A 426,678-nucleotide genomic window follows, 5' to 3' on the forward strand; every position below is an offset into this window, starting at 1 on the left:
GCCAGATCGATTTTCGAAAATTTCGTCGTTTTCGGTCCACGTCACATATATCGATTTTTTACGGTGGGCTCAGTGTACATAAAAAGTTGAGTCAACATGGTAATCTAATCTCCAGGCTTCACAGATTATTTTATAAAAAAGATCAAGTCTAAAAAAATATTTTTTGAGTTCATGACTGATTGTCAAAGTTTTTCGATGGTGATTTTGACACTTTAATCTCGCCACAAAATTTGATGAAAATGTGCAAAAATGTAAATTAAACTTTAAATATACTAAATGGACCGCGTTGAGTCAAATACAACATCTGATTTGATTTGGGACACCTAAATTTGATATTTACCTGACAAAAATTTGTGTTTTTGGTACATGGAATATTGGTGGCGAAAGTCGAATTACCTCAAATCAATAATTTTTTAGCTTATAATGTATTCCCAGGTTCTGACAATGCGAAACCTTCAATTTTAAGCGTTTTCTAAGCTAATTTACGTACTGTTGACAAGTTCTAGAGCAAGTTCTAGAGCAAGTAGCTACGTCTCGTTACATTTTCAAATTTTAATGTATTTAATTCCTCATATGACAATAATCATCTGCCACTTGTGACGCAATTTTTTTTTTTGGATAAAGCAGCGTTTAAAATCATAATCTTTTAAAAAGACTTTTAACATAAGGACTACAATTTGGTGGTATTCGCCGTGGAGATATGATGAACTTGGACAATTTCAATTTCTAAAGAAATCCTTGTTTTTAATTTTATTTTCAATAAACTGTGATAACATAAATCCTCATTATTTTGTGATGTGTATTAAACTTCATTAGTCACTACCGTAACATTTAAATTGTACAATAACTTTAACTTGTGCATTTAGGAATTGACGATTCATTTCGTTTTACCTCATTTACTGTCGAATTTTCGAATTCATCTTGAAACCACCAATTGTATCGAAAGTATCTCCATTCTTCACCATAAAATTGACGAGAAAACTAGCTCCTTTGTATGGCATTAAGGGTGGAAAATTGTTTGGATCGATAAAAACATCTCTGACAAAATACAATTTCTAAAGAAAATTAATTTTTAAAATAACGAATGCGACTGATAAAATAATAATCAACCTTTGTAAGCGGACAACTCTTCGGGAATGAACCATTTTTAGTCAATGCCCTGTAAAAGACCTGTACAATTGATTCATACTTTGGATTTTTTAGGAATTCGCAACCATCGACTGTTTTATTGAACAGTACTAAATCGTGGTTTCCGTTTTTTGGGTTTAATGTGACGGTTCCCTTTGCATAGAAAGTTGGCAGGTGCTTAATCATGTTTATATAAATTGTTACTGAACTGTTGTTCGAAATTGATGAATTTGTCTCCATGAAATCTACGAAACTGTATGTATGAACATCTGATATTTCAATTTTGAATGGTCGCTACAAAAGATTTTTAATGACATGATCAGTTCAATATTTTTGATTTTTTTTAAACATTACCCAGCACTCTGCTCCTAAAATTACAAAACTTAAAATACAAATTTGAAATAAATTTTGTTTTGCAAACATGATAACTGCTATTGTTAGACTGACTAGGCTTGAGAATGCTTTCGATTTATATAGAAACACTACAAAATCATTAACATCCACATTTAGCTGCTAATTGCACACATGATTGTCTGTCGAATTCGATTTTTTTTTTAAATCATTGGATGTTAATCTCTGATTGAAAAAATAATGATATACCTCGTTAGCTCTCCGTAAACAAATTTGAGCATAGCACTGCTTCTAGCATTAATACTCGAATGTCAGACGCCAAGGTACCTCCAAATTTTGATACATGGATGCGTGTGAACTTGTATGTGTTGTAACTCACACCAAGAGAGCTTGACTACTATCTTAATGAAAGAAATAAAAAGTCTATTCTGATACCATCAACTTCCAAATATGTTCTAAGTCAATGCTAGTAGTGTTACGATTTCGCATACAAAAAAAATGTTAGTGTTTCACAGACAGCAAATGTAACATTATGTTTATCAAACACTAAGGTTACTTTGAACATATGAAGTAATAGATTTAATGGAGATGTGCTGGAAATGCTGTTTTGTACATATAAAAAATCATACATATGACGTGTGTTTGTGAATTGTTGTCTATTCTTCCACCATACAATATTCATAATTTCTCGATAATTTGGTTACTCTTACATTTGTAATTACGTCATTAGTGTACAGCAGAGTAAAATAAACCAGGCAGCAGCGGCTCGTTTAAAAAAAGTCAAATAATAATTTGAGACTACTAGAAAATTCAGGTCCCTCTAGTCAAATGAACTCTTGCCTGATTTATTTTAATCTGTTGTGCATTAATCAAAATACTTGCAAAATGTTGTCATGTTAATATTACGCCGATGATGGTTTTTACATAATGCGATGGCAGATGATATGGGAAAAAACAAAGCGCGAAGCATAATTTTAAATGAAAAAAAAAAGATCGCTAATACATATTAATCACTCTAGTGAGCCTAAAAGTCGTGCCAGATTACTGGCGTCATCAGCCAAAGAATCTTCAAAGTGGCTGCAAGGGATCCCATCGAACCAGTTAGTTCTATTATTGGATAACAACAGTGCGAGAATTGCTGTTGGACTGAGATTAGGTTGTCAATTGTGTGAAGAACAAAATTATGTATGTAGTTGTTTGGTTAAGAAGGAGGTTGTTTTCGATAAAGTTTTTTTTTTGGTAACTTAATTGTATCTTCCGTGCTTTAAAATGATTTTTTTTTTCAACATAAAGTAGTAGGAATTGTTTTGCTTCCGAAATTTCAGTTGTTAGATTTATTTTGTATTTGTTCTATATTAAAAAAATAAAAAAACCTGAAAAAAAAATAGCGGAGTAATAATAATGGAAAAAATTCTTGCTCATGCATTCTCATGAGTGGGCTTCCCTAATATCATTCAACCCCCAGGTATTTCTAGAGACACGACGGTAAAAGGCCTGATGTAATGACTTTGATTCCATGTAGTCCATTGGAGGTGACTCTTGTGGTGCCACCATCTTATATTAAGGATTAGGTAAGGATCGCAAGGAAATGCATAAATAGAAAATCACATTTAAGCTCAATTGATATAAAATCTTATACATGATACATTTTACCAAGTAACAACTGAAATTAAAAGCAGTCTCCACATATCTATTACACATTTTAGATTTAATATTAAAGGTTTTTTTTTAATCGTTTTACGGTAGAGAACGCTAATGAACGAGGGGAAGATAGCCCATAAGCAAACTATGCAGGACAGTATATCCAATCCAAAAATTGAAATATGGAACTATGTCCCCTTGCAATCAATATTGTTTCGACCAATCAGAAATGTTTAGGGGCAAAAATGTTTTGAGAGAGTGTTAGTGGAAAGGAAACAATAACAATGACAATACGCATGTACATATAAATACACGGAAAACTCATATATGCACCCCAGACGAAGAAATCGGGAACAGCTTCACGATTATAGAACATTAGTTGTGTGCTGCATATTGATCTGAGGATCATACAATGCCCGCCTAATGAATATTGTTGTTGTGTGCTGGATATTATTTTTCAGCGTGCAGGTCTTAGCTGTATGCCTGTTTTATAATATAAAATGACGCCATTTTTTTCAATTCAATAAACAACCTAATTTATCGTTTAATAGAAGAAATTGATTTAATTAACTTTAACAATTTTATTTCCGTTAGCAAAAAAAAAACAAAAAAACTTTTTCAAAAAATTATTTTTTTTTATTTTCAATTTTATTATTATTATTTGTTATTAGCCGTAGATTTATATTTAAATTCATCATATTAAATTGCTAACAGATTTTTTTTTTGCTTACGTTTTTTCCGGTCACCCACCCAAGTACGGACCGCGACCATCGATGCTTAACCTCAGTTTCTGACTGCCAACGACTTTACCACTGCTGCTATACTGCTTGCATATAGTGGCAGTCTTATTTCGAACCGTTGTTACTTTGCTTTATGCAGCACACAGGCATATTTATACCTGCATGCTGAATATTGACTAAATGAATAAAGTCGTCCGTATTTAGAATGGGTTATGCAACAACATTTAATTGAATTTATTTCTATGAAATGTAGTACTTCTCCCCACTAAGCAATGTCATCGGATATTATTATTTTAATTCTGAGCCTGGTTCTGAATTAGAGGTTTTTTCAATCGTTCTACAAAAAAACTGTTCACATTAATAGTGAGCATCTATTACGCGAATTAAGATTGGTTGTGTATATTACGTAGGTGGAAGCACGGGGTTTCAGGGGGTTTCGAACATTTAGTTTTTTCATGTTGCAGATATTGCAGTGTCAAATTCTGTCCAAGATGTGACATATTTGCAAGGTATTGGCCTTTTTCACAAAGTATAATCAGCGTAACCTTCGTAAAAAGAATCTTGAATCTGACAAGAGCACGTGTGCCAACGTGTAAAAAACAAATGTTCAAAACCCCCTGCTGAACCGTGGCGATCCTCTTGTCAAACGGACAGTACAAAAACAAATTCCATCATTTATTGCTGAATACCACCAACTATTTCTGTTAACATTTCAAAAGCCTTTAACACCGAAAATGGATTTAAAAGTTCGTTCGTCAAAATTTCTATTGAAATACATAAATGTAACATTATCATTGCATATTAATTCGGTAAAAATAGAAATAACTTTAAATGAAGGAATAAAATTAGATTTGATAATCATCTTTATGCGTATGTTCTTGAGATCTTCCTTTTATTTCATTAAAACAATAAATTTATTGTTGCATAGTCCATTCTAAATACAGACGACTTTATTCATTTAGTCAATATTCAGCATGCAGGTATAGTTCGATAGTACCATTTAGTCAATATTCGGCATGCAGGTAAAGTCAAGTAATACATCCCACAACTAATTTGAAGATATAATTCAGCACACAGCAAATATATACCTGGGAACCTCACAATATTCCTACGAGCTGAATAATATTGTTGCCGGAACTATATTTTGAAAATATTCATATTACATGTTTATTGTAATACAACACACGGGAACATTATTCAGTCTGCAGCAAATATATGCAGCACACAACAAATGTCGAATTTGCCGAATTTTCCGTGTAGATGAAGGTATGAGAATGAAAATTCGTAAACCCTTTTTTAAAATGTACCATCCCATTCCCATCTATTTGGTAATTTCAATGGAATTCGAAATGAGTTTATTCAATTAATTAATGAGGTTTCTAAAAAAAATTGTAAATATTATGCTCTCAGTGATTTCATTGTGTTCTTGAACGGTAATTTCATTTAAACTGTAAAATCATAACTGAAAAATGTATAAACAGAAAAAACTGTTATTCACTCTACTATTTTAAAGAAGATTCGTCTGTAATTCGTAAGTGTTAGTAAAATTGTAATTAATTGAATTATTTATTTTATCTTCTGGTTTATTTTAAAAAGTACTCCGTGTGAGAGACAAAATTGAATTTTTTCTTTGTTTATTTAACAGCTTGCTCTCTCACGGCTCTCACACTTAAGTGTCCATTCCACTCAACAAAAAGTACTCCGTGAGAGAGCCGTGAGAGAGCAAGCTGTCAAATAAACAAAGAAAAAATTCAATTTTGTCTCTCACACGGAGTACTTTTTTCGTAAGAGGAAACTAAGCATTAAGCATCGCTGTATTTATAAATCTAAGCTGCGTATTTCTCTCTATGGCGCAAGTAATAATCCACTTAGGTTTTCATGCTGCGCAGGCCTTAAAATTTTTGTAAGGTGAGTCTAGTGTTCAGTCGAAAGAGCTGGTCTTGTGGTATCTGTTTCTAGAGTTGCTGGTCCAATATCGAAATTCATATTTTATAAAGAGTGGAAAGTTTGTGTAAATTTCGGTCGAAGTGGTACAAAAACATTTTATTCCTTTCATTTTTGCACAACAATCTCGACATATTTTAATTAGTCAGAACAAAGGAATTGTAAATATAGTATTGTTTTGCACATTCGTCCGTCCGAGTAATAGATTCGCTTTGTCTGTAAGTTCTTTTAATCAGATATTGTCAAGAAAGACTGGGTCGTGGTTATATTTTTTTAATAAAAACGTACGAGTACTAAGGTTCTAAGGACCACATTTTTGCATGAGTTACCGCGCCCAAAATACATCAGCTTTGAAACTTGCAAAATTTTTGGGAAAAAAAACAGAGCGATTTTCTTTTGTGAATTCTAACGATATTTTCCTAACAAGCTAATTCGACATGAACATGGGTTAGAGGAGAGAAAGATAAAAATAAAAAGAAAAATTTATCACTTACTTAGATTTTTGTTTTGATAAAGTTCTATAAATACCAAGAACTGTGCGTGATAACATTTTAATGATTTCAAAACATCGAAAACGGTTGTGAAACAGTTTTGATGAAATTTTCTTTAAGAAAATGGTGAAAGTATGTGTGTGAGTGCGTTGATGGTGTTCATCGTCTAACTTGGTTTTATAATGTCATGAAAACAATTAACATGAAAATTCATAGGCATGTTGCAGTGCATATCGACCCCAAAAAAATTCGTTGAATTAAACTGGTTGTGGTAAGTTTGTGTCTTTTTACAACAAAATTCTTAAATCGAATCACAGTGAAGTTGGCAGTACTGTTCTGAATGTTTAGATTTTCATTTAATTTATTTATTTTAGACAGAATTTGTGCCTCCTGGTTTTCAAAATCGGCTGAGAATAATGTTAGGCGATTTAATGGTTATTTGTGTACCTGTTTTGGACGATTGGTTTTAGGCAATTTCGCGGATTGTAGGCCGAACGAAGTGAGGCTTACAAGCGAAATTGCCTTAAATCAACCGTCCCAAACAGGTGCACATGTAAGTTTTCATGCAGAGGGCCGGAAACCCGAGAAAATTCAAAAAATTGCCCTCATTTTCGGCCCCGAAGCATGAAAATATATTCTGCTCACAGAATTCTCATTTCGAATATAATGTACTTACAGTCAAGCTTTTCGACAATTGCGACTTGCTTACACTTTCTCTTTGATACGACCATAGCATCTGAACAAGCAGTAGAATAGATTTTACGTATCGATTGAGTAGGCCGAAAGAGTTACGTATTAAGTTTTGTATGCTTGCTAAGAGGACCGAAAGTAAAGCTGTCAATTCGCGGGGCGAAAGCTAAATAACTATTCCAAGAGGGGCCTGCGTATGCAACTCTACTATGTTGTCATTATAAATGATCAGAGTTGCCGGTGTACTATATTTTGGTCACACATGCTCTAGTTGTTGACAGTATTTTGGTTTCGATAAATAAATGTTTCATCTGATTGTTTATTGAAATGTTTAATGAAAATTTTCATTAAATAATAATATTTGACAATTATTATTTGTGAGAATTTCTATAAATCTGTTTGAAATGACATACTTGTCTACGTTTTAAAGTGAACTAAAAATTTTAAATTTGTGCCACTTTGGAGGCTCTGATTAAAATACTTGTGGCGGTTCAAAAAATGTTGTTTATTTTGTGGCAGATCATACTAGAGAGGCTAAAAATTTCCTATCAGTGCTGTGATACGACTCAATCATGTCCTCTAATCGTTAGTAAAGTTTTAACTAAAAAAAAACAGCTTTGATAAATGTTTTATAAAAGAAACAGACCACAAACTATACAGTTACAGTAAAAATAAAACATTAACGTGACGAATGTCTTTTAACGTTTTTTAAAATCAACTGAACGTTGGCACCAGAACAATTTTTTACATAAGGTATAGTATAATGTTGGAATTTGTATGGAGTGGAGGAAATAGCGATTTCGCTTATTACACCCTCAGGGCACCGGTACTTAGCTAAAATTGTAGCATACATTTGCCTGTCTCGTATTTCATTTTTGATAATATCTTTTCGTCAGAATCAAAGCACCTAGCAGGGTAATTGGTGCTTTGTCAGAATCCTTTTCGAAAAATGTAATGACAGAAATAACGACCAAGAATCTGTTAGAGCTTGAAGCTTAAAATAGAAATTAGTTTTGATGTAGTCGTTTGACCGACTTTGAGAAACGTGAGCAGTTTAAAAGGCTGTAGTTTATGAATAGACTGTATTCTTTAATTGTCGATATAAGACTGACTTATTTGATATATTGTCATTCATGCATACTATGCCATAGCATTCATTCGTAACTTAATGAGAGTAATTCTCTCTTTACAATAAGATTTCTTACATAAGGTAAAGGTGTCAGCGCAGTTCACCGTTTTGGGTCTCCGTTTAGATATTGCGCATGCGCACAGAGAGAATTTTCTCTCAGCGCATGCGCATTGTCTAAACGGAGACCCAAAACGGTGAACTGCGATTGCAGCTTAAGTGAGTGCATAAAGGACACTACAAGGCATCGGTGCTTTTCTGAAAAGCATACATTAGGGCGATTTTTAAATAGTGGATTTTAGTTTACTTTCGTTGATATCTTTCCATCAGAATCCTTTTTAAAAAATGTACGACCGCAATTCCGATCACAAAAGTGATAGCTTTCAACAGAAAATACATTTGATTGTAGCAGTTTGACCGGCTCTGAGAAACGTGAGCAGTCTATCATCAAAAGTAAACTAAAATCCGGTACTTAAAAATTGCTTTTCAGAAAAGCATCGGTGCCTCTTAAGTTTAAGTTTAAATTTGTTTCTTGGAAATATAAAAATAAATCTACATAAATCTGAATATAGAATGTTTAACAATGAAAATAAGTCGATAAGTAATTTTTTCATCGGGGATTCATCTACAATTTATTTATTTTTCGTGCTTCTAATGACAATATGGTGGTACTTTCAAACGTAGCCTCAATGCACAGACACCAGAACAGATAAAGTGCCTACTCGACAAACAATTATTTTCTTCGTTTGGCAACATTCGCGGTAGTTTTCATGCATGAAGTGATGAAGTGAGCAGCATTTCTCACTCAATCAGTGCGAGAGTCTCACACGCATAAGTCATAGATCCTGTGGATCCCTGGATCTCAAGTAGGTTTACTATTTTATCGAATTAACATTCTGATCCTCTTCTGGTCATTTCTCTATTTATTTCATCATCTCTCATTATATTTTTAGTTTCTGAACGAACACTGTCCTTAAAATAATATTTGGATTCATGTTCCTTACCTTACAGTGTGCGAATAGAGAGGAAGAGACTATTCGCACATTGGGTGAATAGCCAAAGTATTTTAAATGAATATTCGCGAATAGCATTTTCGTAATAGATCCCGATTTTGCACTTGATTTAGGTGGTTCCAGTAATGGGGTTTCACCTTGTTCAAAAAAATCTTTTGCTTCTTTAGCTTGACTGAACGATGAGTATAAGAAAGCTCTACTCAGATCTGAACTCATTTGTGGCATCTTTGTCGATAGCAGATGAACATGTGAGGAAAGCCTAAAATATGTGACGACAACCATTTTCTCCAACATCAATGATCAAATTACAAAGTATTTACACTCACTCCTCCAAAAAACCGAAAGTGACTTCTCTATATATAGGGACGACAAAATTGATTTCAGTTTCCGAGTCTTGTCTGTATTTTTGAATTTATTGTCTGTCATTTTGGTTTTTTACCTATGCCTTTTCATTTTTTTAACTGCCTTTTTGAAAAGTGCTAGCTGCACTTTTGAATTTTTTGTCTGCCATTTCGGATTTTTTTTAACTCAACCATGTCTTCTGCCTTTTTATTTATTGTTAACTGCCTTTTTGACAAGTGCAAGTGCTATCTTCCCTTTTGAATTTTTAGACCCGTACGAAGTACTGGGGTCTTATAGGTTTACGCATACGTTTGTAACACGTCGAATTGGACTCCCTGAGTAAGGGGAAACCTATTGTGGTTGTCTAGAGATGCCAAATCCGCGAAGAAAAAAAAATGTCCGTCTGTCTGTCTGTCTGTCTGCACGATAACTTGAGTAAAACGCATCCGATTTTGAAAATTCTTTTTTTTTCCGTTTGGTAATGTCAAAAGACAGGCTAAGTTCGAAGATGAGTGATTTTGGGTCGACCCCTCCCGAGCTGTGGCCCAATAAGTGCTTTACGGTTTTTCGAAGATATCTCCGGACATTTAAACGTTAAACTTGTAAGTGATACGTCAAATAAAAGGTATTTACAATACCGATCGACAAAAAAAAAGTTTATGGAAATCGGATGACCGACTCGTGAGTTAGACCCCTTGGTGTGGAACAGGCACAGGGCGGCAAGCAGTTTTTGCTTGTAGGTCGGCCACATTTGAACATATTTCGTCTGTTTTAGCTTTATTAGATAGGTATTGACCGTACCAATCAGGGAAAATTATGAAATTATGTTCTCCGGAGCGTGAGCTAGGTCTCTTGGAGTGAGCTCTTATCTGGCTACTCGGCCGTACAGTGAACGTGGAGTATTTTGTCAATATCTCGAGTAAATTTTGACCGAATTTCATGATTTTTTTTTTGTTTGAAAGGTATTAACGAATGTAAAGCGTCGGTACTATTTCCGGTCTCCTAACAAAATGGCTGCCGGCGGCCATATTGGATTTTAATAAAAGTGATATATATTGGGAAAAATGGTACTTAGAGTGTTTCTGTTAACATGGAAATAATTTGTTTTGTGTGTGGGGTGTTTCAGGCATTTCATATATGGACATCTATATATATCTATATTCATCCATATTGAGCTATATACAGGCATATAGAGCTATATAATAGCATATTCATCTGTGAAATGTTTATTTATTGGAAAATATAGGTAAATATAGCAGTATATAGCTGTTTAAATAGGAATTTATGAAAGTTGACTTCGTACGGGGCTGTCTATATTGCCTCCGGCAATTTATTTGTATATGCTAACAAGGCAAAGAAAGATAATGTAAGTGATTTTAAAGGGCGAATAGCTTTTCAGTAGAGAATGAAGTAAAAGAAATGAAGAGTTTCACAGTAAAGGCTTTTGATACGAATAGGTGTTTCGTACGGGTCGGCGTTAGCTATGTTTTGTATGCAATTTTGGTTTTTTAAACTCAACTAACTCTTCTGCCTTTTTATTTAGTTTCAAATGCCTTTTTTATCTCCAAAATTATTCATTTTAATGAAGAAATTGGATTTTACTAGATTTATCGATCAATGAGGAGTAACAGGCAAGCATAGCTTGAGAGAAATTTTAATGGAATTAATTTTGTCATTGAATGACGCTCAGTATGAACTCAACTCGAACAATTAAGTTCTTGAACATATTATTGAAGCATCAACATTTCGGCATATCGTGCCAATCGTCAATCAAGTCATTCAACTTGATATGTTGATATGGGTAACTGAACCGACTGTTCTAGTTGAGTTCATACTGAGCGTCACTCCAGGACCGTAGCCAGACTTTAAATTCCGAGTGCGCTAGGGGGGGCGCAAGGTCCAAAAAAATTATTTTGTATGGGAAAAATTAAAAAAAATTGAAAAAATGACTTCTCTAGAAGGGCCGCCCCCCCTGCGCCCCATCTAGATACGGCCCTGCGTCACTCAATGACAAAATTAATTCCATTAAAATTTCTCTCAAGCTATGTAGAGAGCTATGTAGCTAATAGACACCCGTTGAACGTTTCTCGGATAAAAACAAGAGACTCCTCGCCATTTTTAGCCCCGTACGAAGTACGAAGGGGCTTATAGGATTACGATGCCGTGTGTAATTGATGGAATTCGAAGCAGACGGTAAGGGCAAAGTGTTTGCCTATGTTCATAGATGACGAATCCGCAATAAAAATTTGGGCCGTCTGTCCGTCTGTCTGTCACGTCGATATCTTGAGTAAATCAAATCCGATTTCAAAATCTTTTTCCCTGAAAGATAGTCAAAATAGTGAGGCTAAGTTCGAAGATGGGCCTTCGTGAGTTAGGGCCACCTAAGTGATTTAAGGTCTTTTGGTGATATTTATGGCAAAATAAACGATGGAAATGTAAATGACACGGCAAATGATAGGTATTGTCAATACCAATCCAGGAAAAAAAAGTTTTTTAAAATCGGGTGAGTGGACCGTGAGTTAGGGCCTTAGAAGTGAAAAGCTACTAGGGCCCTATGTGTATTTTACATTGAACTCGAGTAAATTTCATTCGTTTTTCGTAATTTTTGTGTCATTTGGAAGGTAATCAAAGGCCGAATAGAATGTTGTTGAAAAAAAAATTAAATTTGGGTCCTCGGACTAAGGCCGCTACTAGGGCCCTATGCGTATTTTACATACAACTCGAGTAAATTTCATCCGTTTTTCGTAATTTTTGTTTCATTTGAAAGATAATCGAACACCGAATAGAATGTTGTTGAAAAAAAAAAAATTTGGGTCCTCGGACTAAGGCCGCTACTAGGGCCCTAGTCGTATTTTACATACAACTCGAGTAAATTTCATCCGTTTTTCGTAATTTTTGTTTCATTTGAAAGATAATCGAACACCGAATAGAATGTTGTTGAAAAGAAAATTAAATTTGGGTCCTTGGACTAAGGCCGTTACTAGGGCCCTATGTGTATTTTACATATAACTCGAGCAAATTTCATCCGTTTTTCGTAATTTGTGTTTCATTTGGAAGGTAATCAAAGGCCGAATAGAATGTTGTTGAAAAAAAAATTAAATTTGGGTCCTCGAACTAAGGCCGCTACTAGGGCCCTGTGTGTATTTTGAATATAACTCGAGCAAATTTCATCCGTTTTTCGTATTTTTTGTTTCATTTGGAAGGTAATCAAAGGCCGAATAGAATGTAGTTGAAAAAAAAAAAAAAATTTGGATCCTCGGACTGAGGCCGATACTAGGCCCTATGTGTATTTATACTAAATAAATTAAAATTTTAGGGCTATTTGAAATTTTTGTTTTATTTGAAAGGAACGTCGTACGGGGCTTCGTAATTGCGCTATGCGCAATTTCTAAGATGTACACATTTCATAATAATTTAATACGGGGCTCAGTCGCAGCAGACGCTCCGACTGTTCTGATGGCTCGTTTATATATCATAGATGTTCATATATAGAGCCTTCATTTTTTCTCTACAGACCATTAGATGAGAATCGGTCGGTTGGCTAAATTCCGAGATATATTTTTTTGAAAAAGTTATGATTACTTGCCCCGCCGAATATAACGTTTAAAAATAAGTTGTTCTTCGAAAAGATCACCTTTTCTCACCCAGAATTAATATAAGTTCCACTAGCCGATTAAAAAAATCCAAGGGTAGAAAAATACTCGTTTTGTCATTTGGAAGCATGAAAAACGTTGCGTTCACCTCGGTGAAAATAGAAAATTCTGAATCGCTTCTAGTAACTATTGTTCCCGATTGTCAGATCAAAGAAAATCTGAACGAAACATAAACGTAACCATAATCTATCAAAACTTTCAATTTCCTTTTATAAACGAATTGAAAAATATCAATGACTGTACTTGAAGATGAAACCCTATGAAAAACTTACCACCGTCTTCTAAATGCTCTGCTGTTCGGGCCTTTAAACTTTGTTTACCAAATAGTTATCAACACATACTGGATGTTAACTTAATTTTTGGTAGATTACGGCATTAATAGGAGAAGGCAGGACTGGATGTTGGACGTCTGTTAAACTATAGCAAAATAAAAGGCAATATTAATTTTAGAAGAACAGAAAATTAACAACAATCATTACTTGTTATTGGGCGAACTGCATACCGTAAAATTGTCATTTTAAAAATCGAATTGATTTATTCCTTCATCTTCATCCACGTCCATAACACATCTATTGGAATTTTCTTTCCATAAACTGAAAATATATTTTGTTTATGTTTTAAATACATTGTGTAAATACTCTTGCTTCAAAATGGCCTTAAAACGATGCAGCTAGATTTACTTATGTGCGAAAATAGTAATTGAAATTATACCTCTCTAAGAATTCACCAAACTTATCGTCATCCATTACAATATCCATACTAATAACCTCTTCAATGAATTCGTTAAACTCATCTATAGGCCCCAGATCACTAACGGGATGTCGATTGAAAATAAAAATTCCATTTTTATTTAACATAACATACGCAAGAAATATAAATAAAATAATGATGGATTCTTTCAAGACACTGATAGTGCGTTGATTCTTTTGAAAAACAGCCCACTGAAATCGGACGCATTTTCTTTTGGAATTTTTTATATGTACCTAGACAGGACTTCGACCTTAGAAGCCAAATCCACTTTCAAAAAAATTCTTCGAAGCCAGAAGAATATGGACACTTACACAGTTCAGCTTCTTTTTCATCGTAGATGCATCCAAACCGTATAAGACCCAACAGCACATAAAATTACCTTTCAAATGATACCACAAGACCATGTACGTTTCGTGTACCTCGAGAAATTTCTGTAAGAACAGTGTAAGTCTTCGATTGAAAACGTCAACTGCACATTTTTCAGTGTGAATGAATTTTAAACCCAAACCCTGTACGGCTCGCGTAACTGGAGAAATTTTTGTAAGAAAAGTGCAAGTTTTCAGTTTTTGTTCACCTTCCCCCAGCTACACAAGCTTCGAAGAATTTTTTTGAAAGTGGATTTGGCTTCTAGGGTCGAAGTCCTGTCTAGGTACATATAAAAAAATCCAATAGAAAATGCGTCCGATTTCAGTAGGCTGTTTTTCAAAAGAATCCCTCATAATACCTATGGTTTTGCATCGCTTCCTTGACATCAGCAACGAACACTGTTCCTTCTCTAGTTTGAATATTATCAATAGTAGAAGCTGCCAATGCTTCTGTACGTTTAATATTCGCAGCAGATCTTGGTTTTGACTTGTATTTGGACCAGTAATGACGCTGGATAGTAGCTCTCGGAATGTTACATATTTTTTCCGCCTTTTCGAATGACACTCCATGTTTTCGGACATATTCCACAGCCCTTTGCAATGAAATCCAATTCGGTGAACCTGGGACATACCGTCTTTGCACGCGTTGTTGCCTTAACATTTTTCTTTTGCTTTTTAAAAACTGCTGTAGTAAACAAAACTTTTACTGGAATGTATACTGTACACACTTATGTTAAACAAATGGTCTCATCAACTATACAATTATTTAATACAACAATTAATTTGTTAGTTCTGTCACATAAGCTTTTCACGACGAATTTCCATGTGTCTGGCTGTTAGAGCAAATTTTTCTCTGGGTTGAAATGAAAAATATGTTTGTTTCAGTTGCGCAAGATAATGGGACTGTTCATGCATACGTTATGGAGTACATGCAGACAGAGAAGGCAGTCGCTGACAATGATGTTTTACTCAAAGTACTTATGTATTGGATATTATGGTTAAATCCCACACACACACATGAGAAAATGTAAATGTAGACATCGCTCAGAGCGTTATAAAATATAAATATATACGAATATTGTTATATATATACACGTTATGTATATTCTATTGTATACAAAGGGAAATGCTCTTTGAAAACTAAAGTTCTTCATTTTCGCCTAATTTTATTACGTTTCTAGTACATTTTTTTCAGGTTGAGATAGTGAGCTGGGAATAGTTCTTTGTGTACTTGGTTTGGACGATGTATTTAAGCTATTTTCGCAAGCGTAAAAAACTCAACAAAAAAATTTCATGCAGAGGGAAAAAATCGAGAGAAAATTTCCAAAATTGACCTCGATTTTGTCCCCAAGGTATGAAAAATGTATCTGCAAATACTGCAAATACTTTCCTAAAGTTGCTTAACTTGGTTATCGTAGATCGTAGCTCATAAAAATTTATGGAGTAAATATAATAAATAATTATTGAATTGTAATCCAATTTAAAAAAAAATGTTGGCCTCGATTAGGATTTGAACTTGTATTGTTTATTATGATTGCTATCAATCTATGCAATCGATGATAATATTTCCAAATAATCGATACAATATCAATCGAATTTTTTATCGATAATCGATAAATATCCACAGATTAACAGTCGATATTTACCGATTATCAGTCGATATTTACTGATTTTCAGCCGATATTGACCGATTAACAGTTGATATTTACTTATCAACAGTCGATATTCTACCGATTATCAGTTGATATTTATCGATTATCGATAAAACATTCGATTGATATTGACTTTTTGAAAATATCGATAATCGATTCTAAGGAATTATCGAACATGCATGCCTATCTTTAGAAGATTAGGTTGTTCAGACTGCACTTGTTATTGGACATAAAAGGCTGTTAGTGAGGTCTCTAAACAAAAAAAAGAAAGCATTAGTTGGAAATGCTTGGCTGAATTTGTTTTGAACGACCGTATTGTAGTTGACTAAAACTCCTGGGTTTTCGTTCACGGGTTTTCTTCTTGTTGTTTGCATTAAATTGGTCGTTTGAAGTTTTTTGATGTTCATTTTCTTTAGAATTATTTGATCTGTAACAGAATTTTTTGTTTAATTATTTAATTTGTAAAACTGAAAGGTTGAATCTCGATTAATTATAACAAGTTGCTGCATATTACTATACGTAAGGTAATGCAATGATTTTGATTAATAAGTTACTTTGAACTTTAAAAATGATCCACGGTGTGGTTGAACTGTTGGTTTTACAATTTCATGATGTAGTATTCCGTACTACTGGATCTATTCGGCTGTCTATGAATAAATTCTTTATATTTTCTACATTTTGTGTTGGCTTATTAGCCTCTGGAACCTGGAAAACCAACATGAACAAAGTCTAAAAACGGCGCGCCGACTTTTTTCTTTCTCTATGCCTAAAATGATCAGGAGATCATTACCAAGAGGGATTCTTTTGAAAAGCCGCCTACCAAAATCGGACCTATTTCGCCTGGGATTGATATATACATGGTTTGAAAGGTCTTTGCCAGTAGACCTCAAAACAGGCCTCACGGGGTCCTAGCCACACCTGGTTGCTGGTTGAACATCTCCGAAGTTGGTAAAATGGTGATTTTTATCCGAATTTTTTGGTCGTCATAAACGATCGTCCCGGGCGAGAGTGGGCTCGTTGGAAAGCTGAGTTCAAGTAGTTTCGGGTCATGCCTAGTTTAATTTAATTCATTGATATATGTTTACAGAAATCTGCAAGAAAAATTTTCAAAATCTGTGTGAACTTTAGACAGGTCTGGGCTGGTACTGATGACGCTTAATGGGAACCTAACATGCTAGTCGTAACCAACATTGTCTAAGCTTTCCATTGATACCCCATTTGCAGTGCTGGTGATTGCTGGCGAGTTTTACGAGTAGCAGTTGTGCTGTTATGTCGGCAATCACCAGCACTGCAAAAAATTAAGATTGGCTCACCTAGTTTGTGTATATTACGTAGGTGGAAGCACGGGGTTTCGAACATTTAGTTTTTTCATGTTGCAGATATTGCAGTGTCAAATTCTGTCCAAGATGTGACATATTTGCAAGGTATTGGCCTTTTTTACAAAGTATAATCAGCGTAACCTCCGTAAAAAGAATCTTGAATCTGACAAGAGCACGTGTGCCAACGTGTAAAAAACAAATGTTCAAAAACCCCTGCTGAACCGTGGCGATCCTCTTGTCAAACGGACAGTACATAAACAAATTCCATCATTTAATGGGGTATCAATGGAAAGCTTAGACAATGTATGTTACGACTAGCATGTTAGGTTCCCATTAAGCGTCATCAGTACCAGCCCAGACCTGTCTAAAGTTCACACAGATTTTGAAAATTTTTCTTGCAGATTTCTGCAAACATATATCAATGAATTAAATTAAACTAGGCTTGACCCGAAACTACTTGAACTCAGCTTTCCAACGAGCCCACTCTCGCCCGGGACGATCGTCTATGACGGCCAAAAAATTCGGATAAAAATAACCATTTTACCAACTTCGGAGATGTTCAACCAGCAACCAGGTGTGGCTAGAGACCGTGTGAGGCCTGTTTTGAGGTCTACTGGCAAAGACCTTTCAAACCATGTATATATCAATCCCAGGCGAAATGGGTCCGATTTTGGTAGGCGGCTTTTCAAAAGAATCCCTCCGATAATAATTAGGAAAGAAAACTACTTTGCATTACACTTTTAATTAGACTTTGTTCAACCACACCGTGGATCTTGAAAATGAATTTGAAAACAAATAAACATTCATCGGCATTTCTCACCTCCTAATCCAATACTGTTGATTCATGGTTTACAAGGATTTAATTATACACACAAGAGCTCTTTTCTTAAGTATATACTGCGCATCCGTCGCAGGCGATGTGCAAACCCAACTTTGAACATCATACGATTATTTATAAGAATATTTATTCCATTCATTTATTTATTCATTCACTGAGAAGGAAGTATAGCACATAGACGGAACCAATATCAACGGAATCGCAATGGTAAATCGTGTATTCCACTAAAATAAATTTTTAATAATCATTTTGGTCCGTGTGTAATACACACTGTGTATTGACTGTTTAATTGTGTTGTGGAACAACAATAGTACATTGAATGACAAGGGGCGAAAGTAAAAAAATTCAACCGTGTGCGAGAGTTGATGCCCGCGCCGAAGGCAAGGGCCTCAATCGCACAGGTTTAATTTTTTTACTTTTGCCCCGAGTCGTTCATACTATTTTTTTTGATACCAACATTGAAAATTGATACGTATCGCAAACATCGCAACAAAATGTTGAAATAAAAAGGCATTTAGCCAGAAAATGCGGGGGTCCAGGGGGCGGCAGCCCCCTGGTATATGAAAAATTTAATAATTTAGCCATCACAACAAAAACACACACAAAAATTAAGATATAACTAACAAATCATTCAGTAACAATAGTCATTTGTGTACCTGTTTTGGACGATTGATTTTAGGCAATTTCGCGGATTGTAGGCCGAACGAAGTGAGGCTTACAAGCGAAAGTGCCTTAAATCAACCGTCCCAAACAGGTGCACATGTGAGTTTTCATGCAGAGGGCCGGAAACCCGAGAAAATTCGAAAAATTGCCCTCATTTTCGGCCCCGAAGCATGAAAAAAGTATCAACTTTGTATGCTAATTTCAATAAGAACACTGGCGCACAGTGTTTTACAATTTTGATCAAAGTATTCTGCATAATATGAGCGGATTTTGTTGACAACTCGACTCATTTCTCTCATTTTCTGTGACGTCAGTCACTTTCGCTGTTCGTTCAGTTGCGTTCGCTCTTCGTTAAGTACTTTCTCCCCGTGGGATGCATTTTTTTACTTTCGCCCCTCATATGCGGGGCGAAAGTATCATTTTTCAATGTTGGTATCAAAAAAAAGTAAAATATGGTTTATCGTTTTAGCAAATATTCAGTGATATAGCAATGAAATTATGAATCGAAATGACCGATCGTACTGTATATTGTATCATTGATTGAATTAAATGCGCTACATTGAGCATCTGTTCATTTATTTCATTTATTTTTTCAAGAAAAGGAAGTGTATAACAAATGATCCACGTAGCTCCAGTTTGTACACAATTCTAAGGAGCTACTGCTACATATAATGTTCTGCTCATTTTAATTTTTTGCCAATCCGATTATAAAAAAATATTCATTCTTATTTTGTTACAATCTGAAGAAGAAAAAAATAAAAAAGAAAAAAATCGTTCTTTGCTGAATGAATTGAATGTATATCTAGATACACCGTTTATATAAGTATATGCATACCAATTGATGCATACGAGTATGAATGGCTGAATCGTTTTGGAATAGTGTTAGTGTATAGTGGCCACCCATTTTTAATGCATGTGATAGTGTGAGTGGGATACAAACACCAATACACATTAGTGTGGTGACGCAATTTTTTTTTTGTTCAATTTTTGTCGGTAAAGTTTTTGCGTTAGGGCGCCATTATGCTTTACCTAAAGTGAAATGGTTTACGTGGTATGGGACATATGTGCTTATTGAGATAAATCCAGACGCTAAATAAATAATAAGTCTCCTATTTCGAAACAATGAGGAATTTGTCAGAAAAAATCATGGCAAAATATTCTCAATTCGCCTGATCTAAAGTCCTGATATTATTATAGCGACGATACATAAGAATTATTGCTATTTCATAATTTCCTTTTTTAGACAAATCAATGCAAACACTTCCAACAAACGATTTTACGGCATGTTTACAACTATCCAACCGATGAAGCAGTCCACAAAGCGTTGGTAAGAACATTAGATAATTTCACAGGAAATTTTCCGAAAATAATTCTAATTTTTCGATTTATTTTTCTTTCCACTCTTAGGTAGTAGGGGAACTATATCTTAAATATAAGCGTTGTGATCATAGTTACTGCTTGTCTCGTTTAATGTAAGTTTTGATTTGCGTAGCGATATAGACTGATATTTTTTTATAATTGAATTAACTTGTTTGCTACAGGCGTTCCTTACAAGAGCTCGTCTCATCGGAAGTAACAATAAATCCGAACACCCAAAAATTTGAAAGTGAAATATCAATGATGGCTGAACATCTTTACAATGTGCTGTATTTATTGTGTCCACCGGCTCCACCAGCTATTGATATACCTAACGTGGCTGTTGCTGGATAACAATAGTTTGCAGTAAGAGATCGGTAACAATTCATAGAAATTTTAAACAATTCAAAGAATTCGTTATCACTAACACTTCAATGATTCCTTAAATTCCAAGAACCACGATATCGATTGGAAATAATATTGTGAGCAAAATGTTCTTTTCCAGATAAACTTTTTTTATATATATATATATAATCCTGATATTACGTACAACGACATCTCGATGTTATAGTGTCTTTTATTCCAAATTAAACGATATTTCATTGAATTTAATTTTAATAGAGCGACTAAATAAAATGTTCCATTGTTTGTGGTGCTCAATTATTTAATAATTTTGTAAAAATTTGAATCACACGTATAACTATGTATACACAAACATTTTTGATAACAGTCACATCAGTAATTGAAATCGATTTTTAGTGAAATAACAGTTTCATAACAATAACAAATAACAATGATTAAATTGCCTCGAAACTTACTTTAGTTGTCTTACTGTTACTACAACAATACCTCACAGATTTCTTGGGGGAATTTCTTTAATTTTTTATTACTCCAGCTATTTTTCTTTAACGCAAATTTCAACGTATCGGCAACTAAAGTTTTTCATTTTAGATTTGTGCTGCTGCCACTTGACGCTCTCGAGTCTCAATCTTTCCAATATTTTCTTATAAAATATTTGCCACGTCCATATCTGTACAACAATTTCCACAACGCTTCCACAGTGTCATATTTTCCTACTTTGTCCTACTTTTTAGAAATTCGTCCTACTTGACCTACTGTCCTGCGTCGGACAAGTTTGTTAAGCAAATTCATACTACTTGATGTTCGGAACATTCACATTTCTGAAGTCGAATTGATGTGCAACAGTTTACTTTAGAAAGAGTAAATCTCGCGAGGAGAGGTCATCTCATCTGCATTTCTTTCTGCAAATTTTCTCGAAATCTGGGAAGTTAGGATAAAAGTTAGTATTTCTTGTCCACTTTCCAATTTCTTGAAATTGAATTCTCTCACTTACATTATAAACCACTGATTTTTCATAATACTTCCAAAATTGATTCCAGGACCATGCAAAACTCAAACATTTGAAGTTTTTCATTGAACTTTGTATTCGCATGAAATAAATCTGCGTTTTCGTCTATTTTGCCTGAGTATAAGAATATAATTTTTCAGACATAAATCAGCTTAGAGAAGGTATTCGTTAGAAAAATGGTGTTTGTGGCTCGTTTTGCAGAGCGTTGTCGCTTTTGTATTGCTTTTGCAGTATAGTAATAGTATAAAGTGTAGTTGACTCAAAATATAACCGAAAAGTGAATGAGTTAAAAATTGTCCTACGTGTCCTACCATAAGACACGAAATTTTGAGTGCGACCACCGTTTCCACCAGACTATGTTTACATAACAACTGCCGCAGTGTAAAATAAACCAGGCAGCAGCGGTTCATTTTCGAAGCGTCAAATAAGTGACCTGATACACTGTATGAAAATGAAGTCAAATGAACCCTGACATAGATTGAATTAATTTTATTCGCATAATATAAGCCTACTTGATTATTCAGGTCCCTAAACAAATCAAGCACTACTGCCTGGTTTATTTTACTCTGCCTAATTTTATCACAGCTCAAAGGGTTTATCAGAAATGTAGTGGCCTTTTTAAGGTTTTAAAGCTAAGGCATGACGAAAAATGTGCTGAGTCGTATTTTTTTTATATACTGTCTGTAACATCCAGAAATGGTCACGATCGTAGTTAAATTATTTAACTTACATCCCACATATCATGTGGAATGTGTTGTATCGGCTGCGACGCAGCGGCTCCGATATTGACGTTTGTTTATTTTTTGTTGGCCTTTGGTCTTCTGCAGAGTGATTTTCGATTTTATATTTTAATTTGCTTTGTAGTAATGAAAAATTAAATAGTTTCGACTTTCACTAATTTTTTTTGGAAGTATTTCAAATGCTTGTGATTTCGGTTGTGTTGACGTAAAATAGATAATTTTGATTTGGCCGTAAAATAATAAAATTAGCTTTTTGTTTAAGTGCCAAGTTAAGTGCAAAACATCCTTGAACCTTACATTCCTGAAAGAAAGTGTTTATTTATTTGATTAGCATACACTGTAGTATCTTAATAAAGTGTCGTTCGCTAATTTGTCACTGCTTTTAATTCATAAAAATTTGTCTGAAAATTTGTGAACCTTGATATGAACGTTTGTTTGTCATAATCAAAAGTCATTAAATGTTTCTTTGTTTAATTTGAAAAATAGTTTTATTTGTAAAGTTGTATTTGCCAATCTACGCGACACCCAAACAATGTACAGAAATTCTAATATGTTTCATATTTTTGAAGAAGTCATAAGTTTCCAGATATTTGAAGAAATTTTAATATTTTAACTTTTGAAAATACGAATTTTTGCATGTTTTTCCATAAATACAATGATATCTCAAACAAAACCATATTCTTATTTACTTTAAGCAAACCGAAAAAAGACTGTTCAAACAAAATGTTAGATTTCTTCGGAAGCTTTATTGTCCCGAGTTCTCGATATTGAGATCTTCAGAACGAGCAATCGCATAGAAATTAAATGCACCTGTTGCCAAGATTGGTATTAGATAAAGTATATTTCGTACCACGGATTAAAAGTCTTTTTTTTAGCGTGTGAGAGGTCTGGAATCGAATACACTAAAAAAGACTTTTAGTCCTTGGTACGAAAAAATTGACTTGTCAATCTTTTTTGGATTTTTGTTGGCATCGTATAAAATTTAAGGAAATATTTAAACTCTCTTCACATGTAATTCCGTGTAGCCACTAAGTATAGTGCTGATACAAAAAAAAACTGTAGATAGTCATGCACTTGTAGTATGAGTAAGTAGTCGTGCTTGGCCAGAAGTTACAGAGTGAAAGGTAGGTATATGAATATTCATATGAAGCACACAAGAATCGATTTGAGACAATTTCTGACTGTATAACGAGGCTTACCTTAATGCTAAATAACTGAGCGAATGATAAGAAACTCCTGATAACTTCTGATTTTGATAGGAATGTTCTCATGAAAAGTCGCTTATGAATTATGATTTATTGAATTACATCCCAAATGTTCAAATCATAAAATTTAAATTTTAAGGTAAACTTCCAAACATAGTTAGTACGTCTGAATTGTAGACATCATCGTTGGTTGTACTTATTGAAGCAATTGTCTCTTCCAACAGTTTGGTATCCTGTAGAAATTTTGCTTTTTTGTTGTCTATGGTTACCTTAAAGCTTTCCAGTTGTTTGATTTTTTTTTTAAGAATAGCTGTAGATGCGTTTAAACTCGTTATTTTCAGCTTAAGCTTTTTGTTATCTTCATATAACTTGGTGTTCGCTTTATTCAAAACCTTGGCACTTTTATGCGTACACTCAGTCGGTAGATACACTACGGTTTGCGATCTGGATTCGTGTCGATATCGGACCTTTTAAATACGAGTATTACAACGGAAACGTTGCAACATTCAAGGGCTGCCCCTTGGCATCGGTCAATCGTCAAATTGATAAAATTTGTAACTTATACGTTAACAAGGAAATTGGAGCGATGAAAAGAGCGGCCACTGTAGCTCAGACCAAGCAGCAAAAAGTTGATGAGAAGAACAAGAAGGTGTCAGATAAGATGAAAGAGGCCGAGCAACATTTCCAAATATTGCGTGCAAAACGCCTTGCAGAATTGATGGGCGATAGAAATTCAGGTTCTTCATCGACAATCACAGCTCAATCAATTCGAATTCTTCCAACGGAAAGCGTTTTACCGCATGATCTTCCACAACAAACGACGCCCGGTTCAGATGCACAAGATGATCACGATCACCCGATGAACACGCCGCTTCCTGATGACTCAGATAATTTGAATACTGAGTACTGAGAGTTTAAAAAGTTCATTTTGAATTTAATTTTCAATAAAAATCTAATTGAACTGCTCTAAAAAGTATCTGTGTTTTACTTGAGTCATGTTTTCAGTGTTTCCCCTTTTCTCCTATCTAAACTAAGGCTCGTAATAGGTTGGTTTTTACCAGACCTGAACCTGAAAATCGAACCTGACCTGAACTTAACGTGACCTGACTTACATTTGACCTGACCTGTTTCGAATTCAATTTGACCTCACTCTTACCCATGGTTTGCATATGGTTTACACTTACCTAACGTTTACCATCCAATTTTTCAATTTCTACAGTCTATCACTTATTGATAAAGAAACAACAGGACATTATATGGTTATATATCGTTATATGGCAATAGACTTACTTACCTATTAACCTTCAGTAGTAAATTCTGTTGTAGAACGATTAAAAAGAATTCGACATTTCTAAAGAGAACATACTTTTCTCAATAATTTTATACCTAAGAAAACCAAAATCAGTCATTTCGCGAATGTTAAAAGATATTTCTGAGCATTTTTCAAATGGCTAGCAAAATAATATCGTATTGTACCAAGGCAGCTCCGTATTGTTTAAAAAAATTAGGAGACCTCATATCGGACAGTGTCCGCTTGTAAATATTATTATTAACTTGTGACATAAAGTAATTTTCAAGCGGACACTGTCTAATTTTAGGCCTCCTAATTTTGTGAACAATGAATATGTGGTCGCAAGAGAGCTACCATGATACAACTAATACAATGTTGGAAAATTTTGTTATGGTTCCCTTCATACCCTAATAAAATATTTTCTTTTCTTCATCTTCGTTACAATTGAAGTCATTTCTACCTCTCTCCCTTTCAAGGAAGATAAATTTCGTTTGAGGGCAGAGAGCGCAATTAAGGTTATCGATCAGTAAGATGTTCAAAAATATTCAAAGATTGGTTTATCCTCTTGCATTTGTAATAAGAAAAATAATTCGGTGATGGATTAAATTAAATTAAATTAAAATATAAAATCTGCAGAAGACCAAAAAATAAACAAAAAATAAACACAAAATAAAAAAAACGTCAATGTCGCAGCCGATACAACACATTCCACATGATATGTGGGAAGTGAGTTAAATAATTTAACTACGATCGTGACCATTTCTGGATGTTACAGACAGTACCAAGGACATTCATTTTTTTATTAAATCGGTAAAGGATATTGTATACTTCTTTTAGCGAGTTTTTGATAATAGTCGTTGGATTTTCAGTTTTTTTTTTCTTACCTTGAAAAATAAGTCAATTTCAATATCATAGTCGGTCAACGACATAAAAACCACGAATTTTTATTGATTTTAAATTGAAATCAATTTTCAAATTTGAGCATCAACTGGCCACATTATGATACGGTTACGATTTCTGTTTGTTATTGTTTCTATGGTTTCGTTAATGTAGTTTTAGAACTATTCACTTTTGATTTAAAGTGGAAAGTAGTTATAAGCAATAAGCATAGACTTGAAAACTATAGTGTTGTCATCAGCTATTAATTCCATTTTGTTAATAGAGTGTTATGATGAAAGAGAGGAAGATATTTTGACAAGTACCCCAAGGCAAGTTAAAATAAACTGGTCTTCTGTCCTCTCGCTCTCAACGTACCACGTTGAAAGAGAAGCAAATACTTTGACAAGTACCCCAAAGGCCAGATATAATAACTAGTCTTCTGTTTTCTCGCTCTGATCATAACAGTCCATACAAAAAGACAACTTCCTACATCCCAAGATTACTTAAAATTTAATTAAAACTTTATTTTATTCAAAATTTCTTAAATATAGAAAGCATGTTAAAATATTTTATTTATTTTAATTTAAATATAAAAATAATTTGCTGCAAGCTGTGAACGTAGCATCTTTTATTAATTAAATAAAAGAAGCTATAAAACCAATTTTTTTTTATTTTCTTTTTTATCCAACCATTTCAACACAAAATGTATAAATCGACACCATGAATTATAGGTGGTTCTCAAAAGCAAGACCTACCATAAACTTCCATTGCTATATTTTCTATAGGTATGTATATAGCAGTTAATAATACGGTTTCTCGTTTTTCATGCTTTGTTGTATGCATGGTGTGCGAGCAGTTTGTTTTGGTTCGTTAATATACTGCCATCTGGTTATACGCCTTAAATGGGTGTGATTTCACAATAAGTGTATGGGGCAAATAGATTTTCAGATTAAAAAATCGGAACAAAATCGGACTCAACGGTTTTCGATAGCCCTGGGGACCCCTTGTCGAGCTCGTAGATTGGCAATATTGGAGTAATGAGATGGAAGAAATTCTCAATATATTTTTTCCTTGTTATCGCGATAACTTTCGTAATTCTTATCCGATTTTCAAATTTTTTGTTTTAAACGACGAAGATCGAAATTCTTGAGGTTGAGTACGTAGATGTATGTTAGAACAACAACGAGATAAGAGAAATTTTACACAGACGTTGTTCCTTGTTACCGCGATAGCAAGTAATTTTTACCCGATTTTCAAAGTTGTGTTTTAATTGACAGACAATGAAATTTATTAGGATAAGTAGGTAGATGAATAATATTGTAGTAGTGAGATTGAAGTTATTGTAAACACAATTTTTTTTCTTTGTTACCACGAAATTATTCACGACAGAGTAAAGTTGACCTTTAGAGACGCCGTGAATTTTTGCGTTATGGTAGTAAACACGTTCTTATCCAAGGTTCTGAAAGAACAGGTTAAGACAGCCACGAAGGCGGGTGACACACACATTTTGACAAATAGACACATTTTGTTGAACAGACTCATTACAGATTGTTTGAAATGTAAAACAATTTTTTTTTATCAAGTTCACATTTCAAACAATCTGTAATCTGTTCAATAAAAAGCATCTATTTGTCAAAATTTGTGTGTCACCGCCTTCGTGATCAACTCCAAGGTTTTGAAAGAACCTTGATCAACTCATATGTGTCTTAAACTGTTCCTGTTCTTTCAGAACCCTGAACTTATCCGTCTAGTAATGAAATTCTGGATTTCTGGTGTAGCAATCTAGGAGTATTTCTTAAGATTCTTTGTTCGATTTCAGGATAACATGATAACTCGAGTAATTTTTATAAAATATTTTGTTATAATTTCATCCGTGTTAGTTCAGAAGAGTGAGTTTGGATGCTAAGTTTAAGCATTGCAACGTTAAAAATATCGAATGTCCTCGATGCATAGCATGGCTCATTAATAAATTTGTGATCTATTCAGAAACAGCTCATCTTCAAGAAAGAAACTCTAAATCTTGTCCTCCAAATTTTTTCTCATTTTCATGCTAGGTGCAGTGCTATGACCTCAATCTAAACAATGAAAGTAGATAAGTAGGTGAAAATTTGCACTAGAAATAAGTTCGTTTGAGGTGGCGCCATGCAAATCCGTATGTGCTCCGGCTAGAACAAATTTGAAAGTTTGGCCATACCTATCTATATACTTTCATTGGTAGATTCTACATTGAATAGGCATGGGCGATAATGATTATCGATAATTATCGATTATCGATAATTATCGATTATCGATAATTGATAATTATCGACTTTTTTTATCGAAAATTATAAACAAAATATCGATAATCGATAATTATTGATATTTTGATAATTATCAAGATATCGATAATTCGATAAATCGATATTTCGGTCCGAAAATCGTATATTTATCGATATATCGGTATATTATCATGAATTTTTAGATAAATATCAAAGTATCGAAATTCGATATGATTAATATGATACAATATGATCAATCGATTATCGATAATTTCTTTCGATTGATATTATCGATAATTTTGAACGTCTCCCATCCCTAACATTGAAGAATGAGTGAAGACAATTTGTTCTGACTAGTTAACCCGGAACCTGTTTACTTGGAAGGCGACCTACACTAGAACCTAGAACCCAATTAGGCGAAGGAACACCTCAATTGTAATTTATTCCTATCTATTGACTGTAATGTAAAAAGTGTCTGACTGGATCATATCACTGACATTATCACAGACGGTAAAGCATTTTATTTGCACAACTATCGAATTCAATAAATATTATTGGATCACACTAAGACACTCCTAGTGGTTGTTTTAACGTTGCAACGAGAAAGTGCAACGGACGCTGTCTTCAACATCACACAATGTACAGCTGAAGAGAGGAGAGGCAACCTAAGTAGTGAAATAACGGTCGGGCACCAAAAGACGCTGGAATAAAAATAATAATTAGAAAACGTATATTTTATTGTTGATAGACGTTGATAATCGAGGCTTTTACTTGCCAGTCCGAGAGATGTACAAAATTTGTGTCTATCACAAATTATTGTTATCAACCCATGGACAACAAGAATACTTTAGAAAGAGAAAGAAGCTGAAACGAGAATCATCGCGGTGCTATTGTTGATTGACGATCCAGTGTAGTTCAAATCTTGATTTTATTGGGGTGTTTGATAAAAGTATTGGTGTTCAATTGATTCATTGATGGTTGTAATGTCACAGTAGAATAATAGACAAATTAAATTCTTTTTATTCAACTAAGTCCCACCTTTTGGGTGGGTCAGATCCCTTGACTGACTGAATTTCGCAAAATATTTTTGTTGTATTTCTTGCTTACCTTGGACAGAAATGAAACTCGAGTAATTAACGTCTCTCGCTTCGCCCTGGCCTGGCCGCAAATTTCACATTTTTTCTAGAGCGGCCATTCGAACATTTAAAAATACCTTCAAATTTGTCAAAGCACCTAGCAGGGTAATAGAGGTTTTTACACGTCAAATAAAGTAGTTTTTTGGTACCAATAATACCATTAGCAGCCTTAATGGTAATTTTGCAATGACATTATGAAAAAAAAGGTATGGAAATTTTCGCATACTTCGATTAAAATACTACTTTATTTTTTTCTATTACCCTGCTAGGTGCTTTGAATTTGTCCAATCTTCGAGCTTAACCACATAAATTCAATTACTCGTCGAAACCATCAGAAAACACCGAATATCTGAATCCGCGCTCACCTCCAAATTTTACGTTTGTCAAATCTGTATACTTGCTAAAATCAGTGATTTTATGATTTTTATCAGATAATAAATGCAACGTTTTCTTCGGATCTCAAAAGGTGAGTTATTTTCTTGTGCTAACGAAGCCAAAAGAATTACAACAAGAGATTCCTCATTAAGTCCGAGGTTCCAAATTTTTATTTTAACGAGTGGGTACCCTTCGGGTTGGGCTATATTCCCACTCGTCAAAATAAAAATTTGGAATCTCGGACGTAATGTACGTAAAATTATTTAAATTGCAATTGCCTACATAAGCTCATAATTATGTGAATTACTTTTTATCAATGCAAGTCTAAGAGGAAGCGGAAGGTATAATCTACCCGAAGCAAAAATGGAACAAAGACTGAAATCATCTACTGATAGGTAAATTCAACAATAACAGTAAACAACAGTAAAATGTACATACGTACTTACGTACTGTGTTTATGTCCTATGTTGAGTTTATAATTTGCGGAAACGAAATACACCGACCATTCTCAGAAATGAGATCAGTTATACCATGGCACTGCCGAGTTGGGCAATGTAAATACATGATTGAATTCATATGAGCGAACGCGAAGTGCTATTTATACACGTAAGCTACCTTGATTATATGGATCCGAGTGATGACGATCGATAGATTTTATGCTCTATAAAGGGTAGATAATTCACCGAAATCTTAAATGATTTGAAAAAAAAAGCAAACAAACAGCGACAGACGACGACATACAAATCGTTAATGGCTTATTTATTGGTTGTTCAAATCAAAGAAGCTACAACATGGCAGAATCAGCACAGCGCTTCAGTAAAATATCCCATGAGTAGCTTCAGACTTGATTAATCTTCTAAAAACGGCAAGCGTAATGTGGCATAACAATCTGTTAAATCCTGTTTACGGCTAGGTTCTGAAATGACGAAGGAAGGTGGCACCCAAATATTCTAATGGTCCACGAACTTAGAAGAGAATTTTCGCCCTAGTTTAAAAATCGCTGTCGATGGAAATAAAATTCTTCAAAATCATCTCACACTTAATTTGCCTTTAATTCAGAATTTTTAACAGAATCTCGATTACATGAAAATTTAAATAGAGATCTAGAGACACAATCTATATAATTTATTGACAATAAAGCCATCATCTTCGTTGAAATTGAACACTAAAATAAAGAAAATTAATTTTACAATTCGGCACTGTACAACCAATGCAACTATCTATAACTAAATTGTGTCCGTTATCGACGCTATCTTATTCGATTTTGTACTCTTGTTCTCACTGCTGATGCTGGTGTGTCTGTCGAAAATGCGAATGATGAAATCTGTAACAAAACCAAATTCGTCTGTTAACGACAATGAAAATGAAAGTATGTGACGGACTCTGACTGAAAGATTTTTTACAGAGTGTCAAGTGGTCGCAATAAAATCGGCAATTTTACTCACACTCGGTGGTGTCTGAGGAGTACATTCACCCAATCGGCTTCTACCGTTCTGTGGTCTTTGACCCATTGTCAGTGGAAAACAACAACCGGATGGTTCCATTTGATTAACTGATTCATATTGTCGTAGGCATACAGTCAAACATTTTTCGTAGTGCTCCCAGAGCATTTTATTCGTTTCACTTAATTTACCACTGGGCCACGATGTATGACCATTGCTGTCGATCAGTTTTACGTCGTACGCAGTTTTAATAATTTTTTCCCCAGTCTCGAACGAGACCTTAAAGTCTTTCAGTGTGACCATCAACTCGCACTTAGCTGTGGGTGTATAATACGTTACAATTGGAGTTTTCTCACGTAAATATGTAATGAATTTCGCTGCGATTTTGTATTTATTCCAATGAACTGAAGGTAGTGTGCTGTATGTGAAGACAGAATCTCTGAAACCGCTGCAACGAAAATTGAAAGTATAACTTCGCCTGCTTCTCTCAAACTTCTTCTGAACACTGAACTTACCTCTGAACGTTCGGCTTATGCACCGCAATTTGCAAACCATCATTGGATATTCGATAGACACTGTCGATATTGTTGCTTCTACCTTTACGGCTTTCGATGATGAGTTCACCATTCGATTGAATTTTGAAAGTAAATTTCTGAACGTTATACTCGTATGGTGGAAGATGAGCGGTTGTCAGCGGCGATACACTCAGTTTCTCTTCTGTTGTTGGTTCCTTGTTTGCGTTAGCTGGGCTTGACGTCTTGAAAGGACTTTGTAAACGCGGTTGTTGGAAGTAATTCGGACTCTCTGGACAAGCTCTGCCGATTTTCTGCCCGGTGTCGTACGGATTGTTATAATCATTCACGCACCGATCACGCAGAGCGTGTCGGTAATTTTGAGATGGATCTTTTACGTTCAAGGCACAATCACCAGCTGGAATCACATCCAAACTTCGATATCTTGGGACATTTCTCGCAGGACTCATGTATTCGTTGACGTTTTTGCAGGCATAGTCATCCTCTTCATAGTTGTATAGCGAGGAAGACGTTCGACCAGGTGCTGTATTTTCGTAGTACACTGATAACTGATTGTTGTGTCGATCGACAGATCGAGACCGAAGGAACGGGTTTTGTGATACATTTTGCGATGATGATGTCCGCGACAAACCACTATCGCCGGACAAATGTCCGTTTAAATGTTTCTTTGCATGCTGTGCGATGAATGAGTGATTCATGACCTCCTCTAGTTTGATTCTCTGGTTCTGATTTTTGCACAAGAGCCTGTCGATTAAATCCTTTGCCTCCCAGGACAGATAAGTAGGTAGTTCATGGTCCTTTTTCACAATATTTGTGAATGTTGATTTGATAGCCTCTCTTTCACTTGTATTTGCTTCAAATGGAGCACGACCAACTAACAGGTGATACAAAACAACTCCCAAACCCCACACATCGGTTGGAAGTCCATAATCTCGTGAGACCACCTCTGGTGATATATAGTTCGGTGTTCCACACATTGTCATGTGTTTATCGCCGGTAGAAGTCAATTTTGTTGCTAATCCAAAGTCGGCAATTTTTATGCGATTGTCACTTGTTAGCAGTAGATTGCCCAATGAAATGTCCCGATGTAGAATTTTGTTTGTATGTAGGAAAAGAAGTCCATTCACCACTTGGCTGATAATGTCAGCCGCTTCATCTTCTTTCAAACGAAATCGACGATCAATCAAATGTTTCAAACTTCCGTTTTCAGCCAATTCCAGTACTAAGTACATGTACTTATCGTCTGCAAAATATGTGTATAGCTCCAAAATAGCTGGGTGTTTTAGAACTGCATGTATTGTTACTTCACGTATAACAACATTTTGCATTTTAGCATCTTTGGCATGTAGTTTATCGATCTAAAAAAAGGGCATGTCTCAGTTTGTGGAACTCTTCTACACCAGACAATGAAATAAGACCAAACGGGCTATTTACCATTTTTATTGCCACAATCCTCCCCGTCACCAAACATTTTGCCCGGTGAACAACAGCAAAACCACCTCTTCCGATTTGTTCGAGGATTTGATACTCCTAGAAATTAAAATGAAAATGTTTACCGATCACAACACTTGTTTATGTTTACGTTAAAAACCAACCTCGATTGTTTTTGGAAATGACAAAATATTGTCGTACATGGTAAATTAAATTTCTGTTTAAAAAGAAAATACCGAAAATTAAAGAACGGTCACGAAATACACGATAGAAATAAACAATAACGTTTCGTGCGAAACGGAATTTTAAAGAAATTTTAGTCTGCGCTTCATTTAGAAATCGTTTACTTTTAAAAAAAAATCCACAATGGCGTTTGACATAATGCATGTCAGAATTGAGTACCCAACAGATAAATGTTATATTGACACCGCGGTACTTTTGAAAATTCGATTATCAATTAAGTAATCCAATTGATGTTATTCAAGCCACATCCACATGCGATGTACATTGTACACGTAAAAATACATAATAAGGAGAATTGGATCGTAACAGCGCACTTCAAGCATGAGTGGTACTCTAAATAGAGTCCTGAAACTCGACATATAAACGTAAATCACTGTAAAAACATGTTCATGTAAAATAGAGAAATATTTGCAGCTGACCACTATGATCACTCAGGCTTAAAGCGCGTTGATCGTAACTATAACTTCTTATTTTTCCTCGCTTGTCAATTGACTATTACTACCGTTTTGACTGTATGAAACTGGACACAGGCTCAGAAGGTAAGGGTGTCATTAAAATAGGCCGAAAGAGTTATGTATTAAATTTTTTCATGTGCCGCGGTCCAAAAGTTTTATATATATACGTATCTGTTGTGATCAACCATTCCGATTTTAGGCATTTTCGCTTGTCGCATTTGATCATTTTAATCATTTGAATAATTCGTCTTTTACTTGCTACCCGTGTTATGGTCTAAGAATATATTTTCTTATTCTTTTTGGCCATAAACACATAGGGAACAAGAACACTTAATCGAGAGTTAGAAACTTGATTTCCCCACGCGTGGATTGATTATTTATTATTTATTAGATTGATGTTTAGAGGCATTCAGCTGTGGGTATTTTTAGGAATTCCAAACGTCCTGTAAAAGGAAGCATCGTTTTGAAACTACACAGGATCTTCAATCAACAAAAAAATTGAACAATTTTGTTTCAATGTCTCGTTAGGGTTTTCCAATAAATTGAAGAAAGGAGTATGCATTTTTGGTTCTTCAATAAACGAGTGAAAGGAGTTAGCCTAATAGCCTTGCGCTGTGGGTGAGTTTTTGTGTTGCATTTGGTCCGTTGCCAAATCGCAACGTATAAAAAACTAGGCACGGCCCCCTGTCCAATCCGACTGAAGATGGTTAGACCACGCTAACCTCTGACCGCCACTGTATCCGGAGGTCGAAATAGCATTTTATCTCCACTTTCGCTTCACGCGATCCATGGGAAAGGGAAGATAAATTATGCTCTGTTTGTTTGTTTTGGTGTTGGTTCTGCATATTAGATAACACCACCCCTGGAATTAGTATGTTTTCCACGTAAAATAAAGTTTTGTACCATTGGTCGATTACAATGATGATTGAATGACTATTGTCATGAGTTGTGCTCTGGCACCTTTGCCTTCGCCATCTCGTTAGTTGGTGGCGGGTTTCTAATGTGTTAATCCACATGAGTATTGGGCAACCATTGTGATCCACGTTGCAAAAGCGTTCTGGTTCAGAACGCAACGGCTTGAATCTACCCGGGATTCTTCAATCAATGATTCGAAACTTAGAACGATATACTGTCAACAAAATCCTGTATAAGGACAGAACAAATTCTGTAAACTTTTGGTTAATCTGGAACGGAGCTGAACCACACGTGCGGAAATCAAGTTTCTAACTCTCGAATAAGTGTTCTTGTTCCCTATGTGTTTATGGCCAAAAGAAAATATATTCTTAGACCATAACACGGGTAGCAACAACGCACTTCAAGCAAAAGTGGTACTCTAAATAGGGTACTGAAACTTGACAGTGCTACATACAAAATTTTACACTGTAAAAAGAGTGGGGATAAAATTTCATACAAAATAGTACTCTATTTGGCAGCTGTCATTAATAGCACTTCTGCTTGAAGTGCGTTGGTAGCAAGTAAAAGACGAAATATTCAAATGGTATATGCTGTGTTGAAAACAAGGTTAGTTCAATCTAGTTCGCCGTTAACAGAAAACTGAATTAGAAATATTTTCTAAGACCGGTCTTTCTATTTAGAATCTGGAAACCAGTAAAACCAACACCCTTTGCGCATAAAATTTAAACAAAAGTTCTTTTGGATTTTTGGATAAAACAAAGCACCTAGCAGGGTAATAGAAAATAATAGTACTTTAATCTAATTATGCGAATACCTTTTTTCAACATTTTTAAATAGGTCCACCCTACGAGGACAAGTATTACAAGAAGTATAACCGAATCTTTTCCTTCTCAATAGAATAGAATGTTTTTTGAATATTTTTGCGCACAAATGTAGGCTAGAATTTTGCCAAGCGGTGAGCGCTCTTAAAATGGGACAGCATAAATACGATGCTAAAATGCTCAGTTGCACCACCATTTCTCTGTAAAAAATAAAGGAATTATCAAAAAAATTGTTCGAGTTTGTTGATAATGTCGTTATTTTTTGATCAGAAATTGGGGCAACATCGAGCAACACAAATGCAAAGTTTTTGGGATGTATAGATTTGCAACACAACAGTATAGTGATAATGAGAAATCTTTTACTTCATTATTTTTAATATTATTCTGATTCGCTTATCTCTTACTTTTGCTGCCGCTGACACATCTTAAGCCTTGGACACATTCATTAATCTGTCCCGTAACACGACTCCTAGCATTAACATTGAATTAACAAACGTACAATTTTGAGGTTTTATCTTATCATGTCTGTATTGTATATTTTAACTCATACAACGTAAATATACATAGATCCAATGATGAGTACGAACATTTTCTATGTTAATGCTAGGAGTAGTGCTTTGCCTATTAGCCCAAAGATAAAAACACAAATGAACAAGTCTGCAATCCACTTTTTCTATTTTCTTTTTAGCATTACAAATTCCAGCGGCATTTATGGTTGTAAACATTCAGTACAGTACGTTCAATCCTTAGAAGTTAATTTCTCAGTTTCAGTGCCACATGAATACCTCTTTCTGAAGTCATCGTAATTATGCTCTTCTTCAGCTGAACCGGAATTTGACTATTTTCGTTCGGTTCAAATTTAAAATTAAGTAGCAGGTAGTAAATGACAGCTTTAGCCTCCATCAATGCAAATCGACTGCCCTGAAAATTAGTTAGAACAAATGACGTGCTTTCTTAGCCGAAATGCAGTTCTACCTACAATGCAGTTTCGAGGTCCATATCCAAACGGCGCATATGTTCCAGACACAATTTTGTCTTTATTTTCGTCACTAAATCGGTCGGGATCAAATTTCTTCGGATTGTCCCAATACTTTTCATCATGGTGTAGACTAACAAATGGTATTGACAGCGCTGTCCCCCTTTCCACAGTAAAGCTGAAATTGCCATCGTCATAGCGGTAATCTTTTACACACACTCTGTCTGTGCCAGGTGCGGCAGGCCAATAGCGTAGAGTTTCCGAAATGAACATGTCCATGAATTTCATTTTTTGAACAGCATCATAGCTCAACTTGTTACCACCCAGACTGTTGTGCGTATCCAGGACTTCTTGATAAAGCCGTTCCTGAATGTCGGGGTTGACGCTGCGAATTTCAAAAAAAAATCTTTTCATTTTACATACCTTCTAAGCAGAGCGAATCATACCAAAGTTCATAGGCTACAAAAGAGAGTAGCGTTGATGACGTATCAAATCCGGCGAGGAAGAACAAGAAGCATTGAGCCACTAATTCATCATCACTCCACACTCGTTTCACAACTTTGTTCCCAATGCTGGATTCTTCAACCGTTGCGAAGCCATCGGAAGCTGTTTTCTCCTCAGCTGTGCTGGTTAAAGCCGTTCCGCTTTTGACGTTCATCAATATGTTGATCATGTCTGGTCGGAATATACCTTCCTTTTGTCTGGCTTCCATATTTGTCAAAACCATCGAACGGAAGAAATTCATAGTCTTCGAATCGAATAGTGTCACTTTAAGGAGACTTGCCAACTTTGGCAAGAATAAAATTATCATCATCTTCATGCCCGTCTTAGGAGAAGACAACTCTAAGAACTTTTTGCCAGACAAATAGAATTCGTTATTCGGATCTTCAAAGGAATTGATTTTGTAGCCGAATGCCGCTGAGGAAATAACATCATTTGCATATTTGCTAAACAGTTCCTTCATTTCGAAATCAACTTTGCCGGTAGCTTTAGCTCTGTCCATCAGAGTGTGTGCCATTTGTTCGCCACACTCAGATACTAAGTCGAACATCTGTCTCATTTTACTTCCGGTGAAGGCTGGACTTAGGGTAGCTCTCATATCACGCCATTTGGCTCCTTTGAGTAGAAATAGGCTGTTGCCGAATAAAGTGTCCACCTGAAATTTCGTATGCATCGTATAACAGTCAGTTCATACAAGTCAGTGTTAAGACATTACACACCTTTTCATCAATCAGATTTCGATGATCCTCGAAATAGTCAAAGTCCTTAATGACCATTTGTTTGATAATTTCGGGGTCACGCAAAACTAACATTGGTTTTCCAAATTGAAATGTTCCAACGATTCTGGTGAGGATGAAAAACAATATTTGAAAATTATAAGATTTCACCTAATCCATTCGAAATATTACGTAGAGAAGTGTATGCTACCGTGCCAAGTTAAAGAACGTCTTTACTCTTTCGTTACTCCAATAGAGTCTTTTAACTTAGCGTGGCAGTGTAATAGAAAAATTACTTGTGACCAGGATTCACGGTGTACAGGTAGTTCATGAAATCAACCATCGATTTTTTATTGAAGAACATTTCGTTGAAGACGGAATATATCGGTTTGGGTTTCAAGAAACTTATGCCTCGCTTCTCAAAGTAGTCATTCTTTTTGGTATACCATTTGTAGACGGCATATACAATAAAAGAAATGGCACACCACAACAACAAGTCGAATATCATGCTGGATATTTTATCTGTAAATATTATGGAAAGATTTTTTTTTATTGCAAACATTCCGACAGACGAACATTATATGAATACACATTTCGTTGGAATACACCGAGCACAACAAAAATTACATCATTACTTAAAACAATTAAAACCAAAACAGATCAGCCAAATTTATCTTCACCGCAGTCAGTTATCATTATTGTGAACTTTAAAAAACCTACTCGCACAATGAGCACAGTATTATCAATGGTTTAGTTCGCTTCAAATTCTATTAAACAAAAATAGTTGCGTGTTGCGTCATTGTATACCGATTTATGATATTGATATTGATTCATCAACGAAACAGTAATAAAAATATGACTTTCTTTAATCTCAATGATTTTGTTAAACGTGGTGAGTTAGATTACTTCGAAATTTATAATTCCAGCAGGAACATACCTATGCACAAACTTAAGGTAGACAAATTTTAGCTTCGGTCTGCACGAAACAATCACTCAAACAGTATTAACCGCAACCAAGTCCAAAACAAAAACTTATCAATGAAAATCGAATCTCTCACGCATACAGGTAAACAAATCAAGCTCACATTCAACTTTTTTATATATAAAGATAAAAAAGATTTATTGGAATAGTACGGACAATGGTGCTAACAAACTTTGTGTGTATTCATCTCAAGGTATTTTAATGTACCATGTAATTGTGAGCTTAATGATGATGAGAATGCTGAGTCATAGATTGCTTACACGCGTAACTTGCAAAAATCATTTAGTAGTTCACTTTGAACCTATTTGAACTTTATAAGCTTTATGAGTTAGAAAGGTGATGAAATGGTTATTTAAAATTGTTGGTTCATTTATAGCTCGAACACTTTGTTTCTTATACAGGTAGATTAGGTATATGCTTCTGCATGTTGTCTGATGAAAATTAACCAAAAGTTGGTCAATGCATTTGGTTCGTAAGTTCGTCCGATGTTATTGGCAACAGTGACAAAAGCGTATTGAGGCTACAGGTTAGATTTCTCTTATGGTAAAATGAACGTGACTGAAGTAATAGATTTTAATTTAGAAATTAGAAATGGTTAAGGTGAGACTCATAATAGCATATTTTATAGAAAAACAAACAAGATGTCCATGGTGTTTCCTTTCTTTATTTTATACAGCTGCGATCAGTATTGATCCCTTGGCTGCAAATGTTTAATTGGTTTTTAGATAATGCCTCAAATTCGCGGTGAAAATGAAGATCTTAAAAGTTCGAAAGCTTAGACTCAAGTGTCAAGAGACAATAGATATTCGTGACCATGAGTATACGTTTTTCGAACGTTTCAGACTTTAATTTTCACCAGAGTAAAAAAACATTTTCATGCGAATGAACCAAAATAGATAGGACTTTCGATATTTTTAACGTTGCGAATTGGCAATGTATTATTGGAATATCTACGAGTAAGTGTTATATAGAAAGCGAATGAAGGAAAAATATAATTTTTTGGATTTTCGTCACTTTTCATGAAAGGTTGTATACGGTGTCTGTCTTGATCTTAGGCACTTTCGCTTGTAGTACTCACTGTGTTCGGGTAACAACTCGCGAAATTACCTAAAATCAATCGGCCAAAACAGGTACGTCAATAAATATTGTATATTTTACCTACCAACTACAGTCAGAAGTTTAAATTGGACTTAAGTTCTTTATTACTCTCGACTTGATAAGAACTAATTTCGGTTTTATTGAGTTTTGTTACTCATTTTAACTCGATGCATGTCGAATAATTTCCTGGTTTTAAGTAGTGGCAGAATAAGGAAGAAGGTCAACTATCATAACTAAGGCTAAGAGTAATTGTAATTTTGACTATGTCTTAGGTACTTGCGTGACAAATTGAATGGAAGATAGATGGGTAAAATCACAAATAATCCACGCGTTTAGAGCGACGTCAATTTGTGCGAAATCATACTTAACCTGTTACAGACGACTGTCATCTGTTATCGACAACGACAGCAAGAATAAACGACGAGCTCTGAATGATGAGGTCTTATATAGCAAAAAGCATGTTCAAAACAAATGAAGTAAAAGATTTCTGAAATCATCTCTGTAAATCTTCGATCAAATGAAGTAATAGTTTGTATAGTAAAACCACGACAGAGAAAAAGTAAACCTGGCAGGAGCGGTTCATTATTGAAACGTCAAATGAGGGACCGAAATGAGGTTTCCGGACAGCAAAAGTCTTCTAACTAAAGCACAAAGTTTTGTTCATCTACAGGAGTTTCATGGCTAGGCTAGTAATGTGAATGTTACTATTTGCCATACGCCAGATAATGTAAGATGAGTACAGTTTAGACGATGTATAATGTACGATAAGGTGAAATCTCACCTTAAGTTTGATATCGAAATGGTATGTTGTGTTACAAGTGTAATTGTAATATTGACTCTTTCAAGTTTACAAATTGGGCCGCAAGGGGCAAATATTCATAGAAAATCTTTTGTCAGCCAAAAGAAAATCCACAATTTTACAAAAGAAAGCCAATGAAAGTAGATAAGTAGGTATGGCCAGTCCATACAAGTCGGAGCACATACGGATTTGCATGGCGCCACCTCAAACGAACTCTCTAGTTGAAATTTGCACTAGAAATGAGTTCGTTTGAGGTGGCGCCATGCAAATCCGTATGTGCTCCGGCTAGAACAAATTTGAACGTTTGGCCATACCTATCTATATACTTTCATTGAAGAAAGCTTCATAGGATTATCTTTTTGAATATCCTTGTTCAACGAACGTTTCAAATATCTGCCACTCGTTTGCTGGAAAAAAGATATTTACCATTGCTTAGGACTAATTGTAGTCATGACGTTAATCTATGGTTAATTTCAACTGGCACCCATGTTATATGACACAGCACCAGCTTGTAAGAAATAGACGAGCAAGACCGAGTTACAACAACAATTTTCTATTTAAAGTTTTACTTCTCAACGCCCTTGATATTCATAACTTTCTTCAGCAATTCTTTTTGTTGACCCATTGTGATATTCTTCATTTTTTGATCTAGGAATTGCTTCTGAAAATTGACTATGAACTTATTGCAATGCATTATGGTTGCTCCATTGTAAAGTGTCCGAAATTTAACCAGGTGATCGCCAACCTACGTAGAAATGAATTCCATTTTCATGGATCAAATGAGAGCTTATATTTTTAGTCGTTTTACCACAGCTATCAGCGGAAGTATGCTCGTCACAAATCTGTGCGGTCGATGTTTTATCCGAATTATAGCGATACGTGTCTGTTCATTGCAATATTTACACTTCAGCCCAGAACGAATAGCTGCAACTCCAACATCACCATAATACTTTTGAACATTTTTGATTATGCATTGGGCAATGGACAGATCGGTGAATGCTAGCCCACCCTTCTTGTTATCATCTTCTGGAACTATTTGTACGACCACATATCTGGTTTTTTGAAATGAAATAAATATTAGTTCAGCATCCACATTGTGTAAGTCATGTTATAATTCACCTGAACTTTACTCGTACCATTTTTGTTTAGATTTTTGGTTGAATCTAGTTTTGTTTTGGTATTTACAAATTTCCTTCTTTTGAATTTCGAATCTTGAAATAATTCGAAATCAACAAGAAGTGTTGACATAAATATTGCGCTAAACTGGTTAAACCTGTATTGCAGCGCGCTGAAACGCAAGACTGTAAACTTTACCAAAGTTTACAGCCTTGTTATAATGGTCCAGAGGAAGTCTAATGTCTTGTAATAATCAGTTTATGTACATGATTCTGGGGAGTGACAACAAATTAGATTTTATTTTAAGCCATTTATTCGACAACTCTACTTAACTTCAAATACTAGTTCTGCCAGTCAGATACATTTGCGAAATATTTCATCGCCCAAAACCACTTACAGTGGAGGTGTGACGCAAGTCCTTTAATCCACTTAAAAAAGAACTGATGTCGGTGGAGGTGACGTTTACAGCTTCGACTCGCAAAAAAAAAGCAATTGTATCGAAAAAATTCTAAAAAAAAATTACCAAAAAAATTTTGCGTCACAAGTGGGGAATGATTCGGTTTTTCCTTTGTTTCAGGACGTGTTTTTCCCTATTTTAACAATTTTTTTAACGGTACTTTCCCTAACATTGTTTATGTGTTGATGCAAAGATTAACCCAAACTCGCTCTCCGAGCTGATGCATAATGTTAGACATACCAAACAAAGACACATAAAAATTATTATGCAAAAATGCACGAATCTCACTTCATTTCATTATTGTGGCGTTAACGATTAGTGAAGTGCCGATGGGACAAGTGGGTTGGCCTGTAGATGCGCCACATTTTTTTCATAGTACTTAATTCTCTGCGGCTTATTTTCATGTGAACCACCTTCAATGTCACCATATGAAGTTGGTTCACATGAAAATAAGCGCAGTGACAGCAGTAATTTTATGACAGAATGTACTAAAATATGGGAAAACTGTATTACATTTCTTCTTAGTTTCTAAACATCCTTCTATTAAGCTTAACCAAATTTTTTGAAATGAATTGAGAGTCATCTTTCACACAACAATGAGTCAATGACTGATACTAAATTTCAAAAATTCGAACATCGAATATGTTTTCGAATCAACAACACTGAAACTACTTTTATATCAACTCTGTATCTGTCATTTGACAATTCTCTCTTTTTATTTTGAGTTGCCATCGGTGTGTACCATTCTGAATTTATTTCCTATTAAAATCGAAAAAATTCCACATTAAATTCGACCATCGGCTGTTAAATTTTGTACAATTTTATTAGTAGCAACACGCTGCATAGTTTTACGTAAAGATTTTCTTTGCAAATTGTAAATTTATGTGGAATTTTTCGATTGAAAGTTTCTTTGCTGAATGAAGCGAAATGTTTTCGTTATTGATGTTGACAACACCACTACTTCCCTCTTAACACCATGCTCTTTTTCATTCATTGCAGTAATTTGAAATACTAACCAACAATGGGTAGAGTTATTCGTGCTCAACGTAAAGGTGCTGGGTCCGTATTCGTTGCCCACACAAAAAAGCGAAAGGGAGCCGCTAAATTGCGTCCATTGGATTATGCCGAACGACATGGATACATCAAAGGTGTAGTTAAGGTTAGCATTGAACTTCATTTCGATCGGGTGTGATGCAAAACGCTTAAATTTCACTTTCAAATTAGGAAATCGTGCACGATCCAGGTCGTGGAGCTCCATTGGCTTGCGTTCACTTCCGTGACCCATACAGATACAAGATCCGCAAGGAAATGTTTATTGCCCCCGAGGGTATGTACACCGGTCAATTCGTTTACTGCGGACGTAAAGCCAACTTACAAATCGGCAACGTTATGCCATTGTCAACAATGCCTGAGGGAACGATTGTTTGCAATTTGGAAGAAAAGACAGGTGATCGCGGTCGATTGGCCCGTACATCTGGAAACTATGCAACAGTCATCGCTCACAATCCAGAAACAAGAAAGACCAGAGTTAAATTGCCATCTGGTGCAAAGAAAGTCGTTCCATCGGCCAACCGTGCCATGGTTGGTATTGTTGCTGGCGGCGGTCGTGTGGACAAACCAATTTTGAAAGCTGGCCGTGCTTACCATAAGTACAAGGTGAAACGTAACTGCTGGCCAAAGGTACGAGGTGTTGCCATGAACCCTGTTGAGCATCCTCACGGTGGTGGTAACCATCAACACATTGGTAAAGCTTCGACCGTTAAACGAGGCACATCTGCCGGTCGTAAAGTTGGTCTCATTGCCGCCCGAAGAACTGGACGAATTCGTGGTGGAAAGGTCGAAACAAAGAAGGAAGCCAAGTAAATTTATTGAAACGACTACGGTGGAATATGTGACTATTTTAGTGTTATTTTGTGGATCAACGTTTTACTAAAATAAACACGCTAAAGTTAGTCAAATGATCCGAGTCTCTTTTTCATCGATAAGTTGCCCTGACTTGTAATGAGGCTTCCGCTTCAGGATGACAAGATTTTCATTTCGTTGGATTATGATAAGTATTTGAAGGTGCATGATAAGTATGGGGTAAGTTGTAAGATTCTACACTTCTCTTCTACATCTTCGGAAGACTGTACAGGTTGGATTATTCGACCATTTTCGATCACTTGTTGTAAAACCAAAATTATGGCTCGGAACAGGTCTGGTCAAACCTGGCTGGATTTACCTGAAACCCGACTACACTAATTGATGGATTTCTATTCAAAAATTCGTAAAAACCTTTTCAATCTTGAAAATTCCTTTAAATTTAAGGTCAATCTGAGTTTGGAGAAATTCAGGTGCCGGTCGGGTCAGGTTGCTCCAAAGCAAAATCCTAAAACAGACCTGAAATTTCAGATCACACAATCTTTTGACCACGCGGTCGACCTTTTCCGAGCTTTAAACCGAATTATAGGCTGATTTTAGGAACACTTCGTTAAAAGACGTTGACTCAGCAACATATAATATGAAAGTATTGGGTTTCATTAAATCATCAGTTTTGTTAGAAGAGTTCTAGGCGCATTTGTTAATGAATCAATATGATCAATATCAATTTCTTTGAAGTATTCGAAACTTAACTCTGCGTGGGACGGAGCTGTACTTTTGAAAGGAAATAAATCGACTGTTTTCAATCCCAGATAATCCTGGAGAAGGAGTGCTGGTTAATATTCATTTAACAAAACTAGATTAGACCACATTAGATATATGGAGCATCGTTTCTACACCCTAGTTTACAAATCACTAATACTAATCACTCTGATCCAAGTATTTTTAGCAAATTAATGGAAAATTTCCTATCTCATTAGTTGTATTTCTATCGTTGGGGGAGCTATACGTCACATACCCGTTTGTAATTTGATAACTCCTAATATCAAAAAAAAATCTTGGGTTAGGACAATGGCGGAACTACCGACATTACAATCAGTCTCAGAGAGTCTAGAGTACTTTCTGACAGGATTACCCCAAAATTTGTATTTATAAGACGTCTGGCTAACGTTGTCTTATACTGCAAAATTCATGTAGAAACCAAATGAAGGGAAAGACTTCACTCCACTCTGTTGAAAATACTCATAAGAAGTAATAGAACAAAACGGTAAGTGTCCTATAATAGCGAGGGCAAGGGTCTGTGACTGACGAAACATATTACAAATTATGACATACGTCGTAACAGCTACTTACAGATTTTTTTCAGGAATAATGGCTTACAGCATACAGTTGAAAGGCAATTTTCGACTTTTAAACAGAATTGTAATAAAAAAATTTAATTTGACTTTACAGACAACAAAATCCGTAACAAATAAAAAATAGGACACGAATTATCAACGAATAACAATAAATTTGAAATATAAAATGAAATTTGTTCCATGAATTTTGTGTATACTAAACTAGTAGTAATCGTAGTTCGTGTTAGACATCTAGCAACGATTTCGCACTATCAGCTCGACGACGCTTCTGTTTTAGACAAAATATTCCCATCACAAACTTAATGCAATCCGAGAAGGTCATCTTATTCCGTTTACTGTACACATTAAGATATATTCCAATGACTACAATCAATCCCGACCACAAATACCTGGAAATTAAAAATAAATAAAATAAATTCAGGAGTTAATAGTATATACGCAGGCTCTTACTGAATGCTAAACGGCTTCGTAAAAAGCAAGAATGATATGGCAATTGTAACGGCTTTCCTTGCGGTGGTTACAGCAGCTGATGAAGAGAAACACATTTTTTCCCGACATTTCAAGTATCAAATGAATCTAACATACCCGCTGTTGGTGCCCCACAAGTTTTCACTAGAGTCAGTACAAACTGAATTCCTAAGTAACCCGACAAGCTAAACAGGAAAGCGTAACCATACGTTTGGATGGGATACTGTGAAATAGAAACAATTCAATTTACATTGTACATTCACCAAATTCTGCTTTATATGCATGCCTACCGTAGCACAGAAACGCAGCCCAGTCACGAAACGGCCACTTAGTACCAATATAACGAGAAGATATATAAATCCGATTCCATACGAATAAAGCACAACCTCATTGGTGGTTGCTTTATGTTCCCTGGAAATAAATTGGTCAAACCAATGACTTTTGGGCAGTAATTGGTGTTTGGTGCGTATACTCACCGCATAGCCTTTTCTTGAACGTTCCCAATCACAGCATCAAACAGCAATGCAGTCGAAATCATAATTACTCCCGTAGCGTTAAAATTTGGCGACAGTTCAGAGTCGACTGAATAATGAGAAAATTGTATTAGAATTCTGACCTTCTATAGGCCAAACGGTGTAGTCTATCGGACACTTACCTAACGTAAATAAAGTCAAACCAACACACATACAAATTGCGGCCAGAAAGTCCAAAGCTCCATGCTTTTTCTTCTGGATTAAAATGCTTCCGATTAAAACCGGAACTAGTTTGCAACACTTAAATATAACTTGGGTGGGATAGTTTAAATAGCCCAAACTGGAATTCGATAGTCCCATTGTGCCCAGAGTCAAAAACGCTAACAGAGCATAAGTCTTCATTGGAATCAGTCGTTGTATATTAGCCGCTTCGAGTTTGCGTTCAAAATAACCAAATAGGGTGTAATACGCAAATTGAATGAGCGTTAGGAACCATCCGAACGATTTAAATTCCTCCAACGAAAAGATTAGCTCTTGTAGATATCCATAGATAATGTAGAGCACAAAGACTCCAGCACAGCACAACAGAAACTGGGTGGTACCATTATAATGGGTTAAGTCAAAACATAAAATTTTTATTTCACTTGACTTCTGATCGGGCTTAGTCTTATTGCTGTATACAGGCAGCACACTCTTGCTGGTACTCATTTTCTGTTCGATAAATCTATATCCAGAGATTTATTTTTGTTTACATGTCGACGGATTATAATACTGATGACAGCACGATATAGGCGATTATCTGTCATTATAATGCCACGAGGGAGGGTACATTTTGTGTGTCTTATCGCACAAATTATATGTCATCCATTTATTACTCGTTCTGTTGTCTTTTGACACGAAATTCATTAATGTTTCTTTAAACGTTACTTTGCTAGCCATTCTGGACTTGCACACGTTTGGTTCTATACTGTTTTTGTAATTCGACCATTCGAACATCAAATGAACGATTTTAAATAGGGCGCCAAAACAGACCATTATTCGAAAAATCTAATCGATCGATCTGCCATCTCTGAAGATGACAGAAAAGAAACGTCATTGTTTTGGCGGGTAAAATACTGGTAAGACACAACAAAGCCTTCATCAGTCTTCGTATTCGAAGAATTTCCAGAAATTTGCAGATAAAAAAAATCATTTTAAGAAAAGTGAAGTGTGAATTTGTCTGAATATTGACGAACTAAAATGGCCAGCAGAAATTACGATCAAGACCGAGGTAAGATTTTGTGAAAATAGAGTGTTGGCTGTTCGATCTGAAAAGCTTGAGCTCATTTATAGATGTCGACTTTTATAGCTTCATTCCAGTTCACAGTCAAGATCGGAACTTAAACAGTTCGTCCTGATCCGAGCAGTAGTTTCATTGTAATCATTTTTCCATTTTCTACGCCAAACAGATTCAATCAAAATTTTCCTCAACGAGTTTTGTCATGAGACTGACGAGGGACGGAAAGTGTTCAAGTATGCTGCACAATTGACTAATTTAGCCCATCGCGAGCAGACCGCTTTGACCATCGAATTGGATGACCTGAACGAGTTCAACGACAATCTCGTTGAAGCCGTAGTACAAAATACTCGGCGTTATGCGAAACTATTTTCCGATGTTGTGTCGGAGATTCTGCCAACATACAAGGAGCGTACAATTGTTGCCAAAGACTCATTGGATGTTTACATTGAACATCGACTGTTGATGGAATCTCGTTTGCACAATGATGCCGAAACTAGAAATCCGAACAATCAGTTTCCCAACGAATTGATGAAGAGATTGTAAGTTCACTCGTACACACTCACATGCGTTGGTAATGCTAACAAATTGTGCTGCAATTTTTCAGTGAAATTTACTTCAAAGCCCTGTCGCTGGACAAACCCATCGCTATACGGGAAGTGAAAGCTTCCAATATCGGCAAATTGGTGACGGTTCGTGGCATCGTTACCCGTTCCACGGAAGTGAAACCAATGATTGTGGTAGCCACATACACATGCGATCGTTGCGGCGCCGAGACTTATCAACCAGTAAATTCACTGAGTTTCATGCCAGTTGCTGACTGTCCTTCTGAAGACTGTCGGGTGAATAAGGCCGGCGGTAGATTGCATTTGCAAACGCGAGGCTCGAAATTCGTTAAGTTCCAGGAAGTGAAAATTCAAGAGCACGTAAGCTGCACACATTTCAACGTAACATTTTTTCGTCAATTTCACCTAAAACCGATTATCAATTTTCTAGAGCGATCAAGTGCCAGTTGGTCACATTCCACGTTCATTAAATGTTTTCTGTCGCGGAGAAGTAACACGTCAAGCTCAACCAGGTGATCATGTTCTAATCACCGGTGTATTTCTACCGTTGGCTCGCACTGGCTTCCGTCAAATGGTTTCGGGTCTGCTGAGTGAAACGTTTTTGGAAGCCCACGTAATGCACAACTCGCCTCATTTCAATTTCAATTCGATTCTAGTCTTCAATTTACTTAATTTAGCGAATCACCTGCTTGAACAAGTCTAACGATGAAGAGATACATGGCGAACTAACGCAAAACGAGTTAGCTGAACTGGCAAAAGAAGATTTCTACTCGCGCCTGGCTGGAAGTATTGCTCCCGAAATCTATGGGCATTTGGATATCAAAAAGGCTCTGCTCTTACTCTTGGTGGGTGGTGTCGACAAGCGTCCCGATGGCATGAAAATACGCGGAAACATAAATATTTGCTTGATGGGAGATCCAGGTGTTGCCAAGTCCCAATTGCTTGGCTATATTAGCCGTTTAGCAGCACGCAGTCAATATACGACCGGTCGAGGTTCATCCGGCGTTGGTTTAACTGCTTCGGTTATGAAAGATCCACTAACTGGTGAAATGGCTCTGGAGGGTGGTGCACTGGTTTTAGCTGATCAAGGTGTTTGCTGCATCGATGAATTTGATAAAATGGCTGACACTGATCGAACCGCTATTCACGAAGTCATGGAACAACAAACCATCTCGATTGCAAAGGTAAATATGAAAATTCTTCAAGAAGAAGTTCGTTCCAATCATTTAATCCCTTTTCAAATAGGCTGGTATCATGACTACGCTAAATGCACGCGTTTCAATATTAGCTGCAGCCAATCCAGCATACGGCCGTTACAATCCTCGACGAACTATCGAACAAAATATTCAACTACCAGCCGCGCTACTATCTCGTTTCGATTTGTTGTGGTTGATACAGGACAAACCAGATCGGGACAATGATACTCGTTTGGCCAAGCATATTACGTACGTGCACAGCCATGGCAAACAGCCGCCGACTAAAGTCGAAGCAATGGACATGAATTTGATGCGAAAATATATTGCATTGTGTAAACGCAAAGAGCCAACGATTTCAGCCGATCTCAGCGACTACATTGTTGGTGCATATGTGGAATTGCGACGTGAAGCCAGGAATAACAAGGACATGACATTCACCTCGGCCAGAAATTTACTGGGAATTCTGCGATTGTCGACTGCCTTGGCTCGAATGAGATTATCAGATTTGGTTGACAAGAATGATGTAGCCGAAGCGCTGCGTCTGTTGGAAATGTCGAAAGATTCACTGAATCAGGTTGACAATCAGAAAATTACTCAGTAAGTGTTTCACAACGCAACGATTTGATTTTCGCTGTTTTTGGTAACGAAAATATTTTTTTGACCTTCTTACAGTGTCGCCAATACATCGGATAAGATATTCACCTTGATTCGGGATCTGGCCGGCGATGCAAAAACCGTTAGCTTCACTGATGTTTACAACCGTTGTACGAGTAAAGGATACAAACGTGATCAGATCGATACTTGTGTGGATGAGTATGAAGAGCTCAATGTTTGGCAAGTGAACAACAATCGAACAAAACTTACGTTTGTCTAGTATAGTTCGTACCTAAATAGTGTTCTTGAGTGTTTTTTTTTATTTAACTGTGTAAGCATAAAACTAAATTGTATCGAAGGATTGAAAGACTTTGAGATCAACTTACAATTTTTGACCTTAAATTTTAGAAACATTTTGTCTCCCGAATCGGGTCTATTAAGTTTAGTTTTACGATGTTTGTTGTCATGCCGATTTAATTTCTTTTCAATAAAATAAATGCACGAAAGCCACTCGGTTTTGGAACTTTAGAAACAATTCTGGAATTCCGTCCCTGATAGGGATTCCCTATCCAAGAAACCAGAAGATCAATCACAACCTTTTCTGTCTAAAATTTCAATTTGTTTACTGAAAAATATTTTATTTCCAACAAAACGATTCAATCGAAAGTAAAACCGTTGGGATCATAAGGCCGCTCTTCATATGTGCATACTTCCGGACGAATTGCTCATTACCGACCATAAACACCACTCGCTGCCATCCTTCAAATTCTCGGCTACAATCAGTCTGATCCGGAAGTTGAATCAGAGCACCCATCACCATCGTTAACGCTCTCCTCATACACTTCAGGAGTCGGTGGAGTAGGAGCTGGTCTAATAGCACCACCTCCTTGTCCTTCAGGTGTGTGCCGCTAGGAAATAACTCGAATGTTCGGACATTACTGGTTGGAGCTCAAAAGTTTCAGATTCAGCAATCGACGGGGGCGGACCTCAATCAAAATGTTCTGTATGCGTTCTGTCTTGTGAAGGGACGTGTGGTGCAGCAACTGATAAGTGTAAATCTGAATAGCCGGGACCGCCACTGCACACATGTCCTAAGGTCGAAACATATGTCTTTGTCTCGATAGCTTTCGCTATTAATTTTCACTTAACGTGAATGCTCAGAGGAAAGGGAAGAGCAATCAAGAGGCTCTGTTAAAGGATTTTTCACTTTTTTTAAACAAAAGAATGAATAATTTATTTTCAAACAATAATTTACAGAAAAATACTAATGAAAAAACTTCATTCAATTTTTCCGTTTGTAGCATTGTATTCAAAATACTGATCCTTGCATCGTTTGTCATTTCGTTAAGCATAGAACCAAGTTTTTCAATCAATTCCTTGCCTTCTTTACACCAAGGCCCCATCGTTTCTGTAGCAATGGCCACGAAATGATTATTCAGGATCATTTCTCTGTAGAGATATCTTTTCCGACGAGCAGCTTTTTCCGCTGCAGAACCTGCGACTCGCATTGTGGACTTGATATTTGACGGGAAAAGTGTATCGGTGCAGGTCGCATCTCATAATAGTGATTTGCCTTTGATGAATGGCATGATGGTTAGTCCATCAGCTCTCTTACCATTCGAACGACTAACACCTGGCGGTTCAAGTAATGTGGGGATGTTTAGTGTATTTATAGTTAGATAGATGATGTTATTAAATTCTAGATGCCTTGGATGTACGCCAGCGCCTTTTTTGTAATGTAAAGCATGATAACCATAACTATTTGAATTTATGATTTTCACAGATTTTGATTCCAAGGTGTCCAAGGTGTCCAAAAATGTCCCTTTTTTTGTTTCGGGCTTTCCTAAATGTTTCTCTAGTCCGTTGCTAAACCGTAACCTTAAAAAAACCCGGCTGTGCCATCTGATGAATGTTTGGCAAGTGAACAACAATCGAACAAAACTTACGTTGGTAAAGTATTTTGTACCTAAATGGTGTTCTTGAGTGTTTTTTATTTAACTGTGTAAGTATAAAACTAAATTGTATCGAAGGATTGAAGGACTTTGAGATTGACTTACAATTTTTGACCTTAAATTTGAGAAACATTTTGTCTCCCGAATCGGGTCTATTAAGTCTAGTTTTACGATGTTTCTTGTCATGCCGATTTAATTTCTTTTCAATAAAACTAGGTCCCACCTTTTGGGCGGGTCAGCTCCCTTGACTGACACTTTTCTAAATGTAGTTTTGACGTATTCATAAAAACTTGTCACATTTAAAACATAATATATTTACTATATTAATAGAGGACGCCAGCTTTTTTGGACAAAAACGATAATGCCCCACAATAACAGTAATTCCCAACAATAATGCCCCGTCAAAAATGGCGACCATTGTGAATGCATTCACATGGACAAGTTAATTTTCTATTTATTTTTGATTTTTATTCTAAAAGTTCGTCCGGATCTATATTTTATCACAGCAATCCGTAGATCTAATCTGTAGCGAGCTAGCGACTTTGAGCTGGAAAAAATCTATTCATTTTACAACGCGCTGTTCGACGACAAACATCATCCACTACACAACAAACACGTGCTTAACCTGCAAGCGGAACACATGATGTTTGTTGTCGTACAGCGCGTTGTAAAATGAATAGATTTTTTCCAGCTCAAAGTCGCTAGCTCGCTACAGATTAGATCTACGGATTGCTGTGATAAAATATAGATCCGGACGAACTTTTAGCATAAAAATCAAAAATACATAGAAAATTGACTAGTCCATGTGAATGCATTCACAATGGTCGCCATTTTTGACGGGGCATTATTGTTGGGAATTACTGTTATTGTGGGGCATTATCGTTTTCGTCGAAAAATGCTGGCGTCCTCCAATGACTCCACGCAAATGACAGTAAAATTTGTCAACAAAAATTCTTGGAAATTATCGAGCGTAAGGTGGAATGATTTTTAACCACTTTTTCTTATAAATTTTCAATTTTCAAGATTTTCAATCAACCTCAAATCATAAATAAATATGACTCGTGTAGATTACTCGTGGAAAACTCCCACTCGTATGAGCCTATTATTATTTTGTTTGATTGCCTTTGTTCGTTAAATCAGAGTAGATGCGAAGTATGTTTTGTGAATGTGGAACGAGGACTTTTTCACAAAATAAAAAAGTGCGATAGATGTTCGTCTCTTACACTTTTGCGTAAAAAGAGGAAGTCCCCTGGTACTTAATATACCTTCACATGGTGACATGGTAATAAATGAACTTTATTAGTTTTCGGTTCATCGTTAAAAATACCTCAGTTTACCAACATTTTCGGTAAATTGGTACCAATTTCGACTCTATAATGGTAGAGGGATTTAACATATTTGTAAAAGGAGAAATTTATTGGTAGACAGAGAAAAAATAATTCCTCGATTTCCCATGCACAAAGCCTTCAATCGTGAATAAAATGTCACGACTCGTGTGAATTACGGCCCTCGCTTCGCTCTGGCCGTAAACTTCACACTCGTATTTTTTTTTACAATATTCTCTTTGATTCATTTCATTCCATGTATTTAAAAAAAAAAAAATCAGAAATTAGTTGAGATAATTCTTACATCGCCTGCAAAAATGTAACTTTTTTATTAAAATTTCTTACACATTTTTAATGAAAGTGTGCTAATTTGATAACAGGCATTTTGCTGGCGTAACACATGGTTGTAGGGGTAAAAAACTCTATTACTTGATAAATGACAAACAACTTGATAGTCAACTATCAAATTTGATAGTCAACTATCAAGTTGTTAGTCAACTATAACGATGTTAGTAGTTCACTAGCAAGAGATGTTTATGCGTTAAAAGCTGGACATCGAATGATGAAATTATTCTTTCTACTATTTTTACTCGGATAGCTTCCAGATCCTTAGTCCTACATAGCCCATCTTCGAACTTAGCCTCGGTATTTTAATTCCACGTATTTAAAAAAAAAAGAATCATCCAAATTGGTTAAAAATTGCTCAAGTTATCGTGCCCTCAACGAAAAATTGTTACCCACATTTAACGTTTTTCAATCACAGTGAACCTTTTTGTTATTTCGGTATTTTCTGGTGTAAGACACTGACTTTCAGTCAAGGGAATAAATGCACGAAAGCCAATCGGTTTTGGAACTTTACAAACAATTCTGGAATTCCATCCCGATAGGGATTCCCTATCCAAGAAACCCAAAGATCAATTTTCAAACACAACCTTTTCTGTCTAAAATTTCAATTTATTTACTGAACAATATTTAATTTCCTACAACACGATTCAATCGAAAGTAAAACCGTTTGGATCATAAGGCCGCGTATATGTGAAATACTTGTGCGCACTTTATATTTGCATACTTCCGGACGAAATTACTCATTAACGCTGATAGTAATTGTCTTCCCTTTCGGATCATCAAAGCGATCCATCGTGTTTATGTCCATCATCCACGATATGCCGATGGACAAAATGAACAGAAGCATAATGACGACGAATAATCCGCCTACAATACCGGGACTGACGAAACCTACGCAGTCCCAGGAGTCGCCAAACGAGTCGAAGGCTTGTTCTGCAACAGTGCCGAATTCTGGCTGAATCTGCAGACCCGTCCAACGAATCAAAGTGGCTTTGTTCAGTGTGCCTATATCAATTGATGGTGAACAATGGAATGAAAACGTATCCACTGCAGCTATACGAGTATTTGACAGTATTGCCTGATCGTTCCATGTGAAATCATGAACCCACCAGTAACCACTGTCGCCGCTAATGTTGAATGCAAATGTATTGGTACCAGCAACCATTGAAACTCCAATTCTACCTGCAGTTAACTCGCCTACTGTTATGTTTCCGACGTCTATGTTTGTGGCGGTTCCGTCTTGAGCTACCTGTTGCAAGCCGAGGTAGTACATTAATAGACGCTCGCGTTTCCAAAATATTCCGTCAGCGGCTGTTTGTTTTGGTCGAACCGTTGTAGAGGTTGCAGCTGTTGTTGTAGTTGTTGCAGATGTTGTTGCCGATGTAGTAGACGAGGCTGCTGGTGCTGGACTTACTGCTTGACGAACGACACGTTTCTGATGTTCAGAACGTTTTCCGGTGTAAATTATGACATAATTTATATTCTGTGCTGCTAGATCCGCAGAAAGCTTCGAAATGAGTTGATCGTGTCGCGATAATTTAGAAGCTTTCGTTTCGTCGGTAGCTTCATCTGGGAAGTTGATAAAAACAAACTTTCCACCTTCATCGGTGTTAAGCGGCTCGCTTAATGCACCGTTCGGTAAAAGGTAGGCCTCAATCCTTTCCGATCCAGCAAAACCTTCCATAACTGGAACAGGGTTCTCAACGTTGGGAAGATAAAGTTTACTTTTCTGCTGTTGAATTCCTGGGAAGCAAGTATTGCCAATTGTAGTTCTGCATTGGGAAAGGTCTTCAGTTGATAGCTGAAAGAGATAGACATTTTAGACTCTGTTATCGACACTGCTAATACTGATGAAATGACTAGATGTTTCATCCAATAATTTTGGGATACGCTTGCCGTTACTTCGTACATTGTTAACGTTTCAATGAATTTTTCACCCACATGAATAAATTATAATTTGTCGTGAGGAACTGTTTGATTTTCAAATAAAAAATATTTTCTTCACTGACACCTCGTCACATGACAGCAAGAAAAATTTTACATCAAAGAAAACACGAAATTGAATTACCTGATCTTCGGCAATGACAAGAGTAAATGCGTCAGGCGTTGTGTGCTCACTCAGGACATCGATAAATTCGTCCCCATTATATGATTTCAATGCTAGGGCTGGTGTGTAACTAAATGCATAAAATTATTTTTTAATGACAATACACTAAATTATGTAGAATATTTTGAGAGACTAACTGATCGAATGGGCCCCAAATTAAAGCAGGAACATTATCAGCAATGGTAAGTCCACCGAAAAACAGGACACAGCACACCACACTTAATTTTATCATTTTGATGAAATGATCAGCACAAATGAAAAAATAAGACTGACCAATAAAGAAACGAAAAAAATGTAAAAAATTTCTTTAAGAAGCAGTCACGGGTTTGTCATCTGATTCGATAAAATTAATGTCAATTTGGTTTTGTCGTTGTTAAAATGGCAGAACTGAATGCAGTGTTGTTGGTCTTCGATTTTCGAAAAAGAACGCGCGCGGCTACTTTTTTAATCACAAATTAATACCTTGAGTAACCCAATGCTGTAAAATTTATATAGTCTATAGCCTTGGAGTAGCCTTAGCGGGTAAATTAAACGAATGCTACAACTGCTGCTCATAGCTGGTAAATTAAACGTATGTTAAAACTGCTGCTCACAGATTTGTGGAGTCAATAATTCTAGCTAGTTCGACCACAAGCAAATTCCACAGTAATTCACGGCCGCTAAACTTCTCTTTTACTTGAATTTTCTATTTTCTTCCCTCGGTAAACAAATGACTAATAATTCGTTGGGGCAAAATCCTCATACGTTCACTATGAAAAATACATGTTGGCTAACGTTACATTTAAGAGAACTAATTCCATCACACAATTGTGTAAGAGACAGATACGTCTTAATGGCAATGTGTGAAAGAGTCAGAAAAGACACGCATTGTTTGGAATCGGAATCGAAATCAATTCACGCCGTTAGTGTGCCTAAAATTTGAATTTCAAATGAACGGTTCGATGAAAAAGTGAACCGAAAAGTAAATTTCAACGCTTCCTTGCATGAAAATGACGCTGCGTTAGAAGGTATCACGTACTTTCCATTTTGAATTTCGACCGCACTTACGGCGTCAATAAAGTTAAATGTATTTTACTGGAGGCACGTATTAGTAGATGACGACGTAGCGGAAACCATATCGTCACCAAGATCTGCCAATTATTATAGAAAGTGATTATATCTGACCTCAATTTGAGTTTCAAGCTTTAAAGAACCTTCGCATTTAAATGTCGAATTTTGGCCTAATTGACGCCGTAAGTGCGGTCGAAATTCAAAATGGAAAGTGCGGAGGTCTTTCTAACGTAGCGTCATTTTCATACAATGAAGCGTTGAAATGTATTTTTTGGTTCACTTTTTCATCGAATCGTTCACTAAAAATTTAAAAAAATTTTAGGCACACTTACGGCGTGAATTCTTAAAATCGATGAAGCCATGATGGCACTTTTTTGGACAAATGGAGAAAAATGTAGAAGACAGCATGACCTGCTATTTCCTTCATTTGATCAAAAAGGTGCCATCATGGGTTCACGGTTAAAAATCGATTTTAAGAATGTGTAGGATAAAAATTGACATTTAGGTGGTGAGGTTCTTTGGAAAGAAAATCAATTTTAACGGGCAACTAATCCAGCTTACTATGAAAAAACTGTAAACGGTTAAATCTTTATTAAAAAAATATTTAGAAAACTACAGACGAATTTGACAATTTGCATATTTGTCGCCATTTTTAATCTCACTAGGAAACATTGATCTGATTATAATGAGATTTTCATTTCGGCGCATAGTAAATATGCAAACGCCAAAAATTAGAGCTCAAAGATTAAAAAATTTAATTCCTCCGAGAATTCCTCTCATTTGGGGATAAGTCCAAGTTAACCCTGAGGAAATTAAACTTCAATTCTAAAAAAGATCCGGTCGTCATTTTTATCGGTGCAAAAAGGATACCTCATGTAACGAATTACTTTCGTAGCATTGAATGTAATCTACTATTCTTATTATGATTAGATTAATTGCTTATCATATTTTCTGAGGGAACGCTATCCTTTTTGTTTAAAACAATAGTTATAATTACTTATCAATGGGGCAAATGATGGAAATGGTACTCCTTATGTGAAAATTGCCGATCGAGGCGTAGCCGAGGTCGGTAAACACACAAGAAGTACCATTTCTATCATGTTCCCCATTGCCAATACCTATATTTTATTCAAAAACTTGAGATAAAGTTGTGGATCCGTGTAGTAAAGTTAACTTTACCTCACGTTTTTGAATAAATAAATTGAAACTGATTATTGAGCACTTCCAATCAAAGTTCTGAAAGAACTCTTAACCTGTTCTTTCAGAACCTTGCTTCCAATAGTATTAATGGGAAATCAAAGTCCCAGACGGTTTATCTAAAAAAAATTCAGCCGGAACTTGTGTATATAACAGAAGTTTTCACCCATTTCTTTCTTCGACTCATTGTTGTGGTTTTCTTTTTTTGTAACGAAGTTCACCAAATATTTGTATGCAATAAAACCTCCCAAAATCTTCTAGATATCAAATATTTATTATATTTCAATCACTTTGTTGATAAAGTAATACCCAAGGATATCCTCATAGTTTATTTGCAATTATGACCATAAATACTTTGACATTTAGTTACATTTTGTAACGTGACTCACTATAGAATGAGTCATATCAATACTCTCTCTAGCAAACAAACTCTCAGCTATCTGTGTCAAATTCACAACTTATTTCTTTGTATTCTGTATTCTACCAAGACTATTCCACATTTTGACTGACTACGCTGTAATGTACATGTAAATTTCAAAGGCTACTTGATTCGTTAACCACCTCAATAAAAGTAGTTTGGTTGCTAGAGAGGGTATTGGTCATATACGATAGATTAAATATAGTTTTTAAAATTCAAAATAAAATATTTTCCTTTTTGGAAATTTAAAAAAAAAAATGTTTACAGTAAAAAAAAGAATCTAATTCATTCTCATAGCATTTCATATTATTTTCATTCCAAGATGTAATGCACAAAATCACAGAAAAAGAGGGTCCAATTCCAGCGTAAAGGAAATAGACTTGTAAAATAACAACAACTAAAAATGTTTATGTGATAACTTGTTCTTTCCAAGCACGGTTTTGTCACATCTTCAAATTTACAATTTTAATTTGAATTTATTCACAGTCGCTTCGAAGAAGTAAAACGGAAAGCGGAAGTGAAAGTTTAGTATTTTCAATTGGAAGCTACATTTAAGATAATTAACCCTGTTCATCCGATATCGACAACGACGACACAAATAAGGGATGAACTCTGGTTTGTATCCCCTTATAGCACAACACGTAATTGTTTGAACATTTTTATTTTTATTTGACTAATTGGATCAGAGTCATTGAGTCAAAACAAATATAAGTTCAAACACTGCTATCTTTTCTGGAAAAGATGATACATTCATGTCCCCACAATAATTCCTCTCTGAAACTCTGAGTAACACAATAATAGCTCAGATGTAAAAATGTAGTTTCATGAAATGCTTTATGGAAGTTTAAATTAATGTTAGGGCCTAATAGGCCCGGCCTATTTTAAAATGTACATTTGACGATGTTGTTCACCAATGCATGCGTTTGTGCTATACATCTCCTATAACAAAAAGCTAAAAATAAAAAATAAAAATCCAGAATTTAAACAAATGGACGAGCTATTTGAACAACACAATCAGTTCTAACAAACATGTGAATTGGTAAAATATGGATTAAAAAAACAAAATTTATTAAATAGATAGAATATTAGTTACAATTATAAAATTATTATATCGACATGTTTTAATGTTAAAAATCTAATTTAAAACAAGAGAAAAAAAGTGAGCAAAAGTAAAAACACTATCACTTCAAAAATGTCATTAGAATATTATGATTTGAAAACCTCGACGAAAAAAGAATCTCTCTCTCTCTCTCTCTTTCTATAAACATTAATATATTATTAGTCTTGTCGCTTCTAATAAGTGAGCTGGTATAGAATTGATTCGTATTCTATAACATTTCCGGCTAAATCACCTATAACAGAGAGCTTATACGTAAAACAAGGTGAAGCTTGCGAAGCTCGCGTACGGACACAAGTATAATACGAGTGATTTAACCAGGAATTTTATAGAATATTTTATTGCATTGACGGTCGTTATGGACTCTCTTATTCAGTTAACTTCTTCCATTTTATTCCAATCAGTCGGGACCTAAATCAGAGCCCATTTTGGAGAATTGAAATTTTTGAAACTTCTCAAATGTCAAAATTGTCAAAATGAAGAATCAAGTAAAAGAATTTCAAAACATTTAATCTTCGAAAATAGGCACTGTTATGAGTCCTAGCGTTTAGCTTCCTAGGTAAAACTTTTGCAGCTAGGGAGCTAGTTGTTTTAACTTCAAATATATGTCAGATACAATGTAACGACCGGCAGTGCAGCAAAGTCTTAAACTAAATTTACATACAAATTTATCAATTTTTTAGGATGTGTATAATATAATGATAAAACACACGAAAGTTAGATAACGAAAAAAAGTCATTGATTAACTCATCATCCTTCAGTGCATCAGTTTCGGTTGAAATCCAAATGTTTCTTAGCCTAACACAAACGGCTAGTTACCTGTTATCGACAACGGTGACAAAAATGAGAGATTAACTCAGCACTCAGTGATACTCGGAACAAATAAAGTACTAGATTGAATCGTTATATGGTGATACTCTGGCCGTTTAAATAAGGTTGATAAATAAATGTCTATTGTTACTTGTATGGAAAATGCAAATGAATTGAAAGAAAATATAAAAATTTGTCACATCGACATTGACAGCAAAATTTGAGGTAGGAAATATTTTCGTCGAAGGAATTTTTTTTATTGTTTCGAGGACATTGGTTTCTGGATCCGGGAATCAAGTAGCACATTTTGAAGTTGTCAATTCGTATTTTAGAACATCAGTTCAGCACAAGTGGTAGATACAGAAAAACATAAATGCTGCTGGAGTAGATTAGAAAGGTAAATGTGACAATAAACAATTTATTTTGGTTCGTTACTCAATCACACGTGCTTTTTAAGTACCGCGTTTAATATAACGGAACAACGCAGGATTCCAATTGTAGAGCATTTCTTGTTGTTCAAATATCTTTCGAACAAAATCTTAACACTACGATCATTCCGTTCGTTAAACAATTTGGATCACCGATTGATTTGAACGCAAAACTGTATTATTAGGCCAATCCACTTAAACTATACAATAATCCTTAAAAATGAAACGAGTGATGTAAAAGTTTATATCCACCGAAAAAGCAATACTTGAGCTCTGGATCAAAGCTCCAAACGTTTTTTCAAAAATATTTGTAACTGTTTGATTAAATTGATTTGAAACCCCCTATTGCAGTAAATTCTCACTACTTGCACTTAAATTTGGCAAAGATTTGAAAAAGTTCCTATTATCAGTAGTCAATTGATTGGACACATTATTCAGTGATAATCGTGCCGCATTTGTGGCAGTTAATTGATGCTGTCGTATGTCCAATTCAAGCATTTCTTGAATGTTTAATTCCAATGGATCATAGGTGCTCCCACTATTCTCGAATATTATATCCGTTACATTAATACCGGGTGCCGGTTGTTTAGAATTTTGAATCGATGAATTCGATACAGTAGAGCCCAACACACTTGTCACATTAAAAATTGGAACGATCGCATTGCTGTGCTGTTGCAAAAGTTTAGTGTCCGAATACCTGCGAGTATCCTTGGCTCTTTCTGGTGATGTAAATACGGTTGAATGTCGTTGGTACAGTCGTGGATAGTCGGTGTCATTGAGAATGTCGTTATTCTCCAAAAATATTGCTGAGGAAGGCGGATGCTGGCCGACTGTGCGTGGACTGACTTTGAACAAATTAAGATCACTAGTTTTTGTTGGATTTGGCATCTGATTTGTGTCATGATGATCGCCTGAACAGCTCGCTACTGGACTGTCAAATTCTCCCGAATGTCGAACATTTTCTGACATGTTATGCGCTGAGTCATGGAATTGAAGTGGTGTCATGCTACCGGATCCTTGTGGACAAGGCTTGAACGATGATTGACTGGAGTCGTCCAACGTCCAGTCACGATCATAATGAAGAGAGTTATTTTCGATGTTGGCCACAATTTGGCCGTGTGATGCACGATTATTGTTACTTCCGGCTGTGCCCATGGTTGTCGACGAATTTCCACTTCTCGGTAAATAATTTCTCAAAACTATCACAGGTGATGGTGGAGATATCGGATGCATTTTTTCCGGTGCATTTTGAATCAAAAGAATTCTGGCGAATGAGAATTTTAAAGTTATTTTCACTTCTTCAGAATAGATGGTGCCAGTGAAACAAACCGATTTCGAGCTCTCCACCGATGACATAGTTGTAGATATTGACGGCATTGAATATACATAAACACAACTCCTCCAGTCAAACCCACAGTGACTACGACTAATTTTGTCCAAAACGGCCAACCTTTAAAAATCAAGTTTTTTTTATCAACAAAATGAATCGAAATTAGATAATAATGATCTGATTACCAATTAGGCCCCGCTTTACTTCTTCAGCTGCGCGTTCAATAAGTACACAAAGCGACCAAATCACACATAATGCAGCCTGATAAAATCATTGTAAACAATAAGCCACCAGCCGATTAATTAAAAAAAGAAATTCTTACCGCACAATGGAACAAAACAGCGCAAAACAATCGTCTTCGCTCAACGCCCGACATATCCAAAGAACGCCACTTTAAGATCGAAAAATATTGCGATTTATAGTTGGAACTGGTAGTATTGATTCTTAGTTCTTACCTCATTGAACGGCTTAATTTTTGTGTGCATAACAAATGGAAATTTGCACAATTCGCAAGAGTTCGTTTCGGATGCAGTCAGCCATTGTTGTAGACATGTATGATGGACATATTTTAAACTACCTGAGCAATAGCACGGTGTTAGTAATGGATTGAACGGATCACTTTCACAATGGCATATCCGGCATATGTCACCGCTACTCTGGGAAGCTTGGCTACTACTCGAACCAAATCTGTGGAAAATTAAAACAAATTAAATTACTAGGTTAGTGAGCCTCTAATTTCTCCTACTTTTCAGATAGTTATTAGTGGATATCGTTGAAATGAGTTCTAATTGCAAAACTATCCAATACCAATTTAGTTACCACCCTTCAAAATAGATAGACAGCCCACGAATTAAAAAAAAAACTACTACAACCAGGGATTATTTTTGGAAATTTTTTCCAACATTTCCAAAAAATTTCCAAAAATTTCCAAAAACTGCGAACCGAAAACCCAATTTTCACAAAATTTCGAACGGTTTTGGCAACTCGTGAACTCAGCCTTGCAATTTAGCTGACTCTCAAAATTTTTGTTTGATTCTTGACAATTTCCGCTTTCAAATGAAGTCGATCATGATTAATTTGAAAGATGAGAGCGTCAATAAAATCAAACAAAATGATTGAGAGCCGGCTAAAACACAACATTTTTTTTCTACAACATAAATTTCAATTAGTTTATTTACTCAAGCTATCCTGCCATTTTTTCTACAACATAAATTTCAATTAGCTTATTTTGAGAACAAGAGTTGCCAAAAACGTTCGAAATGATCGAAAAATTCGGTTTTTGGACGTTCCCAATTTTTTGATTTTTTTTGGCAATTTTTTTTTTCAAAAATAGGCTCTGACTACAACCAAGGAATGCTGATATAATGAGAAGACACGCAAAACAATCGAATTAGATCCTCGAATCAGAAAAAAAAAACTTTTTTCACAAATTCGAAACATCACGTTACCACAATCCCAGAATTCTAAAAGAAATGACGATTTTGATTGAAAACGTTGTGCATTCTTGATTTCAAAGAGGAGGTAGGAGAAGGGTTTGAAGGTGAGAGACAGATGAAGCGGGTCTAAAAATCCGTAAAAAGGAAGGACGAGATTTATGAATGATGACTAAGGCAACAGTGCCGAATTATATTAGACAGATTAGTGCGAGGGTGAAACTACTCGGGTAATTAATTGATTACACACACTCGGAGGAAAATTGCCGGAGCATCCGGTAATTAATAGGAATTGAAGGAATTGACTGGAAATACAAGAAATAGAACGTAAATGAAAGGAAATACGGATAAGTATGATTAACGAAAGAACTAAGCGAATGCAAAAAAAAACTTGATCATCTCCCTCGTTGCAGGTTGTTAGTCTTGGCTATTCGGTTTATAAAATACAGTTCATTCGCTGATTGTGTCCTTTCATTTACTTCGTTCGTTTTCTTTAAATTTGAAATGAATCTTAGAAAATTATCGAAATAAAGACAGTTTTTAGAAAATTGTTTGTAAAAAGTAGACAATGAATTGAATGTTAACAGAAAATATAGTGGAATTATTAGAAATTAATAGGAATCAAAGTGCAAATCCGCCAAAACAGAATTAATCTGGTAATTAGGAACTAATTCTGTATTTGAAGGAATTGAAAGGAACTGGAAATTAATTTGTCACCATATTGACCAGTGGGTCCCTCTCGGATTAGTGACAATGATGAAGATGGCGTTCCTTGTGTAATAGGTATGGTCACCATACTATGGTGTGAAAATTTTTAATATTGAAAATTGCTACATCTTACATGAAGATATTACTTAGCATTCTTCATGTCTAATCACAGAATTATGACTATATTTTGTGTAAAGTAAGCAAGAACAAGTGGGCCAGAGCCACAAATTCCTAACTCAGTAGCTTTATGAAATAACACTAACTTAGTGAAGGTCATAATGTCAGATTGGATCAGGACAGGACTGATGCTATTGCGTCAGTGCAGAAATATCTTAAAATTTTGTCTATGTTTAGCTTACATGAGGAATTAAATAATAATAAATGTACTTGACGAAGTGAGTTACTCCTCGTAAAATCCGATTGATCCTTATGGCTTTAAATACGATTCTTTCATCAAAAGTTTTAAGTTCTATATATCGCTATGAAGCTCGAAATGTGAGTAACAGAGAATGAAAAAAAAAAAAACAGAAAGTCGCAAAAAGCTTACTGATATACATTTTGAGTTAATCGAGTCTTGTTGATTTATTTTGCTTGAATTATTTAAAAAACAAAATTAAAACAACTATAATAGGAAGTACAAAATAAAAATGACTCATAAAAGGTTTCTGTAAAACGATAAGGAAAACAAACTTTTAACGCATTCTAATTAAATAACTGACAATAAATTCGACTGAAGGCTTTATGCTCAAAACGTTTTAGTAAACAAAATAATTATTGCACTTTTATCGCCACGCATGTACATCAAATACCATTAAATTTGGAATTTAAAAAAATTTATGGACATGAGCGAGCACCACAAACTAGGTCCAAATGTTACGTCATTTAAGAATAAGAAAATTTCCGGTCAAATTTCTTTTAAATGTCCCCTCTCGTATGTCAGGAAAGTGATAGCATCTTCGAAAATTACGAAGGAAATACCTGACTAGAGGGAGAGGCTAGTTTTTGGATTTTTTTGGTGAAGGCATGGTGACACGGAGAGTGGACCCCTCTACCGAGAGGAACGCTACCTGTCCTGAAAAGGAGACTTCATAAAAAGGACTACCGTCTTTTTAACCCTACCTCAGTCTCCAAATGGATACTAGAGAGATAAAATTTGCACAGATCAACTTGCACCACTGCAAAGCTGCCACAGTGAATGTTTGCCGTGACATAGCAGTGGGGCATACAAATGTAGCAATGATCCAGGAACCCTGGGTAAATAACTCTAAAATAATGGGCTTCGGTCTATATAGGAATAGAGTCTTTAGCGCTGGCAACGGTGGCAGGACCAGAGCGGCTATCTATGTGGCCCCTATCCTCGAAGCGATGCTCATGCGACAATTTTCGGATGAAGATACCACTGTGGTAAGAATCACTCGTGAAATCGCTTACGGTGGAGACTTTCTAGTGGGATCTTGTTACATGCCCGATACGGCCGAAACGCCGTACACTGAGCTTTTGACTAGAGCAATTGAATTCTCAAAAGAGAAAGGGGTCCCTATTGTTCTGGGCTGTGATGCGAATTCACATCATACGGTCTGGGGAAGTACGGACATCAATCGAAGAGGAACTCTCTTGCTCCAGTTCATAGCAGATACGAATCTTAGTATCATGAACAGAGGAAACATTCCGACGTTTGTGACTAGGAATCGAAGAGAAGTACTGGACCTCACTCTTGCATCGGAGGACTTAGCGGATCAAATCCATTCGTGGAAGGTCTCTCTGACGCCCAGCTTTTCAGATCACAGAACTATCAGGTTCAGCTTGAAAGGGTGGGTGACAAAGGTAGTGAGGTTCAGAAACCCCAGAAGGACAAACTGGGAGCAATATAGGATGTTTCTAAAGCAGCATGTGGAAAGAAGGCTTGAGGAGATCATGCCTAAATCCTCGGCTGAACTGAATGAGGCTGTGGAGGAAATCACGTGGCTGCTGACGAAAGCCTATGAATCCGCATGTCCGGAAACGAAGGCTGTTCGGAAAAGTGATGGCAAGCTCTGGAGCGCCGAGGTAGAAAGACTTAGACTCAGAGCTAGAAGAGCGTGGAATAAGGCCATGAGAACGGCCACGGATACGGACTGGGCCACGTATAAAGAGGCCCAGAAGGCTTTCAGAAAGACAGTTTTGCACAGAGCTAAAGAGGCTTGGAGGAGGTTCTGCGCAGAAATGGAATATGTTCCAGATTATGCCAGGATCCACAAAATTCTCGCTAAGGACTCTAAGCTACTGCCAAGCTCGTTACGGAGGCCTGATGGCAGCTTTACTGGTAGTGGTGAAGAAACGGCCAAGCACTTGCTAGAGGCTCACTTTCCTGGCTGTGGAGGCGATAAAGCCGAAGTTGAAACACCAGATATCTTCCCTCCAACGGAGGAGGACTGGGCCTTGACTAGGCGAATTGTCACTATGGAAAGACTAAGATGGGCTATAGGCAAGTTCAAACCGTTCAAGTCGGCGGGTGATGACGGCATCTTTCCGGCTCTTTTAAAAGAAAGTGGAGAGATACTGTTGAAACCGCTATGTGAGGTATTACGAAGCTCCTTAGCCCTTGGTCACATACCGACCAAATGGGAAAAGGTGAAAGTAACTTTCATCCCGAAACCGGGAAAACCATCTCACTGCACGGCTAAGGATTTCAGACCGATCAGCCTTTCGTCGTTTGTTATGAAGACTTTGGAAAGGCTGATAGATTTCTACATCAGGGATGAAATTCTGGCGGAGTTTCCGCTTCATTTCAAGCAACATGCGTACCAAGCAGGCAAGTCCACTGATTCAGCCCTGCATAAGCTGGTAGCGAAGGTGGAGCAATCACTGCTGGTGGGAGAAGTGGCCTTGGGATGTTTTATGGACATCGAAGGGGCCTTTGACAACACCAGTTTTGATGTCATTCGCCAAGCGTTGGTTGAGAGAGGAGCGGGAAGGGTGATAGTGAGATGGGTGAGCGCTATGCTCAGAGACAGAACCGTTGAATCACACGTGTGTGGTCATAAGACCAATCTCTGGGTAGCGAAAGGATGCCCTCAAGGAGGCATACTATCACCAATACTCTGGTGTCTTGTAGTAGACTCCCTCATCAAAAAGTTGAATGATGAGGGAATCTACGCTCAAGGGTACTCGGATGACCTGACGATTTTGATCAGGGGAAAGTTTGAGAGTACATTGGGAGACCGTGTGAGGGCTGCGTTGAAGATTGTGGAAAAGTGGTGCCACGAGAAGGGCCTGAGAGTGAATCCTAGAAAGACCGACCTGGTGCTCTTCAGCAGAAGACGCACTGGATCGGAACTTGTGGGTAGGATCAGGCTATTCGACGTCAACGTGGAACTCTCGCCCCAGGTTAAATACCTGGGAGTGACGCTTGATAGCAAACTTAACTGGATTGCTCACGTCAAGGACAAAACGCAGAAGGCTTTGACGGCTTTTTGGATCTGTAAGAACTCCTTCGGGAGGAATTGGGGTCTGCCGTCGAAGGCTATTCTGTGGCTCTATGAGGCCGTCATCAGACCCATGATATGTCATGGGTCGGTGGTGTGGTGGCCGAGACTAGACATAGAGAGAGCGCGGAAAGAGCTAGGGGAAATTCAAAGGCTAGTGTGCATTTGCATAACTGGAGCTATGAAGACCACAGCTACCGCGGCCATGGAGACACTGCTGAATGTACCACCGCTCGACCTGATAATTCAGGCTAGAGCCTTCGCCACGGCGGATCGGTTGGTGCAAAATGGCTTGTGGACTTCTAACTTCCGGGCAGGGCATGGGAAAATATGTGGCGTGGTAGAAAGCCCAGTTTTCGGCATGCCCAGAGACCGGATGACACCGGTGATTGACTTCACGAAGCGATTCGACGCTACCTTCTTAGGCAGAGCAGACTGGCTTAACGGCTGGCCTACTGGCCTATCAAGGGGAAGTAAAGTCAGATTCACTGACGGTTCGAAAACTCCAAATGGAACAGGAGCTGGAGTGTATGCCCCCGAAACGGGGCTAGGCAATTCCTTCCACCTGGGAGAGATCGCCAGCGTACCTCAGGCGGAGCTTTATGCGGCACTAATGGGAGCACATGAAACTCTGCCTATAGGGACGCAAGGCGAAGAGGTCCTTATATGTCTTGACAATATAGGAATGATCAAGGCACTCGTATCGCCCGTAGTCACCTCCAAGCTGGTGAAGGAATGTAAGGAATACCTGAACCTTCTTGGTCTGAGCAATCGGATCAATTTGGTCTGGGTACCAGGACATTCCGGCGTGGAGGGAAATGAGGAAGCAGATAAGCTGGCCAAAGAAGGCTCGGCGGCTCAGGCAAACGGGCCAGAACCGTACCTTCCGATTCCCCAGTCAGAGTGTAAAAGAGCACTGGAAGACTGGGTTAAGCGTAAACACGCAGAACGCTGGGAAGCGTATAACGGAGGCGTTCACACGAAATGCTTCTTCCCTAAGCCTAACAAAAAATGGGCCAAAGATTTGCTCAAAATGGATCGAAATCGCATTAGAAGAGTAGTAGGAGCGATTACGGGACATTGCGGGCTGAATCGGCACATGAATAAGTTGAGGCTTTCGGACACTCCGAGATGTTCCTGCGACCTAGAAGAAGAAACGGGTGCACACTTGATATGTGACTGCCCCAAATTTCTTCAACTAAGACGCAGGATGCTCGGAGACTACGAGGTGGTTCCTTCGGAAATTGCTGCAATAGGACCTGACATCTTAGACAGGTTCCTATCGGCAACAGGAAGGCTACCATGATTTACATGATGACCGGGAATGGAAACAAAGGATCAACAGATCTGTGTTTCGAGATCTTAAATGATCGTCCCAAACTGATAAATCTAAAAAAAAAAAATTCCGATAGTAGGCAACAAGTTAGGAGGTCAACAAGTGGAAAATGTTTTCTATTTGTGTAGGAATTGCAGTCGAAAACGAAAATGATTAAGTAAATGGTGGAACTTGTGAGTGAAACAAAAGAACTGTCACGTTAACAGAGACAAAGCGTTTCACGTTCGCAGCATCGAAGAACATGTGTAAATGTTCGAGCTGGATCTTACTTAAATATTTTTATAGAGAGCTTTCAAACTCAGTTTGGAGAGTCGTAAAAGAGTTTTTTCACTGGTTCATAGTTTACAGAGTTGGCCAACATATCATAAAGATGTTCGACGGTTAATCAATCATCTGTTATCGACAACGACAACAACAGTAACTAATGAGCTCAGCCTAATGCAGTCTTATAATGGAAAACTTATGTTAGAACGAATGAAGTAAAAGATTTTTCGTCAGTATCTTGAAAGTACTTCGATAAAAAGACGTAATAAATTCCATAATTACATTTCTGATATATGCTTGTCGGCTGCGACAGGCTAATGACTTAGCGAATAGTCTGATAGTACTACCCTCGTCATTTAAAAACGTCAATAAACTAATAAAAGACCAACAATCGTTTGCACTTGCTTTGAAGTGCTGTTTTCATTAATCTCATTTTCTTATCTTTTCTATTTACTGCAGAGCCAGAATGGTCAATTAGAAAATTGCCTAGAAACAAATGTTAGCAGAGAGTAGCAAACTTAACATTCTTGAATATTTAAATAATAATTCCAAAAGCCGCCTTCAAACGAACGCGATTAGTTGTTCATATTTATACCAAACACTGATAACCTAATGATCGGATTCGTGCGTAATGATTAATACGATATTTTATATGAATAACACAACAATTCAACATTAACTTCGTCTCAGATGTTTATCGATTTTGTTATTACAGTGAAGCAAAATAAATATTTATGAACAATCGTACCGTGCTACGTTTGATAAATGGGCTGTCCCGAGACTCCAGTCAACATTTTCAATATCTGACGAATGTTTTCCGCTCAATATATCGTTGTGCATCATTTTACAGCTAAAATGAATGAATTTTCATAACAACAATTTTCCCAGCTTAAACGCGAAAACAGGAATTTTCTTTGTTATATAATTTAAAAACTGTGTTTGTACACACACACAGTTTGTCTGGTCTCTTCATGTGGTTTCGAAATCACAATTAACTTGCACATTAGTATTTTAAAATGAATTTGTTTCACTCAGTTTACTTTCACTACGGGAAAAAGTTAGTTTAGACTCAAGTTAATTTTCTTGTTTTCAAACTGCACAACCGAGTACAACGAAAAGAAATACCAAAGTCTTTGAAGTTCACAAAATATTTGTTTGAACTGCGCAGCTGTACGTTTTATTTTTATTAGTTAGTAGCAATACGTGCAAATTCATTTATAGAAAAATATCACTATGATCACCGCTTGATCTCACTGAAACCGATTAATTTATTCACGTTTTGTTACGACATTATTTTAAAACCATATTATGGCATTAGGTGAAGACGCATACCTCGAACCAGATAGATTCGGTTGCATGTTTCGTTTTAGTCATAATAATCCTTCACAACGAACTGTCAAAAACTTGCCACATTTCGCCGATCGAATATAGGGTGAATGAAACATGAGACTGACACATCTATTTAGCATATGATTAGTATATTGATTTTTTTAGTGAGTAGGTAACTATTTCTGAAATGATACATCTTGTGCACTGAGCGAAATTTCCTACGTGTTATGCGTGTTATGCTATATGTTAAGGTAGTTATACAGTGGGCTCGAATATAATACGTGCGAGACGTATTTTGTTTTGCAAGAGATTTAAAAATATGAATTTTATTGAATTCACTTACACAACATACACCATATTAACAGTTGACAGTAGTTATTATACATTTTAGAAGTTATTGGTAACAAATATTTCAAATTAAAAATTGACTTCTTCTGGAATATTGAACCGGGGACGTCTGGATCATGAGCCAACGATCTTCCTAATGTTGAAGTACAGTAGTGTTGGTTGACATTTCCTATTATTGAAGCGAACTTTGAAAGCCATAAACGTGTGTGGCGTATAAGTTACTCAGGGCACGTTATAACGCAACGCACATAAAAAATGTTACGACATTTTTTTAACATAATTGAATTTAAGTTCATAAAGAATGAGGAATTAGTTACGACTTGATGGCAAGATAGTTGTGGACCTGGATCAATTATAAATAATTTCAACTTAAACAACTTTCTGAGATGATTACGAAATGAAACTAGGTACTTTTGAAAGGATTTTGTCGAGAATTTTTCTACTTTACAAAAATAATTTTTTGTCGTTTATCTTCTTCGTGTTACGAAATATCAATATGATTAGGACAAACATTCACTGTATATGCTGTATATGTTCAACATACGTGATAAGGGTTTAACTTCCGTCCCACTAGTAAGTTATTCACATCCCACGTACATCACCACAATACGTAACACATGAATATTCAAATGTGACAACCGAAATACGTAACTACTACTATTTTTCAAAATGTCTCACGTATAGAAAACATGTATCATATAGGTCAGTGAAGTATATTACACCTCTCCGAGAAATTTTACACATACCCGGAGTATTGTCTGAATTTACTTTTTCTGGGTCCGAGGCGAATACGAAAGCTTCAAAGTTTAATGGAGAATGTCGACGTCGACAAAAACCGAAGGCAAAGGCATCAAAATTTTTTATTCTATATCTGACGATTTCAACTTTACAAATTATTTAAATTGACTTTTCCGAAGTTCAAAACAAGTTGATTATAACTTACCTTGCGGGACTTGTCATTGCATTTTTGCATACTAATGATACTTATAAAATAAATAGTCTCAATTATATTTTCTCTTTTTCATCAAAACAGTCTCTACAGGCTATTTAATCCCATCCGGCTTCTTTGGTATTTAACTTTTTCTTCCAGAAAGTTGGCCGTACAGATGTGCGTGTCACATTTTAAAGTCAAAGACTCTTAAATGACAATTGAGTTACATTCTTTACTCCCGATTCATTTTACTTCAACTCAGTGACGAAGAAAAATTTTTGTTGCCTTTAATAAGAGTACTAGTACTCTTAATGACGCATGCTAAAAGGCTTTTTTAGCGAGTGGTAAGGCTAAAAACTGTTAGGATGTCACGTAGACCGCCATTTTATTAGATACGCGGGGACACACAAAACAGAATTCACCTACTATGTAATTGTCAAAGAGAACCCATCTTCTACGAAAATATATCAAACTCGCGTATCTGTATCTGCGAGACCTCCCCAAAGTTTACAGCCTTGAGGTTCCAGCACGAGCTGGAGTCAGCTTAATTTAGGATCAAGGTTTTGTGCATAGTGTGCTGAAAATGAGCGACAAACAAATCTTCTTTTATGCCTGCCACATGATGTGTTTTATTATAATCGACTTTCGGATTCGAGTGACAATTATTTGGTTGCATTAATAATTATCATCATTGGAATGATATCTCAAATGATAACATTTCGAAATCGAGGCGCCAAAAGTTGATTCTGTACTATTTCCACTAAGTGTCGCTGCCGTCTGAAATTCTCGACAAATTCGCCTCAATTCGCTTATGTCAGTCGAAAGCAAAACACACTGAATCATTCATTAATTTACAATTTTTGATGGTAATCGTACAGAAAAAAACGAATGTTTTGAATGTTATCTTCTAAACCGACAACTGTTATCTATGTCATATTATGATAGCTCCTTGAAGAACGATAAAAGATTTTAATCCACTACAGAATAGTCACAAATAATGGTTGACCTGTGAAGTTGAAACGAATCATTTTCTGTTTTCTGCAAAGCCATCCGGATCAACTTTAAGTCCACTAAATATGGACTTCGAGTATGTATCGTTGTACCAGCGTGACATGCATAACAAATGCTGTAACGGGAGGGCTTGGTGTGTAAAGGTGAGATCTACTGTTTGTGTTACGCTTGTTTTCAATGTTATTGAAAAGTGCTGCTTTCTTAATCCAATTAAGGACATTTGCGGAATTATCTGTGCGGCTATGACATGGTTTCTAATTTTCTTTGCCGGTATTCGAATTTGATAATTTAATTTATGGAATTGTCGATAACAGTTCTTCTTTTGTAGAATTTGTTGTAATGGCAGTAATATTACTACCCAGTCAATATCCAGTGTACAAAACAATCAACTCCGTCATCTTCAACATCTTATCATTTTTGGCTATATCGTCTCATCTGAGGACAATGTTCTCGGATCCAGTAAATTTGACAATACGATCGAACGAAATTCCTTATTATGACAAAATTGCCATGTTTTTTCAGGGAGCTGTGCCAAAGGGGAATGCGACGAAAGAAATGATCCAACAGTTGGGATTCAAAGAAGGACAAGTGTTTTTCAAATGTCCTAAATGTTGTAGCATAAAGCCGGAAAGGGCGCACCACTGCTCGGTGTGTCAGCGATGTATTAGGTAAATAATTATTTCGTCTTTCAGACTCGATTTTAGCTTAAATTGTTGCCTTGAATTAGTATGCAAAAGTGCTTTAGGATCCACTGAGAATTTGTCATTTTTTATTTACAGAAAAATGGATCATCATTGTCCGGTAAAAACCACACATTGAACTATTGAGGTATTACAGTGAAAATTTTAATAACTTCATTTTCAGTGGGTCAACAACTGTGTCGGGGAAAGTAACCAAAAGTATTTCGTATTATTTACAGTAAGGCAACCCATTTTTATTGTAAAGAAAATCTGTTAGTAATGTTCTAACCACAAACAGCTCTACATCGCTCTGATATCAATTCATGCCATGTTTCTCACCGTTAATCAATTCGCCCAGTGCATCAAACACGAATGGAAGGAGTGTTCAACGTTTTCACCACCGGCAACAGTCATTTTATTATTATTTCTGACATTCGAAGCGTTACTGTTTGCCGTTTTTACTTTAATTATGTTGGGCACACAAATGAATGCAATTTGGAACGATGAGACGGTATGTACAGATATTCCATGTGTAGTCAACTTATACCAAAAATATTGACTTTCTTTTGGTTTATGTATTGACAGGGTATAGAACAATTGAAAAAGGAGGAGGCCAGATGGGTTCGTAAATCGAAATGGAAAAGTATTCAGGCGGTCTTTGGACGTTTCTCAATTGGATGGTTTTCGCCATTCACAAAGCCGCTAATCAAATCAAAATTAGATAGAAATTTTTATTCGGTTTAACGAAAGTGCTACGCCTTCGTTGTATACTTAAAATCTAACATAGAGCATTGTCTCTTTTGTAGAATTTTAGTTTGTAAGACAAATCACAGATTTAATTTATTTTTCGTCATAAAATTTTGTTTATAAAACGACTATTGTTAAGTTACTTAATTACGAGTAAATTAGGTGGAACAGAACAAATAAAATCTTTAAATTGATGACGAAGTTTCTTTTAGAATGGACGACGATACAGTTTCGATTTCTGATTCCTTTTACAAACAGTGATGTAATCGTAATCTTGCCATTTTTTATATGATAAATCTATTACTTCATTTGTTTTCTTAACGTACACTCTGTTATAGAAGATCGCATTAACCGACGGCCATCATCGCTTATTTTCGTCATTATTTTTGACATTATAAGTAATTTCGTTTGCATTTTCCGTCCAATAAGTCTGCACTGAATGTCGAGCGGACGAAATGTTTATAAATAATTAAGAGTGACGGTCGGTTCTCATGATCGGATTTGTGAAACTTAAATACTAAAGCTACCATATCAGAACAGGTTCGAACTTTTCTAATTTTGTCCATGGTCCAACATTTTGAGAAAGAAGGATCGTCTGTAAAGGGTGAATTAAACAGTTTTTGCGGTTTGGAGTGAAGATTTTCCTCTCACAACCGACCCATCGAAATCTGTTGAGCAAGCCGAAAGTTATGGCATAACATTTGCCGGATGAATAATGTGTGAATTCGGGAGTTTCATATCTTTTTTATGTCACTTCGTCTTTCCTTTTTTTGTAAATTTTTTTCCATTTTTCTCGATATTTTTAATTGAAATCTAATTTTACAGAAGTTGTAATGTGCCAATAATATAGTTAAGTTATTCCACGAAATCAAAAATTTACTCGTTCCAGCGAGCCTTGTATTCGTCCGACCTCCATCCACCAATATCACAACGAGTATTCACATTAGTAAATCGTACATGGCAACAGCTTTTGTAGGTGCATGAATGGCAATCTTAAAGAAGAAAATGATTTTAGTATTTTCGCACTTAAAAATTTAAAAGTTTTGTATTTTTATTTGCAACACTTACTGCCGCAACGAACGTCTGCGCTTGGTCCACCATCTCCACTGCATCCACCTTGATCATTGCAATAAATATCGGCGCTCACAATGTTAATCAACAAGACGGCGACGAACACCATAAAAAATACTGAGCAACGATTCATTTTAAAATCTCAAATATCTTCTCGGTTTTCGGTTTTTGTATTCAATTTTTTCTGACATACAAGAATCAATTTTCGTGAATAATAAATTTGTTTTATTTGACCAATATGAAACACAACTGCTACACGATACACAAGTTGAAGTCTTTATATAGCAAATATTTTACCACGAGTAGGAGGCTGGATCTTGTTATTTGTTTACGTTTTTGTTTGCTTATTTTTTATATATATGCATTTTGGCACGTATACCATGGTTCTTCGGTGCTAATTTAGAACTAGGAACGATGCAGAGCCTATTTTTAGTGAAATTTAATTTCACGAAATTTAAATGTTATCAGTAGTAATTGATTCTCCTACACTTTAAATATGTTACTCAATATTCAGTGTGAAAGAAGGCGTATCGTCAACCAAATTATGTATTTGATTACTCTTAGATTTTAATTGCTGGTAAAAAAATTCATTTTTTTAAAAATAAATTCAAGTTTTCCATATCACGTTTTAAATTTACAGGAGATGTTGGTAAAATTTCGACATGAATTTGTTTCTGCTGGTCCACTCAAACAAACAAAAGTTCTCACACTTGTTTGTATGACGTATAAAGGCGTATGAAAGTCTAGTCTTTTGAAAGGGACCTGGTTGGTATCACTGAGGTAAATTTAAGTCAGCTGAAAAAAACAGCTAAAACAAATTTATGTCTAAATTTAACCGACGTCCTCTGTAACAGCAGCAGTTATAACGATAATTTAGACAGGCATTTCCTCCTCCTGTGCAAAAATAGGCCCTGAACTCCACCGTTCCATTCCGGGACAATATAACAATATAAAAAAGTGTTTTACATGAACTTAGTTGGTTTTTAATAAAAAACCTGTCTCAACACGCGCTGAATTGTTTAGATGATAAGTGAGAAGACATAACCCACAACACATCATATTATAAAAGAAATCGTTCTTAATGATTTAAACTCGTTCTTCTGGCAAAACCATTTCTCTTCAATAAAATACAGTAGGGGTATTCCTTTCATTTTATTTATACCTATTCTTAACTGAAGATGGAGACGTATACATTATACCCGCACAATCTATTGAAAATATAAAGATTAAAGGCAAGAAGTGTTCTCGCCGTTTTTGGCGTTTGAGGATGTTCTGTCTGTTCTTTTGAAAGAGAATCCTGATTTTTAAAGGAAGAATGAGAGGGCGTTATGGTTTCCTGTTAAGGAACTTCTTGCTTGTGCGTTTAACGGACACACGCCGCGAAGGCTGCGAGTATGTGTTGTCAAAGAACTGTTATGAGCTTTATAGACAATCTCATTGAGATTATGCTGACTTTTGTGAACACAACGTTTTTCATGCAAGCGTTTTGCGAAAATACGTATTTTTGTCCACTTTCAATTAAATAAATAGCGTGTTTTGGTATTCGGCCATTTTAGGTGAGAAAATGATCATTTTCTCACCCAATATGGCTGAACTCACAAAAAATATTATTTTCTCACCTAAAATGGCGCCTCTCAGCATGACACCAAATAGTACATTGAATGACAAGGGGCGAAAGTAAAAAAATTCAACCGTGTGCGAGAGTTGGAGCCCGCGCCGAAGGCAAGGGCTCTAATCGCACAGGTTGAATTTTTTTACTTTTGCCCCGAGTCGTTCATACTATTTTTTTTGATACCAACATTGAAAATTGATACGTATCGCAAACATCGCAACAAAAGATTGAAATAAAAAGGCATTTAGCCAGAAAATGCGGGGGCCCGGGGGGGCCCCCTGGTATATGAAAAATTTAATAATTTAGCCATCACAACAATAACACACACAAAAATTAAGATATAACTAACAAATCATTCAGTAACAAAAAGTATCAACTTTGTATGCTAATTTCAATAAGAACACTGGCGCACAGTGTTTTACAATTTTGATCAAAGTATTCTGCATAATATGAGCGGATTTTGTTGACAACTCGACTCATTTCTCTCATTTTCTGTGACGTCAGTCACTTTCGCTGTTCGTTCAGTTGCGTTCGCTCTTCGTTAAGTACTTTCTCCCCGTGGGATGCATTTTTTTACTTTCGCCCCTCATATGCGGGGCGAAAGTATCATTTTTCAATGTTGGTATCAAAAAAACGCCATTTTCAAAAACGTTTTCATGCTTCGGGGCCGAAAATGAGGGCAATTTTTCGAATTTTCTCGGGTTTCCGGCACTCTGCATGAAAACTCACATGTGCACCTGTTTGGGACGGTTGATTTAAGGCACTTTCGCTTGAAATTGCCTTAAATCAATCGTCCAAAACAGGTACACAAATGACTATTTTTTGATACCAACATTGAAAAATGATACTTTCGCCCCGTATATGAGGGGCGAAAGTAAAAAAATGCATCCCACGGGGAGAAAGTACTTAACGAAGAGCGAACGCAACTGAACGAACAGCGAAAGTGACTGACGTCACAGAAAATGAGAGAAATGAGTCGAGTTGTCAACAAAATCCGCTCATATTATGCAGAATACTTTGATCAAAATTGTAAAACACTGTGCGCCAGTGTTCTTATTGAAATTAGCATACAAAGTTGATACTTTTTGTTACTGAATGATTTGTTAGTTATATCTTAATTTTTGTGTGTGTTATTGTTGTGATGGCTAAATTATTAAATTTTTCATATACCAGGCGGCTGCCGCCCCCTGCACCCCCGCATTTTCTGGCTAAATGCCTTTTTCATTACACTAACTACGAAAATTGTAATTTTCGCTCCCCGAATGAGATGCGAAAGTTAAAAAATTCAACTCTCAGTAAGCCACGACATCACAAGAGGTGCGAAAGTACTTTCGCCCCCCAAACGAGGATGCGAAAGTAAATGACAGCAACAACAGAGGAGCGAAAGTACTTTCGGCTCTCAAACGAAGGTGCGAAAGTAAATGACAGCAACAACATGTGTTCCGTCTGGTGTCGTTGTGATCACTGTGTTTGTTGTGATAGAAAAGAACGTTGCCAATAATTTATTAATTTTTCTTTTACCAGGGGGCTGCCGCCCCCTGGACCCCCGCACATTTCAGCTTATTTCGGTAAATTTCATCAGTTGGAACGTGTTTAGGAAGCTCAAATTACAATTTTCGTAGTTAATGTAATGAAAAGTTGTATGGATCACATGGCACGACGTAAAGAAATTCAACCTGTGCGATTGCCGCCCTGGCCTTCGGCCACGGGCTGCAAACTTCGCACACGGTTGAATTTCTTTACTTTCGTCCCTTGTGATCCAAATAACCATTTATTTCAACATTTTGTTGCGATGTTTGCGATACGTATCAATTTTCAATGTTGGTATCAAAAAAAATAGTATGAACGACTCGGGGCAAAAGTAAAAAAATTCAACCTGTGCGATTAGAGCCCTTGCCTTCGGCGCGGACTCCAACTCTCGCACACGGTTGAATTTTTTTACTTTCGCCCCTTGTCATTCAATGTACTATTCATAGGGCAAAATAAGGATAAGGATCGCATCGCTAGCATGAAAAATTTGTTACCTTCAGTAAATGTAAGTTCGTCATCGAGGAGAAAGTGTTTTTCCGACAGTGAGAAATAAACTAATTTCCTACCCCAAGGACTCGGAAGGACTGGGTACTTATAAAGAAAAACAAAATTACCGTTTTTTCTAATAATGGAAACATAAGTTTACACTTTAGGTTATAGTGGACATCAGTGCATATTATACATGCCATGCCATAGCCATAATAATATGCCTTTTTAGACGAGACATATAGTTATTATTTATATGAAGCACATGGCTTTTGAAAGACACCATAGTTTATATAAAAATAAAAGAAACCGCGCGACAAAATATGATTGATTAAAACCACAATCGTTTTTTCATTGTTATCTTCACGAATAAATTTGTTCAAAAATTCGCATAAAAAAATCACAAATCCGATTTAAAAATAAACACAGAAATTATAGAGAAAAAAAAATGTGACAACAATTTTCATTGAATTCTTCACAGCATGCGTTGACTCAATTTAATTCAACACGTTAAAATACAATGAAAGTTTTCCCAATTTCCTTTTGCACCAAATTCGTTATAGCGTGCACAGTGAAAATAAAATTGTAAACTCTGTTGCTTTCTTTGCCGGTTTTTCCGAATTTTCATTTTATAACTTTCTTCGAAAATGTGCCGTCTACACCAATACACTGAAGAAAACAAAACGAAAAGATCGTTCGTCGCCGAAACACCGAAATATATTCTCAGATCTTCACAATCGGATTCCAGACATCTGGATGTTAAGACGTGAATACTAGTCGCTCAGTGCTACGACGTGATACTATTTATAGAAAATCAGAACTTATTTTCATTGGATTTTTCTTTTCTTAAGAAAAACTTGAACAAATCTATCGAATTGAAGTGAAATTATTTGGAAAAAGGTGAAATTTTTCGGTGGAAAAGGTGTGTTGTCGATCTCGACTGAAGAAAATTGAAAAAGTACTTTCGGTGATATCCGTGATGCAGTGATGATAAATTAGTTTCGACCATTTTGACTAAATAATTTTTGTGCGAACCACATCGCTGAGTAGTCAGCTCTACAAGATTATCCCGAAAAATGAGCACCGGTAAGCCCTTTAATTCGTATTAAGCCAATTGAATATATGAACGCAATTTTCAATTGAAAGTCTTGATGAAAATTGTGAAAAAAATATTTCTGAAGATTACGCAATAGAATGTCCGGGGGTTATAATTTTAGGAAAAAATGATCATTAAATAAATCGAGAGAAATGGTAGACGTAGAAATATTTCATTTTAGCATATTATTTCTATTTCGATCAGAAATGTTCTTTCTTTTTTTATTTATTTTGTTTATCTTCTAAACAATAGGCATGCGTACGCTAATAGTTTACTAAAATATAAAAACGTAATTTCTATTGGAATACAATTTATTTCGTCTTTGAGTTTTTATCCAATGGTTGAAGAGGACTTCTTAATTTCTTGAAGGCCTATGTCGTCTCCTTTATCGACAGGACCGATCTTAATAAACGAAGGGTTCCCAGGACCGACTTTTGATTCTGATAGTCACAGATAAGGTATGAGGATCGATAATCGCAATAGCGACTGGTCTGTGAAAAGTTAAATATTTAGATATAAGGATCGTTCTACTGAAACTTTGATAAAAATGCTGAAGTGAATAGGAAAACTTGAATAAAACGTGAATAAAAATCTGCGAAAAACGAAACTTCAAAGAAATTTTACAACGATAACAAACTGTAATTCGTCTGAGAAATATAATAAACTAAATTTATAACAGCCACTTGAGCACATCATTAATTCCAAAAGAAAAGTTTTTCATAAAGTGAAAATAGCACTTATTACACACTTTTGAAAATTGTGTCTTGAATTCAATAAACCAGAAGTGCAGACGACGGCGACGTTAATTTAGAATATTTTCTGGTCTTATAAAATTATTGTAGAAAGTGTAATTTATTTTTGTCGAAGTTCATCATTTACATTTGAGAGAAAAGGTCAAGTAAATGTTTGTGAACTGTATGGGGAATGTGAGGAAGCCAGAAAATATTAGATAGAAATTCTCGTAATTTTTTGAAAATAATTCTGTTGCATATGTATGTAATTGTAATCGACCAATGGTACAAAACTTTATTTTACCTGGAAAACATACTAATACCAGGGGTGGCGTTATTTAATATGCAAAACAAACACCAAAACAATATCGATGTTGAAGTTACATTAAAATATTGCCTTCAATCACCTTGCAATAAGTTTTTATGGGAAATTGTCCATTTTCCACAATATTCAAATGTACAAAATGCAAGTTTTCTCTCAATTAAATTCAATTTTTTCCTCAAAATTCAAATCGAAATGGCCTTACATTTTCGACAAATCTATTTCCGACCAATTATTTACTTTATTTTTAGACATTGCGACTACATTATTATTGTAAACATTTTAAACATTAAAAAAAAAACGTAACAGCACATGTGATTTTGTGGAAATGTTTCTTCAAAATATTGCCCGTCTGGTCGTTTCGTAATAAAGCTGTGGATAGATGTTATAACAAAAATATTACGAGCATGATGAGGAATTAAGCTTTCTTCGTTTAATTGCGGTTGGTTGAGTGAAACGTTCAGGTCAAGGTGAGATAAGTGTCACGACAAAATGTTTGATGATGAGGTGACGAAGTAATAAAGTGTTTTCATTAAATAAAATTTTTGCAAACATTTATGCACCCACTTGTTGTTTGGTTTTTGGCTCGTGAAAAAAAATTTAATCTTCCACTTTTTTGCGTTGAATTCCAATCGAATATAATTTGCTATTTTAATTTACAAGGATTCGTCTTCAATTTAAATTGATACGTTTGTGTTAAACATGATTTTTGACTGTGGAAATTCTTGACTATCGGAATTTGATGGAAGACTCAATACAATCAGAGGTCGTCTAGTGATTCAATCAGCGAAGGGATACTCCATTCAGTAAATCACAGGGAATCATCTAGTGTCGTTTTAAGTCAGACATTTACCAACAAAAGGTTTAGATGAATTTACTGATATTGCTAAGTGGTCATTCAAATATTTCGCACGCCAAAAAATACCACACACCCTTCCCTTTGCACGCAAAACTTTGTAGGAAAAAAATTGAGAATGTATGAAGCGCTCTTATTGCTCTGACACGCCTTCCCCCAAGACAGCGTGCGCACAATTTGAATGAATCCTGAAGTAAGATCCACTTAGCTAATTTTTTATAGCCAGTAAAAATGTGTATCAAGTAATTACACAGATCGACCATAATACGTGTGTCTACATGACAGCTCAAAAACCAATTTTCTGTTTTTCTTTTAATTTCTAAAAAGTCAGAGGGCTACGATATAAGGGACGATGTACGCCATCCTAACCTTTTTCACAACGCAGACGAAACTATAGTATTTTACATAACTAGTGATAAAAAGATGAAAAGTTTTCGTTTGAATTTTGTTGATCCGAGGCGAATCCAGCCGAGGTCAATAAACACATGAAAACGAGACTTTTCATTTTTATTCAGAGTTATGTAATAGAGTTTAACATGCTGAGGGCGTTGAAAGAATGGCTTGAAACATGAAAAGCACGGTTTTCGGCTCATGTAGCATGCAATAGTTATTTAAATTACAAGAGGCGCAAAACGGTTTTTAAAAATTCGAGGTGTATGAGTGAGCCTCGAGGGTATTGTAACATGAGAATGTGTGTTTGTGAACCGAGGTTTACCGAGGTTCACAATCGCATTCGAATGTTACAATATCCTCGAGGCTCACTCATACACCTCGAATTTTTAAAAACCTTTTTCGACTCGAGTCATTTAATGGCTTTTACATTCGCCTTTCATCGAAAATCACGAAAAACACCAAAAATTATTAATTTAAAAATATTGCAACAACACGAAAACGATTCTTGACAGCTTTCGTTTTTGAAGAGAAAGAAGTCTCTCAGTTTGCTATGTCTACTACAATATGAACAATTTGTATCATATACACGGCGCTTTCCAGTTTGTTAACTCTAGGTGAACAATTTCCAACATTTAAGCCCTAGAGATTACAAATTTGCCTATCTGTCAGCGGGGAACATTTTGACATTTTCTAAATATGAGAATTCGAATAAAAGTCTTATTTTCGATGAAAGACGAGTGTAAAATACTTTTTCTCACCTGAGCTGAAAGTTTGGGAGTCTCTGTTGTGAAAACCGTTGTTTTGACCTCGGAAAAAAGTAATATTTCAATTTTCAACTTTATCTGGTGAATTTAAAAAAAAAATCGCTTGGTGAACAAATAACTATTTCTTTAATGTCGTTATGGACCAAAAACCTTATTTTTAAAATTTAAAAAAAATCTAAGAAATTCCGGAATCAAGTATTTTTTAGAATTTTTTTAAATTAAAATTCCCCAAAAAAGCCCTGGTTGAAATATCCACACTTAAAGCGTCTTTTTGACATGGTATAGAGGGACCTTCTTCTTTTATCAGATACATATATAAAAGCTTTCCCTTTAAAAAGTTGAAAAAATCTTACGAAAGTGGATTTATGTTAATATGTTGTAATCGTTAAATGAATTATGATTCTTATTTAGTAGGTTTTCTGTAGAGACTATAACCCACCCTTCTTTCAGCACACATCTTCCACATGTTACACGAATTTTTGTTAGAATAACAGCGCCCTGTTCGCTCCTAACCACCCAAAAGTTGAGGTACAGTTAAGTTGATTGTAGAATCTTATGTGTCTCCCACATTTTTCAGTATTTGGGGGTATTGGTGTAGGCCCTACACTGTAGGGTAAAGCAATAAAGCGTGGCTGGACACTTTTATATTTTAATTTTTCTAACAGTTTCGCTTATAGAACAAAAACTCAAATGAGTCTAACCACTCTCTTTTTGGTAATTTCAGATTCCAGCAAATTATTCGAGGATGTCTTTCGATTCAATGAAGATTCAAGTTCAGTTGTTCGTCATGCACTCGGTGAATCCGCCGTGATTCTGGTAAAATTCAATTCACCTGAAAAGCTCAAGCCGATTGAATTTACTTGGTAAGTTTGGATTAATGTTTAGATTAAAGCGTGATGGATATAACTTTCGGATAAATTCGTTATGAGTCTATGCCAAATTAGTCTTTGGACCAACTAATAACTGCTCTACAGTCATCTATTATTGACACCGCCACGGCAGAGTAAAGCAAACCAGGCAGGAGCGCTTGTTTTGACTAGGGACTTGTTTTATCTAGTAGCCTCTGTGTTTTGCGAATAAAATTAATTCAATTTATGTCAATGTTCATTTTCATACAGTGTATTAGGTACCATATTTGACGTTTCAAAAATGAATCGCTCCTTCCGGTTTATTTAACTCTGCCATGACACCACCGATAAGTGTAAGCGATGAATTTCGGCTAATGATGTCTCGTATATCAAAATGAATAAGTTCGTTAAATGACGTAAAAGATTGTCTATCAAGATGTTGAAAACACTTAGATCAAAACTGGCAAGCAATCGATTCGATAATCATTATACCCTACCGTTCGTGAATGGTTAATTTATTATTTCCAATGGATTTACTCCACAAATGAAGCACTTAAGAAAAGTTTGATAACATCTGTGTGAATTTCAAACGTAAATTTATTCTAATTATAGATCGAATACTATACATATATGCAAGAAAAATCTAAAATTGGGTTAGTCGTTTGAAACTGTTTATTTTTTGGTATACACAAAATCCAAAAGCCACGAACGATAATTACTTTGTTTACTATAGTAAGGAAGACGTTCGACGTCAAATATTAAGTCTGAACTAGTTCGATTGCTTTGTATAGTTGTTAGCATTTTATAAATGTTACGGCTTATTAATGTTTTCGCCTGTAATGATGCAATCGTTTTTGCATAAGTGGGCCTTTGCGAACTAATACTTTTACGAAAATTGATCTTTTTATTTCTATTTTGGTACGATGAAAATAAATAAGGAGTCAAGTGAAAACTATGCAATTTCCTAAAATTATCGAATCGAATTGGAATTGTCATAGTTTGATGTGGATTTTCACAAACGCAAATAGATTTTCATTTCCACCGAGGGACTCTTTTCAAAAACAGCCTACCCAAATCGAACGCATTTTCCAGTAGAATTTTTTCATAATGTGCCAGTGACGGTATTTCGCATTTGATCGAAAAAGCTAAAGCCACTTAAAAAAAATCATCGAATCGAGAGGTGATCAAAAACCGAAAACATGCACAGGTGCACGAAGCGTACAGGGTCGGGTAGGATGTCATTAGTAAAGCAATAGCATCCACTTTTGGGGAAAATAGGGTCTTATGGGTGCTTGTGTTTCGGATTCATCTACGATGAGGACATACGAGCAGTTGAAGTTTTCAACCGAATAAAACTGAGCAAATGCACTTTTCATATACAATTTTCTCGATGTATACGAAACGTACAGGGCTCGTGTGGGGGATTTTAGAAAGGTAATTTCATGTTCTGTTATGGCAAATAGGGTCTTATGGGGGTTTGGAATAACTACAATGAAACCCCCATAAGACGTTTTTATAAAATTCTCAGTTTTTTCGGTTGAAAACTACAGTTGCTTGCGATCGTAGATGCACAAGAACAGTATTTTATTGCAATTGCCGTGTCCCGTAAGCAATCTGTATAAGTTGCACCACACTTTGATTGAACCAACCGTTTTGTTCAAAACTGGCGAAAACTATATAAAAACCACTTTTTAAGTAGCTATACCTTAATATTATATAAGAGGCGGGATGGTACGAAGTGACAATTTATTCCTACATGTTTGATGTACGTTCCTACATGTTAGCTGCTCTCCTTAAGTGTCGTACGTACAGATCTTACACAGTTATGTACTGTTGTGGGGTAATGCCAATTGTAATGCCAACAAACTCTCATAGTATTATTACGACATGTAATCGTACAACTAGACACACAATGTGTCAATGAAGCTTAATATGTTGATATGCTTCGCTTAAACCAAAACGTTGAGTTGAAGTTAAAACGAGCATTTACCATTGATTTTTCAAACTCATGCTTGTTCTCCTTGCATTAATAATTCCAGAGTATTTACGTATATCCACGCCTAAAAAAATCTTATTTTTCGTTACCCTGATGGTATTTTCCATTTTAACTAATCCGTTTGTATCGTTTATTGCATTTTTGAAATTAAAAAAAAAACCGTCAACGACATCGACAACCATATGGTCATTTTTGAGTAGATATCTGTGACATTATTAAATAAATTAATCAAGAGGGAACACTACCATCAGTCGTGTTTTCCTCCAAGTCACGCACGTTTTATTTTGTTTGCGATTCAAATTCGTACAGGAAAACATGAAATTAAATTTAATTCATGCGTTTGCGTATTCTTCTCTTTGTATGCTGACTCAAGAGCGATAAAAATAAAGTAGTAAAAGCGTATCTGTTGTAGCACAGTTATTTTAAGCTTTTTACGTATTCGAACAGACGTAGAAAATTTTCGGCCACTTTTCTCAGGAAAAGCTAAACAGTTCTCAGTTTGAGTGGAACGGTCGACGCATCGAGATGTTTTTTTAATTTAACGCGCTACTAGAACCAAAAACCTAATCCTCCTATTTGCAGTTCAAATAGAGCATCAAAACGGTTGTTATTCGATTTAAATTATTAGGTTTTTGTGCTGAAATATATTTATAAAATTATTGTGAGGGAATTCCATATGTGCAACAGAATAATTCGCTTTGTGAATGCTGGTGAATGATCATGAATGGTGTTTATTAAAAATAATTATTTGGAAAAGTTTTCATTTTCCATAAAATGAAAATATTGAGAAAGAAATGTGAAATGTGGACGATAAAAGTGTTAACGAAAAAAAAATGATCTGAAAAAACTTATTAGTTACATAATTTAGTGTGTGTGTGACTGTGTGCGAAACGAGAAAAAAGTGAAACATTTTCTCAACTTTTTCTATTTTCATAATAAATATTATTACGTCAAGTTTTCACTAAGTTTCGTTTATACTCAACTTATGTTTATATCGAAGACTATATAAAATTTAAATGCGATTTTAGTACATGTTTCGTGTTAAAACTATAATGCCGTTGAATTTTCACTTTTTCAGTTAGGAACTTTATGTCTTTGACCTCAATTATTTTCGAGCAAGGTTCTAGTTTGATGAACTGTATGCATTGAATGAATCACAATATTTTTTTTAAAACTTATTCGTTAAAAACCAATAAAATCTATACGATTGGGATGTTAATTTAATCATAATTGCTTAACCTATCACAGAAGTTAATCGTGCTCCCAATCGTGTCTGTTGCTATCTTTTTAAGGATTTTTACAGAGCAGATTGATACAACAGCTTTTACTTGATTACCTTTAACATAAATGTTAGACGATTCAAGATCACTAGATATTAATTTTGTCTATTCTTTGAAAAACTGATCTAAATTTTGGACTCCAAAAAGCCTTACTTAAGATTAATATTACATTAGATCTACTGGATTCAAATTGAAAACTTCATTTCTATTTCGGTCTAACGATTTCCTTTATTGTTTTCCAAACATCATAATATAAGAGAAGACAATATTTTGCAGGACGTTTAAAGTTCTATGAATAAAATAATTTCACCATATCGCTGTAATTAATGAGGTTTTAAACGAATGTAACATAATTACACCGATGAAGTACCTAAACATGTTTGTATTTTCACCGTATTGTGTTCTTGCATTAGGATTTCTTGCCAATTAATGCAAATTTTACTCGTACATGTTCCCCAATCAGTCATCAACTATATTTATCTTAAGACCTTAGCGAATAATTTTTCATTTGTCGCTTTTTTGTAGCGTCGAAATTCACATAATCATACTAAAATGAGAATAGAGTTGGCATACAAGTTTCTAAAAAGAGCATTTTATTCTTGATTGACTTCAATATTTCACATTTCGAAAAGAAAAGTTTGTGCCAACACTAAAGTGTGCAAAGTTCATTTATGATGGTCAGAGAGCATTCGTTCATGTATTGGGTGTTCACACGATGAATGCGAATCAAAATAGTTAGCAATAGATCGGATGACTCAGTGAAAACTATGAATGCACTAATTGTGTGGGTAGTTTGGTCGGTGAATGGTTTTCTCTTTGAACGAAATAGATTCTAACAATTCTCAAACTCAGACTTGAATCAGACATCGAAATTTCACTAAAAACTTCATTATATGTGGTGTGATTAACCTTATTTTCTCCACTCAAATGGCCATTCGAAAGTGATGCTTGATGACAGTTCCGTGTAGAAAATGTATATTTACCCCCTCTTGTTTTGACAGTGGAGAAAATATATTTTTTCGTCCCCAAAGTGTCACCTTTGTTTTTGTTTTGAAATATGGTGTAATAGAAAGATAATTTTGTTTCAGGGAGAAAAACGGTTAATCACACGTGAATCACATAATGAAAAAAGTGGTGTTCACCTCTGGAAGAAAGTAGGAAATTCCAACTCGGTTGATTCACGACCCTCGCTCCGATTGCACCGCAAAACTTCGATCTTGTTGGTATTTCATATTTTCTTCCCTCGGTAAACATATAACTATTTCTCGTTGACCATTAACTTCATTTTCCATTCGGTTGTTTATTGCTGATATAAAACATTATTTTTTGGCAATTCAAAACATAATTTTCTTTTAATGAATAATGCCATCGCTGTTCCATTCCTCGTTCATTCAGTTCGGGTGTTAGTTTCTTTACTATTCGATAATTAAGGAATACTGATGTCATATATATAAAAAATAATCTAAATTTAAAACTCACTGCGAACATCATCAATATACAAAAGAAAGCCATTTGAGATTTATAAACTTTTTCTTTTCGCTTTTAAGTTGACTCGGTATAAGTATTTTTAGTAAAAACCAAAGTGATTTATCTAATTGACGACTGTGTTTTGTCATAATACCGCCGGTTCATATTTTTGAATATTCTGTCACACCAAATTATAAAACAATTATAGTGTTGTAGCATCAGTGTATTCAGGCGTGAAAAACACAGAGAAAGAAAACATTTCAATGAAAATTTTCGGTAAAGAAGGCATTTCATTGTCTCAATGATAGAATCACAATGTTTATTCAATTTTTAAAAACATTTCACTTCATTTTGTAGAGAACCTTTCTGTAGGGAACAATAATGTTGATGAACGTGAAACAATCACAATTTCTGTTTAGATTTTTAGCTTAAGAATTTAGTTATAAGTACACACAGCCCTGTAGGTAGACATATAGTTAACTTAGTTATGATCGGCTGTGAGAATATTGAAAATTTAAAATAGCCCAAGAGTCAAATCAATTCTGTCCCAGAAACGCATATTTGTGTCTATCCTTTCAACCGTTAAAAGAAAAACATTTTAAGAAAAACGAAACCTAAATGTGAACATATTAAATGAATCGATAAATTGGAATAAAAATAAGAAAACAATGGGGCAACAGTGCTCTCAGTGCTGCAAATGTACAAATGGATTACCACATACTCATATCTCGTCATCTGGATCAGTCTATAGAAAAAGGTATAAAAATAAATGTAAAAACAATATTTGGAAAACATTAAAAATTTGTGTAATTCAATGCCACCAATTTACTCTACGTAAACATTCTACATTTTCCGGTTCATTTTCCGTTATTTTATTTTTTTTTGTTTTCCATGTTATTTGTTATTCGACCGATTAGCCGATTTCATTGATGTGAAAATTTATTTGAATTAATTTTTATTAATTAGCATATAGACTAAAGTTTGAACTAACAGTAAAGTATTTTTTTAAGCAAGTTTTATTACAAACAAATTAATTTTTGATTTTTAGTTTATGTTATTGACGGTATTTACAAAGAACAAAGGCTCAAAAAAAAAAATTTACTCACGGTATGAGTGGTTTTTTTTTTACAGTAAACGAAACTACACACACGGAATTTTGAAAACCGACACATTTTCTGTTTCTGAGTTTTACTTGAGTTTCTGATTTATCCATATAAAAACGCATGCAAAATTCACAAAAAAAAACAGGTAACCACGAAACAGAAAATGTGACGGTTTTCAAAATTATACGAGTGTTGATTAGAAACTCTTACTTCCCTATCACGTATTGCCAATCCACTATGCATATGTATTTATATATAGAGTTAAAGATTTTAAATATATATGAACTCTGACGACCATCTGTTTATACAAAAACATAACAATGTTGTAACAAAATCGAAAAATTATCTTTTTTATGAAAAGTTCGTGAACATGGGAAATCCTAAAATCCATGGGAAATCGGAAATTCTAAATGAATATGGTGGTACGAAAGATTTGCATTCAAATTCAAGATCATTCGGATGTGGACTGCTTAAAACTCTACTTTTCTGTTGAAAATTTCTGCTATTAACTACCGGTGGCTATTAACTATCATGGTAATCATCTAAGTGGCTTACTCCCGGCAAAGGGCACTTCAGGCACATCAAGATATGGGTTTCTCACTATTTTCATAAAAATATAATAATTATTATGCCACGCCACATACATGAAAAACCGTATATATACTTAATTTCGGCTACGTGAATTAATAAAATTCATGCCACGCTGAACTTTTTCTAATAAGTAATATTATCGAGGTTACGTATTGTCGTTTTTGGTTCATTATGTACCATAAGGAATCACCAAAACTTGAGTTTTTCTAATGTTTGGAAAAATATTACATAAATTGTTGTAGCACTGTTTTCCGTTAATTTTACTCCACAGTTTTAGACCTATGCTAAATGGCATTTTGAAAAAACGGTTCAAAATTAGGTTTGAAAAGGAGATGTCCACGGTAGCTCAATGGTTAGAGCATCAGGCCTGCAAGTTGAAGATTGTGGGTTCGGTCCCCACCTGTGAACCAAATTTTTCTTTTCAAATTTAATTTCATTCCAATACGGTTTACGATTTTGATAATTATTGTACCAGTTCTAGTTACTTAATTCACAAAATTCTAAGAATTCTTTTATTCTTCTTTTGTTATAATGGCAGACGATACCAGCCGTATTTGTAGAGTTAACTAACCATTACTCAAAAATAAATGGCATTGCCTTAAAATCTGTTATTTTTCTGTTTAATTTTTGTTTTTAAGTTGTTTTTGATTTAAAATCTTTTACTTCATTCTATTTAACAATTTTTCTTTTACTGTATAAGACCACATTAACCATATTTTTGTGATTGTTGTCGATAACAGATATTTCTGAAAGTTCTTGTAAGTCCCTCATAGGTTCTTATTTCCTTGTTACAGTCAATGGAGTATGGAGTAGCATCTTTTTTAATTGACATTATAGTTTTCATTATTTTATTAATGGTTTTTAGTCTTCGACTTAAACTAAGGGTATCGTCATCGATAATTTACGACTGTGTTATAGTCAATCGAAATCCGATGATGGAAGAAATCATTTATTACATTGATACATCGTTGTTCATTGGAATTAAATAGTATCATTGCAATTGAAACCCAAAATCAAATTCAATGTCAATGATGTGCTTCACTTCTTTCGTCCTTTAAGTATTTTTGTATCTTAAAAATCTAATCATCAAAATTCCATCTACTTACCATACTCTATTTTCGATATTGAAAATTCTTGAACGCTTACAATCATGTGCGACGGAAAACTGAAAAAAGAAACGCAAATGCGAACTGGTGAAATGAGAATAATAAATAAAACAGAAAATATTTAAATTGTCCTGTTGACATACTGATTTGTTTTCAAAGCTTTACGAGTTTGTTCAGCGATTGGACACGATATGCAAAAAAAAGTATATCTAAATATCAAACACACACTCTACATACAAAAACTATACTGGCACCGGTACAAAAAAAAAGAGAACCAACAATTTTTCACAGCATACACTTCTAGCGACGAAATGTGTACAGTTTTCTGTTTGCGTAGGTTGAAAATGTATGCATTTTCTATACTTATACTAATCGAATATATACGTTATGTCTGTAAGTTTAGTATTGTATACATTCTGTGTTTGTGTGTGTTAGGGAAATCCGTTAAATTTTCTTAACGATATATGTATAACAGTAGCATTAAATCGGAAGCAGTGGGTCAACCATTCAAGCAACATTCTAGAGGTTGTTGTTTCGAAAGAATTTATTGACATTAAAAGTAGTGATGTAAGAGCGCCACACACACTTTTTTAAGAATGTGTTTATTAATGGAATTCTTCCAAATTATACGAAAGAATATAGATTGAATGGGCTAATAGTAAAATTGGAGTTATTTATGGAAAGCATACTGATAATAAATTTCCAAATCGTTTGATTTATTGAAAAATAAAATTAAAAAGCAGTTCATAAATTAAAAGGTCTACGATAAATTTGGAGCCATTAATAAAAAATTTGATGAAATAGTTAATGAGGGACTATCACATTTAAATATATTCCCATGTTAAATTGGTATCGGTATAAAAATTTAGCAAGTAATTGAAGGCAATAAATATCTAATTCACTTTAACGATAGTCTCACTAGTATCATTAGTTCAACGTTTCAGGGATATCCTCAGTATACATTCTAAACAGAAACACTAATAGTTCGTACCGGGATTTACACAAATAAACAAATTTTTTGTTTTAAAATTGTCATAATTATACTTTCATGGCGCACACAAATTTCTTTCGTCCCTGAGCTTGTAACTCACTTTGAAAAGACTATAATTCGAACATAGCATGAAGCATATTTTTATGTGAATTTTTTCTTTCATTTATTTTCTGCGTGCCCGTATAAAAATAGATTTTTTTACGCATAAACGAATTAGTTTTGTTTTCGAAAGTTTAACAAAAACAGAAATACACTTTATGACAAATTCTGATTTTATTATGATCTAGCTCTAGTATTTGTTCTTAGTGTAAATGATAAGAAAACAAATTTTAATAATTCTGGGGCGTAGGGGATATTACACATTTTAATAAAACTATAAAAAAAATCTGTAACCAAAACACTGCCACTCGAACAATGGTAACACTGTACTCCTTACAGGACTTGCAACGATCGACCACTCGACAATCCCAAACATTTCCGCATCACCGAAACTAACAATTCAGTTCAATTGGCCATTGACCATGTTCAACGAGATGATGCAGGTGTTTATACACTATATGCTCGTACTAAAACTGGTGAAACAGCACGTCGTGACATTGAATTGATCGTTGAAGATCGATCAAGTGGTGAAGATCCACCAATATTTTTACGTCGTTTAAGCGATTTGTCAGTAAAGGTAGGCACCAGAACCAGACTCTTGGTGGAAATTCGAAGTTCAACTGATGTGAAGGTAAGAAGAAAAATGTTCTGTTGAAGATAATTGACTATTTTTGAGACAATTACTTAAAAATTAGACAACATGGTATCGTAACGATCGTCGCATATGTGAAAATGATCGAATTCGTAGTGTAAATGAGGGAAACTTCCATTGCATTGAAATAGCTCCCGTTACGTTAGAGGATGGCGGTAGCTGGATGTAAGAAATATTTTTTTTTTGTATGGGTCAGTTTTCTGACGTTATGCGTTGTAGGGTTCAAGCGGAAAATTTGGGTGGGCGTAACTCTTGCTTGGCATTGATCAGTGTGCTTGTACCCAAAGCATATAAAGGACCAGAGTTCATTGAAGCACTTCGGGCTGTTCTAACTGGTAAGTCAATTAAAACATTTAGTTTCTCTCGATACAGTATATTCATCTCCATAAAAACTGACGTCTTACAGAACAAGGGACTGTTTCACTTGAATGCAAAGTCATTGGTAAGATTCTCATTGTTTTTTAGATCAGCAAAAATTATACAATTGATGTGTATTCATTCATAGGTGTACCGACTCCAAGCCTGCGATGGTTCAAGGACTCCAAAGAAATTAAGGTAATGAACTACATGCTAAAGTCTACAAGAATTTCATTATTAACTTGTACTTTACAGGCTGGAGATGTTTTTGCTTTAACTGCCAATCCAGGTGAGTTGCTAACCCTATTCAAAATCTTCTACAATTTACAGAATTTATTTATTATAGATGATCCAACATCACTCGGTACATACACATGTGAGGCCGTTAATTGCATGGGAAAAGTTTACTCCAGTTCGAAAGTCCATGTCGTTGGCAGAGGAAGTCGTGAAGGGTCATTGAAACCAGCTGACAATCTTTTGCACAGTTCACCGCCTCCGATATTTACAAACGAACTGAAAGACATATCGATACGAATTGGCGAAACGATAATGCATGGATGTCAAGGTAAATCATTTATTTTCATGTAAAAAGTGAAAGTGTTTCGTTGGGCTACCAGTTGGCACTGTGCCACATCACAAATAACCGTTAAATCATTCTTGTTTCGCTCAAATCATTAGTTACATATTCTGTGCGAAGACAACGATAGTGAACTTTAGGAAATTTATTTATTTATTTGTATGTAGTGGTTGTCCCGCCATGGCCCAAGTCTGTGAATTGGTACAATAAAGAGGGTCGCATCGATCATAATGAAAAATATCGCTTGGTTGAAGATGGACTTGGTGCGTACATGCTCGAAATAAAACCGTCGGAATTTTGTGACGAGGGTGAATGGAAATGTGTCGTCACGAGCAATGAAGGTAGCGTGGGAATATCAACATGTTTCGTCGCAATGGATATCCCGAAAAACTATCGGAAACCACGATTTATGGAGAGTTTAAAAGCTGTCTTAACGGATGAAGGCCTGGTATCCTTCGAATGTAAAGTAAGTTATCGAAGACTTTCTAAATTTTCATTTTTTTTTTGTTTGAGCTTTCGTTTTAAATTTTAAAATAAACGATAAAAACGATTGGCAACTATTTTAGGTCGTCGGCTTCCCAACACCAGTCTTACGATGGGAAAAAGATGGTGAAGAATTACGTCCAGGTGACATCTATCAGCTCACTGGAACTAATTCCCTGGGCACTTACTGTTGCATTGCTAAGAATTGTATGGGTGAAACCAGCAGCACTGCATTGCTAACATTGGAAGACATACAAAATCAATTGAGTGACGAAGAGAGACTTATGCTGACTAAACTGAATCAGCCACCAAAGTTTATACACGGACTGAAGAGCCAGGAAGCGAAAATCAACGAAGAATTTAAGTTTTCGGTTTTAGGTAATTGTGAACTAACGCGTAAATAACGAAAAATTGCTAACGGTAAATGAAATTTAGTCACTGCCACAACAACTGACCCACCAGTTATATCATGGTATCGGGATGAGTTACCCATCGAATCGTCGGACCGTTATGTAATTGTTCGTGAAAGTGCTGGAAGTTGTCAACTAGAAATTCGTCGTGTAGAGTTTGTTGATCAAGCCGAATGGAAATGTGTGGCTATCAATGATTTCGGTAGCAGTGTTACCTCCTCGTTTCTCAAACTGCAGATTCCGAAGCATTACAAAAAACCTAGATTTTTGGAGTGCCTTAGAGCAGTAATGACTGACGAAGGAATTGTGAATTTGGAATGCAAAGTTATAGGAGTACCTCAGCCAGGTTAGTTTATGATGAATAAACCATTAAGTTCTTTGACTAAGAAAATATAAATCTTTTAGTCTTGAAATGGTTCAAAGACGGTGTTCCACTGCTTCCGGGTGATATTCACCGAATTATATCTGGTCAAGATGGCACTTGCTGCTTAGGAACATACACATGCGAGGCAAGAAATTGTATGGGCGTTGTAGCCAGTTCAGCATCGCTCCTTGGATTCGATAATGCTCCAATAAAAGCTCCGCCACAAGAGCTGGATATACAGCGAAATCTCTCGTTATCAACCATTAACGAAGAGCGAACTTCGCAAATGTATGACACTCCCGCTGGAGATATAACAATTGACGAAAAAGGGGACGTTTCATTTTCATTTGACGGAAAAGAGGTTTCCGTTTCATTGTACGAAACTCCTGATTTGACCGAAGAGGAAGCAATGCAGATTGTAGAAATGTATGCTGACCAAATTTCGGAACATGTTACTGAACACAACATTGTTGAATTACCGCCATTACGTTTTGTAAAAGAAACTCAACAGTCCGGCAATCTATTAATGGAAGCCGTTGTTATTGACGTTGATCCTGATTATTTCACACATGTCGAAGATTTACGAACGGAAGCAGACATGGACGATATTTCAATAATGGAAGTGAGTTTACACGGATTAAGTTCTTTGAGAGAGGATTCTACTGCATTAGGAAAGCAAGCAGAAGAATACGTTCAGCGAACGTTTAGTTCAATGGAAGAGTCCCTGAAAATGAAACGGCGAACTGATTCACTTGATCAAGATGAATATTTCAGCATGTCCCATTCTAAGCATTCACGTGGTGATTCACGTGACGCTGATGACACCGAAAGCGATCTTCAAACATTCGCTAGTGCCAGTGCAAGCGCTCACATCTCGAATAAAATTGAAAATGAAGGTTTTGCCTCTGTGCGATCAAAGGAATTACAAAAGGCTATACAAGACACAGAAAAATTGCTTGCCAAGGAAGCGAATTTCGAATTCGATGATTTGACAGAGAGGCAGCCTAGGAAACGGAACGCGTCCGATACTGAAGGATCAAAGTCCAGAGAGGAAGAAGCCATTCTGCGAGATATATCAGGTGAAGAAGGTGACGGACTTAAGTTGAAACAACTACCTAGCAACGACATCATCACAGATCCGGTTGCCATTCAACAAAATTTGTCAGCTTTGATTCCGTTGGCAATTAGTATGAAGGTTATTCACAAACTTTTCGATGCAGTCGAAGAGGAAGTCGTTATGCAGTCGGCATTGATGATGTCACCGGCATCAGCAGGAGGAAGTTTGAAGATTATCCGAAATCTCTGTGAACCATTAAATAATTTCCAGCGAAAATTAAACGTCTATTCTGGTCTGACGTCTCTGGAAAATCTATTCTCATCTTTACTAGAAAACCTGAAAGACTTTCATCAAGGACTATCTCTTGTTGAGAAATGTGTGTCAATGGACGAACAAGGACACACCATGGTACAGCGTACCAGTGTTTGTGTAATCGATAGTGCCGGTGATCCGATTTTGAAAGCGCTGAATGAAGTCCAACAAATCGTTTCGACTTTCAAAACAGGTCGCCTTCGAAGTGAATTGGAACTTATAGTCGACGATATGAAATCGGCTATTCAAATTACACAAGACACAATTAAATCTCAGTCGCTAATGCAAGAAGCGTCCGAATTGGAAGCAGCTCAGCATTTCACAGACACAATTGAACGTTTACAGGATACTGTTCAAGAGACCATGCCATTTGAACAAGTTAGTAACGCTGCTTTGCCACCGGAAGCAAATCCACTGAAAAATGTATGCCGCCCTGTAGTGAAAATTCAGCAAGCTTTAGAGAGTATTGAACATGACCTATCATTGGAAGAGAACGAAGATCAACTATTCTCCAAAGTTCACGAAACCGTTTTGGAGAAGTTGTCACAACCGATTAAAGAGCTTCAATCAGAGATTTGTAAAATTGAAAAATCAATAGACACCACGGTCAAGGACTCACTGGAAGAGAAAATCAGTATCGCCATTTTAGACACAGTATGTCCACCAATGTATGAACTGCAAAAAGGACTTCATGTTTTATCGCAACAATCGGCATCAAATACTCGGTCAGGAATGATAAGTGTTAGTGTTATCGAATCGATGGTGCCACCATTGCAAGAAATTCAAAATGGTCTAGCTCGTATCGGCCAAGATGTTGAAAATGGATCACTAGGGCGAGATTCACCCACAGAAAATGCTGATGCCAATCGACTGCTGCAGTCATTTGCACAAAGCGTACTCTATTTTCAAAATAATATTGAGGCACTATCAGATAGCTCGCCATTGGAATTGCGATCCAGTATGCTGACGCTCAAGAATTATTTATCTAAATTAATTGAGGCCGTGGTTGAGTCGGGCATGGGACGATATAATATGACCATTGTCGAAAATATACGAAAGCCAATCGATGATATTAATTATTGTCTGAGACAAATCGAAGAAAGATCAGTGAGCGGATCAATGAAAGATTTAATTGAACCATTGACCGCGTTCAGGGAAAAAGCCAAACGGTGCGAAGATATTGTTACGTTAACTGGACGTGGAAAAGATGATCCGTGCTTAAAAGTCTTGAAAAACATTCAGAAGACAATTTGTAACATCGAAAAAGAAATCGATAAAAACGAAGTCGTTATGGAGCAGAAGAGAAAGCCTGTAAACGAAACTTTAGCAATATTAGATGAACTACAGGAATGTATTGCTAGTATTCGGGAACAAGGTCCCATGGACCAAACCGTCACGTTAACAGATCAAGAGGACATCACATTATTGAAATCCTTAGCAAAGCCATTGGAAGATATTCATAAATGTTTGCTCGAAATTAAAGAAGTCACCGCTTTCGACAGCATCAAACAATTATCGGATTCGGGTGATCTAGACGCATTGAAAAAAATAGCTCAACCTCTGCAAGATGTCGTTGATTCACTAAAAGTGGTAACGCAAGAACAGCAGGTTATTGATCCTATTCGATCAATGTCTTCGGTGGAGCCTATGTCCGAATTAAAAAGTATTGCTCAGCCACTTCAGGAGTTGCACAATTGCATTGGATTGATTCAACACGAAACACAGACAGTGGATGCAGTGAATAGTCTCGAATCATTTGCACCATCGTTGAAGGTAGCACGACCATTGGCCGAATTACAAAACTGTATCGGTAAAATTCTACAACATATTTGCGAACCGTTGGAAGATATGTCCACCATGGACGATATATCTGCCTTGAAAACAAGTGCAGATGTAGCACCGGAATTTGCAGACAACGTTGTAGAAATCCATGAACGCCTTGCCGTAGAAAACGTATCTGGTAATGTAGTACCAGATTTCATGATTAATAAAGCTAAAGCGAATACCATGATTGAGGAATTGAAAGAATGTTTGGCTACTGTGCAAGATCAGCTAGTCTACGAAAATGTTGAGAATATTCCATCGAAAAGGGAGGCGATTGCAGCTGTTACAAAACCCATTCAGGAATTGGAAAAATGTTTAGCATCGATTCAGCAACAAGATATAGAAGACGCTGTCGAATCAGTATCAACTCAGACGAACTTGTCGTCGTTAAAGGTTTTGTTGGAACCGCTTCAGGTTCTCGATATGAATATTGCTAAGATTCAAAGAGAACAATGTTTGACTCAGCCTCAGACCCTACAACACCTTGCTGCAAATGTAGCTGATCTACAAGCCTTTATTAGCGAACAGGCTGAAGATATAACAGAGAGTTGTGGTCACGTCACTGAAGCCTTTTCAAATACAGCTGAAGACCTGCAGCGATGTATCGCATCGATAAATCACCCGAATGTCATGGAAGCACTGGAGTCTCTATCTTCGCAAACTGCACTATCTGATTTGAAAACTTTGATCAAACCAATTCAGGAACTTCAACGTTGTTTGGAAATTCATGAAAATATTTGCGTACAAGAAGCTAAAGAATTAAGCTCAGAAGAAAATCTATCTTTGCTTAAAATGATAGCTAATCCTCTACTGGAACTGAAACAATCTATTGCTTCAATTGAAATGCAAACGAAGTTAGATGTTTTTGAATTGCTGTCGGCTCATGAAGGTACTAAGCAGACTGCAAGACCAGTTCTTGAACTGTTGAACTGTATTAATAACATCAATGTAGAAACACTGGAACATTTGAGTGATATGTCGCATGAAGACATATCTGCTCTTAAGACTTGGGCTTCTCTAAAATCGGAGGCAAAATATTCAGTCAATGAATTCAACGTTATTGAACCTGAGCCAACAAAAATTTCGAGAGAAAATCTGGCCGCAAGTCTTGAAAACTTGAATAAGTGCATGGAAACGTTACAACGACAACCATCCATCGAGACAATCGATGAAAATAATTTAGTATTGGAAGCTGTCGCTCAACCTTTGGAACAAGTAAAGCAAGCTTTGTTGACGATTCAAGAAGACGAGAACGTTAATTTGGAACAAGTCTTGGAGAGTGTCACTGGACCGCTTCTCGTTCTCAAGGAAACTATTCAACATCTCCAGAACAAATTAGAAAATCAAGAACTTGCTGAGCCGTTCACCGATTTGCAGGCTAGCCTTGAAACTACTTTGTACGATATCGCAGAAGCCTCACCAGCAAATGTTCTTACTAGCTTGCTGCAGAGGCCAAAAACCGAGATTCAAATTTGTCTGAAAGCTATTGAAGAAACTCCTGTCGTTCATAACATACGCATAGACGTTTTGTCTCAACCATTGTCAGGTCTTCAAGATTCAATTGAGCAGCTGCAGGAGTCAATTGTCTCACAACCTAGAGATGACATTACGAGAAGCAATCCTGATCTTCAACGTTTCATTTCTGCAACTCAACAAGTTGAATCACAACTATATTTCATCCGAACTGATATTGTAAAGCAGGAATCTCCATCTGCTGCAAAAATTGGTGAATGTATTTTGAATCTGAAGACGCAAATCGCTGGAGTTGAAAATATTCTACAAGAAACCGAAACTGTTCAGCAAATCAATGTGGCCAAAGCGATTCAAATGCTAACCGTTCCTATTCAAAATATGAGTGAACTGCTGAATCAAATAACAGTAGAACAGCCAGTGACAGTAATGGAACCAGTAAATCATATTAAGATGAACATTCAAGTTATGAAAGATTTATCTAAAAGTTGTCCACTGAACTTCAACGTACTTAAACCTTTCGAGAAACTAGAGCATGGAGTTCTCCTCATTCAACAGTTGGTAGAAAACCGAAACGTTCAAGAGACACAAGAACTACTTATAAATGACATCAAAGAGTCACTGACTGCTATAATTAAGCAGATAGATAGCGTTGAAAATGCAAGTGAAAATCTGACAATGTCTTTAATTGATGTTAAAGATCAGATCGTACAGATGGAACGTACTTTGAATGCTTCAGATCAGCAAATATCAGCAGAAGACGCAAAAAGTATAGTTACAAACATTGAAAAATTGGCGCCATTGATTGAAAACATCAGCAAAAAACTTCCTGCGGAAGAAATTATTATTTCTTTCAAAGAACCGAGCAAGGCAATCGAGAATTTAATTGGTACAGTTAAATCGAATAATTTGAACGTCATCGAAAAACCATTAGTCGAACTTCAGACTGCAATGGTCCAATTACAATCTTTGGTTCTGCAGGACCCATTACAAGGTCTACCGAAAAGTAAGAAAGAAATTAAAAATCTATCTCTTGCATTAAAGGAAACAGTCAAAGTTCTGACTGCCAACTTGTCATCTGACGAAACTATAAATTTATTGGATACGCTAACGAGAGTTCAAGATATTTGCAAGCAAAACGTGACTGTAGATCCACTACAACTAACTAAATTAATATCTCAAATATCTAAACCGCTGGAAAATATCAATCAGCTTATCAAATCCTCAAATACAATTGATGTTGAGATGAAAGAATGCCAGGATGTTGTAGATATTAGCTCACAAGTGGAACAAAGTTCTGAAAATGTCAAGAATCAAGCAACTACGGAAAATGTCAAGGATCAAAAGACTACAGAAAATGACAAGGATCAAATGACTACTGATAGTGTCAAGGGTCAATTGACTATGGAAAATGTTAAGGAGCAAAAGACTATTACGGATGACAATCAGCAAGTCTCAGTTATTTGTGGTGAAAGTGGCGATCAACAACCTGCAACTGGTGAAAATCAACAAATTACTATACCTTCAGTAGATCCAATATTTTCAGAACATGATGACCCAAAGAACGTTGAACTATTGAAACAAAATTTGGAGATTAAAGCTAAAGAGCTTTTTCGAAAATCGGAAGAACGGGAATTAACACCAGAAGAAAAGGACTCTCTCATGACACTACTTGCAAAAATAAATTCTCTCAGTAATGAGGTTTACGAAACAATTATGGATGCGAAAATAATCAACGAAAGTACAGCCGACATAATTATGCAAGTAAAAGATGATACCGAGACACATGAAGAGTTAAAAAAAAACGTCAATTTCGAAAATGTTTCCGGCGATACGCTCGAAAACATTACTAATCAAGACGATAAAGAAATTGATGAAAATGAGGAAATAATTGGCAATAAGAAAAATGTAAAAATTTCCGGAGAGACTTCAATTGGCAAAGAAGAGGTCAAATTGGTAGCAATATTGGATGCAGAAATTGAAGAAAATGAAAATTTTACAGAGGAAGGAAGAGATGGTCAGATGAGAATGAAAGTAAATATTGAAGAATTGGAGGAAGTAGAAAGTCAAACAGTTGGTTTGACTGAGAAGTCCAAGATTAAGGAAGAAGTCCAGCAGACTACGGATCACGGTTCTGAAGAAAAAGGCGTCACAGACGAAAAAATCGAACCGCAGATCGCATCGACAGAATTCTTAGAAAATATTACGACCAACCTAGGAAACACTAATGGCGTCATTAATATTCTTGTACACAAGATACAGGAGACACCTAGAATAAACCTTGTTGATCTAAGAGTTATAACACAACCTTTAATAGATTTAGAAAAATCTATTAATTCCTTGAGTCAGCAAATAAGGACTGAACAAAGTAGTCAAACTAATAGAAATCATCCTATGATCCAAAAATTAGTAGAATCGTTGCAAGGAATAGAGTCACAACTGTACTTCATTCATAACGATTTAGTGAAAAATAATACGCTGGAAGCAAAGTACCTTGCAATATGCGTGGCTGATATAAAATTACAATTAAGCAATATTCAAACAAATGTACAGGACCACGAGATTTCAGAGGTAGAAAAAGTTGCGGAGTTAATCGCCGCGGTGACAGTACCAACAAACAGAATATTGGAAATTATTACCAACTTCTCCGCTGACTCAGCTTATACAGAATTGAATCCTCAAATTCAACATGTGAAATTGAAGCTTGAGGAAATAAAGAAACTCTCGCTTGATTACTCAGGTGCTGATTCATTGATTGCTCCTGTTGAAGCAATTAAAAATGCAATGCAACTTATTCAAGAACTTGTAATAGCTGAAATTATTCAGCCAGTTGAAGAAAATCTGAATTCAGAGCTAAAAGAAATACTTCACAACACTCAAACACAGTTGAATGATGCGCTTGGAGGTTTCTCCGAAAATGTAGCTATACCAATAAAGCATTTGATTGATGAAATAGCTAAAATAAATGAAGAAATACCTTCAACTTCTCAACTTAAAATCACTGATTTCGTAAAATCAGTTGCCACACAACGCACTGAAATCGAGAACACTCTGAATGAAATATGCAAAAAATTACCCGCAGAGGCTGTTATCACAACCCTCTCAGCGCCTTTAAGAAACATAGATATCTTATTGGAAACAGTAAAAGATCACCACATTGAAAAACTAATTGAGCCCTTTGCTAACTTAAAGAAGACAATAAAGCAATACGAAAACATTGTAGTTTCAGAGCCATCAGATCCGATCTCGAAAAATGCTCCTGAAATTAAAGAACTTACTTCTGCAATGAAGGAAACAATAAAGTCGCTCACATCAGTTTTCACTAAAGGTGAATGCTCAGAACCGACACTAAATTTGCTGGACAAAATCGGTAAAATCCAAACGTTCATACAACAAAATGTTTCAATGAATCCATATGAGCTTTCAAAAGTGATATCTTCAATAGCTACACCTTTACAAGAGATTAACGAATTTGTGGAACAATGTCAATCTACAGAGGTTGTTTCGGAATCAGTTGCAAAAGTAGAGCAAATAAACGTTGTTGAGGAAGTTGATGTTAAAGATTCACCTACTGATCCAAAGCAAGTCGAAGAGACAAAAGAAATTACTGCTACTAAAGTTTCTGCAATCAAGGACGAACTTGTACAAACAGAAACACTTCAAACTGAAAGCGTTAAAGAAGCTTTAGCTCAATCCCAAGATGTAAAAGATTCACTTACTGATACAGTGAAGGTAGAAGAGACGAAAGATATTACTGCGCTTGAATATTCGGCAATCAAGGAAGACCTAGAAAAAACTGAAACACTTCAAACTCAAACCGTTGAAGAAGGTTTAGGTCAAGCCCAAGATCCTAAGGATTCACTTACCGATACAGTGAAAGTAAAAGAATTACAAGAAATTGCTGCTCCTGAAGTTTCTGCAATCACGGAAGACCTAGAGCAAACAGAAATCCTTCAAACTCAAGCCGTTAAAGAATTTATGGCTCAATCCCAAGATGTTAAAGATTTACCTACTGATACAGTGAAAGTAGAAGAGACTAAAGATATGGCTGCTCCTGAAGTTTCTGCAATCAACGAAGAACTAGAACAAACTGAAACACTTCAAACTCAAGCCGTTGTAGAAGATTTGGATCAAGCCCAAGATGTTAAAGATTCACCGACTGCTATAGTAAAAGTAGAAGAGACTAAAGATATGGCTGTTCCTGAAGTGTCTGCAATCCGGGAAGAGTTAGAACAAACCGAAACACTTCAAACACAAACTGTTGAAGAAGGTTTGGCTAAAGCACAAGTTGCTAATGACTCACTTACCGATACAGTGAAAGTAAAAGAGACACAAGAAATTGTTGCTCCTGAAGTTTCTACAATCACGGAAGACCTAGAACAAATAGAAACACTTCAAACTCAAGCCGTTGAAGAAGTTACGGCTCAAACCCAAGATATCAAAGATTTACCTACTGATACAGTGAAAGTAGAAGAGACAAAAGAAATTTCTGCTCCTGAAGTTTCTGCAATCAAGGAAGACCTAGAACAAACAGAAACACTTCAAACTCAGGCCGTTAAAGAATTTATGGCTCAATCCCAAGATGTTAAAGATTTACCTACTGATACAGTGAAAGTAGAAGAGACTAAAGATATGGCTGCTCCTGAAGTTTCTGCAATCAAGGAAGACCTAGAACAAACAGAAACACTTCAAACTCAAGCCGTTGAAGAAGTTATAGCGCAATCCCAAGACATTAAAGATTTACCTACTGATAGAGTGAAAGTAGAAGAGACTATTGATATGACTGTTCCTGAAGTGTCTGCAATCAAGGAAGAGTTAGAACAAACCGAAACACTTCAAACACAAACTGTTGAAGAAGGTTTGGCTAAAGCACAAGTTGCTAATGACTCACTTACCGATACAGTGAAAGTAAAAGAGACACAAGAAATTGTTGCTCCTGAAGTTTCTACAATCACGGAAGACCTAGAACAAACAGAAACACTTCAAACTCAAGCCGTTGAAGAAGTTACGGCTCAAACCCAAGATATCAAAGATTTACCAACTGATACAGTGAAAGTAGAAGAGACAAAAGAAATTTCTGCTCCTGAAGTTTCTGCAATCAAGAAAGACCTAGAACAAATAGAAACACTTCAAACTCAAGCCGTTGAAGAAGTTACGGCTCAAACCCAGGATATGAAAGATTTACCTACTGATACAGTCAAAGTAGAAGAGACAAAAGAAATTTCTGCTCCTGAGGTTTCTGCAATCAATGAAGACCTAGAACAAACAGAAAAACTTCAAACTCAAGCCGTTGAAGAAGTTATAGCGCAATCCCAAGACGTTAAAGATTTACCTACTGATAAAGTGAAAGTAGAAGAGACTAATGATATGACTGTTCCTGAAGTTTCTGCAATCAAGGAAGAATTACAACAAACCGAAACACTTCAAACTCCAACTGTTGAAGAAGGTTTGGCTCACGCACAAGATGTTAAAGACTCACCTACTGATACAGTGAAAGTAGAAGAGACGAAAAATATTGCTGCGCCTGAAGTTTCTGTAATCACAGCAGACCTAGAGCAACCAGAAACACTTCAAGCTCAAGCCGTTGAAGAAGTTACCGCTGCAACTCAAGCCATTAAAGATTCACCTACTGATACAGTGAAAGTAGAAGAGACCAAAGATATAGCGGCTCCTGAAGTTTCTGCAATCAAGGAAGAATTAGAACAAACCGAAACACTTCAACCTCAAATTGTTGAAGAAGGTTTGGCTCAAGCACAAGATGTTAAAGACTCACCTACTGATACAGTAAAGGTAGAAGAGACGAAAGATATTGCTGCTCCTGAAGTTTCTGCAATCAAGGAAGAATTAGAACAAACCGAAACACTTCAAACTCAAACTGTTAAAGAAGGTTTGGCTCAAGCACAAGATGTTAAAGACTCACCTAATGCTAAAGTGAAAGTAGAAGACACTAAAGATATGGCTGCTCCAGAAGTTTCTGCAATCAAGGAAGAATTAGAACAAACCGAAACACTTCAAACTCAAACTGTTGAAGAAGGTTTGGCTCAAGCACTAGATGCTAATAATTCACTTACCGATACAGTGAAAGTAAAAGAGACACAAGAAATTACTGCTCCTGAAGTTTCTTCAATCACGGAAGACCTGGAGCAAACAGACACACTTCAAACTCCAACCGCCGAAGATGCTTTGGCTCAAGCGCACGACGTTAAAGATTTACCAACTGATACAGTGAAAGTAGAAGAGACTAAAGATATGGCTGCTCCTGAAGTTTCTGCAATCAAGGAAGAATTAGAGCAAACCGAAACACTTCAACCTCAAATTGTTGAAGAAGGTTTGGCTCAAGCACCAGATGTTAAAGACTCACCTACTGATACAGTAAAGGTAGAAGAGACGAAAGATATTGCTGCTCCTGAAGTTTCTGCAATCAAGGAAGAATTGGAACAAACCGAAACACTTCAAACTCAAACTGTTGAAGAAGGTTTGGCTCAAGCACAAGATGTTAAAGACTCACCTACTGCTACAGTCAAAGTAGAAGAGACTAAAGATATGGCTGCTCCTGAAGTTTCTGCAATTAAGGAAGAATTAGAACGAAACGAAACACTTCAAACTCATACTGTTGAAGAAGGTTTGGCTCAAGCACTTGATGCTAATAATTCACTTACCGATACAGTGAAAGTAAAAGAGACACAAGAAATTGCTGCACCTGAAGTTTCTTCAATCACGGAAGACCTGGAGCAAACAGACACATTTCAAACTCCAACCGCCGAAGATGCTTTGGCTCAAGCGCACGACGTCAAAGATTTACCAACTGATACAGTGAAAGTAGAAGAGACTAAAGATATGGCTGCTCCTGAAGTTTCTGCAATCAAGGAAGAATTAGAACAAACCGAAACACTTCAAACTCAAACTGTTGAAGAAGGTTTGGCTCAAGCACAAGATGTTAAAGACTCACCTACTGATACAGTAAAGGTCGAAGAGACTAAAGATATGGCTGCTCCTGAAGTTTCTGCAATCAAGGAAGAATTAGAACAAACCGAAACACTTCAAACTCAAACTGTTGAAGAAGGTTTGGCTCAAGCAGAAGATATTAAAGACTCACCTACTGCTTCAGTGAAAGTAGAAGAGTCGAAAGATATTGCTGCGTCTGAAGTTTCTGCAATCACAGAAGACCTAGAGCAAACAGAAACACTTCAAGCTAAAGCAGTTGAAGAAGTTACGGCTCAAACCCAGTTCGCTAAAGATTCACCTACTGATACAGTGAAAGTAGAAGAGACAAAAGAAATTGCTGCTCCTGAAATTTCTGCAGTCATGGAAGACCTAGAGCAAATACAAACACTTCAAACTTCAATCGCCGAAGATGCGTTGACTCTAGTCCAAGATGTTAAAGATTTACTAACTGATACAGTGAAAGTAAAAAAGACGAAAGGTATGGCCGCTCCTGAATTTTCTGCAATCAACGAAGAACATACCGAAACACTTCAAACTCAAGCAGTTGAAGAAGGTTTGGCTCAAGCCCAAGATGTTAAAGATTCACCTACTGACGCAGTGAAGGTAGATGAGACGAAAGATATTGCAGCTCCTGAAATTTCAGCAATCAAAGAAGAACGAGAACAAACAGAAACACTTCAAACTCAAACCGTTGAAGAAGGTTTTGGTCGAGCCCAAGACGCTAAAGATTCACTTACCGATACAGTGGAAGTAAAAGAGACACAAGAAATCGCTGCTCCTGAAGTTTCTGCAATCAAGGAAGACCTAGAACAAACAGAAACACTTCAAACTCAAGCTGTTGAAGAAGTTACGGCTCAAAACCAAGATGTTAATGATTTACCTACTGATACAGTGAAAGTAGAAGAAACTAAAGATATTGGTGCTCCTGAAGTTTCTGCGATCAAGGAAGACGTAGAACAAATCGAAACACTTGAAATTCAAACAGTTGAAGAAGGTTTGGCTCAAGCACAAGATGTTCAAGATTCACCTACTGACAGAGTGAAGGTAGACGAGACGAAAGATATTGCTGCTCCTGAAGTTTCTGTAATCAATGAAGAACTAGGGAAAACAGAAATACTTCAGACTCCGACAGTAGAAGCAACCTTGCCTCAGTCACAAGATGTTACTGATAGTCCAGATAGTTCAATTAAAACAGTCATAGTTCCATCTGTGGCAGAAGTTGTTACTGAAACGCAAAATATTCGAGAATCCACAGATGATAGATCCACTTTAATTCTTTCTGATGAAGAAAGTAACTCAGTTCGACTGTTGGTGCAAAGTTCACTAATTGAACTTAACTCATGTTTACATCTAATTGAAAACGTTGCTGACAAGACAATAATTCCATTCAAGTGTAAGGATATAGAAGCCTTGAAGTCTCTTGCTAAACCTCTAAAAAAGATCACTAGTGCCATTAGCGAGTTGCTTGGGATAACAACAGTTTATTCATATACAAATGTTGAACCATTCTCCTCTGAATTGAGGGGTGCACTGCAAGATATTGATGTTGTTCAAGAACAAGTTTCAAACGAATATCTTTTGGAAAACGTGTCGTTTGAAGTGTATCAAAGTTTACTGCCCTTAGATGAGCTGAAAAGGTTGGTTGAAAATGTTATGAAGTCAGCTGCTAATACCGAAATGAAAACATTGCAACTCGCTAAAAATATTGAAGACTTAACAGAATGCTTACAGCATATACATGTTCTTATTGGAATTATATGTGGCATTACTCCTTCCATAATGCAACCCCAAATTATTGAAGAAGTTGAAAATGTTGAGTCAGAGATTGGGGAAGTACTTGAGAAACCTCAACATGAAGAAGCAACAGCATTAGTAGACGAAAAGGACAATGTTAAAGAAGTCCCGGAAAAGCCGGAGAGAAAGTCGAAGAAGTCTCGAAAGTCAAGCAAAGACGACGGAAGCAAAGACGACGTCGAACTGCCAGCCAAACCGAAACGAAAATCTAAAAAGAGTGTGGACGAGGAACATTCTGAAATTTTAAACGATCAAGACAAGAAAGGAGAAATTGTTAGCAAAGAGCAAATAGTGGATACAATTTCTACTGATTTTGAACGGACTAAGTCATCTATGAAAAATAGTTTGATGGTACCAGGTCAGGATATTGAGAAGTGTTTATCATCTATACAAGAAGCTTCGAGGACAAAATACTCTGAATTGAAAGTTTTAACACAACCATTGACAGATCTTAAGAAGACTATTGACAACTTTTCGAACCAAGTATCTAAAGATTTTACTTTAGAAATTTCGAAAAATAATGCAGATGTACAAAGATTGATTTCGTCACTTCAAGGTGTAGAGTCTCAACTATATTTTGCTCAAAACGATTTATCTCAAGCTAAATCTGTGGCTGCCAAGTATGTAATGACTTGCTTATGTGAATTAAAAGCTCAACTAGTTGGAGTTCAATCTACTATAGAAAATGTTGATGTCATTCAAGCTGCTGATGTTGTTACAGCTATAGAATTGATTTCAAAACCTGTTCTTCAAATCAATGAAATTTTGAAAACAATTACCGATGAATTACCTTTCGGTAAATTGGACAATTCAATTAATCAACTTCAAAACAAACTAGAGTCAATCAAGCGAATGTCTATTGATAATCCGAGTGCCGACCGTTTTGTGAATCCTCTAGGTCAACTTCACAAAGAAATTTCAGAAATACAAGAATTGACTATCGAAGAAATAGTAACTCCAGTTCAATTTAAGAAAATCGAAGATCTAATTAGTGCCGTTGGTGAAACTGCAAATTATTTAGAGTCAACTAAAGAGAGTTTATCGATCAACATAACACCCTCGGTAGATAGTTTGAAAGAAAAAGTACTTAACATTCAAGTTACATTAAACGACAATTTGAAGGGAGAAGAAACATGGAAAACGGTTTGCACAAAGATATCAGATTCTGTAGACGAATGCGTCTCCACATTGGATTCTGTGTGTAAGAAATTACCAGCCGAGATTATTATTGCATCCTTAAAGGAACCTACAGCTGAAATCGAATCGTTAGCAACAATAATCAGTACAATTAACAGTGAACCGTTGGTTACACCTGTGGAAAATCTCCGAAGTTCTGTTAAATCGTTGGAAGCTTTGATAATCAATGATCCCACACATAGCATACCAAAGAATACAAAAGAAATTAAGGCACTAACTGCATCGTTAAAAGAAGTTGTTAAAAACTTAACTCAGTCATATCCGAAAGGAGAAATAACGAAGCCAACTTTAAAGCTGCTTGAAAGAATTGCACAAATTCAAACACATACTCAACAAAACGTATCTGTAGAACCCATATCACTTGCGAAAGTCGTATCGGGCATCGCAGTGCCACTGAAGGAAATCAATAATTGTTTATTGATGCCTATTGTAGTGGACCTTGTAGATGAAATAGTTTGTGATGAATTGGCAACTGAGATTATTGGCGACGAAAGTGAAACTGACAATGAAAACGCAAAAGTCACTCCAGAGGAGATTGTTCCTAAAGAATGTGAATCAGTTGAAAATAAATCGCAAAAAACTGATTTAGATAGTGACCAAGTGGCAAATTCTGAGCCTGAAAAGCCCTCCAGAAAAACGAAAACAGAGACACAGAATGAAGGATCTGTGAAAGAAGCAACTGAAGAAGCTGGCGAGGAACTTGATAGTACTGAAAAACAAATATCTTGTGAAGAACAGATACAACCAGACACAACTACGGAACCTCAAAAACCTTCAAGGAAATCTAAGAAAGATCGTAAAAGCAGTCAGGATGATGGTGAGAATGTCGAAAAGCCAAAGCGTAGATCTAAGAAAGGTAAGGATACCGTTGAAGAAAGAAGGCGCTCTGACGATATAAATCAAGATGAAAACAAAGAAGATTCTGACATGAAGAAGACCGAAAACATTCAGATTAAGAAGGAAGATATGGAAAAACTCACAGTCGACAAAAAAGACGTAGAAAAGAAGGAAGCAGAAAAAATCGAAGCTGTTAAGATTGAAGCAGATAGCAAGAATGCTGAAAAATTGGAGAATGTAAAGAAAGACGCCGAAAAGATCGAAGCACAAAAGAAAGAAGATGAAAGGAAGGAAGTAGAAAAAATGGAGGCTGAAAAGATTGAAACAGATGGGAAGAATGCTGAAAAGTTGGAGGCTGAAAAGAAAGAGGCAGAGAAGGTTGAAGCTAAGAAGAAAGAAGCGGAGAAAAAAGAAAAGAAAGACGCCGAAAAGGACGAAGCACAAAAGAAAGAAACGGAACGAAAAGAAGCTGAAAAAACTGAGGCAGCTAAGGTCGAGGCTGAAAAAATCGAAGCAGAAAGGAAGAATGCTGAAAAATTGGAAAATGAGAGGAAGGAGGCAGAAAAGAACGAAACTGAACGGAAGGAAGCTGAAAAAATTGAGGCAGCTAAGGTCGAGGCTGAAAAGGTTGAAGACGAAAGAAAGAACGCTGAAAAATTGGTGAAGGAACAGATCGAAGCACAAAATAAAGAGACCGAACGAAAGGAAGCAGAAAAGATTGAAGCAGACAAAACGAACATTGAAAAGTTGGAGAAGGAAAATATCGACGCACAAAAGAAAGAAGATGAAAGGACGGAAGCAGAACAATTGGAGGCAGCTAAGATCGAGGCTGAAAAGATTGAAGCAGATAAAAAGAACGCTGAAAAATTAGAGAATGAAAAGAAAGATGCCGAAAAGATCGAAGCACAAAAGAAAGAAGATGAAAGGAAGGAAGTAGAAAAAATGGAGGCTGAAAAGATTGAAGCAGATAGGAAGAATGCTGAAAAGAAAGAGACAGAGAAGGTTGAAGCTAAGAAGAAAAAAACGGAAAAGAAAGAAAAAGAAAAAAAAGAGGCCGAAAAGATCGAAGCACAAAAAAAAGAAGCTGAACGGAAAGAAGCAGAAAAAATTGAGGCAGCTAAGGTCGAGGCTGAAAAGGTTGAAGCAGATAAAAAGAAAGCTGAAAAATTGGAGAATGAGAAGAAAGAGGCTGAAAAGATTGAAGCACAAAAGAAAGAAACTGAACGGAAAGAAGCAGAAAAAATCGAGGCAGCTAAGATTGAGGCAGATAGAAAGAATGCTGAAAAATTGGAGAAGGAACAGATCCAAGCACAAAAGAAAGAGAAAGAACGGATGGAAGCAGAAAAAATTGAGTCTGAAAAGATTGAAGCAGACAGAAAGAACGCCGAAAAATTGGTGGCTGAAAAGAAAGAGGCAGAGAAGGCCGAAGCTAAGAAGAAAAAAGCAGATGAGAAAGAAAAAGAACAGAAAGAGAACGAAAAAATCGAAGCACAAAAGAAGGAAATTGAACGGAAAGAAGCAGAAAAAATTGAGGCAGCTAAGGTCGAGGCTGAAAAGATTGAAGCAGATAAAAAGAACGCTGAAAAATTGGAAAATGAGAAGAAAGAGGCCGAAAAGATCGAAGCACAAAAGCAAGAAGCTGAACGGAAGGAAGCAGAAAAAATTGAGGCTGAAAAGATTGAAGCAGATAGAAATAATGCTGAAAAATTGGAGAAGGAACAGATCCAAGCACAAAAGAAAGAGAAAGAACGGAAGGAAGCAGAAAAAATTGAGGCTGAAAAGATTGAAGCAGACAGAAAGAACGCCGAAAAATTGGTGGCTGAAAAGAAAGAGGCAGAGAAGGCCGAAGCTAAGAAGAAAAAAGCAGATAAGAAAGAAAAAGAACAGAAAGAGAACGAAAAAATCGAAGCACAAAAGAAGGAAATTGAACAGAAAGAAGCAGAAAAAATTGAGGCAGCTAAGGTCGAGGCTGAAAAGATTGAAGCAGATAAAAAGAACGCTGAAAAATTGGAAAATGAGAAGAAAGAGGCCGAAAAGATCGAAGCACAAAAGCAAGAAGCTGAACGGAAGGAAGCAGAAAAAATTGAGGCTGAAAAGATTGAAGCAGATAGAAATAATGCTGAAAAATTGGAGAAGGAACAGATCCAAGCACAAAAGAAAGAGAAAGAACGGAAGGAAGCAGAAAAAATTGAGGCTGAAAAGATTGAAGCAGACAGAAAGAACGCCGAAAAATTGGTGGCTGAAAAGAAAGAGGCAGAGAAGGCCGAAGCTAAGAAGAAAAAAGCAGATAAGAAAGAAAAAGAACAGAAAGAGAACGAAAAAATCGAAGCACAAAAGAAGGACATTGAACAGAAAGAAGCAGAAAAAATTGAGGCAGCTAAGGTCGAGGCTGAAAAGATTGAAGCAGATAAAAAGAACGCTGAAAAATTGGACAATGAGAAGAAAGAGGCCGAAAAGATCGAAGCAGAAAAGCAAGAAGCTGAACGGAAGGAAGCAGAAAAAATTGAGGCTGAAAAGATTGAAGCAGATAGAAATAATGCTGAAAAATTGGAGAAGGAACAGATCCAAGCACAAAAGAAAGAGAAAGAACGGAAGGAAGCAGAAAAAATTGAGGCTGAAAAGATTGAAGCAGAAAGAAAGAACGCCGAAAAATTGGTGGCTAAAAAGAAAGAGGCAGAGAAGGCCGAAGCTAAGAAGAAAAAAACAGATAAGAAAGAAAAGGAACAGAAAGAGAACGAAAAGAAGGAAACTGAACGGAAGGAAGCAGAAAAAATTGAAGCAGCCAAGAATGCTGAAAAATTGGAAGCTGAAAAGAAAGAGACCGAGAAGGCCGAAGCTACGAAGAAAAAAGCAGAACAAAAAGAAAAGGAAGAGGCCGAAAAGATCGAAGCACAAAAGAAGCAAACTGAACGGAAGGAAGCAGAAAAAATTGAGGCTGAAAAGACTGAAGCAGAGAGAAAGAACGCTGAAAAATTGGAGAATGCAAAGAAAGAGGACGAAAAGATCGAAGCACAAAAGAAAGAAACTGAAAAGCTTCTTCTGCAATCCGAAACATGCATGAAAAATACAGTTACCGCTATCGCAAATTGTCTTAAACAAATTCAAACATATTCCAAGAAGAAACAAGTTGATTTAAAAAATGTTTCACCACCAATCAATGACCTTAAGGAATGTGTTGAGGATCTATCATTACAGGTATTGCATCAACTAACTAAAAATAAAAGTAAAGAACTACAAAGGGACAACAGAAACATAAAAAAAGTAATTTCATCGCTACATGAAATTTCATCTCAGCTCCAGACAGTGAATAAAAATTTGTGTACCAAAGCCGATCCGATTTCCAGTTATATTGCTAAGGGCTTATCAAAACTTCGATCAGAATTGTTGGACAATAGATCGCTCTTAGAGAAAAATGATACCATATTGATCAGCGATCTCGTCAATGCTATTGAAAGAATATCACCACTAATGGCTCAAATTTCCGACGTTGTCAATAATTTAGATGAAACATCAACATACTCCAACGTGTCTGCGTCCATGAATACCTTAAATTCGCGAATTGAAAAAATGATCGAAACATCGCTTACGGTCCCGAAGGTGAATCCTCTTATAGCACCTACGACAACGCTATTAGAAACCGTAAAGTTAACTCAAGAAGTAATACTTAAAAATACTGAAAACGCCGTTGGAACTGAAGACATCAGCAACATGTCGAAATTGATCAAATCAGTTGAAGACCAAATGGCAAATGCTAAATCGAACCTTTCTGAAGATGCCTTTGCATCTTATTTTTTGAAATTGAAGAGTGAAATTGTAAAAATGAAAAAGGCTACAGCTGCTACAAAGTCCATAGATCGAAACACAACGAAAGAAGCAGTAACTGCCATTGCTGAAGGACTTCAGAAAATTCAACCGATACTCGAAACTTTCTTCAAGAAGATCTGTTCTGAAGAGTTAACGAAATTGCTTCAAAAACCAAAATGTGAAGTTGATAATTTGTTGGACGTTATTGGAAAAAACAATATTTCACTGCTAATAGAACCTGCAGATAAACTTAAGAAAACACTTCAAGCATTTGAAAAGTTCATTGTGAATGAACCGCTACAAAATATATCCAAGAAAACTAAGGAAGTGAAGGATCTCATTTCGTCATTAAAAGACACCGAACAAAGGCTAAAGGACACTTTCCCAAAAGATCCAATGCTTCAATTTACGCAACAGTTGTCAGAGGTCGTTGCTAAAGTTCAAAGTGTTGTTGAGCGATCTATATCGCCAAACGAATTCGCGAATATCATCGTTACATTAGCAGCTCCCCTAAGTGCCTTGAATCAATGTCTAGAAGAGAACAGTAAAAAAGATCAAACTGAAAAAGAGAAAAGGTCAGCAGAGGAACAGGAAGCAAAGAAAAAAGGTGCGAAAGAGGAGCAGGCAAAAATTAAATTAGCTGAGGAAAATGTAGATGACGAAAAAGTGGCTGAGAAAAAGTTGGCTGAAGTGAAAGTGCCTAATCAAAAGCTGTCTAAAGAAAAGGCGTCTGAAGAAAAGGCGTCTGACAAAAAGGCGTCTGACGAAAAGGCGTCTGACGAAAAAGCGTTTGAAAATACGACATCTGAAGAAAAGGTGACTGATGGAAAACTGCCTGAAGAAAAAGTAACTAAGGAAAATGTATCGGACAAAAATGACAATGTAAAGAGCGAAAAGGAACACAACGATTCTAATGTAACTGTGTCGAAGCCAGATTCAGATAAGCCGAAAGGATCACGAGGAAGAGCTAAATCTAAGAAAAAACCCGTATTTGAAAGCAATTTAACTTCTCGAACATCATGCGAAGGATCCTCCATTAAATTGTCATGTAGCTATAGCGGATCTGATGCGAAAGTGTTGTGGCTTAGAAACGGTGCTCTTCTAGGTAAAGATTCTCGCTATGTTTTGAATGATTCCGATGGTTTCGTAACATTGGAAATTAATTCTCTCACTGTTGATGATTCTGGAAAGTATTTCTGTGTTGTTAACAATGAGAATGGCGAAGCTGAAACCAGCTGCACTGTTACAGTGTTTAAGGAAGTGGAAGACGTAAAAGTCGATGATCCGACTAAGAAACAGACTGCGGAACTGTCGAAACAAGAGATAGGAAATAATGAAAATCTTCATCAACGAACAGATGCACCGCAAAATGGTGTTCAAAAACATAAAGTTACTGATGAAATTCCAAAACCCAAAGCCGCAGATACAGTGAACAATGTTAGCAATGGAAAAGACCATGCTCCCTCAGAGACGAAAAAACTTAGAACTGACCAAAAAACTCGAGAGTCAAAACGAAAACCTACATTCGATTCAAGATTAACCAATCGGACATCTGCTGCTGGATCACCCATCAAACTTACTTGCAGTTTCTCTGGCTCTAATGTTAGAATAACATGGCTGAAAGATGGAAATTTATTAGAAAGTGGTTCGAAGTATGCAATTCATGAAGACGATGGTCTCACGACATTAGATATTCAACATCCGACCGTTCAAATGTCAGGTAGGTCGAGCTTAACAGAGACTTTTAGTGAAATTATAACAAACTCCAGGAAAAATGTCGTCGGAATATCGTTGAAATAGAATCCATTGGAGTCTATCCTCGAATCTTTTACCATTTTTCACAAACAATCAAACTATATCCACTCCGCATGCGTGAATTTTTTCGGCCATCGCTTCTCGTCGCATAATAATGTAATAGAATCTCGATTCAGTTTCAAAATACTGATTTCAAACATGCCCAAAAATCGTGGTTGGGATTGCCGAGTCTCGTGAATTGTATCCGTTCTCTTTTCGATATCGTGTTTTCCGGGCCCATATTATTCGTAACAACGATTGACCAAGCGAAAACGTTGCAACTCAATTTTACCAAGGTGTGCCCATCGTTGTCAACGAAAACATAACCGTCGAGTCGACTTCCAACCCTTCCAAATTCTTGGACCGTTTCCTGCAATTCTACTTGCTCATATTTCCGCATTTTTTTTTCATTATTCCAACAAGTGCTGGCAAACGAATGATAACGGTTGAAATTTTGTTTTTAGGCATTTATGTGTGCATTGCAAGTAATGCCAATGGCGAAGTTGAAACCAGTTCGATAGTGACGATATATGAGAAAGCTGCAGAGGTATTAACATCGCCGCCAATATTTTCGTCTGGAATGCGTGGTGAGTGAGAGAAAAGTTTCCTTCCAAATATATTTGTTTACGGTATACTTAAATCGACTTCACTTGCAAATTAAATCAACCTATTTGTTGCGATGAAGATGAAAAATTGCATGCAATCATCAGCAAGCAACTCAAAGGGTTTTTACTTGCCCAACTTGATATTTGCATTACCTTAAGTCCATAATTCAATGTCTTGCATGCTAATTTTCTGTTTTTGCCTTCCTAACCAATTGCAATTATTTTTCGTGGTTTCGTGCAACCCTATTTTCTCTTTGTTTGAATTTACGTATGATTTTCCTCAAACCAACACGGCCTATTTTACCGAAAGCAGTTCAATCTCATTGTCAACGACCTTCAAAGGTAAGTGTGTTACTGATGAGTATTGTACAAATCTAAAAATATACAAGTCGCACAATCACACGCAAATTCCAATTGATTGATGATCGGAAATAAAACAATCAAATTGATTTTGCGTAAGTGTTTAATTTTGGCAGCCGATTCGCATCATTTCTTTCATCTCGAATTTGTCGGCAATTATTCGCATCACAAACACAACCGTAGTCCTAAAATCATCGAAAATCTTTTGTTAAGCTGGTCAGTCGAAAAATTTTAAAAGATCAGTCTTCGATCAAACTTTAATCCGACCGGACATAAAAAATCGAGCGAATAATGGAGGAACAAGACGTCGCACCAACCGTAGTGGTAGCACCGCCAACTGAAAAGAAAATTCGTATGAAATCTCCGTCTCCGGGATTCCGCGGTCGCAGCCAAACTCCAATCCGTGGCCGAAGTATGACACCTTTAATGAGATTTCGCGAAAAAAGTGCAACACCAATGGATCCGATGACATGGAGAAGTATAACTCCATTTATTCAGCGAGAAGAGGTGGAGAAAACGCCCTTCGAAATTGGATCGAACATCATCTTGCAATTGGCCTCTTATAAGGCTATCATTGATAAAGCCTGTGTGATGGATATTTCCGCTGAAGAGGAGCCGCTCGCAAAGTATATTCTATCGGAGCACTCGGTTATTGATAGAGCTGCTGTTATGGATATCTCAAATGTAAGTTTTCAAAAATAGTGAGTGTTGGCTTTCAAAATTCATCGAAAATTTTAGTTTTGCAAAGTAAACTTGTAATATTTAAAAAACAGAGGTTCCGATCAATGCAAAGCATCTTAAACTAACAAGCCAAGCAATAGAACATAATTATGATGTCACTATGGCCACACTACCGTTATAATTTTATTTTAGTGCTATTTAGTTTGAGATGCTGCGAACAGTGAACGTATTTTTTACAAAATAATTAAAATTTATTCGAGAAAAATTGCATGATTGCTCTACATTGTACAGTAAATAGAATGGGACGTTGATAACTAACTCAATTAATTTTTTTAACACAAAAATCCAGGTGGAAATTATCTACGTTGAAGATGACTTTATTGATGAATGTGAATCGGATGCTTCATCGGTTCGGGAATCTGAGTCTCGTGAATCATCCGTTATGGATGAAAGGCCATCAGAAGAAGGTGAAGAAAAGCCAGAAGAGGAGGAAGTTTCCGAGAAGAAGAAAAAGAAGGAGAAGAAAGTGAAAAAGGCTCCGAAGAAGAAAGAGAAAAAAGAGAAAGAACCATCGCCACCGAAGCTAAAACTTGATTTAGGTGGTCCACCTCCGCCGAAAGTCAATAAAGCAAAACTCTTTGAACAGCAACAAAAAGCAGCTGCAGAAGCCCCAATGAGTAAGCCTCCACCGAAGAAAAGTGGAAAACTTGCAGGAGCTCTTGCTGCCATGCAACAACAAGAAGCTGCTGCAAAGGAGGCTGAGCTTCAGCGACAGCAAATCGAAGAAAAGATGAAACAAATGAAAGAAGAACAAGCTAATAAGCAACAGCAAGAAGAGGAAGAAGGAGAAGGCGATGGAGAAGAAAGAGGAAGTCAAATAGACTCTGAATACAGGTCTAGATCCGGATCAGGCTCCAGATCGGGCTCCGAAGACGCCGGATCGAATGTTGAGGAACAAGAAGATGAAGACAACAACGAGGAGGCAGAAGGCGAAGAAGATGAAGACGAAAGTGGTGCTGAAACAGAATCATCTATAGAAAACTTTACTCGTCCAGATAATGACTACGGTGAGTGGGATAAATACGACGATCAGCAAGGCGTTATCCGTTCCAAATACGAACGAAAGAAACATAAGAAAATGAGCGAACGTGAACGAGATATTGAGTGGCAAAAAGCACGCGAAGCAGCACGTTATCCCCGAATTCATGCTCACTTAAAGGATAGTGCTATTGAAGAGGGACACAGTATTAAATTAACGTGTACAGTGTCCGGACCCGAGTTAAATATAAAATGGTTGAAAGACGGTCATCCATTGGAAAAGTCTCCCAAGTATCGAGTACTTGTCAACGAGGGTATCGTCAGTTTGGAAATTTTACGGACCTTACCCAGCGATTCCGGTGAATACACCTGCGCTCTGTCAAATAACAATGGTGATGCAAGCACCACCGCCATTGTTACCATTTATGATGTGATAAAGGATGATCCTACTCCTCCTACATTTACGTTGGTTAGAGGTATGATATTTTCTGCGGATACGATTGTGTTGGCATTTCCTTCACTAACCTTATTTTACAGACTATTATCACTTAAACGAGGATGTTCTTGGAATCGAAGTACATTGTACAGGTACACCACGTCCAAAGATTACATGGATTCGTGATATGGTGGAAGTAGTACCAAGCTACAAGCACACGTTGCTGGAGGAGGCTCACGGTGTTTATAAATTGGAAATTTACAAACCATCATTCAAAGACAACGGACGTTACATGTGCAGGGCCGGTAAGGTTGGTGGTAAGGCACATCGATGCAGAATCTAACCCAACAACGTATTTCCAGAAAACGTAATGGCTGAAGAGGAAATCACTCACAATGTTTCGTTTATTAAGCCGAAACATTTCCACATCAGAGGCATTCAGCACGCTCACAGCGAACTAATGAAAGAGAAGGAAGAAGCTGCTAAACGAGCCATGGAGGAAGCGCTAAGAGCCAAGGAAGAATACGAAATGAGACGCACCGGTAAACTACCGCCGCGGTCACGACCTGAACCCGAACAACATTGCTCGCAAAAAGATCGACTTAAATTTGCAACTCAACTTCGAGATCGCACTGCAATCGTTGGTAATAAGGTTAAATTCACCGTCTCAGTCGTTGGACCTGACCCCAATATTCGGTGGTTCAAAGATGGTAACATGATTGAGCTATACAGTAACGGGTGATTTGAAGAATTAACAAAAAATCAATTTTAGGCAATCCCATCGTCTATGGACCATCAATTCGCAATTCGACTGCTGATGGCATGAGCATACTTGAAATGACCCACTTAACAGCAGATCAAACGGGCGAATATCGATGCCATGCTAGAAATGACCATTCTGAGGTATCCACTTCGTGCTATTTGAAAATTTACGAAGCAAAATCTGCTGGAGACAAGGAAGCACCACTCTTCGTTTTATCTATGCGAGGTAACTTATTTTTCTATATTTTGACTTACACGTTGCTTAACATTGTCCATTGAATTAATTTACTTTAGATGTTTATCATACGCAAGAAAATGATTTGGTAATCGATTGTAAAGTGCGTGGTAATCCAAGGTAAAATGCGTGGTTGACGGTGCTGTGTTGATATTGAAATTACATCTAAAAATAATTTCAGGCCAATAATATTTTGGCAGAAGGACGAACTACCAATTGAATTCGATGAACGCACTCAACAAATAGAGCACGGTGACGGCTTATGCGAATTGATTATAAATAAACCAACAACGAAGGACAGTGGCAACTATGCATGTACTGCAACGAATGCCATTGGGAGTCAGAAAATTGTTCACAAAGTGGAATTCACACCACAGCCGTCGAGTCGTCGTGATTCGGGAATGCAGTCGGATACTGCTAGCGAATCGGGTAGGGGAAAAGGTGATGCGACAGGTGCAGTAACGGGTGTTGAAAGTGGCGCCGAGAGTAGTGCAACACAAGCAGCTGGTAAAGGAGGTAAGCGTCCACCACGTCCGAAAGCTGAACCAGCACCAGAAGAAACAATGTCTCGCCGATCGGCTGGTCCAACATTTGAAGAGCTACAGAAGGCAGCCAGAAATAAATTATCTTTCGTCACACATCTTACCAACCGTGTGTTTGCTGAGGGATCGAAAGTTAAATTGTCTTGTGTGGTGCAAGGACCCGATCCTAACGTCAGATGGCTTAAAGATGAAAATCCATTGGTTTATTCAGCGAGAGTGAAAAATCTTAGTCGTGACGGCATGTGTGTCCTGGAAATCGACAAATGTACTCCAGACGATTCTGGCGATTATAAATTGATTGTTCGAAATCAAGATAGCGATATTTCGAGTGGTTGCACTTTACAAGTATATGAAGTGTCTCAAAGCAGCGATTTTGCTCCGACATTCACGCGAGCACCTAAACGTAAGCGTTTGTTTGCAACGAAAATAGATGTGTTGTTGGCAAGCAAATAACTCACATTCTCGCTTTATATTTACAGATACGTACCATTTGAATACCAACGAAATATATTTAGAAACTCATGTTCGAGGCCAGCCAATGCCGAAAGTTGAGTGGGTCAAGGATGGTGTTACGATTGCGAAAGAGGATGAAAAATATCATCAAATCGATCATCCCGATGGCACTTGTGAATTGATTGTTAATTTTCCCAAGCCAAACGACAGTGGCAAATACGGTAAATCAATAATGTTTCATTTTTCATTTTTGTCAGTTGTTGATTCAAAAAGTTTTCGGAATCGATTAGCATTAGAGTGTCGTACATTCATAGCATTCGGTATGTTAGACTATACCAAAGATTTTACGAAACAAGCACTGTTGTAATCTACACAGTATGAAATGGCGTGAATAAACTCTTGTCTCATTTGTAGTATCACGTTTCGCCAACTCTGGCATCAGAATCCATTCTACAAATTACGTAAACCGATCGTGAAGAAGAGATTGAATTTACTGATGGATATTTCCACATTTTGATAGAAAGTATGGTTCGGATGAACGAACGAACATAATTTTCCAGTTCATTGGAATCGTTGTGGAAATCTGCCAATGCCGTACAAAAGCGTACGAATCGTGGTTATAGTTTTATCGTGTTATTACAAAAACGCAAACGTGTAATACGTGTTATTTACGAACGATTCATTTAGCTGTGTGAGTGATCTGTATGAAACAAGCGACCAAAGTTAATGAATTAAAGGAATGGAAGGAAAAACCACCGAAAGTTATTTTGAATTCATTATTATCTGTGAAGAATTTCGATTGATTCGGTCGTACTTCTGAATCAAATAGTCCTGTAGTTCATCGACTCTGCTTATGCTTGTTGTGTTAATCATCGAAAAGCCTTTACTTCCTTGACCATAATAGTTACTGATTTTCTCCTTTGGTCGAATTTCGTGTAAAAAATACACATTTTCTCAACTCAATGATGGAAAGTAGAACTTTCGTAGCCTTTATTGACTCGGAACAACTTTTTTATACACGCGATGCGTATTGTCACACTCAATCAAACATCTAGTACCTAAAACATAATTTATCACTTGTTGGCATAAATAACCATTTTGTCCCTAGTGGCGTAATATGCCATTACAACAGAATGAAATACTTCCTAAAAAAGAATTGTTTCATCTTATTACAGTGTGCAAAGCATACAATCGGGCTGGTGAATGTTCTGTTCAACACTCCGTTCTGTTTGAAGGCAAAGCGGCCCATATTATTGATAACAGACATCGTGTATACCATTCGGATCCGGACCATTTAGCGAAAGCCAAAACTGAGTTCCCAGAAAAGGCTCGTGAAAATGGAGTTACTGAACCGAAACCCGAACCGGAAGAGGAAAAGGGTAAAGGAAAAGGACGTGGAAGAGGTTCTAAGGGAACTGGTTCAGCTCAAAACACAAGAACTGAATCGTCTCCTGTCCCCGAACCGACTCCAGTTGTTACAAGACAAAAAGAACCACCGCGTGAATCGAAGAAAACCATCTACTTTGCGTCGAAATTGTCTGATCGTGTCGTCGCTGAAGGCTCAAAGGTTAAACTTACTTGTTACTTGGACGGCAGGTCAGTTCTACAATACTAAAGCAAGCACCGTTTTCAATTGCGTTATTTTTTTCCTCAGTGATCCTTCCATTCGTTGGTTCAAAGATGAGCAGCCTGTTGTGTATACGCCGAAATGTCGTCAATCCAACCTCAATGGTGTTTGCTGTCTTGAGTTTACAGCTGTTGCGGAAGCAGACAGTGGAGTGTATAGATGCTATGCACGAAATACAACTGGCGAAGTTTCAACATCCGCCAAGTTGGAGGTGTTCCCAAGTCCTGGCTCACCCGATTCTGCACCAACGTTTACTAGATCAATAAAGGATACGTATCACACTCAATTAAACGAAGTAAAATTGAGTTGCCATTGCCGGGGTTTTCCAACACCAGGTTCGACACTATCAAATGCACTCCATTTACACATACTTATAGATTTGTGATTTATGTCGTAGCAATAACTTGGGTTAAAGACGGAGTCACCATTGAGCCAAGTGAAAAGTATCTAATTGAAGATAAAGAGGACGGAACCTGTGAGTTGACCATCAATTATCCAAACAAACAGGATAACGGAAAATATGTCTTGCAAGGTAGGTTGATTGAATGCAATTTCGAAATGGAAAGAATTTTAAAAGAAAGAATTCACGTACAGGAGAAAACCGCGCCGGAAAAGCGGAAATTTCTCACCTTGTCCAGCTTCAATTAAAAGATGCACCACCAAGGTTACCACCTCCACATCCAGCTGCTGCAGCAGCAGCTGAGGCTGAGACCAATGGAACAAATGGTGTGGAAGATGATACGAACTCACTACCGAAAGGTAGAAAGAAGGGTAAAGGAGAACGCGAAAGTGTTGCCAGTAGTACAGTTCGTGAAGGAAATTGGGTGTCACGCTATCATGAAATCCCGATTGATCCAAAGACAAAACTTCATTTCGCTGCTTTCTTAACGGATAGAACTATGGCTGAGGGTGGAAAGACCAAGTTGTCAGCTTATGTTGAAGGGTACTTAACATATGCATGAAGTAAGAGAAATTGATTTTAATTTTTTTTTTTCCTTAGTCCTGATCCCAACATCAGATGGTTGAAGGACGACAATCCGGTTGTGTTATCATCAAATTGTCGTTCACAATTGCGTGACGGTTTAGTGACTTTAGATATGGCTCAATTGAAGCCAGAAGATTCGGGTGTTTATAAGCTCATTTGTCGAAATCAGTCCGGCGAGATTAGTTGCTCTTGTAAATTAATGGTTTATGAAGTTGTTAAAGAAGATCTTACTGCGCCATTATTCTCTGTGCCGATCAAAGGTAAGAGCGTGGATTTTGTTTTATTTAGAATTGTGACGTACTTCTCACGATCGTCTTGCCCAACATGAACATTATATCACAAAAAGGTAAATAAAATGTTTTAAGATCATTTCGGTGTTCTGCTTTTGTTGCACGAAAATTCGACGCCTCACCCTCATTAAATTGTACTAACTGCAACAACATCAAACGAAACTATCAATTATTTTCAGACTCCTATCATGCTCATTCGAATCAACTCATACTTGAATGTAAAGTTCATGGAGAACCTAATCCTACCATCGACTGGTACAAAAACGGTGTTAAATTGACGAAGAACGAACACTATTCGTTCAAGGAAAATGTGGATGGAGTACGCCAACTAATAATTTCCGATCCGACTTGGTCAGATAATGGCAGCTACAAATGCGAAGCAACAAATTCTACTAAAAGTACCGAAATCAGTAAAATTGTTGATATAAGCGATCGCATGAAAAATGGCAGCGAAGAGTTGAATGGACTGAAGAAAAAGATCCGTGAATCGAAACAAGAGTCCGAAGAAGCGAAATTGGAATTCAGACAGAAACTGATTTTCGAATCGTTTTTGAAAAATGTGACTGTGAGTGAAGGCAATTCTGCCAAATTCATATGCAGTGTCAGAGGACCGGATGCTGATGTGGTTTGGATGAAAGATCTTGTACCGATTCGACGAAACTCACGGTTCTTGACTTCGGTTAATGACGGTCTGGTCATACTGGAAATACCGGAAGCACGGCCTAGTGATTCCGGAGAATATACGTGTTTGGTGAAGAATTCGAAAAGTGAGATTACAACAACGGCAAAGCTTAACGTTTACGATCGAACCAATGAAAAACTGAATGTTCCTCCGTCATTTTCAAGATCATTAAGAGGTTAGAGAGTTAAGCTAAATTTCAAATTGCACAGTGTGTTGTTGGTTTACATTTTAAATTGTTGAGTCGGTGAATGTAAACCAACAACATTTTTGCAGACGAGAATGCACTCAAAGTTTTGACAATGAAAAACCAACGCTGTCGGATTGAAACTTTGAGTAGTTGCCTTCTCGTATGTACTGTAGAGTAGACCATATTCCTAAATCAAAACATCTTACATCACATTTCCCAAAAATCATTTCCAGAATCATACGATTCAGCAACAAATGAACTTATACTGGATTGCATTGTTAGGGGTCATCCGAAAATTCATTGGTTTAAGGATAACTACAACATTTCCAGCAATCGTTACACAACAAACGAGGAAGTCGGCGGTATTCGCCGGTTGATCATAAAAGATCCAGTCTTAACCGATTTGGGCTGCTTCACATGTCGTGCTGAAGAAAATAATCAGATTGACGAAATTTCGTTACGAGTTTCAAACGTTGACTATGTTACGCCGACCAAGCCGAAAGATCAATCGGTCGGTCGATATTCCGATCGGCAGAGAAGTCGAAGTAGAATTCAAGACCGCAAATCAATGTCGATTTATTCTGACGACACTTTGCACAGAGATGCTAAGAAGAGACCCATATTCAGTACGGAATTAATGGATCGCACGGCTGCAGAAAACTCAACGATAAAGTTGACGTGTAACATTATTGGAATCGACACTACGGCCAGATGGTTTAGAAATTCTTTGCCCATGGAGCCATCGGTAAGATATCAGACCCGATTCGAAGATGGGCTTGCAACTTTGGAAATTTTCTCGGCTCGACCGGATGACTCGGCTGAGTACACATGTGTAGCTAGAAATCAATTCGGTGAATTGTCGTCGTCAGGATATTTAAAGGTATATCAGGGATACGAGCTGAGTTCAAAGGCTCCCATATTCACACGGCCAATGAAAGGTAGGTACTGCGTCAACAGTTCAAACATCTACATTTTTTTCAAGAACTTTTTTTTCTCAAGTCAACGCTCGATGAATGAATGTAGTGTTTTTATTTCAATGTCGTTCTGTTCCGTCTGTTGCTTCAATTAAATTTGTAATAAACATACCACGGGGAAACAAAGCGTGTCCGAACGAGTGAACTTTTGAATGGTGTTCTTGCAAAATGTTAGTCATTGTTGGTGGCGAAGCAATTTGCCAAATCACTAACATTTCTAGCAAAGAAAGACCACCAACCTGTAGATTCAGCGAAAAGTTCACTGTTCTTCTAAATCGCACAACAAGTTTTGAATTTAATTTGAATCGACCATTTCAGATACTTATAATTTAAATTCCGACGAATTGATACTTGAGTGTCGTGTCCGTGGATCCAAGCCAACAATAACCTGGACGAAAAACAATGAATTCATTGAGAGCAATGACAAGTATCAACAATTCGATCAAGCCGACGGTTATTGTAAACTGATCATCAATAATCCGGAAGAAAAGGACAGTGGACAGTATACCTGCAAGGCAGAGAACTCAATGTCCAGTGATAAGGTCACTCATAACGTTGTGTTCAACGGTCGTGATGCTTACATTCTCGAGAAAACTCACGGCTATTTCCACCGTGACATCAACAAGCCACACTTCCAAAATGCGATTGGTGATCATATGATAACGCAAGGCGGCGTTATTGCACTGCAAGCTGATATTCTACATGGGCCAGTTGATGTGCAATGGTATCGTGATCATAGCCAAATCGTGCCAGGTGATAAGGTGCGCGCCTTCCAAGATCATGGTATTCATACGCTGATTATACCTGATGCAAAACACGAAGTCAGTGGAACGTACACTTGGTAAGACTATTGTATAACCGTTGTTGGGTCGACGATGTTGATATATTTGTCTCGTTATAGCGTTGCATCAAATGCATTCGGCAAGGTCGAATCAGTAGGACACGTCCATATTGTTGGACCATCAGTTAAGGGCGGTAAATGTCCGTTGTTCCAATCGCGACCAGAAACAGAAATGTTAATTATGACTGGTGATCCATTCTCTTTTTCGTTCCGCTTAATCGGAGAACCAAAACCGAAATGTAAGACGGCTAATAACGTGCTTTACCATTTGCAATGGATATCTGATGCGCTTTTTCGTTCGCAGTGATTTTCATGAAAGGACTTAAAGACATCACCCAAAGCGATCGAGTGCTGAAGGAAACACAAGACGATTATATTCGATTTACCGTTCAACGATCGAATCCAATGGACTCTGGTACCTACTGGATCATTGCTAGAAACGAACATGGAACTGATCGGGCATTTGTGACGATTACGGTAAAACAAATTAAACGTAAACATAGACCACGCTGACATGCCTTTAATTCATTTATACAATTTTCCGCTTGTCATTTCATCTGTTAATCAATTTTCCTTCTATTCTTTAACCAATTTTTTTATTGAACTGCTTACGCTTATATTTGGTAATTTCTATTTTAATAAAACCAATAAAGGTAAAATCCCCGAAAAAACCTAAAGATCCTAATGAATGAAAATAACAGGTCAAACAACGAGCGCGATCAATAACTCCATCGTACAGCAGTTTGAGTTACCCCATCGATGATTTTGCAGATGTACAATACCTTAAAAGTGAGTATAATAGCCCATCAATCTGTTCATTTTGTTTGTGTTTTCGCTTCATAATTCTATAATTTACGTCTGAACTCCCAATAATCCAAGTATAATCCTTTGTCTATGTTACTCAATTCGACACAAACTTCTTTCTTTCTTATTTTACTTTCGTCCGTTGTAATCCTAACAACTTTGTTTGTGCTGCAAGATAACAACTCATTACGAAACTCAGTACAAAAATTGGTCAAAATTTTGATTCCTGAGAAGCACTACAATCTTTGATTGAGAGTCTTCATCCAAAAATCATGGAAAGAAATTCTTCCAACATTTAATTTTACAAACTAACGAAACGACGTCATATAGGTTCGTTGCTTATCATTCATTGTAATCTACTGTTTCCAATATGTAATTGTCGCACCTGGCGAGGCACCTGGCGTCCTGCCAATTGTAACCGTTGTGCGAAAACTGTCTTGACAAGACACTACAAGCACATTAAATGAAAGGACTAAAAATTAGTCAATCGATTAAAAAATTTGCCTACGAAATAGGCCCAAATTTTATTTTATTGATCTGCTTGTAATCAAAGTTCATGTTCTGTGTTTACTTCCAAAATTATCCTACTTGAACTAAGGACAAATTTTATTTTCTTTCTTATCTAGATGTTCAATTGACTATGAATGGATTGTTTTATTGTCCAGAAATAATAAACCGAATAAAATTAGCTTTGATAACTTAGTTGTTAACTCAACCAGCATTAATTTTATGAAACTGAACGATTTTGCATTACGAACAAATTTTTATTTTACTTTATTTTGACGCCATTTTTATTTGAATATTTTGTATAAGCTAAAAGAATTGATGGGACATTGATTGCTATTTTATAATTTGTAAATTTGACATGTAATTTGATATTTATTAAATAAACACTTCTCCGGGGACTTGTGGGCAGTTTTACCGAAATAACTTCAATGAAATTAGTACTATTCGATCGGTGAAGATTATGTTCCATCTTCCTATGCTTTACCAGCTTTTGACCTCCTACTACTTTATTTGCAGAATTAAGAACAACAAATGCATTTTTTAGACTATTTGAATAACAGCTTTCGCTTAACATGTCCTCCTGTTTTCCGAAGTAACTTTTAAGGTTAGTTAGAAGTCTTGCAAATTGATGTGTTTCAATTTAATCTACGGACGGCTATTCATCATGTTATAATATAAGGACAAGAATAAACAACAATCTCTGGCTCTGATTACGACTTGGCTCTAGTCATGTTAGAAGAAACGAATGAAAAATTTCGTATCAATTTCTTCAAATTCAAACTTGTTTGATCAAAAGAAGTTGTAGAACCGATATAAACACTGCAGATATGTTTGCTGTCCGTGAAAAGTTAGATTGATTGACTCTGTTGCATTAAGGTAAGCGCAAAAGAATAGTATTTACTGATTGAAATATGGAATTCACCGTCTGCTAATTTTCTATTGTAAACTGCCACGCTATTATGTTGTAAATAGCAACATATTTTGTGATTTTCTGGGATTTTTGAGGGATATCAATGTGCATCGATTAAAAATAATTTCCCTAGAGTGGACACGGTGTATTATTCTCACATAAATTTAGAGTAAGTGAAGATTTAGATTCTGTATTTTCTTATTTTGTTGTAAGTCGTATCCGCGTAGAGAGGAAAAAATCTAGATTTTCATTTGTTATTCGATCGTTCTGTAGAAACAATACAACAACTCTCAAATTAGGAAACAAGTCGCATTTCACTTTTCCGCGTGTGCACAGTAGGTTGACACCGAGAGGGGATAAAGATTTTGCACACATGCACAGCTTAATCAGCCTACCATAGTTTTAGTTTTCATGTACCCTGTTGAAGAGCCCGGGCTTTATATTTAAACAAAGCTTATTAAAGCTTGATTTCCACTTACCAAAAAAGTACTCTGTTTTGCCTCCGTTTAGCTAAACCACGTACTTGAACGTTCTTAGATCAAAAGAAGTAATAGAATTCGCTTATCATACAGGCTCTGCAGTTTTCACATACGCCTGTTAGAGTTCCTTTAAAATTCTATTCGAAATGTAACAACTAACTAATTTAATATAAAGTTTAATCTAATTTAAGGCGAATATAATTGTCTCCGAATCCTTATTTTTTAACATAAATGACTGTGAACTACGAACACTGACTAAGCCATGTTTTCAGATCCTCCGGATCCAATATCATCTGAGCCCATTTGTGTTGACAGTGGTCGAAATCACATAAGTCTTTCATGGGGTAAGTCACACAAGATTAATTCTGCACCAGTTCTGGCATACAAAGTAGAAGCCTGGTTGATTGGCATCGATGGCGGTGCTCGTTGGCAGGAGCTAGGAATAACTCCCATTAACAGTTTCGACGCTTTCAATCTTCGTTCCGGTTGTGAATACCATTTCCGAGGTAATTTCAAAATCGACATGAATTCCTTATACTCTGTTATCGTATGGTAAAAATCTATCTAGTCACACCTAAAAATCGATATGGATGGGGAAAATCCACACAAACATCCTCACCAATATTAATGGGTGGCGCTCAATGTTTACCAGAATTTACAAAAATTCTGCCTGGACAACTGAAGGCACTATCAGGCATGGATTTCACATTGGAATGTTCTGTAAAAGGAACACCGAAACCTGAAATCTGTTGGTACCGTGATGGCGTACAAATCCGACAGAACGATCAAGTTTCGATACGATCATTCGGATCAATTTGCCGTCTCACTATCAAAGGAATCACGGATCGATATTCGGGACGCTACACATGCGAGGCAACGAATTGTCAAGGACGAGTCTCCACATTTGCTAGATTACAAGTTGTGACCGATCCACGTATCTATGCAGCCGACAGTAACTTGAAAAGGAACATCGACAGCGATTTGGTATAATAATTGCCGGAATTCATATCTGGGGTATGTTTAACATTTTTGTTGTAATCTACAGGGCTCTTTAGGAGATATGATACCTCAATTTACAATGCGACTACGCGAACGACGTATTCAAGTAACTTACCCTGTCCGGCTAACATGCCAGGCTGTCGGATGGCCATCTCCATTAATAACTTGGCATAAAGACGGTGTGGAAGTCGAACAATCTGATCGAATCAAAACGTTCCACGATGGTCAATTTAATACTTTGGAAATTTCAAAAACTACTCTCAGTGACACTGGCATATACACGGCAAGTGCGAAGAACGAATCTGGCGAAGTATCGTGTCACTGCAACTTATATGTCGACAAAGGCATCCGGGGATACATTGCGCCAGAATTTTATTGCTCATTCGATCCAATATACAGAATTAAATCGGGAAATGAAATTCGAATATCTGGTCAAATCGAGGCCTATCCAACGGTTGGGGTCACATGGCAGAGAAATGGAATTCGTCTTCGGCCTAGCAGAAGACTAACAGTCACACTCGACCAAGAGGGCTTCGTCGAATTGGTCATATCCGATGCAACACAATGGGATGCCGGTATCTATACTTGCATCGCATCGAATGCAGTCGGTCTAGTCGAAAGCAACTGTCGTGTGATAGTCGATGAATTGGATGAAGAAAACAAAATAAAAGTTCCGGATATTCGGATGAATGTTCCGTAAGTGGAGAGGTGGCTCAGTGTAATAAGCGTTTAAATTAACTAAATCTCGACCTTTGTACAGATACTCCAAAGAACCAATGTTCGTTACGAAGCCACGTTCCTCGCAAGCATTTGAAGGTGATACCGTTATCATTTACTGTGAAGTCATCGGCGATCCAAAACCAGATGTTGTTTGGCTTAGAGACTTTTTAAAGGTAAGTTCATAACTTGGTTTATATTTGCTGCAACGATGATCTAATCAAGTTAATTAACATGACTATCATTGATCATGTTCAAATAACAAGGTAATCCATTCTGAAGAGACTAATATTCAACTCTTGCGTATTTTATGGATCTGTAATTCCGTACACGTACTTGCACATTTTTTTAAAAAAATATGTGTATCATCAGTCGATGTCGTTTTCAAGTTACATTTATCTTCGTTACTTCTGTGATCATAAGAGAAATTTATTTCTTTTTAAAAAGAAGAAAGATCAACGTTACATTTGAATTTAATTTATCTTGTAACACGGAAACTCACTATGTGACTAATATATTAAGTAATAAATAAGCTGTCATCATTAAAATCCTTATAAAATACGAACAATTTTATTGAACGAAAATTGCTTTAAAAGACCTACATTTTTTGTAACCTTTAAAAGCAATTTCCAGCCGTGTTTTTTTAAATAATTATATGCATAACAACATCATTATACGAAAATAATAACATCACAAAAACGTTTTCGACTCATCAATTTACATTTACATGCGAATTAAATTGTCTTGACCGTTTTAAATGCTCCCAAAGATGTGTTCTGATTTTATAATCGAATTAAATTTTAGGAAAATTCTTTTTTTGAAAATAAGGACAGGCCTGTCACATGTATAATATAATTAAAATTTTGCAGAGGTTGCGTATGAATTTCAGGAATCATTTCTACAACCTTTAGCTTTCTGCAGTTTACAAAAATCCTAGCATAAAGTACATTGGTTAATGTGTGTCAACATCAACAATCAACATGTTAATACAAAATCTGTTACTTTATTTGTTTTGCCACGCATTTTACTGTATGAAAACCACATCAATCAATCCTTTTCGTTTATTTTTGTCATCTACGTCGATCAGATATGACATTGCTGTTTTATTATATCGATATTTCGTCATAATAATTTCTCAACTCAGTGACGAAAAGTGAGACTTTCGATGTCATTATTGGCAAAAACGGTGAAGACAACTTAGTGACAAAAGTTTTTTTAGGCAAGAAGTGTATTGTCATACTCGGTTGCATAATAGTAATTTTCTCAACTCAGTGACGATAAGTGAAACTTTCGTTGGATTTTTTCAGAAAAACGCTGTATGCAACTCGGTGATAAATGATTTTTATGCAATGCAGTGATGATATTTGTAACTTACGCCGCCTGCGTGCAATGTCGTATGAACGTATTTAAGGATTTTCAAGGGATTTTATCGCACTAGTGCGATAAAAGCCACGTGTTCATGGAATCACACTAAGATTATCTTCGGTATTTATTTCATTTTCTTCATTGCATAAAACGTTGTATGCAACACGAATCGTATGGATGTATATTATCGCACACGATGTCTTGCCAACCTCGGTTTCGCCTCGGTTTGGCAATCTGACATCTGGTGCGATAATGTACCTCCATACGATTCTTGATACATAAATAACTATTTCGACACACGATGTGCATTGTCTAAAAATGTCTAAAAATTTACAAATCTCGGGCCTAAAAAAGCATTTATCACGCGGTGGCATAAATAACTATTATAGAACAAGTTGCGAAAATAAGTTGTTTTTGTCAGTAGATGTAAAGTTATCAAAGTTATCATTGGTATTTTCATGTTATTAATTTTATACCATTCACATGTTGCATGAAAAAGTGAACATTTTGCGATGGAATTGCATAAATATTGATTGTCTCTGTTTAAAAATGTGTAAATTATTAGCTTGTTTTGAAGAGGGATAATCGGTTAAACTTTGAATCGACACTTTTATAATGAAAGTGAAATTATGAAATTAGTTCCGAGAAATATTCTTGGCTCCAGTTTGGGAATGCTAATAAATATATTACTCCTAATAACTTCATATGTTTTCTTCAAATGAAATCTTGACAATAATAAACTCAGGGCCCAATATCTACAACCAAGCAAAGTTTTAGAAACTATATGAAGAAAACCCAAGAGTTCGTAAAGAATGTTGATAAGTGTTGTGATATGGGACATAAGCCAAATTTCACATTGATGAAAATAGTCACAGAATTTTAATTTATCATTAAAATGGTTCCTGCAACGGTTTGTCAACACCATTCATAGAATTTTCTACATAACACTAATACGTAATACCTTCAACCAGCGAGTAAGACTTCAAAACAACAATATATAAACCGCATCTTAAGATCCGATTTCATGACCTTGACATCAACTTAAACAAATAAACATTTTTAAGTAAATATATAGGTAGAAATGAAAAGTATGCGCTCGTTTTTTCGTGGCTTTTCAGAATGTAATGAAAAAAAAAAAAATAAAAAAAATGTTTTCTTTATATTCATTTTTGAATTGTGATATTTCTTGTGATGTGTAGTTTTGTGACTGAAAAAATATGATGATCATAAGCGATGAAATGCAAACTCACCTTGTTGATTTTTATATGAATGTGTTGAATGCTTTAAACAATCCGAATATTGTTTTCTGTATCTGGCGCCGATGATTGTTTTTTGCGAAACTAAATTTTCTTTAATTAAAACGTGAGCAATTCAACGTTTTTTTAATATCTTTTTAAACTTGATTTGCAGATGTTTTAACGGTTTCTTACCTAACTTACGTACGTTAACAATTTCTCATTTTCTGTTTCATTTCACTTCTTTCCGTCGGTATTGTCAACCCTGGTTGTAATGTATTAACCATTCAGAATTTCATCACGTTTTTTATGTGTTGAGTTCAACGAATGAATCATTCTATTTCTTTTCAATACCAAAGAACCTTTCTTTTCTTTCTTCTATTTATTAAACTGGTTGTAGGTCTTAATTTAATATCTAGTCTGGATGTAAATATATGGAAATTAAAAGAATTTTTAGGTAATCTGAGTCGATTTTCGATGTCTTCCGATGATTTCTTTTATTTCGAAAGATGTATCACATTTTGAGTATAATACGTGAGGAAGGGACTTTATAACTTATAACTATACCACTAAGCTGTTTCACTTCGAAATAGATTTTGGTATTGTTTTCTGAAAACATCTAAAAAATGTCCACAGCATGAAGTATCCCAATCCCAACGAAAATCAAGATCTTAACCTGTCGCAGACGGCAAGTATATTAACAGTTTTACTATCTGATCTATTACTTCATTTGATCGAAGATATTCAGTGATTGATTTCAGAAATCTTTTACTTCATTTGTTTTGAACATGCTTTTTGCAATATAGGACCTCACTAATCAGAGCTTGTCATTTATTATTGATGTCGTTGTTTATAACAGATGACAGTCGTAATATGAAACAACATATAGCCCTTGTTGACATGTTTGATTGGTTTTGGTGGACTGACGGTGGCAACAAACGAAGCTCCAAACGAATTTGTTGAAAACCTGAAATTCGTTTGTAGCATGTTAAGTGAGTAGCGATTGAGGGGCATAGAATCGTGTAATTTGAATGCAAAAGGACCTTTTTATATGATGTTCTTTTGATTTTCAAGGGTTTCATTAAAATTTAAAGGATTTATTTTTAGATTTTCAACGAATTTCAGGATTTTCTTAACAAAGGATTTTCTTTTGAGTGCAAAATTTCGTTCTATGTTTATCTGCCCATCGGTAGTGATGTTGTCTCGGTTCAAAAAATTACACCCAAATAAATGAAGTTTATACGAGTCATGGATCAATAATAAGTCCACTCTTAAACAAACTTCACAGAATCGAGAGTTGATCCAGCAACAACAACAAAACATTAAACAACAAAAAATTTACGTAACAAATTCCATTCCAAAATAAATCCGTCTGAATTATAAATTAAATTGAGAAAGAAAAATGCCGACTATCTCAATTAATAGCATTAACAAATAATCTCTCCAAAATCAGAATATCAATCGCAAATAACGTAACGTAAAAAAATACTTTGACACCTGTCCAGTTTTGCACTCATCATAATTTATTAATTATTGGAAGGATTGACCGTGATTCGAATTTTTATTAAATATACGTTGAATAAGTGTAGCTGTAGTACAACCACAGACATAACATTACAAATGAATTATTTTTCGATGTAGAGATTTGACTCCAACAATAAAAGCAAACAAAAAACAAATTTCTAAATCAATTATGTTTGTGCTTGATGTTCATCTGATTAATGAACTAAATATTTAAATGGCTGTATTAAGTAAGTCTTCAAGCTGTTTGTATAAACCAGTGACAATGTTTTGGATTTTTTTCTTATTGAACACCGTGAAACTGAATCATTTTATTTCTATCATTCGAATGAGCGGTGTGGTGGCGTTAACCACCTGAGCATGCAATTCATTTCAAATTCTTTTAATTACTATTGATATAATAATTTTGTTTTCAATTAGTACAGAAGCAGAGTTTCTTTAACCAATAACGAGACGATACGCTTTGAAGGTAAAAATTCGCTGCACGCGAAATTGAACTTGAAAAATGCTTTAGTGCTTGTAAATTTGGGGCCATTGAAACTTGAGTGAACATGAGAAATTGCTCCTTCAATAACCTGACACTGTAAACTTGTTCTGAAACTTATTCTAATCACAAGATTCTATTGCATTTCCTAAACTACGTTCATTATACAATTGCGTTTATGCCTTTCATGAAAACAGGTCCACTCTGATGTCCGCTTTTTGTTTAAATGCATTAAAACAAGTTTTGATCGTTAGGTTTTTCGAGGAATTGACTCATCAAGGCTATAAAAATTGAAGAGATAAAAACTATAAAAACAACTTAACCGGACATCGATTCGTCACTTTGTTTGGATGCTTGTTCAAATTTTTACTGTTCCGGCACTGCATCTATCTTCGAATGCATTTTTGTACCGCGGCGCATCGGTGATAGATACAAATGTTCAGATATTTCGTTGGTAATTTTATTGTTGCTTTTAATAAGATGATAAGGGATGTCAATGCGACGAGGAGTGGATTTCAAATAGAGAGAACACAAACGGTTTAATGTGAATTTGATGACAAATTCTGTTAATGAATATTTGTGTTGAGAAATAGTGAAAAACTCGAATATTTGCTACAAGTTCAGCATTTCGTAATCTTAATACTATCGATGCTTGTTGATGTTCTACCAAATCAGTCAGTAAACTAAATTTCAACGGACTTTGCCCTCGAACATCTTTTCGAAATTCAAAAATTTGGATGGCTTTCGCGTAAAAAAACAATCAGTTACAAGTACTTCTTGATGCTGCCCTTTTAAAAATCGGCAAAATCATCGTTGTCACAGTTCATCGATAACAAACGGAAAACATTTAATTACCGTCAGGAATTTTCGATGGATGAGTGGCCATGAAATCGAAGACCTACCTCGTCACATATTTCGCGACTGCAACTGTCTCATGGATTTGGACCTATCACGCAATAAAATTAAAATTTTATCAACAACAACTGGCTATTAAAATTGATTCTGCTATGTGAAGTTTCCTTCTCACGCAATCCCCTTGAATTCAACGATTTAACTATTTTCGACAGTAACGAGAATCTGGTTATGTTCTTCTTCAATGTTGTTGGTACTAAAGACATTCGACACATTGAAAAGGTCGATCAGATGAGATTCGTTAAAGATATGAACTAAAAAATTACCGAAATTTTCAATAAAAATGTTGAAGAATCTCTACAACTCTTCCAAACTTGTTCTACTTTGTTCCTTTGTTACAACTAGTGTGTGTCATCTGTGACCTACTCTTATACCTATATTTTCCAGAAGATATTGCACTAAAAGGTCCCACAATTGCATTCTGAAAACTGAAATATCACTGAAGTTCACCGAGCAGAGTTAGTTAAACGATAGAACTCTCTCGAGGACTACGTAACTTAAATTGTGAGTCTAAACATTCTAGAATTTATCGAATAAAATGCATGAACTAAATAAATATAAATAAATTGATGTCTACAATGGAAATGCTACGCAATCATTCATTGAATCTACGTCAAAAGAAACACCATTGAATATCAATCAAAAATTTACATTCCTTCCAAATTGGGAAATATTTTTTGTATTTTAATCAATTTAACAAAATTTTTAGGACGTTAAAAGATTTCATAATGTGCAAAATTGATGAGAATTTCGTTCAAAATTCGTCGTGTGTACCAGCTCGAAAGTGTTTCTAATAGAGGTTTTTCAATTTAGTTGTAACACAAAATAATTTGAAACGGTAGCTTTTTTCTTATCGTAATTTAAATAAATGGTTGTATCGCTAATATATACGACTGCTGAAGAAACATTTTCAAATTTAATATTTTGTAATTCGCCATAGCGAATAGGTAAAATAGTAGGTATACGTTGTACGCCTATTCGTTGCCAATTAATTTTGTGGATTGAATCAATAAAATTATTTTTTAATTAATTAATTAAAAACAAATCCGTCTTCATTGTTTGTAAACTTAAAAAAAGGAAAAAAAAGTGAAAATTTTTACAATTTATCGTCATCGTCATCACTGTCCAATTCGTCGCCAACTCCTTGAGCTTGATATCGTGTCGGTATAACATTTAAGTCTTGATATCGTGTCTGTACTCGAGCTACCGGCTGTTCACGATCCAATATTGTCGATTCGGCGCCAACTCCACTTGAACTTGACGATTGAATGGCCGTTTGATGTCTTGTCACACTCGGTCCAACAGTTGAGGTTTGATATTGTGCCACTTCACGGGCACCACGGGCACATTCGAACAAATTGATGTAGCCTATGACCAGAGCATATATAATTTTCATTGCAAAAATGACTAAACAATCGTATAAATACCTTCGATTTGTTTAAATGCTGCAATTAGATGAGCAGGCATCCCAGGTAAATCCACACCATAATTGACGGTCTCATTTGGAGCTTGATATTGTGTTGGTACTCGAGATACCGGCTCTTCATGATCCAATAATGTCAATTCGGCGCCAACTCCACTTGAACTTGATGGCCGTTTGATGTCCTGTCACACTCGGCTGCGCGCTTCGTGTTAAAGCACTTGCCACCTCCGATTGAGAGCCAACTAATTCCCGATTTATTCACAAAAAATATTTTAATCATTTAAAGATAAAGGTAAAATTTAGCTCCATTTCTCAATGAAAATAAATGCATCGTCCACCTCTACCACGGAATCCAACATAAACTATCCGACGAATTCAATAAAGAAACAAAATAGAAATATATATAAAATACCTATGCTCCTTTTCAACAAGTTATCGGCACATAGATTCATCTCCTGAGCTCTAACTTTGATCACTCTTGAACTAAAATATAAAAATATATAATCGTGAAACAGAGTTTCCACAATATTTAGAATACAAACATGCCGCAGTTACATTTTAACCGTCGATTCGCGTAGGCTGAACAAAACATCACTCTTGCTTGTATACGGCTGTGTTATAAGTTGTTGTTGTGGCTTTAACATTACATTAATCTTCGACTCTATAATTCGATCAAATTGTTGATCATAATAATAATAGTTTTTTAGTTCTCTCGAATTTTGTGGGCGAATATTATGTCGGAACTGACAGACTAGTTGGTGCATTTGTTGATTTATGTAAATGGTAGCAGTAATCTGTGGGAATTATGCATAATTTTAAATAATTTGTTGAGAATTTGATGGATTTTATTATCAGATGGTTGATTTATATGAAACACTACATCAATATACATCTTACATTTTGTCTGCATTACGTTAATAAGCTGTAATTTGTGACTGTAATGACCATACATTTTAATGGTTTCGAACGTATTCTTGCTTGATGGCTGGTGGATATTTTTTTCTGTTCAACTTTTGTTTGCCAGCAACATTTTTCATCATTAAGTGGATATAGCCGAAATATCGAATGTAAGTGAATATTGCTCAATATATTTTCATATAGTTTTTTCAGAGTACCACAAGCGACAATTCTTTGGATATTAAATTCCGGTTCAAAATATTTGTTGTTTTCTATTTCACTTTGACCCACAAAAACAATTTATTAATTGCTTTTAACGAAGACATAAAACATAAATTATTTACTTGTTAAATGAAACGATCTCTATCTCCAGTCCAGATCATGTACAACTATTTGTATGTGTCTATTGGCTGTTATTGGTTGCGCAAAGAAATAAATAATAAATTTTTTTCTATTGAGTGATGTTGCTTATTAATCAAATCACTTTTCATTCGTCTTTCATTCATAAAATACTTTTTATGAACGATTGATGATGTTTAATGGTTTAATCGTATACCGACTACCGGATAAGGAGAATTTTTTCGTTATCATACGTTTATGATACTGTTGTAAAGATCGACTCAACAAGTATCTTCTATATTTTTGGTACATAATGCCGATGAGTCACCCACCTACAGTATCCACAGACTGATTCTATCTTAATATAAAAATGGAGATCTCACTTTATCTGATCGTTCGACTCAATTACATTTCATTTGATGATTGGTAGTAGATCAAAAATATTTGAGATGATCATAATCGCATGTTTCTAGTTGTTTTCGTTTTGGTTTCTCTTAAGCGAACCATTACATTTATGGTCAACCTTACCTTTATTTTTGTGGAATATACTGCTACGTAAAACCGTTTAAAAACGTCTTAAGCCAATCCTTGTATTGTGATTTGTGGTTTTTTTTATGACTCTTGACTGTAAATTTAATGAGTAAAAGATTATTTTTTTTATCGAAATTTACTTGAAGGTAAAAATGTGTCGTACTTCACCGGATGTAGCCGATGAAGCGACAAAAACGATTCGTTTCGTAGTTTTGTTTTTAAGAAAACGAATTTATAATAATTTTCAATCTACGCACACAGTCTACCAAACTAAGTGAAGCCTTCAAGGAAGTATTTATGAATTTTCTTTCGGTTGTATGTATTTTCTCCGGACAGTAATCACTTCACATTGACATCCATTAAACTGAATCACAACATCATCTCACAATTATTTATGCCGAATTAGCGAAAAAAAATCAGAAAAACCGAAAACGATTGCCACACAATGCGTGATGACTAATACGAATGTGTCATAAATATTGTCAATCAACCATATTGAAATGTAGGCTCAGCCCGAAAGTGAAATTAATTCGAATATACTTATTATGCAGTACCATTCATTTACCATCATTTTGTGAACCTTCTGTATATAATAATATAAGAATTTTACTCTGAATCAGCATGAAAATACACTGCCAATTAATGTTTATTTTCCATTGCGTGATAAATGCTCGTTAATCGATCACTAAAATGCAAATTGGTTTTAATGTAGAGGTGAGAAAACAAACGACAATAAATTAACTTGTTTTTGCAAATAGACTACGCCAAAATGATTTTTTTTCTCATTTTTTTTACATAAAGCAGCTAAAAATTGAAAATAAAGATACCCGTGTCTCGTCTTTTGACGAAAAAACTTGAAACCGGAAAGATTTTTCACTTTATAAATTCCTGAAATATGTGATTTGCGCCATTTTCCACCCAAATTCCACATAAGGTCTTAAGTTTGCCACTTTGCAATTACAGTAGTATGAGTAGTATTGTTCACTCAGTTCATCCAGTTTTGACTGATTCACTGAATTTTGTTTTGATGAAATGTCAAATCGGGACAGTAAATTTTAAATCTCAAACAAGTTTGTGTCGAAAATTTGTAGTATTTCGCGTAAAACAAAGTGATACAGTTTAAATTTCGCACAGAAAATAGTTCCGAGTGTGCTCATGCTAGTGTCTTAAACAGAATTTAGGACAAATTCTCCGAAATAATTTTAAAGACAAATTAATTTGGTCAAACATTGTGGGTGTTGTGAAAATCTCATTTTTAAAAGTAATTTGGTGTGAATTGTGCCATTCAGTGTTCAATTCCTTAATTTTATGTGCCTAGAAATTGCCTGCAATGCGTTTCGTGCTAATTCAGTCGGTAAAATGTGAAGAAAACATACAAAAATATGTTTCCATTCAGGTAAACAAAATTCTTGACATGTCTGTTGTGAAGATAGTCGTAAGTGACACCACAAAACTGAATTTTTTTTGTCCGTTAATTTAAAAAATGATTTTTTTGGCGGAAATGCTTTTATTTGAACGTGTGCATGATTCCGGTAAAATAAAATAGTGATAAAGTCACCACTATTGATGACCTTTAAAATGGCATCATTGGTTAAATATGATTGGCATAGTCTATTGATAAATAAATAATTCCATTTAGATAAATTGAGACTAAATTGGACTGGTATGTGCATACAAGTAAAAGAATTACGGTTATTTTTGGTACAATGGCTTAAAAATATTGGTTTTAATTACTTAACCTTGCACAGACAGCTTGCATATGACCAATGGAATTTAATTAGTTATCGAATCTTGCTGGAATTTAACATCAGATTTGTTGAGTAACAGTGTGCATCGCTAATTTGTATCGCGACTGTCGTTTACAGACGAAATAACCGTCAGCAAAAGGTTAATGTTTCAAGTTAGCTCGAAAACTCCTCGAGCACCAATAAATGTCCATAAGAAAATTTTAGATATTACATGGTACAACACCAAAAAAGTTAAAATTGCAAAAATGTAACGTTTTCAATCACGTTCAGAAACCTACAAATGTGTTCATTTATGAAATTTCCGAGAGAGAAAATACAGATTTTCACACCTTTATTCGTAACATCATCAATCTGAGCTAAAGTTATTGCTTTATTAAGATTCAAGATTGTGGTTTCAGATAGGACACTGTTTTGAGCAATGTTACATACAGATCACTTTGTAAAACATTTTCTGCATTGTATACGGTTTAAATAACCATTTGTGGAGCTGGTCTTGCGAAACAATAATTTATTCCAACTATACAAACCAGAATTATTTTTTGTTTTGTTTTTGTTAATAATTCTGGCTTATATGGTCATGACACGATAGAGATTACATTGATAGATAAGATTGTATGTTATGGAAATTTCAATTTCTTTTTACTCCGTATGATGTGTACGATGACTTAGTTGACAACTTCAATCACGCAGTTGTCAGATTTTTGTTCGAGTCTAACAAAAAAAAATGTTCATCTTTGATGCAAAGCTTATTGAATGCCATGCAGACGGATCATCTTCTTGTGATGTAAATAAAACCAAATAAAAAAGTCAATTTCATCTTAAAAATAACTCCCAACCCTCATTAGAAAATCGAAGCTAAGGATGGCTGTATAGGGTACTTCATTCCAAACTTTCACATTAATCGACATTGTCGACAAAAGTAATCGATGCGGTGTGGCTCATTTGTTTTTATTTAACGAAATGTATGTTAAAGTTACAATAAAATTATTTGTGTAGAACAGTTGAAAATACTAAAAAATCAAATGAAGTCGCAGACTAGCATAGTTATAAACGGACGACAAACTTGATGGCTGTGAAGGGAAAGAACATGTTCAATCATTCTTTCGACAGAAAAAGTTTATTCCTCAATCTTAAAAACCTCCTTCTTTCATATTTGATTGCAATTTTCCGTCAATTTTTATATCATTAAATTCATTACTGGTAATCGATCACGATTAAACTTTATAATTAAATTTAATTTGCTTTTCTGATCGATATACACTGTCGCAGTTGATATGCTCTTTGAATTTATGAACTTCAGATTATTTGAAATATTTTCAATAAAAGCCGCCGGAGTTTTGTCAGCCGTTAAATTGCTGGAAATTGGTTACAGCCGAAGGCTCAATATTTTTTTTGTGCACATTTCATGTCTAGACTTTTCGAGATGTTTCTTGTAATGATTTTAATGTCTCCCATATAAAGACGAGTCTTACTTGCGAACAATATAAAATGTATACGTTAATTCCAAAGTACACTCAAAGAAAAACTAATAACCCGATCATTTGTATGTTTATGTTCACCAGTGATGAATATGGCATTATCAACATTAAAAGTATCTCTGACATGTTATATATTGCCCATCATTATAAGCACATTAAATTTCTTTTGAATTTATTATTATGATCTTAATGGTTGGCAAAATGTAGCATAAAAGTAGACATAATGATGAATTGAGTTCGTGAGATGATTTTTTTAAATAAACTTGATTGATTTTTCGTGTTCTATCTTTTATACTTTGCTGTGCTCTCATTTATTTTTACTGAAAATGTCCAATTTAAAGACAAAACGAGAAATAATTTTGCACTTAGAACCACTATAATAGGAATTTCGTATCAAAAGTACTCTCAACATGAAGTTTAATGGGTCGTCATCATTCGCAGGCACGTCTAGACGATAAGTACATCATTAGTATAATTATCGAACCTTTTACTTCTTTTGATCTAATCGTTGTCAACAGATACAAAATCTTTTACTTCATTAGTTTTAACATCCATTCGGCTACATAATAGGACATTGGTTAGAATTCACTGCTTATTTTGGACTTCGCTTTCGCTAACAGATGAAACAGTGATCGTCAAAAAGTGAATTTAGATTATAAATGTGCTGTCTACAAATTTCCCGAAATACCAATAATAATTATGCTACAGCCGTTTGGCCTAAATTGGCCAAACAACAAATTACTTCTTCAAATTGGGCGTATTGTGGTGTCAACGGATTTCTATAAAAAGATTTGACATAATGGTATGCTCACCATTGCAAAATGTGAATCACGAATACGAAAAGTTCGATTGAAAAGAAAAACGAGACGAAGAATTCTATTCATGCGTCAATAGACATTTTGTTATGCATTATGCCACTAACCGATATGGGTAAAAAGATAATCGAATAAGTAAATTTATAGTAAAAATGCAAAGATTATTTAATTAACGTAAGCTGACTATGTTATTAAAATATGGTTATTTTCAGACAGATTTAAAAAAAAAATCAGAAAAAACAACAACCAGTTGACATGTTTCATTAATACTCTGACTAAGATTCTGAAAATGTTATATTTAAATGAGCACATATTTCATCATAAAAACAAATTAATTAAATTTCTTTCCATTTTAAGTATATTGGTGCAATTAAATTACTTATCTTTATCATTGCAATACGGTACGGCGTATCGAACCATAATTTGCAGTTCCTTTTAAAATCGCTATAGGAGTAATAAGGAAATTTAATTGAAATGATAATTACATTAGCTGCGTCATAGTTTGTAGAGAAAATACGCTTGATAATTTGAGAGAAAAACCGTGAAAGTCTGATAGACCTTACGGAATGTTTTGAATTATAATTAAAATATTAATTTTTCATCTTAGCGTACCTAAACACTTAAAACTGGGGAAATGGTCAGAACTACGTTATTGTACAGATATGGTCGATCGGCCAATTCATCTTAGACATATTCATAATTCATGTAAAAAAAATATAAAAATGAGTGCGTTTGAGTGTGCAAATCATATTTCTATGTCCTCCAGGCGGAAGATAGACCATACCTGTTTTACAAGTTCATTGATGTACTCGTCTTCTTTCATTGTTCTCAATCCGTTTATTTACTGAAATACTGTGACCTGTAACATTAAAACACAAAGCCTCTCATACATTGATTTGCATATAAAAGTTTCCAGTGGACTTTGGACTCATTGTTTTTTCATCAAATTTTAATTCTCAGAAATTGGTAACTTTTTTGTGAATTTGCGTAAATTTTTCGCTAACCATGATTAGTTAAAATTAGTTAACTATGGGTTTTCTTGAACTAATACAGATAATAGAGATCCTCCATGATATGCTAATAGGAATGAAAATGTCTGAAACATGATTTAATTCTGAGATCTTAAAAATGTAAGAAAAGAGCAGTGAGGACTAACTAAAGCGTTCAGAAAGTTTTAGTACAGAAAATCCAAAATAATCCATAATAATCTTTGTCCTAAGAGACACAACATTACACTATCCTTTCGTAAGCGGCTATGTTTCCTAGGCTAGTATTCTTTTATAAATAGTAAAAGTATGGCAAGTTCAATAAAAGATCACTATATGATGTGTAAAACAATCGAAGTAGCAGATTCGATTGTATAAGGGGTGATACACTTACTTTTTGTGGTTCATGAATTCAAATTTTAGATTAATTATAAAATTGCACACAAGATCTGGTTTAACAGATGTGTAATATTAAGCCATTAAAAATGTGTTATGTGCTGTGCATATTATTTTTAACTTTCCTGGCTTTTTTAAATTCTTAAACCAAGCATTAAGATGACTTTATATGGTCATTTTGGATATTTACAACACTTCACATATAACCAATAGGTTTATATAGTCGTATCGGTTCACTTGAGTGCTCATTTATTATTATTTAATAGACTGCGAAATCTCTTTTGCAAATTTATTATATATCAAGTAATAAGTTTTTGTTTCCATGATCTCATATTACAATATCAATAAATATATGAAAATGTGTCGGTTTAATTTATAATGGGTTTTTATAGATATCGAGCAAGTTGTATATCATTTCATTTAGTAAATTATCATTGAAAAATTAATATATATAGCCGCAGAATTACAACAATTGACTGTAAGTACTACTGCAGTGTATGCAATTGCTCACGCAAATTGTACATTCAGAAAAAAGAATGCGATCGGTTAGCGGCGTAAACAAAATAAATTTTAGTTTGAAAAACAGTGTAATATGAGACTTTTATAAATGAATGTCATATAGATTGATACACATTGTATATATTGATAGGAGAGTAAGCTGTTAAGTTTCGTTAAAATCATTTCATTTTGTGCGTTATATTTTGCAATTCCATGTCACATTATTTCAGATTCGCTTAAACAGTTGAGAACGTTTAAATTCGGGTAATTAACACAACATTTACAAATGATGTCAAAGCAATTATAAAACAGCCAATTCGCATTCTTCGGAATATTTTTTAACTGAATTAAAACAACCGAATCAATCCATTTATTGTTGGTTCAGGTGTGATTAAATTTAAAGAAACTTCGAGCATCAAAAAATTGTTTTTCACTTTGCGGAAGAAACGCACGTAATTTCGTTCACGTGCGATGAATATATTTCCAAACAATTATTACATCCATCACTTTGGTGTCGAAAACGTGAAATTACAAAAAATGTGTTTGATCTGCACCGATGCATTGGACCATTTTTTTTTGTTAAAAAGTTTTATTTCAAATTTACGATACCCCATTATTTGTAACAACGAAGTTTTCGTTTTATCGCATCTTCTTCAATGTAACTCTGAATGAATACGATTGACAAATTAATTGGTTCCATTTTCTTTTAAGTTATTCGATGCGGTACAAAGAATTTTTAACGTTAAACTTTTTATCTATTCTGTTCAATATCTTCACCAATAACGTAAAGCAATGTCTCAGCACATTGAAACTACTAACCAGTCCTCAATCCAGTCAGATTAGCCTTCATAATATTGATAGGTTTACATACAATGTTTTTATGTTCAATTCACATTAAATTTTATCGTTCACATAATGTAATAAACGTAACGTTAAAAAGATCAAACGATCGATTTGAAATTACCTTTGCGCGTGTTTCTCTGCTAATTCGATGCCCACTTCTTTGGAGCGGTCTTATTGATCTTATTATTAAGTGATCACCATCCTACTTATTAAGCTTTTTTACAAGCAATGTTTACAACTTGTTTTATGTGTGTAACTTGATTGTCTTTCCATTTACAGCCCGATTACTACAAAGATGCACCACATTTCCGACGCATTGGTGATGGTCCAGAATATCGTTTAGAAATTCCACACGCTAAGTTAGATTTTACCGGAACTTATTCTGTGATAGCCACGAATTTTTATGGTGAAGCGAAAGCAATAATTTCGTTGCAAATCTACGCAAAAGGTAAGTGTATCTTTCCATAATTACTCCATCTATATATTGAGTCATTCATTTGTTGTTTTAAATTCTAAGTATCTGCAAACTCAATCACTTTATGTTAAAATTTATCTTGCTAGAGATTGTATTAGCTTGTTCGCATGTGTTCTCTAATATCAAATATGCTAATGTTCAATTGAATCAATAAATAATTCCGTTGATCTCTGTGCTGTGATGTGAAATGAATATTTTAAAAGACATTCGACTGTATCTATTGTGTGTATCACAACGATTTGATGTTGAAACAGAAACATAGAATTTTCAAAAACGTAAGCAATATCAATAAATAACCATTACCACATACTGTACAGTGTACACTAAGACATAAACTATTTGCTAAGTTCGTCGTGAGGGGTTAACATATCAGAATGTTTCGGACTGTAATGGAAGCTAATTGGTTCCAATTTACTCAAAACATTCATTCGTTGTCGAAAATGAAGAAGAATAGTTAATAAAGTCAGGCTGATGTACTATTTTATATTGCAAAACTTATGTTTAAATTTATGAAGTACAAGATTTCACATCAAATATTTGGCGATACTTTAAACAACAAAGAAGTGACAGATTGAATGATAACATTATAGCGATTAGCCGTTTGTAAAGTATTATTTGCATTAATTTCACAGTCCAAGCATTGTCTCAATGACCTGTAAAAATAGAAATTCTTCAAGGCAATAAGCGAACAAAAAGCTACGTTCGCTTCTCCTAATTAGACTAAGTTCAGAAACTCAGACATGAACAAATATATTCAGAATAAATATGACATTATTTAAAGATATATATGTCGAATCAACATACCCCTCATTCTTCAATAAATTAATCGATAAAGCGTTTAAGGTAACGAATACAATACAAAGACTTTTTGTTGATTCAGATGTTCATACATATTTATGTAAGAGGCGGTATAGCGACAACCGTACGTAAAATAAGATATTTTCATAAAGTAAATAACTGTGACTCGTGTTAATCATGCATGGCATTCATTGTTGGCTCCGAAATGTTTGGCATCTCTCATCTTCCATACGAATATGTATCAAGAACAACTGAATGAGATAATAACTTTCCCCCCCGTCAAATGGTGCTAATTAATGAATTCCATTTTAACATACCTCATTACCCCAAATTGGGCTTTAACGACCACTTTGGGTTGTTGTGTATACAATTTGGTCTATTGGATTTTTATCGTTGGTATAATGCGGATTTGATCAAAAGTGTACATACGTTCTTTCAGCAAAAACATCTCTCACAGAGTACAACACACATATATATAACAATCATACCAAATATGGGCGATGAAATGGAATTTAACGCAAAAATTTCTTAAGTTTCTCATTTCACAGTTTTTTTTATGTTTCTTTCTCGTTTATAGATTTGAACAAGTCGAACGCCATGAACAGAGGAGGATCAATAAAGCATGGGTAAGTGTGAGAAAAAAAAACATAATTTTTTCCATTTTTATTTAAAAAGCTTCGACTGTGCTGTGATGATGATTCCCACGAATATCGAGATTGATCAATCTTTTGCAGATGGAGCATCGCTCCATGTTGAAGCATTTGCTATCACAAATATTTAATTCCTTTACGCCAATGAACAAAAGTTACTATCGTTCTTTCCACTTTTTCCTTAAAAAAACGACTTAGTGAATTGTTGTTACCACCTCTACCAGGGCTAACTATAATTGACGATCATGTTTGTTTTTTTCATCAAATTAGAAACGTCGAAACTCTACCCATCTTCACCCGACCATTAAAAGATCTTCGGTGTTGTGATGGAGACTCGATAACCTTAGAATGTCACGTCGAAGCCCAGCCAGAACCAACAGTAATTTGGGAAAAGGATGGCAGAGTTTTACCACATTCAAACGATTTTCGAACACATTTCTGCGACGATAGAGCTACATTGTCTATAAGCCGTGTTTTCCCTGAAGATGAAGGCGAATACACATGCGTCGCACTAAATAACATTGGCAAATCGTATACATCGGCTTGCATCATTGTTGACGGTAAATTAAAATTTGACATATTCAACGTTCACGAAGTTCATTAACCCTGTTTTCTCACTATTTTCACACAGTACCTGAAGAGAAAGAAAACCTAATTAGTCGTATACTAGCCCGTCCCAGTGGATTGTTGTCCACCAATTCGACACCGCGATCCACACCACGCACAACACCAGTTCGTAGCATTTCACCGATGCCACTTTCTTATCGTTCCACGCGCATAGATTTAAGTTCGAAGCAGCACAAATGTGCTGCTCCCAAATTTTATGCCATGCCTCACAATAGGCTAGCCGAAGAAGGTGAAACTGTTCGATTCCAATGTGCTATTGCGGGTCATCCAATACCGTGGTCGACATGGGATAAAGATGGCAATATTGTAACGCCAACAACGCGAATAAACATCAAAGAAAGAGATGACCTACGTATATTGGAAATCGAGGAGGTTACCATGGAAGACGCTGGCCTTTACAGAATAACATTAGAAAACGAATATGGACGTATCGAAGCTACGGCGAGATTAGATATCATTGCCAATAAACGAAGTTCAGGCCATGGTATAAGAACGAGTGCATCGCCACGGCGAAGTATAAGCAGTTCGAGACGCATAATGGGAAACTCAACGAGGATCGGTGGTCGATTGGCATTAGCTTGTAACTTCAGAGGAGGGTCCGTACCAAATAAGAAATTTTACCATAACGGAACAGAACTGCCACCAACTGATCGAGTTAGGACCATTGAAAACGATGAAACTTCCTGTCTGGTGATTGACAATGTCCAAGCTGAAGACGAAGGTGTTTACACTTGCATTGGGTGCAATGAGTTAGGAATTGCGGCTACTTCTACAATAGTTACCTTTAATGATACTCAGGAGCATACAGCGCCTGAGTTTATCCGTGGATTAGGAAAAACGATTCGAGCTAAAGAAAGTTATGTACTGGACCTAAGCTGTTCCGTTGTTTGTTCGGATCCATTCGAAATGATATGGCTACGAGATGGCGATGTCATACCCGACTCAGACGATTTTAGGTAAACATTTCAATTCAGTCCAACGGCTCCATTTATAATTTATAACTTTTGCTTCATAGATACATCGACCATGGAGAGGGTCTAATTTCATTACGAATCCTAGATCCATTCGTATACGATTCCGGTCGATATACATGTACTGTATGTTCTGACCACGGCAAATGTGAAACGTCTTGTGACGTTATCATTTACGAAGTATCAGAACAAGACGAATTTGAAACGAAGCCAGTATTTATTAAGTCACCCCAACCTGTTGTCGCTGCGTACGGTGCAGTTGTATCTTTTTGTGCCAGAGTTTCACCTGTCCATGCCAAAGTCAAATGGAGCATATGCGGAAGAGCTTTGACTGAGGATGCGCGAGGAATCTTGGTAAGTTCAACATTAATATTGAAAATGTATTTTATCGCGTAGTTGGGCACATTTCAGTAAAAACCGACTTAAATTTAATATTCTGATGCGAAATGACGGGCAATTTACTAGTTGTCCAATGTAACATAACATAGTTATTGGATATGTATCACATACCGTTTATCATGTTCTTTCCTTTAACGAAATTTACTGTACTGCATTACGCGTAGATATCGCCAAGAAGTTGCACTCGTGTACGTATAATATTTCATAATGACCGTTTCCATAAGACGCATCAACATTTTCACACAATCGTGAACTTGAACAATTATACAAACAGTCCAACAACAATTAAATTGTGGAACATTATGAACGAATAAGAACAACAGTAAACCAAACACCACATTTTTGAAACAAAAAATAACATTTTACAGAATGTGCAGTCATTCGGTTTAGTTGTTATTGAACCTGTCGAATAATCGGAACACTCATTAATCTATCTTCTATCAGCGAAGAAGAAGTGAATTGAATGATACAAATATTTATTGTTACAACAGACATATAAATGGGATGAGAGATCTGTGATGCCAGCTGTTCTTCTGTTAAATAAAGAAAACAAAAATTCTTGTGATAACGTCTTCGGATAAATATTCTATTCAATTTGTGTTCCGTTGTCAGTAGGTTCAGTTTTATCCGACCGACGAAATCAATTAAAATTAAAAAAAAATAAAAATTGTGATCGTTCGAAATAGTATTGTGTCTTGTCACCGTTTTCCGTTTTTCCATATTTCTACCAACTCTTTTGACTACGCGAAATATTCGAGTGCGTTTTGTATTTAAACGATTAATAAAACATTCGTGTTTTACGTTTTATTCTATCGGCGACGGCATTAACAATTCCACAAATTTATTGATTCATTTAGATCGAACATCAACCGGATGGTGTGCATATACTGCATGTGTTAGGACTAGAATACAGGCATAGCGGAGAGATTAAATGTGTTGCTTATATTCCCACACATCCTGATCCAGTTGAAACGACTGTTTACACCGATTTAGTGGTATTACCCACATCGTCATCGACTGTATCGTTAGAAACAAATCCCAGCGAACAACCAGAAATACCTGCATACATTATTCGAGGACCGGAAGACTGCTCGGTGTTGATTGGTGGAACTGTTACGTTAGAAGCAATTTTTGGTGGATATTCACAGCCGAAAGTCAAATGGTATAGAGCGGTAAGTGCACAGTCTACATCAGAGCATTTTTGTGTATAAATTTTAATTAAAATTTTATTTGAATGGAGACATTATGCGCGTATGTGTTTGTTCAAGTTGAAATTACTTACTAGATTATATCGTTTCTAAAGACAATGTTGACACAATAAGATAGAAATAGATCTGCTTGTTCGTTTAGCAAAGTGTGAAATTGTGTTCGCAACATTTTTTTTCTTTGTCGGATTAGTTTTCAAATAATTGTGCTGCAACGGCATTGACAAGTTGAAATCAAACAGTTCTCTGGAATATCGTCCAGTGGTTATTGCCACTTTTTAATTAATTATTTTAACAAACGGAAAACGTTCCGTGGCATATATTTATAAAATCTATTAGTTCTGTTGTTCAAATTGTAGTCAAGTGTTAGATGAAAATCTGTTACTTCATTTGTTTTACTACATATTTAAAGCCCCATTAGCCGTATGTCATCAATTTTTTGTCAATGCTGTAGTCAGTAGATGTTCGTGAAAGGTTGAATAAATTGTTATGAAAGCCGGTTAAATTTAACTGATCTTTGGGTCAAAAATTTATGAAAAGTAAGTAGATTGAGAGCTCAGTTTAAATTTGAATGCGAGTTCTCTCATTTTGATATGTGACTCCGTCTCCGAGATCAGTGGAATTAACTGATCAGAAATCGCTCTACACTCTATTGTCTATTCAAAAAATAGCTCAGTGTTGAATAATAGTACATTTCGTACCTAGGACTAAAAGTCTTTGTTAGCGTGTGAGAAGTTTCCAGACAGAGCCGAAGGCGAGGTCTGGAATCGAATACGCTAAAAAAGACTTTTAGTCCGTGGTACGAATAGTATTTTCCAAATTGGACGGAGAAAAAGTGTGACGAAGTCACAGGTATGAAAAAATCTTTAACTTCCAGTTTACTCATATGCTTAGCTATAATTGAGTGAACACTACACAGTGCACATAGCTCATTGATCCAATGTTGTTGTCGTTGTTGATAACAACGTTGACTCACCGTTTCTTGAGTATGTTTCTTAATTTAATCTAATGAACGAAATTATGGAAAAATACTACACTTTAATGTTAATGGTGTTGAATTACAGCTAGAAACTTTGAAACACATTGTTGCTAAACAAAATTCTATACTACGAAAAGCCTCACAAGGCTTACATTCCCACAAAACCATAAGGTGTAGTTCTAACATTTAGATAACTACACTCGATAGGTTTCGTAGAATATTAATGTAAACTTAATATGTACAACACAATTCGAAGGAATTTTCTTAAAAACATTTCGTTCATTTTCGTTTTCGTAAAACAGCAAAAAGATACGGCACCAAACTACTCACCACATTTAGTTCCAATGTCAATTATGTATAAATTTCTTTTTAATGAAAATTAATTTGAATGCAAACGCCATAGGTAGAAACATACGTGACCCATATATATTGCAAAGTTTGCGGTGTATACTTTCAATTAATCAAACAGCTGGTCTCTCATTTATGAATTTATGTTTATAAGCATCAACATATTGCGATAGATATTTTAGCTGTAGTTTAATAAACAGACAGCCGTGTGTTATCGTCAACGACGACAATTAATTAGGGATTGGATTTGGAATGAACATTATTAGACAATATTCTAAACGAAACAAGCAACAGAGTTAATGAACACGATACGATCGTCGTATGTAAAATGTTGGAGATCAGTGTAGAGTGTAGAGGTCAATGGCCTATATGAATCGCCTATTCCTTCATAAACTTTAGAAAAAGTGTTGCTACAGAGGAGCTTTTAATTAAATTTTCGGCGCTAAAAAGAGCACGTCCACCAAATTGACTGAAAAACTCTTTGACTTTTATGTTTGAATGTCGTCTAAACATAATATAACTATTGTTGTCGGAGGTGTCAGAGTGAATTTCAATAACAAATATTGTAGTTCGTCTGCCTTTTCGTGTATAACTTTAGTGTTTATAAAGTTGTAAATTTTGTAAAGCATTTTTGATTAAATCTGAGTGTTGAAAACAAACTTCTTTACAGGGACGAGAAATAACTGAAAGTACAAATATAAAAATCCAAACATCGCCTGGCTATTCATCATTGCTACTTACTGATATAACGGCTGATCAGAGCGGCAAATACTCAATCGAAATTATGAACGAACACAGTTGTGATATAAGCTCGGCCTCGGTTTCCGTCGAAGGTCCACCAGATCCACCAGGAAATCGTCCAATTATTTCACAAGGATCCGATCGGTTATCGGTGGCATGGTGTGGTCCACCCTTCGATGGAGGCGTCATGATCACGGGTTTCATGTGAGTGAAAATGATAGAGAAATCGAAAAACTGGTCTCAAATAATCAACAATTCTCTTTAGATTGGAGATTCAAGAGGAAAACAACGATTGGATTGAATATTCAACAGTAGTCGATTCATTGGCAACTACAATCAAAGATTTGAAACCAGGTGTAACATACCGATTCCGGGTACGGGCCGAAAATGCACATGGACGCAGTGCACCGAGCGCTGAAAGTGACGAAGTTCGCATCAGTTTGGGTAATGACGTTCAAACTGTGTTCGATGAGGATATCATTGTGAAACCAGGCGGAGATTTCAAGACACGATTTTTATTACAAGAAGAATTGGGAAAGGGGAGGTTTGGTGTTGTCCATAAAGTTGTGGAAATTGAGAGTAATCGTACCTTAGCTGCAAAGATCGTCAAGTGCATAAAGGCTGTTGACAAACAGAAGGTACTAAAGGATTGACTAGCATTGAATCGGAATAGTACCAAAGTTTTACGTTTCTTTCTTTTTAAGATTCAAGAAGAAATATCAATCATGCAATCACTACGTCATCCTAAGTTATTACAGTTGGCTGCAGCATTTGAAAATCCACGAGAAATGATTATGGTCATGGAATTGTAAGTCGTACATCATAACAGATAGGTGAAATTTCTGAGTTGTTCTTGCATTGCAGTATTACAGGAGGCGAACTATTTGAACGAGTTGTTGCAGACGATTTTACATTAACCGAACGCGACTGTATTTTATTTTTACGACAAATTTGCGAAGGTGTCGACTACATGCATAGCAAATCTGTAGTACATCTCGACTTGAAACCAGAAAATATTATGTGTCATAATCGAACTAGTCATCAAGTAAGTTGGAATTTTCATTTGTTTCAATTCTGTAATGACTTCAGCGCTCTTTCCATAAATGAGAATATTCTCGGCACAAGTTTAAAATTACGTTTTTGTAGATAAAAATTATTGATTTTGGACTGGCTCAGCGTATCTCTTCGGATACACCTGTCCGTGTTTTGTTTGGAACGCCAGGTAAGTTCCTCACAATTCTGATTTCAGGCGACTCAGCTGATTCTCGAACTTTGCTTACAGAATTTATCCCGCCCGAAATTATCAATTACGAACCCATTGGCTTCCAATCAGACATGTGGAGTATTGGTGTTATTTGTTATGTTTTGTGAGTGAAAACTTGTCCTTGTTTTATCGCATCGGGTCTCATTTCTCAATAAAATTCATTTGTTCATACTTAGGCTTTCTGGTTTATCCCCATTTATGGGTGAATCCGATGTAGATACATTTTCCAACATCACTTGTGCTGATTTTGATTTTGACGACGATTCATTCGATGCAGTGTCGCAAGATGCTAAGGATTTTATATCCAGTTTACTTGTACACAGAAAGGAGAAACGTCTAACGGCCAAACAATGTCTGGAATCTAAGTGGCTGTCAGACAAGAATGCAAATCTGAGCACTGCGAAAATCTGCACAGACAAATTGAAGAAGTTTGTCATTCGAAGAAAATGGCAGGTACGTAAATGCCTTAAGGCAATTTCAGTTTTTCGTTTTCATTTTTGCTTTTTTAAACTAATTTTGACAACACATGAAGCCTATGATGCATGACCTTTGTTTGTTTTTTTTTTCTTTTGCTATTTTTGGTGTGTTTTTTGTTGAAAAATCCGAAAAATAGAAAACAGGCAACGCCATCAGAGCTCTTGGACGAATGGCTACGTTATCAGCAAATTCGCGACGAAATTCGGCAGCTTCAGCTTCTGTACCTAGCAGTCCACGTCCATCAATAACTGGTACTATTAATTCGTCAGCCATTCAACACATGACATCACTGAATGAGGAAGAAGATAGCCCGGTCGAGATTGAGATCGCTAAAAATCCAACGATACCAGTAACTGCTGACATGAAAAGCAAAAACAAATCGTGTAACGAAAGAAGTGACTCTGGGTTCAGTGAGTGCTCAAACTGTAGCGAAAAAATTCCATGTGTTTGTTCGCATCAAATCATCGACAAGAATCTTATAATTACGGAGGAGCAGCAAGTTGACGACGACGACAATGTAAAGATCGATACACAATTATCGCATGACATTTTACAGTTAAAACTGGAAGAAATCGCTGATATACAGACCGACGATGATCAAGGAACTACTGACAGTCATTCTTCGTCGATTGCTTCCATTCCCACTAGTTCAACCAGTCGAAATGGGAGCGACACCGCGGAAACGAGACAACCATACACAATCGGTCTCAGCGAAATTAAAATTTCTGTGACCAGCGAGACACCAACGAAGCAAAATCTTTCGAGGTCTTCGAGTGTAGACGTTCCTACGTCACCGGTGGACAAAGGGCCGATAATGCGGTCTGATTTCACTAATACAATTAACATGAGAAAGCAATGGCTGGAGCAAAATTCTCAGAAAGAGAAACCAGCCATTGGACCGGTAACTCGAACTCTAATCGAAGGTACAGGTAAGGTATCAATGTTGAAACAACGTTTCAGTCTTGAGAAAATCGAAAGTGGTAACAAGAGAAAGGACAGTAATGATAATACAGTGAGTACAGTTGTGAGATCTAACCAATCAAGCATGACAACGGCTAATAATAAGCGTGCTCTTGACGGTTTAAGCAATTCGTTAACTGATCATTCCAATTCTACAAAATTAAATTTAGACGAACGAAATGCTTATGCAAAACCGATTGAAGCGAGATCGCCATTACGCTTAGACGGACGAGTGAAGGAGGTGTCGACTCGTTTAACTACAACGCCGACATCGAATAATGATACGATAAAACGAAATGGTGGTGGACGATCACCGAATGGTAACAATAACGAAAGCTTTAAAAAAGCAGCAGCATTTTGGAAAGGCTAGTCTAAGGTCGATATTTTTGATGCACAAGATATTTTCTATATATTTTCTATATTTTATGCCTTTTTCATTTTTAATTTTTTGATTTTTTTTTATTTTAATGAGAAACGTTTAAAAAAAAGCGGGAAAACCAAATTTATTTTCGTTCTCATAAAATGTTCTTATAAATGAAAATGTAAAATGACGCCAAGTGTCATAGTAGAATATCGTAAAACGTTTTGCTTGTATTTTATGACATAATTTATTAATCATTTTGAATTTACGTTTTTATTATCCAGCTTTCCGTATTAGAATCCCTTTTTTTTCTTATTGATTGTTTTATCGCAAATTAAGTTTGATGTTAACTATAAAATGTTGGAAATATTAAATGTTTTGCAAACCTTTAAGCCACAATTTCTTTTCATTTTCTGTACACATTTTTCTCATTGCTATAAACCAAAGCCTAGTTTTGGAATCAAATTATTAAAAATTCCGTAAAATTCGTCAAATAAAATTTTGAATTTTTGGAGAAGCTTATGGAATTTTGAAGAATTTAATTCCAAAAATAGGCCCTGCTATTGAAGTATCGGATTTAATGCATAATTTCGAAGTATTTTTAGTGCCATGGAATAAATTAAATTATGAATTTTGCTCAGATCACTATTCATTTATGAGCAAGGATACCACACAGCACAAAACTCAAATATATTTATTAAGAAATTTGCTTCACTTACTTTAGTAGACCTATAATTACTCGTTAATTATTATGATATGCATTTGCTTTCGATGAAAGAATACTAGAAAGATCTTTCAGCTTATAGACTAAAGATACGTCGATGAAAAGTACGACTCAACCATTTTTATGAATATTCTTGAATAAAATTTATGAACAGTTATTTACGTATCTTTTATGGACGGTATATTTTAGGCAATTTTGCCAGTTGTAGGCCCAACGAAGCCAGAGCGACAATCGAAAGTGCCTAAAATAAACCGTCCACAACAGATGCGTATACAACTTTCGGCCCCGACACATGAAAAGTTATATAGGTTCGCATCCTGTCCTCAAAAAAAAAACTCCTATCAGGACCTCATACTTGTATAATTAATGTGGAATATGTTTGACACTTGATCTAGTACGAAAGCAGTCGTGAGGTATTTCCAAAATATCTTGAAACAAAATCCAAATTCAAATTGTAGATTACATTGATTGCTCCGAAAATAATTCATTACATGAGCGATGAACCTCATGGCATGAGGTAACAATTTTGTGGCTCAAAAAACACACGATTTTTCTAGTATCACAAGGTTGATTCCGAATTAATTTTATCACGTAGCAGCTTCCAATGTATTTTGGTTTATTGACTGCGTCATCCGAAAGTTGATTATCACAAAATGGACGTAAAATGAACCGAAAATATGCTAGAGGTAATTCTCGCAGAGGACAAACTGCTGTGTAATGGTCAACTTTTGCTATCTAAGCTATTTATCTGATTTATATTTTCCATCTCACTTAAAAGCTGAAAATGAGAATATCCTTCCGTTCTCTTTTTGAAAGAATACTGCGGACTTTTCGATTTAATCATCATCCTTTTAGAAATGCTTTTTAAATATATTCTACTTTATATGTATATATGTAGATTATGCACCTCTGTCTAAATCATCAAAATAAACATTTATTTAGGACAGAGGTGCATACGTTATTCTATCTGCCGAGAACAGATATATCGAGATAAACAAATTTCCCCCAGAGGGATAACATCGAGATTATCGTTCTAGGCAGATAAAAACTACTTAAAGCTAAAATATTTTTTAATAAATCAACTTATAGATAAAATTATTTAATCGATAATTAGACTGATGATAGATTGCTATCAGTTAAAGGTTATTGTTTCCAAATGCGTTATGCTGACGTAGCAATGATCACAAGTTGTCTTATAGTCCTTATGTTCTGTTTTAAAATTAAGAGCGCGTTTATGAATTAACCAAGTAAATGGAATAATTGGATGTGTGTCGTAAAAATACGAGGGGTAACCGACTGGCCGAAATGGCAAATCAATTACTAATTCCTTTTAATTGCTTTCAATTCCTTTTATTGTTTCGGATTAACACCTATACTTGCCGGATAGCCATTCAATTCCTATAATTCCAATTAATTTCTACAATTCCACGAATTTTCGAAATAATTCCACAATATTTTCCGTTATTATTCAATTAAATTGCGACATATTTTTTTGGAGGAAATAGTTGGTGACTCACTATAAATATAGTTGTCAAATAGAGACTAAAGTCAAAGTTAAAGGAGTGTCTTGTAATGAACAGATTATTTTGAAACGCTTTCGGCGAACTAAAATTTGAAACAGCTATGTTGCAGCTTCCCGGATACTCCGGTAAATAAATGTAATTGATGGAAATACAAGAAATGTATGGAGTTATAAGGAATTGACCGGAATTGACTGGGAATACGTAAAATTGATGGAATTATCGGAATTTATCGGAATCGACTTAAAACACGTGAAATTGATGGAATTATGAGGAATTGACCGGAATTGACTGGAAATACGTGAAATTGATGGAATTATAAGTAATTGACTGGAAATACAGTAATACATTGTAAGGGAATTGAAAGTAAATTAGACTAAAATACAGATAAGTATGATGATCGGAAAAAAGTAACAAGAATTTCCGATCATCATACTTATCCTTATTTACTTTCGATTCCTTGCAATTTAACGTATTTTCAGCCAATTTCGGTCAATTCCTTACAATTCCATCAATTTCTCGTATTTCCATCAATTTCTCATATTTCCATCAATTACAATTATTTACCGGATACTCGGGCAATTTCTTTAAGGATGTGTAGTCAATTAACCCGAGTCGGTTATCCCTCGTACATATATTGAGAAAAAACACAGTGCTATACGCAATTGGTTGTAAATGTTCCATTCGAGAGACCTTAAGTTCTACTTCCACCATCTCTTTCAGATATCAGAATCATTTTTAGTTTTGATTTTTGCTTCGAAACTTATTAATCAGGGTCTGATTCGCAGGGGTACTTCCTCATTTCCTTACGTATTTACGATTTTTTTTTAAAACCATACCGATCGTTGATTTTAATTCGTTATCCCATTGGAAATGGTTGCAATTTTGTTCTGTCTATCCTTAAGTTCAACATCCTTCTTTAACACTTTTCTAAATATTTTTAGGAGATCAGAGAAACCCTTTCTGTAAGACTCGTTGTACATCCAATAGATAATGGGGTTCCAGCAACAACTAAACAAAAGACGTCTGTAAGTAATTGGTAATTTATAAATCTATAAGCAGTTTTATACCTGCTGAATGCCAACCACATAACAATCAGAAATGACACTGATTCGGTGCAGGGTCTTTTGTGTTGAGAGCCTTTGACGAAATAGTAAATATTAACGACGAAGAATGGCAACCAACAAATGATGAAAACTACAACAGCTGCAATGATCATTCTAATAGTTCTCCATTTTTGGAGTAAGATTGCGTCTTTTTGTCCTAGCGTAGTGGTGTCGTCGAGTTTACGTTTCCACACTGTATATATGATGAGATCCATTTAATCGTCGGTATATCTGGTAATCTGCGAAGATTTTCTCACCTTTTACAACAATTGCCCCATATACTACGCTGATTATTAAGAATGGTACCCAAAAATGAGCCAAATTTGCGACAATCAACAACACATTCTGTGACTTTTCATCGCGTAAATGGAAGATATCAAATGCTTTGGCGAGTTCACAATGAATGAGTCTGCCATTCGGGGAAAAATATCTCTGATAAGCAAGACTGGGAGCTGTAAAAACAACCAAAGCTGTAGCAGCAAGCCAAATAGCAATGATAGATTTAGTGACACGACGAATTGGATGGTGTTTAACTTTCTGAACATGAACGAAAGGAAAGAAGACTGCGGTGAAACGATCCAAAGCCACAGCAAACATTGTGACAGACGACACCTGTTAAAAGGACACAATACACTTTATGGCAATTGGTTAAAATCAAGATTAATTCCAATCAGCTCGAACTAAGAGAAGAGTCAATAGTTTACCTGAAACGTAATCAACCACACTGTCTTATTAGCCAGACACCACATATTGCTCCCCGTTCCTGAAATGACAACGTCCGAGCACGCAAGAAGTCCTGTGAAGTAAGTGAACGCACAAAGAAAATCTGCTACAGCCATATTCGCCAGCAAAATGTGTACAAAATTTTGCATTTTCTTGTTGGTTCCAACAACATACACAATCATAAAATTATCGAAAAGGGCTATGGCACCGATGAGGGAATAAAAAATCAGGAATAACTGATTTTGTACATATCCAGACGATGGATCAATGTTTATCAGCTCTCCATCAACTGGTTTAATCGAGGTGAAGCTGTAGTCTTCCGTGACGTTCTGGGTTCTATCCATTTTTAATTTATTGTCCTCAAGTTTGAATTTGAATTGTTCTGTTAATTGCACACTTTAAAAAGTACCAACATCAGATTCACTAAAACGTTTCCAAATAAATTCGTTACTTACAGAGCGAAAGTGAATCGAGACCGAAATCTGTTCACATTTTATAATCTCCTCATTTATCCAGAATACAGAATAGGTTACGCAGGGAATAGTACATTACTGTCTTGCCGGGATATTTGTTGAGACAACACGCTTCCCAGTGAGGCAGTACACAATTTTGTTTTCTTACCTGGAGAAAACATGAAAATCCGGTAAAACCGTATTTTCTGGGCTCAATCAAACAAAATAAAATTTGGAAAATAAAGCTTGGTCCGTACTTATTCTCGATAATTTATTGTAGTCGGTCTTATCACTTAAGTTCTGATGTGTGTATTTCCAAGTTATCTTGTGATTAATGTATGCAACGTCATATCAACAATGTTGATTCAACATGAATTGCAATCAAAAGAACAGTGTGTACTTGGCCCTGAACAGAAAATCTTAACTTTGATGAATCAGGAAAGCAAGATCGCTCGAATCTGCATATGGTTGATAGTGTCTTAGCTAACGATATAATTCTGTTTTGACGATCATGTATAGTTATGTTTCGTATTTATTTCTTGTCTTTTTGTTGAATTCAGCAAATATTGTCGGAACGTGAGTTATAAAAAATAAGATTTATAATCAGTGTGTCTCGTCTTGGTTCAAGTTTTCATATCATTTAATATTGTGAAGGTGTGGCTGGTTATTGAAAAAATAAATAGCAAAAAATTAACATTTCCAATAGTCCTCTTCTCTTCAATTTTTTTTATTTTCTTTGTTCATTTACGTCTTCGGTTATGGTCGCTTATCATTCAGGCAATTTAAGCTCTTTTTTATCGTTTATCCAATCTTATATCACTTTCAAAGACGTCACAGTATTTCTTCTCCTTCCACAGTTTTTCCAAAACTTTATTTAACCGGCGTGCTACAAAAACTTTTAAGTTTCAATCTTCTTTCGTAGACATAATTTCCACTTAAAGAATAGAGAATATCCGTGCAGGGGATCAAATGATAACTTTCATCATTTTATCCTATTTCAGTAGAGTCCACCCAACTCAAGCTGTGTAACAATGTGGGATGTGTTGAATGTAAGATAAAATGACAAAAGTTATAGCTTTGATAAGGATAATTCCCGGTGAATAAGATGAAAGTATGAATGTGAAAAGAATCACGGAATCACTTGTAGTCAAACATGTATGCACCGTAAATGCGGATTCTGCAATAAAATGTATTGAAAGATAAGTCCACGCACTGCGGAAACGCAATAAGGAATCACTGCTATCAAATTCAACTTTATACACATCGGTATTTAGCGAAACGTGTGTTTATTATTGCGATGTTGAAATAAAACTGAGCTCATGTTCAAACTCGTTCGTTTACAGAATGGTTAGGTACTTGCTTGTTTATGCAGATGACCAAATGTTTATAGCTCTGTATGCTAAACAGGCTTTGCTTGATGACGTTGACTAAGACGAACGTGCACAGCATAGTCGAGAAGACGAGAACCGACCCTGTTCAGCTAAGTCTTAGGGTGTCTCGTTCGTGTCGCGTTTTAGAACGTGATTTTTCATTGCATTGGGAAAAATTCCTATGGTCCCGAAAACTACGAAAAATTACTTTACGGAAATGTGAGCTAATTGAACTTATAATTTCTCGTAGACGGTATTTATCTCAACATTATAAAACAAAATCCTTTTGAGTTATTACGTGTTACGGCATGTTTCATTTTCATTTACATTGCCTAATCACGTAAAGCATTGTACTTACGAGGTTCCAAGTTGTCATTTGACAAGTGGCGAATACAGCCCTCCCCTTGGGGTCGGGCTGTAACACCCCACTTATCAAATAAACAACTTGGAACCTCGGAAGCAATATACTATTCCAATTTTCATTATGTTGAAGAACGTAATTTATATAGTAATGGAAACTCTAATTATTGTCTTGTTGTTTCCAAATGTTCAATTTTTAGTACAAACACGAATCATATGCAGTGATAAATTGTAATTTCATATTGTAGTAAAATGTAAGGAAATATTTTTTTTAGCCAAGTACTAACTAAGAACTAACGTAACGATTGAGTAGACACTTGAAAAATACATCGATGGAATAAACTATCTATTTCCACTTTGTTGTCCTTAGAACCGTTGCTCCAGTAATTTCGATTTACTCTAAACCCGCCACCTTGTTTTCTGTCTATTAAACTTGTCTTTCCAAAATTATATTTTGGGTTTCGTATAAAGGCTATACGAGAAATTAAATTAAGAATTGGAAAAATTGGAAATTAAAAAAAAACTTTTATTTATCCCAAACATCATTTTACCATTCCTGTGATTCCGTTGCGTTTTAAATAGGGATGGAAGACGTTCAAAATTATCGATAATATCAATCGAAAGAAATTATCGATAATCGATTAGTCAAAGGCAGTCAATTTTCAGCATAAATTAGCTTCAGCTGTTTTTCAGCTGATCCATACAAACAATCACAACCGTTTATACGTCTTTATACGGTTTTACCACTATCATGCGCGTGCGTGTAGCAGCTTCAACCGTATGAACAAGGAAAACCAGTTTTGATTGTATGTGTGGATCAGCTGAAAAACAGCTGAAGCAAATTTATGCTGAAAATTGACTGCCTTTGACTGTATCGTTATCGATAATTTGATAATTATCGATAATTATCAAAATATCGAAATTCGATAATTATAAAATATCGATATTTTGATATTTATCTGAAAATTCATGATAATATACCGATATATCGGAATATACCGATAAATATCGGAATTTTGGACCGAAATATCGATATATCGAATTATCGATATCTTGATAATTATCAAAATATCAATAATTATCGATTATCGATATTTTTTTGATAACTTTCGATAAAAAAAGTCGATAATTATCGATTATAGATAATCGATAATTATCGATAATCATTATCATTATCGCCCATGCCTATTTTAAAGTGTGCAGGTCTGAACTTGCTAGTTTTTCTGAATAATTTCCTATTCATTTTCAAAATAAACATAGTAATTTGTTGATGGAATTAGGGAAAAAAATTCCTAGTTTGCAGTAGTTGAGATTTTTTAATGGTTCCGAATCCGAATCTATTACTTCTTTTGTTCAAAGATTCGCCTAGTGTTTTACACAGAATCTTTTACATATTAGTGCCAACATACTTTCTACTAAATAATGCATTACCATTAAACTGGAGTCAATGATTATTTTTCTCATTGCTGCCAATAACAGATGATTATCCGTTTCTGAAAGGGAAGCGACAGCCTTCCATCTTGTCTATTTGTTTATTTCGTCGAAGACGACGACTCGTTTTTTTCGTTGGTGTATGGTGATGGTGTATGCACATATAGGAAATGCAAATTTTAATTAAAATGTAAATTTTTCTTGGCACTGCATGTAAAGAAACATAATTTTATTGCAAATGTCGGCAGACAGTGGTTATGAGGAAAAAATGATTTAATTAATTTATCAAGAATGACCTTGATCTTGTGAATGTTTTTAGAAATTTAAATTTAAGTGCAACAAACACACTTAGTTCCATATTAGTAAATCAATCCACGTTTTCAAGCAACGTTCAGCAAAAAAATTGATACTACTCAACCAGCGACTAATATGAGCGGTATTTATCACAGAAGCAATGGTGTGTGTCCCTTAAATTTAGGATACCGTGAAGTGTTCTGAAGAGCTTAATTTGAATTATTAAAAAGATTTAATTTTTCATATTTTATGTGTATTTATCAACACTGACTGTGTACACATTACACTTTGAAGGTTTCACAGTGTGAAGATTATGAAGACAAACAATATTTAAAAAAATCCACTCCTTAATCCCAATGCGACGGACGGAACGTTTGAACAACGGGAACGTGTCTTACATTCGGCAGAATTGTCGGATATTCTGGATATGCTGTGACGGTGAGAATGCCATCGGTAGAGAGGGTCGAATTAACATCTCTTATTTTAAACACTTTAGCCAAATCGAATCGACGTTCGAATTTGCGCGCAACATATCCGTCAATTTGTGGACGTTTATCGTGTCTTCCTTCGATCACAATCGAGTTGTTAACAACTTTCACCGAAATTTCGTACGATTTGAAATGACGCACGTCGAGGGAAACTTGGAAAATGTCTTTGGTGACATGAACTTCACGCTCCATGCCGTCCAAATTAGACCAATTCGAATCCATCCATGGACGGACACTACCAGTTGAACTGCAAATGGAGCGGTAAATGGCCCATGATGCAGGAGTGGGTAGTAAATCGCTAGGTGTGATGTCTGTGTTGAAACGAACACGACGTTTGAAATCCAACCAGTCGTTATCGTAGTCGTACGGAACAAGAGACATTTTGTTTTGCTTCTTTCGTTCACTAGTTTCTTTTTTAGTATAAAATTAATTTGTCTGCCTGTCTTGCCTGACAGTCAAATAAGTAATTTGAAAAATGGTATGTATGAAACTAATTAGTTTGGCAAGTGGGTCATCGTATTTATACCAAACATAATATGCATAGATCACCTTGAATTTATCAACGCTTTATTCCGGGACACTATACATACTACGACAGTTTCGACGAGTTAAATATAGTCGATTCGCAATATTTTGTAATTACATGACGGTCAATTACAGAATCATATCTTATGCAATGTTTTGATTCATTTATTTGACCGGTGATTATACCCACGTACGGGTTACGAATGAGCAAGTGTAGTCAACGTTTTCTTGTACATTTGTTGTTTGTACTTCGATAATAAAAAGACGATTAGTGTGAAAGAAGAGAAGACGAGGAGAGTTGTAATGCCAGCAAAATAAGATGTGAAAATCACATATGCCAAGAAAATATGAGTACAATGTTTGTGGAAAATGTTTGACCAACGGAAAGCACTTTTTCCGTACTTTTTCAGCGAACACAAACATTTTTTGTGCACCGGACAACTGAAATACGACATATTTTGCAGTGATTTTTCGTTGATAAATGTCAGTTTTTCCCGACCTTCTTTTCTTTACGACTTTATGTGCGTGAAAGTGCACGAACTTTTCCATGACTATACGATTGATCAAATTTAATATGGTGAATATGAAGTGTGTATATTTTAAAGTAAATTGATGTGCTTTGTCTATTTCAGTTGTCCGATGTTTTGTGTTATTGTTCGTAGCTCGACAGGAAATGGATTTTTTCAGTAGACGTCCTAATTTTCCTTACTCGCTTCGCTCGTCATTTCCTGATTTGATATATCAAAATACCACTCTAATGTTTTTGATCCATGCGAAATGACTGAACAATGGGAACAGAATTAGTTATTTGGAATATATTTTGGACAACTGATTTTACGCTATTTATCTTGTCGTAGTCCGACCGAAGTTAGTTATTAAAAACACAGAACTGAATCGTGCGAGTCCCCTTTTTATGCATGTTGTATATTGCTAATTACATGTTACCTAAAGATATTTTCCTGCTTTGTTGTTTCCTCACCTGAACTGTTTTTATTGAACAATTGAACTACGAGATGATTCATTGAAAAATGTTTTTTCTATTAGTAACTGCGACGCAACGGATATATAGACAATTTGTCTATGAGAAATCAATCACCACTACAATAACTAATGCAACGAAACTAAATCATGAACTCGCCAATCTATTATTGTGCGATCCGAATTAGATTGAAATTAGTCATTTTTGTTGTGGTGCGCCAAATAGATTTCAAGGTAGCCAATGCAACATGCAGTTTCTCTTTTCTACGTGTTTGAGCTAATGCATGTAGTGAACTTACACACAATATTTAAAATCTGACATTATTACGAACAAAACAGTCAAATAAAAAAATCTTCAAAAAGTTGATGGACCTTTCTGAGCAATCCCGGAGTAGTTAATTAGAGTAGCGATGAAGTGAATTTAAAAAAATAGTGTGCTAGTGGGTGCCGTAGATCAATTTTTTGAGGAGATAAAAAATGAAGAATTGAACATCTCGAATCAGCAACTGTTCATTAAGTGTATCAACAAGTGTATCAGCAATTTATCGTTTAAAATACTGACTGATTTCCAACCAATTTCTAAATAGATTCCTCAACTTAATCTCGACCAAACAATCACTGATTTTGACATGCGAAGCTCGTCGAAGTCGTACGGACGCACACACTTGCATATTTGTACTGGCCAAATTATCATTAAATGAAGACTAGGAGATAAATTGAAGAATTTCAAAATTTTCTGTCTATGACCAAAAATTAAATTTTTTCTTGTAATTGGACTTGCGTCACGCTCTTCTAACGCGAGACCATGATTGTTTTCAAGATTGTTTGCAGAGAAGCACGTATCACACCTGCACATGGACTATCAAATGATCATTCAACATTCTTCCAATTATTTTATCTGTTAGTGCGAAAAGTGTCGACATTACCTATCTGTCTTTAGGGAGGTAAAGTGGGTTCTCGCACACGCAGATAATAGTATGTTGTGTTACAAGTATTGTAATTTTGATTTTTTCAGCACTAGACCCAAGTTTTCCTTACGAGCGGAGCGAAGAAGTCGAGGCTTGCCGAGACTGATAGTGACAAGTGTGTACTCTATTTTATCAAATAAGCGAAAACGAGACAACAACATAGACCTGAAGTGTAATTTTTAAATTATTCTTCTTGTTAAGTAATTTTGACATCCGAACACCGCGCGTATGTGATAAAATATCTGACTGCTTCCAAATTTTTATTTTGGCCAATGAAAAGGTAATGACCCGAGCTGTAAGCAAGTGCTTTAATCCCACGTGCCTAAATGACAAAATTAAATTCTCAGAAAATTTGGACATTTTTAATGTTAAAGACTGTATTTTAGTGTGTTTTTATACAACTTCTGAATACGAAAACAGACACGCACTTATTCTAAAACCTTCAAATGAAACTTAATGCTTTTCCACCTGCTATAAGTCACAGAAGCGTCAAGGATTTATTTTTTTGAAATTGGTTATGGCTTCTAGGGTCGAACGGGAAATGCATCCGATTTCGGTAGGGGGTTTTTTGAAAAGAATCTCTCTGTACTTTGTGCTGTCTATTATTTTCTTCAGTATATTGTTCATGAATCCATTTGGCGCCTAACTGGGGATGTTTATGGTGTAAACAACAGGTCTCAATGGAAGATTACATACTTCTTCTTTTTTCGAACTGAACTCAAATGATAGACTAAAAATGATAGAACACATCTCATTAAATAATTTATTCGGAAAATCAATGTTTCAAACAACATCATCGTCTACTCTCAAATCGAATCCATAGTCCTCCTGTGGCCCTTAAAGTTATTCGAAACACTGGCTGTATTTTAGTCTTTCCGTTCACCGGCAACAGTCTATAATGTCTCAGTATTTGTGATATGATTGTCTTCATTTCGATTAAAGCAAATTTATATCCAATGCAATTCCTGTTAACAGAGGCACGAGTAAATCTTAATTCATAGCTGCCCATATTTCTAGTAACATAAAATTTACCTTATTCCTGCAGAAAACGGGATGTATGCATACGGATGCCTCGATTCGACTCCTCCGGTAGCAAAGCGATCTGGATCAAATTTCTCGGGGTTTGGATATATTTTCTCTATCCGATGGGTAGCATAAGGAAAGATTAATACATTGCTGCCTGCCGGTAGTTTATGTGATCCGACTGTAATAACTTCACCCAGTTTTCTGGCAATCATAGGAACACTCGGATATAACCGCATAGTTTCCTTGATGCATTGTTCTAAATATCTCATTCGCCGGATGTCGGGCATGGTGAATGGTCGTTCGTAGTCACCTTCTAGTATGTCTTCAATTTCAGCATAACATTTCTTTTGACATTCTTCATTTTGTGCTAACAAATGCAAGCAAAACGCAACGGCCGCTCCAACGGAATCTTGTCCAGCTAACATAAATGTGCATGCTTCATCCACGACATCTGCTTCCGTGAAATTAGGATTTTTCTGTGACACTTCTAACATGTAATCTATTAAACATTTACGGTCGTTGTTGTTGTTTCCTTCACGTCGAATTTTGATCATCTGACAACGAAAAATTTAATGAAAATTAGTAAGTTTTTCGTTTGTCTTTTCCGGCTTTTTCGATACTCACCTTTCTTGTGAAAGAATTAAGTCGATTTTTCTGATTCAGTTCAGCTGCCGCAACATCAGTTAAACGATAAATCCAATCCAGTAATAACCATGGCCTTGTCAAACGTAATGGTACCAATACTTTGCCTCTGTAAGAAATTTAGCATCGTTATGTTATTGATGGGCTCCGTAATCTGCAGTTCCTTTTCTGTGTGATAGACACAATAATTATTTTCACTTACTCTCGAAATGGTGAATCATCCATGTTCACCATTTTATCTTTATTTCTTACGGGTACGCCTAACACTGCCTCTGTAGGAATAAACGATTAATAGGAAAATAATTTTTTTTTGTGGTTGACGGATTTACCATTTAAAATATCCATGACACAATTGTTAACAAAATGTGTAATATTGAGCTCTTTCGGGGCTACATTCAGTTTCTCTATCAAGACATCAGAAGCGCTTAAAAACGTTTCCAAGAATTTTTCTAAAATATTGGTATGAAATGATGTCTGTATCATTTTCCGGTGATTCGACCATCTTTCTCCTGCATCAAAAGGCCAAAAGCTACAACATTTGTTTGTTCGGGCATTACTTTAACTATTTTACTCACCAGTGCTCGTTATCAAACCATTTCCCAAGAAGTTATGCAGTAATTTGTAAAAAAAAATCTTTTCCGTATGTTTGCTCGACGACAAAACCGTTTGCAGATCATGTGGATCGATAATTGCAAAAAATGGAAAAAATAGCACCCAAACACGTACCAAAGAACCGTACTTTTTATAGCCTGAACCAACGTGTTGTGTAAGCACTAGATGACAAAAAAATAATTATTGGAATAACATTGTGACTCTTACTAATAATTTGATTGATCATATGGCATTTCAGTTGACTGTAATAATCATTAACCGCCTGGTCATTATCAATAATTTGTTTATATTCTGAGTTAATTTTCAAAATAATATCTCATTAGAAGAAAAGGGTAGAACATTGAGAGTAAGCTAACTTTTTCGGATATTTTTACAGGTGGAGAAACACAAGAAGTCACAATGACAATTGAATTTTCTTTATTCATTCCACGTGCATTACCGATGGTAAGACATTTACATGTGTGTGGATGTGGATCAATTGGATCATAGTAGAAAATGTGACTTCTTTATTTTCTCCAACTGTACTAGTTATAAAATTGAACCTTGGATGATACGACAAAATCTACTCGACGTAGCTTAAAACTATTCTTAGTTTTCGTGAGGTAAACTTACAATTTTTATCTAGAATCATCATAACATTTCCTATGAATGGTAATGCTGTCGGTCCATCCAAACGAAAGGATATTATTACTGATCTCAAGTAATTTCTCAGAAAATACAGCAATAGTCCACCAATTATGACTATGAAATACATCCAAAGTTCGGTGTTCAAAGCTTTATCCAACTGTGAAATTTGATTTAGAATTTATTTCAGTCGAGAGCGTTTTTTAACGAAATTTTTGTTTATTATACCAAAGTCATTTTCCCGCTTGTCTTATAATTTTTTTTTTAAATTTTGATTAGTAAAATTATCTGATCAACTCTACGCAATATTAGACGTAGTTTCAACGATACAACGAGTCTATTGCAATCAATTGATGAAACTTTACTGACGGAAATTCATTGAAATCTTTTATGTTGAAGAGCAATAGAAGTTAGGTATAATTCGTAAACTGCAATTGATCGTTACATTAAGCACGAAAGCGATGACGTCCAATAATTAGCCACCTCAAAATATAACTCGCATTAAATAATCCATCTCGTCATTGTCTCTTCAATCGTTTTGGTTGAATAATTTTCATCAATGCACGCGGCAGATGTAAACAACTTTTCGTAGTAAAAATGATCAGCAAAAATTCAATTAGCGGAAAATTTTCATTTTGCATCTGTTTGTTTTGCTGAACTCCCATATTTGCGAATACTTAAACTTCGTGTTTGCTTTATGCGATAATCTATTCTCTTCTACATTATTTGCTTTTTTTGCTTTCAGTTATTTGAGGTACAAATAATTAAACGTGGTAAGCCTAAGAATAGTAAATTGTAGGACAATAAAAAAATTACGTTAATTTTACATTAGTAAATATCAGGGCCTAATAATTGTCAAAAGTTTCACAAATGTTTCATAAATGCCCTGGTAAATTATAATATGACGCCTAGAAATTACAAAACAAAAATTGACTGGACACTTCTCAATGTTCTCAATTAAATTTTTTATTCCGGTCCGCCTAAAAAACTACGTTATCGCTAGCCTCAACTACCATTTTTAATAGACTGAAATCGAAACTGTAAACCGTACAGAAAGTTCAACAAATCTTTTCAACCTTTATGGAAAATTTTAAAAATGGACAATCTAAGAATCTCGTCTGGAAACAGAAGTTCAAGTCATGTAGCGCTTGAAAGATTGTCTTAGTCATCAACTACTCAGCACAAATATGGAGATTATTTTCTTGTCGAAATATGGTGAAATTGTGATGATTTGATGTTTTTTTTTTTAAAGTTCACGTGGTTTAGTCATAAAAGCGTGCCAATCGAATATGCTAACCAATTTCGGTTTTATTCTACAACATTGAATGGTTCATGTTAATTAGACTATATTAATTTGACGAAATATCATCAACAATATACGGGAGGCTAGAGGTATACATACACCCTCAGAAGTTTTTCTTTGAATATTGCGCTTTTGGGTCCATTTAAAATGTAAAAATCATAAGTCACATAAGGTACTTGATTAAAAGGTAGTTAGATGTTCTCCGGGCTATAAGTCAGCCTTTGTCAATTAATAGAATAGTAAAATAAAGGGGTATCGATTGGACTAAGTGATAAGTGATAAGTCAACATAACAATGTCCAAGCAATCACGTAAATTACTTTCTTGTTAAAAGTAATGAATCAATTCCGTTGGGTGCAGCGAATAAAATGTTTATATTTTTAAGTTACGCTTATCTTTTGCTAATAATAGGTTGAGCCCATGGATTTTTTTTGTCATCTTAATGTATAACAGGTGACTTGAAAATGAAAAAGTCCAAAAAGGGAAACAAATATTTCACTTATCTGATTATCAAGAAATAATGAGCAATGTATCGTGGTCATTTTTGTGAAAAATGAAATGTTATTATAACACACGAAGTGAAAGATTTTACTTCAACGTGTTGAAAATACTTAGATCAATCGAAGTAAGAGATTCTTTAATTATCCTAATTATATGGTTGCCGTCTGTGAAAGATTGAGATTGTATTGAGATATATCCTAAATTTTTTTTATCCTTAAAACTTTCATCAACCCAGACAATGTTGGAAGGAAAAAGTATCACTTTGGTTTTAATAAACGAAAATTGAAATCAATAAATGGTGTGAGAATATTACAAAAAAATTCTCACCACTTGAAGCACTATTATTTTCAAAAGCATTTTTGAAATATAACTCGAATCAATTTAATTATCTGTTACAGTTCATTCACATTAATTCAGAACAGCAACGTTCGCCCAAATTCTAATGTTATCCTATCCTCACTCACTTTCAAAATATTGTTTTTTTATGGACGACATAAAATTTATTACAAGAAAATCTTCACTACTTTCATTGTCAATCAAATTTAAATAAATCCCATTTGGTGCTCTCACTGTACTTATATATCACTTGAAATCAAGTTTAGGTAGGGAAAACGTTTTGTTCTGCTTTGCGTTGTTCATGTGAAGACGTGATTCTTCTAACATATTGTCGCATATTGTAACTAACGCATATTTCTTGTCGAAGCGATCACTGTTAAATAATAATATAAAGACTTGCACTACACGTGTGTGTTATTGAAAATGCAATCAGATAATAATCTTGCATATTTAAAAAAAAAAACACTTTTTAGAGGGAACTGCAATTTTCAGTGATCTATTTGATGCGTGTGGTATTTTTGATATTTAGTTCAGTGTGTCATTTCAAATTAAAGTGATTGATTCAATATCAAGGTCATTTTTAGCATTTAAGGATTGAACTACTCACAATATATATTTTGTATTTAAGTTCAGCGAAATATTTTACTGAGTAATGCGTGTTGGATATTTATTATCGAGGAAAGAATATTGCTCACATTTTTACTCCTGCATCAAAATCATCTCAAATAAATGAAAAGACGAGTCTGTGATCTGGGTATTCGTATTATATTTCTTTTGTAAACGGCAGATAAGACTGAACCATAAGTACTGGCTAAAATGATTTTTTATAACTGAATATTGAAACTAATGAAGTAATAGATTTTGTGCCAGTTTCTTGACGATACCTCTCGATCAAAAGGCGTACGATATTCAATAAACTTTGCGAAAGGTAAAAAGCAAATTAAGTTAATCTGGTTGCGAACATTGTAATAGGAATGAAAGCTTCAACTTCACATGGTACATTTATTATCGCTACACATCCGATGTGCCTTTTGTTTACTTTTTGAAAACTATGAATAGCTTCGTTTTTACATTGGCTTGTATTCATCGCAGTCTTACCTTTCATTTGTGAACCTTCGCTGAATGAAGACCAATATTCTGTAATGAAATTTAAAACCTTCGAAATAGCACAATGGAATAGGTACACTCTTCATTCAACCATTTTTCGGTTGTTTCCATTTTCCTACATAAAAATCTTTAGTTTTTTGTGTCACAGATTCCTATTCGCAATTACATTTTTGTATGCAAACCAAGCGTTTCTGTTGTGTTTGGTGTAGTTATAGACTTACATCGAATGAGTGCTCGTAGCCATCAGCGGAATGGTATTCATTCACCACTTGCTCTCATTACCGGATTATAAGTGTATCAAGGGTCATAAATGTTTAGAGTATTAGAGTCAGGTATGTTTTGTTATTATGCCTGACTTAGACTCTGAGATTATATCTCTATAAACTTAACTTAACTTATGTTCATGTTTTTTGCTGCCATTACTGTACTTATTCTGCCACAATGTGTTTTCCATAACATCATACCAGTTACTGAAGACTTAGTCTCTATCAGCCAAATAAAACGTCAACAAAAAATGTTAAATCAAAGATTTATTTTGAAAAAAATGTTTAAAATATTTAGTGATTTTTCTACTTCTTTTATTTCAAATAAACACAAATTAAAAAGGAAAACAGAATAAAAAAAAGGAAAATGGAAGTTAAAAGTAAAACTATCAGTTAGAAAGTAATTGAAAATCAAAATAAAAAAAATTACTGAAATCAAAATACTTAATTGTTCCTAACCAAGTAAATCAAATTAAATCTAAACCAAATTACCAGGATCGTCGTGATTTATGTATCATACTAAAACTGAAAATTTGGAAACGTTGGAATGTAAAACCAATTTGAAAATGTATTCGCTTACGCCATCATCGTCCAATAAGAAGAAGTAAAATTTGTATTATTTTTTGTTGTTGAATGAAAACATAAATTCAGGCGTTAAATATAAACACAAAATACTGATATTCGTATTCAAGCAATTTTATCACGGAAACTCGTTTCGCTGTTGAGCAACATTTTATTCATCTTCTGATCGTATCTCTATTTATAACGGTGTGCAACGGTTAATTCGCCTTAAGATAGCCAAGATTATCACCGCTACGATTTTCGAAAAATGTTTTCAAATCGAAAATTCTGTATATAGCCCAGAAGAAAAGACCCAGCAACAAAAACTTCATAAATCGGTCCAAGCAGTACAGTCTGATGTGAGGAAATTTTAATAATGATTAATGATAATGATACAATGAAATGAAATGAAATGAATGATAAAATGTAAAGCCGAAAGCACACAAACCATTTTACATTGCTGAGATCGACAATTATGATGCGTTTTCCATTGTTTAACGTCTGATAAAAATCAGGTTACAATGGAAAACGCAGCGTTATTGTTTGATCTCAGCAAATTCAAAATTATTCATGTGTTTTCGGCCTAACGGTCTTTCTATATTTGAAAATAGTGCATTTCATGCGACAACGCATTTTACGAATGACAATTTTCGATTGATCGATTCATGAATGGATGCGATAAAAATTTAGGTTCGTTTTTCAATATTAAACATTTTTGCTTAATTTTGAATCTTCAATTTTTCTGGCATTTCCATGTTTGCCTAGTAAGAAGGCCACAACAATAACCTCTCGAGAATATTCAAAAACTTCATAGGCTGTTAATTAGTACCTCGCTATCCAATTTTTCCTTTGACCTAGCACAACGAAGCAGAAACAAGCGCAATCTGCGTCATAGACGTTTGTTTTGGTACACTGCTTGGTGATATGTACAAAAAACTATTGCGATAAGTATACAAGACTTCAACGCGCCGCCAAGAGTTAAAATCGGTCTACCCGATTGCTAATCAGCAGGGACCACATTTTTACTGATGACATGCTCAGGTGCACTGCCAACATCAACCGCAATCTAATTCCTTTAGAGCCAAGCAGCTTTCCTGATTTCCTTCGCCAAGTTCATTTTCTGCGTCACTGGAGACATTACCATCGGCAGCTTTCTGGCACTAAATGAAATTCACAAACTCAAAGAACAGCGAATGCATCAGAGGTAGGGACCGAACGATTTCTAAATTCTTATGAACCATTTTTTGCTTCCCCTACTTTTGGAAATGCCGGTTTTTTCGATGAAATGTTCGAACTTGGAGAACATTTCTCGTAAAAATTTTCGAATTGCCGGATGATATCAAAAATTGCATCGCATCCAAACATAAATCGAATGTGTCGTCTTGCCATTCAAAAAATTAATTTTCAAAATGACCAAATATGAAATAATGAAAACTTACACTCGAAGTTGCATTCGTGCTTTCGGTAATGAAGTTAATGGTTCTTTCAAACAATACTGTCGACCGCCCAACAGACTACGTTTCATGTATTCGAGCAAGTCAATTTCGTCCATGAGCACGGTGAAGCTGAAACTAAATGCATAAGAACATTAATTCGAGAAATAATACAACGTCACCGTACATCTCTAGATCCCTATCCGATAACTGTTTACCAACAGCATAAAATTGTTCGGTCCTGAAGTCCCATTTGCGAGTGGTAAAGAACTGAAGCAACTCCAAACCTTGACTGATTCGCGTTTGAATTCTGCACATACTGTTAAGGGAGAAGGAAATTGATTTTCTTATAGACTGGCGATTTCAACGGGTGGTAATCAATTACTCACAATCTCTTTTGACCGAAACACAGCATTAAAAAGTCAATCAAATAAGCTGGCAGCCAGTGATAGAAAATTAATTTGTATGTGTGAACAAACTTCGACGTTGTCATGTCGCCTATTTGGAACGGAGATTTTTTAATAAAGAAAACTTGCTTGCTAGTTTTACAGAAGTGACCTACCGTCAGGATACCACAGACCGGCTTCGAATGGGTATTTATAGCACAATTGCTTTCCTTCATCCAAGACGAATCGCCATGTAACTTTCTTACTTTCACAGCAAGTAATATTGAAAACTGGTACGTTTTTAGGTCTAAAGATTTGATCAAATTAAAAGATAAATAATTCGATCACAGATGTGAAACAACCAAACCTAGCAGTCTCAGTCCATGTTCCAATTCTCCAACCAATACAAATTAATGAGTTGATAGCTATATCAACTGGTATTACCTCTAAAATTCAAATTTTCTTGTTTAATTTATGACAATTTTGGGATTTTTTTGTCTCTTCACCTGAAAGATTATCCGGATCACAAAGCATAGAGCGAATTACACCTTTGCCTCCACCTGTACAACGTTATTAGGTTTCATTAACTCGTTATGTATTGTATGTATTGTATATCTCCCATTGATTTACACTTACCAACCATAACTCCAATCGGACCGTTCAAGCTGTCCACCCATCCTTGAACCGGCTCTTCCCATGATGGTGACACTGAAAATGATGCAAGACGCAGTATGAAACAAATATACGTTATTGCAACGAGCGTGTGCAGTGCAAATGAATCTGTTCTTTCCATAAATATTAAATTGATTTTGAGCAGAATTTATGGAGCAAGTGCTTCTGCTTCAGATGCGTGATACAAAAAAGTGATAATTTCAACATTTAAACTCATTTTTATAATAAAGAAAAAATTGCAGTTCTGAGACTTGTTTTGTGTTTTCACATTTATATCCAACAAGTGCCTATTGTTTTGCTTGTTGGTTAGTCAGCATATATACGCTAATTGTGATGTATATATACATATATGTACGTTAAGCTAGACAAAAATATTAGCCGTAGCTCTTGTTTTGTTTATTTGTTCAGTGTTGCAATACTACCAGAGTCGTAAAATTTTGAGAATACCATTTTTTGTTTTTTCGTTCGGGGTCGAATGAGCAAACGGTATTTTAAATGAGTAAAAAGAACCCCTGAAGGTGAAATGTGACGCAAATCCCTATGTTTTCACTTCTAAAGTGTCGAAGATCGGCAAAGGCAATGCATCAGAATGCAATCTTCGAAAAAAATTGCACTTTAAATGCCAGACTAATAGTAAAATAGAGTGGGAGCCATTGTAGCATTCGATAGACTTTCTTAAAAAAAATTTAATCGTAATCAAGAACCATATCATTTCTTTCAAGCTAACAGAACTTACAACCTCAACACTACTGTCCGAATTTTTTTTAATAGAAACTGTGTTGGTGAATCTTAGCCTGAAGCCTTGAATCTGGTCTAGTGATAAAATGCAATTATAAAGGTTAATGGCATTATGAACGGAAGACGTTGCTTCGACTGAAGACATAAATAAAGTTTCATTTATTACGCAATCAATTTAATTCACCGAATAATTTGCATATAAACATGTGAACCATCTGCATTTACCTAAGATGTTGGGAAATTATTCCACAGAGCACAGAATTAGTCGATTCCATATAAAAAAAAGATTTTTAATTATACTAATTTCATTAAATCCATGTGCTTCAAAGTAATAATCGTAAATTCATTCGTTTATTCGGATATTATTCTTATCGATTTTCTAAGCGTTATAAATAGAATGAAAACGATCTAACTTTTGGCCAATATTTACAAACTTAATTCAACATAATTGGTATTTAATAGCAAGCTTGAGCTGTTGAAAAATGCTTGCAAGGCAACAAACAATTAATTAGCATGGTAATAACAACTTAATTATATCAATAAGTGTTAATTACCTTAAATAACAGAAATTGAATTAAAAGATTTAGCGTTCGATATAACAATAAGTCGTAATAATTCTTTGATTTGCCGTGTGTGTCTCGATCAAAATCGGAAGCGTATTTTTGTGGTTTTAATAAAAAAAATAATTTTTCGTTCCGCATAAATGTCGGTGACCCGTAGAATGAAAAAACCGTTTAATTAAAACAATCTCAAAACCACAGAAGAGAGATTTTTTACTGTGGTAATTGGGCTAGAACAGGAATTCATTCATAAACATAAAGTAAGGTTGGGAAACGTTTGACGGACATGTCTTACTTTTTGTATACTGAAGGAAATATTCTACATGGTCAGCGTCTTGAAAACTGTTCAATGAAAGATATCGCCTGGCATTGATTGCAGCGACAAAAACTATATTGACCACTAGCTGAACTCGTCTTCGTTGAATGTAGATCTTATCAGCAATTTGATGGAAAGTTAGTCATATCACATCGCTTATTTGTATCTTCACTACCGCCTGCATCAGTTTTCTAAGGACTACATAATGTGAGTTTACAAAGCAAACCCTTCATTTATAACAAAATCAACTAAATCTGACGATCAAAATGTAAATATCACTTTTGACCAACTGCCTGGATATTGGCACGTTTTATGACCAAGATAAACCACTCTAGTTTATAAATTATCCATTCATGACTACCGGCTGTGTCTATGATTAACATTTTCTACGTGAGATTTATTCTCTCGCACGAATTTATATTTACGTAACGAGAAAAAAAGCTATGACAGTCGTACCTGGCAATTTGAAACGATGGATGTGCGGAAATTTCTAGTACCTGTTTGTGTTGACACTCAGCTTGGCATTAGGATTGAAGTTTCATAAGACAAACTGGCATTCACTGAGAACAGTTCAGTTAAAAAATAATATCAACTAACTCAACCGCACTCAACAGTAAATCCAACGAATGCAAACTTCCACATTGTAATAATAATTAGTGATTTCACAATTAAATCTGCGGATATTTTACTGCTCTCATGTACGCAATTTTGTTTAACGCATTGAGCGAAATTGTTAGACCTCCGTTCAATGCATCACAGTTCAATGATTCATTTTAATTGCTAATTATAAAAGAGACACAACGGCAGTCCTTGATAAAGACTATTCTAGCGGAATGGAAAACACCATCGATTTAACCCAAAATACAAGGTCTGTACGAATGGTACTCCTTTGGCAACAATATCGGATCGAGAGCTTTATTTATGGGAATGAATCGAGTGAATATATTTCATCATATCAAACGCTTTCTAGCCAGTCTGGTTATCTAATTTTATCTGATTGATTTTCAGCAAAATGGAAAACAGGTTTGTAGGCATTTGAGTGCAAAATAGATTACTGGCTAAGTTGTGACATGGTGGTGTTCAATGCACATTTTCTTTAAACGCAACTATGTAATAACCGTCTTGGTGTTCGTTGAACTCTCAATTTGAGCGAAAAAATAGAAAGAAATGTTAGGTAATATGAAAATATAATATGAAAACGTTTATCGTGTATCATAACTATGAAATATAGCCACGGTTTGTTGGTTGATACACGCATTTACAAATTAATTATGTTTGGCTACTCATAATTAAAACACCACAATTTATTGTGATAACAACAACATGGTGTTATGTGTACGCATGTAGTAACACCTCAAATAAATTTTTCTAATTTCAAAACCAATATTTGATGTTCGAGGAAAAGAGTTTCATTTTGTATAATGTAAGTTCGATATTTGAAATGATTACCGTACTAATTTACCGATGATTTACGATCCACCATTATTGAGTTACGTGAAATCTCGCATTTATTTTCACATAAAAAGCCTATAAAATTGGGACCTCAAGTTCATTATTTCTTCTTGACAAACTAAATGGCAAAGTCAATTAATTTAAAACTGGTGATTAGCGTTTCATCCGCTGCAATCAAATGTAATACTATCATGCTGGAACAAATTATACGAAAACTATTAAGTCTTCACAATAAAAATGATTTTTGAATAAAAATAGAAAAAAATGATTTTTTACTCTGTTGTGGTTGAAGACAATGCAATTAACTGACTTCTTGTAGATTTAATGACTTGAATCATTATTCATAAATCATTTGTTATGAACTCAGTTTGAGCACATTAAGCTTGAGTTGACCAATTAGTTTTATTAAAAAATTGTAAATAATTAGAATCGTTTTGCTGTATGCTTATCAAAATCGACAATAAATAATGTAAATGATATTTATTAGTCACGATGTACATGTTGTCACACGTCGAATTTCAAACTTCAAAGCTTTTAATATTTTATTAATTAATATTCAAGATTTTAAGAGTCGTGTCTCAGGAAACAATTCACATAAATCTTCAAAGAAAAAGTTTCAATATTGTTTCGAAGGTCAATCCTCGACAAGAAATAACCCTTCGAACAAAATTATGCAATAGACAAACAACGAAAGCGAAGACTAAGTGTTGAATTCACTCTTGACCTTTATTTTAAATCTTCCTAAAACAGAAAGCAAGTCGCCATAATAACGATTAAATCTGTTTCTTCGTTTGTTTATCGCTACCAATTTGGATAACAAATCTAGTACTTCCTTAGAACATTTCACTGTATAAGAGCTAAGAGAGTCTAAGATTAAAAAAACCGAGTCGAAATTGTATATTCAAAAAGAGCAAAAAGACTAAAAACTGATTTAACCTGAGGCTGAGTCGATAAAATCCAAATACCATCGAAGCCGAAAGAAATTGTCATGGCTTGCATATTCTTCGCCTCTCATTGTTAAATGCCACAGATTTTCTTTTCTTCAGAAAACAAGTGATTTGGGCAGTCATGAGTTCTTTTTTTGCTCACATTTCAACAAGATCTAGCTATGTGTGTGTCACTAAATATAAGTTGCAAACAATTGATGATGAGATCGCTTCAACCGTTAAAATCTGATAAGCAAACTGTTTTTTCCACACCCAAAAATATTCACCATAAAATGTTGTAAAGAAATAAAGAAAATGTTCGTAAAACTCATAAAAAGACATATGAACCCAGCTTGGAATAAAGTTGTTAAATTCACATTAATATTGCAGCCACCTTTGTATTATACGCTTTGTATATACATTTATGCATGTATTACGTATTCACATACACTGAATTAAATTGAAAAATATTAAACAATTTTGTGAATCAAATTGCGAAAAATATTAGAGATTAGACACACAACTTATGACAACTATAGGTCATGTTAATTGAAATTGAACGTATCGTATATACCTTTCGTATGATTATACGGAATAGTTATTTTCTTAACACATTCTAAAAGGTTAGCGAGTACGAGGTTTCCAGCACGATTCCGGATGCGAGTTCTAGAATCGAATTCGCTAAAAATACATTTAGCATAAGTGAGGAACAACGTTTTTCCTAAAGGACGGTGGAAATTTGCGACAAAGTCGAGATATTTCAACACTAGTTAGGAAAAGTTATTTAACCACTCACAGACGGAAAGCATATCTTCAGAATAGAATAGTTTTCAAATCTGTTTCATTTGATCTAATTACTTCCAACTGATTAACATAAAATCTTTTACTTTATTTGTTTAAACATCTATTTCGTTACATAAAAGGTCATGAGGTATAGGTGTATTAATTACAGATAACAAATTATATAGAGTCGTACATTCCATAAGCTGATAGAGCTGAACTCTTTTTGAAGCTCGTCGCTGCTATATTGAATAGTCGAATAGTCATTTTTTCACATGTTTTTACAATCATTTCACCTCAAAAAAATACTATCGTCACTCTTATTCAGCCTAATAGCATTGGGTTATGGAAATTTCAAGTTTCTCAATTATTCTACTTTAATATGAGATCGAAGGTAAAGCTGTAATTGAACACAAGTGAATAGAGTTTATTGACATTAAATTAAATGAAAACATTACAATGATGATTTATTAGTGGTGCACTGGCACAGCACATATTATGTTATTCAAATGAAAGCATTAATTTTAACTACTGCAACTGAATTATTATGCGAATTTTATGAACATTCTATGTCTCTATTGTGATATAGCTGATGTGTTAAAGCGCCATAAAATAGATTTATTTCTCTCGTCATATTTCAAAATGTAATGGGCTTGACCTCCTGCATTTTTATTTCCTTGGGTCGCAGAAATGCTGTAGTTTAAATATGAAGCGCATAATGAATGGAATATTGTTCAATGGTCTGTTCCTTGGTTCTTTTTTTTAAGTTATACACAAAGTAATTTAGATCGTTTCGACCTTCTTTAAATAACCAAAATTTATGGAAAAGACGTCATAGGTTTTATGTAATTTAGCAGGTGAAAGAAAAAACTTACAACACAGACCGGTATATTGTCTGATTTTTATTTTTAAAATTCAAGATTTAAACGTATAATGTAAGTATTAAACAGAACAAACAAAAACTCTGGAATCATATGAGTTGAATCCAAGCTTCAAGCAATATTCGACAACATGTTGACAATGTCGATTAAAAATTGATTTCATTGGTTTATTTTCACTTTCAATGCATTCCCTGAATTACTACGACTTTTAATTACACTTGAAACAGTTGTGATAAGCTCATATTTCTGCAAAGACTTTGCAAAACTCTTAATTGGCATACATGTTCGTCAACATCAGCTTACTTTACCTCCTTCAGCATCGTTAGTCATGTTTTGTATACACACATGTACATTGAACATTAACTAAGTATAGTTGAAATCGTTGCAAAAATAACATAATTCTTATTACACGATCAAAAAGTGAGTGGAACTTGAGATTATTGTAATAAATGCATACAGATCTGTGCATTTCTATGCGAGGAATTAGTCAGTCTGTGTGCAGAGATGCATTCTCGAAGTGTACATTGTGTAGGTAGTCCTCCTATATTAAAGGAAATATGAATGTATGCAGATGGTGAATGTAACGAACAAATTGTGCGAATGTAACACCAATGGTTATGGTATTTTGTATTATTTTGAGTTGTAATGCAATTTTTCATCATATAAAACGGGCGAACATTCAGCATCAGTTAAAACGAGTATAAATTCCATCGATGACGGCATTGAATACACTCAATTTAGGTGATGAGATGGCCGTTATTTAATCACTTAACTTTTCATAGACAGACTGTAAGTCTTTGCATTTTGCTGTACGACGTTAGGCAGAGCTCATTCTTTATTTTTGTCGACAATGTCGATAATAGATGATGTGGCATAGTGGTCTCAATTTCTTTTCTCGCCCGTCTGATAAGCCTCTTAAAATGAAAAATCAACTTACCAATAGATGGTCGTGCAATTGCAACCGGCATATTCGGCCACTCTCTCTGCACCAATATTTCTGCCAGTCTCTTTGAATAGGTGTATGTATTTGGATGTGGGGTCAATAAACCGGGCGTTATGTTGTCCAGTGCCTTGGCATCCATCCACTCGGCCATTCGCATTATATCGTCTGGGTTATGTGGACAGTCGTAAACTTTTTCGCGCATAACCTCTTGGTCACAATTACAAAATGCTGTCGACAAATGTACGAGAGCTTTCAGATTTTCAAATTTTTTACACAAATCGAGGACACGTTTCGTTCCAGTTGTATTCATGTCTATTGCGTCTTTCAAATTTGCTTCTAATTTCAATGTAGCTGCACAATGGAACACAATTGATACATCTCGGCAGACTCGGGTCATTTGTTCGCCACTCAGACCCAAACCTATACAAAAATTATGGTTTTCTTGTTAGCTGCGTACCTAGGCATACCACGATTTCGATGGTGCGATAAATGACAAATAATAATCACTTACAATCGAAAGTAACATCACCCTGCACCGGGACCAGTTTCTTTAACACTTCTGGTTTTTCGTCTTTGATTCGATTAAATATCTGAAAGAAATAATTTTTCAATTTACATATTCAAGTAGAAAGACCGTACAGAGTTATGTCAACTTCTCTACATAGATTTTCATCAAGACATTTTATTCGTCTGAAAAACGAATTGGCCTACATATAAATGCAATATTGCCATAACCAGTGACTAGTAGTAATAAACTACTTAATAAATTGCGTGATTTTCATACACAATTTTCTGTATTTTGAGGAATTTTAACATTTATATTATTCTGTCAGGAAATGTAGTCATATTATCTAACATTAATTCAAATTACAAGCAAAATGTATGAACTCCCCGAAAAAAGGTCAAAATTATTACAAACCGGCAAGCAAACGTTTAGCTCGATGCTGATTTACTTGATGTACCTCACTGGCAAACGGTTATTGTTTGTACTTGTCAAATAATTTGCGTGACTCGCAGTACAAAAAACTTAGAATATGTTTTTAACCTAACAGACAGAAACCTCCTCAGGTGCACAACTGAAAGCCGCAGTGAGAGTTGTTATTTTAGAAAGGATCGTATTGTTTCATTGTTAATATTAACTGCCCACATAAAACACCAGTCATGTGTTCCGATGCAAGACGATCTTGTAACAAAATGCAGCTAGTTTGGAGAAATCTGGTCAGACGGTGAACATTTATTTTACAATTCTGTTTTTTTTTTATAGAGAAAATGATCATCTAAAGTGTTAAAAATTTATAGTGCAATTTTCTAACAATTTGAAATTAATTTTGCGAAGATGATTAGGCTAAAAATTGCATTAAATGCAACATGAATTGAATTTCCATGGCTGTATATTTAATTTATACTCAAAACAAGAATTTGAATTACCGTTTACTGCCTGCCTCATGCGAAACTTGATCATTACAGAGCAATTTACCCCCTGCGAAAATGATTGATTATTATGTGGAACATTTTCTGTTCTTTTTCATGAATTTTTATGTAAAAGTCAACTACCGCAATTAAAACAGAATAGATGCTGTAGTTGCTACGTATATCATTAATTCGAAGGAAATTTTGTTATACTCGTAACACACCTGTGTATTTTTGAAAAACTTGCTTCGTTAACAGTTTTTCGCTTTCGGCTCGGAGGATATTATAGACTATACACTTATCATGTAATCAAACACTTTCGCAGCATTCAATGTAATTTACTGTTGAGGTACTGACGATTTTTCGATTAATCTTTTAGAAACAGCAAGTTAACAAAGTCAATAAATATGTCAACTAATTTTTGTAAAGTTATATCCTCTAGTGTTTGATATAAAATCTTGAACTTCCTAAGTTTTATCATTCATTTATACGAGAGAAACACTAGCCACTGTTCATCGATTATTACAGTCAAGTAAATAAGCTTCTGTGAAAAAACTAAATTATCCGTTTATTCGTTTATAGTCAGCCATTGAATAAAGACTAAGTTTTTATTACTGAGAATTACTGGGAATTTTAAACAGAAAATCGGTTGATTCATCTGTAAAGGTCAGCAAAACGGCGCATGATTAGCTTCACTTTTTGGAGCCGTTAAAATCTAATCTTTTGTATGATTCTATATTTGTATGAGATATTCTAGCTTCATATATATTTTGTGGCTTCATCTTTTCGTTTCCATGAACTTCGTAATACGTTGAGGAATCATCTAAAAATATTTTTATTGGCATCATTCTTATAAACTAACCTGTTTTCAAGCTTCATCAAATTTGGACGATTTTATGGCCATTAATAAAAAATACGAGCTTCTCGAGGCGTCTTTATCGTTTTTCCTATTTTCGATTATACATTCTAATGTCGTTAAATCACACGAATGTGGGTGCTAAATTGGAAATAACCAAAAGTTGCAATGTCTGCGACGATTTGTTTTGATATTTAAATCATCTAAATGTAGATGGTAAAGGTCACGGTGATGTGGAAAGTAAAATCTAATAAAACTGATATTTTCTGTCGCAGCTAAGGTCAATTGAAAGCTTAAGTGGAAGAAATTACCATAAATCTTTAAGTAAATAAATTCGTTGATTCGCACGCTGTTGACATAAACAATTATCAATAGTTACCGTTGTACTCGACATTTTACAACGTTTACTTATTGTATACGACTGTTAACCAAATTATGCAGACACCTTGACCAACCACAACGTCAACCAAATCGAAATACAATAACAAAATTTGTTTTATTTAAGTAAGAAATAAATATTTGCTCTTCCAATTCACTTTCATCGTAATCTGTTTTTGACCACCATTCGAGATCATAAAATATGTGACTAAAATTTATGTCTACAATATGTTGTTAAATAATCGAAATCAAGTTAAAGTAAAAGTGGTGCGCTAAACTGGTTTGATGTCTGTCTGGAAGGATAATGGTATGCGGTGAGTTCACCGGGATAAAAATGGTTATAAGTCGAATGCGAATCGAAAAAAGTGTTTGAATTGAAATACGGTTTACATTTAAAGCTTCTTTTAGGTTTTTTTTTTAAGAAATAAACATTTGGTTTCATTAGGCAGGCTATAGTGTACACGTACAGTTAGAGGCAGTGAAATTTCAGCACGAATTTGCTTCAGCTGTTTTTCAGCTGATCCAAACAATCAATCAAAACTTTTTATTAGTCTTTACCACCATCACATGCTCAAAATTTAACTGCCTCTTACTGTATACAAAACTGAATTAAAAATTTCAATTTCATACTATGGTCCATAATATAATTGATGTGACCAGAACACTGGATATACAAGTAATTCTTAAAAGGAAATACACGGATGGTATAGCAACCATAACCATATAGTTGGTCTGACATTTAAAAGAAATTAAGGTTGGTGTCGGTATCTTTTTTGAATGAAATTTTTCTTTTCATTCCTTTCCTGAATGTTAAGGGCATTTCGCTTCGAGTGCAATTGAACTCAATTTCTTTCTTGAATGTTAAGGGCATTTCACTTTAAATTCAATCAAAGATCCAACTACCTAATTACGTCTTGGATCGTAAAACTTTTTATATTTAACAATAATAAATCTGTCGTTAAAATAAGAAACCATAAATAAATAATGAGCTGCCTTTAATTGGAGCTCGTCAGAGGCGAAATTTATTGTGATGACTGAATATGTCAAAAAGTCAAGGTAGCAAACTTGAATTTAAAAAAAAATTGTTCAACGAAATTACAAAATGAGAAACTTTGAGCTAATGCAAAGCATGGTTAAATTATATCAAAGTGACTGCGACACATTTTACATTATTATAACATCTACGACTACACGATGTCTCATCTTATAAATCAACGAATATCAAAAATTCAAAATATCGTAAATCGCAACAGCTAGACCATACAAACTATCAATCTTATTATTATTGGTATAACGTTAAGCTTAACCACTGTTCGAAGTTATCTATCTCTTTTATGGTAATAGCCGAAAGAAGACGCACTTTCTGTCGTATTTCTTTATATTAAAATGACGTAATTTTCGAGTGTGTATAACATATAGCTGTTTCTAGCAGCATGTTATGTCCGTGCATGTATTTTTTGTATAAATATTTCTAAATTGGCATAATTAATCATATATTATTGGCTCACACGAATTAATTTGTAAAAATTCAACAAAGCGTACACTTTGCTTACGAAAACACTTGAAATGAAATAATACTCACCGGTAGCTTGAACATATCCTCTAATCGGGCTTCGGGAACTTTTCCTCGTTTGGGTCTCATAAGAATTAGTATTTCTTTCAATTCGGAACATGAATATAGCAGCTTTTCAATGAGAACCTGTCGAACAACCGAAATTATTTTATTTTTCGTTTTGCGGAAATAGAATAATTTTTCTGCTATACCTTTCCCATGAATCCTGTTCCGCCGGTTATAAAGATCGTTTGACCTTTATAAAACTCCTGGACAGGAGAGAGATTCATGCCTGTGTCGCTCATAATGAAGTTAGAAATCGTTCTCTGGAAACAGAAAAAATTGCAAGTTATTTGATGTTAAGTGTTAAAGAAATAGAGTAAATAATTGGATTAAACATTCTTGCAAAATGGAAAATATTTTGTTATAGAAATGTGATAGTGATCACGAATAAAAATGTAATCGAAATTATGTTGTTCAGCCTATTGTTATTAATAAATTATAAAATTGTAAAGTTTACAATGTAAACTGCAACTTTATATATGTAAAAGGAATTGAATTAAAAATAATAAAGAAAAAAATCATTATACAAATAGCTGATTCGTTTTTCGATTATTCCATACAATGTATGAAAACATATTGGTAATTGTTTGTAGTTTTTTTTTAGCTTGGATAATAATTGCAATAAAAGTGGTTTTGCTTTTTGAACATGAGCATTTTTCGCGAAAAAATATTTCCTATTTTTTTAGTCTAAGTTGAATTCTTTATGCAAATAATATTTCGAAAACGGTTTGTGTCAGGCCCGCACTGGCCATATATGAGTTGGCAAAGAACAAGTGCACTTTTCTGAATTCATTCAATTTGCTATATTGACGCCTTTCAGACGTGCCTTTTGACGCCTTTTGTTCACATCAACCGCTTTTTGCTATACGTTTCAAACGCGTTTCCCTGCATTTCACAAGATCGCCTTTCGGTAGCCAGTCCAATCCTGGTTTGTGTGTAGCTAAAAAAATTATCATTTTTTTAAATCCAAACTCTAATAGCTATTATTATATCATACAATTTTTTCCGTATATTCTTCTCAAATTTTTAAATAATTGATGTTAAAATGCTCCCATCATTTTTGATAGCAATTATCTGTTGAATTTTTTTTTAAAATATCTCTCTAAAGTGTGATGCTACTTAGTCACTAGTTTAACGTTACAGTCACATTCAGATGAGGTAAAAAATACAGCCAATATCCAAAATAATTTTAAATGTCTTCTTCGTCTTTTTTGTTGTGTACAATTTCATAATAAAATTTTGGGTATCGAGCAAAGACGATGATGTTGGGCTACGCAATGTTGTTTCTTATACTTATGACACGAAATTAATATTGGATAAGATATTAGGTACGATCGAACTCGTATGAACACCTTTTGACTCTGAAGAGTGTTATTTACGTTGCATAAGAGCTAGTGATATGAAGACGAAAGAAACTGCTGATGAATATGAATCTATACTTCAACTTATTGTTTTATCTCGTTAAAATTCTTGCTTTAACTTTGAACTGTAGATAGGTCATCACATCTCTAATTTATTTTGTAATTCATAATTATAATACCTAATTTGAGTAATCGTGTAACCAATAAAATTTAGCTATTATGATTCTTACAGCCACCTAAATTAACTTAGAAACTTTTTTCGGTTCGATGTGATTTGAAGTTTCTTCAACCCACAAATAGCTTCCACTTAATAAGAAATGACCTTGAAGTTTTAGTTTTGGTGAATATGGAATCAAGTTCATTAAAAACCAAAAATGTAGGTGTGGAACTTGTCGAAGCTTTAACAGCTGTTATCAATATAATTTTGTCATTTTGTTATATTTCACTTAGAAATCCTCGGTAGTTTCATATCGATCAGTTTTGATAACCCATTTCCAATAGTTTTACTTTTCCTAAAGTGTACATTATGCAATTTATTAAACCTTTTCGATTGCACAGATTAACAAATGAATGATTTATCACAAAATAAAAAAAGTTGACCAAAAAAAAACTGCTGAACATTTTTCAAAGATTCAGTGTGATAAATTTTGAACAGTCACGAAAAAAAGCCATTGGACAACTTCTTTACTGCAACAAAGTGTTGTAAAATTTTTGTTTATCATTATCATGATTTATGCGGTTCGCTTTCAATATGCATGGTTTTTATGAATAAAGATGCCTTTTACGTTTTCCTTTCTTTTTTACACAAAAAACGAACACAATGAATCTTATAAATGATTTTTATAATTTTTAAGGCAAAAAAAGGATAATCGGATTAAATGCTGACCTATCCAATTGATTTTTTTTTTCTATATTTCGATTATATAACATCAATTGTATCATTCTTTCCATTAACCGAGTATTTCGGAATTTTTCTATTTTAAAGCATACCTAACGAATATCACACCGACTTTCAATAAATATGTTACAATAGTGTACTCAATTTGTATTAATAATTTTGCGAGAAGATGGTCGATAAAATGTGTGAATTAATACTGGCAACATGTTTGATGACAAATTGTAATGCTGTATAGGACCACAGCACAGTGTAAATAGACGGTAGTTCGTGTCTATTGGGAAATACATTTTTTTTCGGTAATTGATGGCTTGTATAAAATCACGCACAGGTGAAAAAAGTACCATAAAATATTGCTTCCTGTCGATTTGAAGACTGATATTAGTATCTACTTGAAGTAAAACTACAACTTTTTGATCCAAAATTAAATTTTTTTTCTAAAAGTTTCTATCCAAATATTCGGAATGTAGACAGCAAAAAAAAGAGGAACGATTAATGATGTCAATTTTTTTATTATTATTAAATTAGGCATTTTCGAAGCTGGTTAAAATTTGATGAACGCGTACGATTATTTCCATATATTATACGGTTACATCAGTTGGATGTATAAAGTTGTGGGCTGACGATAAGGAGTCTTTAACGTCACTTTTTTTTAGTGTTCAATATTTTTCATTTGTACAAAAATTTTGAGTGGTATGAACTTGAAATGTCGCGGAACAAAAGAAAATAATTAATGGAATTTCCATAGAGTACGTCCGCTAGAAGTAAGAATTTCAAAAAAAAAACATTAAACGATTGCATGTTCATTTCAAAGGTTTCGTTCGAAGTCGAATTTTAAGCGTTAACGGACAGGTAGGCATCTATTATTGATATCATGGACTAAAAAAAGCGACAAGCTATGACATGTTGAAAAAAAAAAGTTAAAACGAAACTTATTCGATCAAATAAAGTTATAGACCCGATATTAACACTGATAAGTGGTGACATGCTGGCCGTTTGCAAATAATTATTTTTTTACCGGGGAAAGGAAAAAGGATATTCCAACATGAACGAGCTTTCGGCCGGAGAGAAGTGAGATGGAATGTCCTATTTTCTCCAGAGCAGAATACATAATTTTTATGTGTGTTGGCTGTGAACCCATTTTTATCCACGAAACAAAAACATGGAAAAAGAAAATTGTAGAATCAAATAATTAAGAGAATTAGACCACTAACTCATCAGTAATAGGAAAATGTTCATTTAGGTATCCTGAGTCAGATTTATAATGCATAATGTACTGTTAGTCTGAATATTATGAATGGATTAAAGAAGATATTTTCTGTGAAAACTGAGTTCTAAAACCTCTCCCCATTTACATTTTAAGTCAATTAATTCGTTCTACCAGAACATTTTGAATCCAGTCATCTCTAAAACGAATTTTATTAAATCCAAAATCGTGTTTTAATATCTCCAAAAATGTTGTCCATTCCATTTCAAAAATATTTGAAACCACACGTGTGATTCTTTTTATCTACCGCAGTATCTCCTTCTTGAATTTTTAATCTTAGATTTTGCATTAATTAATATTTTCTTAGTCAATAGACTATTCTTTTGCCGTCGCGTTGCCGTTTATGTTCACATTGATTAAGTTATATTTCCCATACTAGGAAATGCAAATTTGTCAAGGAAATGAACTGTATCCAAGGGAAATATTATAGCATCTTCAAGGTGCATCTCTTAATAAACTTAGTGGAGTTTCCCATCTCAGACCAATATCGACCAAAATACTCTGTATATAGCATAGCACTATACATAATAAAACATGTCCATAATGAAACGCTCCTCATATTTGAATGAGTTTTTTTTTATTTGATCCGTCGAAAGTAAGAAATGATTGGGTGTATGCAAATAAGTAGGTGCATTGGTGAATTGAACCGTATGTTAAGCAATTAATCATCATATTTGTATCAATCCACTTTATTGAAAGAGGTCGAATTAAACTTCATGATTTAATGTAAAATTATTTTATAGTCGGCATAGACCATCTTCCCTAATTGGCAATCTATTTGTTAAACAAGTTTACTCGGACTTTTTTTCGACTTTAAACTCTATTCATTTTCATCCTACTAATATTTCATAATGTTGAGCCTATTTAAGATTTTATAATCTTTTAACATAGAGCAACATTTCCAATCAATACATCTTTAATCAGTCAACATAAAACTTGAAAATGTTACATCCAACACGCAATCCAAAATTTAAAGTTTTATTGGCCATAAAAAATTTATAATTTTTTCTCCTTTGATTAATTCGTTTTTTTGTTAATTTAAGCACACGACAATGGCATATAGCACAGTCCGTTTGATGTAAATGTTGATCAAAAAAATAAATTAAATAAATTTCATTAAAAAAACGAAGAAAAAATCTTACACGAAACAATTACATTCGTAATTGTTTTGTCGAATTTCTTTTTAAGATCAAGTTTATTTTGTTTGTATTTATCGTTACTTACATGGTCTTGAAGAACTTCACAATACTAAGTCGACTATAACGATAATACAAGAAGCACTTTGATCCGAAAGAGTGAAAACAGCAGTTTTATTTTTGTCGTTTTATATATTGTTTATTGTTAAAATTCACATTCACCTGGTTTGAAATAATAAAGTTTTTCTTTTATTATAGTGAAATTTGAAACTCTTTTTTTTGTTAATCGTTTAAATTGCAACAAATGCAAACTGATTTGTCTCAAACTCTTATACTGAACTCATTAATCGATTGAATAACTTTATTCATTTAACTGGATTTCAATTTCCATAAAAATAAATTTTTATAAATTTTAGATAAAAGCAAAAGTGTGGTTTTTAAGAAGCCAAAGATATAATACAAAAATAAACAATCTAGTCTTCGCGTTGTGTAAACCGCAACTGAGGTATAAACAATACTTTCGGATGTATTTGAAAATTCGCTTTTTATTGCCCCACTGCCTTACCTACGGCCGTATTTACCTCCGCTTAAACAGAGAGTCGCCAAACCACAATAATATTGCATGGATATATACACTCTATACTCAACTCTATAAGATATTACCGGATTACCTGCTGCTACTCAATTTCTTGGAGTAAGTTTTTTGTGCAGACCATTTTCCTTGCAAAATGTTTTTTTTCTGATTCTTTTTTCTTTGTGGTACAATATTAATGCCTTAACACGTTGCACCGTGTTTTTGTTATTACCTTTATTTAATTTCTCCCGTGCATTTGCAATACAATTTTTGGTTCAACACCTTTTGCCGAAAATGCAGCGATCCGTTGTTGCTTTTTGTTTTATCCATATGAACAAATCAATCAATAATTTATTCTTGTTTATATAAGCTTCAGACATCAGTCATAACCTTAACTCAAAAATGGTTTACTGGCATTTTATGGATTATACCAACTGGTTGGATGAAAGATTGCGTAAGCAAGACAATTTTTTTTTATGCAGCGTGCAATTAAATTCACAATCAACTGCACAAACTCACACATTTCTTATTTCGTTATAAAGAGTGTAAAAAAAAATCGATTTCATTCAAACTAGTTTCTATTTGAATCTACGCGTACTTTTTGCTTTTGATTCTGCATTTCACAAAAATTGCGATTAAATCAAATCGATAAAATTTAAAAATAATAAACCGATGCAATTCATTCATGCCCTGTAAAATTGCATATCAATAGACTACGCCAAAATGATTTTTTTTCTCAATTTTTTTACATAAAGCTGCTAAAAATTGAAAATAAAGATACCCGTGTCTCGTCTTTTGACGAAAAAACTTGAAACCGGAAAGATTTTTCACTTTATAAATTCCTGAAATATGTGATTTGCGCCATTTTCCACCCAAATTCCACATAAGGTCTTAAGTTTGCCACTTTGCAATTACAGTAGTATGAGTAGTATTGTTCACTCAGTTCATCCAGTTTTGACTGATTCACTGAATTTTGTTTTGATGAAATGTCAAATCGGGACAGTAAATTTTAAATCTCAAACAAGTTTGTGTCGAAATTTTGGAGTATTTCGCGTAAAACAAAGTGATTCAGTTTAAATTTCGCACAGAAAATAGTTCCGAGTGTGCTCATGCTAGTGTCTTAAACAGAATTTAGGACAAATTCTCCGAAATACTTTTAAAGACAAACAATGGTGGGTGTTGTGAAAATCTCATTTTTAAAAGTAATTTGGTGTGAATTGTGCCATTCAGTGTTCAATTCCTTAATTTTATGTGCCTAGAAATTGCCTGCAATACGTTTCGTGCTAATTCAGTCGGTAAAATGTGAAGAAAACATACAAAAATATGTTGCCATTCAGGTAAACAAAATTCTTGACATGTCTGTTGTGAAGATAGTCGTAAGTGACACCACAAAACTGAATTTTTTTTGTCCGTTAATTTAAAAAATGATTTTTTTGGCGGAAATGCTTTTATTTGAATGTGTGCATGATTCCGGTAAAATAAAATAGTGATAAAGTCACCACTATTGATGACCTTTAAAATGGCATCATTGGTTAAATATGATTGGCATAGTCTATTCTTGTATAATCTTGTATATTTACGTATAGAATGCTTCAAGTATTTTTTGGAAGGTATAGTTAGTGCATTTTTTGTATTAATTAATCACACACCAGAAATATTTCAATGGTAAATTAATAAGAACGTCCATACGGTTTCTATTGCATAATATTGGTTGGCTTTTTGATCATTTGTTGGTATGGCGTACGATTTATGGTCTTCTATGAGATCATCTGTTATCGACAGTAACGACCATTCTTTCTTTACATAGCAAAATGTATGGTAAAATTAATGAAGTAAGAGATTTACCAAACACTTGAAAAAATTACTAAGGGAAATTTGAGAATTCTTAGCAATTTTTAAAAGTTTTAAAAGTTAACATGTGGAGAAAAGTGAAATTCGACATATTTTCTGATTCAGGAGTTGTTGTGGTTTGTAATTGATGTCGCATGAATTTCGTCGAACAAATGAAAATCTAGATCTATATATTCTGAAATACTAAAATATAATCTAGATTTTAATTTAAGCGAAACGTGTGGAATCATTTACAAATCACAACACATCTCAAATCAGAGAAAGCAAAGGATTTTAAGTATTCTGATAAATTTTTGAGAATGGTTTAGAATTTAAATTCGAAATAATAAGCCCTGCATTAGATCGAAAAAAGGTTGCTGTAAAAATTAGAACCGCGAACAAGGAGGTGGTTTCACATATATGTATACATCTATTCCTACCAAAAAAAGAGAACACTACACGAAGGATCGCAGACGGGAATATATGACAATAAACCTATGATAGAAGCACGACAGAGTAAAGTTAAAGGTTTATTTTACTCTGCCGTGATAGAAGGATATGATGCCATTTGGTACTTGACGTTTACCGACATCGAAATACGAATTCACCCCATTTTTCAATCACTTTGCTCACATTATTTATATGAAAAATTAGGAGTCTCGGTTAACGGTTGGTTCTAAGTTATTCTAGCGCTTAAGTATAGCAATAGAAAGGGACAACGCTTCACCAATAAATGGATCGATATTATGAAATCACCGGAACACGAAAACGAGTTTGACATGTGTGACATGGTAGATTTTTATCATTAAATAAGTCTTCTTTTTCGTATGTTTATTGTACATTTATAAGCTGAATAAAAGAATCAACTTTATGTTAAGAGAATATTCGCACTAACGCACATTTTTAGTAGGTTTTTTTACGATCGTGGATTCATTCACATTGGTCGAAACTTTATAGTATCCTGATGAATAACCTGAACGATTAATTTTGCTTTTGATTTGCATAGTTGAATCTTCTTTCAACTCTAAATCTTTGATCAAAACTTGTTGTTTTATTCAAGTTTTTGGTAAATACATTGTGCTACGTATTTTAATGGATACTTTTCAATCATTATTTAAGATTATGATGTTATGATGCATTAAAACAAGAAATTTATTGGTGACTTCGGTGTCACAATAAGTTAAAAAAAAAATCAATTTTATGACGCGACATTGCTGTATAATAGTTGTATGAGCGCGTCATCGTTGAAAGGAGAATGCATTCTGAGAAATTATTAGTATACCTCGCAAATCGAATAAAATAATTTTGTGATTGACCATTTTGATCATTCCAATGGGACTTTCTACATGAAGCAGATGCGAATTTTCTAGTCTATAGTCTAGATTTCGTGAAGATGATTTTCCATTATTTTCTAATGTTTTCGAAAGTTGTAAACTTGTAAAGGAATGGCAGGTTCAAACTTGAAATTTTCATAGAATGAAAAATCGCGAGGGCTTAAGACTGTTAAGATAATACTGCGATTATTGGTACCCATTTTCAATACAACTTATGAAAATTTGCAGATTCAAGAGGAAAATTGGGAGTCTGGGTTAATAATTGCTTCAAAAAAGATCATTATAGCAATTCAGGATCGAATAGGATATTTTAAAAATTTCCCGCCACTTCACCACCCTTTTTAAATTATCCAGTGCAAAGGTCATTTTGACGACTTTTTGTGAGTAGACTATCGAAGCTACCATATGTCAAAATACACGTCAAATGAAAGAGGAAAGTCTAATGTTATATTTGAATCCGTTGGGATCAAAAGAAGGTCTATTCCATCTGTCAAAGTGACGTTTTAAACGTCAAACATTAGAAACTATGTAAAACTGTCTGTAATTTCGTTAATTTTTCCTCATTTTCTTAAAAATACAGTTAGTGAAAAACAATTTAAGAAAAATCAACGAAATTACTGATTACTTAAAAGATTTCTTATGTTTGACGTTTAAAACGTCACTTTGACGGATAATATAGACCTACTTTTGATCCCAACGGACTCATTTAACATCTTAGGATTTTCCAAATTTTCCAATTAAATTTTGATTTTCCGACTTTTCTTCAAATGTTATTTTTAAATTTAAGGCAAAAGTTAATAGTATGTTGTGTTACAAGTATTGTAATGTTGATTTTTTCAGCACTAGACCCAAGTTTTCCTTACGAGCGTAGCGAGTAAGGAAAATTGGGTCGTGTGCTGAAAAAATCTCATTACAATACGTGTAACACATCATGCTTTGTGCCAACCGAGAATTGAAATAGACAAATGCACAAAAATTCAGAATTTTCATTGTAAACAATCACTCTTCGAATTTGATCGATCACGTTGCTTTGCATTTTTTTAAAACGAATGCTGTAATAACTCATACGAATTTCATTTCAACACTGGTTTGAGTGTTGTAATAAGCCATGAAAACGGGTGTTGTAATTTTGGACATTTCAATCTAGTTATCGATATTGAAATCCGTCGTATTTCAATTCTCGGTGGCACAAAATATTTTAGTGCCACCGAGAATTGAAATACGACTCTTTTCAGCACTCATTTTAGTGTTGTAAAGTGACTTCTTTCAGCACCCGTTTGATGTGATATTACAACACTCAAAGCAGTGTTGATATGGAATTTGTATGAGTTGTTACAGCATTCGTTTGAGAAAATGCAAAGCAATGTGATCGATCAAATTTGAAGAGTTATTGTTGTTTACAATGAAAATTATGATTTTTTGTGCTCTTGTCTATTTCAATTCTCGGTTGGCACAAAGCATGATGTGTTACACGTATTGTAATGAGATTTTTTCAGCACACGGCCAAGGAAAACTTGGGTCTAGTGCTGAAAAAATCAACATTACAATACTTGTAACACAACATACTATTATACATACGCGCATGTTCGGATGTCAAAATTACTTAACTAGAAGTTTAATTCAAAAATTACACTTCAGGTCTATGTTGTTGCCTCGTTTTCGCTTATGTGATAAAATAGAGTACACACTTGTCACTATCAGTCTCGGCAAGCCTCAACTTCTTCGTGACAAGTGTGTAATATTTAACTTTTCTCCTAAAAATGAAATTTATTTCTGGATTGTTGGTTTACGTAATTTTCCTCGACCTCTGAAGAAACCTTCTTTTGATTTTTCAGTGAAATTAGCATTTTCGTCGTATTCTCTAGAAACTCACTGTTTAGTTTTTCGATAATATCTTCCGAACCATATGACCGATTGACTTTATGCTAGGCGTCATTACTTTTTCCAACCTTTCAGGGAATTTTTTTTACCAAAGTCGGTTCAGTAGTTTTGCCCTTTAGCAACGCATTTCAAGCATGAGTGCGGTACTTTAAATAGGGTACTGAAACTAGACAGTGTGTCATACAACTGTGAAAAACAGTTTCAAAGTGTGTTGCCTTTAGTGATGAAAAATATTAAAAATGAACCATCGCACCTTGGAATAGAATTTTTATTGTAAGGTGGATGACTGACATAACTGATATTAACTGATGAAATAACGTTCTGCCAAATGTTCAATGCTTGTAGAAATTCAAAAGTTGTAACTATTTTTCAGTCGTATAAATTCGGCATGTTTATTCAACTTCAACCCGTATTCAACGAAATCGATTTTTTTATACCATCTGAACGAAACGTTACATCTGGTACGACTACATGGTTAAACGTCAAAACAATTCGTAAAAAACACACGAGTGCAGACCAAAAGAACGTAATTTTTATTGGCAAATTAGTGGCCTACAACTTACTAACATTTGTGTTAGATAACATCCTTCATCGTTTAGTGCATTGAGATGAAATGCCATTATCAAGTTCTAGAAGTCGATGTCGATGCAGATGACTCTCAAATTAAAGCATCCTACAGACGACTGGCCTTACGATGGCATCCGGATAAGAATATCGAAAACGCTGATGAGGCCAAGGAGAAATTCCAGTTAATTCAGCAAGCCTATGAAGTATTGTCAGATAGTCATGAAAGAGCATGGTGAGTGGCTTAATCGATCTGTTTCCTATTATGCGGTTAACTATTTTGCTTGTAGGTACGATCGTCATAAAGACCAGATCTTAAAAGGTTCACAATCGAATTACGAGGACGAATCATTGGATGTCTATCAGTATTTTAGTGCTTCTTGCTATAAAGGATTCGGTGACGATGAAGGTGGATTCTATCATGTCTACTCCGACATATTTCACCAAATTGCTACCGAAGATCTAGAGTTCATGGATGACGAAGACGATTTCGACCGGATACCTAAGTTTGGCAACTCAACCAGCGACTACGAAACAGTGGTCGGTAAATTTTACGGTTATTGGCAAAGTTATAGCACCAAGAAAACCTATTCATGGCTTTGTCCACATAATATCAACGAAATTCGTGATCGTCGGATTTTAAGAGAAATCGAGAAGGAGACAAAGAAATTGGCTCAGAAGGCGCGTAAAGACAGAAACGAAGAGGTGCGTGCCTTGGTTGGTTTTGTGAGGAAACGTGACAAGCGTGTTCAGCAGTACAAACTAGTTTTGGAAGAAAAGGCGGAACAAAATCGACTGAAACAGAACCAGAAACGATTGGAACAGATCAAGAAGAATCGATTGGAAGTGGAAAACATGGCAAAATCATCAGTCTTTCAAGTTGATGGCTACGAGGAAATGCTTCGACAAATGGAAAAAACTTATGCGAGCTCGGATGATGAAGAATACGATGAGAGTGGCGACAGTGATGTAGACGACGTGGTTGATGCTGCAGAAGAGTTGGAATTGAATGGCGAAACTGCGGAGGAGGAATATATCGATCATTTATATTGCGTTGCGTGCAACAAATCTTTCAAAAATGAATCTTCCTTTAAAAATCACGAGACCTCGAAAAAACATCTCAGTAACATCGAACGACTGAAAAGGGAAATGTTAGAAGAAGATGCAAATTACAAATTAAATGAGAGCTTTGAAGAAAACGCTAACACAAATGACTCACACGGTAGCGATGACGTACATACTGTTGAAGCGGTAAGAAGGTCGAAAAAGTCAAAGAAGAAAAATCGTTCCGTAGTGCAAAAGGAAGCGGATTCAGACATTGAGGAAATTGAAAATGTAGCTGAACACATTAATGCGGACAACTCAAACGAGAGCGACGACGTACATAGGGTAGAACCGATAAAGAAGTCCAAGAAATCAAAGAAGAAAAATCGTCCCGTAGTGGCATCGGTACCGGAGCCAGAAGCCGACGAAATCGAAAATGTAGTTGAACCACAAAATGATGACGAGAAGAGTGAAACGATAGAAAAACCTAGAAAGTCGGCAAAAGCAAAACGATTAAAGAGGAGTGAGCAAGCAAACAACGCGGTACAAGTGACTGAGTTCAAGGAAGACATTGATACGGCACACGTCTGTGTCACATGCAAGTCCAATTTCGATTCGAAAAATAAATTATTTGCTCACCTTAAGAAAACCAATCATGGAGTGTACATACCGAAGGAAACCGCAGCACCAGTGACAGTCAGTGCAAAAAAAGGCAAGCGCAAGTGATCTATATATTTATTTGATCTCGTAATGTGGCTAATGTAGAAATTCTTACAAAAAATATCAGTTTTTTCTCGGTAACCACTTTGTGGATACAGGTTTTTTTTCCTAAAAGATCTTTGGACTTTAATTATGTACAACTGCTGCCTATTATAACTGAACGCAGTTTCATCAAATGCTTAAAAGTTACTTTAAAAGAAATTGTTAGTCGTGCGTATAATGTAACTGGATTCGAAGCAAATTAAACTCGGCTGTTGTTTTGGATAATTTGCCTCGTTTTTTAACAACAAACTTTACTCCACTGAAGAAATCATTGTTAATTGTTAGAGAAATGAACATTTGACCTTTCTATTCATTCTATATCTATACTCTGTGGAGCGTTTTTGATTGTCTGGGTAAATATTAGGAATACTTGGACGGTATTACTTGACCGTGTGATGTAAAGGCGGAATGTGAAGTAAGATTATATAAGTACCTTGTTGGATCTACTGATTAGGGCGCAAAAAAATCCATTTTTAAATCGAGTGACTTCGGTGACTTCTTATTAAGAACACATTGGGGACTCAGATGTCTACGTTTACAAATGGTTCTGGCACCATTAACTATTACGTTCATCGCTAGAAGTCTGAAGATATTGCAACCACTAGCCTTATACAAACGGCAAGCACATCATCTGCTAGTTCATTTGTTTAGTTCTCCCGTATTGGAGTCTAGATCTAGAGAATGATATAAAATTAATATTCACAAACATTTTACGTAGTTGTATGCAAAGCAGCTGATTAAGACAAGCCGCTTCTAATTAATGGTTTTAGTCGTTGCCTATAAGTACATATTCTATCCTAAATTAGATCCAAATTTCTAATGCAAATTGTACAAAATTTTTACACACAATTATTGGTTGATTGATATGACACATTTTACCTGAGATTAAATGTCTAGTTATCATTACAATCGCGTCAACCACTTTTCTGCTTATATACAAATAGTAGAACTAAACAGGACAAAACAACACTAAAACTAAGGTACACAGACAAGACGCTCGCCGCTCTCAATGCGACGCTTTACATTACTGTGCATATTGGATGTTTCAGCCTTTAAACTAATTCCTGCACAGATGAAGCATAACACTATTCCGACGACAGCACAGTACAATGACCAACCTAAAATATTGATCAATAATTGTCTGTGTTACAGGCAACGTTGCATTGAAAAGTCTTACCTATTGAACATTCGGACGGATAAAATGCTTCAGAATCTGCGCCACACATTCGAATCACCCTCTTCGCTCCCCATCCTATCGGATGTAGGAATACTGCTATCATCACTGATATTCCTGAAATGCATCGAAATGAATAAGTCATTTGAATTCCATTATTTCGTGTATGGTAAGTACATACCACTAACGACCTGTGCCGATCCGGCCATGTTATGTATACTTTTACCGAATAGTGATTGGCGACAACACGTCAGTAGTGTCAGGAGTACTGTGGCAGTTAAAATGAAAAATCCCAACGATATGAAAAACATCGAAGCTTTCCAAGGTATTGGATAGACTTCGTTGTCGGTGGCAAAACCATCTAAATCAAAAGGCCCACAATGGTATCGTGTCTTTTCCATTATTTTGCATCTAAAAGAATGTATTTTTTAAATTAGGAAAATGTAAAAAATAGAAATTGAAATGAATAATCAAACCGTGTGTATATTCCAACGGATGGATATCGATGAGCGGTGAAATTTGTTTCAATTGTAAATCGTTCGGGACCGATTAACCACTTCGGAGAGACAATGGCTGATAGTATTACCATATCGGCTATTAAACTTAAGATGAACCATGTAAGGCTTCCACTTGTTATAATTATATAACACATGATGGGAATTAAGTTTAACGCTGCGGAGTTAATTGGATAATTGCATTAGAATCTACATATTATTTAATGCATTTAATTTCATTAACTACTGCACCGAAAGTCTCTTATTTAGAAAGAAATAATTTGATGTAGAGGAAGAAGAACAAATTTATAACGAGTCAAATTTCAGATATAATTGGTACATAATAATCACCTTTAGCTACTAGGAAAAATATTTCCTCAAATTATTTTCTCGAATTTTGATTGGGTATTTTACTCAATCCTACACAATTTAAGATATATTTATGGCGTACATGTTTTATCGATCGCTATACACTTTTCATATAATTTCAAGACAAATAGGGTTGGGGCAAAGTGATATGGAATAAGAAAACACAAGCACTACCTCATCCTATATTTACGCCTTCAGCAAATAATCTGCTTTACATAACACGGAATTCAAATGATCAGTCACGTCTTTTGTTTTCTAACTTCGGCATCAACTCAGATCAGAAAAATTCACATGATCTGTACGTTTCAGCTTTCTATATAACAACTCTTGTTACATGATAAAATGAAAATCATTTATCCTGTTACACACAGCAAGCATATGACCAGCATTATTATCGGGTATATTTACTTCAGTCGATCAAAGTATTTTTAATCTATTGATTTCAAATCTTGTACTTCAATTTTTTTAACATGCATTTTATGCACTATATTAAGGACGATATTACTCAGAGCTTGTCAAAAAATTGTTACGCAGCGACCATTCAGAGAGAGAAAAAAAATAGAAAGAGAGACTTCTCTTACGAATCATCTCCGCTATATGCGACACAAATTTTCGGAACAATTTTCGGAGTTAATTTTTTGTACATATTCAGGAATATAATGCGTCCCCTAAGCCGACATTCGTTCTCCAAATTCTTCGATATTAGTGATGGATGTATACACAGAGACTTGAGTTATATTTCCCTTTTTCTGACCAATGATTACGTAACTATAACTACTAGTGATAAAAATGTAAAAAGTGGAGTTTACGTGTGAATTTTGTTGAGCCGAGCCAAAGCCACGGCCAATAATTACACGACCTGGCTATGTATTTTTATCCCATGTTATCAAAGCAGCTCAGCCTTACACACACATGAACTACAAAACAAGAAATACTTTACAGTCCTAGAGTTGTAAAATGTAAAGTATAAATGGAAAATCATGACTCCACTGCAGGAGATGTGTACAATAGCTATATATTTTCTTGAAAGCAAAAATTAATTTCCCTATTTGCATACCGATTTTCGCACCGTAGGGGGCAAGAAAACGAATATTTGCATGTTGTCAACAAACACTATAATGGAGGGGTCCATTTTCAATCATTCGTGCCGTTACTATGAAAAATATTCCGATTTCAACAACATACCGCACAAAGTTAGTCATTCATTAAATGTTTGCTTACTCATTTTCCCAGAGTTCACACATTGCATAAACATCAAAAAAAAAAATCTATTTTCCTATGCTTTGTTACAACTGTAGGCAATTTTTTGTTTGTTTTTATTTCGAAACACTATATTCCCCTCATTTCATTCATTATATTCCCTACACATAAAACATTAACTTGACTCGATGCAAGTTTATATTTATTCGAATCATTGTCAATGATGGGGTGAATAACATCTATTTGTGCTAGATCTCTTTTCGGTGAAAAAAAGCAACAAACTTTATTGATAAACTCATAATTCAAACACATCATTTCGGTTTCCATAATGAAAGTGAACTTGTGTGTCGGTCATTGATTTGATTATGAAATTTTATTATGAGAAAACACTCCTTCGTTAATTGGATTTGTTTAATTAAAAAAGAGCACGATGTTATTATTTATTGCATGTGAGTAATAGTTATGTCTTCAATGAATTGATTACATCTTTTCTTTGATCCATAGTGACAAACATATCTAGAGTTAAAGTACCCATTCAGACCTTATAATCTGATCAACTTACACTCACAGTATTTTTTTTACGATATATCCAAAAATGCTTAACTAGACCAGTGATCCATTCAACAATGCAATTGACACTTTTTATTTCAAATATCAACAGACAATGAACTTTTCTTTGAACTGTTTTCATTCAATGTAGAATCGTTAACATAAAGTAATCAATGAAAATTCCGATCACCGATCCAACAAGCAAAAAAGTTCAATATAAAAAAATTGTTGAACAATTTCAAACTCGACACGATATTATGTATTCTTTGTGCTCGTTCAACCGTTCACGCGTTTAATAAGAAAAATATAAAATAAATTCTATTTTTTGTCTGGCGAACCGTCATCGACACACCCTGCCCTAGCACTGTTTTATGATTCTCCAACTCTGGATTGTTAATGCGGACTATGTGTTTGGTGAGTGTTAAGTGTGTGTCTCACATGCGGAGAATTTTTTTTTCCTTTTCGCTTTTTGGCGATGTGCATACACAAATACAGGCTTAGAATTTTACGTAGAATATTCTTTTTGGTAAAACAGATGTGATCGTTGTACAAGATATGAATTTGATATACATTGGAGAAGGAAGATAAAAATTTGAATTAAAATATTGAAACTTCAGTAATCATAGTTTTTGATCACGATGATGAGTTGTTATTTCCATTAGTTCTATTTTTAATTAAAATAATTTACACACAAGCGGTACTAGTAATAAACGTGACCAATCATGTATAAACGTGCTATCAACAACGACGACAACAGGAATGAGCTACAGGCTCTAGCTAGTGGTCTCTTATATATCGAAATGTAGGATAAAAATAATGAAGTAATAGATTTATATCTTTAAAAGGTTAGGACAAGGTATAAGGACTATATTATAAGCACCTTCGATTGATTTGATACCTCGCTTTCAATCTGCTGATTCAAAGCACCTAGCAGGGTAATAGAGATTTTTTGGTGTCAAATAAAGTAGTTTTTAGTACGAGTTGCCATTTACATTATATTAGACAGGAGTCGCCGTGAGATGCCGTATTGGAGGCAAATTTGAAAACGAAAAAGTGGAAAAAGTGGGCGAAGGGTTTTCATTTAACTTTTATTGAAGAATTTACATTCAGTTACGTAATTTAGTTATTTGTATGCAGACGGCTAACGTGATGTTAGATTATTTGTTAAAATAATGTACATTTCAGTGATCATATTTTCATTGAAAGAACGTTCGTGCCTATTTTTCGAATATATCTTGGCTCTTACCGCATTTTTAAGAGTGTAAAAATCTTATAAAATAAAAATGACATTTGACACTGCCAAAATTACCTACTTTATTTTTTTCTATTACCCTGCTTGGTGCTTTGGCTGATTCGATTTTCTGAATGAAACAAAACTCTTTATTTGTTTTAGCATGTATGTTACATTTTTATGTAAGACAACGTTAGTTAGTACTTCGGACGTCATTGTCGATAACAAATGATAATAGCCGTTCGTAAAATGTTATGTTCTTTAACATATGCACAATCATGTGATGCCATTCACGTCTGACAATCTAAGATATCTATAAAAGTTCTATTTTAATTAATCTTGTTATCCGCCTAACCTGTACAGTTAGAGTTTCTAGATCCGATATCACAGTCTGAGTGAAATGAGATCTTCAATTTTGTCACAATAAGAAATCTATTAAATTCTATTAACTTTTGAGGCGCCAGACTTCACATTCCGACAAATTACGCATCTCATTTTTTACTCGGGAGAGAATAATAAACCTATTTTCACAAATATTTCTGTTCAGTGAAGTGAAAATTGAAGTCATCTGTCTGTTCAATGAAAGTTATCTGTGACCTTTTCAGTTTGTTTTATTGCTTAACATTTTCTACTAACCTTTTATGGACGAATAACCATTGTTATCTGTAGCAACAAAGAAAATAAACGATGCGTTCTAACTAATACATGTTCAAACAAATGAAGCAAAAGATTTCGAATGAAATTTTCGCAAAAGGGCACACCGTTGACACATGCGATAATTTTCACTTTCGCAGGGCTTCGCAAGTAAAATACCTTACATAATTGTTTGGAGATTGTTATTTTGCCACGAGGAATTATAGTCCTCGCCTTCGGCTCTGGCTACAAACCTCCCTATCGGCAAAATAAAAATCTCCAAACAAGGGTGTAATGCACTATTTTTTGCTTAATTTATATAATGAAATTTTTGGTGCAACGCTTGCCGTCTGTGAAAGACTCAAAAGTTAAGGTAAACCTATTCCGTACTACTGTAACATATGCCATTTTTGGATGTAAGAATAACACCATAAAAGTTGGTTCTAACAATCTAACAACCCACTTCGAAGTGCGTCGGTTCTAATTTATGGAACTTTCCGTCAATCGTTAACAATAGAAACGTTTCTTATTTTCAAATTTCAGATTCATTGTTGTTTATCAGAATTTTCTGAAGGCTAATTGCTATCCATTTCTATCTAAAAGAAAATAATTTTACACGGTCTTTCTACTTTAGCATTATCCGTTCCGTATCTAAAGAATTACGAAGTGAATCTTTTGAATTTTATTAACGGTATGATCAGCATATGAATAAATGAAATAAAAATCAAATATTCTCAACACTCCTTGATGTCGCCCAAATGTTACTTACAACAGAGTAAAAAAAATATTGTATCTTACCTCCCATGCGAAATACTCAATACCAAGGCCTGTCTCACAGAAACATGTTACCTTTGTTTCTTGATGTTGTTACTGGATTATATTTCTCATTTATTTCTTCTTTTTTTTCTCTTCCCCTTTTTTATTGTATGTGGAAATGGATACGTGAACTAAACATTCTTAAGTATACCATTCGTATGTATATCGGCATTGAGTATCAACCAACCCACATATATGAAAGAAAAAAGAAAGAATTATTGTTACATGCAACTAGAAATGATGCACTTTGCTTTAAAAGCATTTTGAAGGGATATTATATACGTTACTTACATATGAATAAACGACTTGGTCGAGATCATCACATGCTGTTTGATGATTATGATTTATAGACCCAAGAAAACGAATTTGTATTTTTTTTTCCTCTGAATATATATGAATGAATGAGTGATGGGTCTATAAAGGCCATAAAGGCCATATGAAATAAGCTTTGTGTATATTGAATTCGTTTAAGAATGTGTATTGCTGAACTGAGTCTGGTTCTGGATAATATTAATCATTTAGCTATGTTATTGTTGATTGATGAGCGGTTTAAATATGTTTATTGCTGGATAATTTTCAATAATGTATCACATTCCCTGGTCGTTGGTTGTTTAAGTTGACTGACGTAATGGTTTAGTTTACATTTAATTTATTTATATTGTTTTTAACCTTTCAGAGACGTCCAGCATATCAGTAGTAGTATAATAACCGTGTCTATTACTTAATTTACTTTGTAAAACGTTTCAATAGATGCGTAATCTTCAAATTCATTTCTATTAACATTTATTTTGCTGTATAAGGTCTCATGACTTTACTTTTTACCATAGCCGGTATTACTGAATTGGATAATACAGTCAGAGACAGTGAAATTTCAGCATGAAACTGCTTTAGCCACAGCACTGCTACAGAGCTGTGCTTTAGCTGTTTTTCTGCTGATCCACACATACAATCAAACTGTTTATACTTGTTTATACCATTGAAGCGTCTAAACAGTTCTGATTGTTTGTTTGAATCAGCTGAAAAACAGCTGAATCAATTTCTTGCCAAAATTTCAAAACCTCTAGCTGTATTTTGAATTCAAACACTCAACTGATTTTAACCTTATTTTATCGACAGCGGTCGAAACTGACGTTAAGGTACATATAAAACTGTTATTTTCTAACAGTATTTTTCACCTATAGTTACTTAGACTGACAATTTTAAACTGTCGGTTTCATAAGTTCAAGATTGACAGTGTGTTTCCAGCCTTAGACCGAAACCACACGAGCATTTTGCCGTCGTTTTGCTGCATTTTCTATTAGCTGATACTGATACTTCATTTATTTTAATATGCATTTTGTTATACAAAACAATATTGGCTACTGATCATTGCTCAATTTTGTCGCCACTGTCGATAACAGATGGTATAGCAAAAGGTTGGAGATTCATTCAAATCACGCATTCATTCATCCATACTAAAGAACGATGACCCTTCTAACGACTATAGTCAATATTTTTATTATTGTTTCTCCTACTCGTATGTCCATGCCTTTATTGTTGATCATTTACTTTTCGCTATCTATTAAATTAACGACACTTACGAACTTCAACATTACAATATCGTACTCGTATAATGTTGGAACGGAGAACGAACAGACATTAAAAAAATGACAAAGAATTTAATTTTAGAATTTATCTCGGTGGTATGTACTCTAGACTCTACGCACATACAATTTGACATAGTTCACTCCTGTTCGTTATACTTTGTGTTCGCAATTGAAAATGATAATCTCATTGAGAAGAAAATTTATTGTCGAGCCAATTCAGTTCTTCAATTGATTTGTGTCATGTCACATTATATCTTTAGTAATTGAACTTATTGGCTGCTGTTAATATCCGAGTTATAATCAATTTTTTTTACTGCAGTTTCCAATTGGATAACAAAATTTAAAGTTTAATTTAATTTACAATGGTTGGTAGTTAATCTTTTCCTTTTAATATTTGATTGCATTTTGGTTCAAATTTGTCGGTATGGTTTTCTACAGTCGAAGAAATTTAGTTTTCGGGTTTTCCAAAGGTATTAATCTTATTTAACCCACACTTTATCCCACAACAATGGAATCCACAAATTTAAATTTAGTTAACTCAGCGGTCGCAATGACGGCGCTGCAGTCACGATTTCAAAATGTGATATAGGGTGGATAAACTAAATTTTGGTTTTGGTTACATTTTCTCTTGGTTTTTAATTATTACATCAGGCTTCTAAATTAAGAGTAAATTTATGCAATATAAACCGTTTGAGTTTGAAAAAAGATGTTTTGTATCAGTGAACGATATAGGAAAGCGTTCAGTACGTCTCAACATACAAAAGAACGTAAAATATAATTGTACATTTAGCCACCCTACGTCCGTCATCGCTTCTATTGTCTTCAAAAACATATTGTGTGCTTGTCATGATATGTATCAGACGTTTGTTTATTTATGTGTCTCATCTAAAATGCTGGCCAGCAAAATTTTGATCATTAAATTCAACGGCCAAATTGATCTAAATGTTAAAATAATTGTGAATAATAGTGAAGTTAATGTGGTTTTGTTTTCTCTTCATAAAGGAATTTGCATCAGTTCGATGTAAAGTGCGGAGCACCATTAGAAAAAAAAACTTGTCGCTGAAGAATGATCAAAAAGTTGCTGGACGCAGTAGCTACAATTAATGCTTTGCAGGATATAGAATAAAAATTAGAGAAACACCAAGAGCCGTCCATTTGAAATCTTCACAATCATCATTTCAACTAAAGGCTTTTTTTTAAACGGAACGCAGATTCGGAACATTCTTTTTCGCCAAATTACAATTTGGCATAGGAAATAAATTCAACTCTTTGTATAAGTGAAGCTCATGATTGAGCTCAATCATGAAAACAGAATCTGGTCAGGAATAAGATAAGAATATGAATATATGACGAACTTCAAAGTTCCTGATTTATAATCCTGAGATGCCTGCTCATGCAATTATGCGATTTACGATTTCCAAAGAATTTTAATATCAACTTTTAGACAAAATAACAATTTCCAAGTCGGTTTTCTATTTGATTTATTTGATGTATTTCCGACCTCGTTCTAGGGTAATAAAATTTTCTGTGGATTATTTGTAACTTCATGAAAATATTAAGATGGAAAACCTCAGAAACATTCACATAAAAATTATGCTTTCCTAACTAATGTTGAAATAGCCTTTTTGCACTCATTAGGAACTTAGGAAAATAACTACTGGGCAGTCGAGACGGTTTACTTGTAGTCCGAAATTATATTTTGGCTTCGTAGAACTCAGATAAACACAAGAGAGAGGAATTATATGATATGCAGTGCATACTGTCCCGTACAATCTTTTTCTAAATAAAAGTTATAGTCAAATCGACAATATTGTATTATTTGGCGATTTGTCATATTTTGGAGTTTCTTCACACTTTGGCGACTTTTCTTGACAATTCATCATATTTAGTTGATTTGTTAAATCATCAAGAAAAGTCTCAGAAGTGTGAAGAAACGCCATAAAGACAAATTTTCAATTCTCTATGATCCTTGGAGTTTCTTTACTCTTTGGCGATATTTCTTGGTTTTTCTTCACATTATGGCGATTTTTCTTGTTGATTTAACAAATCAACCATAATGATGAATTGCCAAGAAAAATCGATAGAGTGTGAAGAGAAGAAGAGAAAAATCGCCAGAGTGTGAGGAAACGCCAAAGTGTAAAAATACGTTTTTGAAATGTCTCTACATTATCTTTCGTAAAATGATAGTGTCCTCGGGATCTTTCGTTAAAGTATGAATTCCCTAGGATCGAACCAGATGCCGTTACCTGACGTAAAATAAGAGTTTCCTTAGGATCGAACCAGGCAGCATTTCGTAACTTTTATAAAAGGATAGATTCACTAGCTTCGAACAAATAACGCCTTTTAGATAAATTTCGTAAAAGGATAAATTTCCAAGGATTTGTTTAATCACCACGAAGAATCGCCAAAGTGTGAAGAAACGCAACAAAGACAAATTTATCATTCTTTGTTTTTGCCGGCGTTTCTTCATCCCTTGCCAATTTTTTATTTTTGGCGATTCTTCATGGGAATCATGATTAATGACGGCTACGAGCTTTAGCGAAAACGAATGAGATGTTCCGATCCGAATCTGCGAGCGAACTTCCGTTTCGTTTAAAAAAAAAGCCTTTAGTTGAAATGATGATTGTGAAGATTTCAAATGGATGGCTCTTGGTGTTTCTCTAATTTTTATTCTATATCCTGCAAAGCATTAATTGTAGCTACTGCGTCCAGCAACTTTTTGATCATTCTTCAGCGACAAGTTTTTTTTTCTAATGGTGCTCCGCACTTTACATCGAACTGATGCAAATTCCTTTATGAAGAGAAAACAAAACCACATTAACTTCACTATTATTCACAATTATTTTAACATTTAGATCAATTTGGCCGTTGAATTTAATGATCAAAATTTTGCTGGCCAGCATTTTAGATGAGACACATAAATAAACAAACGTCTGATACATATCATGACAAGCACACAATATGTTTTTGAAGACAATAGATCATTGTCAATGTCGTTTGAGCTGTCAAATAAGTTGTCAATTTCACAATGCTAACCTCAAATCGAACAAAAAAAGTATTGGGTTGTGAGACGCCACACAAATTTTCATACATTTCAAGCGGCGGCTTTGTGAACGAAACATCTTTTGAGGTTAACTTTGTGAAATTGACAGCTTAGTTGACACTTTTACAGAGAAGAAACCGCTATTTGACACTGATGTATAGAAGCGATGACGGACGTAGGGTGGCTAAATGTACAATTATATTTTACGTTCTTTTGTATGTTGAGACGTACTGAACGCTTTCCTATATCGTTCACTGATACAAAACATCTTTTTTCAAACTCAAACGGTTTATATTGCATAAATTTACTCTTAATTTAGAAGCCTGATGTAATAATTAAAAACCAAGAGAAAATGCAGCTAAAACCAAAATTTAATTAGCCACCCTATATCACATTTTGAAATCGTGACTGCAGCGCCGTCATTGTGACCGTTGTGTTAACTAAATTTAAATTTGTGGATTCCATTGTTGTGGGATAAAGTGTGGGTTAAATAAGATTAATACCTTTGGAAAACCCGAAATCTAAATTTCCTCGACTGTACCAAATTTTTTGTTTCCGGACAAAGTACGCATAAATGTCCCGTCTGGCATAAGTTTACTTGGACATTATAGCCACCAAGTTACAACATCTCCGAATTTAGTCCTAGTGACTTTAATGGCGTAAATAGTGTCTGCCGAGTTAGTCAGATCCTTAGTGTTAAAACCAAGTGAACGATTTTATATCATACGGTGGAAAATGTATGTCGATGTGAGCATGGTTTCTTCTATATTCTGCTCGTTGAAGTTTGTAGTGTTAGGCTGCGAGCGCACTTACGCCGTTTAGCACTCCGTTTACGAGTGAACAATAGAAGCTCCTCCCACTTTCCATTGTTAAAACGTAAACGGAGAGCTAAACGGTGTAAGTGCGCTCGCAGCTTTATCTGATTCAGATATCAAAGTCGGAATATTCAAAGGCATGTAATTAAAGTGATAGCTATTTAATAAGAAATGATCACAAGAAAATAGGAAATGATCACTAGAAAAAGAGAAATGATCACAATTTTTTTATGATAGCAATAAAAATAGAATTTGATCACCAAAAAATAAGAATTTGATCACTAAATATATGCAATTTTACCACTAACATATGATCGTCTCGAAATAAGAAATGATCTACAATTATACGAATTTGATTACAAAAAATAAAGAAATGATCGTGCAAAATAAAAAATTTGATTGCAAGAAATAAGGATATGCTATCTATTATTCTGTTTGATTATTAGACGATGGAAGAGAAAAAAAAATTAACACCTAAGTTACCAACACCGTTCCGGCGCCCGGCTCGCATTGCGGCCCTCCGCTTCGCTACGGGGCAATGGGCCGGATCGCTCGGCGTATTAAAACGCTTTTTATGTGCAATGAATTACACAGACTAATTATTAGACGATGCGAGAGAAAAAAAATTAACTCCTAAGTTACCAACACCGTTCCGGCGCCCGGCTCGCATTGCGGCCCTCCGCTTCGCTCCGGGGCAATGGGCCGGATCGCTCGGCGTGTTAAAACGCTTTTTATGTGTATTCGTTCGGACTTTTAGTGATCAAATTCTTTACTTTTAGTGATCAAATTCTTTATTTTTAGTGATCACATTTGATTTAGCGGGTGGTAGGTACTACTTGTGATCACTTCTTATTTTAGGTTGATAGAATCTTATTTCGTAGTGTTATATTTGAAAAACTGGTTGTGATCACATTCTTATTTTCCTGCAATCATTTTTATTTTCAAGTGATCAATTCTTATTTTAGATTTATCGCTTTTATTTCTTCCCATATTCAAATCATTCAATGATTTGTCATGAGCTTTGACCCGCCTGACGTTGATGAAAAATTCGTAGAAAGAAAATGTTTTTTGCATAAAGGCTCAAGAGCTTTGGCTAAGGTAGAACATTTCCTTTAAATCTCGAAAAATCTGAAGAATTTTTTTTTTAACATTTTAATAATTAATTTGGTAACATACGGGTCGAAAGTGTTAGATCTACTGGAGATATGTTTGAATGCTTGATGAAAGGTTCGTTTTACTGATTTAGCTTTGTTCGATACTAACAATTGTTAGATTTACCTTTTAGGAACGGCTAGTCACCTGTTATCCTCAACAACACCAAAAACAATAAATTATAGGTCTGGATAGTGTTCTCTTATAACATAGCAAAATAGTATAAGAGTAAACAGAAGAAGCAACAGATTTATACGTAGTCTGTGACGATGCACTAGCAGCTTGATAACTAGGAAAATATACCGTTATGGATTAGATTTCAATCATTAAGCTGATAAGAATGTTCGATTTTTCAGAACGGTGTTCTCATGACCCTTTCAACTCTACAGATTACAATCTGTTTGAATTAAACAAAGTGCAAAGTTGCACGATTCAACACTCTCAGCAATAAAATCACCGACCACATAACAAACACATTATTTCAGTTGATTTTAAAATGTTTATTGTCAACAACTGCTACCCAAAAAAATATTGATTGATTCACAGTTTAGAAATCTAAAAAAAAATAGTTGGTCTTTTCCTTGAGCTGAACCTGATAGTAGCCGCTTTATTGGCTGAAAATTAAGTATTCAAGTGCAACAAATTACAAAATGCTCTAAAGATGCACAAATTAAGTAGATCAAGTTACGTGGTTGGTATTCACATTCAAAATAACTGCTTTTCAAAATACTACTTCCACAACGAATTCCTAACGAAAACTTCTTATGCAGCTGCTGAGGCTGGAGTGAAATCCTCTTCTCCAAGACCCTTATTTCTTAAAGACTTCTTAATGTATGGATGCTCGTGAGAATTTTTGTATTCCGTCAAGTATGGCAAATCGAGTAGATGTTCAGGATACTTGTCCAACAAAAAGACATCGCAGGGAACGTTTCTAAATTGTAAAAACCAAAATAATTTACAAAATTCTACCGCCATTAGTTGCGTCAACTTACCCTTCACCGATTCCCATATTCATTAATTGCGTATCTCGTTTGTACAATCGCTGACAATCTTCCAAATTATCCAAGATTTCCATCATTTTTTCATCGACCTCGTAAATTTCACCAGTTACATAGCTTCCTACTCCTGGCTTATTGAGCAAAAATGGAATGTTGTAGCGTGTACCAATGACCAGGGGCATCTTTTTGGTTGTCGTTGCCTTGCACCAATATTTAGCAACGCCATTTGAGGAATTTTGTAAGATATTGTGATTGGCTTCTCCTGATTTTAAGGTACCGTAGACGAATAGTTTTTTAAGAGTATTAGCAGCTTGCTGAAATGGTATAGTTATGGTTCAGTATGAATGCTGTGTAGTGTATACGAAAGATTTTTCTTTAAGATGAAATGTATGTGTCGAATGTGAACGGAGAATTTTTAAAGTAATGAAATCAAGACAACTCTCATCGTACGGTCATAGTGCTCCTGCTCCTTTTTAATAGGTACAGATCCCCCAGATTTAACACACTTATTGCGTGAATTCCACCATCACCAAAAAATGAGTTAAATTGATGTCCCTTCCTTGGGTCAACTCAAGTTCCTTCATTCTCCTTTATTTTGTGCAGACTCAATTTAGCTGCGGTAACGCTTCTCGTACTTTTTAATGACGACCGTCATGAAGTGAATTCTAATCAATTCCTCACTAAACTCATTTGATGAATGGAGGGTAGCATATCATGAGAAATCTGATGGATTTCTCCAGTCCTTAACTGGGACTGTGACAATATTTGGTGGCTTCGAATCAGTTGAATGTGGCGACAGTTCACAATGCAATGTTACAACAAATCATTTAAAGACCATTCGTATGTCGTTATACATATCTTTCACAGGCATAAATGTACTTGATAAGAGCCCACAAAAGAACACAATCGTACAGTATACATTTAGAGTGAAATCAGTTGTACCCATTTTCAATTCGTATGTTATAAATGCTAATCAACTTTTCGCACTTTGTGTGTATGTATACGTAGACATTATTATGAAGAAGGAATTCACGTACTCCAAATTATTGTGTGCATCTCATTCCTTATCGGCTTTAGAGAAGCAATTTAGTTATTCTTAGAGGTTTATAGCCGGAAATCTGTAAGTACGAACAGGTTTTTGCTTTGAAGATGGGGCTTGTGCTTTGTAGATACATATGCAAAACGTTTCCTATTTTTTCTCGTTTCTACATTTTTATTAATTGGATTGTGACGTCATAATGTCATTATTCAATCGCATGATTTTAGGAAAACAGATAGTTATAAATAAATATTAATCTCAACTCCATTAATAAAACATTTCAATAAACCATCAATTATATAAACTGCGCAAAATCCTCGAAAAAAATTCATAAAACCACCGTCAAAAGACGCACATAAAAAAATGGTTCAAGAAGAATATATAATATGCGGCGTATTGGATGGCTCTGATATCACAAGGTTTCGATGTCAAAACTTTACCTTAAAATTCACCATTTTCCTTTGACTGAATTCAATTTGAATCAAAAATAAAGTAAAATATTCAGCTTTCTCAAATCCACTGCACACTGCTGGTTCGTATTTGAATCAGGATTTATCGAATATTTCCAAAAATTTTTGATATCAACAGAACACACGTCGTACCAAAAAAAAATAATTTTTTCTTGTAATGTTGTACAACAGTTTGTGTGTGTTTACCGACTGTTTGAGTCGGTTTCTTTTGTGGTGTGTAATAGGCACAAATTATGGAAGAGATATGGAAAACTTGAAATTTTTCAGTGAGACAGTGCGATGCATTCGCGTATATGTGTGTGATAGATGGAACTTTGAGCAGCTTTAGTATTGAAAAACTGGAAAACATATCTATACATTTACTGTTGACCTTGTTCGTTCCATTTGTCTGGTTTTTTGTATTTACGAAAGGTATACTACAACTCTAAAATTCCTATACTTTGTTGTATACTGTTCTAAAATTAAATAATAGCAAAATAAGGTAATTAGAATTTGGTGTTTACTATTAATTAGTTCGGTGCTTCCATAATGAGAATATCGTTACAAGTATCAAAACTGTTCGTTTTGCTGCTTATTATTGTTTATTTGACTGTTCAATGTTCATTGCAAAACGTGGTGGAATTGACATATGTATATATATATATATATATATATATATATATATATATATATATATATATCACTTAATATTATATTATATGTAATGACATGGTTAACAAGGTGGAAAAGGGATAGATAGTGTACTCATTAAAGAGGAGACATATTGAATCATTAACTTATATTATATACAACACCTTCGGTAGTGATGCTAAAAATGGTTTATTTCGGCACATCGACAGGTATCGAATGCAACGATTATTGTTCGTAACCGGTAGAAGCGGAATATGTGATATGCAATAATTTGGCAAAATACAGAAAATATTACATGCTGCATGCGCTGACAACCATGGTTTGTCATGTTTTAAGCACTTCTTTCGACGCTCTCAGCATATAAAATCCATTACATAATTCGGGATAAAAATGAAAAGTCTCGTTTTCGTGCGTTTATTGACCTTGGTTACCAATTCTTTCAAACGAACACTCTACTTTTCATCTATTTATCCCTATTCATGTAAAGTACTATCAAAAGTTCCTCATTTCCTCTAAGAAACTGTAAACTATTAAGACTATGAGTACATACACAACGTCTTTCAAAATTTTCTCTGTTACATTCATAAAACTGAGAGAAACATTGTCACCCTAACTAGCAGCACTCAGCTGTTCAAAGCAATTAAATTCAAATTTAATGAAATTTTGCGATTTTTTTTTTTTTGGTTTCTACCTGATTGCTTCGGAACTTTACCTGAAAGTGGGTTTTGCAATCTCGGTTATTAGTTTCATTACTGCTGATACTGTACTTTGAGTCGTGTTTCCATTTTGTACAATTCACGTTTATTGTTAGACATTTTTCTTACTTCATCTGTTTTGACATAACTCGTTTTGACGCGGTTTGCTAAATAAGACCAGAGCTTTTCTTATCATCGGTAATGACAACAGATTAATAGCCGTTTCTGAAAGGTTCAATTCCTTCAAGAGTTTCCCTAAAATTATTGTTTTTTACTTGAATCCTCAGATATCTAAAATGGCTAGCTCATTGTCCAAAGTCTTTGTTTATGGGACTTTGAAGAGAGGCCAACCGAACCACTACTGGCTGACAAATTCCAATAACGGATTCGCTTCATTCCTTACCAATGGCACTACAAAGGACAAATATCCTCTTGTCATAAGTACACAATACAACATTCCATTTCTTCTGAACAATCCAGGAATTGGGAAGAATATCAAAGGAGAAATTTATGAAATTGACTCAGAAATGTTAAGCAAACTGGACATTTTAGAAGATTATCCAGAATTATATGATCGGCAAATCGAAGATATTGTGACAAAGGATGGGTAAACAAACATGATTTGCTATGTGTACATTCCCAAATATTATAAAAAATATTTTTCAAGGCTTGTACCCTGTTGGGTGTATCTGCTCAGGAAATTTCCACCAAAATTACTAGACAAAACTTATCTCGAAGAATACGCCAGTACCAATGATCTACCTTATTTGGAGAGGTCAGCACAATTTACTCATAGTTTTACAGCTATGCTTATACTTACCGTTATGCTTATTTACAGTTACAGTAATTCTACAGAGCCAGATGATGTGTTTGATATTTCTAAGGATCAACTTTGACTCAATAGCCTATCAGTCGTAGTTCATAGTTTGTTATTTTGTCAAAATATGGCTGTTAGTATAGTTGTTAAATTTATAGTGATACGAAATAAAATAATTTTGTCAGAAAAGACCTTGTTACGTTAAAAATTCCTAATTGTTTATGAAGTATTTTCGTTGTACCATTCCTTGCCTATTGTACTTGTTTTATTGTTTTCACCTTCTTTCTCCTGCTTGGTTTCTTTGATTTTCTTCTAATGGTTTGCTTTAAGTCTGTAAAAGGTTAAGTCAACGTATATATCCGAAATGAGCAACAGTTTGTTGAAGGTGTTTGTTTACGGAACCTTAAAAAATGGTCAACCCAATCACCACTGGCTAACAAACACTTCAAATGGCTTGGCGAAATTCCTGGCACAAGGAAAAACGAAAGATTTATTTCCGCTGGTGATAGCTACTCCGTATAATGTTCCGTTTCTTCTAAATAATCCTGGAATCGGACTTAACATTAAAGGTATGATGAGACGAATGATTTGAGAGAAAATTAAAAATCCTATAGAATTAATAAAAATTCAAAGGAGAGATCTACGACATTGACGAAAGAATGTTGGGACAATTAGATATCCTTGAAGACTACCCGAGACTCTATGATCGACAAATACAGGATATTGTCACTTGTGATGGGTAATTTTTGTTTTGCAATTTTTGTAAGATCCAGACGATCCAGACATGTTCATTTCTTTTGCTTTTTTTAAAGGATCATTCAGTGTTGGATGTATTTGTTAAAGAGTTTTCCAAATCAACTACTCGACAAACCCCATATGGACGAATATAAAAACTCCATTGAAATGCCGTACATAGAAAGGTCGAAGAGACAGTCTAATATTGAAGCGAAGGATTTTTTGTTTTAATAAAAATATTAGAAAGAACACAGAAATTCATGTTTGTCTTTCTTTGCTTTGCAGTTATATCACCAACTGTACGCCGGACGATTTGATTGGTGATTCGGCAAATTTATGATAAAATAAATGCTCGTGTTAGTGGTCATCTGTTATCGATAGCGACGATAAAAATGAGCAATACATTCGACTAACGTGGTTTTCCTATATTATAACAACCTGTATGTGAAAACTGTTTGGTAATTATATAGACTAATATGTTGCTGCACGTTTGTGAAGTACCAATTTTACACAAAAATCCCGAATATCCAGAATACCGACTCAGTAATCAGTAACCATTACATGTCTATCATCGTCATCGAGTGTATCTGTTTACGGTGAACAGACTACAGCCCAGATTGTTATTTAAATCATAGAGCACGACAACGGTCGACAAACAAAACAGTAACCTTTGTAGAAAACGCGTTAAACGCGACAACACACAGAGAGCAAGCGCAGCATAATTGTCGATCTTATCATAGAAAATTCGGAGCATGTGAAAAACAAATGCTCCAGCTCTTTTTGAACTTTCGAACCATTTGCTAGGCCTGGTCAGGTCGCGTTAAACTAATAACATCCGAGTGAGTAGCTTCAATTTTCTTATTTTTGAATAAAAATTGCAAATTGCCCAGATCAGAACTTAATTAATTTCCATCCGTTCGCGTTAAATAAATTATAGATCATTCTCTGTCCAGAGGAACGGACATCGCCTAACAAAACAGATCGTCTTCCGCTCGAACTGTTCCCTCGTAGATAACCAAATTTTACCTAGGATGGCAGACCCTATTTAATAGTTCCAAATGATGGAAATGGTACTGGAGACGAAATCGACGTCAGTAATTACACAAAAAGCCATTTCCATCATTGGCCCCATTGAAAAGCGAGATTTTAAACTAAAAAACCTGAGAGTTCCCCTGGGAATAAAATTTCACTTTACCTAAATACTGTTGTGTCAATGATTATATCATGCGTGCAATGTGGTGTATACGAGTTACACACTCGTTGCATACCATTTCTAAGTTGTTTAGAGGATACTTTCCCAAGTAAAGCGAGTTAATGGTGTGAAATATGGAAAAATCGATTTCGTTAAAATTACATATTAGACGTGCATCAGTGGAAACCGACAGCAAAGTTAGTGGTTTCAACCATTCGATTAAGTAGTCAAGTAAATCATTGCGTGGTATTTCTCCACATTCTCACCAAAATCATAAACTAAGGAGTAGAGCACCACAGTAGAAAGCAGAAAGGGTTCTAGAAAATGTATGAATATTGCCGCACAAGAAACACTGTTAAATGCTTGTAAAACAATTGGTTTTATTTTGACAAAAATTATTTCGTTTTTTTTTGTTTTTTTTTTTCTTTCTTTTTTTTTAAATAAAAAAAATCTTATGTCGAAAAGAACAATGTAAATAACAGAGAAGCAAGTGAAATTATAATTTAAGGTTCAATCAAAAAAACAAACGAAATGTATTCAATTTCACGTCCATATTTTTTGGTGTATAAATTTAAAATTTGGATAGATGTGGATATTTTGACGATTAAAACGTCACAGTTTTTCGTTCTATTTTTCCTTGTTTTTGCTTTCTTTTCAATTTGTAATTTGATGTTAATTTAGCTATAGGCAGATAATATACGCAACCACTTTCCGAAAATCGATTTTGTCATGCAATGACAACATAACAAAAAAAATTAATTGGAACGAACGACTTTAAAAAAAAACCATACCAAATACTCTTTTTCCTTCTTATCCCCGTCTTTCGATTCTAGCTGTCTGCTAGCGATCCGAAACGATTTCCTATTGACACTGGAGCATTGGTTTGAAGATCGGATGATCGCTGAATACGGCCGCCGTGTTTGACTTCCTCGAATCCCGGCTCGGGGCGTTTCTTTTTTACTTCTTCCGGCTTGGCAGATCCTAACACAGGGAAGAATTCTTCGTTGTTAATGTCTGGAAGAACTCCCTTTTTCAATTTGGTCGCTTTTAGCATCTGCAAGAAGAAGAATATTTTGGCTTAGTTTTACGTATAATGAAACTAGTGAAAAAATGAAGCAAAAAAGAAACTCCAACCTCCTAATCTCTAACCCACGGGTTCGGCTTTTTTTCTTGTCCGTTTTTGTTCTCAATATTTTCTTAGCATTTAATTATACTTCGGTGTTAAAAGACATAAAAGGTCAAAAGGGAAGAATGGTCCGACGTGCAAAACGTGAAACGTAATGAAGAGTAGAGGAGGCGAAATGAACGGATAAAACAGATCGGTTTAAAGTCGCTGTTGAATGTATTGACCATCTGAAATTCATTTAGCAGCTGTTGTTAGTTGCCACAGAAAATATTGTGGCATGTAAGTGCAAGCATCTCGAGTAGTCACCAGGGTTGTTTTGGCGAAAGTGAGCATCGTGTTCTTTTTTCATGAAAAAGCAACCTTGATCACTACGCTGTAATTTCATGGAACCACGAACACATGGTCTGACCATATCATTAGCTTCTTAGAAATGGGATCGCCCAAATTCGTTATGCGAAACCTGAAACTGGAGTCTGAGTTTCCAACCTCATAATCTCCAGCCCACTTCACATTGCCTTTAAGACGAGTCAAATATTTGAGATCAAGGTCGGATCATGAATTTAGAAATCAGAAGCAATTCAATTAGATATGCAGCAGACTGAGAAGGCTTTATCAATTAAAAAAAGACTATTTCATTGAGCTGGTGAAAACTTCGATAATCTTGTTAAGGCATATCGATTGGATACTGGCAAGAAAACCTTTCTTGAAAAACTTAGCGGAAAATGTAGGAGCGTTAAGTTAGTTTCGAAATTTTCGGACGTTTCGACTGGATCATCAAGAGGAATTCATTACTTTGCTAAACAATTTGCTCGCCTTATCATGATGACAGTCGAGTCATTTCTATTTTATTTTTATTTTCCTGAAAAACTAGGGATTCGGGATGACTTATAGATTAAGGTAAAACTGAGTCTGGTTCGGTGAAATCACGAACAAAAACTTTCACCTGGCTGTTTACTTGGGTCAAAATGGGGGGACCATAATTGTGCACTCAATAGTGCAATAGCTCAACAACACAAAAAGAAGCACGAAAATGGTTAAATAGTTTCTTGTGACACGATCGAATTGATTGTCAAGGAGAAAATCATCCGCTTGGAACTATATGGAGTTATGATGCTCATCTGAGTTGCAATTCTCTAAGCATACTCCCTTCTCAGACAAGCCACTCAGCGGTATAATTCAGACGAGGGTTCAACTTCTTTTAGTTTCAGAAATGTGCTTAGCATCTTATTACGGCATCAACTTACTTGAGCATTTCGTAGAGCCGGACTGACATAAACTGACGAAACTGGAGCTTTCTCCTGGACTGGCTCTTTCTTGACTGGCTTTTCGGCTTCTTCTTCAACCTTTTTCCAAGGACCCGATCTCGTTTTGTCTGGATTTTCTGAATACATTTCACCATCGCTACCATATTCACCGCCCTCGGCGTCACCATCTAGTTGATCATCATCAGTGATTTGTAGCAGTCCCAGTTTTAAGCCTGTATAGTCTTTTCGTTCTTCTTCCTGATATTCTTTCCATTCGTCTTCGTTTACAGACTAAAATGATAGATAAATCCAAGCCATTAATCAACAAATAATGGAGACTCCTATGCGTATGTCAAGCACATAACCTAAAACGCTTCTTTGACATATTGTGCCAGCGAAAAAATGTATTGTAAATAAATAAACAGATCGTACTTACCGATACGTGAACCTCCTCGTGAATTACGCCTTCGTCATCTTCTTGGCCAGGTTTTTTCGCACTCTGACTGGGCTTTGACGTGTCCTCGATTTTCCTTGCCAGCTCTTCACTAGGTGTGAGTTTTTTCGATTTTCCCTTTTTCCGATCTTTTTTCGCAAAGAAATCGTCCAGATCAGCCATCTTCCACAGAGTTTTGAACTATTTTCCGTATCAATTTGGCAATTATTTCCAAATAAATCAATTTATTGTGCAGTGGTAAATCAAAATGAGAAAAATTTTGTATGTCTCACCACATGTGACGGTATGACCCGATGCTAAATTGACATTTTAATTGGTATAAACAGTGCTGACATTCGTTCGAAAAACGTCAAGTGTTTTTGGCGCAGAATTTTAAAAATTATAGGAGATTGTATGAAAATAGTTCCGTCGTCGTAAGCAGTTTTCAACAGTTTTTGATTGATCTTCACCTTGTCAAGTTTTGTATCATCCCTATCCCTACAGAAATTAAACATTTTTCGACCCACAAATTAAACATTTTCGCACTAGAAATTTACCATGGTTGCTATGAATCTCGCGCCGACATGATTCACAATGATACAGAAAATCACACATTTTGTATAAGGAAGATGTCACTGTGTGAGTCATTTTGAATGACGCCGGCGCGAAATTCCTCATTACCAAAAAGAGGTAACACTAGCACAGTATGTTTTACACGAAAAGCCTGTACTTTTTTTACTGCTACAGTGTTGCATACCTAAATCTGATCAAAGACTACAAAAATTAACTTTTGGAAGACGCTGCCACTTTGAAATTATCGCTAAAAGGAATATCGCCGACACTTGCAATTCTGTGATTTTTGAAAGTTGTAATGCATTTTCTTATGTTGGTTACGCATTCAATTCAAGTCACAGCTGTTGCACCTTTTGTGGTCGTTAATACGGAAACATTAAATGGGTTTTTGTTTCAGTTTCAACTCAAAATTTTGTCACGAAATTGGATAAACGTTCTCGTTTGCGTGTGTTTATTAACCTCGGCTCCGCCTCGGATCAACAAAATTCACACGAAAACTCTACTTTTCATCATTTTATCAGTTTGATAAAATGTCAGCATAAGTGTGAATTGTTACACCGAACGAAGTGTAAATGTAGCTTCAACATGACCTTGCTTCCGGAATTCCCGATTATCTACTAAAACTTTTTGCAAATAGTCAATAGGAGAGTGGATGTGATTTATAGGAACGGCGCCATATGAAGTGAACCTAGGTAAACCAGTAAACTTCTCCTAATGTTCTTATTCGGTAAGAATTTGTAGATTTATAGATCGAGCGATCAAATGGTAAGTAGCTTGCATGGATAATTTATTTAACTTCTTTTTTTACAAATCAAAAATTTTTTTTACAATCAAATAAACTTTCATTGGATTATATTTCCCAGCATTTAACTCCAACGACGGGGTTTCCATAAGTATTGCAGCAAGCTTCAAATTTACTTTTATTGCTTCCAACCTCGCACATTGTTTTGCCCGTATAGGTGTAGCAATAAAATCCTTCTTTACATTTTTCAGTCGCTTTCTGTGTCGATCTGCCGGCTAGGCCAATATCGGAGTCACAACGACAAATTTCCTTAGCGTACGCGTTTTGGGTGTATGATACGATTAGAATTATCAAGAAAAAAAATGAAATTTGCTTCATTTTAATGTCTTGGCTTGATTTTAACTTGGTTTAACGACGAATGCAAACTGATTTAAAGTCCAGCGTACACATCTTTAAATAGTCCCACATCCACACCGACAATACTAGTTTTTTTTAAACATTGGTCGTAGCAAAGCAATACGACAGTTTAGTAATTTAATACTAGTTCTGTTATCATAAATGTGGTCATTAAAAACCAATAAGTGTCATGCACATCGTCTTTATTTTATTAGAAACGTGAAGCAGCGATAAAACAGTGATATCACCGTATATAGTGTTTTGTACTTTGTCAAGGCTACCTGGCAACCGCTCACACGTTGTTTAGGAAGTTTGGAAGATGAGTCAATGGGAATGGGAACGTTGCTATCAACTTTTCGACCACCAGTCAGAATGGCGACTCACTTCCGTCCCATCACTGGTCTATAAAAGCACGCGCATATCTACAATGTGAGATTTATGGATTTTTTCATAGCACTAAACAGATCTGTGATTTCATTAATATTACGAAATGTTGCGAATTGTTTTGAGCGATTCTTTGAAAAACATAGAACATTTGCCTACCGAAATCGCACGCATTTTCCAGCGTAACTTTTTATATGTGCCTAGATCCCTAGAAGCCAAATGAACTTTTAAGAAAATGCCTTGAAGTCTGTATCTCGGTCTGTATCGCTAGGAGGAGGTTATCGAAAACCGGATCCATGTTCTTTTTAACGCAACCGTTTCATTAAATCATCATGATAAGGAAGCGTTTTAATTCATGTTTCGTTCATTTGTACAGCCACTCGTTCACATAAAATTCTGAAGCAGACTTACAGACCGTGAATTGCATCGAATATCATGATCTCAAAACGTGATTCATCAAGACATCAAGGTTTCCGTCATCTATCAAGACATTCACAGTTCGGACGAAGTTAATCAGAGATGGGAAATTTGATAGTGCCAAAAAGTTCAATTGCGTTATTTGTCTGTGAATGAGACTAAGATTTAATTAATTCGGTAATTTCTAATGTGGACAAAGGATATATTCCGAACATATTCACGAAAATACATTTAGTAATACTAAAGACTGTTATATCATTTGGATACTAAATTTTAGTATCCAAATGATATTACAGTCTTTATGCAACCCTGCACCATACCATAACGTAAGAAAACTGCGAACTTTAAATGTGTCCGTTGCAAAAAAAACGTCGTACGTATTAGTTTATTAGGAACACGATCTGCCATCTCGGACCATAATTACACATCTAGAGCCTAATGCTCTTTTGTTACAAGTGTTTTAATGTTGATTTTTTCAGCACTAGACTCAAGTTTTTCATACGAGCGGAGCGACGTAATAACACTCAACACTGCATTGAACACTTGACTTGACTTGACTTGACTTTCGCAATAACAAGCTTGCCCCTGTGGGCTCACCCATGAGATTATTTGAACGTGAGGACTTTGACTTGAATGATCACGAATGAAAATCAAGTCCTAATCCTCCCTTTTCTCTCTCCTAGACTCGGTTCATTGTACACCAGAGAACAATTGTGCGCTTCCTCTCGTCGAGCACACTCATTCACATTCGCACTCTGCCTCCGGCACTTTGTGTACGATGAACTTTGTCAGTGGTGGGGCCACTACTTGCATTACTTTGACTTATATACCAAGGATGAACCAAGGTAACTAACTCAACCACCGTCGCTCGATCTATGTGGTCGGACTAACTACACGGCAGTGGGGAGATGAGCCAACCACCTGAGCTCTTTCATTGCTCGGAAATATTTTTGTATAGAATTGGTATCGTGAAGAAAATTACCTGCAGCAGGAAACTTACCAAACGACACGTCATACAAACCATTCATTCAGATTCATTGTTATTTCATCGTAAGACCATTTTCAAGCGTTGGTGCGTAATCATTCTTTTGATTTTCGTATCATTCAAAAAAGCGTTCTCCAATAAGCCATTAGCGCGTGAAACGAGAGAGATAACATTAAGATCAGATATACATATCTTTAGCAGAAGATAAGACAGCCAAATTATTACATAAAACCGTTTACACTATCGCTAGTCAAAGAAACGAGAATGCTCCCGTCAACAAACGTCCGAGAAAAACTGGAATCGCCGTACCGACAGACACCGCGTAACGGGAATGCTCTTCTCAACGTTTCGTAAAACGCTTCTCATGCGTTAGCCACACCACGTAAACAGCGACACCTACGTGTAGAGGATACGCTCCTCTTAGGGAACGTGCAAGAAACGCTCAAACTCAGAGGCTGCTAAGCCCTTTAACTTTACGGAGAAAATAGTTTCTACAAGCGAGGCAAACGTTCCCTTCAAGAAACGTTAGAGAAAAACTGAAGGCTAACGAACCATAAATTTGACTTGACAGACGCCGACAACAATTAAAACCAACAACAGGCCGAAACTCGAAGCGCACAACATCACGGAAAGAAGAAAATTCTAGACAACAACAAATTGCAAACAAATTGTACTTGTGCACGTACGAAGAGGAAGAAACAAAAATAAGGCTTCTAATCGCACAGGACCATCGGTTAAGTATCTGTTTGCCAAAACTGGTAAAACGGCATATCCAAACCAAAAGCGTAAACGCTCCTTACAAGAAACGATAAAGCAAAACCGTGAGATATGACGCATTCAGAGAATGGTAACTGTAAAGCATCAACCATTCGTTCACTGGAGTCAGAGTTTTCTCCAAACCGTGCTGCACTGTGTCCCGAGCGTATCATTTCAGTATCATTTACGCGGGACAAACCGTATTTGCAACACATTGACACCACGACTAGAGCTTTCGTTCATCATCGAGTTTCACTGGTTTCACGGCTTGACCTGGATACAGCTCCGTTCGATATTTCTCCTGTTAGTTTCCGCATTGGCATTCGGCCTCTATTTCACGGCATTTCCCTCAAATTCATGAGTTCCATGAATTAAATTGAGCAACTTGTCGAGAAACAATGTTGGTAATCATCCCGTTTCGTCGAAATTTCATTCGGGAAAAACTACAATCGCTCGCGAAAACAGTCGGACACAATTGTAAACAACTTTAAAATCAAACAAACCAAAACAGTCGGACACAATTGTAAACAACTTTAAAATCAAACAAACCAAAAACAAAAAACAAAGAAATAACTTGAAAAACTAACACAAATTCGACGAGCAAAAATTTTTCACGTCCAGCCATTTTCACTCAACACTGCATTGAACACTGTACCCATACAAATTTCATATCCACATTTGCTTAGACTTAGAGCCGAGTTAGTTCAGGTAAGCGGCAAGTTTACTGATAATTGAAAATCTGGAATCAGTGAAAATTGTGAGCTATGACAAGTAGGTACTGTAAAGTTCCACAATTGGAACAACGGTAAATCCGGTAAATCCGATGGTCTCCTTACCTTCGAAATTTGAACTGTTCGTTCGTAAAATCTATGAAAAACTGCCACCTTGCCAGAATTATATGGAAAATTATAAACTTTGTTTTATACTTTCGAAATATGGTTTCTAGTAGTTCTCAGATAGAACTTCTGATAAATGATTAGAAAAATTGCGGTTTTTTTGTGTGTGAATAGAGCGAAATCTTCACAGTCCGAACATTCCGCTCTCAAATTTAGCGAACCTCGATAGACGATAGTCGAAACAGACTACATAAACCGATTTATCTCGTTCGCTGTTTAAAATCTCTTGAGAGGTGTTGATCTCGCATTTTTGGTGGGTATCCTCCTTCCATCAGTTATTTAAGTTCTTTCACTATTTTGCTCAAGGCTGGAAAAATGGCTTTGTTGTATCTAGCCTGAATGTTCGACTTCGATGTTTTGGACCATCTGGTTTTTATCAGCAATCAATAGAGGAAACTCAAAACTTTTTTTTGTTTTTACAAAATTTTATTTTCTTTACATTTTACATTAATTTCGTAAAATAAAAATTTTACATAAAAATAATGTGAAAATGAAATTGAAATTTGAAAACTGCATTTAACCAAAAATTTAAAATTTGAGATTAGTATTTAAAAAGTGTTGTTCGATTCAAAGCTTCCATTTAAGACAGCCATAAAAATGCGTATGCGTAAAACTGCTCGCTTTTCTTTTTAATAACCTACAAAAATTACCTCGTCCCATTATGTGGAACAATGTTTTTACAACTATGTGAATGATATGTTTTCGTTTTCGATGTGTTTATAGATTTTCTTTTGTACATTTTACAAGTCTATAACGTAATGTACGGATACGAAAATTGAATAAATTCAACTCAATCATCTGGACTTTAGATTCAGTTCTTTTATTTATACAAATACAAAAAAAAGTTAAGTTTTTCTTCTCTAAATTTTAAATAAAAACAACTTCCTCTACCGAACAAAGGGGGGTAACCAAAAACGATAAATTATTATTCAATAAACTAATCTTCTCATAACAGAAAAAAAGAAACCTCTGAAAACCTAACAATAACTAAAATCTTAACAATTTCCATTACAATTCGTCGTGTTTGGGGCCGGAAAATTCGTCATGGGAAATGTAACCGTTTTTGTCCTTGTCTTCGTGTTGGAAAATTTCCTCAACCAATTTATCGTTTTCTTTGAGCATATTTTGCACATCTTCAGACTCTTGACCCTCAACAGCAACCATTTGTTTCTTCAAATATTCACTGACCTAAAGGGATTAAATTTATACTTTTAGTCTTCGGAAATCTGAAAACCAGCCCATTGTGAACCATGGGACATTCGTGTGCAATGGTTTTGGAATTATCGTCGAATTTATCGTAGAAAATGAAATCATAAGAGAAAAATAAAAAAATAAAAAGTTCGACCGTACATATGCGATTACCTCTTCGCGGCTAAGTTGGTTGTCCTTGTTATCATCAATTTCCTTAAATACATTTGTAGTTGGTGCAGTTTCGCCAATATTTATCAATTCAACTTCGAAAATAAGAGTCGCACCAGCTGGAATTACGTTACCGGCTCCTCGGTCTCCATAACCAAGCTCTGGTGGAATTGTAAGTTTTCGCTTTTCGCCTGTTGAACAGATAGTGATGAATTAGTACGTTTCACAATTAAAAATTATTTCAACAAATCACGGCTTACCAACACACATGTCGAGTAGACCTTGGTCCCATCCTTTAATTACTTGACCAGAACCAATTTGGAATGTGAACGGTTGATCTCTATCTAAACTGTAATGATAAAAGAGAAAGTTTTAATTATTAAAATGTACAATTCACTTGAATGCACTTTTACTTTGACCCGTTACATGAATAACTGAATGAACGAAATGCACGAGGATATTCTCCAAATTATAACTCAAAATTTTTAATTAATCCCAACGTGTGCAGGTGTGTGTCGTCGCTTATACGAATTAAAATATTCAAATACAAACAATGAGAGCTTTTCACAAATAAAATAAATTGTCAAGCTGGAAACTAGAATTTGAACTTTTCGAATAAACAGAAGGAAAAGTTGAGTTTTAAACAATATTACAACCATAGCTCAATGAATCTATAAACTACAAATGATTGTGAGACTACATGTATGGCAGATGAGGTCTGATGTTGATACATTACGTAACACTCTTAATATACGTAAATGTATCCGAATTGATGTCTAAAGAGTCTAAAGACATCATCCTCTGACCTTCTTTTAAATCTATATAGGTTGCTAACCATTTATATCATTTAGTTCTTCATGTTTATTGCCCAACAACCCACTTCATTTCTAGGGATGCGTTTATCAAAAAAAATTCCATCTCACGATTATGGCAGACGGATGCTCATATATTCCAATAGAAATGATTACGTCACATTGAAATTTAACGGAGTAAAACTAAGTGTACTTTAAAACGATTTAGAAAACTTAAAACGGCGTATAAAAATGATGTTTTGCTCCCGTGTAAAATATGAAAAATGAAAAATTATATGCGAATATTTTGTGCATACAACATTAGAATGTGGCAGAAAACATGAAGAACGAGAAGCAGAAAGAGGGAAAAAAACGATGTGGAAAAACCCAGAAGAGACATAGAAAAATAAACACTCGCGTCTTGACGCAAACATGAAAAAGATTACATTTTAAGGGTAGTTTGTTTAAAGAAGAGATGTGGAAAATTGTGTTTATGGATATGTTTTTCGGGTTATATTGTCTGGAAATGATGTACAAAAATGGTGATGAGCTTTATTATGTCAGTGTAAGAAAAGACAATTCTTTAATACGTTCAAGTTGGTACAGAGCACGTTTTTTGTTCTCATATTTTATCCGCTTTCGCTTATAGGAACCAACCTACATTCATGAGGGAATTAACGCGGTGCGAAGATGTCAGTTCGCATGGTATATGTACTTGTTTCACTGTTACTACGATAAAAAATTATTTTCCAATTTTCATGATTAAAATTTGACAATTTTTTGAAGAAACATTTTTTTGTAAATATTGAAGAAGATGGATTAGTTGTCACACTCCATTGAATGAAAAGCGTTTTTCCGCTAATAACTTTTACCTTATCTTACTCTACCTTGTTCCCTGCTGGTAGCAGTTATAAATCATTTGCTCAACTACTACCAAATTCAAGTCAATGTAGAACGTAACGGAGACCAAAGAGTATTTAAAAATTAAGGAGAAAAGGGATTGATGATGTTCTACTAAAGGGGTAAAAGCAAAGGTACAAATCTGATATTCCTTCTCTATTCTTGCGTCTTGGTATTTTCATCAAAATTTGGCGAAACAATTTATATTACTTTCGGTGTACGAGATAGCGTGACGCCTCGGCCTCCTCGTCAAACACATAAAAAAGTAATAAAAAATAATTAAATTAAATTATTATTTCATCCTATAATCCATTGCATTCAGACAAAACCACAAACGACCGAATAAATAACAAACAATAGTATCACGATGTTCTTATATAAACAGTTCCATTTGGGACATACTTTAAGTCTTAAGTTTAGGCAACCAAGCAACACTAAAAAACGTTAAATATTTTAATTCGCTATGGGAATTTGGATTCGTGAAAAGAGCGCAAATGTTCATCTTTTTGCTTGTTTTAAAAGACAAAATTGTATAGAAAAAGTACATTAAAACAGCATTATGAGTGTGTGCTGGGTATAGATAAATATACGAACTGGTGGAGAGAGTTTCATCGAAGGAAATTACTCGAATATGAGGTGAACTTGTTTCCAATGAAAGAACGTGGTAATGTTGCTAGTACAAATTTTGGTTTCTTTTTCTTCTTCTCTTTGTTGTGGTTTTATACCCAGTGTTAGTCTAAGTTTATCGATAAATATGTAATGAAGTTTCCATTTGGGACTTAATTTGGTTAACAACAAAACCTAAACACTTGTAAAAATGAAGACTATCATGCTATTGGGTAACCATTTGCATATTTCATTTCATAATTCGCAATAAAGATCGACATTATTTGGTTATGAGTTGTTTCTTATCTTGTCAATTTTTTGCTGGAGGTGGAGGCGACATGATCGATGACGAAGTTACCATAACGTCTGAGTATGTAGCAAAATGTATGTTAAATCTAATGAACTAATTTTGTACCTATCTGCTACAGTTATATGCAGTCAAATTTCAACATGAATTTGCTTCAGCTGTCTTTTAGCTGCACACAAACAATCGAAACTACGTTTATACGTTTTTATACGACTTCATCCGTATAAACAAAAACGGTTTATTGTATGTGTGGATCAGCTGAAATAACAGCTGAAGCAAATTCATGCTGAAAATTCTCTGCATCTGACTGTAGAAACACTAAGAACGCAGGAAGTCTCGGAAAAACGGAACGTCTTCAACGGTGATTCTGTTACATCTTTAAAATTATTCGAAAAAAGAAAATTCAAAAAATTTGCTGTGAAAAACCATTTTTCGTTGGATGTTATTTATAAATGGAACTGAAGATTACATCAATGCAGTGCTAATCGTAAATAAATTTCCAAGGGAGTTCATCAAATATTCCATTGAAAATGTGTAACATATTTTCAGCAAGCATATAGCATAAATACCGTTCCATACCGCTTCCATCATATGCATATACATAAATACAGCGAACGAAGTACATATTGTAGAAACAAGCGATACGTCAATACGTTCATCAATAACAATAAAAACATCCATCCTCGTTCCCTCAAAATGTATATTTTGATGTAACTATAAAAATCAACCGAAATTTACGTCATAAAGTAAAATATGACTGTGATGAGATGAGGACGGGTTTTTACTGAGTAATAAACTTTTGTTATGCAGAGGTGATTCCTCTAGAGATTTACAGCGAGCGAGTCAGAATTTCAAACGTTAATACATTTGTCCCGAATTGTATTGGAAATTGTTACTTTCATGTGATTGAAAACAATTTCAAGCTTTGTTGGAAAGGCTATTGCGTTCAGTTTAAATTGCAAAACTATTAAAGAACTTGAACTAAGTTGAAGAAACTAATACTAATAGAAATGGATTTCTTACCAAAAGTAAATACGGAAAATTTCGAATTACGAAACTGACATTATAAGTTTAAATGATATACCTAGAGGTAGGGACAAAATGAAATCTAATTGAATTATTTCAAAATTTAAAGAACTCTTATAAATTCACTTATTTGATTAATTGATAATTTATAAGTTTAACCGAGAGGAAACAACAACCAACGAAAAAGGAATACAACCTAAAAGAGGCCTTGTCAACTACCTCAATTTTTGCATATTTCCGTAAGTCTTGTCGCAATATAATATAAATTCTATTCTAGTAGTGTTTTTCTCAAATATTGCGAATAGAAATAGACTGTTACCGAAAACAAAATTTCTCCACCTTATCAAGACATTCAAAAAATATTTATCGATACATAATTACCGAAATCTCCACCCTTTATTCTGTCATCATCCCCTAAGATTAATTTAAAGTGCGTGGATGTTTGTGTATACACATGGTTATAAATTCCACAAACAATGCAATAGAACGGTATATGTACGATATGTTCATTATATGAATATGAACATGAACACTAAAAGGCATGCAACGTCACGGTAGACAAGCAATTATTAAGAACAAAGTAAAATGTAAACAAAAAACAAAAACTGTAAATATTAACTTGCTTACATCTTTTCAGACAATCTATATTTCAACATGAATCTATACTCCATTCTTTTACGAGTTTCTAAGTAAAATTTACGAAACATTATCAAGGATATGTAAAGGGATTACACTGTTCAGTTCATCATGGCAAGGCAAAATCTAACTACAACAACATGAAAATTGAATTTAATTCACATGACTAGTTAAAGTTGATGAAAACGGATTCAATTTAGGTATTTCTAACTTTTTTTTTAACTTTTATTTATCATATGTGCTGTGGAAAGGAAGATGATTATTCAGGTAAATCACATGAAAAATTACTTTGGTGAAAAATGTGGGTGGGGAATGTAGATAGATAAGAGAACGTATTGAACAATATATATTGCCTTCAAGCAATTATATAAGAAAAATTTCATTGACTTTACCGCTCGATTGAATCGAACATATTTCAATGATTTATTTTTTGTCCATGAAATTTAAGTGATAAACAGGTCAGGTTTACCCAGGCCCGGAGCTACTAATGGACAAAGCTGGGTATTGCCCACCCTGGAATCATCAATGTCCACCCTGAGAAAATTCACTACTCTTCACATTTGAATACAAAATTTGGATCTAGTTAGTGTAAATTAATTAAAATTTTCGCCTGCGACGCTACTTTTTTCTACCTTTCTTTGTTTTCGAATAATATGAAATCAACAAATGGGCATTGCCCACCCTAAGATTCGGCTCTAGCTACGGGCCCGGGTTTACCTAAACCTGTTTTGACCTAAAACATCTTTTAGTTAACTGAACATTTCAGTCTGGTTTTTGACCATGGTCAACCTATTCCAAGATTGTAATTATCTTATGGTAGAAAATTTATGTTTTTTTTGTCAATATCTCCAAACCAAAATTCTGTGATTTTTGTAATTTCTTGTCTGTAAATAAATAACAGCAGATCTAATAAGATTGCTTTCTATTCATAAATTTAGTCATACTCTGTATAAATACATCCCTTTTTAAATGTCATTAAATTGCAATTTTCTTGTTCTAACATATAATATACATCCCAGCATTTTCCGTTCTTTAGAGACATCGGCAAGGGGTATATTCATATATATTTTGAAACCTATCGAAAGATATTTTTCCAATTTTAAGTGCTCCATAAAAATAAACTTCCTGTTTAATATATACTTTTAAAGGGCTGTTTTGACTTTAAAACCGGATAAATGGCACATATTATGCTATAACATAAACTCTGGTACACCCAGAATCCGAGAATAAAAATCCGACATAATATGCAACCGTATCCACCACCTTCAAATGGATAGGCGAAATATGTTTGAACACATCTATCTAACACCGAAAACATATTTCATCCCTTTTTCGATGTTCTCCGATCCTTAAACACTATCCTTTTTTTATATGTAAAAAAATGATAAAATAAGAGCATCTTTTTGCAATAAAACTTTCTGGGAATATGAAGTGAGCCAACCAAAACAAAACGATTTTTCTTTTCCAAAAGCGAACAAAACAAACAAACAGACAACAACAACAACCGACACAGTGTTTCGATACTTTATTTGACTACCGTTGATTTGATATACAAAAATCATTCTAAACACGACTGCATGCATATCCTTTTTATATGCAAACCGTATGGATGTGAATAAGAAGCCAGGTTTGAGATTCCATTTGTTGGGATGGTTTTCTTGCTCGATAGATACTTTAACAGAATGGAAAATGATATTAATGAATAAGTAAACCATATTGACTTCGACGAAAACTCGGCTCTACTTCTCTCCTTTTTTTTATTCGATGGTATCGGGTTGTTGATACTGCTAAGGCGCGAACGTCTGCACTGCATTCAGAGATGCTATTACGTTTGGAAATATTTAAAAAAAAAATCAAACAAATTGAATTGCGTGTCTTGTGTCCATTATGTGCTAATTTATGTGTATTGACCGACTGTTTATTAATTAGCTAAACATTTTACCACAAAAGTGTAATAATTCCGAGTATTTTGCGCTGAAATCACTTTAGTGCGCATGACTTGAATAGGACTTTCATTAATTATGTCGCACAAAAATCCGCATTTCGTCACACTAATTGATATAATTTGGTATTCGAAATTTGTAACCGATCCGTAGAGAACTTTAATATTAAATAATAACCGTTTGGTCGTGCGAGTCCTAAGATTGACCGAGTGATCGTCTTCGTGCTGTACTTTTTGTTTGTTCTTTTTAGATATCTTTTTTTGTTTAGTTATGTATGTTTTCCATAGAGGAAAATGTTTTCAATGAAATTGGTTTTTCTGTTATACTCGCAAGTTAGTCTCTTTTTTTCTGTTTCATAAAATGTTGCACGTGCATTTTTCATAGTAAGAATACGGTCACGAATGGAGATGTATAGGGAAAAAAAGCAATTCCAACCATTTCATTTTATTGGGTGTTTATGGTTGGTTGGCTGGCGAGATGGTTTAAAATTTGGAAACGAAATAGAGATGTCCATCAAATTAACCGTTCCATTTCAATTAAGAGAGTGAGAAACCAATTAATTGTTTCAATTTAAAGACACAACATTGAAACCGATAACAATGCCATCGGTTTGGGTGATTCCATACCGTCTACAGGTTTCATAGCACCTATATTACGATAACCAAATAATATTAATGCGACCTGCATTGTGTATTCAAAAATGGTATTGCTACATCCAGTTTGCAGTTACACAACACTGGTCCTCTTCTTAGCATCAGAAATATTTTATTCATTCAGGAAAGCTTTAGAACCCATAATATAGGTCATTAATCACATTTCATCATCAACTATAACTTTTCATAAGATTTTCCTTCCATGTTCCTATTTATTCAAACTCGAATACATATTATGCATGATTATGAGCAAAAACACAAAGTTTACATGCTTTACTATGCACAAATTTACAAAATTTTGCCATAAGACCTGTGGAAGGGAGCTAGTCAGTAAGAAACAACACATCTCACATAGGAGTAAGAAGTAATTTAAAAGCAACCACCTTCACTACCACCTGTACCACAATACCACACGTAGTAAACATTCGAAAATTTTGATTATATACATGTGCACTGTTGTAACACAACCAATATTAAGATGGTATGTTCGCTACAATGAAACATGCAGATTCAAACACGATCATCAGGGAGATAATGCGAGCAATGTATTTATATTAATATCAAAGTACACAGCAAATCTTTTCAAAAGAACCAAAAAGTTATGCCATACCAGAGGTAAATTTTAAATTTATTTTCGTTGAGTATCATTGTCTATTCGAAAATACACTCGTAACGCATAAAATCCAGAATTTTTTCCTGGCGTCAAATTTATACTTTCAGATTAAAACCATCATTGTGTTTACGTACGGATACATATTTCGCATACTTATTTAGAATATGAGATGGTGTTATATACGGCCAAATCCCGACTGAATTCCAAATAATTAGATTCGAACAAATTAACACATTCATTTTGAACACGACTTTCGGTGTAAGCATACCTGAGTTGGTGTTTTCGTGTGCCTAATTAATTAAACGAAAATTGTTACGGAATAAATAAAAAGAAATTGATATCTCTGAAGCGAAAGCGTTTACGATAATTTTGAAGTTATGTTTTGTTTTTTTTCGGAAATAATAATTAGCTGAAAACAACTGAAAATGGAGTCGGAAAAACTAGGCATATTCTATATGCTACCAATAATATTAGTTGACTGTGGCGGTGGCAGCGCTCGAAGCCAGTTGTATTTATATCCGTAGAATTAATTGGATTCTTCATTTCTTTATAGCATAGTATCACAATAATATCAATTATGAATTTAGCTGGAATGACAAACCAGAATCGAAACTATCGCATATTATAATGAGATTGCGAAAATACATCAATAATGTGATAAAATCAAAATGTACAGCAGATTTCTCAAGTATAAGAATTGTATATGGGAATGTGTACAGTTGGTCTGCCAGAGAATTTAATTAAGCTTTAATCGCAGAAGTCACACCAACGATTCGGTGGATTTCTTATAACAATTTTTGTAAACGAGTGAGTATGAGAAAATATACATACATTGATGTGACGATGTCAATGTCCTCGCATCTTTCAACCGAAATAGTTTTAAAAGTTTATAATAAGCGAACAATTTTGCTGAAGCACATCTATCTTCGAAGTTTTAACATTTTAGCATCCATTTTCATGCTCAACATGTTCTTTTTCGGCCTTTTAAAATAATTTCGGATTTTTTTTTTGCTGTTTCTTGTTAGTCATAAACTAAAAGTGAAATTTTTCCCATTTAAAAAGTCTTTGCTTAAAAAAAATTGAGGTAATACATAAGTCTCCTATATGTGGATGTATCGCTTTTAAGAAGCGTATGTTCAGTTCATCCTATAAAAATGTATACACATTACGTATAGTGGAACCTCTACCTTAAAATACGATTGCTGTGTATAAATAAAAATAAATATTTTTTTTATTTTTGGTTTATTTATTGCGAAACATTTTGAGAATTCATGGCACGTAGTTGAATTTATGCATATTCATAGGGTGAATGGAGAAATGAACACAATTTTACTTTATTACCTTTTCTGAGTGAGAGTGGATATAAGTGTAAGTCTAACCGAAAAAGGTGAATACTTGCAATCTTAGTTCAGAACAATAGTAAATACTTTGAAAACTTTCAGTAAATTAATAAGATATTGAGAATGGTTTCACATGAACTCATCAGTTAATTACCCATTCGCAGTGACGATGAGCTTTCTACGAATTGCATGAATATTCCAAGCGATATGACAGCTTATCGGAAAAAATTTAATTCAAAATTATCACATCGATTTCGATTTACATAAATTCGCATAGTCAATTCCATTGTCCTATAAAATCTATTTTCCATTGATACCGTGGGTAGCAGTGGGTAGATGGATAATAACATTGTTAAAGCCTCTTAAATCTACCTAAATTCAAGCGATTACTTTAAAATCATTGGAGTGTGCGAATTGCTTCTTCTATTTTTAAATGTAACCTCCCAATAGTGCGGTTGTTACACAACAATTTTCATAGGACAAAATTCGTATCAGAATGAGTGCGTGGTTTTTTTTCGCATTTTATTTTCATAATATCCACGAATATGTCTTCTCCATTTCGCATTACTTTTTTTCAGCATTAAAAAGATCTGATAAATTCATGTTTAGGTGAGATACATTGCGACTTCGATGTTATTATAAATATATGATCTTAGGGTGTTTATGTATTCGAAAATAAGGGGTTAAAACGGGAGGATTTTTTTTATATCTCATCCCATAAAATATGTTTTGAGAACACCAAAAACCATTGCACGTATGATAAGTACATACCATACAGATTCAGTCAAAGTAATAACAATAAAATGAGATAAATCAGATATTCATATGAACATTTAATATGCATGACACATACCTTATTTAGCTTAAAAATATTTATATCGCTCTGTATATGTACGTATGGATTTTTACGAAAAGAGTAATTCTTCCGAGAAACGGATTTTTTTTTGTACTTCGTCCCCAATATTTATATATGCAATTTTACCATTCTGAAATTCAACAATTTATGAATGTGAAGGTGCTACATGGTTCTATTCGATAAATTTATTTTCTTATTGAAAAATTGAACCCGATACATACATGAAGTTGAGATTTACAGTACATTGGTGGAAAATGTTTAAGGAATGCAAACATCAAATATATGTTTGAATTTCTCTGTGGTTAGCTTGAATATATATTACAACAGCAGGTTTCATTTTTCATGAAAATTAAAGTAATAATCATGATCGGGAAACGAATCGGTTTGCCATCAAGTGATTGGAAAATTATACAATTTCCAATTTATTTTACAAAATGTGTATAGTCATTGACAAAATTAGAGATTGAGGACACAGAGGCACTTTTAGGTGTTCATGACTGGAAATAAAAATTTATTTAGGAAAATTATACGTAAACAAACCTCATCATAAGTTTTTACTTTTCGCGGGTTTCTTACGTTTTATTTGTTCCACATGTTTTCTACCTATGGAAGTTGCGCTTGTTTGAATGACTTTATGTGAATGACTCTCTTTACGCTTCTTTTGTTGACAAAATGTGGAAGGATGTGGAACAATTAAAACTGCAGAATGATAACCAAGTAAAAATTTTAATTGAGTTGATTTTTTATATTGCTTCGAACCAGCTAAACAAACATTATCAATTATCAACATTATCTAAACAGACACTATCAAAGTCACCAACTATTACCTACAAAACAAATATGTCGCAAAGGAATTGAATAATAACGGAAAATATCGAGGAATTATTTCGAAAATTCGTGGAATTGTAGAAATTAATTGGAATTATAGGAATTGAATGGCGAATCCGGCAAGTATAGTTGTTAATCCGCTAATTAAAGTTAGGAATTGAAAGCAATTAAAAGGAATTAGTAATTGATTTGCCACCATTTCGGCTAGTCGGTTACCCCTCGATTTAGAATGAGAAATTAAGTTTAAATCTTCAATGAGAGTAAAATCCTTGGAAGTGGGTAAAGCTCACCGCTAATAGGTAATTGTAATATTTTCGATAATTTCTGACTTTGTGAAGAATACGGAGTGTTAATGAACCTATTCTGTGATTTAATTGAGTTTCGATTCTGTGATTTATTTAATTGTAAGAAAAAATTCTTTGCAATGCAAAGCGAATGCCAAGTAAACGAATTGATTGATGAATTGATGAATTTTGTGCACCCAAAATTGGTTTTCAAGTTTTCAAAGTTATCGGTAAATATGTGTATGACTGCACAAAATGTGAAATATGAATGAGAGACGGATTCTATGAGACATGTATGAAGGCATGTTAGATAATAAATATTTTTGTTTTGCAAACGTAAAGTTGAGGATGACGCTTCGACAAACTTTATTATTAAACACTTAAGATATAACTTTAAACTTTGTACAGAAAAATACGAAATTTCCAGGCCCAAATCGTCAATAATTTTCACTTGAAACTGGTGTACATGGGTTATTCTTGCCTATTCGGTTTTAAATGCTAAGCTATAATCTGTTCTTTTTTCGAATTCCCTGAACATATGTATCTTGGATACACAAGATCAGACGTTATAAACAACATCTCAGAAAGTATTTCTTTACAGAAGAAAAGATAGACACATAATGCCCTCTCGGAAAATATGAATTTGAAAGTTATTAAAATGAATAAGAACATGAATTTAGTTTTTATATCAAAGAAAAGTGAAACGAATCTGCAGACGATATGTTTTTCGTGCATCACAACAATCCAAAACTACCACAAACTAAATGATGAGAAGTTAGAATAATAAAAAAAACACAGGTCTGAACAGCTGCTAATTAAAATTAATCAACTACAGACATAATAACATCTATGATATGCCTGTGATATGTGTGTTAAAAATGTATGTTAGTGCCATCATAACTTAATCACCTATAATACAGAATTTTGCATAATGAAAGTAGCTAAATATTATTCATGGATTTTGTTATAATCGTTTACTCATCACACTCTTCACTTACATTAATTTCCGTCAGTGAATCATATTACGATATGGTAAGAGAAAGTATTTTTTGCCAAAGTCGAAGCTCTTTTGCCTGATGTACGTATACGCAAATATTTATGCCCATGCCCACATCCATGGCTATTATAGTGAATATTTCATTATAATGATGTTATGCATTGAAATAATTCTATTCGAAAGTGTTTTTTGCATCGTTGTTAATTATTATCATTTTACCACTTTTTTATAAACAAATTTTAGCTTCTAAGTAAATTATGGTTCGCTCTGGTAGTTTACAATTAATTTTATATACCGAGATCAGTGGCACGGAGTTTACGGGGTTTGCCGCCCAGAAGCATTTGTCCCACATGGAAATATGACTTTATTAAATTAATTTTGACGATTCGAACTGGTTTTTATGACTTTTTAATAACTTTGCTCTCCACGTGCAGAACCTAAGTCAATGCCTCTGCTGGATATGGAATTTTTAAGATTTTTTTAAAAACTATACTGTCGTGACCGTGAACTTTAAAGAATAGACAATTTCGATTTAGCCATATTTTACATCAAACTGCTGCGAATATCAAAAGAAATGAATTACATCAATCCAGTAAATCATTCGAATGGGAATATTTCAACCTATCCGACCTCCCGTCTCTGTGCTACATCTTTGGACCTACTCACATTTCTTATTTCCATAACATAAGTTTGAATAAAAAATGCCGGCCAGATGGTTCACTTTCTCAAAATCAAAAAAAAAAAAATGGCAAATTTTGGGTACTCACTGAATACAGCATGGATGGAACAGAAGGAAACGCTCTATCATCCATTCCGAAAAACTAGACACATACTTCACATTCATTATTTTTCCACTTCAACCCTTATACGAACGTATAGCAGACTATTAAAGTATTTATAACGTACTTTGCATTTTATTTTAGATCATACACGATAGAGGTGAATTATACCACCGAAAACTGAGCTCGTAATGTCCATTTATTTGAGCTTTAAACAACATGCTTGGAAGCATAACTTAAAACGGTGTTATTATGAATGTTCAATGAAAAATTCAGAACCCGCTATGGGTAAACACAATAATCGGAAGTCGCAAAGTGTTTTCCCCTCGATATTTAATTACAAAAATTGTTATGACACCTCAGTGTTAACTTAAGAGTTTCGAGGGTTATATGTAAAATATTTAACTGCAAAACATACCATCTCTCTCTTTTTATTTTAATTGAAAACAGCAAATTCTGATGGCCAATTAATTGGCAACAAATGTGTAATGGATCTGCGGGAAAAATTCTTGTCATGTGTATACACATCGCATTAACTACTCTCATAAATAAAAAAGGAAAATAAATATTTTAGTAGAACATGTACTCTGAAATCGTTGAAAATATTGTCAGAGTATTTGAGGATATAATATAATACGGTTCCGTGTTTCGTTCTATACAGCCAATACAGCACAAGTTATCTTCCATTCACATCCCAAATACAATGTATATTCGACATATAAGTATTCCGGAAAATTTTTCGAAAAGAAATGTTTTTTCAGTTCAAAGGTTTATACAATATTAGAGGATAGCTGCGCGTATAAAACATAATACCCGATTCCCGAGAGGCTATAAAATAGAACAGGGTGCATAGTTTATATGCGATGCGACATTGTTGTCTGGGGGCATAAAACAAACCGTAATTTCATGAATTTTTAATTGTTTCGGAGTTTCGTTGGTACATACTCCACTTCGGGTGTTTGTTGTATTATTTTTTCTTCTTCAATTTTTTTAACTCCATAATGGAATGAACTGTGTGGATGTAATATAAAAATATTTAAAGCAGGAAGTTATATATGTAAAATGCAGATAAAAAATATTTATCACTTTAAATTGAAGGAATTGTTAGTTGAGCAGGTCTCTCGCAGAACGATACATAATATAAAAAATCGATTGAAAGACCAAGAAAAGTCCTTTTTCATTTTTTCGTGATTAAAAATTTGATCCATTGTTTTACAATTAAACACAAATATACCAAAGGAAAAAAATATTGACGCCGGTTGAAGAGATATTAATTAGATTTTTCGAATTTCTTCACAAAGGTTTTCTGTTTACCTCTCTACCTTTTTCTAATTAAAAAACGATCGACAAATTATATATTATACCCATTCAGCGTACAAGTATCTGGCAAAACAATCTCTTTCTTGATAGTGAAGCTATTTTATTTCCATTAAATTATTCATGTCGATATTTAAAACTTAGCCTCAGGTGGAAGGAAAAGCCTATATGTGTGAAACTGACTCATATAGTATATCAGTGTAGCGCCATGAGTAAGCCCACAAAATGTGCATTTATTTATATGTACACAGGACATAAACACTAAAACCAAAATATTTACCTTTCGCATAGATTGTAACTCTTAAGTTTGTTTGGGTATAACATATCTTACAAGTGGTAAACGAGTGATTTTTTTTTCGTCGAAAGAAATACAGTTACCTCTCTACGTGTAGTTTATACTCAGTCGTATACAATCTGAATGTAATGTGCATGTATACATTTATACACTTTCCGAGTTTACGTATGATTTTAGAAAGGGAGAGCTCATTTTATATTGAAAACCTTTTTGATAGTTTGCCCCAAGTAAGTTGAAGAATTTTATTTTTATTTTAGACATACCCTTCGGAATATTTGAGTATATTATCCCTAGTTTTGTGGGATGATCAAGAATGATTTTTTTATTCCAATCGGAAGAATTTAAGTGTTCAAACAGATTGATTAAAATTTATTCTTCTGCAATGTGGGTGTGTGAGCGGTCAAATCACGTATTCCGGTTTCAGTCTTCTGCAACCGGGTAATCGTTTGTTACCGTTGATGACGACAAAACGATTCATGCAATTGGGCTAGTGCTTTCTCATATAGTCAAATGTGAAAGTAATAATTTTCTTTCAAACACAAGAGGCAACTTAAAACAAAATAAGTAGCAGATTTTATTTGTTTTGTTTTGTCAGTATATAACTTGGTCTGTTACGGATGGCTCGCATCTGTTATCGATAAAGACTTCAAAAATAACCGATAAACTATGACTATGCGGTCTTATATACAAAAAAAATGTTAAAGGAAATGAAGTAAAAGATTTGAAATGACAATCTCTTGAAAACATTTTAATTAATATGAAGTGATATATCCGATAGTAAAGCTGCTAATATGCTTGTCATCTGTGTTAAACTCTATGTCAAAATCATATTACTATTTTAAATCCTTAATTAATTCTTTTTCTTCGATTTCGAGTCTTATTAATTTGTTGTTGTTACAGTTGTCAATTTACAAGTGATAATTTTGACATGCTTGCTCTGTGGGCACTAGCATAAATTCTGTAAAGTAGTTATCTTTTGAAACCATGTAAAATGCGTCTGATGTAACCAATCTCGTTGATGGCTTAGTCATCTTTTTCGTCTTTTAGTCCACATAAAGTATGTGATGGAACTAAACCAAGCTTCACATTCTCCATTCTAATTTTGTCAATTTTGATGAGTACAAAAATAAAAATAAAATTTTTTCTTCTTTACTTAATTCACTTTTTACATTTTGAGTCTTACTTTATATCCTGTCTTCGTGTCATATCAATTTATATTGCTAAAATTATAGTGAAACACTAATAGATTTTCGACCTTTCCTGCATCATTTTACTTGATGAGTTCATTTTAAATGAAAAGCTTAGTGATGTTCGTCTGCATATGTATAATACACATCTACCTACTTCGAATCAACATATTTACTAACCCAGATATGCAGAAAAAAAGAACTATGTATACGTATAACTGATGAAGAACAATGGTCTCATAAACATATTTTTTTTCTGTTACAGCTTCATAATACATTTTCATAAATTTTTTCGTTCTTTTGTTTTGGACCAAATGAATTTTGAAATGAAATAGTAGAGGAAGCATCATATACATATTTAACCAATGATATGTGGTATATTTTTTCATCTAATTTATTATTCAAAGACTTAAAATTTTAAATAAAACAAAATATTTGTTTGCTGTCCGTTCCGTTGCCTAGGCATATGCAAAAATGTTGGTGGAAAAAAACTGTATATAACCTATCCAATATGACCGAAAATTCATGCTATTAAATTGCATTTTGATGGTAGATTATATGGAAATGTGTGTCATCGCAAAAGTGTTAATGGGTTTCGCATATAATTGAGAGCTAGAGCAATCAACGTGTTTGTATTCACAGTAACAAACTCGGATCAATTAAACTGCACAAAACAACGTACTTTAATTTGTTTTAATCGGAATTTTGAACAAGCAGTTAAATGCTTTAGCAGTCGATTGAAGCCGTCATAAGCAGACAAATCAAAATAGACTATCTGCCTTAGGTAGGTGACAGTTTATTAAATTGCTATAATGCATATGTATGTTGCTTTATGTTGCTTTATTTTAGACAATCTGTGTGGAAGCATTCTGTTGTAAATGGACAAAGATGGATTTATGCAAAGAATAAATAATGAGAATTTCACGTTACGTTTTCGGGTTTGTAGAGCTTTTGTAGTTAGAAAAACAATTTTCGATACGTTGTTGGAGACGGAGGTTTATCATCAAAATGTATGAACAAAATGCAATTTGGGAATGTCAGGCACAAATTGTGTAACTCATATTGCCGGCAATATATACCAGAATATATGTTCAAACAAACGAAGTACAAGATTTTTTACATGCTTCTGAGAATTTTATAGTTCGCCTCGTCCCTTTGAATAGAAAGTTTCTTGCGTATCATTGGAACCCTAACTCTGCTCAGGTTGCACAAAGCGACATTACATAAAATCAATTGTCCAACGCAGACACTCAAATCACATCCAAAGAAGATCACAGCAATAGAAGTAATAGATAATATGGCGATACATTATCATTTCTAAAATGTTAGATGCTTGTACTAGGGTACATCAATTCTCCACTATTTTTTTTAGTCATGGATGAAACCGGGTACGAAAGTCACTTATTGTACGAAATTTTTAAATCCGTTGAGAAATCTTTTTTAGGTCAAATAGAAGTTTGCGCGGCCGAACCTTCTGAACATTTTTGAGTTTTCTGAATATGCACCATACTTAGTGCCACACAGATGACGATCGTTTAAATGTTTTTGTTCCTATTAACTTCTCCTAACTTTGATGGACCAGATCGAAGAAAATAAATTTCAATAGGGTAGAATACAGTGGCTTTCACGGGCAAGTGTTAACAGGAAACTGTTATTCTTCGCCTAATGCGCTAATCTGTTAAATGCGTCAGTGTGCATTGGGAAAGCAGTAGAACATCATTAATTTGTGGTTAACAAGTGAAAAAAGTTGTCGATTAATTAAAAAGTTTTTACAAATTCGCAATTCACATCGATAATGAATGATGAAAGTTAAAATAAAAATTCTGAACGTATCTACATTGAAGTATAAAATGGCATTTATGATGCCATATCGTTCGATTCGAATCGAATTGATTCAAAATCTTAAGCATCAAAATGTAGAAACCGGAATCGATTTTTAAATTAATTTTTTTTCTCTGTTGTAACTTTTAAAAGTTATTTATTTACAACAAAATTGATAGTACGCAATGCGGTTTCGTGCTTATAATATCGAGTTGGATAAAATCTCTCTTTTCAAATGAATGGCTGTAAATTTTGCGACCTGTTGTCGGATGGTTCATACTATACGATTATATGATGTAAAGTAGCGTATGGTGCAGTAAATAACACTGGTTTTCTCGCTAATGTAATAAATATATTTTGCGTAACTAGCAACTATACTCGGTTGCATGTATTATCGTGGACAAATAAATTAAATACAACAGATACGAGCATTGTGTGGGGGATGAATCATGAATCAGTCAACCCTGAATGAATATAATGAAAAGATTTTTATCTTTTATTACAAACGCTTTCAGCGATATTTCGATTATATATAGAAATTTCGTTCAGTCAGTTAAAAAAAAATGTTTTCCCCCCATAAATTGCAATTAATTAGTTTTTTTCCCTGTAAACAAGACGTACACTTACCTTGAATCGAATTTCGTTCCGTCCGTTAGTGTTCCTGTATAATGCATTGTAAGCATGTCGCCATTCTTCGATTTATTTGTGCATCCTTCGGGTACACTTTCTACATCTACTTTGAGTCCGGTGCAGCTAACAATTGCCACAAGGCACGATGCTACGATTATTGATTTGATCATCATCTGCAATACACGATAGATTTATGTTATTCTAGATACAACAAAGGCAATTAAACGATGGGTTTGAGATACGCTACTATAGCTAAGATGACGTATGTTTTCGAATAGACAAACGGCATTAACGTTCAGCGATAAATTGTGTCATTGACCTTGGTATAAAAATGGAATCTTATTGCCAAAAAAAAATCCAATTATATGAAAAGAAATTCATTTTTCGGATTCCATTTAATTTTACGGTTAGCTCGGACTCGAAACGATTTTTCTCCATCGATGAGTTTTAGATCTTATTCCGGATTTTAATAATATATTCAGAAATCTCTTGTACTACGAGTCACGTGAACATGGAGATGTAAGAACAGTGAACCATACAAGACAATTTCGCAGAAACAATTCTTTCCATTTTCTATTTTCAATAGACACGAATAATGGTTTACATTAAATAAAGAACTTTTCACGTGTCTAATTTGCAGTCGGTGTAGAGATAATTTCTTATTGTTGTTCAATGTTCATGTTACATCAAGGAAATTAATTTATCTAACAACATACATGAGGATACCACTAATAATCCCGGCTTAAATACCTTTTATTCAGCACACAAAACCAATTACACAAAATAACATCAATTAAATATACACAAAAGAAGTTCGTAACGCAATAAATAATGTCATGTTTAGACAATTCTAACACAATTTTAAGCTTTTATTTGTGCGAAAACTGATGTGCTTTTGTGCAGATTTTGAAGTAAAGTTAATTTTCTGTTGGTCCTTTGTGATTTGAGATTCTTTGGTTGGAAATTTCACTCTGCTTGTGGGTACGGTTTTTATGTAACAAACCATACACACCGCATATGCATTGTGTCTACATGAAATATTTTAATTGAAATCCGTGTAATTATCTTCATATGCATCCAAATCTTATGCAATGCAAATCATGGTTTGTATTAGGCGAAAAACGATAAGATAACAAGGTCACGCGAGAATCTTGTATTTCATTAATGAAAAAACATTTTTTTTGTTGATTGATACGACCAAAAGTTTCTTGTTGCAGTAGCCTAAAGAAATAGCTATGGAAGTTGCACGACTGAAGTGACATCATCGTTCATGTCTCTTGCATTTTACACAGGATTTTACAGACTTTTTTTTGTCAAAGTGCTATCCTGAAGAAACATTTAAAGTTAAAGTTAAAGTTAAAAATGTTAACATTTGTCATGCAGCGTTAAAATAAAAACAAGAAACGGATCGGAAATTGAGTGTGTCTTTTTCATAGATACTAAGTCACAGCCCAGCAAAATGAACTGTGAAGCCATTTCTAAGAAAAACGATTAATATCTGTAGAGTCAGTCGATATGTATAGTTTTAGATGGTAAAAACCGATCGAACATGGATATAGTTCAGTTATGTTGCTGACACTATAAGTTTCTCTTGACTTTGTGATTATGTTTCATTTAATAGAGGAAAAAGCTGAAAAAGAGAGTATATCTGAGAATATTTTTGAAATCAATTACCCGTTTGGTCGTGGAAAGGAAATTATTTTTATTATAACTGGGTAAATGGCTCCCTCTTTCCAGGGCTCGTAAAAAAATTGTTCTTCACAATTCGTCAGTAAAAAAATGCATAAACAAAATCTCTCATCAATTAGAATGTGTAACGGTTCCATGACAACACAATAACGTTGTGACTCTACATAGTCTCCCCGGCCAAATAGATAATTAAAAATTGCTGTAGAGGTAAAACGGACGATTACTTTTTTACGATACATGTGTACACAAGATTAGATAAGAAGAACCGTATTCGATTTTAACCATCAAACATGGAAACATTTTTACAGAAATTCATATATAACCCCGACAATTGAAATCAAACAAGAATTTAATTAAAACAGAACTTCGATGCTATTTTTTTGTGTGTGCTGTAGATATATTTCCGAGCAAGAATTCATTTCATGCCGATACCGAATCTTTGAGCAAACATTGATTTGAATAGAAAAAAGAAAATGATTAACACCTCGGCTCGAGTTGAACGTAAATTGTTTTGTATTCCGAATGGAACGACGACCCGTTCTCTGAATATGTTCATAATAGGTTGAGTTATTTGGACAATATCATTTCTAAATCACGATGCCATTTCTATAATAATTCTATAATGCACAAAATGCAATATTGGGACAGAAAATGTTCTGTTATATGTCTTCACTGATTTTGTTTGTTAAAAATATTGACCGTGATGAATCAACGTGAACTCATAATTTGTAGCATTTCACATCTTTAACACATTCACTGAAAGGTATCTTTGTACGAGTTCCGGTTTCAATCAGATAAAAAACCATTTTTTAAGGCGATGTGTTCGATTCCGAATATCCCACACGTAGGTTTCTATTTATTATACTGATCTAGTTTACGATCAATTATATTTCAATTTCTTCGAAAGTTCACCTTATTTTAATTGAAGAAAAATTAATGCGAATGAGCATTAACTTAATGCCATTAAGTCAATTGTTTTAGAATTTAATTCATATTCATCTTAGCTTGATGATAAAAGTGGTGTGTTAAATAAAGTGAGTGTCGATGTCATAGATGGATATTGGATACATCCATTCATTAAGTACCACGTCAGGTCTGATTCTTTAAGTCGTTTCAGATTTTTTTTTTTTTGCAGTCCAATACAGCTGTATTGTGAATTTTAATTGACCAATGAATAACACTATAATAATCATTTGAACGTGGTTGGAAAGAAAGCGGTTGACATAAATTGTATTCTTTTCATGAAACATTTACTTCAACACAAAAACTAAAATGCCGTTTCAATTTCATTAAACTAAAAAAAAAAATTGGACAAAAAACTCTCATTCTCATTAAATACCGCAAAACCGGCAATTATTCAAATTTCTTTAATTTTTTTTTAATTACAAATTTATGTTAAGGACATAGGTCAAGTAAATTAACAAAAGCAATTGATTAAAACTTCCACTTACTGTTGCAATAAAGAATAAAAGTAACAAAGGTAGAATGGATACTGAACTAAACACGTCTGTACCGTTCCGATTTCACGAAATAACTGGATGAAAACTAATTCAACAGTCAATGAATTCTAAAACCCGTAGCGTGTGCTCTTCCGACACAAGATACGTAGCAACAAAATTGTACTTTTGCCACATATTCTACACCAAAGTACAATTTTGTTGGTTATAAATTCCACTCTCTTTCTACCACAACGTTATTTTACAACACATGCAGTGTAGAAAAGGCAACAATGTTATACATACAGTAAACAGAATCGTATTATGTTGTCTCGATCTCTCAGCGATGTGCTTATCGAGTAATAAGTACAACGTGGAACTCCAACACCCAAAATGAATTTTTATACACGACGACGGTCTCGACGAAAACACTCTTATCGGCTTCATAAAAAAACTGTATTCTATCTGCAATTTCAAAGCGCATTTATGGTGATCACGTCATCAATTGTCTAGTGTACTCGCAAGTTGATACGATTTCGTATTTTGCAAATTTAACTATTCATAAGGAAGCCAACCTATATGGGGCGGTGTTTCGCTGGTGATGAATTTCATTTGCATTTAAAACACATTGACGTGAACATATGCTTAATTTAAGGAAGCAGAAAATACTAAAGGCTTAATGAACGAACATACTACACACTGGTTGCGACAAGTTTTTACTTTAATTTCAAAATCATAAAGAAGATGTAGATGAGAGGTGATTGGGATTAATGACTTTTGAAGAAGTCAACAATAAGAAGATCGTTGCAAATTCCTACTAAATATTATAACAAATGCTAATTTCTGTCCACGATACTCCCGAACCAACTTGCTAAAGGTATACAAAGTAATACATTACCGTTAACTGAACAAGATATTTGACTTGCGCATTAACAAATAAATTGTAAATTGCCACGTTGTGTTTTTGTTTATTCTTTCGCCAAAGGTATATTCCCCTCAAATGCCGTATAGAAACTTGTTGAATCATTGAGCATGTATTTTTCAAAATTTATAATGTCTGAGCTCATTTTACGAGAGAAATAAAATTCGACTTCAGCATTATACATAGCTGTGAGTTGTACACAAAATGTTTATGTATATACACTCCATGTCCACTACCATTATAGTATTAATGCAACAGGTCTCCTAAGTATTTCTCAAATTCGTACGGAAATGTAAAGGAAATTAAAATGCTGATGAAATCCTTAATTGAAGGTGATGTTGTAATTAGAATTTGATAACTTGGACGAATTGAAAATTTGGACAATTTCGTACATTTTCCGAATTTTATTAATTTACGTCTTCATATAGCTTGTGTAACCTTGAACGTAATATCAATCACAACATACTATCTTAACTTTCATTTTAATTAAGATACACTGGCATGTATACTGGGTGCATACTCAAATTTCAAACCATGAATACTTTGAATGTTATTATTACTCCCTTCTTACAAGTTAGGGTATGGTTATAGGTAGAGGTAGACCATGTAATGTAAGTCTTACACATAAATAATAAGGTGAAATAAATTTAACAATTTTGAAAGTAATGAAAAGTTTATATAGTTGATAGGTACGTCGGTATAATTAATTGCAGTAAATTTCTTCGAAAAATGATACTTTTATGAACAAATAACGATGAAGTAGTAATTAAGAGCTCAGAGATTTTTGTATCAAACCAGACTTTAAGCAAAATAAATAAGTTATAGAATTATTTATTGTGCTGTCAATAAGTACGATTGCCATTTATGTAATGTCCTTACCTAAGTTTATCGTTTTGGTCAGTCTAATCTTCCAATGTGACATTCGCTTTGGCATAAATGATCAGGAACATCTTAAAAAAACAGCAACAGAAACGTAAAGATGCTGTAGGTAAACTATTGACCTAATTAATACTTGAACTTTATCAGTACAATGTGTGTTTTATTAAGAAGATAGACTTATAAGAAAAGTAGTAAAAGAAGTACACCGAAGCAAACCATCTTTTATTTACCGTTGTGATGATTGCTCCATGAAACTGTGAGGGTGAAGAGTATTAGTTCTCTTTCAATTTAATTTGTTTGGTATCCGTATATTCTTGATTAGTTTCGTCGTCCTGTCGCTATGCATGCACTCGTTGGTTTCGTTGGTGTACCTGGTGTACGCACAACTACGGTTGATTTTTTTTTCTTGAACAATGAACACTCATCTGATTAACTTGTAATCGCAAATGTTCGATTGGCTCGCAAACTGTGAGACTTGTTATTATGAAGTGCAGGAAAAATGTAGATTTTGGGCTTTCATTTTCTATATTTCAATCAAGAATACTTTTCAAAAGTAGAATTATTTACGGAAAAACGCTTATGTAAAATAGATTGGATCTTCGAAACATCTAGTCATTAGTCATATGTTATCGAGAACAACCCCAAAAATAAACGATGAGCTCAGGTTATTGTCCCTTTGCATAGTAAAATGTAGAGTAAAGTTAAAGAAGGACAAGATTTGGTATTTATACTTAAAACAAAAGAAATAACAGATTTAATCGTAACAATTTCTTGTGGAGATCATTTTACAGAAATAGATTTCTGAAGATTTCTAGCTTAATTTCCGAAAAGTAGACCTTTCTAAAAACCCTTCTCTCTAGGAATCAATCGGGAACACATATTTCTGGTATCTAGAATCATAAACATAATTTTATACAATGTCCAATGAGCGTAAAACATAATTGTCGTTTGCAAATACCGTCTGATCTGAAACATGCAGTGACAAAACGGATATGAGAAGTCAACTAATGAATTGATCAATAAGGCTGAAAAAAATGAGCCTGTAGTGAATATCTGATTACAAAGGAAAACACAGCATAGTTTGTCACTCTCATCAACGAAAAATTTCTTATGTATTTCCGGCCTAAAGTACAAAACGATTTTACCTTCAAGCTTCCAAATGACTCACTGGTTTAGATAGCAAGAGAGCGGTCCACGAATCTTATTTACCATACATAACATGCAAAAAATGAATAAAAAAATTTACTAATGATAAGTCGAAATGTTTAATTCAATCTGACCAGTCTAAAATCACATCAAATCACCTTACATAAGCCGCATTTCAGGCAAAGAAATAGTTATGTTTTTCCAATCGTTCCAGTTAGTATATAAATACATAGACGAATCACCACATCAGTCACATGATCACAAACACCAACTTTAGTCGAGATTTTTGTTTGAACAGAACTATTCAAGCGGAAATACCAGCGAAATAGTACGAAACAGGCAGGCGCCCATTCTGGTCAGTTAATTAAAGTATAACTAAACGATTAGTGTTGTGTTGAACTGTGAAATTATTTAATTAGTTTCCATCGTTTTGTTCGAGCATTTGGAGAGGTGTCGTCGTATTGTTTTTGTTGTCAGTGAACTCAGAATTGTATGTTGTTTTTCTTTAAAGAAAGCAGTGTTGTTTGTGATTTATGTGATTGTAACAACAAGTTTCACTGAACGCACGAAAATTTCGTTAATTAATTGTTTTTATTATTCTCATCTCGCGATCTGCTTGACAAGATTTTTGAAAGTGAGACAGCATTACCGTGTCACTAATCATACAAAATTAAATGAATTCAAATCAGAATTGTGAAGATGATGGAAATTGCTCACCACCAGTGGAAAAAGCTTATACGCTCCAGGAAAAGAAACCACCTTTCGATGACTGGTAAGTAAAGTTTTTGGTTGAATTTTTTGTTGAACTGAATAGAAATCGAATGTTAAATCACAAAATTCGATTTATCAACGATTGTACATTTTCGATTTCTTCTATGGAGATTATTGTAATGTGGGAGTGACGATTATCGATATATGGCGGAACAATAAATAATTACATTTGGTTCGAATTTCGAATGGATTCGCTCTAATTACCAGATAAAAATTGTGGCTTATGCCTATTTAAATAAAAAATTTTAGTGAAATGACGGAATGACTTCGAACTCTGTCGGATTTGTAAAGTTACTTGAATCTGATTCCAGAAAAACGCATTGACAAAATATTTCTATTTTTTTTTTCAATTTTATGATAAACTTCAAATTTTAAACAGTAACTCTATTGCCTATTTAAGACACGATCTAAAATTAACCTTGAGGAAAGATCGTGACTCTACATATAAACATCCATAAAATACCTGTTACATGTTAGACTTACTTGCATATCGTGACTTTTTAAATATTGAAAAACAGACAGCAAGAATATCACCGAATTATTATAACTTCTGCTACTCCTTTTAATATAACAACAAGTTTCAAAAGAGGTTTATACGAAATCTTTTAGATCATTTGTTTGACCATGCATTTTGCTATGTAAGAGCAAATAGTCGGTGCTTGTCGTTTATTTTATTTTGTCATCATCGTTTATAACAAATGAAATTGATCAGATGAAAATGGATTTTCCACATATTATGTGCAGCAATCATTTTAAAACGTCGTGGTTTTTTTGGAATTTATTTTCTGTCTATTTAGAATATTATCTGATTGATTAATTTTCTTTTTCTTGGATTGAAGTGTCGTCTAGTAAAAGTTATATTTAAAAAAAATAGCTGCTATATAGGCACGGAGGCCCCAGAAACGATTTAAAATTAATTGAACAAAGAGGCAGGACACTTAAAAGACATACCGTCAAACGATTTTTTGTTTAGAATATTTTTTTATAGATTTTGTCGAACCTTGTCTATCTACCTTATCTTCGATAGATTGTTGAATTCATCAAACGATGCCTGTTAATGTCTTTTTAATTCTCCCACTCCCAATGTACACTTAAACTATTTAGCAGAGATTTTATTAAACCCCATACAAACGTCCTGCGCTGTTCTTGGATATTTTACTTCACATCCTCCCCAATCTTCTGTTTCCAAAATCGAATCTGATGTAAATCAGGTTACAGGTAGTTGTAACCACAGAGCGTGAGCAAGTGAAAAATAAACAATGAAAGATAGAATATTGCAAACATTTGTTGTGCTTATGGTACCACGTCGATACCGGTTACCGCAAAGTTGAACAAAAGCGAAAACCTAAGAGAGCTTTTTTTTGTTGCAAAGTACTTAAAACTTACTCAGCAGATGGCGCTGGAGAACTATGGTAAGTTACCATCCAATAATAAGCGACGTAACGTATTTTTGAGCTAATTTTGATTTGATTAATTCGTTGGTAAAGATTAATTCGCTATCGAAATATAGTAATTAAGTGTCTTCACAAAGATTGGTCAATTAAAAACATAATTAATGTCATAAATAATGAATAAAAGCGGTTTCAAAAGTTAGAGTGCGTACTTCTTGACATTTCTCATATGGCAACATTGAGTCCAATTGTGACATACTAAAAGTCATATCTCGAAAAATATGTCAGTCTGAATCCGATCGCTTTACATTCTGGTACGGAGAAAATATCGCTAACAATAAAAATTGAAGAAAATTCTACTGTGAAAAAGTGGTGTCTGATAATTCTGAGAATATTAGTCATTGTGCTGTGCAACTTGTAATTCATTAAATTACGGATTAATTTTGTTCAACCACTCTTCTTCTAATTCAAACTTCTTAAGGTATGTTAAAAGCAGACAAAAAGACTGGAATTTCTAAACTGGATAAAACTGACAGTATCCGCACATTTATTGATTTTTCTTATTACTTATTAATTATGCATATATTTATTGCTCGCTTATTCGATTATATTCAAATATTGCTGCTATAGTTCATGTTTTGAGTCTTAGAAGTTGTAAGAACTGTTGTCAACAAATTTTATATTTGGTTTTGTTATTTAGTTATGTAATGCAATCATCCCAAACCATTGTATTCACACCGTATTACTGTAAAAGAGGTGGTGTATTTTTACTTGCCAGTCCTCTGTTTGTAATTCCGTACTCATGCATTGTTGTATTGATTTTTGGTGGTAATTTTTCGTTCAATGCCTTGGCGTATCATTAAATAATTTCGGTAATTATCCCAAAAAAAAGGATTCTAACAGAAATCATGTTCGAACCAATTTTTTTCATATCATTTAAATAAATCACTCGAATATCAACCGACGAATCGATTTTCCAATTTTTATTAAAATGTAACAAGAGACTGATTGAATTTTATGCGGACGAGGGGTTGGTTTTATGTTAGGTCTACCATTCGCATTTCGGTGTGTGCACAATCATTTATTTTTGTAAAATTTGTATTAATCTTGTGGCCCTATGAAAATATATTGTTTTCGATGGGATTAAGACAGGCTTAAATCGTAACGTAAAATTAGTGTGTGTTGTGTGTGTGAACAAAAAATTGTGTTTTAATTGCAGCATCGACAATATAAATCTTTTTTGATTGATGAGCTAAACGCACACAATTGACCACAGTAAGACACCTCTACGATTAATCGATAATTCATTTTACCGCTCACATTTTGTTATAAAAAGACTTTTAATCGAGGTTTATAGCCAAGGAATTTCCTTTGTTGGGAAAGAGTTGGGAAAGCTAGTAACAGAAACTAAGAGCATCTTCAGAACCGACCTGTATTTAAGGTAAAGATATATTCGTTTTAGCTGAAATGTAGAAAATAGTCGTTTATGCAACTGAGTGATAAAAGCTTTTAGACACTGGTTTTAATAAGATGAGATCGTAGGATGAGTTTGAAAAGCACATTACTTATCAATAGGATAATAGTAATTTACGTAATCGAGGTGCAAAGTACTTTATTAGGCTCTAGATGTGTAATTATGACACGAGGCCGCAGGCGGTAAACTGAGGGCGGTAAATGTACAAGAAGCTATTTCCATCATTTGTCCCTTTGACAAGTGAATTACTCATAAATTGGAAATACAAGTTTGTGGCCGTAATTAAAATCTATTTTAATTCTCGTTTTTGAGTGGCAACTTGACTTCATTACTGTGTTACTTTGCCCCGTGTTCTTTGAATTGAACACCCTCTTTAAGTCAAAAAGTGGAAAAGACTTCTTGTGTTTTGGTTATAGTTCTCGCATTGGGCTCGAACAAGCTTCACATAAGAAGGACCTCATCTATCATTATTCTCACAGTCACATCATGTCCTATTCTTCAACTTAAACAACTTCAATTTTGTGAACACTTTCATTAAAATCACATAAAAGGTATAAGCAAGCAAGATGAAAGAAATGCGGTGAAATGAACAGAATTGTGGTCTGGAATCCACAGATTTTTACATGTTTCTACGCTTTCCCGGTTAATACGAAAAAAAACTTTTTCTGACACACCGCAGTTTAGAGAATACATCAGTAAAATGAAAAAGTTTTCCAGTCGTTCAAATGAACAACTTATTATAAAAGAATCACATTAAATAATAAATGTATGCTTTCCGACCTAGACTTTTGATTTATCGTTAAATAAGTCTCGTAAATCATCTTTATTTCTCTTCAGAGGAATATAGGGCATTGCTCATTGGTTGAGTTCGTTCGCAATGGTTTCCTTTGGGTTTCCGTTAATAAATAAATTATTTATTGCAACTCAAATTAAAAATTTATCTGTGCTCGTATACGACCTTATAAAATCTTCGGCTAATGCCAATTTTATCTCAACCTTTAAATTTTCTAAATCGCAATATCGCTGATTGAGGCAGGAGTGCAAAACGTTCAGACACTGTTTAATCAAAAGTTTCTTATGTTATGTAAGCTTTGCACATTAACAGGTTAGTGTTTATTTTCGCACCAATTCCTCGTCTACTTAACTTCACTTTAAAGTGCAAGACAGGTGACTGTACTGATCAAACATTGTTGAAAATGTGTTATCGTTGAATAATTAATTTTTGATCATGGTCCACTCTGACACCCCTTCTTAACATATGAATTATTAAATCATTGGTTCTATTCGATGTTGTCGACAATAGATAAATATAGCCCAACCTTAAAGGTTAAATACTTTAAATTCTACTGAGACGGTTGTTTTTACTCTCAACAAGACTTACACAAGCTTTTCCATATACAACGAGGGACCTACTTTTTGCACGAAAACTAAATGCGAAATTTTTTGTCGTTGATACCATCAAAACAGAATGTTCAGTGACTAAAGTTTTTATCGGGTGTTAAACTGTAATATGTTAAGGACTTATCGCAAATTTTTGTTGTAAATAACCTCTACTTAATTGGGTGTTTAAAAATGACGACACCAACATTCATCGTCGCTATAACGTTCTAACTGTGGTGTGTGGATTTAAGAAATCTTTCTGATCCATAAAATTCGAATTAAAATATCCAACACGTTTACGCTTTAGCATTTCAAATAAATTTTTATGATAGGAAGGACTTCCTTTATTTTACACTCGGCTGATTTGATAAATATATGGAGACAACGATCGCGGTGATTCATTTTTCATTGTCAACATTTTATCATGAATACGACAGTGCTTGAAGGTATTGTTTACAAAAATTCAAGAACCGTAAAATACTTAAAAACAAATAGGTGCGGCTCGGTTTTCTTTCGAAAATTGAGAAGAAAAAGTTAGACGGGAGCATGTAAACGTTTTACATATGCGGAGCAAATTCATTATGAAATTAAAATTTGAGATGAATGTAGACAGAAGAAAATGGAAATATAAAATTTATTAACCTAATTAATCCATGAGCCATTACTTTAATCTCATCAAATTGAATTTACTTTGTAATTCAATTAATCACAGTCTCTGTTACACAATGTGTGTGCGTCGCAATAAATATTCCATTAAATTATAATCACTTCCAGACACTCTAAAATAAGACGTACAAAAAATATGTCCCACAAAAAAGTTTGCAAATTAATTTTTTCCAGCATTTAATCCATCCCTCCGAATGGAATTTTCTTCCAAACTCATACAACTTTCGCTATGTAAACATTTCATAATGTAAACACAAACAAAATTCGTCTCAATCTTTCAATGTAACACAGTGCATACACTTGGTATGATAATAATAATGTTACATGTAACCATTGTTGTATGTATATATCACACTTACAATTTCAATTTCGTAGATAATGGAATAATTTTCGGGAAAGTATATCACAGACTATCGTAAAACAAAGCTCTGTGGAACTCTAAACGGTTCTGATGTTATCATTATAGCTACGTCTCTGTGTATTTAAAAAGAAAACCAAGATATAGTAAATAGGTTTTTACATTTGTGTATATACCCGCCGTAGATTTTCCATGATACTGGACAAACACCACATCGTAAATATACTGAATGCGTATTATAAGAATCATCGCGAAATGAATTGTTTCCTCTGTTTATTAGCACATTCGAGAGTCATGTGTTATACAGCTTAGGTTGATATTCCATTTTTGTATTCTGAATTAGTGTTTCCATGTCGCCATAAAATAATTGCGTCGAATGTTAACTAGCTAACTGGCTGTTGAGTTACACTGCGAATGCTCTTTTAAGTCTTCTTAAAAAAGTTATCGTAACATAGGTAGAGAGAAAACTGATTTAATATCTCATCTCATATTGAGGTTAAGTAAAAATCCAAGGATTTCTTCACGGTGGCTACATGAGATTAGAAAATTCATTTACTGTTCGTAGGAAACGAGTTGTTTTTATGTACATGTACAGTTACAAATTTATTGCTGTAGTAGCTGCTAAAATCTTGAGTAACTTAAAAGTTTCAACAACACCGTATCACAATCTCTATTTTTATTCTAATTACCCTTGGTGGTGCGGTTTCGTATACTACGTGCCACACAATTTCTCATATCAAAAGCTTATTGACATACTCTGCGGTACAATTTGAATGGTGGTCGGCGTCACGTATTTCTTGTTTTGATCTAAATTTAATGAACGTCAACCCTTTCCATACATAGCGACACTGGCTACAAAAGTGTTGCAGTAACAATTCCTCTAATGGAACAGTCACATTAATTAATTGATAGGATGATTTTGCTGACATTGTAGAACGCAAAAGTGTCGTTGAGTGTGTAGTAAAAATATTCGCAAAAAGTTTCCATTGAATTTCCCTTAGTGCTCTCTGGTCAGTAATGCTATACTTTCTTATTGCTTTTAACAGAAAGTCGATTCATTTGTCTGATAACATTCAGTAAATTTGTGTAGCCTATCAGCCATCACATCAGAATTAAGTTAATCCAATTAGATTAAAAAGAATCAAAATTGTATTAAGAAATTGTGTTGCTGCAACAGCACGATAATATTTGAATCAAAATGACGCATTGATTTAACCATTATACGTCACCACGTATATTCTATTCGAAAGTGGAAATTTCAGACATATGTCTATGACGTATATACTTATTACACAATTCTTAATAAATAAATGTTGAATTCAAATGATTCTGCACCTTTCCTCATATGTCCATCACAGGTTCTTGAAATATAATTCATTATTCTGCGCATTAAAGCAAACTCATCAACGTAACAATGATTGCAAATATTTCTCTTTTTTTATGAATTGGGTAAAATTCACAGTAGACCCGGGAAAGTGTGGGAGTCGTTAACGTAATGTGAGTTCTTCATCTCGTATATTTTCATCAAAAATGGTGAATAATATACTAACCCGAAGCTTAGCTTTAGGAACATAAATAACGTGAAGACGTTGAATATTTGAAAAATAGGAATTGTTACAGTTACATAAGTAATTCTCTGGAACGTTTTTGTGTGTCTGTGCCTGTTTTATTTATGATTACATGTACGATTGGATTATTGGATCTTTCTCTGTTATTAATTAATTAATTATATCTCTTTGAATAAATCAGAAGCAAATTGATGAATATTATCTATTATGCACAGCCGAGTCAACAGTACAATTGTGTTTGCAATGTATACTGTAAATTAAATGGAACGAATAGAAATCTACTTAAGAAGGATTTTGTATCAAGATATTCCACGAACTTTTCATGTATTTATAATTCAATCTGTAATTAAATGCCTCAGTAAATATTGTATCTACATTCAACCTCCTCAAACAATTCTTTACATTAAATGCCGTTGCATGACTGTGACTGACATTGGAAATGAAATGTATTATATTTATGTCACGTGAAGTTGTAAGGTATCTGTTTTGCTATCTACTCAATATTTGAATGAGGTAGCGTTTCCATAAATGTAAACCATTAAGTTGTGTGTTTGCATTTTCCATGAATTGTTCATTCAGTTCGAATATCAAATATGGAATATTGATGTCATGTTTTGGCAATCAATAATTATTATACTCTTAGGCGACTCAATTAGGTTGAGTTTATGAAAGTTGGATCGTCGATGACCCATTATACACAGGTGCACATTATATATATAATTTTCGGTGGTTAGTGGTTTTGATAGATTGAGATACGCATCGCATTGATTTTCATCGATAATATAAGTGGTACAATTTATGATAGGACACGAATAACATCATTATGAACGATAAGTTCTTGTTAGCAGACCGATTAGTGCGATTTATGTAGGAAAAATAAATTCATGAAGTTGGTCATTCAAATTACACTGTCGATGAAATCTTAGCTCATTCAACATCAAACTCATCATCATTTACTGTCCATTTGGTGTGCTTTTTAAATGTATTCAATCCTACTAGTTTGTTTTGTGTCAGATTACGATAAGACTACAGTACAAAAGACACAACTTTTTTTAATCTTAATTAAACAATGAAAACTAAGTTCTAAATTTTAATTTAATTTTTTATTTTCTTAATTTCATTTTCACCTAAAAAACACATTAAAAATCCACCAAAAAACCGACACCAACTGCCACCATCAATCAATTACAATTGCCGCCGAATTTGCACCATTTTCTGTACAATAAAAATGCGAATGAATTGTTATCGTACACCCGTAAAATAATGCATTTTCGATGTATAACTTTGTGAACGAAATACACCAAAAAAAAACCAAATAAAAAAAAATACTAGATGCCCCAAGCTGAGGGCGGATATGTATCATTAAATAATGGACCTAATTCGGTGTATAATACCACAACCGAACCGGCTGGGCCAAAGTCAGTATTTGAGTCTGTGAAACGTGTAATTGGCCAAGCAATTGGCAATGGGCTTGAAGACGATGCATTGCTCAACTCCAAGGGTACGCAACCATTTATAATTAGTGCAAGGTAAGAGTTTTCTACTGTTCAGCATTTTGATTATGTTTTTATTTTGGTGACTGGTTTGTCGTTTTTTAAATGTAGCTACTTTTGTGTTATTTGCGGCCTGAACTTGCACTCATACCTTCAGCATTTGAAAAACATATTTTCTTACAAAATTATTTGAAATTAAACAACACAAACCCTTCGCACCAAACTGGACTGCTTTTGGATTAAATGAAAGAATTTCCATTATCCATTACTCTCACATTAAGTCAGATATTTTAAATAATGGTACAACGGAGCAAATAATACTGTCTTCATAGATTTATTCATTGCACAAAGTCACAGTCATATATTTGTGATATGCATTGTCTTTAAGACATACCATGCGTAGAATTCCATTTTCCGTGAAATATGTGGACTTTATCAAATAATTTCATTTTCTCTTTCGTAACCCAAATGATTCCTTGACGAATGTCAGTATCGTCTTTATTTAGTATCATTGCCCAGCAAAATCTGAGTTCACCATCACTAAAGATAATAATAAATATTTTCGGAAATAGTCGCCTTTCCATTTGACATGGGTATCTATATGTTTTCCTGTACGAGTTGTATATGACAATTCGATCGATATTCTTCCAAATTTCATTCTATTTAATAATGCCATATGTGCAAACTAAACATAAACAAAACGAAAATATATTCGAAAAAAAGAGTCAATCTCTTCGTCAACAGCACCCGAATCCCCATCTATTTAATGGTCAAATGATGCAAACACATTTCTGTTGTCGAAAAATACTCTTTTTTTCGTCTGCCATTCGAACTGTGCCGATAAGATATCGAGAATTCCGAATAAAATAGTATCGTATCGATCGGAAGTTAGTCCCTTAATGGTGTTTTATCATTCGGAAACACAGTTTTTTACGTCTGACCTATGCTTGATGTTTTCCTTTTATTAAGTGTTTAAATGTATCGTCCCTTCTGGCAACCACATTTTAATAGTGTGATGACTGAGTATTTATTTGTTTAACATATATACATCTTTTGTGGAAAACATAATCGTTTTCCTTATCGTTACATCGTTTAGGTGCGCGTATTTATATATTTATTTTATCATTGATTCACATTGGCATAAATTTTTACTTTGCTTTCTTCCTTTTCTTTTATGTTTTTCTTCGGTGAAGGTTTTTTACATAAGTTTTCTTTTTCGCTTTTTTTGACACACGTTTACTCTCATTTTCCAGAAAATGTTTTCAAATTAGTTTCATTCGACGAAATACGTTTTTTTTCCAGAGCCATGATAGGACGGTATGATAACACAGCCACATTATCTTCTATCTGGTTTTAAATAACGTTTCCTATTGAATAAATTTGACGTAATGATGTTCTTTCGAAATTATCGACTGTTTTTTGAAACACTTTTTAATTAAAGACAAACGACAGTATACAATAAAGGTTCATTTGCAAGTGTGTAGTTCGGAAAACGTTAAAAAAAATCACGAGAAATGGCAACCTATATTTTACATAATATGAATGATTTTTCACTGTCGCGGCAGTACAGTAAAGTCAACAGCATGAAAAGGAATATATAGATTTATGAGACATCGAAAAAACAAACGTTGTCAGGTGAGATGTACGATCACCGTACACTTGACTGATTGTTTTTGCTACGGATGTCGGCAAATTGTTAGGATTGAATTGAATTCAAATAGGTAGACTGAAATCAAATGGAAACCGATTTTCATTTGAATTATAATTCAATTTTCTTTAGCGTTGTTTTGAATATTAATGAATTAAAGTTTAGTCAATTTTTGCATTACCTTGTACAAAAGTACTGTCTTAGCAGTTTAAAATTGTGTATGCGAAAAGATAATCAGAAAAACCTGAATTTACACAACTGGTAAACATTCTAATACGCCAAACATGTCGACCTAATTTTAACTGACACCTGACACATTCTATACGTGATTTAGACGGAACATGTCGTATTAATTCAATATCGGATTCGGATATAACGTAATTGAAGCTAATATTGAAATTTTTCACCGAAAGAAATTCATAAAATTTTCAACATATTTTCAAACATCCACTTTACCACAAACCATAAACTGTTAGAATAAACTTAACCAAACAAAAACAAACCCATTTTTGCGTGGTTTTCTTTGCCTGCATGATTTAGTATTCAATTTCAGAGATCGTGAAAAACTGGGTAAACCGCTAAACGGAAGGATGCCATCTGCACCAGCACACACAGCCGAAGAGGCACGACTACTCGGGTAAGTGGTTCTTACATATCTAACAGATTTTTGTTTTTCGTTTTGATTTGATTTCTATTAAACAACAACACAACTCTATACCGAAAACATTCAACATATTATACCGGTGTTGACTGACGGCTCATTTAAAATTCTCAAGTAAATCAGACGATTCTGCAAATTTGTAACAATGCATAATGGTTTTATAGCTGTAAGCGAAGGCAAATTATACCTTTCTCTTCACTTTGAAACAATTCAATTCCAATTGGTTTTAAATCAATGAACCGAATTTAGTCAAAGAACAAACATAATTTATTCACCAAATAACACAATACACTGAACGATAAATACATTTTATATTGTCTTACATCAAAAATATTGTTGCATGGTCGAGTGAACATAATACTAAGTAATCGAATATAAACAATTTAGTTAGAAAACAATTTTATATAATCAAACACACCAGTCCCATTTAGATTATCCAAAGAACAATAATTGGAGAACACACTTTAATTATGTTAATTAAAGTAGAATAGTAATGGCAGTTGATATAAAATATTCCTATTTTGTATTTAAGATCGAAACAATGGCTTACAGTTTTTGTTTTATCGAGTATATATTTCACACGAAGTACTAAATTTGTTGATAACTTATTCCTTAAACAATTATATTAGCCGTTAGACCGGAACCAGTAATACTTTTTGCACGAATCATATTTTCCGTTAGACAGAAACCATACTTTTACTTGTCGTTTTTCGTTTAGAAAATGTAAACGTTTTTCATTTGCCTCTGCAAATTTGCATTATTTTCCCTTTCTTTTTAGTTTGATCAATAATTCCAGAAATGTTTTCGTTTTTTATTTTATTGTTTCACTTAAATGCATATTTATATAAAAATATAATTCAGCTGCATTATATCACAGAAAACTCTTGACAAAAGAGTTTCAATTTTATTCAGTTGATTGAATACTAAGAATATATATCCTTGGATAGTCGCAACAATTTTATTCATTTTACGTCATACGGAAAATCTTTCATAAAATGTAATAAGCTTAAACTTTGCGGATTCTTTATTATCCATTCAAGATAATTAAGTTTTAATCTCGGAAATTTTCTTTCGTCTCTGGTAGACAGTTATAGTCAGGATAACGAAAATTCATCGACAAAAGTAGTTATTTTGTTCAACATATACGGAAATATCTCTGACAGAAGTTGTTATATAGCAGAAATCAATTTCCTTAAATGTATACGATTTAACCTCGGATTTAACTTACGATTAGGATTGGCTACATACTGAAGAAACTCAGGGAAAATAATAATTTTCCATATGTGTATGACGAGTGCCGAGAAGTTTCCTCTGACCTGGTGAAACTAGAATTCCACATTCAAATCTAATGTATTACGGACCACAATTTGTGGTATTATTGGGATTCCAAAGTTTTATACAATTTGTGTACAAATGCCATTGGATAAACATATTAATAAAGACCCAGTCCAATCCTAATATGATTTTCCTCTAATTTTTTCCATAAATTATGTGTGGTGGAACCTCATTTAGGCAGAAATTATTACATGCTTTCTCGAACATTTTGTTTACTGTACCATCAAAACAATCCTTCTGAGTTTCGCTATCACGTACAACTTTAGAAAGAACCGAAATTTTACCGTAATGTAACACATGTTTGTGGAACTTTCATTGCCTGAATTCGTATAAACTTTGATATGGATGTAACGGAAAGAACTATAAATAAAACAACTGGATATTGCACAAAAACGTCCTTTTTTGCTCTTATTCGTCCTTGATGAAAACCCTCTCGACATGGACACCATAAATCACTTAAATGCATTGTCATCATCCACAATACCATCAAACTAAAGTAAATCACAGCTAAATTGAACGTTCATTGTCACATGTGCGAATTTCTGAGACACTGACAACATGTCTGCTGAATCCCATAACATCAGAACTCTCAACGATTCCTTTTTTATGACACAACAATTCAAAAACAACTTTCAACAAAGTGCCATTAACCCGAACGTGGTATTTTCCACACCCTAAAAGAGTCAGTCTGATGGTATTCTGTGTACTAAAATAGGGCTATACATGACACACGTACCTATACTATATAACCTGAATATGTCACAAAGGAACGCAATGAGAACACATCCATATTCGAGGGGAGCAACAAATTCTCTGTTTTATTACTTTTCTTTGTGATAATAATTCTGTTACCAGTATCATCGACTTCATGTTCTTTCACAGTTCGCATTCGATCACGGTATGGCTAAAAATTAACACTTTGGGCCTAATTAAATTAGACAATCTTAAGTGCGCTGTTAATGGGATGTTGCGTTGAATATGGAATGATATTTGAAATGAAAATATTTTTTCGCGTTTTAATTAGAAATTATTGAAATGGAACGAAAAGTCGATGATGTTGATGATATGCGATCCCGGCAAAAACTCTTTCAGAGCAAAGTTGGACGCAGTCTACAGTCTATATGTGTGATAACTTCTAAAACAAGTGATATCGCTAGAGGTGACGCTGTCAGCGTCGTTACGCAAAATTGAATTTCACAGCCAATTAATTGAAATTAGCTGATCTAGTTTTCCAAACCATTTGCCAATTATTATTTTTTTTAGAAAAAATTTTAACCAACAGAATTTTGACTGAAAAATTTTCAACAAAAAATTCTGCGTCGCATGTGGCAGATTAAATGTTCTCGTAGGTTTGTCCGTGAGCATCTGCCACTTTGCGACGCAGAATTTTTTGTTGAAAATTTTTCAGACAAAATTCTGTTGGTTAAAATTTTTTCTAAAAAAAAAAATAATTGGCGAATGGTTTGGAAAACTAGATCAGCTAATTTCAATTAATTGGCTGTGAAATTCAATTTTGCGTAACGACGCTGACAGCGTCACCTCTAGCGATATCACTTGTTTTAGAAGTTATCACACATATAGACTGTAGACTGCGTCCAACTTTGCTCTGAAAGAGTTTTTGCCGGGATATCAGTCGTTTTAGAAGTTAAGTCGGAAGTTGACGAAAATTAGAGGTGTGTGCCGGTTTTAAAATAGTCGGCGGCGGTGCGCCAACTGGTAAGGGATCGGCGGCGGCTAAATTATTTCAGAACGGCACATTGACTTAGTGTCAAACTTCGAAAGAACTCAGCTGATTCGGTTATGCAGTGTTGCGAGTTTCGAACATTTTTCAGGTTATTTTTTTCGAATCAACTAGAGTGTTGTTAATTCTTGGGAATAAAAGAAATATTTCACTTACACAGTATTGGCTAAGGAAAGGTGTATAATTTGATTCTCACGTCTTACATTATTTGCGCATAATTACATCACACAAAAATGACTATTCGAAACTGGCAGCACTAACATCACCGACGACTAATTTTCGGAAGCACTGAGTATTCGGAACAGCTGTGATTTGTGAACTGTCAAATTTTGTTGATATACCGTTCGATTTGTCACAATTATTCTGGCGCGATCAATATTTTGATTCTGATATTTGTGTAGCTTTTGGCCATTGTGGACTAACCAAACATCTGCTATTTTTGCCAACTTTTTAGTGCATCATAATGGACCTTCATTGTAAGCTTCGATGGTATTTGGGTTGTTGTGTTGTAACATTTTGTGTTTGTTTGTTTAAGGTTACATTTTACCAAAAAAATCTGCCGCATGCGACGCAGATTTTTTTGGTAAAATTTTGGTTGTTTCCAGTCAAATTTTTTTTTGGTAAAAATTATTTGGCAGATGATGAGAAAAACCAGCTTGTTTGAACTAATTGAGTGTAAAATTTAATTTTTGCGTAACGAAGCTGAAAGCGTCAACTCTAGCGATATCATTCATTTTAGAAATTGTATTTCAAAGACTGCGTCACACTTTTCTCGAAGAGATTTTTGTTGGGATATCAGTCGTTTTAGAAGTGTAATCAACACTGCTTTTTATAACAGTTTACAGTTTTAATTCAAAAATTTTACGAAAATCGAAAATTTGACGAAATTAGAAAATTTGACGAAATTTGACGAAATTCGAAAATTTGACGAAATTTAACGAAATTCGAAAATTTGACGAAATTCGAAAATTTGACGAAATTTGACGAAATTCGAAAATTTGACGAAATTTGGCGAAATTCGAAAATTTGACGAAATTCGAAAATTTGACGAAATTTGACGAAATTTGAAAATCTGACAAAGTTTGACGAAATTCGAAAATTTGACGAAATTTGACGAAATTCGAAAATTTGACGAAAATCGAAAATTTGACGAAAATCGAAAATTTGACGAAAATCGAAAATTTGGCGAAAATCGAAAATTTGACGAAATTCGAAAATTTGACGAAATTCGAAAATTTGACGAAATTTAAAAATTTTACGAAATTTGAAAATTTGACGAAAATCGAAAATTTGACGAAATTTAAAAATTTGACGAAATTTGAAAATTTGACGAAAATCGAAAATTTGACGAAATTCGAAAATTTGACGAAATTCGAAAATTTGACGAAATTCGAAAATTTGACGAAATTCGAAAATTTGACGAAAATCGAAAATTTGACGAAAGTCGAAAATTTGACGAAATTCGAAAATTCTACAAAAATTAAAAAATTTGACGAAATTCGAAAATTTGAAGAAATTTAACGAAATTCGAAAATTTGACGAAGAAAGTAATTCTCTATCTGCCACCATTCAAGAAATATCTCCAAAACCCCAATTGACCCACCCATTTCCAACTTTCGACATTTTTCGCAAATGCCCTTCTTTTCTACTCGTAAAACTCTGAGACTTTGCCGAAGAAAGTAAATCTCTATCTCTCATAAGCCAAAAAATATTAGTCCTTTCATCCTACGCTCGAGTAGCTCAAAATTTGGTCACTCTGACCACTCTAGCTCAACCAAATCTGCACCAATTTTTCTAATTATTTTTTTGTTCGATTCGTGTGGCGAATACCTTTCATTTGATGGGTCACACGCCCCTGCAGGTTTCAATACAGCTGAGCTACAGCTGAAAACGCGTTCCCGACCCTCGAAAACCACACTCAGAAACCACTTCGAGGCCAATAAAACAAAATTCTGGTTTTTCCTGGGGTAGTGGAGTATCACATTTTCATTTTTATGCCCACCCCGAGGTTCCTGCAAAATTTCATGGAGATTGGCTGACTAGTTTCCGAGATCGACCGTCGATAGATAGACAGATAGACAGATAGACAGATAGACAGATAGACAGATAGACAGATAGACAGATAGACAGATAGACAGATAGACAGATAGAAACATACAGAGTAAGTTGAAAGATTTTGATTGTTTGGAAAACGTTAATTTGGTGCATTTTCTATCAAAATGACCAACTTCAAAACGATGTATCTCCGGCAATTTTAAAGTTACATAGTCGAGTGATAGCTCGTTTTGCTCGTATTTGAAGCGCGAATAAGATAGAATAGGATTTGTGGTGATACAGGCCAAAGGAAAGAAACTTAAATTCTCGCCTATATATAGTTGCCGCGTCTCAAAAAAATTTCTTCGTTCTTTTTTTGGAAGTTAGACTGCGTCAAGTCCTCCGCTAACGCTCCGGACATGATTGTAGAAATGGAACATAAAATATTTTTTACATTTCATTGAAATGCACGACACCCCTGCTAGACATAAATTCTTCTCCGGCGCGGTCGGTTTGCTACACATTTTACTGTTTTTTTCACAAAACATTTGAAAGCATTGAACCTCGTAAAGTTTCCATAAATTTGAAATTGTGCCATATAGGGCACACTAACGAACATATTTTACAGTAATTAGCGTTCCAGTTGCTGGGAATATCATAATTTTCAATTAATTAACAACACCTAGTCGACAGAATTTAAGACCTAGTTTATTTCAAACTTCAATTAATTGCGTTAGTGGATCAAGATTTTAGTGTTTTTTTCATTTTATCTCCCTATCAGTTAATGTCATTCTTTACACTTTAATTGATCTCAAACTCTAAACTTAAATATTCGACAAAAGTTAAACTAATAAATCCCAAGATAATTTAATTTACATGATTTTCCATGAAATATTTTCTTTACCCCGTGCTAACGCTAAATGTCTTTTCCTTTCGTATCATTTCCTTTTGCCAGTTTACATCAACTACCTGTGTATACACTGTATAGTCTGTAGTGTACATGTACTCTATACTATATAGCGTGCAATGCACAAATTATACAACAATGCTACAAAATGTCTTGGTAAAATGTTTACTTCGATAGTGTAACTATAGTAACGCGCCAATGTGTCGTCATATGGCCTGTGTACACTATAGTCACTGTAAGAGTCTAACCAACATCGAGTTGAAACCTTGGTTCATTTCTGTTAAATGACATAGTGGTAGATGGTGTGATATATAGTTATCGAAAAATGCCATGGAACTGTTGGGATGTGACGTAATTGAAAGGAGTTTGTTGGGTTAGTTACGGAATATAAATTTGAAAATTAGCGACAATGTTGTCGATTCTTTAACCTTTTCCAACCTTATTCGATAAATTATCTACTAGTTGATATAGGAAAAAATGAGTTTTTGCTGCAAATGATGCGAATGTTCGTCACGTACCTGTAATATTTTCACGTTTGCAAATTTACAATTGCTCATTAATCGAATTATATGACCGGAATCTCGTCATTTGCCTTTTCCTTCTATATTCAGTTCAACAAAAATCAAATTTTACCTTTTTTGACCGAATGTGTTTGACCGAAAATATTTTCTGTAACATTTAACAGCACTATGCCAGTAGATCCAATGGATGACATCGAATTACGTTCCGTACAACTACAATTTCCCAACGGGCGAGGTTCACTAGAAGGAACATGTGACTTACGTCGAGTGGTTACAGATAAAGGTGACATTCTAGTGGCCGTGCAGGGCGATACAGCGAAACCAGCTATACTGACCTATCACGATTTGGGACTTAATTGTAAATCTACCGGATGATGCAGCTAGTGCAATTACTTAAAAAAAATGTTTGCTTTTGCAGATGCCACTAGTTTTGCTGGATTTTTTAACTATCCAACAATGCGTGCTCTTCTAGACAATTTTTGTGTTTACCATGTTACCGCGCCTGGACAAGAAGACGGAGCACCTACTTTACCGGAGGAGTAATTTTGCAAAATTAAAAAAATATATTTCATTTGTTCATATTGAATATTCGTCCGCAGTTACTTGTACCCGACAATCGATGAATTATCTGCACAGTTACTATTTGTGTTATCTCACTTCGGATGCAAAAGTGTAATTGGTTTCGGGGTTGGCGCTGGTGCAAACATCTTAGCAAGATTTGCTCTAAATAATCCAGATAAAGTAAGTATCGCCCGTAGCGTACGAAATACAAAAAAAAACGTCAATTCGAATGTCATAATCAACCAATGAATTATCAATTTGTTAACATTACACACTAACTACAAATCCTTACTGTTTCTTCGATCAATCAGGTTGGTGCACTCTGCCTTATCAATTGTAATTCGACTCCATCCGGTTGGATTGAATGGGGCTACCAAAGTTTTAATGCAAGATATTTAAGATCGAAAGGAATGACACAAGGTGTTGTAGACTACCTAATGTGGCATCATTTCGGTAGAAATCCAGAGGAACGAAACCATGACTTGGCTCAGGTATGACATATCAAATAATGGCTCTATGTCATTGTAACCATTTGAATTTCTATTGTTTAGATGTACAAATCCCATTTCGAACGATCTGTTAATCCAACGAATTTGGCTATGCTTATCAACTCTTACATTCATCGAACTGATTTACAAATTGCCCGTACACCGTCAGGTTCGCCACAGGCAGCAGCAACACTAAAAATGCCTGTTATTAATATCACAGGAGCATTGTCACCCCACGTTGATGATACAGTCACTCTAAATGGTCGTTTAGATCCAACGAATTCGTCGTGGATGAAGGTTAGTGAAAGAAATAATATTTCTAACCAAATAAAAGGGATTTTGAAGGGAAAATAAATCACAACTCGATCTAGATATCGGATTGCGCAATGGTATTAGAAGAACAACCTGGAAAATTGGCTGAAGCTTTCAGACTATTCCTTCAAGGCGAAGGCTACGGTAAGTGTTAAACTATAATTAAGCGAGACAATTCATCAAAGCGTTTACATTATACATAAAAAGCAATTGACTAGCAGTTTTATTATTTATACAAAGATCACTACCAAAAATCATTGCGATCGCGCTTCATGCAAATTCAGAAATTTTTGTTTTAGGAAGATGTTAGAGTGAAGTGGAAAAGATAGTTTTTGTCCTCCGCGCCATGTGTAGATAGATTTTTAAATTCATCCTCGATTTTTTTTCAAATGAATCCTCAACTACTTTAAGTAGAATTTGATTGGAAAACATTTACAATTCAACATCCATTTTGTTTCCTTTACGAAATTGTTTCTGTTCCATTTATTGGACAGGGAAACGTGCATTGTATTCAGTACAAGCTGAACTTTACCACTCATTGTACATCGATACTACGCTCAAGTGACATGATAAATAATTTGTTCTTTTTCCTTTATCTTCTTTTTTTACCGAAAAAAATTTATTGTCAAGACTTTGTTAGCTTTTTACGATAATAGCTGTCATGATTAATGACTGTTGTTTAACAGCTATTAATTTGGAAGAACACATTTTTCATGTCGTATCGCCGATGTTGTGGTCGGTGCTATTACGAAACTATCTTTCTCATTTTTGACCGGATAACATGTTTCAGGGAAGAAAATTTGTTTAAAAAAAGAAAACAATTGGTCTAAAACGTAGACAGTCTGTTCAAATTTGTATTATTTTTTCCCCCTAAATAAATTACCACAACGAAACAGAAATTACATTTTTTTACATAATTCCATTCTAAATGAACACATCAATATTACCAATAAGATTTTTATATATAACGAAAGCTTTTTGAACATAACACACACAAATTTGAATGTGAATGGCTTTAATACACATAAAGAATCGATTTTGAATTGGAACAGTCTTCGAAACAATAATGACAATGAAAATATTCGTTCGATTTTCTTGTTCAAAAATTCGATTCATACAAGAAAACTACCCAGATAACTTACCAATTGACCAATTAACAACTTGTCCGGGTCCACAAGAATTTTTTTTTTAAGCGCTGATGATGGTTGTGAAGAGAGATAAAAGTGTCATGCTTCAAATTGCACTTTTTATTTTTCACTTACAAAAACTTTGTGCTGTCACAGCATTCAGAATGCACTTAATATTTTGGCACCGTCAAAGTCACTAGCTCCACGATATATATTTTTCCAAACTGTTGCATTTTCTTACAAAAGAAATAAATTGTTTGTCCTGTTCGTGTTCACGCTTTCTTGTGTTATATTCGATGGTTCATGCAATATTTGTTATCTGGGTTAGTAACATTGCAAGCAAAGCATTAATCTCCGTTTGACAAGCTTATAGAGATTCATTTATGACAACAAAATAATAAATTGACAGCTGTTAGGTTTAGCATACAGTGTACGTCAGGAAAAATTTGGACATTTTCTTTCAGCTGTTTTTCAACTGCTCAAACAAACAAAGGTGTTTGTTCTTATTTATACGAGTTCATTCGAGAAATAGTTATACACGATAGTGTGGTAGTGGTTTGTTGTATGAGTGAACCAGTTGAAAACCAGCTGAAGCAAACTCATGTCCAATTTTCACTGACGTCTCTGTGTAACTTTTGATCCATGGAATTTATCCAATTTTGTTTATTAAAAAACAAAGTTTGATAAATGAACAGTAAATTACGAGAGAAAATTGATTTTAATTGAATATTTTATATAAAAACAAATTAATTTACTCAGAATTTATATGAGAATAAATTTAGCAATAAATTAAATGGAATATATATAACAGAGCGTAGTGAAAATATATAAACTAGAGAAATTATTTAAATAAAAAAAAAATGAAAACCGACGAACATTGTTAATAGTATGATTGTATACTGAAAACTAATATAATAAACCAACTTATATTTACGAGCAAAGTGCTTCAATAAATCAAAAAATTATTTAACAAATCGCTTTGTCTTACCTTCATGTTCATTTTCAGTTTTACCTCACATTTACTCATAGTCTCATATACTTGAGAGCATATTTTCTATTTAATTGCCATGGAAATTTAAATGAAGCTACGAGGGGAAATCCGTTTTGTCTATCGTTTCGATTATTTTCTCAGGTGGAGAATTATATGAACCCGAAAATGTCAATTCGAATCATTTTCATGCAACATACGATATGAACGTTACGATTCATACTCATACGTGTCGTTATGTTGTTCTCTAACATATTAAGTGGAATAGAGTAGATTGAAATTATTGGTTCGTATAATTCTCTACAGTCGTCGATGCTGATAAATGAGAAACATTCGAACAGCAATTACGAAATTGACAATAGTTATGTCGAACAATAGCAGTCCAGGTCAGTTGTAAAGAGCTTTAATGGAAACTGTAATGAACGAACGATTCCGATTTAGGTTATTCCAGGACAGATCTGGTTAAACTCAAATATTTCTGAAAAATGTTTTTCGATGACCCACGAAGTTCAGTTTATTTTTTAGGAGAATCTTTAGAGGTATACTTAAAACAATCATTAGGCTGCTAGATACTGTAACTTAAATAATTTTTTTCCTGCTAAAATATTCTTTTATTGAAACATAGGCACTCAGTGTGCTCACAACAGCTAACATTGTACACGATTTTGCATGTTGAATGGGAATCAAAAGTAGTTCTAAACTTTTGTAATAAAATGCTCTTTAATACATTGATCTCACGTTTCTATGACAAACTATGCGGTTGCCATACTACGTTCCCATGTTAAATTTGAATTATCTGCGAGACCAAAACATTTCAAGTTGCTGTAAGTTTTTGTAATCTTAACTTTTGAATTGAGTGCTGAGAATATAATGTCGTCAAAGTTTCAGCAGCACATCGTTTAAGAGAGCATTCGTTACTAAACTGAAGAGTTAAATGTTATGTGTGCACACATAATGATATATTCATTTATTTACAATTATGGGAATCCCAAAGTTGATTTACATGTTCACAAATGGTAAATCGTGCTCTATTTCATTTTGGAAATTTTCCTGATATTATTACAATTTTATCAAGTTAGTCCGAAAACAACTCCTTATATTACTTTTTCATGTTCGGGTGTGCTGGGAGCTGGGACCGGACAGTTTAGAATTGAGATGAACAAACAGTTCAGTGCCATTAAAGATTAGATTCTATATAGTTCTGTCATAATTCCATTTAATGTTGGCCTTTCCATAGAAATCTCGTCGCTTGCCGAATGCAATCATTTCCATTTCTAACCAATTAGAATAATCAACTAACATCAAAAAGTATGCTCTCATAAATCAGAGGCGTGAAAGACAAATCGAAATAAATTTTTTGCTGAAGAAGTCCAAAGCGAAATCATCTTAGGTATCATCATAGCGTAATTCCATTACCATTTTTTTTCGATATCCATTTTAGTTTTTGTAGAATTAATTGCACACACTCAAGTAAAATTAATTATGACAATAAAATTTAGCACTGCTTACTGCACGTGCTGCAGTTTGATATTAGTGGCTTGAACAAAATATTATAATCATTTAAACGATAAAATTAAATTCCATCTGTAATTATCCTTTCACTTCTCTTATTTTGTTCCTTGACTTACACTGTCACCATGCAAACAACACAATCATTCAACACTCAACAATACGCGATTATTCTTGTGCAGAATAAAACAAACAAACAAAACATTTTACTTCGAATCACTCCGAACGACACAATTTTCACAATATAACAACCGTACTAATCACTTAATTCAAGAAAAAATAGAAACGTAACGGATGAACTTTTACGTTGATATGAGTTTTTCTTTTTTGTTTATGATGATGATGATGATTATGAATAACGATTATTAAAATATAAAAAAACGATGGAACTCTTATTGTGCTTGTGGTATGTACTAAAAAGTTTTGAATTATGAACGAGAAATGGCTTCATTTTCATTTTATTCGCCTTTTACAGAATAAAGAAAAATGGAAATGATTTTCATCAGATTGCCTTTTTTGGTCATTTTTTTCAGCTTTGTTTGTTTCTGGGAAATGTTTGCAAAACATCATTTTAAATCAAAAATTCATCATCTGCTTTTCATGATTAAAAGTAAACATTAGAGAAGCAAAGTGTTGTTGTTTAAAATTTGGAAATAATTTTCACTAGTAATTCCATCAACCAGACTTATATTTCAACCTCATTTCCTCATTTCTTCGGTTCAGTTACTAATCACTCGACTCTCATTAAAATACAGCTGAAAACAGCATCCTTCTGCAAGTTCCGGTGCATCTCGTATACAATTTCTTTTCAGTTCAACCAACTCAATGATAAGGTGTCGAGTTAAAAATTCATCTCGATTGGAATAACAATTCTCTATTTTATGAAAATGTTACATTCATCACGCTAGAAACAATTCGAAAACTCATTTGAACTTTGTGATGATGTAGTTTTGTTTCTAATTAACTTGTTACCATCGCCATAACTTGTTTTCTTTGTTATTTTAATTTTGCCATTGCTTCTTTGTTATCATGGAAAATGCATTTTGCTAATTAGTCTTTATTTAGTCTGTTTGTGTGTTCTGCCTTACTGTTATTTGAGGTAGTTAAAAACAATGAGCGAAAGAAAAAAAAAAAGGATTATAATACGGGGGTGGTATTTAGGTCATACACAGTGCATTGAGCTTGATTTTATACGTCTCTGCTCTTTTGTTTGTTGGTGGAACCATGTGTTTGTTGAATTTTTATCGAAAAAATTCTACGTCACGTTATTGAACTTCATTCAAGCTCAGTGAATGGATTTATTCGTATGCGAGTTTAGTAAATTTTCCTCGCTTATCTACAAAATAAATTAATGATTCAAGGTACCTACTAGTCGCTATTCATGTTCGAAATATTAATGAGTCTGAAGAATGTTCAGTTTATGTAGTTTTCTTTAATCATTTTCATCGGAAAAGCTCAAAATTCCATTGAGAAATGTTGTTTGACTTTTAATTTGAAACATATTTGCAACTATATGGCAGAAACTTTATAATTTATTTCATCAGCGGATTATTTATTTAACGAGGTGGAAGAGCATCTTCAATTTTTAACATTAAACTATGCGAGAATTTGGATATTATCAGAATTGCTGAGTCATGCATTCTCATTAAAATTACGGGAGTTAGAAGCAGTTGAAATGACTTTGAAGTTTCTAGAAAAAATTTCAATTGATTACCGCTTCTGAATTATGAACGAAATTAACAAAGTCTAAGAACAGGAAATTCTACGAGAGATACGTTTTTCCATTGTGCATTTATAATTCATCTTATATATCATTTCTTGGTGACAATGCAAAAGAATGGAAAGATAATATGAACATATAGTCCTCACTTGGTTGTAAGTTCAACTGGGTATCACTCTACTGAGAACCGTTTTTCAAATAACCGCCTTATAGATTACCCAAAATGGTGAGTGATAGGTCGTTAAACCTGCCATGTAAAACTAGGAATCCATCATCATTTCCAAAAATATCTGATTCGATAGATATCTTCACAGTGAAGTTCAACGATATTGTTCGAAAACATTGCGATTTTACAATTAAGACGCGAAGAAATTTTTATCGAACTTAATTGAATTGATTATGGACGGTAAATACACAATTATAACAACAGTAATGAGTGCAAACTCGCATTGATTATTGGAGAGCTAGAAGATAGGGGATATTATATGCGACGGTCAATAGTAATCTTTAATTGTTACAATAAAAGTGTAGTTAGTAACCTTTAGTGTGTGATACACTGTGTATCGTTGTTTTAGAATACAAGCTTTTTGGTAGTTGAAATAATTTAATCATTGATGATCATCCAGAAACATTTTATTTATTTTTTTAAATTTATTTTTACTACTTTTTACTACAGTCTAAGGAAAATACGAAGTTACAGTCACACACCAATTCATGTTATCAATTCCACATGTCATATCCACCTTGTTATACATACAAATACGTGGATATCGCATGTGGATCGTGTTTTATTAACAACGTTGACAGTGTAACTTCGGTACTTTCTTACACTCCAATTTATTTTTCAATTGCAAAACTTCATTTCATATTTATTATTTTTATAATTTGTAGCCGTTGGTGCACTGCAGCAGATAAGTAGGATGGCCTCAATAGAAAATTTGTGAATGCTTCGATAGATTAAATCAATCACGCATAAATATTTATTTTATTCGCAAAAAAAAAATCTTGAAATTTTAACTCATCGTAACATCGTTGCAACTCGGCACTGTGAAGTGGGTCAATCATCATTCACTTAGAGAAAAGAAAATCAAAATCGAGGAAAATTAAATCTGTGTTACAATTTGTTGTATTTAAACAATTCATTTTTTACACTTAAAGCAAAGCATTCGTCGATACAAGAAAACCGTTCATTCTCATTTCGATGTCACTTTATATTAATATTTTAGATATTACAGAAAGAGTATTTTTTTTAAATGTATGTAAATAATTGTTAAGAGTTTTCTAGCAAAATATTAAATTACCTAGATTTAGTCACCTAAATACGATGCATGTGATTGGTAAAATAAAAGTAAATTATACATACTGGAATGACTATAGCTAAAAATGTTTCTACAAATGACGAGTAGTTAACATTAAGGAAGGAGAGAATTGAGAAAATAAATTCTTGCAATTTTTGTTATAATATAATCGTTTAGTTTCACAGCGCATTGTTTACACGAAGTAATGATCAATATGCGACGATTGATTTGACAAAAATTAAACGAATTTTTTTCAAAATCGCCTTGGTATCCGATCAATCTGTTGACTCTCTAAATCCAGTCAATCCTCCCATACTGATCCTATTTTATTATTCACTAAACGACGCTTTGATTAGAAAGACCACAAATTATATTGATTGCATTTGATATAAAAATTTTAATTTTACGAAATTGTAATGTTGATGTTTATGAAACGATTTTTTTTTTATAGAAATATAAATTACAACAGAAAATTATACAAACACGTTCGAAATGAATATAAAAATATTGCACAATAAACGAAACACTCTTCATATTCACAACAATCTTTAATTCTTATTGGTAAAGTCGCTAAGAACAGCAGTTTTGTATCAATATGGAAGTATCTTACGAGTACCTCGTATGGGTCAACTAAAATTAAAACTGAGAACTGCTATATATTGAGAATACGTAAGCTTGTTGAAATTTAGATACCGGGTCTGATGTTTTTCTTTCTTTGAAGTTTGTCTGGGACCTACAGGAACATTTTTTCGGATTCAAAATTCGCAAATTTTGAAGGATCGCATGTAAAACCTGAAGAAATGTCCGTAACTTTTTAGAAATGGTAAACGTTGAATTAATAATTTTTAAATCTACTACTTCATCTGTATCTCCTAGTCTTCGCTATATAAATGAGCTCAAGACAAATTAGCTGTTTATACAAGGATTTAGTTTTTTAAACATGTAACATCCTCAAAAAGGGATCCATAGCCTATTTTAGGGAATGTTAGGGAATTGGAAATAACCGGTTGCGAAATAGAAGAAGTTTGAAGAATTTCAAAAGTTGTACGGAATCTTAAAATTTTTCGAGAGTTTTAAAGAATTTTTCATAATTCTTAAATTTAAGAATATGAGGAATTTTATTCCTAATATAAGGAACTGTTGTACAGTTTGAGAATTATAATTCCAAACAATTTCAAATAGTTACAATCAATTTCTCGCTGTCCATTCCACACTACAATGTGTACAGATACAACGTGTATGTGCGAAAATAAAAAGACTGGGTGGTTTCTGTTAAAGAAATTTGGGAGAAAAGAATTCGTCCCCATACAAAAGGTGACAAAGGATCTGCAAGTGCAGCTTAGCCGCCGAGTCTGAGTTGAGGTAGGGCCGCTCTCATAAAGCAGAAAATATGCTAATGAAGTAACAGTACAGCTTCGATCTGTTGCAAATATGTTGGTCGGTAGAAGTCAATCAAACTGATAGGAATTTCCGGTATGCTTGCTATCACAGAGAGAACTGTAAACAATTTCAGAATCTGCAATGTTATATATACAAAATTTAGGTCTGCTTCTTCGGCGACTCTACATACACAGAAACACACACAAAATACACAACCAGCACACTGTACAAAAAGTGCTCATTCGAAAGGAATTATCATTTTGATTTCATTTTTCTCTCCCCCCTTTTTTCAGTGTTTTCCAAATCTATTTCTTTTGACACAAACAATAAAATGGCGGAAATTTTAAATTGGCAACCACCTCTCGAGAATACCAATCAGATATTTTCAATTTCATTTAAATAAATTCCAGACAATGTGAGATTGAATTTTTATTTTAAAAACATGAAATATATTAAAATGAGAGAAAATTAAAAATTAAAAAAAAAAAAACAAAACTATAAAATCAACCCTTTAGCCAATTATATAATTGAGTGTGTGTTTCAATTTTTCCTGCCTTGAAAACAGAGAAAATATAAAAAACGCCCAATTATAAACTCAACATAGCTCATTTGCCGATCATCTCATCAAAAACACGTGCCACCAAACGCACCACAATAAACTCAGCCAAGCCTAATAGATCAGCTTTCATTAACAATGACGGTATTGAGATAGCGGCTACATCACTATCATTGATTGACAAAGACAAATCATCGACAATGAATGCATCATTTCAACTAGCAGCTTCAACAACCACTGGCAAATTTCATAATCCAATGAACGGCAACCAAATTTTTTTATCACAACAATTTGACGACATCAATAATGGTAATTTGTGTCCATCATCAGTTGGCATTCAACCAACGACAGCAACGGACGGCGAAGAAAATGGCAATAACCGGAATCGAAACAAAACCGAAATACGGATCACTGAGAATCCATTACCTGAAACTATTGTATGCTAGAATATGGGTAGCAGTTGTAGGCCTTTATGGACCAAAAAGAAATACCGAATTGAGAAAGTTTTTACGTAAATCTAATTGCGATTTCATTCAAATTATTTCTGCAATTGTGTTGCTTTTTTTGCAGGGTAAATTTGTCAAGATCCTGCTTTATGTTTCAAAGAGTCATGAAATTGTTGCAAGCGATCAATACGGTTTTTTTACTCGTTTCTTGACACTGGCTGGTAGAATTATGGTAGACTTGACTTTTTCGTCTTTTAAGCCGTGGCTAGGGTTGCAGCTGATAATAACATTGAAACTACACAAAGATTGTAGACGGAAACATTGTTTAATATTAGTAGAGAATGTACTGAAATATTTTTCAGTGAACTGTGAATACATGGTAAAACTCTAAACTCCATCAAAGGATTACTTTAAAAATCATCCATGGGATGACAAGTAATTTAATTGTCATCCAAAAATCAGCACGACTTGACTTCAAAACCATTATTTCATAAATTATCTGTCCAGAAAAGGTCCTGATGGTTTCAATTATTCATACATGTCTTCCAAATGTGGACGGGACTTACATATCAAAATGATTTTGTTCAATGAGTACTAACTTCTCAAGACTATCAATTTTTTGGTGTCTAATTGTATCAAAAAAAAAATTATCAAAATGTTAACAATATCGGTTTTTACAATTTTTTCCCGTACTGTAGGCTAGAGGAAATGCTTTTTATCTCTGGTAGTGATGTAGGATAGTAGTTCATATTCACTAGTGAATGAAAAAGTAAACATTCAAATCTATAACACTAGATTGTAAAACTCAATTTCATTGACTCTTGATACTTTGGAATCTCAGGCTTTAGGTACTTAAAAATTAATTTTTAAACAAATTGACATTCATTAGCTACTTTAAAAAAATAAAAACTGTTAAAATGTTCACAGATGCAATATTTGAATAACATATGAAGCTTATATATAATAAAAGTTCCATTCCAAATGAGTGCATTCTGAACAGCAAAAAATGTTTTATTCACTAAGCCCCTGGAAAATGCGTCGTTACTACATTAACGTTAAAATTCAATTCCCGGGGGCTTAGTGAGTGAAACAACTTACGTAATTGTTTGGAACTTTGTATTTTGCCTTACGTGGTTGCGTACTCGAGCTGCAAACGTCACAATTGACAAAATAAGAAGTTCCAAACAAGGACGTAGTCTACTATTTTTAGTATGGTGTTTGTAGAGAGCACTGCCATCTTGTTATCTCTAGTTGTACATCTAAAGGTTACTCTTTAACCTGTTACAGACGGGTGTCATCTGTTATCGACAAAGACAGTAATAATAAACTACAAGCTCTGACTAAAGAGGTCTTATATAGCGAAAAGCATGTTCAAAACAAATGAAGTAAAAGATTTCTGAGATCAATCAAATGATGTAATAGACCAGATAGTAAAACTGTTACTTGCCGTCTGTGACAGGTTAAGCAATCATCAATGCCTAATTTTATGCATCAATTGTCTTTTAATTCGATGAGCAAAAAGCAACACGTTTGTAAGTTTTAAATTCAGAGTTAACTTAAATTCATTTTGAGTTATACCTTTAAGTAAAAATGGAAAACTCTCTCTTTTGGTTCTTTTTCTATTATTTTATCTACAGTCATGAACACTTAAAAGTGTCACAGTGTTATCAGTCTCTTATTTTTTATTATTTCCACACTCTACAAGTTATGAGTGAGAAGATATGAATGTGTGGAATGAAGGGGAATAAACAAATAAGAAATTGATAAGACTGCGGCACTGTTAGGTGGTTCATGCCTCTAGTCGCCATTTCAATAATTTTGAGTAATTGAGACAAAAAGAATGTCTAAGTTAGAATGTATCATTTTTGGCTAAGACGAAGATTGATTGCATATCAAACGTTTGGGTAAAAAAAAGATCGAAAATAAAAACGGAATTGTTTCGTCCTGTTTATTGGTAAAAAAAATTGAAAAATAAAAACTCTAAACAAAGAATCATTGAAATCTTAACTATTCAAATCAGGGCTTATTTTAACGAATTAATTTGCAAATTCCACATTGAAATTGGCTCTGGTTCAACGTAAAAAAGTGGAAAACAAAAATTTTAAAATTATATTGATATCGTAAAATGCAAATTGAAACTAAATAAAATAATGAAAAGAAAAAAATTTAAATTATAACGAAACATTTTTGTATTTAATGTAATTTATATTTTTATTGGATTTGAGAGTAAAACTATTTTTTGTTAAATTGTTACAGTAGAAGTAAATATATTGATCTGAACGAAGAAAAATTGACGTAAAAAAATATTATAAATAAAAATATTGCAAGTTGAAAAATTATTATTAAACAAACCAGAAAACTATTTGAGTACATTACATGTAGAGATAGCTTTAAAAAAAGGAAAATTCATTATACATTACATATAATTGGTAGATGTAAAAAAATAACGTAAACGCTATTATATAACAAATACTTCATATAGTAATGAAAAAAGGCTAATTAAATCCACTTTAAGACAAATAAAAATTCTTTTCAGTTTTTGTTACAAATGATAACAAAAAATCGTTGAGTGAATTGATTTTAATTCGCTGGTCATCCTATAATTTACACCGAAAAATATATTCAATGATCATTATTCTCAGAATGTGTAACACGGGCTTATTTAAATAAAAAAAATAATTGAAATATCGAATTATTGCATTTATCAGTGAATAAAATATCAAAAATAAAACTTTAAAATATTTTATAATAAAAAAGAAAACAAAAATTTTAATAAAAATATGTTTTGATAATATAATGTGATAGGAAATGAATAAAAAAAAAACACAACAACAAAAGACATTTTATGAGCAAATTTTTCTTCACTTGTGCCTCGTCTTGCTAAAATTATTTTTCCAAATTTTTATTTCGTTCAATGGGTATGTGTAGCGCTAATAAACATTTTGCCGTTGGGTTGGTACCCATAAATGACGTCCAATGTTTTTTCCGATTTTCGAAACCTATCCCCGATGTAAAATGGCGTGCCCCTTTCGGTCACACCTCCTTTCATCACTTAAAAGTGGACGTAATTTATGGACAACTATATAAGTCGACTCAAAAATATCAATTTCTAATAAATTATCATTCGTTAGTCGACTTTTCAGTTGCAATGTGTAGGCGTAACATATCTGTAAGACTCTACCGAAATTTGCTAAGTTAAAAACTATGCAAACTTGATTTTATTAAGTCTTATTTTCGTAAATAATTTTTTTTTAAATCCAATTCCTTGTTTGTCCATTTAAATTTTAATTTGCAGCGCACAAACTACATCCCATCATAAATATTTATGTAAACTTTAACGTAGCATAATAAAAAAAATATGCTTGCGCTGCCTAGTGGATCTGGATGTTATATAATTGAAAACTAGACCTTTCAGTTTGTTTGTAAAAAAAATTATTAATTTCACTTGAGTCAAAAATGCAAATTCAATGCGAGTAAAATACGAGATAAATAATAAAATTAAATAATCATGTTAAAACAATTGATGCATTTTTGTTATTAATAATATTTGGAAGAAATAGGAGTCAGAACTTCTTCATCCGAAAACAGGTAAGTAGACAGTAGTTACATGGATTACGGTGATTGAGAGTTTTACGTACACATGACGAAAATCGTATTACTGTGTATTCCACTCGAATTATAATAAATAATTTATTAAAAAAAACACTATAAAAGTTAATCACATAAAACTTATGATCGAAAAGTTGACTAATAGAGTTAATTATAAGCATAGAGGTAAACTACCTAGAGGAATTATGACCCGAAAAATTATATCACACACACCACTAACACGAAAACTTCAACTTTGCTTCTGTTGACGTTATGAGTCCCTTTACTTTTGACATTAAGAGTCCCTTTTTTCTCAAACCGAAGAAATAGGACCTTTGTCACTTCGAGGAAAGTACGTAGGGTTCCATGACCATCAGGAACATTTTTCAGAAGAACTTTTTTTTATTTGATACATCTCTTCCCTGTAAAGTCCGCTCGCTTTACGGTAGAGCAAGCGAACTTTCACACGCTCGATGTATAAAACTATTTATTCTACTAGATATGTAAAACGGTATCTTGGTTCTTGATATAGCAAACACCTCGAACCCCGATACCGTTTTACAGTTCTAGTAGCATAAATATATATATTTGTGTGGTAAGACAAACAGCATCGAAAGAAAAACATCAATATGTGACATTCTTTTTCAGAACAAAAAAAAGTGACAGTTCGGGGAGAAAAATGTTTATTTTATGCCCTGTTAAAACAGATTTGATTAGCTTGTCACAATCGGATTTATACCTACTTTACATTTGCTCCATGTTTGAAATTTTTAGTTTTAATCATGAAATCTTAGGTGAAGCTGTGAAATAAACTCCAACGTCAAAACTTTTTGTTCCAAAAATACAGTGTCCAAGCTGACTTGCTAAATGTTGAGAATTTACGATCATTGTCAGTTTTTAATTATTAACGTTCGAGCTTTGAAGCACGATTAGGAAATAAATCATGTTATCGTGCCCTTAAATAGAAAAGAGAATGTCGTGCCGTTAAAGAAAAAAGGAAGTAACAGTACAGTAGTATTACAAATTTTTCCGTATGTCACTTTCTAAATGATTTTTACTGAAGACTAGCTTCCATTAATTCATTAGTACTCTTGGAGGACTTCATGCGGAATCTTTATCATCAGTTTTGATAAAATTAATTTAGTACAGTGGATGTCACTGAAATTTAGTCATCAACTTGCTTCAGCCGTTTTTCAGCTAATCCACTCATACAAACAGAACTGCTTTTTACTGGTGAAATAAAACCGTATAAATACGGGTGAGCAGTTTTGTTTGTAAGAGTGGACCAGCTGAACAATAACAGAAGCAAATTCATGCCTAGATTTCATTTCCGTCTACCGTACTGCAATAATTTTATTTTTTCTTTAATTTTACGGAATGGATGATCTCATTTCAGTTTCTTATTGAAACGAAAATGACACCTTGACAGTAAAAGTCGTTCATCTTAAAAATTCGAATTGAATGCAGTTGAATAAATATGGAGCTAGCAAATAATATATTGCAATTGAAAGAATACTTGTCTGTTTGACCCCTTTTACGTAGCAGGGTATTTTTAGCGATTATTGTTTACCTACCGAAATTTCTCCCATTCTTGGACTATTCTTGTCAGTACCACCTGAGATGAAAGAAACTAAAATGAGTCGCAAGTGACCATTACCGCCAACGGCTGAACTAATGATTGTGTCACCAAAAATATCGTTTATTTTTTTAATTTAATACGATGCCGTCCTGACTATGACCTTAACTGCGTAAAAGCGAACGGATATAAAAGGCTCTGCATTTGCTATTCTTTACAATTTAAAATTATTTTATTACCGGATCGGGTTACAATTTTTACGATGTCATACTTTTATTATATCTTTTTCTATTTCCTGGTGTCCTTTGAGTTTGTATTCAGCACTACTATAAGTGTATTTCCTAATCTTCAGTGTGATATAAAATGTTCGAAATGGGAGCTCGTTTGCATTAAGTTCGTTTCTTATCCGAACATTATCGCATCATAAATTTAATTAAAAAGAAATAAATTTTCCCTTCACAAACAGACCTCCAAAGAGTTACTCGCCGAAGCTACCGTATGTGGTATGTAATCCATCCGACTCTCCGCGATATCCGGAAAGCGCTGACGATGTTGAGAAAATTGTAAAAGAAGCAATTACCAAAGGTGTCGCAGTGAAAGCCTACGGGAATCAGAATGGCCAATCTGATCTAATTTGTACAGCTGGAATACCTATGGCCATCGGAGCACTGCAATATAAAAAGATGAATGATGACAATACAGTGACTTTCGGCGCTGGTGTAAATTTATTTGATTGTGGCGAGTTCCTCCGCCAGAATGGCCGTGCACTAGCAACTGTACCACCTTATGGAAGTATAACGCTTGTTGGCGCCGTTGTGACTGGTGAACATGGCAATAGTTTGAATTATGATTCGACGCTAGCTGCTCAGGTTGTGAAAATGACGATTATAAACAGTAAAGGAGACATCCAAGTTATCTCAAGTCCAGATGAGTTGAAAGCATTTAGTTTGAGTCTTGGACTTCTCGGTAAGTTTATAAGTGTTTGTCTGACTTTTTTGTGCATCCCTCCTAATGCAACTTTATTTAGGTATTTGTGTCGACATTACATTGCGCACCGTTAAACTGTACAAGTTGCAAGCTCATAATTATATTGAAGGTGATGACATATTGTTTAATGATAAAGCAATTAAATGGGCTAGGAACACTGATGAGCTCACGCTTTTCTGGTTCCCATCGTCTGAGGAAGTGGTTGTAAGTAACAGAACAATAGTTTGCGATGAAACACCAGGAAACGCACGTTCAAATGATTTGTTGTCGTCCGTTTACGCAAACTTCGCCAAAATTTTCTTTAAAGCCAAAGAGACGGCCTTTAAACTAACATCGAATATTTGCGCAGAAGCAAATGCGGGTGGTAAGGATCATTAAACATTACATTAGTTTTTAATCGATAACCAATGCCAATTACTGCATCCAGGATACGAAATTCTTCACGCTATCGAGAACTTTATGAAATTCTCGCTTGTACAAAATGCACCAGAAATGGTACCGATCTTCACCGAAGATGGAATAAATGTGGTAAATCCTGCTGTAGGTTATCCCCACATGATTTCTTCTCCAACTTGCTATAGCAAGCCTCAAGGTCCCAATCAAGCTGCCTGTCCCGACTCACACGGGGCCAACAGCATAACGACTCTTGACTACGAGTACGTGTAATTTCTCGATTTTTCTTTTGAGAAGAATTGTAAAATCTTCTGTTTCCTTTGCTGTAAAGATTTAGCATCAAGACTTGCGATCTTGCCGACTTTGCTGAGGCTGTCAAAGACATAATAAAAAAGACACCAACCGCTTTTCCGGTGCTCGGTATTCGCATAACATTTTCAGGGAGATCGGACATATTCTTGTCCCCATCGTTCGGACAAGAATCTGCTTATGTCGAATTTCGCATGTTGAATACGAAAGATCTTTTCAACCAGCCATCCGCAAGTTTAGCCGGTTTCCAAACAATTGTACAGGCTTTAGTAGGTTGACTTTGATGATTCTTGTTTGTGTAGAAGCTAAATGCTTCAATTACAGATTTACAAATTCAATGGAAGATCGAATTGGGGTAAAGGTGGTTTGGTCGTTCATAGCGCTGAGAGCATCAAATTGAAATTGGAAAAATTAGCCCGTGATGGTTTCATTGGTAAATAATTGTAAACCACTGAATGGAGGAAAATTCACGATTTATTCCTGTAACAGATGCACTTCAAAAACACGATCCAGAGGGTGTCTTCATGAATAAAGTTGGTCTTCGATTAACGGGGAAATCAACGGATATAGACGTGAATCCATTGGCAACTCGTTGCGCCCTGTTGGGTAGCTGCTTTTGCAGCAAGGATACTGACTGTGGACCAAATCAAACATGCACTACACTTCCTGGTTATGACTCATACCACGTTTGCCAAACCAGAAACGAACAGTGCAGTAAACCGATTAACCCTATACCTTCTCTGGACGATTTAGTAAAATATCTTGATGTCGATGTTGCTAAGTTAGCTGAAGTTGCGTTGAGCAAATGTTAGAAGGCCCCGATGTTTGTATGAAATTAATAGCCCACAATATTTGATTTTTCAATAAAAGTAGATTTGTTTGGCCAGTTCTGAGATGAGATGCAATAAAAAACGCAAAAATCATCGATTGCTCAAAATATAAGAGCCATCGATACTTTGCTGAGAAGATACATTTCGGCAATTTTTAAATACTGGATTTTAGTTTACTTTTGATGAAATCTTTCCACCAGAATTCATTTTCTAAAATGTACGACCGCAATAGTGACCACGAATGTTTTAGCTTTTAAAAGAAGATAGATTTGGTTGTAGCAGTTTCACCAGCTCTGAGAAAACAGAATTCGTCAAACTGCTCACTTTTCTTAGAGCCGTTCACACGACTACAACCAAAACTAATTTTTATTTAAAGCTAACACATTCGTTGGTCGTACATTTTTCGAAAAAGATTCTGATGAAAAGATCATCAAAAATGAAATACGATGCACGCAAATGTTGGATCAACGCACTTCAAGCAAAAGTGATCATAGTCGACACCTGCTGAATTTTGTATGAAATGGTTTTTTACAGTGTTTTACAGTTATACGATACACTGTCAGGTTTCAGTGCCCTATTTAGTGTACCACTCATGCTTGAAGTGCGTTGGTAGGATACCATTTTAGCTAAGCACCGATGCCTCTTAAATTGAATTTTGTATTTATTTATCGAATCTTTTTATTTTAAATTAAACAGAGAAAAGTTTTTAACGCATTCCCTTGAAATGGGTGAAATCCTGACATTTTGCTAAACCCCAAATGTCAGCCCTTCCAAGTTAATTCATTTGATTTTTCAATCTAGTGCAGGATAATATCCTGAGGATACTATAATTACGCTTTGGATACCAACCACATTGGTTCGCTTTACTTCTGAATATTAAGCGAGAACTCTAACTCTAACTCTAATTTGCGTTGGAAACAACTCTCTAGGAGCGATTCTTCTGAAAATTCACCTATCAAAATCGGACCCATAGGTTTGTTCCAAGTAACTGTAAACACGAACTTTGACAACCCGAAAAACGACAATTTCATCCATAGCAACGTCGCTTACGTGATATTTCATACAAATCGACCAACGTCGCCTACGCGATTTACACAGAGGTATTATTGAGGTTATGGTTATATGGATGAAATTTGACAATTCATATGGCCTTGGAACAAACCTATTTCGTCTGACATGGTTTGAAAGGTCTTTGCCAGTAGACCTTAAAACAGGCTTCAGATAGTTGCTGGTGGAAGATCTCCGAATGTGGAAAAAGGGTGTTTTTTAACCTCATTTTTTGGCGGTTTTTAAAAGCGACGTGAACGTAAACGGTAAAAGACGCATCTTAACTAATGCGCTTATCGATCTAACATTGAGTCTCAATGATTGATTCCATTTGTAGGAAGGACAGGAGAAAATCCCTTGACAATATTGATATGTCGCTTATACCTCTATTGCTTATGCTTAAACACTTTCTTTAACAGCTACTTGCTCATCATCATTTTCGTTTTTTCCGATTCCGGTGCAGCAACCGTATTTACAGTTGTGCAATGTGCATACCGTTGTAGTTTTATCTACTATTTCTGGTATTGTTGATAGAGTGAATATGAATCTAAAAATGTTTCAAAAAAATTACAAAAATCTCAAAACTAAGTAAGGCGCTGAACTCGTAAAAGTTATCATGGGATATTCAAAAGTAATCGGACATCAAAAACTAATGATGCAGATCGATTCGTCTTTTCAAGCCTACTGGTTGTGGATTTTAAAATTGGGAAAATGCTGAAATTTTCAAGAAATCAAAAAGATGTTGATTCCCTTGACTGTAAGTCATGGAGGCCCGTCATTGGGAAATGACAGGACAGTTTCCCGAAAATGTATGGAAAATTTTATCACAAAAATTCACCGAAAAAATTCAAAGAAACTCACCTCTTATGCTTTCCATTGTATTCGGGCATAGGTTTCTTCCAAGGCCGTTGAAAATGTCAACCGTCATCCACAGAGAAGCCAACACAACTTCACTTTGAAGTTTTCACGAACAAATTTGTTTAAGTTGCGGTTAGGTTTGCTTCTGTGGATGACGGTCGGTTGTTTTCGGCCTGTCAAAATTTGTTTTTACCGTACGATGGAAGAAACCTATAGTCTCTTTAGGTCGCCAAGGCATATTTGAACACTAAAACACTTTTTACTCGATGAAAAAACAAAAAGTTTTTTTTTGTTTTGTCGCGACAAAAACACAGAAAATATTTCGACACAATTGTGACACTCCGCTATTATAAGTACTAGAATGAATGTTTGCTGTGTTCACTTCGGCGGTAAAATATTTTCATTCAAAAAAGTGTCGGACATATTACAAAAGAAAATACACCGTACGTAACACGTTCACTATGATTAAAAATGTATGGAAATGTGCTGAAAAAACGTTAAATGTTAACTTTTAAACTTTTTTTTTAATCGACGAAGTATTGGAATCTCCAGGTCAAGTTCGAAAATGGGTGGCATCGGTTCAACCATCTGCGAGTAGTTCTCGAAAGAAGCCTTTTCTGCTTTTTGTTAACACGATAACTGGAGTAATGTTCAACCGAATTCATATTCTACTGAAGTTGCATATAATGCCTGAGACGAGTCAACAGTTTTTTTCTCTCTAAAATATTAGTTGATTGAACTTGGTAAACACTTATGCGCTCCTGTTATATCCATATAGTGAAAGTGTCTCAAGTTTTACTTATGCATCGACTATATTCCCACTTCCACAACGAACGGAGATTCGCATTTAAAACAATCGAATAATTTTGTATTTCTTGCGACGTTCAAACACCTCTAATGTTATCTTCAGTTATTTGTTAGTAAAATTACTTAATTGGCTTCCCTGCAGAGATAATCCATTACATGATAAACATATTCGCTTCTTTTTTTTCGAGAATTCCTACGTGAAGTTGACTATCACTCATGGGGAAGGCAGTAAAAAAAGTAAAAAAAAAAAATTATTTACCTCATGCAATGGATTATATTTGCACTCGTCCTGCAATTTTATTCGTTCCACATCGTTTTCTATGCTATCGCAGGGCGAACGTAGCTGTTGTTGATGTGATGAAGTAAATCTATGAAAAGATTAAGAATCAAACAGCTCAGTGTGAACGACTGGAGATCCGGAGGTACCGAGTTCGCATACCAGCAACTTAAACGTTAAACGTTAAAAACGTTAATTTCTAACTATATTTTAATAACAATGATACTTACTTACAAAATTTGTTATGAAGAGGTAAGATTAAGGTGGGTCTAATTTGACCTTAAAAAAATTCAAATTCAAAATTCTTACATATAGTTTTCATAGTTTGCGGACGAGGCTTTCAACATAGTTTTAAGCAATTTCAATAGGAGAAAATATAAAGAAAGGAGATACTTAAAGATGCAGTGTTGCCGTGGAGTTTAAAGCTAAATGACTTTTATAAACAACTAGCTATTGCGCACTCTATTTTTACGGGTCCCTTCTTATATTTTATTTGTTTTCTCAATCATTCCAAACTTTGAAACTACAACATTTTGGGATAATTGAATTATTATGCTGCGGATACTATAGATGATATATGTAACCAAATCAATCATCCTCGTATAATTTTGCAATTCAGTCTACGAATGAAAAACATATTCATTGTACCTCTAAGGTGAAACGTAGAGGTTTTTCATACATCGTTATTGTCTAATCGTGAACTTAAATTTTTACTCATAACAAATTTCTGGTCACAACCATGAACTGTAGCTTTTTTATTCGTGGTACTGAGATTTGAGATTAGTGGAGATTTGCAACCGCTCTGAGCCCGAGTGCTTTGCTCAAACGGGTATGACATCTAGCTTTGCAACATATCTTTAACAGTTCGAATTCAGTCCAGCAGTTACGAGAAATTTAAAAAGCCAACAGTTTGAGATGTTTATTCATGTTTGGACAAAACACTACCAACTTTTGAAACACTGAACTTCAAATCATAATTGATTCCATGTAGCATTTTCGATAGTGGACCTAGTCGCGTTCACCGATAAGTTTCTATTATCAATCTAACCAGATATTAACACACACAACAAATCGCGTCACAAAAGAAATGATCTGCGTGAAAGCAAAACACTATCTCATTTGATGATCGTCACATCATTGAAATCGAACCAATCTTTTAACATCGATTATGTTTTCGATACATTAGATTTATTGTCATATTTTGATTCGTCCGTTCGGAAAGATTTGGACGTGTATATAAAACCATACGCATCTGTAAATTTGTTATCAGTTTGTAGTGTAGACGGTGTTCGTACGAGACACAGGTCGTTTAAACAAAACAAAAAAAAATAGAAAGAAAATCAATAAAATATTCAAAAATTTAAAGAGAAATTTTTGCATACAAATTCATCTTTTAATTATTAAAATTGTCGTAACCGATTATTACATTTGTGTTTAAAAGTAAGTGTTACATGTTATGTGATCGATTAAATAAGAAAAGAATTTTTATTAAATATTTTCCAAAATAAAACAAAAAGAAAATTCGAACTCTGCTTTTGGAATATCAAAAACGTTTACATGTGTGTTTCCGTCTAGCCATATCTCTACTTGAACAACATAATAGTTACTACAGAACTCATACAGTGGTGTTATTTTCAAACATATTTTACAACCCTTATGGTCTGTAGAGTGTTTTCTGTTTTGCAGTTTGTGTGGAAAGTTCAACGTTACGTATTACACGAACGAAATTTTGAAAACCGATATATTTTCTATTTTTTGGTTAATTTGTTCTTTTGTGAACAGAAACAGAAACAGAAAAATTGCCGGTTTTCAAAATTCCGTTCATGTAATTACTGCCGAAGAAATTTTAATTCCGTCATGAATTTCTAATTTTATTCTAATTTTTGTGGTCTGTGTTTTAAGTAACATATTTTAAGTGACAAAGAAGAAAACATGATAAATTTACTTTTCTGCAAGAATGTCTAGTTAGGTAGTTGACATTATTACGCCAGAAAACTTGGGTGGAGACGTCTCAAGTTGAAACGCATTATAATATAGTTAAAGTAAACCAAATTTATATCGAAATTTGCTTCAGCTGTTTTTTCAGCTGTTCTACTCATAAACTTTTATAATTTTGTCCTACTTCAACGGATTGCGTGCCAGGGACATTTTCGATTATTTAAATTCTCTAAATTCTCGAAAAATCATCAAATTTAATTTTAAAGGTTTTTCGAGAATTTTGAGAATTTTTTGATAATTTAGATAATTATCGAAAATAGGCCATGGTTACTACCTTACAAACACAAATAAGCATGTGTTTGGACCAGGTGCTAAAACCGCCGAAACTAATGTAAATTTGGTTGACATTACCGTACTAGCGTCTGTTAGAATTTTAGATTGTCAAAATTTCTTTAAAGTTTGTTTCGTTGGACGCCCCGATCTTAATTTTTTTTACCATTAACTTACAGCTTCACTAACGCTTTTTCATTTTCATTTTCAGAAGTGCTTATGATGATACTGGTGTCCTCATATTTTGCTGCATCATTGGTGGTACTTGTCAATGCTCTGACTCCGAATCTACTAACAGACGAAAACCTTCTAAATACAAATGCTGTACAATCGGAAAATGCCATCGATAGCAACATCAACCCGTTGGACTATTTATTCAATCATTCATCGGAGTTTCAGCAAATTTATTCAATGTTTGGTGTCTTATTAAACAGTAGGAAAGAGTACGAATTTAACATGCTTTTGCCAAATGCTACGGTTTTACCACCAATCAATGAAAGCATTCAACAACCGCCGTCTAAAAAGTCATTATCACCGCCACATATGTGCGTAGCTTCGCACGATGATTTATTCAAGATATGGAACGAAATGAATAAAAACAACACCGACAAATTTCTTCATTTCGATTCGATTACCCTGACACAATCAGCAGCTTGTAGCGAAGTGGATCGATTGAAAACGGCAATTTTGATAATAAAACAAAATTTCGATGAAATGTTGCACAAGGAAATATCTTCGAAGCAATACAAAGAATTGAAAACGGAGTACGAGGAGAAATTCAAAAAATTGCAACAACAACTAAATGTAGCCCAGACCATTGTAAGCCAAGACGAGAAAATAGAATTGGATTCCATGCAAAATGAACTTCAAGTTCAACACTACCAAATCAGTAATGTGCTGCGGAAAATGGAAAGTGAACGCAGGATTCTAAACGATGCGTACATACGACTGTGCATCGCCGATTTGGAAAGACAGAACATTTCTTCGGCTGTTGAAGCTTTCATGAACATTACGGAAAGGGCTCAAATCCGACGCATCATTTACGCTGTCTATGCTAACAAAGAAGAAAATTTTAAAGTAATTTTCGAATTCGTCAAACAAACAAACGACCTTGAGTCATTTTTATTGGGATATTCGTCATTGTACGAACAGATGAAAACCAATCAACACATGAATGTGATGAATCTTTTATTGCTAACCAATGCGATAATTCAGCACCGTCATGATGAAGGATTCAAGCAACTCTTCAATTCGTTGAATGAATCAGTGAAAGTCATGCATCAAGAAAGCGACTACGAAAAGTTCTACACCTTCATGTACAATAAGAACAATGAAAGCTTGTTTCTAGCTAAAGATATGATAGCAACATTTGTCGAGGGTGCGTATAACGGCAACATTGGGAATGTTGATAAAGTTCTAAGTATGATACCGAAATTGGACGTAATCAATCATCGATTGCATCTAATCGATGCTCTATTAAATGAAATGAAACTTCACTCACATTCACAACAAAAGGAAATCTTCATGGTGATCTATCAGCTGACCCAAACGCGAATTGCCGTTCACACAGAGAAAGACAAACTTTTGGTGACTGCTATTGAGCAAAATCTTCCCGAAAATGTACGTGATTTAATATTCACCAATTTGTGCATACAGAATGCAAACAATAACGAGTATCTCTACTCTGGACAACCATCAGATGAGTCTAGGCGCTATGTTTTCACTTCGGTAATCAACAAGTTCGACGACACATTCGACTTTGAAATGGAGTTTATGGATAAGGGCAGAAAGGTTCTGATCAAAAATTCACATTATCGTGAGCATCTATACGTGACAGAAAATGGCAGTCCGAGGACACTTTTATCGTGGATGCCGGCATATTTGACCGAAAATACTGAAGCGCATTTCTCACTTGAAATTATTGATGGTCCCTATTTTCGAGTCAGGAGTGAACATTACGGAGAATATCTCTTTTCGCCAATCAACAAAACTTACACCGAAGACAATCGAAAGGTGTATTTCAGACCAGAGAAAAAGGTGAATTCTGACAGTACTTGGAAAATTCAAACTTGTAGGCATAGAGTTCGATATGAATAAATGATTTGAACTGTAAAGTGTTTTGAATCCTTGAACCCTTGAATTAAAAAAAAATATCAAGAATCGTCTATCCATAGCTGAAATTAAATCTGTTTTGTAGAATTGATCGTAACTGATAATTTTAGGTCTGAAAATGAAAATTTTACGACATGTGTTCTTGTCAAAAGGGTGGATTGAGTTCCCAAGCCCTAATCTAAAGCCATTTCATTGCTCCTTGAATAAAAAAAATCAAGACTTGACCATCCATTCTGGTATGTAGAACGGATCATAACTGATAATTCTAGGTCTAAAAATAAAACTTTTACGGTATGTGTGGTGTTCTTGTCAAAAGGGTGGATTGAGTTCCCAAGCATTAGATTTGAAGCCATTTCATTGCTCACTGATTAAAAAAAATATATGAAAAATCGGCCATCATGGCAGAGTTAAGTAAACCAGGCAGGAGTGCTTGTTTCGACTAGGAACCCTTATATTTTTGCGAATAAAATTATTTCTCCTTCCTGGTTTATTTTACTCTGCCGTGATTGGCCATCCATATCGCTGAAGTTAATTATGATTTGTAGAACGGATCATAACTAAGTCTAAAAATTATAATTTTACGCTACGTGTTCTTGTCAAAAAGGTGTAATGAGTACCGCAGCATTAACTTGTCACATACGGATATTCATCTGTTCATCGAGCTGGGTGATATATTTCTTTAGCAGTAAAATGCATGTTAAAAAAATTGAAGTACAAGATTGGAAATCAACAGATTGAAAATACTTTGATCGATGGAAGAAATAGACCCTATAATAATACTGGTCATATGCTTACCGTCTGTAACAGGTTAAATTTGCTGCAATTTCATTACTCCCTTAAAACGGATTATAACTGATAATGCTAAGTCTAAAAGTAAAAATCGTACGCTATGTGTTCTTGTCAAAAAGATGCATTGAATTCCCAAGACTTGGGACCGAAGCATTAGATTTGTAGCCATTTCATTGCTCCTTGAATTAAAAAAAATGAAGAACCATCGCCGAAGTTAATGTTATGTTGTATTGTAATTAAGAATGTTTTACGCGGTCTCAATAACTATGTAACAGCCTTAAAAAACTTTGACGAGTTTTTCTTCTTTTTTAGCTCCATCTACAATTCCAATCATTAAATTACTGTAAGCATAGAAAGCTTTGTTTCTATCACCAGATGGAGCAGTTGTTGTTGATGACTGCTGCATGATTTTGAACATCCACTTGTTTAAATTTATATTTGTTTTTCAGATCTACTCAGACTTTTACGGTGATTGTTGGTGTCGCTCTTACGAACAGTTTGAATACAGCTATCGGAACAGTTCTTTTTTTTTACTTTTTCTGTTATTTATGAATGAAGTGTATTATTGTCGTTTGGTGTGTTTATGAAATTAGCATACGAGAAACATTACACCAATATCAAAGTTTGTCAAAGAAATTATCGTGAACACCTATTTCATTGATGAATTTTTGGAAAAAGATTTTTCGGTAATTCATTAGCATCGATGACATAATATTTTGGATATTAAAATTTGAATTAACATTTGTGTTTGAATTGTGTGAATTGTGTGTGCATTTTTTTAACAAAATTATAAGAAGAAAAACAAACAACGTAACAGACATAGGAGACTTTCATAAACATTCTCGGTATAATTGAATTTTTTTCGCTTCTACGAATTTTCGATGGTTCATCATTTCGATCAGAATTAAAACTTTTTGATTATTTTTACATATCGCAGTTTGCAAATTGTCTGGAAAATTGAAATTTCAAAAAAAAAAATCTTTTAATTGTAATTGCTTTATTACGTGAAAATCTGTAAGAATTTTTGTGGAAAATATTCGTTCGTTTATTGTGATAAAGTAAAAATAATTTTTGGGTGATGTTTTTTTCATGTGGAATTGTAATGAAATTTTAATTGTAACGGATCAACACAATGAACGCAATGGATTATCGGAGTATTTTCGGATTAATGCTGCTGGCTTTGATGGCAGATTGTGCCACTTATATGGATGAGAGTGATATGAAAGGTAAGTGGAGAATAATTAAGACAATCTCAGTTAACAACTTTCATATATGAATGAAAACACATTCAAATGACAATAATCTGACTATTGATCTGCCGTCTTTTTTCCACTATGAAGAAATTTGTAAATATTTTCATTTGCACTCTCATATATATTCTTCTATCGGTCACAAGTGTTCACAACAAATTTAATGTGCAAACAGCGATATCTTTGAGCGTATAACATCAAAATTTTTCAAATGGACTCCAATATGTTCAATGAATTATGTGTTAATAGAACAAGTAAACAAAGCAATTTTATATTCTAATGTGTACCTATCCGACTATGCACTAAATGGGTGTATAACAACACCTAGAGCAATATTATGTTTCTCTTTACTCTTTACAATTTATTTCGAATTTCTAATTGTTTGGTTTTTATGGTAATTTCTATTTACCTCCATCTTTTGTCTTTCCAAACATAACATTTACTATTTTTCATGCAACAATATTTATGATAAATTTTACTTGAGTACTTAATCTGTAAGGGTTATTTGCTGTACATAAATCATTTTAAGTAAAAAATGGTAAAACATCTCATACATACTGAGGTGAGAGCACATATGTACGATATGCACCTTTATGAAAGTTTTTTTTTCTTTCCTTCATTTCCTGTTGATCTCTCAGCGTCATGTGTGTGTGCTGCCATGTTTGTCGACCAAACCGCATTCCCTTATATTTTCGTTTTGTCTTAAGACGACTGTCGAAAAGGTTAAGTAGACGAAAAGGACGAAACTATATTCCGGGGTAGAGTTTCATCTTGTTCAATTTTATTATTCATGTATTGATGACTGCAAAGGCAAACGAGCCGAATTAATGCCAATGAAGACGGATAAAACAATATGAAATCGTTTACCAGTTTTATCATTTGTTTTACAGTGAACGACATCTCAAATGTCTCACTGTCATTTTTTTCAGAGAATGTTATTGTGAATTTGCAATGACACAATAAAATTCTCAGAAAAATTTGACAGTGAGACATTTGAGATGTCGTTCACTGTAGTAAAATCTGCTGTAGCGGAGATACGCTGTAAATGATTCAATGAAAAATTGAAACTATTTAAGTGGCAATGTCTATCCGATTTAGCTTTATGTTTTGCATCATACTATTCAAGTTAGTCGAAAATGTAAACAAAGGAAGTGGGTGTCGCTCAGTATAAGAAATTTTTTGTTCTGATGCAATTATCTAGTTTATTGTTACTGTTTGCATACACCATGAAAAAAAAATTCAAATCCGTTGAATCGACCGATATATTACTATTGAACAAAATTCATCTTAAATGTACCCTGTCTAATACTACAATTAACTAATCATTAGTTAGACGGCAACTAACTATGGCATCTAACCAACGTATTTTATAGTTAACAGCGCAGAGGCGTTGGCTTGACACTCAAATATAATCTTCATTCTTTCCTAATGTCTTCAGAATCAAAATGTTTAAACATAACGACTGTCGAGTAGCTAAGTCCATGAATCAGTGACACCAATGTGAAATTCGAATTGAAAATTAATCGCAATCGATTATGAATATTTCGAGTTTTTTTTAAACATACAGAATCACACCAACAACGTGCATAAATATGGGCACGCCACCCATAAAATTTATCTATTCAACTACAATTCATTCACATCTTCACCTTACAATCTGAAAACTTCTTAGCCATTTATTAGCTACAAGATTGGATGAAATATAAACGAAACAAGCAACGTTGATGTTCATTCAACATTTTCAACCATTTTCAATCCTCTTTCTGATAAATGCTTGGTTATACAAACTGTATTGTACACGACAGAAGAACATTTTATTTTGACCTTTGACAATTAATAAACCGTAAAATAAATATTAGCTGGTTCTCTTTTAATTATTGCATCGCTCTAACGTATAAATGGCAGTGTTCATGCAACCGCAGATGCATGTCACATTGGGTATATCGTGATAAGTTGAAGATGTGTTAAATGATGAAGTCTTTGATGGTACTTGAATTTATCGTAATTAGCTGCAATGAAAGGAAAAAAATTGTACGAATCAGACTTGAGAAAGACTGAAAGACGAGTTATAATGGTAATTAAAAAGGTTCATCGCGTTATCGGTAAAAGTTGGCTCGTTTGACAAAAGACATGAATTTAATTATAGATTTTCTCAGTTCCATTACTAAGTCTTTTCTCATAAATTCATTCTGACATAAAAGATTAACAGAATTTTAACTAATCGATAGGAAACTTTTTCCTGTTAATCTTTTAAATTTAAAGATAAATTTCAGGTGCTGATAGTTAGATTTCTTCGAAAAAATATCGAGCGCAAACTTATTTTTATCATTAGCGTATTACGAACCGTTTTAATTTTACGCCGAAACACGTTCAAGTGAAAACACATTTAAATCCTTCGCAATAAACCGAATTAATTTGAAAAAATGAAAATTAAATATTTTTGTTCACAATAACAGACCAAACAAACGAATTGTTGGTGCTATAATTTTCCATTTCAAAGGAAAACTTTAGTTTCGTAAATTACTAACCGTGCTTGGAATGTTAAAAGAGTAATAAACTTGTGTGGCCATTGTTTGCCAACTCATTAATTAATTAAAATATTTTTGGGAGCAGACCCCATTTTTATTAAGCTCTACTATGCTAAGACACACTAATCTTCATATCATCTAAAGTCAAATTCATGTGTTAGTGTATACTATGTCATTCGTTCATGAATTCTAATTAATATCACCATGATTCATTCAACTCTATTCAAATTGATTAGTATGAATCGAACTCTTGAGAAAAAGTTTTATAGTGACTTTCAGCTTGACCGAATCAACTCAATTATAAATTGCTTTCCATTAACATCATCATAATAGTATGTATACAAGAATTTAGTCACGTGGTCATACATTGAACTGGTTACACATTAAACATTATTTCGTCAATCAACACATTCTGCAAAAAAAATATTGGAAATGGATTCATAATCTCGTTTTTAACGAAACATATCGGAGGTTGGATATGAAATTGAACTTACTGTGACATAGATATTATCATTTCGATTTCAAAAACTATTTCTAGAATTTTCCCAAGAAAATCATTTACATTTTCAACATGTTCTCAAAACGAACGATAAATGGGTGTCATATAGAGTCATGTCATAACCCAGAAAATTTATCTGTAATTGCCAACGAAAAAAACGTAACGCGTCTCTATGGTCTCTCTATGTATATACACACAATTGAACAGAGAAGTGTCGCTTGCGTGGGAAACGTTATAAACTGTTTTATATGATATGAAAACAAAATTTGTGAAAAAAATAATTTTCCTATCGGTGAAGGTTACGTGAAAATTTTTTTCTTCTTAATTTTCAGAAACAAAAATGTTTTGTTGAAGGCGTTTCAAATTCTTTTGGTGTCGTTATCGTTTATTAGTAATTTATTTAGTTTTTCAGTCAGAATTTAGTTGGAAGTGGAGGATATTCCGTAGTGTTGGATAATCAATAACCCAAATACCGATAAAAACCGATAAATAATTTCAAATAAATTAAAAACTCTGACATTTTAAAGAATAAAAATAAAGAAAACATAAATTATCGTTTTTCATCAATTCACTTTCGTATGTTGGAATTTTTATCTCATTTTCTTCGAAATAATATCGGAAGCAGATGTATGATATCTCTCAAATTTTTGTTTCTATTTATGCGTAAAAAAAAGCAATAGAAAGGAATATGATTTATTGGTAGTTTTTTAATTGCCTTTTTTATGGGGAGCCTATTTATAGAAGAAATGAAGGTATGGCATGGGAACAGCAGATTTATAGTCTTACTCGCAAGTAGCATATGTGCGCCTTCACATTCAGTCTAATTCGTTCATTTACCATCTACATTGTTCATTGAACAAATCTACCGAATTGTAATGATATTTAGACATTGATCATATTAAACAGATGACATGGTAAATACACCTTAACAACATTAGACAACCTCTAAAACGCAACGCAACTTATTTCCCACACATTATACAAATTCTCAAATAACCTACCTTCTAACGCAGATTTATCCGAACCCATATTAATAACAATAAAACCGTATGTAAGTAACATGGTCACTTTCACAATTTTTTTCCGTCTTATTTTTATAATTCGAAATTGAAAATTACTTTTAAGAGATATTTTTCTTGGTTCAAAGCAACATATATGTATACAGCGTTGGATAATAATAATTGTTCAAAATAGCATAAATGAAAGAACCAGAAAATCATGTTTACAAAAAACATTTGCAACAATTCATCCAACACAGACCAACAAATGATGTAATGGACAATAAATATATTGAATGCATAACATATGATCTAGCTACGATAGTTTGCTCAACTATATTTATATATCCTATCTCGATATGTTCTGCACTTTTTAAGTGTTAAAAAAAGTGTATGAATCAAATATGTTGATTTCACCTATGATAACGATACCCGAACGAAATCTCCAGTCCAAGCAGAAAAAACGTGTATGAGCCATACCCATATATGCACATTTCAAATGCCAAACATATTGGTAGAGCCCATTCGAATTCGCTTATTGAAAGAAGAATGAGAAACTTCTTTTTCTTCTTTTTTTTTTGAACTAAACTCAGCCGGCTTACTTCGTATATCTAGTTCACACAATATGAAAGATCCTTGAGCAAAAGAAAAATCACTGCAATTCATAAATAAAGTTTTATTGTGATTTTTTTCCGAATAATGATGAGGGAGGAAGGATCACATTCAACGGAATGAAAAGACTTTTTTTTACTCCAGACAACCACTATTATGTATGCGTGTCGATATCTATTAGTTTACCTGTGATGTGAACTTTTTTTTAAACTTTACAATTTAAAAATCATAAAAGGTGCACAGGGCAGGTACCTAAGAGCGTCATAGGGTGATTCGTTGAACTGATTTTGTTCTATTTTAAGACAGAAAATTCGATCAAACATATCTTTCGCATCCTTGTAATACCATGTCTGATTCGTCCAACTGGCATCTACATACAAGTTTGAGTGAATTTTTCGATTTTGAATGCGACACAGGTAGACCATTAAGTTTTCTAATTTGTTTCTTATACTTAAACAAAACGCCCAGATCGTCCAGAATGAAAACGGACTGGATACAGAATTCGACACATCAGATTTTAACAGTTGGAAAAGGTGTAGAAAAAGGCCTTCTTCTGAAGATACAAAGAAACATCATATCGTATTGATCGGCGATAGTAGTGAAATCTTTAATCTGCGTGTGTATTAATTTATTGCAAAGACTATGGAAGTCATTGTAAAACTTGGATCGCTTTGGAGCAGAATGTTATGGCAGGGTGTTGGTTGAACGAGATCTTTTTTTACATTTCCATTTCAATATGTAGTCGATGTTTGTGGTAGTTATGATCACCATTTCGCAGAACCAATGAACAAAATCACCGTGAAATTATGAAACAAAGTACTGATCATTTAAGATAATTACATTTTGTCTATCTTAAGATGGTCTTTTTTATAACATACGAAAGCATTCACGAATCGCGTTATGATAATTGCTATCCTCGTGGTATAATACGCATACATATAATGAATCGTAATTATAGGTTTGGTCACTCGCGTTCTGCTATTTTTATAAAACTCTCCATACGTATTTAAATAGTATGCTTCTGTGGGTCCCATTACATGCCTGTATGCTTAAAAAGTGATATGATGACGGTGCGAGATGAATATGTCAATATTATGCTTTGAATATTGCTTCGTACGTATTATAATGCTGATACTGTTTTTTTCTTCTCTCGATCAGAGCTGTGCGATCAGCCAAAGATTGAAAATGTAATGCGTTGAGTTGGAAGACATAGAAATGATAATTATTTTAATGTTGAGCTCAAGCGATACATATCTCAGGCGATTATAATGAATGGATAAATAGGAAACTCACTTTATGTCGATTGCGAATTGGATATAAATGGATTCTCGATAAGTTTGTCGCGGTTTGTTGTCTGGCAGAAGGTCGTTACACTTTATTGGAAAAAAAAGTGTTTTTCGTATTTTATTACGGCGATTATTTTGGGATATTGCGAAATTTTGTCAGTGTGTGCAGATTTTAAGTCTGTTGTAACTAACCGCTCAACCAATATCAATAATAAAATGCAGCGTCGTTAAGTTTTACGTTAAACGCTGCTATGCGAAAAAAATGCAATTCGATAGCACTCTTACCAATATTTTGCACCTCTTGCAAGTTAATTAACGTCGTTTGAGCATCAAAACGAAACAGGATAAGTGATTTTCAGTTTTTTTTATTTTTATTTTGAGGTATCAGCACCAGCACACATGTGTCTATAACTTTTGTCGTTTTAAACATTTCGTGGAAGTCAATATACAGGAAGTTTCGTCAGAGTAATGTGCAACAATAATAAATTTCAATACAGAAATATTGGCATTTATCTACGACCGGACCTAGTGTAGAAACACATAAGATACTAAAAAATATTCTGTTTGCTCTATCGACACTTTTTTTCCTGCATTGAAAAATGATAAAAGCCGGTCTGATTTCCTGCTATTGTATATGTGGTTTATTCATAAAAACGAAAAATATGAAAAACCGGCTTTAAAGAATGAATAAACGGTGAGCGCTAGTGCACTTTGCGAATGGTTGCTTATGACTGTGTAATATATTGGTGTGCTAAATGCATAGTCTGGAATTTGGATGGATAGGATAACATTTTGTTTATTGTTCTTCATACAATGCTGCTGAAAGTGGACGTCGTCAAGAATATTACGTAGAGGTCTTAAGGGGATTTGTAGTTTCTATTGAATTTTGTATATCAAACTAATTTTCTTTACTATTCTACTATCTAATCATTCCGTTTCCTACATTAATTAGCTTGGATTCGTTTTATGTCTTACTTGAGACGTCTGTCATAATTGTATACATTTTTGAACGTATAATTTCCAGATACTGCGGATCAGATCTGGTTTACTTTATATGGAAGTGTTTCATTTTTTTCACAGCTTTCGCTTTGCAGAACTGATGACTAATCTGTTCCTTAGACGGTACCGCCTTTCGGAGTGATATGCGATTAATAACTTCAACAATTGCATAGAAATATTAAATATTTGTCATGAAAAAATGTGCTTCTTAATTGCAAATACTTTTGATCGGCTTGATAATTGATAATAAATCATCGCGTCGGCAAGATCACTTAATATTTCGCATATAAGTTCACCGAACAGTTACAATGACCTAGACATTAACAACTGAATTAAACAATCATGTTTATTCTGTAAGTTTGAATATTTTCCATTTTGCTGAAACTCAAATTTCCGTTGATCATTATAACGATGCATTGAATAAAAAAGCATATCATGTGTGCTTTATCATCTGTTATCTTATCAAAATTAACACCCATTTATAATCTATTGCAGTATATTCTATGAAATTTTCATTAATTGATAAGGTTCTAACTTGTTTTACGCGACCATTTTAATGTAATCATAAAACAAACGATAGAAGAGCAGTTAAACTTATCCAATACGAAGAAAAGAAACAAAGCACCTCTTCGAGCAATGTGTAAACCTGTTGCGGATGGCTATCATCTGTTATTGATAACGAGACTTCATTAATAAACGGCAAGCTTTCATTTAGTAAAATGTGGACTCAAAAAAATTAGGTTAAAGTTTTGGAAAAAAAATCTCTTAAAAAACTTAAATCAAATGAAGTAATAGATCCGATAGTAAAACTCCTGAATTAATTTTTAAACTCAATTTAGCTAGACTATGGGGAGCGTTTTGAGTACCTGAGAGTTCTAGAGGTAAATTTTTCCTTCTGATGGGACTGTTCTGTTCTTTAACACCATTTATAGCCAATACTAAATTTTTAAACATCTGGTTAATAGTTAGCACTAAACATTTTCAAACATAACACTGTCATGACACGGAATAACATGTATCTGTTGAAGCCAGTTTATACTTAGGTGTTCACAGAAACGTCGAAGCATTATGTTGAAGAAAAAAAAATTAGCAATACCTGTTTGCTATTCTGCAGGTCGTCAAGCCAACCCACACAATATTGTTTATGTTTTTGTTAATAATAAAAAAATATTTTTTGCTTCGTTGTTTATTTTCCTATTAAATAAATAATTTGAAAAAATTTGTGAAAATTTTCCAAATATTTTTGTAAGCTTGGCCTATACTCAGAATTACTTAGACAGCAAGCAAAACGGTTTCATTTTTTTATTTTGTAATTACTTAACATTGACACCATAAATGAATAATTACTTTTTCCACCTCAGCCTATAAACCTACGACGGTAACACTATTAAGGTGGAGTTTTTCAAAATTAATAAATTATCTTCTTCCAATTATTTCTTCGACCGTAAATGTATCTTTATTTCAAGTTCTTTTTTATATTGTGTGTAACAACTCAATGAGCTGGATATTCAATTTTACAAATAAAACGCACAAGTTTTTTTCTCCTCTGCTGTGTGTAATAGAGAGACGATGAGAAACTTCATTGTTAAAATACGTATAACAGACGAACAGATTTATTAATTTGAAATAAGTCAAAATCGTGAGTTTCGTTTCAATAGCTTATTATACAGTTTACGTCTTAAGGCGAGAAATTGTAGAATTATTGGAGAATCAATTCTTAAATCAAATTAAAGTTAAATTGCGTAACAAACTGTTCTTGGCTCACGATTCTGTTTTTTTTTTATAATGTATAAATCATTTTACAAACGATCCAGAGACGTCAATTAGACCGGTACTTGTGCACATTAATTTTTATCCTAATTTCAAATTGAAAGACAAACACTTCTATGAATTGATTAACTTAATCATGGATAATCTTACAATACAATCATTCTGGTTTAATTGAAATTATCCATCTTGCCCGAGACCCATTAAACATGCTCACATTATATAAAATGCAAGTTATCGAATCGTTAACACGATGCATTAATTGGCCCGCATACATTAACTTTATATATTCGTTTAACATGTATACGCGTTTTATCATCTACAGTAAGAATAATTTATTTTCACTTTACCAACATAATGTTGTATCACATTAGTCTCCCAAAAAAAAAGAGAGAAATAAATAACAAAGTGCAACAATCTATGAAAATATCAACTACGCGCGCCTAAAAATGACTCAGCAACGTGCTTAATAAGATAAAAAAAATCAATTTTGATTGCCACTCCAATTCCACTTCCAATAATTTATGATCATCAAAATTGAAAAAGAAGTCTCGATGTAAGTGTCAAATAAATAATTGTTTGAAATTCTTACGATTTGTAAAGATAGATTGAAGTTTAAGACTCCAATTGAATAGTTTGATGTTCCGTGATGAACATATTTCAGAACCACCCAGAATTGTTCCATTGATTATTTTCCACGTAAGAAAACTATTTGAGTAAAACTCATCTTCTCGCATCAGAACCTACCGAAATGACTCATGACTTCATGGTATTTGCGTAAGTTTAGATTTCCGCCGGGATTTGGACATTGTTATATTAAATAGTGGAATTGCTGCCCTTGCCTTCGTTCGGCTTGGGCTAAAAACATCCCACTCGTCAAAATAGAAAAAGGTAAAAAGGTCCAAACGAGGCCGTTATTGCCTGTTGCATTTTCTCAATAATGATTTTTGGTAGAGTTCTTTGACATCAAACTACCCTTTGTTTTCCAACTATTATGCGAGACTCGTATACCTCACCTCACATATATATGACAAACCATTACAATAATCGCATTAAAACAAAAATCGGTTCTACAACAGTGATCAAGCTCTGTTTTTGTTGTTGTTGTCACATTGTTAGTTACCTTTTAACATTTAAAATTTTTAACAATATTTTATTATAAAATATATCTACATAATATTCCAGACGTATGTCGCATATAGCAACATAACGTTCATTTCGATCATTTTGCGCTTCGTTGAATTTTCACTTACTTCACCTACAAAAATAAAATAAAAAATCTTCTAGAATTTCATGTTTTATTGTTTGTTTGTGTCGTTTTTTTTTGTTTTTATTGCTTCTTTGTTTCGTTTGGTTTGTGTGTGGAAAAATGTTGTGTTGTAATCAAGTTATATCTTAAAATGTAGTTCAATGTTTTAATCGGAAAGCACCTCTTATATATGTGAACATACATCGTACGTACTCTAACTGTACCGAAGGTAAACATAGAAAAATACTTTATCAAACGTTTTCTGTTCCTTTTGAATATTATTCCATACTAATGACACTCCTACGCTGATTGTTGATAATTTCAAGAACTTCTGGTAGAATAAATCTACAAATTTAGATTTTTTGTGCAAACCAATACAATATAAGACCGTCACTCAAACAGATAAAAAACAGGTATTCTCGTTAAAAAATATATTATTTAAGAATGGAAATCGCTGAACGCTTAGGACTCGAGGTCGGTCGTAAAGATTGTAATTGTAAAATGTTCTGCGCAAATATTATGATGCAAAAAATAAAGCTTTGCGGAATCATGTTCAGAATTCATAAAACGTTTAATTGTTTTCGATTGTCAACTTGCAATAAATTTTAGAGTAAAATCGCCTTTCCGTGCATAAAATAATCATTAAATTGCATGTAACAAGTTTGATTACATTAAAATGGAAAATATTTTGTTTACGCATAGTAATAACCATCATATCTAGCAGATCAATGAAAGAAATGCTTGCTGTACGTATTACCAATTCATAATTGAATTGAAGCCTCTCCGCATCGTTCAGCATACTTTAATGGTCATTTTATTTCAATTTTAAGTTGTGACATTTGTCGTTGAATGAACGTTATCCCAAGCGTTATCCAAAATTTCTCATTTTGAGTCGTTTCTTGATATCGCACATTTGCTTCACATCCCTCAAAAAAAATCAGATAAATTATAAACGAACAACCACCTGTTGACGAAATCTCCAAAATATTCACACACTTCCCACCATTTTGTTAATGTATTTGTATTTCGTGTAAATAATTTATGTTTTAAAATTTCTCGAACCGTGTAGAAGAACTTAAAATTTATACTGTCTACAGTGTGGCATGGTACAAAGATTTTTTTTATCTTTTCAAAAATATCAAATTTCATTAAGCGATAAAGGACATAAAAAGTGCATCATTTCTCTTCAAAACAGCAAGCATCTATAATGTGTGTGGACCGATCTGTTTAAGTACTACATAGATCTATGTGGAAAAAGATATCTTCGTTTTATTTCACATAGAACAAAATGATAAAAAAATATGTTTTTATCTGTTGTTCTTTTTCGGTGCGTAAATATTATAAATAATAAATGAATGCGTTAAGAATTTTACTCTAAAAATAATTTCATGTTGAATGTAAGATACTTCGAAGAACTGTTATATGAAATTTAATACTTTACCGTCTTCATCGTTTAGAAATAGAATTTTGAAATGTAGACGCAGTATCTCGGTTTATTAACTTTGGTAATGTTTACCATCTACTCAAAGTTATGCAACTCAAAAATTAAATTCGTTTTCTTGATTAGCTGAAAATTAAATTAAAAAATGGAATTCTTTGCTGCAAACAGGAAATAGAAACCAGCAGAACTACGGAAGGACTACGGCTTAATCTAATGATTTATGTCAACTTTACTACAATTATCTATTTCAAATAAAGTTAAGAATGTCCTAAAGGAATGCAAAAAAAACCCTCAGCGGATATTGAAATGTCTTCAAATTTAAAAGTGTATTCGGCGCCTAGAGGCATTGTAAAGATTGCACAAAATAAAAATATTTTAGCCGAAAGATAATTGAAAACATCCACTTGAAATTGTAGCCACTATTGGTTGTAAAACAAGAGGTAAACTTCTATTGTATTTGACAAAAAAGAATCTCTTAAAAAAATATTATCCGAGGTTTTTTCTCTTATTTTGTCAAATAAACAACCATATAACCATATAACCATATACCATATAACGCTGCAACATATCTTCATCATTAGGGATATGCATAAATTAGAGAGGAGAAAAAAAAACTTGTCTATTCGTTATTTACGGCATACATCCTTCCGGTGGTATTGTAAAGGATATTAGAAATTGACTGTAAGTGGCATCGCTACAAAAAAAAAGAGAAAAACACTCGAAAATTCTATAAAAAAATGAACAATAAATGATCTGGTACCGTCAGACATGTTGAAAAAAAATCCATTTGAATAGAAAAACAACCCCCAGTTTCATAATAACCGATTTTATTCGATGATAATAGACACCCAGTTATTAAATTCCACAAAGGAACTTGTTATGTGAATATTCTTTGATTAAGTAATGCACCCCTTTCTTTCCGGTTCTTTGACACTGGTTGTACCAAATACTATACACTCTATTTCACATTTTCGGTTGGTTTACGTGGAATAATAATTTGCTTTCGCATAAAATTACGGCGCATTCAAATTTTTGGTCTTTTATTTTATCATATTTGGTACACTATACGTTCGTGAAGGGACACATGCGTAACGTATGCAATGCATATGTTTTTATTCGGACGTTTTGAATTTAAATAACTGACAGAGTATGGGAATGCTTTTATGGATTAAACTTTATTTTCGTGTCAAATTTGTTGCCCGTTTTAAAGGAGCCAATAACAGATAGTCCGGTGTTAGAGTCTGATTAATTGGTTCGTATCTATAACTACGATTAAATCATACAACGATATTTTACATCTTAGTTCTACACAGTACCATGCTCGCTCATAGAGTTGAAAGAGTCATTGTAGAGTTGAAACGTATATAAAATAAGGCCACAAGAATGGATTAAAAAATGAATTATTAATTTTGTTGTTTGTTTTTGTTTTAACATTTTTATGTGGGAAAATTTTTGGATGTTTCTGTTACGAGATCGATTCACTTTATAACTTTAAAAAAATGGTTGTATACAACGAGTTGTGTTTATCTTATTCTCAATCCCAGGCAGTTAATTAAATAATTACAAGACAATGCTAGCTAATTCAATTTAACAATTTTTTTATTAGACAGTTAGATTGTTGTTGTTATATCTGTCATTTATTTGATACAAAATTGATAATTGTAATGTTAGGGCGAAGAAATTTCTCAAAAAAGAACAACAAAAAAACTTGTTCTCGTTTTATTACTTCATCTAAAACTCTTTTTTCTTAGTTTTTAGTGAGTGCAGTCATAGCATTTTTTATTTAAATTGTTACAACCTTGGATTCTACTGGAGAATGAAAAAAATAATAATTTAAAAAACCACTCTCATCTTGCAAACATTCAATAAAATTCATAAATAATGTTCAAGTAAAACAAGACTTACGACATAGAATATTTGGTATGCTCAACCCATTAAATAACATTTTATTTTATTAAAATATTCATCGCGCGTATTTAATGAAACAAGATTTGCATTGTGAATAATTAATTTATTTTCATAGCCCGCCAGTTATTTTTATTCAATATCTCGTCTTAAATCATTTAGAAACTTTTGTTGGTATACACATTATCCAGCTCGGCGCGATAGGTTTTTTTTATTAAAATTTTATACCGAACATGAAGAATGTTCTCGCTTTAATTGGAACTATACTATACGGCTTACTCAAGTGTCCCACGATTGTATGCTACCACTGAGAGTGTACATTGAAATGAAACCGAAAAAAAGTGAAAATAAAAACATTTAGAAGACGATGTGTGTTCATGTCATAACTTTACTGAAGATGATTTTTAATTGCTTGAAATTATTTAACGGCCATAGGTTAAGGGGAAAAATATTTTGTTTTCATGTGTTAGACATTATATCATTGTCATTCGTTGGAATCATTTCTTTAAAAATACGTCATATGGGAAGATTTTTTTTAAATATAATTAATGCAATCGAGCTTCCTTCACTTCAAAACGCACAATTTTGACGCAAACGATGATCCATATAGAATTTAATTTTAAGAAACTATTTCTGGCATGTAACACAACAATATTATTGTAATATATTCCGAATACGTGATTTGATTGATGAATTATAACACCGCCGCTGCACAGACTGATGTCTGTCAAACGAATTTATTTATTATATTTTCGGTAGATTGTCTCTTTTAATTGCTGTGTCGATATCCAAAAGTTTATTTTTATTGTCGTGTTTGTCTGTTCGAATCGATTTCAAGAAAACCATTTAAATATGCATCTCAACCCAATTGAAATCAATTTAGAAATTATTCATATGTCTATTGTGCTGGTAATAATTGGCATTTCGAAGAATTTAGAATAATTAAAGTCTTTAGTTTTGGATCATATTGGTACAGACTGGTAGCTGACAGTTGTATTTCCCCAAACCAGTCTTAAAAAATTTAGTTGAGGGAGACTTTGTTACTACTATAAACAGCAACCGTATCAGCATAATTAATTCTGCTGCTTCTGTTGTTTGAACAGTTTTCTGGTTTTTGTTACAAAATATTTTACTTCGTTTGTTTTAACATTTATTTTGCTGCATTCCAGGAAATGGTTCATCTTTTAGTTTTGTTATCGTATTCGACTACATATGGTTAAAAGACAATTCACTTCGCATTAAGAAAATTGCTGGTAGTAATAAAATGTATGGTCTGTAAAAAGGAAGAATGTTTTCTACCACATCACCATCGTTGGGATTTTTATTGCACAAAACCTTATCACATAACAAATGCACATTCGTTTTAATAATAAAATTTCCATTTTAACACACCTTACCACCGATCGTTGAATAAACTGAATGTAAAAAAAAATTGTGGCTATCTCATAACAAGTCAAATAAAAACATAATAAAATAGGATTAAGTTGCATGGTTAACGCGAAGAAAACACATCCAAATCGGTGTATTGCCTTCAGATGCAATTTATATCAGCGCTCGAACCAATCAAGTGAAACCACTTTAGTAATGTTAATGATTCTTGTTATATGCTGCAATATGATCACATACTTTCATTGGTCAACCGATTGATTGGCAACAATGCATTGTTGTGGTTTTGTGCGAAATCGAGACTTTAAATTAAATTTTTATTTATTTTTAATAGAAAAATTATTTCAATTTTTTTCTTCACCCGTTTATGTTCCTGCTGCAAACAAACAACGAAATCACAGATCACAAAATGAGCTAAATATTTTTACGTAACATTTCGAAACATTTTACTTCTTTGTTAAGCTTCAAGTAAAGTCAAGTAAAATTTGAGCTATTATAGGTATGACAAATAGAATCTCTCATACATGATAATCACGTTTTATATTGGAAATTCATTTTTTTGTTGTTGTTAAATTCTATCGTTTTTGATAATACGAAACAAAAATTTTTGTTTAGCTGAATGGAATGCCTGTTTTTGTGTATTAACGTTTTTTTTTTCATTATCTGTAATAGAAACACGCAACATTATTTTATTCATTACATTGTATAACGTGCTATTTGGTGTATATATGTTCATAATTTTTAAGTTGAAGTCACATTCGATACGGTTCACATCAACAGAGATTGAAGAGAGGCACAAAAAAATTCTTACAAAAAAATTCGATTAAAAATCATGTTTTTGTTACACTGGGTGAATCATTGTTATTTCACTGTTGAACTTCGTCGAACCCAAAAATTGTGTACCATCGTAATAAATTTGTGATTAATTCATCTCACAAACGATCGAGATAATAAAAATGAAAAATTGATCTTTGGTGGAGAGAGAAAGAAAAAAAGACTTGATTGAGTTCCAGAGTAAAAGTTTTTCAGCGTTCAGAATCATTTAAGTTACATAATGAGGTATTGTGCATAATAACTTTATAATCCCTACCAAACCAGACATATGGGTTAAGTAAGTTATTGTGTACAAACAACTGCCACACAGTTGTAAATAATTGCAATGAATTTTAGTTTTCAATTAAGAAAGGCATTTATAAAATTACTATTGAAATAATAGCTTCATTATACACTGGATAACAGACCGATTATGTTACATGCACGTAGTAATTTTTTTTTTCACTTTTGTTAGCATGTAATTGAACAAAATTGCCTAACTAAAACCGTGAGTTTTTGAGATGGAAAAGACATTTAAACATGTTTCTCAAACGAACATTAACTTAGATTAACGTGATAATTAAACTTTGAACTCGACACCAAAGGCCCCTCCCGTATTATCGTGCGCATGCATTGGGTGTATCTTCCATTCATCTAGATTATGGATGGTAAAATAAATGCTTTGAATTGAATTGTTCAAGTACAAAGCATCTATTCAACGAAATAGAATTAACATTTTCCGTATAGGCTAAAAAAGACGGTAGCATTTAATCTATCAAAAGAAATTAATAAAAAAAAATAAAGAAAAAATTTAGTTGAGTTCGACGACATCGTCACCGTTTCAACTCTTAAACTAGACATTGAAATCGGTATACGGTCGGGTTTTCTCTAATTCCACATTATGTTGTTTTTTTTTGTTTGGATCTTAAACAAAAGATTTCTTTATTAAAAAAAAAAAAAATATCTCATACATGATGCAGAAGGACAAGGAATTTGCTTTGAATGTTATTTCGTCCAGACACTTCATAAACAAAACGAGTGTTTGTTTATAATGAACCTAAATGAATGGGATTGAATATACGATTCAATGTGAACGAAGTTTTCATATTTTAATCAACTTTTTTCTTGATATTACAAGATTTTGTCGGAAGAATTGGTATCATGTCATGTTTAATATTATTTCCTTCGGATTAGTGATTCTGAAATTTAAACGTTTTTAACGGAAGCATAGCTTATGACTCTGATGGTAAATTAATTCTGCGGTTCGTATACACAGATATAGAATTATATGTAGATTCTTTAGTTGTCCCAATTTCTCGTATTCGAATAGGCAATATAGGTAGACTGTAGACACGAAACACACAACATTGATTCTGAGAAAAATATATCATCATGAATTATAAGTAAACCGTTCAACTGAATCCATTACCAGACAATTATCAAGAAACAATATGGTACGCTTATCCTGTTATTATTATAATAGGAAAACAACAGAAATTCCCATAAAATATGAAAAACAATGAAATTAAAGTAGCGTTTATGTTTACATGATGAAAGACAATTAACACGCGGGATGATTTTATTTTACTTTTTTTTTCGTTGTTTGAGAAATCATTTTGCCGCACACAGCTTGAGCACACACTTATCGGTTTCCTTCGTTTTATAGCGATATTCATTATAATACTATAAACAGCATCCCATTATCGCTTAAGGTTTATTTATCTTCTGGAACCGAAAATATAATTTAATTCTAATAAAAGTCACTTTTTATTGTTTTAAATTTCCACATTGTTAAAACATCTACCATACGGACGCGTCGTCGGTTTCAATGAGTGAGACGTATGGAAAGAGTTATTTTTGATATTTTTATTTTTTCTATGAAATCTAAAGGCGCAGAGATGCATATTCTACTTATTCTAAACAAATATATATGTTTTGTGAGAGAGCCAATGATAAATAATATTTTTTTTCTCCTAAATGGATTACGATTAATGTTTCATTTGGTTGGGAAAACAATGATTTGATATATATACCACATAAGTTTGAAAGATTGAATGTTTGTAAATGATTTCTATTTTCTATTATTTCAATCATTAATCTGTTTATGTAAGCTGTGTGTTTTTACAGTTTCTTTTTACTAATTTTTTTTTCTTCTTACTTTTTTTTCGAAAACAGAACTCACATTTCACTTCGTACCATAAAGAGTGATTTTCAGTTCAATAACCCATCATTAAAACAATATAAATTGCTAATCGAAAAACTGCCATTTAATAATATAAAAAAAAACTCTCTAAAATAATACCGAATATTCTCATTAAAGAAACATAAAATTAAATGAACATCAATTTTGAGAAGACTTTCGATGTATATTGCTTTAAAGACCAACAAAACGTTGTATACCAGAGAACAACAAAAAACGTAGCAAAGAATATAATGTAGACTGAAATTTTGCAACATATTGTAAGCGCTTTTCATGAAAAAAAAAATCTTAATACAGATTTTGCTTAGAAAGATATATACGTTATGAACAACCGATCCAATGGGAAGATGAATGCATGTGTGCAAGAAAAAAATATAAAAAAAATGAAATATAAAAAGAAACTTGTTCGAGCGAGAACCAGTGCTACTGCAAAATATTACGCCAAATATGATCAAACAACTTTTCACAGAATATAATTTATGAAATCAAACGAGTTTTTGAGAGCTCTATAAATGTATATCTGAGCCTATGTGCATATAAAGAATGAATGCACTTTATTATTACCATATACTCTGTTGTGTTATTAGCGCGCGAAGAAAAATCGACCGTATGTCTTTTGTTGTACTAATTTTAAATCAATATTATTTATATCCGAATCGATCGGAAAACTTGAAGGTAAAACGATATGGCGCATATACAATCTAATGTGTCTGAATAAATTTTTGTTTCTCTTTTTTTATTTGATAAAATTTTATCTAGCGTCGAACAAACATTAATCACAATCTGAGCAAATTTTTGTTTTTTCTTTCTTTTCGTAAATTCTCTCATAATTGATACGTTCTGCGTTTTGTGATAGTGTAACGAAAACAATTTTCTAAGTACATTCATGACGATAACAAGTGTGTTGATGTTGAGTGTTGACACTTGTTTTTACCAATATGATAAGCTGAAAAAGTAGTCATTAAGAAAATGCAGCTTACATTACATTAGTAACTGTAATAACAAACAAATCGTCACGGTAATTTGATTCTCGGTGCAAAAACTTTGGATTGAAACAGATTGTTTATCGACTGTCTGTTCCGTTATGACAAATAATGTTATCGTCTAACTTTGACCTTAGGTTTTTTTTTTAACATAGAGAGAACCTCGTAAACATTCTGGTTCTGTTGTTTTAGCTTTTCGTTTGTATGTTTTCAATATCTATCTACTTCCGAATGGAAACAAGATCAATGTGTTTCAGCTCGAGTGACAACTACTAAATACCAAAATATTTAAGGGTTATACGTTTGGATGGCCTTTTTAAACAAAAAAAAATTTATTGACATACTCTAAAAAAAAGTCTCCGGAAGTAAAAGACATATGAACGAACAATCTACGATTTTGAACAACCGATTCCTTCCTATATAGATTCAATATTTAGATGTGATTTGTAATTTAATAAGATAAATAAGGGTTGTTTGATAAGGGTTGTTGTTAACATGTGCTGGTATTTAATACTAAAGAAAAAAAAACTTTCAAGCCACTCATATCCTCTTTCTTTCTTGCTTGGATAATTAATTGACATTTTACAATGAAGAACATGGAAAGTGATTAGCTTGATGTGTTGATGTGTTTTTCTCATTGAAATTTTAATGCAGTTAAAAGACTGCAGTTGGTTTTTTACTTGTTTTAAAAAACAACAATTGCATCCTATTTACTTTGTGTATGCGTACGTACATAACAGAGAATCAGTTATACCATCATGAAATCAGAAAAAATAAAAAAAATTAATAAACGAACATAAAACATTTTTTTTTCTTTTAAAACAAAATTGTTTTTTGTTGCTGAGAAAATCTGGCATCCATTTCATCAGGGTTTTTCCTTAATCTTATTTCATGCTTGAAACATCATATCATGCGCAATATAAGAAACACATTAGTTCTTAAAAACTGTAGTTAACAAGATGTTTGTTTTGATATGAATAAGAAAAGTTCTTTACCATATGTGTAGAGTGTAGAATGTATAGATGTTCGGTTCTCACGAATGAGTCCAATTTTTTTTGTGTGTTTGTTATCAAAAAAGAATAAATCGCTGTTGTCATAGAAATATGCTATATCTGGAATTGTAAGTATTCTCAGTCATGACTTACTACAAATTATAATTACCAATACAAAACATTAGGATGACTTCAATGGATAACGAAGTCTGAAAATTGATTTACCAAACAATTTTATTTTCTGTTTATTTGATCAGTAAAACTTTGTTAATTTGTAAACACTCATTACGTTCGGTTATGTTGCGTTGCGTATTTATCGATTTTTTATGTTGATGGAATGTTTATATTAATTGAACTAAATGAAAACCAACAAATATTCAATATCGATTTTGGTCATCACATCTATATGTATAAGCAGATGAAAATCATGTGCAGCAATCGTAAATACAAATGAAGAACAACAAAAAAACAGAATTAAATGGGCTTAAAGTGAAATGAAGATAGTCTGGACCTTTTTATGTTATTTTAATTGATTTGAATTGGGAATTATTAATCTAAAAAACATTTGGAACGAGTGAATTATCATCATTTTAATTTTATTATTGGAATGTATAGCCATACGTGCATTTCATTTGTGTATAGAAAATTTATGCATGATGGTATACAACGTTGTGTGTTCAACAGAATCAACCACTTAAAATCCAAAAACCATTCATTAAAATCAAATCTTCCATCATCAATTATTCTTTTATATATAAAATAAACTTACCAGAGATTCTTATATTATATGCTTACATGTACGCACATATATCTAAAATAAGATGGAAAATGAATTCAAAAACGGCATACAGAACCGCTTCAATCTTCATCGATGAGAATTCCATTTATTATAAAATCATTTTGATGAGAAACTCAAAATACGAAAGAAGAAAAAAAAACCTTTATCCAAGTATAGCAATGAGCGAAAATGCGAAGATCTTTCAAATATGTGCAATAAGGAATCACGGTTTGTATAGTATAGGGTGACTAAGAAATTTATTTTTATTCTGTTGAATTCACAATTTGAAGTAGAAAATCATAGCCGACCGACCTCATGTCCATTTATCGAAGTGCTAAAAAACAAAATTTTGTGTGTGAACTAATCTAACGTTAATGATCGCTACAAATGGAGAATGTCTAGCTCTTTACTTATTAATTATTTTCATACATTCCTCAGTTGTAGTTTCTTTCGTTTCGGTAGAAATCGACACCGTTTTATCAAATTTTTCTGAATGATCTGCAAATATTTTTGATGTTATCGTTGCCGTCTTTTTCAACCAATCACCGCCACAGTTATACCCTGCATCTTGATTTCGTTTATTTAAAACAAAAACGACTATTCTATTAAAAGTTATTAAAGTCCATGTTTGTTATAAAATATTTCAATACGGAATGGTACAGTAAGTTCTCTTACCTTATACGATTTGTGCCCTATATAGTAATACAAGGCATCGGTTATAAAAACAACATGCGGTTGCGAATTCGAGTGTACATAGATATCGTTGAGGGTCCGGCAAAAGATGCAGCGTTACAATTTTTCTTCGTCTGATATCTGCAGTTACGTGTACAGAGATATACGACTAGTAAGAAGATCTAAAACCATTTCCTTGACGTTACGATTATTTACGGCTTTGCTCTATACGCATAACGATGGGAATCATTGATATTATATTAAAATCTATGCTGGTTGCGGGATGTTTATATAAATAATGTTCAATGGGATTTAAGTGACATATTATCGATGTCTTTATTTAACAAACTAAGTCGAGATGGAAGTAGTTAGCCGAAGAATTTAAAGTGTGTACCGGCTGATATAAAGATAGAATATACTTTCTATCGCGTAAGTCATAACTGTATCGTACATATTGATGTACATTTGAGAGTTATAACTATCGAATAAAAATAGAATTTTTTGGCCTATCCATTTTAATCAACAAGTGCATACTGCTAGAAGAAATACAACCAAACCACTTGAAAATTCAATCACAAATCACTGTACAACAAAACATTCACCAAACTTGAAGAAAAATAGCCAGATTTATTACCAGAAATTCTTTTCCCTTTTTTTATCAATCAAAGTGATCAACACAGACATACAGCCCCATAAAACTTTTACGATCATTTTCCTATACCCAAAATATTTAAAGAAATAATTCAAGTGCTAGTCTTTTTATGGATTTCGGTGTGTAATGCACTTTTCTCGTCTGTATATAAATTTAGAAGTCCTTATGCATTGATTCTTGGATCATTTGTGATTGTGAATAGCGAAGAAGTAATGGAATAAAATGGGCAAATCCACTTACAAATACTAATCGTAGTAGAAATCAAAGTTTCTATAAATATTTTTCGAAAGGACTTCCTTTACAATGTCATATATACCTGTAAAACAAAGTGGTTTATATGGCCCCTATACAATGTTGGTATAATACAGGTTGCTTAACATTTTTTTGTTGAAATATTTGAGGGTTGTGAAACTGGAAATAACAGAAGAAAGTAAAATAGGAATCACTTTATACCGATAACTCTCAGACATTTAGAAGAAAGAATGTTAACTACAGAACAGTTTAGGGTCGAGAATTATATTTAACACTGATACAGGATATGTGTTAATAAAAAAAAATTGAACGATGTTTTAAGATTAACATCAGAGTGCGGTTTTCAGGTATTTAATTGTGACCATGGTGACCATGGTACAGTAGAAAAGCACTAACACAAAAATTTTGTCGTGATTGAAAAAATATCATAGAAAATCTGACATCTTTTTCACCGTCAATTCACTAGCTAAACAAACACGTCAATAACTTAATTACCGGTGGAAAAGAAAATTTCTCTGCATTCATAAAATTATCATTCATAAAAGGAAATCGATCATTATAATACATGAAGAATAAGAAAAATGTGTACGTCGTACCCTAGCGTAAGAGTAAAAATTTTACAAATTGCACAACAAGCAAAAAAAAAAAGAGAATTCCCTTTCTTACACTTAGATGACTTGCAACTAGCTGGTGGGCAATTGATCGATATATAATTGATATTGACATTCCAAAACAAGATAATGATCGATGGTGAATGATCTCTAATAATTGTAATAGCTGAAATCGCTATCGGAAACGGATGCTTGGAGACCTTTGCGTAATATACCAATACCTCTGTTTTTTTCTATATTGTACATTTCACGAATAGATAAACGTATTTGTACCGATGAAAACAAGTTGGTTAGAACACGATCATGTTATTAAATTTGCAAGACAATTATTTTCAACAATTTTATGCAAATGATGTCCACAATATTGAATTTATAATTACGAATACACACTGTGTGCGTTTGTTGTACACAAATGTCTTATGCATATCTTGTGCTAAAACATTTATAGACTCCAGTTTGATGTTAACGATCACATGCTGAAAATTACGTTTCTATTTTACATGCAATGACAGTCGTATGTAGATTGCTAATTATCATTTTGACATGGCGTTTATATATTCAGGAATTATTTATAATGACCCTTATGCCATTTGATGTGAGATGTACCACGTTTCCCGGAATTTCTATTTAGGTGCACACCTTTCACAAATATCATGAAACGGCAAAAAAGAAAAGAATCATAAAAATTGAATTTTATTTTATTTCCTATAAAGTCGCTTGTGGTGTTGCGAAACAATCACTAAAAAATATTATAGAATTAACAGCGTTAACCTTTTTCCCAACAATTATGAATGACTATTTGCAATGAGCTAGCAAACAGAAACGTTTCAATTCATGTTCAGTTTGCGTTCATAAGAAAATAATATTTTTCAACATTCAGATATTGATAAGAAATCGAATTCAACGGCTGTAATTGAATTTCTTTTCTTTTTTTATTAATAATGGTATCGAATGGAGTAACAAGTTACTCATATCAAATGTAAATATTAATCGTCTGAATAATAACTTTAAAGATTTCAATTACATTCGAATGCATCTCAATGAAAATTTATTGTTTTGAACTCGTTTCAAAGATAAATTTTAAGTAAGTTGATTCAGAGGCTCGTTGGCCTGAGAACGACGTAAGATGCTATTATAAATCGTATATAAATAATTAAATCGTAAACAAGTACAAAAAGAGGATACCTGAACAACTGAACTACTGAACATTGTGTTTAATCATACACACAAAATGAAGATTCATTTACTTTCAGTTGCACAGTGAAGGTGAATGTCATTAAATGAGAAAATGATTTTTATTTTGTTGCTTGGATTTTTATCGGAACTGGAAATATTACCTAAACTGAATTTAACAAAAACAACACTATTTTGTCATGAGTGGCAGTTTTTTTTAATATCAAATCAGTTCAGCAAATGTCAGCATTAAATATCGTCAATATTTCGATCTTGAATTAATTTAATTATACCTATCTCACAACACCACACTGTAAAATAAAACTTCAAAAACCATACAATTGTTGCAACAATGATCCTAAGTTAGTCATCGAAACTTTGCAGCTTCATCGAACATTTAATAAGTTTTAAAAGCTCGAAAGCTACCATACTGTCACCTGACAGCACTTTCTTTCTATATTTGACTGTGCGCATGCTTCCATCGATTTAAAGCTTTGAAAGCTTTAAGACTCTTTAGTTGATTTAAATTTACTTTTAACTTTAGTGAGAGATTTTGATTTATACATAAAAATATTCATTTTTTTTATATTCTCTTTTTCAGGTAAATATCTTGCTGGTCGTATATATCATATCGTTTACAACACAAATTAACTCGGGAGATAAGTACACATACAACTAAAAAAAATATATTTCTGAATGCAATCAATCAAACATAAAAATAAATATTAAATTTATTATGAAAATGGATACCTAATCTAAAAATAAATTTCTGTGAAAAGTTCAAGTCAAGCAAACAAACAACATATCTACTCATATATAAAGGTATTTGATTTTCGATATCGAATGTTTCAGAAATTTTATGATTTTTTTTTTGAACGGACTGTTGTTGGTGTGTATTATGTGATAGAAATCACATAATATTGATAGCAATGTTTAATGGGACAACATGTACATACATAAATGAAGTATCTATTCAATTTCAACTATTTTTGAAGGTCTCAGGCTAATATTTACCTTTTTTTCATATTTATCGTCATATATTTGGTAGATCGTGCAAAAAAACTGTGTGTGCGATTGTTAAGACCTGTGAAAGGGTTGTTTGTTAGTTGAAATGTCAATCGAACTAAATATATCAATTGATTCCCACATTTACATAAGATCCGGTTTCAGAGTTTAGAAATTTTAATTTCAGTGTCAATACATCTTGCATAACATTTTAATCCCACACCATACCTAAATTGATTGATAACGGTGTAGCGACTTTTTAGTCTAAGAAAGATCCTTTGTTAGGAGAGAACATAGAATAAGAACTTCGTGGAATGTTTTGAGATAATTTTCCGGTTAGAAAAAAATCAGATTTTTTTCAGTAAGTTCTGAAAGTTGCTGGTGTTTAAGAGACCCTCTTCTTACACAACATTTCCATTTTGCTATTGAGCAAGCAACTGAAATATCATCAATGCATTTTTCATTAATTCAATTTGAAATATTTATCGAGATAACGCTGAGACATCTTCTTCTAACCTCAAGTTTTTAGGACAGAAAATCAAAGATGTCTATTCGTACAATAACAAGGCGTCCTTGGTTCATAATATGATATGTGTATACTGTTTCGATCGTCCTTCATGAAATTAATTTGTAGAGTCCGTTATCTACTTGAAGATCGTGCAAAATATAACAGACGTAAAAAAAACTCAAAAAGCTCAAATATCTTACACATGGAAACGTTTCTCGCATGAAACTGACTCTACACGATTAAATGATGAACACAATAGTAGACACAAGCGAAAAGCACTAAAAAACATTCCATATAAAGTGCGGCTAATATTCTTTTTCTCAAAAAGTGATACTTCAGATCCCAGCATCTTGAAATCCATTGGTTTTTAATAAGATAACAAACAAAGAGCTTTTCAAACAAATGTTCAGTATACAGGTAAAGAAACCGGTTTGTCGAGTTATAGTCTTTTCAATGTGAGGAGTGGAAATATGCGATCTCCAGATAAATGTACCCGCCGCAGTAGTGATGTTGATTCTTTAGATTTAAGCTTTTACACAAACACTCGCAATGTCGATTTTAAGAAACATATCAAAGATGCACTTATACCAGCGACTTTATGGAATGTAACACAAATACATCTAACGATTCGGTTTAAATAAGTGACGTTGACTCGAAGAACAACTTTGAGGATTAAGTGGTTTTTATGTTCATTGTTGTTGTTGTAAAATTGGTACTTATGAGTTGGTTAATTTTAATTATTTTTTTCGGTCATTTTGTTGGAAAGAGATGAATAAATAATTTTTATTATAAGAAGATGTTTCAGCTTTGTTTTCATATCCAACGGTCAAAATTTAAGTATTTTAAATATATTGAAGGAATACGTTTTTATGATTTGATGATCCGAGGTATGCGGGATTGTCGTACCTCCAACTGAGAACTTTATTTGAAATTTTATTGGGAAATTAGAAATGCACAATAAATCCTGAAATGTTAAATATTTCATAACGTTGGAATTTCGACTTTGTTTCAAGATGGAATTTGATTAACTAATCCACTGATTCACGATAATTTTTATGACCTTATAAAAAATGAATCGAAGAATTTGAATGATTGCAGACTGAGGATTAAATGATCACATTGAAAAGCTGGAAATTTAATAGGAAATGTTGGAAGAACTTTAACCATCGTTGAAGTGGTATGGTTCCCAGCGTTTTGGTTACTATAAACGTCACTCGACAACATGAAACTCAATCTTTTGTAAACGACAAACGTAAACCATAAATCTGTTACTTCTTTTGTTTAAAACATCTAGATGAACTTGAATTAATCTTTTACTTCATAAATTTACATATGCGTTTTGCTACATTAGAAGCTACAAGTCAAATGTGATCGATTTATAGTTGTCGTCGTCGATAACAGATGACTTTATGACTTTAGAACTTTGACAAGTTATTAGTGTAGTCTCTCTTCAGAATCAGGCAACATTAGTTTTCTCTTGTTCATTAAGCTGTACATTTTTCGATGCTATCTCGGAATATTGGACATGCTTTCGGATCACATAACTAAAAAACAAGTTGTACTGATTGGATTGTTTAAAAGTTTCTTTGTACTCTATCTTACCTTATATTTAGATAAACACAGGCTCCAAGAATTGCACACGCTAATAATGCTCCGACGAATCCGAGTATTCCCACCTTAAAATTTGAACTAAAATTTTAAGTGTAAATGGTACTTGATTTGTATTTCGTACATCACACAAAATCCATTTGAGCTACACTTTGTCAGGCCAGTACAATCATTGTCTGTATGACACCTATCAGTAGATTCTGACGATTTGGCTTGAGTAATTAGTAAGGACAATATAACAATAGTTGGTGCACGCATTTTTGTATAAGTAACTCCTGCAGAAGAAAATTTAATAACTTAGCTTCGTCGATATTTTACACTGAATGGCACGTCTAGTCAGGATTATTTAATACAAAATTAAACTTTCTTAATCAACTTGAAGAAATGAACACATTTACTGTTTATTGGTATCTCATGTGATAAGCAATCAGTTTGTTTGAATTGATTGTTCTTAGGTTATTTGCGGTTAAAGAAAATGGGGTTTAAAAACTGTATCACGGTGTGCTTGAACAAAATTTAATCAAAAAATTTTGCATCTCTGATCTTACTTTGTAATTTGCTTTTTTTAATCATTACAAAAAAAGTTTTGTTCGAAGGGTATGGTGGCTTTGCGCTTTTCGAAATAATGTTAAAAATTATATGTGTTTCATCGATTTCCACACATTTTCAAGAAGTATGTGAAAGTGACGAAAACAAATTATATATATGGAATCTGTTGCGGCATCATGTCATACATACACATTTAGTACGAGAAAATACTTTCATACCTACCTTGGTAGATAAATAACTATTTCAAACGCAAATCATTAAGTAAATTGTGCCTGGTGGATTGCTGATCTCTCAGGAGAATGATTGAAACAAGCACGAAAAAGGCTTGACGAAACAACTTTGCACACCTATATAAAACGACCTATCCCTTTGCTTATTTTCTGCCTGAAAATAAACAAAAGAAAATGTTACCAAAAAAGCGGTAACCATTGAATCCTAATTTTATTTAAAATAAGTAAACACCATGCATATCGGATAAAACAAAAATCCAATAAATCATCAAACGAAAAATGATTTTTTTAAAAGTTTATAATTTTTAAGCAGAGAGAGAAAAAAACAATTCGTTCCCATGGAGTATCACATCACTTGACGCTTTGTGTATGTAAAGGAAAGATGATTTTCCAATAAAATAATACATAATAAACGTCCATCAAACTCATAAAACCCAACGATATATTTTTATATATATTATCCATCATCCACCAATAACTATAGCGAAGCGATCATAAAATATGATGATTTTTTTTTACCTCAAACTGACGGAGAGCTAAGAAAAAAAAAACTTTAAAAAAAATTCCCATTATACCTTTTACCCGTCTGTCCATTATTCCCATTATGTATTTATCGCTTTTAAACGATGAACACTGATTCTTTCAATAAGATTCCGATAATTTTAAACATTTTTAAATATCAATAATTGGTTAAGAATTTACTGCCCCACTATCATTTACAAGCGAGCGGTAGAATATTTGGTGGGCGAGATCGAGTACATTTGGGAAATTTAGGAGAAAGTATGGTGTGTTCTGGCATCAGCTTCGATCTATAATAGTACATTGTCTTATCACACATTTATCTTCGACGTGTTAGACGTAACAATATTTTAATATGTTATTGACCCTTTCGCATTCACAATCTTCGATGAAAGATGAAATATAGAAAACTGTCGAACATATGGTACGAATGCATTTTTGTCGGTTGCTTTATTAAAAAAGACAAAATACGGTTTAGTAAAAGGATGACATTAAAATTATAGACTTGTCCTAAGTAGATGGTTACGACAAAAACAGTCTTCAAATCGCAGATATTTAACATATCACTTCGTCGAGGATTGGATATAAATTCTTTGGCTAACTTTCATTGAAATTCCAGCATGAAAACGTCTGATTTAATTTAAAATTAAATACACGGATACTTTCAGCAAAATTTCTAAACGTTATATTCAGTTCAGTGAGAGCCATTTAGTTTTCTGGAACGTGGTGCAGAGCATGAGAAAATATCAGCTCTTTCAATATTTCCCACCCCAGATTGTGTATTAAAAACCATGAAAACGTTCATTTTATAATAGGTTACAGCTTTGTTTTGAACTTGCTTTTTTTGTCATACTCACGTTTACACTATGTTTATAATAATACCAGACATTCCAATGAAGTGCATCTTAAAGGTCGTGTACTGTAGCCATATTAAATCGGTCGATAGTGCAAAAAACAGACTCTCAGCAGATCCATCTTGAACATTTCAGTATACATTTGTACAGTATCTATCGAATCGATAGCTAAGCAGAAAAGTACCATGATTTTTAGTTCTTTTCAATAAACACTAAAGATTCAGAAGAGCCGGCTCAGCATTATATTCCACTCACTACACTCCATTAAAATAAATTTTATACCCAAATGCGTTGTTCCATTTGGAGGTATATGTTACAGTGCATGAACATTTGCTTGAGTTTGTTCAAGACTAACCTTTCACAAACGGCAGCTTTTTTTCATTTATTTTCTAGTGTTTGAAAATCGTTTACTTCATTATGTTTATATGAATGGACAGGACCTATAACGTTTCCATCACAGTCATTGCGTTTCTTGCCATCTCAATAGTATTTGTTGTTTCTGAATAGTTGGTATTTTTTATCGTCTTGCGTTTTCAAGCTGTAGCTCATAAGACTACCGATGTCGTGGCAATGGAAAAGACGTAAAAATATTTACAAAATATAGATTGTTTGGTCGTGATTTTGAATAATATAATTTATTGTATCGATATATGCACGCTGAAACGTTTATTAGCAACAACAACAACACATCATCATCATCAACAACAACAGCAACACAATGATTTGCATCCATTGTAATGTGTTTCGTATTGCAATAATGGAATCGGATAATATGGAGTTATGTGTATTCGTGATTTAGCGGAGATTGTTTGAGGATTCATTAACCAGTTTAATATTATTTTTAGTGGATTTTTTTTTATATGTTTAAGCATTAACTTTTACAAGTAATGTTCTTCACAAACTGTAGCTTTATTCTTAAGCGAATGACATCAGTTTTGTTGAGCAATACAAAAGTTTATATCAATACGCAGTGAGGTTGGTGTAATAAGCAAACGGAGATCGTATTGTACTTGTGTATTATAGAGTTTTATCGCTTTTTAAAAGATTTGGTCGCATAAATGAGAGCTTTTAGAAGAATGAGAGAAAAAAGGGGAAACTAAAGTTTATCTGATTTGAATCTGAAAATTTCAGATCGACTTTTTCAGATTCAGTTCAAATCTGATCTGAAAATTTATCAATCTGGTCTGAACATTTTCAGATTAGTCTGATCTGTTCCGAGCTTTAGGGGAAACAAAACGCCCCGGTATCATCGTCAAGCTATTAGCTATATCCTAATAATCTCAATTTTACTACTTCGTAATGGTTATTGTAGTTTTGCTTTGAGTGATATAATACATATTATCATCTGTTGTTGATAGCAACGACAAAAATGAGCGATGACCTCCAAGTAATATTATATAAAAAAAACGAACGTTTAGCAAATGAAGTAAAAGATTTTACTACGAATATTTGATGATAGCTTGAACGAAAGAAGCATTAGATTTGGTGAAAGGTTGAAAGGTTTAACATCCACCATATGCAGCAATGGGTCAGATGCGTCACATGGCCAAATTGAAGAAAAAACGATCAGAAACGTTTTCTTTTTTAAGAAGATCTATAATGACTTTCAAACTATCGAACTGACTGTTGGGACTCGTATTAAAAATGTTTCTGTCACTGTCCTTATAATTCTTAATTCACAAATCCATATTTTGTTCAGCTATATAGAGGTTATAGTATTTCTACGTTACATCCATTTGAGCTCCAAAATACCTAGCTATTTATGAGATTGTTTACTTGTAACCATGCAATTAATTTATTTTATAAGTATTCTTCCGATTTAATATTTCAGAGATTTTTGAAAGTTTAATCGGTTACAGAACACTTTGCTGAGAGAGAAAAAATTAAGAAATATTATTATTGCTATACTTAGGCGTAGTAGACAACTTCCAAGCAATAATAATCAATAGGTCTATAAATTAAGAAAAAAAGATGGTGAATTATCGTCATTGCTATTTCATAGTGCTTATATTGTCGTTTATCGAAGGCTGTTCATTTTCTCTTTCCCGACCACCTACTTACGAGTTACACCTGAGGGATGGTTGAAGAAGAGTTCGCCAAAAATGAAACTCAATGTGACCACTCGAAATGGTCCGTTTCAATAAAAATGTTTGCAGAATATTGTCATTAAAATAAGAGACAATAATTGCAGCCATAACTTCGAATTTATTATTGCGGTTTGTTTATTTTAAAACGAAATAATAATAAAAAAAACGAGAGAATTTCAATTCTTATTTATTTCTTTATTATTATGATATCGGTTTTTTTTTCGCTGAAATATCGAAACAAGTTTTCAATTGAAATACTTATTTAATATCTGGTTATCGGTTCTTTTATTGTTTTTGTTGAAATGTCTGTTAGCGAAAACAAAAAAAAAAACGCATACAAACTTGTGTGCTTATTAAATTAATTATACATTTATGACAAATTATTTATGTGAATAAAAAAGACTACCAAACATAATATCTTCCTACCCATTAAATATTATAAGCAATAAATTTGGAGGTGTTTGTTTGAAAGCAATTAAAAAACCAATAATACTGGTCGTTAATGATTTTTTTTATTTATTTAAATTCGCTTTTTAAACAAGAATCGTGGTCTCATAAAATATTTTATGCAAACGTATAACGGCGAATCTCTTAAGTGCCATATTGAATAGCAGAGATAATCAATTTGTTTTATTAAGTATCGATTGAATAAATTTCTTAAAATTGATTTAAAAATAATTCGTCAATTATTGCTATATACATGTTTAAAGAACATGTTTGAATAATGTACCACTCGAACTAAATTCAGGTACGAACAAAAAAAAATTGTAAAACTGGACTGTGTAATTAACAGGTGATTTGTATCATACGTTTTTTTTTTCTGCATTAGTTTATTTCTTGTCGTAAATTCAATAACGATATGCAAATGGCAGGTTTCAGAGAGGTACACACCATAATCCGCCGTTAAAAAGTTGTTTAAAAATTTAATGGTTTCTGAAAATGTATAAGTACACTGATAAGTCGTTCACATTTCAAATTGTCGTACCGTTAAAGAATATAGAGATTTAAGATGTTTAAACTCTCAAGTATTCTGACCGACCGCCGCATTATTATATTGCAGGTATAACATTTTTACAATATTTTTATAATACACCTTTACTATCGGTCTTTATGTTCGAACGAAGAAGAAAAAAATGGTTATGATCATATATTTTTCTAATAAATACTCTTGGCGCCATCAGAATAGACACACTCTTTGGTGGATCCTAAGAAAATAAAACTTAGCACAACATTGATGGGAGTATGTCTTTCGTTTAGTTTCACTTTTACTCTTAGCGAATTTTTGTTGTGTCGAATTTTTGAAAAACAGAAATCAGTCAGAATCTCTGCATATATACCATCAAAAATGCAACTTACAACGCCATTCACTCGGAGAATCATTTTAATCGTCACACAACGTGTTGATTGTTCTTAAACGCATATGGCATCAAAACAAAAGACACAGAAATTTACATAAGTTTTCTCGTATTCTTGGCGTTGTTAATATAATGTTGAACAAACTGTTTCAACATGCTTTTGTAACGAAACCAAATAAACCAAATAAACCTTTTGGACTTTGCGGTGGTATAAATTTCAAATTAAATGAAAAATACACTAACTTTCAGCACAGTCTTTTGTGTTTAAACACAAAAGAAAATAAAAAAGAGAATTATTTATTATGTGCATGCCAATGTAGTTCTTAGCCTGGATGATCATGGTCAACATTGTCGATCGGTGCAAACATTTCTTATTTTTTTCATCATCCAATACCTTTTTGCCATCGAATTTTCTCACAGCTTTATTGCAGATAAACGGAGAAAGTCGTTTCGAAATCCAATCTTTCTAAGCTGAATGTAGTATTCAATTGCATTTAAGATGCTCTGACTTCATGCCATTCATCGTCACATCGAACACTTCAAATATAATAAATTATTTCTATCGATCCATCCTACGACTGCACCTAATAAATTCAATTTTATAGGCGACAAAGTGTCACATTGTTTTTTTTGTTTAGTTGTAAGAAAACCATATCAACTTGTTATAGTTTTAACAGTGAAAACAAACTTACAAAATGTTATGAGTTGACTTTTGTTTCTTTTTCTTTCTTTCACTCCAGTCATGTAAAACTGTCGGTAGTAGTCCCCACAAAATAAACTTTGTATAACTTACATGATATTATTATATTTGATAAGGGAACATCTAAGATCTCGTCAAATGCTCCTGAGTCTCTCGACACCCTCCCTTCACTCCTATGGATTGTAACTATAAATTCATCAAAATCATCATTCATCATGAACGACAAGTAATACACTGTACTCATTCTATATTTGTAAATTATAATCTAATTTTTCTGCACTGAGAACTTTCATATTGATTTGATTTGTGTAATTTCAAGTGTAAAGGGCTCAACAATAATTTTATTTTATTTTTCACTTACAAGAAAGTTTACAATAAAACTTGTTTTTCGTTGTCTTTTTTCTTTCTTTTCATTTTTGTTCTTTTAAACCAAAGATCATGGCTACATACGGATGGTACAGAACCATAAGAACCATGTATTTTGCATGGTCTTTGGTGTTATTATTCGAAGCTAATATGCTTCTTTTACAGTATTATTTATGCATTGGCCCAGACTTATGCATATACTGAATGTGCGTGTTATGTATTGTGTTTACATATTAAATGCATTTACCACTTTGTAACTATATGCATTGGATGGATTTTTTTTTGTTCAACCAAAATGTTGCATTCGTTACTTACCCGTGAGTTTAACCATTATGTAGCTTTTGATGTTTTTTTTTTCACAGTATATACCTTTCAGGCATATACCTCTAACCTTACTTTTTGTGTTTGCATACAAAAAAAATTCTTTTGGATCTGATAAGTATCCACGAGCTATGCTTTGGTTGTTGTTTTAACAAATGAGGCGGACCTTTATGAAGCATTGTGTTCAGATTTCAATTCTTCCATGAATTTTATTTTTATTTTATTTTTATTAAGAGTAGAAATCGCCGTCCAAATGAGAGATTAAGAATTCAGGTTTTTGCTATTAAAATATGCTGGTTTTTTATATGCACACATTCTCGATGATAACATTTTATTTATTGACTTATTTTTAAAAGATTTTTACTGCGTTATTGAATAAAAATTGTGTGAAAAAGAGCTGTAAATTTTAGCAAAAATATTATTTGTCTCAGAATAAAAATATGAAGTCCAGAGGTTTTAGTATCAAAATCGAATAAAAATTCAGATGATTTATTTAACTACAGTTCCCACGTTATTCTTAAAATTAATCTTCCATAGTTTTTTTTAGTAAGTGATGTTACCAAATTTAGTTGTTTTCAAATAATAAAACTGAAGAAATGTGCATTTTTGCACACTCAACAAAAGCAATTTGTTTCGTCTGTGTGACCATAAAAAGGCGGCTCTAAATTTATCTTCATTTTAATATAATATTACATTAAGATATATTATGTCGCGCTGAAAATGTCTCAAATTTTAAGGTTGAATGCACAGAATGATTCCATGTAGAATATTTAAAGAAACAATTTTGTTTGGGTTAGAATATTTTTCCGAAAACCAATTCGCTAGTTATAGCAACTTGTGTGTCGAAAGATTAAGTTACAGAATGCTTATTGGTTTTTCTTACATTTCGATTTTCATTACCGAGCAACACACTTCTACATTTAGTCTATTGACCCAATATGCTTAGTTCAAAAAGTACATCATCGGTATTTGCCAGTGGTTGCTTTTCGGATGCATTAACTAAAACTGTCGCTCTATCGACGACATAATTATGTTGATAGCGATTAAACAATTTAAAAATTTCCGCCGATCCATTCAGACGTAATTAATTCAAATATAAATTCGCAATTAATTTCGGTTGCGCATGGCACACACACAAATATCTTTTGCAATTTAATTGCAAACTTTTTTTTAAATAATTTTTTTTGAGCCGCAATTTGATACGGCTTAATGGACTTCAGTTTCGGCATTTAACATATACAATTTAACCTTAAGAGCCAGGTGATTTTAAATATTGAAACGAAATAAAAATATTATTTTTCGTTAACTTAGAAGCTCAGAGACACACAAAATTCGCCATAGGTCAATGGGTGGTTATATGCTCATTAATATACAATAAAAGTGGTTATAATCGCCACAACAAAAGTGGATAAGAATTAGCAACTAAGCAGTTTGATTATACATTTAAAATGAAAGAAAAACAAATTAAGATTTGCTGACAGTTATGGTGGTCAGTATACCGAATTCAAAAAGAATTGAAAAAAAGTGGAATAGCTTCATATTAAATTCCATAAATTCATTCACTTATCACATTTAATGCGTCCGTTCCCTCTCTTCTTGTGGATAGTATGTATAGGGGAATTTATTTCATTTCTTAATTTTGGAATAAATTACTTTTGATTAAAAAGCCGTGTGCAAAAAAAAAATCAAATTTCAAAACGAATGTTGCCAATTTTCCGGATAATTGTAATACTCATTAAGATAACATTAATTACAAACGAGGAAAAAAAATCAGCCAAAACAGTTAATTCTTCAATGATTGTCGCCGGAAACTTAAAATTAGAACCGAGAAATATCTTCAAAATCAAATATCTGAAATCTCAGATTTTTTTAAACTCTATTTTAATTATGATCTTGTAAAATGTTTACCATCGTTAAGTTTGTAGTCGACCTAAAACATTATAAAATCTCAGAAAGATTTGTCTATCTAAGGTGAAAAAAAGGTTGAACATTTTTCGATGAATTAAACTGACTTTAGTGAATTATATCGGATCTTATTCAGACAGGAGGGATGTGATGGATACACCCTACACAACGAGCTGTCAAGGTAATCCGTGAAGTGAATAAATAAGTTATGCATTCTGATTGCTGGTCGCGCAAAATATGTACTAAAACTAATGAAGTAATAGAATGAATCTGCTGAACCTTGAACGTAACAGATTCAATTAATATAAATCAATTGGCTTGGCGATTGTGAAAGGTTAAAACTGTTTGGACAATATCATTGGGTATGAGAAAAACATTATGATTTACGAAACTTTAGCAGAGATGATTGTTAATTAATCGTTTAGATATTTATCCAAAAGAATGCATTCCCAAGCATAAAATGTGAATATTTTCCAAGAACAGTAGTTTGGCCCAAAATTTTTTTTAAACCTAACGTTTCACCTATTTAAAATCATATATCACATACCAGGAGGGCGCTACGTCTCACTGGAATCGGTGAAACAGGTAAAGTTTTCGAATGCACAATAAATCGTTCGACCATTTCGTTTTTCTATCGGTGTCTGTATACAAATTGGGGTTCTGTTATTCCTTGGATAAACTATGATATCGATGGTAAACAATTCATTCTGAAAAAATGATTGAATATCAAAAAGAATTTGAATAAATTGCATAGTCATATTGATGGCTAGAAGGATCGATCTATTATAAAATTGATTGATTAATTGAAAGATTTTCATGATAAACGTACATGAATATTGAACAACTGAAACTAAAACGCATTTAAATAGCATCCATTATTTAAATTAATATTTGAAATTATTTAATTACAATTTAGTGGAAATGAAAAATGTCTAACCAACCAAACCTACATCAAAATAAATATTTGGAGAAAAAAAAATCGAAACCCATTACCCCATATGAAATTGACCCAGATCAATCTTCTTCATCCACCTTGAAAACCGAAACAAAATCAATCTTATAAATAGCATTTTAATATTTTGTATAACATTTACGGCTTATTGATGTTCAGATATTTTTTTTCTTCGTCAAGGTAGTAGGTACACTTCAATTTTTTTTTATGTTAAACATTTCTAACAACACATTTACTAACGAATTTAGGACTCCAAGAAAAAAAAAGATTTTTTTAGACATCACTGAATAATGGGTTTTGATTTCTATTGACTTCAAAACAGAAAATTCTTTTTTTTTGTTTCGTTGTCTTTTTGAGGTGAAAAGAAGATGTTGGAACAAAGTGAATAAAAGGTAACAATAGGCCGATTGGACATTGTCTACTTTTGAAATGAAAAGTACGTAATATACAGTCGAAGGTATGTTAATGTTAAAGGTATATTCCGATGCAAAGGTTTCTGATTCTAAACAGAACCACACAGGCAAAGAGCGTATATAGTTTGAATAATGCATGTTGATGAATTTACATATTACGCTCCATATATTATATAATTCTGATGGTATTGGTTCTCCTGTTAAGTAAACTTTTAATTGGAAAATCTTCGGAACAATTATTATTCTAGTTAAGTTTTTTTCTGATATTTAGACGAAATACCTATTCATACTGTGCGCTGTTACAGTAACACGTGTTTGAGAGCGTTACTCTGCTCAAGAACATCAGAAACTCAATCCATTTTTAATAGAATTAAAATTCACAATAAATGTTAGAAATTACCGTCCAATCATCTACGTACTCATTACAGAAACTACATATTTTTATACATAAATCCAAATAAATCGCATATGATATGGAAAACAATTTTTAGATACAAATAAATATTTTATAAATTCAGAAATCAACCATAAGCCCGAATTAATAAAGCTCACAGTATGCTAGCTTAATAAATAGATTTTAAAATTGTAATGTTTACCAAACATAAAGTTATCGAATTTTAAATAAAGACAGTTCCATTCATCAGAAAGAACAAATTCTAACACTGACGAAATAGTTATTTATGCATTCGAGGCACAAAGTACTTTAATAGGATCTAGATGTATAATTATGACACGAAGCCGCAGGCCGTGTGTCATAATACACATCGTGAGCCTAATAAAGTACTTTGTATCGAGTTGCAAATAACGTTTTATGCCACAGAGGCATCTAAAGTTAGCAAATTTTGCAAATTATGATACTGAGTGGCATAAAACAAAATTTTCTTGATTTTTTCGAGTTTTCTTGAATTTTATTAAAAATTTGTTAGGAAACTCAAGAATTATTTCAGTAAAATTCATGAAAATTCGATAAGTTTCTCATTATGCTGCCCCCTATTTGGTGCCGTAATGTTGGTGTACATGTTTCTACGCCGCGCCGTGGTATTTTGTAATGGAAACAACTGAAAAAACAGAACATTTTACAGGATTTCAATATTACGATTACAAATTTGGGTGCCTTTGTGATCATGATCCACTAATAACTCTCATTGGTTTGGTCATTGGTCATCGGACTACGCACTAAAACCTGAAAATGAAAATTTATGAAAACCGTATCTATATACAAATTGATTACTTTATGTGTTACAATTCATAATCGCAATGAAATGATTAGCTGTATGTGTTGGGTATACATAAAATTATATCTTAAAGGCACTGTTTGTAGCAAATATTAGTCATGCCATTTCGACTTACTTGTAAAGCATAAACAAATTATCGAAATTTTATAGGAAAAAAGTTGATAAAATCGATTTTTATTTAAATCAATAGATTACAATGTGTTGAATGTTGTTTTTTTTTCGTTACGACGCCAGATCCTGAGCATATGGCCATCATACATAAGCGATGAGATTGGAGTATGTGTTTCTATACTCATCGATTTTTTTAAAGTTAGGTATATTTTACTTGATCTTGCAGCTGGTGATGCGAAAAGCCTTTTTTTTCTATTCTTCAAAAAACAGTATGTTAGAATCTCAAAAGATCTTTTTAAAATGACTTACTCTATTGTTAGCGACGCACGTACGTTTGACCAAGTAATCACAGTTTTGTTTTCACCTATGCTTTGAGTGGAAGAACGTTGGTAATAATAAGATTCATAACACAGAATAAAAGGTCAATCTGAAGACAAATAAAAACCAGAATAAAAACAAACAAGTTTAATTAACTAATTCTTTCCTACAAAGTAACAGCGTATGTTATTTATATAGAATTAAACTTTAATATGATAATTTCTGTAAAGCAATAAAAAAAATTTCATTTTTAAGATACTTATGGAAACGTGTTTCTTGGAATTTATGAAGTAATATACGTTGTTTTGACGAAAGAGTAAAACAAGAGCATTATATGAGACAATGACATTTCTTGAAAGTAATAAAATGTGTTCAAATTTCAGATTGTTCATAGCGTTTCTAAAGATAATAGAGATTTCGTAATTATAAACTCTTTTCAAGCATTTGACTAGCGCATGATTCGAGGCATGATTTTTAATAAAACAGTTACACCGTTATGTCGTTTATATCTAGGAAAATTAACAGCAGAAAAGATGCTTCAAGGGACTAAACGGTCGAATGGAATAGACTCATTGGAACGCATGCAACATTATCACATTCGTCAACCTGAATGATAGAAAGGATAATTTCGTATGAACTGAATTTGATCTGTTTCGAGCTAAGGCGTAGTTTGGCAAATCAAAAAGTCTGATTTAAATATCTCTTTTTAATGGTATTCATTCACCTATTCATTGAGCTACTGAGGCTATCAAAGTTATACATTAGCTGATTATTAGTTACCATGTGACCCCGTTTGAAATTATTGAAGCTGTTACCATTATATATGGCAAGAGTATTACCATATATAATCCTAAAATCTCTTACTTGATTTGTTTAAAATATTCCATAGTGCATGAAACATTTGGCACTATCATGTGCGATTTAGTGTAATGAATGTATAACTATCGCATCAACTTTATTAATGCATGAAATGTGTCCAAAAACCAATAACATTTGGAATAAATTTCTTATCGGTCAAATTTTACGATTGAATTTCGAATTAAGTATCCACAAATGTGTGATTTGTAAATGACTAGGCATTAATGAGCCATGAAATAGTTGAAAAAAAAATCATAAACAAGTAAGAAATGAACAGTTTTACGTGCTGTTCAATTCGAAATTGAGACATAACATTCAACAAAATAGTTTATTTGTCTCTAGCTCTGTGTAAATAAAACGTTTTTTTTAGCGATAAAAATCTTATCACAAACGCTTACCTATTTACTCAAAATAGTTTTTAGTTTTATTAAATTCCAAACAAATAAAATCAAGAAGTCATTTACTGCAACATGCTTTTACGTTCGTATTAGATATCAAACTGTTGACAGCGTCTTGTTAATTTTTATTTTTAATTATTGAAAGATGATAGGAGTATTTGGGTTGCGTGTACGTGTACAAGTTGTAATTTCCGTTGTTTTTTCTTAATTGCACTTTTAATGGTTGTCAATTTTATGAGTTTTCTAGCCATTTACAAACGACAAGCGAATTACAACCAGATTATTAAATCTACTACTTCATTTTCCTGAAATATCTCCAATAGTTTACAAAATCTATTACTTCAGAATTTCTTTTCATACATTTTGATGTATTAAATAACACTCGGCAGAGCTCATCGCTTATTATTGTTGATAGCAGATGCTGTTTCCATACTTTTCAATACTTCCTTCTTTCACTTTTTTCCGAGCTCTTTTCGGAAAAATATTTAAATTTTGTAACAAAAGTCTGTTAAACATTTACAACAATGTTGAATATGTCTTCTGTCAATTAAACTTACAAGCCTCAGGTGATATAAATTGTTTTAATAAGAAAATTATTAATCCCAAAATACAAAAACAACGGTCTCATAATGAAAGATACTCTACCACCTTCACTTCTTTGACTTGCTAATGCTGTTGCTTCTCTTCTTGGGCAAGGTACCAAGACTTGCGACCGTATACCTAAACCGTGAATTCACCATTTACACACATTTATAACACAAACATTACTTTACCTGTAAGGTAAAGGTGTATGTATTGGAACACATGGTTTTAACGATTGACAAACATCAACCACCTTACACCGAGAAAAGAAAAAGCTCTACAACACACTCAAATAATGGTGTTCGAGTAGAGGTCTGCGCATACTCGAAACCACAAAGTGAATTTAGTTTGAGTTGTAATTTTGTCGTGATTGCGCAGACTTTATACATGTTGCGCCGTTTACGCGGTTTATTTTTTGAATCCTGAAAATTGTTGAACTACAAACAATTTAGCCATGGTACATTTGAAGTGCTAAAGAAATTAATTTGTGATTTTGATTTTATTTAAAGCAAAGAAATTCGTTCCTAAACTTGAAATTACTTGTACACTTGCCACATTCCTTTGACGCAGCTATATTTCTCTTATATTAATCGTTGTGCTAGCTGCAGAAGTGTAGTTTTTGTTATTTATACTTAAGTAAATGTAAGTGGAATCATAAAAACAAACAAGTGGGTCTATCACATACACTCGCAGTACATGCGATTTATAACGTTGAATTTTACTGTGGATTACGCTGCGTCGTCTAAAAAAAAATGTTTATTTTGGTGTTTCAAAATTGGAATAAAAATTAATAACAATATTGTTGGAGTTGAAGTGTCTGACTGAAGCCAATGGAATGTCATTGTATTATTAGTGGATCTTTGTTGTACATTTAAACGTCGAACCGTACTAAAATCTCATAATACATTCAGAACGGACAGAGTTCACAAAACTTACAAAAGAAAAACTTATAAAAAATTGGCCAGCTTTCTATTTCCATGCAATCACAATTCCGCTATATACGAAAAAAAAGTATCAGTGCAATTTATACATTAACACTTTGCCGAGAAATTTCTTCTCGAAAGCTAGCTGACAGAGGAAAATAAACAAATGACATAATTTATGGCTCGTTAGTTTGAGATTTTTTTTTCTTCCACTTGGTGTGTATTGATTGTGCTAAGGCGCCAAATTTAGATGCTATTAATTATACATATGTGAATTTTAACGATAATTTGATATTTGATGTTTGTTCACTTCCAAAATACCAGTGACATCATACCAATAGCATAATAATCAGTTCTGGTTTTAAGTGTTTCCGCTCAATTTCAATAAAGTCAAAGTGTCAATACTGTAGGTCCCTTCAGACCAATAAACATAAATAAACGATCACAAAACTCTAATATAATGATCAAATGTTTGTAAGTGACTGTACTAATTCCGTCATTGGATTTGTGAAAACTATGCCTGAACTATGAAAGGATTACATTGTGTGGGATTTCTGCTAATAATAAACGTATTGGTAGTACCCCTGTGGGCGGCACGTGATAATCATGAACGACAACATCGAAATCGACAAGATCGATTAAGACATCAACAGCAGCAACAGCAACAACAACAGCAGGAAGAAAAGCATTCGGAATTTGTTAAGGGCAAAAGTGAGTTGTAACACACATTTTTAACACTGAACTGTACACAAGGATCATGTTAGAGATTTATTAGCGGTCTATCGACGCGACAGAAGTTGTAAACTAAAATCTTATCTCACTGTAGTTTGATTTACACGGACGATAAAAAGACGATAACCACACTATTTATGTGAATCTATAAGTCTGTCTACAGTTTTCAGGTTTATATGTTTTCAATCAAGAAATTATTGAAGATAAGGGACTCAAATATTGACCTGCTAAATTGAACCCTAATCAGATAAAGTCAAGAAATGTGAGGAACGTGATTGTAGAACGTTGTGCACTGTGTTGAATTCAAAGTTATAATTCACAAATTTATACCACAAAACACATGATAAGAGTTGTAAAATGCAACGCTCTTTCGAACGTATTCGTTTACTATACTTCATGGAAGTACTGCTTTTGCCAAGTGGATGGACAGTACCTGGGCAATATGAATGAGTCTTTTGGGAAGCACGGCCTTTTAAGGCCCTCACTTAGGAAATAGTTGGTATTCATCTACAAGCTAGCGTCTTAAGATACATAGTGAATGTGTAATTTAACTTTGCATACCGACTGTACTGAACAGTAGTACATTTGAATATTACACACACTTCTAAATCCAATCAATTCTGTTCCATTTTCCAAGATTTCAAAGTTTGAACAAATTGTTTGAGTTGAATTTTTATTTTATTTTTGCAATAAAATTGATTTCGTCAATACATTAAACATCCAGAACCTATGATATTTTGAATTATAAAGTATCTGAAACAGTTTCAGCTTATCACAATTTTTTTTTTCTTAAACTAATATTCGAGTTTCAATTCAACGTATTTATTCAGGTGAAAATGGAAATTTTTTTATTTCTATTTAATAGTTTTCTGTTTGAATTTACGTACATGACATCGCTCGTACATTGGCTGCGAAGATATAAAAATAGGTTTGAAGGAAAAAAAAAACGTCTTTTGAGTTTATCTACTTAAGCAAATATGAGTTGAAGAGTTAAATCGAGTAAATAAAGATTTTATTTTCTTCAAAATATACGGTCGTGTTATTTTATGAAAGAGATATCATATCGTGTGATGAACAGTTAATATTTTTTTACAATCTGTCGCGGAATTTTTTTTAAAATTTAGACTCTCAATTGTTTCGTTTCTTTATTACTTGTTAAAGTAACCATCATCTACGAGACAAAATCTTTTATTTGTTTCGTGTAAGTCGTCTAGCAATTAAAATCCCAAAATGAACAAAAGCAAATCGTCGTTATAAATTTAGAAAATATTACACGATATCATCATATTCAGGACTTATAACCACTAAACAAAAATCAACAAGTTTCAAAACATTTCACATGTATTCGTGCATATGTGAGTTGAACAATCTTGATATTATGTCTTGTAGGTTTTCGAACGAAGAGAAAAAAAAATTGGTATGAACTTCTCAAATAACATATATGGCAGCCATTTTTGTTATTATTATTTTTTGTTGTTGTAGAGCTTGTGTATAGTTTTGTAAATGTTGTACGTGTAACTTCGATTTTTCAAGGTATGTGGAGGTAGATTGAAAACTTGTGTAAGACAAATTTCTTCTGTCGTGACTTAGCACATATACCAATGAAGACGGTGTTTTTCTTACCTTAACACAAATACATGCGCACCAGTGGTAGATATACATTAACTCATTCTTAGCTATACACATCATTCAGATGATGTTAGACTCACGAATATAACACATATATACTCTTAACACACGAGACACGTCTAATTTATTATTACACAATTAAACTTCTAAGAAAAAGCTTTTTTCATTTGAATTTATAGACGAGTGTTTGCTGTATCTATCTGTATGCAGCAGACTCTTCACAATATCTATATGTAGACGATAAAACCTACGGTTATACTGCAATGCTGAAGCTATTATGTTTGAGCAATCGTATATATATATCCTCGTGACTATGATTTCTTGTTTTTATTTTTGAAAATCTCGTTTGTTTGTTTTGCTTCAAAATAATCATCAGACAACTTAAACAATTTCAGTGCTTAAAAACGTTTCATTGGTAATACATTCCAATTAGAAAAAATGTTTCGTAGATGTGCGCAGTTAATAGATTTTTCGAATGAATGGAAATTTTTGATTTCCCTTCCAATGATACTTATAATGGCCAATGACTTAGGAATTTGTAAAGAGTCCAACTACATTTTAGATCGTTTAGGAATTTAGAAATGAAAACACAACTTCAGATCTACCAAACAGTTTGTAGAATTACGCGCAGACATTTTTTAAATCATTTCCATTCAGCTGATCTGAGAACACTTCAACCTACAGATCCGGAATCAAGACCATTAACCTGCAGATTCTTTGAGACAGACAGAAATACAGTCATTGTCGTTTGTTTGCGGTCGCTTTTTCTGCGCATTATAGTAACACTCCAATCTTGGACAAAAAAAAAAACAGTACAAGCTCGATACACGAGAATATTGTTATAAACATCCAAAGCACCAGCAATATAACATTTCTTCATGCGAAATACGAGTTTGTGTAAAACAAAACCACACAATAAACTGTTGACTCAGCTCGACCCAGCAACATAATTATATTCAACAAAAGCATAATGTAATTGTATGCCAACTAAAACCACAGCCATTAATGGTATTGTCATTTTATGTTATATGCATTTTGTACGTATTGCTATAAAGTAATTTGATAGATAGAAATGGAAAAAAGAATGGAAAAATGCTGAATATCACAGATGACGAATTAAGCAACCACGATTGTCATATTTTAGTTGGAATATTCATTAGATATCTTCATCAAGATCGTATTAGGCTTGATTAGCAAGTCTCCGCGATCTTAAATAATATTTATTAGCAATCATTGTGCATATGCAGTAACCACGTACGGTATATAATCATTTTATGCATGAGCTCATCACAAGACCGTGAGTTCTCATATTATTATTAAACACAACCAACAACAAAAATTGCTATAAATGCTCACACCTTGCCCCTAGCTATATGAACGTTAAGATTCATAGTTTAAAGCTAAAATAACGAAAATTATCTTTTACTCCTTTTCATCCGTTGTGTATTTGTTACTGTTAAGATCTTCAAAAATTATATAAATTACCAAGCAAATTATAAAGGACTGCAATTTCCAAAAAATCTTCAAACGGACAGGATTTTTTCTTCGCTCTTCCAAAAATATGTCTTTGGGGCTTTTGAACTAAAGTCGTGGAGACACTGATTGTATGTTATTTAATTTATGCTGAGGCGCAACTCTTCGTGGTATACGAAACGATTATCGTTCTTTTTTTGAAATCCTCAAAATATTTCCAAAAGAATTTTCGTGAATATTTGATACATTTTACAGTAGTATACAACATTTTAATTGTCAGTAATAGTCACAAATAAGTCAAACCAAATAAATAAAAAAGCGAAAGAAAAAATATATTAAATATTCAACAAGTCATTCGGGTTTAACGTAACTTGAAATACTTTAAAACATTCTTAGAGCCATTCTAACTACCATGTACACATTAAAATTCTCTACCAAATCAATTAACATGCCACGATCGATTTAAATTCACTTAAAACTTCGTGTCAATCAATTTATCGACATGTTCTTTTATAACGAATATTTAGGTAGCTGAAACAATTTGCGTTTTGCGCTCAATAAAGATATGATCAACAGTGTATCGATCTCTCGGTTAAAATCTTAGGAATTTCAGAAATAAGTACAAGGATGATAGCAACTAAATTTATTAAATATTATTTATGAAAGATATGTGTGTTCATACATTCTCATATTCTACGGTAAATTGTTTAGTGAAAAAAGAATTTACGATTATTCATCAGTCATTTAAATTCATTATACAAGAAAATATCACATTTTGTAAATAATTTTATTTCTACATGCAAGAAATAAGTGTGAAAGAATCATGGAGGTTCGTCGCTTGTTTCTTTTCTATTGCAAGCATTGCTGTCTTTCGTTTTTGGTTAATTTAAGATTTTTCATATTATTCGAGGTGTCGGTTCCAAAAAAAATGTTCAAACCTTTTTTCCAAAGTTTTTTTTTCGTGTAGAATGTTAAATTGTGTACAATGAATATGTCAAGTGCGTGAGATACAAATCATAGGTAACATGAAAAATCGTGTCCAGAATTAGATTATTGTCCAACTTAGTTGAGCTGAAAAGTGTGGTAAACGTTTGTTGAACTTTTTTTTTTCTCCATACAATGAAATTTCGTATACACAGCGTTTTTTAATAAGTGTGTAGCACGAGCAAGATCAATAACTTATTGAATTAGACCAATTGAAGTTGCTGTAAATAATTTTTGTTATGAAAGTTATTCAAGTAAGAAAAATAATTATCTTCCCATTCATTATTGGTAAATCACGATTATTTTATGTAAGCCTGTGAGATTTACGGTATGTATATAAATATATCTATTAAGTTTAGTCGATCAAAATGTGCTAATTAATTTGGTTTGTGCTCGACTCATTGGCACATATCATCATAAATTATTTCATTTCATAAATAAAGTGAAACTAATGTGTAAAGGTAGTATTTTTAGAAGAAAATATAACTCAATTTAACCGAACTTAATTTTACTAATTCACTGCAAATTTCCTCAACATTAGTACACTTATTAGAATTAGTCAGTCAGCCCCAAGAAAAACTTCTAGTCTTAAATTTTTAGAAATTTGAATAAGTTATTCTTGACTCCTTACAGACGAATGATACGTAGATGACGTTTGTAGATGACGTTGGTATCATTTCTCTGTTTCCATATATGCGGATGTTGTGGGATGGGCATACGAAGGATTTGAAATTACAATGCGACAAGCTCGTAACATTATAGAAATGGATATAATGGAAATATTGAAGTGATAGATTTTGTATCAATGACAAGGCGATACACGAATGAAGTAGTAGATTTACCTCGAGATTTACTGATATTTTTTTTGCAATATAATGGCCATGCCGCTTCTAAAAGGTTACCATGTCAAATTCATTATATTCTCAATTTGTGATTACTTTGGAACCATTTTTGTCAAGTTAAAAATAAATGAAATCCTTTGATGTAAATATAGCAACGACAACCTCCTCATTTCAGAACCGAATTATTGTAAATTTGCTGATCAAAATAAATGTACTTTTCCAGACAGTTCGAATTCAGTGAAACATTCTTCACATAAAATACTCTCCACACAAGCACGAAATAAACACGCTCAACACACATACATGTATATGCTCCGAACAAACGATTGTCTTTTTAAATTTCGTGGAATTTTATATCATACAATACAGTTGTATTGGATTCCTTTCACAATGTATACCTTTGATTTTTTCTTTAATTCTTTTATTTTTCATATTTTTTCTACCTGTTCTAGTCTATTATCTAAGAAATACATCTGAAGAAAAAAAATACATTTTTTTCCTATTCATCATTCGTTTTAGTTCTTTTATATTTTATTTAAAAAAAGGCAGTCGTTTTGGAGTTAGAGTAAGAATGCAAGATCTATTGTAGCATAGAGGGTGACTTTATGACAGATTTTTTTAATATACTTGAGATTCTTTTTATATTATTGATGGTTACCAGGTTGTCTGGATGATATCCAGATATTTTTTCAAAAAACACAAAGTTAATGTACTCAAAACCCGAGGCTGAGGCTATGTGTTACACAAACCGTATGTTATTTTTAATTCGATTATTAAATTTCAATTATTTTTCAAATATTTTCTTCGTTCAATCGACTGAATGGTCATTAAATCTTTCAATAATAATTCACAGCACAAGAATTCGCATACACGGTATAGTGCCTATGTCTCAGACTTTAAATTAAATTTTAAAAAATATTATAAAACGTTTACTTTTATGTTCTGCCGTTTTACTGGTTACAAGTTATTATAATAATGGCTGTGAATTCAAGTACCTGTTGGCATCAGTTTAAAATGTGATGAGAAGCTGCAAAAAAAAATACGTAAAAAAATCGTGTTCTTTTGAGAAGCGCGAAAAAATTACGTGTATTCCAGCAATAACGTATAAAAAGATATTGCAATGCGATATGATGTATGCCATATGGTCATGAACCTTTAGATAATGTATGTTCTTAAATATTCATATCCATTTGCCTTAAAAAAAAAACAAGATTTAAATGATGTCTTGTGTACGCAGAGTACGTAAACTAATTTTTCGTTGTTTTCATCTGATTATTTTTTCTGTAGCGCTACATCTAATAGGGCTTGTCCAATTCAGAGATACCTTCCATTGTGTTTAATGCGTTCGCTGTTCGCTGTAACAGAAACCTATTGATAGACCATAGTTGTGGGTAGAAAAATATTTTTTGAAACTATTAAATGGAAACTAAGACAAATGAATCTAATTCCATAAACCACACGCCAAACCAATTAGTTTTGATTTTGGTATCTCTTTCAGCTGCTGTTAAAAAAAAAGAAACGATAATGACGAGGAAGATCTTTCTTGACATCATCACAACGATATACTTAGTAAACAATCCACCCACTTGGTCATTTTGTTATTAATATTGATTTGGTTGGTCATACAGCTTAAATTTCTATTTTTTCCGCTTTTTTTTCTCAAATAGTAAATGGGATAACCGAAATGTTTCGAAATTTTTCAAAATGTGCACGAGCTATATTACAAATGTATAATTCCAAATCATATGGATTCTTTTGATGGAAGCCTACACAGTTTTTTTTTCTCTGCTGTTAAAATCGGTGAACAAATTTGTGGGCGCATACGACCATGACTAAAATTAGATTTGAGTACATTCGGCCTATCAAGGCGTGGATAGACAAAGAGATTTTTTAATTTAAAAATATTTCGTCGTGTGTTATAATGCACGAAATCAATATTTGGAATGCTGATTAAGTGATCATTTTAATATGGTCTCTAAAATGTGTGAAAAAAAGTTGTTAGAGGACGGACGATGCAACTTTTAAGGAATTTAGAAAACAGACAAGAATGTCAAGTATATAATACGCGGCTGCTATTGTCATAACATGATGGATAAAAAATGCTCCAAATTTCTTTTCGTTGTTATTGAATTGGTTGACCTTAACGCAAGTGTTGATTTGTTCGTTTTTTTGTTTGTTTGCCAAAATCGATATATTTCTATCGTCATATGAGTGAGTTTCACCATTAATTTGAATTTATTGGCTCACATACCTATGTCGACTACCAATATACAAAATGTACTACGCTTTCAAACGACCTCATCTGGTAATTAAAATTGCCACTTTAACGAGTAGCGTAATTGGTGAACACAAAAAATTTATCTTCGAAATACTTTTTTGAAAGGCACACAGATAGAACGAAAACCTGCTGATATCAACCCCCTACTGTGTCTATATACACACGTCTTTTTTTCTACCAAGTCACCTTTTTTTCATGTTTCACTTGAATATTTTCTAGAATTCGTTCCTCTTGTCCATCTTGCCAGTACCATATATGTTCATCGTTAGATATTGAATGTCCAAATGTAAAATGTTTAAAGATATTTTAACCCAACATCGTTTGAAATTTATCAATTTATCTTGTTGTATAAATCAAATTAATGAAGAAAACAGAGAAGAAAAAATTATTATAAATAAAAAAAAATTAAAAATATCTTCGCCGCCAAATAATAAACCAAAGAAACGTTTATGATATTTGACAGCCGTTTCATTCCATTACAGTAAGAAAATAAAATTAAAATATTTGAGAAAAAAAAAATGTTTTGAAGTTTTTTTTAATGAAAATGTAAATGGTCGGTGTTGACCTGTTGAAGATATTTTTTTCTTTCAATTTTTTTTTTTCCTTCATCATTTTAATCTTTTAATGCATGTTTTATTATGGTATTCTCAGAAAAATTTTGTTAATTCTTTTATTTTATAAATATATTTTACGATAACTATTAAATATAAATTAATTACTTAATGGATTTTAGCTAGGATCCATGTTTCGGTACACCTTGCTTACGGGTTATCAACTGATTGGAATGTTAACCACTAACATCGCGAAAAAATGTTGTTTTCAACGTGTTAATGTACCACGAGATTACCTCTTTACGATAACATTTGTGCATTTTTACGAATTTTATCGTAAATCAACTGGTTTTTAACGATATTTCAACGATATTCCGTCATAGTGGCTGAGTTCTTTCGAGAATTCTGCGCTTTTCAAAATAACAACATCTTTTTCTTTAGTCATGGTTTTTTGACATTCACCTCCCCATAATCAAATTGGTAGTGATCCGTACAGCCCGCACTGTTCGTCGTTTAACGAACTTAATCGGAATATAAATGGTTCTCTGTATAATTATTTGTTTGTTTACATTTTACATCCACTTGCTATTTTTATAAAAACAATTTCGCAATTTTATTGTCATTCTACGCAGTTTCATATGACTTACGTGTATTCATTGAGTATAATGCAATTATGGTCACATCGATGAAAACTTGTTCCTACAATTCAATACAACATTAGATTGGCGCCGTATGGCCGACATTTTTACCTTTAACATTTTGATGAAGATGCGCATGTTTTGCTATTACCACATCACGCGTATATAAATCCTTACGTTTAATTGATAAAAAAGACAATCGATGAATCACATTTATTACATCGATCAGAAAACAATTTATAAAACAAACTTTTTAGAAACGGTTAGTCCGGTTAGTTAGCTGTTATATACAACGATGACAAATATAAGCGATTAGACTCGAGATTAGCTTGGGCCAGTGTTACCTACAGTTAAAGATATAATTAAACTAAGGAAGTAAAAGAATTTCCTTCGAACAATTGTTGCAACAAAAGAAGTGACAGATTTAGTCGTTAATATCCCTGCCGTCTGTAACAGGTCATAAGTTAAATTGAATCGAAATAATTTTAATTTTTTATCAAACACATCGAAAAATACAAACAAACATATTATTCGAAATTTACTTAAGTTTACCATATGACTTGTCGGGGCAGCATGATCCTAAACGAAAAACGAAGACTATAAATGCAGCATTATAAGTTGTTTACATGAATGTTTTACATAGAATATTTACATGAGGTTATCGACTTAAGAAACGTACTCAAACACAGGTATTCTCTTATGGATTGTTTCCATAATTGTTAATAAACATTTGGCGTGTTTTGTATTGGAAAAATGGTTTATTTCGATTTTTCTTCATTATTTTCAATGTAGAATGTATACAATAGAAACACATATTTGTGGTCGTTGTTTCGGTACTTATAAATATTAGAAAAATGTAAATTTGAACGTTCAAATTCTTTCATTTTTTTTTTGTTTTGTCAATTTTATTTTTACCGAATATTGTAGCCATTTTACTTTGTTATAAGTTGGGTAAACCCACTTTATGAAACAATGTTTATAGAGTCAATACTATTTTTAGTTCCACAATGCATATTTAATCAAAGATTCATTAGCGAAAATTATTAATTTTCTGACACAAGAGTTCTTTGTTTAAAATTCTAGGCATGCAAATCACTGCCAGGCCAGTTCCTCAGTACAATGTATTTATACAAGAAATTTTCCTTTTTGTGGTTTTTTATTTCGTAAATCAATTTAATCCACCACATTCGCATTCCGACTCTGGACTATCTAAATCCAATATATAAGTATATCTAGATTAATATGCCATACATAAAGCACTCCGCCGTAATGCAATCACTGCATAATATATATACAACATATATATGTACCTATATGTTTAGCATGCATGCAATCAAAATGGCGGCAACAACGGAGCTATCATTACAATGTTCTTCATCTCGTGTTACATGGTGCACTTTAAATTTCATATGAGGACTTTTATTATAAGCAGATAGACTTGATGCTGCAGAGATTTATGTACATCATGTCATTGTGGTATTTTTATGAGCCATCATTGTGGTATCGTGAAAAGTGCATACGAATACATTTATCGCTTTCGGTTTGTATGCACTGGAAAACAATAGCCGATACAACCATATAACTACATTTTTCTGGATATTATTCTTGTTGTACATCTCTCGTCATGACTCCATATGTGTGTATCCGTGCTAGAATCTTTTCTAACCATTGTTTTGGCACTTTATTGTGTGCTTTGTGATTGATGCACAATGTGTCACGTATTGCTAGTTTCTTTGTACAACGTGAAGTACAAAGTTTATGAGATACACGAGTACCTTTTTCTGGTTACCGTCGTGAGTTAACAAAAATTCTTCGAATACTTGAAAACTCAAGTCACTTATCAATTAACAAATTTTAAGTGCGTTGAAAGCTCTCCACATTCTTTTCCATGAAGAGAACAGTACTTGAACTGGTGTATTAAATAAAGTCTAAAAATCGAGATGGTTAGAAAAAAAGGGATAGCGTTGTCCTGGTCCTGGAAAAATTGGTACAATGGCTAAAAGAATAGTTTCAACATTGTTTCAGCAAAAGCTATAGAAATCAACGTCGAGAGTCATTTGATTTTTATTACTACTATTAAGAACGGCGTAGAAGATTTAATATATTGGTAGAGAAGTGGCTGAGCAACGTTTCAGCGAGTACAATAAAAACAATACAAGAACTAAATGTACTTTACTGCTCTGCATCGACAGAGCTGTACTCTGTGCGGCCATAAAAATATATAAATCAACTGTTCAATAGAGCAGTTATATACGAAATATCGTGTACTTATGTTTACCTATAATGGAACAATTTTTTTTGCGATATGCCTGAATGGGTGTTGTTTTCTATGTTGTCTAAAAATGTTGCGAACAACAACAAAAACATACAAGTCGTGAACTCTGGATATTATCGAAAGAATTTTTCATTTTCTTTCTTAAATGGGTTTTCGTTTGTTTGCGAATTGAATGAAACGTAATTTATGCATGTCCAAATGTTTTATAGATATAATGCACAATGCATACAAAGGGATATTATGAGATGCAGTGGTGTTAGCTGCATTAAATAATTAATGATTTGTTACGAAGAAAAACAATACATGGCCCAGTGTAATATGCACTCATTGCTTCAGCAGTAAACAATCGTTACAATTTTAAGCATTTTATTGTTGTAATGACTTTCATATATGTAGAATAATTGCAAACGACAACGATAAAAAGGTGCCAGTTCAGGTGATACTTAAATGATAAAACCAACATTGAAACAATTTAATTCGAAATGTGTTGAGTTTATAAGATAGATCTCGTTAAATGCAGATATTAATAGCACAGAAATGGTACTTAGATTGTCGGTTAAGGAGATTTTTTAATTTAAAAATTTCTTATAATTATTCATCTGGCTGAGTGCACGATTTCTATTATCTCTCCTTATGAGCAATATAAATTGGTTTCTATAATAAAATGTTCAAAATTAAACTGTTTGATTGCTCAACATGTAATAAGCTCTTACGTATATTAATTTACTTATACATGAAGTGATGATAACGTTTGTGGACAGCTTTTATTGTGAAACTCCACGGACCACACATGTTGGACTTTTCAATTAATGAACGTTTTAAATATAAATATATTTTTGTGAGCGAAAAAAGACCGTGCCTCGTTTTGTTAAAGGTATAAGTATATACGAACGTGTTCATTTTTTTGTGCTTTCGAATTACTTTTATTAGTTTTTATTATTAATGAGGATATTAACTCGATGGTCTATCATTCTTTTCAATCATTTCAAAAATAAAAAAACGGACAGAAGAGTATAGAAGTAGCTATTAGCAACTAACGTCCGATTAATAATATTTTAATTTTTGAAGATTAATAATTTTTAATCTCTCTCGGAGGTGGATGAAGATAAATTTCTGACAAATTTCATAGCAGTCGATATTTGCTACAGTGGCACTCGGCATATATGAATTTTAAAACAAAATATTCAGAAGGCTCTGTTTATGTGATGGTTTGTACGATTGTACGATTGTAATACTGATTTATACAGAGATCGATAACTATATCCAACCATTGACATATAACATGTGAAAAAAAGACAGAAATTAGTTACCCTGAAAGACTAATTATATTTTGTTAAAGGTCAGAACGACTCGATGATTTTAAAACGATTATTTTTTTGTTCATCATTAAAACTTCTCAAATATCCTCGCGCTTTTTCATTATTGCTTTTAACTCTGTTTGCTCCTTTCCGTTCGACTTTGTACAACTTACAATCGATTTAATTGCAAAATTAAACAAAAATGTATTTGTTTAACATGGATAATGGTAACCTAAAATATTGCATACCTTCAGTTTTAATCGGTTGTCGCCGACTTGAAACAGCGGTTAATGTAAAAGAAATATTTCAAGAAAATATTTTAACATCCACCAAATATTTGCGATGGCTATTACGTTCTCCCATCTGTGTTCATCCGCGTTGTCGTGACCATTTATTAAACAATTTTTATTTAACAGAAAAAAAAGCTACACAGAAATGAATGCGCGAGATGAAAAAAGAGCATATATCGAGTATAAGGATTGTTTTCGAAATTTTTATTAAATAAAAAAAAACAATGTCCGCTCAGCATTGATGGTCATTGGATTGCAAATAGTTTCGAAAAGGTTTCAGAGTCAGAACATAAAAATGCCTCCAAACAAATGTGAACCGAAGACTTTATGTATGTGTGGACCTAATCTGATAAAAATGTTTTGAATATTTTCACATGGACTAAGTCAATATATATCGTTTTCGAAACAATCGTTGAAATTAATAAAATATCTTTGGGTATCGAATTCGTAGAAGCTATACAACATACAGACATCGATATATACTTTTTGTTAAAATAATTTATAAAGAATTTTTCCATTTGTTTGATTTTGAAATTCTTTTCTATTGTAAATGAGATCACAATATGTGCTACGATGTTTGTTAATTCCAAAAAGAGCCATATGTATGATGATGGTTTTTTATGGTAAGATTCAAATCAATAGAAACGTGTGTCGGACGAATGATCTTAAATATATATTTCGTTTGTGTACCAGTGTAGTAGTCAATGTCTAACAGAAAATATAACAGAAAGACATTTCAACGTTCAGGCTTTTGATCATAATTTGTAACAGCGAATTTGCCTCCACAAGTGTGCAATCTACGTTTTGTCATTGAATTACAAATATAAATGATAATTAATGCGCTGCACAATACTGAAAAACAATAAATTTACTAGGAAATTCATACGCTAGCTAAGTTATAATTTACCTATAATTCAATCATTTAATATTTTTGCTTTTGTAACAAAGTGGAAAATATATAACCAAGAAAATATCTTAAGGAACAACAATGTGGGTGTGATTGATATAGCATTACATTCCAACAGTAATATAGACAAGAAAAAAAAATCTATTCAATTTTACCATCTGAATTTCAAATTTAAAAGTTAAAATGGAAAATCTGAAACGTGAAATTCCCCCTAGTTACCTATGAATGGACGCATTATTTACTGATCTCTGAACCTGAATTTTGTCGCCTATTCTTCTATCCGTAACAAGACATACCTTCAACGCATATAACTGTTCCAAGTCATTTTCAATCTGTTCATTAACATCAAAAACAACGAGTTCACAGAATATTTAATGATGTAATTACGGTACGTAATAGAAACAACAAACCGATGCGCCCACTCAATTTTCGTATTGGCACACACCGCATATTAATAGTAATTTAATACAAACAGTTCATTCAGTAAAAACAAATTCCCAATGTAGTCGTCATCACATCAGTCGTCCTCTGGTTCATTTTACGTTGTACAAAAATGGTTAATAAAATTAAAAGTGTACAAAAAATTGGAAAATTAATTGAATTATGTAAAAGAGGTGTATACCATATTGTGGTTTGCCTACGTAAATTAAATTATCTTAGAGGTTCTAAACGAGGCTTATGATTAAAGACATACTGTGGTTTGATGCTGGATGCAAACAATAATAATATCACTGCGTGTAGTTATTATATTATGTTCGACACATACAATTTGTTTTTCTTCAGTTGAATGGTTTACTAGTTATGTTTCGAAATAATAAATTCATTCAATTTTGTAAATTAGGTTTTCATTCATAAAATCAAGTTGTTTGTGAAATGTTTTTTTGGAAATGAAATTAAAAAATATTTAAATAAAATTGTAATTAAAACGGAAGTAGTTTCCAATATATTGCAATGATAATAAAGAAGAGGTGTGAGATTGATAGTTTCGTGAAATGAGTGGGTTGAGATTATGACATTTTCGTGAATGAATTCAAAAGGTTTTTTCTATCAATGAAATAAGCCACACGCCTCAGAAACTATAATGAATAACACAAACGCTTTCCTCCCAATCAAAAACGGACCATACGCATGTAATACTTTCCAATTAGAACGAGGGCGGATAAACCAGAAAATCGTCTATCACCTAAAGAATCTATCACCCTTAGAACATTTTTCAAAACAAGAAACTCCTCAAAATCAGAAAATCTACAAAATCGAAGAAGACCTCAAAGAATCCTCAGAGCTTAAAAAATCCTTGGAAATCCTAGAAAATCCTCATCACTCAAAAATCCTTAACAATTTGTGGAAATCTTCGAAAATCCTGTGGAAACAGCATATAAAATCCTCTTAAGGTCATAGCAAATCATTGACAACGAAATTTCCCCCTCGAGTTGGAGTCTGATAAAACTTTCATTTTTGTATGTTTGTGATCTTCATCACAAGATTGCAAAAAATCTTTAACAATGGTCTTGTGCCTTTAATAACGGTAATCTTAAAAAAAACACCGAGGACAACAACTTCATAACCAAAGAACTCAATTAAAAATATTTATTTAAATTACTTTTTTCCTTATTGTTCATAGTTCAATACAGTAATTGGGATTTAGTATGACCAAATCTTGTTGTCATTGTGAAGGTTGAATCCACCAGAACAAAAAGTAATGTTTTATTAAATTTAATTAGTTAAATGCAATTAAACAGCTTCAAAATCAAACATAGCTCTTTCAAATCGAAATTGTGTTTACAAATTGATCGACGCGTTTATTATATTGTGCACACAATTCATTCTTCACAAATTTTCGTTTTAACAATTTATATAAGCTCACGCTCATTCGTGGAAAATTGGTTTTTATTATGAACTAGAGCACGATTTGAAATCGTTAGTCAACCTAACATAGAATGAGTTTAATAACAGCAAATGGTTCTCTCTTTTAGATTAGACCGCGCCGTTAAACAACAAAACAAAATTCATTTTACCTTTCGGCCATTATTCAATGTGCACGATACATCAATAAAAAAAATTTATTCTTTTAAGTATTTAAAATGTTTATATGAATAAGATAATAACAATAAACCATAAAAGAAAAATTGTATGGTCAATATATAAACGCGCCATCATCATCATCTTACTTCATCATCGATTTTTAATTTCAATAATAATATTTCGATTGTTTGAGTTTATCGAAGAAGAAAATATTCTTTTACATGAACAATGATCCGAGTTGATTTTTTCAAAAGATTATTATGACCACAAACGATTTTTTTTTACATTACCTGGAGAGAGATTACGGCTGCATTTCTCTATTCTCTTCTCTATACTCTACCATCAATTCTGTGCACAGAAATTGCACAAAATGTGTATGTAATGTGCACATAATGTGTACAAATATTTATGTGCACATTATGTGCACATTACATACACATTTTGTGCATTTTCTGTGCACAGATTTGATGGTAGAGTATAGAGAAGAGAATAGAGAAATGCAGCCGTAATCTCTCTCCAGTCTCTGTCAGAAAATTATCAGATCTACCCGTTGGTTGTTTTTATACATATTGTTGTAAATATTTATTAAAGAGAGACTATGAAATCGACAGAAAAATGGCAACAAAATATCGAAAATTATGATTATATTTATTCATTTACAACATTCCTTTTAGAAAAAAAAGAAACCAGAAATCGTAGACATTAATAAATTCCGAAATTTTAACGTTTTTCTCAATTAATTAATGAATAAAAAGCGTATAATAAACACGAGTCGAATGGAGATCGATGATAAATTTGACTCATCACACCCAATTGAAGCGGATCTTTAATGAAATTATTTTGAAATTAATTAATTAATTAATTGAATTTAAAATTTGTGCTAAATGTCCATCTCAACTCTTTCAAGTCAAGAATATGATTAATTTAATCAATATTAAGACACTGAAAAGATGAAAGAAAAGGAAGAATAAGAAAAAAAAACTGAAGTATGTGCGGTCTGAGCGGCTTTTCTTGTTCATAAAATAAAAACAGTTACAACGAAATGTAATATATATAAAAATGTTGCATATTTTTGAAGCACAAGAAGAGAAAGTCTGTGTAGTCACATATTCACTTTTGTATGAGTTTTTATGTTATACTTACTTGTATAGTTGGCCTGTGGTGTTTTATTAATATCACTCTATTGATAGTCGTTGAGGTAAAAATTCTTTAAGAAATTATTTTATGTTTGAAAATTGACTATATCCAGATTGTAGATTATTAAATTGAACGACATGCGTTCACTCAATATCTATAATTTATATTTATATTGAGGTAGTTTAATGGTTGGAACATTTTTGCTAGATACATGAAATATATTAATGGTTACTCATTTCATTACATTTTATTAGATCTACCTTCGAAAAACTTGAATAAAATCAACCAATTAGACCAATGCTCAGTCCAGATTCTAAAAAATAGTTTTACGGTCTTACCTTTCAAAGACAGCAAGCACATTTTTACAATCTGATCTATTACTACATTTGATCTAAGGATTTTCAAGAGATTGATTTCAAATCTTTTACTTCATTTTTTAACATACCTTTTTTGGATATAAGACCCCATTTGTCACGGCTTGTCGTTTTTTTTCTGAAGACTTTATCGATAACAGATGATAGCGGTAAGAGATTGCAATGTCTTCATTCGCTGCAATACGGATTAATTTTTACGTTATTCTCTTATTCAAAATGAATGTAATTCTAGGAAGTCTAAGGCTAACAACAAAAACACCAATTCGAAATTACCTTTTGTTTTGTGCAAAATGTTTTTTCAAAAGGAATTTGATGCTTGTCTCGATCTTGTTTGATGTTGAACCCATCGTAAATATTTAGTTATACATGACTTGTCCGACGCAATACTTAACGAAATGCATTCTGATACATAACGGATACTTAGAGAGTCTGCTCGGTCTGTGTGCAACCAGCGAGCAAAAAAAAAAAATGAAGAAAAATCCAATCCGTATAATGTTTTCGAAGTGAAGGCACGCGTAAGAATAATAAATTGTTTCGTTGCATTTAAAATCATATTCAATATTCAACAAGTTGTTGTGTCTGTCTTAACATACCAATGCTGTTATATTCCAGCTCTCTACCAGAGTGCAGATATAGTTATTTTATTTTCCATTAATATTTATTTTAGACCATAGCAAAAAAAGAGTTAAGTGATCGCAAGTACATTTCTTTCACTTCTATTTATATAAGTTTGTTTGAGGAGCATGTACATATACAATATATAGATACACTCGCATAACATCCATTTATACCAAGACTGATGAATTAAAAACTTATTTAATTTTCTCAAATAAAGCTGTTTCGTATGTAATGAAACATCGTTAATTTTCCATGTCAAATTGTCAATTTTTCTTAATAAATACGTTTCAGACTTTCATTATTATATCAAAAATGTGTCTAGTTACAGTTCTGTAAATATGAAAGAAAAAAACTCTGAGTGGTAGAGCGACTCAATAGTTTATTACACACCCTTTTAGATTGTTAGAATTATTGCTAGTGTTAAGTCATGTTTTTTGTTTTGTTATTATGTTCAGCATTTGATTTTAACCATTGAATAACAAAATGTAATGCCAGCGGGTAGTAAAATGGTGGCGTACAGAGTGATAATAAGTTCCAGAGGTTTACATCGGGTTGCCGATATTATTTTTTTTTACACTTCTTCAATACTTGATCTTGATCTTAATCTCAATGTCCATTTTAAAAAGTTAAAAAAATATTCACGAAGTTTTACGAGATATTTGAGATTCTTCATGAACTTTCTCGGCTTCGTTTCGTCTTTCCTCAATCGAGTCCGTACAATATACTTACATATTTCTACTTCAAACACTTCAAAAAACTGGAAAAAAAATTTATAAAACAGAGACAAAGGATGGATAAGAATTTATAATTACAGTAAATGTGCCCAATGCAGGGCACTAGAGGTCACTCAGGGAAGAATTGATTCAAATTTAAGTAAAGAAAAAAGATTGAAAATCCATTATTCATAAAAAAAGGCCTCGTATTCTGTAGCTCCATGTTAAAATCTTAAGAACTTTACTTCTCTCACATACCGAATATTAATTTATACCGAAAAAAAACTTTATTTTTTATGATTATTCATATCGTATAATGAAGAAAAAAAGAAGAAGAAAGATCGTGGCATGTAGGTATGAAATGATGGTTGTTTGAACTCTACATGTGATCGAGGCTATTAGAAAATTAAGTTTCATTCCAATACGGAGATGATTAATAATCGAAGAAGAAGTGTATAGAAATATTGAGCGTAGGAATTTTTTTCTATTCTCAAACTATGAATCGTTAAATCATAGATATATTCATGAATGTTTAACAACAATATATCGTTATGTGCACATTTGACAGATAAATTCTTTTCTGATCTGAAACGCTTAATATTTCTTCCACACTTTCAAGTGTACTTTGTATGTACGTCCGAATGTGCGTAATATATTAAAAGATAATTTATAATTTACAGAATTAATGACATCTCTCTGTCATAAGCGTGTACGTGTTACTTTTTCTTGTGATGTTGAAGTGGTTTTTAATTGATAAATATTTTTATGAATAGAGGAAACGTTCTAGTCCAGCATAGGTTAATGCTTTCACATAGGAAAAAAGAAACGATTTCTGTTAAGCATATTTCCGCGAAAACATTTTCAGAGATCAAATTTATGGTAAATTATTCATTACCCACTTAATAAATTCACCAATCAATTTGATTGACCAATTCAATGAACCGCCTTCGGTTTCTTAGTAATTTTATGTAAGCCTATTGATGAGTCGAACTTTTCTTTTGCATATGTTTTGCAAATCAAAATGAATTTTGAATATAAAATTTGACATATTGTGGCTTTTATGTCGTCGTGGGATTGTGTATCAATTTTGTGGCTCCGTATTTCTGTGAAATGAAATATTGGACAATTTACCAGGAATATCTTCAGTTGATGACGATTGCGAAGAGCAATATTATTATTTTAAAGACAGTCTATTTGCACATCGATTCAAAATATTTACCATTTAATTCAAACAGATTTTACTTAGAGATCTAAATGAAGCACTTCAGCTTAGGTACATATGTACGCTCTAAACGTAATGTACGTAATGTATTGTAGTTTTTACTTAAGCTAGAATTACTTCATGGTAATCTTAACTATTTTCAAAACAGTTTCATGCTGATCCACGTCTTCGCATACACTATATTCTATGTAACACCGAATAATGACGAAGTAACAAATCAATTAAATTTCAATTAAATCCAAACATTTAAGACTTGTTAGTGAAGTTTTACACCATGCCCGAAAATGGTAAGCGAAATGTATTTAAGTTTATTACAATCAGAAAAATACCATTCCCATCGCTTGTCGAAATCACATTTTCTGCAGCATTTATGTAGTGCTGTTAAATCGGGCTGTTTAAAGTTTTTTTTTCCTTCTCTCCGCCGTCTTCTTCAGTCGAAAGAATTTGAATCGTTGTTATTAATTTAACGTTATGTAACGATCTTTTTTATATTCTCAACTTCACACATATCTTTCCGTTCGATCTAAATTGTACAACCAAATTTAGCTGCAAGCAATTTATTGGGAACAATACACAAATCGATTCACATTCGATGAGTTACTTGCTCTTTTTTATTTAGAATTTTATTCTTTAACAATAGCCGGTCAATCTCGGTTTTGTGTTAACTTAGAGCCGTTAATATGGTAAACTTAGCTTGTATTTGATAATCTCAGATTAGAGAAACATAAATTCAGACCTTTTTTCTTCAGATTTTCTTGTTTCATATGTACATTGGGGATGGAGATAAGTTATCCATTAGCTATGGAACACAATTATGATGCATAAATACTAAATTTTGAACCGATAGCAGTATTGACATAGTGTAACAATACTCCCACAACTTAATAAAAATTCAAGAACTGTTCAATGGCCTGCGCCTTACAGGCATCAGTGAATTCGTATTTTAAGCCTTGCTCCTTAACTGTACTCATTTAACCTAAAATCAGAGTTAATCATAAACAGCTTCACTGCATATTGTATGCCTTAGAAACACAGAGAAACAATGCAATATAAATAATGAACTGAACACTCATCCAATCTTAGAGTCTAACACATATAGCTAAGATGATAATGATTCGATTGTAGTATGTTAACATAGGGAAAAATATTAAAAAAAATTTCTTCGAAATTTCCTATATTATTTCAATAGAAGCGTGGGAGTGATGTGTGATGATAGTGGCTTATATTTTATGCAAATTGTCTATGTTTAATAATACAGTTTCTTCAGTTCATTCGACATGATTTGTTGTTTTTTTTAAACTTCTCTCCAACATACGCATACAAAATCATAAAATATTTATTCGTTCGCGTCTTTTAATACAACGTTGCAAGTCTCGTGTGTGTTTTTTTTACGTTTTTGTTATTGTGGAACATTGAAGGTGTCTGGAAACTCTGTGTGGTGCATTTTTTATGCGCCGAAGAAGAAAAGACAAGAAAAATAAAAATTACCATCGAGTAACATGTTATTGAGGATTGGGAACAATGATTATGTTTTTCTGAACACGCGACATGGTTTCTTAATTTGTTGATGTTTTCTCCTTTTTTCATTTCTTTTTTTTCTCTGTTTTTGTTTAAAGGTAATCTTTATTTGGTTTTTGATTAATCCACTTAAATTCGAATAAATGAAAACAATTAGACAATTGGATTCCGAATTTCAAACAAAATAGTTTCTTCATTTTGAATCAACTAATTTTCAATTATCATGACTGCGGTCTAATTCCATACATATCATCCATATGTGCATTGTGAATCGATTGAAAATATTTTCTGCATAATTGCACAATCTTCATACCTGAAATAATTAGATAATTATTGCTTGTCGTCAATTATACATTAGTCGAAAAATACCTGAGCGTTTAACCCGTACGCAATAATTTGATATTCATTTACGTTCTTCATGTAAATGGCTCACTCGACAATTAATGAAAAACCTGACTTTAGCAGACTTTCAATAAACATTGTAAGTACTATCGGCATAAATGAATTCATTACAGACAACATCAATTAATTGCGATTTCTGTAACTAATTTGAAAATTAAATAAAAATTTTCATTTTTTTTTTTTTATTTCCTACAAAGTAATAATGATAATTCTTTGACAGACGTTAGACGTTGCACGATTATGGTAGTGTATACGTCGCAACAAACTTTGCAAATTGCTTAATCACTTTATTCGTTGAGTATATATCATTCTAGATGTTAAGACCGTATGTGAATGTTGTTTAACACTACCAATAACCAATTTGTTCAAGATTTTTAATTACGTAAGGTAGATTTTTGTTCAATGAAGTCATGCTTAAGAAATAATTTCCACTCGCACAATTGTAATTTAGGTTTCTGTGCAGTAAATTCGAGTTATTTTCAACGTTTTACTTGTCTGTCTTCAGACAATTTCTTAAAATTGTGAAGAACCAAATTGTTATTGAACTATGGATCGGATCGATTATCTATTTATTACATCATTGTGTTTCCTCGTAGCATATGTTCGCTCAACACAACCAAATTTATTATTCAAAAACTTAAAAATTAATAAATTTTTTCTCCTTAATTTTCCAGTTTGCATCGGAACAAATGGACGAATGTCAGTGCCATCGAATCGGGAACATCACTATCGTAACTTACGGGATCGGTTTACGAATTGTACGTATGTGGATGGTAATCTGGAATTAACATGGCTGCAAGATCCGAAAATGGATTTAAGCTTTCTTCAACATATCCGCGAAGTAACTGGTTATGTACTCATTAGTCATGTAGACATACTAAATATCGTTTTGCCAAGGTAAGACACAAACAAAGTGTGTGTGCGCGTTTTTTTTTTCGTGGCTTTGCTTTCAATTCATTTCGTTGATTTTTATTTTATGAATGATTGATGGATTGTTTTTATGTAGTTTATTGTTGTTAAATCTCTTGTTGGACTGTTTACGTATTGGTGAAACATTATAAACACAAACACAGGAAAACACTTCTCAGAAATCCGATGCTCGTAAGAATGGTGTTGTGTACGCTGAAGATGTTGAAAAAGTTTCATAATAATTAAACTTTACAAAAAAAACAACAGATAATTGTGTTTCGGCCATCACATCAAGTCGATGAGTCTATGGGTTTTTGAAATCTTCCGTAAATTATGTGAGAACAACGACCAGTAATCCACAAGTTGATATGAAATTTATCAAAAATATGATATATGGATTCTTGAAAATTAATTGCTCGGAACGGTTTATGATTTTCTAATTAACATTCTTCGAGCATGTAATTAACGGTGTTTGTATACATGTTCCGATGGTGTTGGGATGAATTTCCTTTCATGGTTTTTTTTAAGCAAACGCAGCAATGGTTTTTGATCATATGAAAGAGAAAGAAATTTAACAGCTGAAAGTAAACTTATATTTAAGCAAAGCCATTTAAAAACGTCCTCAAAACTTTTAAATCTCCTTTGTATGCTAAATGCAAAGACTGAATTTTCAAAGGCATTGCTCAAATACCAAACGATTTCTTTTTACATTGTTCAGACTGCAAATTATCCGAGGGCGAACGTTATTCAAGCTGAACATCAAAGATGACAAATTCGGACTATTCATCACGTATTCACAGATGCATACGCTTGAATTACCGGCATTGCGAGATATTTTGGCTGGATCTGTTGGAGTGTTTAACGCTTACAATTTATGTCACATTCGTACTATAAACTGGGACGAAATCATTACGGGTAAGTGATTACTGCGACAAGATAAACCATAGAGAATCGAATGTAACACCGACCCATTACAACAACATAGGTCCTAAGGAGAAATTCCAATACACTTACAACTTCACGTCACCTGAACGGGAATGTTCACGTTGCCATCCGTCTTGTGAAGCTGGTTGTTGGGGCGAAGGTGAACATAATTGTCAAAAGTTCAGTAAAATAAATTGTTCGCCACAGTGTGCTCAAGGTTAGTGTTTTCTACAGTTAAATGGACTGTGCTTGCAAAAGCTTTCCAGGAGAGCTTTCAATCTGTAGTTCGAACATTTGTTTTAAATTTAACCTGCTTTCTTAAGGTCGTTGCTTTGGTACCAAGCCTCGAGAATGCTGTCATTTATTCTGCGCTGGTGGTTGCACCGGACCAACTCAAAGGGATTGTTTGGCCTGTCGGAATTTCTACGATGACGGTACAAACGGAATTTTTTTTTTCAAATTCAAAATAAATCATTTCATGCTTCTCTCTAGGTATTTGCAAGCAAGAATGCCCGCCGATGCAGAAATATAATCCAACCAACTATCTGTGGGAAGCAAATCCTGATGGTAAATACGCATATGGCGCTACGTGTGTTAGAAACTGTCCAGAGCATTTATTAAAAGACAATGGTGCTTGTGTGCGTACTTGCCCCAACAATAAGACTGCTGTAAATGGTGAATGTGTTACGTGCAATGGACCGTGCCCGAAAACATGTCCAGGTGTCGGAATCGTTCATTCCGGCAATGTTGACGACTTCAGAGGTTGTACCATCATCGAGGGTTCATTGGAAATATTGGACCAAAGTTTTGCTGGTTTTCAACAAGTTTATACGAATTTCTCATTCGGTCCGCGATTCATAAAAATGCATCCGGATCGATTGGAAGTATTTTCGACCCTACGCGAAGTCACCGGCTACATTAACATTCAGGGAAACCATGAACATTTCACAAATCTATCGTATTTCCGAAACATTGAAGTAATTGGTGGACGACAACTGATGGACACGTACTTTGCTTCGCTATACATTGTCAAGACTGCACTGAAATCATTAGAACTAAAGTCACTCAAGCGAATTAATTCGGGAGCCGTTGTGATACTTGAAAACAAAAATCTTTGCTTTGCCAGCGAGATCAATTGGAATAAAATTAAGAAATCTTCGGATCACATATCTATGATAGACAACAATAAGAACGAGACCGAATGCAGTAAGTGATTTACTTTCAGACGAACATTATTTTTTAAGTCTCAAGGGAGTTGGAATTCAATTTGCTATTATTTCCATTGCAGGATCAGAAGACTTGATATGTTCCACGGAATGTACGTCGGATGGATGTTGGGGGCCCGGTCCAGATCAGTGTCTCGAGTGCAAGCATTTCAAATTTAACGGCACCTGTCTCGATGCCTGTGCAAGTTATCCGAACATATATCAAGTTGACTCAAAGACATGTGGATTGTGTCACCCCGAATGCAAACATTCATGCAGTGGTCCTGGTGCTGACAATTGTACGGAATGCCAACATGTTCGAGATGGAAAATATTGCTTACCTGAATGTCCGGAAACGAAGTACAACCAAAATGGAATCTGCGCATTTTGCCACGAGACATGTGTTGGATGTACCGGCCCAAGGAATACGATCGGTCCGAATGGTTGTACTTCGTGTGAAAAAGCGATTATCGGCGAAGGAATGATCGAACGGTGTTTAAAGAAATCAGAACCTTGTCCTGGTAAGCTCATTGGAATACGCTGTTGACCTTCCGTGGCTAATTTGATTTTGTTTCTCATTAACAGATGGCTACTTCTACGAATGGGTAATTCCGCAGGAGCAGGGCATGCTGAGACCACTTGCTGGTAAAGCAATTTGTCGAAAATGTCATCCCAGATGCAAACGATGCACTGGCTATGGATTCCATGAACAAGTCTGCCAAAAGTGTTCCGTTTATAAGCGAGGCGAACAATGCGAAGACGAATGCCCGAACGATCATTACGTCGATGAACTGAATTTCTGTCTTCCATGCCATGATGAATGTTTGGGATGTACTGGCCCCGGTGCGGACAACTGCATACAGTGTCGTCAATTGAAAGTTTATTTTGGTGATCCCAAAGACAACTCAACATTGTTCAACTGCACATCAACGTGTCCCCAGGATTATCCTCACAAGGTTTATTTGGAAGAATTGGCCGGTCCTTATTGTAGTCCAAAAGCTTCCCCTATAGTAATTGATCATGCTGGTACTGCGAACATTTCTCCAGTTTACATCTTTCTGATTGTTGTGCTCTCGACCGGGTTTGTACTCTTCTTTGGTGTGGGTCTGTATTGTTACCAAAAGACTAAAACTGATAAGCAAACAGTTAAGATGACAATGGTGTTAACTGGATGTGACGATTCAGAGCCTCTGCGACCATCAAATGTTGGTCCAAATCTATCCAAGCTGAAGATTGTAAAAGAGCAAGAACTACGACAAGGCGGACTATTAGGGTCTGGCGCATTCGGACAGGTGTACAAAGGAGTTTGGGTTCCTGAAAACGAAAACATCAAAATTCCGATTGCCATTAAAACCCTTAATTCATCTACTGATTCCGAAGCTAGTCGTCAATTTTTGGAGGAAGCTTACATTATGGCATCGGTTGAACATCCGAATCTGTTAAAGTTGTTGGCAGTTTGTATGACTACTGAACACAAATTGATCACTCAATTAATGCCGTTGGGATCGTTGTTGGACTATGTGAGGAATAATAAGGACAAAACTGGATCCAAAGCACTACTTAATTGGTCAACTCAAATCGCTCGCGGCATGACTTATTTGGAGAAGAAGCGGCTAGTCCATCGAGATTTGGCTGCCCGCAACGTTTTAGTGCAAAATCCCAATCATATCAAAATTACCGATTTCGGATTGGCAAAACTGCTGTCCAGCGACAGTGACGAATACAAAGCAACTGGTGGAAAAATGCCATTTAAATGGTTAGCATTGGAGAGTTTACGACACAGAATTTTCACAAGCAAATCAGATGTTTGGTCATTCGCTGTAACTGTGTGGGAATTATTAACGTTCGGCAAACGACCATACGAAAACATTAGCTCGAAAGATATTTTAGCGTCCATTGAAGGTGGCAAAAAGTTGGAACAACCACAAATCTGTTCATTAGACATTTACATCGTTTTATTGCAATGTTGGGACGTCAATGCGGATGCTCGACCAACATTCGAACAATTGGAAGAAATGTTTTCCGGATTTGCTCGTGATCCCGGTCGTTATTTATCCGTACCGGGCGATATTCACATGCGTCTGCCCGCCTATACTAGTCAAGATGAAAAGGATCTGATCCGAACTTTAACGAAAAATGGTGGATCAGACGGAGTCGGTACTGATGATTATATGACACCAAAGCCTCGATCGACCACAATGTTGCCGGGACCGAGCACAGTTGAATTAGATGCAAATAGTGTACCTGGAAAGCGGTACTGCAGTGATCCAATGAAAGGATCTGGCGATGATGAAACTGACAACAGTGGTCGTGAAATTGGTGTCGGTAATATACGACTCGATTTACCATTAGACGAAGACGATTACTTGATGCCAACGAGTCAAAATCAAACGCCAGGCTTTGGCGGCTACATGGATGTGATTGGTGTGCCGACCGTGCAAACGGTTTGCGTTGACAATCCGGAATATTTAATGGGCACGTTAACGAGTAATGCATTACAAATGACATCGACGGCGCCTCCAACGCAAACGATTGGAATACCAGTGACACCGCTGAATGGTGAAGGCGAACCGTCGTCCGACCATGAATATTACAACGATCTGCAACGGGAAATGCAACCATTACATCGAAGTGAGACTACCGTTTAGATAATGGCGATGGTAAATAATATTTATTTATAGTTGTTAAAAAAAATTGTGGACTGTGCCGACAATATATCTTTGTGAAGATGGCAACTTAAAAGTGGACAATAATCAACAATAAAATTACAATTTTTTTAAAAATAGTTTTAAGGAAAGAAAATTGCGATAATTAAGTGCCTCAAACGTGCCTCTAATTTTTAAGTATTTTAAGTACTTATGTAACTATATGAAGATTTATTAAAAAACAAAAACAAAACAAAAAAAACGAATGCAAACGAAGTTGAGAAAAATTTGAAAATTAAAAAAAATCTGTGATATTATTAACGTTTAATTAAAAGCGAATAATTTTTAGAAATACGATGAATTGTAGCTCTGCAAATTTTGTAAGTTTTTTTTTATTATTTATTTTTTGTAGATACAAAACATTTTACGAAGACCGTTCTTATTTTTACAATTTTATCAAATCGAAATAAATCAAATTTTAACATTATATAGATAAGCTGTGTGTACATATCCGGCAGATTGAATCCAAAAATGTACGGTGTTAAATTAAGACAATTAAAAAAAATATTTATGTACGACAGTGGGATCGGAGTGGATTTTCATAAATATAACTTTACGCACTAGTGCGAAAAAATGACGTTTGTAAAAATTAACCACCCCTTGCCGTACATGAAAACCTGGAACCTAACTTGTGGCTTAACTGAAGTTTTGCTCATACGATGCGTTCTCAATTTTGGCTACGGCTAACATCTTTTGTGCAAAATTAGGGCACTCGTTGGGAAAATAGCTATTTTTACGACACAAGTTTTTCAATCCCTTTTTATACTCAAAATTCATTTTTAATTTCATTTATTACGCAAATTCGATTTCGAAATTTCATACAACGAACATCATTTTTGTGACAATGATTCACTTCTAATTATTCGAATGCTAAAATAAAATAAATAAAAACAAACAGAATGCTAAATCAATTAAAACAAAAGCATTGGAAAATGAATAAAAACACTTACGTTATTTGCATATTATAAATATTTAAATGAAAACCAATTGTGACTTTGGAAATCCTAAAAATAATTATTTTAAAAATGAAATTTAGTAGACAAAACTATTAGTGTAGTCTGTGCCATTAATTAAAGAAAAAAGAAACGAAAAATGTCAACTGCAATTCAATCAACTTTTTTTTATGTGTTTCTTTTTTAAAGATGCTATGAAGGCCTTTTAAACTGGCAGAAATTTTATACAAAACAATAAAATAAACTTAGTAAGGATTTCTAGCTTCGGTGTATAAACATGTAAATAGCGACTTTCTATTAAATTGAGTTAATAAAAACAAAAATATTGTTTCACTTTTAACTCGATAAATGGCTACGTAAGATTCTTGTCCCAAAAACGGACTCAAAACGATGGCTTCTAGTGTGGACTGGACCTGAACGTTTTTTAGTTGAGGTACAGATCGGATCGAAAAGTTCACCGATCGCCTGAGATCTTTAAATCCGAGAACAAAATTGAATTTAGTCAAATATAAACTTGCCCGACCCGATTATATCGGCAGTATACCGGAAAATACCAATTAATTCTGGAGTTGATCCATAGTTAGACTCAGATCAAGTTTTAATCGGAGAAATAATTGCTGCTATCGCATCTGTTATCTATAATGACGACAAAAATAATGACGAGCTCTGGGTAATATGGTCCTTTATATAGTGAAATGAATGTTAAAAAAATTGAAGTACAAGATTTGAAATCAACAGATTAAAAATACTTTGATCGATGGAAGTAATAGATCCGATGATAAGACTGGTCTTATGCTTGCCGTCTGTAACAGGACAAAATCTGCTACTTCATTAATTTAAACACATTGGATATGCTATATGAGACAGCATTTTTCAGAACAGAACTTATTGTTGAGAACTCTTTTGAAGATCCTTAGATAGGAAAGTGAGATTAACAATTTTTTAGGAAAGTGGTCAAGAAGCTGAACTGTCTGAATATATAATAAAAATTCAAAGCGATTTTGTATATTTTGTGGAGTTTATTGAATCAATTTCCCCAAAAAAAAACTTTATACCATTTTCGTAATCCACAATCTCTAGATTTATCAAACTGCTTCAGTCAGTAGTGCAGAAGTACTCTTCACAGTTAGCGTCAAGGAACCGTCGGAATCTATCTAGGAAAACACTCACTTTGCATACACCAGTTTGTTGATCGCAGCCAGGTACCAGTATGGGTCTTTCATTTAACAGGAAAACCAAATCATCATCATCGTCATCACAACTGCAATCATACCAAAGTTATTAATCACATTAAACACACAGTCACATAATAAATTTCTCACTCATATCGAATGACTGCCAGATTCGACGAATGTGGAGTAATCAAGCTAGTTAACCAGTTCCTTCCCGATTGTTGTGCATAGTTGTGTTGGTGCATTGGCCATGTATCTCGGAATGAACCTAAGGCAACTAACATTGACTGAATTTCTTGCGCATATGACACGAAAATTCGAGCAACATTGTCATCGTCATCCGAATCGATAAGGTCCAGTATATCCTGGATCATTCCGCAATTCAAATTTTCGAGTAAACGTTGATTTCTAAAGCCGTAACCAGAAAAGTAGAAGTGCCCCAGATCTTCAAAGTATTCGAATAACAGATGGTGAGCTACTGAAAATGGAGCACACCAAGCCGAATCTGGACCAGTTTCAGATCCCGATAACTCAAATGTTGCTGAAGTTTCAAATCTACACCATTCCCACATAACATAGATCGTTTCGAAACTTAATGCTGGCGCTGAACCATGGAAGCCAAGTTTCCTGTTGACCTCACTCACCATTTCGGCAAATTCAGGCCCTTGACGAAAAGCTTGTCGTTGAGCTTCCCAATCTTCTACTTCTTCCCAAAATTCCGGACAAAAATCGAATGGTCGCAAAAACCAATCCCTCTCGGGCACATCCTCATAGACGACATTTTGGGCTCCAGCCTGTCCGAACAAGCCAGCTGCTAATGCTCTGATAGATGCATTGGTTCGATCACTTTCGGTATGTCGAAAATGGAAACGATCTGCACTGTACGTTTCCGTCAAGATATCTGGGAAAACTTGCTGAAAACGTCTGGCAATATTCTGCATCGCCAATTCACCCGCCTCTGTAATCAAGCCAGCATTTTGTTGATTAAAATTCGCTCCTCTAGTCCAATCACGAATAGCTTCAAAATCTTGTCTGCATAACGTTGTCCTGCCTGCATCGAAATTATTTTCGATGTCATCTTGAATCTAACGGTAGGATGGAAAGTTATCATCATTTTCACTGTGCCCTTGTCAGCTAAGGATGTTATACTTACCGATGATTCAGCAAATTCAATCATGTCATCCATCAATGCGGGATGCGGAAAACGGCTTGCATATCGTCCCAGGTACCAAAATCTCGATGGAGTACAGGCTGCACAAAAGTTTTATTTAATTTTAAGTTTTGAGAAAATTTCTAACGCCCTCGCACAACTTACTTGTTATGTAAGGGTTTACAGTTGTAAAATTGAATCGACGAATGGCTTCATAAGCTGTACTTGTTGCGTGCATATTTGTCATCGAACGAATTGGATCCGTTATGTAGCAAAAGAACGGATTATTCATTGAAACACCAGCGTCTGCCACCATGGCAACAACCAAAACCACGAAAGCCACAAGGAACTTCATTTTGTCACAACGATCTGAATTCTCAGACTGGCCTAATTCTCACGAAATCGAATGGTTTTTATATGTGAATCTTATCAATATAGAAGAAAAAACCAACAGCAAGATCGAGTGAGAATAATAAATTATTTCTAAAATGATTTGCGAGTTTTTCTATACGAACCGGGATTATTATTCGATGATAAGTTTGATTATAAAATAAATTTTTCGTTTATAAATAAAGTGTAATTAACAATCTTGATTAGCGTCGTGGAATTTCGATACAACTCTTATTTCTATGTCCTCAGCCTAAATTAGCTTATCTTTATTATTGCATAATTTAATGGTCTGGTCTGCACCCAAAGCGAAATAGGTGTACATATAGATTAGATAAGTTCCTGCGGGGGGTTTCAACTTTGTAGGTGTGAAGACTTTCGATCTTTTGTGCTAAATCGTGCAAAGAAACATTGCCTTTTCGTTGAGAAATACTGAAATAGTATACAAGTAAACTCACATCGACATTAGTGCAAAAGTCCTGCATATCCCTTGTTATTTTGATAATTTTAAATGAATCCACTCTCTACGTAATCAACTCCATCTACACATTACTTGTCTAAACTAACTCTCTTAAAGCGAATGCGATGGTTTGTGAATAAAATAAAATGAACGAAAGTCGATGTTATGTTATGTTCTCGCATAAGCTTTCATTCGGTTTTGTACGTAATTCGTATCTGCAGCTGAATAATTCGAAAAGGGAAATGAAATTCGATGCATTCTTTCCTTGAAGGTGCAGTTTACACTCAAAATATGCATTTATATCGTGAACCGTGATTTATTAATAGCGCTCACTCCTTGGCTTTCTAGCCTACATTTGTGCGCAAAAAATATTCGTTTTTTTATGATTTCTCTGAACAATTTTTTTTTTTTTAAAGTAAAACCATTAAAGCATGTGAAAATGTGTTACTCTTAAAGGAAAAACTGGTTTGTGGTTGATAAGTTATTCCACTTGGAGAAACCTTTCCAAAATGTGTAAATGACGCGTTTTGGAAGGGTATCTCCAATACTCTCCCCAGCAACCAAACTACAATTATTAAGGTGGTAGATACGTTTATGAATCACTGCTACTTTGTTCGCTCGTGTTGTTGTTGTTGGTTTTAAGTCATATTAAAAATCAGCGTTTCTCAAACTTATTTTCCCCCCTACAACGATTTTTTGAGAGAGTTTGGATGCTAGAGAGAGTATTGGTATCTCCAAGTGGGTAAAGTTATGACTTACAAACCAATTTTTCTTTTAAAAGTAACACATTTTTCCATGCTTTAACGGTTTTACTTTTTCAAGAAAAGATTTTGGTTCAGAGAAATCACCAAAAAAACGAATATTTTTACGCACAAATATAGGCTAGAAATTTGCCAAGAGGTGAGCGCTCTTGAGGATATGGGAACTTGGCTGAAATTATAGCCTACGCTTGCGCGTTTCGTATTTTATTTTCGATGATTTTTTTAAGTACGACCTTTGTTTCCAAAAAATATGTTTGCTTTCAATGAAAAATAGAGTCGATTGTGTCAGTTTGACGCAGCTCTGAGAAAAGGACGCAGTTTATGAAAATTTCGGTAAACTGCTCAGAGCTGGTCAATTTGACACAAAAACTCTATTTACTCTATTTTTCATTGAAAGCTAACACTTTTCTATCGTACTTTTTTGAAAAAGGATTTTGGTAAAAAAAATCATCGAAAATAAAATACGAAACGCCCAAATGCAGGCTATAATTTCAGCTAAGTGGCCATGTCTCTTAACATGGAGGACAAAATAGGGCGATGAGCCTCGACTAAATTATATGGATTGTATTATCTATAAATCCACATGAATGTGAAGCTAATGAAGGAAAAGATTTTTTATCAATATGCTGAAATTATCTACTTAATTTAAAAAAGTTACCATCAGATAAACTAGATGACTGTAGTGGAGATATGCTTGCCGCCTATGCAATTTCATGTACTTTTCCTCGAATAATTATCATCATGAAGAAATATCGCCTGTCTAAAAAAACCTGGCTAAATCATATATCTCATTATTACTTCTATATACTACGCGGAGAAATTCAACTATCGGTACTTCAAAATTATGGGTATTATCACAGCTTTGGTGTACGTTATCGCCGGTAATTAATGTAAATCAATCATTATGCGAGGTGAAAATTGATTGTACAGAAAAAGAATGTCGTAAAGCAATCAGATGCAGACAAAAATGTATAGATTGAGCTTTGATAACCTTATAGGTATGGTAGCTAATTAATTTGAACGTGTCATAATAATGTGTGTGGGGAGAAAAGTGTGGAGGCATTATCTCCACTACCGTTATCAATAAATCAATTTTGATTTGATACATTTGTCATTCAATACTTTAGTTTTTTTCGAAAGTCTACTGATTAATGTAACTTTTTTCCTACTGATGCAAAAAAAAACATTCATGTATCGATGATGCAGGATTTTTAAGTAAAAAGGAACACGCACCATTATCGTGAAAATTAATTTTGCAAACTTTTAAGCAAAAATTAATCAGCTGAATAATCAATAATGCCACACTGTCTACGTCGTATTTCTTCGTGTAAAAATTCTGCCTTCCAGTGTTGTAGGCGTCTTAATAATTCATTTAAGACAAAAATATGCAGAAAATTTTAGATTTCTTTTTGCATATTTCAAATATTTGCGTGACTGCTTCTAATACGTATATTGCATGATGCAATTTTTTTCCTTCGCCCCAATACTCACAACCAATAATTATTATGTTTGAACGTAGGTGTGTGTGCTTAAATGTAATCTGAATTAATTTTGATTTAATATTAAAATTCAAACATTTTTCCAGTAATCATATGCCCCTTTTATACGACTATTAAATGTGATTTAATGTAACACGTACTTATATCAATTTTATGTTTTGTTCATTCCGATGAAAATCTTTTCGTCTGACCATACGTTGTATATATGTGCGTTCCTGAACAATGTTCATTAGCGTGTCATTGCCTACATCATCTGTGAAATTCTTTCAGCCAGAATATTTCCAACGACTTGGTGCTTTGAATGCAAGGTTTGTTATTTACTGGACTGGGCTGGTTTGCATGTTTTTAAATCGCTGGCAATTTGGCCGTACACCGTACATGCAACACAGCAAATAAGTAGATGCTCACAAATTAGGGAAAATTAGATTTTTTTTTCGTTAGAAGAACTGAATTGCGTTTGGTTGATGATATGGGATGGTTATGCACGTGGTTCATACATAAACAAATGTTTCGTCTTACGTACGCTTTAATATTAAAAGTATATGATTTGGAACAAATCATTTGTTATATAGAGAAAACATATTTTAAGCTTCTAATTGCTCATGTTTGAAATTGATCCCATATTAGCTGAGGTAAAACAGTTAAAGTAAATCAAGTTGAAAACATTAAATCACAAAATTGCAATTAAAATCGTTAATTTCTCGGTGCTATTAAGTACAGCAGAATAAATTTGCATTTAGAATGTGTTTTGAATGCATGCGATATTATGCCCATTATTTAGCACCTTTTAAGCGTAGAGTGTTATTTCAGCCGTATTGCACTGTTGGCAAACTATTTGTTGTGGTATAAAACACTTTGTTACAAAGCGTAAAATAAATAATTTAATTTCTCAATAAAAGCTCTGTAATCGTAATATTAATTGTGCACTTACCATGTGCTCTGTTTATGGCTGAAGGGAATAGTTTTTATTGCGGTAAGAGATGAACTCAAAACATTATTAGTTAGCTCGTATGCATCTCATGGGCCACTCAGATGCCAGATGTTCAATACATTTTGGCATCTTGAAGATGCGAATTTAGTTGGCAACTTATATCAGTGAAAAGACACTGTTCTTTGGATGCAAACCATATAAACGTTTGTAATTAAAAGTTCGTGAAAATTCTATGAACTGTTTCCCGATGGGAAAATTACTTCGAAAAACGATGTGCCACTTTGTGACGTTGTATGCAGCTGAGAGTCAAGCTGAGCTAATGACTTTGACTTTGTTCTTGCAGCAGAAAAAGTAGTTTCTTATAAATATCATAAATTTAAATTGAAAACATTTTGGGCTTCTTGGGCTCTGTACCATAACTTTCCGGAGCATTTTCTATCTCGCCTGTTACTTTGCGAGTATACAAAGATTTGCCACATTTATTTCTTACAAAAATAATTCCAATTTCTATATTAAATTCTGCTTCAGCAAATGCACGTGTTCGATGAAGCACTAATTAAATTGAGCACATGCCAATAATTATTTTGATGAAAAAGAATATTACTGGACAAGACTTTAAATCACTTTTTTGCGAAAAATATGATCATAAAAACCCAAATATGCTCGAATTACCCAACTTGAAAAGTGTATGTTCATTAAAACACCTCTTACAACATCAAGAATTATCATTAAAAACGCATTTGCAATTTGTGTATTGCATTTTTATGATCATTTACATTGTTGAAAGTGAATTTTTCATATTAAGCTTAAAGCGATGCGAGGACGTAAGGAATATTGTATGATACAAAATCGCTCACATAAGGCAAACAATTAATTTATGACTCTCGCGTTGTGAATACCTTCTGTTTGCAAATATTTGCGTCAGTTATTTGAATTATTTTGCAGTGTTACCCAGATAGCACAACAGAACCATAGTTTCTACTTCGTTTCATAGTCACTAGTATGTAACTGAAAAATCATGTTACTTCTAGTTTTTCTTTTACATTGGTGGGATTACGGTTAAAAGTAGTTATAGAGTTTTTGCAGGCATTATTACTATCATGATCATTTAGTTTGCAGCTGAACTCTCACCTGTGTTGTCGTGTTTTGCGCTATTATAAAAATATTATGAAATAGCAAAGAGAAGAAGAATCGATTAAAATTTATTTAGCGATTTCGAAATGTTAGGCAAAAAAAGTTAAAAAAAAAAAACGTAGGTCAATCCCGGGAATCGAACCCACACTTCATGAAGAAACAATTACAAGAAAAAAACACTAATCCACAACCTTGCTACCTGCGCCATTCGGTCATACGAAACTGACGTATAATATTTATTATTTGAATCAAAATGTTATTCACAATATTAGACCCAGAATGTCATTCACAATAGCCATTTCTTTGCATTAATTTGACGAATTATTGTTTCAAAAATTTAGGACGTGTTTTTGTTTTTGTTTTTGAGTCATTAAAAAAATCATCCCGTCCCAACGACCGTTGTTGTCAACCAGATTTCGCTGCCTAAAACCCTTTAGTACTAAAGGGATTTAAGCAATTTTTATATATTTTTTTTTTGCGATGACCGGCCCCGGGATCGAACTCGGTCACTCTGCAGTTTCCGATTTGCACGGTGTCGCATTAACTGTCTCGGCCGTTGGGGAATTACTTATACAACGAATAATTCAGTTGCTGTTAACTTCGAAAAATTAAAAACTGAAATTGCATATTGAATCGACTTCATTTGTTGTTCATGTGAACACATTGCGTAACAATATTTGAACACCTTTGATTAAATTCGATTTTCTCTCTAAAGTCTCTCTCTCTTTTGAACAATAAAAAAATTCTAGAGAGATTAATTCCGATACCGAAGGGGGACGATGATAGCAACGATGACGAGAACGATTGAAGTTCCCTTGATTTACACAACGGTTAACAACGGTTAAGAAATCTAAAAAATGTCGGTATTAAAAACGGTTGCAATTAGTTATCTCAAGCAAAAACTGAATATCAAAATTCGGTTGCATTCTGTTATTTCGCCACAATTTTTCTGAAAAAATATTTTTTACTGAGGTTGCATGACCACCAAAAAACTGCGTTGCATAGACGTAGTTTGCTGTTTGGGTAATAACGATAACGATCGTGAATTGTTGACATAATCGATTTACTAATTGTGTTTGATCACTTGGATCGCACGTCAAGAACTTGGACGAAGTTAGGGGAAAGAAATAATCATAATGTACGTAAACTGTCATCGTCTCGTTGTGGTCGAAACCGAAATACTGCCCAAAGCTTGTCATCATAAAGCATTAATTTTTCCATTTTTTTTTTCTCAATTATAAATTGCACTCATAAGCAGATGTTTATTTTATAGTGGTTGACTCGCCATCAAATTAATTTCAAATTGAACAAAAATTTGTTTGACGATCGTCTGTATGGTCATCGATCGAACATAACTAAATAATTGCAGAGTGCCACTCTACGCAAAAGATATCTGTTACACCCAACAACAATGTATATATATATATACATGCATCCATCGGCGAAGGACATGACGAAATGTGTAACACGCACAACATGACGATGATATATCCTATGCATTAGGTATAGTCGAACAGCATTATTAAGGAGAAATAAAATGTAACCGAAAAAGAACAATCAACGTCTATACGTCTCCTATACTTCTGCTCCAATTTGAACGTCGATTTAAAATTCCGTGATCTTTCGTTTTTTTCGTTTGATACAATTTTTTGTGTGTCCTCTTTGTAGAAGATATAATCGTTCAGCTAAATTGATGGTTATCTGGGTTAATCGAATGTGTACACTGCGTATGTAATCATTTGTTTCTGGCATTTTCATATATTCACAATATGAACTGAAACATTCATAACTTTTTGATTCACAATTCACGTAGGCTTTGTCCTTTAAGGGCATTTGAAATGATAGGGAAAAGTGTTGAGTAATTTACGTGCGGCTTTTGTAGGAATGAAATTATGTTGCTTCGCTATTAAAAATTGACATGCGGCATATGCATCGATTCGTCATAAAGAAACTCAATGAAAGACTGACCATCATCCGAAGAATATTTGTTTAAAAATTAAATTTGGTAATGAGTGGTGTTGATGATACAGGCGAACTTATGCAATGATCTCGAGAGAGCATTGGACTTTGTCACAGTACTGCTCCAGGTGCAGTGCTGTGACTTTGGCAAATTTGAAATTCCTCACAGCAGTATGAAAGTTTGCTTTTTAGTTTTAATTGGGCCACGATCGGACATACACCTTATTACTACCACATACCCTACTAATATGTGTAATCGTTCGTTGATGGAACGAGAGATAAAGAAACTTTTCTTTATTACGTTATATTTACCAAACTTCCTTCTTTCTTTGAAAACATGTACGTACATTAAATGCACAGTTAACATTGGAAGCAACATTTAGAGAGAACCACCTATTATATTCTAGCCTTTGTGGCGATAAAATATTCAAACTTTTAAAAGCTCGGTAATTTCTGATGTGTTGAACATAGAGCAATTAAACGTGTATAGTTTATGCTTTCGTTTATACCGCTCAACTGTGCTAATAACAGCGTTCAGATTTTAATGTAAGATATCAATTGCTCTATGCACTTTTCGAATTATATGTGGACGTGGACGCTTTATCTGATGGATTAAACTGTAGCTAATTTTACAATGACCGTTAATAATACCTTTTGATTTTAATTAATGTAGCCGAGAAGCGAAAAAATGCATATACGAGGAGGGATGGCATTTATTGCTGTGTATGTGCGACACGCGAAATGCAGCTGAGTAATATACTTTAGGATGCTTGTGGGACAAAGTATTTCAAATATATAATCGATAACATAGCGTAAGACACTGTCCCAAATGTTTTCTTTCGATCTAAGAAGTCAATGAGAATTGATTGAAAAGCCCATTCAGATCATTTTCTGATGTTGAGTGGTTCATACTTTGCAGTGTGCTTTATTTTTACTTTATTTTCCAAAGAAGAAGAATACAGTCGATATATCAACGAAATCGGGGTATACCACGGACAGTAATAATCATTCAGATATGGACGCGTCAAGTCAATATGTTTGGAACATTAGGTTTATCAACGAAATAGAAAAACGACCAGGCATATGGAATGAATCCATTAAATCGAGAGATTCGCAAAAACAGCTATGGGAAGAGCTATCACAAGTGTTCAATAATAAATCGGGTATATCTCTGTACTGAGGACATTTGCGTTAATTTATCTAACTAATTATCTGTCTGATCAAGTTGATTCACTGAAACGGAAATACAAAAGTTTGAAACAGAAATTCCACCAGCAATTAGGCACCATTCCGCAAACGAATAACGAATACGATGTCGACCCTCGGTCGTTTGAAAGTGATTGGCCACATTATGAACAGATGCTTTTTCTATGTGAGTAATGTGAATCCCTAGATCAAAATGTTGTCAGTAACATTAAGGCAATTCTTCTATTTCAGTAAACGAATTTGAAGCAAAAAAGAATGAAAAAAGGAAGCCACCTAGCCCAGAAGAAGTTCCTGTTCCTAAAAAGAAACGAGTTGAAGAAATTGTCAAAAATTTGGTTGAAAAACATGATGGAGATGATGACAAAACTAGTGCTGAGAAGCAAACTGAGCTTGATGTACACAATGTTTCAAGCGAAAACATGCTAAAAGAAGGAACTTCAACCGAAATAATGGTAAGACCTGACATTCTTCCAGTGCCATCAGCTGACGACGGTCTGTACCACTTCTTAATGGGCCTATACAGTAGTATGAACGAATTGGATCCGATTCGTAAAATCAATGTCCAGGCCCGAATTTACGCGATGCTTAGTCAAGAGGTGACAGCAGCCGCAAAGAAGTGAAATGTGAACTTTATTTTTCGTAAACGTTTTACTGCCGTTCTTATATTTTCTCATGAAATCAATGTATTTCTTTTCAATATATGTAAAACAATTTTACTGTAAGGGCTGAACAGAGTTTGAGAATCACCTCTATAGAATTTTCCCAGCCACATCGCAATAAAATGAAAATTTCCAATTAAAAATGTCACCCCCTTTCCGTTCCGATTTAACTAACGCTCTTATCGCAACAACGCAACATTAACATTCAATTAATTTGGTGTCATTGGTCATAATCACCAGTGTTACACCAGCTAAATCGGATGAACGTATTCATAATGACAACCAACAACTGCAACAAATATTCAGGATAAAATTTTACCAATCCCGTAGTGCTAAAAATGTCAATTGTTCATTTTATGTATGTGGGGCGGATTACATTGAATCAAACATGTGAAAAAAGTGTTCAAGTGTGCGCTGATCTGCTGTGAACTGGAAGTTAACAGGATTATCGTTTTGTTTTGCTGTTAGACATATGCTGCGCCGGTTGCCATAGAATTGAAATTGACTTGATTGTTATAATTGAAAAAAGTTTGTGCAGATAAATATTTTGACCCTGTGTTTCTGTTTGAAGTCACACCAATCATTTCTAGATCGTGGATTTACTTTTTTAAGTCCATTATTGCATTGAGTTTGTGTAGGTTGAAATTTAACAGAAACTAAATTTATCAATTTCAAGGTGTACAAGATAGTTCAATTCGAAAGTTCTATAAATATTTGACGGGATGTGTCATTGTGAGCAGCCTTTTTTCGCATATTTAAATAAAGACAAAATTTTGACGGTGACTCTAGGTAGGAAAGGACTTGATTAGACGAATTGCCATTTTCGTAGTCGATAATGCAGTAACTAATTTTCATGAATTTTCCCACATTTTCCTTAATATTACTAAAAACATTTAAAATTATTTTTCGAGCTTTAGACCCTTTTGCGTGGTAAGCTGTAGACGTACCTGTCTTGTACTATTGATCTCACTTTGTTCGGGTTACAACTCGCGAAATTATTAAAAACTCCTAAAATCAATCGATGTCATTTTTAACCATTTTAACCAATCCGCACGTTAAAAATACTAGTACCGAAATAGACTCTCGGGTGCTAGTAATATCACTGATATTATATCAGTGAACGTATTTACCCTGAATATGGCCATAACTTCAGCAATGGTGGTTGAGTTTATTACTATGACACCATGGTATTCAGTTAGCCTAGTTGTAAGCTTACCACTGATCTTACTAAATAAAGACTCGAGGCAAAGTCCTCATGCACAATGTTCTCACGAGATTGCTCACAGGAGCGAACAAAGTTAAATTCAAGTCAAGGTGATATTTCAACAATTTATGAGAGAATCCTGTGCCAACCTCAGGGTCATGTACAAGTTCCTAGTAAACGTATCGTAAACGATGAAACGTTTGCAGGCTTGTTGTATTTTTTGTCCTAGTATAATTGGGTTAAATCGTACGAAAAGGAAAAGGATTAAACTACAGCCCCAAAAAAATACGTATTGTCTCAAAATTAATTTTTTCTTAAACCTCCCACATCGTGTCCCACTTGATATCTTACGCGTATACACATATACAAAAGACAAGCTTCACTGTTTTGCCAAATTCAATTTCGATAACCATTTTCCACACCCTAAATATATAATATAAATATCCATTATCACTTTCACCCTTAACTTATAAGTGGATAAATGGGAATTTGAGTTTCAATGAAAATCCCATCAAAATGTTATGAATTAACCATAGAGAAAATACGAGATCACACCGTATGTACATGTATATATTTTGTGTATAAATATAAGTTACGGTATAGAGGTGCTTCGCAACAACAGTTGAGTGGATTTTATTTCTATATATTTTGTTGGCATTGATAAGGATTACAATGTGAAACCCCTGCTTGGTTGTTATTGTCGGAGGGATAAATAAATAGAAAATGTGTTTGTGTGGTGATATCATTTATACTTATTCATTTTAATTGGTCTGGCTATGTGGGAGTACTAGCATCATATCGGGAAGGGTGAATAGCATCTATTTTAAATGTAATTGTGTTTTGCGTTTTTTTAAAAATATTTTTGTTTAAAAATAGGTCAATAAACATATAATTGCCCTTAATTGATTATTAGCACGAGAATATTAGACACGCAATGAATTTTCAGCATCGAAATTTGCTATTCGTCTATCGTCGTTCCCTTTAAAGTTTTGAAATGACTGCAAGCCATGTAAATCCAAACAAATTCAATCATTAAATTGTTGCTAATCTTCAATATTCAGATTCACTGGTTTAACGAAGAAGCAAAATGCAACAACGCAAAAAAAAAATATTCATAATTTAACGATTATTTCAAAATAATGATGCGTTAAGGCATATACGGCCACTAACCACTGAATGCTGTAACCCTACAATTTCTTTTTAGACATTGTTCTACAAACAAAACAAAAAATTAAATTTATAAGCTTCTGAAGATCATGGAAAATATTTAGCTGCAGTTTTTGTGTATTCTTTACGGTCTATATTATCCCATATGCGTATGGCTACGTTTATAGCGAGACATTAGTGATTCAGTGGAGGTGCACTATATTTTGCCGATATTTTTTGTGGAACGAAATGTAATGATCCCCTGAAGGTGGCCCATACGTTTTCAGTTTTCGCATTGTAAAACACCTTGTTATGCTATGCATTTTTGGAGCTAGTAGCTCTTCTTGGTTTAATAAAAATGTTATCGACTATGGTTTTAAACGTGGAAAAGAATTGTTTAAATGTTTCGGATTCGATATTCAAAGCTCGTAGACATAGTAATTGTCTGCTTTGTGAAAATAGTAATAATACAGCGACTTATATTTGTTAATTCAAGGAAATTAGTGCGTTCAGAAGCGGATTAACCTTATCGTCCCTCTCATGACAAAAAGGCGCAAACTTTGAAACACTATGAAATTTCATTGTGTTTTTACCGGATGCGCCTGTTTGTCATGATATAGAATCTATGGTCTTTAGAGTCATTGACCCTGGCGCTGAAAAAAAACTGGCACTAGAAACTCATTGATCAACCATGTTGACAAACATAAGATACACTAATTTTTTTATACTTGAATTAGGTTGGGCTATGCGAAATATATTTTTCATACCTAGGACCCGAAAAGTGCGACATCGTCGCATTTTTTCTCTGTCCAATATGAAAAATACTATTCGTACCACGGACTAAAAGTCTTTTTTAGCGTATTCGATACCAGACCTCGCCTTCGGCTCTGTCTGGAAACTTGTCACACCCTAAAAAAGACTTAGTCCTAGGTACGAAATGTACTATTTTTTAAATAATGCCAGATTAAAATTTTTAATTTATTTATTTCTTATTTGAAAAATTCGCCAAATACACGTCATTCTCTCTCTCTCATTTCTCGTCATGTAAATTTAAGTAGAATCCAAGTGCTCTTCAAGTGCGGCTTCATGAAGAACGAATTTTTTTTTAAATGTACTGAGAACATACTTTATTTGAAAATACGACATAATTGCTAAAAACAGTCACTCCACGTGATAATCGTCAAAATGGAAAGGTACCAACAAAGTTATTACAGAAAAGAAAAGGGGGCTCGACAAACATTTGAACCAGGTATTAGTTGACTCCGATCAGGACTATCAGACCCTTCATTAAAACTTTATTTTCACCGTGATCGTCGAATGAATTGTAATAGAAAATTCCGGAAGTCAAAAAATTATAGCTTCAAACACAAACCAACGACGATCCACTTCCTGTATACTACAGAAACAAACAACAACAAAATATCGAGCACGTCTGGGTAATTATATAGGTTAAATGTATGTTAAAACAAATGAAGTAAAAGATGATTTTTTTCGTTGTATGAGTTAAAACAACAAAGTAGCTAACGCTTTACTACTAGCACTAAGGCCTCAAATGCTTGTAAATTCAGTGTCAATGCTAGGAGAAGTGCTATGGAAGATCGTCTAAAAATAAAATGGTTGAAATTGGTTTCACAGACGAAAGCAGGTGTCTTGTATAATTATCGAATCTTTTACTAGAAACATTTTGCTATAGAACAAACCATTAGCCGGAGGTTATTTATGTCATCGCATACATAAGCGTTAACATTAAGTGTAAAACTCATAAGGAATATCTCTTTATTGTTCTGCATTTGTTCATCAAAACTGTTGTCTCCTATCATTAAAAACTAATATCCAATTGGGGAAATTGGGTCAGTTGAAATTTCGGAAGTTAGCTGAGAGTTTGTAGTCATTATTCTCTTATCTCAGGAGACAAGTGTTTCTTATCTTATCTGTCAAAGTTACTAACAGAAGTAATTCGACTAAATTTCACTATAAATGTTCGAAGGGAGTACAGTTTGTATGTGTAAAAAATAAGACTTAAAAAATCCTAATGAGCGGATATTTTTTTTGTACATTTATTCAAGACAATGAAGAAAATATAGCGACAGTTCTTTAAATTAAACTTCAACATTCACAAAATCGTTTTCGTAATATTAATGGTGTTAAATGTAAAAAAAATACTAGAGAATCTGTATAAAAATAATAAAATCCTGTAAATATTATACATTGTTGATTGGTTGTGGTAACGGTTCCACTATTGGCGTTGCGGTTATGCTACTGCTCCGCCCAAACGAAAAACTTTCATAAAGAATAATAAAGTGAATCGTTTCGCTGGTTGTGGTGGTGCTTTCTATGAGGTGAATATAGAGTTTGTTTAATGAAAACTAAGTGTACAATTTCAACTGAAAATTATTTTTATTGCTGATGATATGGCAGTCAAATACTTGATGACCCATTTCTTTTATATTCTTCTAAATATTTATTACAAAAAAAAAGTATTGCGAACGCGGGTATACCAAAAACCCAGCACATTATACCCAAATCGTTCATGGTTCATATTATTTCATATATAAAAACACATACCAACAACCATTATAATCATTAAGAAATATACGCTGTGGAAATTTATGCTACGCCTTTTTCGTTTCGTTCTCTGTCAAACCATTCTGCGCTCATTTTCCTGCATAGTGAATATTGTTGATATACGACGCGTATAAAATATTCACTCTGCCAACAGAAGTGTATGGGTAAATTGAAGTGTACGGTTTTTCAAGGCATGGAACAACATCTCTGCCTCTTTGCCTCTTTTAATCAAAATTCTACGCATGGTTTATAGCGTGGATTGGTAGCGTGGTATATTCACGGTATATGTGTGGTGTGGTGAACTTTGTTTATCACGTGTGCTGCTGCGCTAATGTTGCATTTCATATATATAAAACTGTGTGCCGTGATTATACCAGAAAACTAGAGGAATCGCACCGTAAGGAACTGAGTATATATTTTTCAGTCGATTCATTGTATTTATGTGATACGCACGCGACGTTCTGCTGTTTAATAAAATAATTGAACTGGTGATCTAATTTTCACGGTATTTCATAGTAAATGATTGTATAAAGTTAATGTGAGAATATTGATGGTGATGTCTTCTGAAATTTAATTTGATCAATTGAATTGATTTACTGCTTTTATCGAAAAGTTAGTCTGAAGTTCTTTGAAGCTATTTTTATTGAACATACAAAAATAAAGGTGAGAGTGCTTGATCTAGTACTTGAAACAATTTTTTTTTATTACAATATGCGAATGGAGAACTTTTTATGTGTGCGGATGTGAAGTTTTTTTTTCGAAATTTTCTTTGGAGTTTGAAGTGTGAATCTTCGGAAACGTTTAAATAATCCTACTCACGGCCTATTTTTAGGAATTTAATACAGAAGTTTAGAAATTTAAAGAATTTTTTGGAATTTTTAAGAATTAAATTCATAAAAATCTCACCTGCGTATTGCCATATAACCTTTTAATCTAGTACTTTATTTGATCAAAATATCGCCAAGTGTTTGATTAAAAATCATTACACAAGACCGCATTAATAGGAGGTCATCAGTTATTTTTATCATAACTGTTGACAACAGGCGATAAGTCGTTTCTGAAAGTTTAATAGAAGTAACGAGTCCTTACGATCTTTCTACCTTCGGTCTTTTGGTCTGCAACCGTTATGTTCCGGTTAATTATTTAAATAATAAAATAAAAAGGCTACAATCACAATCCGAATTAATTTAACTACCGAATGATACAAGACATCATCACGGTAGGTGATCAGACGATAAAAATTTATTTTCCCAGACGTTTAACATTTAGAACCAATAAAGTGAATTTTATAACATTCACATTATGCCATGAGTGTAGACATAAAGTACTTTGATTTTAAGTTTGTATCAAGAATTAATTAAATAATTTTTTTTATCGAAAAATTATCTTGCTAATTGATCTTTATTGGCCATATAAAATTGTTGTACACAATTTATAATCGAATCTTTGGGAACGAACATCTTTTTATCGAATTAGGATGATGTGCCTACAAATGATTAACGATTAATAAAGTTGTATTAATGAGATGTGCAATTTAGAAGCCGCCAAATTTTTTTTTCTTGCAGTTTTGGTACATTTGATTTAACTTACAAAGTTGTATCGATAAAACTAGAAATCGAACATTTTTTTTAGGTGGTGGAGTTGTAAACATTTATTATAACTCGGTTTGTTGATAAGAATAGTTATTTATGCCACCGAGTGATAAATGTTTTTTAGGCATTGGATATGTAGATCGTCACTCGAGGCCGTAGGTGTTTCTCGAGTTAATATCCTTATTTATTTTTTTAAATCACATAGTTACTTAGAATGGCTAGATTGGCTGCTAGTACTTATTATTATATATGTATTTAAAAGTAAGAATTTCAACAGTTTTTGTTAGGTTTGATGATTCCACAGCAGCCTAGAGGTGTGGAAATCAAACAACAATTGTACATAGATATTCCCTACCCAACACATTAATAGTTACTACAACGCACTTCAATCATACTCTAAATAGGGTACTGAGACTTGACAGTGTGTCACACAACTGTAAAAAACCATTGCATACAAAATAGTACTCTATTCGGCAGCTGTCGACTATGATCACGTTTGTTTGAAGTGGGTTGGTTACTAACATATTGATCATCGCTGACCAACGTCATGTCAACTTTTCCCATTTGATATCGATAACAACGACAAAAATAAACAACAAGGTGTGGCTAATTTCGTCTTCTTTGGCAAAATACACGGGATAACAAATGAAGCGCAAGATTCTATTTCGATCTGTTGAAAATACTTACGTCCTGTGAACTAACAGATTTGATAAATAAATTCTGTAAATTGAACGATTGGTTGTTGCTTTCCGAAAAAGAAATCGAAGAGATAACTGAGGCCACTGAAAGTTATAAATGAAAATGGATAAGGGCTACATATACGCAGTTTTGTCCAGTTCAGGTTACGCACATATTAAAGTGCGTTAAATTTATTTTTCAATTAATTTGTTTATTCACTGAACTGATTCACTGAAAATATCAATTCTGAATCGCCCTTGCGGCGTGAATGCGGACTGACTTATAAGATCGCCATTATGCAATTTTTGGTTAAAATGACATCCTACTTATTTTAATCATCAATTGATGATTAAGGCTTAGGGCCAGGCCAGGGCGTTATATATGGCTAAATGTGTACATTGCCATGCAATGTGTTTAGGTCTAATAATTAATAATAATTTTAATAACATTTTTCGTCCTTTAAGTAGAATGAACGAACACAGTGAATCTACACATTACATTTCATACATTCAAATCGTTATTAATCGCCAACATTCAAAAACCAGGAACCATATAATTAATTCACCCTTCTAAAACATTATGATTTTTAAGTAGTTACAATAATCACAACATGAGCAGTGAACACATACCCAATGTATTCGCTTATAAAGTGTAATAAGCAAACCATTCATAACAGTTCAAATTATACCATAAACTCGGAACAAACTAATCATAAAAACGACCAAAATATTACGGTGTTGATAGAACAACTCAATTTCCAAATTATAATTAGAGGACTGATTTGCATATCTGTGCGTGAATATCAACACCTTAGTCGTTTTTTTTCGGTGAGCAGTTGCAGGACTGGATGTTTCGTAAAGCGAAGGGAAAATTAAGGAAACAAGAATTATTATACGACCTTGCCACACATATTCCTTTATAACAATCCATTTGCATTTTCTTTTCGTTGCCTTGCTTAATCCAAAATTGAACTTTGAGCGTGGACAAGGAAAAGTGAAAGGTTTTTATGGTAATTGAAAACATAAACAAGTGCGTGAAAAATATTTTGTTATTCTAAGCTTTATGCATACATATTCACATTAATTTCGTTTTTTCTGTGATTGTATTTCGTATATAGTTAATGTCAGCCAAACTTGAGTCTAGGTTCGCTTCAGCTGTTCTACCAGCTTCTTTTTTGGTGTGGGGTGATCTGGCACACGGTGCTAAAACAACGCATTTTTCAACTACATGAAAAGTAAACTCGAACACGATTTTTCGATTCCAAAATTCTGTAAAAGGAGTCATCAAGTCGATCACAGGGCTATGAAGCATTTGCAATATTATAGTTACATGGGCGAGTTAATCCTTTACGTAGTTGAAGAGTGTGTTGTGTCGGCACCGTGTGCCAGATTCTCCGATACCTCTTTTTTACCCGTCTTCATACGGCTTTTATAGTCACAGGAACGAGCGTGGTAGTTGTTAAACCGTGTAGGCAAGCAGAGCAGAGTGATTGCACGAGTGGATCAGCTCATAAAGAAAGCTGGAACAAACTTAAATTCGGTTGACATTAACTGTATACAAAAATTTGCAGTCGTTTTTCATTTTCTGCTCATTTCAACTACAACTTACAAAGTTCGTTCTTTTTTAACCTTCTTAACAAATAACACAAGATCCATTGACATCAAAACGGGCTAGGTCCATTACTATCTTCACTCTTCTTTATTGTCATTTGTCTGTTTCACTCACACTACACAAGAAAAGTGAACCTAGCACGTTGTGATATGCCGCATTTCATTAGTTAGATTTTGAAGCACTCGAAATATTGTACAAAAACGAATGTTTACACATGGCGCGCTGCATTTACTTAATTCTAGTACTTCGAGGATAACACATTTTATATGGATGGTACAGGGAGAGAAAGGTTAAACTATGTTTCTGTTTCTGTTTTAATAGGTGTTGTCGTCTGTAAATGATTCCACACAAAGGGTTTATAATGAGAATCTAGATTTTTTTCTGAGATCTATCTCTGACTCTATCATTTAAAATACAGTTTTTCTGAGTATTTCAATATGATGCTGTGTTAAGAGTCTCTCTTAAGAGTCTTAAGTCGAAAAAGATTTTCTTTTCGTGACCCAGCCGCAAAACTTTTCTTTCAACAATCTGAACCGCCTTATCATCCAAAAAAATCCACCCGTCTCCAAATGCATAAATTAAATTTTGATTTAGATTTCATGCTTACAAATTTTGATGAAAGGTAATTTTTCATATTTTTTTTGTTTCAGATTTGAATAAAACACTCATAAAAATGCTATGTTTAGCACGCGCGCCTTTTAAGCATTAACCGAACGAAATAAATCATCAAATTTTTGAATTATACATTTAATAGGAAGTAAAGCTTGAAACAAAAGTTTATTTTACTGTTTGTTTGTCCGATAGTTTGTGGGCTCGTATAAAATATATTTTTAGGCATTTAATGGCGTGTAATTAAAGACTTGATTTTTGCTGAATAAATAAACAATAATAATTTGTGTAAGTTATATGTGATAATTATGCAATGGAGTGAGTCTTATTAAAATTAATGGTGAAATAACTAGCGAAACTATCCTTCGTGTTTTTTGAGGGTTTTATTACTTTCATATTCAAATTTCAAAAAAATTGTTAATTATACGGACAGGGCAGCATACTATTGAAATCCTGCAGAGTTACATTTTTTCAATCTTACTTCGAATATACTCACGATATTAATAGCAAGAGATTCTCAAACATAATACGAGTGCACTGTTGCGTACATATTGATATAGATTAATATTTCTCGTCTGAAGAATAATCCATCACACAATCTTAATAATCCAAGTGATCAACCGCAATGAAAGTGTAAAACAGGTATGGTCTATTGTCCGCCCGGAGGACATACAAATTTAATTTTCGTACTTAAACGCACTCATTTTCATATTATTTTGACATAAAATGTGAGTGCGTTTCAGACGAATTCGCCGATCGACCATACCTGTTCTAGAATTTCATTGATTTCCAAACCGTTTCCAAACATCCGAAAATAATTTCCGACTATTTCCGTTTCAATAATTTACATACAAATTTATTATTTGCAGGTATTAATCTGGTGATTGAACATCGCTGTAAAATGCCTCACACAGGTAAGTCCCATTTTATTTTATTTACTAAACTTTATTCGATATTCTTGAGTAACAAAAACACTGAAAATGCGATTCGAAATAATTTGACTGACCTGAAATAATATCAGAAATCAAAATCATCTTAAAAAATCTCCACAATTGCTATGCATAACGAAAGCAGCGTAAAAGCAAAAAAAAACTTTTTCACAAGAACATTCTGCCGCTCAGTAAAAATAGATTTATAACTTAATCAATAGTTACAAGCATTAAAGCGCATAACCTTCCTCGATAAAAATGCATGCAAAGTTATCTGTGAAAATGCATAACTATTAAACGACTAGTGGTAGTATGAAAAAAGGGACAGACAAAAAACTACATCAGCACCTGCCAAAACACATCACTCAAAAATATCTCTTTTTTGCCTAAATGCATCATTCGTGGTTATTATAAACGACTTTAAACATAGTACCTCTCATTTTATTTGTCTTGGTCTTTAAGTTTAGATTACGAAATATGCCTCAAAAAAATATTATGCTTCAAGTGCGACTGCAACATAATTAAATATTTGAGTGATGAAAATGATGGTAGCGTAATTGCCTACTTTTAACAATCGAGTTCGTTGGACAATTTAGATATTTTTTTTTTGTTTGGTTTCATCGTCTGGAAAGGTGGTTCAAGATGAATAATTTGAAATGTTGCTGAGCGTAATTTAGCACGACCTAGGTAATTTCTTTAGCTTACAATTTTAGTTGAGAGAAATAAAATGTAATGAACCATGAAAATTCGTTTTCTGGCCGTTTATGTGATTACGATACAATGGATAATTTTATTAGATGTGAAATCTATGACCATCTATCTAATGACCAATTAAAATCCTTTTAGTGGGCAATAAAATGTATAAATAGCACTACGACTCTCAGAGGCCTTCCTCGTTGCACAGAGAAACCGTTAATCTTTCTAGATACAATACAATACAATGCGATTAATTTATTGCAATCGAAACAAAATTAAAATCAAAATTAAATCAAAAGCAATAGATTTTACACGATTTCTGTCAGATTGTTATCCAACAACACATCACACAGTCAGTATGTTGAGACTCATGTATTATTCATTTTATGATACGTTGCAGAGTGGCTATGTTGAATTCTGATGACCGATGAGACGGTAGAATTGAAAAATTATAAACAATAATAAAAAAACGAAAATTGAAGAATAAAGTGGCGAAAACCAATTGAAAGAACATCAGATATGAAATGTATTATTAATGATAATGCAAGGTTTTTATCATAATTTTGGCATACCAGATGGGTTAGTTCTGTTGAAAATTGTTAGCGGCGAAAAATTTACAGATTGAATGGGACGAATTGTTGAAACATTTTTTAAATAATTTGTGAGCTATATTTGTTGAACCAGACAACTAGTGGGAAAGTAAAAATTGCCCTTAGAGAGTGTTCTCGCTGCGCTCGTTTCTCAATGCACCCGAGTAAAAGCAACTATTTCTTTCTTTCCCTAGTAAAACACAATAACTACTTTTCTCAGTAAATCCAGTAAATCAGCTGAAAGTTTAAGATCTTACGTTTAGAAAACCATTCCATCCACTCTCGCACACACTTCTTCTAATAACTAATTCAATAAATATACTTCGTTACCGTATTTGTAAACTATATTCGCCAATCTAGAAAACAATTATGTGAACTGGTCACAATATCAAGGCCGGACTGGCTGAAAATAGCGACCCTGGGGCTACTTACAACTCAATTGTAAAAACGTTGAAAACTAAAAAAAATTATGCACAAATCCACAAGGCCCTTCGGGAATCGCCTGGATTCACAGTATAGCCAGTCATCGCCTGTCACAGTTTGAATTCCGCGGATTCCATTCTTCCACATCATTGCAAATTAATGCTTTCAGTACACTCTTACCTGTACGTAAAATTGTTTTTCGACCATAGTCCTTCATTTAACCTAATTAAACTGAGAATTGGGTGAATCTGTAACCTGAAGTTACTGACAGTTGTACGTCTGGTCTCAATAAATTTTTGTTTTTTTAGCAGAACAAATCTTATACCTCAATTGTGTTAAATACGAGAAGAAAAACGTCGGCAATGTCAAAGAATATTAAACCCTTTCTTGCACATTATACCTAAGGCATTGCAAGAAATTATAAGACAAAATCATTAACTGATACAAAGAAAAAAAAATTCAATGAAAATACCGACACGCGCCGAATGCATATAATAACTCATTTGTTTTATGATCGGATTCTCTACAGAGTCAACGATAAATTCAAATAGAGCTTATTTGGTTACAGCACAAGAAGTGCACGGAGACCTGCATACGGTAAGAAGTATGCACAATTATCGTACGCGTCTGATCTGCTTTAATAAAATGTCGTACAAAAAAATGGTATAATTATCGTTATAAAGTTGGTAGGTAAATCGCTGGCTATCAATGCCGTCACGAGACAGAAGTGGTTCGAAAAGCAAATTGATGAAACGTGATGTGATGAAATGAAATTATAATTTGGGGATATAAATCAGTAATCAAATTGATTGAAGCCTGATTAAAAATGTGTTAAATATATTGATTGCTAATTTGCATTTTTCTAATTTTGAGTCTGCTGCGAGGTCTGCTGTCTGTCGTATCATGGGTTCGAAATTTTCAATTTTTTTTTCCGATAGTTACAGCAACTTTATTTATGTGACACCTTACAAAATTTAAGTAATGAAATTGGGCGTTACCTGTCAAATAAACTTTACTTGTAAATATTAATTGAAAATAAGACACTTTTGCTTTCAAAAAATTGAAATAAATCATCCAAAATGAATTGTTGTTCTAATTCATGTTATAGTTTCCATGAAATTGAATTTTTCAAAAAAAACTTTGAGGATTGAATTAAAATGAAAATTAATTGGTTCTAATTGTTGTTAACCATTTAGAATCGACAAGGATATCTCTTGCATGATTTGCATTCCTGAGGTCAAATATGAGAGACAACAAAATTTCCTCTCTACTGCTTCTACCTCTTCCTTTCCATAACTTAGGAGTTGAGAGGATCTTTTCAGAATTTAGCTGAACAGAATCTATTCTTTTAAAAACGGTTACTCATCTGTTATCCGCAGCAACGACAAATCAAATCGATGTCCTACGATCAACGTGCTTTTAAGAAATCAAATATAGTTTAAACGAATGAAGTGAAAGATTTCGTATGAAATACCAGGCGATCGTTTGAATAGCTCAAGTAACAGATTTTTAGATATTACACAGCGATACGGCTGCAGTTTCTAAAAGGTTATTCGAGTTATTTAATTAATGAAATAAAACAACAATTCATTTTGAAACCTTTTTGCACAACAAACCTTACAATGATCGATAAATCGTATATTTAATCCGTGAAGTGTAATTCAACATAATTTGCTTTGTTTTGTTAGTCTACTAAACAGATCGAACTCACACAGCTAGTAATTGCATTTGCAATTAAATCTTTCGAACTCCATAAAATAAATTAAAATTCCAATCACCTTCACAGACAAACACCAAACGTAATTGAATAAAAACCTTAAAATCCATAATTTTCTTATTTTCCATTTAAACATTAAATCCATCTCACCAAACCCGATTTGGAATATTTTCTGTATGGCAAAGCGTATATATATACTCGGTGTTATATGTATGATGGTCACATTAAAATGATATAAACTTTTTTCTTAATAACCGCTACAAACTGCGCCAATAATACCCATTTTACGTCGACACCTCATTTAAAATCAATCCAAAGCCAATAAATGCGAAATCAATAAAAAAAAACTTGTCTCGCAGGCATTTTTCATTAATACCATCTATTCAGAGGTAATATTATGCTATATAGCATGGATATGTCCAGTGTGTGGATCATCGGCCAAAACAACGAATAAATGCATTAAGTCACGTCCGATAGTTTTTCAGTAATTCGGTTTTACTAACGAATTTTAGGGTGATTGTATAGAGACACTAAGGTATTTAGAGTACCCAGCGAAGGTAAAATTACTTTGAAGTAAACCAATACCGTTTAATTCAACATCGACTTACAGATTGAAGAATTTATTATTTAAATTAAAATGACGAACAGCTTTGCCAATAATCATTTTTCATGTTTCAATAACGACGAATTATGCTAAGTTCGACTAAAAGCTACAGAATAAACTTGATTTTGTCTAAGCAATAAATAATCGATGCGAAAAAATTCTGCTGGTAAATAAAATCGTATATATACGACTTGCCGACGGTTATTTTCAAAAATGTGTATCTGCTGACATGAACAGTAAAAAGATATAAGGTACGATCGCATCACCAAAAGCCGAGCACCAAACGGACAACAAAAACTAATCAGTCAAAACATGAAATAGCAACGATGAGGCGATGATACATGAGTAAATGGAGTCAAAAATGTGTTCAAAATGTTTTATGCATTTATCTTACGAAAGGGTATGAAAGGAGTCATCCATGTTCGGAGGGGGTTTCACGATATTCTAGTGGAGGTCCGGGAAGAAGGAAAAGAATTCATAGATGTTCCTGTAAGAAAATTCAAATTATTCGTTTGAGTTGAGTACTACAATGTGTTGTTTTACAGGTAATAAATAATTTCGGTGTGTCGATCTAGCAACAACTGGTTTTGCATGAGCTGGTATCTACTTCATTGTTAGTACGATCTGCTCACACACAATACTATGAAGAGAACAGCAAGATAAACACAAAGGAAACTATCACTGCTTCTAGATCACCAACTGGTACAAAACCAGCTGTTGCTAGATCGACACACCGAAATTATTTATTCCCTGTATCCTGCGTATAAAGTTTTTAGAAACGACTTTTGATCATTGACAACGGAATAATGCGATGATTTCTGGCTAGTGTTGCAAAATGTTTTCTAAAACACTAGAAAAAAACGTTGTAAAAAACGTTGTTCCTTACTTATCCTAAAAGGATGCGTTAGGAAAATAACTATTTTACGACCAAAACGAAGTATAAGATTTATATGTCAAACAGAAGATGATACTTTAAACAGACGAATCGACAGATTCAATGACTATATCGATGCGATTTCCGTTTACTTTGCACAAAATGCAATATTTTATTTCGATAAGACTTTCGGCACAGCAAAGTTGGTATTGTCAATTAACTTCGGTTCTGCTTCATTTCGATTTTGAAATTTTTCGAAAAACATTCCTTTACGGGTGTTATAATTGATGGTCCGAATAATTTTTTGGTTGCATTTTTCATATTTCGATTTACGAGCAGAGCACACACATCAAAACGAAAATATGCGTAAAAGATTTTGTCTCGTTTTTAGAATAAATTCAACCTGTCGAGAGGTGCCATTAAGAGGTGATCGATCTCTGATGAAATGTGCAAAAGAAATATATTATCGTTTGAACATTAACAAACCAAATTAATGTAACACTTTCCCAGCACTACCGAAAACTCACTAAATTCACAATGTAATGAATTAAATACATACAACGAACGTGTAACATAAATGTACAAAACTAATTCAATTGAAATTTTATGATCAGCGTGTAAGACGGCGTGTGCTTAATATTAATTTTCACGATATATATACCGACATTTACAAGGCAACCCATTCCGAAAACAAACTAATTCCGATAATAATGCTTAAACGGACTCTTCTCGGACTGATGCCCAATGTAATACCATCCGACCGTTGCAAGCCGCACAAGTGATATTTCACTTCATTAAATCAAAAAATTTAAATAATTTGTATATTGATTTTTATTACCCCCGACCAATTTCAACTTTCAACTGACAATTTTGCCCCGAAGGCAACAAATTATTTCATAAAAGAGTGCGTATTATATCCATTATATTTGAAACATAGCTCGAACACGTTATGCAAATTACATAATGCGAGATGCAATTATTTTTAAAGCTTAGCCAGACATGTCTGGCGTTTTTATTTTCTTAATTCTTTTTTTTCTGTAAATCTTTAAAATTATATACGCTGCTAGTCGGTTACTTAACTTTTTTTTTCTCGATGAAATAAAGCTTTGTTACAATTTGAGCTGTTAAACAAATTTTTCAGAAGTAATTGCTGATTTCAGAGATTTATGACTTCATTTTGGTATTTAATTTGTTTGCTCTGATTATTTATTGCAGGCCAGGCAGGTGTTAACCAATTGGGAGGTGTTTTCGTTAATGGGCGACCGCTTCCGGATTGTGTTCGAAGAAGAATTGTTGAATTAGCACTGATGGGCGTCAGACCTTGCGACATTTCCCGACAATTACTGGTGTCACACGGTAAGATAGCAAAAGTCGTTAAAAATTAAACGATTTCATTCAAAATCAAAATTTAATTTTGCAGGTTGTGTTTCGAAAATATTGACACGATTTTACGAGACCGGGTCGATTCGTCCTGGATCCATTGGTGGAAGTAAAACAAAGGTAATAAATTGAAGTTAAATTATGAATGCCTATAGTGAAGCGATTTATTACATTTATCGAACTCTAAACAGTCTTTCACTAACTCATAAATTCTGGAAATGAAGCGCAAACATAATAAAAAGTGAACATTAATATCGAAGCAAAAGAGCTTCGACAACATTGATTAGCTATTCATGTTTGTTTATTTTACAATATACCATTGTGCATTACGGGAACTAACCAATCGACAAACACTTCAACAATATGAGTCTTATCTGGGATTTTCGTAGTATATCATACATAATTAAAGCATATCAATCATAATATGTGGTTCATGAGGTGTAAATTAATGACGGATTTACACGCATTCCTATATGCTATATACGCAACGCATGCATTATAATTCAAATTATATTGAGTTTTATGAGTGCTGCAGTGTTCCTAGTAGATCAATGTGTTCATTTTATTTGCGTTAATAAATTCTGCAAACTGACTTTTTAATAGAACTCAAATGAACGCGTGACTGTATCCTTAATCCGTGCATGTAAGGACTTTGATTAATTTATAAGTATTTTCACAGTGTCGTATAAGAATGAGTATGAATATGAGAGATGATAAATGGCAATAATTTACATTTTTACTTTTATTTCTTGTTCCCTTTATTTCAACAAAGGCTTCGGATTAAAATAGTTCATGATTGAAAATATCAAAAGATTCAAATTCATTTTGAAGGATTTGTAAAAATAATTATATTTACTGCCTAATTATCAACTTTACTAAGACCGACAAATACGTTCAAATATTCTATAATAACTGCACATTACATACCTCACCAGCTACCGAACGAAAATAAAACTACGTCGACCAAACAACGTTTTTTTTTTGTTCAAATTATATGACGGTGTTATATTACGTTAATTTGCTATGCGTGTACTAAACAATTTGTTATCGCCACTTGTTAAATTAAGTGTTCTGGGTATTTTTAATGTTTTGTAGTCCTATTATATTCTATTTGCACTACATTTATTTTATTTTATTATCATGAATTAGATTTTACGATTCAAAGATTTTTTCATGGATTAGGCTCTCCAATTTTGGAGTGTAACTTTGGTATTTTCAATATTTTTATTTCCCTTTGGTGGTTTGTCGAGCAGACATAGCATACAATAGTGAACAAATAGGTAACCATTTTATTCGAACGGATATGTCCCATCGGTATGAATATCATCTCAGCAAACATCAGCAGCCAGATGATTTAAATGGAAAAGTGAGGTCTTTTTAGATCCGTTAATTGGTATCGAGGAATTTCACGGCGAGCGTGATTTCGACTCTAGGAAAGAACTTTGACTCAAACACATTTTTTTTTAAATCTTCGTAATTTTGAAAATGATTCACACCAAAATTAATTCCCAAAAAATTCCCAAAAAATTCCCAATTTTTTTCTTTGTATTTTTATAATTAAATGCTCGTAACACATCAGGAAAAGTTCAAAAACGTTAAAAAAATATGAACAAGCAAAGAGAAGAAATGGAATTAATACTTAAATATTAGACTCTGATTTCATTCCAAATTTTAAGATTCTCTGAAAACACCCTATATCGACAAAACAAATGAAAAATGTAAATTCGCGAAATTCCTACCCTAGAGTAGGATTGTCGGTCGGTGTGAGACTCCTTTTTCCAATATATAAAGGCAATAAGTTCGCGGTCTATGGTCACGACATTCCTAGCAGCCCTATCTATTCCTTTTCTCCAAATTCAAATAATGTACAGCACACCTGCATCTTTTAATGCGAAAATTTTATAAGCTCTTGTAATTTCCACAAAGATCAGGTGTTCCACTTTTAACGGAACGTTTACAACCATAAAAGCGTCTAACTACCAAAAAGTTTAATTTTTCATCCTTTTTTCGGTCCAAGACTATTGGTAACAGCATAAAGAATGATTTTAGGATAGTCTCACCGTAAAATACAATATTCTAGGAAGGGAGCCAAACGATTTTTGGTTTGTAAACGTTCTCACAAAAATGGTCCTTATCAACTACACTTTAGTTGATAAATTCCTATCATTTAAACATTAAAAGATTGAAAGCATATAATCAATTCCATAATTATCGAATCTGTTACTTCGTTTAGTCTAACGATTTCAGAAGATTAATACCAAATCTTTTACTTCAATAGTTGTGACATAAATTTTGCTATACATATAAAAAGTCGATAGCCACAGCCCGTTGTCAATTTGTTAAAACGCTTTGGATCACAGATGATATTTACATCTTCTAAGAGAACAGAATCGCTACATTTGAGATCATGTCGCAGACGCAAGATTTTAAACGAAATCGAAATGCGGTGGTCATTTTCCTTAACAACCATATAAATTTAATTTACTTCCACAAAAACCATAAAAACAAACGTTTATGTCAACTGTCCTATCATTTTGAATACACTTCCACTATTGTCACTCATCCCTAATCCCGTTATGATGATACACATAAAGTTCTCATGTTTTAGACGTAATGAACAACCCAAAATTGAACACGAGAGATAGCATTGCCCGATAAGGCCACTATTGGTCATAGAACATAAAACAGGGTTATAAGCTATCTGGATTATGAATACATATACATGGAACTATACGAAATTTCATCCATTGCGGGTAAACTAATGTACATGGTGTACACAAAATATTTAATGGAACCATGAACCGGACAGTTTATTATCATACGGCTAGGCTTATAACTTGAATGTCATACTATCATAACATTTAACATGACCAAAAATAAGGAAAATATTTTACAGCGAAGTATATCGTCCACCATATAATTTATTATTTGTTTTCTATAATGCGATGGAAATTTAACGATCAGTGGATGGTGAAATATAATTAATAATAAAGTATGGTGTCGTTGTATGTCAAACGAATTATAACATATACAACCATGTGTGAGAAATATTGTATTTTCGCGATTTTATATTGTATATAGATGCATCGTATCCATTCGGTTTTTATGGCAGTATAGTGTAATGCAATTAGATGCATAATTATGTTGAATAAATTTCCCTTCAATGGAGTTCTATTTAACGACCATTACGAAATCGCGGTTGGATGAATTACTCGAATTGGTGTTATAATGTTCATTTTAGCAACGAATATTGGCTGTAACGATATATGTATACCCTCGAGTCAAATTAATTATTTCTTTGGCAAAGCTTTACGCCTATCAGACATTCCGTTATCGAGATACCCCCAAAATGATAATTTTTTTCTGACACACATCTAAATGATACACATTCGTAATGATACACATTCGAAACAATACTCATCTAAAACGATACACAATTATAATGATACATAATGAAAAAGAAAATTAACGAAATTATAAAAAACGAGCCATCAGAACAGTCGGAGCGTTTGCTGCGACTGAGCCCCGTACAAACCCGTATATCTATTGCGTACGTGACCCTAGTGCGTCTGTCACCCTACTTTGACCGTAAGCCTATTGCGCCGGTTAATGTAGTTAAAGTAAAATTATTATGTAATATGTACATCTTACAAATTGCGCATAGCGCAATTACGAAGCCCCGTACGACGTTCCTTTCAAATGAAACAAAAATTTCAAATCGCCCTAAAATTTTATTTTTTTGAAGGGCCTCAGTCCGAGGACCCAAATTAAAAAAATTTTTCAACTACATTCTATTCGGCCTTTGATTACCTCCCAAATGAAACAAAAATTACGAAAAACGGATGAAATTTGCTCGAGTTATATGTAAAATACACATAGGGCCCTAGTAGTGGCCTTAGTCCAAGGACCCAAATTTAATTTTTTTTCAACGACATTCTATTCGGCCTTTGATTACCTTCCAAATGAAACAAAAATTACGAAAAACGGATGAAATTTACTCGAGTTATATGTGAAATACACATAGGGCCCTAGTAGCGGCCTTAGGCCAAGGACCCAAATTTATTTTTTTTTCAACAACATTCTATTCGGCATTCGATTACCTTCCAAATCAAACAAAAATTACGAAAAACGAATGAAATTTACTCGAGTTCTATGTAAAATACACATAGGGCCCTAGTAGCATTTCACTTCTAAGGCCCTAACTCACGGTCCACTCACCCGATTTAAAAAACTTTTTTCTGGATTGGTATTGACAATACCTATCATTTGCCGTGTCATTTACATTTCCATCGTTTATTTTGCCATAAATATCACCAAAAGACCTTAAATCACTTAGGTGGCCCTAACTCACGAAGGGCCGACCCGAATATGCCCATCTTCGAACTTAGCCTCACTATTTCGACTATCTTTCAGGGAATTTTTTTTTTTTGAAATCGGATTTGATTTACTCAAGATATCGACGTGACAGACGGACAGACGGACAGACGGACAGACGGACAGACAAAATTTTTATTGCAGATTCGTCATCTATGAACATAGGCAAACACTTTGCCCTTACCGTCTGCTTCGAATTCCATCAATTACACACGGCATCGTAATCCTATAAGCCCCTTTGTACTTCGTACGGGGCTAAAAATCTTGCATTATAGTTATTAAACAAGAATTTCTCAAATGTTCGATCTATTTGTTACAGCTTGCATCATACGTTCCGATTTCAATGATAAAAAAAACGTTTTGCTTGCGAAGTCTCAAAAATTCAAATAACAGGCTTCAAAATTTATTTTTACTATCGATGCTAGAATTCAAAAACTGATTTCAGGTGATATAGAATTCAAAGTTTTCACTCGGGAAAAAAAATACATAAAGTACCTTGGTAATGTGTTTTGTTTTGTCTACTCAAAAAAGTTTCGTCAATTGGGTTGGAATTACGTCAACGGTATAAAGGTCTAAGAATTGCTCGTATCTGTTTGCATTATTGATTCATTACACGCTGTAATGTAATGTAATGTAAGGTAAGCGAGGTAGTAGCTGACCGGCTAAGCAATTTTTCAACTTTGGTCATCAGTATCTCAGGATGATTTCGATGAAGCTAAGTTTTTCCTTCGTCAGAATTTAATTTGATCGGTTCCCATTCCGTAGAATATCAGAAATATTGACAATTAATTAATTTTTATTGTAAAAAACTGATTTTACTGAAGCACTGTTTTTGATGCAGTAGCTGACCACTAAAAAACGGATGTTTTTATACCTGACCAGTCTTGTTGCAGTAGTTGACCGCTACAAAATTAAGACATTTTTCACATTTTTTGCAATAATTTCGCATTATTCGACACATTTTCACTCTTAATTCACTGATATTAACCAATTTCAATGATAAAAACGCATAAAAACACAAAATATCAACGAATTTTAATCACATCATTTTGTACACAACAATGCACATTGCACATGGAAGGTGAATTTGTCACATGAAGAAAAATGTACAGAATTTGGTGCGGTCAACTACACAAACATGGCATATTTTTGATGCAATGTTTTGACCACCATGTAATTAATCAAATATTAACTTTTAGACGCTATTTATGTTAATAATATTAATTGTCGAACTATTTACTACCTAAAAACACCAAAACTTTGTCCATTAATAATTCTTTTGTCAATAAAAACCTTAAATTAGACCACACCGATCTTACGATTTTCTTAAGAAATGTGCAACTTTGTACTGAGATGGTGCACTGGTTTCATTTTATGGTTTTATCAAATAAGTAAACATAATAATCGCATTATTTTCATGAAAAAATTAATCTTTAGGCTCTAAAGATTAATTATAACGTGAATTTGCGTATTTTCATTTGTAATTATTTTCCAAAACTGATAAATAATGTAGCTGGTCAGGTACACCTGCACGGTCAGCTATACCCTCGCTTACCTTATGCGTGCTATAAAACCATATTTACTCATTGCCAGTATTAGGATATGCTTTAAATATATGACAATGACTCTCCATTAGACGGTACACTAATACAAGTTGAAGAGATGAATAAGTTTTGATTCAATAAAAGTGGATGCAAAAGTGGTAATCCAAAGAACAAATATATTTAATTTCATTTTTACATGAGACATGTTTGCCGAGTCTGAGAAAACAAAATTACAAGCCAAACAATTATCGGCTATAATATATAAAAATTAAAAGTTCAATTCAGTTATTGTAAGGACAATTGCACATCGTTTAAGCACATCTTAAAAATGTTAAATAGAAAGTGAAAAGCTAATCGATTGCCGGGCCATTTTGGTTAAAAGATAATAAAAATTTGTCATCATTCACATACAGGTCAATTAAAGCGAAAATTAAAATTCAAGAATCAATTCAGCTGTTGGTCCTTACAGTTGGACATCGTTTAAGCACATCTTAAAAATGTTAAATAGAAAGTGAAAAGCTAATCGATTGCCGGGCCATTTTGGTTAAAAGATAATAAAAATTTGTCATCATTCACATACAGGTCAATTAAAACGAAAATTAAAATTCAAGAATCAATTCAGCTGTTGGTCCTTACAGTTGGACATCGTTTAAGCACATCTTAAAAATGTTAAATAGAAAGTGAAAAGCTAATCGATTGCCGGGCCATTTTGGTTAAAAGATAATAAAAATTTGTCATCATTCACATACAGGTCAATTAAAACGAAAATTAAAATTCGAGAATCAATTCAGCTGTTGGTCCTTACAGTTGGACATCGTTTAAGCACATCTTAAAAATGTTAAATTGAAAGTTAAAAGCTGATCGATTGCCGGGCCATTTCAGTTTAAAAAAAAAATAAAAATTTGTCATCACTCACATACAAGTCAACCAACGAAAATTAAAGTTCAAGATGTAATGTTAGAAGCCATACCTAAAGTCACTTGGTTTCTTCTACAAGTTTTGAGGCAGCCTGCCGAGGATGATTTCGCCGAAAATCAGATTCGCGATCATAATTATTCGGAATGATTTCCTCGTCGTAGTCTTCGTCAATGTCTGCATCGCTGGTTTCGTCCGTTATGTTCACCTGATGTTTCACGAATAACTCAACGTTGTCACCATAACTAACACGTAGCAAAAACCGGTCGATGTCTTGATCCTCTTCGAATAATTTTGTTGCCTTAGCAACTTTCTCATTAAACAATATGACGTCCTTGGTTCGTTTCGTTTCGACCATTTCTCCAGCAATTGCTCTTTTCAATTGATCACTTTTATCCATTTCCATCAGTTTCAGTGTCTTGATGGTATACCAAATGTTCGGGTGTGACTTCATTAACAATGAATTCAGCGACTTGTTGTTTGATTCGGAGAAATTGTTTGATCGGTCAATCAGACCGTAAACAGAAATATTTGCTGAGCCCCATTGCTTCAGCCAGTACTTCCGGAATCGGGTCCAACGAGTCGACTGAATCGTTTGAGTAAGAGTTCGATCGATAGACTCAAATCCTCTTAATACAAAATCATTCGGTAACAGTGCAAGATGACAAATTTTCTTGATGGCATCCTGGAATCTTTCGTCGTTGCGCAGACCGAATCTCTTTGTGCTCTTTACCATCGCTTGCACATAATGAAAGAAGCAACCGGCTATACGTGCATTTGGGAAGTGTTTTCTAAGAGCTTTTCTAGTCGCCGCTTCGTAATCCGTCATCAACTTCACTACCTCGACTGAAGGCATCATGAATTTCAAATTTTTGAATATTACGTCATACGACGTAAATGTTTTTCGTTCCATGAAGATGTACGCCAGCGGGTAACATTGGTTTTCGTAGGTGACACTAATCACATACAGTTGTCGGAAGGCAATATGATGAGGTAATGCTCTATATGTGCCATCCATAAAAAACGAGATGTGATTCATAGTGTTAACCATTCGCAAGGTCGACTCGGAAATAAAGACAAGATTTCTCTCGCCCTTGGTGCTGGTCCAAACACCACGGAAATATGGCAGATTTCGATGATCCTTCGTGAAGAATTCACGATATCTTTCATCGACTACGTACTTTTCAAATTCCTCGACTGTAGTTGGTAGCAACGGAATGTGTTTTCTTTGGCGCCGGTAAATTAATCCTTCCATTTTCTTAAGCGACGGAATGTTTGTCAGCTCTACCTTTTCCTTCAGATCAGTCTTTGTGTTTAGGTACAGTTGACGGGGTGTTTGAAAGGGATCGCGATCGATGTTTATCTCGAGTTGTTTGACAAAAATTTGCTTGTCCAATATTTTCTTATCTGGTGGGTGGTTGTGGCCGGTCGTCACAATAACCTTGTTATATTCATTGTTATGGATGGTGACTCGAGCAGGGCATTGATGTTTTATGTTGTTTTTACAGCGCAGATATAAATTTGAGTTTCGGCAATTATTCTTGGTATATAAGTAGCTATTCGAGTCTTGGTAGTTGTTAGATCCAAGGTGATGTATACGGCATTCAGATTGAGAATTGTCATCTAGTTGTAGTTGTTTACCGGCGTCTCTTGTAGTAGATTTGATTAATTCCTCATCACTGTGTTCAGCATCATCAGTACAAGCATGGTTTTCATGGACCTGCAGAAAATGAAATAGCTTTAAGGTTTTGAGTTTATCAGTTTCAGTAGAAATATCATTAATACAATCAAAGTAAATTTTGAAGAAAATGAAAATAAAGGGGCGTACCAAGATGGACCAAGTTTAAAAAATGTTAAATTTGACAGAAAGTAAAATTTTTAAGGGAAAATAAATTCAGGGAAGGTTATCGGTCGGGCCAATTATTGATTTAGGGTGCGTCTATGGACAGTGTACACCATTGAAATCAAAAACGAATAAAACAGAGTTTACACGGGTAAAGCCTATTGTCGATGATGAAAATGGCGAAATATGTGCGGATTATTTCCATTTTTATCGAAGTCTGAGTGTGCTCGATAAAACCGTAAAGGGACATAGAAATTCTTACCCCAACATTATCAGGAGTTCGGAACTGGTCATGCAAATCGGCATTGTTTTCAACGGAACTTTCCTCGTTTCTTCCACCCTTCGTATTATTCAATAAATCAATGAATTCAAAGTCGATATCCATTCCGATGGAAATCTGAAAATGATAGAAAGATTACTGTTTTCCCCTTAGAGTTACGAAATATTCAATGCAAAATCCAAAAAACGATTAAAGGAAAATTTGTTACTCATAAGAGAAAGACAGCTATTCTGACCGGCTAAGAATTCGGGCAATTTCTTAGCCGGTCAGAACAGACGTACTTCACCTTAGGTTCTGTCAGCTTTCTACATTTAAGAACAACGAAAATATGTCACTTACGCAATCTTCAATGTTCCATATCGGATCGATGTTTATCTGATCAACATCGACGGTATCAAACAAAATCGGATCAGCCAGACGTACGGTGTCAAAATTCATCGGATTGCCAACGTATGGATCGGCAGTTGCCCGATCAGTAACGTTGGAATCGAAAAAAATCTGATCAGCCAGAGGTACGGTGTCGAAATTCATCGGATTGCCAACGTATGGATCGGCAATTGTCGGATCAGCAATGTTGGAATCGAAAAAAATCTGATCAGCCAGAGGTACGGTGTCGAAATTCATCGGATTGCCAACGTATGGATCGGCAGTTGCCCGATCAGTAACGTTGGAATCGAAAAAAATCTGATCAGCCAGAGGTACGGTGTCGAAATTCATCGGATTGCCAACGTATGGATCGGCAATTGTCGGATCAGCAACGGTAGAATACTTAATCTTTGGATCAGTAACAGCGGGTTCAATATTAATCAGATCAGGCTTGGTACTGGCATTTTCGCGAATATCTACATGACTAGTATTCGATGTAAGAATGAGCTGATTGGCAACGTTGGAATGTTCGGCTATAGAAGCTGGCACACAAATAAGCTCCTTGCAGAACTTAGCGTCAGTCACTTCGGAATTTTGTGTCTCATACACGGCTCTCGCAGGTTTGACCATCACCGATTTAGTTGTCACAGGTACTTCAATTACAGGGCTTGTTCTCGGTTGATTAACTTGAACAATCATGGGTACAATGTTGTCTTCAATTTCGACATTAATTCGAGGATGAGAATCAGCAGTTGTCTAGAAATGAAAAATTTAAACGTTCGCATTTGTCATTCATTTGTGAAAGTTACAAGTCAACCCACATCATTAACAGTCATAGAGTCGAGTTGGTAAGCATTCATAATGGTTTTCTTCCAATATTTGTATGACTGCGTTGTTGGTAGCACTTGAGGTTTATCTTCACTCTTCATTTCATTCGGACCCGTCTGGAAATTATACATCCACTATATAAACAACAACGCAAATTGATGAATGCTACTCACAGTCACACTGGCATTGTCAGTATTCAAATGTTGCACAGATTGTGGTATGGCCTCTTCAGAATTTCGGCCATCATCAAAATGTTCTGTTACCATATCATCACAAGCGTCGTCTTCCTCATCATTCACTCGTTCTTTGGTTTCGTCCTGTAATTAAACATTGATGGAAATCAGTGTTTTGGTGAGAGATTTCTATAAATAACAACACAAATAGACTCACAGTCACACTGGCATTACCAGTATTCAAATGTTGCACAGATTGTGGTATGGCCTCTTCCGAATTTCGGCCATCATCAAAATGTTCTGTTACCATATCATCACAAGCATCGTCACCCTGCTACAAAATTAATGGAAGACAGTGTGTTACAGCAACAAATTACGATTTATTCGAGTCAGCACAGTCAGGTGAATTCAACTCGTCGATTAAACGCAAAAAAGTGTAGTTGATTTCACTCGGACAAATGTGACTGTTAAAGCTGTTAAATTTTATTAATCGATGAGCGCTTTTAAATGGGAACTAACCTAACGTATTTCGATTTTTATTAAAAAAAAAAAAAAACACTAAATACAGAGGTATACAGCTCTGATTAGTCAATATGATAAGCGAGAAATTGAATAACTGAAGAGCAGTCCGATAGAGTTCCGAACATGGAAGTCATGTGTTTGTGTAATCTAGTTGTTCATAAATCTAGACTCTATATTTGTTTATAAACAACAGAGTGAATCGAAGAGTATTTACAGTCTCATAGGTATCATTAGTCTCTGTTGAGACAATTGTGCTATTGCACCTATACATTTTAGTCATCATTGAATTGTTCTGTTATCGTATCATTACAAGTTACGTCGTCTAGTTAGCTCCTATGTATGGGTAACAGACACATAAATCAATTTCAAAACAAAATAGTGCAACACGCGGTGATGTAGACAGAATTTAAATTGAAATGAAAACATTCTAGTCTGAAGTTCTGTTGATCTTTTGGATGTACTGTCATAGTAGAGTTTCGAGTGTCGATTTCATAATTATAAAGATGTGATTCATGTTACACAAAAATATCCTCAGACTACATTTTCAATTGTCAATTGTCAAAATTTTGTTATGGTACAAAAGCCGTCAGTCGTTAACTGCAGATTTTTTGTTCTGTTGATAGCGTGCAGTACGCCTCAAATGAAGTCAATTAGAAATTATAAATCAATTGTTTATCATTAAGTTTGATCATACGACCCATTAGACGGTAGTTCTGTTTTTCGATATAATTAGGACTCGATTTGTAATTAAATTATAGGAGGAAAACAATTGTACGATAATAAAACGCAAAGTAACCAATTTTAGTCGAAGCCTTTTGCCAGTAGCATAAAACGAATAAGTTATTTACCTTAGCTGCTGTTGATTGACGCTGCGAAACATTTTTCGAAGAATGATATGAAAGTCTCTTTTCCGCAATAAGAGCATCTTGGAAGGAATGAAAAAGTTCTGCAAATAATCGACAAAATTAGTGCTCATGTCTACGTTGTGTTAATAATTAAATGTTACCTCCTTGCAGCAGGACTTTGCACGCGTAGAAATTCTTGTTGCTTTTACTTATGGCGCACTGAACATTTTTTTTTCTGAGAGTCTCCACATTAGATTTAGGCCAATAACATTGTACACGAGATTTTTTAATTTTTCTAATCCAATTCTTCGGAACAGCTGCCACGCTATTATCTTCTAAAAATTCGACCACTTGCCACGATATTTTACTCATTTTTATTAGGTCTCACTTCACTAAGATCAAAGTTAGATTTGTGGATACCGAAATGTCAATAGCTAAATCAAACATGTATCAGACCGTCTCATGGCATGCTTTGATTTAAAAAAAATGGAACGAAAATGTTTGACTGGCCGTTTGCATCATATCATTTAAAATTTAACTTTGAATTGAAGGATAAAATTGATTAATTAACAATATGAACAAAAATTCAATTAGATTATTTAGCTAGCAGAAAAATTTTTTACAAAAAATTGGTTCTACCGGATAATTCTGTGTCATTTTATTTGTTTCATAATAATCGCTTGGTATCATTTTGTATGAGTAGTATCATTATGTATGCGAATTTGTTTAGAGAGTATCATTTTGAATGAGTCTCCCGTTATCTCTCTATGGAAAACAATAAAACGATAAACGAAGTCACAGATCAAAGTTCATTTATGTGAATGGAGTGAATTGGCGGTTTAATTGGCATTATATTTAACCAATTTGCGAATAACGTTCAAATTTGAATTCAAATAACAGCTGTTAGAATCACTACATCGAAAGGTAAAAGCATGAACTTGCCTCCGAAAGCTGTAGATATATGCTTACAACCTTTACGTTCTATGTTCTACATGAATAATCAATGAAAGTAAATTGTTTGACGAAATGCACAATTTTGTTTCACATGAATTATGTACTTGCCTGCTCCCCAGCATTTTTATGGTCAATGGAAATTACACATTTATTATGGAAATTTATTACGTTTAAAATTTATCGTTTAAAACGGAATACATATGAGCTTATAAATAAGCTCAATAATAATATTTTCCTCGCCCAGTAATTAATCTAAAACTTTTTAATGTTCACCGCTAATTAAAGAATTTCAGTGGAAGAAATTTCCAACAAAAAAGTATTCTTGATAAAATGTGACGATAAAATGGGTTTAAATTATGTTGCGATTACGTCAAAGTGTAGCTAATTTTATTATGACCATAAATAATATGTTTCATAGTGAAAAACGCAAGAGCATTTTTGGATTCTTACATGCACACACAAATCCACCCCATCCCATTTTCAACATTTACATAGGATATCATTTATGCCTCATATAATGGAATAGCGTAGACTCACAAATCTATAAAAAAAATCCATTTTTTTGATATATAATACTAAAGACGTATCGTTTTCTGTTCTTATTTACAGCAAGTGGCAACACCGACTGTGGTGAAGAAAATCTTACGTTTCAAACAGGAAAATCCGGGTATGTTTGCATGGGAGATTCGAGATCAACTACTTTCACAGAGAATTTGCGATCCAAATACAATACCATCAGTTAGTTCCGTCAACCGAATCCTCCGTAATGGTGGTTTATGGACTGATGATATGAATAATGGTAACTCGAGATTATAGTTAAATGTCGCTTCAAATCGTTCGTTACGTTATGCTATGTTGTCTTCAAAAATTTTGAATTAATCTCATCGATTAATGCGTTAGAACGCGAACGAACTCTTTTCACAATATAAAATTTCAAGTCGATAACTTTGCAGTTATAACGGGAATGTCGTTTCTCTCCACTATAAATAGGTCCAATGAGTGTATAAGCTAACATTTCCTTTTTAAATTTTCAGATCAAATAATCAGAGATGTGTCATCCTCATCATCATCATCCAGCTTCATTCCATCAAAGACAATGTCTCAACATTCCATATACCAAACACATAGCGGTGACCATCATATGCCTCTCAACGTAAATCATTACCGATATCCGTCATCAGCAACATCACCAGTAGATATCAAACCACAGTCAACATTTACTCATCCAAGAACCACACCAGTCAATATACTCCAAAATCAATCAATTCCAACATTACAAAGTAACTTAGATTCACCTACGCCGCTTGTTAAACCAACACCATTATCCTCACCAGATATTCCATCAAATTATCCCCAAATCCCGAAACATTGGCTATGGAATTCGAATTTCTTTTATCCCACATCACGTTCAATACACGACGGCTTTCTTCCATATTCATCTAATTTTTCTGGAATATTTAATGCGTCCCGCGCGACATCATTGGATCTACTAACGAAGACGATCGATCTATCGCAGCACAGTTCTGAGGCCAACAGTGACGATTCATTGGACAACAACGATAATGGGAAAAGATCGCCATCCACTCATCCATCATCGAAGGACGGCCACAAAAAGAAGAATCCATATTCCATTGAGGAATTGTTGAAAAAGCCAGAAAAAAGGATCAAATTGGACAGTGGTGCAACAGCATTTCATCCATCGATTTTAATTCATGATACTGCAACAGTAGGTCATTGCGAAGAAATACATGTGGATGGAAAGTATGAAAAGAGTAACATTCCAATTGAGGTGTGTGAGTAATTGTGTGTGTGTGATATCAATTTGAACAAATTATACGAGTTTTTGAAATTTTTGTAATTTTAATCAATTGGACAGAATTGTAATGAATGAATGATTGAATTGAATGACTGAATTACTTTTATTACTATACTTTTACGTGCACCTGTTATGTTGTTAATTAATTTATTTTACAAATTTAATCGATTGAAGAATTTAAGAATATTAATTCGATTTAAATAAAAACTGGTAACTAGTCAAAGAAAAACATTTTGTTTGAATTATTTATAACCATTCGAAGCTTTCGCGCACGGCATGTACATCGTGATATAAGACATCAATCATCACTTGTACAATCACCGCTTTATGTACAATCATTCAATCTGTCACTCATTTCGTTTACACTACTTTCTAGCGTTTGGTACAAAATCTATTACTTCATTAGTTGACCCAGGTTGTAATGTGACAACAGTGATGTTCCGTTTTCCAAACTTATATGTACTATTACGGTCCTACAATAGCAGGTATCAAGTTTCTGAATACTGAGGTTTACTAGAATATACTAGTGCTCTAGTGCATATCATTAAAAAACTAGTAAACACAAATCAGTAGTATCTTCCTGTTGTAATTAAGAAGAGTTCCATGCCCTGCATGTTTATATTTTGATTGACGTTGAGCTATTAAAGTAAGACCTATCACCCAACCATACCTATCGCCTGCAATTCGAGTATATAATCTGATATTGCTATACTTATATTAATATAGGTAACAACCTCTGTGACGTTCGCTAAATCAATAAAAGAAGAATATTTTTGGAGTCTTCTAGTCAATGTTTTATATTCCACAATATTGATTATCGTCCCATTCGTTCTTTATAAATGCTGAAATTATATTTAAGTACTCGGAAAAAGGTTGAAAGAATTGAGTCAAAAATCTTCAAATTTATATTCACCACAGTTCGAATACACACATAGGCGTACTGTTTGTACGTACCTACTTTCTTATACTTGTGTGAACGTATACACTTTCTGGGCGGAGCATATCAATACTGGAACAGTTGTGTTTGTTGTGTTTATTTGTGAGCACCGAATATATGTGTAAAAGTTACTGTGAAAAACTGTCCTGACAAAAGTCGGTAAAGGAAATTAGCTTTTTCACACTCATTTAACTTTTCAATCACATTTCCACTATTGTCGGAAAATTGTCTCTGCAGAATCTAACGTAATAACATTAAGCTTAAGTTCCATCAGCTACGATTTTGTTCATCGTTATTTTGCTTACCCAGCTTCTAGAGCCTAACGTCATCTGCGACGTCGACAACAAGCATAACATACGAGATGTTAATAATGTCTCTTATAACAAAAATGAATCTAGCAACTAACGAAGTAATAGAGTTTGTTACAATTTTTTGAAAACTTTTAAGTGAAAAGAAGTAGTAGAGTATTAGTTGTAGTGCTAGTTGTCTGTAAGAGGATAAATTAAACTCATGATGTGTTAACAACTTGAAGCAGATATATTTATTCGTGTTGTTTCCAGTCCAGATATATAAACACACAATTCTCAGTGGTTGGTGAGCAATGTCTAACGTTTCGCAATAAATGTAAAAATACGAATAATTTTTTGTCACATATGTTATGGCAATTACAATGAAATATATTACAATCTCGATGACAACATTATTATTCTCCCATTTAAAACATTGAAATGAACATACCTACAATCATCCCTTCTTCCCTATATTATGCTGCAAAACCAAAATAAATTATAAGCCACAGAGCATTAAACAATCCCAACTTTCCATTATAACATGAACGTGTAACAAACAGTTAATATATCCGATTGAAGGTAGACCATCAGTAACCCTCATTATAAGACAAAATATCATCATGTGACAACAATGGTATTGTGTCAATATCAATGACCTTGTAACATAAATATAAACAGATGATAGAGAAGTTATATCTAATAAAATAGAAAATTGTTTTGTATAAACATTGTGTTGTAAAGCTTATTATTCGATTGCGGTTATGGTGCATTGCGTTTAAGATTTATTACTTGGCAAAGTGTGAACAGATTTCGGTTATTCCATGCAACGTTTGGTTGTTGTCTGAAAAATAAATTATGATGTAATGAATGATCTCGGAGGGTAGACCATGCAGTAAGGGTGACATTGTATGTGTCTTCTCAATCTAAACCGTCTAAATATATGCAAAAAATGTTTTTGCAAATCTTTTGCATACGAGAAAGCTGAAATTATTGGAAAACCAAATTATATGATGCGAATCGGATCCATATACCACAAAAGTTAAAAAGTAATTTGCTAAAAAAAACATTCAAACGCCCAAGTTTACATCAGAATACTATAATCAGTTGTTCTTTTTTCGACATCTCGATTCTGCATGGGTTTATGCATGGGTATCTGATTAAATTTGAAAGGAACGCAGAGAAATAAGAAAGAGAATTTTAATAACACCAAATCTGGTCGTTTTCGTTTGAAAAATACATCAGTCTGATGGTGAGAACTTACGCATAGTTTGGAAAAGATTTGTCGCGGAACTCTTCAAATTTGAATCTTTTCTGTGTATATGATGAATTACATACATTTTAATAGAGACCAGAGGCAGCGTGAACACAACATTGATTAGACCATAAAAACTTAAATCAGAGTGCACTCGTGCATGCTCATCCAAAATACGAATATGTTGCCCGAAGGATTTTAACAATTTGAAAATGCAACTACTAGTTGGATTATAATTATTGAAATAATAGATTGATGTAGAAGTATCAGTAGACATTTAGTTTCGGGGCTTATTGCTTTCGAACACGTACACTTTAACTTCATCTTATATCTGCACACAAATTGTTTTACATTTTTCGAAAAATAGATTAGCATATAATTGCACGCATCTTTATACTAAACAACGATTTTGTTCTGGTCTAATTAGGCGTATATCCTCGATGTATTGTGTCGGTTGGTTAAAACAACAAAAGTCGTAATGAACTGTTAAACGTAAATATCTTTACAGACATCACGTGCCGTACGTCTTAAGGATATAATTTATGTTTTTAATGTCTTACCCTAATCATCGTTTAGAACTATAAAATAACGAAGAAAAAATTAGGTAAATTTTTTTACACACAAAATAGTGTTCGTTTTAATAAATCCATCGTTGAATAAAGGTTTTTTTTTGTTTGTGCGGTGACCGATAAAAGTTTTTCAAAAATAACCGTAAACCCAATATCCTGGTATACACCTTGAACATCTTCCCATTTTTTTTCCACATAATTGTTTCAATCTTACAAGAGGAGACACTAAAAATCATGCCATTTTCAGAAAGAAAGGAAAATTAACTTTACGGAAAAAAATTCCGTAAAGGAACCAGAACATTAAACTTATTTTTGTACCATCACACCTGCATGTTGAAATAGCACGCATTTTCAGTCGTTGATCCTATTATTTTTAATGCATGTCTCCACCCTTAATTCTATAAAAAAAATAAGGACTCAAAAAACACACACATGATGAACTGTTATTTCGTTGATGATTCCGATGTTATGTTTCTCTTGTGACCGTCGTTTTGCTTGGATATCATTAGATGATCTTTTGTCTTTGATAAGAAGTTCAATTAATGTGTGGATTCAAGGTAGAGTGGTTTTATAAGGGACGGTTTTTTTTGCTGTGTCTTTTGAGGTTTATGACCAATGTCCGTTGTCCAAGATATTTATTTTACAACATTTTATGCGCAGATTAATAAACATGATAAGACCAGAGGTTCGGTTGCTGTTTTATATAATTGTAGTAAAGAATTCTATGTGAGTATATAGTAATTGTAAATGACAAGGAAAAGGATGGTAACAAGGAAGTAAATGCCTCATGTAATTACTGGATGGCAACAAATTACTTGGTAAATGTGTTTTGAACATAGGTAACTGCCTAAATTTTATGGAGTCTTCGAGTTATCGCAATACTCGCCCTGATCTTCAGTAAATTGTTTTCATTAATCGAATGTATAGAAGCAGGGGTATGAAAAAGCAGAAAGTTTCATATTGTCAGAGGAATGGTATACACGACCATTGCTCAGATTTAATTAAATAGTCAATTTGCATCATAAATACAAGCATTGAAATATTGTATAAAAGTAATCTCTGGTGAATTCGTCATTTGTAGAAACCAGGAGCTACATATTAAGTACTACATTGATGATAAAAATCAACAAAGTTGAGAAAGCCACCAATTGTCCGAGGATTTGTGCATCCACCCTATTCAAAGAAATCAATCAATTCATTTATTCTTTGAAAAACAACAAGCATATTGTCAAATAATCATCGAATCTGTTCCTTCTTCTGTTGAAAGCTTCACATGGTGTTTAGTTCAAAAATCGTGTTAATATACTTTTCTCTTTATAAACCACATCGACTAGGATTGCTTAATTATTTTTGTCATTGATGTCGACAACAGATGAACAGTCTGTAACAGTTCGTAATCATCACAGTCTACAGGTTTTTAGGTGCAGTAATAAAACCAAATATCGGAGTATTGAACCTATCCAAGACAAATGCTTTATTCAAATCGCCTCAAAATATACTTTTTACGAAACAGTTTCTTTTTGTATAAAAATTGTTTACGTAGAATCAACTACCTCGTATATATACACGATTTTGCTTTTGAGATGCTCGTGGTTAAATAAGTTGTAAAAAGAGTAACTAATAAAAATCGTAACGTAAGGTATTTGTAACGGCTACATGTAATTCTTAAAATAACAGATCACGAAAGCTTAAAATTGATTTAAAAAAAAAACGAACCCTCATCGAAATACCGACAATCCAATGAGTTGCTATGAACGACTCTATTTTGTTTGGTCGATATTACAATACACAGTCGTTTTTAGTTTAAACATCCGATTGAGAACAGGTATTTGATTTCGATAGTGAATATGGAAAAAGAAAGCTCATCATCATCAGAAAGCCAATCGAATATAAATCATTTTCCAAGTAACCGTAGCCGTAAATCAGTACTGAAGGTAATTCACTCTATGCCTGATCAAAAGAAATTTTCATATGAATAGTTGTTTGAATTAAGGGTTCTCCGGCATTTGTTTGGAACAATGAAAGTACACGGACGGACGCTCCTTACTATGACAAAAGATATCACATTCCATACGATCTACCACCGAATGAAGTGAACTTTGTAGGCGGTCTAGGACGACCGAAGGGTAATGCTCGATCAAAGGTGGGATTGGAGTTTAACGTTGATTTTATACAGAATTTAATATGTTGTTTTTATCCACAGCTGCATCCGAATCGTCCAACAACGGTTCAAAAATTGTATGGAATGCGAAGTCGGAATAAGATAGCTGTCACCTTTACGCAGCCACTGAAAGACTCACATTGTCTGACACAGAAAACCGACAAGTTAATTGACAAACGGTCACCGAAGCTTGTTAAATCCGTTGTAAGACAAGTAACAGCGGCAGATTTTATCATCACTCCTTCGTCATCAATTGTATCTGATAGTAGCGAAAACATCAAACTGATGAAAACCAAACCTCCTCAAAGTGAACAAACCGAAGATAATACCATTGATGGAGTGCCATTCTACTATCCAAAAGATGGAATAAAAAGCCTTCTATCTGATTTTATTACGCGAACTGTGGATACGGATGAAACTAGATTACCACACGTTGAATCAAATGAACTGGACTTCCGTGTGTGGGCAACTAACATGAGAGATAAATTGAGAAAAGAACGGGCTGGATCGTCCATCGTCTCCGATTCTAAAGATTCTAATCGAAGCAGTAATAAAACGGTCATTACAGGATCCAGATATTCGAAGAAAAATCTGCTGAAAGTGGGCCATAAAAACATTGTCAAACATATAAGCGGTTATATGTTCGGTCCCTTCGCTAAAACACCAACACCCGATAAACTCACAAAAGAAGGTGATAAATTCGGTATACCCAAAACTATGACTGATCGTGCAAAGCGTTGTCATAAGAAACAAAAAATTCAACACAATGTGCTGCGTCGCGTCAGATTATCCCATATAGGTTTCGTACAACCTCCATCTAAAGATGAGTCATCCGATGACAATGAAAGTGTCCAAGAAGTAAAAAAATTAGCTTTGGTCAGAACTCCATATTTTATCATACCAACGATACGAATAAGTCAAGTCAAAAGGAAAGATCGATTTCGAAATAAATTTTTACGAGGCGATCGATTGAAGAGAATCAATTTATTGATGGGAGATCGAAGCAAAAGTCGATCTAAACAGAGTCCTTCGAATGTTGTCGAAACGGATGAGGATATAGCTGACAGGAAACGAATGATGTTTGCGAAATTCTTTCAGTTAATCGGTAAAAAAGATGGAAAGGGAAAGGATGCTATTAAGACCGACAAGACCGAAACTGATGGTATTGACAAAACGAACTATTTGAAATTAATTCGAGAGAATTACCTGAAAAATCGCGACAAATACGAAATCGAGGATGAGGAACCGAAACCTGTAACATTCGATGAGTTTAAAGAACAAGGACCACAAGAAATGCCCACCACCCCAACTAAAAAGCAAAAAAATGGCAAAGATAAGGACTCCGTAACGGAGAGACCGATTACGATGAAAAATCGATTTGAGGTGATTAAACCAAAGGAACTGTTCAAGCGGAAGAAAAACGAGAAAATCTCAAAGTATGACGAAATCGTGGGACCTTTCTATGTTGATCCGAATTTGATGGATAAATTTCGTTCGCCGAAGAAATGTTGGGACATCAATATCGGTTGTATTTCTGTGTTTCACTAATTTAATCTCATATGTTTTAGACAAGCAGCCCCACAAATACTACACAAATTTGATTAAAGGAAAATTTTGGACCAGAGATCGGTTGCAGGTGAATGCACCAGAATTTGGTAAAGAAAAAGTTGGGCAAACCAAAAAGGAATATTATCATCGTTTAGCTACCGAGTTAGATGAGTTTTATATTCACGAATTAAGACACAGACCTCCGAATCGGAAATTTTGCGTCAAGACGTAAGCCATTTAGAATATGACACGAACTTTTTTGTAAATGAAAATACCTTTGCTAGTGATATCATGACTCTACAACAAATTGCACGTCGTAACTTCAATCTCTACTACATTCAAGAAAACTTAATCGAACTTAAAGCTAAGCAAATAGCTGAAAATAAATTAATGGACGAGGCTGAAGAATTTGCTGAGGTGAAATATTTTCTGCACTTACTATCTTTCTAAGTTCAATTTGGACTCTGCTTGTGACAACAGCTTTGCAAAACCTTATTCACCAAGTGGAAATCTGAAGCATTCAATGACTTTAATGAAAAACTGACCCAACAAAAGCAATTTGAAGCGGAAAATAAATGGTTGCATCAACAGCATCATGACCTAGGCGAAGAACTGAGGAAAATGAGTAAAGATGTATTTTTGATTGAGGAAAATTGGAACGAGCTGATGATGCTACAGGTGGGAAAATATGACGGGTTGTAAATCTGTTTCATATTCGATTTGTTACAGAATTACTATTACATTTTGCAAGATTCAGAGTGGCGTCAATCAAATGACTGGATTCATGTTGATTCGAATGGTATGGTCCTATCACCACTTCAGGCTGTTAATTATTGCAAAACTAAAAATATTCGACCTCGAACTGACTGTTGTGGATTCTCAATAAAAACTCACTTTGACAACGAAACGAGTGGAAAATTGGAAAGGATGAGATCCATTTCACCAGCGCCTGATCTACTAAAAAAGGTTTGAATGAAACATCTGAATAACTCGATATTTAATTCAAATTTCGATCAGAATTTAGAGATCTTAAAGCAGAAAGCATTCGATCGTGTCATTCAGCACAATCGTACCTTTTGGATGTATAAACAAATTAATATCATGTGCAATAAGCTGATGAATCAGGTAAATTGTTGTTAGGCTTGTGGAGCTTTAATCGTTGTAATTCGATATATCAATCAAATATTGAATATAGTTGAGCGAATTAAGAGTTCTTGAGGAAGAAAAGATTAAAATGATCAGAGAAAGAAAAGAATTTATGGAACGTCGTGCACTGTTTTTAAAGGAGAAAACACAGAATTATATTGATAAATCGATACCCGGTGCAGCTAAGAGGTATAGTTCCTTTCACTAAACTGATGTATAACTTAGACTTTTAACATATTCACTTTTCTCTTCCATATTCCATTCTAAAAATAGTCTGAACGAACGAACAATTCTATCCATATGCTCGCAACTTTACAACCAACTCATACCGAAAGAAATGACTTCCGAAACAGTGCTGGATAATATAACAGCAATCGATAAATTCAAATTTATTCATCAATTTGCATTGGACCTCTTCCAACAATTGGACACAGTACCTGTTGATATACTGAGAAGTGCCGAACAAGTTGCCAAAGAAAATCGAAAACGTATAGCCGAACAGACACGACTTGCAGTGATTAAACAGAAACGATTCGATTTATTGAAAAAACAATTACGCAATCAATTTACGGCAGTAGCGCCGTTTAAACGTGTTACCATTACAACAGAAAGGAAAAGTTTGAATGAAATGAAGGCTTAGTTGTAAAAATTCATTATTTCTCTGCAGTATGAAACAAAAACTGTGAATATTGGTTGGTTGCGTTGTATAGGAAAATATATTAATTTTTTGATTGAACCGAATAAATTGCATAATCTAATCATATTTGCACGCGTAAATTAATTTACACACAACAGCGTGCATTATTTTCATAATAATTAATCAAACAAAAGAAAGATACACGTCCGTACATATATGGAAAATGTGTACAAAAAAAAGCTGCACGGTTTGCATATATCAATTTAAAAAACACTTCATTGATTTATAAATCTACTTTTTCCGAAAAAATATTTTCGTATAAGTTTCACACCTTGTGGCACACGAAGCAAAGGTGAGAAATATTTAAATTTCATTCATAACACAGATGGATCATCAAAATTGGACACAGTCGTATTACATAGTTGGTAAACATCATGAAAAACTTTGTTTTTTTATTCATCATGAGAAATATGTTAATGTTGAGAAAGAAATGGCTTTGAGGTGTATGTTACATTATACATGCTGCGCTGTGACAGAATTTTTAATGACATCGTTGATGGTGTTTCATTTGAATAAATTTGTGCTTATTGTCAGTTTTTTTTTGGCCAATTAAGTAATATTCATTGACCATTTGACGAATAAAAACTAATCAACCGAGAATCATCGTCCTCTTTTTATTAGTGTGACGATGGGCTATCAGATTAAAGTATAGTATTGTAAGGTTTGCTGACATTTGATTGCAAAGTTTAATTCAGCATGGCTATTTTTAGTCCCGTACTGAAGTGTAAAACCCAATCGATTTTCATTTTTTTCACAAGAAGGTAATGTTATCATCATATTTGTGAGGTCAAGTTCGAAGATGGGCATATTTGGGTCGGATCTTCCCGAACAGATGTTTGGAGATTTTCGAGTATCTAGAAAACAGTAACAAATCTCAAAGAATAAAATAAACTTTTTAAAAAAATATGAAATTTTTTTCGATAGAGAAAAGATCTGTCCAACAACTCATAAAAAACGTATGCAAAAGAGAAGAGATGCAAGATTTTGAGTAGGAAAAGTGTGAAATTCTCTCACAAAATCATGCATCTCTTCTACACTATATATTTTATGCATTGTAGGGTAGTGATAGACATCCTTTTCAGGGCTAAAATGGCTTAAAAAACTTATAAAGTAAAAGCCAAATTACTTTTGTCACTTGTGATAACATTTTCATAGCACGTGTGTAGTCTTTTAGGTTCATTATTTCAGCATGCTTAAAAGTGCTGTAAAATCACAAAATATGTGGAACAGTAGGAATATCTCTGTTTGCAGTATACGGATCTTTTCTCAACTACCATCTTTAACAAAATAAATTTGCAATTAGTGTATACAAATGACTCAACGGACAGTCTCAGCTGCTAATTCTGAATTTGGCATAAGTTCGTGTACTACTTTTCCCAATCGTTTCTTATTGAAACAGAGAGTAATCACATATTCATCATCTTTGTGTCTATTCACTAAGCGTCAATGGTCTGCAGTGAATGCTGAAAACAGAATATGGAATATGTCGAGTTGATATATCAGGCTTGACGGCTTCAAGGTCACAAGTTATAAGCGCAATATTCAGAAATATTTGAACTAATCGTCCAGTGAGTGTAGTAACTACTATGATAGATGTTTTTGATGATGGATGTTTCGCATATAGCTGTAACCTGTAACATACCAACATATTTTGGACAAGTGGTTGTTTACTTTGATTAACAGCTGGATAATCACTTGTGAATGATGCTGATCACTAAGGAAAACAGAGTCAAAAACCCTTCAATTACAATGAAAGCATAAAACAGGCTAATGTTGTCAAGGAAGACATAGAGATTTAAAAAACGCACTAATTTTTAAATTTTTTGCACTAGTCACTAGAAAATCCACAAAAAAAGTTTTCCATCGTAAATTCGACCGAGACACCGAGAGGGAAGCCACGCGAGAAAACTCTGTCCCACTTACTTCAATTGGCGCATCTATTGACGTATTATTTCCTTCTATTGCTATTGGTCATCAATGCCAAATAACACCAGTCCCAGTATTTGCTCACATAGTTTCCCCCTCGAATTCGACACACCATTTCGAGGACAGAATGCCATATTATTAGATCTAGATTGCAATAAAATCTATCACTTCATTGTTTAAACATGCAATGTTGGCTAGAGTTCATAATATTATATAGATATTGCCATTCGTAAGGATATGTTGGTTTCTATACTCTAAAAACTGTTTATGACTTCCACGTACATAACCAAATATACCAAAAATGTAACTAGGGTAAGACATCACAATCGAAATTTCGAAATGTAATTATTTAATAAGCCTAAATTCGAAACTTGTTCGATTTAAATTATATCATCGATTCATTCAGTGTCCAGTCAAGATAAAAATTTAATTTAAAAAAATTGTAAATACTTTCAACTCGATCGCAACCTTTGAATTATGCATCGGAGAAGTTCATGAATTGGATTGAAGCACTACATGAACAACCAACAAAAACTTGTTACCCATTCGTAAGGTAATTCAAATAAATATCATTGTTCAATAACCCATATCAAAAGTCTTGAAAAATATAAAAAAAACAACACGCTATGGATACAACTCCATAATAACGAGAACATATGTAACCAAAATATTACCATATAATATAACCATTGTACGGTTAATGTAGGTAAGTATTAAGGTAAATCGTGGATATTTCATAATTTCATAATCATAATAAAGCGGCAAGCAAAAAAAATGAAAGCACTCTACTTAAATCATAATAACAACAAAAAATAAAACATAGAAAAAAACCATAGACAAATAACAACAATTTTATATGTTTCACTAGACCAAAGCATAGATTTACATGTAACATACGTGTATGTATGGCAGTGCACCAGAGGTAGTAAACACCAAAGTAGCTAGATCGAAGAAAAGCAATAAATCAAAATACGAAACTGCGGAAGATTCGTACCGTTACCATGATATTTGAATGAAAACTCGTTTGGCATACACTCACAAAACAACAATATTTTTAAGATTAAAAGTAGAAAAAGATACGGAGAATTAACAGTCGAAGAAACGTTTACCGCCGTCTGAAAATTGTTGAATAATAATGTTTCGTATCTGAATTAACTGAAACCCAAATCATATGATGGCTCGGAATATCATGAACGGTATTCGTTATGTGCAGAAAAAAGACCATAAAATGTGTGCTACGACGATGACGATGATTTCAAGCGATTTTTTTATATTTTCTTTTACTTGAAAAAATGATGTAATAGAAGCACATATACGTTTTAATCTTGAATCTGATCATATGTAATTGGCAATGCATTGACCTATTGTTTGTTTGAGACTGTTAGTATAACGAGAAAGAGTTACATATATTGACAAAAAATGGAAATTGTATGAATTTTAGGAAAATGTTTTCTTTATGGAATAGGTTAATGGTCTGCGCGCATAAATGGCTATGTGTTACTTAGGGAAAAGGTGCATTTAGCCTTCAAGTCACAATGAATTTTAGATTATTGATTCCAATTTCGAAATGCTTATTCGAATCATATTTATATTTTGGTAACCTTCAACATGAAATTTTATTTAATTTTACTAATTGCGGTACCTTTTCGAACTAGACTAATTAGCTTTTGAAATTACGAAATCTCGATTAAGCTCGGTAAACTTAAAATAATTTCAATTTATCCATTTAGTCAAATCAAAAGATCTTTACATAAATATTGCAGCAACTACAGCAAGTGTATGTAGAAGAATTTGCAACTGAAAAGACAAGTTAGAGAGGAACCAAGACGAGGGAAGCAACTTTATTATATCTCTTTGATGTTTGTGTGAATTATCGGTGTATTTATTCTAGATTGCTTGTCGGTCCTTCCGAAGTACTCAACTATCAAAATGTATTCGAAAAGAAATTACACTAATCTCAAAAATCCTAAATTGTTGTTCTACAAATTGGTGCACTTAAGTAAATTTCATAGCTAAATAAAATCAGCTGGAATTACCGTCTATATTACCATCTCACATTCTTTGTCACATTGCAACCAGCTGAACAGTTTTTTAGGTCATATTTTTTCTATTACACAGTTCAAGAGAAATCATTAGAGTACAATACAGCAGTATGTTAACGATACGGACGATGGACTTCTTAAAACACACTTTAAGTCTTTAACTCATGTCCTTCATCCATTGATAAATGCACATAAGTGTTGAAAGAAAAACGAAACTTTAACGATGTGCAATTCAATTATTCTGATCACTTTACGCTCTCATCACACGTTCGATGCATGAAAGTGCAGACACATAGGTAACAAAATATGCAACGTGAATATAGTTCTTAAGCATGTTCAGTCGAACAATTGTTTCTTCAAATTGTAAACTTCAATTAACAACTGTCGCATAACAAAAACATAAACATTGCAATATTTTCGATGTAAGTAGTGTGTTTGTCGATCATAATCTAGAGCAGTGATTTTGACATAAATAAATATAATGAAGACTGCGCAATCTTTAATAAAACTATTACCAATTACAGGATTTTTACAATAGAAACACAAATTTATTGAAGCGAGAGCGTGAATAAATAAATAGAATATAGTTTGTGGACGTAGAAAAACTGATTTTACGAACCAACTAGCATTTGTAAGATATTGTTTCTTAGAGGTCTTACCTATATAATCATTTTAATAGCGCCGATTTTTGTGTACAATGTTCTCTTAATATATGATCTAAAATGTACTTTCGATGTGTTGTATATTACGAAATACTTGCAGAGATTTTAATGTCGCATCTATTACTTCATTTTTGATCTAAGTATTTACAATAGATATTCACATCTTTTACTTCATTTGTTTGAGCAGGCTTTTTGCTGTAATAAGACCGCATTAGTCTGAGATTGTCGTTTATTCCTTAGGTCGTTGCGAATAAATCGATAACAAATGGACGTATTGATGTGCATTGATGTAATGACTGTTTTTCTTTTAATTTAAAACTTCAAAATTTATACAGTTTCCAAGACAGGACTTGTATTTCCTTAGTGTTACTATACTATTTGCTAAATCAGCAAACACTAGGACGAGCCAATCGTAATCACAATGGCCAGCCGTTTCTAAATGGTTTAATGTATTCATTTGTACTCTTCTGGAGTTGTAAGGTAGTTTTCATGGCAGTAAATGGTAATAAGAGAGGTATGGTACACAAAATATCGAGTTGAATATTACTGATTAAATAAGCTTGTCTTATCTACGAAAAAACTTTACAAAGAGCAAAATCATTACAGAAAATAGGGTGAAATAATAACACCCAAAGTTCTACAAAAACATATTGTGTCCGTTAAGAACAACCAGAATTAACAGTAAAATCACAAAAAAAAACTTAGTCATTACCGCTTAAGGCAAACTCCTTTTTATGCCTATAAACATCAGTAGTGAAAAGAATAAAAGAAAACCATTATCTGGAATCACGCTATAATTAATTATTTCCCGAAGCAAATCTTCTTGTCACCACAAATAGTCAATTTAACGTAAACCAGTTGTCCTATTTAGAAAAAAAAACTACAATCAGATTTTTGATAAATAAATCAATTTACAATCAGTCTTTTCAATCTTCGCTTGAAATGATTAGACAAATCAGCTATAAACAAGCAAGAGGCTTGAAGCAACACGCAGAAAATTGGTAACAATATACAAACAATGACTTCCTGTATTATTTATATGCTCTTTAGTTCTTGAAACAATACAATTAAATATTCAAATGTTTTGTTTTGCCAAGTATGTGCAGTACACAATGTGCACCAAAATTAAACCAATAATAGAAAACAAAAATACGCTGAATCAATCAATAGTCCAATCGCGATGTCCAATTAAAATTGCACTGTTATGTCTGTTTGTATGTGTCCACGATTGATTATTTTTGGCTTCAATACACAGTATTTAATATATCGGATTTTATTGGGTGCACTACATAATAGCAATTTCCAATGCGGTATTTTGTCTCTAATTAAACATTAATATGAAAATTCAATCCAAGATATAATAAATTAAGCAAATCAAAGGTGTTCTGGTAATAAACGTATGCGGAATAATAACGTCCAAATCGGTTACAAATGTTTCAGACTTTTAGCGGTATACTTATATTCCGATTACACGTTTTTCGTGTAATACAAGTGCTTCTCATGTAATATCGAATGTAATAATTTTTAATAAAAAAGCAATTATTTTGTTCTTTTCAAAATAAAAAATTATTCGAAATTAGTAATAATCACATCAAGTACTGTAATTTAATTAAATAAAACAAATTATAAAACGGTTCAGCTATAAGCACCAACACTACGCAAATATTTGCGCGATTTCCATCATGTGCATAATATCTCATAAAAGAGTTTTTTACTAAA

The 426,678-nt window shown here is 33.9% G+C and overlaps 31 protein-coding genes and 4 long non-coding RNA genes across 62 annotated transcripts; 16 read left to right on the plus strand and 19 right to left on the minus strand.

Annotated features, from left to right (window-relative positions):
• The first annotated feature begins 5,775 nt into the window (after positions 1–5,775).
• On the plus strand, positions 5,776–20,518 carry LOC119081286. The gene is made up of 4 exons (XR_005088473.1): positions 5,776–6,566; positions 19,950–20,033; positions 20,114–20,178; positions 20,248–20,518. It is a non-coding gene; the product is annotated as an uncharacterized LOC119081286 (long non-coding RNA).
• A 9,907-nt stretch (positions 20,519–30,425) lies between these two features.
• LOC119081287 (serine/threonine-protein kinase PLK4) lies at positions 30,426–33,090 on the minus strand. The gene is made up of 5 exons (XM_037190048.1): positions 32,886–33,090; positions 32,725–32,820; positions 31,273–32,648; positions 30,761–31,205; positions 30,426–30,639 (listed from the first exon to the last, which is right to left on the minus strand). The coding sequence occupies exons 1-5, from the start codon at positions 32,922–32,924 to the stop codon at positions 30,565–30,567; spliced, it is 2,031 nt and encodes a 676-aa protein (XP_037045943.1). The 5' UTR covers positions 32,925–33,090; the 3' UTR covers positions 30,426–30,564.
• Positions 33,091–35,808: 2,718 nt separating this feature from the next.
• LOC119081288 (probable cytochrome P450 9f2) lies at positions 35,809–38,431 on the minus strand. 2 transcript variants are annotated; one of them, XM_037190049.1, is made up of 6 exons: positions 38,286–38,431; positions 37,645–37,870; positions 37,352–37,475; positions 36,578–37,287; positions 36,135–36,516; positions 35,809–36,076 (listed from the first exon to the last, which is right to left on the minus strand). In XM_037190049.1, the coding sequence occupies exons 2-6, from the start codon at positions 37,854–37,856 to the stop codon at positions 35,909–35,911; spliced, it is 1,596 nt and encodes a 531-aa protein (XP_037045944.1). In that variant the 5' UTR covers positions 37,857–37,870; positions 38,286–38,431; the 3' UTR covers positions 35,809–35,908. The 2 variants fall into 2 exon arrangements, with proteins under 2 accessions (XP_037045944.1, XP_037045945.1); XM_037190050.1 differs by lacking the exon at positions 38,286–38,431 and adding an exon at positions 38,026–38,151 and having other exon boundaries at positions 37,645–37,872.
• A 1,516-nt stretch (positions 38,432–39,947) lies between these two features.
• On the plus strand, positions 39,948–67,880 carry LOC119081298. The gene is made up of 4 exons (XR_005088475.1): positions 39,948–39,960; positions 53,344–53,354; positions 63,833–63,835; positions 67,313–67,880. It is a non-coding gene; the product is annotated as an uncharacterized LOC119081298 (long non-coding RNA).
• Positions 40,767–41,491, minus strand: LOC119081296. Its single transcript, XM_037190059.1, has 3 exons — positions 41,347–41,491; positions 41,036–41,279; positions 40,767–40,972 (listed from the first exon to the last, which is right to left on the minus strand). Exons 1-3 carry the CDS (start codon positions 41,364–41,366, stop codon positions 40,793–40,795), a joined length of 444 nt encoding a protein of 147 aa, XP_037045954.1. The 5' UTR covers positions 41,367–41,491; the 3' UTR covers positions 40,767–40,792.
• On the plus strand, positions 42,456–43,761 carry LOC119081295 (60S ribosomal protein L8). The gene is made up of 3 exons (XM_037190058.1): positions 42,456–42,534; positions 42,800–42,959; positions 43,025–43,761. Exons 2-3 carry the CDS (start codon positions 42,822–42,824, stop codon positions 43,661–43,663), a joined length of 777 nt encoding a protein of 258 aa, XP_037045953.1. The 5' UTR covers positions 42,456–42,534; positions 42,800–42,821; the 3' UTR covers positions 43,664–43,761.
• LOC119081293 (adenosine 3'-phospho 5'-phosphosulfate transporter 2) lies at positions 45,067–46,774 on the minus strand. The gene is made up of 6 exons (XM_037190054.1): positions 46,142–46,774; positions 45,963–46,068; positions 45,777–45,897; positions 45,604–45,709; positions 45,469–45,544; positions 45,067–45,407 (listed from the first exon to the last, which is right to left on the minus strand). The coding sequence occupies exons 1-6, from the start codon at positions 46,665–46,667 to the stop codon at positions 45,242–45,244; spliced, it is 1,101 nt and encodes a 366-aa protein (XP_037045949.1). The 5' UTR covers positions 46,668–46,774; the 3' UTR covers positions 45,067–45,241.
• Positions 47,048–50,084, plus strand: LOC119081289 (DNA replication licensing factor Mcm7). The gene is made up of 7 exons (XM_037190051.1): positions 47,048–47,229; positions 47,408–47,777; positions 47,843–48,161; positions 48,232–48,414; positions 48,479–48,985; positions 49,047–49,594; positions 49,670–50,084. Exons 1-7 carry the CDS (start codon positions 47,199–47,201, stop codon positions 49,869–49,871), a joined length of 2,160 nt encoding a protein of 719 aa, XP_037045946.1. The 5' UTR covers positions 47,048–47,198; the 3' UTR covers positions 49,872–50,084.
• Positions 53,800–55,694, minus strand: LOC119081292 (V-type proton ATPase subunit S1). The gene is made up of 3 exons (XM_037190053.1): positions 55,458–55,694; positions 55,282–55,390; positions 53,800–55,014 (listed from the first exon to the last, which is right to left on the minus strand). The coding sequence occupies exons 1-3, from the start codon at positions 55,550–55,552 to the stop codon at positions 53,950–53,952; spliced, it is 1,269 nt and encodes a 422-aa protein (XP_037045948.1). The 5' UTR covers positions 55,553–55,694; the 3' UTR covers positions 53,800–53,949.
• LOC119081290 lies at positions 59,207–70,268 on the minus strand. Its single transcript, XM_037190052.1, has 6 exons — positions 69,624–70,268; positions 62,126–62,357; positions 61,993–62,061; positions 61,856–61,931; positions 61,670–61,790; positions 59,207–61,604 (listed from the first exon to the last, which is right to left on the minus strand). Exons 1-6 carry the CDS (start codon positions 69,716–69,718, stop codon positions 60,683–60,685), a joined length of 1,515 nt encoding a protein of 504 aa, XP_037045947.1. The 5' UTR covers positions 69,719–70,268; the 3' UTR covers positions 59,207–60,682.
• A 2,235-nt stretch (positions 70,269–72,503) lies between these two features.
• On the plus strand, positions 72,504–74,115 carry LOC119081294 (palmitoyltransferase ZDHHC3). Its single transcript, XM_037190055.1, has 8 exons — positions 72,504–72,637; positions 72,710–72,764; positions 72,823–72,953; positions 73,017–73,162; positions 73,274–73,295; positions 73,359–73,412; positions 73,473–73,685; positions 73,760–74,115. The coding sequence occupies exons 1-8, from the start codon at positions 72,560–72,562 to the stop codon at positions 73,916–73,918; spliced, it is 858 nt and encodes a 285-aa protein (XP_037045950.1). The 5' UTR covers positions 72,504–72,559; the 3' UTR covers positions 73,919–74,115.
• Positions 74,116–74,578: 463 nt separating this feature from the next.
• LOC119081297 lies at positions 74,579–75,259 on the minus strand. The gene is made up of 3 exons (XR_005088474.1): positions 74,990–75,259; positions 74,786–74,913; positions 74,579–74,589 (listed from the first exon to the last, which is right to left on the minus strand). It is a non-coding gene; the product is annotated as an uncharacterized LOC119081297 (long non-coding RNA).
• Positions 75,260–79,372: 4,113 nt separating this feature from the next.
• LOC119081597 lies at positions 79,373–157,376 on the plus strand. Its single transcript, XM_037190631.1, has 54 exons — positions 79,373–79,706; positions 83,507–83,645; positions 92,603–92,894; positions 92,959–93,080; positions 93,135–93,250; positions 93,322–93,357; positions 93,421–93,470; positions 93,528–93,561; positions 93,619–93,837; positions 94,017–94,315; positions 94,416–94,710; positions 94,768–95,088; positions 95,148–111,022; positions 111,248–111,415; positions 111,521–111,805; positions 112,091–112,504; positions 112,625–113,737; positions 113,837–116,066; positions 116,605–116,727; positions 117,383–117,789; positions 118,136–119,300; positions 119,362–119,565; positions 119,623–119,970; positions 120,033–120,248; positions 120,317–120,377; positions 120,439–121,202; positions 121,279–121,473; positions 122,428–122,848; positions 122,907–123,214; positions 123,277–123,411; positions 123,474–123,822; positions 123,880–124,124; positions 126,316–126,838; positions 126,899–127,077; positions 127,143–127,315; positions 127,540–127,627; positions 129,811–130,044; positions 130,107–130,522; positions 130,584–131,233; positions 131,298–131,430; positions 147,005–147,173; positions 148,576–148,624; positions 148,919–149,208; positions 149,280–150,231; positions 150,291–150,600; positions 151,503–151,817; positions 153,848–154,122; positions 154,184–154,556; positions 154,623–154,726; positions 154,783–154,963; positions 155,065–155,140; positions 155,201–155,285; positions 155,359–155,635; positions 155,796–157,376. The coding sequence occupies exons 1-54, from the start codon at positions 79,697–79,699 to the stop codon at positions 156,987–156,989; spliced, it is 34,005 nt and encodes an 11,334-aa protein (XP_037046526.1). The 5' UTR covers positions 79,373–79,696; the 3' UTR covers positions 156,990–157,376.
• Positions 137,748–138,412, minus strand: LOC119081303. The gene is made up of 2 exons (XM_037190063.1): positions 138,199–138,412; positions 137,748–138,139 (listed from the first exon to the last, which is right to left on the minus strand). The coding sequence occupies exons 1-2, from the start codon at positions 138,236–138,238 to the stop codon at positions 137,868–137,870; spliced, it is 312 nt and encodes a 103-aa protein (XP_037045958.1). The 5' UTR covers positions 138,239–138,412; the 3' UTR covers positions 137,748–137,867.
• On the minus strand, positions 138,438–139,255 carry LOC119081304. Its single transcript, XR_005088476.1, has 3 exons — positions 138,750–139,255; positions 138,607–138,677; positions 138,438–138,534 (listed from the first exon to the last, which is right to left on the minus strand). It is a non-coding gene; the product is annotated as an uncharacterized LOC119081304 (long non-coding RNA).
• Positions 157,377–159,966: 2,590 nt separating the features above from the next.
• On the minus strand, positions 159,967–162,799 carry LOC119081300 (probable G-protein coupled receptor 83). Its single transcript, XM_037190061.1, has 5 exons — positions 162,669–162,799; positions 161,035–161,476; positions 160,588–160,942; positions 160,295–160,523; positions 159,967–160,235 (listed from the first exon to the last, which is right to left on the minus strand). The coding sequence occupies exons 2-5, from the start codon at positions 161,395–161,397 to the stop codon at positions 160,076–160,078; spliced, it is 1,107 nt and encodes a 368-aa protein (XP_037045956.1). The 5' UTR covers positions 161,398–161,476; positions 162,669–162,799; the 3' UTR covers positions 159,967–160,075.
• A 2,406-nt stretch (positions 162,800–165,205) lies between these two features.
• On the minus strand, positions 165,206–165,960 carry LOC119081301 (alpha-crystallin A chain-like). The gene has a single exon (XM_037190062.1). It carries the CDS (start codon positions 165,827–165,829, stop codon positions 165,308–165,310), a length of 522 nt encoding a protein of 173 aa, XP_037045957.1. The 5' UTR covers positions 165,830–165,960; the 3' UTR covers positions 165,206–165,307.
• Positions 165,961–168,645: 2,685 nt separating this feature from the next.
• On the minus strand, positions 168,646–171,314 carry LOC119081299 (probable cytochrome P450 4aa1). The gene is made up of 8 exons (XM_037190060.1): positions 171,052–171,314; positions 170,812–170,983; positions 170,163–170,360; positions 169,917–170,096; positions 169,790–169,859; positions 169,570–169,696; positions 168,952–169,499; positions 168,646–168,884 (listed from the first exon to the last, which is right to left on the minus strand). Exons 1-8 carry the CDS (start codon positions 171,058–171,060, stop codon positions 168,713–168,715), a joined length of 1,476 nt encoding a protein of 491 aa, XP_037045955.1. The 5' UTR covers positions 171,061–171,314; the 3' UTR covers positions 168,646–168,712.
• A 3,651-nt stretch (positions 171,315–174,965) lies between these two features.
• Positions 174,966–193,395, minus strand: LOC119081305 (putative fatty acyl-CoA reductase CG5065). 2 transcript variants are annotated; one of them, XM_037190065.1, is made up of 13 exons: positions 192,987–193,395; positions 188,389–188,502; positions 188,207–188,323; positions 184,492–184,570; positions 183,975–184,400; positions 177,349–177,420; positions 177,219–177,272; positions 177,080–177,158; positions 176,889–177,019; positions 176,716–176,824; positions 176,514–176,645; positions 176,333–176,458; positions 174,966–175,247 (listed from the first exon to the last, which is right to left on the minus strand). In XM_037190065.1, the coding sequence occupies exons 2-13, from the start codon at positions 188,479–188,481 to the stop codon at positions 175,112–175,114; spliced, it is 1,554 nt and encodes a 517-aa protein (XP_037045960.1). In that variant the 5' UTR covers positions 188,482–188,502; positions 192,987–193,395; the 3' UTR covers positions 174,966–175,111. The 2 variants fall into 2 exon arrangements, with proteins under 2 accessions (XP_037045960.1, XP_037045959.1); XM_037190064.1 differs by having other exon boundaries at positions 176,333–176,464.
• A 5,591-nt stretch (positions 193,396–198,986) lies between these two features.
• Positions 198,987–201,110, plus strand: LOC119081306 (dnaJ homolog subfamily C member 21). Its single transcript, XM_037190067.1, has 2 exons — positions 198,987–199,316; positions 199,372–201,110. Exons 1-2 carry the CDS (start codon positions 199,126–199,128, stop codon positions 200,849–200,851), a joined length of 1,671 nt encoding a protein of 556 aa, XP_037045962.1. The 5' UTR covers positions 198,987–199,125; the 3' UTR covers positions 200,852–201,110.
• On the minus strand, positions 200,845–205,073 carry LOC119081309 (LHFPL tetraspan subfamily member 2 protein). Of its 2 annotated transcripts, none has more exons than XM_037190074.1 (5): positions 204,687–205,073; positions 202,538–202,733; positions 202,243–202,472; positions 202,065–202,178; positions 200,845–202,005 (listed from the first exon to the last, which is right to left on the minus strand). In XM_037190074.1, exons 2-5 carry the CDS (start codon positions 202,711–202,713, stop codon positions 201,863–201,865), a joined length of 663 nt encoding a protein of 220 aa, XP_037045969.1. In that variant the 5' UTR covers positions 202,714–202,733; positions 204,687–205,073; the 3' UTR covers positions 200,845–201,862. The 2 variants fall into 2 exon arrangements, with proteins under 2 accessions (XP_037045969.1, XP_037045968.1); XM_037190073.1 differs by having other exon boundaries at positions 204,693–205,068.
• Positions 202,307–219,817, plus strand: LOC119081312 (putative gamma-glutamylcyclotransferase CG2811). 5 transcript variants are annotated; one of them, XM_037190087.1, is made up of 5 exons: positions 202,307–202,310; positions 218,939–219,167; positions 219,232–219,337; positions 219,411–219,518; positions 219,619–219,817. In XM_037190087.1, the coding sequence occupies exons 2-5, from the start codon at positions 218,963–218,965 to the stop codon at positions 219,671–219,673; spliced, it is 474 nt and encodes a 157-aa protein (XP_037045982.1). In that variant the 5' UTR covers positions 202,307–202,310; positions 218,939–218,962; the 3' UTR covers positions 219,674–219,817. The 5 variants fall into 5 exon arrangements, with proteins under 5 accessions (XP_037045982.1, XP_037045978.1, XP_037045979.1 ...); XM_037190083.1 differs by lacking the exon at positions 202,307–202,310 and adding an exon at positions 205,064–205,087; XM_037190084.1 differs by lacking the exon at positions 202,307–202,310 and adding an exon at positions 209,255–209,304.
• Positions 209,287–233,440, plus strand: LOC119081311 (putative gamma-glutamylcyclotransferase CG2811). Of its 7 annotated transcripts, XM_037190076.1 has the most exons (6): positions 216,938–217,071; positions 218,069–218,388; positions 218,449–218,556; positions 218,620–218,695; positions 228,285–228,289; positions 233,427–233,440. In XM_037190076.1, the coding sequence occupies exons 1-4, from the start codon at positions 216,985–216,987 to the stop codon at positions 218,675–218,677; spliced, it is 573 nt and encodes a 190-aa protein (XP_037045971.1). In that variant the 5' UTR covers positions 216,938–216,984; the 3' UTR covers positions 218,678–218,695; positions 228,285–228,289; positions 233,427–233,440. The 7 variants fall into 7 exon arrangements, with proteins under 7 accessions (XP_037045974.1, XP_037045977.1, XP_037045976.1 ...); XM_037190079.1 differs by lacking the exons at positions 216,938–217,071; positions 228,285–228,289; positions 233,427–233,440 and adding an exon at positions 209,287–209,304 and having other exon boundaries at positions 218,620–218,782; XM_037190082.1 differs by lacking the exons at positions 216,938–217,071; positions 228,285–228,289; positions 233,427–233,440 and adding an exon at positions 216,734–216,867 and having other exon boundaries at positions 218,620–218,816.
• On the minus strand, positions 214,429–216,687 carry LOC119081313 (troponin C-akin-1 protein-like). Its single transcript, XM_037190088.1, has 3 exons — positions 216,427–216,687; positions 214,942–215,261; positions 214,429–214,880 (listed from the first exon to the last, which is right to left on the minus strand). Exons 1-3 carry the CDS (start codon positions 216,439–216,441, stop codon positions 214,712–214,714), a joined length of 504 nt encoding a protein of 167 aa, XP_037045983.1. The 5' UTR covers positions 216,442–216,687; the 3' UTR covers positions 214,429–214,711.
• LOC119081308 (protein CDV3 homolog) lies at positions 220,886–223,642 on the minus strand. Its single transcript, XM_037190072.1, has 3 exons — positions 223,332–223,642; positions 222,896–223,186; positions 220,886–221,579 (listed from the first exon to the last, which is right to left on the minus strand). Exons 1-3 carry the CDS (start codon positions 223,509–223,511, stop codon positions 221,355–221,357), a joined length of 696 nt encoding a protein of 231 aa, XP_037045967.1. The 5' UTR covers positions 223,512–223,642; the 3' UTR covers positions 220,886–221,354.
• Positions 229,288–251,483, minus strand: LOC119081307 (peptidyl-prolyl cis-trans isomerase FKBP2). 4 transcript variants are annotated; one of them, XM_037190068.1, is made up of 5 exons: positions 251,077–251,483; positions 247,643–247,818; positions 230,097–230,185; positions 229,828–230,027; positions 229,288–229,665 (listed from the first exon to the last, which is right to left on the minus strand). In XM_037190068.1, exons 1-5 carry the CDS (start codon positions 251,215–251,217, stop codon positions 229,486–229,488), a joined length of 786 nt encoding a protein of 261 aa, XP_037045963.1. In that variant the 5' UTR covers positions 251,218–251,483; the 3' UTR covers positions 229,288–229,485. The 4 variants fall into 4 exon arrangements, with proteins under 4 accessions (XP_037045963.1, XP_037045964.1, XP_037045966.1 ...); XM_037190069.1 differs by having other exon boundaries at positions 229,840–230,027; positions 251,077–251,232; XM_037190071.1 differs by lacking the exon at positions 251,077–251,483 and adding an exon at positions 250,786–250,949 and having other exon boundaries at positions 229,840–230,027.
• Positions 251,484–254,049: 2,566 nt separating this feature from the next.
• Positions 254,050–285,400, plus strand: LOC119081316 (protein NDRG3). Of its 11 annotated transcripts, none has more exons than XM_037190095.1 (10): positions 256,150–256,360; positions 262,658–262,854; positions 265,020–265,103; positions 271,830–272,023; positions 272,084–272,204; positions 272,265–272,406; positions 272,538–272,717; positions 272,778–273,011; positions 273,086–273,170; positions 285,346–285,400. In XM_037190095.1, exons 2-10 carry the CDS (start codon positions 262,658–262,660, stop codon positions 285,396–285,398), a joined length of 1,290 nt encoding a protein of 429 aa, XP_037045990.1. In that variant the 5' UTR covers positions 256,150–256,360; the 3' UTR covers positions 285,399–285,400. The 11 variants fall into 11 exon arrangements, with proteins under 11 accessions (XP_037045991.1, XP_037045995.1, XP_037045990.1 ...); XM_037190090.1 differs by lacking the exon at positions 285,346–285,400 and adding an exon at positions 281,830–283,494; XM_037190091.1 differs by lacking the exon at positions 285,346–285,400 and adding an exon at positions 281,935–283,494.
• Positions 285,401–287,438: 2,038 nt separating this feature from the next.
• LOC119081314 (probable L-gulonolactone oxidase 4) lies at positions 287,439–289,789 on the plus strand. The gene is made up of 7 exons (XM_037190089.1): positions 287,439–287,607; positions 287,681–288,180; positions 288,242–288,565; positions 288,629–288,857; positions 288,926–289,172; positions 289,228–289,336; positions 289,393–289,789. The coding sequence occupies exons 1-7, from the start codon at positions 287,477–287,479 to the stop codon at positions 289,713–289,715; spliced, it is 1,863 nt and encodes a 620-aa protein (XP_037045984.1). The 5' UTR covers positions 287,439–287,476; the 3' UTR covers positions 289,716–289,789.
• Positions 289,790–293,987: 4,198 nt separating this feature from the next.
• Positions 293,988–297,104, plus strand: LOC119081317 (interaptin-like). Its single transcript, XM_037190102.1, has 2 exons — positions 293,988–294,162; positions 295,202–297,104. The coding sequence occupies exon 2, from the start codon at positions 295,210–295,212 to the stop codon at positions 297,085–297,087; it is 1,878 nt and encodes a 625-aa protein (XP_037045997.1). The 5' UTR covers positions 293,988–294,162; positions 295,202–295,209; the 3' UTR covers positions 297,088–297,104.
• A 1,240-nt stretch (positions 297,105–298,344) lies between these two features.
• Positions 298,345–369,656, plus strand: LOC119081318 (epidermal growth factor receptor). Of its 2 annotated transcripts, none has more exons than XM_037190104.1 (8): positions 298,345–299,117; positions 363,312–363,534; positions 364,265–364,461; positions 364,532–364,687; positions 364,794–364,904; positions 364,963–365,676; positions 365,759–366,196; positions 366,261–369,656. In XM_037190104.1, exons 1-8 carry the CDS (start codon positions 299,024–299,026, stop codon positions 368,321–368,323), a joined length of 3,996 nt encoding a protein of 1,331 aa, XP_037045999.1. In that variant the 5' UTR covers positions 298,345–299,023; the 3' UTR covers positions 368,324–369,656. The 2 variants fall into 2 exon arrangements, with proteins under 2 accessions (XP_037045999.1, XP_037045998.1); XM_037190103.1 differs by lacking the exon at positions 298,345–299,117 and adding an exon at positions 340,154–341,445.
• Positions 325,754–326,419, minus strand: LOC119081323. Its single transcript, XM_037190109.1, has 3 exons — positions 326,183–326,419; positions 326,053–326,139; positions 325,754–325,994 (listed from the first exon to the last, which is right to left on the minus strand). Exons 1-3 carry the CDS (start codon positions 326,314–326,316, stop codon positions 325,907–325,909), a joined length of 309 nt encoding a protein of 102 aa, XP_037046004.1. The 5' UTR covers positions 326,317–326,419; the 3' UTR covers positions 325,754–325,906.
• Positions 369,657–370,346: 690 nt separating the features above from the next.
• LOC119081320 (multiple inositol polyphosphate phosphatase 1-like) lies at positions 370,347–372,054 on the minus strand. The gene is made up of 4 exons (XM_037190105.1): positions 371,821–372,054; positions 371,659–371,756; positions 370,656–371,590; positions 370,347–370,594 (listed from the first exon to the last, which is right to left on the minus strand). The coding sequence occupies exons 1-4, from the start codon at positions 372,008–372,010 to the stop codon at positions 370,429–370,431; spliced, it is 1,389 nt and encodes a 462-aa protein (XP_037046000.1). The 5' UTR covers positions 372,011–372,054; the 3' UTR covers positions 370,347–370,428.
• A 7,591-nt stretch (positions 372,055–379,645) lies between these two features.
• Positions 379,646–380,781, plus strand: LOC119081322. Its single transcript, XM_037190108.1, has 3 exons — positions 379,646–379,949; positions 380,012–380,158; positions 380,224–380,781. Exons 1-3 carry the CDS (start codon positions 379,802–379,804, stop codon positions 380,610–380,612), a joined length of 684 nt encoding a protein of 227 aa, XP_037046003.1. The 5' UTR covers positions 379,646–379,801; the 3' UTR covers positions 380,613–380,781.
• Positions 380,782–385,880: 5,099 nt separating this feature from the next.
• LOC119081321 (paired box pox-neuro protein) lies at positions 385,881–411,958 on the plus strand. Its single transcript, XM_037190106.1, has 6 exons — positions 385,881–386,229; positions 390,926–390,970; positions 397,105–397,245; positions 397,310–397,389; positions 410,523–410,712; positions 410,948–411,958. The coding sequence occupies exons 2-6, from the start codon at positions 390,958–390,960 to the stop codon at positions 411,712–411,714; spliced, it is 1,191 nt and encodes a 396-aa protein (XP_037046001.1). The 5' UTR covers positions 385,881–386,229; positions 390,926–390,957; the 3' UTR covers positions 411,715–411,958.
• A 4,666-nt stretch (positions 411,959–416,624) lies between these two features.
• On the plus strand, positions 416,625–420,412 carry LOC119081598. Its single transcript, XM_037190632.1, has 10 exons — positions 416,625–416,711; positions 416,771–416,920; positions 416,981–418,445; positions 418,507–418,714; positions 418,771–418,903; positions 418,967–419,164; positions 419,216–419,452; positions 419,504–419,611; positions 419,682–419,821; positions 419,906–420,412. The coding sequence occupies exons 1-10, from the start codon at positions 416,625–416,627 to the stop codon at positions 420,270–420,272; spliced, it is 3,093 nt and encodes a 1,030-aa protein (XP_037046527.1). The 3' UTR covers positions 420,273–420,412.
• The last annotated feature ends 6,266 nt before the right edge of the window (positions 420,413–426,678 follow it).

The sequence above is a fragment of the Bradysia coprophila genome, unplaced genomic scaffold (genome assembly GCF_014529535.1).
Source record: "Bradysia coprophila strain Holo2 unplaced genomic scaffold, BU_Bcop_v1 contig_358, whole genome shotgun sequence".
NCBI lineage: Eukaryota > Metazoa > Arthropoda > Insecta > Diptera > Sciaridae > Bradysia > Bradysia coprophila.

What these genes read in the sequence shown, in the direction of transcription:
- LOC119081287 (XM_037190048.1), bottom strand. Translation starts at nt 32,924, where the DNA reads ATGTACGACAATATTTTGTCATTTCCAAAAACAATCGAG. An exon ending in GGATTGTGGCAATAAAAATG is followed by an intron (nt 32,649 to 32,724) that starts GTAAATAGCCCG and finishes CCCTTTTTTTAG; the next exon opens with ATCGATAAACTACATGCCAA. An exon ending in CTCCTCAGACACCACCGAGT is followed by an intron (nt 30,640 to 30,760) that starts GTGAGTAAAATT and finishes GTTTTGTTACAG; the next exon opens with ATTTCATCATTCGCATTTTC.
- LOC119081288 (XM_037190049.1), bottom strand. Translation starts at nt 37,856, where the DNA reads ATGATATTCGACTTGTTGTTGTGGTGTGCCATTTCTTTTATTGTATAT. An exon ending in TTTGTAGCCTATGAACTTTG is followed by an intron (nt 36,517 to 36,577) that starts GTATGATTCGCT and finishes TGAAATTCGCAG; the next exon opens with CGTCAACCCCGACATTCAGG. An exon ending in ATGGACCTCGAAACTGCATT is followed by an intron (nt 36,077 to 36,134) that starts GTAGGTAGAACT and finishes ACTAATTTTCAG; the next exon opens with GGCAGTCGATTTGCATTGAT.
- LOC119081296 (XM_037190059.1), bottom strand. Translation starts at nt 41,366, where the DNA reads ATGGTACGAGTAAAGTTCAG. An exon ending in ATGGTACGAGTAAAGTTCAG is followed by an intron (nt 41,280 to 41,346) that starts GTGAATTATAAC and finishes TCAAAAAACCAG; the next exon opens with ATATGTGGTCGTACAAATAG. An exon ending in TACTTCCGCTGATAGCTGTG is followed by an intron (nt 40,973 to 41,035) that starts GTAAAACGACTA and finishes ATTTCTACGTAG; the next exon opens with GTTGGCGATCACCTGGTTAA.
- LOC119081295 (XM_037190058.1), top strand. Translation starts at nt 42,822, where the DNA reads ATGGGTAGAGTTATTCGTGCTCAACGTAAAGGTGCTGGGTCCGTATTC. An exon ending in ACATCAAAGGTGTAGTTAAG is followed by an intron (nt 42,960 to 43,024) that starts GTTAGCATTGAA and finishes CTTTCAAATTAG; the next exon opens with GAAATCGTGCACGATCCAGG.
- LOC119081293 (XM_037190054.1), bottom strand. Translation starts at nt 46,667, where the DNA reads ATGAGTACCAGCAAGAGTGTGCTGCCTGTATACAGCAATAAGACTAAG. An exon ending in TTTGACTTTATTTACGTTAG is followed by an intron (nt 46,069 to 46,141) that starts GTAAGTGTCCGA and finishes CTCATTATTCAG; the next exon opens with TCGACTCTGAACTGTCGCCA. An exon ending in TTGTGGGGCACCAACAGCGG is followed by an intron (nt 45,545 to 45,603) that starts GTATGTTAGATT and finishes TCTCTTCATCAG; the next exon opens with CTGCTGTAACCACCGCAAGG.
- LOC119081289 (XM_037190051.1), top strand. Translation starts at nt 47,199, where the DNA reads ATGGCCAGCAGAAATTACGATCAAGACCGAG. An exon ending in AAGTGAAAATTCAAGAGCAC is followed by an intron (nt 48,162 to 48,231) that starts GTAAGCTGCACA and finishes TCAATTTTCTAG; the next exon opens with AGCGATCAAGTGCCAGTTGG. An exon ending in AAACGTTTTTGGAAGCCCAC is followed by an intron (nt 48,415 to 48,478) that starts GTAATGCACAAC and finishes TACTTAATTTAG; the next exon opens with CGAATCACCTGCTTGAACAA.
- LOC119081292 (XM_037190053.1), bottom strand. Translation starts at nt 55,552, where the DNA reads ATGATAAAATTAAGTGTGGTGTGCTGTGTCCTGTTTTTCGGTGGACTT. An exon ending in ATTTGGGGCCCATTCGATCA is followed by an intron (nt 55,391 to 55,457) that starts GTTAGTCTCTCA and finishes TTATGCATTTAG; the next exon opens with TTACACACCAGCCCTAGCAT. An exon ending in TTGTCATTGCCGAAGATCAG is followed by an intron (nt 55,015 to 55,281) that starts GTAATTCAATTT and finishes TATCTCTTTCAG; the next exon opens with CTATCAACTGAAGACCTTTC.
- LOC119081290 (XM_037190052.1), bottom strand. Translation starts at nt 69,718, where the DNA reads ATGATGCACAACGATATATTGAGCGGAAAACATTCGTCAGATATTGAA. An exon ending in CATTTATCAAACGTAGCACG is followed by an intron (nt 62,358 to 69,623) that starts GTACGATTGTTC and finishes AATTTTCCACAG; the next exon opens with ATTTGGTTCGAGTAGTAGCC. An exon ending in CGGTGGAGAGCTCGAAATCG is followed by an intron (nt 61,605 to 61,669) that starts GTTTGTTTCACT and finishes CTCATTCGCCAG; the next exon opens with AATTCTTTTGATTCAAAATG.
- LOC119081294 (XM_037190055.1), top strand. Translation starts at nt 72,560, where the DNA reads ATGGACTTCGAGTATGTATCGTTGTACCAGCGTGACATGCATAACAAA. An exon ending in GGAGGGCTTGGTGTGTAAAG is followed by an intron (nt 72,638 to 72,709) that starts GTGAGATCTACT and finishes AATCCAATTAAG; the next exon opens with GACATTTGCGGAATTATCTG. An exon ending in AGTATTTCGTATTATTTACA is followed by an intron (nt 73,413 to 73,472) that starts GTAAGGCAACCC and finishes AACCACAAACAG; the next exon opens with CTCTACATCGCTCTGATATC.
- LOC119081597 (XM_037190631.1), top strand. An exon ending in TATAGGAGTACCTCAGCCAG is followed by an intron (nt 95,089 to 95,147) that starts GTTAGTTTATGA and finishes TAAATCTTTTAG; the next exon opens with TCTTGAAATGGTTCAAAGAC. An exon ending in TTGTGAATACCATTTCCGAG is followed by an intron (nt 130,045 to 130,106) that starts GTAATTTCAAAA and finishes AAATCTATCTAG; the next exon opens with TCACACCTAAAAATCGATAT.
- LOC119081303 (XM_037190063.1), bottom strand. Translation starts at nt 138,238, where the DNA reads ATGCCTGCTCATCTAATTGCAGCATTTAAACAAATCGAAG. An exon ending in AGCATTTAAACAAATCGAAG is followed by an intron (nt 138,140 to 138,198) that starts GTATTTATACGA and finishes CTCTGGTCATAG; the next exon opens with GCTACATCAATTTGTTCGAA.
- LOC119081300 (XM_037190061.1), bottom strand. Translation starts at nt 161,397, where the DNA reads ATGGATAGAACCCAGAACGTCACGGAAGACTACAGCTTCACCTCGATT. An exon ending in TGTGGTTGATTACGTTTCAG is followed by an intron (nt 160,943 to 161,034) that starts GTAAACTATTGA and finishes TCCTTTTAACAG; the next exon opens with GTGTCGTCTGTCACAATGTT. An exon ending in ATGTGGTTGGCATTCAGCAG is followed by an intron (nt 160,236 to 160,294) that starts GTATAAAACTGC and finishes TCTTTTGTTTAG; the next exon opens with TTGTTGCTGGAACCCCATTA.
- LOC119081301 (XM_037190062.1), bottom strand. Translation starts at nt 165,829, where the DNA reads ATGTCTCTTGTTCCGTACGACTACGATAACGACTGGTTGGATTTCAAA.
- LOC119081299 (XM_037190060.1), bottom strand. An exon ending in TGGTTTGATAACGAGCACTG is followed by an intron (nt 170,097 to 170,162) that starts GTGAGTAAAATA and finishes CTTTTGATGCAG; the next exon opens with GAGAAAGATGGTCGAATCAC. An exon ending in TGTCATGGATATTTTAAATG is followed by an intron (nt 169,860 to 169,916) that starts GTAAATCCGTCA and finishes TTATTCCTACAG; the next exon opens with AGGCAGTGTTAGGCGTACCC.
- LOC119081305 (XM_037190064.1), bottom strand. Translation starts at nt 188,481, where the DNA reads ATGAGCGACACAGGCATGAATCTCTCTCCTGTCCAGGAGTTTTATAAA. An exon ending in TCCGATTGGAGTTATGGTTG is followed by an intron (nt 177,273 to 177,348) that starts GTAAGTGTAAAT and finishes AACGTTGTACAG; the next exon opens with GTGGAGGCAAAGGTGTAATT. An exon ending in TGATCCGGATAATCTTTCAG is followed by an intron (nt 177,159 to 177,218) that starts GTGAAGAGACAA and finishes TTTGAATTTTAG; the next exon opens with AGGTAATACCAGTTGATATA.
- LOC119081306 (XM_037190067.1), top strand. Translation starts at nt 199,126, where the DNA reads ATGAAATGCCATTATCAAGTTCTAGAAGTCGATGTCGATGCAGATGAC. An exon ending in GATAGTCATGAAAGAGCATG is followed by an intron (nt 199,317 to 199,371) that starts GTGAGTGGCTTA and finishes TTTTGCTTGTAG; the next exon opens with GTACGATCGTCATAAAGACC.
- LOC119081309 (XM_037190074.1), bottom strand. Translation starts at nt 202,713, where the DNA reads ATGTGTTATATAATTATAACAAGTGGAAGCCTTACATGGTTCATCTTA. An exon ending in TCCGTTGGAATATACACACG is followed by an intron (nt 202,473 to 202,537) that starts GTTTGATTATTC and finishes ACATTCTTTTAG; the next exon opens with ATGCAAAATAATGGAAAAGA. An exon ending in TCCGTCCGAATGTTCAATAG is followed by an intron (nt 202,006 to 202,064) that starts GTAAGACTTTTC and finishes TCAATATTTTAG; the next exon opens with GTTGGTCATTGTACTGTGCT.
- LOC119081312 (XM_037190083.1), top strand. An exon ending in GATATTGTCACTTGTGATGG is followed by an intron (nt 219,338 to 219,410) that starts GTAATTTTTGTT and finishes CTTTTTTTAAAG; the next exon opens with GATCATTCAGTGTTGGATGT. An exon ending in GAAATGCCGTACATAGAAAG is followed by an intron (nt 219,519 to 219,618) that starts GTCGAAGAGACA and finishes TTTGCTTTGCAG; the next exon opens with TTATATCACCAACTGTACGC.
- LOC119081313 (XM_037190088.1), bottom strand. An exon ending in AATATGGGAATCGGTGAAGG is followed by an intron (nt 214,881 to 214,941) that starts GTAAGTTGACGC and finishes TTTACAATTTAG; the next exon opens with AAACGTTCCCTGCGATGTCT.
- LOC119081311 (XM_037190076.1), top strand. Translation starts at nt 216,985, where the DNA reads ATGAGAATATCGTTACAAGTATCAAAACTGTTCGTTTTGCTGCTTATT. An exon ending in GATATTGTGACAAAGGATGG is followed by an intron (nt 218,389 to 218,448) that starts GTAAACAAACAT and finishes ATATTTTTCAAG; the next exon opens with GCTTGTACCCTGTTGGGTGT. An exon ending in GATCTACCTTATTTGGAGAG is followed by an intron (nt 218,557 to 218,619) that starts GTCAGCACAATT and finishes GCTTATTTACAG; the next exon opens with TTACAGTAATTCTACAGAGC.
- LOC119081308 (XM_037190072.1), bottom strand. Translation starts at nt 223,511, where the DNA reads ATGGCTGATCTGGACGATTTCTTTGCGAAAAAAGATCGGAAAAAGGGA. An exon ending in ACGAGGAGGTTCACGTATCG is followed by an intron (nt 223,187 to 223,331) that starts GTAAGTACGATC and finishes CTATCATTTTAG; the next exon opens with TCTGTAAACGAAGACGAATG. An exon ending in CGGCTCTACGAAATGCTCAA is followed by an intron (nt 221,580 to 222,895) that starts GTAAGTTGATGC and finishes TTCTTCTTGCAG; the next exon opens with ATGCTAAAAGCGACCAAATT.
- LOC119081307 (XM_037190068.1), bottom strand. Translation starts at nt 251,217, where the DNA reads ATGAAGCCGATAAGAGTGTTTTCGTCGAGACCGTCGTCGTGTATAAAA. An exon ending in GGAACGAAATTCGATTCAAG is followed by an intron (nt 230,186 to 247,642) that starts GTAAGTGTACGT and finishes TTATCATTACAG; the next exon opens with TTTAGATAGAGATCAACCGT. An exon ending in GCGAAGAGGTAATCGCATAT is followed by an intron (nt 229,666 to 229,827) that starts GTACGGTCGAAC and finishes TAATCCCTTTAG; the next exon opens with GTCAGTGAATATTTGAAGAA.
- LOC119081316 (XM_037190090.1), top strand. Translation starts at nt 262,658, where the DNA reads ATGCCCCAAGCTGAGGGCGGATATGTATCATTAAATAATGGACCTAAT. An exon ending in TCACGATTTGGGACTTAATT is followed by an intron (nt 272,024 to 272,083) that starts GTAAATCTACCG and finishes TTGCTTTTGCAG; the next exon opens with ATGCCACTAGTTTTGCTGGA. An exon ending in CTCTAAATAATCCAGATAAA is followed by an intron (nt 272,407 to 272,537) that starts GTAAGTATCGCC and finishes TCGATCAATCAG; the next exon opens with GTTGGTGCACTCTGCCTTAT.
- LOC119081314 (XM_037190089.1), top strand. Translation starts at nt 287,477, where the DNA reads ATGTCATACTTTTATTATATCTTTTTCTATTTCCTGGTGTCCTTTGAG. An exon ending in TGGGAGCTCGTTTGCATTAA is followed by an intron (nt 287,608 to 287,680) that starts GTTCGTTTCTTA and finishes CTTCACAAACAG; the next exon opens with ACCTCCAAAGAGTTACTCGC. An exon ending in ATAACGACTCTTGACTACGA is followed by an intron (nt 288,858 to 288,925) that starts GTACGTGTAATT and finishes TTTGCTGTAAAG; the next exon opens with ATTTAGCATCAAGACTTGCG.
- LOC119081317 (XM_037190102.1), top strand. Translation starts at nt 295,210, where the DNA reads ATGATGATACTGGTGTCCTCATATTTTGCTGCATCATTGGTGGTACTT.
- LOC119081323 (XM_037190109.1), bottom strand. Translation starts at nt 326,316, where the DNA reads ATGCGTGCACCAACTATTGTTATATTGTCCTTACTAATTACTCAAGCC. An exon ending in TCAAATGGATTTTGTGTGAT is followed by an intron (nt 326,140 to 326,182) that starts GTACGAAATACA and finishes TTAAAATTTTAG; the next exon opens with TTCAAATTTTAAGGTGGGAA. An exon ending in TGTGTTTATCTAAATATAAG is followed by an intron (nt 325,995 to 326,052) that starts GTAAGATAGAGT and finishes CTTGTTTTTTAG; the next exon opens with TTATGTGATCCGAAAGCATG.
- LOC119081318 (XM_037190103.1), top strand. Translation starts at nt 341,262, where the DNA reads ATGAAAGGATTACATTGTGTGGGATTTCTGCTAATAATAAACGTATTG. An exon ending in GGAATTTGTTAAGGGCAAAA is followed by an intron (nt 341,446 to 363,311) that starts GTGAGTTGTAAC and finishes TTAATTTTCCAG; the next exon opens with TTTGCATCGGAACAAATGGA. An exon ending in CTAAATATCGTTTTGCCAAG is followed by an intron (nt 363,535 to 364,264) that starts GTAAGACACAAA and finishes TACATTGTTCAG; the next exon opens with ACTGCAAATTATCCGAGGGC.
- LOC119081320 (XM_037190105.1), bottom strand. Translation starts at nt 372,010, where the DNA reads ATGAAGTTCCTTGTGGCTTTCGTGGTTTTGGTTGTTGCCATGGTGGCA. An exon ending in TTGAATTTGCTGAATCATCG is followed by an intron (nt 371,591 to 371,658) that starts GTAAGTATAACA and finishes TCCTACCGTTAG; the next exon opens with ATTCAAGATGACATCGAAAA. An exon ending in CTGGCAGTCATTCGATATGA is followed by an intron (nt 370,595 to 370,655) that starts GTGAGAAATTTA and finishes GTATGATTGCAG; the next exon opens with TTGTGATGACGATGATGATG.
- LOC119081322 (XM_037190108.1), top strand. Translation starts at nt 379,802, where the DNA reads ATGGACGCGTCAAGTCAATATGTTTGGAACATTAGGTTTATCAACGAA. An exon ending in AGTGTTCAATAATAAATCGG is followed by an intron (nt 379,950 to 380,011) that starts GTATATCTCTGT and finishes TGTCTGATCAAG; the next exon opens with TTGATTCACTGAAACGGAAA. An exon ending in TGAACAGATGCTTTTTCTAT is followed by an intron (nt 380,159 to 380,223) that starts GTGAGTAATGTG and finishes CTTCTATTTCAG; the next exon opens with TAAACGAATTTGAAGCAAAA.
- LOC119081321 (XM_037190106.1), top strand. An exon ending in ACAATTACTGGTGTCACACG is followed by an intron (nt 397,246 to 397,309) that starts GTAAGATAGCAA and finishes TTAATTTTGCAG; the next exon opens with GTTGTGTTTCGAAAATATTG. An exon ending in TTGGTGGAAGTAAAACAAAG is followed by an intron (nt 397,390 to 410,522) that starts GTAATAAATTGA and finishes TCTTATTTACAG; the next exon opens with CAAGTGGCAACACCGACTGT.
- LOC119081598 (XM_037190632.1), top strand. Translation starts at nt 416,625, where the DNA reads ATGGAAAAAGAAAGCTCATCATCATCAGAAAGCCAATCGAATATAAAT. An exon ending in GCCGTAAATCAGTACTGAAG is followed by an intron (nt 416,712 to 416,770) that starts GTAATTCACTCT and finishes GTTTGAATTAAG; the next exon opens with GGTTCTCCGGCATTTGTTTG. An exon ending in ATTTCGTTCGCCGAAGAAAT is followed by an intron (nt 418,446 to 418,506) that starts GTTGGGACATCA and finishes CATATGTTTTAG; the next exon opens with ACAAGCAGCCCCACAAATAC.